General features: G+C 40.9%; 6 protein-coding genes, 4 long non-coding RNA genes and 1 pseudogene across 44 annotated transcripts; 5 read left to right on the top strand and 6 right to left on the bottom strand.

The window, feature by feature from the left end:
* Nucleotides 1–6,336: 6,336 nt before the first annotated feature.
* TAGLN3 (transgelin 3) lies at nt 6,337–21,284 on the bottom strand. The gene is made up of 5 exons (XM_082733262.1): nt 20,971–21,284; nt 20,607–20,788; nt 19,324–19,498; nt 8,248–8,350; nt 6,337–6,816 (listed from the first exon to the last, which is right to left on the bottom strand). The coding sequence occupies exons 2-5, from the start codon at nt 20,784–20,786 to the stop codon at nt 6,675–6,677; spliced, it is 600 nt and encodes a 199-aa protein (XP_082589388.1). The 5' UTR covers nt 20,787–20,788; nt 20,971–21,284; the 3' UTR covers nt 6,337–6,674.
* Nucleotides 21,285–23,181: 1,897 nt separating this feature from the next.
* LOC309858046 lies at nt 23,182–26,142 on the bottom strand. Its single transcript, XR_014308022.1, has 3 exons — nt 25,884–26,142; nt 23,669–23,769; nt 23,182–23,256 (listed from the first exon to the last, which is right to left on the bottom strand). It is a non-coding gene; the product is annotated as an uncharacterized lncRNA (long non-coding RNA).
* Nucleotides 26,143–28,435: 2,293 nt separating this feature from the next.
* On the bottom strand, nt 28,436–44,436 carry ABHD10 (abhydrolase domain containing 10, depalmitoylase). Its single transcript, XM_082733142.1, has 5 exons — nt 44,206–44,436; nt 41,088–41,271; nt 35,044–35,155; nt 34,585–34,722; nt 28,436–29,562 (listed from the first exon to the last, which is right to left on the bottom strand). Exons 1-5 carry the CDS (start codon nt 44,342–44,344, stop codon nt 29,218–29,220), a joined length of 918 nt encoding a protein of 305 aa, XP_082589268.1. The 5' UTR covers nt 44,345–44,436; the 3' UTR covers nt 28,436–29,217.
* A 2,520-nt stretch (nt 44,437–46,956) lies between these two features.
* On the bottom strand, nt 46,957–270,003 carry PHLDB2 (pleckstrin homology like domain family B member 2). Of its 26 annotated transcripts, none has more exons than XM_082729920.1 (23): nt 269,771–270,003; nt 244,720–244,846; nt 163,564–163,680; nt 133,549–134,888; nt 112,037–112,399; nt 105,840–105,983; nt 104,460–104,597; nt 93,343–93,471; nt 86,472–86,627; nt 85,379–85,489; nt 82,636–82,725; nt 79,172–79,315; nt 78,361–78,549; nt 76,405–76,545; nt 75,118–75,217; nt 71,322–71,342; nt 69,326–69,361; nt 67,604–67,811; nt 57,319–57,409; nt 56,243–56,389; nt 53,964–54,183; nt 49,413–49,498; nt 46,957–48,794 (listed from the first exon to the last, which is right to left on the bottom strand). In XM_082729920.1, exons 3-23 carry the CDS (start codon nt 163,625–163,627, stop codon nt 48,654–48,656), a joined length of 4,059 nt encoding a protein of 1,352 aa, XP_082586046.1. In that variant the 5' UTR covers nt 163,628–163,680; nt 244,720–244,846; nt 269,771–270,003; the 3' UTR covers nt 46,957–48,653. The 26 variants fall into 26 exon arrangements, with proteins under 26 accessions (XP_082586046.1, XP_082586070.1, XP_082586051.1 ...); XM_082729944.1 differs by having other exon boundaries at nt 79,172–79,246; XM_082729925.1 differs by having other exon boundaries at nt 112,238–112,399.
* On the top strand, nt 101,489–117,742 carry LOC309865908. Of its 3 annotated transcripts, XR_014312319.1 has the most exons (4): nt 101,489–101,563; nt 103,923–103,990; nt 104,893–105,042; nt 116,993–117,742. It is a non-coding gene; the product is annotated as an uncharacterized lncRNA (long non-coding RNA). The 3 variants fall into 3 exon arrangements; XR_014312318.1 differs by lacking the exon at nt 103,923–103,990; XR_014312320.1 differs by lacking the exons at nt 103,923–103,990; nt 116,993–117,742 and adding an exon at nt 105,472–105,562.
* On the top strand, nt 180,510–222,551 carry LOC309865866. Its single transcript, XR_014312282.1, has 4 exons — nt 180,510–181,223; nt 209,720–214,719; nt 216,015–216,166; nt 222,102–222,551. It is a non-coding gene; the product is annotated as an uncharacterized lncRNA (long non-coding RNA).
* On the top strand, nt 262,012–346,592 carry LOC309865827. Of its 2 annotated transcripts, XR_014312276.1 has the most exons (5): nt 262,012–262,578; nt 296,874–297,345; nt 316,827–316,922; nt 344,110–344,337; nt 344,867–346,592. It is a non-coding gene; the product is annotated as an uncharacterized lncRNA (long non-coding RNA). The 2 variants fall into 2 exon arrangements; XR_014312277.1 differs by lacking the exons at nt 316,827–316,922; nt 344,867–346,592 and having other exon boundaries at nt 262,025–262,578; nt 344,110–344,280.
* PLCXD2 (phosphatidylinositol specific phospholipase C X domain containing 2) lies at nt 274,734–326,648 on the bottom strand. Of its 2 annotated transcripts, XR_014312238.1 has the most exons (5): nt 325,903–326,648; nt 296,853–297,313; nt 291,387–291,628; nt 280,311–280,875; nt 274,734–279,364 (listed from the first exon to the last, which is right to left on the bottom strand). XR_014312238.1 is itself a non-coding variant. In XM_082732372.1 (4 exons), exons 1-4 carry the CDS (start codon nt 326,063–326,065, stop codon nt 280,716–280,718), a joined length of 1,026 nt encoding a protein of 341 aa, XP_082588498.1. In that variant the 5' UTR covers nt 326,066–326,648; the 3' UTR covers nt 274,734–280,715. The 2 variants fall into 2 exon arrangements, 1 of the variants encoding a protein (XP_082588498.1); XM_082732372.1 differs by having other exon boundaries at nt 274,734–280,875.
* On the top strand, nt 284,371–286,369 carry LOC309841072 (ATP-dependent RNA helicase DDX18 pseudogene; annotated as a pseudogene). Its single transcript has one exon. The product of its transcript is annotated as an ATP-dependent RNA helicase DDX18 pseudogene (transcript).
* On the bottom strand, nt 344,252–434,520 carry CD96 (CD96 molecule). Of its 5 annotated transcripts, none has more exons than XM_082731905.1 (14): nt 434,299–434,494; nt 432,049–432,402; nt 415,243–415,367; nt 406,782–406,992; nt 403,697–403,752; nt 392,947–393,037; nt 390,770–390,958; nt 383,431–383,523; nt 361,149–361,217; nt 360,564–360,647; nt 350,948–351,010; nt 350,105–350,194; nt 346,752–346,875; nt 344,252–344,654 (listed from the first exon to the last, which is right to left on the bottom strand). In XM_082731905.1, the coding sequence occupies exons 1-14, from the start codon at nt 434,357–434,359 to the stop codon at nt 344,546–344,548; spliced, it is 1,719 nt and encodes a 572-aa protein (XP_082588031.1). In that variant the 5' UTR covers nt 434,360–434,494; the 3' UTR covers nt 344,252–344,545. The 5 variants fall into 5 exon arrangements, with proteins under 5 accessions (XP_082588031.1, XP_082588033.1, XP_082588032.1 ...); XM_082731907.1 differs by having other exon boundaries at nt 360,576–360,647; XM_082731906.1 differs by having other exon boundaries at nt 406,782–406,989; nt 434,299–434,457.
* On the top strand, nt 397,061–399,597 carry ZBED2 (zinc finger BED-type containing 2). The gene has a single exon (XM_082732547.1). It carries the CDS (start codon nt 397,685–397,687, stop codon nt 398,336–398,338), a length of 654 nt encoding a protein of 217 aa, XP_082588673.1. The 5' UTR covers nt 397,061–397,684; the 3' UTR covers nt 398,339–399,597.
* Nucleotides 434,521–494,075: the final 59,555 nt, after the last annotated feature.

Below are 494,075 nucleotides of genomic sequence, written 5' to 3'. Positions count from 1 at the left end.
ATACAGAGTGCCTGACACTTAGTAGGTGCTCAATAAATACCTTCCAAATGAAATTCCCTTAGCTCATTATTTTTTTCCTTCAGTTGTTTTGAAACAGGATTTCTTCTCAGGCAGACTTTCTCATTTTGCAGTCTCTGGGAGCCAAGCTCATTCCATCCTAAGACTGATGCAGTGTTCTCCCAAAGAATTATTGATCCAAGAATGTGGAAACAGCATGGATCTTTAATTTTATCCGACAGAAGGCAATTCAATATCTGTTTCATTAAAATAAAGGTCAATAGAGCAATAATCGCTCTAAACCCAGTTGAACCATAGTGAAATTTATCCTTGCTCTTCAAAATAGCTTTGCATTCTCTGCTCAGGGCCATAAAAGTTGACATATTTATTTTGTGAGTGTATATAAAAGGCTGATAGCCACATCAGATCTTTGATTTTGCTGAATGACAAATTAACCATATTTTGCTTTAGTCCTCTTGCCTAAGACATTCAAGTTGAATTCTAGAAGTAATAATTTCTGTTCTGGTCTGATATTTTGCCTTAATTATTATTTTTTTTAACCAGTTGACTCTTCTGTCTTACCAACCCTGCATATGTCAGAGTCAGTAACAAGCATGAACAGCTCATGGATTTAATGTGCTCTTTGGCAGAGATGAAGAATGTTGGGTTTTGGGGTTAAGACCCAGCAATCTTAAAACTCTTTTGCAGCTGCTCAGGAAGAATACCAGGTTCCACTAACATCTTAATTCGCAGATGGTGTCTTTCAAGACATTCGTGCACGTATTTTTTAAGTGATAATGCTGATGAGAGCATAGGGAAATGGCCACACTTATCCTTCTTCGGGGGAGATAGTGACCTGAAGCTTACTCCTCATTCACGTACCATGAGGGCATTACCAAACTCATGTGAAAGATGACCTTGACTCTGCATCATTCAAGAGGCTGACTGAATGGGGACAGTTAGCTTTCGAACCGTCCAGGCGAACCAGGCATATAAAACCACTTGCAAGAATGTTGTGCTCATTTCTGCCAGTATTGCTACCAGAAGTTACTCTGTGCTTCTTGTTACCATAGCAGTGAAAGATTCATAGTCAACAGAATTATTTTCATTTTAATGACTGGTGAGATGAGCAGTTTCGAGGCGACGGCAATTACATTTATCATCAACAATAATGCAGCAATCTATTATGTCATTAAAGCTTTCTGTAAAGAATAACTAAAATGACAGCACACATAGAAATAAAAGCACAAAACAAAAACAAGGCTTTATGAAAATTGAGCTTTGCATTTCCTCTGACGTAAGACCAGCCTCAGTCGCTGTTGTTGGTGGGAGGGGTGATCGGAAAAGCAGACAACTCTGGCCTAGTCTGTCTGCCTGGAGTCAGACATTTTCTGAAGTCATCTTTCTGTGTCTGACATATTAGACAACCAGAAATGGGACATATGGTCACACTGCAAGCAGGCACAACACTGCAGATGTCACTAGCCATTAGTAAATCTTTTTATTTCCAGGATCACCAGGAGACTTGATCTTGGCTCCTGGGTAGAAACTGATGTGTGAAGCCAAGAAACTCCTTGTCTTGATCCAGTGATGGACTTGAAACCATCACCAAGGAAAGTTCTACAGAATCCACATCAAGGGGAACTCTGACAAAGCTGACCGAATTAGTCTTTTGAAAAATAACTTGAGAACAAACAATTTTGATGCCTTCTTTTAAGATCCAGACCTTTAGCTCAGTCTCCTGGAGGTCTAAGACGGAATAAGGCTCTGAGGTGGTGGGTACCCACCATGACCCTGTTCAAGGACACCCAGCAAGGCTTTGTCTGGAAATGCAAGCCCGTTCCTCATTATTTTAACGCTGTGGGGTGTAGGCAGATTGTGGCAAATGATAAGGAAGCCCATACATTCCCAGGATGGCACAAGGCAGAGGTTCCTGGATTCAGTCTCCTTTGGCAAACATTCCCAGGCCAGCTCAGCCCAGAGAATTTTCCTTCAGAGAGGCCAAGTGAACATGGCTCTCATTTGGCCCTTAAACAAGCAATGGATACAAGGAGCTGCAGAGTGATTCTGTTTGTTCAACTGGACTACAAAGTCATCCAAGTAAAAGCCATGGTTGTATTTCATTATCTTCCTAATTTGTTATACAATTCCATAAATATATTAGGGACTCAGTAAATTCTTGTTGATTGATGGCAGGAATGGTTTTCTAGTCATTCCCATACCTTTAGCACATAGGTGGCTTTTGCTAATTCCCAGGACAGTTTCTGAGTACATAAATGAAGGAAAAGAATAGAATGCTATGTTAAGACATGACTTAATAAAGCTTAGGAAGAATTAGGATTAGCAGAAATGCTAAGTAATAAAAATGAACGAGTACTTCTCTGGAAGCTTCTAAAGAAGCTTCTAAAGATTAATTAGCCAAATGATGAGGAGAAGTCATTTCACTTTTGGTCTCTAGTATTATTATACATAAAACTCAGGGCTTGGAATAGGTGATCTCTCTATGATTTTAGAAGAGGAAAAGGCAAGGAATGGAACATGAGTTCAAGTTTCTACTCAGGGCTAGTCAGGGATAGGTCCCCAGAAAGCCCATCCCCCAGTTAAAATATTTTAAAAAGGGGCACCTGGGTGGCTCAGTAGGTTAAGCCTCTGCCTTCAGCTCAGGTCATGATCTCAGGATCCTGGAATCTAGCCCCACATTGGGCTCTCTGCTCCAATGGGAGCCTGCTTCCCTCCCCCACCCCCACCTGCACCTGCCTACTTGTGATCTCTTTCTCTGTCAAACAAATAAATAAAATATTTTTTAAAAGAAGTTCTCTTAAAAAGAGAGAAAAAGGTTCATTCTAACAGATTTTTAAAATTCACTGCTAGAGTTGGTTAGATATTATTTTATATAGAATTTTTCATATCTATATCTATTCATATCTATTATTTTATATAGAATTTTTCATATCCATATCCAAGTGGAATCAGCATGTAATTTTCTTATTCTTGTTGGGTTCTGGAATCAGTGTTAAATCAGCTTCATGAAGTGAGTTAGACTCAATATATTTGTCTTTTCCTAACAATTTCTTAAATTTATCAATATCTCTATATTTCCTCCAAACAGGACACTTTCCTCTTCTTTCTCCTTTCCTGGATTGTTATAAATAAGTTTTTTCTTTAAGGAGGGCACATATTGCATGGAGCACTGGGTCTGGTGCATAAACAATGAATCTTGGAACACTGAAAAAATAAAATTAAAGAAAAAGAAAGAAAGAAAGAAAGAAAGAAAGAAAGAAAGAGAGAGAGAGAGAAAGAAAGAAAGAAAAAGAAAGAAAGAACTTTTTTCTCTCTCTGTTGTTTAGTCCTGGTTTTCTCATGAACTTCTCCTCATTTCAAATATCAAATAGTGTTTTCCTGGTAAGATATTTTTCTAATTGAAATACTTAATGCAATTGTGTTTTCAGGTGGTCTTTGTTAAATCTTTTTGCTCCATTTTTGGGCTTAAAAAATTAGTTGCTATGTAGAAAATTACGTGTTCAATGTTTTCTTTTTTCCCTTCAGCTCCTCGAAAATATCACCTTATGTCTCCAGGTTACTGTTGAGAAGTTCAGTGTTGATATGACATTCCCCCCCCATATGTAATGGGCTTTTACTTTTTAAAACCTTTGAGAGTTTTGTATTTATTCTTAGTGGCTATACATTTTACTATGTTTCCCACTGAGGAGTCCTATTATTTATTTTTGGTATCTTTGTCTTTTAAAACTGAGTCTTTAAGTATCCCCCCCTTTTTTTTAATTTCCAGAAAATTCTCAAAAACATTTCTTAAGAGTTTTCCTCACCTATATTGATCTTTTTCCTTTCCTTCTAAGATTCCAATTACATGATTTTTATCCATATCACTTAACTTCTTCTGTGTTTACCATTTATTTGTGCCTATCTTTTTGAGAATGCCTTGTTTTGATATTCCAACTTATTAGCTTGTTCATTTTATCCATTCTACTCTCAATCTTTATTTCACTTTTTTTAAAAGATTTTGTTTATTTGTAGAGAGCAAGTTCATGTGCAGGAGCGGGGGGTGGGGGGTGGGGAGTGGGGAGGGGTCCCAGCAGGTAGGGCAGAAGAAGAGGGAGAAGCAGACTCCCCACTGAGCAGGGAGCCTGGCATGACTTGGGCTGGAACCCAGGACCTGGCGAGCAAGACCTGAGCCAAAAGCAGCCGTTTAACAGATGGAGCCACCCAGGTGCCCCATTATTTCATTTATTTTTTTATGTTCTATATCCCCAGTTGATTTTTCTTCATGATGGGTTATTGCTTCATGTTTCTGATATTTTCGCTTATCATTTTTAGTATACTTATTAGACTACTTTTAAATGATTCTTCTGTCTGGTCTATGGATTCTGCTTCTTGGGGTAACAGCGATCAGGTGTGTCTTTTGAAGGCAGATGGTACTTTTGTTCCTCAGGAGTCTTCTGGATGCTGCCCGTGAGTTGCCCTTAAGTAAATTGCTACCTTGATTACAAATACAAAGTTAGGAAATGGGGAAAATGCCTCATGCCTCAGGCCCCAGTTTGGATTGCTTCTGGGGACTCTCAGGAGCTGGGAATACTGTGTTGAGGCAGGTGGTCTTTGGAATTACAAACTGGACTCTGTTAACTCCTACCCCTCCAGTCCACCTCCTCCCCCTAGGCCTCAATTTTTGTTAATAGCCTCATCTCCAGGCTGTCATCATGCAAAGAGACTCAGAGGTGGGAGCCCAAGGCCGCTGGGGCGGCGCTCACGCTGAGAGGAGGAAATGCCTGGGTGCCTGAAAGTCCAGTCAGTGTTATCCCGGGCTCCTCACTCACTGCCCTAGATTTATTTGGTAGGCTACTTTGTTCCGGCTCTGAGCTGATTTCTGTTATTTTCCTGCCTCTACGTGTCTCTGGCACAGCAGCGGTAGCCCAGGGTGGTGCGGGGAACCGAAGAGGCAAAGCCTGGCAGCCCCCTTGTAAACCTATGTCCCCGCTCCCACTCTCAATCCCAGACAGGGACCTGACCACCTTCCATCTCTCTCCAGGAATTCCCTCCCAGTTTTATTTCAGTTTGTTGGTTTTCATCAACCTTCCTCTCTTGCTTTTGTGGCGACTTAGAGGTAAGTGTTCAGCTGCCATGTTCATGTGATGTCTTTCCAGAAACAGAAAACTCACCAGTGGCTGTTAGAGTCAACAGGGCTCCTACAGGACACATTAGCCCCTTTAGGAGACTCAGGCTCATTTCCTTTACTGATTCTTGTTTTGTTTTGTTTTGGTAATATTTAAAGTCTTTAAAAATCATATGCTGAATCCTAATATATAAAATAGATAAGATCCATCATGCTCTTACTGAAGAAGGAATGGAGACCCAGGATTTTGCCTCTTATAAGCAGTGCTGCTCCCTCATGGGGATCCCATAGCAATCTCTATGGAAGCCTAGAACTGCAGAGAACACAGTTTGAAAGCCACACTCCAAACCATTAGAGGGTGACAATATCTACAGTTTCTTTTTTGTCTTTCCTTGTTAATTAACAATGCATTATATGGATATGCCTTATTTCTTTTCTTACTAAATGCATGACTTTTTTTTCTTGCTTCTGCTGGTAAGAAAGAATAAGATTAAGTTGGGTGGTCCCAAGGCTTATTAGCCTTCTTAATTTTTATATGGCTGACAGAATCTGTAGAACCTATCCCATCTTCGCTAAAGCTCAGCCTTAGGCAATATCCAACCGTTTTAGGGATTTAGATCCTCTAAATGAGTGTAAGGCAACAATCAACACGGGCCTCTAACTCCTGGCTTCTGAAAACACTGTATCAGTGTGGGCATCAGAGTCAGGGTCTCGCTGCTGGGGGAAGATTATTGGTTGGGAAGTGACAACTGCTCTTTCCTTCAACAATCACCCATCCATTTGATAAAACCACCCATCCAGCAAATACTTCGTGGGCATCCATATGCAAGCCCTTAAAAATTTGGGGTTTGGGTTCGCTCATTCCCATGTCCCCCCTCCCCTCGCAAACTTCCCATCCCCCCACTCCCCTACCCCAACCCCTCCCCCACCCGCTGCTCAGATTCTAGCATCTTAAGCACAAGATAGGAAATTTGGCCCAGGGGATCAAAGAGCTTGTTCTTGAACTCATGGCTGTAGACTGTCAGAGTGGGCAACACTATCCCTAAACGCCCTAGACGTCTACTGCCATTGCCAAGATAAGCAACACAACCTTCTTAGGGCTTCCTCAAAGCTCCCACCTAAGGGCTTCGACTCCATTCCATCCTGCGGGCCCCGTGAGCGAATGAAAGCCAGCCCCGCCTGCCGAGACGCTGCCCCGAAGAACGAAGTTTACGTTTGAAGCCACAAGACTAATTTTTTTATTAGGTGTATTCTAGTAAGTTGGGGAGGGGGCATTTTTTGGCAAATAAATAAATAAATAATCAGACAAAAGGCGACTTTGGGGCCAAGGAGGAGCTCAGGAAGAGGAGGCGGAGTCTTTGCATAGTTCTACATGAACGCAAGGTGGCAGCAGTGGGCAACGCGGGTTTGCAGCTGAAATGCGGCACTTGCAAAAACCAGGAACAGGAGGCTTCGAGAAAGAGAAGGTCAGAAGGTGACTAACTACTTCTTTATCACAGAGACTGTGGTGTGGAACATTCGTCCTCTCTCCTGGGAGGCTGGAGGCGGCATCTTACATGATCTGCCTGGGCATCCCGTAGCCGGTCATGCCTGCCTGGGAGGCTCCCTTGTTGCTGCCCATCTGCAGGCCAATTACGTTCTGTCCCTGGCGAAGCTGCTCCTCTGAAAATCCTCTCCGATTCTGCTGAGCTTTCCTGGGCAGAGGAAGTGAGGGGAATCAGGTCATTCTGACAGTCTTCAAACCCTTTCCAGGATATGCAGTTACAATGGCCCGGGGTTGGGGTGGCGGTGGGGGGGGGGTGTTGTTGGTCACTGGCTAGAACACAAGATCACCAAATAGAATAGTAAGCCTTGTACTGAGCTACAGTACTGACAGCAACTATGCTCCTACTCTGGGCTATGCTCCTACCCTGGGCTATGGTCCTACCCTGGGCTATGGTCCTACCCTGGGCTATGCTCCTACCCTGGCCGTGGTCCTATCATGAGCTACGTGCCTACTCCAAGTACGCTGCATGATACATGAGCTCTCTATTCCTTAGAACCCAGATGATCTTTTAGAATTTGCATGAAAGAATTAGGGATACCTCCTTGAAGACTTCACTCTCAGATAACTTTCCTGTCACCCACTCTATCACAGTTACCTCAAACCCTTGTGCAAATTACCAACAGCCCTTCTTACAAAGCAGGTCATTAATCCCAATCCACCTTTCCCTGTGTCGGTCCAAGTATTCATGCTCCCGTTTTAGAGCCACAGGATCTAGGAGTCAAGGAGGAAATGCTTCGTACTCTTCACCAGAGGTCAGCAAGCTTCAGTAAAGAGCCAGATAGTAGGTAATTTTGGTTTTGTGGGTCATACAAACCATGGTATGTCACTAACAAAGTGGGGACTAAAACCAGAGTTTCCACTGGCCAGTATCTAGGAGGTTTTTGGACCAGATTCATTTAAACTTGTACTTTTTTATAACTGTCTAGAAGAAGAAGGAGGGAGTAGGGAAATGAAGGGTCAGTTATCTTCTACAAAGTGCTCTTTTGTCCTCATCACGCACTGAGCTACTGGGTTGAGCTTATGTTCGCTTGCTTCCCCCCACCCCTGAAAATAGCAACAACAGCCGCAAAATAAATCCTTTACTGACATGACCACATAAGACGTTATCCAGACCAGGCCGCCCTTGAAAGTGAAAGTGACCATTATCAATAAGCTCACTGGGACAACAGGCACAAACCAGGACACATTCTCCCTTCATCGAGAGCAAGAATAAATGATAGATAGTAGATAAATAGATAAATGAGTTGACTTGGGGCTTCTTAGATCATAATAAAACCAAGTTCAGAGCTCTGAGAAAAGCCAGCCAGTCCTACTCGGCCTCTTGAGAAAGAGCATGGCCCAAGCCCGAGGGTCCCAGTATCTAGCAGGAAACACTCAACCAAGTCTGCCCTGGGTGGGCTGTTGGCCTCATGGCAGCATGGGTCTTTCCTCACTCTCAGGAATCAGCTGGGGGACCAGGAGTGCTTGCCCCTAAGGACTTTATGTCATAACAATCTCTGAGGCTTCAGATGCTCTCTCTGGTAGGATCTTCCTCTGCTGGGGGTCAGCGGGGTACAAAGAGGCAGGAAGTGATACTCACCTGTGAAACCAGGATGGCTCTCCCCGATAACAGCCATCATCCTTAGTGACCGCGACACTGCCGAGAGCCATCAGGGTCCTCTGCACGGCTGCCATGTCCTTCCCTGCAAGCCAACAGAGAAATGAAGGCCAAGCCTGTGTTAGGGCTGAGGAATCTGGAAGGATGGGGCTGGCCCTCTGGAAAGGAAGTTCTGAAGGAGGCTGTCGGCGATGCCATCCCAGGGAGGGGGACAGCAAACCCTTCTCCAAGCCCCGACGATAACTGTAGCAGAACTTTCCAGGAGGGATCAAAAAATCACCTTCCTACTCTCTGTGTGACTTGCCCAGTTTCTCATCCTTTCACAGTTGCCAATGAGTAAAACATTCCAAACTCCTCTCTGTTCAGACACAGGGAGGTCCCTGCCCTAGGCAGAGGCCCTCACCTCTGTGGGTTCTAGAGGCTGTGGCAAGGGGAAAGCCTGTGGCTAGGCTTGCGAGCTGGTCCAAAGAAGAGGATTTTCCTCTGGACTGAAAGGGGCTGCGGGGAGGAAACTAGAAAGTTGTTTTGGATGACTTAAATGCGCCAAACCCCACGTGGCTCCTCTCTTTCACCTTCTCTGGGTTAACCGGGTCTAAAGTCACCCACGTGCCTCCCATGGAGGACTCACTTGGCTCGGGCTGGAGACGCGCACGCGAAGGAAAGCCAAGCAACACAGAAAGCGCTCGATGTGACACAACCGAGAGGCCCTTTACTTTGTGTAGCCTGGAAGGACCTCAACGGAGAGGATACATAGCTGGCTTGTGGGGCGTGTGTGTGTGTGTGTGAGAGAGAGAGAGAGAGAGAGGTGTGTGTGTGTGTGTGTGTGTGAGAGAGAGAGAGAGAGGTGTGTGTGTGTGTGTGTGTGTGAGAGAGAGAGAGAGAGGTGTGTGTGTGTGTGTGAGAGAGAGAGAGAGAGGTGTGTGTGTGTGTGTGAGAGAGAGAGAGAGAGAGAGGTGTGTGTGTGTGTGTGTGTGAGAGAGAGAGAGAGAGAGAGAGGTGTGTGTGTGTTGTCCCCCTTCACACAGTGGGAGAAGGAATACGGTTATCTGAGGAGCCCAGCGGCCCTGAACCCACAGAGAAGGCCACTGGCCCTATAAGTCCGCCTGTTCCTCCTGTCTTTCCACCTTTCCTCCCTTCCAGCTGACTGCCAGGCCCTGGACAGGGAAAGATGCTGCCGTGCAGTCAGCGCCGACTGAGAACCAGATCTGCGGAGTGTGGAGAGCAAAGCTCAAGGCACAGGGTTAGTTAGAAAGGAGAGCAGCCTTCAGCAGGGCAGGTAGGGGGGGCGGGTCAAGCTATGAAAGCTTGTGATCTCTCTCTCTCCCTCTGTCAAATAAATAAAATCCTTTTTTATTTTATTTTATTTTTTTTTAATTTGACACACAGAGAGATCACAAGTAGGCAGAGAGGCAGACAGAGAGGGGGGAGGAAGTAGGCTCTCTGCCTAGCAGAGAGCCTGATGCGGGACTCGATTCCGGGACCCTGAGATTATGACCTGAGCTGAAGGCAGAGGCTTAACCCACTGAACCACCCAGGTACCCCAAATAAATAAAATCTTTAAAAGAAAAGAAAGAAAGAAATACTAGAAGGCCCTCCTTGGGAGCCCCTGGGGGGGGCTCAGTCTGTGAAGCCTTTGATGTTCAGTCTCGGCTCAGGTCAAGATCTCAGGCTCCACGCTTAGCAGCGAGTCTGCTTGAGATCCAGTCCCTCTGCTCTCTCCTCCATTCATGCACTCACCCCCTCTCACTCTCAAATAAATAAATCTTTAAAAAAAAAAAAAAAGGCCCACTTTGCACTGAGTGAACCATCTGTGGTCTTCCCAGCCGGGCTGCTGCAGCTCGGTCACCAGGGAATACAGAATTACAGGGGAGAGGCAGACAGAGAGCAAGACCGGAGTAAAACTCTCATGAAACCAACCATTAAGGCCCACAGAGGAGGTTCCATTCAGGATGTGCATCTATTCCACGAGGAGAGACAGCAGATCCTCCTTCCCTCACTTTTCTTCTCCACCCCATTAACCACAGGGCGATTTCCGGGATTCTGAGGCCCGGGCGGTTGGCAGACAGCTGCCGGAGGCAGAGCTGTCAGAGGAGAGTCCCCGGGTGCAAGGAGCGGCTGGAGGTGGGGGTGGGGGTGGTGAGGTCAGAGTGTGTGGCAGTAGATGGGCGGAGGAAGGCACGGGAACAGTGAGACAGGAGAGCAAGCCCGGAGGTGGTTATGAGAGTGACTTCTCTCCACAGATAAAAAAGCTTTTCTCTAGTCATCACTGTGTAATGCGATCCTTTTTTTTGACTAGAGCTGTAGTGATAATATTCTGAAGCATCACTCTGGAAAGAGATAGGGAGAGGGTCTGCTTTTTAAATAGCGAGCCAGCGAAGCGAGCCTAGAACAATGATTAAACACAAGGAGATTCAGGAAGGTTAGTTCCTGAAGCACTTAGCTCGGCTCTGTGCAAGGAGCACACAGGATGTCTGTTCCTGCTGGATGGAAAGAGCAGGTCTGCTGGGCCCTGGCGCTGGGGCACTGTGCAGCCTGACACCCAGCAAGTCAGCCGCAGATACGACCCCGCGGCCACGGGCACAGCCGCGAGCGGTGTTAGTCCACACACCCAGCCCCCTTCCCGAGTCACTAGCTGGTGTGCATACCGCATGGACCCAGGCAGGAAAGAGGGAAAAATGTTGGGGGCAATGGTAAGACATCCAGTAGCCCACCCACCCTCACCCTGGAGAGTGGCAGAAGGAGCAACGACATGAATGGGGCAGAAGAAGCTAGAGAAGGAGTTCCGCATTTGACAGGGACACGCTGGAGAAGTTTTTCTTTTTCTTTCTTTCTTTCTTTTTTTAGTTTGACAGAGATTACAAGTAGGCAGGGAGGCAGGCAGAGAAGGAGAGGGGGAAGCAGACTCCCCACTGAACAGAGAGTCCGATGCGGGGCTCAATCCCAGGACCCTGAGATCATGACCTGAGTCGAAGGCAGAGGTTTTAACCCACTGAGCCACCCAGGTGCCCTGGAGAAGTTTTTCTCAAGAAAGTTCCCAAAGAGAGAGATCTGCTATAAATTATTATACATGACATCAACCCAATGGAATGGATATTATTGCCTCCGGCGTAGGGATGGGAAACCTAATTCAGGGAGGTTAGTGAACATGCCCAGTCACTCAGCAAGTAAACCAGAGCCTGACTCTGGCTCAGGTGTCAGAATGCAAAGTCCGCAAACAGTCCACCAGGCCACCATCTCCCATGGGTCCCCATCACAGGCTGGTTGGGGTGCCACGTTCCTCGGTGATCAGAGATGATCTGAAGGGGTGGCAGTGGCTGCTTCAGTGCCAAGGCTAGAAGGAATGCACAGGGGGACAAAACTGGGTTACAGTCCTTGGTCCCTATTAGCGCAAGGGTACCGACCCTTGATAAAGTCTTTCAGTGTTTTTGTCTGGAACAATTTCTCCAGGTCTCAATTCAAATAAGGTTATAGCAAGAGGAAGAGTTGGCGGGGGTAGAGTCCCCCACCAGCGTGCCAGTCAAGTTCCTCAATGCCAAGATTCTAAGTAACACTATGAACAGAAATCTGCCTCTCTACCTTGTCTAGCTGGCTTTCCTGACGTGTCTGGTTGGCTTTCTAACAGACGTTCCTTATGAGAAGCTCCAGCATTCTCGGATTGGTGGAATGGCCTGAGGGTCTTTTTCTAGCCTCCTGTCTCTTATCAGTTCAGAATTCCAGATCCCATGCTGCTGGAGAGAAGGGGCCATTTGCAAAGACTTTCTGTAACTTGGGGTCACATACTCAATATCTAGAGGAACAACGAGGTCAAGGAACATCTGTGAATCTTGCCACCACCTGCCTAGAACATGACACTTCAGGAGTTTTTCCAAGCCTCTTGGACTACTTATGAGATGCTGTGGGGGAGATCTCCTCAAAACTATAAATTCTGACATCACTCCCCTGAGAGATGGGAAATTCGGCAGGCATGGGGTGGAAGCTCTGGAATTTCATATTTTTAATCATCTCCCTAGGCAGTGTATACCATCGGGTAAGTTTGAGAAACATGATGACTCTCAAACTAGACTGTTCTTAACAGTTCAGATTCTAGAGCGATCTCCTGGGATGATTCTGATACAGCCAGATGGATAGGCACCCCTGCCCTGGCACTTTGGTTTTCCTTTTTTTTTTTTTAAAGATATTATTTTTTATTTATTTGACAGAGAGAGAGAGAGAGAGAGAGAGAGATCACAAGTAGGCAGAGTGAGAGGGGAAGCAGGCTCCCTGCTGAGCAGAGACCCTGATGCAGGACTCGATCCCAGGATCCTGAGATCATGACCTGAGCTGAAGGCAGAGGCTTAACCCACTGAGCCACCCAGGCGCCCTAGTTTTCTGGTTTTTAAAAAACATCCTCATGTCTGGCACATGGTAAGTTACTATGTAACATTCCTTAAGCAATAACTCCTCCTTCAGAGCTATCTTCCACAAAATCAAATGGTAAAGTCAATAATTATAAGGGCTCTGATCGAAGTCGGGAGCCAGCTCAGAATCCTGGCACCACGCAATCTCTTTGCTCCCTGAGAGCTACCAAAGATATTTGGCAAGACAACTTGAAAACCACTGCTGAAGGCTTTTCTTCCAAGAAAAAAAAGAACGGTCTTAAAAGTGCTGGGGATTTTCTAGATGCTGAGTCCTTGGTGGTGACCTAAAAATGAGACCACTGGTCATTAAAAGGGGAAGTGACACAGGGAGTAGGAGGCACCAGGTCCACGAACATCTCAGCGTTTTTTTTTTTGTTTGTTTGTTTGTTTGTTTTTGTTGTTTAAAGATTTTTATCTATTTATTTGATAGACAGAGAGAGATCACAAGTAGGCAGAAGGCAGGCAGAGAGAGAGGGGGAAGCAGGCTCCCTGCTGAGCAGAGAGCCTGATGTGGGGCTCGATCCCAGAACCCTGAGATCATGACCTGAGCTGAAGGTAGAGGCTTAAACCACTGAGCCACCTAGGCGCCCCACATCTCAGCGTTTTGATCTGGCAACGAGGACTCTTCTTGTGGGAGGGGTTGATATGAGAGCTGGAATTGTGGAAAATGAGACAGTGGTGCAGCACAATAGCCTCCCTCATCTCAGCTGGCCAGCCTCTCCTCAGAGAGTCTCCACATCTGGGTGTGCCCTTCCTCCTGCCTTATCACAAAGTGTGTTTTCCCAGGTGTGGTCGTGCCCTCCTGACTATGAAATGATAACCTCTGAGGGCCAGGGCCAAGGGTGCTGTATTGTCAGGTGCCTGCCCACCCCCAACTGGGATTTTTTTTTTTTTTTAACCCAGTGTGGGGCTTGAACTCAAGACCCTGAGATAAAGACCTAAGCTGAGATCAAGACCTGAGCTGAGATCAGGAGTTGGATGCTGGGGCACCTGGGTAGCTCAGTTGTTAAACCCTCTGCCTTCGGCTCAGGTCATGATCTCAGGGTCCTAGGATCAAGTCCCGCATCGGGCTCAAGCCTGCTTCCCCCTCTCTCTCTCTGCCTGCCTCTCTGCCGATTTGTGATCTTTATCTGTCAAATAAATAAATAAAATCTTAAAAAAAAAAAAAAAAAGAGTTGGATGCTTAACTGAACCACCCAGGCGTCCCATCACCAGTGAAACTTAAACAAGGATTTTCTCTCTCTTGAATTTTATTACTTTCATGATATCTTATGTATGTCTTTGGGAAGAAAAATAATTGGAAGGGTGAAAGAGAAATAAAAATGACCAGAGAAAGGTCATTTGGGTGGATGAAATCAGACTGGACATTCTCCTTTCAATACTGAAAGGTTTTTTTACAGTTTATAGTCCAAACTCTTTGCTTCAGAGCTACTTCCAATTTTTTTTCTTTTCTTTTCTTTTTTTATTTTTAATTTTGTTATTCCTGGAATCTTTGTTATTCCTGAAATACTGACCTTTTTCATCTTTCTGGAACCATTTCTTATTTCCCTGAGTAATAACTTAGGCATGACCCCAGTTCTCTACTCAAGGTAGAGGTCAAAGGAGAAATGTCAGAGAACAGAATGGGCCTGCTCTGTGGGTTTTATACATTTTTGTTGCTTGCCTTCCTGGGGACACCCTGTCAGGCGGTGGTTCTCAAAGTGGGGTTCCCAGGCCAGCAGAAATAGCATCACCTATGAATTGGTATGAAATCCAAATTCCTGGGTCTTACCCCAGATTTAATGCCTCAGAAATTCTGGGGCTGTGTTTTCCTAAGCCTGCCAGGTGATTCTGATGGGCACCGGAGGCTGGGAACCACTGCTGAAGGAAAACCCTGCCAAACAGGATCACGAGCAGCGCTTGTGGGAGCGGCACTGGCGGCTGTTCCGACGGAAAAGGAAGCTGCTCGCAACAGGCATGTGGGATGACTTGGGTCACTACAGGTACCTCATAAGATCCCAAAATGTCTCTCAAGTTCGGTGAAATCTCATAGCTCTTGCTGTGAAGGAATGACACACACAGCAGCACCTCCCTGGGGAGTATATGTGGACATTCCAGGCAGTCCTACCCCCAATATACACCACACTCCTCCCTAACTCCTTGTCAGCATGGAAGGGGAACAGGGAGCCAGGGCATAACCACACGTCCAGGACCCTTGTCAGTAGAACGGCTGAGAAAAGTCATCAGACTGCATTGATCTTTGAGTCTTGCCTGCTCGGGCATTCTAGAATCCTCCCTGCCTAAGGCTTGCTCACCCTGTGGTGATTCCAAGAAACCAAAAGGTTAGTTGCTGGTGGGCTTGTAATAGGGGAAGGAAGCCAACATGTATTGGGTGTCTATTAGCCAGGCATTGTGCTAGGCATTTTACACATTTAGTCCTTACAAGAAGACACTAGACCTACTTACAGAGAAGGAAACTTAAACGAAGCGAAGCACTTAAACAAGTTGACAAAGCTGGGATGTAGAAGTAGTTTCAACCCATCTGCCTGACTCCAAACCCATGCTCTTTCCACAAAGATCTCTGGGGTCTTGGGGCACCTGGGTGGCTCAGTGGGTTAAAGCCTCTGCCTTCGGCTCAGGTCATGATCCCAGGGTCCTGGGATTGAGCCCCGCATTGGGCTCTCTGCTTAGCAAGGAGCCTGCTTTCCTCTCTCTCTCTGCCTGCCTCTCTGCCTACTTGTGATCTCTGTCTGTCAAATAAATAAATAAAATCTTCAAAAAAAAAAAAAAAAAGATCTCTGGGGTCTGGAATTGGCAAAGCCACATACTGCATGGAAAGACATCAGGAGAGTAATGACCATGAGATGGAAAAAAGACAAAAAGGAGACGTGCAAAGCCAGCTCCTCCGTGATGGAGAATGGCCGATGCAGTGAAGACACCACCAATGACAGAGAGAAAATGTCATCCAGGCAACCCCACCAGCTTCTGCCTGAAACCATTCCCGAACCATCTGTTCCAAGACAGAACATGCGCCTTTCTAGCCTTGCTCCTCCCGCCCTCATTGTCCATTTCTCCTACAAAAGAACAGGCCAATGACAACAGTATTTTCTTTCTTTTTTTTTAAAGTTTTGTTTTGTTTTGTTTTTTTTAATTTGACAGAGAGATCACCAGTAGGCAGAGAGGCAGGCAGAGAGAGGGAAGCAGCCTCCCCGCTGAGCAGAGAGCCTGATGCGGGGCTCGATCCCATGACCCTGGGATCATGACCTGAGCCGAAGGCAGAGGGTTTAACCCACTGAGCCACCCAGGCACCCTGACAACAGTCGTTTTCACACTGCCACCATACATTATGTTCAACGATCACCAGCCACTACACTAAGTACTTTGTAATACATCACCCCATTCCATACTCATGTCAACCCTGTGAAATAGACACTATTACCCCATTTTACAGCTGAGAAAGTCGAAGCTTGGAAAAGTTCACTGAGAGGTGGTGGAGTTGAGATGTGAATGAGGCAGTCTAATTTCTGACTCAGAAATCTGTATTCTACCACCTTCCAGGGTAAGTTTCCTTTGAGTCTTTCTGACCAGCACGTTCCCTAGCTCTCACATGTTCTCTCTCATTCTCTCTCTGTCTCTGTCTCTCTCACACACCTCCTTTTCCTGCTCCTCCCTTTTCTCCTTCTCACTTTCCCTCCACAGGAAAGACACTGACGTTGCTCTCCTGAGTCATGGGCAGCTGAGACACCCCTTCCGGGTGCCCGTGGCAAATCCGGAACCTGCCAGGCATTGACCTTCCATCATCCAAGAGAACGACTTCTCCCGTCCTCTAAGCGGCCCTCAGCCCTCGCTTCTTCCCCAGCCCTGAAAGGGATGGCTCACCCCCAGCTTCCTCCCAGGGGAACCTTAGTAGCTTTGTCTCTAATATCCCTGTGCTTGGGTTGTTTTCTGGGCCATTCAGCCTTGGGGTCCTTTTCAAAGCCCTGAACCTTTTATTCTGGTAGCTCCCAAGTCCATTTCAAACATTCGACTGTGCCTCTAAAAGGGGTTCCAGGACAATGGGTCCATCCGGGGCCCCTGCCTCTCTAAAAAACAGAACCCCAAATGAGAAGGCACTTGGCAAGCCTGGGCTCCTGCAGCTTTATTCATCTACAACATCAGAGCCCCATGGAGTCACTGGGTGGCCAAGTGCAACAGACGGGGAGCAGGAGGCAGAGGAGGAAAAGAAGTCCCCAGGCGAAGAGCGCTGGACTGGCGGCAGCCACAGCCACCACAGCCACAGGGCATGGAATCAGGGGTGAATAGCAATAAACTGAAAACCACCAGCAGAATGCTGGGAAAATGTGGCAGGGAGCTAAGCAAACGGCTAATTCAATAGCTGTATATATAAACACGCACACCCTCGTAGGCACGCAGACGTATGCCAGCCCTCCGGTTGCTCCTGCCCAAACATGAGCCACAGCGGGCTCAGGCAGAAAGGACCCAGTCTCATCCCTCGGTCCACTCTGCTGACCGACGGGTCTCACCCTGGCTTTTCTCGATGCAGCTCTGCCCCTCCCTTCTCTGCCCAGAGCCACCTGCCTTGCCACCCCTCGCCCAATGGTACAGTAACCAGCCCTGGCCTGAGCCTCTGTCAGTGATCCTGAACAGCCCCTATAATGCTTAGGACTCTTCCTGAACCTCAGTCCTCAGTGCCCCATGGAGGGGGCTGCCAGAGGCCATTTGGACACCCCTAAGCATCCACTTTCCTTTGTCAGCCATGCCTACCTACATACCAGCTACATACCAGATCAGCTACAACACCTCAGAGGGAGTCCCCTTCTTTGCCTCTTGAGGTCCATACATTTTCCCCCAAGGGATGAGACCCCTGAGTGTCTGCCTCATCTCCTGTTTTCTAGCAGCATTAACCTGGCCTGGAGGCCGCCTGTCCACTACCCTACCTTTGGCTGCCACAGTCAGTCTCCCTCTTGCTTCTCGGCCTCCCTTTCCCTTCAGAAGTATGAACATACAGGGCTGGGGCCGGCAGTGTAGACCGCCCCCTGCTTTGTACTCAGGGATCCAGTGCTCCCTCGAACCTTCTCTTCACTGCCAGCCCCTCCTGGAGGTAAAGTTTCCCTGCGTGGTCTTGGATAAACGTGCAAAGGCAAGCAAGACAGCCTCAGTCACGTAAAGACAGTGACGCACACTTGGGGTCCCCGTCTCCCACAGACCTCCCACTTTCTTCCTCTTCCTACACACTTTCTGTACCTGGGGGGCTCACTCTTCTATTCACAAGAACTGCCTAGTGCGGGGGCTCCATCCTTCTGTCCCACAGACCCCTGACTCCACCTGCTCATGTCCGTCTTCCTCAATCACTGCTGGGACTCAACAACCTGCTCCTGGTGCAGGTGAAGGAGACAGAAATGGTCAGAGCATGGCATGGCTTGCGGGTTGAGGCCCTATCCTCCCAGCACCAGAGAGACCAGCTTTGAGTCCCTGCTCTGCTGCTAGTTCCTGGCCATATGGTGGAACAAGTAATTACAGGCAAGCTTCAGCATCGTCTTCTAGGAAATGGGAAAATTAACAACACCCCATAGAATTGTAGGAGGACTGATTGGCAATACACAGTAAAGGCCTTGCCCCTGCTTCCTGCATGGGAATCTGTCCACAGGCACCACTATCTTTATTGCTGGGAAAATCATCCTCATTTTGATCTAAAGAGCAGAAACCAAGCCTCACCTGTGACATCCATGAGGACGTGGAGGTGAGCATTCCCAAAGTCCCACTCCAGTCCCAAAGGACCGGATATCTGAGTTCCTCCATAATGGCAAACACAGGTAACCTGATGGGGGTCTTGGGATTCTAATAACTGGATTGTGAAAGACACAGGAAATACCACTGCACTGGGTGTCCTATGGGTAGAACCACTGATAACACCTAGGGCCAGCGAGCACAAGGCTCTGTATCTCCAGAGCCTGGCTGGCTTCGCATGGGACAGTTGCACGGAGGGGCACACACATTTGGGCTCAAGGGGGACACGAGGCCCTATAACCATGGGTCTCAAATTCTCAGACACTGTCTCCAGTCACAACATTTTCCCTGATAACAGTGGTTGGTTAAATATGTCCAGAAATGGGATTTGATTTTTATTCCTCATAAGACTCCTTCAGTCAAGTCACAAATGTGAAAGAATCATGTGTCACACTTCCTGAGCGGAATATATATCTGGAAGGTGAGTTCCCAAGCCCTCTGACAACAGTTTAGTAAAAGGTCGGGGTGCTCTTGCTTTCTCAGATTGAATGACACAACTGCGCCTGGCGGCTTTGTCTGGAAGCCTGCCGCTGGTGAGTCAGAAGCATGCTTACCACCCCCCTTCTCTTCCAGGAGCTACCATTTGTTCTGCAAGAGTACGTTGTGGGAGGGGTCACAGGAACAAACGGCATCCAGGTCACCATTTTAGCCCTAGTTTGCTGAGGTCCCTGCCATGTCCTCGGGGTGTGTGTTCCCTCAGAGGAGGGGACTCTTTTCAATAGATCATCACAAAGGGGTAGGCTAACAGTGCCCCTGGGTCCCCAAAGCGAATAACCCCACCCCCCCATGCTCCCCGCCACAGGCCTAGGGAAGAACACTGGGAGCAGGTTTCACAAAGAGAAGGACAAAGTAGAGGGGGAGGGGGGGCAATCCCAAAGGCCCAAGGGCTGTTTACCTTCCCACAGATCCACCGTCTGAAAAATGTCCGTGGTCCTGACACCGTAGATCTCTGCAGCTTTTAGGAACTGGGAGATTTGCTCCATCTGCTTAAAAGCCATCTTTGACTCAGAGATCTTGGGAATGGGCTCCTGTCCTGGTGGGTATAGACTGTTTATCAGCTTGCACAGGACCTGAAAGGAGAAAGGGGAGACAAAATCAGGGTTTCCTTTTGTACATATCCCATCACCAACGCAAGTGAATCCAGGCCCTACAGGGCGCAGCTTAGAGGTGTGGGCTAGAGCAAGTCTTGCACCCTAGGAAGGTTCCCACGCCAAATCCCAAAGACCCAGGCGGCCTCACTCCCTGAGCTGCTCCAGACTCTAGCAGGTCCTGCAGCCTAGGAATCCCCTTCCCTCCTCGCTCCTCCCCTCCTTCCTCTGGGGGAGGGAAAGAATGTTTACAAATAGGGAAAAATGTGTGGTGATGAGACCGTGATTGCAGACTTTCAAGGGAGGGAGGGGAGGTCAAATAATAGAATCTAATACTATGTCTTATATCAAAAGGCAGATCAGAATCGGCTTCAATAATTCATCCCGAATGTGCCAACAATGTATAAAATAACCGAACCGGGTACCATCCTCCTAGTTACCCCTAACCCAAGTCCCCGGCAGAAGCGGGGAGCAGCTGTTACGTAACAGTAAATCACAGCCTGCAGGGAAAAGCGGGGCTTGTGGGAATCAGCACTCCCCAGCCCCCAAACACACCAGAGCCTCTGATCAGAAAAGCAGTTTTCAAATAAGGATTCCCTTCAGTCTCTCATAACCCATGCATTCAACAGACATTCGGGAACCCCAGGCAGCAGGGCTCCCAGGCAGAAGGAAGGATGGGAAGGTGTTTAGTCTCCCTGACCCCTTCCTTTGTTGTACTTTGTAACTAACCCATTTCCTGGGCGGGGAGGGGAAATAACCCTCCAAGAGCTGAGGGACCGAAAAGCTGGAGACAGGGAAGGGAAATCCTTATCTCTAGTCCCACTGGAAAAAGCAAAAAGGCTTCTAATTTGGCAACAACTCCAAAGGAAGCTGCCCTGTATCCGGTGGGCGCAGAATCCTCTAAGCCAGCTAGGGGAACTGTGCGGGAGCCCGGCTCCTCAACCCTGAGGAATAAAGGCATGCCCGTACCCACCCCGGGAGACCAGAGATTGGCAGCCGCAGCCCCTCCCGCAGCCTCGCCTTGGAAGAGAAAGCCCTGGAGGGCTATCCCAGCCCACTGCCCCGGCAAGCCAGACCGCTGCGGCCTTACCGTCCCGTCCATTAACCATTGCTGAAAATGGGCCCGGCCGGGGGGCGGGTGCTCTATGTCCTCGGCGCACTGCAGGATGATCCAGTCCACCAGCTTGTTCTCCAGGTCCGCGTCGTACTTCTGCTCGATCTTCTCCTGCACCTCTCGGCTTAAGCCGTAGCTCGGGCCCCGGTTAGCCATCTCTGGAAGACAAGAGAGGACACGCGCGGCATCCACACAATAGCAGCGGCGGCCCCGGGCTCCCTGCGAGCGGGGCTGGGGCGTGCGAGGCTGGGCGGTCTGGCCCAGCGGCAGCGGGAGCGGGCAGAAAAGCCGGGCGGGGTTTAAATCGAGGAGCCAATGAAGCCGCTGGGGTTTCACCTACCGACGCGAAAGAACAGCGCAGCCACGCGCCGGTGACTCTAGAATAAAGCCCCTGCTGGTCCAGGGGCGCCGGAACGCCCCTGTCGGTCCCGCCTATCGATGGGACGAGATGAGATGAGATGAGATGATGCGCTCGGACTCACAGTCGAGGCCGAGCCCCCCCCCGCCCCGCCGGCAGCCGCGGGGTGAGGGTGAGGGGGGGCGCTGGGTGGTGGTCGTGACTCCCCCTCTCCAGAAGCGCTTTGCAGAGGCAGAGACCCTGGGATGGGAGAGAGCAGGTCATTAACAGGCAGGAAGGCAGCCCGCCTGGACGTTCAGCGTCTGCTGCCGTGTGGCGCCTGGAAGAAGGGGGCACTGATTCGATTTTCTCCTGGCTGAGGAGGGTCAGGCCCGGGCTGTTGCTAAGAGCTGTGCAAAAAGCCCCGGCCCTCTCCTGTGTCACTCAAGCCCGCCCGCCTCCCTCCCGCTGAGAGACGCACAATTCTTTCCCCTCCTCTGGGGGAGATGGGGCCGATTGTCTACACCCGACCAGCACACAGCTGCGGGGGGCCTGGGGCCTGGGGGAGGGTCCATTCTGTCAGCTGTCCATCTGTCGGGATTGCCAAACCACTTTCCCTGTGCCCTGAGGTAACAGTTGTCGGGCTGGACGGGAGGGAGGGGCGGAGAGCCGCAACCATTCACTTGTGAAGCTGCCAGCCAGATTCCATCCAGAAACTTCCATCCTTGTGCGAAACTGTGGTGTCTCAGTTTGACTTATCCAAAGAATGCACCTTTTTAATGCTGTTTTTAATCGAAAGATACTAGGAGCATGTTTCATCAATTAAACAGAGCTCAATGTCAATGTGCTAAGAGACTCGTGGAGTGAAAGGTGTTGATAAAGTGTGAGCATTTCATCTGTCTATTGTAGTTAAGGACCTGGCAGGCCCCAATGGCATGCTACGCACCACCACCCCCCTCCTCCCCCCGCCGGGACTGAGTATTGGGTCAAACAAGACCTCGGGACAAATCAACGTAGACCCAGGTTGGCCTGAAAAAAAATTTTTTTTTAAGATTTTATTTATTTATTTGGCAAACAGAGGTCACAAGTAGGCAGAGAGGCAGGCAGAGAGAGGGAGCAGAGAACCCAATGCGGGGCTCAATCCCAGGGCCCTGAGATTATGACCTGAGCCAAAGGCAGAGGCTTAACCCACTGAGCCACCCAGGCGCCCCTGAAACTTTTATAACTGACAAAGAGCTGGGCAATCAGATTTCCTAGACGGTAAAGCACTTAAGCGGGTAAGGTCTCATTGGCGTTGTGTAGGTGTCTGGGTACTTTTCATGAGAAAATCACCCCAAAATATGTTCTTTTGGTTCGTTCAGCAAATATTTTTTGAGTGCTTAATTGTGCCAAGTACTGCACTGGAGAGGAATCAAATAGAGCTCTTCCCCCTGGAACGGTTTGCTCAGTTGACTCAGGCGTATTAGAGAAAGCAATTCTGGTACATGCAAAGATAATCTCGGTCCCAGTGCAAAACTGGTTGGAAGCTCGGCAGGGAATGACTCCTTAAATAATACAGGTATTGAGAGAACTCTCCTGCCGGCTGGGGCCTGGACTAGTGGAAATGCAATCACTTGGTAGACATGTGGGCAGTCTGCCTGGGAGAAGACTTCGTGGTCAGTAGCTGAAGGCGTAGAGAGAGAACTCGGAGACACACAGGGTTGTAAGAGAACCTGCTTTTAGAAGAGCACTGGGTTTAGCAAAAGGCAGGGAAAGGACGGACTAATGCAGATCTTGGTGCTGCATGGAATCTTCAGTTGAAGAAGCTCTGAAGACAACAAAAGTGTCTCTGTAGACTTGGGGGTTGGGGAAGAGTTTAGAGCAGGGAAATTTTCAGCGGAATTTTGGGAGTCACTGAGTTGTGTATTGGGTGGAAGCAGTGAGGTCAGTTCCAACTTGCCACTAAAGGAACAGAGGCCCAAACAGAAGGCATGTCACTTTCTCTGTGGCTGGAATTGCTTGAAGGAAGAGGTTGGTTTGTTGTATAAAACTAGAAATAATTCTGAAAGATGTACATGTACAGTTACCTTCTTTCCTCTTCTTCCTTCTTCCCTTTCTTCCTCTCTTCCCTTCTTTTTTCTTTCCTCCCTTCCTTCCTTCCTCGCTCCTTCCCTCCCTCCTTTCCTTCTCCTTCTTCTCTTTTTATCTCTTCTCTTCTCGTTCCTTCCAGGTAATTTTATACCCAAAGATTTCCTTCCATCGTGACAAAACAGATGGGGGTGCTTTAAGCAAATGATTGAGCTCATAGTTCTGGAGAGGATACAGTGGCAAAGAATGGGGTTAGGTTAGAAGTGTCCCGCAATCTACCAAAAGTCTTTAGAAAAAAAAAAAAAAAAAACGTTTGATCCCTGAGGGAAATAGGCTCAGCTCTACATTTACTGAGGTCTACTAGCGTTAGAACTAATTTTCTCGACAGCTTTTTAAAAGGGCCTACGTATCTGAGTACAAAAATGCATGGGACATGGCAACTAGGTCTAGTAGCAAAGTTAAACTTGCAAACAATAAATGCCAGCAAGGTGTCATGCTAAAAATATGCACAAGGTACTGAAGTACAGTGATAGCTAGAAGGGGGTAGGGATTGGGGAGCAGGTTTCTAAATGAGATGACTTTAAGCCTCAAAAGATGAGTGGGTGTTTATCAGGTGAAAGGGGTAAGGTGTTACCAGGTGGATGGGGTGAAGCGGGAGGGGTTGGGAACGTCAGGAACATGGCAGGCAAAGGCAGTTTCGTTAGGCAGGTGAAAATGTTCCAGTATCAACAGAGCCTAGGATCAAAGAGAAGAGACATACAGGTAGAAAACTAAGGCGTGGCTGGCATGGAGGCTCTAGACCATAAAGGAGTCTGCTTGCAAGGGCCCATGGTTAAATTTTCAGGAGCTGGGAAACCCAGTTGTCACTTAGCCATTATAAGCAATTAAATTATTTAAACTTAATTACAAATGTTAAATACTCAAAATAGATTACTTCCTAATTTATTTTGCTATGTTTTACTATTACAAGTACTTTTGAGAATATTATTATGTTTGCTGTCTCTTTACAGAGTATTTACTGTATAATGGTGTGTTCCTAGCCATTTCTGCCCAACTTGGTTGAGTTCAGTGACATCACCGTGATAGCTTCAAACCAGTCATTAAAGAAATATTTATGCCATGGATGTTGGCAAATTTATAAATCAGGGTGCTTTTATTTATTTTTTCTGGAACGCTGGCTGTTCAATATTTACTGGCTTTGCCTGCCACTGGACTTATGCAAAAGAATCCTGCGTTGTTTTATTAGGGAAAGAGAATCATCCTGTTGATGTGTGTGAAGGAAAAGGAGATGACTGGAGTGCCTCCAAATTTGACTGGTATAACGTGTTAATGGTGCCATTTATTGTAAGGGGACTCATTTGGGAGGTACATATAGGGGAAAGGTAACAGAGTTTGTACTTCCTACATCTGGGAGGCCCATGATCCATCCCAGTTCATTAGATAGCTGGTTTAATGGGTCTGGAGCTCAAGAGGAAAGTCTGGAATGGAGGAATGGACTTGAATCACCTGCATGCAAGGAGCTGTTAAAATAGGAATGTGTCGGGGCACCTAGGTGGCTCAGTTGGTTAAGCCCCTGATTTCGGCTCAGGTCATGATCTCAGTCAGGGTTGCGAGATCAGGCTCTGCACTCAGCAGGGTGTCTGCTTGAGATCCTCTCTCTCCCTCTGCCCCTCAAAAAACTAGGAGCATCAGTGTGGTTGTTTAGGGTAAGTACCCAGAGAAGAAGGCCAAGGTCAGAATTCCCCAGAATGTTAATGTTAATGCAGTGGGTAAGGAGGAGAAGTGAGCAAAGAGCTATCAGGGCATGGTCAGAGATGCCTGGGGGGCGAGCGTGTTAAAACAAAGCTCTTGACCTCAGGGAGATTGGTACATACATGGGAATAGTAAAGCACTTAGGTTCTTTTTTTTTTTTTCTCTTTTTAAAAGATTTTATTAATTTTTTGAGAGAGAGAACAGCATGAGAGAGAGAGCATGAGCTGGGGAGGGGATGAGGGAGAAGCAGACTCCCCTCTGTGCAGGGAGCCCGATGCGGGACTTGATCCCAGGACCCTGGGATCATGACCCAAGCGGAAGGTACACACTTAACCAACTGAGCCACCCAGGTGCCCTGTAAAGCACTTAAGTTCTATCAAAAAGAGAATAGAATGCTGTTCTTGAGAGCGCAGAGGACCCGATGACAAACCTGTTAGAGGGTTGGGAACAAGTTGGGAAAGGCTTTCACTGGGCAACTGACACTTGACCTTTTTATTTCTTTTTGTAGTAGAAGAGAGTTTTTCTGTCAGCAAAACCCTGAAAGCCCAAGAAAAGGGAGAGTCCAAATGTTTGGAAGGATAATTTCCTCAAAGGACACAATTGGTTAAAAAGAAAAATTGCTTGCATTTTACTAGGTATATTCTCTAAAATGTACAAAACCATCCATTTTTTTTTTAAATCAAAAGAACCATGCACACCATGTGATTACGTCTCTAAATTAAAAATGACTAGATGTGTATTTAAAGGGGATCTTTAAAAGGTGTATCTAAATTCCATCCATCTACTTCTTTTCTTCAGAAAATAAGAATTTCTTAATTGTTTGGATTTTATTTTATCAGTTTCAAATTTAATGAAAATTAGGTGTTTTCCCTTTAGGCAGGGACCCATTCTGTGGCTGGTGTATTCCCCTTGCGAGCTCCTTGCTTTGTAAAGCTCAGCCTTGCCCCAGGCTCTTTCCCTCCTCTTCTCCACACAGAACTTTCTATTGGCTGCTCAGAGAACAGCATACTGTTTAGATTTGTGTCTGGAGATGCCTCTAAGCTCAGCAGATGCAGCAAAAGCAAATTTATTCTGTGGCCTCACTTAGGTTTCCTTACCATTGGTGTCTGCTTTCTCTCTCTCCATTGCACATGCTGAGGTTGTTCAGAAGGCTCATGTCGCTGTTAAAATAATGCAGGGGTTCCAGAGGATAAGGCACTCAGGGGCTGCTGCTTGCTTGTTCAAGCGTTTTCCGTGTCACTGGATACATGGCATGAAGTGGTTTTAGAAGAAAAAAAAAGAAAGAAAGAAAAGAAAAAAGAGGGCTTTAGGGGAAAACACTGGGGAAAAACTCCCACTAAAGTAATTAACAATGCACTAGAAACATCTCATTGATACAAATACAAAATCATTTGGAATTTGGAATTTGTGATGTTACCCTCTGCAAAGCTGTATGAGATTTCAAAATGGCTTTTCCAGGGACATCTGGGTGGCTCAGATAGCTGGGTGTCTGCCTTCAGCTTGGGTCATGATCTCCAGGTCCTGGGATCGAGTCCTGCATTGGGCTTGTAGCTCCATGAGAAGTCTGCTTCTCCCTCTCCCTCTGCTTGTGCTCTTCTTCTCCAATGAATAAAATATTTTTTTAAATAAATATAAATAAAACAGCTTTTCCTATTTTCAGATAGTGAAGGTTTCTCTTCCTCCCCTTTGCTAACCTTTGAATGTTTGAAATGATACCACACAACTAACCTTCTTCCAGCTTAGCATCTTGAAGAGAAGGTGCTTTGAAAGCCCTGCTGGCTTCCTTGCTGCTTTTTCTTCCTAAACCCCACAAATTATGTCCACCAGTTTCTCACCAGACTGTGCTCAGTGCATTATAAGTGAAAAGATAGTGACTCCTGTGTGTGTGTCATTGTTCTAAAGGTACTGTACTTACTGAATCCTTATGCTTTATTACCTAGCTTTATGTCATTTTACAGCTGACAAAACTTCAAAGAGGTTAAGTAAATTGCTCAATTACAGGGTTTGTAAATGGTGAGCTAGGAGTTTAAACCCACACCACATAGTCTGTCCCTAACCTGAATGCACATTGCCTCTACAGGTATGCTACAAATCTCTAATCGCACTTATTACATTTTATTAGTTTAGCTCCAGAAAAGTCCCAGGGGCAGGGCCACTTTCTCTTCGTCTTTTTAATCCTTGTGACTAGCAGTGTCTGGGCGGAGCAGGCCCTGGAATATCCACCCTACTATCCGCTATCAACCCCCGCTGTCACTAGGCACCAGGACACATGCACGACTTGTGTATTTGAGTGCTCCTCTTCAGTATAAGAGAACTCATAGATTGCAGTCCTGTAAGGCATTAACCTTTTTAGTATCTGAGTCAGGGACCACCTGTAGGTTCGATAACTTGTTAGGACTCACAGAACTCAGCACCTACTTCTCCTCAGAGCTAGGACTTCTTAGTGAAAGGGTACACAGTAAAATATGCAAAGGAAAAAGACGCAGGAGGCGATGTCTGGAGAAATGAGGCAGAAGCTTCAAGAATTCTCTCCCAGTGATCATGCCACATGAGCTGCAATTCCCCCAGTAAGGTTGTGACGATACATGTGAAATGTGGTCCACCAGGCCAGTGCCCGAGTAGTGGGAGCTGGTCACTTAGGCAGCCTCTGCCTGCCACTTACAACTGCAGACTCCCAGAGGGAAAGGTGTTCAGCACAAACACTACTGTTCATGCTGTATAGACAGTTTAGGCAGTGAGCCACTTTTATCCGTTCTGGGAGTGGTGGAAACCTGCAAAAGCCAAGTTCCCAGATGCAACCATGGGCTCACCTACAAGCTGGTCTCTCTGAGGCTAAGCTGTCAGGCCTGCTGTTAGCTTTCTTTGGCACAGGAACTTTATCCTAACGATTTTCTCTATGTCATGTTGTCGATTTGTTTTGCCTTGACACCAACTCAGTAATATCAAGAATCACTACTGCACAAGCTCATTTTAGTTCTTAAAAACACCTATGTAGGGGCGCCTGGGTGGCTCAGTGGGTTAAAGCCTCTGCCTTCAGCTCAGGTCATGATCCCAGGGTCCTGGGATCGAGCCCCGCATCGGGCTCTCTGCTCAGCGGGGAGCCTGCTTCCTCCTCTCTCTCTGCCTGCCTCTCTGCCTAGTTGTGATTTCTGTCAAATAAATAAAATATTAAAAAAAATAAACAAACACCTATGTAATAATTGCATTTTGTATTTTCTTACTATCTCTATACTTCAAAAAGCCCTCTGACATGGATAGTAGTCACTTGGCTATTTGTACTTAAGGCACATATTAACAGAAAAGGAACGTTTCTGCAAGCAGGCAATAATATATAAAGATTAATTACCTCTTTAGAATATACTACATCATTAAGATCACATCCCCCCATTTAAATGACATACAAGCCAACATTTAAGTGATATATTTCCTTTATATTACTGTAAAGTTTTGAGCCTTTAAAAAAAAAGATAACTTTAAGTTCAAATATAATATGCAGAATATAATATATAAAGTGGTATCCTTACTTTTTGAACTTTATTATGCTTCGGATTTTTTCTGGTCATTTAATAAAGACTGTCCTATATTTTGTGAAATGCATTTTAAAATCAGAAGCAATTTTACAAATCTCTGTATATGACCAACACCAAAAAAAGACAAAAAATTCCAGCTTTATTAACAATTCTAAGTAGACAAGAATACAACAAATTAAGAGCTGTTCCGATTTAACATAAGCATTTAGCAGGTAAACATCTCTTGAACAAAAAAGTAGGAAATATTTTAATGAAAAACAAAACAAAAAACACAAAACAACCATGCAACATGGATACATCTAGAAGGTATTAAATTAAGTGAAATAAGACAGAGAAAGACAAAATATGGTATGATTTCACTTATATGTGGAACCTAAAAAGCGAAACAAACAAAGCAGAAACAGACCCACATAAACAGAGAACTGGTGGTTGTCAAAGGGAGGGGGTGGGTGGATGAACAAAAATACGTGAAGAAGAGTGGGAGCTACAGGCTTCCAGCTACTAATGAGTAAACCACTGGGATGAAAGGTACCGCACAGGGAACAGAGTCAATGGTATTGTAATAGCGCCGTATCGTACAGACAATAGCTACGCTTGTGGTGAGCGCAGTGTAACATATAGGGCTGTCGAATCACATAGTGATTCGACATAACACTGGAGTGTCAACATACTTCAATTTAAAAAAATCAAAGATTGAAGGAAGGAGAAAATTTTCCAAACAGCAGCTTGTACTTTCTTCACGATCTGCACCATTTGTATCCTACATCATTGAATAAATACTCATGTGATATTTACAAAGTAGAGACAAGAGGAAAAAACCCAAGTATCGGGGTCTTTCATTTGTTATCCCTCTTCCAAGCTTCTGGATCTGTTAGTTTACATACCAACTAAAAATGTGATTCTAGTTAACTACAGTTGAAAGCTTATCAATTAAGTCATCAATAGTGTAAACAAGGAGTTGAATGTCTGCTTTTTCCTTCATTCGGTGATCACTATGCTTTCGGAGGATGACATCTACATCTGCACTGACCACTCGGTCAGCAACCTGTATGGATGTATGCCAAGGTATGATGTCATCTTTCATGCCATGGAGCAGTCGTACCGGGCAGTTCACAGGGATAGGGCTATGTAACAAGCAGTGGTGTTCGGCTTCCTTAATGAAACTGTACTGAAGGTGATAAACTCCGTCTTCACTGTACCTTGATGGCATGGCCCACACGCCTTTCGTCTCTACTTCCTTTTTGACCTATTGGGAAAAAAGAGGAAAAGAAATGTATGCAACTCTAACACATGCAGTAGTCTTAAAACAGTCTAAGGAAAGCAGTCCTAGAGGAAAAGGAAAAAAAGAGATAAAAATGTAATAATGATAGTTATCAATAATTAAACACTGTGCAAGGTACTCTGACAGGCACTTTACACACAGTACCTCATGAGATCCCGATAAAAGTTGTTATTATAGCATTTTTACAAAAGAGGGTATTGGGAGTCTAGAGAGGTTAAATTTCATGTTTAAAACTGAAAGGTAACAGCTGTCATGGCTAGGATTCACACTTAGATTTCGCTTTATCAGGTAACATCTTAAATCAGGTGCTGCTTCATCCCAAATGAAAGGGAAAATGAAGGGGAGAAAAAAATAATTTCTTGGAATAAGTTCAGGTATCATTCATAATATATAAAACCAATTCTTAGGAATAACAATTGTTCAGATTTCAAAAAGCACAAAACTGAGTGTCTATAATGTGAAGTTAGTAAAATGGGGAGGGGATAAGGGAAGTAAAGAATCAAGCCTAAAACTAAAAATGAAAATTACAATAGTAGTTACTCTGGTATAATCAAACATAGAATTTCAGGCTGGGAGTGTCTGGGTGGTTCAGCTGGTTGGGCATCTGCCTTTGGCTCAGGTCATCTCAGGATCTTGGGATCAAGCCCCATGAACCCCAACAGGGGACTCACAGCTCAGTGGGGAGTCTGCTTTTCTCTCTCCCTGTCTCTCCCCCTGCTTGTGTGCTCTCTCTCGCTTACACTGTCAAATGAATAAATAAAATCTTAAAAAAAAAAAAAAACATTTCAGGCTAAATGTTACAAAAAAAAAAAAAAAAAAAAAGAGGCACTGCTTTTGCCTTTCAGAGTCCTAGGGAATGAGAAAAAAGAATGTGTTGTTTTGGAAGACAATGAAGTCTTCCAAATACTTCCTGAAAACTGAACAAGGAAATCATTTCCATGCTTATGCTCTTAAAATGAAACTCTGGGTATCTTTTGATTCTTGAAGAATTTTTTTACTTATTAGATTATAATTTGCCTTACTTTTTAGATTAGAGTTTGTCTTACTTTTTGGATTATAATTTGTCTTTACAATTTTTCTTTTTCTTTTTTTTAAGATTTGATTTATTTATTTGAGATAGAGATGGAGCAGGAGCAGGGGGAGGGGCAGAGGGAGAAGGGCAAAACAGGCTTCCCAATGAGCAGGGAGCCACAAGCAGGGCTCAATCCCAGGACCCTGGGATCATGACCTTGCTGAAGGCAGACACTTAACAGACTAAGCTATCCAGGAACCCCTTAAACAATTTTTCTAATTAAAGTAATGTACACACATTATAGAAAACATAGGGAATATAGAAATTATAAAAAAGAGTGATTGCACATAATCCCACCTCTTAGATACAACACCCATGAATATTCTGGCTCATTTCCTTCCAATATTTTTCTCCATGTATTTGGTTTTATACATGTAATATGTAAAACGGATATCTACCACACATTCATACAGAGTTTTCTACATTGCTTTACTTCTACATGATATCTGGGTTTTAAAAAATTCTATGAAGTTTTCAAAGTTTACACAGTAGTCCATTATACTGGGTCTAAGCTAATTAAATATTCCCACACTGCTGGGTACTTCTTTTTTTTAATTTTATATTTTTAAATTTTTTTCCTTTATTTTTTAAATTTTAAAAATATTAAAAAAATACAAACCCTCGTGACTTTCAATAGATTGCAGCAAGAAAGCTGCTCTGCTATGTATGAAACCCCAAACTGCTGGGTACTTTTATGAACATCTTGAGCACAAAGATTTATCTGTATATAGTAACTTATTTGGAAAGATTATATTTAACTAATATATCAAGATATAAATGTTTTTATGGCTCTTGGAACCATATCATATTAAGAACATTTCTGACTAGAAAAATAGGTGGACATCTTATCAAAAATAAGGAAAAATAAAAGGAAAGAAAAAACAAATATAATATATTGAAAATTTTTGTATTTAAATTTTCAGTGAAGATATGGTTTTTCCATATTTAAAATACATTAATTTACTGCAAATATGAAAGGAAAACAAGAATTTAAACAGTAAAATATATATGCTATAATCTGTATGTATTTAGGCATTTTAATGTATTCTTTAAAATTCCAAAATGATATACTGATGTGAAAAAGCTGTGTATCTGAAAGCTATACTCTTAACCATGTCTTCAAACGATTTGAAATTAATAAAATTTAAAAAACTGTGAGATACAGGAGTCTATATTAATATCATGGTATTTTTTTAAAAAAGATTTTATTTATTTATTTGCAGGCAGAGAGGCAGGCAGAGAGAGAGAGGTGGAAGCAGGCTCCCTGCTGAGCAGAGAGCCGGATGCGGAGCTCGATCCCAGGACCCTGGGATCACAACTTGAGCCAAAGGCAGAGGCTTTAACCCACTGAGCCACCCAGGCGACCCATCAAGGCATCTTCTTCATTAAAACATGGGAACTGAATATTAAAGGCAAAAATTGATATTCAGGGGCACCTGGGTGGCTCTGTGGGTTAAAGCCTTTGGCTCGGGTCATGAGCCCAGGGTCCTGGGATTGAGCCTCACATTGGGCTCTCTGCTCAGTGGGGAGCCTGCTTTCTCTTCTCTCTCTGCCTGCCTCTCTGCCTACTTGTGATCTCTGTCAAATAAATAAATAAAATATTTTTTAAAAATTGATATTCAGTAATCTTCAAGGTACTCAGAATAATTCCTAAATTTCTAATTTCAGTAATTAGAACTCAGTTTCATTGGTTATTAGATGAAGTGGGAACCATGGTAATTACTAAGACATAATTAAGAACAGCAGCATTTTAAGTATCCCTGCCCCCATCAAGCTGTTATCTGCCACTGAAGTGAATGAATACTGTCCAAAGAACAAACTTCACTTTACAGAATGTTATATGTACCGAACCCTCAAAAACAGAAAGTTCAGAATAGCAAAAAACATCATTAACCAAAGAAAACGTACAATATGTATTAAGTTCTAGAGCTAGAAGAAACCACATCAAGGTGATGTGGTTGCAAAGCTTATATTCGAAACAGCTGTGCTGTTGTCTGATGGCCTCAACTGTTCAAAGAAGGAGACATTATTAGTCTGTTCCTACCCAATAAGCAATGCTGAGTGTTAACACTGCCTGGGCTAAAGATGATAGTGACAATCACCACTTTTGCTGCCCTGCCATTGTTAGAGGTAACTGCTTCTGTGAAGAAGAGATAGTGGTCTTAGTGCCCCTGCTCTTCCCTTACACATGCTTTTAAATTAACATGCTTCTATTAACAACCATTTGCTGGTCTGATTCAGGATTAGCAAAGACATGCCCTGATTTGCAGGCCACAGACCTTCTCAGTCACTTAGGTGGGATTTACCATATCCTCCCCGAGTGATGTGGATACATACACATAAAAAGAAATACACAAAGATCCTGTCATTTACTGTAACAACAACAACAAAATTATTTAATCACCTCCTCCTCAATCTGCTATGTTCTTGAAATAATTTCCTAGCAGGAGAACCACTATTTAACTGAGTTAAAGGACGGGGTAAAGGGTTCAAAGTTTATATGCAGAAAGATACAATGGTAGAATTTAGCAGAATGAGGACACTGAGCAACTATGCATGCATGAGAAACAACTAAGATAGCAAAAATAATAATAATAATAATTTTTCCCCCCAGAAATATAAGCGCAAGGTAGACCAGCTCTGTAATCTTAGCCCTCAGAGGAAAGGACATAAAACCACATTTGCAGACAATGCCATTTTTTTCCAGAAGCTGAGAAGAATGTGGACTGAGAAATAAGCTCAGAACTGTATAATCTATGGCACTGGTATGCACCAGTGCAGAACGAGGCAAACGTCAATATACTCTACTATTCAACACTACATGTTCCCTCCTCCATGTGCTCATTTGCTCTCTAGCGCAGTGGTTCTCCAACTTCAGCTGACTAAAGCAGACCACTGGCCGCAAGGGGAAGCTTGGGAATGTGCATCTCTAGCAAGCTGTCAGGTGAAACTGAGGCTGCTGGCCTTGGGACAACCTTATCTGAACCTACACACAACTGGTTTTCTTTTTTTTTCTGTGCCTCAGTCCTACCAGGATCATAGTCCACAGGGACATTTAGATCCTTAGGGAAAAGACAGGCAAAGAGAACTCAACTGATTACAAAAGAGTAACAAAATAAATTTAAAAATATATATACATTATGAACCTAGAGACAGTAGAATGAAAGTGTGTAATTAATTAAAAAAAAGAGTACCAAAATATACACAAATAAACAGCCTTGACCCACGATTTCTTTACCCCTGCAGACAAGTGAAGTGCTTAAACATATGCCCAATAATGAAGCATAACAAGTACATTACCTTCATTCATTTCAGAAACCTCATTTCAACCATGATTTGCTGAAAGGCATGCTAATAATGAAAAGCAAAATAATTTTTTAAGTGAGAATTAGTCGTAGAAAAGAATGCCAACTAAGTGTCTAAGCCAGGAATGGCAAATCTCATCTCCTGTGTGCTAATTCTGATCGACTGATGGTGTGTACTTGCAGAGCTCTGCTGGGAAAAGTTCTGAGGCCGCTTTCACGCTTAAAAAAAAGTTTCAGAACTCATGACCCAAGTCCAACAAGATCGTAAGTACTATTTCCCATATGCCACAAAGTAAGAATAAGAGGTACAAAAAAAGATCACAATGTAGGATAAGTAAATGTGATTTATAAAGAAAATGTTGCTAAAAAAATAATTTAAGTGTGATTTCATTAACATGGTTCAAATATTCAGCAGAATGATTTGAAGAGGCTGTGAAAAAAAGGGAACCTTAAACAAGAGACCAATTAGTTAAAGAAGGTAGAGATTGTACACAAAAAGGCAGCTAAGGCAAAAAGATGAGCCAGCAAAGGAAGTCAAAGGACAGATGACACATGAACAAATATTCAAAGAGGGAGCAGGAGAATGACAGGAGGTTGCTTGTGACTTACCTCAACAGGAAGCTGATTGAACTGTGTCACCAGGCCATCTACAGCTGTTGCTACACCAATAAGGGCAACAACTCTTTGTGGCCTTGCAATTGCAGCATGAAACATAAGCCATCCTCCAAGGCTAGATCCAACTAGTATCTAAAAATAAAAATTTATAGTTTTAAAGAGGAATTTTCTTTTCTGTAAGTGGACTGAGTAATTTATGTATGTACTTTTGTCTTCAACATCCATTAGCTCCCAGACTTTTAATATTTGGCATAAAGCAGAATTAAAATTATGACTGCAGTGAGAAGTAAAATGCTTACTTACATTTTATGAGAAAGTAAAAATGACAGAAGAAATTTAAATCAAATACCAAAACTGATGGTTAAATATTTAAACTATTAAATTTTCATAGCTAAAGAAACAGTTAAAAAAGCATGAGGTTAGTCAATAATCATATTTAACAAAAACAGTCACCTGCGGTCCTTCAGCTAAGTCATCAATTATAGAAAGAACATCTTTTCTCCATCTTCCCACTGTGCATTCTTCTAAGTTGCCCTCCGAATTTCCAACTCCTGAGTAATCAAACCTAGAAAAAGGGAAAACAAATCTATATCTAAGTATCTATTTATATGTTTGTTTCTCTGATTTTTGAGGGGAAGACAGTAAATTTACCATTATTACAAAGCTTAAAATATATTAAAATGAAACACTGAGGTCAATCTATACTTCAGCAGATCCTACCGGCATAACCTTTAAATATCACCTCCAGTCACTAACTCTCTCGCCCTCCCCACCACCAGCTGTGGCTCCTTGTTACTATCTTCCTCTGACTGGACCAGTGTGACAGTCTCCGAGTAGGTCTCCTGTCGCCCTTTCCTATCCTCGTAGTCTCTTCCCCATGTAGTTGTCAGTGATCCTTTTAAAACAAAAATCATGTCTTGCACAAACCCTCTGAAAGCTTTCTATAATTTTTAAATAAAACATAAAGTCCATACCATAAACTAGCCTCTGACTACCTCTCTGACCGTTTTTTCTTGTTCCCTCCCTCCCAACTGTTATCTTCTCTCGCCTTCCTGAAGTTGATGGAATACACCACCCACGTTTGTGCCTCAAGAGTTTTACATCAGCTTCTCTCTCTACACTTCCAGACAGCCAGTTTGCTTGCTCCCTCACCTCCTTCAGGCCTCCTGCTCCAATGTTACATCCCCAGTGATGCCTTCTGTGACCAACTCAATCCAAAACTGTGCTTCTTTCATCATTCTCGAATTCCGTCCCCTGCTTTATTTTCTTCATGGCATATACTGCTACTTGACATAAAAGAAATCTATGTGTTTGTGGTCTGTCTCCAACACTAGAATGGAAGCACCATATGGGCCAAGACTATTTTGGCCTAGATCAGAACCTTGCAAATGGTATATGCTTAGTATTTACTAAATTAATTAAAGGAAGGAGGCAAATCAAATTTATGAACACCAACTCATTCCATTAGTTTGCGTCTCCTTCCAACTTTCGAGGTCTTCAGGCTCGAAGTCTGTGTGATCTGTGCATTTCACCTCTCCTTCAAGGCAGAATTCAACAGATCATGAAGTATCATACCACAGTTAAAGGGTTGCCTTTAACCCCAGTCCCTGGGGGAAACCTTCCTTCCTCACCCAAACTCTTACTCAATGTTTAAGTCAAGGCACTTTCCTCTGAAGCACTTTCTTTAACATACATGCCCTGCTTACTACCATCAGTTACCTCCTTTGTATGTACTCCCTCAACACTTTTCATACTATGTTGTAATCAAGTTTCAAATGTCTGACTATGCTGTCAGTTCTTCAAGAGCAGACTGTTTTATTCTAATCTGTTTTTTCCCCAGGGTACGAAACACTGCTTCCTCCTGTACCATTCTCTCTCACTCTCTCTCTTTTCTTCTCATTCATCTCTTTCTCTTCAATTTGGTAAGACCAATATTATGCTGCAAACCTGGCCTATCACAGTAGCCTCCTGTCTCTATGACTAGTCTCTTTCCGAATGGATCCACTTTATACCTGTCAGGTTTCTTCTGCAACATGATATTGACATGGCATAAACTTCAGTGGTTCCCTGTGACATACAACATAAACATTTAGCATGTTAGCTTGTTTTTATAGACCACTAGCTTCTGGTCATGTCGGACTGACCTTTTATAATTTCATCAGAGGCCACTACTGCCTTGGCCAAACTAAACAACTTGCTGTTACTCAACTGGCTCCTGCTCTTTGTCCTGTTTCATGCCTCCTACTATTCCCTTCACCTGGAATACCTTCTCCTTTCACTTGCACAGCTCATATGCTCTTAGAGCTTAGTCCAAATGAATCTTTTTTTGCTGGATAAACTTCCCAGAAAAGCTGAAGAAAAAATCTCTACCTAATGAAACTTATATAGAATTCACTGTTAGCAGTCACAATCAATTTCTTTTTTTTTTTTTTTTTAAGATTTTATTTATTTGCCAGAGAGAGCGAGCGAGAGCGAGCACAGGCAGACAGAGTGGAAGGCAGAGTCAGACGGAGAAGCAGGCTCCCTGAGGAGCAAGGAGCCCAATGTGGGACTCGATCCCGGGACGCTGGGATCATGACCTGAGCCGAAGGCAGCTGCTTAACCAACTGAGCCACCCAGGCATCCCCACAATCAATTTCTTATAACCTACTCTAGAAGACAGTTTGTGTGTGTAGTGTGCCTCATCATTGCTGCGAGACTGTCAGATCCTCGCAGGGAACACCCTTCTTGGTTTGTCTCTGCATTCAGAGGCAAGGCATGTAATACGCCTCATACACTTGAGTATCACAACACATACTAAATAAATAAAAGTGGAAGATAAAAGTAAAAAGAATCACTTTATTCAAATTTGAAGCATTTTGTTTACTCTTCAAATCTGGTGAAAAATAATCCTAGCGTTTTCAGTGTAAGTGTAAGAATATATATGTGATAAATAGTATACAACATTTTTTTAGGGATTTATAAGTCATGGAGAAAGAAGAAATAAACATTTTCTTTAGGTATAAAGTGAAATGATTTGGGACCCATGGGAATTGCGTAACAAGGGCACTGCTGAAGCCTCAATCACAGTTACTACTTCTCACAATCCAGGGCACACAGCAGTGACCCAGGAGAAGAGGAAAGACACTGGCCAATCCTCCTTTTCCTTCCTCTGCTGGGCAATCGGGCATCTCTATTTGCTGCATCTTTTACAGCTGCCTTCCAAATATGCATTGCTGCTTTGGGCTCGGGTCATGATCCCAAGGTCCTAGGATAGAGCCCTGTGTCAGGCTCCTTACTCAGCAGGGAGCCTGCTTTTCCCTCTCCCTCTGCCTGCTTATGCTCTCTCTGTCAAATAAACAAATAAAATTAAAACAAACAAAAAACTAACCTAATATGCATTGCAGATACAGAATATACGTAGAGTTCCTCCAAAGAGGGAAAAGCAAACATTCAGTGATACTAAAAGTTATGGGTAAAAAATGCAGTTCACTCTTGCTGAACCCTAATCAAGGGACAAAGATAATTTAAACATATTCGGCTGTTTAGGGCTTTAAGACACAGCAACACACCACTGTTCTGGCAGCCTCAACATTCTGGGACATATCCTTAAATCTACAATTAATTATTCTATGACAAATAACTATGAGAGAATACTAGCCCTAATGCCATGTCCTACATTCTGGAGCTCTAACTCAATCTTATGTTACGCATGGGGAGAGGACATCAAGAAACCATTTTCTTATAGCCATATGTACCATTTCTTGTACAATATACACAACTATTTCTTTGTTCAAGAACCAAGATCTTAAATAAGAGTTTTCGCCTGGGTGGCTCAGTGGGTTAAAGCCTCTGCCTTCAGCTCAGGTCATGATCCCAGGATCCTGGGATTGAGCCCCGCATTGGGCTCTCTGCTCAGCGGCGAGCCTGCTTCCTCCTCTCTCCCTCTCTGCCTACTTGTGATCTCTGTCTGTCAAATAAATAAATAAGATCTTTAAAAAAAAAAAAGAACCAAGATCTTACAGCCAAAACCACAACAAAATGAACTAAGAAACTAGAATACACATAAAAGATAAAATCTCCAATAACCAGCTAACATGCAATCAATAATTGTGATTAGATTGCAATGAAGTTTGATAAAAGCTAATAAAAAGGAATTTGGTTAAATTAAAACTTTGTGGTGGGACGCCTGGGTGGCTCAGTTGGTTAAGCCACTGCCTTCAGCTCAGGTCATGATCCCAAGGTCCTGGAATTGAGTCCCACATCAGGCTCTCTGCTCAGCAGGGAGCCTGCTTCTCTCTCAGGCTCTGCCTGCCACTCTACCTGCTTGTGCTCTTAATCTCTCTGACAGATAAATAAGTAAAATCTTGAAAAATATATATAGATTTTTAAAAATTAAAACTTTGTGGTAAAGGGCTATAATTTTATAAGATTTATAGATATATTTAGTTTATTTTTTAACACAGTACTACTTAATGGTCTGTGCACATTACAATTCAATCATGTTTATTTACTTTAAAAATGTATTTCAAATGTATCCAAAATGCAGAAAACCCAGAGATATCATGTCTTATAGGGAGACAGGAACTGGTTACAGAGCTCATAGTCTCAATTTAAATTCAAGAGCCAATAAAATGACAATTTCTTTTTTTTTAATTTTTTACTTTATTTTTTATAGAGATTTATTTTATTTATTTGATAGATAGAGATCACAAGTAGGCAGAGAGGCAGGTAGAGAGAGAGGGAAGCAGGCTCCTTGCTGAGCAGAGAACCTGATGTGGGGCTCGATCTCAGGACCCTGAGGCCATGACCTGAGCCGAAGGCAGAGGCTTAACCCACTGAGCCACACAGGTGCCCCAAAATGACAATTTCTTGATTCAGATTCTTTTGGGGACAAAAAAGAATGATGGCAATTTTCCTGATATTATCATGTTTGACCCAGGTAGTCCTCCTTCCTGTATAGCTCTTTCTTCTTACCCACGTCTGAAATATCCTTCAGTGTGCCTTTATGAAGTATTTTTTACCCACTTCAATCCGCAGTTTTCTCTCACTTTGTACAATTAAGTACACTGTTCTTTTGACACAATCACGTTCTGATGAGTATTTTTGCTTTGTTTCTCATATGTATTTTATCTTGTGTTTCCCCCACCTAATCGTTAAGAACAACAGCCATGTTTTAGAAATCACTGTGTATTTTACAGCTCCCAGCAATAGTGTCAGAAAAGACAGATACTTGGAAAAGACAGTCCAGACTTCAGAATAACAGTTAAGTCAGAACAAATTTTTGGAAGTTCTGAGCATGAAAATAAAAACCACTAATATGATAAAAGAAGTAACACTAAATCCGTATAATTGACATAATCTCAGCTAATATACTGAATAAAATCTAAAAGTTTTTTAGTTTTAAAAATTTATTTATTATCTTATTTCTGAAAGATGTATTTTCTAGACCCACTGACCGAATTTTAGTTAAACTACTAACAATTTAGATGAATATATTTTTAGGCTGTTAGTGATAAAAAGGATTTAGTGATTATCTTTAGTTCAACCTGCCCCCTTTTGATGAAGAAAACAGTTCCAGGGTTACTGAGCTGACTCATCTTGTCACAGTTATTGCTGGAACTGATTCTAATACCTGTACTTATTGAACCCACGCTGTGTTCTTTCTACTAAACAATACTATCTTTTCTGACAAATCAGGCCCTATATAAATGATTGTTAAGGTAAACAAACCTAGTAACAACAATGTAAGCACATTCTTTTACTAAAATAATTATCAGCGAAATATTAGGAATTGTGAAATCAAATTTTTGTTAAACAACATATATCCTCTCTATCCTTCTACATAATCAGACTACGGGAGTGAGGGGAAAGAGAAAACTCACTGGAAATGTGAACTATACAATACTAATTTTAGAATACATTCATTTATTTACTTTTTTTATAGGGGCACGGAACACCAATGAAAATACTAAGCCAGAGAAATAAATTTTGGAATTACAGACTACAGTTAAAACCAAGGGAACAAATGGGCTCAATATGAAGAGGACAGGAAATGAGAACTTAAAATATCCCAGGTAAGAGACATGAAAAATATACAATATTCTTAAATTCATACATTTTTTAAATACATAATTTTAAAAGTAGAGTTATAAAGAATGGCAAAATAAAAGTCTTTACATCCCCAATGGAAAACCACAATATAATTATGACATTACAAGAAAGCCAACTACTATTACTGGTTTGTTGTCATGTTAGATTATTATATCCAGAGTTTAGTTACTACTAGTTTCCTTTCCTGCCAGCATTGTCAGTGTAGCACAAAGACCATTTTAAAACAGGTCTTTTAAAGGTTTCATTTATGATAACCCTAAATCACCAGGTTAAAGTTTACAGACCATTAAAATAAGTTAATTCATAAAAGCACTGGCATTTGCTTTAATTGGTTAAAGCAGAAATAATTCTCTGTTGCCATGCTAAATGGTAGTAGTATTTTCTCTGAATTACGTTGTTCCTACCTTATATAGGCGTGACCTAGAGATTTGCAAAACTCTTCAATCGCCAATGCTTTTGTACCGTTCATATTAGAAACATAGCCAGGGATGAAGATAACTCCTGGACTTTTGCCTTTTAGCTTCTTATAAGCCAGTTTTGGAAGGTCTGGTCGACTAAGGAAAGAGACTGATGTCTTTTGTCTGCAAGCTAAACAAAGTACACAAAACATAAACTACAGTTCACAAATACCGCTTTTGGAAAACCATATACAATTGGTCCACGAGCAACATGAGGGTTGGGGTGCTAACTCCCCATGAGTCGAAAATTCACGTGTACTTCTGACTCCCCAAAAACACAACTACTAATAGCCTACTATTGATTGGAGGCCTTACTGATAACATAAACAATTAACACATATTTTGTATGTCGTATATACTATGTGTCATATTCTTACAACAAAGTAGGCTAGGGAAAAGAAAATGTTCAGAAAATCATATAGAAAATATATTTACAGTAGAGCACTGTATTTATTGAAAAAAAAAATCAATGTATAAGTGGACCTTTGCAGTCAAACCCATTTTGTTCAAGGGGAAACTGTAGGTTTTCAATCTTATCTTTGTCAAATTCATGTCAAAACTACTTCCATTTAAAAGGAAAAACAAAGACTTCAAGTACTAAAATCACAAGCCTATGCATGGTTATTTTCGGAACTCGTATCAAAATCAGTGCCTTTGAGCAAGGTCCAATCCTGATTCTTTCAAAATACGAAATGAGGAGGAAATTTCAAGGCAATAAAAGATAAAGACTTGTAAAAAATGTTTTCCTGTTGCTGCTGTATCATCTCTCCTAAATAGTATCAACGTTCAGATTTATCTACACTAATTTTAGCCTTTTCTTGTATGATTTTCTTTTGAATTTTGTCTATGTTTGAGGAGTTTCACATCCTCTACTGTTTGGTATAGAGAGGAAGAAACAACTCTGGTCTGCCCTTGAGAAACTGTTCCAAAGGTGGGGGTGCTGGTATGCTACTTTTACCACTGGCTCCCTTGCCACCCACAAAATCATGGGCCATGGTTAACAGCCAAGCATGACTCTCTATTACCTGAGGTGGCTTCAATGAGCAGTTTCTTTACAAGTAACCTTGAATAATTTGTACCATTTTTGGAAAAAGATTTCTCATAGGGTCCTGCAATCACTGCATGTTTTATTTGTTGGTTTGGCTTTTTGAAAAAGCTACAAAGATCTTCATGCAATTTAAGTACAACAGTACAACTAGCAAACTTTACAAAGTTACTCATTGTTTCATCGTTTTTGAAGATTTTTCCCACCATAAAATCTATACTTGCTCTTAAAAAAAAAAAAAAAAGTAAAAAGATATTTAAAGAACATTAAGTCATTTACAATGCTACCTCCTCCTTCCAAAGAAATTAGGTTAATGGGGCGCTGGGTTAAGCATCCAACTCTTTGATTTCAGCCCAGGTCATGACCTTGGGTGTGAGATGGAGCTCAGCATCTGGCTCTGTGATGAACCTAGAGTCTGCTTGGGATTCTCTCCCTCCCTCCCGGCCCCCACATATGTGCACACACGCATACTCACATTCGTGGTTTCTCTCTCAGTAAATAAATAAATCTAAAAAAAATAGTTTTGTGTATTTCCTTACAGTTTTTTTCTGGACCAACAAAATCTCCTGCATTAAATGAAGCCTTCCTCTCCTTTACTGTGGCCAATGAAAACATCTTGGCCCCCTCCGTGTGAGTTAATAAAAGCTCCCTTCATTTTGGATTTGAGACTGATTTTTTTAAGTAGGCTCTTTGCCCCAAGTGGGGCTTAAACACACAAACCTGAGATTAAGAGTTCTACACTCTATCAACTGAGCCATTCAGGCAGCCCAAGAAGTTGAATTTTAAAAACTGAATTAAAGTCCTAACGCTATCCCTATCACATACTATTGTGTTTCAAAGTTTCCGAGTATAGTGAAATATGCCAAATTTAAAACTTTTAGTGAAAACCAGGGCTAACGGGGGCCAGTTATGTTAGCTGATAGACTGTATTTGCAAAAATGTCAACTTCCCATTCCCTTCCAGTGCTCAAAAATATCCCTCCTACCTTCTTCTTGATATTACTGCCCCAAACAGGAATTTCTTCCAAAGACAATTACAATTTGCTTCATTTTGGTGAGTTGTAAGTGGACAGTTCTTAATATGACACCCATAAATGATCTTATTATACTACAAGGATTAGCTCAAAGCCTGAAGCTAAGTCCTTAATGGTGTGCCAAGGAGAGTATTACAATCTAGTTAATGAACTGACATACTGTACTTCGCTGGAGGAACTTACATACAACAAGTCTTTAGGTTGTATCCAATTAAATGTAAGTTACACTGATTATACACACTTAAATTTTTAACTAAAACTAAGGGTGTCAGCAATGACGTCTCTATTGCAAGCACAGCGCACCGGCAGCTTCTATGGCAAAGGTGTAAACAACACAGCCGGAGAATAAAAAGACAAAATTCAGAAAGACAGACTACATATACTGAGGGTAGGGTGGTACGGTGAACAATCAAATACAAGATAAGGAAAATACTCAGATGCCCTCATTTTTTGTCCAAATTCTAGTTTCCTGTTTTGAGTAATGATTACGGTTTTCACTGAGCTGGGAATATCGAACAGGCAAAAATCAGAAATTAGGCTGGATGACCGAATCTACACTTTTGCAACAACAAAAAAGTTCGTATCGTCAATTCCCTCTAGTGAAGCAAAGGCAGGTCTAAGCATCCTAACAGAGTCAAGATTTGTAAACCCCTTAGACCTGAAGAGAAAAGACAGAAAAAGCAACTAATAAACGCACATCTTAATATTTCCCGGTGTCGGCGCTTAACGCGGGGAGACGGGCAGGGTAGCATCCTGAAACTGCAAAGCGGAAAACGCCAGCAAGGGCCGGGGCTGGGCAGGGTACCCAGGGCCAAGAAGCGGTCTTCCTACTACCTCCACCAGAATTGCTGAAAGTGCCTAAAACAAGGATACTAAGAATGGGGGATGAACATTTTTAAATAGGGCGCCAAAAACGCACTAGACAGGAACGGACTAAACCCGATGTTCGAAAGAACGCGTACTTCTCCCGCCTTTCGGCCACTGACCTGGGAGCCACCGTGGCGTCCCCTCGAGCTTCCTTTTGAATAATGCGGTGAAGCCACGGTGGAAGCCAAAGACGGCCGCTTTGCTCCACCTCCGACAAGGTACCCAGGCGCCCAGAGACGCCAAGCCGGCTCCGGCCATCTTCCCAGAGGGCCCTGAGCACGGAGCTGACCTACAGAGTCGCTCAGCGCACAATAACTAGGCTGCGCATGCGCCACCGGCCGGAAGCCCGGACTTGCTAAAGAGCGTCCCGGGAGAGTTTCAACAGAGAGCGCACATGCGCAGAGCGTCGTCCCGCTTCCCTCCCCTCACTATTGGACAGCTGATGCTCTCCGGCAGTTTTTGCCCTTGATGGCCCGGAATGTTTTGATTGACCTCAGTAGGTGGCTTTTTTAATGAGCAGATCGATATTCCGTGGCTGAGGGTGTGGAGAGAATCCGTATCCAACGTTCCTAGATAGGAAACCGTCTGATGATCCCGAGGACACTGGGGAGCAGAAGCATAAAATGCTAGCTAGGCTGCTCGCATTATAAATCGCTCTCCCGCCCTGATAGTTTTAAACCATACCGGAAATGCTTCCAAGATCTGACCTTAATCCTGCTTGCAGAAATACCCAGAGCGTACTTGTCCACCGCTCCTTCGATTTTGCTTAAGCTCTTCGGATGCCTGGCAGTTGTTTTTGTTTTGTTTTTGTTTTTGTTTTTAATTATTCTGTTCCCTGCCTCGTGTTATGTGCAAAAATAGATCCCAGTAGATAAACGATCTCAACGGAAAAATAAAATTGAGAGGATTTAAGTACAGAGAATATTTTATAGTTTGGGGATAGAAGGGACTCTCTTAAGCAAGATATGAAACTAAATTTATTTAAAAATGTATATGAATTTCAACTTTTTGAATGGCAAAAGTCATCTTGAGTCAAATGGGAGTCTAGAAAAACTGATTTTACAGAACAGGTAACAGAACGTTAATACTTCTTTCTATTCAGCCTACTCCTAGAAAAAAACGGGAAAAAAATCTATAATTTCAATAGAGTTAGTCGATGTCTGTGAATAGGCAGTTCATACGTGAAGATATTCAACTTCACTAACTGAAAAAATAACGTTACTTTTCTCACACATCAGATTTGCAAAAATTAAAAAGAGCAACTATTGGCAAGGACGCTGGGAAACTGGCACTCGCGTAGGGTTGGTAGGGGGGTCAGCTGCTAAACTCTTCTGTCAGGTAATCTCGCCACATCTTTTAGGATTTATAAAATATGCATCATTTTCAGTGCCCTTGACCCAGTGGCCCCACTTTGCGACTCTCCTGTAGAAAACAACACTAGTTAATAAGGCGGTATGTTATCTGCTAAATTTTTAGCAGATTTTATCTGCTAAATTTTTATCTGCACCAGTTTTAGAAGGAAGCAGAAGAAAAAAATGGAGTAGTCAATAATAGAAAAATGGTTGAATAGTCATTCAATGGGCATGGGGGTTTCTGAATTTTAGCTCTGGGACCCTTCCAATTAATCCTGGGGGTGAAGAGCATCATCGCGTAAGATCTTCTTTTTTTCTACTTCAGGTTACCATGGTTGGTGTAATACTTAAGTAAAGCCACTTTATATGTTGGTCATAAATTTTGGAGCAATGATTGGTCCTAGAGTTAGAGGCAAAGTTGGATACAGTGAATCAGTCTATCTTTGGTATGTCTTGAGAACCTGTCTTATTGGAACATACTGAAAAACTTGGTTAAATGAAAATTAAATACTTTCTTGAGTGGTATAGTGCCAGAAATAGATAGCAAGGAGGGCTGCTTGATTTCAGGTTGTACTCCAAAAGCTGGTAAACTATTTCGCCAATTTTCCATTAGGCCTGTTGTAAACTACAAAGGAATTAAATCAGTAAGATAATACACAATGCATATCACTTCACTATCGCTTGTATCTTGATAATCAACATTTCTCACTGTGTTTTTTTTTTAAAGATTTTATTTATTTATTTGACGGAGAGAGATCACAAGTAGGCAGAGAGGCAGGCAGAGAGAGAGAGAGAGGGAGAAGCTGGCTCCCTGCCGAGCAGAGAGCCTGATGCAGGGCTCGATCCCAGGACCCTTTTGATAATTGCAAATATTCTCAATCATTCCTTTCTTTATTCTCTCCCTTTATTTTTGCAAATCTTGTATTTTATGTGCAGCAAAATGAAAAAAAAAATCTGACTTGTTTCCCTAATGGGAAAAGCACTGTACATGGACTGTTTTCTTTACACTTCTTTATACTTCTTGTAAGTATAACAAATCAGGAAAACTTGTGACTAGGTCAAGTGAAGATGCTTTTACCTACAGTGATGGGCTTGAAGTAAACTAATCTGTTTCCATACCCACTGTCAATGTTGCATTCCTTAATAGGAGTTATTGATAGGACATATTGTGCAGGGCCATTTCTCTCTCTGAAATCTGCTGCCTTAGCCCAGGGAGACAAATGAGTCACTATCAAGTAAAGCCCTTAATTCACATCTGCATGATTTTTTCCCTGCTGGAAAAGTAGGCACAGTCCTTGCAATCCCCAGTAATAACTGCATCTCTGTAAAAAGACAGTAAGATGTCAGATTTGTCAGGGGTTATCTCACTTTGTTAGCAGCAGGAATGTGACCAGAGAGACTCAGAATTACTTCGATTTATAAAACTACAAATCATAATGTGAACACACAACTTTTGTGGAGACTCACAATTGATTTTTGCTGATTAATCCACCCCCTGTCATGTCACCAACAGGTAACTGCCTCATGAGAGATGAGTTTATTTTCAAATGTGGAATCTGGTCAACATTTTAATCCATACTCAACATATTTTAACACACGTTTTAAAAGGTTTACTACATCATGCAAGATATAATGCTGATTCGAACATCTTTATAATCCTATAAAGTACAGTACAGACAAGTTATATCTTTACATTGACCAATAAAATGTCAGCAATTGCATTTCACTCTTTTAATCATTATGGGGTTTGGGGTGATTCTCTGAAAAAAACACATTATAAAAATATCTTTTGCAATCATGACCTTGTCCTCCACTGTTCAAGTAAAATCATGTGTCATCCAGTTGCAAAATCTTATTATTGGCAACATGTATACAAACCACACTGCAAAGTTTTAAGAATTGTACCCCATCAGGCCTGACAAAGATTTTATGGACACTTTCAATCTAATTGTTTCACCTGTACTAGTAAGCAAAGCCACCATTTTCTACTTCTGTTCATTTGCCAATTTTTAGGAAACAGTACGTTCATACTTGCAATACACACAACATGATAAACCAGGATAAAGTCATTTGAAAAAATGTTATAAAATAGACTTGCCTGAAGTCATTTCATCCAACAAAAATTAATTTAACTCTAAAAAACAAAAGCTAAATGTAAAGAAATACATAATGAAATAGTACATTACAAAGAACATTAAATTGAAGTTCATTTTTCTTTTTATAGAACTATGCTACTTCAGTAAGTATTTTAATTGGTCTGTTCTTTGGTGAAAACAGAGGTCTGATTCATTGTTATATCATGTGAGACTGCAATCAACAGCTGTGTTCCACAAAAAAGAGGAAACAGACAATCTAAAGGAAATCAGCCGCTGGCTACCTTTATTCTCAGCACTGGGGATGGAGAAATTTTCAGCAAACCATGAAATAGTCTCCTTATCTTAAATTGCTCAAAGTGACAGAATGTCTGTTTAATAAGGCGGCTTCCGTCTAAAACACACAGCTTTTTGTTTTTTCTTCTTTTACAAAAAGTGACTTGCTCTATATGTACAATAGCTTATACCAGTGGTAACTCTTCAGAGTCAACTTTCTAGACAGTTGATGGCATCAAAGTACCATTTGAAAATGAAGAGTAACACTAAATGCGATTCATCACCTGGAACTACCACTATTAAAGAGAAGTCATATCAAGTCTTTGGTTTAGGCGCAGTACTTAATAATTAGGGCAAAACGCCTCCTAAAAATATATTCCCTTCCAAACCCTTATTTGCTTCTATGTATAAAATAACCTCCAGCAAAACGCTTTTTAAAAAAAACCGGTTGATAAGCAATAATGTCACTACCAGTAACTGGGGTGCTACAAGAATTTCCTATTTCCAGGTACACACATTTTGTAAACCGTTCCCTTTATTTCACCAAAGTAAACAATCGGCAAGAATAGTTTATAAGAAACGTTCCTATAAGTGATGCTATTTACCAAAATAGTGTTTTGTTTTTTTCTCATAGGTGCTTCAATCCTTTTGCTACTTATCATCCCCCTTTGGATGTAAACCCCTTTTCTTCTCTTTTATAAATGACTTCCTGTTAATCTAAAAGGAGTTCTGAATATATACAGCGAGAGGGATGCGTGCGCCGGGTCCTCCGGTCTGGGATGGAACATGGCTTCGTTCTCGTGGACCACTGCAGTCGGCCCTGCTGTGGGCGGAGCCGCCCGGGCCCTACAACAGGAAGTGCGTGTATCCTTCCGCGCCGGTGACGATCACATCCATCCAGATCCGCATGGCTTCCGGCGACGGCGCGACCATGTAGTAGATTCTGTCGTGCGTCTTGACGCTGAAGGTGAGTAGTGGGTTAGGGCTCTAAAGTCAGAAAAGGAAAAGAAAGGTAAAACAAACACCCTGAAACCACCTGAGGTGACCCAGACATAGGGGACGGCTTCTTCCTCTTTAGAAGTTCTAGATGTACGAACTCTCCATTGGAGTTACTGTTGTTCTGGTAGAACCCGGGGCCCCACCTGCAGCACTTTCTGGAGGTCGGGTGTGTTTCCAGACTTTCTGCACAAGAGATCTCCCACAGAGAGCTCGTCAGGCAGGCTTCTCAGCAGCCACGCTGTAGGCAGAGCTCTAGCCGGTACCTATTTGATAGTGGGTGCTGCATAAATGACAGCTCTTCTTCTTAGCCTGCTAAGAGTCTTCCTTACAAGCAAGTAGTAGCTCCTTCTTAGACCCTCATCAAAAGTCACTTCACAAGGTCTTCTAAACAAACACGACCAATTTTCTCACTTCACCATGACTTTATCCCCCCTCAAAAGATCAGCTGTATTAATTACTTCTGTGTTCGCTTTTCTAGAACCGTAATTATTATATCAATCAGTTATGTCAGAACAACAAATCTAAATTGTATGGGGTTCAAAAAACATCTTTTCTCCCAATTTAATTATGCATTCAAAGGACAGAAATCTGAAAATCAGTGTTTACCTTATTAGCATTCTTGAGGTGATCATAATACACTTCTTCAATGGCTTGGAAGTATATCACTCCTTTTAATTTAGCTTCATGCTTGTCTGCAATAATAGTGTTAAAATACTTTATCACCACGGAATGACTGGAAACATTATAATTTCAGTATGATTATTACAATATTGATCCAGTTTTTAAATTACCTAAGATTAATGTGGATAATTTAGGTGAAGGCATTAGCCCAGTTCTATACTGAATAAAACCATGAAAAAAAGGAAAACTCAGCCCAAACCTCAGAGACTAATTGACTTTGCCCAAGGCTTTCCAGCAAATCTTCAGTCAAAAGACAACCCAGAGCTCCTGACAGTCAAATTAGCACACAAATTATAACCACCACTGTCACGGATACAAATGATCTCCTCACATTCTCCAGACCAGTGGTTGTCCCGGAGACATTAGTATGTAGAGCTGTTGTAATGAAATTTGTAAGAAGGGTATTTTTGGACATCATTTAAAATAATATACTACTTATATTCCTTTCCTATGAATTTCTTATCCAGGATGCTTTTTCTCCTGTTCCTGAAAGAGTTTCTTGTCAGTAATTTAATGTCCTATCTTTCTTTTTTTTTTTTTAAAGATTTTATTTATTTATTTGACAGAGAGAGATCACAAGTAGGCAGAGAGGCAGACAGAGAGATGGGGGGAAAGCAGGCTCCCTGCCGAGCAGAGAGCCCGATGCGGGGCTCGATCCCAGGACCCTGGGACCATGACCTGAGCCGAAGGCAGAGCCACCCAGGCGCCCCTTTAATGTCCTTTCAATGCAGCATTTTCCAAGCGATTTCTAAGATTTCATCAAATTTGCCATAAAAACCAAACCAAACAAAAACAACCAAGCAGGGGTGCCTGGATGGCTCAATGGTTTAAGCCTCGGCCTTCAGCTCAGGTCATGCTCTTGGGGTCCTGGGATCGAGCTCCGCATCGGGCTCTGTGCTCAGCTCGGAGCCTGCTTCCCTCTCTCTCTCTGCCTGTCTCTCTGCCTACTTGGGATCTTTCTCTCTCTCTCTCTCTCTCTCTCTCTCTTCTGTGTCAAATAAATAAATAAAATCTTAAAAAAAAAAAAAAAAAAACCAGAAACAAAAACCAACCGACCAAACCAGCAACCAAACAGGATCCCTCTGGGATCTAATAAATTCTTGAACTATTTTGTAAGATCATAAATGCATGCGAGCATACTAAAGAATTTTAAAAGCATGGATGGGGTTGCAAAGAAAGAGACTCTATCATATGCTCCTGGTGGAAGTGCAAATAAGAAAGCTTTGGGAAGGCAGTTTGGGAAAACAAACCGATTAAAAATGCAAATAATCCTCTCACTCAGCAATTCCACTCCTCAAGCTTTATTGTATCAGAGTTACTCATGCACAAGCACATGGATTTGTGTTCATTATGGCAGAAGACTGCAAAAAATCTGCTTGAATTTAACAAGGGACTGATTCAATTAGAGACCGGCCATACAGTGAAATCCACACAGCCACTGAAATTCAAGACTAGGTCTGTGTGTGCTTATTAGAGAAAAATCTTGAAATACTGTTATGTGAACAACGTTATGAACAAAGTGAATAATTGGCCCCAACTGTATATAAAAAAGAAAGAATACATAGATATAGTGAAACATATATGCAAATGGAGAAAAGGTCAGAACGTCTGTGATGTGAAAGAGACTTTCATTATATGGACTTCTGTTCTATTTTTAAGAATTGTATTCATGAATGTCTTTTTTTAACAACAAAAAGCTAGTCTAAGAAACAATAGCTCTGAGAAGTTCAGTGGAAAATAAAAAGCTGTTAAAGTACATTTAACTCAATATTTCCCTGACTTATTTGACCCTATTTGACCATGGACCATATTTGTATGCTTGTTTTACCCTTTCTCAGGAAACACTGTTTTAATTCATGCCATGTTCATTGGGTTTCCATCAGTTTCTGTTAAAGAGGTCAGAGTGTCTCTCAAATATTCATGGGGAAGGATTCTGTAATATTAATGGGAACGCAGCAACACTTTATTTTCTGAAAACAGATGTTAAATAAAATCTGGAGATGAAAGTAAATCTTACCAATGTTTCAAGGAGGCAGAAAACTGGGGAATGAAATTTTTGTTTGTAGGGCACTTCTTATATGGGAAAGAGCTTAAAAAACACTGACCTCACAAGGACAGGGTGAACTAAGAGAATCAATAATGCTATTATATACTGACACGAGAAAGCTGTTCATTCAGTTTCCACAACATTATCCCATCAATTTACAGATATATTCTCTGGGTCTCAGTTTTCCTTAGAGACTTTTCTAAGGGTACCGAGTTAATATGGAGGCCTGGGGGCATGATCAGCACAGGGACTTAAAACAGTGTCAAAACTCGTGGTGACAGCTCCGTCACAAACAGCTCCATCTACCTCAGCGGGAGCTGAAGGGGTACAGCGCCTGGGGGGTCCAGTCCAGCCTGAACTGCGATCTCTATGGCTTCCTGTGGACTGATCCATTCCGGCACTCAGTGATGTTTGGGGAGACTGGGGATGAGGGGGGCAGACAAGATAATGATGGCTATAAACAGAGCCAAACGAACAGCATTTGTCAAACTAGGACTCCCTGGCCAGTTATATAATACGTGAATATTAAAAACCTGAATGAGGGGTGCCTGGGTGGCTCAATCGGTTAAGTGTCTGCCTTCAGCTCAAGTCGGGATCCAGGGGTCCTGGAATCGAGCCCTGCATGGGGCTGCCAACTCAACAGGGAGTCTGCTTCTCCTTCTCCCTCTCCCTCGCCCCTGCTTGTGCTCTGTCTCTTGCACTCTCTCTCAAATAAATAAATAAAATCTTTAAAAAAATAAAATAAAAGACATGAACAAAATGTAATTTTTGCCTGTATTATGTATTACAGTTCTGAGTAATCATTCATATACGGAAACGGTTTTGGTCCTTAAAACAAAACAAAACAAAATGAAAACTGATCATCAAGAAGTTTGAATGTAGAAAAATGCATTTACATAGTCAGAAGGAGCACAGGTTCTGACATGGGTCAGAAGGAAGGGGAACTGAACAACTGAGCAGGCTGCCAAAGAAAGGAAAGAGAAGAGAAGCAGAGAAGAGTGAAGCTCTTTTATCTGAAGTTGCTAATTAAAATTTTACTTTTGGAAAATTCTGGGTGAGATTGTCTGTGGAGACTAGCACAGTGCAAAGTTTTGTTTGTGGATTTTGCCGACACTAAAGTGGGATATCTCCTTCAACTAGCATCTTTTCTGTTGTACTAACTGAAGAGAACATCTCTGGATTCTTAATAAACCCGACATCAGAAAGCCCAAGAGAGGCAAGCGGGGAACCCCTGAGCGTTGGGCCACCTGCTTCAGACCACTAGCTGCTGGATTAACTGGGGCCCCACCAAAGTGCTCCCAAAGGTATGCACCCCTACCCCTCCACACCCCAATTCTGGGGCCCCGCAAGCCATGTTCCCCCTCTTTCACATGGCTTCTTGGTCATTTGCACTTCTCTATAAATGTATCCTGACCTCACACCATAGATGAAGGGACTGGGCCATTTTTTCTTATTTATGACACCAGTGTAACAATTTCTGACAGTGCTCATAAATGGTGATACCTTCACCACAGAGAAGGGTCTCTTCATGACCTCTGGCTTGACACTACTTTTCTTCAATTGTTGAAGAGAGCAGAACGTGACCTGGACTCAACAATGGATATGTTTCCTATGTGACCTGGGAGACTTCTTAATAAGAACCTCAGTTACATCCATATTCCTGTATTTTTCAAAGATTCAGTAGGGCAGTTTTCTCATAATCCATCATTTAAAGAATCCAAAAAGAATTCAGTCACTTAGTAAATACTTACTTGTCACTTGTTCACTGATGAGCTTTACCCTCTGCTTCAATAACCACTCTAGTCTATAAACTCTAGCTGAGTGACTGTCAGCCAAGGCTGCCTAATTGTGTGTGACTTAAATAGGGCAGATGACCATAAATAAATAAACAGAAACCTTTTTTTCTGGCCTCCTGGTTTAAAAGCCAATATGTTGGTCTAAAAAGGAAAATTCCATTTACTACTTATTTGGACTTCAGCTTATTTCAGAGCTGGAAGAGATGAATTCACTTTTTTTTTTTTTTAAGATTTTATTTATTTATTTGACAGAGAGAGAGGGAACACAAGCAGGGAGAGTGGGAGAGGGAGAAGCAGGCTTCCTGCTGGGCAGGGAGCCCAATGCAGGACTCGATCCCAGCACCCGGGATCACGACCAGAGCTGAAGGCAGACGCTTAACTGACTGAGCCACCCAGGCACCCCACGAACTCACCCTTTTTAAATAATATGTAGTTTTTGTTATTTCTAGAGAGGAAACTCATATCAGGGGGACTATCCTGAATATAAAATAATACATACCCGCAAAGCCAAGATTGCTATTAATTCTATTACTTACCAATCAACCCATCCAGCCTGACGTTTATTGCCTTTGCTCTTTAACAGAGAGTTCCCGATCTGACTACATCCCTTAGCATTTTCTTTTAATCACTCACCTGCATAATAAGAGAAAGTGCGCTTGTTCCGATCAAAAACAAACCATCGTTTTTTCCAAGTTTTAATTTTTCCACCCATTTTGATAAGAAATCCTCGGCAGGTCTTCTCTGTGATTGACACATGATAACAGGTATCAATATTGTGGCCAGCAGTCTCTACATGGCTTCGCAAATCAAAGTCTTCTTTCCGGACAGGCAGATAGCGTGTCAGAGGTCGAGCCTGGAAGAAAAAACCATGTCAAATATAGCTAAATATTTGTTGCGTTTCAGGCCACAGATGTTTAGGTGTGGACATGAACTGAAAAGCTTAAGTGTTAAAATGTCCACATGATTAGAGGAACTTGAGATAAACATTAGAGTTTTAAAAAGTGCATAGTATTTTAAGAAGGATGCTACAATATGTGGGGGTGGGAGGTAGATAAACTCAGGGGAATAGATTCTACTCCTTGAAATGGACAGACAAGGGGCACCTGAGTGGCTCAGTGGGTTAAGCCTCTGCCTTCGGCTCAAGTCATGATCTCAGGGTCCTGGGATCGAGCCCTGCATCGGGCTCTCTGCTTGACAGGGAGCCTGCTTCGTCCCCCTCTCTCTGCTTGCCTCTCTGCCTACTTGTGATCTCTGTCTGTCAAATAAACTCTTAAAAAAAAAAAAAAAAAAAAGAAATGGACAGACGAGAAAATGGGAAAATGCCATTAACCTTAGCTTGGTAGGAGGTACTTAGCACTTAAAAACAGGGACTCCTATGAAGCATGTAGTTCCCTTGGCTACTTCCTCCAGATGAGGATTCCTTTCCTGTGAAGTTCCCTGAACCTCTACCAATATAACCTAACATCAGTTCTTCAATATTCTCAAACACAACCTGACGGGTGAACATTATTTAGTACTTCCCCCCACCCTACCCTCTGCAAGATCTCCCAAAGCTATAACACGTCAACTCACACACACTTCCTGACAGAAATCAAAGGCAGAGATGTTGGTTTTGAAAAGTGAAGCTAAAATAAGGTAAGCAGTAGAATCAAAGCCATACTCAATGAGCTGCGCAATGAGCGAATATGAACAAGAGCTACATAGATGCTTTTTATTTTACTATGGTTGGAGGAAAGGATCATCTAATCCAGGAAGCTTATATCGCCAAGGGTCATGTTTCTAAGATGGTGTTTCATTTATTCTGTTAAATAACCCTGCCCTTCTGCCCTGGGGGAAATGACCTAATTATATACTCAGAGGCAAACCTTATCATTAGGATTAAAATAGAATTATGCTTTCTGGTTTGGCTTCAAATAATAGGCAGGCATGGATGACCTTCACTACGAATCATAATTTGCAGAGGATCAACATAATGAAATAAAATGAACACGTTTTCCTCTGTACTTTTCCTTCAATATTTTGCCTTTGATTCTGTGGTGTTTGACTTCAGACAGCTGTCACAGACATTGATGCTTCAAAACACACAGAGTCTTCAAGAGAGTCAGTCTCTCACTGCTGTGTTACCACACTGCCAGCAGCTCTAAAGAATAGGGGAAGTGGCACCTTTTATGAAGCCTAGTAAACCTTGGCAAAATGGATTTGAACCTTATATTAAAGGGCACTGGATGAAATTTCATTTTAGTTCCTCAGCAAACATGTATTATGTAGGCAGCTTTAGTGACAGACTCAAACTCTAAGATAAGTCAGAGAGGAAGTTAAAGGAAATGCGTGGTTTTCCTGAGTTTTGTTTGAGTTCAGTGACCTTGCACATATGTGTGGACGGCTGTAGCAAAGGGACATGTGTGACAATACAGTGGTTAGAAAACCAAACCAAAACAAAAAACCCACTAACACTACCAAGAAATTAGGTTGGTAAAATTGTTATTTGTTCTGGAGTGTTTGCTTCCAAAAATAGCTTACTAGACCCTCTTCTTTTCCTCAACCAAAGGTTAAGTTTGGGTGTTCTATTTGTTTTCAGTGGTAAGTCAAACTTCGTTTTTCAAAGCTGCTTAGAAAAAAACATGCTTCTTTTAAATATACTGCACAGAAGGGGTAGAAGAAAAATGCCTCTCCCATAAAAATGTACCACACATGACTAGAGAAATGTGCCATTTGGTTAGCAGATGCCAATGAGTTTTGAGATAAACATACATTTTTTGGTCTCTGAACCCCCATCTGTCTCTTATCAGTCACATGTCAAGGGCTGCTGGCAGCAAGGGGTCTGGAAAGGTATCCTGAGGAGCATGACCGTCTTCTGCAGAATGACCACCAGGGGGCGACCTATTCTAAGCCATCCAGATTGTCCCACCAACCTGTGCCCTCTGTTTCTCCCTTATTTTTACTTCCTTTTCAATTAACTTCTGCCGCTGGCTAGTTTCTTCCTGCAATCGTTTTTCCAGAAGTTCTCGGCGTCGTTTTTCTTCTTCCAGAGCTCGTTTCTTGGCTTCCATTTCTCGTTCCTAAATATCATCATGCAGAACAAAATTAAGACATGTTGGTTACCCTTTAACGATTCCAACTAATGGAAAAGAAAATTCTCACTAGATAACTGCTGGTTGTATAGCCTGGGTACTTCAATAGACCTCCTAGACTAAAATCACCTCTCTCACATAGTTTTCAAAATCATCTCACACAGAAAGGCAGCCTCCACATTTAATCAACAATTGAATGTTAGGTGAAAATCCCACTTGTGGTATTCAGTCATTTCATACAGACGACCACCGCTCTCCCACTTTTAATAAAAAGGATCACAAATTGTCTCCCAACACTAATCGAGGCATTTAGCCCTCCTTTCGAAGGCCGTCTTTTAACCGAAGGCCATCAGTCCTGGTCCTTCCAGTTCCTCTGTTGCTCTGCGGCTTCCTGGCTTAAGGTCAGTGGCAGAGGAAGCTCAGAGGGAAGTCAGAAAAGGAAAGGAGGGGCCCTTTAAGGCAGGATGCAAAGGCATTTGGGGGATTCCTAAGGAAGTTCAGATTCTGGCTTGAAATACAGTCACAATAACTTGGGATTTTAAATATTATAATAGCACAGTTCACACAAGCTGGCAAGGAAGGGAGAGTCCATAAAGATATGACATTCTTCTTGTTCCTTGGCAGGCAAACAAAGTGGCCATCAAAGGGAAAATGCAATACAAAGCACTCATTTCGGTGGACGCTGACACTCTACATATTTTAAATTACAAAAAGTTGTGGTGCATTAAGGAGCCTTAGAAATCTTCTCTACCACCGTTACTTTTCAAATTAAAAAAAAAAAAAAAATGAGACCATCAGGGTTGAGTGATTACTCTCAAGATTATATTGCTTCTCAAGACCCAAGGACAGTTTCCTGTCACGTGCAGGAGGATGAACCACTGCCTCATGGACCTCTTGCGTAAAGATAGTACGCCTACCCTGGACTCAAGCAGCCGGGTCTTCTCTGCGTGAGCCTGCTTCAAAAGTCTCTCCATTTCTTCTATCCTGGCAATATTTGACGTGCTGGCACTGAAGAGAACACAAAGGCCTTTTAAGAATGTTGCTTGAGATGTGCTTGACACACATACACATACGTGCACACGCACACACACGCACACGCACAGCTTCCTGGAAGGCGCGTGACACGATCTGAGGTCATTTAAAGGATGTTATTTGGCAAAGTCATTGGCCTGAGTGGGCCAGTCAATTCAGCTCTGAAAACTGTAGGTACCATTGATTTACCCCAGTTTAGGAGACAAACTATAGGCAAGAAAGATAATACCAAAGTAGAGTGCTTTACTCATAAATAAACAAACCCCAACTAAATCTAACGAAGTGAGTTTTCAAGATGCTTTTTCCAGAGTCTAAAAATTACAGACCGTGGGAGGGTTTCCTGTTTCTTTAATTGTTCAGAGATACCAGGCCAATAAGACAATCACCGAAGTTCTACAGACATGACACCTCTGGTGTGAAGTCACTTTATTTGGCTTGGAAGTGTGTCCCCAGCTGCTTTTTTGCTATGCCTCTATACACGTAGACATTTTAGGGGGTGCCTGGTTGGCTCAGTTAGGAGAGAATGTGACTCTTGATCTCCAGGTCATGGGTTTGAGCCCCACATTATGTGTAGAGGTTACTTTTAAAAATACACACACACACGGGGCGCCTGGGTGGCTCAGTGGTTAAAGCCTCTGCCTTTGGTTCAGGTCACGATCTCAGAGTCCTTAAAAAAAAAAATCCTGGGATTGTCGGGCTCTCTGCTCAGCGGGAGCTGCCTGCTTCCCCCTCTCTCTCTGCCTCCTTTCTGCCTCCTTATGATCTCTGTCTGCCAAATAAATAAATAAGTAAATCTTTAAAAAAAAATACACACACACACACACACACACACACACAGGGACTTTTCTTTCTCACATGATGACGCCAATTTAAACACACACACACACACACACAAGAACCTCTTAAAGTTGCAACAGAAGGGTGGTGGCAGTTTTGTCAATAATACTCATCCACCATACCGATGAGGGAACCTCCATGAAGGGAATCCAGAGCCTCAAAAGAAATACATCTTGAGAAAGACATCTTTCAGATGAGTGAAGGAAAAAACCAAAAGGAGTAAAGGCTGTAAGAACAGTTAGGGTAAATAAAGAGAAAGAAAAGAATGTGGAAGTGATTAACACTAACCAAAAATGTTATTTTTCTCTTACATTTAATTTGAGTGTTTTAGAAAAAAAGGCATGACGTAGGTCAAAACTTCCTTACTCTGATGTCCAGCCATAGAGAACCAATGTTGTTTCCTAATTTATTAAATTAAGCATTTAATAAATGCTTGTTTTCTAGACTCTCTTGGGGACAGAGACACTTTTGTTCCTGTATCTTCCATCACCTGGCACACAGTAGGGATTTATGCCAGATGCATTTACATAAAAATTGATTTTTCTGAAAATGAAAAGGATAATGCTTAGTATATTCTCCCCATGTGATACTGTTGAACAACTCAAATCTAGAATGTTTCAAACACAGGGCTAAATTCCTTTACTGAGATAAATGACCACAGTAACACAGTACATATGGTTTATCTTAAAATCAGTAGCAGCAGTTTTACAGTAGCTTCATTCCTAACTGCCAAAATTTGGAAGCAACCAAGCTATCCTTCAGGTAAATGAATAAACTGTAGTACTTCCAGACAATGGAATATTATTTAGCATTAAAAAGAAATGAGCTGGGGCGCCTGGGTGGCTCAGTGGGTTAAAGCCTCTGCCTTTGGCTCAGGTCATGATCTCAGGGTCCTGGGATCAAGTCCCTGCTCAGCAGGGAGCCTGCTTCCTCCTCTCTCTCTCTCTCTGCCTGCCTCTCCGCCTACTTGTAATCTCTCTCTCTGTCAAATAAATAAATAAAATCTTTAGAAAAAAAAAAAAGAAAGAAATGAGCTATCAAGCCATGGAGAGACATGAAGGAAGCTTAAATGCATATTGCTAAGTAACAGAAGACAATCTGAAAAGGCTAATTACTGTTTGACTCCAACTTGATGACATTCTGGAAAAGTCAAAACCATGGAGACAGTAAAAAAGATTAGTGGTGGCCAGTGGTTTGAAGTGGCGTGGGCTGTGGCGGGGGGATGGGGAGGATGAATCTGCCGAGCACAGAGGATTTTCAGGGCAATGAAAACCCTCCCTATGACACTATAATGATCAATATATGATGTTGCACATTTGTGCAAACCCACAGAATGCATAACATCAAAAGTGAACCCAGTTGTAACTTTGGGTGATAATAATGTGTCAATATATGTTCATCACTTGTAACAAAAGCACCACTCTGGTGGGGGATGTTGATAATGGGGGAGGCTGTGCGTGTGTGGGGGCAGGGAGTATATGGAAACTCTCTGTACCTTCTTTTCAATCTTGCTGTGAACCTAAAGCCACTCTAAAAAATTGTCTTTTAGAAAAATTGCATCCATCCAGGAAAGGGACAGCCTTAGGACTGCTGTGTCCTTAGAAGCTTAACTAATATCTCTGTACTTTGCATGGTTACATTGAGTCCATTTTTAGCTGGGTGTGTTCTCCTGATAAAGAGAGAACAGTTCATTTCCATGAACTGTTGGGGGAGGTACAAAGGGTAAGTTCTGTTCTTTTCAACCAGTAAGAATTAAAGAAAAAATCTTTAATATTTGTACAGGAATGTGTATCTTCTTTATCAAGAACAATCAAGGTCATAGATGTTAAGTGGCACACTTCATCAGCTCAGCTAAGAGAGCCAAAGACAAACATCAGGCCCTGTAATCACACAGCATCATGTTTATATTCGATTGTGTTGTCTGTGACATCAGGTGTCTATGTCTTATGTCTCCTACTAATTTGGAAATAAATAATTTAATTTCACTAAGTCTCAGGTCTTAAAAACTCACCAATAGTCTAACCCCCATCTGTCCTTTAGTTCTTTCTAGAACATACTCATCTTTTCATCTAGTTTGTGCCTGAACATTGTTAATTACAGAAAAACTTACTGTATCCCTTCTTTCATTGTTTAGACAACATTGTTAGAATGTTGATAAGTTGAATCAAAATCTAGCTTCCATTTATTGGCCTAAGTATGACTTTGAGCTCCTTGAAACCTATCCAGAGGAATGGGTTGGATATAACTTGGTTAGAAACAAATATTTTCAGTCCATGGTCTTTCATAAATCTATAATTTGGGCATATCCTGGGGTAAGTTTTCAAATAGTTATCTTCTTTAAATCTTTTTGTTCATTTTTTTGAATTTTTCAGGATGTTTTCCATTTATTTTATAATATTTATAGTTAATTTTCTGCCAATTATATTCAATTTGCTTATTTGGCGATATTTCCGTAAATGTCTTAACTTTTGCTCCAAAGGAACTCAATTTTCTGAAAACATTTGATACATGAAAACAATGATACACGTTAACACTTAACCACCTGAGTGTTCATAACCTGTAGAATCCTAAAGTCACCTACTTTTTAAAGCTACATTTTATATACTTTAAAGCTTCTTTGGTTATTTGGTTAAAAAAAGACTTTGTATTCACAGATACCTACTTATTCTCTATAGCCCCACTTTTGCTATTTTTGATGTTAATATTTCCTTGACAGGTAAACCACTTTTATTTAGCAAAACTCCTGCTGCTCTGACACTCTGTCACCGCCATTTTACTTTTCTGTCCCCTCAGGGTTGTGCCTATGCTGAAAAGGAGGCTGCTGCAATGGGAATGCAGGGAAAAATCTAGACTGGTCATACCATAGGATCAATGGCAGACACCAATGTCAGCAAGTGAAATACTGAGCACTTGCCATGCAGAAGGAGAATCTGATGTCCCTGAAGATAAGCTTGATGCTGCATTACCTAGAACACAACACTCATCTTTGTCTTCTCAAGTGCATCCACATTATAGGAGGAATCATGTTTCTTTCCATTGTTCCAACTTCTGACCTTCGTAAGGGCAGGCACACATTTCTGATCTTGCATGTGACTGCCGTAAGGATGCTGGTGATACTGAGTCATCAGGCCATTAACGATATAAAGATGACTAGTTTGGCGACTTCTCCTACTCAGTCATGTTCTGCTGTTTTATCAACTGAAGGTTTTTTGTGTATCTGGCCAACTTTGGTAAAAACCATATTCATAAAGAAAAACAAAACTTTCACCAAGGGTAAAGGAATCTAAATAGCAAATATAAGATTTTTAGGGCTTTTTAGAATATTCACTTCATAGGCAAAGGTAAAGACAGAAACAAATTTAAGAAGAAAAGCAAAGAACAATGGCATACAAAAAATAAGCAAAGCAAAATAGAACAGAACTAATGAGGGCTAAATAAAATTCTCCACAAAGACACATAAAACTTTTCCAAGACGGCCATCAGTGCACCAGTATTGCCACTACATGGAGCTGGGAGCACGTGGGTGGCTCAGTTGGTTAAGCCGCTGCCTTTGGCCTGGGTCATGATTCAGAGTCCTGGGACTGAGCCCCACATCTCGTAGGGATCCCTGCTTGGCAGAAAGTCTGCTTCTCCCTCTCTCCCTGCTCCTACCTCTGCTCCTTTTCTCTCTCTCTTTCTCAAGTAAATAAATAAAATCTTAAAAAAAAAAAAAAAAAAAAAAAGAAGAGCCAGTATTCCAGAATATTTCTTTTCAATTAATCTTCTCAGCTTCAACAAATTATTACTCCTCATAAAACATCTAGCCTTCCTCTGTCCAGTAGCTCCTTGAATATTACAAAAACATAACAAGCCCTCCAACCCTTCCTAACCATTTCTCACATGGTTTGACACATCTGGTTCCTTTGGCGCTTGGCTGCCTCTCACCGCCCCCCACCCCAAATCACTTTGGTTTTCTGCATCTATTCTCAAAGAACGCCCTAGAATAAAATGCAGACACTGTTTGTTGACTCTCTAGGGTAAAAAGCAGAATACAAACTTTTGCCTAATGTGAAGAAATCTGAAGCATCTCAAATTCAGATGAAAGCATCCCTTAGACCCAAGTTCGGCCACAGACTGCCCTCAACTCCATGACCGGTCTTGTGCCCTGCCCCACATGCACAGTGCTGGCATTTAAGCTACAATGAAGGATCAAGTTCCCCCAACATTTTCTCCAAGTATGAGGGCAAGGTCAGGGCTTGGCAAATTAGTAATAGCAATTGTGATAATAACATATCATTGTAGGCAGTGAGCAGAACACTGCACGGTCTAGGCCAAGTCAGTAATTTCAGCAGAAGAGAGGTTTTATGCAGAATGGACTCCCCACTGCCGTTTTTCTATAACCCAGGATCTGTTTTCTTAGCTTTTTGTTTGTTTAGGGTGTAAGTCATGATGCTGAAAAAGCAAACATACTGTCTGACTCAAGTAACTTTCTAGTAGACACAAAAATGATGTCTCAGCAAAAAGCAAAGGGCCAATGTACCCACAGTTCTGAGTAATTCTGTAATTCTACAAATGGCTTCTTGTGACATAATAAACCACAAGACCAGGCTTCTGTCCTTAGAATTTCAGCATGGAATTGCCTCTTTAACATACATATCATTTCAGGGTATTTTAATACATAGCTTTAGCAAATCTCACCAAGAGAAGATGTGTTAGTCTCTTCTTCCTCTTGCTACCTGACTTTAAGAAGTTCTTATTAAGGATGTGTTGTCATAAATTCCAAACATTAGTTTCTGATTACCCATTTGCCTGATGTTTATCACATTATTTCCCACCTAACAGTGGATACAAGCTTACCTTAGGATAGCATGAATTTTTTTTTTAAAGATTTTATTTATTTATTCAACAGAGAGACAACGAGAGAGAGAGAGCACAAGCAGGGGGAGTGGGAGAGGGAGAAGCACGCTTCCCACAGAGCAGGAAGCGCGACCCGGGGCTTGATCTCAGAACCTTGAGATCATGACCTGAGCAGAAGGGAGACGCTTAACGACTGAGCCACGCAGGCACCCCAGGATAGCATGAACTTTTTAAAAGTAGATGGTGGTACAGAAGCCAAATGTCTGTTTCCCTCCCTCTCCCTTTTATACTAAGCCTTTGACAGGTATCTCTACTTTGGCTTTGACTTTCTTTTTGACATTCAGCGGGTCAGACAGCCAAATGAAATACATACTATTGGTAATTTCTGGCTGTGATGACTGGGTATCTGTGACGGCTAGCACCCCTAGGGCAGGTCTGCGTGAACTAAGGATACAAACTGACTGTGGTCCTGGGTAACCACCTGCCAGGAGGAGGGCTCCACGGTGATGCTGTCCTCTTCTCTCGGTGTATTTAGCAGAACCATTCTCATTCTCTACCTTGGGGAACCATTTTAAGAAAAACCAACAGGGCAAACAAATAAAAATAAATTCAGTTCTTGCCCTGTCACAGTGCTTAAGTGTGCAGATCCGAAGTCGTAATGCTTGGTAATTATAATTAAAGCGGATCCTTTTTGGGTAATTTCCTGTACCCATTGTTGCACTGCTGCTGCTCCCTGCTGCTAAATATGAGAGGTGTGGAGTGATCATTTGAAGGGATGAATATTTACTTTCCATTTTTGGAGGGGAGGAAGAGGCAGAGAGTGGAAAAATGCCGAGACAGGCAAATGCTTAGAGTGTATTTCTCTACTACAGACGGCTCAAAAATAGATAAATAGGGGTACGTGGGTGGCTCAGTCGTTTTGGCATCTGACTCTTGGTTTTGGCTCAGGTCATGATCTCGAGGTTGTGGGATCGAGCCCCACGTCGGGCTTGGCGCTCAGTGCAGAGTCTGCTTGAGATTCTTCCTCCCTGCCCTTCTGCCCCTCCCTGCATGCTTTCTCAAATACACAAACAAAATCTTAAAAACACAGGTAAATAAAGGGTTAAGCTATCAGGATTTCAACAAAGAAGTATTGGTACAAAATGTTCACAATTATTTGGGAAGAGGGGAAATAGTCAACTGTTTCCAAAATATCAACTAAGTACCAAATGCCCCCGATACATGGGTGTCCCTCTGATGTTGGGAATCTGGGCTCTTGCTTTTTTTTTTTTTAAGATTTTATTTATTTATTTGACAGAGATCACAAGTATGCAGAGAGACAGACAGTGGGGAGGGGGAAGCAGGCTCCCCGCTGAGCACAAAGCCCTATGTGGGGCTCGATCCCAGGACCCTGAGATCATGACCTGAGCCGAAGGCAGAGGCTTAACCCACTGAGCCACCCAGGCGCCCTGGGTTCTTGCTCTTAATGCCCACTTTTATACCTCTTGTCACCAAGCTATCATAGTTGCTGGGTGGCTGAGTTTGTTTGTGTCTTGTTATACAGAAAGCACCACATCTGATCAGTTTACTGTCATTTATGAATAATTGCTCAATATTCTAGGCTTTCTGTTCTGAGCACATACTGGCCTGGCTTGGACAAGTGCAGGACAGCAGGTGTCACCAGAGCATCTCCAGTGCCAGCTGGTTTGATGTCCACCCCTTCCACACGCTCAAGCGTCTCCCCCAATGTAGTCAGGTGAAAATTTTTAAAAAGTAAGCTATTGCATCTTTTAATATTGAATAACATGAAGCACTAATCCTTCTAACCTGAAATAATAATGGCAGCTCCCAAAAAGCTTTACTCTTTTTTTTTTTTTTAAGATTTACTTATTTATTTTTAGGCAGGGAAAGAGAATCTCAAGCAGACTCCCTACTGAGCATGGAGCTGATGGGAGGGCTTGATCTCACGACCTGGAGATCATGACCACAGCTAAAACCAAGAGCCAGATGCTTAACCGACTGAGCCCCCCAAAGCCCTATTCTTTATCATTACATAATCTCCTCTTTCAATTTAGGTCATTCCCATGTGACAAGCAGCAGCAATACAATTCTTATTGTTGCTTTAATATTTTTCCCCAGAGACTCCTTTCCTTCTCTGATAGGGTATATCCAATAATATTAATGTTTTACCCATTAATGCCAAAAGAAAATACACTGTATACTTTATTTACCACAGAATGTAACATCTGCCTTCTTCTCCTTTTCCCCAACCCTATATATATATATATATTTCCCCACTATAGCCAACATTTTCTGGCTATAGTGTCTGGTTACAGTTAAGTCTCATATTCACTTCATTTGTGAAACATGAAATAACCCAAAGCTAAGTACATTTTGTTGATATTACTTTCCCTCTCTCTCTGTCATTCTCTTCTTATAGGTGAGGGGAGAGCAAATTATTCAAATAAAGAACTAAATTATATTTACAGGATGGTAATTTTCCATCAAAATGTTTAAAAATTAATCATTGCCTTGTGTTCAAGAAACGACCCCTCCATTTTACAGTTTAGCAAGTAAATCAGGACGAAGATCTGTGATCTGCTTCAAGGAGCATGATCATTGCCCAAGGAGTACAAGCACTCCTGCTTCCAGCCTGCAGCTTCAGTCCAACAGAGGGAAGTTTGTTAATGGCAATGACCCAACTAGACGTTTGCATTTGGAACACCTAAGTGCTCAATTAACATTTACTGAATATTGGATGTTTCTTAGGTTGAAATCATAGTATTAGTATTCGCAGAATGAATGAATGAAGGAGCCTATAAATCAATGAGTGAACAATTCAGCCAATTAAAATAGACCAAACAGGGCACCTGGGTGGCTCAGTGGATTAAGCCGCTGCCTTCAGCTCAGGTCATGGTCTCAGGGTTCTGGGATCGAGTCCCGCATCGGGCTCTCTGCTCAGCAGGGAGCCTGCTTCCCTCTCTCTCTCTCTGCCTGCCTCTCCATCTACTTGTGATTTCTCTCTCTCAAATAAACAAATAAAATCTTAAAAAAAAAATAAAATAAAATAAAATAGACCAAACAAAAATTTTAAAAATAACAAAATTGAAAATATGGCCATTTTACTGTATCCTGAGGTATTTACTCAGACAACACTTACTGAATACCTACCATCTGCTAAGATCTCTGCTGGGTATAGAAATCAAAAGATAATCAGCCAGCCTCCTTGACATTGAGGAATTCACCAATTAATTACTGAAGAGAAAATTTTATACGGCCATGTGATCAGTGATATAATAGAAAAAAGAGTCAAGTGCAGTGGAACACAGAAGGATAAGGCCTTAAAGGAGAGCTTTTCCTGCGTTTCCAACCTAAGTTTAAGCCTAACAGATAAGGAAAGTCTCTCCAGGCTCAGACGGGAGCAGAGGGATGGGGATGGTAAAGATATTTACAAAGTCAGACACTACTGGTGCTCAGTAAGTATGGAATTGAGTGAATACACAAATGGAAGGATAAATTGATGGTAGACAGTGTCATGCTGGTAAATCAGATCTCTGGAGGGAAATGAAAACCTTGACATATAGCAAATGTCCATTTATGTGGAGTATATACTCCCACCATGGTCAATTTCAAACTACCAACATGACATCACTGATCACACACAGGTGAAAATATGCACATCTGGCACTTGCCAGCTAGCATGACCCAACGCCAGCCCACTGTTGACTCTAGAGCACTCCATTAGTATTCGTGGAATTAATGAAGGAGCCTGTAAATCAAGGAGTGAATAAACTAATTGATTCCAGGCCTGGGACCAATATGGTCAAAGGCACAGAGATTTGAGTATTTATAATCCTCTCAATTAATAAGAAGCCCTGTGAGGCATGTCAGGAGGAGAGAGTGAAGGGCAAGTTGGGATGGATCCAGAATGCAGGTTCTAGGACGTGACTTTACTCAAAGGGGAGTGGTTTTTGAAGGGGCAGAGTACTAGGACCAGATCTATATTTTAGATGTGTTTTTAGCCCAAATTCCATAAGACCATCTTTGCTTGCCTCAAAGTATGAATACGGATGGGAATGATTAAATCCTTACCAAAATTTTAATATGTGGAACAGTTCTAAACCCTTCCTCTTAATGAAACAGACATGTAAGAAATCCTTCGAAGTTCTTACTATACTGTCGGATTTCTTTATTCAATCAAAAGGAGTCTTAATGAGTCTTGGAATCAACCAACAGAGGCAAGTAAATTTTGAAGCACAGTATACACGTGAACTCAAATGTAAAGAAAGAGAGTAAAGGAGAAAAACGGATTATATGATGTCTGACAGGTTAAGCCACACAGGATACAAGGAAATTACTTTCAAAGGCTGCCATGACACTCAACCCTCTTCCGCCCCATAGACTATGTCTCAGAAATCTGGGCTTGTACATACATGTTGTTCCACACTGATGCCTTTACTTTATGAGACCAGCAGGTGCTTTTCTAAACTGGAAGCCCCAACAATGAATACATCTTACCTAGAGATATTGTCAGGTGAGCAGGCAGAGATGCTGGTTTCCATGCTGTCGGAGCTGTCTAGGCTCAGCGTGTCAAAGGCCTGGTCCTTGTAGCTGTGGTCGGGGTAGTGGAAACTGTTCAAGTAGACATTCGATTCAGAGGCTGTGCGGTTGTAAAAGTCAGAAGATTTCTGCCTTTGTCCTTCACTCATCTGTTGGTGATTATACCCTAAGGAAAGAGCCATAAATATGTTAGTATGCCTCATCTTCTAGTCTCAGATCTTCTGAGACTCAAACCAGCAACCCAAAACATCTGCGTACAAAACTTGGACTTTGGTCTAATTTGTTTTGAAGCCAAGAAGATCAAAGACACAGCATCATGCTCAGTGCAAGCGAGGTGGTCTTGGGCGTGATCTTTTCCGTCAGTGGATCATCTCACATTCTCCTTTGCCATTCCCACATCTCAGCGCGACTGAGAATATAACCACACACACACACACACACACACACACACACACACAAACAGGCAAACCAAACCAGAACAGAAACACAATGAAAGGCCCTGTATCTTCTAAAAGTAGCTGGGTTCAAGGGAAGCCAGATGACTCCTGGTGACAAGCAATAGTGTGGTCTTAGGACAGTCACTTCCTCAATGGTATTCAAATTTATGGAACACTCCATCTGGTCATAAAACAGCAGGCGGACCATCGAGGTACAGGATTTAAGAAACTTGTATCTCACTCATATTACCACTAACACTTTTAATCTGGTAAAAATCCAAACTGCACATTTTTCTTACTCTTTTTTTCAATTTTCCTTGCCTGCTCATTATTTAAAACATCCACAGCCAATGATTTAAAACAATTCTCCCAATTGGCACACCCCTCCTAATTACCATATACAGAGCTCTCTTGTTTTTCTGCCTTTGCCGTCAGCCCTCAGCCAGCTAGTGCTGGCCAACCATAGGACAATGTAGAACTCACATCAAGAGCAGCCAAAGTGCTCTCAGTCCCAGGCTTTCTCCTTACCTTGGTACTTGCTCAACTGGCCTGTTAGATCACTGGCTTTACTTCGTGTTGTTGCTCTGGCTTGCTTGCTAGTGGCTGATTTGGGGCAATGAAAGTTAAATTATTCTTCCTTTCTCTGTGTACCATACAGGCAGGACACAGACATTGAAGTGATAAACCAATTCCTCAATGCATTAAAAACATGTTTCTCTAGCCAACAGTAGGTTCCCACCCCTTTCTCCCTCATCAAATTTACTACCAGATCCATTAAGAGTTAATGATTGGACCATTTGAATTTTGCCTCTTTCCTTGTGCTCTCCCTACCCTTGCAGAGGCTTTTAATTGGTAATGAAAAATGTCAAAAAACCAGAAGCCACATCCGTGAGGATTTAACAAAGCATCGGATACATTTCTGTAAAATGATTTTAGTTCCACAGGGAGTTTGCCTGGAGTTGTTTTAAATATCAAAGTGCAAATATGTTAGTTCAGATGAGGGCGTTTCTGGGGAAATAACCTTCCTTAATATAAGTTGTAATTAGATATTACAAATACACACACAAGAGCCACATATCACTCAGCAAAGGGAAGATGCAACACAAGACAGCACAGCATGACACTACAGATAGAAGGCCATCAGTCATAGTGATTAACGTGGGGAGCAGTAAGTGAAGCCGGTGCATTCATAAGCGTGGAGCCTGTGCCTTTAAAAAAAAAAAATCATTACTCAGATATTTACCTTTGATACTTGAATTTTTGGAATTACTAATCGCTCCTTTTAAATTGTTTCCAGTTATTATGAAAAGGAGAGGGACAAAAACAAACAAACAAACAAAAAACAATACCAGAAATTATTTGAAAAAGTCACGCATGTTATCTTTCCTAATGCTTTCAAAAAAGCCTTACTGGCAAAGAAAACGTGGACGTTGGCACTGACATCATGGAAGCCACTTTCTAGCAGTTGTATGAAAACCAATTCCCTAAAAGACAGTCACGGAATTGAAAACATACGAGAATTATCTCCTTGGCACTGACATGAGGAAAGGCGAATCCCTATGATGCCACAAACACCCTCTTGGAGGAGCAGAGAAGATGGCGGGTCCTGATCCTCGGATCACCCACTATTTTTTTTTTCCTCCAAAAGTATTGCAAATAAGAAAATGAACTTATGACCCTCAGGTGAAGAAAGAGCACACTAAAATGACTCAAAGATGTCAGATGTGGGCACAAGGGCCAGCCGTGTGGCTATGTGCAGCACACTAAGGGTTGTGAACACAAATCCTCCAGGTTGCCCCATTATTCATTGGAGTTGGGCTCTATGCTTGAGAGAACCTTCCACCCTTCTGGTGGTAGGATGAGCGAGTGCCTTAGATTTAAGTGAAGTAATGTGCTAATGATGAGCATGTATTTCCTGGCACAGGAATTTTGTTTCCAGGGTGAGTGGAAATGTTCTACCTCAGGGACAGGCTCATTTCTCCCACCTGGCAACCCTCTACTAATAATCACAGTGAATTCAGCGACCACCTGGCTTACTTAGCCTCCTCCCTCCTGAACTTCAAAAAATTCAGTTACTTCTGCAATCACAAATAAAGACCTGGACCTCTTCCCTGTGATTCTGGACTTGCACCTGTATGATTCCAAAGAGCTGGCTTTGGGACCCAGGCTCTGGCCTGCTTGTCCGAAGGTACAGAGACTTTTAATGGAGGAAACATCCCAGGAGAGCAACAGGACCAAATGAGGACCCTTGGTGGGAGGTCCAAGAAGTGCTCGTGCAGCTAGGTAAACCCAGAACAGGGGCAAGCTATCCCGGGGAGAGGGACTCAGGTGTCCTGGTCACCACATGATCCCCATTTATTTAGTATGGGGAGGTCATGAACTAAAGAGCTGCTGGGTCAATCCATTTTCTCATCCATAAATTCCAGTTTCGGCGGTGGCTAAATAAGGAAGTGGAATATCTACTATCTGGGGTGGGGGTGGGGGGCGAAGTTAAGTGCACTGGGAAAAATGAGACTTTCCCAAACCCTGAGACTACTTGGTTGTTTTTGTTTTTGTTTTTAAATTATGTAGCAAGAATAACATTCAGCAGTGGGACAGCAACTAGAAAGCAAAGAAGGCCTTGTAAAGGCTCTACATCCTGTCTACCCAGGCAGAAATAGCCACTGGAGGGAAGTTATAAGGTTTATAATGGGAGAGCTGACAGTGTCTGAGGCTCGGCTCTCAGCAGAGCCCATGCAAGGAACCCAAACCAACTCAAGTCTCGTCACTGTCCAAGAGAGCCAGGAGAGAGGACGTGCAAGGCCCATTTCTCATTCCTATTCTCGCCTATCTATGAATTCTGGCTAATTACACCTGAAAACTCCTTTGTGACTTAACTATTGTGCCACTGTGGGATATACAGTGTTGCCAATATCTTCCAAATGTGTGTTGTTTCCTTCCTTTTTTTTTTTTTTTTTTTTAAAGGGGAGTGGAGCAGAGGAAGAGGGAGAGAATCTAAGCAGATTCCAAGCCCCGTGCAAGCCCAACACAGAGCTTGATCCCGCAGCCCTGGGATCATGACCTGAGTCGACGTCAAGAGTTGGACACTTAACTGACTGAACCACCCAGGCACCCGTGTCGTATACTTTAAATAGTTATTTGGGCTTAATAGAGAAAATGAGATGATTTAAGGTTATAATCTGGGTTTAAGAGGATAAAATTAATCTGTCTTTCTGACAAATTAGCCTAGTGTAGCTCACCTGCTGAGAAATTCATTCTTCCTAACCATAGTCCACAGCCAGAAGATGAAGGTACAGGATGAGTCAGGAGTCGCGGACGAAGAAGGGGGAAGACGGAGAAAGGGAGAAAGAGACAAGATCAAAAAGGATGACGGGGGACCAGGAAAACAGACACGTTCAACATGCCATCCTCGGCAGTGTTAGTCACAACACCAGATTAAGAAGGCAAGATGGATGTTCACACTTCCAGATTCCATCTGAGTTTACAGAGGAACCTGGGAAGTTAAAAAATAATAATAAGTTTCAGATACATGCATACGGTTAGTCAATAACGTTTGGAATGAAACATCTTTCACACATATTCGCCAACCAGAAAACAGGGAGAATAAAAATGAGATCATAGTGATAAAACAGTTCTTTTTCCTCGGCAGACAGCAGCACATAGTTTTTAAGAGCTAGGATTTATCAAATGCCATTCAGTTATTCAAAGCACAGTCCCTCAAATTTTCTATAACCAGGGCGTCCTCTGACACCCTGCATCTCTGCCACCCTGTCCCAGTCATAAGCATCTCATTTATGCAAGCCAGTCACGCAAACTGGTCTTCACTCCTCCAGGTCGGTGTTCTACAATGGGCATAAATGGAATAAATAAGTAGGAGCGTCCTAAATCCTTCCCTCCTCCCTTGTAGCGGGCTTATTTATACCTGCTCTTTAGAAAGAAGAAGCCTCCTGTTTTACACTTAGCCTACATACTTGACAATGCCCACTCTGATCTTTATCTAGATTCTGAGTCTTGCAAAACAATCCCCCCCCTCCGCCCCCATTTCCTGCAGGGTCTGACCTTGTAATAAAAACAAAGGGGCTCCTGCAGCTGCCCCTCTGAGTGAACAGCAGCTGCCCTCAGGATTGGGTTTCTAGCAAACGTGCAGCAATTTTTCTCTATTGTATAAAATGTATGATCCTTTGGCTAAAAATGCACTATTTTACAGTTTCAAATCCGATCATTTCTTAAAGATGACTTAACAATGACCTTTCACTAGTTGCTGAAAACAAAAAAAACACCAAGCGAGGAGGTTTGTCATACCTTTCTTGGACTTTCCTGCGTTTAACAGAAAACAAAAGGACAAAGATTTCATTCATTTGAGAGCTTACAAAGGAACATTTCACAAGTGGTACAAAAGCCAATAAGCATTACAACTTTAAGAGCTGAGCTCCTGGGCTCTCTGCTTTAAACTCTGCTCTCAGAGATCTTTTTTCTAGGAAAACAGAGCTGATGGAAGGAGGGCTGTTACTTACACCATTGTTCTTGATGTATCCATTATGAACAAGCAGCAAAAAAAAAAAAAAAAAAAAAATAGTTCACTTATGTTAATTGTGTAACTCCCCCCAAAATGGTAAGATCTATTACATCTGAGTTAATGAAAACACGTTGGGTCCAGTTTTTTCAAAACCATGGACTTTTACTTGCCTTTGCCATTTTAGTGAAGCCAAAACTGTGTTAGTGAAATAATTCTAAATGCAATAATGATTCATCCCTCCTGGGGATGGGCCACCTGTAGGGGCTTAGGAGAAAATTCTGCCAATTTTCTGGTCTGTTGTGGCTCTGAGAACTGCACTCCCTGCCCCTCTTCCTCTGGCTTCACAAGACACATCACCTCTGCTGGGACCAACACACACAGGATGGTTCTCGATTTCCTCAGAAGTTGCCCCATCAGCACCACATGAAATTCTTGAAGAAGAACCCCGCTGGAGAGCTGTAGCAGGAAAGAATGCAGCCGCAGTCTTCCCAGATACACAAAAGGAAAGCACATCGGTGAAGGACCAGAGCAGAAAGATAGCTGAGTCAATGGATTTTGCGGAGTTCATCCTTAATGGGGCCTTAATGGAATTGGCTCACATTTCCTCTATAAACCCAGTATGGGGATTCCCATTCTTTGTTGGGCAAAAGGAGATTAGAAAAATAAAGATCAAGCATCCTTTGGTTTCACCAAAATTCTCATTAAGAATCTTCTTACACGATAATCTTAATAGCTCTTGAATTCGCAAATCTCTCTGGTTAGTATAAAGGTCTGGTTTTTATTACTCCTTAAGAAATAACTTTTGACATAAAATGTGGTCTTGTGGCCAATCCAAGCTCTGATGTCTTCAGCCAGTGGAAAAAAACCCATTGAAAAAGTCTATAAATATCACAGAAAAATGCTTTAACAGAAAATGGACTTGACCCACAAGTGAACAATGATAAACGAGAGCCAAAATATCAAGACTCACTTATGTTTATTATTTATAAATCATAAGAGATATCTTAACTTTAAAAATCATAAGAGATATTTTAGCTTAAGAAATTATAGCAAAGAAAATAAAAGTGAAGTTCAATCAACTGTATTTGATTCACATGTTAACACTGTAAACCATTCATGCATTATAAACCTCTCTTACGAACACTACAGCTCTATGAACTCTTAAACCACATCTGGTGATGATTCAAAAACCTCATTCAAGTGAGAGATATATATATGCATATATATATATATTTATATATATATATAAAACATACATATAAACATTTTATATATACAAATCCATATATTATATATACATAACATATATGTATATATATATATATTTCTTTTTTTTTTCTTTTGGCGAGAAACCTGTGTTTATCCCCTGGTACCACTGGCAGAAGGGCTGAGCAGTCAGAACTGAATTCCAGCCTGGTTGGAGGGAAGGGTTTCAATTCCACTAATGTGTGAATGCATTTAGAGCCCAAATGGCCACCACTCCATCGGCAGCCCCCTTTATATCCTGGGCATGCCCCCATTACGGCATGTATCACGTTTCATTTAAATCATCTTTTTTTTTTTTTTTTAAGATTTTATTTATTTATTTGAGATAAAGCAAGAGAGAGAGAAAGTATGAGAGGGGGAGAGGGAGAGGGGGACGCAGACTCCCCGCCAAGCACGGAGCCTGACATGGGGCTTGATCCCAGGACTCTGGGACCATGACCTGAGCTGAAGGCAGATACTTAACTGACTGAACCACTCAGGACTCCTTAAATCATCTATTATGTATCTTTCTTCCTCACTAGAGTTCAAGCATGTTCAGGGGGTGAGGACTGTGTCATTTATTTGCATTCTTGGTCTCTAGCACCACGTCTGGTCAAAAGTTGGGGCCCATATAAACTGTTGACCTAAATGACTGTGTTGGCACAACTCTAATCCTCTCGATGAGAAGCTCACCTCTGGAAATGCATTATAGTAACTTCTCCGAGCGCCACAAAGACTATTCGACAACTCCATGACAAATGCAGTGTATTATTTCTAAGAAATAAAAGATGCCCAGGTTGTCACGAAACGTGACAACCACATAGAAGAAAGGCTCAGACCCCATGAAAAGCCCAATGGGAATGTGGTCCTGGGCCACTAGTGTGTCCTCTCAATGACTCTTTAGCATATGTCGCAACAGAATAGTGGCCCAGCCCGCAGACCAGATCCGTGGCTTCGTTAAGGCCACTGGCGATCTCTCTGGATCTCCACCACCTCTCTTTTCTTCCTACAGAATGGGAAGGTTAGTCATTCTCGAGGAGCCTTCCTGGTTTGGGAATTCAATTGAATTGAGGAAGTGCGGTGGGTATGTTTAAAAGGTGCCTGCCATATGTATAATAGGAAAAGTTACCTTAGTACAACAATAAGGCGACAGAGATCCTTCCCCAAGGAAGACTCGTTAAGGATAAAACTGAGGATTTTGGTTGTTCCCTCTCTAATGATCCCCACCCCTGTTCTTACCCACAGACACGATGTGTGATTGAATAGGTACGTACCTCTGAGCGTCCTCCGAGAGTCTAAGTCTTTGGTCATGGTTGCCAGCGAGGGAGGGAGGACGCTGCCACAGCTGTTGCTCTGTCCCAGGGGCAGGTGAGCCTGTGAGAACCGGGAGGAGACACTTCAGGCAAACTGCCGCCACAGGGTCCTTCAGGACAGGGCCACATCCCTGCCTACAAAACTCCAGGGTAAGCCCAGTAGGCAGGGACGGTAGGAAGGAGGAACGAAGGCGTCCCTGTAATTCACACTAAGTGGCGAAGGCCGGTCACGGACCCTTCTAAGGAGCCCCACGGTGGGCTCAACATTACAGCAATCTCTGCAGGGGAAGCAATTCCAAAAATGAAGACAGGTGGGGCAACGCTGTCCAAAACCACCTTAAAGGACAACTCAGTTCTTCATGCACAAGGAGCCGGGGGCAGGTGCAGGGACAGGAATGCAGGCACATCATGCACAAGGAAGAGAAGAGGTCTACTTGCTACAAGTGTACCAATGTCCTGCTCCCCCTCAACACTGGAGAAACCTACTCAATATTGTACTCTTTCGAAATAGAAAATCTTAGTGTGCTATATATTAGGGACCCCAGTTTATAAAATAGATTCAAACAAAGTTACTCTGATCGAAGGCAAGGGAAAGGCCCCAAAGCCTGGCTCACTCAGAACCTCTTTCTCATCTGCCCTTCCCCCTCTTTCTGCAGTGACCCCCCTGGACACGTCAGCAAAACAGGAGTGAGGACTCCAGTGTCACACCACGGGGGTTCATTGTCCCGCTTCACTGCTAACCAGCTGAGAGCGCTTGGGCTAGTTGCTTAGTCTCTTCACACTTCAGTTTGTCCGTACCTACAGTGCGGATAATACAGAGTACCTTGGCTGAAGAGTGCTGCCAGATTTTAAAATGAAACAATCCATATAAAGGGCTTAGTGCAGGGTCAGGCTCACAGAAATGCTCTCAGTAAATATTTGTGGCTATTATTCCTGGAATCCAGAGTTAATATCCTCCAATTTCCGGATCTGGGAGGCAGTCATGGGGAATCTGTCATGTAAATGCATGCTCTCCACCACTTGTGTGATGGTAGAAAATACCCAGGCCCAGGTTCTTTGGTTCCGGACGTACAATTCAGTACGTCCTCTGAGTAGGATAGAAAATGCAATATAGTTCTCTGTCTGCCCAACAAGCAAACTTAATGGTTTATTATTTGGCATTTTATTTAAGAGCCTTTGCAATGTTGGCCAACATGAGGACAAGAAGACTCACTGAATGCAAAGCCCATGGTTCACCCCACATCCTACCTTTGGGGCGGTGCTTCTCCCCATAGTAGCACTGCTGAAATGTGGGGATATGGAAGGTGTGGTTTTCTTTCGAGGCAAAGTGTCACTCAGATAGAGGCCTTCTTTATGCTGTTTTTTCCTTTCTTCCAGACTTCTAAAATGCTTTAAATGCAAATGTAAAGCAGAATAGCAAAACTTGACTAATTGAAAGAGGTCACTGAAGAAATTCAGAAGTATGCATTTACAAAGGAGTTTTGGAATTTTAACACAGAATTTTTAAAAAAATAAACTTATACTTGTGTTCACTAACAGACTAGGGCTAGCATTTGGTAAGATACATAGACACTGGAAGAATTTATTACTGAACCAAGAAACTTAAAAAAAAAAAAATCCACCTTTCACTTTCATAGTTAGTTCCTGCAGCCTTGGGCCTCAGGACAACTTACAAATTATTATGATGGTCGCCATGTGGATGGCGGAACAGCCAGTGGACAAAGCAAGTAAGCAGTTTCTCCCCTTGTCTTTCTGGACAGTTCTGTGTGATGGCACAGATCCCAGTGTGAGGAGAACAAGGAAGGGAGAAGATGGAGAGAAAGAGCGAGTGAACAGGGAAGTTGTTTTAAAGTCGGAATAATATTTTAATTACATATAAACACTTCAAATCCATATAATGCTTCCATATAAGGCATTCTTCTAGGTTATTCTTTCATTTAAAAAAAAAAGCTAAGTCAAGAAACCCCTACACTAATCCCTCATATTTAAAAACCCTTCCGTTGACCATTTCTTTCTTTTTTTTTTTTTTCCAGATTCCTAAGGCAAAATTTTTGCCAACTTGAAATTTATCCAAATTTTTCTGGGCCTCCCCCCAAAATGTCTTGAGTAGTAAAGTTATTTCCTAAGTAAAGGTTCTTGGGGTTTGATCATTTTTATACTAAGCTCAGGCTGTTGAAATATATAAGAATTAATGCAAATCTGAGTTACCAAATTTATGATCAACCTTTAAACACAACAATCATGAAATACACCTGCATTTTAACTTTATATTATCTACTTACACTAGTTACTATTTATTAACCTAAAAGTAGCGAGGAGATATATATAGTCCTTTAACAACAGGTAAAAGGCAATAAAGACAATTTTGAGAAATGTAATGGCTGGGCCCAGCAAAGCAGGGCTCATCTAATTGTCTAGGACTATGACTCCTTAGCATCTTTTGGGGCCAAATTCATATAGAAATTTGATGATAGTTGAAAGGTACCCTCAAAAGAGACTTTTTGAATACCTATGCATGATTATATACTAGATGTACTAAAAGAAGGGTGGCATTCATAATGAACTTTTTAAAAATAGGTGATCAATAAAAATTTCTATGAGCCAAATGCATTACTTGTGGTGTGACCTTGGACAAGCTATTTACCTCTGCTAAGTAAGCCTCAGTTCCCTAAATGTCAATAAGGAGATCGATTCTTATTTCGCAGGATCATTAGAAGGAAGAAAGGAGATATTTAGTTGTAAAATGTTTAGTGAATTATGACCCATAGCGAGGGCATGATGTCATTATGATTTCGGTAACGTGTAAGAAAAATATTTTATGCTGACACAGCAACTTTTTATAGCATGGATTTAATGGAAATAATTATTAGCATTTGAAAACTACCTGAGACAAGTTACACTATTTTGGCTGAATGGGAACTGAAGTGTAAGGATATAAAACATATCTAGCTTCAACATATCAAAAGTCAAGAGAGGACAGTCAAGGGGTCAAAGTTTAGGACAATCCTAACACCCCTAAAAAATACTAAAGGTCCTTAAAAAAAGCATAAGAGCAAAAGCCAACCAAATAAAAGAAAGCCCAGCAAAGAAATAGGTACTTGTCTCTTTAACAAAATACCTTTGGAAAAGTGGAAGGAAAGATTCCACGTCAGTGACTGCTGTCAAGGTCAAAGTCTCAGACTCTGCACACCAGTGCCTAGTTACCTGTTGTTCCTGCTGCTGCTGCTGCCTTCTGTGTTTCTTAGCTGGTAGAGGAGGAGGTGTGTCATTTAATGGGAAAGGATCGACAGACGGAGCCAGGACTTCGGGCCAAAGGGCTGATGGAGGTTGAGTGACAGGATGAGGAGAGAGGGTGGAAGGAAACATAAATCCAGAACAGACAGGTGATCTTTGCTTTATAGGAGAAAGAAAAAGTATGTATGTGTCCATATGAAATGAAAGAATAAGACAAAGAAATGAAATCGATAATCTCCTTATTCTGTTTTCTTGTATTTTAACCAAGAAGTCACAAATGGTGGCCAGGATCTTTCAATTTAGGTTTTTGTTAAAATTCTACTCTGGGAACAACTTGGAACAATTAGAAGATACTTTAATTTACTCTTCTTTGCCCCTCCCCAGATGTTTTAAAAAGGCATAACATTAAAAAGAAAAAAACCCATCCCACTAACACAAGAGAAAACAAAATCAAACTGGAAAAATGATTCAAGCAAACAATTTGAGAAAGGCTTTTTGGTTTCTATGAAAACAAGGTTGGGTCAGAGGGCTACGATCTAGACTTTATTATTTTGAACTTAATTCTCCTGGTACTCCACTCTGCACCATATATTTCATAATTTCCAGTGTGAAGAGTCACAAAACAGTGCCCCAGGTGGGTATGTTTTTCAAACTCAGCATCATTCTGGCCCTCTGGTCAACCAGATGTATATGGTCACACACACCTTCATTTTCAGGTAACCATGGGTTAATCTCTGACATGAGGAAAGCAGTGAACGAATGAAATGTCATGCCAACACACCTCTTTATTTTGTGGCTGGCTCACCAGCACAGCTGTGGTAGGCCCAGTGGCAACAGCGTCAGCGTCAGCGGGGAACTGAGTGGAAGGGGACAGATTCGTGGAATTGACACATGGCTCATTAATTTCATTTACACTGATATAGCCCTAAAAGGAGGAATTCAGAAGTTAAACATGAAGAAAGCAAAAGCTGAGGCATGCAAGAGTATTAATGCTCCCGGTACAATGGAGTTAGCTTTGAGCGGCACAGCCAAATATCTGTCGAACGACCAAATGTTGCATTAAGGGAATCATCAGCAATTAAAATGAATTTATGATGCTTAATCTTGAAAAGTGATATTACAAGCATTACACATAATTTGGGGGGGTGAAGTCAAGATGACTAAATTATATATAAACAACCTAAAACCTTCAATTTTAGATTTTCTAGAGGTAACAGCATTCATTCTGTTGATTGAATAAGGGTGTCACTATACAACATTTAAAATAACCACACACACGCACAAATCTGAGATATAAAATTTACAATGCAATCTCTCATTCCATAATTCAGGAACCTTTTCCACAAATCTTTATTTTTAGATTTTCCTCTTTTCTTCCGTTTTTACAAGTTAGAGTGTGAGTAAAAGTGAGCTGAAGTCTTCAGGTTTTTGTACAGAGAAATTTTATAAATACTAATTTATTTGTAATGCAATCTAGCTTTTAGGTCTCCTCTTGAGCCTTCCCCAGCAAGATAAATGTGTACACGTGCGCACGTGCACACACACACACACACACACACACACACACACACACACAGAACCTGCAGGAGAGTTGCAGCTCAAGGCTCTTTCAATTCAAGGCAGCTTCCCCAACCCTCCAGCTCTACCCCAGGACAGAGAATTGCCCATGACAATGATTCAGTTTTGGCTTCAGCTTCAATAAAACACCCATGAATCAAAACCTGCAAGATTCAAAACTCCCAAATTTATATTTGAGGAAAAGGCACTTATAAATTTTCACGGAAAGTATTTGTACAGACCAATCGTAATTTTCACCATATCAACAAAACAGTGGGAAAAGTAGAAGAAAGAGTATAGAATAATATTTCTCTTTTAAAGGTAAAATTGAGTTAAGTTTAGCACTTGGGATCCTCTATTAGACCATCAATCCTTTAAAAGAGTGGCTCCAGGGTAGGCAAGATATCATTATGCTGGTGAAGCAAGAATTTCAGGCTGGAAAGCAAGGTTTTTACTGATTTATAATTATGGCAAAGTGGGGAAAGCTAAAGTTGACTATAAATTGTAGGTTTCAAAATGCTGCTGAATACAGTCTTGAACTTCATGGCAATAGATACCATGTAAAGTTTCAGAAGATTAAATTGAAGAAAGGAAGTTGACAACTGGATTGTTAAATTTCCTTTTGTCTTTGGTAATGAATGGGAATGAAGAGAAATGACTTTCAGTTATGCTTTTGCTCAGTTGACAGCATGGTGTTTCAAAACAAAGATTTGATTCTTTATATGTCATAGACCGTATAACCTGATTTATTGCTTCAAACATGTATGCCATTTGTCAAAAGTGGCACTTGTTTGAAAGAGTTAGATATAAATTAATAACTCCTTAAAAAAAGAGAGAGGGGTGAAAGAATGAGATGGTGAGAGAGAGAGAGAGGAAGAAAGGAAGAAATTAAAAACATCTCGTGAGTCAAGTCGGCTTAGTCCATGAAAGAGAACACAGTTACCCAACAAACAGAAGACTTGGAGACATACAAATAGTCAAAAACCAAACAGGCTTTTGGCATCAGGAAGTCTGCACAGAAAAAGAACTCATTAGCAGAAAAGGGAAGATTATTTTCTTGTACCAAGAAGTAAAAAGATGCTAGAGTTTATCTAATTCACTCAGATGCCACAGTCCTTCAAACTCAATAGGTCCAGCGTCAACCCATGTATCTTCCCTCTTAAGCCTGTGCTGTCCCCAGTCTTCACTACCTCAGGAAAAGGTCCTTACTGTTCAGCTCATGACTCAAACTGGAAGAATGACCTCATTCCTAATACCTCCCTTGACTTACTTCAATCTTACATCCAATCTATCAGCAAGAACTGTCAACTCTGCCTCCAAAATATGTCTGCATCTGACTATTTCCCTCCATCTCTCTGCCATTGCATGAAGGCAAGAGAGGAGCATCTCCAGCCTTCACTACTGCAATGTTCTCCCTCCCAGCTCCTCTGCTTTTCCTCTCACTCCTCATAAACTGGGCCAGTGGCCCAGAGGGATGCTTAACAAATGGATATCAAATAATATCACCTCCCTGCTTAAAATCTCTCACTCAAGGACTGCCCAGCCGCATATGATAAACCATATTTCTTTAACACACCTCGTAAGGCCTGGTCCCTGCCCACCTCACCGATGTTCCCTTCTTCCGCTCCACTCCATCCACTGTGAACCTGTGTCTACTGAATCTGTGAGTTCCATCTTCTGAATAATAGAGAGAAACTATGAAACTGAATCATCTAATAAAGCTCTTTCACAAAATGCTTCCAAGATCTACATTATTCATACTTCTTCTGTGATGAGCTCTACTTCAGACACCTATACTCACACACAAAATACTTCCTATGTAGGAAGTCTTAACTTTGCTATTGTTTAAAAAGATATTAATTAGATATTAAATAGATAAATAGATATTAAATAGATAAAAAGATATTAAGTTATTAAAAGATAATGACTTTTAGTTGGGACAGATGATAGCTACACTCGTGTGCGCAGGTCACATACAAACTTGCTGAATCACGATGTTGTACACCTACAACTAATGTCGCATGTGTGTCAACTATGCTAAAAAAAAAACCAAACAACTATTTTCTTTCCCAGTCAGGGTTATGACTTTCCAAATTAGAGTTAAAATATTCTTCCATTGTAGCAGCGTATCTCCAAAAAAAAAAAAGTATTTCAGAAAGATGGATGTTTGGGAGCAAGAATGTGTGGAGCTTAATGCAAATAGGATTTTCTAAGTTAGGGGGGGAGAGAGCACAAACAACATTGGGGGGAAAAGAGACAGAGAAAAGAAAGGCACCAGGCTATCTTACCAAATGTGCAGAGACATTTTCATTTGCTGTCAGATTCAGGAGAAGGAGAAGTAACATAAGAAAGAGGAGGAACTGAAGAAGGACATTGCAGAGAAGAAGAGAATTTAAGACCTAATCTTGGTTTGGATCTTAACTTGTCTGAAGCCCCAAGTTAACCCAAATGTCGCTGTCATGCGTGGTTTGCACACACACACACAAACACACACAGTGCACCTGCACTAAACACAAAGATAATCTGTGAAATCCTCAAAGCATAAATAAAAGGCAGGAAAACCATTAAGCATTGATGCTTTCCAAGTCACTCAAGTTAATGTTTTCCTATTTAGTTAATCATCTAAAACGGAGGCACAGCTCTTGATCTCTAAGGTGATAGAGGGGGACACGGAAAATCACAGCTTACCTCTTTCAGAGTACTGGGGTTGACAGGAAACCCTTTTCCCCCAGAGAGGCTGGAGTATTTCTTTTCCAAATTACAAAGATTTTCCTTTTCCTGAAGGAACACGAAAATCTATTAAGCTTGGCCAATCTTAGATTTCCCTGATGATTAATGATGTTGAGTATTTTATCATGTGTCTTACTGGCTCTTCATACATCTTCTTTTGTGAAGAGTTTGTATTCAATTCTTTGGACTGTTTTTTTAAAATTTATTTATTGAGTGTTTATTGATTGTTATTGAACTGGAGGAGTTTTTAATATAGTCTGCATATAAGTCCTTTATCATTTCCTCTTTTAAGAAAACTTTGCTCACCCCAAGGTCAGAGAAGTGCATGTGCAATCCTGCATTTTCTTCTAGAAAGTTTATCACTTTAATTTTTCTGCTTCAGTCTACAATCTGCCTTGAATTAATTTATATGTGTGGTGTAAGGACAGAGGCATTAGGATTCATTTGTTCATTTGTTTGAATGTTTACCCAGTTGATACAGCACAGTTTGTTGGAAAGACTTTCTTTTTCCTGGATTATCTTAGAGCCCTTTGTGTAAAAAAAAAAAAAAAAAAAAAAAATCAGTAGATGGTATATTTGTGGGTTTATTTCTGGACTTTGTTTGGTTCCATTGATCTATGTGTCTAGCTATATGTCAGCACCACATCATTTTAAATACTATAGCTTTAGAGGCAACTTTGAAATCAAATAGTATAAATCTTCTAACTTGGTTCTTGTTCAAAGTTATTTTGGCTACTCTATGCCCTTGGCATTTTCATACAGAGTTGATTCTCATTTCTTATAATTCTTATGCTCTGAAGCATTGCCGTGAACACTGAATTAGTAAACACTGAACCCTTGTTCCTACAGGAAATACAGAGATGGATTACTGTGTGCTTCCTCAAAAAAATTTCATCAACTGATCAATCCGTAACTTTGCTTTATGTATGTTTCTGTTTAAAGATACCGTATTTGATATACAGTTGATTAAACATGAACTTGTAGCTAAAAGCACTGTAATTTATGCCTGAATGAAACTTATTTAAGACACTCATTTTCCCCATGAGGCACATTGCAACTTTCCTGCCCTTAGGAACACTAGACAGTATGTTAGCACTATGCTGGGGAGGCATTTTAAATAGTTTAATCAACAAAAAAAGTACAAGCAATGTGAAAACACAGCACAAAATAATCCACAAAAAGGACTCTTATTTACTCCGTGAGAGTTGAAACAGGAAGGTAGAGTGTTGCTTTGTTCAGCCTCAGCAGGGAATTTGTATGCTGCGGGACTCAAAATTTTGCCGCTCTGCACACATCCATCAGTGAACTGTACGACAAGTATGATTGGGGGGCTGCAAGTGAGCTTTAGTGAGCAGGCAAATTTACAAATACAGACTCCTTGAAAAATGCAGATCAGCTACAGATTTGAAGCATCCATGTGTCCATTTCAAACTCGGCTGAGTTTGAGACATATCTATAGAGACTGAGTCATATCTACAGATCAATCTGGGAAAATACAAATCTTCATAATTAGCACAATTTTTAGAACAGAATTGTATTTTATGTGTTTTAATGAGGAAGTTCTATTTTTATGATGGTGATCACCCATTCTAAAAAATCTATCACTATGAGATTCCCCCACCTCTTTTTTGCTAAAACCTCAGAACTACTTAACTCCTACTTATTACACTATCTGATTTAAGCTGTGCCTTTGAATAGCATGTGCAAAGAGTGGAGTGGATATTAATGGAAGAAGAGCTCGTCCCCAGAGCAGGAGACAGGGATGAAAAACCATAAAACTATTCTGAGCTTTCTGGTGTCAAAGAAGCAGGAGGGGAGTTGGCAGGGATTTGTGTGGGCTACATAGGTGCACCTTGATGGACTCATACTTTCTGTGAAGGACCAATTTTCTTTCCCTTCTCAACCTGAAAATAGTTAAATGGCTAAGTTGAGAATATTCCAGCTACATATCTGGTAGTGGGGAAACATGGTCTAGCCTCATCCTTTAGTCCCTCATTCTTTCTCCTGTACCCCATTCTGGGTACATCTCATATTTTCAGGATCCCAAAGCATCACATCCTAGGCAGTGACCTGCATACAAGGTTCAACACTGAGACCAGCCCATCAACTTTAATTAACTTTTGGTGTCTTAGATCTTAGACTATGTCAGAAAATCAGATTGGGCAAAGGAAACCCTTTCTGTGCAGTCACATTAGGCCCTGGGAGATGGGCCCACAGTCCCCTTGGTGAGGATGGTCTTGCCCCCATTGCTGGGGCTACCTAGCCAATGAAGCCAAACTAAACCCAATGGGGCCATTGCCAGGTGGGGACTCATAGGCAAATAATTAGAGTTTGACACCACAGCAGCTGGGCCAAATTGTTTGACAGCAGCAAAAAAAGCAGAACATGTTCTACCTGTTTGAAAAAAAATCTGTTTTTTCAAAAGAAGAAAATCTGAAAACGTACATATTTTTCATGGTTTGAATTTTCACACCATGGAAAAATCATGAGGAAAACATCCTTACTTATTTTCTGAATTAATTGTTCACAGAGCATCAGCTTACTAATGTGGAGTATTAAATGAAAATGTACATTAAAAAGTCTTTTTAAAAATTATAATCCACTATTCATTATCAAAAGGCACTTGTTTTGAAGGAAGGAGCTTCCCCCAAGCTGGAACCTGAGTTTTATTGTAACCAGCGCTAAAAAAGGAAATACTTACTCTCTGTAACATCATTATTAAATTATTCTTTTCTTTCACAAAATGATCTTGTTCTCTCTGAGCCTGCTGGACAATGTGATTGGCTTGCTTTTTCAATGCAGAAATTTTTTCCTGGAGGAAAAAAGATGATCATATACAGACGCCCATTAGACATTCAATGGTTTGCCAGTATATCCTGGAAAAGGGAAAAGTGTTTACAGCTGGATCAGCAATGAGGACATTTTTGCTGGTGGTAGGCAGTGATTCTTATCTAGAGACTGTGAAGTAGTCTCTTTGACCTGCCAAGCTGAAGGCTATTCTTTACCTAAGGCCAATCCAGTCCACGTGGTTTAAAATCTATTTGAAGAATGCAGAAGTCAACAGGAAATCTTGTTTTAGACTTGGGAGAAGCCTCATGGGAAAAATAACAATGTAAGTTCTTATTCAAGCTGAGAGCTTAAAAAGTCACCTTCTTCATCTCCCTTCCCCTCAGTTCTACTGGTTTAGTATAGAGCGGCTGGGATGTGATTCTAAGTTTTGGAACAAGAGCTGAATTCTGAGGCGGGACATCAAGGAGAAGGAGGTGGGCAGAGCCAATGATGTGTGTGGCGTCTGGCAGGGCTATTTCTAATGGTAATAAGCTATCAGCCAACTTCGGGAACTATGAGCAGTGAAAACCGAAAATGCCAAAATAGACTTTGTTGGCAGAACTATTCTAAATCTAGTTACTGTGATTGCAAACGCAAGTACCTTAAAACAAATATCTGAATTTCTGATAGTTCTCTCCTTTGGTTTTCCCATAAATGAAAAAAAAAATCAGGTATTATAAATCAATGGCATCTACAGCATTAAGTGACAGCAACTAACACATGTTGGTGTACCCAGCTTGGAGCACTATTTGGTATGTAGATGGCAGACTCCATAATCTGTCAGATGTCACATGTGGGGAAACACACCCGGATATTTGGATATAAAGACAGGTAGACAGAGAGCTACATTAATGATGATTCCTGTCAGGGAGTGAGGGGCGAATGTGGGTTTCTCACACTGAATGACACCTGGCAAAAGTACCTTTAACCAACTGAGCCACCCAGGCGTCCCCTGGCAAAAGTACCTTTCGAGTCACGATGTTCCGCTGATACTCAGCTACTTCACGTAGGAGCTGTTGGGTCAGGTTCTCCTTCTCCTCATCCAGACGGCTCTCACGCTCAAGCTGCTGGAATTCCAGGTCTTCAAAGTGTTTGCTCTCCACGTCCAACAGGTCAGCATCCTTTGGAGAAAGGGGAAAGAAAACAAGACATACCAGAATGGCTGTAGCCATCTTAACATAAAGAAAACAAATATTAAAAGCAAACAGTCCATTCATCAAAATCAAAAGCTTCTGCACAGCAAAGGAAACAGTCAAGAAAACGAAGAGGCAACCCACGGAATGGGAGAAAATATTTGCAAATGACAGTACAGACAAAAGGTTGATGTCCAGGATCTATAAAGAACTCCTCAAACTCAACACACACAAAACAGATAATCATATCAAAAAATGGGCAGAAGATATGAACAGACACTTCTCCAATGAAGACATAAAAATGGCTTTCAGACATATGAAAAAATGTTCATCATCACTATTCATCAGGGAGATTCAAATCAGAACCACATTGAGATACCACCTTACACCAGTTAGAATGGCCAAAATGAGCAAGACAGGAAACAACATGTGTTGGAGGGGATGTGGAGAAAGGGGAGCCCTCTTACACTGTTGGTGGGAATGCAAGTTGGTGCAGGCACTTTGGAAAACAGTGTGGAGATTCCTCAAAAAATTAAAAATAGAGCTTCCTTATGACCCTGCAATTGCACTACTGGGTATTTGCCCCAAAGATACAGATGTAGTGAAAAGAAGGGCCATCTGTACCCCAATATTTATAGCAGCAATGGCCATGGTCGCCAAACTGTGGGAAGAACCAAGATGCCCTTCAATGGACGAATGGATAAGGAAGATGTGGTCCATATACACTATGGAGTATTATGCCTCCATCAGAAAGGATGAATACCCAACTTTTGTAGCAACATGGATGAAACTCGAAGAGATTATGCTGAGTGAAATAAGTCAAGCAGAGAGAGTCAGTTATATGGTTTCACTTATTGGTGGAGCATAACAAATAGCTTGGAGGACAAGGGGAGTTAGAGAGGAGAAGGGAGTTGGGGGAAATTGGAAGGGGAGGTGAACCATGAGAGACTATGGGCTCTGAAAAACAATCTGAGGGGTTTGAAGTGGCAGGGGGGGGTGGGAGGTTGGGGGAACCAGGTGATGGGTATTAGAGAGGGCACGGATTGCATGGAGCACTGGGTGTGGTGCAAAAATAATGAATACTGTTATGCTGAAAATTAAAAAAAAAAAAAAAAAGCAAACAGTCCAAAATATCTTTCTAATTACTAAGCTGACCAGGGATGGACCATGATAGTCCAGTCTTTTGGAGTTAAATCCTGGAGAAGTGACCATGAGAATGGAATTGAAAGGGACTAGGGATGGGGCAGGGAGAGAAGCACTGGTTGGACCATCAGTTTGAGACTGTTCTGTGAAGGTAGGACTTCTTGCTTGAAATCTACTAGGTGGTTATAAATGGATCCTGAAGTATAAAAAGAATTTGGTAAATAACTAAACATCTGTCCACCAAGGGTGTGATATGGTCCCTTGAGAAAGCTCCCATTTTCCAAAATTTTCAAATGAAAGGAGATTTTAGTATAGAAATAAAATTCAAGATTCCAAAGTTACTGACTACAAAAAAAAAAAAAAAAAAAAAAAAAAAAGGACTCCAAATCTGGCACACATAGAGAATAGATCTATATGATGTATACATAGACATGCATGCTCCAATAATTTTGTTGAAAGGAGAAGTCATTGAAAACATTTGGTGGTTGGTATTCTTACACTGGGCTTCTATGAATCCCTGAACATTGTTTACAAAGATTTTTACCGGAAGGGTGGAAGCACAGCATTGATCAGGCACAAAGAAGGTCTCTAATGGTTAAGTACTGCTACTCTGGGAATAATCTTGAGGGCATTTAAGAAAGACCAGAAATCATAAAAATCAGATGGTCATCAGATAGGCATTTCCTAACCTATGAAATGTCTGAAGACAGAAGTGAATCCCTATCTGTGCAGAGACTGGCACATGTTGTGTAAACAATTCTTTAATCTACATTTAAAAAAAAACCACTGTCTTAATTTTGGGGCTTTGACTAAACCATAAATAAGGTATAGAAGATTTTTAAAAAATATATTATTTGTAAATAATCTATGGCTGAAAAGAAACAGTAGCTGGGCTGAGCTAGCTGGTTTGTAACTCTGCATAAGCAAGATAGCCAGGACGTGGCTTTTTTTTCACTTAAAACATCAGAAAGAGTTGGATAAATAAATATGATAAATTAGATTTATATCAGTTTTTAAACATACCACCCCCCTCTTTTGGTTTTTATGTGAATGATAAATTAGGCCTTTTAATCAAATGGAATAATATATTTCTGTCTTCTGGAATGAATTTTATTTGGGGGATGATTCACAGAAGGATGATCAACTACCATGTAATTACAAGCGGCACTATAGCAACAAGATTATTATGTCAACACAGTGGATTCTTAAAAGTTAAGAGCAAGAAAAACAATTTGAAAAACATATTCAGCATTTTTGAGCACTCTTTTTTTTTTTTTTTTTTTTTTACAGTTTAATTGGCTAAACAGAAAGCAGTCTTGGTTTCAGGTTATTGGTGGACATTCAAGTTTATCAGACATTTCATGCTTATAACTTCTAAAGGAATGAATGAATCTGGCCCAAATCTAGTCACTACTGAAGTAATTGAGAGATAATTCGAGCATCATATCTTGAAACAAAATCCCTGCAGTCTTGAAACAATACATCAGTGGACATATTTCCTCACACAGTCATTCATAGTCAAGTTTTTATCTAAAAACTTTAAGTCTGAATTAAGCTTGGCTTGTGGCTAAAGATTATTGAGAGAAATAGTTTCATAAACTTTTTTTTTTTAGTTTATAAGTAATCTTTACTCAAAGTGGGTATGAGTCTCACAGTATGCCGACTACGGTAGTCCCGTAGTCCGTCGCTCACTCCACATCTGGTTAATAGACACCAGGTGTTATCTTAACCATGTGTAGGTCACAGAGCCACTAATTTGTTTGCAGTAAATATTTAAACTGTTGCATGAAAATAATACACACTGGGTAGGAAAGTTGAAAATTAAAGCTAAGCTTAGCACTCAGATTCTGCTGATACCATCATCTGCTCAAGTTGTCCAAACAATTAGAATGTGTGTATATAAACTTACACTGTAAAAGAAAAACTGGGGAGGGGAAAAGGCTTTGCAAAGATTTTAGATAAGAATAAGAATTCAGGGCATGGAATTTGGGGGCAGGAGTCATTGAATTTAGCATACAGTAATATATACAGGAAGCTCAAAGTCAAGGGCAGGACTAGTTGAATGAAAATTTTAACTACGCTTCACTTGCTAAAAGGAACATTACAAATCTCTGCTGGATGGCAATCTCAAAGGCCAGGCACCAAAGGACATAAACAGTTGTGCTTAAGAAAACTCAGTGCAATTCTTTCTTTTCTTCTAATAACTGTTTTGAGGATTTCTATGGCAGAAGTTTACATGCAGTCCATCATGCATTTTGTTTTGTTTTGTTTTTTTGCTTAGCAGAGGGACAGAAGAAGAGAACAGATGTGAAATAGCAGGAGAGATTCTCAAGACAGCTCAAGGCCAACTTTGAAAACAAATTTAAGTGGGGCTTGGGGTTTGTTCACCTTTCTCCATCTTATGCCTTATAGTCAAACACTTTAACTGCACAGTTTTGGAATCTGGAAAAAGAGAATGGAAATAATTCATGCAACCTTCTCATTTTATATATGAGCACTGAGACCCAAATAAGTTGAAGGATTTACCCAAGATTAAAGGATAAACTGATTGTAGAACTAATGAGAAAATAGGTCTTCTAATTGTTGATGTCACCGAACATGTATATTTATATTTATACTTATACATATACATATGCAATATATACATATTATATAAATATACATGTGCAGTGACATCAACAAGTTGAAGGATTTACCCAAGATTTACCAAAGATTAAAGGATAAACTGATTGTAGAACTAATGAGAAAATAGGTCTTCTAATTGTTGATGTCACCGAACATGTATATTTATATTTATACTTATACATATATATATGCAATATATACATATTATATAAATATATGATGTCACCGAACATGTATATTTATATTTATACTTATACATATATATATGCAATATATACATATTATATAAATATACATGTTCGGTGACATCAACAAGTTGAAGGATTTACCCAAGATTTACCCAAGATTAAAGGATAAACTGATTGTAGAACTAATGAGAAAATAGGTCTTCTAATTGTTGATGTCACCGAACATGTATATTTATATAATATGCATATATTACATATATATATATATATATATATAAAATCAAGAGACTGAAATCAACCATTCAGTGAGTAAATTACCAAAAGCACAAGAAAACAGTTCTAGCCAGGTGTCTCCTCCATTTACTAGGGGAACTCATTTGGCAAAAAAAAATCATTTAACTCCTGCTTTCTTTTCCATAATGGTTGCATCCCAGGGAACTTCGGGACTGATGAATCCACCTCACTACATGCAACTACTCAGATGAAAGCTGTATTCTGACTCCAAAGCAGGGGATTAGAAGTAAGAAGCCTGTTCATAAAGCTATCATGTTGTGCACAAAAAATCATTCATTCCATAACTTCAGCTTAAGTACTTGGGAAAACACACATTTAAGAAGATGATGTTCTTCCTCTTCATTTATTTTTTTCTTTTGTATGACTTGCCACCTAATGAAGTTTGTGGTAATAAAATCACCTTTACTGCATCTAGTTTAAATGCTTTTGGGAAAGCTTCGTAGGGAAGCGGCATTCTGAAGGTTTTCAATTCTGAAGGGAAATGAGCTGTGGTAACACAGGAAGTTCCTAGTATGAATGGACTTCTCATGAAGTAAGTGGACTTTTTAACAATTAAGCAGTGGGATCAGTGGAAAGTTACTCTGGTCATCATTCCTGTAAAATCAGTGGACCTCTTAATACAGATGAACAGAAGCTACCACAAGCCAGTTATCTCTCCCGAGGAAAGGGATTTATGATAAGAATTTTATACTCTGCTCAGGGAGGAAGAAGATAAGGGTCTTTGCCTTGAAATAGTGGAAGAGACTGTCTATATCACTTCCTGTCCTTTTCTGGACATCCTTAGAATGTACATACATTTAGAGTTATCCTACTGAGGCTAGATTAAGCAAACAGACATTATTTATATCAATCCAAGTCTCAAATATTAGTAGAATTTATCAATTTTTATTTGCAGTGGTATTTATAAAGAGTCCAAGCAATATTTGGATAACTAGAGGCAGAGAAGAACAAAATATGTAAGTTGTTGCTGACTCTAGATAAAGTAAAAGGACCACTGTGTAAAATCATTAGTAACGAGGAGAGCTGAAAACCAGTGAACCAACATAAAAAGCCGTTTCCCAATCTCTTTGGTGAACTGGCATAAACACAAATTACAAGCAAAAATAATTTTATAAATACTAATGTTTTCCCAGTTATTTTCACCACACAATTTCTAGAGAATTATGACATTGAGTGACAGGAAATTTTCTCTTCTTACAGCAAGTTCAACTGTATACACTAAAAGGAGTAAAGAGGAAGAAGCATTGTTGGGACTTTTTTGATCCAACATAGTAAGAAAGTCACTGTTTGTTAAAATATTAAAATCATTAAGCTGTAGGTTGACCTGCCTGCCTTTAGTACTGTTTATTAAGATGCTTTCAGCCTCTGTAATACACTGAAAAGTTTTAAATGTAATTTTTCATAACCTAATGCTACTCTAAGGTATCATGTTTTTATATTAAAGGCCATCTTAAACATTTCCAAGGGTGGGGCTACCTCAGCTGGGGTTTCCACTTGCCGACTCCCAAGAAGGTCTTGACAGAATAGCATGAATGAAACTAGCCTATTTTTCTAATCACATGGAATCATGAACTGTTAGTCACTTAGCACAAATTACTATGACATGACTCTTGGAGATCCAAGACTGCTCCGCAGCTTTATTTGGGCTGCTGTTCAGAGCAAACAACCCAATCGTTAAGAGGCTCTGAAATATTATGTGGTCTGGCCAGTGTTTGTGAAACTCTCCACCTCGAAGCCTCATTTCGGCAGATAACCAGCATGGTCATGTTAAGCACAGCCAACTTCAATGATCGGAAAATAACCCGATAAAACCCACCGCAAAGTCCACGTTGCACTAAGCTTCAAAAAATGAGGAAGCTCGCCTGAGAAGATGCGGAGGACATGGCCCTGCATCTTGGGTCTTGGTGTTTGCTGTGGTGTGCTAAGAAGTTCAGTGTCACCAAGAGACAGAAAGAAAAAGACACACAGTGAGTGGTGATGGGAAGCAAATCAGAGACAAGGATCGTTTTTTGGACCCAAGTGGAAAATCAGGCGGAGACTGGTAAAAACAAACAAACAAAACAACAACAACAACAACAAAAAACAACATCCCAAGGGCAAACAGTACTCACGATGCAGCAGAGAATGCAGGAAAAGATGCCAGCTGATTTAAATGCTACAATCTCAGTGTCAGTTATATGTCACAAAGAATGACTCTATTTTGTTACAAAGAATGACTCCAGAACTATTATTTTCCATTATAAATTAGTGAAGGATTCTAACAAGGAATTGTCTGAATAGCATAAAGTAATATATACCATCAGCATGCATATTTCTACTTAAAAAGTATCTAATGACCAGAACTTATGCAAATTTATACTGTGTGAAGTAGGAAGTCATAGGTAAGTGGAACTTCATTGAAAAAAACACCGAAAAACAAAAAAACAACTGGCGCATTCCTGTTTACTACTGACCCTCTTCAGTTGTTGTTGTAATTGTTCCCTCATGGACTCAGGACAATTGTCCAGCTGGGTCTTCTGCTCGGAGTAAAGCTCCTGAAGCCTCTCTAGTTTTTCCCTTTCAGCATCAAGCTTTACCTTCTCCTGAAGTTCAGAAATCAGAAAATAGAAGAATAGAAATTACCTTCACACCCAAAGCAGGCATTAGTGAACATTTCCCAAGGATAACACCAACACACACACACACACACACACACACACTCACACAAACATACACACACGCCCGCACTATATCCTATGCATGTAGAAACATACCTAGTTAGTGACTAAGATAAGGGGGAAGTGGAAGTAAAGACAAGGGGGCTCCATTTCTGTAGTCTTAAAACACGGTCCACATCACTGGGTACTGGCAATGACTGACTGACTTCCTTCCTTCCTGACACCATGTTTAAAGTGGAAGAAGCTGGTCAATGGTCAACAAAGGACAAAAGAAATGCCAACCAAATTTATAAGATAGCCTTACAAAGAGTCCGTTGGCAGAGACCAAGGCAAAGGAAAGCCGGCATTTACCTCAAGTATAGTCGTGGTCCAATTTGCTCATGGCATTTGTTAAGCAAGCTTTGCAAATTACTGTGATTTTATTTTCGGACCAGAAGCATGCCAGGTGCACTAGTTGACACCCTGGTCACCTGAAACAGGTCTAGCTATCCGGCAAACTTCAAAGCTTAAGCAATTAGAAAATCTGTTTCTAAGGCTGAGAGAGCAGGGAAGGAGGCAAGCCTGACAAAGCAGCGAAGGGAGGCATATCACGCAGTTTGGATACACCGACACATGACATTTACTGTGGAGATGAAGACTTCTCTACATTCACGGATATAAAAAACACTTGAAACATGGACTGTGGAAAAAAGGAGAGAACACCCAGGTGTCAGAAAATAGAAGAGAAACGTGGAGATAACACTATATCTTTCCCCGGTCACACAGTCCAGAGGAATGCTGGACATTCTCTGGGGTCCACCAGGCAAATCCTATAATAGTGATTACATGGCCTTCCATGTCATCTTTTAAATTGAGAAAAAATACTCCAACCTGTTTAGTGCCTGTCTTCCCAACCGGGTGCCCTTTATGATGTTCTAAAGCGTTGAAGCAAATTTTAGCCTCGATTTTCTCCCCTGTTGTAACTCTGTCAGCCTACACAGAAGCTCTTCGTGACGGATGCCTGGGTGGCTCAGTTGGTTAAGCGTTTGCCTTCAGCTCAGGTCATGATCCCAGGGACTTGGGGTCAGGCTCCCTGCCCAATGGGGAGTCTGCTACTTCTTCTCCCTCTCCCACTCTCCCTGTTCATTCTCTCTCTCAAATGAATAAATAAAATCATTAAAAAAAAAAAAAGCACTTCATGAAGCACTACCATGATTTGGCCCTCATTAAGCACAGTGACCACCCCCTTACTCTCCTTGCCTCATTCACCCTAACTGCAGACAGCAATAAAACTGGCTTCTAAACTTGATCAGAAAAGGATTTTTTTTTATAAGGATGCAGCTCTCAAACAGTCCCATAAAATTATACTGACTATAATTTCTTCATCCAAATGGCCATGACTTCCCGTGTAAACATATCTTTAGATTCTTTATAAAAGAGGCTATGGTTTAAATGGAAAACTATAGGACATAAATAGTTATACCAGTTCACTTAGGTGTCCATTTTTGGCAGAAAATTTCTAAATGTCAAGGGCCGTTTAGAAATGCGTATTCAGTTTTTGTTTGTTTTAAATATCTTATTTATTTATTTGACAAAGAAAGAGAGACAGCGAGAGAGGAACATAAACAGGGGAGAGTGGCGGGGGGGAGGGAATGGGAGAGGGACAAGCAGGCTTCCAGCTGAGCAGGGAGCCCAATGAGGGACTTGATCCCAGGACCCTGGGATGATGACCCAAGCTGAAGGCAGATGCTTAACAACTGAGCCACCAGGTGTCCCACATATTTAGGTTTAGAAGTGCAGTTTTTAACCCTCAAAATGATTAAATACGGAAGTGATAAAACTGAGAATCCTACTTCATCTATCAATTTTAAAATGTTTCTGCAGGGAGCGCCTGGTGGCTCAGTGGGTTAAAGCCTCTGCCTTCGGCTCAGGTCATGATCCCAGGGTCTTGGGATCGAGCCCCGCATCGGGTTCTCTGCTCAGCAGGAAGCCTGCTTCTTCCTCTCTCTCTGCCTGCTTCTCTGCCTACTTGTCATCTCTGTCTGTCAAATAAATAAATAAAATCTTAAAAAAAAAAAAAAAAATGTTTCTGCAGGGGCCCCTGGGTGGCTCAGATGGGTTAAGTGTCTGCCTTCAGCTCTGGTCTTCATTTCCAGGTCCTGGGATCAAGTCCCTATCCCCTGAGTCCCCGGGCTGCCTGCTCACTGGGGAGTCTGCTTGCTTCTCCCTCTGCTCGTGCCTTCTCTCCCTCTCTCTCTCAGATGAATAAATAAAATCTCTAAAAAAAAAGTAAAAAATAAAATGTTTCTGCAACTGAAACTTTTGCAGACTATTCAGAAAGTTTCCTCCATCTTTTCTGGCAAGTGTACACCCTGTGCAACCCCCCAGAGTCGGAGGTAGAGAGGGGCAATGGCTTGGAACATAGAGTGAAGGATCATCACGTGTTCATTCACAGGAAAGCTGATTCTTCAAGGACCAGTCAGATTCAGCCTTTAGTTTCAGAATGAATCATTTTTCCCTTTAATACAGCCAGCAATACAGAACACCAGTCGTCCTTTGGATAAAAAAAGGTGTTATTTCTTCTGTGCGTGGATCAAAGATTGCCCTATTTACACAGCAAAAGAATTTTATCCAAAAGAGTTCTATTTGTAGATACTGTATCACTGGATTTTGCACCAATTCTAGTTCCAAGAAGAAAGTTAAAAAAGAGAAACAAAGAAAGCAAAAAAGCAAGAAAGAAACCTATCCAATCCCCTTAAATACCAAATGTGCAAAACTGTAAAATTTAAAGTTACATTTGACAGAGCACATTGATATGATATTTGATTATATGGAAAGGCACTGGCCTGAAACCCAGGTCTCAAATCTGAAGAAACAGCCAAACTAGGCCTCTGAGCTCCCCATTTTGTATTACTACTAATAAGTCCAGATAACGAAGAAAAAGTACCTTATGTTTACATAGCACCTTCCTTCTGAGGTGCTCAAAATGTTTTGCAATTCCGTACAAGGGGGCAGTGAGAAGACTAATGCAAGAGGGCACCATCAGAACCTTCTGCTCCTCTGGTTTACGGGTAATGCTATGAGCAAGACTTTCGTCTCAGAGCAAAAGCTTAGTGGGGCCAAAGCGAGGGCAAAGGAAGGAAAGGGCAAGGATGAAAGGACCAGTAGCAGGTGGGCCTGGCCATCAATCATGGAGGACCAGAGACGTGATATCACGCCCATGCCAGCCAGTTGGCCAACTCAAGCCAGAAAGAGTTTAATATTCCTACTTTCTATTTATTGCCCAGAAGGTTTTCAAAGGAAAATTAGCTCTAGGCAACTAGTTAATTAGACCTGAAAATATCACCTTCTACAGTGAAGACAAATACATGGACAAATTAGATAGCATTTCAGGGTTCAGGGATTCTCGCTTTGACATGCAAAATATGAAAACTGGCTGTTATTTCCTTTCCCCAGATTTAAACTGGTACACTTGCCTATTACAATTCTTACAGGCTCAACAATTTCTAAATTCTAAAAAAGAATTCTAAATTCTAAAAAATTTCTAAATTTCTAAATTCTCAAAAACAATTTCTAAAGGCCAAGTTGGCAGAGAGCTTAACTATTTTCTTTTTTTAGGATTCATGAATCTGTTTTCAAGAAACAAGTATATTTAAGTGAGTTGTAATGAACTTTAAATTAAATAAACTTTAAATTAAATTTTCAGTAAATGTATTAAATTTTAATGAGCAAATTTAATAAATTTGTATTAAGTTGAAAAGATTTAAGTTTACTGAAAAAAATCAGATGACAAGGAATTGGAACACTCCAGGATAACCCAGATGCACAAGGGGACATTTGTAAAACCAGGCACAGAATGTGATTCACCAGAGATGTGGCTGTGTCTGTTCGCACTGCTCTTGCACGGATTTGTCATTATGTACTGGCAAAAGCCATGTGGGTCACAAATTCATTGCCACATTCTGCTCTTTCTTTATGTTTAAGACTGATGTTCCTAAAGTGTATATATGACCAACAGTAATTATTCACAGCAAATTAAAGCAGAAATCAGTATATAAAATCGGGCTCTATTAACTTGATTTGCTTATTCACTCACTCAGGGACTATAAGTAGAGAAAAGAGGGATTGTCTAGGTTGCTCACTTGGTTAAGTGTCTGCCTTTAGCTCAGCTTATGATCCCAAGGCCCTGTGATTGAGCCCCACATTGAGGTCCCTGCTTAGTGGGAGGCTGCTTCTCCCTCTCCCTCTGCTGTACTTTCTCTACCAAATAAATAATAAATAAAATCTTAAAAAGAAAGAAAGAAAGAAAGAAAGAAAGAAAGAAAGAAAGAAAGAAAGGAAGAAAAGAGGACCATACTCATGAAGTATGGTCCAGTTAGCTCTGTGGTTCTTAGTCTGGACTGCACATTAGATAAATCTGGGTGAACTTTAAAATATACTATTTTCCAAGTCTCCATGCAGTCAGACATTCAGGAGCAAAATAGGGTATGAGCATTTAAAAAAAATCCCTCCATGTTCTCTCATATATAGCCAGGTTGGGAACCCCTGAATGAGCTACCCAGAATGATGTGGAGAGGCAAAGGCAATTAACAACAATTCGAGTTTTTAAATGAAGACATGGGACATTAATACACAAGGCACCAAAGAGTGCTCTTCAGATATTTGGCTTAATGCCTTTACTTCACAGTACAAAAGGCCCTTTTACAAGTGACACTCCAATTGTACAAATTTTTACATTCAGATTAAATGCCTCAAGTAAACCAGACAAAAACTGTACCATGAGATTCCAATATCCAATGGACGTTCAGAGAGGAAGGCATTTCAAGCTCAGATGCAAAATGACTGTCTTCTAGTCAGACAGATGATCAGGAGTGTGGGTGAGTTTACCTTAACTAACTTGAACTTGTACACAAGAATGACCAATGATCTTTAATGAACTTAATGATCCAAAGCTCATCATGGGGCCATTTTGCTGGCAATGTGGTTAGAAGACAGTAACAAGTTTCTCTCTTTTGAATTGTATTCTTGAAAGAAGAAGTTGAAATTTAACTTGTTGGCTCTATTTGAATTTCAATATTACACAGAAAATTCCTGAATCCCAGTGAAGACATAATTTTACCACATCTAAGTAATATTTGGTAAGCAGATGGTTCAAGATTACTCTGAAAAGATGCTTACTTTATTAGCTTGTGAGGCTGCCAGATAAAACAGAGAACACTCCATTAACTTAGAATTTCAGATGAATGACAAATTATCTTTTAATATAAGTATGTCCCAAATAATGCTTAGGGCATAATTACACCAAACATTTTTCTCTGTTTATTTGAAATTCAAATGTACCTGAGCATCCTATATAAATATTTTATTATATATAAATATGAATATATATATATATATATATATATATAGGATGGGATGTATACAGGTTATTTATTTACTTATTTATTTGTTAAATCTGCTAACTCAGTTAGCTTAATAAAGATTTTCTTAAAACTTAAGGTCCATCTTTGTAATTCCCAAACATTTAGCACACAACCCAGCACATGCTAAGTACCTGGGTGTGTTTCGTGAAACACTGGGTCAGGTTTGGAGTTGATGCGGTGATGTGTTTAAATTCATTCAGTACCTAAGCCAGCATTTCTAAGAGCAGTCGATCCAAAGTCCTTTCCATATACCCTGAGATTATTTTTCCTTCTAGTTCCTAAACCCTGTGGTTTGGGAGGTAGGCATCCTCATGGGTTCAGAGATTAGGCTATTGTTTTAGGTCCAAAAATCACTTATCTGAAATTCTTAAGACCAGATGTGTTCCAGATTTCAGAACATTCTCAATTTTATAGAAGTAATGCAGTTCATATAGCATACATTAAAAGACATTTCCAGTAAGGTCTGGGCCAGTAACTAAAAACCAAACACATTTCTTTTTTTCTGCAACTACTTATGAATATTTACACAGGTGTGAATATCAGTCTAAGTCAGGTTTCGTAACCAACTAAATTTTGGTGCCAATCTTACAAAATGATTCCCCCCTCCCACCAAAAGACCTTTTCAGATTTTAGAACTGCAGAGAAAAGAATATGGACCCATGTCAATGGATGCTGCAAAGCTGAGAACTCATTCTCTACATGCCTCTATAGAGGCACATCCTTATACTTCTTTCTGCAGATTGTTTTTTCCTTTAGCTTTGACATTTTAATTACACAATTGATGGATTAATTTAGTGTGGAAAAAACTGGACAATCAGAACACTAGGGATTTCTATAATCAAACAACCACCAGAAAAAAGAACCCTAATCTGGAATCCTGTTGACTGAGTCCCCAAATCCCAAGATACTCTTCCACTTCCTCCAGCTAACTTTGAAATGTAAGAAAGAGGCACGGGAAGGGCTGGGTCCCTTCTGAACACCGCCTGTGACTTGGCAAATGTTCTGCACTCCAGAAGCATTAACACTCTGCTAAGGAATTCTGGGGCAGGCTCTCTGTCTTCCCCTGGCTCTAAAAGATGGGTGGAGCGGAAGTAACAGGTACCTTGGCAAGATAATAATGTGGGAATAAAATGTAACCATTTTAGATACAATGATACATGCTTCCAGTAGGAGAATTTGTCAAATAACTTAAGATTTCTCTGTGGCAGGAGTTATATGGCGTGGAGTGATTTAAGCTTCAATTCACACCTTTAAGCCTGTTTAGTTATAAACAAGGCCAGGATGGCAACAAAATACCATAATCTGTTTGTGTGAGGACAGATCCTAAAACAAAGAGTGGCTGAGCTTTATTTATGATGAACTTCTGGGTAACAGAAAGACTCTGAGACAAGACTACGGACACAGAGCTCTTTCCTTAACCATTTTACTGAATTTCAGGACAACTGACTATGGATTTTTGCATGCCAAAGAAGCAGAGATAAGATATAGATAATCATCATAGAGGAAATGGAAATTCCTTTATAATAAAGTAAAGGAAATTGGGAAAATATTTTTCGGCCGGAATTCTTACTGCAGTCAGAACGAGGCAAAGACAGAAAGAAAACTGACCTAAACAAATGGAGGTGTGCCTGCTCCGCTGTGGCCTCGGCTGGGCTTGGCCGTGGGCTCAGGGACAGCAAAAGGGAAGCCAAGTCCACAACCAGGCCTCTGCCAGCAAGGGGCTTCATGGTCCTGGTGGCTTCTCTGCTCTGTTGCCAAGCTCATTAGACTGAATCAGTTCACTGGGGCAGAGGTTAACAATTCTCTCTCCTTTTACTAGCCCCAGGAAAACACTATGGCCTCTATGCTGACTGTTTCATCAAATAAATATCCTTTCTGGACTTATATTCAAGTCAGATACTTATATTTGTTCAGGGTTTATCTATGTTCATAAAGACTCTATTTGTGATGAGGCTACTGTCTGAGCACTTAGCTCAGAGCCACATGGAAATGGGCTTCTTGATGTTTTTGACGGTGGAACCCATAAGGGCAGAGAAGAGTCAGCTCAGGGAGCCACCGCAAAAATGTTCAATAAATATATAATTGATTACATTGTCTATATTTTCTGTTGTCTATATTTTAGATTGTGTATATTTTAGATGGCAACGTTTAATAAATAAGTCATCTATAGCATTCAGGTTCCCCTCTGTATCTGAAAGTGGAGCACTCCTATGAAACCCTTCCTAAGCTGAAATGGTATAAAGCAAAGAAGCAATTACCAGTAATTTACATGGAAAAAATGTTAATCTTTCCCAGACCCCCAAAATAACTTCTCTTCGGCTTTTCTGATACCTTAGGACACATCTTGCTCTTCTAACAGATACACCAAGTAAATACACACACAGCTGGAAGCTGCGGAGGCTGGATGCAGAGATGCTGCTGTAGTTCCCAGGCAGGGGGCTAGGTGGCGCCACGCTGGCTGCTGGGGGAGTGAGGGCGCACTCCTGGCAGCACAGGCGCTGAAGGCTTTACACACGCTGAACGCTAGGGTCACGTCTCACCGCCATTTTGCATAAAAGCGGAAATCCTCTTCGGATTTCTCTCAGCGAAAACAGGTGCTAACGGAGAGGTCTTTGGTAAGTGAGAAGCGTCGTAACGTGAACTTTCAAAAAAGTGAGTGACACCAGTATATTAATTTATTACCAACTAGCTAAAACAGAATGACAGTCCCCAAATCATGTAAGAGAAATACTACCAAGGACCGGCCTCGAGTGCCCAGGGAAAGATGCCGATCCTTTCACACCAGTATTTGAAATCTGAGGTGTCACTAAGCCTTCCTCCTACGGCTCCAGGCCTTGTCTCCGAAACAGTAGGGCCAGGCTGACAGGACGCGCTGCCGACATCTGAGGCGGAGCTTGCCCGGCAGGGATATCTTTCCAGGTTTTGGTTTTCTCATTCCAGTTTCCGACAGCAGCAACAGGTGTGTGGAAAAGGAAACGAGATCCCAAAGGGCAGAGGCCACTTCCTCCTTCTGTCTTGCACTCCCGCGGGGCTGGCCGCGTGACGGCGAGCCCACTGGCATGTGCACTGAAGCACGCCATCCCAGATGGCCTGAGCTTGGCAGCGCGGAGCTCTCGCGCAGGTGTCTGGCTCCGTGTTTCTGCTAAGGGCTTGCTGTTAGCAGGAGATCTAAGGACAGTATTGCCGAAGCACGCTGGGAGGTATGCTAGGCCGGGCTATGAGCCGGTAAACAGTGGAGAGCACTGCTTGTCTCTATTTCACATGCCAGAGTGGGAAGTCCATACCTAAAAGCCCTGAACACACGTAAAGTACGAAATGCGATTTGTATGGGGACTCAGAGAACAATAGGGTGAACATAATCAAGACTGGAAGGGTCTGAAAGGGCTTTTCTGGAGAGCTAACAATGAACCTAAGCCCGGAAAGACAGACCAGACAAGATATGGAATACGGGAAAGGAATCCAGGCATGGGAAATAGGTCTGCAAGGAAACAGACCTGGCAGGAGGTGGGGGACTCTAACAAATAGAAAGAAGATCAGCGCGCGCATGGCGTGAAGGAGGGGGGAGTGATGAAGGCCCACGAAACAAGTACATAAAATTTATATAAAATACAGTGGAACACAAATCAGAGTGATAGGATCTACTTTATGTATTTTTAAAAATCGCTCTGGCTGCTGTGAAGAGAATGAACTAAAGGGAGGCAAGTGGAAATGGAAGGGAAGAAGAGATTCTGATGGTTTAGAAGAGAAGGCTGAGAAGCTGAAATCATTGAGAACTCTTAATGTGAGGGTGATGTCAATGTATACCCTAACAGCTGCATGAGTCAGTCCTTTACTTCAAGCCCCCCATGTCCCCTCTCCTATACAGAGCCTCTGCCAAGCTTACCAGAACAATAATAGAAAGGATGGAGGTGGCCTCCTTTCTTGTTTCTATCCATATCCCTGGAGATCCACCTCTCCTTTAGAGCCACAGAATATAACACGACTTTCCCTGGGAGGTGGGATTAAGCATTGAAACCACTTGCTTCACTTTTGTGTCTCATGCTAATGATGGAGACAAATAGAATTTTCAGACCATGACATGTGTGGGCTACACAAAGATTAATAACTACATGGATAAGGAAGGCAGAAAGTCTCATAGAGAACATGATACCCATTCTTCTGACTCACAAGTTTACCAGTAGGACATAAAAATAAATACTAATAAGCACCCCAAACAAAGACATCTCATGGTTCTCACAGTTTCTTGCTGTTACCAGTGCAGAATCTTGGAAAACCAGAAGCGTCCTTTACTGCAGATCTAGACAATCAATCCTTTGACTTGGTTTTGGGCTTTTAAAGAAAAATATACCAACTACCCAAATGGATTATTTACTATTTCAAAGTCTGGAGCTAGAAGAATATACAAAAAACTTAATGTGAAAAAGCTGGGTAGTTAATCTCAACAAGGAGGCAAGCAAGAAATTGATGTGTAGCTGAGTCTGACATCAATTTCTGACAATATCACTTTGAGCTCATTCTCTGGCACCAAGATCAAATGCCCTTATTTATAGGTCTCAAACAAAGAAGAGCCCAAAAAGGAAGCTGCATTCAGCAAAAATCCTTTCCACATATTACCCACCAGAACTTACTCAAACTGATTTTTTTCCCTTTTTCTCAAGGGAAAGTGAGCAAGGAAGAAATATGTTTAAGTTCGTTTGTGTTTTTCCTCCAAAACTGGAATTTCATTTTTTTAGGCTTACTTTAGCTGTAACTAACTCAAAGTGTGAGAGACAAGTAAAATATTTCCCAGAGGAAATAAACAAATAAACAGATAAAAACCCAACTACAACTCTGAATTCTAAAAGCTGCAAGTAATTTTTCCCACTTGCCGTAATAGGTATCAGCTAATATTCAGGTTGTGGCCTGAAATGTATGAGTGAGACCTTTTCCAAGGTAAGTGTCAACCGTGTTTCATGGATATTTTCCACCTGACAGTGTGTGAGGATTGCCTGACAACTCCAGTGCATTCGCCAAAGAGTAGTGCACTTGCACTGAAGACAATGGTAAGTCAGGACAAGGGCAATGAATGGTTCCCATTCAAATTCTTAATAAATAGAGAAATGAAAAAGAAAAAAGGCAACAGCAGTTGAATGTGCTTAAGTCATCCCCACTGGATACAAGTGATTAAGAATAAACTTCTTATGCTAAAATAAATCTTTAAAAAACACAACACAATCAGAAGAGCAGAAAACCTGTTGGAAAAAGCAATTCACTCATCTCAAGTAGGTTAAGAGGTCAGAAATATCAACTTGAAAGTTCTATGGGCTCTAGTCCCTTAGCATCCATGGCTCAAACCCTGACAGTTCTTTGTGAAGAACTTACCTCATCTTAAGACTTTCTCTTAGTACCACTGTCTCCAGGAACATGACACACAAATCCCAAACCATGGGAATTCATACAACATTTAAATTTGACCAAATGGAACCACCATATTGCCCCTAAAAATTGCATTCAAATATACTTTTCTCTTACCTTGGTCTTTTCACCAATGATGTTCTTTTCCAGTTCTGCTATTTTCCTATTTAGATGATCCAAAATTTCCTTCTCTTTCATAAGTTCAGTTGTTTCGGATTTCTGTTCTCCATCCAAAAGAGCACATTCCATATCCAACTGAGGACATAAAACAAAGCCCAGAGCTGTTTCACCTTCAGAGAGATTCTCAATTGCCCACTTTAGAGGTGCATTTTTAACAGCCACAAATTTCAAAAAGTACTATGGTATCAGCCAGACTGTAGGCTCTAGAGAACACTCCAGAGAGTTTAGGTGAGACTCAGAATTCCTATATAAGAAAGCTGGACAGCCTGCACTACATTTACTAAGAAATCTACCTATCATTTAATTTTTCTACTATAACTCCTTTTCTGCTAACTTCTCAATAATATTTTGCCTATTTGCTCACATTCAGACTCAAGCACAAACCATCTTGGGAGCAGCTGTGTCTGTCTTTGTCCACAGAGCTTGGGAAGTGAAAATTACACCCAGCCCAGCATGCAAGCGATGCATTCTTAGCAATGACAGCAGGAGGGACATCCAGGGTCTGTGGATAAAATGACAGGTGAGCAGTCCCCTTCCACTTATAGCTGTCTACATCATCTGTGAGTATATACATGGTAGGCAGAATCATTTGCTCCATCTCACTCCATGGAGTTAGTATGAAAATGGCCCCTTTCTCTTATTATATAATAGACTATGTGTCTGTCTCCTCTCTGGTTGCAAACCTCTAGAAAGCTGGGTCTATGTTTTCTTTATATATAAAACCCCTATATTCTGACAGGATGTCCAGCTCATAGTAAGCATACTCAGGAAATGTTTGTTGGATTTGAACACGGACACCTAAATATATGGGACCTCAATTGACAGATCTGTAGCAAGTCAGAGAGCATACACTAGTTAAGACAAAACTGGCTATACCCAAAGTACATCAAAAAAGTCTCATCTGGGGTGGCTGGGTGGCTCAGTCATTAAGCATTTGCCTTCGTCTCAGGTCGTGATCCCAGGATCCTGGCTTCGAGCCCCACATCAGGTTCCCTCCTCCATGGGAAGCCTGATCTCCCTCTCCCACTCCCCCTGCTCATGTTCCTTCTCTCTCTCTATCTCTGTCAAATAAATAAATGAAATCTTTAAAAAATAAAAGTCTCATCTGACTTAAGAAAAAAAAAAAAAGACAAGGAAAAAACTTTTTTAAAAAAGGGATTTTTACCCTAACATGGACCTACTGAAAGAAAATACTAACTCATGTTGATTTCTATGTATTCTGCTTCCAAAGCTATGCCTTAATAGGCAGTAATATTTTTAAGCTAAAGGAAAGTGAGAAAAAAGAGAGGGGTAAAAACACCAACTCCTGTTTTATACCTCTCTGGAAGATTCATCCATCTGGTCATTGATATCTTTGATTTTTTGTTCAAGTTCCTCGAGGTTATTCAAAATCGCTATCCGGGTCTCTTCCATTGCAGCCAACTCCTGAATCCTTTGTTCTTCGTTTATACCCTCAGGGGTCTGCAATTAATCAACACAGAAAAGGGCTATTCACACTTCAATTCCAGAATCGCCCAATTTACACACCAGTAGGAAGTCTGGGGTTTCACAGTCTCAGTGCCTCTTTGGATTCTAAAAGCATCCTTGTGATTGTTCTGTTGCAATTCTGCATTTTCCCACAAATCCTCAGCAGTGAAGGTCTTAAGTTACCTCATACAAACCAAATTAAATTCACCCATTCATATTCTTTTGAAGTTGAAATAACTAAGTTGGTACAGATGAGGAAGTTGGGATCCATTGAGATTGTAGTGACTCATCTTAAGGTCATAGAGAAAAGTTTGGCACAGCAAGGAACTAGAATCTAGACAAGACTTTTGACATCTTCCTCGGGGATATCTTGGACATGATGCTACCTTCACTCCAACCTCCATATTCTCTCCCATCTCCAAGTAAGCACTGCTCCTACAACAGTTTCCCGAATCTCTAGCTGTATCCTGGGCCCCCCGACTAGGGTTATCTGTGAATGGGCATTCATGCTTATTTGTCTCCTTTCCAACACATGGTGGAAAAGCAAGGGCACGATACACTTGGCCGCTCTCACCTCAGTGTTCCTTGAAGTGAATGACCAGGATAATACAGGCCTTATTACTTTGGTGATTCCCCAAATCACTGAAAACTATACACTTAATATGACATTAATTCATGTTTCAGTGTTCTTGTGTTCACACATTACTGAAAGGCCTGGACAAACTTTACTACACCCAAAAGTTGTTTACTCCACCCGAAAGTTGTTTGTGCCCAAAAGTGTTATCAACCGGCTACTTCTGCTTCTGTAAAAGGGCTTGCTCAACGCGCGGGCTAACTAGCTACTTTTGCTTCTGTTTGAATGCTTGCTTGATGGCGCGCGTGGGCTCCCAATACCAATCAACCAACACCAGGTATGATTTTTTAAATTTGTTTGTACCCCACCCAAACTTGTTTGTACCTGCTTATAAAAACACTGCACTTACTCTGCCTGGCACCTCTCAGCGTCACCGGCAACGAGTGCGCGGACGTCCGGGTTAGAACTCGTAATAAACGACCCTTGCTGTTTGGCTTTGACTTGCGTCTCTGGTGGTCTTTTAAGGTGGGCGTACAAGGCGCTCGGCATTACAATTACTATCTTTATCCTACAGCACCTTTTTCTTATATAATGTTTAAGACACTAACTGGGCCAGTGGGCTTCTCTGACACAAAATGTGACACTGGTCACTTCACAGAAAAAAACTTGAGTTCCTTGGCAAGGAATGAGAAAGTCAGGAAAAAAACTGAGTAAGAGAGGACATACTTATACCCCTGAACAGAGTGATGACAGGTGCCCAGGGAAGAAAGGAGCATTTGGGATCATATACATGCAAACTGGGACTGCCTATTGTTTTAAGAAGAGAGTATAATGAATTGAAAATCGCCTCTTTCAGCCATTTCAGGTTATCCTAGATATCAGCTGATCAGTCTTTCTGTAAGTCCGGGGATGCTGGGGTAAAGGTACATCACTTACTCAATTTTCATCTCTTTTTGAAAAAGAAATAATTTTTCTGCATTAGTAAGTCAGCCATGAAACAATTTCACAATTGGACATTAAACACAGCAGCCTCAATAAGTAAATTATTGAAGATTACTCATTAGTTAGTGCCAAGAATATTCATATTAACCAAAGAAATAATTAACATTTGGTATGCCACATGAAATTCATTTGATTTATTTAATGATCTTGAAAATAACTTCAAGAAGAGAGCCAGCATGTGGTCTTCCTTATTCACAGTCTTTATTCTTTACCCTACTTCACTGCCCCTTAAGGAGATCAAACAATTGAGATGTCACAGTATCTCAGGGTGATTAGCAAAGGTACACAGGCCTTCCACGCTTTGACATTTAGACTCCTAATTGCCATCTTAAATGCAGTATCTTGCCAATTAATAAAACAACCGCTGACCTTTTTATCACAATGAATCTCATTGTCTTAGTACTCAGGCGGCTGTTTTAGGGTATGAGGAAGGCCCGTAACAGTGAATGGCATTCCAAAATCACTGACGAGTAATCCTAGCAGGAAAGGCCCAAGAAGGCCAGTATCCTGTTGGGTGAACATTTCATATTGGGTTTCAGCTGCCAGCATAGTTTAAAAATATCTCTCACTGGTGGAAGCCAAGCATTAAGAGCAAACAAAAGCTGAACAATCTCCATACCCTAAGCTTTCTAAGCAAGTGGCGGGTGAAGAAAGGTGACAGGGGCGATTATAAACGTCTAACTCCAAGTTTCTAAACAACTGACCACAATGGGCACCATAGATAATAGACCATTTGAAAGGCTGTTTATAACCATCAGTGCTATCTAGGAAATGGTCGTTCTTTTTTGTTATTTATAAAGAGTAAAATCTTCAAAAGGCATTCCAAAACTGAATGGTTGGTGATAGAATGGGATGAGCGTACTGTTTACACACATAGGAGCATCCCCGAATACACCATCTATGAGGTAACCCGATCTCCACAGAGAAAGCGGAGGGATGGTAGAAACGAGACACATTGTTTCTGCCTTTTTCCCCCCAAATCTCCTTAGAAACTCCTTGCAACCATAGGAAGGTGCAAGTGTTACGGCTGCCCACATAGACAGAATGATTACTCAACAAGAGAAGAGGGAGAAAATTCTCAAAGAAAAGAACTTTTTTTTTTTTCTCAAATAACAATATGAGGTGATGGATGTTAGCTAAACTTAGCTAAACTAGCTAACCAGTTAGCTAAACTAAGCGTGGCAATCATTTCATGATATTTGTAAGTCGTGTCACAAGGCTGTACACAAAACACACAAGTGTTCTACGTTTGACTTATATCCTAACACTACAGGAAAAAAGAACAGTGAGCTACTCTCAGCTTTCACCTCCGGTGCCAGAAGACAGCTTCACAAAAGCCAATTAAAATGAGCGTATTCCGGGGTGCCTGGGTGGCTCAGTCAGTTAAGCATCTGACTCAGTTTGGGTTCAGGTCATGATCTCAGGATTGTGAGATGGAGCCTGGCGGCAGGCTCCACGCTCAGTGGGGAGTCTGCTTGAGAGTCTCTTTCTCCCTCTCCCTCTGCTCCTCCCCCTTTGCTCTCACTTTTTCTCTTTAAAATAAGTAAATCTTTAAAATATTAAATTAAATGAAATGTGCATATTTCTAAGGTCATCTGTATCTTTATGTGTTAGCTAAAACTAAGCTCCAGAACAGTAAGTCTCAGGTTTCCTAAATATCATCAAAATCTTTGTTTCCTTAAATCAATGGATCTGTCATATTCTTTTCTGCATTTGATCCTTAGATCGATTAATAACAAACACTGTCCTTTGCTAAGTAAATGAGTTAGTGAGCAGATTACTAAGAAGAAAAGCATCCAAAACAAATGCTCATTTAATAAAACACTCTTCTATTTGCTGTCCTGGGATGACATATATCTGTCTCCGAAAAGTCATACAGGCAAACCTCCGTCCTTGGAACTCATCCCCTCCCTCACTCCCTGCCTAAGCTGCTGCGAGGTAACCAGAGGCGCCTTTGTTATTTCCTGTCTCTAAAGGATGCACAGTCTTACATGTCTGGTCATAATGGAGGTTGCTCGAAGCTTTAGAGGCGTCCTTTTCCACAAAAGCATATTTGGGCAATTAAAAACATCCGCCATGATCTGCCCATTTACACACCAGCAGCTATCATGTCCTAGCTCTCTTCAGCAGGAAACCTGTCTCCCTAAAGATGGTCCTTAGAGAGAGACACACAGCTTACTGTTTTACCAAAGTCTTGAGCTGTCCATGTTGGAAGACATTTAAATGAAAAGAGAGACAAGACTTCAGAGGAAGCCTAAGGGCTGATGAAAACAGCTCAAGCTTTCAAATGGTGGGTCATTTACTTTGCTGAGTACAATCAACTTTTGATTCTGCCCCCCATCCTAGTTTCTAACAGTTGCAACTTTCTGGCAATTGAGACAGATGTCTTATTCGGAAGTACTTTCCACAGAGAATGAGTAAGGTCGTTGTGGTCATTAGGAGAAAGAAGGACTGAACCTTTTCAAATCCTGATGCTGATGCTGGAAGAACTCAGAAGGTTAGTCCAGGATGGACTCCTGATGAGGAACACTGAGTAAAAAAGTCAAAACAAACACACATACTCCTCCTGAATAATACTCCAGGTGATAAACTACTTCCAGAATTTTGCACATGATAATGTCTTTCTCTTAATCAGTTTGTGTCATTCTCTTACAACAAAAATTTAACTGATAATTTTTGTTTGTTTGTTTTTCATTCTTTGGCTATAATTGCCAAGAATCTCAGAATTGAACTTAATGGTCTGAGTTACTTAATTAATTAATCCTGTTTACTTAAATAAATTCTTGTGATTATGGCATCTGTTTTTTCCTCCTGATTACTATTTTTGGTGTGTTAATTTTATTCCAATAAAGCTTATATCTTCTTGTCACTCTCTTAAATCCTTTCTAGAAAAGAAGTAGAATTTATTTTAATTTCATAGAAAAAAGATTCTTGGTACACTTAGGTAGCTAGTCAGTTAAGCGTCTTACTCTTGATTTTGGCTCAGATAATGACCTTGGGGTCATGAGATCAAGCCGCAGGTTGGGCTCTGCACTGGGCATGGAGCCTGCTTAAGATTGCTGGCTCTCTCTCCCTCTGCCCTCTCTTTGCACACTTGTACACACTCTCTGTCTCTCTCTCTCTCTTAAAAAAAAAAAAAAAGAAAAAGAAAAAAAGAATCTTAACCTGTGTGAAAAAAGTTACACCAAAAGATAGTCCTCTAATTACAGTTAAGAAATCCTCAAATTAGGAAGACATTTTGAAATCAATATACAACTAGAAGACTAAGTAATAATGACTACGTATGAATCTTAAACACATACATCTAAAAAATATCATAAGTACACATATTTACTTATGTGTAACTGTTTAAGACCACTCATGATAAAAGACTAATTTCCTTACAAATAACTCTAATGACTTAGTAAAAACAAGGTAAGAAATTTTTAAAAAATGGGTGAAGAACATGAGTGAGTCAAAACACAAATTAACAACCAAAAATAAGAAAAGATGTCTAACTTTATGCATAATTAAGGGCAAGCAAATTAGACACCAATTAATTTAGTATATTGAAAAATTTTGAAAATGTGCAGCCTTGGCAAGTGTATGGAGAACAAGGCGTGCTCACAAACTGTTGGTGGAAGTGTCACCTGGAAATATGCAGCCTTTCGAGAGTATCATTTGGAAGTACTGATTAAAATGAATAATATAGAGGCACCTGGGTGGCTCAGTGGGTTAAAGCCTCTGCCTTTGGCTCACGTTGTGATCCCAGGGTCCTGGGACTGAGCCCCGAGTTGGGCTCTCTGCTCAGCAGGAAGCCTGCTTCCCTTCCTTTCTCTCTGCCTGCCTCTCTGCCTACTTGTGATCTCTGTCTGTCAAATAAATCAATAAGGTCTTAAAAAAATTAAAAATAACTAAAATGAATAACATACAACTCTTTGATCCAGCCATTCCAATTTTAGTAAGTGAACTTGAAGATATATTTGCACAATATTCACCGCATATCCATTTTATTAGTAAAAAAAGCTAGAAACAATTTAAATGGTATTTCCAAACAATAGAATACTAGTCAGCTATTGAAAAGAATGAGCCAGAGCTGTGTGTACTAAAATGCAAAAATATGCAAGACATTGAGTGAGTCAATTGCATCTGTGCATCGATGCCTGTGGCCGTAATATGCACAGAAATATGAAGAAGGCAGTAAGACACTTTGGTGTTTATTTCTCAGGTGTACAACCGGGAGGGGACAGAGAAAAGAGAAACTTCCTTCTTTGGAGTTTTCTGTATTGCTACAATTCTTACGGTGCACACTTGTTACTTAAGAGTAAGTGCCCTAATTTGCTGCACCTCATTTAGCTAATTACCTCTTAAACTGAAGCTTCACTGAAAACATTTTGGGAAACAAGTTCGACAAAGCCTTTCATCTCTGGGCCAAAGCAGAAGCAGAGCCCCGGGCCCTAAATCCTGATCTTTTTTTCTCTGTCGCCTTTACCTTGGGTAGGATACTAAGATAAGCAGACTCGCTGGACGTTTTCAGGAAGGCAGGCGTGAGGTCCCTGAGCAGCTCATCATTCCTGATGCTCCTGGGGGAAAGGAAGCCGGCACCACTCTGCCCAAGGCTCCCGAAGACCACCGAGTCGGCATCGTGGAGAGAGCCTTTCGGGTGGCACCTGTACCTGGCGTCAGGGCTCACCATGGCTTCCTCAAACACGGACTCCTCGTCAGACAGCTGCAGCTTCTCAAGCTCCTTATTGATCTTCTGCACATCGGCTACGGTGGTGCCGGTGGACAAGTGACTGTCAGGCTTCGTGTATTCAGCACAGAGACTGAGGATCGTCTCCAGGCGCTGTCTCTCCTAGAACACAGAAGAAGGGACAGTCAGAGAGTTTGTGACAATGCAGACAATCACAAAGAAAAAGATCGAAGAGCTGGGACCACTGGCGATTTCATCCCACAGGTAAACCCACAGTCAGTGGGCTGATGATGAGTTTCCGTCATCTTCGATGAATGTGTTTAAGGATCCAGGTGAAACCCCAGGGGGAAAATGCCTGATTTTCTTCCCAAACTCAATTCGGGCTGTCCCCTCTCCCTAGATGTCCCAGTGTGGATCCTCCCACATAGCAGCCCCAGGTAAGCCTTTTCTTGATTTATTAGTCCTCTGGACACTTCAAAGTTGTTTCTTTTATAAAATCTCCTTTTTAAAAAATGTTCACTCCCCCTTCCTTCTCTACTACTCTACCTCCAACATATCTGGCTCTTTCATCCCTATCGATTTAACACTTGTGCTTAAAGTTTCTTCTCTAGCATCCTAGAGAAACAGACACACACACAAAAAAATACTACTTAAAGAATCTTCTAATTTAAAAGAATTTTTTTCTTGAAATTTTTTCAAATTTTTTCTTGACATTCCTCAAATTTTTCAGTACTTTTCTTATGTCTTGTCATGAGATAAAGGTCTTTTCCACCAATTTCTCACATGGGTAATTAAAACTATAAAGAATTAGAAATACTGCATAAAAATGAAAAACTTTTCATGTCACGTCCAGATAGAAAGACAGCAATGTATTTCAGATTCTGAGATCATTTTGATTCAATTTAACTGGAACATAAAATGATAGTTCATTTGCTTAAAAAAATATATATAGACCATTGATGTCTATAATGGTACCATTTCTTCACCAAGCTCCCCATACAAAACAAGTGGTTTGTGGTTTTGACTTAAGGTAAATTCTCTATATATTTTTGAGCAATAGGATATAATTTATGAAGTATTTATCATAAATCTCGACAGCACTGTTTGGGGTTCGGAACCTTAACATCTCTGCCTCTCACATTAATTCCAAGGCCAAAGTGAAAAAGAAAATAAGATAACAACGACAACGAAAATCTGTTGTGATTACATCTATCACATTGGAAAAAAATTCAAAAGCCTTCCGTAGAAAAAACATTTTCTAAGCTGGTTACCAGTAACAAAGTAGAGAATTTTTAAATAGGACCAGGCTGCTGTTTGCAATTTCTAATTGCAGCTAATCTGTAAAGACAAAATTCTGAAGGTACTCAGTTCTTTAGCAGTTGAAGGACTATCCAATAGCAAAGTTAAATAGAAACAGAGCAACATAATGTCTGGGTTTCCATTAGATACATTAATTCAATGACAAGACAGAAGTCATTTAAGTTGCAGCTGACTTTTCTCTGTCCTCTAAAGTTTGCCCACTTCACCCCTGCAAAAGCAATAGCTTGATCAAAAGGACTATCACACTGGCTCCTATGAGCCCCGACCTCCCATTCACTGCCTGAACTTGTGGCCTCCCGCTGCAGCTCCGTCCTCATGGCCTCGTCCCAGGGCAGGCACTCATCCCACGCGCTTCTGCACCCTGTCCATCCAGGAGCCCCAGGCTTATTTATCTCTGCAGCTGCTGCCAGCTGCCAAGCCCTACCCACCTCAGCTTTATGGGGAGGGAGTAAGAGGTGGGGGCACAGCATTCACTGCTTTATTTTAAATTTCTCTAAAGAGGGAAGGAAGTTTACATGGGAATATGCAAAAACCACCTGCAAGAGCATACTTAAGGAGGGGACAGGAACAGATGTTGTATTTTACCCCTTCTCAACAGCATCTGCACGAAACGCTAATGCTAATCTCCAAAGAAAAGTTCTCTTTCTGCCATTTAGGTGACTTAAGTTGAAGCATCTAAAAACTCCGTCTTTACTGACGACCTTTATAGATCGCAGTGTGTACACATTAGCCTGGACAGTAATTACGATGTGGGATTATCTGAAAGTTGTCAATTCCCCACTTACCAGGGCTTCAAAACCACGGAAGGCACTTCTGCCTCGCCTGTAATACATAGCAAAATTCCTCCCACATCTCTTTCCCAAAATAGTTTCTGCTGCCGCCAGTGCTCTTGCTTAATTCCACAGGGAATAAATGATCCCAGCGTTAAGATGAATGCTATTTCAGACAGTGAAACGCAGTATTCAAAGGCTTGTGCACAGGAAGTGTGGTTTACTGGTATGTGCTTCTCTCTATTCTTATCACCCCATTCACAGCCAATCTGTCCAGGCTTGAATCACACACACACACACAGCACTGCCGCCTCTGAGTCTCAGAGAAATCCAGGCTGCACTGAGACACGCTGAGCTGCACCGAAGAAAAATAAACTGATGTCAAGAAGTACGTCAGAAGAAAGTCTGCAAGGCATTTCAGAAAGCACTATATGCAGCCTTTTAAGGAAAACCCTGTACAGACGTACTCTCATAAAATCACTCTCCCCCGAGCCCTCTTCACTCTGGAGTCTTGTTCCTTCCCATCCATCACTCCAATATTCTCCCCTCTGGGAGAGCCTAAAACCAGGGCACCTATTCCACACCAGCAAACCTTTGAGAACCAAACAGGGCGCTATGAATAGTTATGCTGGAACGTCAAGCTCCAACAGGGACCGAGATGGATGGCCGCCCACCTAAAACCCAGCTTTATCTGGCATTTCACCTGGTGACCTGCCAAGTTGGGAGGGCCACCCACTTGAAGGTCTTCAATTCCTGCCCACCTCTCCCAACCAGCCTTCTGCAGCGCATTCTTTTGAAAAGGCCTAGGCATCTAAATGGCACGAAACATGGGTGCTATGACTTTGAAAAGTAGGTCATTTGAATCAAATTATTTTAAATACATTTCTTAATCTCCCTCTCTGTTTTCCCTCTCCTCCTCTCCATATACCACATATATAGAAGAAAGATTTGAAGGGGACACAGGATCTTAAAATAGATACCGTTAGAAAATGCTGTACGGTTCTTTCCCCCAGCAATTAAAAAAAAAAGAAAAGAAAAGAAAGAAAGAAAGTTGCAGACTGAGTGTGTTTTGATCTCAGAGCTTTCTTTCTTTTTCTGAGGAGTGTGTCTGGCAGTGCCTCTCTCTACAGCCCTCGGTCAGAGACCTCTCCTATCTCCCAGCCCCATCCATCCCCTGGTGACCAACAGCAGCCAGTCCGGGCCACAGGACTGGAAATGTAGTGCAGAGGTAAATCACATAGAAAACAGTTGCCTGATACCCACAAAGGCAGTATGAATCTTTGTTGAACTCCTTGTGTTAACATTAACTATGTTGGATCACTCGTTAACATAAAAGCAAAGGTCAACTTTTAATGGCTAGAAATAATTTAGTCGAAAGAAGGTATTTTTTCTCAAGAGGACCTGTTGTAACTGCTAAGTATGACTTTACTTCTGTCAATCCTAGTGATTCAATATCTCCATAATCGCCAGTTCATCAAAAATCTATTAAGTTATTCTCAGGCTGATACTGTGTTGGAGACACAAGAACAGAAAAAGACAGCATTTCTACCCTTACTTCTTTAGCAGAAAGCATAAAGAGCTAGTCAAAGACAAGAAAACCAATAATTCACAGATAAGAAAGCAGTGGATAAAAATTACAGAAGGACAAATCTGAGTTGAGACCCTGGGATAAATACGAGTCTGTGTGGCCTGCTGGCCAGTGCGGTGGGCTGGGCAAGTCTATAAAGGAATTGTATAAGCCCAGGCATAGAGCATGGACTAAAGAGCATGCTCCTGATCAGCAACTGCCGTGTGGCTGCAAAGACGGGGTTCTGTGGATGAAGAGGGACGAAGGACACGCAGAGAAGTGGGTCAACTCTGTCTCTGTATACCAGGACTTAAGCGATCCCAACAACCCTAAATAAAGAACCAGCAAGAGTCAGAGAACCTGGTCTAAAAGTGGATGACAGGGGTGCCTGGGTGGCTCAGCGGGTTAAGCCTCTGCCTTCAGCTCAGGTCATGATCCCAGGGTCCTGGGATGGAGCCCCGCATCGGGCTCCCTGCTCAGCGGGGAGCCTGCTTCCTCCTCTTTCTCTGCTGCCTGCCTCCCTTGCCTACTTGTGATCTCTGCCAAATAAATAAATAAAATCTTAAAAAAATAAAAATAAAAAGTGGATGGCAGAATGAGATGGAGCCGACAGCATGGTAAACAGAATTTCTAAGACTCCACGAGTGAATTCTGATGTCTCATTTAGGTAGGAAAATGAGGGGGGAAAACAGAGCAATGGTTAAAAGTCTTTTATGTGAGTCTTTTTGTTTTTAGAGATAAACCCCTTGGGGTAGTAACTAGGGCTATGATGATCAGTTCTTGTCTTTTTGGACACAGGAGTTTTTCAGTCTCCTACCCCTAAACTTGATGTAAGTGTCAAACTTGCATTGGCCAATACATGGGAGAAGCAATGTGTGTCCCTTCTGCCTGGACGGCCAACACATGATCCATTACCTGTCTTGCTTTGCCATTGCAGAGTGACACTCAAGATGGTGCTGGCTCCCTGAGCCTTGACTCGAGCAAGGAAATAGGGAGCAGAGGCCTCGTTCAACCCATGCTGGCCATGGAGAGGGGAGGAGAAAGAGATCTATGTTGTTTTAAGCCTGAGATAATTTTTTTCTTTTGTTTTCTCCACAGAAGCCCATTATGATTGATAAGCCTTGCTTAAGCTCAAGCAGGTAACAGGCGCAAAGTTTGGAGACAAGAGCCTCAGAGATCCTACTAAAGGCAGCTCATTTATTTACCATGTAATAAAGAATTTGGCTTTGCCCAAAGGGAGGTCTGGCTTTCACGGTTGGACTGTGGGCTTCTGGAAGGTAATCTGTGTCATACCTGATTGGATTATCTTTGTTTAGGACACAGTGGGGCACTCCTGATAATCAGTCTCAGGGGGAGGGCTGGCCACTCCAGAAGTCCGTCAACCTAGGGATGAGATTAACCAAATGGACAACCAATCAGTCTTGCCTACATGATGACGTCTCCATAAACACTCCGGACACTGAAGCTTAGGAGGTCTTCCTCGGCTGCCCACACTCCATGGGTACTTTCACACACCAGCGTAGGTAGCATACCACATCCTGACTCCACAGGGAGAGGGCAGCAGAGGCTTTACGGAACCTCCTGACTCCGTCCTCTGCTTCTCCTTTGCTTCTCTTTTCTTGGCTAATCTTCTTCTGAGCCCTTCCCTATAACAAATAATAATCCTAACTACAACAGCTTTCAGTGGGTTCTGTAAGTCTTTCTAGTGAATTCATGAACTTGTGGAGGGTTCCCAGGAACTCCCTGAACTTGTGCTTGGTATCAGAAGAGAGGATGGTTGTATATGCAGACAGCACCCTTTCACTTTGTAACTGGCCTTCATGTTTATCCAAACATTGCCCTAGTATTATTTTTATCAGTTTAGGACAACTAAAGATAGAAATATGTATTTCTATATACATAAGGAATTATGTATATGTAAGTAAGGAGTTTTTATTTTTTTGGTTTTACAAATTATCTTCAAATTATCTTCAAATTTTTACAAATTTTCAAATTTTCAAATTTTACAAATTATCTTCATCAGTGTCAGTGTAATGTCTAGCTAAGAACATTTTATCTTCCAGTCTACCTGGGAAGCCTACCTTCAGACTTGTGTTCCGGGCAGTGCTTCACTCTGCTGTCTATTGTTTTAAAAGCATGTGTGTATGTGCCCCATCAGAGGGTTGCTCTGGAAAGAGGTCCATCTGACAAATGTGACGTATCTGTTCTGGGGCAAGTTCAAGTCATCTGAAGACTTACTAAATAATGTGACAGCCATGAGCTGATCAGCAAGCATTTGCTACGTGAAGATTACTAGGAGGATTTTGCATCAACTATACCTATTCTGGCTCCATGATAACGGAAAACCAGATGCTGAGGAAAAGTAAGGCATATGCAGATAACTAGGACACCGCTTACCACTCAGTGATTTTTCAGTACTAATTTCTCAAATATAGTCAATACATCCCAATACACAAAAGCACTGCCTAAGGAGATCAAGGTCGTCCTGTGCAATGCCCCAAGCTTCCCTCCTCTACCTCTTTTGAAATATCTGGTCCTCCTTTCTTTGTGGTACCACAGTGGCTAAGAGCAGGAACTCTGGAGCCTCAATGCTGTTTCCGTAGCTACTTGTGAGGCTCTGGGCAAGTCATTTAGCTTCCGTGGGTCCTAGTTCCTCATGCATAAAGCAGGGAATTACTAGAGCATCTATCTTGTAGGGTGCCATGGGGATTTAAAACACAAACACACACACACATGCTTCTTGAACACAGTATACACAATATGTTAGCACAGGCATCTAAGGAGAGTCCCTCAGTCTTCCCAAGGTAAAGCCCTCTACCTGCCTCACTGAGTCTATATGCCCTCCCATTATCCTTATAGTTTTGTTTCACCAATTTTCCCTCCCCTACACACTTATTTCCTCTCTCAAATCCTTTGCCTCTGTCTGCAAATGTACTCAAGTCCTCTCCTTCTCCCACCGCCTCAGACAATAAATTATCGTCATGACATTACCCAGCAGATTCACTATTCCGCTTCCTTACTTCCCTTCACACCTCCACACATTTCCCAATCTCAAAGAAGTCACCAAAGCTCAGCATTTCACTTCCATCATTCCCAGCCCTTTGCAATCTAGAATAGTGTATCCTGCCTTTGTGCAGACTAGACACTCTGTAAGAGAAGGGCCACCTTCCACTTCTCCAGGAAAATTACAAGTACAGTAAGCAGAAAGAAGAAGCGCTTTGAAATAATGGTATCAGGATTCTGCAAAGAAATCTCAGTGCTTCTCTCTGTAACCATGTATTGTAAGGATCTGTGGATAAATCGATTTCTTTTTCTCATACGGAACCACTGGGTTTTCAGAGCAGAGTCTGTGTCTAAGTTTGATTAAGTGGAAAGAACAAAGATTTGGATTTGAAGTTCTGGAACGTACCAGACCTATAACACAGAAGTTCTTACCAGGTTCAACCCTCTGAGTTTCTATAACCTGGTCTGTAAAACGGAGACGATAAGATCAGCACCTGCCCTAGGCGTCTTGGGAGGAATCAATAAAGGAGTGTGTGTGAGAATGTTTAAAGTCTAAGTTGGTTCCTGTCACAAGGCAGGTGCTCAGTGTTTGTTATCAATGATTAGAGATGCTTTCCATAAAAAATTGGAGGTGAAATTGATAGCTGTCTTGTGGGTCCTGGAGAATCATCACTAATACAGGAAGGAGTCCCCCCTTATGCGAGGGGATATGTTCCAAGACCCTCAGTGTGTACATGAGACCACGGATAGTACTAAACCCACTATACACAATGGTTTTTTCTATGTGTACATACATAAACATAGTAAAGTTTAATGCATTAAAGTAGGCACAGTAAGAGATTAACAACAATAACCAATAATAAAATAGAATAGTATAACAATATATTGTGATAATATTATGGATGTGGTCTCTCTTTCTCTCTCAAAGTACCTTATTGTACTGTACCCACCTTTTTTATGATGAAGTGAGATGATAAAACGCTTACATGATGTGATGAAGTGAGGTGAATGGCATAGGTATGGTGCCTAACGTTAGGCTACTACTGACCTCCTCATGGTGGATCAGAAGAAGGATTATCTGCTTCTAGACCGAGGCTGACAGCAGGTAACTGAAACCAGGAAAAGCAAACTGCAAAGAAGTGGGGACTACTGTATTAGTTAACAAGCAAACCTAACAGCTGAATCCAACTGTTCTCAGGGAAAGGCAATACAGGAAAAATATCTGATGCAGCCAAATGTCTCCCTGAAAAATTCACAGATCTGTGGGGCTCTTTGGCCAGTCTGGAAGGAGAGAAAAATCCTCTACTGCCCTAAATTCCCTCCCCCGGGGTGAATCACATGCCTGAACTTCTGGCAACAAAGCGCTGCCCAGTTGCCATAGCAACCCAGGGAGGAAGAGATCTTTTCTTTTCTTTTTTTCTTTTTTTTTTTTTAAAGATTTTATTTATTTATTTGACAGAGAGAAATCACAAGTAGATGGAGAGGCAGGCAGAGAGAGAGAGGGAAGCAGGCTCTCCGCTGAGCAGAGAGCCCGATGCGGGACTCGATCCCAGGACTCTGAGATCATGACCTGAGCCGAAGGCAGCGGCTTAACCCACTGAGCCACCCAGGCGCCCGGAAGAGATCTTTTCAGTCTCCTGTGCCCTTTGGTCATTCTAACCCCACCATCACAGAGCAACATATATTCCCCATAACACATTAAGTCCAGAGAGTAACTTCTAGAAGTAACTACCCCCCCCAAATCCATGCTCCTCTCCAATGCACACAATTCATACTTGACATAAAACCCAGATTTCTATTTCACATTTTCTCTGACTCTACCTTACACTCCCGAGATTATCAGTGTTCCTGCCCTATGAGCACACGCATCATTCAAATACCTGAGGAACTTATCATATCCTGTCTTTGCTCATACTCAGACAAAGAAACTCAGCTCTTTTAATCTCATTTCATAAATCAACCCCTCACACTCCAGATTTTTTTTTAAAATTACTATTACTCACTAGTGTGTCAACATCTCCCTTAATGCTACTTGTCCTAACTGCAGTCCTTACCCACTGTCCTTTTCTGTGTCCCTATTTTAGGAGCTTGTAATTAAGAAATATATATGTACAAAATTAGTATATACTATTTTATGTTATCAATACATTTACTAAATAGATGATTATTAACATATCTAATAATTCAATAATATGGAATATGTTATATAAGGATATAAATTATATATATTATATATATATATATATATACACACACACACACATACATGTTGAGGTAATGTTGATTTTTATTTTCATTTACCTTGAACATGTCCTAAAATACTATCACCTGATTTAATTGATCCTGTTACTTTTTAGACCAGGAATGTTTGCTTCAACTCGCTTTTTCCACTGGCAGTTATTTCTTGCATTTGTGAGCAGATGCAAGTAAATCTCTCACTACAATAACCATCTAACTTAGATCTGCTGTATTTTCGTCCTTTTCCTAAGGCCTTTTTGCATCATTTTGTCATTTAAAATCAACTGACAGACATACAAGTGATGAAAAATTGTACTTGAATAAGATACCAGGGTTGAGCTGAACTATTCTTAAAATATTAATAGATAGTGCTTCAAAGAAAGTGCTGATTATGAATGACTCCATAACATTGTTGCCTCAGCTCAGATAACTGAAGGGGGGAAATCATGCACTTCTCTCTACAACTGAAAAGCACTGGCTACAAACAAAGGAAATTCATGTGATCAGTATACTCATAATTTCCTTATAGCGTCTAAAGAAGTATGCCAATTATTTTTCCTTTACATAGTGTGTCAGAAGAAAATCTACAAGGTTCCTAGATCCCTTCAGTTTAGAAAATTTGTGCTTTTGCTACACATCACTAAGGAAAACACAACAAAAGTCTAAAATATTGCTGTTCATTTGCAATTTCACCCTGGCTTAACTGAGTTCCGGGGAATCTGTTTATTTGTTTGTTTCCCCTGAAGGATCATGGTTTATAAAATGCAATCCACTGAAATACCTTTAGAATTTTATGTAATATTTAATTTTTTCGATCCACAACTAAATCTCCACATTGGAAAATCTAACCTAAAAAAATTAAGGAACACTCTATGCACAAAGAAGTTGGTAGAGTAAAAAAGTTGGAAAGTCTAACATGTAAAACACAAAGCCAAAAACAGGTGGACTGTAAGTTTTGTAAATGCAACTCCTTATGAGAGATATATTACATGGAAAATACCGTGTTCTAAAACTTATAAAAGCATGCTACAGTTCTATATAGAAAAAGGCAAAATAATGGTACTCCTAGGTGGCTCAGTCAGTGTCTACCTTCGGCTCACGTCATGGTCCCGGAGTCCTGGGATAGAGCCACACAGCGAGCCCTGCATAGCAGCTTCTCACTTTTCCCTCTCCTTCTGCCTCTCTCCCAGGTTTGTATTCTCTCTTGGAAATAAATAAAATCTGGAGCTCCTGGGTGGCTCAGTAGGTTAAAGCCTCTGCCTTCAGCTCAGGTCATGATCTCAGGGTCCTGGGATCGAACCCCACATCTGGCTCTGTGCTCAGCAGGGAGCCTGCTTCCTCCTCTCTCTCTGCCTGCCTACTTGTGATCTCTCTCTCTGTCAAATAAATAAATAAATAAAATCTTTAAAAAAAAAAAGAAAGAAAGAAAATCTTTTAAAAATGCAAAATAGGGGCGCCTGGGTGGCTCAGTGGATTAAGCTGCTGCCTTCGGCTCAGGTCATGATCTCAGGGTCCTGGGATCGGGTCCCAAGCTCTCTGCTCAGCAGGGAGCTTGCTTCCCTCTCTCTCTCTGGCTGCCTCTCTGTCTACTTGTGATTTCTCTCTGTCAAATAAATAAATCTTTAAAAAAAAATGCAAAATAAACAGTGACAAGTCTTCTTTCTCTACTTGAGATGTTAAGAAAGTAACTACATTTTCCTTGCTCCTAGAACAACTTTTAAAATTGTAATCTCTGCCTACTATAATTTAGGCCTTGGTCTCCATGCTCTAATGGGAAAGACAGACTTTCAATATTCTGGCTCTCTTATTCTGTAATCAAAATGAAAGACTAATACATGTCTGAGAAACTTATTCTTTTTCTATTTAGGCATTTTATTAAAACTGTCTTCTTTTAAAATTCAAATTACAATCCCAGAACTGGGATATGGTCTTAGCAATTTTGAATGAGAAACTTCAATTTTTCCAAACCAAAATTCTTCAGCAGAACATGCCCCCATATACAGATTTCCCCCTTGAGATCAATTAGACTTCAGCAGAGCAAAGTTCTTGGCTGTTCTGAACTTTAAAAACTAACCTCCCTGACTCCTACTTCTGGGGAGATGAGGTAGAGGTATTTTTCCCTATTCCTCCCACTGAGTGTAACTGAGAACCTTGGACACATTTTGTATAATAAGACAAACAGAAGAAGACCAAAAGATGAAGAAAAGGCAGCAGATCAGCTGGGCACATAGGGACCCAGAAATGAGTTCCCTGAGATTTCCTTTACCTCATACATCCCGGACTTGAGCTGGAGAGAAAAAATAACATGGAACATCCCAGTTCAATCTCCAAAGACTTATGCAGCGAGGAAGAAGCCAAACTCAAGTATATGATTACATGTATGTAACATACCTATGATAATAAAATTATAGCTCTGGAGAACAGACGAGCAGATGCCAGGGGTTAAGGAGTTGCTGAGAGTAGGAGGAAAGTTGGGTAGGCTACAGAAGGCCTGCAGGGAGGAGTTTGGGGTGTTGTATCTGCTCTGTATCTTGACTGCATCAATGTTAATATACCAGCTGTGATAGGAAAACTATAGTTTCGCAAGATGTTAGCACTGGAGGAAATTGGATAAGGGGTACACAGAATCTCTCTGAATTATTTCTTACAACTGCATGTAAATCCACAATTACCTCAAAATAAAAAAAAAGATTAACTTTTCTGCAAGGGACTTCAAGTAAGTCCTAATCCGCACATTCAAATGGCTGACAAAATCCTTCTGATGAAAAAGTGATGCAAGTTTCTATTCTAATATGTGTTCTATAATTTTTCTTAAAAACTAATCACAAACTTTCAAAGTATTCTTCAGAGCAGATATCCCATAAGCTTTTCTAGAACCAGAGAAGAAAAATTCACCTTACAATGAGCCAGCACAGTCACTAGACCTACTAGTGGATGAAAAAATGTTTTCAAAGGTCGCTGAATTAATGGCTTTTAATTTAGATAATTTAACAACCAATATGGGGATCATTTTTCTACGAAGAAGCGCGAGTCATTCCCCATTACCCTGTCTGTATTGATATACTATATTTTCAATTTCCATCTTATTTGTACCTTTTCCTGTGACTTTTATTTCTGAGCTTTATTTCTTTTTAGTCATGAACCTTCCTGCCTCAATTTATCATCTTAAGAAAAGAAGGAGACTCGCTCCCTGGCTCACAGGGCAGCTGCTTCTTCATCCAAGGTGTTTTCTTTATTTTTGTGCTGAGCCCAGAACACTAAACTGCTTGAGGATTCACAGCACACATCCCTCAATTCTGAGCAGGAATCTTTAAATGTGTGGCACCATCAAGAGGCAATAGCTTGTACTGCCACTGTAACAAGGACCCACGGTTGGCTCCTGCCTGTAGAGAAACCTGCTTTTAATAGCAACAGTCACAGACTAGTGTAGCAAAGAATTATACGGAGACATTGCTCTGTGTTTCTCCAATGTGGGGTCACTAGATTATTGCTAAATGCTGCTTTTTTTCTTCCTTCCCATCACTCCTCCATGTACCTACTGATCCAACTGTGGAGAAGAAAAAGATGTGATAACTGTTTTTAGTCTCAGTTAGCTGAGGACAGTTGATACTCTTAATTTGCTAATGATTAATTCCTTCAATATTTACTAGACAACTACATACATGTGACAATTGGCCACTTAAAATAACACAGAGAGAACGTCTGCAGTTTATTTTCTGATGACCCAAAGTGATCTAACTGGACAGTAGTCTACTTCATACTTCTCACTACTTAGAGATTTAGTCTTATTTTATTAGAAATGAAGGAAGTCTGTGTACAGAATGGACAGTTGATTTACACAGGTAGAGAGCATCACGATTCTAAGCTTGTACTGTCTAATATAGCATAATTATTTTCACTATTTCATCAAGTTTCCTTTTTTAAGGAAGATTTTATTTATTTATTTGAGAAAGAGAGAGCGAGAGGAGCATGCATGTGAGTGTGCAGAGGAGCAGAGGGAGAAGCAGGCTCTCCGCTGAGCAGGGAGCCTGATACAGTGCTCGATCCCAGGACTCCGGGATCACGACCCGAGCCGAAAGCAGATGCTTAACCAACTGAACCACCCAGGTGCCCCTCCAAAAGTTTTCTGAACATAAGAAAATTTAAAATTGCACATCTGGCTCACAATGATGGCTCCCATTATATTTCTGAGCTAGAGCACTGACCATCCGGGTAAAGGCATCAAGGTGAAAGGTGCAGAATGGCAGATAACTGACAGACTGAAATATTAGAGCCAAGGCTTCACCAAAATGAGTCAGTTGAGGGCTTACGCTAACTCTGAAGATTAAATAAACTAATGTAACAATAGACATTCTGAGTCAGAATATAGAAAGTGAGTCATAATTTCTAAATATCCCTTTAAAAAGTCTAAGCCACCAAGTTAATTTGGTCAGTAAACCAACCTCTAACCCTCCTGGAGTTTAACTGACCCACTCCCCACTAGTGCAACCATTTTTAAAAAATTACAACTCTGGGACCCTGGGTGGCTCAGTGGATTAAGCCTCTGCCTCCAGCTCAGGTCATGATCCCAAGGTCCTGGGATCGCATGGGCGCATGGGCGGGCTGTCCGCTCAGCAGGGAGCCTGCTTCCCGCCCCCTCTCTCTGCCTGCCTCTCTGCCTACTTGTGATCTCTCTGTCTCTCTCTGTCAAATAAATAAATAAATAAAATCTTAAAAAAAAATTACAATTCTGCCAGGATGTAGCAGGGGGAAGGGCCACACCAGGAAGAGATCCCTTCCAAGTTTGTGAGACTGGAGAACAAAATAATTTTCAATACTTAAGCTTGCCTTCACATTTCAAACACATTCTTCTCAGGAATAAAAAAAAAAAAAAAAGATTAATATTATGGCTAGGTCGCACAAGACGTTCTCTTAACGTTGCCATTCTGCCTCCAACCAAGAAACGCTGTCAAATTCACAATGCAAAAAAAAAAAAAGTCTGAATGCCCAAAATGTCTTTGGGGTCAGGAATCACAAGGAAGTGCAGGTAGCAAGAATCCCGGCAAGAAAGCAAGGCATACCTTTGGTTAGAGAGACCTTCATCTGACAAGGCTCACACTTCTTGGGCTCCCAAATGGTTTTTCCTAATTATAAAATTAAATAGCACCAACCTGTTTACTCTCTCATTTTTAAAATGGTATCTGCATCTTACCATTTTAAGATTAGTGAACATATACATTTACTTTATAGAATGCTGTAATTCCTTAAATACCCACCATTATACTGATATTTACTTTTAGAAATATAGGTCTCTGGGCTGCTCAACACTACACAAGCAAGACTCTGGGTCCTGCAGCCTTGGCCCCGTATAACCCTGGAGAGCACCAGTTCTTACAAAGACTGCTAAGAAATTTGTAAAATAGAGGAAACCATCTAATTTTCACCTTTTCATTTTTAACTGCATATTGGAAGGGAATTGCCTCACTTCTGGAAGCAAAAGAGCACATTTGTGCTGAGATATGTGGATTCTTTTTCATTGAGCTTCATGGTTACCTGGAACCAAGTACACCAACTTAAGTTTGGGATGTTTGAGAACAAGGGGAGAAGCTTCAACCACAGAATAAGGAAAGCCAGAATGAATGTCATTAATGGGTATCAAAAACACTCATTTACTCTTTTCAAAAACAGGTGTACAGTGCTTCTCGCACTCTCATCAATGGCTAGGAGGTGGATATACAGCAGAGAAGAAGATCAACACAGTCCCAGCCTCGTGCAATCCAGAAGTCTTCAGCTGTAAAGAGCTTTCAGAGAAGCTACTGGAACAAAATGTCTTCCAAACAGCACAGAATTGCTGACCCAGACATTTCATCTATTCCAATAACAATACCATGGGAATATTAACATCTTCCTTGAAAGAAAGCCAACCTTATCTTCAGAATGGTAAAGCCTGTGGAAAGTTAGAAACCTGGGGCTTCAGGAGATGGGCATCACATTACAACGCGTTTGAAAAATAAATGGCAAGTGTGGCCCCACATAGTTCCATATGGTGACAGTGCTGTTTATTGAGGCACCACAGAAGACTGCCATCAGCCAGAAAGAAAATATTGGATTGCTACAGTGCAATTTGTGGGGAACCACTGGTTCTCCACAATAGCACACAGATGCTTTTGGCATTGTAACCAAATGAAGATTCTTAACAGCACCCAAGTTTGCTATAGAGTTTTTTCATTTTCCCCCCTGTCTTTTTAAAATGTCTTTTCCCTAGACTTTAAGATGCACTAGATGCCATCCGTATGTCGACATTACTGGGAGGGAGGCAAATGAGAGGACTAACAGAATACCCTGTCTACTGTACAATTATTCCTCTAGCCTCTAGAAAACCGAGTGTGTCATAGAATCAGCATCCTAGCCTTCTGGACACAGCTCATCCATTCATGTCCTCCACTTGGAAAATAGCTGTAACCACCACAGACCAGCCCAGAAGGAGGTCACGGGGTCTATGGACTGGAGTACATACATTTCATGGGCACAGAGTCCTCTCAAGACCTCACTTGGACCTGGTAACTCTTAGTTTGGAATATTTTTAAACAAGGCTTGATATCTGGTTTCAAAAATCAAAAAATGAAAGAAAAGGCTGGCATAATGACAAAGGCAAGAACTGGCAGCTGAGATCAAGAAAGGAGGAATAAAATGTATGAAAAACCAAACATCTCAAATAGCACAGCAGTTGGAGGCCACTTAATGTAGACCCAAAGTGGATTATTATACTTCATAAATAGGTCCTTGGAGATTCATAATTAGGGTTCAATCTTTAAGACTCCATGTAATTACCTTGAGTTTTCAAATAGAGATTGAACAAGTAAAAAACAACAACAAAAAAAATCCAGATGAAACACTAGTATAATCACAGCTTAGCTAAAAAGTACTATAGAAATTATGCTCAGTGAAACAACCTTACTTTGCTCAGTTTCCTCACTATTGAGTTAAATAAATCTTTGGCATCTATTCATTTCATATTTGTGTAAGAGTTCTGTTTCTTTTTTTGAAAATTATGCTTTGACATTTTGGAGGTGCCTGTGAAGTGTCCAAGTACACTCGTCTTGTGGAGTCAATTAAATTGCATTTTTCACGAAATAGATCCCATGGGCTGGAAATCCAGGCAAAGCTTCTCTTGGCTCCTGGAGTGAATCCCAGATGGCAGGAGAACTTTACCTTCACTGACTTGCTCTTTTCTGTAGTTTTTGCTTTCTTGGCTGTGCTTTGCTTCTGTTTCTAATTTTTGACCAAGTTTGACCTGGGTTTTAGTTTGCACGCAAACCAATAGTTATCTCCACTGGTGGCAGTCACGAGTGGGGATCTGGTTTTATGGTCTGGCCACTTGTGATCTGCAGGTAGAACTGAAATTCAACCTTGCTCAGGTGAAAGATGACTGAGCATTTGTATTTGTTCTTGTTTTAATTGGTTGGTTATTTCACTTTCTGTGAGTTCAAATCAGGACACTATTTTGTGCCCAGTGGAACAGTGAGCAGTCTCTTGAGATATGGAACAAGTAAATTTTATGTTCCAGTATTTACTTTTGATCTGCAGCTGAAGCTATAGAACCAAATTTTAAGTTTTTCATCTGAGGCTCTGTACCTCAGGGGGGAAAAAAATCACTGTGTAAGAGTGAAGTATTTTCCTATTTCTTAAGGATAATAATAAACTAAAATAAAAAACCTCTATTCTGATTGCTTTAGAGACTAATCAGCATCTAGATAAATCTAACATTTCCAAAATTCTAAGAAAATGCAATAATTCTAATAATTAAAATATGTTTGCATTTTAAGAAAAAGAACTGTCTCATCAAAAAATGCTTATTTCAGAAGCATTTTTTTCCTTAGAAAGCAAGTTTATGTGATCAAAGCAAACTCTTGTACAAGTCAGACTGATCTGACACCCTGGTTTAAAAATCAGCTGTATGTTTTTTTCCTTATTTTATCAACGTACAGTACAGTACATATGTAATTTCCTATATTTTTTAGAGTTATTCATTTAAGAGAAAGAGAAAGAGAGAGCATGAGTGGGGGAGAGACAGAAGGAGAAGGAGACAATCCCAAGCAGACTCCACACTGAGCACAGAGCCCAATTGTGTGGCTCAATCCCAGGACCCTAAGATCATGACCTGAGCTGAAACCAAGAGTCAATCCTCAACCAACGGAGCCACCCAGGCGCTCCTATAATTTCATAATTAAAATAAGTTTGGATTTATTTTTATCACAAAGGGATTAGTTTACCTGAATTTTTAAAATGTCTTATAATATTAGTTTGCTGAAAAGATAAGCTAAGATCACTTCCATATAATGTTTAAGGTGAAGAAAAATATAAAAGTTGTGCTCAACTAAACTGAATTATAATTGTGACACACCTTTTCATACCAATGGTAATTATGTTCTGTGATGTGTCAGTTGAAGCATAATTTTTCCAATATCTTCAAGTTAGATACGTTTTTTCTTAAAGTATCTGGTTGTTCCAGAATTGACAAAAGACCATGAAGAACAAAAGATGGTGAAAATTTAAAAATTGTAGGTTTGCACAAAGGGAGTTTTATTTGACTTGGTTTATAATACTTGAAATAGTAAGCTATAAAAATGTAATAAAATGTTAAAATTATGGCAAAGCTTGCACGCTTTGATGAGTTTATTAATAAAATAATTTTTAAAAATGTAATGCATGTCAAATACCTTATAAACATAAAGCTAAAATGCAGTTACCTCTATTGAAATGACAGAATGATCTTGGAGAAATCAGCCTATTACCTATTACCTATTACCTATTATAAAAGGTAATAAAAGGTTATTTTTCTACATAGCCTGCCCAGGAAAGCAGAGAGATTTTGTATCTCACAGGATAAACTTTTTTGTTATATCCCTAAATATTTCAAATGAAAGTTCCTCATTTCCTAATGATTTAAGATTTCTTGTTTATTATAAAATGTTGTTGCTTTATTCAGTAGATAAACTGCAAATATTCATTGTTCTCATGCATCCACAATCCTATATTAGTCACGTAATGAAATCTTCTCTAATTCATATTTGATTTTGCCTTCCCAAAATCGGATCTTAAATTCAGGGGAAAAAAAAATTTTCCAAGTTATCTTTTATACATGATCCATCCTTAAGTTTTCCCACTTGATCCCTGGGCAAGCACCAGATTTGTTCCTTAACCTTACAAAAAGAATGTCAGAAATAATTAGGTTTGCTATGCCCCTTATTTGTGAATAGCTCAATACCATCAAAAATAGCATAGGAAGATCTGTCAAATGAAATGAGAAGCTCAGCCTTCCCGAGGCTAATTTTGTAAGGGTAAAATATTATAATACAAACAATGTTCAGAGATGGCATACTTCACAGAGAGGTCCTGGGTGTCTGTGAATGTCCTCAACGCTCTGTGATTCGTTCTCACCCTCTGGGGAAACACTGGTTAAATAAGACCAATGTCTTATGCACCGACAGAGGATTTTACCTCTCCTTCTTGCTGATTACTCTTCATGAGCTTAACCACAGATGAACCACAGACACTTACCCTTACCCTCACCAAGTGGTCTCCGCTTTCCTCTCACGGTTGCTTACACACTCTGTGGCTAGTTACAGATTAGAATGTGACATAAACAAAGAGTCTCAGAGCCTGGTAGATAGACCTTTACCAGATACTCTCTTCAATCTCGAGATTTCAGAAACAGACTTGTGAGTAAAGGCTTCTGAGTTCTTAGCTGACACTGCATAGGCAAGCAGGAAACAGTACAAGGTGGTTAAACCAGGACTTCTTTTAGTCCACAAATAGATGACTTCATGAAATCAAGCTGATGACCCAAGATGCAAAGGAATAAGAATTCTATAGAACTCATCTAACTGATCCTGGAGATCTAATTTCCATATGTCTCATGGAAAATCATTGGCATTGTGTGTAATATTCTACTGTCTAAATGGGGAACATCTTTAGCATTCATCTCCATCTATCTCTAACCCTCAATTTAGTTGACTCTGATTTTGTAAACTAAAGGAAACATTCTTTCAAGGGTAGCTTCTTCTCCTTGGTCCCTCAGAATTCAGGAAGAAATATTTTTCCTAACTCACTTTTTTTTTTTTTTTTTTTTAGGTTTTTTTTTTTTTTTTTTTTTAAGATTTTATTTATTTATTTGCCAGAGAGGGACAGCATGCGCACAAGCAGAGGGAGTGGCAGGCAGTGAGAGAAGCAGACTCCCTGCTCAGCAGGGAGTCTGCTGAGCAGGGAGCCCAATATGGGGCTGGATCCCAGAACCCTGGGATCACTTCCCAAGCTGAAGGTAGAAGCTTAACTGAATGAGCCACCCAGGTGTCCCAGTCACTTTATTTTTTAAAAGCAATAACATTACTTGCATGGGCCAATAAGAATCTCTCTTCCTTTTTACTGGGATGTAATTAGACAAATGGACTAAGCAACAGGGGCCAAAACCAAAGTGTCATATTTAAAAATAAGCCTCATTTCATTGAACATCATAAAGCCCATTATGAAGCAAAAAAGGGATCTAACTTTACATTTGGAGGCAATATCCATAAAATTCTCCCAAGAAATTGAACCAAGACCTAGTTTGTGACTTACAAGGCCCTGACCTGACAGGCAGTAAGGAAGGTCACTTCCTGGATTGTCAGGAACCTTCGTAGATTTGGGGAAACTGGAGGAACGAGAAATTCACCAACACTTAAAAGTGCTAAAGATGAAAACTGGACGTGATTTTTGAGGTTAGTTTCCTGTCCTTGGAACAGAAGAGGAAATAATAGCATCTCAGGAAGATCACTGGAGTGAGGGAAGCCACTGAAATGCTCTCCTGGATTCCTTAATAAATTATCCAGTAGAGCTGAACTTTCTGGCTTCACTAAGAGTAGTTGCTCAGGGATGAAGGGTACAGCCTACGGGACAGAGTCAATGGCATAGCTTTGTAAGGTGACAGATGGAAGCCACACTTGCAGTGAGCTTAGCCCAAGGTATAGATTTGCAGAATCACTATGTTGTACGCCGGAAACTAACTTACCTAATGTAACCCTGTGTGTCAATTATAATAATGATAATTTTTTAAAAAGTAAGAGTTGTTCATCACACTACAGAGCCAGATTTGCTATGCTGCATACAAGAAGGCTTATTCATATGCTAATTAAAACTTCTCCTGAACTGTCAATGAATCAAGCCCAAATACAATGCCTTTTTGTGACCATGAAAAATCTCTGTAAGATTATTTAAGATAACAAAGAAAAACTGTCCTACTGGAGCACCATCTAACAGAGCCACCCAAGGAATACAGAATTTTCTAAGGGTATGCACATTTGTTTGCATTCACTATTACTGGTTAGGCTATCTGCAAGGATCGATACTGACATATCAACATCTATGAGGGACACAAATGATTCTTTGTGTAAAATTCCAAACAGTTTTTGTCCTGGATAGATGCAAACGGTTTCTGCCCATTTGAATCCAAAGGTTACAATTTTGTTATCCTGTAGGGCATTACTCAGCTTGGTATGTGATTCAGAAATTTTACTCCAGCATACTTTCTTTTAGCAATGAAAATCCTTTTGATACTCTTATACTTTTGTAAATCAGCTTTATCAGCCCCTGCTGCATCCCTCTTTAAGGAACAACTCAGCATTAATGAATTAAAGTAAACTCTCACCCTGTTCGTCCTAAGAAACACATAGGCAAAAAAGTCTACGCTTAAAAGAAAAGAGTAAGAACGCAGCAGTTTGCCCTCATTCATGAATGGGACTCTCAAGGGATAGTATCCCCCTTTCTTCCTGTTTTCAGTATTTCCCACAGTCAGCAAAAATCAATTTTCAACAGAAAAAGACGACTCAAAAAACTTCCCTGGATGTGTACTTGGGTGTCACTGCATGGACTAGGAGACACTGCAGAAGGGAATATGGGGGCGGGGGGTACGCGTATGTGTACAGAGCAGGAAAAAGGCTGAGCAACATTTAGCTGACCTTTCAATTTTCTAGACCACTTGCTCTACAGAAAAGTTTACTGCCTAATTCCTAAACAGTCGTGATTTCCCCAATTACTCCTATCAGACCATGCCATATCAATTTGACGGCATCCGTAATACAAATCAGTGTTTACTCACTGTCTTAAAGAAAAGGTTGTAAGACTTATAAGAAATTCAGTAAAATTCACAACCACTCGGTTAGGTTTATCAGGAATCTACGCATGAGAGGACTCTGCAGAGCCACGTAATCTAACACTAGGTACAGGTAGGCCTTCAAACGCCCCCACGCGACCAGCCATAGGGACTAAGAAAGGGAAGGACAGCAGAATTCTAGAAAGACAAAGCAGTGGCTGGGGCACGTGGAGCTCCTACAGGCCTCCAAGTGTGTCTCCAAGAAGCTGCTCAAGGGAAGAGTGAGGTCAAGTCGGATGAGGATTACCAGTCGCTCCATCTCCTGCTCCCTGAGTCTCTCCTCCCTCTGCCGCCGGTGATAGTCCATCAGGTCATCGCGGCCGGAAATGGAGCTGATGCTGCTTTTCCTCTCCCGGAGGATGGGCTGGGGAGTTCCTGAGGCCTGTCGGAGGCTCTCCAGGTCGGCGTCATCGAACTCGACAGACCCACAGGAGAAGTTCCTCCTGGCGGCGAACGTGTCCCCGGGAGGAAACGAGTGCCCTGGGCCGGGCCCGGAGTAGGGAGCCCTGTCAAGGTCATCAGAGGTGCAGGAGGAGGCGGAGGCCAGAAGCATCTTCCGAGCCACTCGAGGACTGGCAGGGACGCTGAGGGTGGAACTGACGTAAGGATGCCCCTCCGATGCGGAGGGTTTATAGGGTAAAGCCCCTGAGCTCAAAGAAGAAAAATTCAGGTAATTGTCATTGTCTATGATGCTATGAGGTAGATCCTTTTCCCCCAGTTTCGTTCGTTTGGAATTGCCCAGAGAGTTTCTGGGAGGCAAACTGAGGGGCGTCAGCTGGTTGTCGGTGGCCCTGTGTAACCTGGGGAGAGAGCGGCTGTAGGCTCCCATGTGACTCAGGCTGCTGCCCGAATACTTCCTGGTTCTTAAACCGATGTTTTCAGACGCCGGCTCCTTGTGTCGGCTCAGCTTGGGCTGAAGGGTCAGGTTGTCCTGGATGCTCATTTTCCTGGCTTGCTTTGGGCTTGAAGGCATGCTTGCCGCCCCCGATCTGCTGATGGGAGAGGGGCTAGTGTCGCTCAGGGAACTTCCATTCCACATGGTCAGGAGGGAGCCAGACACCTTTCGGCCTTCCAGCCCCCCGAGAAAGTAGACATTGTCATGGGATTTATTCCTTAAGCTGTATTTGGAATAGGGAGGCTTCTCTGCGAGCCTCAAGGACCTTTCACTGTCCCGGCCAGTATAATGATCAAAGTCCGCTCTCCCAAGTGGGTACCCACTGAGGGAGGGGGAAGTGCTGAGGAGAGGGGTGGGCGGTTTCATGGAAATACTTTTGTCAGTTCCATCACAGGAGAACTGCCTGCTTCCCTGGATTTTGGCCAGTGAGGGGCTGCTCCTGACATTGGATCCCAGAGGGGAAGGGCTTCTCTTAGCAGCCACAGGTTGTGAGAGGGTTAAGTAAGAGCCCGAATAGTCTCCATTGGCTTTAAACCTTAGGCTGGAGGAATATTTCTTCGGACTCAGGCTCTCCATCATGTTTGGGGAATTGTCCTCGAGGGAATTTGCCACAAAGCTGCCCTCTAAGCTACCATTCTGTAAATCGAGCGGATTCTGCTTGTGGCTGTGCTCTGCCATGATCTTGTCGGAATCTGTAAAGGGGGAAAAAAAAGAAAGTTTTACTTAGCAAAGAAGATTGAAAAAGACCAAGATGTACTTGTCAGCCTACATCTGAACAAACAGCCCTGCCTCTGATGTAATTAACAAACATGATGTAATCAACAAACACAAACCCTGTGTTAGTAATAAGTCTCATTAAACTACTGTAAAATGAAGAACCATAAAGAACACTGATCTGGAGCGGGGGCGGCGGGGTGCACCTGAGTGACTCTGTCAGTTAAGCCTCTGCCTTTGGCTCAGGACATGATCCCAGGGTCCTAGGATCAAGCCCCACGTAGCACTCTCTGCTCAGTGGGAAGTCTGTTCGTCCCTCTCATTCTGCCACTGCCCCTTCTTGTGCTCTTTTTCTCTCAAATAAATAAATAAAATCTTAAGAAGAATAAAAAAAAGAACACTGATCTGGGATGCTTTTTGTACAAAAGAAAAATAACTCAAGAGGCCATTGATGATAGTTGAGAAGAACAAATGCCTAACAAAGTACAGGTGAGGTTCTTCCACAAAAAAGACAATGTCCTGTTAGTGTCCTGGTCCTCAATGGACCACCTGCTTCCTGAGCAGCAGCCAAATACCCAGCATGGTGATGCAACGCACCCTCCTTTGGACGTCTCTGCTAGAATCATGAACTGCTCAGAAGTACAGTCCTGCAGAGACAAAATTCACATTCTGGCACACAAAGAAAGTTTCACGTTACATACTGATCAGTAACGTGAGTGTCAGAAGATGACCCTTTAAAGAGGTTGTGAGAGTCACGTTCTCAATAAAGATGTCATCAAGTTCGTGCATCCATCAGAAGAAGGCAGATAATTGAGGAAACAGAGAAAACAGGGTTCCCAAAACTATTGCCATGTCAAGGTCAGGAGGCAGGATTTAAAACCTGAAACTGAAGTATTCTTCAAGTTCCAGGTCCCCTAAATGAATCATGCTCATCCTTGATCTCACACTCTGTCTCTTGTGGAAACACTTTTATCTCTTCTTTGTACCCATGTGAGCCCACCCATTCTTCATGGCTCAGATTCAGATTCTATCCTCCATGCTTGCAGTTTCTTTAAAAACGTATGCACCCAAAAGAGTATTTTTGGACTCCAGTTTGAATTGCATTAACTTAAGAAACTAAAGTTTTAGGTTATGAAAACATACTTTAAATACAAATTATCACTGCAAATGAGAAGGCTTGTGTTTGTACCTGATAAAAATATGTATTCTGCAGATTATCATCAAAGCAAAGACACAGTTTTAAACACTCTCATTGAACTCGGGCACTGCTGAGATCGTCCAACACCTCAGGCTCCTCAGACACTATGTATTACAACTCTGGTCTCTGTATCGGCAGAGTCGCTCATGGTGAGTAACCAATTTTAAAATGTGCTTGTTTCCATAACGACACCACAAATTCAAGGAAGAGGGTAAGTGTAGTACTTCCATCTCATCTCCAACCTCTCCTGACTCCCACGGACCCACTGGTGAGACAATCGATGAACACTAGCTTTCAATTTCTGTCACAGCCTTCCCCCCACGTCCTAGCCAGAGATCAGGGACTTTGCCTTCCTTGCTCAGCTTTGCAGACTTCCTCGGCAGATTCACGCAGTAGAGTAGGGAATGGCTTCCTACCCAGGCTGGGACCAAGTAACAGTCTGGGTGCTTAAATCCTAGATGGGCTAAGTACTGATCAACTTGTAAAGCTCAGTTTCCCCCAATAAGCTCTGCTTGGGGTTCTCTACCCTCCAGCCCAAATACCTGCCTTGAGGGATTAAAACCATGATTATGTTTTGGAGCAGACCTTACAAAAAAATAAATAAATAAATAAAATTGAGACTCTCCTTTAGAACTGCCTCCCAGATGGAATCTGGTCCTACAATCTGGCCTTTGTCAGATCTTTCAGTCTTCAGGGTTAGTGCCATCTCTGCTCCCAAGCCAAATATCCCTTTCAGCAATTGCCTATGACCACCAGCTATGACCTTGAGAGCAACACAAGCCTGGTTTCAGACACACCTCCCTCTGTCCCCTCGGAGGACTGAAATCAAGATGACCTCCAGTCATGCTCCCCTCTGTTCTCAACAGACTTCTTTCCGCTTGGTCTGCCATGCTGAAATTTCAGCAAACCTTGGCCAATTCCCTCAAGTTAAATATTTTCTAACTGAAGAAACAAGGAAAAAAGGGGGTCATGAAGACATTACAGTGCTATTTATTATGGGGAGGGGAATAACCCAAATATTTATTTTATTTCTGCTTTACTGAGGTATGACTGACAGATAAAACTGTAAGATATTTAGAATGGACACTATGGTGACTTAATGTACATTATGTTGTGAATGGCATCTCACCATCCCGTTAGTTAACACATCCATCACTTCACAAACACGTATGTGTGTCTGTGCGTGTGTGTGAGAGAGAGAGAGAACGTTCAAGTTGTAAATGAGTTGGCACAGACTTTCAGCTACAAGATGGGTATCTGAGGATCTAGTACAAAACATGGTGACTACACTGTAGTTGAAAACATTGTTACATCACTGAAATTTGCTAAGAAAGTAGAACTTAAATGTACTTAGAAATACTTCACTTTTAAGTCGATTATGTTCTCATTTTTCCGAAGCGCTTGTCCAATTGTTGAGCCAGATATTAACTCTTCTAAAAAAGCTTCTTGGTCAGACTAACTTAATATGTAAATATTTGACGACTTTAACATTTTCCCCAGCTCTTCTTCTTAATGGCTCAGGCATAGCATTAAATCATGCAAATTTACCCATTCCATACTCTAAGCATCTGAAAAACTAGAAAATCAAGCACAATGCCTTTCCTAATATGAGTAAAGTGAACAGAGTGGTTACAAGACAATTCTCAAAAGTCTGCTGAACATAGCTTGTAAAGTAATATTAGCATCCTCATCTTCTAAAAAATGTAGTTAACATACTGGGTATTTACCCCAAAGATATAGATGTAGTGAAAAGAAGGGCCATCTGTACCCCAATGTTTATAGCAGCAATGGCCATGGTCGCCAAACTGTGGGAAGAACCAAGATGCCCTTCAATGGACGAATGGATAAGGAAGATGTGGTCCAAATATACTACAGAGTATTATGCCTCCACCAGAAAGGATGAATATCCAACTTTTGTAGCAACATGGATGGGACTGGACGAGATTATGCTGAGTGAAATAAGTCAAGCAGAGAGAGTCAATTATCATATGGTTTCACTTATTTGTGGAGCATAACAAATAGCATGGAGGACAAGGGGAGATGGAGAGGAGAAGGGAGTTGAGGGAAATTGGAAGGGGAAGTGAACCATGAGAGACTATGGACTCTGAAAAACAATCTGAGGGTTTTGAAGGGGCGGGGGGTTGGAGGTTGGGGGAGCCAGGTGGTGGGTACTAAGGAAGGCACATATTGCATGGAGCACTGGGTGTGGTGCAAAAAAACAATGAATACTGTTACACGGAAAAAATATTTAAAAATTAAATTAATTAATTTTTAAAAATGTAGTTAACAGTATATATATTTGAAGTGGTTCTGCTTACTGTGCTGAAAAATCTAAAATCCCAGCAGAAAGTTCTAAGTATTTCATTCATTCAATGGTTCTCAGGTGCCCACCATGTATCAGATACTGACTTAGGTATTAGTGGCACTGGCGAACATTCCTGTTCTCTTTTCTCAGAAACAAAGAGGTGTTGCTCTTGCTCCCAGGGTCATAGTCGTGTATGGCTATGTTTCCTGCTTTGATCAAGACACTATGAGAGAAAGTGACATGTCAGTTCCAAGCTGAAACATGAAGGGCTGGGGCATGATTCACTCTTTCCATCCCCTTGCCAAGATGCCTAGCATGCATCCAAGTTTATCCAGACTTTATTAGCCTATCGCCCTCAATGAAGACACCGTGAAACAGGACCCTTGCCAACCCAAGGCTGTCTTAAGCCACTGAGATTTGGGGGTTGTTAGCTACTACGAGGGTGTTAATCTTCCTTAAGTTCTTACCATAAACTAGGCTTTCAGCTGGCCACTGGGAAGTATGTGGTCATAGACCACTTCCCGCCTTTACACAGTTTATGATCCAAAGAGAAAGACACTCATATGAACAAATGATTGCCATACAGGGTGACACGTGCCTTTACAGAAAACTGACTGATGCGCTGGTAAAGGATAAAAAACCAGTGAGAGTGGGGAGTCTATGGAACACATGGTGGAAAGAAATGACAACAAAGTCTAGTCCCCTGAAGGAAAGGGAATCTGATGAGTACTATCTGATGGTAGCATAAGACCACTTCTACACCTAAAATTCCGTGTTTTTAAGAATATAAACAAACTCCCAAGCCCATCAAAGGTTATGCTACTTGCACATGCAGCAAATATCCTGTCTCTGACGGAATTAATAACAAAAATTATGTAAGGAAAAAGATATGGTTATTTTCTATATCATGCTCCTTTTTGAAAAAAAAAGTCTAGTACGTAACTCTGCTAAGATGAACTGTATTTAATAATGATGCATTTCTCTCTCATAGTAATCTAAATCGTTACCCCTCTCCACCACCATGTATGATATGCCCTCAAGGGTCCCAGCCATTTGCCTAGCCTGAGAGTGGTTTAAATTGGAAAGCAACCTTCCAACCATTTAGGATATTTTAGACAAGGCTACAAAAGGAAATCCATGAGATATTAGAATAGACAAGAAGAGAATTAAAGTCAGTTAGTGGGGAGACTTTGGTTTTTAAGATAATGTATATAAAATGGGAAACAGAGCTAAGTTAGAAGAATTCCCACAATGTGCAGAGACAGCAATCCTGAAAGCAAGCCAGAGCACACGTGATTAAGTAGAAGTCAAAAATTAAACAGCGAGCCCAAACACTGCGTTTTAAATATTTACTCTGTGAACAGCAAAGAGCTGAAGGGTTTAACACCTCATGTCAAAAATGGATGTTTAAAAGTTTGATTTTCTTAAAGAGTATAGTTTTTCTGTTTTCTCCTAATAAAACTGGTCAGGTCACTATGTATAAAGCAAATAAATTCTATTTTGGTATGGGAAACAAAAAGCTTAATTTTTGATTCAGCCATCTAAGATGATGATATCATTTCAGATAATAAACTATGTTACTATATTTGAACTTGTTTACAGTTGCAAAGGCTACTTAATAACCCAAATAAAATACTAACAAATTCTCTTCCTTCTTCATTTGGGGAAATAAAACGAGAGAATACCAAACTACTACAGACTTCTCACTGCATTATAGGGTGCTAACCCTTGATACCCCAAGCTTTCCTCAAACAGTTTGGTTGGCCCAACAAAATGCAATACCAAAATACTGCAACACAGTAGTTGCTGAAAAATTCAGCTTTATAGACTCTGGGAAAGAGGCAAGCAGGACATTTGCAAATAAGAAGCCATATTTGAGAAACATGCAACATTTCGCCCCCATACATACATACTTGTAGGGGAAAGTCAAGCATGATGTGGATGGAAGAATGTTCCAGAGAGTATCTGAAGGGATGTTCATGTTTGAAACGCTAGTTTTTCAGTTCAATCTCACTGGGTCTGTTAAGGTTATGTAAACATTTGGCTGTACATGTAAAAATTTATCACCAAATACAAATATAGAACTGACTCATTTTCCTGAAGTTTGGTTTACCTGCCCTAGCTGAGTGCATCTGTATACTTGTCTCAACTTGGTATCTTTTAATTCCACCAATCAATTCAACTCAAAAGGTAAAGAATCAGCTGGTGCCCTTTCTGAGCCTGGGCATGACAATCATGGCATGACACCTTTCTCCTTCCCTCCTTCCAGAGTATTCTCTTCACTGCAGGTGAGATCACATAAGTGGAAGTTTAGAAATGGGGAAAGCACAGGAGGACGGAGAACAGTATCCAGCATGTCCTTTGAAGGAGGATGAAATCGTGAGCAATGAGTCTCTAGGCGGGAGGGTAGAAAACCCAGTTGGGAGAGTTTGGGTTTAATGAATTCCCTGGAAATGAGGGAAGGATTGTTGGGACAGGAACACTGCAAACAGAATGCATCAGAGACCACAGCTGAGTAAGAACTAGGATGGTGGCAGGTAAAAGGAAAGTGTTGTCAAAGTGGCAAATGAGAGGGAGGGCATGGCGGAGAAAGATCTGCATTAACATGTGTGAAAGGGGAGGCAGGTGAGGAAGACTCATTTTTCCAACCTGGCTTCTGGGTCTACACTGATGTGTTTATTTTGGGTTTCCTAAACATCTTATGCAAACAAAAAGAAGTCTTAGGGGAATTGTAAAATGACTGTGTTGTTACTATAGAAGCAAGAGTCCTGAGGGCTTTAGAAACTGTGTCTATTACATGCATATCCACAGAATGGGTGTGGAGAAGGGGAGAAGGCATCTGGTGCCCGTCTGAGAGAAAAGACAACACTGGGAAGTCTAAACAGGAAAGAAGTTAATGTGTGTTAAAACATTTGGGCTTACTTTCCAATCCATAAATTTAATCCCCCCAGAGCTCCTATTATTTTATCACCTGAAATGTACATCAGCTCACTGTCAATTAGAAAATGCCAGAAGTCATGAAGAGATCTCCGGAAGATTGCACAGAAACTCACAGCACTTTTTCCCTAGAGAAGAAAATTATGTGAAAAACTAATCTCGAGGATCGTGTTGGTAAGTTTTTTGGTAGCTCCTTTCCTCTCTGACACAGTTCTGGCATCTGTTTTGAAACAAGGGTTCTCCAGCGCCCTTTACACTCAGTAACAATACAGTGAAGCTGACCCCGTTGAAACTGTGTCACCAGCTGTGATTTTACAGCTCTGCAATGGCCAGCGCTGGAGGGATCTAGGTTTCAAGAGGCTGAAAACACACCCAGAAAGGTAAGTTTTAAGAAACAAACAAATTAACATAAAATGTGTGTTGCGTTGCATTGCACTGCCTTGCGTTGTGTTGTGTTAAGGGAGAAGGACTTACAGTCTGGTCCATATAAATGCAGTTATCCAGAAACCCAAAACAGTTTGGAGGGGTCCTTAACTATATGATGCATTACTTGTCGTCTGACGCTGTCATGCACAGACACTTCTTAGGGTCACCCAGGACAGCAGGGATTCATCAGTGGAGGACTGGCGGAGCAGGACAGACCATGGGAGAGTGGAGACTGCTTCATATAGCTGGGAAGAGGTGAGGATGTAGATTATGGAAGCAAACTCAGAAAAAAATAATAACCCTCCAAGATCAGGAAGGTATAGATGAAAATTTCTACCTTATTAAAAAGTTTGAGTCTCCACTGTGCCCTACACAGGCCCATGGAGATTGGGGGCTGGCTCAGGGCACCTCTGCTGTCGCAGACCACGGCTGACGCTGGTGTTCAAAGCTCTTCCAGAACACTGGTGGTCTAGGGGCTGGTCTCTTTCAGCACTGATGTTTACAATATGGCGAGGTTATAAATAAAGCAAGCACTGATGACATGTAATTGAATTCAGACACCAGCGTAGAGCAGTCCCTCAGAAGCAGTGCCATTCTTTACAGGAATTCTAGGGAGGAGGGGTATTCCTGCCGCAGCAGATGGGGCTGGAGGGGGAGCTTTGAGAGGACGAAAAGGGAAAACCGGGAAATCTATTTCAGCCTCAAACTCCAAGCTTAAGAATGCAGAACAATGAATACAAAACCTCCCTCTTTTTCCACTAATCTCAACAAGAAAACATGATGTGTGGGGTGAGGGTGGGGGCGGGGGCAGTGGCTAACGAGAAGCTTCAGGAACAAGCACTTCCTTCTCTAGCCATATTCTTATTTCAGGGCTCCGAAAGCAGCCATTCCCCCCACTTCCCCCATCCTCTGTTATCCAAACACCATCCTCATTGAAATCAGTGCTCTCCGCTCTCCCTTTCGCAAACATACCCTCCTTTTGAACAAATATTTCTTTTCATCACTGAATCCTTCTCGGTCTCCTCCATCTCTGCAAACAAGCCTCACCTCTCCACTCAGCCCTACACCCACAGGCAAGCACCTCCTCCCCGCAAACATCCCCAGACCCTGTCTGCTCCACAGATGGCCCTCCACACACAGTGTCGGCGAGCATCCCGAAATCATCATCTCAGCACTCATCTCCTCATCCACCACTCCCCTCATCCCACGTCCTAAACTCTGCTCCTTTAAACTCTTGCTCCTCACTCAAGCTTTTCTCTCCCAGTGCAGACAAGAAAAACACTTCTAGTAGTAGACCAAGTACCCTTCTTGTTCTTTTTGCAAATAAACAGAGCAGCCAGTAGATTCCCACTCCTCTCCCCTTGCACCATGTTCTTTGTCATTTAAAGATCTGCCTATTTCGGGGCACCTGGGTGGCTCAGTAGGCAAAGCATCTGCCTTGGGCTCAGGTCATGATCCCAGAGTTGTGGGATCAAGTTCCACATTGGGCTCCCTGCTCACCCGGGAGTTTGACTCTCCCTCTGACTCTTACCCCACTCTTGTGCTCTCTCTTGCTCTCCCTCTCAGATAAATAGATAAACTCTAAAAAAAAAAAGGGAAAAAAAAAAGGTCTGCCTATTTGAACGAAATCATTATTATCCATTAGACACACACACATGGGTTGATCATCTCAAAGGAGGATATTTTCATTTTCCTGTAAGATCCAAAAAAAAAAGCAGTCCCACAGGAATTAATGTATTTTGAATGGCAGAGTAAGGAGGTGCTTTTGTCTCTGCAGATGGAACCCATTCACAGGTGGCTGTAAATCTTAACCGCGGACAGTTATGCACCCACACCCTCACAGACAAGCATGACACAGACATGCCCACGGCAGCAGGAAACACACGAAGGCTCGCCAGGACTGCCAGGGAAGGCTCCCCAGAACTGAGACAACTCAGGGCCCCCTTGCAACTGGCCGGCCGGCAGGGGGACCCACAGCTGGGCCGGGGAGAGAGGTGAGGACCATGGAATGGCTGACATGACTTCTCAGGACACCGATCACACAGTTTCTCTCTTGGTCCGCTTTGGTTTTGCTTTTGAAGCTTGGCTACATTATATTCTTGAGTCACCTAAGTAGTCAGGGAAACCATTAAAGAAAGATCAGAAGCATCAAATACTCCTGGAGGGAGGACCGAGCACAGATGGGCGTGGTGAGCGATGAGGGGTAATGAGGACATTTAACGCAGCTGGAAGGAGTGAGGACAGAAAGTTAGGAGTTCCAGCTCCTTCCTATCACAATAAAGGAGGCTAAACCCACGTCACCGATCCCTTCTGTCATCTCTCGCTGTACTAAAGTCTAAGCTCTGTCCAAAAAAGAACTCCACACGGTATTCCAAGGTTCCTAAAAGTAATCACAACCTACAGCAATAGCCCTACTTTAAATGAGGATTTTTTTTTTTTTTAAAGATTTTATTTATTTATTTGTCAGAGAGCGCGAGCGAAAGCAAGCACAGGCAGACAGAGTGGAAGGCAGAGTCAGAGGGAGAAGCAGGCTCCCTGCGGAGCAAGGAGCCTGATGTGGGACTTGATCCCAGGATGCTGGGATCATGACCTGAGCCGAAGGCAGCTGCTTAACCAACTGAGCCACCCAGGCGTCCCTTAAATGAGGATCTTTATCTCCTGTATCAGAGGCTATTTTCTGGAAGTCCAGAGGGTTATATGGGAATACAAATCTTAGAGGACTGCAGCGAAGAGTTTTAGTAAAACATCAAGTAGGCGGATTTGAATAAAAATTTGTGCGAGTCCCTTCAATGAGACTTCTTGGTACGAACTTTGAAATATTCCTTAGAATCTCCAAGGAATTCGGCAGCACGTTTCCTGTGACGGCTCTCTCCGGCCGGTGAGGAAGGCAGGCAGGAGGCAGGCCACAAAGCACAAACAACCTCAAAACACAGATGTGCCATTCAGATTCTTTTCCCACCCACAAAACCCCTGACTCGTACCTACATCCTCAAGATGTGACTTTTACCGGTTAGATTCACATCAGTGTTCATGCCGGTATTAAAGTAGCTTTAGCAATATTTTTAAAAAGAGACAATATTAATGCAATAAACATTTACATACATATATTATAAATTCAGTTCAACATAGTGACGTGGTAGGAAAGGTCTCTAATTAAAAACATGCTGTCTCTGATTACAGAAAACACAAGGCCGAGGAAATATAATAACCACCACAGAGATGCTATCACTTAAATCTAGAATATGGGAAAGGCTACAAAACAACAACAACACATCCCACTATCTTCAACCAGCATATGGCAAAGGAAAAAAAAAAAGAACAAGAAAGAGAGGGAGCTGTTCTGGATTAAAGGAGACTTGGGAGACATGCCAATTAAATGTAATGCATAGGCCTTATTTGAATCTTGTTTTGAACAGTCCAATTATTAAAAAAATTTTATGAGATAAAAAGAATCTGGACGGTGACTAGAAAATAGATGATACTGTAAATGTTATTTTTTTAGGTGTACTAATGATATAGTTATTTTTAAAAAGCCCTAATCTCTTCGAGTTATTTTAAGTTATTTATGAATGAAATAGTATAGTGTTTAAAATTTGCTTTATAACAATCCATGTTTTGGGGGAAGAAGTAAGGTCTACAGATGAAGCAAGGTTAGGATCACATATGGAAGGTACGTGAGACTTCACTGTATTATTCTGTTAACTTTTGTGTACGCTTAAAATTTTCCATAAGAAAATACTTAAAAGGTAAGATGTATGCATTTTGAAAATCAATATGAATAAAAATATATGAACATATATTGACTTAAAAATAACACTGGTTCACTTTACAAAGCATCATGGGGTCCTATCAGTGGCTTCTACCTAATTTTTTTAAAGTATGAAATATTAACCCTCTATCATATTGAAGCTCTTAAAATTAGCTCTTAAAAGCTAATTTTTTTAAACACATGGGGTAAATTTGAAAAAAAAAATGCATTGTCCAGATTCCAAGGGTCAGGCGGTTACATTCAGAATGCTCGCTAGATAATGCTAGGTGCAGTAACTAAATTTCACCACTAAGTGTGCCCAAAGAAGAACCATCTCTTCAGAAAGTTAAAATGTAGAAGTATTCACAAAAACTGCCAACCTTGCCATATCTTGAAGAATGTGAGCCTCAAAAAAAAACTTTAACACACACACACACACACACACACACACACAAGCCTTATTACAGATTTGTGCTAAGAGAGACTGACAAGCTTTATAGATAAATTAGGTTCCTCCCTCTTTGCAAGTGAGAGAGTTAGAAGAAATTTAGACTCATATTTTTCAGAGTTCTTTATAGAATCCTAAAACAGTTTCAGGTCAGGATGAAGATTCCTGAAATCTCCCCTCCCCCCAAATCCAATGTTTCCAGATGTTTCTTTTTTCTGATCGTTGGTATAATTCATCCCTGGGTTGAATGATTCTGACTCTAAACCTGGAAGAGTCCTCCTCTGTTATGTTATCACCATAGTGAAGAAAAAACCAGAGAAGTGGGGGGGACTCGGGAAATAGCTAAACTGGGGGTCATGTCTGTGTGTGTGTGTGTGCGCGCGCGCACAGCTTACTTCAAATTCATCTCCCAAAGTAAGGGGTCCTCCAGGAAAAAGCATCCTTCAACTCAAGGCCAATTCCAAGCAAGAAAGATGTTGACCTTGGGATCATATTGGGATAAAGATGCTCTCTCTTGATCCTGAAACCACCATTAGGGACTTGAACTGGAAGCTGAGAGTCTAAGGGACCAAACTTTGATCTTTTTACCACCCTGTCCACATTCCAGGCTACTGATCAAAATGCAATCTTTTAAGAGTCATCTTTTAATCTACCAAAGTAACATTCCCCAAATCCCCAAACACTACATTCCCCATTCTCTTACCCAAAATTTATGAACTGGGAATAGTCAGAGCTTAAGTAGGCTTAGGAGAGATGAAACAAACACAAGGTAACCACATCTTCCAAAGTCATGTTTTTCCCTTCAACTCAAAAACTGAGCAGATGGATTTCAAAAATGCCGTAAAGTAAACAAAATGAAATGGTCATGACACCATCTCCTCATTACTTAATGGTTGATTACACAGAGTGGGTATTATAAGACACTGCTTTATTATAATAATAAATAAAGACCAGTTATTGCTTGGGAGGGAAAGAGAAAGGACTTGAACCAGCAGAGATCCATTATCAACTAACTAAATTCAATTTAATCAATGCTGTTGTTTATAACTGTGACCAAAAGACCTAATAAAGGAAATGGTTTCATTAGGATGTTATTTTTTTTTGTAATGGCCAATCTAGTACAGAGAACACTGGACAGGCTGCCAGGGGCATGAGTCAGGAGACCCGTCCTAGTCCCGGTTCTGCCAAAATCTCCAGCAGAAGCAGGAGCCGGAGCAAGTCACTTTGCCTGTCTTCACCTTGTCTTAGCAGAGGCTTCCCATATTTAAAATGGTAAGGGTGACCTGGGTGTTCTTCCTGCTCCAGCTTTCTAGACTCACGGAGATGCTGGTTCAATAACACAGGAGTGCCAGTTCTACAACGCAGGAAATGGAAATGACCACAGAACAGAAACATGTTTTAGTGATAAGGTGGCAGCGACCTAACTGGGAAAAGCTTGCCCCCACGCTGTTGCCCATGACATTCCAAGGGCATGGTACATTGTTTCAGCATAACATAGTGGGAAAAAGGCCCAGTCAGAGCTATGTTAATGCAATATCAGGGTACTTGATTCAGCATGATGTATAAGAAATACTTGCTCTGCACTCCCATAGCTTGCCATTTCCTTAAAAAATCTTAAGTTGTTTTCGAAAACCTACTTCAACGATGACGTTAGCAGCGTGGCAGCCAGACATCACTTCCCAGTCTCCCCTGAGTATCTATTGGCTCTGAAGCACTATTCATGCTGGGTCTGAACTGGTCGAAAGAACACAGGAGCAGGCTTTCCTTCACTTTAACTGTCCTTGCTTTAGTACTACAGTGGTCAAGAAATACATCTAAGAAAAATCTTGTAACCTTTAGCCTTTTTCTATTCCATATGCTAATTCCACAAGCATACTGCCATCTGGAGAAGTCACACACAATGTGCAAACCAAATATTCCAAGATGATCAACACTAATTTCCGCAGAACTCCAGAATTAGCAGCAAGTCTTAGAAAAGGCCGACCCTGCCTGAGGTAATGATATTAAATATTGGCATGCACAAACTTTTCCTTTCCCTTAATTTGTAAAGTAAGAAAAAGCAGTTTGTCTAATAAATCAACTTCTACACACTAACCAAAACGTCTCTTATAAAAAAAACTCTCAAAAACTTTTCCATGTGACAGCTTGCACTCTAGATCTTATCTGTTTCTTTGTATAGCAAGCTTCTCCAATCCCTGATTTTCCTGTCACATCTCAATAAAATGATTTTTAAACCTGGGTTTCTTTTCTATTATTGACCATTAGCTGCTACAGCTATAGTCACATGTCAGAAACATCCCTAAATATCATGAAAACAACTGTGTGTAAATTAACCCCTAGAAGATTCAAATCCTGTGTGATGGAGACAAGTTCTTCTCTGTTTATCCTGAAGAGATCTGACAACCTGAGCTACCGTATTTGGTCTCATTCACTTTCAAAAGACGAGTCATGTTACTCAAATGCCAATAAATATTTCCAAGCAACAGTTATTTAAAACAAAACAAGATAAAAAACAAAGTCAACTCACATCTTCTCCTCCCATCGTCTGAAAAAAATGAAAAATAAAAAAGGGGGATCATGGGAGGGGCTGCTACTGTTCTTTATTGTGGCACCTGCAGGCAGCAGACCCCTTTAAAAAGTCCTCACTTTCAAATCATTTCTAAATATTCTACTGTGTGCTTGGCCTTGAGGTGCACCCACTGGCTCGCTGTTGAAATAAGAACAACTTACCTCAGCACAGTTCAGAATTCCCACCTCTCCCAAGAAAGGCATATGAAAAAAAGTTTTCCTAATGCCCAAACCTCTGAAACTAGAGCATTATTAACTACCACAGCAGGATCACTTAGCACACAGAACTAGAATCCGTAATCACAAGCCTAATGACTAAACGTCGAAATGTAAATGTTAGCATACAAATGTTTGTCACTGATCAGGCCATATGGACACGGCTCTTCTGATAATTCCAAGCTCACTGAGATAACACCTTTATACAAGCAGCCATTCACAAATGCCCTCCTTTTTAAACTCTCCTAGGAAATTAACAAGAGCTTTATGCTACTATTGTGTTCTTCCCCATTAGGTAAACAGATGGAGTGGTAGAGATGGGGGTATAAGAAAGCACAATGGCACAGGAGTTAGATTTGACTTGCAGGTCCTGCATCATGGGCAAAGGAGTCGGAGAAGGGGATTTCTTTTTATTTCCAGGATTCTTTTGTCTCACTTGCCCAAAGGATAGCCGAGCTCCTAACCCAAGCCCTGTGCAATCACAGTTATCATAGATAGCCATTCATCATGTGAATTTCCCCCCAAATTGCCCCCATGTGTGCTCATTTCCTTATATACCAGGTGTCTTTTTAAACCCCATACTCAGGAGGCAACTCTCATTTCCCTTTTGTCCAAGACAACTCTATCCATTCATGTACTCTACTCTTAACCCATAAGGCAGGGAGGGACCAAAAATCTCAAATGTTCTGTTTTGTACCTGGATTCAAAAGCAGCATCTGCTGTGTTTGTGAAACCATCTGTTGCCCACTTTGCCGCGGGAAGGACGGTGCAAGCGTCAGATGTGGAGTGTCACAGGTCACACAACGGAATGATCTCCTTCTTCGGGCCAGCACACCCAGAGTCTGATCCACTGCCTCCATGGCTGACGCTACTCTCCTCCAGTCAAGGGTTTATTTATTTCCTCATGGAGAATGGTACCTCTAAACTCCAAACTCTCACGACGGGTCAGGTCCAGGATTGAGTTTTTTGGTCTGTTTGTTTGTTTATTACAGGGGCTTGAATATCAATTTCTAAATTCTCTAATTCTGGGTTATACCTAGAACTACATCTGCCACAAACTCACTTGAGACCTTATGAGTCACTAATCTCTGGACATCTCTGTTTTCACATCTATAAATAAGAAGGTTGAACTTGGTGATCTCTGAGGCTCCCTTGTGCCCTAACACTCCCAAATTCTGTGATTTTTAAATGAACTCCAAGTTGTCTGTGAACACAAGTTCCTTCACATCTTTGGTATACTGAGGCTCTTAATGCCAAGGGTGAACGAATCTGGTGCTGACGAAAAGGCTTCTACGACATGGTCTCTTTGTGTTTAACTAGAACACAGTTGGTTTCCTGAAGAGCCAAAGTAGACTAAGATCCTTAATCTTATTAACATATGCCCATGAGGTAATGAGCTAGTATTTTAGAGTATTATTCTAGAGCAGTTCTCTAGATTTGGGAGCTGAAGAATTCTTTGGGTGTGTTCTGTGTACTGTAGCATATTACACAGCAGCTGAGGCCTCTACCCACCAGATGCAGCCCAGCTGGCAAGCAGGGATGTTCCCTACCTCCAGCTGGAACAGCCAAAAAAAGTTTCCATACATTGGCCAATTTCTCCTGCCTGGGGGTCGGGGGAGTGCGTGCAAAATCTCCCCTCATCCTCAATAGAGAACCATGGCTGTAATGGGTATTGGGGCTTGCAAATAAGGCACATCACTCAAAAGTTGTTTTTGTTTCACATGGGTGATACATTGTTAATAAGTCAAGCACACCAAGACCTAACAGTGAGATTTTTAAAGCACATGTATTCCACTTGAAAGAAGTACAAAGCTCCGCCTTTACAAATCATTCATAGCAGGCCTCCCTGCAAAGGGTTGAGAACTAGCACACAAAGTCATAACCTCATCTGCGCTTTTCACGGGATCTTCCCCAGTATGCTCCAGAATCAACTCTTGGCTTACAGACTTCAAAACAGCACTTTGAAGAGAAGAAGGAAAACCAGTGGTTTGCTTTGATCAGTTTGGCTTTTTCTTTCCTCTCTTGTGCAAAAGCCAGTAAATAAGATGTTTCTGAAAAGGTTGCTAATGAGTTCTGGCTTTGGTCTAGATTCTTGAAGATAGGGGTTAGCAAACTCTTAGCTCAATTTCCCAAGTATCTTTCCTCCACCACTTCAAACAGAGACACCCCCTACGGTCAGTCCTCTGCCCAAAGAACAGCAGCTACCAGCTTCGTGAGACAGACTGAAGGCTGCAAACTGCAATCATTACTCCTCTTAACCAAACATCTCATTTTCCCACTGGTGAGAAAGGCTGAGATTTGCAAACCTCTGGGTCTCAGAAGGTGAAGGCTACGCTAGTCGAAGGAAACACCCATTTTAAACGTTTTCAGGACTTTACAGAGTTTCTTAAGTACATACAGCGCTTGTACTTCAAAATGTCTGTACATTAAAAATGTAAGGTGAAAAAGAAACACTTTTAAAGGACTAAGTGCAGGGTATGAAAAGGGAAACGTGAATAGACACAACTGTTACTTTTCAAAGAACTCAGCTCTTTATTCAAACAAATATTTACCCAATTGAGGGCAATGGTACCAGGGATATAGCCATTCTGGTAAAATAGTGGGCAACTCTAGAGGTTTATTTATCCCAAATCCAGCTACTCTGTTGCTATCCTACCAGGAAGCAAGAATTCAAGTGTACTCGGGGCAAAAGTTTAACCCTCTGAAACTGAACTTCATTTGGATCTCTCCCAGCTGGACTCCGATAATGTCTGAATCTCAGGGAATCTCAGGGACGGATCTCAAACACCTCAATTAAGCCAAACTAGGATGCTTCAAGTTACACTCCAATACTTGAAAGAAAGTATCTGCAACTTACACATTTCTAGAATGAAGGGAAATATGGCTGACAAAAAAACTTATACTGAAAGGAATCCACATTTGTGCAACTCCTCTCCGAGTTCCACTCCCAGGCGCGTTTGGCAGTGACTAGTCTTGCATTCTAGAACTCTTGAGAGCTACTTCAGAGCTGCACAAGGAAGACTTCTAGGGATCAGGGCAGGGCCAGCCAAGAGTATTTCCAGCCCCCAGCAAGTCTACCAACTTAAAAGGCTGCAGGCAGAGTTCCTTCTTTTACATAAGAAAGGTAGATGAGCAGGCTTTGGAAGCCGGCTGGACTTCAGAAGCTCTAGCAAACAGGACACCTCTACCCTGGAAGGGACAGCCTGTCAGCCTTTTAATTTCCTGGCGGTGGCGGGAGTTAGCCAGGTCCTCGGCGCTTCAATAAGTGATGACTGCTAGTGCTAAGTTACTGAAAGCACCAGCAAACATTTCAGCTGCGCCTCAGCCCTGCCCGACGCGGGCTGAAACGGGGGTTCAGAAAATTCCCCAACGCCTGCAGCCTCTATCTCTTGGGGTACAGAGACCGCCATATCACAAACTTTGGGGGATCCAAAGCCAAGTCGGAATCTGAGGTTCTGCGCGGCTCAAACTTGTGAGCCGCACTCTTGAAACAGTGGAATCACAGAAGGGCAGCTAGCCAGATATTTGGGGGTAGGAAGGGGTCGTTTCCGAATTCCACGCCCCACACCATCCAGCAGCAGACCTTCTCTTTCCTCCGCGCACCGCGACAAAGCAGCTTTCCACCGCAGATCCCAATCCCTCTCTCGTCGGTCATTCCAGAGTTCTGGGCAAAAGTTGCCTCCGGTCCCCCCAGATCTCGCCCGTTCCTTACAATCGCTTCGTGAGATTTCCCCCTTATCCCGACACTCCCTCCCCAGGATGCTCGCCAGTAGGGTCCAGTCACCACCCGGGGTTCAGGCCCCCCAAAGCTGCTCGGCCAGGTTTCCGCTAACCCCAGTCCGGGCTTTTGTCCCCAGAGCCTGCAAGAGAAGCAAAGCAACTCCGCGTCCCCGGCACCCACTCACCGTCTCATCTTTCCTCGAGCTGCGGCTCTCCACCGGCCCCGTCGCCCTCTCGCCTGGCCCCCGGCCCCTGCCCTCCCTCCGGCCCCCGGCCCCCGACCCCCGATATCCGGCCCCGTGCGGGGCCCAGACGCAGCTCCAGCCGCAACCGTCCGGCCACTCCGGACTCGCCGTGCGCAGTCAGCGCGCCCCTCCTGGGCCCGGGCGGCCACTGCCTCCTCTCCGCCCCCAACCCTTCGCCGCGCAACCGGCGGCGACCAACTCGGCGCGGGGGAGGCAGCGCCCCCGGGGAGCGGCCCGGACGCCCGCAGCCGGCGCGCCCCACCCCTCCCGGCCCGCCGCCGCCCCCTCCTCACCTGGCGCGTCGGCACTGCCGGGTCTCCGCGGCCAGGGCGGGAAGGCGCGCTCGGTGCGCCGCGGCACCCTGTGCGGTCCCCCTCCCGCCGCGGTGGTGAGCTCCGCGCTCCACGGTTCTGTGCCCCCGGCCCCTGCGCAACCACCGCGCGGGGCACCCAGCGAAATGGGGCAGTAAGTCAGAGAGCCGCCCAGCTCACGGCGGTTTACAGTTAGGGCTTTTACTACCGCTGGAGGAGCCCGACTGTTCGCCCCATCACCCCGCGCCAGTCCGCAAAGCCGCCTTTACAGCAGCGCACTGGAGACGTTTGTGGCAGGCTTTCCTTTTCCTTTTCTTTTTTCCCCTTCCCTTCGCTTCCTTTCCTTTCCTTTTCTTTATTCTTTTCGTTCCTTTCTTCTTCTTCTTTCTTTCTTTTTTTACGGTCTGGAAGAAGGGCGGGAGGGTACACGTCCTCCGGTGATGATTTCCCCACCCGCTTTGGAGTTTCTACTGGGAAACTCCAGGTGGCCACGCCTCACCTGCTCCCTACGGCTCGCCCGGGGGCAGGTACCTGATGCGTCAGAAAAGCAGCTTCGTAAAATCTGTGGGGCACGGCCTCAGCTAAGGGCTGAGGATTTGGAACTCATTCTGACTTCCCTTCGGTCATTTTTTGAAAGTCTCTCTGTTTTCCAAAGTTTTTTGGTGGTTTTTTTTTTTTTTTTTTTTTTTTTTGAGTTGCTGCAACCAGTGAAAAGAAGGCTGGTGTGAACATCCTCCAAAGGATGCTTCCGAGGAAGGCAACGAAGCGGACCCAGGGCAGTCCACAGTGCATCTGGGCACGCGGGAATGTGAGCCTCTGCCAAATTCTGAGCCCGTCTCTGGGGTTACGAAGATGAAGGCCCTCAGCCTTCAAGGAACCTCAGCAGCAGGGAAGAGAGTACCATGAACTGTGGACTTTTAAACATATGCTCAGTGTGGCTTTGGGGAAGCTGCTTTAGCTCCCAGTGACATTTTCTTCATCTACAAGTGTAGTAATAATGATACTGATGTTGGAAGTCGGATAATAAGCTTTTGGATAATGTAGGCAATGGATCTGTCACCGTAAGTGTCCTAGTAGTCATTCAACAAATGGCTTATTTCATGGAATTTTCATTCATGCAGGTGAAAGCCTGGTTTCTAATTTCAGGGAGAAGCTCATCTATGAACTGCTTGCTGTTTTATAGGCCTTTTTTTTCTTTCTTTCTTTCCTCTCCTGGCTCTTTGCTACACAGAAACATACAGGGGTCAATCCAACCGGTAAGTGCTCTAGCAGATCTTTCTTCTCTCACATCATCAATTTTCTCCCTTTATTGGCTCATCTCCTTACACATAAAATCATGTTATGTGTCCCATCTTAAAAACAAAAAACTCCCTCTTGAATCCACTTCCCGCACCAGCCACTTGTCTTTTTTTTTTTAGCTCTGCTGCAGCAAAATGCCTTTTAAAATATGTTGAGAAAAGCTGTCTCCAGGTTCTGTCCTCTCATTACTCCAGCCAGGCTTTTGCTTTGCCCATGTCACCAGTCCTCTTCTTATGGAGATCAAACTCCGGAGTCAAAAGTCTTTACCCCACTTGAGCTATCAGCTGATAGCTGATCATTTTCTCCTCCTGGAAATGAGTTTGACGTCCACCACATCTTATTTTCACGGTTTTGTTCCTAACTTTTGCTCCCTGTCAGTCTTCCTTGCTGGTCCCTTTTCTTCTCCCCGCCTCTGAGCAGTGGAGTGAGTACCCGAGGTTCAGACTTTGGTTCCCTTGTCTATCCACACTCACTCCCATGGTGAGTTCATCCTGTTTGTGGCAGTAATTACCACCTGTATGGTAATGACTCCGAAATCTTACCTCCAGCTGGGCCATCTCCCCTGAACTTCAGGCTTCAGGCAAGGCCCACTTGGATGCTTACGAGGCTCCTCCCACTTAACATTCCCAAACTTGAAATCCTGAAATTCCTCCCTCCACCTCCCAGACCCTTTGGGGGTCCTGTCCCAACTGAAGTCTGACTCATATCAGGCCTAAAACCTTGGTGTTATCCTTGACCTTTCTATTTCTCTTGCATTTCAAATCCAATCCATCAGGAAATCCTTTTAGCTCTACTTTCACAATAAGTCCAAAATTCAACTACTTACCACCTCCACTCTTATCACTGCCCAGGTGTAATCTACCATCATGTCTTCACTTTGATTACCCTCACCCTGTTTCTACTTTTGCCCGCCCTGTGGGCTCTCCTCCACACAGCGGCCAGAGCAATTCCTTTAAACATTATGGCAACTCATATCACCCCATCCTCGAAACCCTCAGTGACAACAAAAGCCAGAGCTCCTAGAATGACCCAGAAAGACAATACATGATCTGCCCTTCTCTGACTTCAGCTCCTACTTCCCCCACCTCACTCACTTAGCTCCTGCCACCAGGGCCTCCTCAGTATTCCTAGACTGGTTTCCTGGACAGGTATACTTCCATCTCAGGGCCTTTATGCTGGCCTCTCTGCCTGGATTTGTCCCCTCCCCCAGCCACCGTGCTCCCTCACTCCCTCACTTCCTTCAAGACCCTGTTCAAACGTCACCGTGTGCCTCAGGCCTACCCTGACTACTCTAATTAAAATTAAACATGTGTTCTTCATACCAGTAAGCTTTCTTTATTCTTTTATTGACAGAGTTTTTACCTTTTATAATATTATAAAATGTACTTTTAGAATTATATTTATTGTCTGACTCTCCTCACTAGAGTGTAAATTCTGTGCAGGCAGGGATTTCTGTCTGTTCTCTCCAGTGACACATCCCCAGTGCCCCTGAATGATGCCTGGCTTGTAGTATAAATGATGGCTTTTACCCAGAGCACTATGGTTACAAACATTTTCTTGCCCAGAATGATGCCACTCAACCAGACAGACGTTTTAGAGACAAGTTGTTCTCCCCCAAAGGGTCTGAAGAGTATGTCTACCAACACAGCACACCTAGAATGACAGTATTTAACAACATGCGTGTCTGAGAAAAAATAGCTAACGTTCCCTCAGAGCAACAATTGCTGTATATACTAAGTGCTCTCCCAAATATATTACAATGTTAGTTTATTCCTCTAACAACCCTGTCAGGTAAGTACTATTATTACTAACAACCCTCTGAGGTAAGTATTATTATTACTCCCATTTTATGACTGAAAAAAATGAGGCACAGAGGAGTTAATGGTCACTCAGTTAATAAGTTTGGGTGGAATCGGAATATTCACAGAGGCAGGATGGTGTTAGGGTCTATACTCTTAAATACTCCCCTCTGTCTCTTGTTTGGGTAGGATGATATGTCAGAGGAAGTTTTTGGATAAAGATTAATTCATAATCACCAGGCAAAAAAAAAAGTGATCCTCATTGGCCTCTTCTCACTGCCTTGTTTTATTGACATTTTGGTCTCTTTGACTTCAGCCAAGCTCCTTAAAGGCAAGAGGGATCATTGTATTCATATTTGTGTGAACCATACTCTAAGACTCAATACTACTTGACACTTGATACTCACTTGGAAGGGGCTCAAAGATGATTCATTCAATGTAACTTTTTATAAAGTGACTAAAGCCACCAACGCTTCTCACTCCTGCTGCATTGGTGTGATTTTCAGTAGCTGGCATAATGCCACAAGGGCCTGGAGATGAAGAGGTCCCCACGAAACCACAAAGCTTAAACTACATGTTAAATGCAGACCTCAGGCATCTTCAAATGTGGAGAAGGAACTCAAAATGTAACACTTGTTATTATGTAATAAGTATTATTACCAGAATTTCTTTTTAGTTATGATGATATTTAAAGAGAAAAAAAAAGAGCTCTTTCCTTTCACTTTTTCCATGTCCTAGGTTCTTTACAGCAAAGTCCCCTCTTTAATCCCAGGCCAGAGCCACACCTCCCTCTCTCTCTCTGCCTTTTCCTATTGTCCACTAGGATACTGGGTTGTAAACTACCCCCTTCTCTAGGATCTGTAGTGGATACCATACCCAATCTTACTTTGCTATATCCTCCCCTCACATAGGAAAAGGAGAAATGTTGCACAAAGTTATATTATAAGTTACTTAAGGATCATTCCATTTGGACTTAATTTTGCTATGGTACCCTCTCATTAACAAAGACCAGTTGGACTTGATTAACTCGTGTCCTGAATCTGCACATCTCTTCGCCTCTCTGTAGTGATAGCGTAACACATGTTTGTAGCTATTAACTTGGGCCATCCTCAACCCCAGTCCAATTATTTGTACTGATGTTCTCTTTAATAACATGCCTATATAAAGAACCAAGATGTTTTTATTTGCAGAGTGCAGTGGAAAGATCACTGAATGGGAGTCAGACAGACCTGGGTTTAAACCCTGACTCAGCCCTGTTGGAATGTGTTATTTACTTTTATTGAAAAACAAATTTCTTTCCTGAAAAAATAAGACTAATAACACCCAACTCATATTTTAATGAATGAATGTGATAAGGGCACCATGCTTTTGACAGGAGACAGCTAGCACACAGGGAGCATTTGAAAGTATAGGGTTTTTTTCCTTTTTTTTAAAAAAAAAGTGCTTTATATTCAAGGTATATAACATGATTATTTGATGGTCATACAGATAATGAAAGGATTACTACAGGCAAACTAACAAACACATCTTGTCACATAGCTACCTTATTTGTGAGGGGGTAAGAACACCGGAAATCTACCCCTTTATCAACTGTCCAATATTCAATACAATATTACTAACTCTAGTCAGCCTGCTACACCTTAGATCTCCAGACTTATTTATACTTTAACTTTAACTCCATACTCTTTGGCCAACATCTCCCCATGTTCCCCACCTCCCTGTCTCTGGTTATCTCCTTTCTGCTCTCTGCTTCTCTGTAATCAACTCTTTGTAGATTCCACATATGAGTGAGATAATGCAGGTTTTTTTCTTTCTGTGTCTGGTGTATTTCACTCAGCATAAAGTCCTGACCAAAAGAGAAATTTCCAACCTAATTTACCTTCTCTTGTGGAACTGTTGTCAATGACATCAAGCCTTTCGTTTGTACTATCCTATGTAAGTCGGGTTCCCCACCATAAACTCATTTTAGAATTTAGTACTAGGATTTAGTACTTTCTCTCTCTTAAAAAGTCGATGTTCTTTCATTTCTTAGAAAAGGTATTTCATCTATTTTCACAGTGGATTTGCATTTGTCGTTAAGGAGAACTATGTAAACCCATGTTTCCCTTTGTATCCTGGTTGCCAGGAAGCTCAAAGTCATTAAATGATTGTATCATGGAAATAAAGATTTTGTTTCCTACTACTTTTTTTTTTTTACATCTTTGATATATTTTTATTCCAATAACCTTACTGGATATTTGGACTTTACTCTGTGTTCTCAAATATGTTTTTAAATATATGAAGTAGACACAACACATTGGCTCTTCAAATTAATGCCATAAAATTAACCAAAGCTAAGGTGGGAATTTATCCCTGTGTACGGCTTTATGTTCAAACTATTAAGATTCCTTCTCCGATTATGAGAGTAATCTAAATACACATGGACCATCTGATTAATTTCTGCATCAGATGTTCTCTTTCAGCCCTGTCTCCAACCTTGTCTGTGAGTTTGTACTGGAATCAGGCAGGAAAAGGATGCTGGGTGTGTGTGTGTGTGTGTGTGTGTGTGTGTGCGTGTGTGTGTGTGTGTGAGAGAGAGAGAGAGAGACAGAGACAGAGAGAGACAGAGACAGAGAGAAAGAGAGAGACTTTAGATTAACCTATCCCAGCAGTGTTTATCAGGCCCATTTTTCTAATCATTCAAAGAGCCTGAATTGGTCGACTTTTCCTGCATGACAGCCTTGGGTTTTCTTTGTAGATTATCTGCCCATCACAGAGAACAGCAGTACCCCCATGAACACCGCTCCTGTGTAATGCAGGGAGCTTAGCCTGTCTGCCTCTCCCCTTTGTGTTCCCTTTCATCTGACTCTCACCATTTTACCAGTTATCTCATTCTTTGACTTCAAATTCCTTCATGACATGTTAGGCTATGGTATGCTATATAATATGATAGGACAGGATATAGCGTACTTCTCTGAGCCTGTTGGATAGGGATAAGAGCTCAGATTGATGTGTTGGATCTAGACAGACCTCGCTGCTCTAGAGACTTCTGCCAACTCAGAGCAGCAGACTGGATTCAGCACATAAGGAATGTTAAACACGAAGGCAAATTTACTAAGCATCTACTGTGTTCCACATGATATGCCTGGATGAGTGGAAGATAGAGCTAAAACAAATCATTTATTATGTGGCTCTAGATAAGGAGTTTACTGCCAAGCAGGAAACTGTAACATGGTAAAATACAATAAAACATACTGTAAAAAAGTGATACAAGTGGGTTCAGGAAAGGGTTTCTCTCTACCCAGTGAGTCTATCAAGGAAGACAACACATGTGATCTTTCTATGGAGAAAGGTCCCTTCTAGACAGAAGAGAGAGCATTCATAAAGAAGCCCAGGCGGACTAGAGAAGCAGGGCATCCCACACGGATGGAAGCGTGAGAGACGACATGGGGGAGTTGGGGCCAGCTATGGGGGGGAGGGGAAGAATAGGGCTTTGAATTTTAGATTTCATGTCTAATACCATTTTAGTTAGGTCATTTCCTTGCTCTAAACTTGCACTGGCTCCTCCTTGCTGGACAAATACAGGAAGAGCCGGCGGCTGTGTAGGAAGTGGACACTGATTATATGGGGCTGGATGAAAGAGAAAGATGAGCTCCAGCCACAGAGTTTGAAGACTCCAGTAAAGCCATAGGATTCTCTTTCCTCACATGTTAAGCAAAGCTGTCAATCCGAGTCAAGGCTGCGCAGTCGCATATTCACTAAAGGCTCAGTCAAGACACCAAATCTCTCTGTCCACTCCTCACTGCCATTCTTTTCCTCGGGCTAGGATGATTCCATAGTTACAGATCAAAAGAGGCTCACAGAAATGAGCACAGAACAGGTACCTTTGGGCTGTTGGGCCAAGTGTTGGACTGGAAATTCAATGCTTTAATATTCCAGGGAGCCAACTGTGTCACCGGGGGTTTGGGGCTACTCACTTGACCTTTTTTATAATGTTTCACATTATAGGGATAATTGCACTGTTTCTCTCTGGGGGAGTTAAGAGAGCTAATGAAAACATTTGTGTTTAGAACTCAACACTGGCTAGAGATTGAGTGTCAGCACTCAGGAAGTTGTATGTGGTTGTTTGGGGCATTTAGTTCTGAGATACAGATAGCTATGTTTATGACTAAGATACAGATAGTTTATGTTTATGACTAAGACAGTTCTTCTAGAGTCATTTGAATTTCTGGCTTTTGCCAAGAACCAAGTTTACATGAGTTACAGTTATGCCTAAAGAAGATGGTATTCCTTTGCTCTTTCTCAAACAGGAACCAAAAGAAACTCTATTTAAAAGGTCTTTCTCTGATTGTTCAAGAGGTTGATTCCTGATATTAGTCTTGTATTTATAAGATTGACATAAGAATCTCCAGAACTTGAACATGAGTTGATGAATATATTGTGCCTTTAGTAAGTAATATTACAGCTTTTATAAAAGTCTTATCAACCCCGTACAGTACAGGAGAAAGCTTACATACTTTGAAATGAATTTGCCAGTCAAGAAGGCAAATGTCAATACTTTCAAAGGGTTCATTTCTCTCCCCCTATCCCAAGCCTGCTGGCAGAAAAGCAGCTCTTCCTCTGTTTCCTCTACAAAAAAGCCTGGATAAAGTTTGAGGATCCCCAACAGCAGGAGTGCTGGTGGGGGGAAATCACCTAAGTGCTCCCCATTCCTCTTGTCCATTCACACTGATAGGCATCAAGACAAACCTTGATGTGATTTATTGTTTTCCTATTACACACGCTAGTTTTTTCCCCCATCCCATCTGGCTTGTGAAGTTCATCAAAGTGACTATCCAGGTGGAAAATTCCTTACACAGTCAGTTTTGAAGGATCCATATAGATGGAGAGCAACATTACCCCTAATTAATAACTCATTGATAATTAGATCTCAAAAGAAAGTTTTAGCTCTAATGAGCTATTAGCATTTCAGGTTAAATTCTCTAGGACTCCATAAATAGTTGAATGCTTTGATTCTATTGGAAATATCAACCTCTCTTTTTCTCTTCCAGCTGTCGCTGTCACAGTCCTTAGTACGAGAAAGAAGAGGGTTGAGGGGTACACAAGAAGGAAGGTGGTGATCACATACTGTACACCTTTACAGGGAGTCCCTTGGGCACAGCAGACCCGGTGTCCCCAAATCATCATTTCCTTATTCCACGTACATCCCTCAACCCTCCTCCTTTTTATAGTCCATAATTAAATGAAAAGTCACCCTTTACATTCAGTCATCCAATCCCCCCAGTCTGGAAAATGTCTTCAGTCTTATTTCCCCAACCCCTGTTACTAATCCATTGCCAAACCAGATCATCTTTACCTCTTAAATGTCTGTCAGTAGATCTCTTTTCTCCATTCCCTTTACCTTCATTGATCTCCTGGTATTCTTAACTTCACTCCTAGAGAAGGAGCCCAGGAGCAAGCCCGGGGCATAGGGAAGATATGATTTCATTGGACCTGAAGCTAGAGAGACAGTGGTGTGTGGTTGGCAAGGCTCACCCAAGGCAAAGGAAGATGGAAAGAGTCTAAAGGGAAAGCTAAGATACACAGTTCAGAAAGAGAGAAAGTATCAAATCCAAGACCCTTTGTATTTGGGCAGGAGAAGGGATGAGGTTATGGGGCTATCACTGAGGGATTACTCAGTATTTGAAGTTTGCACTTAGGACAGGAACATCATGGCCCAGTGGGACAGGTGTAGGCAGACATTGGAATTGTAAGCTTCCAAATCAAGCCTCCAGTCTCAAGAGCACTCACCTAAAATTCATAACTATTTCATTTGTCCTTTTTCCCACTAGGTCCCCACTAGAATCCCAAGCTTTGAAATCAGGGACTCCTCCACGTGAATCACCATTATACGACCTGGGCTTCCCATAGTATTTCAGACATGGTAGACACATCGTGTACTTATTGAGAACAGCATGAACTGGTATTGAATACTGAAAATCTAATCTCATCACCTCAGTGCTTAAGAATTCCTCAGTGACTCCATCAAGACATTAGGCTAAAATAAATCCAGAACCCTCAGCTTCTCATTAAGCAAATAAACAGAAAACAAACCATTTGGTTAGGTCCGGTTATTTTCCTAGAGGGTAGCTTGACCATTTCCTACCCCCCAGCCTGCAGAGAGGGCTGCTTTCAATCTCAGTATACTACTTGTGGCTTTTTGCATGCGTCATACTCATTCTTTCTTAATAAGCAGCAATAGTTCAGAAAACATACTTTCCAGAAAGCTTTTCCCAACTTTATCCCTGGCCTTGGTCAAGTAAGAAGGCAGTGATGGTTAATTTTGTGCCAGCTTTGCTAGGCTATGGTGCCAGGTTGTTTGGTCAAACAACAGTCTAGATGTCACTATGAAGTTTTTTTTTTTTTGGGGGGGGGGCTATGATTAACATTTAAATCAATAGACTTTGAGTAAAGCAATTGCTTTCCATAATGTGATTAGGTCTCATACAATCGTAGAGAATTTAAGAGCAAAGAAACGTTGCCTGGATTTCCAGCCTGTGACCAGCCCTACAGACCTGCTAAGCTTCACAACCGTAGGCGACAATTCTATAAAATCAATCCATCAATCTCTCCCCACCCCACCCATATATATGTATATATGTGTATATATACAGAGAGAGATTGTGGTTCTTTGGAGAACCTAGACTGATACAGAAACTTTCTATTTTACCTCCTATGTCTAGGACTTTGCAGAATGAGTCAATGAAAAATTAAATCCAACATGAAATCACCCTCCCTTCACAGAAGAGGACTTGGCAGTGCAGACATGTAACAGCTCATGGCAGGGAAACACTAGTGAGGTTAACTGACACGTGGTCCCCAGCATATCCCTCAGTAGCCCTTTCCCTGTCCTGGCCCATGACTTGATCATCTGAGGCAGAATCAAAAATAATGAGGAAAATAGACATTTTTGAGTCCCCTCATTCTGTTTTGAATATGGGGGAATACATTACAAAGATTTCAACGGCCGCTACCAGCCCTGTGATGGGAATGGCTGCGTGGGACCTCTGCCCTCCTGGAAGAGGCAGCAAAATCCACTGCTCCTCTAAGAGAGCCTAAAAGACGGGACACCTTTCTCTGTGCATCCCGTCTCAGCTTTTTCTGTGTTGGCTTTAATTTTTGAATGACCGAGGAGTCACTGAAAAAGACATCTCCACACCAGCTACTTTGGCCTGCTTGTCATTCTAACCTCTGGTCTAAACAGACCTCAACATGTCTTCAGTGAGGTAAGTAAGCACAGGGCTGAAGCTCTAGGCAAGGATTGCCAGCCTGCAGAGATTTTTCTCGTGCTTGCTGGACTCTTGAATTTATGCTGGAAAATGCCAGATCATTTCTAGTAGGTATGATGGAGAGTAGGTACTGGTGAATATTTATCGACAATCTCCATCAATGACGTGCACACTGAGAGTTCTTACCGGTAGCCACTTTGTCAGCTCCCTCCTGCTCAGGCTCCTCTCTCTGGGTATTGTCTTCCTCCATCAGGAACTTCTGCTGAATCTCAGAAGAGAAACTGGGATCGATGCCGGCCTGTACTTGGTGAGAAAAGAAAAGTACCATGACTGGGAAGTCAAGGCAACCTCTGAAAACTGAAGGTCAACAGAGCTAACATATGGGGAACATGAGTGGCTGTTGAATTTGAAAAACAGACATCCTGGATCATCTTCTAATCCCACTGCAGGCGACCCTTTAGAATGACAGATTTAAACCCCATCACCAGCAACAGCACACTTTGACATTGGGGGGAGGAGGGAGGGAGCCTGGGTGGCTCAGTTGTCAGTTGGTTAGGTGTCTGCCTTCAGCACAGGTCATGATCTCAGGATCCTGGGATAGAGCCCCTGTCAGGTTCCCTGTTCAGCAGGAAGTCTGTTTCTCCTTCTCCCTCTGCCCCTCCCCCTGCTCATGCACTTTCTCTCTCTCTCTCATTCTCAGTCTTTCTCAAATAAATAAATAAAATCCTTAACACACACACACACACACACACACACACACACACACACCTCTTTGGGTAGAATTGTTACAGATTTAAAAAAACAGATGCCAGCAAACAAGCATGGCCAATATTTAGACAGAACAGTCAGTTTCTCAACATAGTTGTCCCAGCTTGGGTTTTGTTGTTTCTTATTTTCTGTTTTTCATCCCATGCTTTGCCAACCATCCTATTAGGTACTTAGTCTTTATTATATCTTTTAACTTTTACAAAATCTCATATTATAGAGAAGGGAACCAATGTCTTTGTTCTTAAGAGCTCCCCAAGGAGCTCTTGACTTTAAGTCATGTCTTTCTCAACTCTCATGAGTCCAATTTTCTCTGCAGACTCAGAGGTGCCCCAGGAGGTGATGTGATCCCACCGTCATGTAAGGGATCCAATTTATTGTGCACCTGCTATGCCAAATATTTCTCATCTAATTTTCACAGTGGCTCTAAGACTAAGTATTACTATTCCCATTTCACAGATGAGAGACCTAACACTTAGGACAAATAAAAGAGTTATTAAAAGTCAATAATGCATGTTACTTTGTAAGGTAACAGCCCTCAGCTACTATTAAGATGCTGAAAGAGTATTGGCTTTTGTTTAAATTATTCTTGGTATATTAAGGAGGATGGATTTTAAGAACTAGAGGCAGAAAGACCAGTTAGAGGTCTATGCAATATTTCTAGGAAGAGACATTAAGAAACTAAAGTAGGGCATTTGTTTAAGATAACAAGGTTCAGACTGTGATATACATATAGATCTAGAAATAGGCATAGGCATATATATATATATATATATATATATATATATATATATATTATCAGCACAAGATAACTCAAGATGATTTATTGGTACTGGAAGAAAGGTATGGGAGAGTATGGTGTGATTTTGGTAGCTGATAGATGATGATGCCATTATCTAAGAATGGAAATACTGGAAGTGGAGCAGATGTAGAGTGAGGAAGGGAATTCAGTTTTGGATGTGTTGATTTGGAATATGTCAGTAAAGCATCCAGGCAAAGTGCAGGGTAAAGATCATGGCTAGAGGTGGAAATTTGGAGGGTCAGATCATGAGAAGCTTTGCTTCTTCTCAAAATAGTCAAGTTAGGCTGGCTCATATGTTGAGAGACGATAAAGAGGGAAATGGTAAAGATCTAGAAGGGAGGGAGATGAAGTGATGAGCAAGGTTGTGGGAGAGAGAGTAAGGACTGTGTCAAGAACCCAGCTAGAGGATTGGCCTTGACTAGAAGAAGTGCTCCTCCTTTCAACAGAGTTCATAGAGGAAAGGTGATGAGGACAATGCCTACATAGATCAATGACCATGGCCAGAAGCATTAAAAGCTGAGGATTTTTACATGATGAGGGCCTCATGATTATCAGGGAAGTACAAGACCAAGTCTCCCATGGAGAGTCCATCAGCTTGAACATTTTCGTAGGAGATAAATGCTGAAACATAGTCTTCCAAAGTTATATTAAAAAGAAGCTTGGAGGCGTCTGGATGGCTCAGTGGGTTGGGGCCTCTGCCTTCAGCTCAGGTCATGATCCCGGGGTCCTGGGATTGAGCCCTGCATCAGGCTCTTTGCTCCGCAGGGAGCCTGCTTCCTCCTCTCTCTCTGCTTGCCTCTCTGCCTAGTTGTGATCTCTCTCTGTCAAATAAATAAAATATTAAAAAAAAAGCTTGAAAAACTTTGTGCCACAAATAATGCCATCAAGAAAGGAAAAAGACAACCCACAGAATGGTAGAGAATATTTGCAAATCATACATCTGATAAGGAACATGTAATCTGGAATGTCAAAGGATTCTTAAAAATCAAAATGGTCGCAGGATCTGAATTTCTCCAGAAAAGATATACAAATAGCCACTAAGCAGATGAAAAGATGCTGAACATCATTAATCATTAGGGAAAAACATGTCAATACCACAAAGGGATACCACTTTCCACCCATGGGGGTGGGTTTAATAAAAAGACAGATAATAACAAGTGTTGGACAGGATACACGCAAGGAGCTTCTGGAAAAACAAAATGCCACTTTGGAAAACAATGTGGCAGTTTCTCAAATGATTAAACATGGAGTTGCCGTAAGTTCCAACAATTCTACTTATAAGTGTATACCCCAAAGAAATGAAAACATATATTCACACATGACTTGCATACCAATATCTGTATCACTATTATTCATAAGAAACAAAAAGCAGAAACAACCCACATGTCCTCCAACAGGTGAATGGATAAATGAAATATGGTAGATCTGTATAATGGGATATTACTTGGCAATAAAAAAGAAAGGATGCTCCAACACAGACAAACCTTGAAAATATTATGCTGAGTGAAAAAATCCAGTCACAAAAGACCACATCTTATATGATATGATTCTATTTGTATAGAATGTCCAGAACAGGCAAGTCTATAAAGACAGAAAGTAGACTGGAGCTGGCTCTGGGGGAAAGGTCAGGGTAGGAAGTGACTGATAATGGGTATAAAGTTTATTTTGGGGGTTGGGGCACCTGGGTGGCTCAGTGGGTTAAAGCCTCTGCCTTTGTCTCAGGTCATGATCCCAGGGTCCTGGGATCGAGCCCCACATTGGGCTCTCGGCTCAGAAGGGAGCCTGCTTCCTCCTCTCTCTCTCTGCTTGCCTCTCTGCCTACTTGTGATCTCTGTCTGTCAGATAAATGAATAAAATCTAAAAAAAAAAAAAAAGTTTATTTTTGGGGTTAACAGAAATGTTCTAAAATTAGATTGTGGAACATTCTGCAAATACATTTAAAAAACCATTGAAGTCTATACTTTAAATGGATGAATTGTATGGTATAGGAATTAAATCTCAGTAATTTGTTTAAAAAAAAAAAAAAAGAAGCTCTGGGTCTGAGGAAAGGACTATAGATAGAGGCAGGAGCTAAGGAACACCTCTGAAGACCAGATAATGATAATAATAGCCATTATGTTTGAGGATTCACAAGCCAAGCATCATGCTAAGGGTTTCATTTACATTATCTCTTTTAATCTTTGCCACAAACACACATATATATTAGGTACTTTTCCATTATTTTGCAGACAATACAATTGAAGTTCAGAAAAATGTAAGGAACTTGTTCAAGGTTAATAGCAAGAAAGAAACAGAGACAAAATATTTAGACCTAGAGGGATGCCTGGGTGGCTCAGCTGGTTAAGCACCTGCCTTCGGCTTGGGCCCAGGTAGTGATCTCAGGGTCCTGGGATAGGGTTTCTTCTTCAGCAGGGAGCTTGCTTCTCCCTCTGTCTGCTGCTCCCCCTGCTTGTGCTCTCTCTCTCTGACAAATGAATAAAATCTTAAAAAAAAAAAAAAAAAAAAAAAGGTCTTGGGTGCCTGGGTAGCTCAGTGGGTTAAACCTCTGCCTTTAGCTCAGGTGATGATCTCAGGGTCCTGGGATAGAGTCCTGTATCAGTCTCTCTGCTCAGCAGGGAGCCAGCTTCCCCACCCCACCCCCACCCCCGCCTGCCTCTCTGCCTACTTGTGATCTCTGTCTGTCAAATAAAAAAATATATATTGAGAGAAGAACCACATGTTCCTCTCAGCTGATGCAGAAAAAGCATTTGACAAAATCCAGCATCCTTTCCTGATTAAAACGCTTCAAAGTATAGGGATAGAGGGAACATTCCTGAACTTCATAAAATCTATCTATAAAAGACCCACAGCAAATATCAACCTCAATGGGAAAAAGCTTGCAGCCTTCCCGCTGAGATCAGAAACACGACAAGGATGCCCACTCTCACCACTCTTGTTCAATATAGTATTAGAAGTCCTAGCAATAGCAATCAAACAACAAAGAGAAATAAAAGTTATCCAAATAGGCAGTGAAGAAGTCAAACTCTCTCTCTTCGCAGATGGCATGATTCTTTATATGGAAAACCCCCAAAGACTCCACCCCCAAACTACTAGAACTCATACAGCAATTCAGTAACGTGGCAGGATACAAAGTCAATGTACAGAAATCAGTGGCTTTCTTATATACTAACAATGAAAATACAGAAAGGGAAATTAGAGAATCAATTCCATTTACTATAGCACCAAGAGCCATAAGATACCTGGGAATAAACCTAACCAAAGAGGTAAAGGATCTATACTCAAGGAACTACAGAACACCCATGAAAGAAATTGAAGAAGACACAAAAAGATGGAAGACCATTCCATGCTCTTGGATTGGAAGAATAAACATTGCTAAAATGTCTATACTGCCTAGAGCAATCTATCCTTTTAATGCCATTCCAATCAAAATTCTTCAAAGAGCTGGAGCAAATAATCCTAAAATTTGTATGGAATCAGAAGAGACCCCGAATTGCTAAGGAAATGTTGAAAAACAAAAATAAAACTGGCGACAACACGTTACCTGATTTCAAGCTTTACAACAAAGCTGTAATCACCAAGACAGCATGATATTGGCATAAAAACAGTCACATAGACCAGTGGAACAGAGTAGAGAGCCAGATATGGACCCTTAACTCTATGGTCAAATAATCTTCAACAAAACAGGAAAAAATGTACAGTGGAAAAAAGTCTCTTCAATAAATGGTGCTGGGAAAACTGGACAGCTATATGTAGAAGAATGAAACTCAACCATTTTCTTACACCGTACACAAAGATAAACTCAAAATGGATAAAAGACCTCAATGTGAGACAGGAATCCATCAGAATCCTAGAGGAGAACATAGGTAGTAACCTCTTCGATATCAGCCACAGCAACTTCTTTCAAGATATGTCTCCAAAGGCAAAGGAAACAAAAGCGAAAATGAAGGGACTTCATCAAGATCAAAAGCTTCTGCACAGCAAAGGAGACAGTCAACAAAACAAAGAGGCAAGCCACAGAATGGGAGAAGATATTTGCAAATGACAGTACAGACAAAAGGTTGGTATCCAGAATCTATAAAGAACTCCTCAAACTCAACACACTCAAAACAGATAATCATATCAAAAAATGGGCAGAAGATATGAACAGGCACTTCTCTAATGAAGACATACAAATAGCTATCAGACACATGAAAAAATGTTCATCATCACTAGCCATCAGGGAGATTCAAATTAAAACCACATTGAGATACCACCTTACACCAGTTAGAATGGCCAAAATTAGCAAGACAGGAAACAACATGTGTTGGAGAGGATGTGGAGAAAGGGGAACCCTCTTGCACTGTTGGTGGGAATGCAGGTTGGTGCAGCCACTTTGGAGAACAGTGTGGAGATTCCTCAAGAAATTAAAAATAGAGCTTCCCTATGACTCTGCAATTGCACTAGTGGGTATTTGCCCCAAAGATACAGATGTGAAAAGAAGGGCCATCTGTACCCCAATGTTTATAGCAGCAATGGCCATGGTCGCCAAACTGTGGAAAAAAACAAGATGCCATTCAACAGACGAATGGATAAGGAAGATGTGGTCCATCTACACTATGGAGTATTATGCCTCCATCAGAAAGGATGAATATCCAACTTTTGTAGCAACATGGACGAGACTGGAAGAGATTATGCTGAGTGAAATAAGTCAAGCAGAGAGAGTCAATTATCGTATGGTTTCACTTATTTGTGGAGCATGACAAATAGCATGGAGGACATGGGGAGTTAGAGAGGAGAAGGGAGTTGGGGGAAATTGGAAGGGGAGGTGAACCATGGAAGGGGAGGTGAACCATGTCCTCACTGAACCATATGGACTCTGAAAACAACCTGAGGGTCTTGAAGGGGTGGGGGATGGGAGGTTGGGGGAACAAGGTGGTGGGTATTAGGGAGGGCACGTATTGCATGGAGCACTGGGTGTGGGGCAAAAACAATGAATATTGTTAAGCTGGAAAGAAATTTTGAAAAAATAAAAATAAAAAAATAAAAGGTCTTAATATATCTATATCTATATCTATCTATATCTATATGTATCTAGGTCTGTGTCAGTCTGGAGCTTCTTTTTAAAATCCCTGTTCTATGCTGTTTCCCACAAGACTTGCCATTCCACTCAGCTTCAACTTTCTAGGTTCAGCACAAATGCCTTTAGGCCAACCTCTTCTCCCCTGGCACTCCCACAGCACCTTGTGGGAGCACTCCACCAATCTGAGAGTAGTAGACAGTGTTTTCATTTCTGCCATCCACACCAAGTATTGTAAAATAAATGTGTCAGTAAGGAAGAGTTGTAGAATAAACACATCCACAAATTAGGTCTGTCCTAACCTCGTTCACACTCAGGAGTCTTAGGAGCAGGACCACTACGTTGGACCGAGTGGTTTCCTGAGGTGTGGAACACTGAGAGATAAAGGAGCCAAGAGAGAATGTGTCTCTCCAGTCCCCTCTACTCTGAGAGGTTGTGAGTGAGAAGAAAAGAACAGAAACTAATCTCAACTCTTAGACAGGGAAACAGTGCTCTTGCCTACTTGCCTTTCAAGATGCTTCTCTCAGGTTTTGAGATCTTGATGCTACCTCTCAACTTTCCTCACCGATTTTACTACTGATATAGCTAAAGTAGTTCTTGGCATGGGGTAAGGGCTGAAGAAATTGTATCTTGTTTTTCCACTCCTTTCACTGTCCTCCCTCCTGTCCCCGCTTGGCACTCCTCAAGTCTTAACTATTCACAAACAGAGCTCTAGTGTAGAGCAGGGTAACTGGAAAAGCAAACAAAACATACTCATCTAGTTCAATGTCTTCTGTGCTGGGCAATCATAGCAAAATGCTGGGAACCATTGAAACAGGGACCCTGAGTGTCTCCTGAGGAAACTATGGTATCTCTTCACATATATTCCAGCACTGCTTTCTTTATAATGTGAGAAGAGCAGGAGAAAAATACTTATGATAAAATATCTCAATGCTTATGTGGGCTGCCACTGCGCCAGACATCGTGCTGAAGTTTTCACAGACATCATGTAGTCTAAATTATTGGGGGTGGGTTTGTCATCTGACATATGAGAGAATAGAAGGTAGAAGAGAAGGATGAACTTTTCCAAGGTCAAAAAGTCAGTCAGCGGAGGGGGCCAGCAAACATCTAAAGGTCTGTGGGACTCCGAAGAAGGGTCTCTCCATCTCTCCGTTGCCCCCACCTCCCACAATCTTTCTTCTAAAAAATACATATTTTATTTCCTTATTTAACAGAGAGAGAGAGAGAGAGTGAGAGAGAGAGAGCACAAACACAGAAGCAGTGGAAAGAGAAGGAAAGCAGGCTTCCCACTGAGCAGGGAGCCCAATGTGGGGCTCAATCCCAGGACCCCAGGATCATGACCTGAGCCGAAGGCAGATGCTTAACTGACTGAGACACCTAGGTGCCCCTTCAATAACCTTTCTGTTGTCACCAAGCTCCCTCTCATGGAGACTGCTCTGCTAAGAACAGTGGAGGAACATGACTCTAATATGCAAATACTTTTGCAAGCAATCATCCAATGTCAATGCAAAAAATGTGGATTAAGTATTTGAAAACAATATCCAACACCACATTAAGAAAATACATACCATGACCAAATGAGGTTTATTTAATAAATGCAAGGATGATTCAGTATTAGGAAATCTAGTAATATAAATAGTAAATCAGTAGATGTAAGAGGAATAAGTATGTGATCATCCCCTGTATAAAAAAAAAGCTTTTGACAAAACTTCCTGATAAAAACACTCAAGAAAATAAGATTTGAAGCATATTTCCTAAACAGAATACCTCAGTCCTAAAATCAGCATTGTACATAATGAGGAAATACTAGAGACACTTCCACTAAGATTAGGAAAGAGTCAAGAATGCTTACTAGGTCTACTGATCTTACTATCTCTACCACTACTGCTGAACATTGTTCTAGAGGTCTTAGCCAGTACAATTTAAAAGGGAAGAACAATAGGAGGTACAGGAATGCTAAAAGAAGTGAAACTATTTTCAGATGATATGATAGGTTACTCAGAGAACCTGAGACAATCAACAATAAACTAACACAAACAACAAAATAAATGTTAACTCATTAGTGCCAATTTTAGTTTTGCTAGTTTTAGAATAACTTCAAGCTTCAGAAAAGCTGCAAGAACACAGAGGGTATTTTGCTGATTTTTCCTGGAACCATTTGTATTAAGTTTTGAACATGGTGCCCATCACATACCCCATCAAACAAGGACATTTGTTAGAGACTCATGATATCAGGATCAAAATCAAGAAATTATCATTGACACTAGCATTGAATTTACAAACTCCTTTCAAGTTTAATTGCTTGTCCCAACAGTATTCTTTGTCGGAGCTAAACTAGGACCATGTATTGCATTTAGTGGTTTTATCTTTTTAGGATTTTTTTCCCCCCCAGTCTGGAAAATTGTAGCGCAGGCTGCCTTTCATAGACTAATTCACCCTCACTCCCATCCCCTCGGTGCCAGGGGTGTTGGAAAAGGCCAGAACTGAACACAACCAAAACCCATCCTGCCGGACATAGAAAATGAACAGTTGCTTTAGTGTGTAGAGAGAAGTGTGGAAGTGATCCATGCTTTTATCTCCTTTTATTTTTCCCATAAAAGTTTTAAAGCAGGCTGTAAAAGTGGAAATAGAGTAAGCCATTCACTCTTAGCTGAGTTCTTCCTTGATGCAATGTTCACAGGAAAAAATTGTCTTCTTTCCAAAATGGTTCTAGGACAATCTCTCTTAGGTTAGATTTAACAATACATCTTTTAGGTTGTGTATTCTCAGGTCTGATTGGTTTCCAGGTAAATCTCAGGTAAGGAGACTTTTCTTAGATTAAATTTGAAATAGGCCTACAGAGAACACAATTGTTCCCACTGTGTTAGATATGAGTTCTAGGCAAGTCAAAAAAACAAAACAAAACATTTGAATCTAACTTTGTTTCAAAGTTCTGTTGGAAATTCTTGGAAATCTGTTAGATCACCACTAATCCCATGGAATGATAATTCAAATTTCTTTACATGTAGAGCATACAGTTACGTTTCCATAATTATATTTTTCTGATATATATACATATAATATATATATGATATCATTAGCTTTCATCAATTATCTAAAGGCTTTTGAAAGCATAACAGGTATATAGGTAACCATACAGCTATGTTTGTTTGAAGAATCTTTGTCCTCGTTAATTTACCCAGATATGTTATTGGATATTCCTTATTTTTTGGGTCCAGACAATTGCTTGAGCCAGTGTCAATGATCATGGGGAAAGCTCCCAGGTTTGTTTGTTTGTTTTTTTAACAGAGTGAAGAAACTCTTTTTTTTTTTTTTAAGATTTTATTTATTTATTTGACAGACAGAGATCACAAGTAGGCAGAGAAGCAGGCAGAGAGAGAGGAGGAAACAGGCTCCCTGCTGAGCAGAGACTTGGATGTGGGGCTTGATCCCAGGACCCTGAGATCATGACCTGAGCCGAAGGCAGAGACTTTAACCCACTGAGCCACCCAGGCGCCCCAGCTCCCAGGTTTTTATAGCAAATTCTAGATTTTCTTGAGTGCCTGGGATCCATACTTTTCAAAGCCACCTCAGTGAAAGAATTTTTGAATGTTGATATTCTATTATCTCATCTCCTTGGTGGCAGAATAACACCTCCTAACACCCACTATTTTTTTTTTTTTTTTTTTTTGCTACCCTTTTTTTGTGGGGGCCATTTTTTCTCAGAACAGGTTGGAAGGAAAGGGAGGGATTATGGATTATGCAAAGGGCAAAATTCCTCTTCCTAGTTGTCTATAGACAGGGCCACCCCACGGAACTTTAAAAAATACAGATTCCTTAATACCAGCCCAGACTTTCTAATCAGAATCTGTAGAGGTGGATCCAGTAAAATTTATTCTTTTAAAATTTTTTAAAAAGATTTTTAAATTTATTTTAGAGAGAGAGTGCATGCTCATAGGTAGGAAGGGTAGAGGGAGACGGAGAGAAAGTTTTAAGCAGGGCTCCATCTCACGACTCTGAGATCAAGATCTGAGCCAAAACCAAGAGTTGGATGTTTAATTTATTGTGCCAGCCAAGTGCCCCAATAATATGTATTTTTTTCTTATGAAATTTCTCAAGAGATTCTTCCTTGACTAACATTGAGAAGTTGTGTTCTACACATAGCGCTAACAGAATGATCCCTAAAAAAAACTTATAAGAGGCTGGAAAATGATGCTGTTGATAGCCTCTTCTTAGCAAACCATGGCTCATGGTAGCAGATGCATTAAAGGAAACATCTATTTAAGTTTGTTTAATCCAGTATTTCTCAAATTTATTTGCATATAGAACATCTTTTTTTTTGATACAACGCATCATTCTGCCTCCTCCAAAAGCACAAACTTTGTGAAATGTTGTTATGGAAAATACAACTCACCGTGTCACCCCTTTTCATTAACAAAATCAGCAGCTCTGATGTTTGGCAACTTGGCAATGCATGTAACTATAACTGCATCTCACCTAAGAGAGATTGTCCTGGAACCACTTTGGAAAGGAGACGAATTTTTCCTCTGAACATTTATCAGGACTGTTATATAAGGGTTTCTAAGGCCTTTATGCTGAGTATTATTCTCTGGCGCTTCCTGTGCTCATTCCTAAACATCAGATGTTAAAAAAATAACAATAGTTATTAAAATTAGTATGCCCTGGTGGGCACCTGGGTGACTCAGTCTGTGAAGCATCTGCCTTTTGCTCAGGTCATGATCCTGGTGTCCTGGGATCAAGTCCTGAGTTGGCCGGGGTTGGGGGGGAAAGGGGGGGGGGATAGTCCCTGCCCAGCAGGGAGCCTGCTTCTCTCTCTCTCTCTCTCTGCCCTTCCCCACCACTCATTCTCTCTCTCAAATACAAAATTAAAATTTTTAAAAAAATTAGTATGCATTAACTGCCTCATATGTGCTAAGCTCTGTCCCAAGTACTTTGCAGGCATTATATCATTTAATCTATAACCCTACAGTGTAGGTTTTATTATTGTAACAATGTCATAACAAGACACCAAGGTACAGAGAGATTAAGTAGCTAAATCTAAGAAAATACACACTTAGTTAAGTAGTGAAGCCTGTATCACAGATGTTAAATCCAGGTGTTCAGACGCTGAGCCTACAGAATTAAGCACACGTTATTTTGCTTGCTCATGAGTCATTGGTCTTCCGCTACCTGTTCCTTCTCGACAGCCTCATCCTGCCAAAGCTTCACCTTGTCCATGGCTTTCTGAGTCCTTCTACCAACCACAGACCCTCTGGACCACAGACCCTCTTTACCAACTGCTTGCCAGACATCTCAGAGGGGAGCGATCACTGGAACCTCAAACTCAACATATTTCTAATAGAATCTCATATTTCCCCTTCCAAACTTACCCCCCCGCTTTGGGTTCCCTCCTTCTAGTCACTTACGTATTACTTCCTATGACATATCTGAGCACCTATTACGTGTTTGTTACCATGCCCTTTTGGGAATATGTTTAAAAGTGGTTCCTACTCCTGGTTTCTATAACCTCATAACTGCAGTGACCACATGCTTCTTCATGCCCCTCCCCCTCTTTCTTTGTTATGTTCTTCCAGATTAATCTGCAGCAGCTATTTTATTCTCTAAATTGTTCTCAAGCTATATTTACTTGAAAGGGAATTTGATTGTCCTGAATTATTTTCCTATGACAGGTCACTGGCACATCTCTAGGTGGTGTGGCATATTGTGTTCTACGGATGGTCACATAAACACACATGCAACATGACACATTCTTGTGGCATGGCTCTGACAGTCCTTCCTCAGGAGACGGGACTCCACAACTTCTTCTCTTGGATCTGGGGGAGCTGCAGTGGAAGTGATATGACGTGCTTTCAGTGGCTGAATCCTAATAGGCAAAACAACTCCTGCCTGGCCCTTTGGGGTGCTTGTGCATGGAGCCAAAGAAAGGGAAAAGATTACATAGAGTTGAGATGTGAAGGTGTTCCAGGCTACAGTCTTCATTGAGGACCCTGCTGACAGCCAGCACCGACTCTCAGACTGGGGAGTGGACAAGGTTTCATATGATTCCCCATCCTGGCCTCCAAGCCACCACAGCCAATGCTGAGCGCTGAGCAGGGCAGAAACAAAGACTCTCCTCTGAGCTTTTTTTTTTTTTTTTTTTTTTTAAGATTTTATTTATTTATCAGAGGGAGAGAGGGGGAGAGAGCAAGCACAGGCAGACAGAATGGCAGGCAGAGGCAGAGGGAGAAGCAGGTTCCCTGCTGAGCAAGGAGCCCGATGTGGGACTCGATCCCAGGACGCTGGGATCATGACCTGAGCCAAAGGCAGCTGCTTAACCAACTGAGCCACCCAGGCGTCCCTCTCCTCTGAGCTTTACCTAAATTTTAGATGTGTGAGCCACGTACATGTTGTCATTGCTTTAAGTCATTGAGTTTTGGGGTGGCTTATTAGAGAGCAACGGACACCTGGGATAGGTGTCCATGTTTGTTTAAACCTGCTATTGCCAGAAGGAAGGTCACATAGCACAAAGCATATTTGGGGTGGAGGAACCATGATTAAAGGTCAACCATGTGCCACTATTTTTAAAATTTCCATCCTCTCTAGCATCTAATAGAGTGTTTTACATTACATGTTACACAAATATTTATTGAATTGAACCGAAGTATGTTGTAGTAGTAAGAACATACCAAAGTATGTTGTAGTAGTAAGAACATACATCTTCTTGTTAGATAGACTAAAATTCAAAGCACAGTTCTTGATGCTACCATTCTAATTTTTAAATAGGAGAAATAAGGGTAAAATGAGAAAGATTGAAGCTTGGCTGTGAAGGATCTTGCATGCATGATTAAGATTCATTTTTTAGGTAATGGAAACCTGTGGAAGGTTCTAGAGATGTGATAGGCATAAGGCAATTTTTGAGAAGATTAATATGACTGTCATGTGTGGAATGAGAGGCCAGGTAAACAAAGACCTGTTAGGAAACTAAAGTCAGTGTCCAAGCATGTTAGTATCTACCCAGTACCTAAAAAATGTAGCCAGGAGATTCAGGTCAGGATTAAATGGCAGGATGATATTACAAAAGATGTTTCTATAGATTTTTGAGTTGGAGCCAAAAAGAAGAAGATTAGTATAAGGGATAAGAGAAGTCAAAAGCTGATCCAAAAACTGGGCAAGAATTTATTAAAAGTTATTCCAACAGGATACCCTATGTGTGCTATAGCCTTCTCACTTTTGAAAAATCTGCCTTATAAAAACAAGAGAGCAAAAGTACTCACAGCCATATGTCCATCGATATTTACTGCAATCTCATTTGTGACAGCATAATGGTAAAAAACCAAAATAACCATCAATGAGGTCTTGGGTAAGTGTGGTATGTCTATACAGTGGAGTAATATGAGTGTTAAGTAACTCGAAATAAACTGACCTGAATAAGTTTTAAATGAAAACAGCATGTTATAAACATACATGTGCATGTGTGTGTGTAATGTCATCTGATTTTTGTTAAAAGCAGAAGAAAAGCCCAAGTGTCAGAAAAGAAAAATACTAAAATTAATGCTACAATGCTGTTTTCGTTTGGAAACTGGGAATTTTGGAAAGGTGTGGGGGCGAAGTGGTCTTTAAAATAAATTCTCTGGGGCGTCTGGGTGGCTCAGTGGGTTAAGCTGCTGCCTTCGGCTCAGGTCATGATCTCAGGGTCCTGGGATCAAGTCCCGCATAGGGCTCTCTGCTCAGCAGGGAGCCTGCTTCCCTCTCTCTCTCTCTCTGCCTGCCTCTCCATCTACTTGTGATTTCTCTCTGTCAAATAAATAAATAAAATCTTTTAAAAAATAAAATAAAATAAATTCTCTGAAAAACTTGTGTAATTTTACCTTTTGCACTTCTTTGTTTTTTTTTTTTTCCTTTAATAAAAGCATAACAAGCTCTTTTAAGTTCACAAATTTAATACAATTACAAGCAAATGGCGCCCTTGACAGAAACAGTAAAGTCTGGAAGGACAATTAGGTTTGGGGCACAGATGATGACTCAGTGTACATTAATGTGTGTCACGTATAAAGGGTTCAATCGTGCTTTTGGGGTGGTGACTGTTGGCAGCATGGATGGAGTGTCAGGGCAGGCCTTCTAGATTCTGGTTCTGGAAGGGCCAGTCAGGAGATGTGGCCCATCTGGGTAGAGTGTACAGCTGAGATGGCAGGGTCAGAGGAAAGTACCACAGATCTTTTCTACTTCTGCTGTCCCAGGATTGTAGGGAATAACTCTTGTTGACCCAGCCCGCTCACCCTAAAGAAAAACTCTTGTCATCTATGTGATTCTGTAGTAATTAATTCTGGGCATTCCAACCTACCATGAATGTTGGTAGATAAGGCAACATCCCATTGGTGAAACTTGTCTTCATGAATGTATCTGTCACCATCTTGAACTTATTTACATTTATAACCTGGGCTGTAGCCTAAGCTACATCTGTGTCTATATTTATATTTTTATTCAGAGCATCTATGAGATCTACAGATCTGCCTAAAACATGGACAAATAGTGATGTTCTGCTTGCATAGTCTCATATGAAATAAGCTGCATTTATTCGAATTTGTCTTGAACAATACCGGGTATTGGGACATATTAAATACAGGGTAAACATACCATAAAAATGGATTTCACACAGGGTATTATAGGGGTATGTTATAGAGCCAAAGTTCTATCACAGGATTACTGATATCTTCTCTGGGCAAATTTAAATTGATGACTCTAAGAAAATTTTTGCAAATGGGCTCCTTCTATCTTATTGACCCTAGAAAAGTGCTTATCACAGCTTCTAGGAAGATCTCATTTCCCTGCATAGCTTCAAAATGCTTTGGGCAGAAGAGATACTGTGTATTTTACTAAGTGAATATTATCTCCAAAGCCCACTAATGAATTATTTTTAATACATGAAAAGCTTCTTTTAAAGTCTGTTCAATATTTAATATACATTGCCTTGGATAAGTATTAAATAATACATTATGCAAAGTTAACTACATAAGTCTCCACAATATTTGTAATCCTACTGTTATCAGTTTTCTTTTATGTGTCCTGTCCCTGTTAGATTCTGAACAGACACAAGGACAATAAAAACCATGTAATAATGCCTTCCTTTTCTTTTCCTTTTTCTTTACAAAGCAAGCAGAAAGGCATGGGAGTGTTTTAATCGCCTAAGATCTCACAGCCCTTCATGCTGACAATGACATTCTCAGACCCTGGGATGTGTTGACTCTGTTTGCTATTTTCTTTATTCATGATATTTAGAAATAAGTGATTTATACACACCCAAGGAGTGCGTGTATGTATATATAATATATACCTATATTTTAAATCACTGTTATGAATTTATATGCTATCTCATAAGTTAATAGAAAAAAATACAGCATTTCAAATAAAGAGTTGCCAGTTTCTTTCTTTCTCAAACAGAAATGCCAGACCTGGTTTCCCTACTTGTCCTCAGGCAGTGTACGCTGCCAAGCTATTCTAGAGCGAAAATCATGACTTCCTGCTCCTGCTGTTGATCTAGTCGATGTACAGGAATGAGAGGAAGAAGAAAGGCTGCTTTTCAGAAATCAGGACCAGTGCTGAGGATATGGAGGCTTTATGTGCCTCCACATTTTACTAGCTTTCTGTACATTGTTTAGCATTCTTGGGGGAAGAAAATTACAAATTTCTCCACGGTTGCTTGGCTCCATAATGGTTTTTTTAAAGTTGAAGTTGGGAAAAGCCCCTGAACCTGAATCTGTTAGGGATTGGAATCAATTCCCTGTTTCTTTTGAGTCATTCTTCCATTTGGTGATGAGAGGATGTAAGACAAGAGGAAGTAAAAACGACACAAAACAGAATTGTGAGTTTAAGATCTAGTGAAATAAAGTGAGTAACCTTTGAGAATCCAGTTAAATAAAAAACAAATAGAATTCTTAGAAAGGTGAGAAGTCAAGATTTTTTTGAGTTCAAACAAGAGAATAATGCAAGATGCCAGAATACAGGATAGGACAGGAGTAAGTAAGATGCCTTCCTTCAGGGAGATGGAACTATCCATCCACTAATCTGAGTTGTTTTTCAGCAGCTGTGCTGGCTGTCAACAACCTTTGTGCACACTTTCACCCTGTTCCTCCCTTTGCCAATGGCAGGTCTTCCCAAGAGGGTGCGAGGTGGACAGAAAGAGAGAAGATAAATGACTCTGGTGGTTGCCAAGAACTTTATCGTTAGTATCTTGGCTTTAATTAATGCTAGTGATAAGAGAAGAGAAAACGTCTTAAATTTTGGATGCACAATCATTTAAACTGCTCAAAGCCACTAGAAAAAAGATTGCCAAATATTTGTCTGTTTATTTTGCTCTCATAATTGGGTTCCCTTTTCTCTACTTGAGAGAAACGACCCACTGGATGCTAAGTGGATCGTAATTTCCACAGGATCACTGTGGTGTACACATCTTTATATTTTACTGTGCTTGGTACTTGGCTGCGTGTCAGCAAATATTTGCTAGGTTTCATTAAATTGATTGAATAAGGGGCGCCTGGATGGCTCAGTGGGTTAAAGCCTCTGCCTTTGGCTCAGGTCATGATCCCAGGGTCCTGGATCGAATCCCGCATTGGGCTCTCTGCTCAGCAGGGAGCCTGCTTCCTCCTCTCTCTCTGCCTGCCTCTCTGCCTACTTGTGATCTCTGTCTGTCAAATAAATAAATAAAATCTTTTTTAAAAAATTGATTGAATAAAAGACAAAGTGTACTCTTTTAGAAGCCAAAACAATTTTCAAATCTTGGTAAGAAGTTTATCAACGTACGTCATTCCATCTGCGTTCATAGGTCAACTGGAAAGGAGGAATTAGAGGGGGAAGTCAAAAGATAATCCACTGACCCATATGTAATTTGGAGGTATCTTTGTAATCCACTCTTCCTGTCCCTCGTGGGAAATATCGCCAGCATATAAATCAGTCAGTTCCCGTGGGGCCGTCCGGGAAGGGAACAGAGAGCAACATCCCCAGGCCCCATGTTTACCAGCCCAAGTGACATCAGCTGCTGTCAACCTCTGGACCTCCCTCTCCCACTTCACTCACTGACCCAGAGGAGAAGGGGCAACTCTCCCACTGGTGCGTTTGGGAAATAAACTGCTCTGGATAGTGCTTGGAAGCCAGCTGACCTTAAGAATTACACATGCCCGGTCTGCCTCTTCACACTCTCCATCGTGGAGAGGCAAGTCCTCTAGCAAGGAGCCGTGTGGCCGCTGGTGGGTAAGTCTCTCCAACTATGGAGTTCATTTTTTGAAGTCTGCTCTTGTCACGTCCTCAAGCCACACCCTCCCCTAACAGCTTTATCAGTAATGAAGATGACATTTAATCTCCTGCCAGACTTCCACCTCTACCTTTCATTGTTTTCAAAGTTGCTCGGGAGAAGAATGTCATATTCTGGCCGCCTTCCAGCCCTACGAGGGTACTTTTTGCATCTGGTTATCGTATGCATATTCATGGATGCATTCATCCCGCCATCCCTTTGCAAATAGTTACTGAGCCCTAAAATATGCCAAGTATTACGTATGGTAAACCCTGGTACCCTCCCCTGAAGGACCTCACTGTATAGTGTTCTTATAAAGCAATTTGACAAATGGGTGAGCTTCCCAAGAGGCAACGGGAGTCTCAGCTGAGTTGCTCAGTTTTTTTGTGTGTTTTCTTAACTGAGTTGTAATGAATTAGGATTTGGTCAGGAGGTGGCCAGGTCTGGTCTACCTGATCACAACTGGAGTTGAAGGGGTGAGCAGGGGATCGGTTCCTAGAGACCCTCCTCAGACACCATCGTACAGACCCTGGACTCTGCCTCGCAGCTCCCAGACCACTGTGGAGGACCTCAGAGGGGTGATCAGATGGTTAGGTTTCGGTTCTCAACAAATCACCTTGATAGCTTGGAGGACCGACCCGAGGAAGGCAAGCCTGAGCAGACCAGTTTGCCAATAGGTGAGAAATTATAGAGTGTGGTTTAGCAGCACCTCTGTTTAATTTTTTTTCTCGTTTCCCCTCCTTTTTTCCCTTGGCAATCTTGACATTTTATAGCATGAGCAGTAAGGAAAAAATTCCCACCTCTGGTGATGACAATGATGATGACGAAGACAAAGCAGATGCTGAGCTCTTGCTATAAAGAGCCACGAAGTAAAAATGCTTTTGTGCATTTGCTCACATCATAGTCCCAAAAAAGGCATGATGTAGATAGTATTATTCTTTTCCATTTTACCTCTGAGAAAACTAAAATTTACCAGGTTAGAATAACTTTCCCAAGGGCCAGCTAGTAAGCAGCCGACCTGGGACTTAAACTCCAGCCCAAGTCCAGCTTCTGTTCTGATAACTCTGAGCTTTATAAAAAGCTTCATAGCACTTTACCGAGCGCTTTCTTACACATGTCTCACTTGGCTCTACCGAGCTTTCTCCGGATTCTCAGGTCAACTTTAAATTCACTCTAAAGAGAGTGGTTTATTCTCATTTAATAGAATACATGCACATGAAAATGTTTGTGATCTATTTTGAGGTCACCAACTATATGGTTCATTATTTGTACATGCATAATGAATTTAATGCTCTCTTGGCCAAATTTTAATGGTCAAATTTTACTAGTCAAATGTCTTCATCTTACCATCCAACAGATACACACTGAATGAATTTTAATGTTCACTTTAAATAAATATTCTGTAAAATATAATTAAAAATATAACAAGATAAAAGAAATAAAACAGGAGAGGTGATTTCTGGGTTGTGGGTTTTTTTTTTTTTTTTTTTTTTTTTTTTGCCATAGATTATTCATTCGGGATTCAACAACCACTGACTAAGCACTTGGTGTGTGTTATGCACTATTTTTTTTAAGCATATGTAAGATTGCTTCTCAGCCTTTTGGCTAAGATCAAGTGTAAGCATATGGAAGATAATAGCCAATAACCTCATTAGGTTTGCTGTATCACGTAGAGCCTAACTTAGCATCATTGTACAGAGGTCCTCAATATCCGCTTTCAGAACAAAGAAAGCAAAGGAATGAACTGTACTCAAAACATCCAATAATTTAATTTAATTAAATCATTATATTACCTTAAATTTACTAGTTTTCCTCCTTGGAAATCTTTAGATTCGATTTTTATCCCCAATCATATAAGGTAGAGATGACTGAGTTGTTTTATATTCATTTGGCATTAGCTTACATAAATAAGATAGATATTTATTTATCCAGGGCTGTGAGTGCTTCACCGTTTGTGTTAGCTTTACTTACTCCAAACATTCTAGGTTTAAACAGAAACCCCAAAGTGTCATAAAGAACAGCTTGTCATTCTCAGTGAAAGGACTTGTGCTTGTTACAAGTGAAGAAACTACGGATAAAGAGTGATTTCAAACCACCCAGCAAGTCCTGACTGGAAATTATATACATTATATACATACACACACTGAAAAATTATAGATATATAGCCCTGGTTTGCTCCCAGAGATAGGCTATCTCTCTCAGAGGGTTCTGGTTCATCAAGCTTCGCTCCCCATCCCCTCGCTCACCCCCTCACCACACAGGACCACACCTTACTGGGCAGAACTGCCAAAAGAATGTGGAATGGCAGAGTTCCTTTCTGGGCTAATGGGCCCAAATTATGGCATCACTGTTAGGCTTTAAGGATTTCTCCTTTGTCCTAATGTTATTATGTTTTCTTGTGTCCTGAGTCTACCTATTTGAGAGAAAATGTAGGATCCAGTTGTTGATTGCCAAGATTTCCCTGTGCTTAGGGGAAGAAAGGAAAAAATGACTTCAGAAAATTACACTTTCTAGAACGAGTAGGGAGCATGTGGGTAAATTTATCTCCAATGTGCCAGGTTTATCCCTTCAAATAACTGGATAATTCCAGCAAATACCATATTTAAACAGTTTCACTTAACTGGTATATTTTTGAGGGTTTATTTAAAAGACTATCCAAAGGGTTCCTAGATAGCTCAATGTGTTAATTGGTCTACTTTTGATTTCCGCCCTGGTCATGATCTCAAAGTTCTGGGATTTAGCCCCAGGGTCGGGCTTCTCACTCACTGGGGAGTTGGCTTCAGGATTCTTTCTTTCCCTCTGCCCCTCCTCCCACTTGTGCGCTCTCTCTCTCTCTCTCTCAAATAAATAAATAAATCTTTAAAAAAGACTATAAGACAAGACAATCCAATATTTAATGTTATATAATATTATTATTAGTTATAATAAACATACTAAAAAGAGATGACAAAATTTAATTCAAAGATAATCCAGATTTTATTCCAGAGAATTCTTTCCTAAATTAAGCTTCTTAAAACAACCAAAGACAAACTAATTGATTGTACTTCAATACCCCTTTCCTTTTTTCAGCTCCCTTGTAGTCTAATGATTTAAGTGAGCTAAAATTTGAGAACATTCAAGTGAAAAACTGTTAAAATAATGTAGTGCCTAGGGGGTTATTTAAAAGGAAGTGTGGTTTAGTGTGTCTTTCCAGTGGAAGATGTCTATTTATCTTACTCTACTTCAAGCATTTCCCAGTCCGCTTGGCTTTATTAAGAGCTCAAAAACATGAGAATCTTTTGAAACTAATAATTTAATGTCTCCCTATAGATCTCTCCTTTTGGTGGTGTAAGGATCTTCATAGATCACCAAGGCAGAAGTATACCAACATGAAGTTAGGAAGCTGGATCCAGCTCTTTAGAGAAAATCTCAACCTTTTATGTTTCTTGAATTGTTCTAGAGTGATTCATATTTGTGACAATTGCCTAGATTATGGAAATTTGTGGGCTTAAGCAAGTCTTTTCCTTTTTTTTTTTTTTTTAAGATTTTATTTATTTGACAGACAGAGATCACAAGTAGGCAGAGAGGCAGGCAGAGAGAGAGGAGGAAGCAGGCTCCCTGCTGAGCAGAAAGCCCAATGCGGAGCAGGATCTCAGGTCCCTGGGATCATGACCTGAGCCAAAGGCAGAGGCTTTAACCACTGAGCCACCCAGGCGCCCACAAGTCTTTTCCTTTTTAGTATTTCTGTTTTCTCACCTATGTGTTAATGATAATGTTGAAGGTTAAAAAGAAAAAAAAAATAACCTTCTTCTGAGGAGTACTCCATGGATTAGCCTTTCTGTGAATTTAAAATTAGAGGTTTTTTTTATAGTGTTATGTTAGTCATTAGTTTTTGATGTAGCTTTCCAGGATTCATTGTTTGTGTATAACACGCAGTGCTTCATGCAATCCGTCTCTCCTTAATAGACATCACCAGCTCATCCTTCCCCTCACCCCTGCCTTCTAAAACCCTCAGTTTGTTGCCCAGAGTCCATAGTCTCTCATGGTTGGTCTCCCAGCAACTTCTTTCAAGACGTGTCTCCAAAGGCAGGGGAAACAAAAGCGAAAATAAACTTTTGGGACTTCATCAAGATCAAAAGCTTTTGCCTGGCAAAGGAAAGAGTCAACAAAACAAAGAGGCAACCCACAGAATGGGAGAAGGTATTTGCAAATGTCACTATAGACAAAGGGCTGATATCCAAGATCTGTAAAGAACTCCTCAACCTCTACACCCAAAAAATAGATAAGTCAAAAAACAGGAAGTAGACATGAGCAGATGCTTCTCCAAAGACGTACAGATGGCTAACAGACACATGAAAAAGTGTTCATCATCACTAGCCATCAGGGAGATTCAAATCAAAACCACATTGAGGTTCCACCTCATACCAGTTAGAATGGCCAAAATCGACAAAGTAATTAAATGTTAAGTAAGATGAGGCTATCAAGAAATGGTATAGAAAGGTAAAGTGTCTGTAAGTAGTAATATACGGAACAATTTTTCCTGGTTTCAAGAACACCCAGGCAGAATTATTAATGCATCTATAACTGAAAAAGTGAAATGGATCTGTGGCTTTTTCCCCACATGGTAACTATTCTAAAATGTCTGGTATAGTTTGTATGTCTTAGGATACTGTCAATCACATACCCATCAAACCGGTTTAAACAGTACGGAAAGTCACTGACTCATGCATCCGGACATCAAGGTCTCACTGTGTTTCAGTTGGAGGAGCCGGCGATGTCTCGTTGCTGGGCTCTGCCGAACATAAGCTTCCTCTGAAAGAAGGTTTTCCTCATAACTACAAGACAGCTGCCTGCAATCAAGGTCACAGGTTTTCCTTCCATTTCCAGTGTAAAGGAGACTGACTTTCTGAGGAGCCCCTGAAGACAAGGAAGCTTTTTTTCTGGAAGTCTCTAGCAGAAGCTCTTTGAGTTCCATCAGTCGGATTTGGGTCACATGCCCACTCCAGAACCAATATCAGGAGAAAGTTATGGGATAAACTTTTGAGCTCTCAGGTCACGGAGGGACATGGGCTGTGTCAGGAAGGGATGGACACCAAAACCTTATCACAGTTCTATAGGAAAGGAAGAAAAGACATTGAATGCTGAAGGTCACCAGTAATGTCCACCCCAGAGCTCCTGAGAGGATATGGCTATACAGGAAGTAGAAAAACTGTCATGACCATTAATATACAGTAAGAAACTACCAAATGGGTCAGATAAAATATCTATTTATAACAAGTCCTGTCTCTGGTTCCCGGGGATCACGAGGGCATGTGATGATCCTTCCATGTGCTTGAGACTTAGAATCGTAAAGACAAAGAGACAGTCAGCAGCCAGCAGCCTAGACCAGAAACAGCCCTCTTTCCAGAAAAGATCACGGTCTGAGGTAACTAGGGTTTAGAATTTCAAATATCTTTTTGGGCACACAATTTTCAACCCTTAACGGGTTGTCACATGAAAGTAAAAGTGCTACAGGTTAGACAGTCCTGAAATTAAGCTTTGTTCCCACAAGGCATAGACAGACTAAAAAATTCCCACTCACCCCACGAGGCATGGTAAAAATTCGCTTAAAGTCACCAAGTGAGGGCAAAGTGGCTCTGGTTTTGGGAGTTGGGGAACGAAACATCTGAGGTGGGACCCATTAAGGAAGAACGGTCAGACCTCAGGTGGGATACACAGCACCCCTGAGGCAGGGCTAAGTCACCAGGAGAAATTCCTGGGTCCAGATGAGCTGAGACGACAGACCATAAATTATGAAGTACACCAGCTGTGGCTTTCAGTGGCAGATGCCAACGGAACAGTCCGCCTAGGGAAGAGCTGAGATCACCCACTCAAGAAGGGACCAGCAAAGATCCAGGCAGCACAAGATATAGGTCCTAGAATTGTGTCTCCTCTCAACAACCTAGAGCTACATGTCCTCACTCAGATGCCGTCCTGGGCATCTGGAGGCTGACTGGGGGAGGAAATGGGGTCTGAAGGACTAAACGTTTTTGGGAGTCATCCAAGTTGAAATGAAGTCACCGCAAGAGGAAAATAGGTTGAAGACTACTGGGTTGAACTAATTGTCCACACCATCCCCCACCACCCCTTCCTCCCACACACACATGCACACATCCACACGTGCACGCACACACCACTACCCAGAAGAAAGGGGGCTGGTGAAGAACATCAGGCCCAGTTACAGAGAAATCAAGAAGACACCTCTTCTCTACATCCCTTAATGATAAGTGACCCCAGCATATATTCTCCATTTTGTAATGACTGGGGCATTCTAAAGATCTGAAGGATGTTAATGCACACTGATGGTGATTCTAAGTTTGTCCCCAATTTAAGTTTGCTGTGAATGCATCTGTCTCCAGGCAGGTGTAAGTAAACAGGTCTTTGCTAGGTTTACGAAAGCCTGATGGACTTGGGTCCGTGTGCGCCCAAAGGCTAGTGAAAGAAATTTAGGCACATTCTACTCCACAGTTCTAGATGGCAAAGCGAGTGGTTACTTGACAGGGGACTCACAAGATTTGTGGTTATTTGCCTGAGCTTCTTATTATCCGCAGACACAGGACCTTACGACTCATTCAACAATAACCACCTTTTCTGTGACTCTCATGATGTGACGAGGCTGTATGTGGAATTTCTGAGTTGAGTTGATTCACATGACATATTATTGGGAAGTCTCTGGGAGCATAATAACAAGGCAGAGTAGCTCAGGCTACAGATGGGCTACCCACTGCAGAACACACATTCCATATCTCAGCTCTCATCTGCGGCACTGCTAGAATTGCAGCTCTCGTTCAATGAAGAATTCTGGATACCTTGTCTTCCTCCTGGCTCCTGAGGCCACTGGGCTGCAGGTGAGTCCGGAAGTCGTGCTGCTTGAGCACCGCAGCATCCCAGGGGATCCCACGTGTCCCTAATACCACTGTGGCTGCTTCCTCAGCCACTTGCCCTGGGCATCAGCTCGGAGGCTCGTCCAGGAAAGCAAATGCTTGGTTTCTTAGAGCCTGTTCTTTCTTCCCAGACTATCCATTACATAATCTGTCACTTTTCTTAACCAGATATATTATAATTATGTGGATATTTGTTTTTCTCCAGGACTTCTCCAGCTTCAGGGTCAGGGACTGTGCCTTCCTCTCCTTATTTGAACTATGTCTGGTATGTACTATGTGGTCAGTAAGGAAAGGAAAGGATAAACGAAAGAAGAAGAGTTTTGGTGACATTTGGTACTGATCCCTGTCACCGATTTGGGCCAAGGAGGGATGAGAGAAGTGAGAAAGCTCAAACCCTCCATGTAAGTCCTCAGGCTTTCTCTTCTGCAACTTGCCAGTCTTGCCTAGAATTCATAGGAGAAGGTTTTGTGCCTTGACCTTTGGGTCCGCAGTGAATTTTCACTGCGGTGGAATAAATTGTCCTTCTTTAAGAGGGAGTGAGAAAATTCCAGAAGTTGAGGTGGTCTGGAGAGCACACAAAGGCATTTTCCGTTCTGGGGGTCAGAGCTACTTTGTATGTTCAGTGAAAGTTCAAGAGTTTCGTGGACACTCCTGGAGTTGAGAGGAGACTGAGAGGTGTCTCTTCTACGTGTGCCTTCCCTTTTTCACAAAGGAAACAGCTGCTGGAATCCCAACAGAGCAAGTTGTTTTCAGGGAGCCTTAGACAGGTCATTCAAGCTTTCTGAGTCTTATCTTTAAGTTGGGAAAAATGACTCTTACTGTCTTGTATTTAGAACTAGAAATAACAGGGGCACCTGGGTGGCTCAGTGGGCTAAAGCCTCTGCCTTCAGCTCGGGTCATGATCCCAGGGTCCTGGAATCGAGCCCCACATTGGACTCTCTGCTCAGCGGGGAGCCTGCTTCCTCCTCTCTCTCTCTGCCTGCTTCTCTGCCTACTTGTGATCTCTGTCTGTCAAATAAATAAATAAAATCTTAAAAAAAAAAACAAACTAGAAATAACATATGCATAAGGTGCCCGGAAGTATTTGGCATACATAATTGGTGTTTAGTCCATACTACTATTATTATTGTATTTAATATTCCTACTTTGCATCCTGCAAATTTTTCATCTCTTTTCCTCTTCGGTTAGTCTATATGGAACAGATGACAGAGCCCCTGTGACTTCTAATCTGAGTCTCTATAAAGTACAATAAATTTTATTTGGATTCTTAGAATGCTTAGTGATTCAGATTAATTCTATAGGTAGGAAACAAGTATCTCTTTCACTTTGCATATATAAAGAAGCTTTATATTTAAAAACTTCAAATTTGTACCATTTAAACCATATGTATATAAAATGGGGGAGATTCTTTTCATGCCCACCTGCCTGGATACAAAGGACAAAAGAAATAGAGAAAAACACCATGAGAGACTTAATACCTAACTTTACAACCTAAGATCGTGGTTTCAGAAAATGGACTGGAAAGGTCATCAGTAGAGTTATAAGTAACCTGGCCTGATTTTATTTATGGGGCTTGATATATCACTCCTATTTGCCAAACACAGGATTTCCTGACAACCGAAACTCGAACTCCTTTAATGGAATGTGATCATGCCCAGCAAAGCTGTTTACCCCATGGAAGTTGTATGTCTTTTCAGCACTGACATTTTTGCCTGCCAGCAGTCTGGAATGGAAATGAAACCTATAGTTTCTGACCAGCAGACAGCCTTCTGGGCTTCCCCTAGCTTACCGGTATTTTCCTACACGGAGCAGCAGATGATATGTTTAAATACAACTTTAAAAATATAATAGCGCTTGGCAAACAAGATCTTTTTAGTATCACTTCTGCTGTTGTACCGAAGAACAGATTCGTGGTCGTGGAGCCTGTGATGGCTAATCCTTTGTCAACTTGGCTAGACGATGGAATCCAGATATTTGGTCAAACACAGGTCTGGAAGTTGATGTGAGAGTGTTTTTTAGTTGAGATTGACATTTAAGTGGATAGATTTTGAGTAAAGCAGCTTACCCTCCATGAGTTAGGTGATCTTGTCCAATCAGTTAGAGGCCTTAAGAGAGAAAAAGAGGTATTTCCCCCATTCCCACCCCCCCCCCAAAGCGGGGAAATCTGCCAACAGATTGCCTTCCAGCTGGAGGGGTAACATCAGTTCTTCCTGGGTCTCCAGGCTGCTGATTTTGAACTTGCCAGCCTCCATAATCACATGAGCCAGTTCCTCAAAATCAATCATATATTTTCATTGTTTATGATAAAATCAATCATATATATTTAAGTCAAGCCCTCCTTGAGGACCCACCAGCCAGCCCTGAGCTGGAGGCCTGGCCGGTGCTGGAGGCTAGTGGCTACTCCTTTGTAGCACTCTGCTCCTTTAGCTGATGAAAAGGGCATCCCTCACACTGGCACTGGGGCTTCTCACCCAGTGCCTTGGGTCTTAAGATAACAGAGTCTTGTCTGGCCCAGAAAAGGCATGTGTGATCCATCAGGCTGGTAGAACATCTATTTCTTTGTGTCCTATCTTGGAAGAGTTTCTGAAGGCAGACCTGATTCATCTCAGAGTCACACTAGAAACTCAGATTCTTTGGGGACCCTAGCATAGGACCTGTATGAGACCTAAAAGGAGACCTCCCTGGATGTCTCCAGAGAGGGAGAACTTCAGACATTTTCTTAGAACTAACTCTGGTTCTGGAGTTGCATTCTTACCCCTAGCACAATTTGGCTGCTGAGGTTTGAAGGCAGAATTGTGCCTGACTCTGGAATTTGTTCTAGTGTTATGCTGCTGTCTTAATCCAAAAGTGAGTTGCTATCCTGACATCTCTTAGTGTCAGTAAACGACAGTACCACCCTTGTATTTGAACAAAGAGACTGCTCCACTGGGTCCCCTACTTTGGAGAGTCCCATTCTGGCTATGCCTCCCTGGCCCTGCCTTTCTGGATTTCTTCTTCTTCTCTCCTCTTCTTAAACACAAAGTGGGTACTCCAGATCTGGGAATGCTATGTCCAAGGTCTCTATTTATAGGCTGTGTAGATCTGCCTTTTGAAGATATGTTCTATCCAAGTCTGAGAGGTGGTCATGGGGCAACTATTTATAGGTAATGGTTGAATTTGTGGGCTACTGTGAAACACAGCACAGAGTTAAATGGATCTGGGATTGAAGAGAAGTGTCTCAGACTGGGCCAGGGTTTGCTTTCCCTGCATCGCTATATTTTAGAGAAGAATTCTAAGGGATCTAGAATCCTGTTTTCTAGGTAGTTATAAAAGTACTTTTTATTAAGTTTGGAAGATAAAACACATTTATTTAACCATTGTTAGCTTTGTTTTTAACTTTTAAATATTTACACATAGAATATTTATTTGTACTCTTGACTATCTATGTCAGTCATTACAGCAGTGAAGGAATTTTGTGACTCAAATAATATTCAGACTAGCTGACCGCCAATTCCCCTGCCAACACTGATTCCACATGTAGTAGTTAGTGGCAAAGGAATGTGGTCAGACTCTCTCTAGAGAGCTCAAGAAAAACAAAGAGGAACAACCTCAAGCCACTACGGCAAGGATGGTTTGACCTAAGTCCAAGTTTCCTTCGGTTGAAACTTCTATTGGACACTGCTTTTCTTCAAAGCTATGACCACTAAAGCCTGAGAGCCATATCATACCATGCCAGATGTGGTTTGTAAATGAGGTCTGACAGCGCTCACCAACCTTGCTTGGTTTCCAGCCCAATACTTTATTCGATAAACATGGAAGTATCTTGAGATTTAAATTTACAGACCCCATTGAGGTTTGTTTATCTTTGAGGTACACATATAAAAGAAAACCAGAGTGAGCCATGATAACATGGGGATCTCTTCTAAAGGATAAACAACATCAGGGTTGAGAAAATAAGGGTTTTATTTCCTGAAAGGAAGTACAGTAGATCTGTAGTGAATGCACTAATTATATTTCTAGGGCAGCCACTTTGGGTTTTTTGGCCATTTTAGGCAGCTTCTCAAAATTCTCTATTATATAAATTTTCTAGAAAAGAAAGAAACAAACAAACTAGATTTTGAAATGAAGCTCTCCTGTCCTCAGTGTCCCTAGGGGGGAAACAGTTTCCTGGGCTATCTCAGGCTATGCTGTACATTAAAGATGGAGACAGGCCTCCCACATCAGCTGATTAGACATGAATGAGATTAAGTGAACTTGAATTCAGATGGGTTATGGGTTTTCTTTCTTTCTTTTTCTTTTTTAAAAGATTATGATACAGAAAAATTTGTTAGAATTCTGTGTCTCTGAAGTTAAGATTTATCATTGTGAACTAGGATGGATATGTACACTGGGAAGAGAGATTGAAAGGGTAAAGCAACAAGATCCGTGAAATAAAATTAAATTTGGAGACAGGAAGCAGCTAGGATGGTAACCAGAATTCAATATATATAGGAATGATTATGGCACAGTATGTAGCAAATGTCAGAATTTCCTCAGGATTCTGCCAGTCTGGACTGGTCTCCATTGACTGTGGAGAATGATATAAGGGAGCTTCCCTTTGGACCCTCACCACTGGGTCCCCCTGTAGTACTAGCAAGACTCCAGTGAGCAAGCTACTTGCTAAGAGAAGTTTGATCTTTCAAAATCCATCTTCAACAGTGACAGGGTCTGACATTGAGAAAACATGCCAACCGTGGTCCAACCAGACTCTCAGAGAGTGGAAGCAGGACTAATCCACTTGGGGTAAAGTCACTTCATAGAGTTCTTGGATAATGGGGTTAAGTAGGGGACTTGAGAGTAAATCTCAGTAGGAGAAACTGGAATCAGTACTACTAACCCTTTTGGGGGAGACAATAAATTAAGCAACAACAACAATGACAACAAAAATCTACATAATCATATTTCATGAACGTACAGGCATACCTTGCTTTATTGTGTTTTGCTTTTTTGTGCTTTATAGAGATTACATTTTATACAAATCAGAGGTTTGTGGCGACCCCACATCAAGCAAGTCTATTGGTGCCATTTTCCCTAAAGCATTTGCTCACTTTGTGTCTCTGTCTCACGTTTTGGTACTTCTCACAATACTTCAGACTTTGTCATTATTAGAACATTTGTTATGGTGATTACAATGAGAAGTGATTATAGCTCCCTGAAAACTCAGTTGATGGTTCACATTTTTTTTAGCAATACAACATTTTTAAATTAAGGTCTGTACATTTTCTTTTACACATGATGCTATCCTACACTTAATAGACCAGAGTGTAGTATAAACAAACTTTTATATGTACTGGGAAACTAAAAAATGAATTTGACTCGCTTTGTTGCAATATTTGCTTTATTGCAGTGGTCTGGAACTGGAACACTATCTCCATGGTATGCCTGTACTTGAAATAAATTTAGGAAGTCGATTGCATCATTGATTCAACATACAGCCTCCCAGAGGATCTCATTCTCCGGGTCTCAAAGGCCAGCCTAGCTCCATTTGCAAGACCACCAAAATTCTCTCTGATACTTTACTGAGTAAAAACACAAACACACATGCAATTAATTTTTTTTATTTCCTTTCAAGAAAGACCGGCTTCCCAAAACCCATTTCTGACTCAGCTTATATTTAACAGAAACCACGTTTTACCAAAGGCTTTCATGCAAGAGATCAATCTTGCACATAAACAGGACTATATAAAAAATGAGAAAAACATTACTGATAAAAACAAGATGTCATAGTGCATCAAATAAGAAATAAAGGCCTAATAGTCTATAGAATTTAGTTTGTCGTGTGCTTACAAACCTAAATAATCTATCACCAGCCTATCTTCTCCCGCCAAGAGACACACTACAGTAAAGTGTACAAAATTCACTATCCTTTCTACTCACTCTGAATACATTCTTACAACTCAGTCAGCTAAGCACTGTTATTATTCGTGAGTCTAGAAATCTGAGAAGACAAGGTCCCCAGTGATATTTTGAGCCTATTTTCATATGCTGGGCTACCTCCACCTGGAATAAGCATGGTCTTAAATATAATTGGCCATGAGATAAAAGCCTGGAAATGTACAATATAAATGCCAGCAGATCTGGGAAGAGAACTGTGGTCAAGAGACCCAAATTGCTCTTTAGCTTAATTTGAAGAGTAAGGAATTTAAAGATGGGGATTGTAAAGGGTATATATGTGGCCTCCTCAGAAAGTGAGTTTTCTAATGATTACTTCTATAACAAAAAACTGATGAAGAACAGAAGCTATGCCAATTTTAAATAAAAAAGGAATAATAAGACTGTATTTGACAGTTTCTATGTGTTGGGCATTGTGCTTAATGTAGAAATATACATATACTTAAATATAAGTATTTATGTGTCTATGCACATATGAAAGAATACATACATACATGTGCGGTTCATACTGGCATTCCCAGTATATATAAGTGGTGAAACCAGCCCATGCCCTCAATCAATAAACAACTCTTGAGCTTTGCTATTTTGCATATGGTCCCAGGAGGAAAAGGCAGTTTTATCTCCCACATCCCACCCCCTTGTATTTATAAGATAATTGGCCTATCTTATCTCGTGTGTAAGAAATGTTAAATGAACTGCTTCACTTTTACATAAAATGATATGAAACATAACTGTATCATACTTAATGTCGTGGGTTCCAATATGAAAATCTGTTTTATAATTTTATTCTAAGAACCGCTCTCCACCTGCTTTAAGTTCTTTTCCAAAATTTCAGTCATTCATTTGCACTCTTCATGATTTTTGCCTACTATATATTAACAAGACCATTAGTTTTTTCCTTGCATCAACTCGCTGTTTAATATTTAAATTCACAAAAGCAAAGTTTATATCACTAGTATAAAATAAATAGAAGGAAGCCGTAAAAAGATAGACACAGAAAATTCTATGACCTACTCCGTTCTGGTTAAATATTGCATCTCAAGAAAGCAATAGCCCAAAACCTACTTTCTTTATTTAAAAAGGCAGGTTGGAAGTGTTAGTGTAGCGGGGGAAAACGCAGTGCCCCTGGGACTTACCCTTGACGGAATCAGAAAGATAAAAAGGGAATTGAGAAGAACCTCACTTTATGACTGATGGCTGTCTCATGCCCCATGAGTGCCCCATTCAAAGTCTTCTCTCCCCCTGTCCAGAGCAAGTCCTTTACCTGTTGGGAATCACTGATGTGAGCCTCTTGCTTATTAACTTGGAGACTCAGTGATTTAGGCTATAAACTCATCACAAATTACCACAGTTAGACTTGGCTAAGTACCAATCCTTGCATTAGGTTTTTCAAAGGGCAAAACAGGTTTATAGATGAGCTGGTTGGGGCGTTTTTCAGGCAATGGTAAAAGCGGCACATGCACTCTAATTTGAAAGGTTGTGAAGCAGAGGCCTGCTCTAAAAGCTCCAGGCACTCTCTTCTGCCCACGCAGATGCTGCTCCTGGTTTAAGGCCAGGGTTCTTGAGCTTTAGGTGCCTAAGAATCCTCTGAGGAGTTTGTCTCAGTGTGAATTCCCAACTTCGCCTCCACAGAGTCGGCTTGGGAAGGTCTAGAGTGAGACACCGAATGATTCTGACCCAGGAGAAGGGAAAAGAAGGTTCCAGTTTGGGAATTGGTGGCAGGAGGGAGTCAGCTGGTGGGGATGGAGTTCTGAGTGTAGGACAAGGGGATGCCTCAGGGGAAGAAACAGCAACTCAGAGGCAGAAACCTACACAAATAAGTGAACTCCCAAAGTTTTCTCCTGCTGGAGTGAGAAGAAAGGCCCCCAAAAATGTCTCCGTGGACTCAGGTGTGAATGTACACCAACCTGTAAAGCTTCCAAAACTCAAAATGTTCAGGACAAAGTAAGAATTGATATTCTACTGAGCTCTAAAGGGAAACACAGCTTGATGTTGGAATAAAAGCATTGCTGCTTAGTGAGAGGGTCATCACGTTATGCTGAAGTACTTCTGAGAAGTTTACCATAAATTGCAATGAAAATGACATCTCTGAGTTTGGTACTTTATGTACTTGAGGCTCACATCCTTCCTGAGAGGCAGGCGGTATAATTTGGGTTTTACAGAGAAGGAAACTGAGATTCAGAGAGGGTAAGTAACTTGTCCAAAGTTATGTGTCCACCTCTCTTTATAATTATTTTAGATAATGTTTTCCTAGTGACTGATTTGTATTTAGGTAGCTGTTTGAATAACTAGTTCCAGTTTTGTTGGAAGAAGCATCACCAGGCAGGGAAAGCAGGCCTGCACTTTCCCGCATCTCAGTCGAAGGGGTTTAGTTCAACAAGGCCCTCCATGGGGTGCATGCTCATTTACTCTGGAGGGGATTAAAAAAGCATAAAAGTTGATCAATGAGTCTTACCAACAAAATGAGCAGACATCCCAGTACTGTAATGTCCCTTTTAGCAACAATGTCTCTAAACTTTGGTTCAGTCTCCCCCACTTCTGAAACCAGTTACCCCAAAGCCTGACCCATATGAGGATTCCCTCCCCCCACCCTACACGGTCTCTGAGCACTCTGGTGTGCTGCTCTGGTCTGAGTCGCAGCTGCTTTGACCTCCTTGGCCAGCCAGCTCTCACCTCTCCTCCTGGCAGGTTAATGTGTGTGTTTGTCATCATTCACTCGCTCACATTTTCATTCATGTAAGTGCCAGACTAGGTCAGATGGTGTGGATATCACAGCAAAGCCCATTTCTGTCCTTTGGGAGTTTAGAGCCCAACAGGGAATATTAAATAAATAATAACAGTGACGCTGTAGAAACTGTGAAAGAGCAGGCTCTGAGAACATAGACCAAGGGCACAGGTGGAGGTGTAAGGGAGTTGAAGCTGGGACCTGAACTATGAATAGAGAAAGTTAGCCAGACCAGGGGAAGGCGTGTAGGAGGAGAATGTTCCTTGCAGACAACAATGGCATGGGTAAGGTGTCTGTGAGTGAATGCGTAATGTGCAATTTTAGCCACCGTCACAATTTTCAGCACCGCCAATATAACGACAAGTTCCAAAAGCCCATTTCCAGCTCATATGTCTTTCTTCATGTTTAAATGTTGAAAGATTCTGTAGGAAGCTTTGCTTATACATGACTCTTTCTCTAAAATAGGAGGACCCTTGGAACACTAGGTAGTTGTAGAGTGAGTTGAGGGGAACTGGATGTAAAGGTAAGTGGCAAAGGCTTTTATCCCATTTTGCCCCAGTCGACATTGTTGAATGGGTTTTCACAGCAGGTGTATGTACCATGACGGATTTCATTTCCTGGACCATCCATTCTCACCCTCAAACACCTCCTGTCGTAGAATTTATGATTGATCGTTGACTTTGGAGTATGCCTATTTATGTTCTTTGCTTTCCCTTCTGCTTCATAATATGGTCCCATAGATAGAAGCGGGTCAGTCTCCTCCTTGGTTTCCAACCTCTGCTTACTTTTCACCAAGTTTTGATCTTATCTTGTGATCTTAGTATATTCAGACCTTCCATATTTTAGCAAGTTCTCAGGCACTTTCCATTTCATTTAAGGATCATGAAGCTATCTTTTCCTAATACATCTCGGCTTTTAGAGAAAACCCAGATATGGGCGAAGTCTTGTGTCAACCACCCTTGCCTCACTTGAGGTCGTGGATCAGAAATGAACATGGATTGGGTCAGAACTCCTAATTCCTTTATCATTTTGGCTAGTGGTTCTTTACTTTTTAAAAAAACTATCATATGATCTCCCTGATATGAGGAAGTGGAGATGCAACATGGCAGGTTTGGGGGCTAGGAAGAGAATAAATGAAACAAGATGGGATCGGGAGGGAGACAAACCATAAGTGACTCTTAATCTCACAAAACAAACTGAGGGTTGCTGGGGGGAGAGGAGTTGGGAGAGGGAGGTGGGGTTATGGACATTGGGGAGGGTATGTGCTTTGGTGAGTGCTGTGAAGTGTGTAAATCTGGCGATTCACAGACCTGTACCCCTGGGGCTAATAATACATTATATGTTTATTTTTAAAATTTTAAATAAATAAATAAATTTTAAATGACATTATTATAACAAAAAACTAGTATCATTTGAAAGCAAGGCAATGTTATTAATGTCAGCTACATTAAAACCTGTGAGCCAAAGTTCTGTTATGTGTCACAATGGGAGATGGTAACTGTTAGAGAATCGAGAAAGATAATTTAGCATGTAAACCCAACTTTCTCCTGGCTGTGATGAGATGTCATTTTGTGCAGCGTTGTTTGTCCTTTGTTACCCCAAACCAGTTTCTCACTTGATTGTGCATTCCACCTTTGGGGAAACACTGGTCTAGGTCATGTCCTCACAGCTGAGCTGCAGTTGGCTGTGTTTAAAGGACACTTATATTCACTTCGGGCTGCCACTTGGTGGGACCCTAATGAAGCTCTCCCTCTGAGAAAAGTATGGAACATTTAAAAAAAATTTTTATAGGTTTATAAATAGATCATCTAAAAATAATACAGGGAAAGCACAGCAATGTTATGAATGTCAACTACGGGAGTAGGGTTGCCACACGATGTTACATTAGTTTCAAGTGCCCAACACAGTGATTTGATAATTCTATATTACATTGGTCGCCATCCATCACCAAACATCATCATCATACTCTTGTCTAGATTTCCTATGATGGACTTTTCATCTCTGTGACTGATTTATTTTATAACTGGAATTTGGTACCTTTTAATCCCTTTCACCTATTTTGCCCATCCCCCCCTATTTTGCCCATGCCACCCTCTGCCCTCTGGCAACCACCAGTTTGTTCTCCATATTTATGAATCTGTTTCTGTTTAAAATATGGAACATTTTTGAATGAAATACACAGAATAAAAAGCAGCCCCTTCAGTGGATGGAGAGTAGAGCAGGCATGTGTGGGGGGTTGCCAGAGACAGACCTGGTTTAGGGACACTTTTTATTAGCAACTGTGTCCCAGTTTGGATGACAAATTATATATCCACCCTAATTAAGTAGCTTAAATATCACACTCACAAAATGAATCATGGGCTTCAGGACACATTACTTCTTTATTCAGCTCAATAGCTAATGGCAAAGAAGAGAAAGTCCAAACCAGGTTGGGCCTCAAATATGCTTTATAGTTTTTCCAATTGCTTTGTAGTTATTAGCCATTTCTGGCCCTTTTCCACCTTCCTTTTCTTTAGTTATTCTTCCCACATCTTTGTATAATTTACAACTTTGTGTACCATTCTATGTTTCAGACTTTCAATCAAAATATTTACATTCTGGTAAAAGGCAAAAAGTCATAAAAACACAAAGCCTGATAGATTGGCTTGAGCCTTACATTATTAATTTTTTCCCTCTCACTTAATTATTTTACGTTGGGTAAAGGTTAACTGAAGACCAGAAGGAAAGGAAACCCAAACATATTGAAAATGCCACTTCCTTTTTTTCCTTTCAATAATTTCTGAACTGCCCAAACACCAAAGAAAGTATTGTTCACTTTTTAAGTACTTGAATGGAAACTTTCCATTTAGCAGGGGTTCTTTCCCTCAAATCTGCCAGAATTCACTGTTACATGCTAAAGCACTCTGCTAGGTTTAAGAGGATTGAAGACTCCTTTCCAGAAGCTCTCAGTCTGATGAGGGGTATTTACCGATATAAGCAGCACAAACAATGTGATAAGGCTATTGGAGAAGCATCCTGTCAGTCTTTGTAATATCTTCCTGGCAAAATCTCCTTTTTAGTGTCCCATTACTTCATTCTGGACTATGGGCTGTGAAGCATGCCCAATAGTTCTTCTCTCTAAGCTTTTGGAACAAGATTTAAAAATAAACAGAATGTGTAAAAAAATTAATTTGTCTGATTCCGAGCTTTATTCTTTGACCTTCTCTTCAAAAAGTCAAAGGCAAGTGGTATTTGATGGAGCCCCAATCTGAATCCTTCCCAGAGGGCCCTATCTCTATGAAGTTGCTTGAAGCAGTGCAGGTGAAACCAGGCAGGAAGTATTTGTCTCAGGATGACCCACACTAAATGAACTCATATTGTAAGCCTGGAGATGGCCTCCGGGAGTCAATGAGGCCAAATAAGAATGTCCTAATGATGTTGTTATTCCTCCCTCCTTCATTGGTCCTTTCCAACGTTCAGCAGCTAGATTATTTTTTTTTAAATTTAAATTCACGTAATTAACATATAGTATATTATTAGTTTCCAAGTAGAATTCAGTGACTCATAAGTCTTATTTAATACCTGGTGCTCATTACATCACGTGCCCTCCTTAACGCCCATCACCCACTTAACCTAGCCTCCCTCCCACCTCCCCTCCAGCAACCCACAGTTTGTTTCCTATGGTTAAGAGTCTCCTATGGTTTGTCTCCCTCTCTGATTTCATCTTGTTTTATTTTTCCCTCCCTTCCCCTATATTCCCCTATGTTCTGTTTGTTAAGTTCCACGTATGAGTGAAATCATATGATAAGTCTTTCTTGTGTTGACTTATTTCGCTTAGCTTAATATCCTCTAGTTCCATCCACCATCATCGCAAATGGCAAGATTTCATCTTTTTGGATGGCTGAGTAATATTCCATTGTGTGTGTGTGTGTGTATTTGTGGATATTTTAAGCAGTTACATTGTGGATATGAAAAAAGTCGTTCCCTGGTCCTTCCACTGGATCACTTTGTAAGAACTTTAGACCACTAAGACACCGTGGATTTATGCAATCCTCCCTCATTCCCCTTCCAGAGCACTGTTCTTACAAAGTATTAGCTTTTGTGTTTGCTATAATTTTTCATAAAGACAGAATCCATGTATACTATCTTTCTCTACAATGAAACCATCTCAAGTTCCATTCAGACCAACTGAAAACAAATAGTGATCACAGAGAGATGCCCAGGATATACAGATGAGATTCTGAGTGGAATATCCTTGAAGAGAATATAATGCTTCCAATAAATCTATCTGGCCTTAAACACATTAACCTTGGAAAGGTTAACCTTGGGAATGGACAATAAGGAGGCCTTGGTTTCTTATTTGAGTACTGGCATTCGGGTTCGGAGACTTCACAGGGACACTGTTGGCAGCAGGGGAGAAGGAAGAGTGAAGAGTGCTAAAGGAATATTCCAAGTATCTCACCTTGGGACATTGTTGTGAACATAAAAACGAAAAGTGGAAAATCACTAGCCTACTTAGGATGAAGGTCACAAAAATAAACACGAGCCGGCATTGGTATTTTTTCTCTCTCCCAGACTTGATCCCATTGACATGGTCCAATGTGCTTAGTTAGGAGGGAGCAAAAGATTCTTGTGTTTAATAATTTTGTTGCCTACTGAAGGTCTAGAATGTAGGCCTAACATCATACCACTCAGAGGCAACTGAGAAACAGAATTAGAGAGTCTGAAAGGCAGAAGGACTTTAAAGAGTGTCAGTGTTTCTCAGTGTGTGTGTGTGTGTGCATGTGCATGCACACGTGTCCAAGTGTGCAGGGACCTCCTGTATCACGATCATCAGGTTGCAGGTAAAGGAAGGTATTCCTGAGTCTTGCCACAGAGCAACCAAATCGGAATCGGGGGGGAACTACCATTCAGAAAACCTACGTTTTAAAGATTTTATATATTTGTTTGTTCATTTGTTTGTTTGTTTAGAAAGTGTGAGGGAGGGAGGGGCAAAGGGAGAGGGAGAAAGAGAATCTTAAACAGACTCCACACTCAGGGCAGAGCCTGATGGAGGGGTGGGGGTGGGGCTCTCACGACGCAGAGATCACAACCTGAACCCAAATCGAGAGTCGGAGGCTTAATGGACTGAGCCACCCAGGCATTCCCAAGAAAACCTACATTTTAAATAAGCTGCCCAGCTAATTCTTACATACATTCAACTTTGAGACTCGCTGCCCTAACGCACCCTTCGTTTACTGATGAGGAAACTGGGTCACTTCTCCTGCAAAGCTGGCTGGTGGCCAAATACAGTTGAGAGTAGCGTGCTTCAGACCCCAGTCCAACACATTTTCTTTATGATTTGATGAGGAAATGTGAACTTTCCTATAGCAATGACTACATCCTGTCTGCAAAGCTTCTAGTTTTGCAGGTACTTTGATTTTATCAGCAAAGTGCTGAAGGGTGTAGATTCTTTCAAGAGGCTTTACCTTGCAAGACCAGTTGCTCCAACCCTCCGAGAAATACCCTGATGACTCAAGATGAGACACCCTCCGGCTGAGTCTCTTCACGCAGCCGGGGTCATGTTTGGCTCCACTCTGTTCCATGGTAACCACGAGGTGCAGCTGCTATCACAGATTTTCCTGTGTGATAGCAAAGATGTTTCTCCTGGGGGTTCCATGGGGCATGTACTTGAGACTTTTGCCCAGTCTGGCAGCTCCTTGAAATCTCCTGCGTTTTCTCAGAGAACCGGTTTGGTGTCCAAGCAACTGTCGGCTCCTACACAGACTGGATGCATTTTCCAACCTCATCTTCCATTTATTTATTTAGTTTCTCATTTATTTTTATATGCTATACTGGCCACCTTAGTAAACTTTATTTTGGACAAAGAGTTCTATTGTCACAAATTAGGCTTTTGTAAAATGTTGTTTTAAAGAACTGAAACAGTCTTCTGTATTTGGGGATTTTCTAGGTGGGTTGCTGGGTCACTGCTATGGAGTGAATTTTGTCCCTGTTCCCCACCCCCCAAATGCATATGTTGAAGCTTTAACCTCCAATCTGACTGTATTTGGAGCTGGCCCTTTTAGAGGTAATTGAGGTCATACTGGAGGAATCCTAATCTGAAGGATTGGTGGCCTTGTAAGAGGAGAGGATTCCGGGAGGCCTGGGTGGCTCAGTCAGTTAAGCGTCTGCCTTCAGCTCAAGGTCATGATCCCAGGGTCCTAGGATGGAGCCCCACATCTGACTCCTTGCTCAATGGGGAGCCTGCTTCTCCCCCCTGCCTGCCCCTCCTCCTGCTTGTGCTCTTTCTCTCTCTCTCTCTCTGAGGCAAATAAATAAAATAAAATAAAATAAAATAATTGGATCAATCTAGGAAAGATCCAAAAAAGATTGTCACTTAAAAAAGAAAAGAAAAGGAGGATGCCCCATCCCCTCCATACACACACACTGAGGACGGGCGACATGAACACCGAGCCAGAAGGTAGGATGTCTGCAAAGCAAGAAGAAACAGGCATCATGGGGCCCTGACATCAGACTTCCTGGCCTCCAGAGCCATGAGGAATATGTTTCTGTTGTGTAAGCCGCCCCGTCTGTGGTGGTGTGCTATGGCAGCACTAGCAGACTGAGAGTCAGGAAGAGAGGGCTGGGTTTTAGGAAGTGCATGAACACACAGTAGTCTGGCCCAGACAGACCCCTCCTGGGACACATATTTCCAGTCTCAGATTTTCTCTTTGCTTAGTGTGCTTGCCCTCTGTTTGGATAAGTTTCCATTTGGCTTGTTGGCTTCTAGCTTCTATCAGATAGCCTCAGGGCAGGGGGACCATGGTACTTCCGCCAGGGGGAGGGATCAGCAAAGACACTCTGTCCTGAGTCCTGCTTCAGTATATTCCTTTTATTCAAGCCTTAACAAAATTTTTAAGTGTACAAAAAATATTGTTAACTATAATCACCATGTTATACAGCAGGTCTCTAGAACTTACTTGTCTTACATAATTAAAACATTGTAACTTATCTTGTATTTTAAGAGTATCTAACCTCTTGGGTTTGTACACTCTCTGGGGTTATGTCATGACTACTGTACTGTCTTTAAACCTCTACAATTATTAAGACAATGAGCTTAAGTTGACTCTTACTTCAGATAAGTTATTTCGTTGACTTACATTTCCTCCAACCTCAGCACCGTCGGAAAGCAGACATTCTATATGACTGGTAGGCCTGCAGACCATGTCTTAGAAATGAGGACAGGGATCCTTCTTTCTGGGACAAAGACCCAACATACAGTTATAAAATGGCATTAAAGAAAGAGAATATGTCTTAGGAAACTAGGTTGCTGGTGAGTATATAGGTTTCTGTGGAGAAAAGAGGAGGAAATCAGGTTTGTGAGGCTCGGAAATGGGCCACTGCCAGATTACGGGTAGGCTCTCAGGAATTACTGACATGCCACGAAACCACAGGCTTGGAGACGGCTTTCTCATAAGGGAAGAGGTTGAGCATAAGGTCACCAAAGGCAGAGGAAAATATTTATTTTACTATTTAGAGTTGTTTTCCTTTCTTTAAACAAAGTCTCCTTCAATTCCATAGCAGGAGATTTCTTCTGGCACTTCTGATTTATGTGGATTTATTAGTGATTTTCTCAGCAAGCTGTGGCATCACACAAAAGCTCCTCCTAACCATTCTACCAGGTGATTATTGTCTCCTCTGCAAAGCCATAGACCAGTTAGCAGATCATTCAAGGTTCTGTCATTACCTTATCTGTAAAGAACAGTAATTTATTAATGTAGCCTCTCCTGGATTATAGCTGTCAGTTCCTTCTGGAATTTATAGACCAAACCATTGCCTTTCTTGGCAATTGCAATTTCTTTCTTGGAAATGCAATTTAAATATACTGCTTGAAGATCAAATATATCATTGATGTGTATGAGTTAATGGCTTCAACAGAAATCTAAACCCCCATTGCTGAGTTGTGTAGTGTTGGTAATAGAATTGTAAATGGGACCCTAAATAAAGAATGTGCTCGTTGTTATATTAGTTATGAGAATTACAACCATCAGATCATAGTAACTGGAAAATACCTTAGAGTTCAGAGAATGAACTCCATTAATTTCATAAGTTAAATATTTTAGGGGCGCCTGGGTGGCTCAGTGGGTTAAGCCACTGCCTTCGGCTCAGGTCATGATCTCAGGGTCCTGGGATCGAGTCCCGCATCGGGCTCTCTGCTCAGCAAGGAGCCTGCTTCCTCCTCTCTCTCTCTCTCTGCCTGCCTCTCTGCCTACTTGTGATCTCTCTCTGTCAAATAGATAAATAAAATCTTAAAAAAAAATTAAGTATTTTAGGACCAGAGATGGCAGAAGACTTTTCTAAGCCTCCTGGGTCTTTAAGAGCTTTTAAATTAGAGCAACAGTCCACGCAGGTTTTGTCTCCTCGACATTGTTACTCATGTGAGATGCACTTATTGCTTACATACGTCTTTAAATGATCCCATTCTGAGCAGCAGTGAAAGTAGGTAGCCACATAGCATGTGGAGGGGGAGGATGCCTCCTCTTTCTAAGCGGAAATAGCTGATGTCATTCATGCAAAGTCCTCACATCTGATGGCACAGACATCCAGTGCTATTGAGAAAATGTGAAAAGACCATCTATGGATGGAATATGTGGTTGGGACAGGCAGGCTCTGTGGTTTGCTTCATACAAGGGTGTCAAAGGTGCTATGCTCCAAAAATACTTTGATTCACAATTTTGAACTCATTCCCCAAAACCCAGGAAACTAATCAAAGTTAGTTTGACTGTAGTTTTTCCACTATGGCTATATGTTAACATTGCCAGGGGAATCTTTAAAATCCTCCATGCCCAGACAGTGCCTCAGAGCAATGAAATCAAGGTTTCTGGGCTGGGGTCCAGGCACTGGTAATTTTTAATACTCCCCAGGTGACTCTAATGTGCAGCCAGGACTGAGAACTATCGAGTTAGGCATAAAATTTAAAAAAAAAAAGATTAATCATAAATGTTCTTCCTATGAAGGAAATAAAGCAGTTTTTCAGTTAACTGCATTTAGCAAATTATCCCCAATTTTGCTGGCACTGTCTTTGGTCTGTGGGATTCATTTTTCTTTCAAAATTTAAATAAATCAATGTTTAAACCCTACTCTTCAATTACTAACATGTATTACTTTCCCTCCCCTATTCTCTGTCTCAAGATGGAAAGTGCTCTAAGTGATTTTCCAGTCAACAATAACTGTCATTTATTAAGTCCTTAATACTTGGCTAGTCCTGTTTTATCCATCTCCTACATTTAATTTATTCCTCAAACAGAGCTATGCATTAGATATCATCATCCTCATTTTAAGGGAGAGCTTGACTTCGGGAAGTTGCATTGGTTGCCTCGCCTACACAGCCAAAGGTGACAGCAGACCTGGGCCCCTGAAGCCTGTGATTCTCTCTTCTGGCATCCCGCATTCTGGCGATAACATGCTGTCCTGGAAAAGTTCTAGACTGAGGATTAGCAAATGTGTCCCCTTGTCCAGGATCTGCTACTAACATGTGATCTCAGATAAGTCCTATACTCACCAGACTTGAATTTCATCATCTTAAGGAAAAAAGAGAGGAAAAAACAAAGAAGAGAACATGAAAAAGAAACCAGTCACAGAAGACTACATTCTGTGTCATACAAAATTTCATTTATATAAAATTTCTAGAAAAGGCAAAAATATGAAGACAGAGCGTACGCAATCTGTAGGTTGCTGGAAGTTGGGGAGGGGACTGACAGGGAAAGAGGCACCATGGAACTTTCTGGGGCGACAAGGGTGTTCTTAACTGCATGTGGTGATGGCTGCGTAATGGTAGCTATTTACTGAAAGTCATGGCACGAGACGTTTGCAACAAGGAAATTTCATGGTGTGTGAATTACATCTCAATAAGGCTGTAAAAATCGTACCAAGGCGTGTTAAGCAAAATGACTGCTGGAACGATTCTATAAATACTATTTGTGGTGGTTCCACCATAGCTAACAGTTATTGCTGCATCTTTATCAACATTTTGGCGCACTTCTTTTTAAGCTTTTATTTAAGTGTCAGTTAGTTAACACACAGTTTCAGGTGTACAATATAGTGATTCAACACTTCCATATAGCACCTGGTGCTCATCATCACAAGTGCCCTCTGTAATCCCCATCACCTGTCTCACCCATCCTCCCACCACCTCCCCTCTGGTAACCATTGGTTTGTGCTCTGCAGTTAAGGGTCTATTTCTTGGTTGGTTTGGCCTTCCTTTTTTTTTTTTTTTAAGACTTTATTTATTTATTTAACAGACGGAGATCACAAGTAGGCAGACAGGCAGGCAGAGAGAGCGGGAAAGCAAGCTTCTTGCTGAGCAGAGAGCCCAATACAGGGCTTGATCCCAGGACTCTGAGATCATGACCTGAGCTGAAGGCAGAGGCTTAACCCACTGAGCCACCCAGGTGCTCCTGGCCTGCTTTTTTAATGCAAACATTTTAAGTTGGTAATTCTTGACAAATGTATACATCTAGAATACTGTTACTACAAGATAGTAACAATATTTATTTAGAGTTGTATCTGTTACTACAAGATATAGGACATTTCTATTGCCCCAAAAGTTCCCTTGTGTCCTTCTCAGTCAACCCCCTTCCCACTGCCCTGGCCCCAGGCATGGAGAACTGCTTTCTGTCATGATAGATTAGATTCATCTTCACGAGAGTTCCAGAAAAATGGAATCAGACAGTATGTACTCTTTTGTGTCTAGTTTCTTTCACTAGCATGTTGTCTCCCAGATTCATCTAGGTTGTTACATTTGTCAGTAATTGGTTCTTTTTACTGCTGAGTGGTATTACACTGAGTGGTTATATCGCAGTTAGTTCTCGGCTATTATGAATAAAGGCATTATAAACATTTGTGTACAAATATTTTGTGGACTTACATTTTCATTTCTCTTGGGCAAATGCTTATACCTAGGAGTGGATTTGTTGGAGAGCACAGTAACTATATATTTAATTGCTATGAAAACTCCTATTTCTAGAGTGGCCATCTCATCTTGATTTCTACCAACAGTGCATGAGAGTTTCAATTGTTTCACAACCTCCCTGATACTTACTGTTTTATGACTGTTATTTTTTATATTATTGACTTTAATTTGACCCAAAGTTGGCATTGTTCTTTAATTTATAACAATAGGGTTTTTTCCAGTGTAATTTGTTATTACAAAATTTTGAGTTTTTCTTGGCGTGCCTGGGTGGCTCAGATGGTTAAGCATATACCTTCAGCTCAGGTCATGAAGCCTGCTTCTCCCTCTGCCTCTGGCCCCCATTTCCCCCTCAACTTGTGCTTTCTCTCTTGCTCATTCTCTCTAAAATAAGTAAATAAAATCTTTATTAAAAAGAACTTTGATCTTGCCATTTGCGATGACGTGGATGGAACTAGAAGGTATTATGCTTAGCGAAGTAAGTCAGTCAGAGAAAGACAACTATCATATGATCTCCCTGATATGAGGAAGTGGAGAAGCAACATGGGGGGTTTGGGGGGTAGGAAAAGAATAAATGAAACAAGATGGGATAGGGAGGGAGACAAATCATAAGAGACTTAATCTCACAAAACAAACTCAGGGTTGCGGGGGTGGGGTGGGGGTGGGGTGGGGGTGGGGTCGAGGGGGTGGGAGGAGAGGGTGGTGGGGTTATAGACATTGGAGAGGGTACGTGTTATGGTGAGTGCTGTAAAGTCTGTAAACCTGACGATTCACAGACCTGTACACCTGGGGCTAATAATAATTATATGTTTATTTAAAAAATTTTTTGAGTTTTTCTGGAAACAGTAGGAAATATGACCCTACTTTTCAGAAGCTCAGTGTGCAAATTAAGTCTTATTGGTTGTCCTCAGAGTTATTTAAAAATTTAAATAAATATTGAAGTTTAGCAATGTTCTTTTATAGAAATTTCAGTTGTATGCACTAAGATGAAAGTGGCACCAGCTGTCATATTTAGTCAGAAGTAAAAGGGTTTTTGTTTTGTTTTGTTTTTGTGAATAAAAGTTTTAATTGAGCAAAGTGTGGATCTCCTCATAAAGCCGAGTAAGAACCACTTAGTCATTTGACATGGGACTGAGTTTTGGAGGTTTGGACCCATTACCTGCCACTCATGCTGCTGAGAGCTGTCATGATGTCCTTTGAATCGGGAAAGACAGACACATAAGAGTGTAAGGGACACATGTCACTTTATTCTCCTGTCCAGCCTTCTTCCTTTATTTTAACATGTTCGCCTAGACCTTGGTGGCTAATCATAGGAAATAAAAAGTATGTTAAAACTGGCCTAACTTTTTTCTACTTTGGAAAGTAATGGACGACAATAGGAAGAGTGTTCTCAAGGGGAATCCGATAAGGTCTTCCTCCACAGGCTCTTAAAAAAAATCATCTCATCAATTCTTCTAGGCTTTTACAGATAGACAGTATAACACATAGATTGTGCATTTCCAATGAGGCAAGCTCTTCCCTAAGGGTTGAAAGTTGGTTCTTGGCAGGGGGTGGGAAGTAAAAGAACTTTACTCTTTTTATGTGCAAAACACCTATATTCATAACAGTACATAATCAGGTAGGATAGTGTATCTGTGGTATTACCTTTCCTGAGGAAGAGGATGGTTATGAAAAATGTCCAGAAGGCTCTGTAGTGCTGTCTTAATGAGCAAAAGGTTTAGAGACACTGGAACAGACGGAGGACAAGAAAGGACAGGTTAAGAGTTTCAGGGTACTGATGAAGCCAAATTTGGCCTGGGATTGATCCCCCAGAACCTTTTTTCCTCAAAGTACTGCTTGGCCTGAAGTCATTAGCTTTGAAACAGGAAGGCAGAACTTAAGGTTTTTTAAGAAATACTTGTAAATTGAAAATTTCCGTTCTTTATCTCATTTTCTTTAAAAGGGATACTTGCAAGAAAAATACTGACATTTCCTTTTCCTTCTTTTTAATAGATGAGGACATGACGGGTCAGTGAGACGGACACTTTCTCAAGTCCTACAAAGAATACACCGCAGAGTTGAGATAAAAACCTGAGTTTTATTTCAAAGCCCAGAATTTCTTCTGCCTTATTTGATGGCTACTGCTTGCTTGTTGGTGGGAACCATCCTGAATTCCCTGAAAATGGAGTCAAGTGCCTGAGTCAGGAAGTGATGGGTTCTTACAGTTCAGATTCCGGGATGACTAACAGGAGTGGGGGGGAAGAATCACTGAGGTGTGTCAGGAGCTCTGTGTGGGTGTGGGTGGGGGAGGTGACACTCAAGGGAGGGGACAGTCCTCAGGGAGGCTCCAACCGCCCGGAGCTAACAGGAATCCAAGAGGCTTGGCTAGAACAGAACCAATCTCAGGATTGCAGAGGAGCCATTAGTCACAATCTTACATTCCATTCCTTATTGGTCGGTGAGGGAGATGCATTCTGATCCAGACCAAAAGCTGAATAACCATATGAGTTTTGGCGAGTTGCCTGTTCTCTCGGCTTCACAGCAAGAAGTGGACCTTTTGTTGTCCGTGTTCTCCCGTACTGCAAACCAGGTAACGCATGCATCAAGCAGTAACCCCTGATTTCAAAACTAAGAGCAATGGCCATATAAGCACGATGAGCATTTAGACAACATTTCTGCTTTTATGCCTCCTAATTAGTATAAACTTTTTGTATAAAATCTCCCACGCACATTTAGAGTGAAATCCTTAATCTCTTTGGTGCTACCTAATATTGTATATCTGCTTTATTTCATATTTCTGCTTTTCCTTTCCTTTTCCAGTGACAGACTGCCATTTGAACTATGATTAATTCTATCCTTTGGGAACAGTACTTTAACCTTTGACTTTTCTCAGGAGGACAAAAACCACATGTCCGCATCACCCACCTCCCTTATACTTCATCCCAACATCTGGGCAAAATAAAAATGAAGTGCAAGAAAGACGGCTTGATTCCCTTGGTAGGGAAGAAGACAGGCTAATAAACCCAGAGGTAGTGGATGGAGGTTTTAGAGCTATGTTCATTTCCTTTTCTTTAAAAACTACACATGATGATTGTCTCATTCGGCTGTGACAAAAGAACGTATATACAAAATAGAAGAAACCTTAGGAGATTTTCCTATCACCCACAAACCATGAGAAGCTAGGACTGTTGTTATTTTATTATTAACCAAATGACAAGGCTTACCATCTGTCCTGAAGGACAAACACCGAGCATTTCATAAGAGGTTATAGGTCATCTTACTCTATGCTAGTCTGGAAATAAAACAGACTTGAAAAACAGGAAATAAATATTCTAAAGCATCATGGGAAACAGCAGAGACACCAGAGGACTATTGCTAGCTCTTCTGGATTCTCAAGGAAGACCTGAGGTACAAGGTCTACTTGAGTGGTATCTAGGAAAAGAGAGAAAATGAGGAATCTCTTGGAAGGTGTTTTGCCATTGCTTTTTCTCTCTTCCACTTTATATGATGACCTTGGCCAGCCAGAGCCTTGGGAGGCAGAGTGCAGTGACCCCTGGGTTAACATTTTGGTCCAGAGGGTTTCCTGTATGGAAGCATAGTGATCTATGGAGCTTTTTTTTTTTTTTAAAGATTTTATTTATTCATTTGACAGAGAGAAAGAGATCACAAGTAGGCAGAGAGGCAGGCAAAGAGAGAGGGGGAAGCAAGCTCCCTGCTGAGCAGAGAGCCCAATGCGGGGCTCGATCCCAGGACCCTGAGACCATGACCTGAGCTGAAGGCAGAAGCTTAATCCACTGAGCCACTCAGGTGCCCCCGATCTACGGAGGTTTTGATAGAGGTGGTGGCAATCTACAGACTTCGGGGTGGGAACTTGGGAGAGAGGGAGAGACCTAGCTAGAAGCCAAAGGTCACAGTGTTATATTAGTAAAGAATTTAAACCTCTAATCTGGGTTTATTTATTTTAAAAAGGTGTTAAAATTGAAGTAGTATTCATGTCCTGCTATGGCCACCCTTTTTAAAGTGTACAATTCAGGGGCACCTGGGTGGCTCAGTCAGCTGAGTGCAAGACTCTTGACTTCAGCTCAGGTCATGAGCTCTTTGTCATTAGGCTCCCTGTTCAGCGGGGAGTCTGCCTGAGATTCTCTTTCTCCCTCCGCCCCTCCCCACTATGCACTCCCTCTGTCCCCCTCTCTCTCTCCCTCTAAAAATAAATCTTCAACAAAAATCAAATGTACAAGTCAATGGTTTTTAATATATTTACAGATTAGGCAACCATCTTTCTAGTTCCAAAACTTTCTAATCACCTAAAAAAAAACCCCAAATACGCATACCCATCTGCAGTAACTTCTCATTCCTCTCTCTTTTCAGACCCTGGCAACCACTGATCTGCTTTCTGCCTTGACAGATTTGCCTGTTCTGGACATCCCATAGAGATGGAATCATATGTGTGGCCTTCTGTGTTTGGCTTCTGTCACTTTGCAGAATGTTCTCAAGGTTCATCTATGTTGCAACACGTATCAATATTTCATTCCTCTTTGTGGCCAATATTACTCCATCGTGGTTCTTAGTTATTCATTCGGTCATCTATTATTGTTACTCATCATGTGAACCAGCCTTGTCCTAGGCTCTCCAGACACATGGCTTCGTATTTGTTACATGGATGAAGGGAGGCCCACAGTTGTTACTTAGAATATACAAATAATTATGAGACCTTCATCTCCCCTCAGTTAAAAAAAAAAAAAAGCCAAGTTCAAGTTAATGGATTATTTATGAATTTTTGTATTTTGAGAAGTCTTCGTCCAGCTAGGTAAAAAAGCTGAGGACATCACCAGCCTTGCTGGAAGCACACTTTTCTGTATTCAGTAGGGATTTTTTTGTTGTAATCATTTTTTAAAATGGCATTAAAAATTCATCTGCTTTTTATAATATGCAAAGATGAAAAAAGAGAAAGGCAGGATTTATGCCCCATCCCATTGCTTCAAGGCCTGGGTTATTTAGCTATTAGAGCAACTGGCACAAAGTGATTTGGTACATGCTTCTTAATGGTACAATTGTACAACTGTGCACAGGAAAACTTTTACAAACATTAGCCTCTATACATGGTATTGGCATTGCCAATTATTGTTGGCTTTTTGTTCTAAATCTGAATAGCACGGGGCATGAAGCAGAGTCTGAGAACCCTGGGCTCTTATTTAGATTCTGCCTCGAGGGGCCTCTGGGAAGCTGGTTAAATGGAGAAAGGGAGGCCGGCTTCAGGGGCCTGAGTACTCTATTGACAGGTGCACAGGGCTCTGTGCTCCCAAGGGCCCAGGCTTGGCATAACACTTCGCTGTTGCTATCTGAAAATTCTTAATAACTTTCAAATAAGAGGCCTGGTGAATGATGTAGCTGGTCCAGGAGGAATTGAACAATTGTGAAGTGTTAAGTCTGCTCTGTACTAGCCACTTACTCTAACCCTGCAGCCCTTGTTGTTTTAAAAAGTAATGTTTCTTTATTTCATAACAGAGTTATTCTCGAAGGTCACTTCTAGGTCTAAAATTCTTTAATCGAGGCCCTGGACAATGTCCTAGTGAAGGCAGTGCAGTTATACAACCTGTCTCTTCTTTTTCGAGATGCTTCTTAATGGTTATGTTTCCCTGGCCATTGTCTCGGATCCAGTGTAGTTTTGTAACCTTCCATCTGTAAGCCCCCATGGCCCCTTGCTGTTGTAAGAACATTTTTTGAGCTGGATTATATAGAGTAAAACTAAATGCTCTCTCTCCCACTGCATTGTATGCTCCTTAAAATTAAGCACTTTGTCTTCACCAGCGTGTAACTTGCAAAATGCTATGTGCTCAGAACTCTGTAGAGTAGTTTAAGAGAATGGTTAGTTGAAAGACTAAAGAGCCCATAAGATTTTTAATTTTGAACTTAATTATAGCAGGGACTTTATTTCTTCTTTAAGGATTTTATTTACTTATTAGAGAGAGGGGGAGAGAGGGAGAGAGAGAGAGAGTAAGTATAAGCAGGGGGAGTGACGGGCAGAGGGAGAAGCAGGCTCTCCGCTGAGCAAGAAGCCGAGTATGGGACTTGATCCTAGGACTCTGGGATCATGACCTGGGCTGAAGGCAGATGCTTAGCTGACTGAGCCACCTAAGTATCCCTAGCAGGGACTTTAAGATGCACTATGCTAACAGATTTCTGTGAAAAGACTAAGGAGTACTTCTTAAAAAAACAAGATGAAAGAGTTCAGTAGGAGAAATGAAAATTCACATTTGTCAGTGCTTGCTGATATTGGAGATGGGAAAAGCTAAGGCAAATGTTTCGGGTACAGCAGGGTCACTGAGCTATAGAAACTGAAGGCATACAAGAAGAGCAGTTGGAACCACTTCCTAAGTAACTGCAATTTAAAAGCACTGTAGCTTTAAAATGATATACATATAAGAGTATAAGAACCTAATAAACAAAAAATAATACCTAGCCATGATTAAAAATAATCAGAAGGTTACATAAAGGTATAGAATTAGAAATGCAAAAGTTTTCTTCACCCCAACCCACATTTTATTTCCTAAAGATACACCCCTGTATGAGTTTCATGGGTATCCTTTATGAATGCTTTATGAATAGTATATTTATACGATCTTGCTTTTACACAAACAGGATACTATTTACACATAGTTTGTTCCTTGTCTTTTCATGTAGTAATATTTCTTAGACCTTCTCCCACATCAGTACCTGTAGACCCCCTTATTCTTTTTCAGGAGTGCATAGTTTTCTATCAAATACATCAAACATCATTAATTAAATCAATCCCTTCTGATGAGCACTTATGTTGTTTTCCATTTAGGGAAAAGCACAATGAAGATCTTCACATAGGAATGTGTTCACAGGATGCATTCAGCAGTGAAACTGCTTGACATCTCTATGATTTGATACAAAGGAGAAACTAATTCAGTACTCAATGACTTGAAAACAACATCAAATATACTTGGTTATACTTGTCCTTCAGCTGCTTTCAAAATATTTTCCAATTGGTATGACTTTTTTTTTTTTCAGAGCAATTCCAACTTTCCAAAAAATAACTTCTAAACCATCAGTCTGCACTTTTAAAAACCAACAAAATGTTCTATTCCACCAATATGAAGAATCAAAGTAAGATTATTTATCCTTTCTAATGCCCCCCCCCCCCCGCAAAGACCAGTTTGGAAACTGGTATTGCTCCTGTATTTGTACAAGTTTTTTGTTTTTTGTTTTTTTAAAACTGTGCTGATACCATGGCTGATTTGGGGGATAATTTTTGCCTGGAGGTTATCTCTCCCCACAACAAAATGTGAGTTCCTCCAGCTCCCAAACACCTCCATCACCTGGCTCTAGCTCACCCTCCTGACTCTCCTGGCACTCAACAAACTCTCCTTTGCAGGATAGGACTCCATTAATGTATTATAATTGATCATTTATATTGGGAATATAAAAAATGACAGATCCTAGAATTGTTCAGATTAAAGAGAAAATAACATTTTAAACGAATTTTAAAAAACATTTTAACAATTCCATTGCAGAGTTTTGGTCCAGAAAATTATCAGTTAATCTTACTTGATTACAGAAGGCAATACAAAAAGTAAATGCAAAAAAAAAAAAAAAAAAAAAAAAAGGAAATGCAAACAAACCCAGAGCATGTTGAGGTATTCCTGCACAAAATGGTTTGATTTTAAATATTTTCGGGTCTTATTTCCTTAGTTTCTCTAGTTTGATAGCAACAATTAGCTTTTTAAATGTCTTTTGAAAATTAGAATGCTCCCAGAATGTTCCTTGCTTCTTTTTTAGAATTGAAAATTTGGGAGTCGATTATTGGGACTCTGCTTTTAAAAGCTCACCTTGTTACCTTATTTTATATTCCTCTGCATTGTGCAATCAACAGTCATTGCTGAGCCTTGGTTCTGCCATATGTAAAGCTAAGGGGATCTTGAATGTCTGCTCTGTTCTAAAATCATGTGACTCCGTGGTGGGGGTGAGGGTAGAGAAGTGTGGCGAAGGAGACAAGGTGAAAGGGGAGTGATTGTGGGATGTGTCTCAGGAGGCTGATTCTTAAAGTTGATTAAAATCAACTTTAAGAAAAGGACAAATAGGATAAATATTTCTGAGTTTGCGCTTGGAGGCAGATCCATATTTATTTTTGATACAACATCCTACTATTTCAGCTTGTAAACATTTTTGGCGGGTTTATAGAGGTCTCCCAGGCATCAAAAGTGCCACATACAGGATGGATTTTAAAAGACATAGCCTGTAACAAATATAGAACCAAGGCATTCTTGCCTTTGTCTTATGACAGATTGTCTCATGGAATCCTAACACATGGATTGAATTGCTTTCAAATATGCCAGTCAACAATAATAAGAAACAGAAATGCTGTGGCAACGTCTGGGCCCCTAGTTACCCAGTGTCTGACCTGAGAATTAAGAAACGTGGAGCTGTTAACGACGCGTGAGTTCTGTGTGTCTGTGTGCGCGCGTGCGCATGCGCACCCAGCTAAGTAGCACTTGAGCCATTCAAAGTTCCATATCTTTCTCTTTTATTCATCAGTTTCTTGAGTATTTACTATTTGTTCATCACTGGTGATGAGTTGTCAGCAGGGGAAAGATACTGAATAAATAATGACACCAACACATAGAGAATGATGAACTGTCCTAATGCTAAGAAGGACAACAAAGGGTCTGATGAAAAACTTAACCAGAGTTACTCATTTAGACTGTGGAATGAACGAGAGACATCTCCGAGGAAGTAGGACATACGTCCATGAGGCACCAGGAAGAGGTAGTTAGGAAAAGATTTCGGTTGGAGGAATAAACTAAAGCCCGAGGTAGAGAAGAGCTAGGGAGGATTTAAAAACAAACAAGCAAATGGAAGTAGTTGTATCAAGCCCCTAGAGAAGAGCTCAGAGAATAGGGCTGGCAGGTTTGTAGGCTTTGAAGACTTTGATAAGGATTTTAATGTAATTATATTATTATAATTTATTATATTAAATACATTTTTTATTTTTATTATTTTTTATCATATTTTTAATTATTTTATATCATACAGATTAGGGATATAATGCAATCAGATTTGTGTTTTTAAAATCTCCCCATGGTTGCTCTATAAAGAGTCCCTTAGAAGTGAGCAAGTGTGGATTCAGGGAGACTTGTTTATGTTTGATGTAACGGTGAAAGTAAGGAAGATGGTGGCTTCATTTAGATGACAACAAAGGAGCCAGGGAGAGGTAGACAGATCTTTGGTTCTGAAAGCAGAACCCCACCAGGACAATGTTTTAACACCTCTGGAATGTTTTTTAAAGATATTAGTTACTTTGTTTTCACTACTCCAGTAGATCTATAAAGAGGGAGAAGTATTTTTCCATTTCCCCCTCAAGGAAAAAGGCATTTATTAAAGAAAGCTAGGCAAACTGAGACACCCTGAAGGATTTTCCAAGACGGGGAAGAGCTCCACAGGTTGGAGGAAGCAGTGTGGGAGGGAAAGAGAGTGGAATTTTTTGAGACTTGTAGATGTGTGGAGTTGGGTGGTCTTATTAAATGTGTGTTTACTTTCAAATAAATATGGTGGCGGCCTAATTCTGCTCCCACGTGGCTCATGGAGAATGGATAGATCTTTGATGGAAGCCATTGTGGAGGCTAATCAGAGGGCCTTAATGAAAGGTCCCCAGCTCTAGCCTTCTACAGAGAGAAGAGAGGTAATGATGTTTATATGGACAAGGGCTTGCACCGTATGCACTTTGGTGATGAGCTAAAATTTGTAGTTGGGACACCATCCTCTTCTCACCCATTTCTACTCTCATGTCATTTTTGTAAGAGGAAAGAGCTCCTTAAACATGGGTGAGACGCAATTTCCTGTGACTGGATGGAGGAGACCTAAGCATAGTTATCTGCTTTAAAATAAATCGGTAAATGCAAGTTTATCTGAGGATAGAGATAGTCTTATCTATATACCTGACATTTAAGGCACCTTCCACAAAAACCAGCCAAGAGCCATTACTGTTAATGATAATAGTGGTGGACAGAAGGCAGTTTATAGAATAGTATTGACAAATCAACTTTGAGAAAATGTTACTGAAAAGAGGGCTGTGGCTAAAATAAAAATAGGAACAGCTGGAGAGCATGTGGTTCTCTTCACATCTAAGAGCCATCAAAAGCAATGGTAAGAGAGGCCTTCCCTTGGGTTCTACTCCTCAGTCAAGAGCTACACAGCCCCTCCTTCGCATCCCATTTTCCAACACCAGACCAGAACAGGCAAGCCTTCAGCAAAAACGACAAAGGTAAAGATTGAGCCATTCATGAAAGGTTTGCCATTCATGGATCAGGGACAGAGGTCCCAGTTGCATTTCATATACCATAGCCCACGTGGATCCAGTTCAACCACTTTCAGTTTACAGAATAATTTAGGATGCAGAGAAATAGGGACCAATACATTTTGGTGGCAATATACATTGTTTAATTTTTCCTAAGGGAAGATCTGGTGATATCAATAAATAGCTGTAAAATGTGCATTTCCTCCGTTCTCCTCTTTGGAAGTAAATCGATCATAGTCTTAGTTAATTGCACACACGTAGTCTTATTTTGTTGATTTGTTTACTTGCTAGCTTACTCATTTCTGATAAATTCCTAAAATATATCACTCAGAACAAATGCTTAGATCTTGATGATGACTGACATCTAACTGTAAGTTCTCTGCATTTCTTCCTTCTGCTTCCCTCCTGAGATAACCTGAATCTCATACTCATCACCCCATGCCTTTGCTTTTGTATAGATTTTTTGTAACATTTGTATTTCTAAAATTTTATTTTGTTATACGCACACACACACACACGCACACATATTGCAGGTATGTGTATTTAGTTTTTACAAATTTTTTTTCATTTAATAATATATTGCTAAGATAGCCATAGTGCTGCATGTTACTTTGATTCACTCATTTTGGCAGTTGCATAATTTTACTTTTTCTATAGCACAGCTCATTCGTGCCCTCTCCTTTTGATGGGCATCTGGGCTTTGTTCAGACTTTGCTGGCTTAATCCAAACATCCCAACAGAAAATAGCCAGAAGGTATAAACAGACATGCCCAAGAATAGGAAATACGGTTAATAAAACTATCAAATGATATCTAACATCGACAGAAATCAGGAAATAAAAACTGTGATTGTAATAAAATAATATTTGATTGATAATCATGAAAAAGTCTGACAGTACCAGGTATCAGAGAGGCTGTAGGGCCACAACAACTTGGGAAACCAGTTTTGTTTTATTGCCAAAAGGAGAGCATTCGTCTACCCTAAGATAACTACACATTGCCTAATTCAAGACAGCTTTGAGATAAAAAGGGATATATATGAGGTGAATCCCTGGGTCAACAGGAACTAACTGGGATTGACCTGAGGAAACAAAGACATTGGGTCATTTAGCTAAAATCTAGAAAGTCCACTCCCGCTGCATCTGCTCAGCAGGAGTCCTATATAGAAATGCCCAGAACAGACTTTTTCACATGAGCCTTTCGCTATGAATGAATTTCTTGTAAGGAAATGACACTGACTAAGAACAAGCATTTATCTCTAATGTTATTCATCAAGGTATTTCTATAATACTGGAAATCTGAAAACTATTCCAATAGTGACAACTCAGTCTTGGTTCAATGATTGTGGTACCTTCATAACATGGATTATTAGGCAGTCAGTTAAAACTATATTTAAAAGGCCTGTATGAAATTTATGAAAATGTTCATAATATATTCAGAGAAAAGCATATCACATATCAGTATGCTCAACTTAAGGGACTTTAAGTGACACCATTTAAAAATGAACATGTATATTAAAAAGAGGCTAAGAGGATGCGTTTTACAGTTTAATAGTAGGTATTGGTGGATTTTTGGAAAGCACTTAATTTTTAATTTTCTTCTTTATATTATTATGTTTCCCTGTAATAATCATGCATTAAAAAAAAAAACCTGTAAAAATAAGCAAACCAAATGGAAAACAAATCTTATCATACCAGAGCACCACTGGGCCTAGAAGCTATTCAGAATGTCCTAGGTAGGCAGCCTTCCTAACACTAAGCCACATGAAAGTTTGTACTGCATCCATGAAAGGTTTTCTTGGTCAAAACCCTGCCTAGGTGCCCACAGACATAAGTTAGTTAGCTCACTGTCATTGTCTGACGCCGAACTGAAATCCCTTATCAACCTATTGAAACAGACCACTAATTATGTAAATGAAGAATTTCTAGAAGGTAAATAAAAAACTTTTTCAGGACTTTGGACCTTGGTTCCTTATCCCGGGAGGGATATTTACCTGGACAATTCCTCTGCGTTAGTGGTTAGAAAGGAGGCACTTGAAGCCTGCCTGGGGGCAAAGGGCAGCAGAGTGAGTCCCAGTATTGCTATGATAAGGGGGAGCCTCGCTCTTGGCCAGTCTGTAAGTGGAGAATGGCTATATTTTCTGACAAGGGAGGCTGAATATTCAGGGCCATGCTGTGAACTCTTCAGAGTTATGAAAATTCAGGGTCTGGCCTATTTCTGAGTAGAAACAAACATTAAGAAGTTAGGCTTCCACTTCCTGGTAGCTGACTGAGCTGAAACACCTCTGAGGTGATGGCGAGATCAATTTATCTATAATATTAGTCATCAAAGTATTTTTATAATATTGAAAATCTGGAAAGTAGATTTTGTTTGAAGCTTCCTGCTCCCCCACCCCTTGAGGAGCCCCAAGTAAGCTCCTCAAGCCCATAAGACACTGTAGCAGCTATGGTGGTGATGGAATGCCATTCCAAAGTTCTGAGGTGACTTTTGGTTGGGTAGACTCTGACTGGCCAGATCATGGACTTCATAGTATAGAGGTGGTGAGAATCAAAGAGGTTATTATTTCCAAGATTTTTTAGGAACTCGGTCTTGCGTTGTTCAGTTGGCTAAAAATAAGTCAAACAAAAATCTTCAAAGCGCATGGACCCCCAGTGATGGTAGTCTGACTGATTCTGGCAGTTAGTAATCATTGCCACTGTATTAATCACTGTTTATTGCTCCATTCCCTATGGGGGCAGGCACTGTATGAACTAAGTGGCATAATACACATTATCTCATGTAATTCTTAATAACCTTACAAGGTAGGCTATCACCATTGACATTTACACAGGAAAAAACTGTATCTTCTGAAGGTTAAGTGACTTTCCCAAGTCCACAAGCTAGTAAAGAAATTTGAACTCAGGACCACCTGAACCCAAAGTCATACTCTCGTTCACTAGGTGTATATGGCAGAGTAATTCATTCTCTCTCCTTTTTAGTGGGAAATGTATCTATAAGTACTTGCAGCAAAACTATTTTGTTCTTGTAGTCTCTAAAATCATTGAGACAGGGAGATATATGCTAATTGTATAAGCAAATATGAATGGGGTTTCTTTAATTGTTAGTTGACCAAATGACTACCTGGCTCCCATAGGAAGTGTATTATTACACCTTCTAAGAAAGAGGGTTAATAAAGAGTCCTATCGAAGACAACAATCTTTTCTTCAAAGGAAATCCTAATCTGATGCCAGGAACCTGATAAAACCTTGAACTATAGGCGTAATTTGTTGTTTAGCAGTACTTTTCTTGGTTGTGAGCAACATTGCTTTGTTCTAAAGCCTGCAGTGACAACTAGAGAGAATAAGCCAGTTTGTAAATGGGTCACAAAGGGATTTGATGTGTGAACTTTGGTGTTCCTTTCTTAGCCATTTGACTCCAACGAGGGATAGAACCTAAGGGAGCTCTTATAATGCCACTTCTGTGCCCACAATCTTGCAACACGTTCCTTCTGCCAACAAGGGAAGGAGAAGGAGTCAGTCCTTCTGACTATGTATATCTACTATGTGTCTGCTGGGTGCTTTCCCATAAGTTACCCTTTCATATTTCAACCATCCTTTTACTTGGTAGGTCTATCCATTTCAATGTTGTGGCCCCGTCTCAGTTTCTTTTAAGAGAGAAAAAAAAAAAAAAAACAAAAGGTAGATCAAGTAGAGAAATAAGAGTCAAAGAAGTGTTGGAGGGGCATTTTCATTTAGAGAGTGTCAAATTAATGTCATTTGAAATGAAATTGACATATCTTTGTCTTTCAGTCCTTTTCTATGTGTAGAGGCCAAAGGCCTTGACATTAAATAGCAGGACTGATGTCTGTGAGTTCCAGGTTCTACTTCTGACCTGGACGGAGTCTATCACTATGTCAGTCTTAGTTCTCTGTCAGAGGAGGGTAGCCACATAGATCCACTCTTATAGCATTCATAAGACACAAAAGGACAACTTTCCCAATTACCACTTTGAAATTAAAAAGAAAAAAGGGTAATGATCTTCTCCACTTACTAGTTCCTTTGTCTGAGTGCCTTTCTCTTGTTCTTTAACCACATTTAAGGCTGAAATGTCCTACCAACTCTCTTCCTGGAAACTGGTGATCTGCTCGGTTCAGAATGCATGAGATGATCCTCTTGGTTAAGGTGAGGAAAAATTTGTGACCAGGAGCCTTGGCCCATTTGCCATTCATGCTCCCATTCCAGTCTTTGCCAGATTACAGAATTCCTTGTTATCTATGTTTAATATATTTATTGACTAATTTACTGCTTTATTCTCAAAGGTTTATGTTGGGGGCCAACAAAGGCGATGTTTGTTTAAAAACTGTAGAAAAAGTATTTGGTGTATCTTCAACTTGATGTTTTATTTTAGAGAAATATGCAATAGGGCTGGATCCAGCCGAGAATAGCCTGGGTGGGCTGCCAATGGCTCTACCCTGGGGTGGTCCTCTTTTTCTGGCTGTGGCTGTGGAATGCCTCTCCTTTCTCCCAAGGTGGGGGGGCGGGCTGTGTCTTCTCTGAGGCAAGGTGGACAGAAGGGAAATGGCAGGGTCAGAAGCAGAGCTCAGAAACAAGGGAGAGAAGTCCAGAGTCAGAATGCTACCCGCCATGACTTTGGAAATCTATAGGAGCAAACTGAGCACTGCAGTTCCAGCTTAAATGTGCTCCAGTCTGTGACTGGTCTGGGGCCATAGTCACACACCACGCAGAGTCGGGAGGAGAGTCTGTGGATGACACTGTGGAGAGAGAGTCATCACTTCCAGTCTTGAAATCCAAGTTCGAAAAACTTACCCAAAGAGAAAGAAGAAACTTTCACTTATAAGGACCATTCGATTTGCAATGAATTATTCTCAAAAGAAATTTTGATAGCATAGCCTGCTATAGAGAATACAGTAAATCCCCCTAAATAGTGAATTACTGAACTGTTTAGATAAAGAACACATCATCTTGAGTAACTTGAAATCGTAAGGATAAGGATTATAAGCTGGAGTTTCTCAGGTATCTTAAGGAGTACCTACCAATGGGCCCAATAGCTCAGCTCCACTAGGCACCACAAATACTAAGAAAAAAGGAGAACTGGAATATTACTGAGGAATGGAAGGAACAGCTGTAATCTTAAGTATGATACCCCGATGAATGGCGTCCGGTCTTCGCCATGCTGATTTACATCAGGTCACTGGTTCTACCTATAGTGGATATTATCCTCCCAAACAATACATCAAAGGGTCATTGTTCTATTCATATCTTTTCCTCTGGCCCCAGGAGAACTCTTTTTTTTAAAGATTTTATTTATTTATTTATTTGAGAGAGAGAGAGTAAGAGCAGGAGAGGGGCAGAAGCAGGTCCCAACACAGGGCTCGATCCCAGGACCCCAGGATCATGATCTGAGCCGAAATCAGATGCTTAGGTCACTGAGCCACCCAGGCACCCCTCAGGAGAACTCTTAATGGTATTTACTTCTAATCTTTTCTTTATTCCACTTCTGAGAGGACTCTCTATGAAGACCCTTAGTGGATACAGAAGCCTGTATCCACTTTCTTAACAGAAGCCTGTATCCTGGCTTCTTTTGAGAAGTTCTTTGGGATGGGAAAGATTTGTCAAGGATCAGCTAACTACCTTCTAGGACAGTGGTTCTTAAAGTTTGATTCCTCTACTACCAGCAGCAGCATCACCTGGGAACTTGCTAGAAATACGAATTCTTACATACCACTCCATACCTATATGAATCGGAAACTTTGGGAGTATAGATCAGCATTCCATGTTTCAGCAAGCCCTCCAGAATTCTGTCAGCTCATGAATTTTCTTTTCCTCTGTTCTTGATCAGGAGGAACTGGCAAGTTATTTCTATTGAAACAAAAGCTCAGCTTTCCTAATGTGGGAGTCTGAGAGCTTTGTGCTATACAAAGTATAATGTCAGAATCCTGCCCCAAATGTTTACAGCCTCTAAGAGGCAGATCTTCTAACTATCTCTGCAAAACCCAGCTTTAGATCACATGAACCCCTTCCTAGCCATCACTTGAATCAGTGCACTTCGCCATTACGGTTGCATGCCAACATATGGTCACTTGTCAAGGTCACCCTTCCATAAAACAAAATGTGTCTTTAGTGAGCAGGTAACTAAAGCACAGAAAGAATATCACACTGAATTTTATTTACACCATACATCTAAGAAAGCTTAGATGAGGCAGCACCATGGAAAATGTCCACAGAAGATAATTGTCAGGATGGATTTATGGAGGTTATATGTGGTTTGGTTGGAGACTCCAGAGGCATCTCTAATCTTAAACAGTCAGTTGTAATTGAGTCTCTGACTTGAGCCTTGGGGGCACTGCTCAGCATTTGTCTTTACACAACTACTGGTTAGCCCTGGGGAAGTAGGTTTGGTAAGCTAGTCTTCCTTCTGATTTAGAAGTGTGCACAAGATGTAAAGCTGGAAGAATCTTTAGATATCATCTAGACCTATCGTTTAGAGACTTGGATAACAGATGCATGTCTCTGAACCTACAGCAGTTAGACACTCAATACAATTATCACATTGTATTGTAATTGTTAGTCTACTGGACTGTCATCACTCATAACCTGTGCTATCATTTTAGTCGTCTTTAAATCCCTGGTACCTAATATAGTGCCTGGTACAAAACAGGTTCTTAATTCTTGTTTTATGAATAATGAATGTATGAACCTTGAGTTTAACCTCTGGACTGGCTTCCAGAGACTCTCAATCAGATAAGGTATTGAAATGACCAGGGTTTGTTAGATCAGGCATATGGGTTTCTATTTAGAAACCTGATTATATAGTTTCTTTCACCTATTTATTAAACATAAAGTATTAGTATCTTAGGCTTTGAAAGGACCCTTATATCATCTAGTAATAATATTTTATTATTTCACTTCTCTCATTTTTAGAATGACAAACTATAGCCCAAGGAAGATAAGCAATGTGTCTAAGTTTCTACTGCTTTTTGCTGGGTGGTAGGTTCTGGAACACCACACCCTAAATTAGTGTTTGTGCCCTTTAACTCTTTAAGCCATTCTTAGTTTAAGCCATTTTAAGAACTCAGACCTAATGTTTTCAAGGGAACAAGGGGTATTTATTAAGCCATTTTCATCTGGCAGTCAAACATATTCCAGAATTGTAAAATCTTAGATTTTTCACTGCAGCTTCTTACTGTGTTTTAGGTCAGTTAAAAAAAACTCTAGGTCTTTTTTTTCTTGAGGAGATAAGAAAAGAGTCCTATTATATTCAATATTCGTAAACAAATTCTAGGTGGATTAAAAAGTGTGTGTAAAAAATAATAAAAATACTAGAGGAAAATATTCCATTTTATTTGGAGATTTGAGGACATATTCTAAGCATGACTTCCAAAGACATAAGTCAATAGGAAAGACTGCTATATTTATTTTAATCTAAAACTTGAAACTTCAATATGGCAAAAAATCATAAATAATATTTTAAAAACTAGAAAACTGAAAAATGTGTTTGCAAAATATGTGATAAGTGTTAATAGACTTAATATCTCAAGAACCCCTGTGAATCAGCTAAAATAGACACAAAAGAAAGGCCATGAACAATTGTATAACAAAGAAATGAAATGGTCTTCAAACACGTGATGAAATGTTCAAGCAAACTAGCTCCTAAGTGTGCTGGCTTAATTAGACTGGTGAATGTGAAAATAGCCATATCCTATGTGGAAAAGTATCTGACAAAACAGGATTTCTTGTACACAGCTGTGACTGTATATTTATAGTATTTATTTTAGGATAATTTATAAATATATAATAAAAGCCCAATAAGGCAATAACCTTTTTTTCCTATAATACCACTTTTCTAAATTTATCCCAAGTAAATATTAAAGATATGAACAGTGTCATCATAACATTAGTTATAATATAATAGGGGGAAAATTTTCTAAGAATAGGAGATTGTCCCACTGATGAATGCAGTGTCCAAATGGTGACCTATTATTATCCTACAGTTGAAAAACTGATATTGTAAAAATATGTTTACTTTACAGTATAATAAAGTGAATTAGGACATGACAATGTAAAGTACTACCAATCTACTTCTTATCTGTGTTCAGAAATACTAGTTTTATTAGTCAAAATAGATTAGGTTTTGCTGCAGTACAAAGACTTCCCAAATCTCAGTTGCTTAATACAACAAGAGATTAGTTCTTGAGTCTGCTATTCCCCAATGCATGCTCTGCGAGAGGGCACTCACTCATCACACGCAAAAACACAGACAGATGGAGCCTCCAGAAGCTTCCATTACCACCAGGACAGGAATAAAGGATGAGACAACTTGCACGTGCTGCATGGCATTTCTGCTGTTTTGTTGTAAAAGGAAAATCATAAGGCCATGTCTCATGTCAAAGGCAGTAAGGAGATGCAACCTTACCACGCACTTGGAAGGAAACCTGTAATTTTGGAGGACAGTTCTAATAACTACCATGCTGACAGCTTTTTCTTCTGTTTTCTTGTTTGTATTTTCTGTCTGTTCTAAAGCAGCATATAAATTACTTGATTAATAAAAGTCACTGCTCAGACATGTGTCCTTAATCGTAAGTTTATGGAATGTTGGTGACTATATTTATTGCCTGTTAAAATATTTCTCAATCTGGATCTTGATTCCATTAACCAATGTATTTTTCTTCCCGGTTTCGTGCTTTTGGCAGTACTGAAAAAAACGTTACCTAAATCATTGTCAACATGATATGATGAGCACTATGACATGTTAGAGAGACTACTCCTTCCAAAGGACATGGATACACTAAACAAGTCTCTTTAATATATTTGTTCATTCAACTCCCAATCCACCTCACTGTGTGTCTGTGCAGTCCTCAGTTTACGATCTGGTTCTTAAAATTATATAATAATAAAGCTTTTCAAGAGGCCTATTGAAATAAAAATTGAAATCCTCTTTGGTATTCATCTGACACAGTGTTTTAAGTTTGAAAAAGCTTGATTTTAATCTTTGGAACAGAGGTAAGGTATTCTGACCCAACTATCCACGAATTGCTATTTAATGCTCCATTCTAGAATCTTGCTAAGGACAAACAGATAGCGTGTTCATCTTTAAATCAGAAGGACACTTGTCTGTCTCTGGGGTGGAGGTACATTCATAGTTATGCATGTTTTTCTCCCTGGGTGTTCTTGGATTGATCTGCAAGTTTGTTCTGAATGATCTGTACTTGGAGACTGGAACGCAATTAAAGGAGATGTTTTTTTCTTATCTCCTAACCTTGCTTATGCTTCAGTTCCTTCTTAGCAATGCTTGTTCTATTCTTTCTCATTAAAGAACTTGTCACTAAGAAGAGTAGAAGTAAATTCCAAAGCAAAGTGGGCATTTTGGATATAATTACTGTTGAGGCTACTCATTTGAGAGAGAAGTATTTTATGTGAAGGTAGTCAAGAGTTGACTCCTCTGAGATTACCCAATGATACATATTCATTGGAGGACTCCAGAAACCTCCTTCTTTTTAGTAAGGGTTTTCCCATGACCCTGAAGCTGAAGCCACAGACCTCAGAACTCCCGCAAGCACAGTTTCTAGAAATAAACATGTGAAGCAAGATTCTCAGAATGCTGAAACACAGAGAGCTTTTGAATTTTAGAAAGTAATGTCCTGGGTGAGAGGAGAAAAAAAGAGAGAGAGATAGAACTAAGAATAAAAAGAAAACCCCAAACTGGAAGTAAGATGAAATTATATGTGACATAAGGTTAGTATATAAAGACTAATTCGAACTATTCAAATAATTTGGAGATACATATACAGATGAACCTTAAAAAGAAGGTGGTATGCATAGAAATATTTCAAATATTTCAAATATTTCTTCTTTCTGAAGAGGTTGAGAACAAAACCAGACTTCTATATACCAACTTGTATGTGATAAGCACCTGTTCAAAATGATATGGAAAGTAAAGAAGGTCATTGCCCTCACAGAGGTTACCATTGATCAGAGGGACAGGAAATTATTATGCAGGAATAGAAGTGTGATGAGTAGTCTGCAGGATCTTGGCACTACAGAAGCCCTGGCAGGAGTTCATCTAGTTTAAAGGAGAGTAGCCAGGGTCAAGGGAGGCTATCTGGCAAAAATTATGTTTAAACTGAAACCAAAAAGATAAGCAAGGATTGGCCATGGTAAAGAGGAGGGTGGAGAGCTTTCCAGGTTGAGGAATAATAAGAACAAAAAGTTAAAAGATTAACTATAAAAAGTTGAATTTGAGCTCTTAAACTTAAAGAGTGGTCAACATCTCTGGAGGTCGGGCAGGCACAGAGCACCTCTCTTTCTTTCCACTCACACTTTGCATCTTATAGCTGGGAAATGTGAACTAAGAAACCAGATCAAGTTTTGATATAGTTGCCAGGAGCCTCATGTCCTTTCTGAGACTGACCATTTAACTTAGAATAGGTTCCATATTTATCTGAGATCATTTTTAGTAGGAATCTGGACATTTGCAATCTAGTGCAAGGGAAGTCATTGCCTATCTCCACATCACATTATTATTGTCATTTGGATGCTAATAGTTGACTTCTAGCTTTATGGTTTGTTTCTCTTCAAATCTCACCCCCTTGGCCCTGGCCGTGGATCCTGTTCCATTCCTGAGACACTAAATGAGTAAACAGTTTTTTTTCCTGAGAAAGATAGAACTAAGTCATTGTTTTCTTGATAAATTCAGAATAGGCAGGTTGCATCATGACCCTTTGACTGGGGTAATTTGGTTCTAGAAGCAATACTGCCTCTGTCTACAGCTGCCACTTCATACTTGAAATACAGAAGACTATATTTCATCTGCACCAAGATGAAGACCAAGAAAAACAAAGTTTTCTGGATTCTTTCCTAGATTAAAAAAAAAAAAAACAACAACAACAATTCCCAAAACTTCTTTGCTTAAGAATTTGAGATTTGAGAGTGTGGGGAGAAAGGAATGCAACTGCATAGCAGAAGGCTAAAGAAAATTCTTGCTTTTAAGTTGAATCATATTTGGAAAACTAATGATTGTTTCTACCATCTACATGAGCCCAATCTTTTTGTGACTGTTTACAGAAGAGAAATTCAATTGTGATTTGCTAAATATATTTAAAAACTAGAAGTAAAGAATCTTAGAAGAAGGGGGTCTAAGGGTGAGGCTATTGTTTGGGAAGAGAGACCCTAAGAAAACTCATTTAAGTTCAGTACTGGGGCACAAATGTGAGTGTTCCAAACTCTCTTGGCAACCTTGCTTAGAAAGGCTCGTAGTACAGAGTTTGTTACAAAATTGGAGCAAAGGGAGAAGAAGAGAGAAGGATGAGAGGCGTGTGGGGTGGAGCTGTGAGAAAGAAGTTTCTTTGGGGGGGGGGAAGAAGTTCCATGGTCAATAGATTCCCTCCATAGTTCTTCAGTAATAAGTAAAGAAGGTATATTTTGAACTTATTTTTAGCAATTTGTTTTTTCTTTAATTGTGTCCATATAGTCAATGATATTGTAAAGTGAAATAATGGGACAAAAGCTGAAAAATGCCTTCAGAGCAAATTTCATACATTATGATGATTTCAGAGATGATGCCAATGGAAAGATTCGAAGTTACTTCACAAATATAAAGGATAATGACCATTCATTCATTAATCAAGTACTTACTAAATATCTACTAGGTCTACAGTTCTATGGTTGGCCTGGGGGAAAACCAAGATTCAGTATGCTATAAAAGAACAGACAATCTACTTATATAAAGACACCACACTCAGTTAATGCGTTGACATATAAAAACACCTGCAAATATCCCCTATAGATTTTGTCTCTACTTCTGATGGTAGTACTACAATTAGGTCCATCCCCTTGCCATCAAAGCTACAAGTCTGCAAGAACCCATCATAGTTCTACCTGAAGAGTCTCTGTGATATGAGAGTTCTAGGAAACCCGAGTTAGAACAATGAAGCACTTTCCCCTTAGAATGATGTTGTTTGGTGTGATTCTGAAATGCTGTACTTCTTAATAATGTATAGTATGAAGTCAACATTTGTGAACTCACTGTGACAAATATTTGACTCATAAATAAGGTTCGGGCACACATTTTGTAAACTAGACACATGGCAGAATCCTTGACACATGGCTCCACTTATAACATTACAGAAGGTGTAGGGCACTAAGTCACTAAATGTGGGGACACATACCCACTCTTTCTTGGTCACAGGTGATTGGATTAATTACTCTAAGTATTCTAATATTTATGATGGTCAGAGACCTATGTAGCTAAGACAAAAAGAGGATTCGGGTCAGAGTCCTTATAAAAATATCCTTTTGGTAAAAGTAGAAATATCATATGATCCAATAATTCCACTATTGGGTATTTGTCCAAAGAAAACAAAAACACTGATTTGAAAAGATATGTGCATCCATATGTTTGTTGCAGCATTATTTCCAATAGCCAAGATATGGAAGTAACCCAAGTGTCCACCAATAGACAAATGGGTAAGGGAAATGTAGTATATACATAGATATAGTCAATGAGATATTATGCAGCCACAAAAAGGATGAGATTGTGCCATTTGAGAGGACATGGATGGACCTAGAGGGTATTATGCTAAGTGAAATAAGTCAGACTGAGAAGGATTAATCCCATGTGATTCAGCTCATAACAGTCTAAAAACAAAAAGAGAATAATCAAACAAAAAGCAGAATCAGATTTACAAATACAGAGAACAAGCTGATGGCTGCCAGAAGGGAGAAGACTAGGGAGTGAGCAAAATGGATGAAGGGGAGAGGCACAGACAGTCCTCCAGTTACAGAATGAATAAATGAAGGAGTCATGGGAACAAAAAAACACTGCATAATGAATATAGTCAATGATGTCGTAAAGCAAGGTGATGGGACAGATGGTAGCTACAATTGTGACGAAAATAGTATAATGTATAAACTCATCAAATCATTAAATTGGATACCTGAAACTAATGTAACATTGTGTGTCAGATATAATCAAATAAATAAATACATAAATACATAAATAAATAAATAAAATTTGGGGAACCTGAAAGTTCGTCGATGAGTCATCAGTGGAAACTGAAGCAGAAAGGTCAGATTATACATCAGGTGTTCTCAAAATATGGTCTCTAGATCAGGCGTATCAGCTTGGCCCAGACACTTGCTGGTGCTCCCCGAGACCTACTGAAAGTCTGTGAGGAGGACTCCACAATCTGGGTTTTACACACTCCGCAGGTAATTGTGATGCTGTTGAACTACGAGAACCAGTCTTGTAAAAGTAGCAAAAGATTGGTTGTAGGAGTAGCCTAATGGACACCCAGAGGCTAAAGGGAGTCGTTTGGGGAACTCTGTGAGTGAAGGAAAATTGTGGGTAGAAGAGAATGCATCGGATAACAGAAGAGAACCGGCGAGAAACCTTGATCTCCACAGATTCCTTCCCTCCCACTTCTGTCTATGCAACTATTGTCATGCTTGTTTTAGAGATTCAGAATGGATCTTGGGTTTCATAGGACCCATTTGGTCTGTTTTGAACCCTGGGTGGTAAGTAGAGATGCTCTGTACAAGGGACTTTAAGGCCATGGACATGATAATGAGGAGCAGAGAGCTCCCATGTGAGAGCATGAGCTGTCTTCCAGTTTCACTGAAACTGTGTTCAAGTGCAGTGTTCTACAGGAAGAGCAGTTCCAGCCCTGAAGCCAGGTTGGATACTTGACATATTTTCTGTAATTCTTAACACAGCCCAGTGAGATGGGTCTATAATAGGATCTGTAATAGTTTGCAAGGGCTCCCATAACCAAAACCACTAACTGGGTGGCTTAACCACCCAATTTATTGTCTCACAGTTGTGGAGGCTAGAAGTCTGAAATCCAGATGCTGGCAAAGTTGGTTCCTTTTTAGCACTTTGAGAAAACGATCTGTTCCCTCCATTCTTCTGTCTTTGACTTGTAGGATATCCACATGGTGTTTTCTCTCTATGTGTGTCTGTGTCGAAATTTCCCCATTCTGCAAGGACCTCAGTCATATTGGCATCAACTCATCCTGATGGCCTCATTTTAACTTGATTACATTCGTTAAGACCCTATTTCCAAGTAAGGTCAGATTTGGAGTTATTGTGAGTTAGGAATTCAGCTATGAATTTGGGGGGGTACATAAGTGAACCCTATTTTCAAAACGAGAGGTTATATGACTCCCTCAAGGAAGTAGTTTGGTTGCATGATGGCATGCAAATCCAGAGCTCTCCATAAGATTCTGCTGACTCCTATGCTTTTAAAATACCCTTTCTAGGGTGCATCGAGGGGTCTGGATTTGCCAGAAGCCAATTCATTTACCAGAAAAAGTATGGGTGGAGATGGGCAATGATGTAGAACACCTAACACCTATACCAGGGTAAAATAGATGTTTGCCATCTGAGCCTACTTGAAGGATTTAGCCCCCATGATTTTTGCCCCATAGAATAGTGCCATATATTCATCAGAGGGGGATCAGATGAATTCAGATGACACGATAGGACTCTTAATTCTTTTCTATTGTGTTAAACAGATGGCATCAAACAACAAGTTGAGAATATGATGCATGCAAGGGTTACCACAAGCCAGCATGCTTTAAAAAAAAAAAAATGTGGAACGCGAGCAAAAGAAATCACATAAAGCTGAACAGAGAAGGAAAGTGCTGTTTCTAGTAATCTGGAACCAGAGTGCCTTTGGCCTTTCAGTTCTTCTAAATATTCGCAGATGAGAGAAGAGTGGTCTGATTTACGATACCACACTAAATGTCCCTTTGTTAGAAAACAAGAGAAAAGAAATACCATAAATTCTGAGCCTAAATTTTAGAGCTGGATATTAACTTCAAATTTGGTTCTGCATATTTTGGGTTGTTTTATAAGAAAAAAAGAAAGGAAAGGAAAAAACCACATAAATCCTTATTTAGAAAAGCATAATGGCTCCAATTTAATAATGAGTTCCTCATTACTGTGCATGGTGGAGGTATCTTTCACTAGCAAGGACCTCTATGTATTTATAGAGGAGTCAGTTTCTCAGAACTTCCTATGGACATGACGTTGCCTCGCATCAAAGCCTTTCTGTCTCGGCTTCCTTCCTTCAATGCATGAGATTGCCTCTTGGCTTACCTTTCTGTCTTCTTTTTTTTATGCTTTTTGGAGGTTTTACTTCTTTTGGCTCCTAAACCGTATGTGCTTTTCCACATTTTCTTAGCTTGACCATAAGTTCCTTAAGACTAAGAGTCTATCTTCTGTTTCCTTAGCAATAGACTTGCTAAGGACACATTTCTATCTTTGAGAAAGATTAAAAAGGAGCAAGTATAATCATTACCATCGACCCCTGGGCCAGTCGCCAAGTGTAGAAGCATTACGTGTTGCTAAACTTCCCCATAATTAAGGCGAGGTGAAGGTTTTATGCAACATCAAGGCTGGACTGTGACTATTTGGTACTCTTATGCTGGCCTAGATTCTTTGAGCCTTATATCCAGGTGTATGAGTCATTACAAATCGCTTCCTCCATATTTTCTAAGATAGAGTGCCGTTGATTCAGTATTTGTCAGGGAAAGATTTACCCTCAGGAAGCTGGACTTTCCAGAATGCTGGTGGGAGATCCCAGCCGGATCAGCTTGGAGGGTGAGGCATAATTGGAGGAATGTAAACTCAGAGAGTAAATTAATATTTGGCTTGGACAACAGATATAAAAGCCCATACATCATAAATACTTTGGAAATATAGTACAAGAGCAGAAAGGGACTTCCCATAAATTAAAATATTGACTTATGCACCATACTATAGAAAGATTTTGCTTTTCTCTCTTCTTCTTTTTCCTACTCCCTTTCCTCCCTAGTCCCACTTGATAGACGAAGAAAGATTTAGACTAGAATACCCGAAAGTTTATATAACAATGGGGATTCTTGTCCAGATCCATCTACCCTCCAACTGTATAGGCAACTGGACCCAAACCCATTTAAATAAGTCTGTTCTTCAAGAGTGCATTCTCAAATAGCAGTCACCGGGGTTTTCCTTCTAGTTACTCCTGCGAGTTGGCTCGGGAGCTTTCTCTGTGCAGTTATACTCTGCTTCCAGATCTCCTGCCTTTGGCCTTGCTGCTGGGGAGTTCTGGATCTCTCCAAAAGAGCTAACTGTGTTCCAAAGTTTGCACAAACAGCTCTGAGAATTTTTCAGGGTGAATTTTATAGCAAAGCAGTGAGGCATACGTAAACACCCTATTTGAGAAATGGGTGCCCATTTTCATAAAGTCAGTGTGAATTCTCGGCTCTTGCTAATTTAGCAATTAGAAATAAATGGGTTCCTAAACATTAAACCATAGAAAAATACAAGAACTCTGCTGATTTCTTTGCTAGAGTAAAACATATCTAAAATAATTATTCTCTGGGTTGAATTTCAAGTCAAAATTTCATTATATCCAGTTTTATAGGAATTTTTTTTTTTTGGCTTATTTAACTCCACCTTTAGGATAAACCAGATTTCATGCATCTGAATTGTGTGATGTTTAAAAAATGTACAGTTAGAAAAAGGTCTGCGAGAGGCTGCCAGAAATCTGCCAGATCTGTCATTTAGGTCTCCTGGCCCCTTCCTAAGGCCTCTCTACCCTCCTAGGGCTCCAGACTAGAGCAAATTCAGGTCACCCCTTGAGCCCTCATGCTCTGCATTTTCAACCCCTACTTCTGGACTCACTAGTCTTTCTAGACTATCATCTACAGGCCTTTCTATTTGATTTCCTTCCAAGGTTACTCACCTTCTTAATCCCTGGGGGGGAGCGATTAGACCTTGTTGAAGCTTGTTTTCTAAGGGTGTGGACCGACCCGGCAGCAGACAAAAGGAGAGCCGGAGCCATCTCCCTTTAATCTATCTGCGCTTCTGCTATAGCTCTAAATGATGACCAGGACACGGACGTTATCTATTCCTAAAGTTGTTGGGGGAACGATACATCTGTATAGGCACAGGGTAGGCTGCTGCGACAATCAGGGCTCAGTAATTGTAGCGATGACTCTCCTAATTATTAGGAATTGCTATGATTCGACCCTTCCTTTGCTTTCTATCGCATATAGCACTATTAAATTTAAATCTCAATTTCGTTCTCCTGCTTCTGCCACCCACTCCCTGTCATGGGCCTCTCACCGCAGATGCGGGCATCAGCTGTTTTTTGACTCTCAGGACCATCCGTGGGGTTTGCCTCTGAGCAGCCAGAGACTGGCTGAATTGGAGAGTGAAACCCCACCCGAGCTGCGGGGTCTATCAGAAGGCTGGATAATGAAAATATTTCTCTCAGGGCTAGGTTTGGCAAAACCCTCTGCTTAAATTAAAAACACCGTGAAGTTTGGGCCTTATAAATTGATAGTGTGCTTTGAAATAAGGAGATGTTAACAGGACAAAGAATGTGCCAGACTTAGGATACGCATATGACTGAACTTATTTCAAGTCAGCTTTATTTCAGCTTTTGTTGTTGTTGTTGTTATTTTTAAAGATGAAAACAGGAAAAAGCCCCAAAAACCACCCCGAGCCCTGGGGGTAGTGCCCTTTCCCAGGACCCCATATTCCTCGTCATATTTCTGGCACTTCTTCAGTGAGCACATCTCAAACCAGATGTGCCAAACCACTCAGTGCCTTCAGCCCCAGCGTTTTCCTGTCCCACCTCAGTTTCCTGGAGATAGCGCGCGTGTTAGCACCAGGACCATTGACCACATTTGTTTGTTGCTTTCTGACTTTATGAACTTCTGAAACCACCAAACCATCCCTGAAGGGTCACTAGTCAAGGCGCAAACCCTGTAGCAAGGGCAAGTTGGGAGACACATCTGTGGTGGATCTCGGTCCTGCAATGGCCTGGGGCCACAGGTTGCCTTCCAGCCTCCCACAGAGTCTACCTGAAAGCCCGGGAGCACTCCACAGGGAGGGAGGAACAGTCAGGCCTGAGAGGCTTCTCCTAGGCACTGGCCTTCCTCCTTTGCTGAGAATGTGGCCCCTGCTCCCTTGGAGCCTCGAGATGCAGAGAGCCGCACCCACTAGGGCCTCCGTAGGCATTCCTGGACCTTGGGTAGGTGGAGACGTCACTTGAGTCCTGAATCCATAGGGCAACTAAACACCATTTGCGACTCTCTTTCTAATAAGGCCACCTGGGCCCCTTCCTGCTACCTACCAGCAATATATCCTTTCAAAGGCAATGTGAGATGAGAGTGCAGGAACAAGTTTCCAACTCGAGACATGATGTGGTATCTAAAACAAACCAAGTGAAAAGCAAAAGCAGAACCAGGCCTGTAACTACAGACAGCAGACTGGTGGTGGCAGGGCGTGGGGTGGGGGGGAGGGGATGGACAAAATGGGTGAAAGGAAGTAGGAGGTACAGGCTTCTAGTTACAGAATGTCTAGGGTACCCAGATGAAAGGCACACCATAAAGCACACAGCCAATGGTGTTGTAATGGCGTCTGCCTGGTGACCGATGGGAGCTACCCTTGTGGAGAAGTTGGGTCACTGTGTTGTACACTTGAAACTAATGTCATACCGTGGGCAACCTCTACATCAATAACAAGAGAAAGATGATGGGGGTGGCATTTGTGATGAAACTCTCTGTTTGGGGATCTCAGGAACAAGGCTGAAGGTCCAGTCAGACCTGACCTCATCTTAAACCTGTGCCATAGTGAATCCCAATAGTTTACCGAGATCAAACACAAATCCTTTGCTCACTAAGTTCCTGAGGGGTAAACCAGCTGTGTTTATTTGTTTAATCAACAAAGGCTTATTAGGCAGGAGCTCTGTCAGGCAAGGATAGAGAAAGCCACAGAGATAATAAGCCATTGTCTCTGCCTGAAAAAGGAATTCAGGTAAATCGATCACAACAATCTGATAGCATGGAGGGCATGCGAAATGCTGAAGAAAGCTGAGGTGTAGAAACACTCTCTGCAGAGAAGGCAGAAGTCAAGGAAGACCCTATCCAAAGTCCAACTTCACTTAACTAGCGTGACAAATCACTGATTTTCTGGGTTCTCAAGGGACACCCAGGTACATGTTGGGATCCATATTCACATAAGCCTTGGCTGCTCATGTACATTTGGGTCATGCAGTGTCTCTCATACCTTACAGTGTGTTGAAGGCCCCTGGGAAGCAATAAAAATGAGATTCCTTAGTTCCCACTCCAAGAATTTCTGATGATGTTGGTTTGAAGCCGAACCTGAGAAACCTGGTTAATTTTTTAAAATTTATTTTTCATTTTTTTAAAGATTTTTTAAATTTATTTGACAGACAGAGATCACAGGTAGGCAGAGAGCAGGCAGAGAGAGAGGAGGAAGCAGGCTTCCCGCTGAGCAGAGAGCCAGATGCAGGGCTCGATCCCAACACCCTGGGATCATGACCTGAGCTGAAGGCAGAGGTTTTAACCCACTGAGCCACCCAGGAGCCCCACCTGGTTAATTTTTATTAACAAACTTTTCAGTTGATTCTGCGGAAAGTAGTTCTCAGGCTGCACTTTGAGTAATGCTGTCAGAGCCCTGAATTTCATGCTTGCCTCCACCAAGGACGGGTCTCTGACTTTCGCCCATTCAATCCTGGTAGCAAGAAAGTAAGTATTTAACTGTTTACTGTAGTTGTTTGCCTCTATGTTGAGACCCAGGGAAAATATAATGGGAATCAGAGGTGTTTGATCTACACACGAATGGGTGTGGACAGGGGAGGGCTTCCGCGCCCCAGCTAAGCATTTTCTCTCTGTGGAGAAAACGCCAACTACAGTCCTCACAGGCCCCAGCCCTCCTGTGGTGGCGCAGCGGAGAACCTCTGAAGAAAGCGTGCCAAGAGAGGCTATGTGAAGTGTTTCTATAATGAAGTACTGTCTTTCCCCGAGGCACGGGGATGTATAAGGCAAAAGGATACGTTCTCAGGCTATAAGGAAGCTCTTTGATGAAGGAAGTGACACTGGATGTTCTCTTATACTTTCACCTGTGAATCTGAACTGAGAAAAATGCTAATGCGAATTAAAAAACAGAGTGGAATTTAGACTTGGCTGGGCGTCTTCTGTGTTCTTCCTATCCCTCCTTCCTCCCCCATTCCCTCCCTTTCTTAAAAAAAAAAAACAACGACTTTTTTTTTACTATAGAAAATATAATAGCAATTTATTAAAAAAAATAAATCAGAAAGATTTAAAGGTTAAATCCTTTGGAAAATACAACTTGTAGAACTTTTCCAGAATTACGTTGGAGAAAACTTCCCTCTGCACAAGGTCTCCTTCTGAATAATAATAATACTAACATAGATTTTCATCCATTTTTAGTTATGTTACTTGTTTTCCATGATGTGAGTAAACCGAGTTTATAGTTCAAGTAAGAGAGAAGTAATACATCCCCATAATATAGCAACTTTGTATTTTAGGAGAGTCTTTATCCTTCAGGGAAATGGGTGTATTTTGTACTAAATCCAAAGGGCTGTTTGTCAAAATACAGAAATTTTAAAAAATTAAAGGGATAAAGTTGATTGTTAGAAAAGGAATTTAATCGTTATGTTTGAGGTAGATGAAACCAAAATAAGTATGTCAGGGATGACTAGTTCAGAGTAGATGATTTTCAAGAAGAAGCCCTGTCTTTACTGTTATGGATTGAAGTGTGTCCTGCAAAAGATGTTGAGATCCTAACCACCAATACCTGTGAATTTGACCTTCTTTGTATTAGATTCTAACAGATGATCAAATTAAGATGAAGTTATTAGGGTGGTCCTGATTCCAGAATGACTGGTGTCTTTATAAAAAGTGGGGGCGGTTTGAGCACAGAGAGAGACACACACACAGGGAGAATGCCATGTGACAAAGGAGGCCGAGATTGGAGTGATAGGTGTTAGGCTAAGGAAAGACCTCGTCTGCCAGCAAATCACCAGAAGCCAAGGAGTGAGGCATGGAAGAGATTTCCCCCTCATTCGGCCCTCAGAAGGAACCAAACCGTCGACACCTCGATTTGAAATTCTAGCCTCTAACACTATGACACAATAAATTTCTGTTGTTTAAGCCGGCGAGTGTATGGCATTTTGTTACGACAGCTCTAGGAAATGAATACATTTACCTAGACGCAAAATCTTCTTTCTCAAGGTCCAGGATTGCTGATTGACCAATCGGAGTGGGTTGAGCTATACCAGAATGTGGGGGGAAAGGGATCGGTGCACACTGGTGTGTGAGGAGCCTTGGGGAGGAGGTCCAGGGTACCACAAGGCTGTTGGGCTCCACGGCTTTGCTACAAGGCCTCACAAATCTTGACTCCAGCTTGCTGGATTTAGACCAGTTACTGTTTTGTGCTGAGGCTGCTCTTCTCTGTGGGTGATCAGATCCTTGATTATCCCACCAGGACTAGGATTTTAACATTACCTTTCTCAGCTCATCTTCCATAAAGAGCCTTACAGCCTATACTGGCAAGTTCCTAGGTTGAGCAGTCAGATTTTTACTTTTGGTTTCTAATTTTAGCTTTGTGACACAAAAGCCATGTGATATTAGCAGGTCACTTCATATCTCTGAACAGGTTTTCCATTTGTGATGTGGGTACAGGAATATGAGATTTGTCACAGTATCCCTATAGGAGCATAAAAGAGTTTTGTACACGGTCCGCATTCTCCCAAGTGTGTTTCTATTGTTTCAGAACCTGGTATGTGTGTGTGTGTGTGTGTGTGTGTGTGTGTGTGTGTGTGCACGCATGCACGCCTGAGCCAAGACAATCATTGCTTCTGGAAAAAAAAATATAGCACAAAACTCACAGATTCTCAGAGGACAACCACTTAACATTTGCATTCAAAATAGTAACAAATGAATGTCAAACTAAATCCGCAAAGTCTTACTAATTGATAATCTCTAAGGAAAATGGTACACACACACACAGGGAAATTAGAAGAAATGTAACAGGCAAACAAAGATCTAAATTCCTGCTTAGAGATGATAAATGTTTCCCCAGACAATTTCTACATCCCAAGGGAGGCTGGTATCTGGAAAAACACATTGCTGACGTAATGAGAACCTTGCCCAGAGGAAGCACCTTCGGCTGAGGGAGATAGAGGCCTCTGGACACAGACAGGGATTCTTGGCTGTGAGGCTCCAGCCTGTCTTTCTCATCGTCCCAGTCTTCCACTTATGAACTGACGATCCTGCTTCTTTCTCTACGATGTTATGTTGGAATACTTGAAAGTAAATTCAAGTTTGTGAAATTATATGAGAAGTTATGGAAACAAAGGAACTAAAACACAACAATAGATTCTGAGGGTTAGTTTATCTTTCTCCTCTCAACCACGAGGATGCTTGTGGTAATCACCCGTCGGGCGTATCCCAGCCAGCGGGGCTCTTCATCTCCGTCTTATATAAACCATGTGTGTTTCATCGATTTGCATCCGTCTGCCCAAACACTTACCGAACAGAGCAGCGGAAGATGACACGGTGTAGAGATGGAACCAAACACAGGGGCTTGATGGGAAAACTTTCCAGAGCAGCAGGCTGTGGGCAGAATTGCACACCCAGAAAGTCAAGAGCATATGCAGGGTTTTCCATGTGCATTTTTGACTTGGGAAATCTTCAGGGTGAGGAAATCCAATTCCCCAGCAGCCTTCTTCCCTGACGTTGCCAAGGCTCATGCACACTATTGGCACTTTGGCTCAATTATTTGTGGATACACTGGTGAAACTCCAACCGACCTTAATTTAGAGCAATGAAATATTCAGATTGAGGACAGGCAGATGATGAATATTTAGTTGGTGGGATCTTGTGAGATAAAAGAGGTTGTCTTTTTAATCTCTGGGATGTCCGCATATGTGGAGAGGAAGGTGTGTGACAGCTCAGCTGAGCGAGGCTTTGTACCCAAGTGCAAATGTTTATTTGGGCATTGGACCCCTTCCCAGACCATTAGGCCCTAATATCTGAACTGGTTTCCCCATCCTCCTTTTGGCCCAGGTACTTGTAAAGGAACTCAGGAGGGGGCAGTTTCTTTTCTCTTCCCTAGGCCAAGCCACCTCCAAACACAAGGTTTCACATGCAAGGTTGAACTCATGTACTAAACAAAAGTCAAGCCCAAGACCTAAGCTGCTGTTAGGTCACAAATAAATGTCCTGTTAAACGTGGGTCTTCACTAACAATTTCCATCTGGTAACACTCCCAGCCACGTGTCTGACCACGGGTCAGAGGTGAAAAGAAGGCAGCCGGTTCACTGAAGGCTTTGTTTGCATTGGCCAGTAATTAGAGACAGAAGACATTGCTCATTGGTGGCCCGAGGGCTCCTCGGGCATTTGCGAATCCCTCCCTGAGGCAAAAATGAGAGTGGGATTTGGATCGATGGTGTGTAGAAGCATTCCAGACCTGAATCTAAGTATTGTTTCTGAGGACCTCTGCACGTAGGCCCAGCGAGACAAGGCAAAATCAGCTGGCAAGGCAGAGCAGACAGGAGGAGCGGAGGAGAGTTTGCTGAGAGTGCACAATGTATGGACCTTTGACCAGCAAGTGTCTGTTAGCATTGCCACCACAGTGATTCACATATGTGTGGCCAGACCGGAGGGTGTGGGTGCGGGTGGACTGCTTTACCGATGAATGAGCTCCCCAGCAGTTCCTGAATTCCTGTGGCTGGTCACTTCCAGTGTTTTCATTCATAGGTTAGGCTTGGGCCAAGACAGAAAAGGGCCCTCTTGAGGTCATGCTGTCAGCACCACAGCTCTCACCAACTGTCCTCTTCCATTTCTTTCCTCTTCAAATGCACTGGAACCTTCCTCTGCTGTTTGCAGAGAATTAAACTTTCGTTCCTTGTGGAAAACACTGGTTGCAAAATATGTGAGCATAGGAAAGGCAGCCATTGAGTCTAGGTGGACAGGACAGGATTTTACGAGAACATGTCAGTTCTCCTTGGCATATGTCACCACTTCCCAACCCCCTCTGTGCAGAAATTCTATCTTATTCTTGCAATCCACTTTCTAGTCAAAATCATCCCCAGTGGGGGTGCCTGGGTGGCTCAGTGGGTTAAAGCCTCTGCCTTTGGCTCGGGTCATGATCCCAGGGTCCTGGGATTGAGCCCCACATCAGGCTCTCTGCTCCATGGGGAGCCTGCTTTCTCCTCTCTCTGTCTGCCTCTCTGCCTACTTGTAATCTCTGCCTGTCAAATAAATAAATAAATAAAATCTTTTAAAAAAATCATCCCAAACGAAATGAGACAATTGGCCTTAATTCCCCCCTCATAAGGGAAGGGGAACCCATTTGCTGCCTTGTACTCTTGCCTTTTCCTAATTGTCTTCTAGGCATTCCCAGTGAGGATCAATCATCTCTCTCTCTCTCTCTCTCTGTTTTCTCGCTTCTAATTTAACTTCAAAGCCTTACCCCCTATCACATCTTATCCAGCTCTTTGCAAATTCCACCTGCTTCCCCTATAAAACTCAATTAATATACCTCTCAATCTGGAGCTTGGAAAACCAAGCCTCAGTTGTCACAAAAAATAACATCTCTGCAGACAGATTTAGTGGCTGGATTTTTAAAATGATATTCTGGAGAATAGCGGCTACAGCAAAACAAGTTTCTCTTTGCTGGTAAAGTCACGAGCCTCTGGCAATAGCTAAAGATACAGCTGTTGGGAATGGGATCATGATAATTATAATTGTTACCATTTGTTGAGCTATCACTAAGTGCCAGGAATCATTCTGAGTACTGGATTAAAAATATCTCATGTTTATAGCAGCAATGTCCACAATAGCCAAAATATGGAAAGAACCCAGATGTCCATCGACAGATGAATGGATAAAGGCGATGTGAGATTACACACACACACACACACACACACACACGCATGCACACGCATGCGCATGCACATGGGAATACTATGCAGCCATCAAAATGAATGAAATTTTTGACATTTGCAATGACGTAGATGAAACTAGATGGTATTATGCTGTGATGACTTATTTCTAAGTCAGTCAGAGAGAAACAAATACCATATGATTTCACTCATATGTAGAATTAAAGACACAAAATAGATAAACATAGGGGAAAAGAAGGAAAAAAAAAACAAGATAAAAAGAGAGAGAAACAAACCATAAGAGATGCTGAACTCTAGGAAACAAAGAGAAGGTGCTGGAGGGGAGATGGGGGAATGCGGTATTTAGGTGATGGGCATTAAAGAGGTCACCTGATACAATGAGCACTGGGTGTTGTATGCAACTGATGAATCACTAAATTCTACCCCTGAAACTAATAATATACTATATGTTAACTAAATTAAATTGTATAAAGAAATTAAAAAAAAAAACAAAAGGAATTAGAATGGCAAAAAAAAAAAAAAAAGCCACCTCATGTAATCTCACAACTAAATGCAGAAGTCACAATTACTATCCTTATTTTCAGATAAGGGAAATATGCTTTTTTTTTTTTTCTGATTCCTCAAACTAGAAAATTAAAACCCAGATGGAAGAATTTAAAAGGAAATTTAAAAAAGAAAAAGAAAACCTTTGCTCATAGTGAAAATGGCTATTTCTGATTTGGGGTTATATGACCAGAAATATTTGATTCTCTTGTTTGGCAGCAATAATCTACAAGATTCTACTTAGTAAAATGTGGAAGAATGGCAGATGTTTACAGATGTCCTTTAACGGGCATGAAGGGTTCTTACTAGGAGACCCCAGGATTGTGAGGAATAGTGTTTCACCCAAAGCTGAACACAGCTTCCCTCTGCTTATCCGCACCCAGATCTTTCTGGGGGAAAGAACACTTGCACAGAGCTGGGAAACGTCCCTCGACATTTTTGTATACAGGTTCCTGGTCAGATTCGCTGTGACCACACTGTCCTCTAACTGACCAGAGTAACCAGACAGGACCTATAAAGCCAGATGCCAGAGTGAAGTGACCTCAGTTGACACAACGCATGGGAAGGAACTCTTTGGTTTTAATACACCTTTAGCAGTGTTAACTCCTAAAAGATAAGGACGTCTGTGCCCCCACAGATCGAGTAACTAGTAAGGGCCAAGTAAGGGTTTATCAGATAAATGAAAGCCACACACCAAGTTTATGCCAAGTTGGGAAAACTCTGGAATGTTCAGACTGGATTATTCCACATTTGATAAGCACTTGTAGAGGAGGTATTAAGCTGAGGTCTTCAGAGGGTCTGTGAACCCTCTGAAATTATGTGCAAAACATCATGTCCACTTTTGGGAATTTTGGTGAGGGTCTTTAGCATTCACCAAATTCTTAAGAAAGTTCTTAAGCCAAATTACTGAAGAATGACTGCTTTGCGGTTTAAAAAGCAATCACACCTCATTATTTTATTTTATTATACAACAATGCTATGTGAAGGACATCATCACAATCCCTACTTTACAGAAGGAGAAAATGTGAAATTGAGAAAAACGGCACAGGTATTATATAAAAACATGTTCTCACTGCAGATGTCTGTTCTTGCAACTTGCTGTGTGAGTGCCTGTGTGCCCTTGGGTGTGGAGAGGAAGAAACAACGGTGAAATGTTAAAGTAGATTCAACATTCCTGGTTGGATGCTGGCTTTCCTTCCAACTCAAGAGTCAAAGGATGGGACCATGTCTCCTCACCCCCCCCACCTCCCACCTGTGCTTCCATTCCAAGGAACTGCCTGATAGAAGCCAGCTCTGGTTTTTAGCTCAAGCCCTGATGCATTGCCCAACCCAGCAGAGTAGTTTAAGAACCAGAGAAGAAATGTAACACCATTTACTTTTGAGCTTAATTTCTTTATCTATATAATGGAGTTAAAAATACCACTTACTCTGAACCCGAATACACTTCTCTCTCCTTCTACCGGCAGCTGAAAGCGTAAGTGACTTCTGGATCGATCCTCTTTCCTGGATGCTTCCTACTGCCTGACGTCTGCGACTCGTTTCCTCATCTGCAAACTGAACGAGGTAATTTGGTCGGTGACTTTTAGCTCTAAAGTGCTTTATCGATGATACTGGTGCAGAAGAAGCGAGTGGGGCATGGGCAAGAGAAAATATAAAAGCAAAAGAACATCCTCTTGGTTAGGGGTCCTGGAATCATCATTTCCCTCCACTGGTGTCTGGATTCGTCCTTTTCCTTCTCAAGGCACCTTGAGCGGCGACATCACTACTTTCTCCCACATCTTCAGGAAATCCTGCAAGCCACCTAGGCACTTCAAACACAGATGCTGGTGGAGGCAGCCAAGGGCAGAGGGTGCTTCAGGTCTCCTGGTTCCCCCCACCCTCCTGCTGGAAGAATGACAGGTCACATGGGGGAATTCTAACACTCCTGGGAAGTGGTTTTCATACCAACAAAAGGCAACTCTCGGAAACACACTAACAAGTTCCCCTGGGGCACTGCAGAGGACTGGCTGGATGACCTGGGTAGGTCTTTCAACTCTCAGAATGGGTGATTCTGTGATTCTTCTCCATGACTAGATCCCCCAGGGATTAACACAGTCTACCTCAGCAAGGAGAAATGGAAGACAGAGTCTGACTCATGAAAAGTAAGGGGGGTTAAGTCCCAGTCTGAGTCAGTGGACCTCATGTCTTGCGTTTGGGGATCAGAGCTACACTGTTGCACAACTCTAGGGGGTGCTCATTCTATTGTCAAAGGCTCCCCTTGGAGCATAGTTTAACCCGTGACCCCCTGACACAAAGCGACGCCACGGCCCTGTTTGTGATGCCTTAAGGTCCTTCATTTCATCACAGACTTTCATAGCCTCTGGAGGTTGAAATCTCACTGTCTGGGGAGTACTTTCATCACAGCTCCCTTACAAGACCTGGCAAACTCCCACATCTCCATGCATATGTTGGAACAAAAATGTGATTGATAAAGAAAAGAGGCTAAATGGGGGGTCGGGGTGATGAGTGGTTTATACATCCAGACAGTAAACCAAGTTTAACACAAGAGACAGAAAAATGTCCTGTGCCCTTTTACCTGTACTCTGACAAGACAGCACTTCCTCCATTGACAGAGGGGTTGTGACCCAATAAACTCCTCGTAAGTTGAAAATATCCTAAGTCGACAGGATATGTGATATGTGATACACCTAACCTACAGAACATCACAGCTGAGTCTACCTGATATATGCTCAGAACACTGTTAGCCTATGGTCGCTCCGCATCACCTAACACCAGCCTATTTTATAAGAGAGTGTTGAATAGCTCATGTCATTTAATGAATTATACCGGAAGTGAAAAACAGAATGGTTGTAAGTGTAGGGGTTGTTGACCCTCGTCATCGGGCCGCCGCCCGGGTGGCTCACCATTGCCTAGCATCACGGGAGAGCATTGTATGGCATATCACTAGTCCGAGAAAAGATCCCAGTATTGCCAATGTGAAGTACGGTTTCTTTCTTTCTTTCTTTTTAAGATTTTTTTTATTTATTTGACAGAGACAGAGAGAGAGAGAGAGAGAGAGAGCACAAGGAGGCAGACTGGCAGGCAGAGGAAGAGGGAGGAAGCAGGATCCCCGTGGAGCAAGGAGCCCAATGTGGGACTTGATCCCAGAAGCCTGGGATCATGACCTGAGCCGAAGGTAGAAGCCTAATCGACTGAGCCACCCAGCCTCCCCTGAAGTATGCTTTCTACTGAATGCATATTGCTTTGGCACCATGGTACAGTTGGAAAATCCTAAGTCAAACCTCTGTTTTTTGTTTGTTTGTTTGTTTTGGTAAGAATCTTAGGTGTTGGAATTAGTTTAGTCAGTTGTATCAAGCAGGGTGGTTGTAAGTGGCTTAATCCGTTGATGGATTTCTTTATTCATGTGACCAGTTTACCACCTAATAACTCCCATTCCCCAGCTGCTAACCCAGGGTCAGGTGCTTCCCAAACAGTATGTCACTGGATCTTCCCAGCAACCATAGGAGGTAAGTATTACTGTCTATTTTATAAGAAGAAAACTGGATCTCAAAGAGGTTCATAACTTGCCCAAGGTTACTCAACGCAAGTACCTGGGTTAAGGATCAAACTCACAGCTACCTGATTCCGAAGCTGCCCCCTTACCAGGATACCAACCTGGTCCCTTCCTCTCTATGATGCCATTATGTTTTTCTTGAGCAAATGTAGCCAGAACTGCTCCCTGACTTGCCCTATGGTAGAACTAGTAATAATAAGAGCAATGCCTTACTATGTGCCAGGAACTTTCATGAACACCCTCTAATGTCTTAAATAACTTATTCCTAGTAAAGTCTTCCAGGGTAGGGATCGAGCCCCATTTCTGGATGAGGAGCAAAGACATGGAGAGGTTGTGAAACTGGCAGCAAAGTTACTAGGCTAGTCGGTTAGGGGCGGAGCTGGGAATCAAAGCCAGATAGCCGGGCTCTGGAGGCTGTGCAGTCTGTCGCTCGGCTGCGGGAGCAGCTTGTCAGAGGGCAGACACTCCGTGGAAACCCACTGCCCTGTTCAGATTTGTTCAGACTCACATTAGACGCAGTTTGTGGAAGGTTTACACTCTAGTAGGGAAAAATACTAGTAAGTCAAGGAATCGGGCCTCTAACCCTTGCTTTCTGTTGCTTGGTTGTCCAACACACCCCATTTCAGGCAGGGTCATCAAGCTAAGGGCGGCCATGCTTTCTTGTCATTCGTTGGGGGCCCCTGTGGGTAAGCTGGGAATCACACTACTTTGGGGGAGGGGAGCGGGACAAGAGGACAAGTCACAGAACTACAGGTCCTGAAGGGCAGGTAGACTTAGTTTTCCCATTTTTCTTCTCACTTCTTAATTGCTGCTCTGCGTTTTCAGAAAAGGGAAGTTAATTCTTTGGAATTCCTAGGAACTGGAGGGTTTTGAGCCTGTAATGTTTATGAATCTGCTGAGAACACTGGGAAATGAGGCTTCTTTTTGCGTATGAAGTCATAGTTTAACCCAAACCAAAAAAATAAAAAGCCTGAGAGAGTCTACGGGGATCAGAGCTGGGTATTGTGTTACAGAAATTTTCCATTTCAGACACAAACTACATACAGCAGCATGTGGGCCAAAAACGGCAGAGCGAGACTCCAGGGGGAGCTGAAGTAATAATACCCCGTCCTTTAATCCTGATGAGTATAGCCAGGTTCTCGGGGAGGGCTGTCCGGAAGGTCTGGATCAGGTCACACTTATATATCTGGGTTTTAGAATGATGCTAATTGCTTCATCGTGGGGTATTAACTTCGGAGAGCTCTCTAGGATGTCCCGGGGCAAGATACTTAGCCTCTTAGTGCCTCAGTTTCCAATATCTGAAGATGAGACAGATGCCTCAAAATGTGTTGAATGTAGTAAAAGTGTTATACACACGGACTATATCATAATGGTGGGGGATAAGGCTAGTTATATTATTAAACAGCATCTAATTAGCTAGCATTTACCCAAGCTTTACTGCACATGAGCCCCTGTGCTAACGATTTCTAAACACTATCTCATTTCATCCTTCCAAGCTGTTGAGATCCGCGGTATCATTTCCCCATTTTATGAGCGAGGAGACTGCGGTTTAGAAATGCTAAGTGACTGAACAAGTTCATAACCTTGGGGGGGGTAGACAGGGGTCTCAAATCTAAGTCCATTGTGGCACCCGTGAACCGACACCTTCTCCTGTCTCCCCAAGGACAGGCAACCTTGGCCCACACTGCCCTGCTCCTGGGCTGAATCTTGTAAGAAGTCTCTAGGTATCCCCCAGAAGAGAGGGCATCACTTGTTTGGTAAGATATGTTCCTTTGGCCTCTCCTTCCAGCTTTTAGCAGTGGCCCTTTCAGCTTACCATGACAGTACCTATTTTTAAGAACTGTTGCCTCTGGTTTTCCAGGTAGATAGGCTGGTCTTGGTCCCATGGGCTCGATTCTGAAACGGGTGTTACCTAGAGCCCAGGTTCTTACAGGTCGATATCCTTGACCAGTCCCATCACCACCACCAGGAAACGCAGGCAACGAGAGTCTCTGCCCTCTCCCCACCCTCACCCCACCCCACCCCACGCCCCGGACCCACTGAATCAGAAACTCTGAAGATGGAGCTCAGCAATCCGTATTTTAAGAAGCCTTGAGCTGATTCTGAGCAGCCAGAGTTTGAGAACCACGGGCGTCAGGGGCAGATAAAGGAGAGAGTTAAATCAGGAATAGAGGTCTATGATTCTTAACAGCTGCTAGTGACTCATTCTCCCCAGTCATTCCCTTCTGGGTTTCTGTCCTTTTTAGGATGAAGGATTTGCTCACAATCCCATCTTGTGTGATAAATTTCATCAACAGTGTCCATTCCTTTCTCAGTCGACGTGCATGAGGCGACTCTGAGCCTTCTCCACTCCCGCGTGTGTGCGTCGCCCACTTCTGTTTTTGGAACCACTTGCTCAATTTCCAGTCGGGGAGATTAGCTTCAAGTTACTCTTCATGTCAGAAGAGAAAAATAAGTTTGACTAAATCTGCAGTTCTAGGTTGAATTGAAGAACTCCAGAACTGGGGTTAGTGCTCCGAAAGGGCTTTTAAAAGGTTCTGAACACTTCCACACAAGAGCCAAGCGGTGCCCTGTCCCTCTCTCTCCTGCCTGCCCTGCCTGAAATTCACGACACAGAGTAAAGCTGAAAATGGGGGAAATCATTGCTTCAGTTTTCAAATGTAAGCTCCGACTCGAGCTTTGTCTGCCTCTTGCGCTCACGGGGCCCATTTGCCCCTCAGTGGGAAAACTCAAACTGAATGCACATTGCAGAACAACAAAATAGAAAAAATCTTCTTCCCTCCAGTTGCTTCTCCAGAGACCAGTGTCAAATGGGTCTGCAGTCCACCACAAATCTGCCTTTTAATAACCACGTAAGCCTAACTTTCAATAAAAATTATTCCAAGTTTGCGAATTGGTTACAAAAGCCTTTCTTGTCATCTGAGATGCTGCCCTTCCTGATTGAAAAATAGTAGGAAATTTTATTCAGCTCTGCCAGAAAATGGAAACTGCGGTTATGGATGTGACCTGTGTTTAGCATCTTTGCGGGGGACATGTCCCTTTATCTCAACAGAGATTCACTAACATGACATTCTGGTTTGAGGGGGGTCTCTGGGGCCCGGCTTCCATCTCTAAATATGGTAAAATGAGCATGAAAATGTGGTTTCTGTTGCCAGAAGCTATTTTTGAGTTTCAAAGGAGTTCTCAGTACTTTGTGCGGCTAAGCCAGTCTGACTCTAATTCACTGTGGACTTAAACTAAAGAACATAGGCCATGAACAGGGGTTAGTCACATGCAAATGAAGACAGGCTGCATGATGGGTATTAAACCCCAACCTGGCAGACGGGGAGCCCCTGCCTAATGATCTTTCCTGAGATGCTGTTGCAGAAAGGTGGCTGCAGCCCAAATTCAATGGGAGAAAAGGACAATACTGGGCCTTCACGTGGTCTTCTTTTTCTGACACATACTTCATGTTCTCTGCCTCAAAGACCTTTGCCTCTCAGATTGCATGGTGTCGCTATTATGACACAAAAATAAATATTTTGACTACAACATAAAATTTTGACTAAAAATGTTGGAAAGAGATGAGCCCGAGTTCAAAATTTGACTTCTCTCTCTCTCTCTCTCTTTTTTTAAGATTTTATTTATTTATTTGAGAGAGAGTGAGAGCAAGAGAGATCAGAGAGGGAGAGGCAGAGGGAGACGTAGGCTCCCCGCTGAGCAGAGAGCCCGATTTGGGGCTCAGTCCCAGGACCCTGGGATCATGACCTGAGCCAAAGGCAGAAGCTTAACCAACTGAGTCCCTCAAGCACCCCTAAAATCTGACTTATCTCTTAATAGCTATCTGCTTTTGGGTAGGTTACTTAACCTCTCTGAGACTTGGGTTGGGTTCCTGTCTTATAAGTTGGAGAAAAATGATAACCATTGGGTTGCTATGAAGACTTATTTGAATAATGTCCAATGCTGGCATATAGTAGGTGTTACTATTATTTATTTTGTCATCTTAAACTCCACTGGTATAAACAATAAATTTACATGCTAAAACAAAAATTCCCTATTGCCTGGGTACATACATATGGGAGATAAATATATATAGATGTGGACACATAAATAATTGAAAAATTTTATATATATAAATAAGATTTAATATATATAAATAAGATTTTATATATAAAATAAAACTATACATATTATGTTATATATAAAGTATATAAATAAACTATATCTTTGTATAATTTGTTATATATAATATATAATTTTATTTAATATATATATATATAATTACATTTTCACACTAATCAGCTCGAGAAACAGTAATCTTTCTTTTCTCCTTTCTTTCCTTAAACTTCACTGTGAACACTACTTTCATCCTGGCATCCTGGGTGATACCGATAGGCTCCAGGTAACTGGGGCCCCACCCTCACAGGACCCGTTAGCAAAGTATGACTTGTTGCCTCTGTCTGTCCCAAGCGTAGTGGAGTCATGATTTCATCATGGTTGACTCACCCTTCCTATGGATTTGGTCCTGTGAGAAATGTCAAGGCATGCATTTTTCAGGCTATGCCCACAGCAAAAAAAAATACACTTGGAATATTTTGTTTGAAAAGAATTTAGTGACAATTTGATGTCCTAGTAGACTCTGATTCTGGTATTTTAAAAAATACATATGTAAATATACTCAAAAACTCAAGAAATAAGCGATTAATGTCAAAACTTTTTTATTTCGACTTGTTTTGTAAGTCAACTTTTGATTAAAGTGACTCACAAATTCAATATTAAAAAAGTGGAGAGAGGCACCTGAGTAGCTCAGTTAGTAAAGCGTCCAACTCTTGGTTTTTGCTCAGGTCAGGACCTCTGGATTGCGCCCCCTGTTGGTCTCCATGCTGATCGTGGAGTCAGCTTGAGATTCTCTCTCCCCTTTCCTCTACCCCTTCCCACTCTCCCTCTCTCAAACAAACAAACAAACAAATAAATTCTTTTTTTAAAAGCTGAAGTCTGTATGAAAAGGGAATTTTAGAATGTATTAGGATACAAGTACAAGCATTTCTTTTGTTTAAAAAAAAAAAAAAAAAGGAAAACACACACACATACACACCCTGAGGTTTGGAAAATGCCCCTGGCGGACAAAGGCAGAGAAACGGAGCATGCGTGGTAGGAGCTGGCAGAAAAAGCATTAGGTCATCTGCTCCTTCCTGCCACAGTGAGATTATCCCCCAGATGGCAGTTTATGTTTCTGTGGTTTGCTGAGGGCTTGGGCTACTTTTAAGTAATTTTCTTCAAGGTCTTTGAAGCCAGCTTAAAATTATTTGGTGAACTCTTCATTCTATCACATGCTTTAGCAAAATCTACCACAATCTAGTAAGCATTTGGATATGTTCTCTGTGACGCAGCCTGGAGTCTCCTCTTCCTAAATTTCAACACTCTACTTCAAATCTCTTTACTTCCCTGTTGTTTAAATTTTTCCCAGGTACTGAGTGTTTTCACTCAGTCTTGTTACACAACCCACTAGAGTCTCCTTAAGGTGCATGCCTGTGTCTCCAACAGAGACTTTACAAACGAATTGAATGTAAGGTGGTAATAAGTAGGTCGCCATTAAGGGTTACAACCTGTTTTGTTCTTTGCTTCCTTTTCTTTATTTTATTCTTATTCTTTTTTTTAGAGAGAGGGGGAGAGTGGGGGCCAGAGGGAGAGGGAGAAGGGAGACAGAGAAACTCAAGTAGGCTTCACACTCGGTGCAGAGCCGACACAGGGCTCGATCTCACAACCTGAGATCCTAACCTGAGCTGAAATCAAGAATCAGACGCTCAACCTACAGAGCCACCCATACATCCCTCTTTGCTTCATTTTTAATTCAGCCAGGACCAGGTATTTCTTAAGGGTCAGTTACAAGAAAGCCATAGCTCTTCTGGACCTTGCACACATTTTCTCTCCCTGCTCTGTGTGAAGGTAATTACACACACACACACACACACACACACACACACACACACATCTTTGGCCCATCTGGTTGGTTTTGGTTTTGTTTTTCACATTTAGTATTTGTGTAATGTTTTGTTTTCCAAGCTCACAAAGTTGACTTAGAAGAATTTTTCTCAAACTTCTGGTTGAATATAATCACCTGGGGGCAAAAATGCAGTTTCTTGGGGCTTCTAAGTCAGTTACAGGTTCTTTAAAATTAAATAAAAGAAGGTTCACATAATCCTTGGCATGTATGTTCAATAGGGCTAAGGAAGACACCATATATTATTTATTTATTTGTTTGTTTTATTTTAAAATTTTTGTTTTATTTTAACTTATTTCTTGCAGGTTTCTCATCTGATTCTTGTCAGTAGATAAATTTAGGGACCACTGGAGGAGGAGATGATCTCCCGGGTCACTTTCAACTTTAACACAGCACACTTCACATGATCCTGATGACTTTTCGCAGTCGTCTTCGTTGATCAATGACATAGACTGCCTTCTTCAACCTTTGGCCCCAAAGTGCTCTTAGGCCACCTGAGATTCCATAGCAGATATCTGTATCTTCAGTAGTGACTTATGCACTAACTCACAGAATTTCTTCAATGCCTCAAACTTCTACCTAACTCTTTATTTTTATTTAGGGTTTTGAAATTTGTCATCATGACTACTGAGACCACTCTGTAAGTGGTCTTACAGTCTTAAGGGTCTACTGAGACTACTCTAGGGGAGAGTCCACATTTTATGTATTTCTGTTTATCTTCATTTGTGTTCACACAGAGTTTTGCTCTCAGATAAGGAGGTTTTGTCCCTGATTTAATTTTCTCTTTAAATATGAGTATTTTGCTCCATGGGTAAAGAATATGTCATTTCATTACATACACCAAGAGGCATACGATTTAGGAACCCTAGTTTTCTCCTCACTGGGGCAGCTGTTGGGTACTCATATAACCTCCTAATCCTTTATAAAAACTTAATCGGACAGCTGTCTTGATAATATGCAGTTTCAATAACAGCCTCTGTTGAGGAAAATAATATCCCATTGTAGTAAGTCTCACAGATTAATGATGTTTCTACAAAGAAATGTTGAATGGACAGGAGTTCCTTAAACTGGGAATCGAGCTGAATGCTGAAAAAAAAAATCACCTTTAAAAATTTCTGTGTAAGATGGAATTATATTCTTTGGTTTTAGCAACTGCTGGTATTTTTGTTATATGAGTGGTTTAATTAGGCTGTTTCTGTGTAGTGGAACAGCCCTTTAAAGTACTTTTAACAAGGATACTATTGTTAAGGAAAAACAGCTCTTTCATCGGAGCTATTAAAATTATAGGGAGAAAAATGAAAAATCACCCCTGGCAGCATATTTTTGAGTTCAGCTGTGACTTCTCCAGCCTAATCACCAAAAAACTCTGCGAGGCACTCCTTGTTTACACAGCAGTTTGATCTGGATTCTTGTAAAATTAACATAGGTTGGCAAATTAAATCGAACACCACCACCCTCCAGGACATAAAATGTAAAGGAGATTAAAACAAATATGGGGAATGTTCCTAATCACTCAGCGTAAACTCAGATCCAGTGAAACAAAAATCTTGCTTGTGAATATAATTGGGTGCAGAGTATCAACCCATAGTTAATGTTAATTACTTTTTATATGTACCTACACCATTTTTCAAATACACCACTAAAATAGATGTCTTTGTTTCCCCACCGATTTTTTTTTTTTAATCAGAATTTACTAGAGACATCTACTTCAAGTTAAGCAGGTCAGTGGTTTTGCACTATCACAGTTTAAAATCTCCCCCCAAGAACTCACGAAATAAGCATCTTACATTGTTGGTGGTTAATTACATTAGGAAATACAGTCTCTTTGAACTTATCCTCAAAAGGGATTTTTCTTGTACATGAAAAAGACTCACAGGTAATCTGAAACTTACGTCCCAATGGAATTTGACAGGAAATACTCCTCAGCCTTCTCCAAGTTTATTTAGAAGTTCAAATAAAAAGACTCCAAAATTTTAAATGAGAAACTCATGTTTGAATCCTGACTTCGAAAGAAAAGGAAATAGATATCACGTAAATGTAATTACTCTAACACCAACATTGTTTTGCAAACCGCTCAATGTAACAGAGGAAGTGAAGTGAGCATGAAGAGAGACGCGGCTGTTCTGGTAGGGCCTCACAAACTCACCAAGCAAAGTGGGCTTTTCTCATTTTGCCTACCCTGACTTCCTGTTCCAGGGAATTCCAATAAAGAGATCCAAGCCCGGAGGGCCTGATGTTTCCTCCCGCAGTTCCCTGGCAGTTCAGGCCACCAGCTGCATCTGCCGGACTCTTTGAGCTTGGCTGAGGAATGCAGATGTGCGGAAGGCCTTCCGAGATGATGGCCAGTGCCCCTGAGTCGGGGAGCATCCAGCTGTGGCGGGTGGAGCCGTCGCACTGTTCTGTGATGCCATCTTGGCTCTGTCTTATCATCCACATTTCCTCCTGTGCTGCTCTCCAGCCATCCTACCCATTCTGCCAACTATGCAACAGCCTTCTAATAAATTCCTTTCCTGCTTAGAGCAGAATTAGCATCTGCCTGTGGAAACAAGGCCCCTGACTACAAGGTTAATTCCAGCAATTTAGGACCAGAAACTCCAGTATATCTGTGCGCCCCCAGGTTAGTGAGCTTATGGTTATTGATGTTATTTAGATAAACTCTTCCTCACTCCAGAGTAGACTTGAAATAACACAGAAAGGCACAAGCCAACAAGATTTAAAAAAAAAAAAAAAAAGAAAGAAAGAAAGAAAGAAAGAAAAGAGAAGGAAAAATAAGGGTGCTGGTGTACGAGCCAAGTTACTCATGTAGTAGTCTATCATGAGAAATGGAACTTGTAGGCAGTTAAGAGCCTGGGTCCTCACATTCTCTTCCTGGCCTGAGACCCTTTCTGGGAAAGCGGAAACAGTCAGAGGCTTCCACGGGGAGGGCGAGAAATATGGGATTTACGCAAAGGAAAGGGGGCTGTCTTCAGGGGCGGGCCACAAACCACAGTCCCTCAGCTCCTCTCTCCTGGCCTGGCTGGGTGGATGAGTTCCTGCTTTTGGCCTCTGCAGTGTCTTTTAAGTCTCTTCTTTTTAAAATGAAAATGTATTTGGAAGAGATATTTCAGTAAGTCATTTACTTCAGTGAAGGGTTTCCCAGACATCATGTACTCTCTTTACAATCTGGCCGTATTCAAATACTATCTGTTCTATTTCTTTTTTTCCTAAGTACCTTGAAAACTTTTGTTCTAAATAATACATGTGAATGTAAAAGCTTGTTATGCTATATATTTTTTAATCCTCATGGCAATAACCCATAGAATTAAAATGATTATACATCATCTTGCCTTCTGTAGAAAGTTTATCAAGTGAACTAAGATTCCATCCTTTTTTAAAAGATCGTGCATGGAAGTTAAAATTTTGAAATCCTTACCTTACCTACCAAAAATGTCCATATTTTACTTTAACCTTGCATTCATAGTTTGACTGGGTGTAGAATTTGGGGTTGAAATCATGTCCTCTCAGATTTTGAAGGCATCTCCCCAACATCTTCGAGCACCATTGGGAGATGTTTTGAGAGGTCAGAAGCCAGTTTCATTCATAACCCTTGTAGGCTCCTTTTCTTCCTCTGTGAAAGTTATTTTATTATTTTAATCTTTGGCATTCTAAAGTATCACAGGTTATTTAGCTTTGGGTTTTTTTGTTAGTTTGTTTCACTGTGTTTTTTTGTTTTTTTAATTCATTTTTGCTATACATGAGTTCTTTTAATCTAAGCAGTGTGACTTCTGAGCGCTAAGATTCTACTTTTGGATATTTTTTTCTCCTTCAATTTTTCTGTGATGTTTCTGGGACACCTATTAGTTAGATACTTACTGGATTGGGTCTCAGTGTTTGGCGCCTGAATCAGTCAGGGTTTGATCAGGAAAACAAAAGCCTTTCTGTGTGTTTTCAGTAGGAAATGTTTTAATACACGAACAAATATTGGAAAGTCCGGAAGAGGGAAAGTTTCTTGAATGTCACTGACTAGCCCAGTATGCAATCCCAGGGATGTTCCCCTTGTAGTTGCTTCAGAAACCTCATAGGCAACTTCTGCCTGTGCATCTGCCAGCCACCGCTCTGGAAAATGATGCTTCCACTGTTCTACCTTCCAAATTACACATAACCCCTGCAGGCCCTAACCTGAAACGGTTGGGGTGGGATGGGGGGCTGGGGGGAGGATAGTCTGGGAAATGCAGGTCCTGCTTCTTTGTGATGCAGAGAAGTCCTTAGCTGGGGAGCAGATACGCCAAGGTGACAGAGACAGTCCTATACAGTGACCCTGCCTCTGCGCATATCCTAAATTCACCACAGACTAGCTGTGACCTGGGGAAAAGTTCCTAATTGCTTCAGGACTTCATCTCTCTCACTGTAAAGAGAGGGCATATTACTACCCACCTCACAGAATTTCAGGGAGGACTGATTGAAATAATGCACACATTGGGTACAAATCAGAGCCTAGCACATAGTCAAGTGTTTTTAGTATATATGTTGGCTATCTAATTATTGTTATTAGTATTTAATGATCTTTTATCTCACATTTCCACCAATGTCTTTTGAAAAAAACTTCTTCAACATGGTTTTCCAGACTCTCTTTTTTTAATAACTAATAATTTTAATTACTAAGGAAAATTTATTTTTTTTATTTTTTTTTTAAGATTTTATTTATTTGACAGAGAGACACCTAGAGAGGGAACAGAAGCAGGGGGAGTGGAAGAGGAAGAAGCAGGCTCCCGGCTCAGCAAGGAGTCCCATGTGGGGCTCGATCCCAGGACCCCGGGATCAGGATCCGAGCAGAAGGCAGACGCTCAAGGACTGAGCCACCCAGGTGCCCCAGAAAATTTATTTAGATTGTTCTTTTTTTTTTTTTTTTTTGCAGCGTTCTTCTTTGAGTTTATTCTTTTTAAAAATATGCTTTTATTTTATTTTTTTTAGAAGATTTTATTTATTTATTTGAGATTGAGAGAAAGCAGGGGGCGGTGGAGGGAGAGGGAGAAGCGGACTCCCTGCTGAGCAAGGAGCCCCATGGAGGACTCGATCCCACGATCCAGGATCATGACTGAGCCTAAGGCAGATAGAAATTTAACTGACTGAGCCACCCAGGCGTCCCAAAACACGCTTTTATTTTAATAAGGCCTTGGGAAGATGAAGAGGCAAAACGTTGGGTCTATTTTGTCATTTTTGTGCAGAAGTGAGAGTATTGGATTGAGAGGCTCGCTGGCCGCCAGCAGCTGGGTTATTCTGCAGATGGTGTGCGGAGAGCTTCACTTTCATACTCTCACCCAATTCTGCTCCATCGTATGACGCAGGTAGGAGTATCGTCCTCGTTTCTACAGATGAGATAACTGAGGCTTACAGAGGTCAAATGACTCACCCAAGCCACACAGCTTGTACCTCGGTGGACATAAATTTAATCACGGATCTACTGGTGACAGAGTTCAAGCTCTGCACCTGGGCTGCTGGACGGACCGCATCCTGGGAGACGGCTGCCCGGCACCCTCACGCATGCGCGCGTGCAGGTGTGGCGGCCGCAGGTCCTTCTCCAATGACCATTTAGGCTCTTTGCAAAATTTGCTGGTATCAACAACCCTTACATAGATATATGTGTACTATGGGAGATTTTTAATGCACTCTTCTATTATTGTCTAAAAGCAAGTCCTAGAAGTGAATTTGCTAAGTCAGAAATTACCCACCGTGAGACATTTTTACGTGGTTTGACAAGCTGCCTTTCAAAAAGGAGGTTGCAGCAATTCCTACTTGTATCATCTTGGTGAGTGAAAGCACCTGTTTCCCACCTGCTCACCAGTGCCTGGTGTTACCTAAGTTCTGCCAGTCTCGCAAAAGGAAATGTTATCTCACCATTTTAATTTGCCTTTATTCATTTTTAGTGTGCCTAAACAGCTCTTCAGATGATTATAGATCATTTATCTATAAATGATCATTTATCATTCTTTAGTGAACTATCCGTTCATTCTCTGCTCAGCTTCTAGCTGGGATGGATTTGCAGGTACTCCTCAGGGATAGCAAACTTTTCCGTTATTTAGGTTGCAAATATATTTTCCTGTTCACTGTTTCTGTTTTTACCTTTCTTTATGGTATTTGTAAAAGGGGTTTTAAGTATTTATGTAGTCAAATCTGTCCTAATTAACTCTTACATATATTCTTTCTTTCAATGGATGAAAGAATGAAACCAACATGTGGTTTGGTCCATAGAGCGTGACTTATGATCTGAGTTTCTAAAGGAATCAGACAACACCGCAACAAGTTGCCCCAACTTCAGAAAGCAGGTGCACTGTTTAAGATGGTGAAAATTTTCACTTACACACTAAAGATTTGCCTAAGCCAACTTAAGAAAATTGAGAAGGATTTCCTGCCACTAAGCTTACTCTTCTGGCTTGCCTCGTGGTTCTGCTGAGTGATACTAAAGTCAGAGTTGGAGTTCTGATGGCAATGGAGGCTGTTGGGATGGGTGTGCGTGGGTCATCCCTATCCCTTAGCCCTGAGCTTCCAAACTGGTGCCAACTGCCGACATCAGAAGACTTCTCTGCTAGAATTTTTCAAGTGTTTTGTTCTTGGTTTCTATTTAAAGTTGTATCCAGGATAAATAAAATTTAAGTCATAACTGGGTAGAGATCAGATTTATAGCAAGACAGTTCACTAGGCAAAGGTCCCCGGGGATTGGGAGAGGTTGTGAGGTCTGGGCTAAAGAAAATGATTCTAAATTAAAGCTCCAAATTCAAGGAATGTGAATGAGGCACTGGCTCTATTTCAGGGTGAGGTTTTAGTTCTTTCTGTCCCTGCCTTTTCAATTAGAGGGATCTCTCTGAACCCTTCTCTTACCTCCCTTCTCCAGGGAATCAAAACTTCCTTAGTCATGGCCACCACTACTATCTCAACTCTTGTATTTTCTCCTTCAAAGGATAGACAAATTTCGAAAAGGAGGGAGCTTTCCCTTTAAAGTCTGAATTCTTGAAGAGGAAGGATGCAGATTCTAATTTCCTTTTCTTTAGAATACCACTTGGACCTTAACTTCTCTGAAGGTCTTTTGCATTCATCTAGAACTTTTCTGTGCTGTGTTCAGCTGTCACTGCCCTTATAGTCTCACACAACGATAAGTTGGCTCCTCATTGGTTCATATCCTCTACAAGATGTTGGTCTTCCTCTGGGAAAAACTGTGGGCTACTCTTTTCTGTATCTATAGCACTTAGCAGAGTGTCAAGCATATATTAGGCACTCTATAAATGTCTTTTTATTGGATCTGTTTTAGAACAATAGAAAATATTTGATTCCAACATGCTGTTATGGCCTTGGGCCAACCCAAGTGGGAATTCCCCAAGTGGGAATTAATAATTTCTCATGTAAGTTGATATGAAAAAATAGTAGTATCCAGTGGGAATTGTCAGAAAGTCATTCAAAGAGGAAAAATGGTGACCCTTAGATAATCCCTTTAGGGGAACAGCCAAAGATTGAGCATAACCAGACATGGTCAGAGAGACTGTCTGAAGAATAGGAGAAAAAAATATGTCTGGAGACTGGGCTAAGCACACAATGTAACCAAATAATGCTTCCGCCACTGTAACCATTGATTGGTTTATTTAAATTTCACTGGTTAATCTTACTTTAAAAGTCATGTAAAATAAGATACGAGATAGAGATTTGGAATGCCAAGAGTTGCTTGAAGACATATAAAGTTCAATATAATTAACTGACCCTGAGATTTATGTAGACATCTCAGAAGAATGTTTTACATGCTAAAGCTTCCTGTAGTGTGCCTTTTCTAATAATGATCAAAATGCCTTACAGCAATTTTAGAGAAGAGCTATACTATCAATAGAAGTCTTGTAAGTCCATGTTTTGGACAGATATTTGCTAATTAATTCTAGAAATTAACCAAGTACCTGGATCTAGGAACAGTTTACATCCGGGAACAGTTTAAATAAAAGATTTTTCTTTCTGCAAAACTGATCTAATGTCTTTCTCCTGTTAAAATTCTTTCCATGCATTAGACATGCACACACGCGTGTGCATGCACACACACACACACACAACTTGTAAATTATTTTAGGTTTACTGCAATTACATCAAAACCCTTGGTGCCCCTAAATGCCTGAAGATTTATAGCATGAAAATCTCCTCTGTTCAAAATCCTGCCTCTTTGCCTTTCAGACTAGTAGGCTGTAAAAAATGGGATTATTAGGAACAGACTCTTCATTTTTGGGAAAGTTTGTACTGGATAAGCCCCTCCCTACCTTCACTGTCTGGCAGATTGATGGACACAGACAAAATACTTATGGACCCTGACTCGCTTCACTGTGTGCTGACTGAGGACAAAAGGTGGATGTAGGAATGGCCAGATGGCTTTTGGGAAGTAGGAAAACAGGGCTTATTTTGCTCCTGAAATGCTTTTTCTTCTGCTAGATGACGGACAGGGCTGGAGAATCCAGTCCAATATTGGGAATTCAGTTCAGTTCAAGAAGTGATGGTGTGCTCATGGACTCTGTAGAAGGAGCTGTGACAGTACTAACTAGTGCTTGGTCACTTGGCTATCAGCATTAGAAAATGGATGAGATTGTCTCCTGGTAACACACTGAGGTCTGTTTCTGAGCTACATTTGACATTGATGATGTTTCTTGGACTCATGGGCCATTTTGGTTCCATGGCCTCATAATGGTTGGTACACTGTTGAATCATAAGCTGATTTTCTTCCTATCCTGCCTTAACAGAAGGTATTTGATGGGCAAGCCAAGGGTGACTTTTGGTGTTTGGCTGTTTGCTTTGTGGCTTCTAAAAAGTAAGCCTAGCCAATATGATTGTGAGCAGTATCAAGTATACACTACTGTGGTACCCATAGCTTTCGCCAAGAGACTACCTGAGAAGAAGCCAGTTAGATATTGGAAATAGAGTCAAGACGGCAAAGTGTCAAAACTCAGTAACATACAAAGAAAGTCACTTGAGGAGCCTGCCAGGACATCAGCCTATTCTTACTGAATTCATGGTGTTCACCCATCACCCCCCAAATTACCAGAGATCCCTGGGTGATAGTAACCAATACTGCCTTTCCCACTCTCATCATTAAAAAGGGACCAATAAATAAATAAATAAATAAATAAATAAATAAAGGACAGCAAAGTGATGCAACCTCTGAATGTTGCCGAGACACGAGTCCATTAATGCCTCATTTCTTTCAGTGCTTTTCTTGTGGGGCCAGAAGTTCCTGGCCATGACTTGTGAGTGTGGTTCTTCAGGGCCTTAGAACTCCCTGGGCAGGGTCTGCAGTGATAAGGAAACCTGGGTGGGCAGGATGCTGCACACTTTCTTTACTAGCACTTTGAAAGTCCTGCCTTGGTGTCTGGTGAGATTAGCAGTTTCCTTTGAACAGTACTGCCCTGGGCTGCTTTCTCATCGTCACAGTGAACAAGCATTATTCTTTCCTTTTTGTGGGAGAAGTAGAGCAGAGAGGAGTGAAATAACCCCAGAGGTGAAAAATAAAAATTATCCACGCTTGGAATGGAACGTCATAATTCTGTCAGTCACTGTGATGACCATTCACTTCTGCAAAATACAAGAAGGAAACTGGAGTCTCTCCCAAGAACACTGCCCTTTGAGTTCAAGCCCTCGGGGAAGATCTTTGATGCATTCTTCTTCTTCCTTTTTGTGCCTTCTCTTCATTACAAATAGCCTTTCATGAAGCTTGCAAGTAGGGACATGGGCACCAGCACCCAGTGAGCAACTACCTGGGTGAGTAACCCTGGGCAGGGCAACTGGGAGGGGGCTCTGGGAGGGGCAGGAGGACAAGAATGGTCTCACCATCCAAAGCAAACCTGAAGCTCTTCCAGAGCCCTTGACCATTGTTTTGTGAACTTAAGAGAAGTGCAGACCTCCCCCTCACTCTTCTGCCTTTTGCTTATAATGTCGCCAACACACACAGTTCCATCTGACACACTGCCATGCTTCTGTAACCTTGGGCAAGTCGCGTCACCTTTAAGGGTTTTCGTTTATTTATAAAGGGAGGATAATAATCATGACTGCCAGCTCGCTGAAGCTCCCATTAGTGACACACAGAAGTGGAGCATCACAGCCAGGGTCGGCACTGGACAGAACTCAGAAGTGGTCACCTCTCTTTTCCAGCTGGGCAGGCTCCTTCTCCAGAAAACATCGATGCCCACCCTCTCCAATTTTCTAACAGCCTCGGACTTTCATTCTTGAGATCTTTTCAGCAGTTTCTTATACCCCCAGTTCATTTACCTAAGAGATTGTGAAAGTGGCTCAAGAGAGAAGACAACTGTTTGTGTATTTTCTTTTTAAAGGAACTATTGATCTTAACTTCTCTAGTTTTTCATAAAAGACACAATATGAAAACTAGAGGAGACCATAAAAAATCATACATGGTCCTCCTCTAGCCTCCATTTTTAAGAATAGATAATTGAGACCAAGAGAACTGAGGTGATTTCCTCAATGTCCCATAACCAGCATGCTGCAACAGTACCATCAGACCAAAGCAGTCTCCACTCTGTTGGGCCATTCTGTTACTGGACCACCAGAGAACAAATAATCTTCAAAGCACCATGCCCACCACACCACAGGTTAACACTTCCCCTTCTCTCTTTAGTCATCCCTGGCAATGACAAGGTCTTTCTTTAAAAAAATTACTTTCTCTACAAAATTTATAGTCAACCACTAATTTATTATCATCAATGAATACACACTGAGAACTCATCATCTTCAGAGTTCTGTACAAATATTTGTATTTTTAGGGAAAGGAAGCATGTGCACGCACACTTACGCGAAGGCAAAAGCAGGGGGAGGTACAGAAGGAGAGGGAGAGAGAGAATCTTAATTAGGCAGATTCCATGCCCAGCTTGGAGCCCGAGCCAGGGCTTGATCTCGGGACCCTGAGATCATGACCTGAGCTGAAATCAGGAGACGGTTGCTTAACCGACTGAGTCACCCAGGCACCCCCAGAGTACTGTACAAATAATTAAAAGTATGTGTGTGCACACACATGGACACACACGCACACACACACACAGTCCCAAACAGGGGACTCTAAGGAGGCTGTGGTTTGGCTCACTAGATAAATTTAAAACCTTCAAGATTATCTAAACTTGTTTCAAAAACTGTGTCTAACATGTTTCTCGGAAAGAATAAGTGATGATAGCAGAACTGTGGATGACCCCATCAATGAATGTTTGTGGTTATTCACAGTGAAGATGCAGAGAGTAAAGAATCAAAACTGACTGAGTCACCACCAAGAAGTTTAAAAGTTGGCACCAACCCACAGAGCAAGATAATGGTGGAGTCAGAACCGGGTGCCTCTGTCAGGCTAAGTTTTATGTTCTATTGGTTGGACTACAAATTGCCAACACAGCAGTATTCCATAATGATACCTCTTGTCAAGGGCTCTTCCATCTTGCAAAGAGAAACCAGATGAAATGAATTTTGGTAGAGAACAGTCAGATATTAGGAGGTCTAGCCATGGGTTCTTGCCTATGTTCAGGATTCCTACCCAGGAAATAAAGCTAAATTTTGTGGAATACATGTATTTGAACTTGAAGGTGTATCTTTTCAGGAAGGAGGTACTGGTTTTCTTCAGGTCATAGAAAACCTACTGTCTGCTTCTTCACTGCAACATCTTTGCTTGGCTGCTGGGTTTTCTTTTTTTACAACCTGCTGGCTTACTAATCACAAGTTTTCAGCTTGCGTGCATTGTGCCATCTAATGAGATTACAATAAGTAGGGCCCCATGGCCAGCGATTATTACACGGAAAGACACAAGAGCCCCAGCTAAACACACCATATAAGGCTTATCTTAAGATATGAATCCTTGAAAACATCATCTCAGCGATGACAAAAAAGAATTCTGCCTAGTTGGAGTTCTCTCCAGGAAGTATTTTTGATATTGTTTTGGCTTTAAGAAAGGAAAAACAACTAGACTTTGTGGGGGTTACCTAAGTGCACAGTGAAACTGCAGATTCAAACTGTTTGAATCCTGTCCTCCAAATACAGAAGTCTTATGTGAAAACAATCTCATTTTCATTTTGCATTCTGGGAAACCCTCCAAGGCACGGTGCATTGCCAGCTTTTTGTGACCTTCAGTTCCCTAACTGCTCCCAAGGGAAACTTGACCTTGGAACTGTAGAGAGGAGGGGAACTAGTTGGTGTGGGGCAGGGCAGAAGTTTCATTCTCCCTGTTTGCTCACTGCCCCAAGTGGATGGGTCCTCCTACACCAAGACCCTTAGAGTCTCTGAGGGCACAGAGATGGGGACAAACAGTGCAATGGAAATACACATCAATCCCAAAGTAAGGATGCATACAAGACTATCACGTGGGAAGGAGACTTAAGATGGCCAGCCAGGAGCAGTTCCCAGAGAAGCATTTAGGAATAAAAACATTTGGTCCCCTGCCCCCCAGATGCAGAACTGATACAGGGCTCCCTGACTCCTCAGAGCATCTTAAGACTGAAGTGAAATTCACAGGGCACAAGAATGCCTGCTATAATTTTAGCTGGCTCCTAGGGGTATGGGGACTCTACCACAAGAGATACCCAGTCTGCAGGAAGAGTTCCTTAGGTTTTCTTACATGATCACAGGACACCTCTGGTCAGATGGGTAAGTAAGAGAGGAACTCTCTATATCAAGGGACACCCTACCCAGATACACCATCCCACAGGCAGGCAACCAGTCAGAGGACAGCGGGTTCTGACCTTTCGCCTAGCTAGAACTGCTTTGATCTCTTAACTTTGCTTATGGGTGCATGGGTTGAATGGCTTTTGCCTTTAAAGTAGATTTTATTAAGTATCAATTAGTATCTTCATTTCCACTACTCAGTGAAAACCTAATTAGAGTAACAACATTATCACACTGACCTGATAGAATCGCAGCCAAAAGCAAAGCAATCAACATTTGAGTAGGGCTCCGTAGCCTGAGAACAGGCTCTGTAGGTCAGTTGGAATTTTTAATTTCAGGAAATGGCTTGTATTGTCCCGTTCTCACCATCTGTGAGCCTGAAAAACCCAGAAAACTGCTTGTGTAGTAGAAAAAAAGAGCAAAGAATTGGGAGCTGCGAGACCTATGGGACTTGGGAGCTGAGTGACATTGAGAAGGGCACTCACCTTCTTCGAGTGTTGGGTTCCTTATGTGAAAGGATGTCATCTGAAAATGACACCGCCCTTATGGGGCTGTGATGAGATGAAAGAAAACCAATGGGGAGTTTTGACATATTTCCCTTTCTCAGAGAGAGACACTGGACTGTGGGGGGAAAAAAGTCCTGGGACAGTAAATGAAAAATTTGTCTCTATGTTACATTAAAATCAAATAAATCAACAAACCCATGTTTGTGAGTCAGGAGAAAAGGATGATTTTCTTTCGCCATTTCAGACCTGAGTGTGAGCCCTCTGTCTCTGTCTCTGTCTGTCTGTCTCTCTGTGTGTGTGTGTGTGTGTTTTCTTGTTACTTTCCTGGAAGAGGGGGAAACTACTCTGATATTGGGTTTTATGCTTGTATAGGATCAAGAACACCTGGAGAGGGAGTCATAAATGTATATTCTTTTTTTTTTTTTAAGATTTTATTTATTTGACAGAGAGAGATCACAAGTAGGCAGAGAGGCAGGCAGAGAGAGAGAGAGAGGAGGAAGCAGGCTCCCTGCTGAGCAGAGAGCCCGATGCGGGACTCGATCCCAGGACCCTGAGATCATGACCTGAGCCGAAGGCAGTGGCTTAACCCACTGAGCCACCCAGGCGCCCATAAATGTATATTCTGAGGATCCAAGCTAATCATTTAGAAAGGGCTCCACACTCTTTTACACTTGGAATACAAATAGCATAGATACCATTGGGTATTTTTTCCAAAACAGAGTGCTAAAGAGCATGGACTTTGGCCAGATGGACCCCAGTTTAAATTTCACTTCATCTTACTAGCTACCCGATATGCATGAGTTGAGCAAATTGCATAAGTTTGTTATAAGGATTAAATTTTAGAAATGTAGATAAAAGGCAGTAGTTCACTTCCTGGTCATCAGAGACCCTGGAGAAAGGTGAAATATTATGAGGCTGTGTATTTCAGTTCCAACTTTTTCTCTTACCCTAATGTTTTAGGTCACAAAAATGATAGCATGTGAGTACAGTTCATGTGCAGTCAGCTGTCTCAGAAAATGGCACTACTCAGTGGACTTGGCAATGTGATCGCTATGTGTAATGCCTTTGCTATCACACGCTGAGGTATGCATGAGGTGGGTCAGTATGAAGAAGAAATTCTTTGTTCAGAGATGTTTAGCCAACCACATCTCATCGTGGCATTTCTTTATCTTGATCTTGTAAATGCTCGGGAATTGTGGCTGCGGTGGAATTTCCACCAGATAGCTACTGGAATTTTTGGGATGTGTCTGAACAGAAATGAAATGGAGTTTGGTAGGAGAGGAAGACCTTACTCATTTACCACTTGAATGACACCAACAAGCCACTTGGATTCCAGGCTAACACAAGGCTCCTGGTAGCTGTGACCCAAAGAGACGAGCCTTGCTGTGATAGATGAAGGGTCCTCCTGCTATAAGCCTCTTTCTGCCCAAGTCCCATGGATTTAGATGAGTGGATAGGAGCTGAGATGAAGTGAAATTGTAATTATTTTTCTTAGTTCCTGGAGAAGGATTGGAATAGTGTCATTTGTTTCCCTGGAAATGGTTGAAACATCATACTTCAGTTGGGGCTCATGAATTTGAATCTCTGGAATGGAAAGGGGTGGCGATCTAGTCTGAAAATTCCCTGGGTTTTCTTAAGAAATATTCAGGACCAGGAAGGCTCCAGTGACCGTGACTACTAGGTCTGGGATACTTCCTTTTGCTCCCTCCCTGTTCCTTCCCGTTCCTTCCCCTCAAAGAAGGTCCTGTCTAGTCAATGCTGGTGTTCTGGTTACAGTGGGACCCAGCTGGCCTTGGGCACGGCAATCCACGACCCAGTGGAGAACCACCGACTCTGTTAGTCAGCTTTGTTTTCCTAGTGACCCCTCCCCCCCAACAATGACCACACACCCACGATTTACATTCCTGCATGTGCTTAACTCCATGACCGCTTCGCAAAAATGCTGGATTGGGAATGAGGAAGAATTTGGTAGAATCCTGGCTCAGCCTCTGACCGAGTGAACTTGGGCAAGTTAATTAACTTCTGACTTCGAACTTCCTAACTTGTATAAGGAATACTACTGTGTACCTTGTTTAGTCAATCTCAAGAGTAACCTCCTGCCACCTAATATCCAATATGCATGAAATGGGAAGAAAAGCTTGGATATACTCTCAAGGGCCACCAGCATTATGGTCTAAGCTGGATGCTATGCAGAAAGGATAGATAAGACCTATCTGTTCCTAAGGCAGCCTAGGGTATTGTGGGTAAATCTGGCCAATAGACTGGAATGTTCTGACACACTCTCCACCGCCCCCCCCGAACACCTCCTTCACATGCATTATCTATGAACATTCTCTGGAAGCCAGCCAGACGCACACTTAACATTTTACAGAGTTAATATCTTCACAGAAATGTATCAGTTTCCATAATTCCTCACCACATTCCTGGGAGTTAGCCACAGACTCGCCCAGAATCACACACGGGATTTGTGTCTGGGCCACTCTCTGCAATGGCCTTCACTCCTGCATCGAGTTAACTGCCTGAGCCACACAAAAATTCTGGCCACAAACCGCACTAAAGGGGATTCACTTAAGTTCCATAAATAATTGACAAAAACAGTGTCAGACGTTACCTTGTTGAGTAAACAACTCAACCCCTTCCCTAAAGGGAGTTTAGAAAAATAGGGCTTCTCTACCACCAGGGCTTCTAACAATAAGAGCTCGGAGCCATTGCACAGACCTGACAAGTATATAGAATGACAATATGACAACCTTTCTGGAGGAGTCAGACCTAAAGCAGATGGATCATGTTTATTAAAAAGGACATATTTCTGGAATGTGTAGACTTGAAGGGGAAAAATTCCATGGTTTTTGGTAATTACTTAATAATCTTATTGCCCCTGGAGAGTCACTTAGTAACTTGTTCTCAAGTCTATCTTTCCCTTGTAGACCTCTGGAAGTAGGGAAAGCTTCTTCAAAACCACAAGCTCTCCTGAGGGAGGAGACATCAAGTATTCAGTTTGCACAGGAGTCTTGTTCATGTTTATTTGTTGTTGAGCTAGGTCGGACCCTGTGGCATTTACAGCTCTGAGTAAGAGAAAAACGTCTCTGGTCAGAAGAGAACACAGGCTCTGGTGGCAGCGAGTGGTACCTGCTACATTGCCTTGTGTCTGTTCTGTGGAGATAGTTAGGCATAGGCTTTAGTGGTCTTCTGTCAGAGTTAGGAAACAGCCTTTCATCAGTAAATGATTGACCTGGCTGCCCTGGGTGATAAGCTTAGGTAAACAGGCTTGATTCTGCTCCAACAATTTCAAGACTTTTAACTCCTTAGGTTCCAGGGCAGAAAAAGGCACATGGCTTCCTGGGAGATCCTGTCCTTAGAGTTTGGCAGCTTTCTGGACAGTCTGTTCCTCAGAATTATAATGCCAACTGTTGTGCTAAATCTTGAAAGTGGAAAGAATTCATGCAAACAAAATTCTGGAACAAAGTCATGTTTGAAGAGCCATGACTAGTGGAAGAATTTCAAGAAATCACACATAACGATTTTTATAATGAAAGACAGAAAACCTTCTAAACCTTTGAAATATATAGAGGAACAATGACAATTTTCAAAGGGGAGCGGCGATGGAAGAAATATACAGCCCGCTTTGCAGAATATGTTGGTGGACAAATGATTGAATTCTCTTGATATGCACCCATAGCTAACATACATCTAGACCTTCCACAGACCGTCATCAGAGACACCCTGGCTACAACACTAGGCAAAGTGCTTGTTTTATATTCTTAAGGGAACGGCCCATGACCAGACAGGTCGCCTACCTTGACTGCTGTTTTAGAATCTGGATTCTCCTCTCAGATTCCGTCTTGACTCCGCAGTGGTGGCCCACGACTGTTCCAATCCTCGCTCAAGAGTTTGGGACGTTGGTAAGAAGCATCAACACAGGCTTTCACTTCTCCTCAAGCACCAAATCAAGGTGTTCCCCTCCATTTGCTTTCCTGCTTTCCCTGGCCCCTGCAGACAGCGGTCACCAGCTGGGACTTCCTCACAATCAGGTATGTTGACAGATGTGAAGGAGGGAGACTGTGCTGGTCTCAGCTGCCTGGTCTGGCCAATCATTACAGACCAGACCAGGCTCTTAGTTCTGCTCAAGCCCGATAGCAGCAGGCGGAGGCAGAAACCAGATCTTTTAGCTATTGACTATCCAGAAAAGCAGTGACCTTGCAACGGGATCTGTGATGTAGACGAGCATATATGGGAGGAAAATCCTTTTAATTTCACTTCTTTTTCTTGTAGCAATCTCAGAAGAGAATTTGGAGGTCACTTTAGCCATGCTCTCATGTAATAGAGTTTCTTCTATTGAATTCTTGTCTGGTGAGAATCATCTGGAAATTCCTTGAACAAATCTGTCTGCCACTTACTGAACATGCACTATATATTAGGCATTATATATCTAGTAGCATAAATCCTTATAGTAACCTTGAAATTTTATTCTTTCTTAATAGATGAGGGAACAGACGCTCAAAGGGGTTAACTAGTCAGGCAGTGAGTAGGTCCTTCAAACAGGATTTGAACTCACTGTTCTAAAACTGTATCAATGTCAATGCACTTTCCATAGTACTCTGTGAGAGGCTTAAGAGCACCCAAAGAGGTCCATGCCCAAGTCCTTAGAGTCTGTGGCTATGTCACCTTACATGGTAAAAGGGCTTTTGTAGATGGGATCAAGTTTTGAATTTTGAGGTGGGACATTATCCTGGAATATCCAGGTGGACCCAGTATATCATAGGGGTCCTTGTAAGATGCTAGAATCAGAGAAGACATGGAGACAGAAGCAGAGCCAGAAAGAGATTAAAGATGCTATGCTACTGACTTTGAAGAGACAGAGAGGGGCCACTGATCAAGGATTGGCTTCTAGAAGCTGAATAGGCAAGGAAATGAATTCTCCTCTAGAACCTCCAGAAGGGATGTTGCCCTGCTGGCCCATTCTAGACCTGCGACTCTAGACCTGAAAGATAGCAAATGTGTGCTGTTGTGAGCCACTAAGCTTGTGGTGACTTATTATAACAGCAATAGAAAACTAATACACACTCTCTCAGAAATACTCTGCCTGATGGTGAGCTCGTGATCTCAGGTAGGAATGCTTTTCATTGAGCCAAGCTCTGCCTTCTTGAAATGTTAACTCATGAGTTCTAGCTCTTCTCTGCATATCAGGAGTCAGTTGCAAATGTTGGAAAGGACACTGGGCAGAAACTCAGAGACCAGGTTCTAGTTCCAGCTCTGCCTTGGGCCAGTCTTTTCTCTCTGACTTTCAGTTTTCTCTCCTGTGTAACATTAGCACCTGGACAAAAGTTCTTTGGTTCTTCCACATCTAAATTGATAAGATTCTAGTATCTCAGTCATGTAATAATTTGGAAATACTTGATGATATCCCCATCATTTCCTCAGTCTTTTCTAAACTCAATATCCCTAGTTTCTCATGTGTTACGACTTAAGGACCCGTCACCCTCCTAACTGCCTTTCTCTGGAAAGGCTCCAATTTGTGCACCTCCCTCTGAAATGTGGTGTTCAGACTTGTGTAGGGCGCCTAGCCACCTCCACCTCCGTGTCTGCCAGTGTGTCTGGTTTCTCCCATTTCCCACCGCCCTCTCATGCCAGAGACCACTTAACTAACCCTTAGTGTCTTTTGGACTTGCTTAGTCTGTTTCTTCTTATCTTATTATATTCAACTTTACCTCTTGAAAGAGAGCACCCGGAATCAGCAAATTCATATGAGTCTTAGTTTAGTTCATTTTTTTAAATAGGAAAGACCAAGGCCTATGTTGGCTGCCTTTGCTTGCTTAAAAACCTTTAAATGGTAGTTCATTCTCACAGGTACTTGAAAGAAAGTGCTATGTACATTTCTTAGGATCATAGTTTCCTCTAAGAATCTGAGGAGAGCTACAGATGCCCTACTAGAAAGAAGTACACATGCTTCCAAAATTTTGTGTGACATGTCAGGGTATTCTGGCCCCACTGAGGTAGCCCACCGACACCTCTGACGTGTGGCAAGTTAGTTCTAGACCCACAAGGTTGTTGGGGAGGGGGAAGCTTTTGCAAAAGGCAATCGAATGTCTTCTTCCAGAACTACCGACACTTCATGGAAGCCTAGAAATGGGATTGCTAGGCCCAGGTTGAGCAAACACCCACTAAGGATCAAAGCAGGAAAGACTTTAGGCCACAAAGCAGAGACATTCTTGGAGCCTTTCTCCAGAGGATAAATCCCATTCTTTAGACACCAGGCCCCTTAGATTGAAGCCATCTGCTTGCCTAAGGCTTCTCTCAGTTGCATGATGCTACTGGACGGAGGCTGACACTCCTCTGTCCCCCATCCCCACCATGCTCTCCAAAAACACTGCCCAGCTGTGTAAACAGCCTGGCCTGACTAGCACTTTTGTTTAACTGGCACATGCCCAGGCCGTCCTGGGTGAGGTTTGAGGCACATGGGCTTTAGCCACTGTCCCTCCCTTGCAACTTTCTACCCTCCCTGAGACTGAAAGGTTTCAAGTCTTAAAAACAATAACACTCCTTCAGTCCCAGTTAGCAGATTTGCAGAGGGATAAACAAAGAAACATACTGCTGATCAAGAAAAATTCCTTTGGGGGAAGAAAATACACACACATACACAACAAAAATTTGGGGCATCCAAGCATCCTAACCTCAGGGATTCATAGAAAAGGACTCACTTCCCAAGTCAAAGAAGTGGGGTTTGCTGTCTACACTGTGTGTAACCCCAGGGCGTGACTGTCAGCAGGACCAAGGGACTAGGACACCTCTATCCTGCCCTTTTATACTGCCACACAGGATGGCTGGTAAAGAGGGTGGGTCGGGGTATGGACTTCTACAGGAGACATGTAGAGTAAAAAAAAGAGGATGTTCTGTCTCAAATAGTTTGTTTATATACTTATTTCTTTAGTTAAGGATGTTCGGAAAGAGCACATCCAGACCCAGTTCTTGACCAAAGTGTGCAGAAGAATCAACTGCAGTTTTTTCCAACCTGGAAAGGATCATAAACAAAGGTCATTCCCATAGCTTCACAGCGGAATTTTTTAAAAAATCTATTTTGAAAGGAAATTTTATATCACTGTTGAAAAACCCAGTATCATTTGCCATAAAGAGAAGGGAACCATTGAATTAATACCATGCAAACAAAATGGTATTAAATGTTACCTGGAGGCTACTGCCTTTTTAAAAATTTTTGCTAGGTAAGACAAGGGTTGTGGGGATTTCATCACTCAGCTGAGACTTCCCTCTCTACCAGCCAGATGATTAAATGATTAATGACATGAATGCTATTCAAGGATGGGGCCACTTTCCACCCCACATCATCTGGCATACCACCAGTGGCATGAACCCCACTCACTCCCTGAGCCAAGCAGAGCTGGTCCAGTGATCGTGCAACCTCTCTTTCACTGTCTGAATTTATCTGCGCCCCTTCGTATGAATTAGTTTCTGCTAAATCATTTACCAATCAACGCAAGAGTTAGAAGTTAGCCATGGCGAAGGGATCATGCCAGGTACTGTGAGGAGTGGGAGGAAGGTCGCCACCCTCAGTCTTAAGACTAAGACCTACTCTTGAGAATTTACTGAGTGCCAGGCTCTGGGCTAAAATGCTCTCTGTATAGTTTCTTATGTGGACTTCTCGTTAAACCATCAGAGGAGGTGTGATTAGTCCTATATCCTATATATTTAGAGACGTTAGCCTAAAGTTAAACAGCCAGAACTTGCTAGAGTTGGGATAGAAGAAACGCAGGACTGTGCATCTCTGAAATGCCTGTTGCCATAGCTTCTGGGCTAAATAGAACATTCAGAACCCAATTACAATATGAAATATTCATTGGTACATAATACACTAGCTCCCTTCTCATGAGTAATGTCTCAACCCGAGTGTATGTCCAGAACTTGAGGCCGGCCAGTGAAGTCTTTGCAATTACCCCAGGCAGGTTTCACCCGCTTTGTCTATGTTTAGACCCAGCCTTATCTTCATCATGTAATTTTTTATTAAAACCAAGTGGGAATGACTGAACGTGGTGCGTATGAAAGCCAACCAGAGGACAGTATGGTAGTTTATAGACACTAGAAATACAGGTGAAAAATCTGACCATGACATGTTCTTCAATTGCTACATTAACTTGAACGGAAATGTGATTATCCCTAATTAGCTATTGTAGCATTCAACTCTATGAAATGAATAACATGGAATTAATTTCATCTCTACTAAATTCATACACAGGACTTTCACCTCAATGCATTATTTTTGTAGGGCATAGGGCAAAAAGAGAAATTCACCAAAATTAAGTGGGTTCAGGTATTCTACTAAAAAGAATTAGGAACAAGGAAAATATTGGAATCTTCATTGTCAACAGGGCCTGGACACCCACTCTTGCTGACTATGTGTGTGCACAGACACATAGTCTGCTCTGCATTGTTCTATCTCCAGGCATTTGGCAGTCACTCAGAATAATGTGGGCTGGAGATGGTGGTTGGTAAGAATATGGAGGTCAGCGGGACCTGGCCTAAGTCTATGAGAAACAGCTAAAGCGTTGGGGGTGAAGCTCAGAAAGGCACGGGTGACAAGCATGCATGCACATTTCATGCTCGTCTTGGGAACTGCGGGCATGGTCAGCCAATTCCCATAGGTCTACATCCCATATCATATGACAAGGCAGCTTATTGATGCTGAACCTCTAGCCTTTAAAAAATATTAGAAGTGGGCCCATTATAAAATGCACACAGAAACAAGGAAAATGCCTGCTGAAGTTTTATATTTATTCTTAGGTTTAAGCCTATTTAGGTAGTTCAAATAAAATACAAGAAAAGACATTATGTCATCATATCTATTAATTTTTTTTTCACAGTTAAAATGAGGTAATCCGGCTTTACAATGTTTTAGGTTGAATTAAGCAGTGTGATCCAGTTTATAAGAAAGAAGGAGAAATATATTTGAATAATGATTTCCTAGGGGGGAAAAAGCCAAGTGAAATGTGTGTGAATAAGATAATTAAGCCACAAAATACATTTCAGAGTACCAAGCAGAATATATGTAAAATTTTCACTCTAACCTTTAATTGGTATAGTTTATTGTTATTATTTTTTACTTAACTTAGCAAACAGCATGCACTGTAATACAAAACAAGCCTAGAGGACAAACATAATATCTAATAGAATATTTCTCAGATTCACATGTCATCTGAATTGACCAAGATGTATTTTCACTATGATAATCTCTGTGTTTTTTAAGTGCCGATCAGTGAGGTTAAGTATCACAGTTGGCATATTATCCAGTATGAACAAAGCATATGCAATCTGTATGAGATACTTATTAATACTGGGGCATAAGCCAGAAAGTACAGTAGCAGCCAGGTAGCACTGTTTCTAGAATATGTTCTAAGATTTATCATATTGATATTACAGATTCATGACCACAGTGTTATTAGTGCTATAAATTAACAGCCAATGTAAAACTGTAGATATACAAAGCGACTGAGGGTCTATTTGACTTCAAAGTGCTATGCTTCTCATTGGGCTCCATGCTCGAGAGCCAGCTCCTACTATTTGAATGAAGCGGTGGCCCCCGGTTCTGAGTTCCAATCAGATTCTGTGTGTGGTGGTGGGGGGGTGGGGGGCAGAATTACGCATTCAGGAACAGTACGGGGCGATTACCACCATGATAAGAATGCATTTGGACATCATCGAATGCGTGTGCTTTTTTGTGTAAGTTTTGCCAGCATTCTGTTATTCATTGTAACCGGCAGACGTTAAAGGATGCCCAAGAGACAAGAGGGGAAAATGGTCTTCTGTGGAGATCAGAAGGAATGAGAGAGGAAAATGCCTCTTGACTATGGATGGGGTTATCTCAGTGGACTGTGGGATTGAGTTCCCAGTGAAGAGAAGAAAAAAATGTATCCAAACTACATAGGCTTAGAAACGAGTCTGAAAATTCTTAAGAATAAGTTTTGTTGGAGAAAAGACTAGAACACTATAACCACTGCAGGATCGAAAGAGTTATCTTAGAATACTTTTATAGCATATTAAACACAATTTCAACAATATCAGTAGCATTCTCTACTGTATTCTTCTGGGTTAAGGGTCCATGAAGCAATATAGTAGCTTTAATGTCAATATTTCTAGTTGGAAGCCGGGGAAGCCAGAAGATAAGGAGATAGTACGTCTCCTGGGGTGGTAAAGAGCTGTTCATGATCACTGGGAATTAGAGTCAATTTCCAGCTAAATCACTTATCACCTAACCAATTCACTTCTGTGTATCCCAAGGTGACATTTGTGAGTGACAAAGTTGTGATGGCAAATACTAGAAAGCCATCTGAGGCAGAAGGCCAAGGAAGACAGGGAAGGTAGCAGAATTTTGAGGGACAACCATGTTCTATGCCACAGAAAACAAAACTTCCTGTCAGGATATTTGATGTTATCAGTTTCTGTTCATTCCCTCGAACATAACATGACCGTTTAGCATGCACTTGGGAAAGCCCACCTCTCAGGATCTTGAGTGCTTGCCGGCTGATTTCACTCAGCTCCACTCATCTCATTCGACAGATGACTAAAGTCGCGAAAGTCATGCCAGTTCCATCATCCTACACCACACTTTTGAGAAATGAACCCAAATAGCATTTCTTCACACATGAAGCACAGGAAGAATGAATAGGAGACATATAATTTAACCATAAAGGGCCTGATATTTTGGGGAGCTAGTCCACCAAGGTTTGCAGAACAGCACTAAAGTGGCAGACAGCATCTTTATTCCAGATTAAGGATCCAAGGCAGATGTAGCACAGGGTCACTGAACTGAAAAGCCACGAGAGAGAAGTCTCATGGCTGGGACCTACTTGTTAGCCTGTTCCTTTTCCCAGAACCTCCCAGTAAAGAACATTACAATACTTTACAGCCAATAAACATTACAGAAACTTCACCGGGGCATGAACTCATTTGATGAGATGGCCTGAAGTTGTGTAGCCCTAGTGCTTCCATGAAGAGAAACCATTTCATTTCAGTTGGAATTTCTTCTGTTTCTCCACCGTTAGCTTAGCACTAAAGCTTAGCACTAAACTTTCTTACCACTTTGTAATCACATCTTTTTGGGGGACACTTTCTTATGGCAGGATTCCGAAAAACAGAAACAAAATCTTGACCACGACAAAACTGCATTTCGTTCCGGATCCACCACGTCACCTTCTTGAACAGAAACATCCACTTTGTGATGTGAATGTGAGGTCATGAAGAAGAACTAGGATTCTTAAGATTAGTCGTGACCTGGGCTCAGATCTTGTGCTTTTCCTTGAGTTTATATAAAAATCCTGGGTTTGGACTGTGGCCTAACTATTCTCAAGAAGTCAGGGGTCTGGACTCAGTGCTGAGGAAATAACTAAATGCAATTATTAGAGGTCTCATACAGCATATATATAATAGTTCTTGGTATGACCCCCTTCAGTTTGCCATTAGTTTAAGATTTAAACCACAATCATTTATCATCCCTTCCATCAGTTCCATCTTGACTTCTCTCTCCAGCCCTAAGAATATCTTCTGTGACCATAAAACCACAGTGGTACCTCTTAGAGGCTCCAAGTTCAAACCTTTAAACAGTGCTCTAATCTAATTGAAACCTGTGATTGTCCCCTTGGCGACAAAGCCATGGAAATGTGGCGAATGGTCCAGAGAGTTCATGAAAAACTCAGCCTACATTTCAGAAGAACGGTGGCCCCAAATCCTGTGAAAAGAAAGCCCTCTTTAACTCAGTCAAGTAGCTCTTTAGTTGACCATGGAAGTGAATTCTGAGTAAGCATGATAGCCTTGTTTGATCTTGTGAGAATAAATGATGTGGTTGGGTCAATCATTTTTATGTCATAGACCGAAAGTCTATTGTTCCTCTGTCCCATCACAGAGTCTCCTGCTTGGCCTTAGGTCCAAGAGCAGAATGCATACCTCCTTTGTGATATGTTGAACAACTTTTGCTTGGAGCAGAGATTCTGTCAGTTCAAAGGTGTTTAACAAGGGCGAACTGCAAATAATCTTGCTCCCATCTCCCAGAACTCCTGGGCAGAATTTGAGAATGCAAGCCAGGCTGGCAACCCAGAGCAGTACGGAGGGGCGCGCACCTGCACTTGCCGCATAGAGCAGGACTCCATGCCCATGACCTTGGGACCATTTCCTGTGCTTCTGTGTCATGGTTGATGACTTTTCTCTTACCAGGCAAATACTGAGATGCACTTAAATGTTACAACCCAAGTGAAGTGCAATTATATCTTTTAAAACAAAAGGAAAAAATCAAGTAAACATTTCACTGAACAGTCAGCAGCCCTTGGGTGCCAACACACCTGGCCTCATAGCACCGAGCACCTGGACAAAGTTGAGGCTCAAATAAAACAGAGCAGAGTAATTCTCCTCTTGCCTCCTGATCTCTTTGCCAAGTTACAAAGGATTAAAAGAGGGGAGACCATCTAGTCCCTAGCAATCAATCAAGAGTTAAAAATAAGACCAAAATGAAACAATAACAACACAAATAAAATCCTGAGGGTAGGCCAGGGATTTCCAAGCTTGTCACTGGTGTTCAACAGCAGAACTGAAGAACAATTGAAAAAGCGAGGGCACTTCTGTTCTTACTCCTTTCCATGGAAAGCCCTAAAAATGGACAGTACAATCCCAGAAACCTTTTGGAGTGGGGTTCGAATGCAAGAACAAGGAAAAATTACGCCAGATTTTCCCAGAGGCATTTGTTGTGACCCCCCTTCAGCCGCGGGAGTGAAAGGTCAGGGATGAACCGACTTGACAAAGACGCTGGAAGAGTGCGAGCTGCGCGTGCGTGTTCGGGAGCTCACCCCTAGGGCCTGCCGCCACACAGCCGTGAGCACTGGCAGAGGAGGAATGGCGAGCCACTTGGGGGGGTAGCCCAATGGTCCTTACACACACACACATCTGTCCAGGAGTCCATGTTTATCTTTCTGCCTTAAGAATCCAAAGGTGACCTTTCCTTAGGGATCCTCAGACAGATCTGAGCAGCATCGGCATGTACATACACCCATGCCCAGTTTTCTTTCCAGATCCTTCCTTTCCAACCCTCTATAAGAGAGTCTCCCTCAAGTACTGAGGGTTCTTCATGACCCATTGCATCCTCGGGCCCCCCATTCGGGGCCCGGGAGGGGCTTCTCTGTTTTGGGCCACACTCACACAATGCACACTGTCCCAACAGGACTGGGGGAGCTGGGAACATCTGCAGGCGAGTCAGAGGTCACTCAGAGGTCACTCACAGTGCTGAAACGCACAGGCCTGTTGAAGAGCAGGGCAGCGTCGACCTGGTGACCTGGGTGAGAAAAGTTCAGGCAGCTCCTTTGTGAGTGCTCTTGAGGTAAGAAGCACTGAAGATAATTGATCTATAAATAAATAAATGGATAAATAAATAAATAAATAAATATACACACAAGAGGGCTTGCTCTAGATAAGTACCTCTTATCCATTCAACAACAACAAAACAACAAAACAAAACAAAATCCCCTCTTGAGTGTCACAGCCCTCGTGCAGTGGCGATTAGCAGGCTCAAGACAACCTGCAAGAAGTAGAGCTATCAAGACACAAACTGGAAATGTTCCAACACCGCGCATCTCTCACTCGATGACACACAAGTCATCCTGAATGTCCCCGAGGTAGTCTGGTTTTCAAGGAGTTACAGAACAGCTCCAAACCCTCTCGGAGCTTCCTCCTCAAATCCATTGCACTTCCCCACGCATCCTGTGGCTGTCTCCGCAGTGCCACGGTCGAGACGCCTTCCCTTAGCGTGAATGTTAGCGTTGTGCCTCACAGTGCAAACCTGGGTCCTCGGCAGATGGCAATGAAATGCAATTCCAAGATCCGGCTTGAAGATGCCGTTCCAAAGAGAGCTTTGCCAAAATGAGGCAGGAGTTTACCTAGCAGCCATTTTGGGAAAAGCTTGGAGGATTAAACCAAAGAAATGCGGCATGCGGCACACATGCATGTCTGTCTCTTGTTGGGCCCCACACTGAAAGGACCTCCCACCATTGTTCCTTTCACTTTTGAGAAGGGGCCGAGAGAAACTGAAAGGAATCAATGTTTTACCACTGGGAAACACATTTTGATACCAAAGGCAATATGCATGGTTTATCCAAAGAATGAAGGTGCCCAGTTCCCAAGCAGAAGCTATGTAAGAACAGCTTGTGGCTGGAATGGCCTGATGACAAAGAAGTCTCACTCTCCCGGGGAAGAAGTGGTGACATTCAGCATGCCAGAGAGAACTGGTGCTGGCCCTTTTCTCCCTCAAAGCCCCAGGTTGATGTTAGAGCCACCCCACAGAGCCTTCCACACCTGCCATGAGCCATTCTTTTGCCTAAGAGTGCCTTTCTGGTTCAGTCTTCTCACAGGCTCACACATAACATCCTGGAAGACAGCAGGAAACCGGGTCAACTCAAAGACACTCAAAGGAAGCTGGAGACCCCATTTCCACATTACATTCAGCATCATGAACCATTGGGGAGACCCTGACTTTGATCACACGAAACCTGCTTCTTCCCTTGGACTTCAGTTTTTTAAAAAGTCTCATTTGGGAAAAATGCAACTGAAAGCTCTGTAATTTTATCCAAATGGCCCTAGGAAGAGGGGAAAACGCCCTCCCCCTCCTCCTTCCCCATCACTGCCAGGGGCCGTCCTAACAGGAAACCCTTCAGAACTCTGGCCTGGATCAACAAAGTCAACACTAAAATAAAAATCAAATCAGCATTTAGCCAGAGCTCTGTCCTCCTGGAGGAGGTCATTCAACTCAATGACAGTCGTAGCGAAGTCCACCAGGTCCACGAAGTCAGAGGTGATGATGTTGACACCCGTGGCCCCGGGCTTCTGAGTTTTCACCCAGTCCAGGATGGCAGGAAGATTCCTACATGGGAGACAGAACAAGAGAGTAGAGTTGAAAGGACTCCTCCAGAAATGGAAACAATGCATTTCCATTCATGTAACAAAAGTATGTCAATAAAAGCACAAGCCCCCACAGTTCATCCACTGAAGCTTTGGATCTCGTTCGGGGATGAAGTGATGTCTATTCCAACAGAGAACAGTATTCGCAGGGTTTCTGTGCTGGAAGAGATTATCTGTCTCAAGCACCAAAGAGATAACCATGTCAGGAGGACCCTGAAAGACTAAGATCAAGATCCTAATTATGAGTCTGTTCTCTAATTTTTTTTTAATTATGAAAATTTTCAAACATATTGCAACACTGAAAGAAATTTATAGTAAGGGCGTGCACCACTTAGCTTCTACCACTAACACTTTATAGTACGTGCCTGCCACATAGTTGTCCATCCACCCATCACTCTACCCTTCCATCAAGACATCTTATATTTTTTACAAATTCCAACTGCAACGATCTATACATATGCCCCAAATATCCCAGTCGGCATATCATTAACAAGGACTCAATATTTGTTTTAATTTTTCTTTTGACATCAACTTGCATCCAATAAAATGGGCAACTCTTCAGTGTGCACTAGTTGAGCTATGACAAATGTATACATGTAAAGCACACACGTGTCGCGGTATAGAACATCACCCGTACACCAGAAGTTTCCTGCATGTTCCCTCCTCATCAATCCCAGCCCACATCCTCCAATGGGCAACAATGATTGTAATTTATTTTTCTACCATTGATTCAGTTTGCCTGTTCTAGAACTTCATGTAAGTTCACGCAATGTGTCTTCTTTTGTGTGATGCTCTTTCACTCAGCATTATGGTTCTGGAATCCATCCACGTGACTGCACCCATCAATAGCTTGGTCTTCGTCTGAATCACTGCACTATCCCACTGCATGAATTACTGTAGTTTGTTTACCCATTTTCTCACTCATGAGTAAATGGGACGTTACTAACTTTTGGATATTATGGCTAAAACTGTTAAGGGCATTCTTATCTCAGTCTTTTTGCAAATCTTTATTTTCATTTCTTTTGGATAAATACCAAGGACTGGAATTGCCTTATTACATGGTAGATTTACATTTAGTTTTTTAAAGAAACTTCCAGATCTCTTCCCAAAGAGGCTGTTCTATTAAATATTCCATTCAACAAAGTATGAGAGTTCTGGTTGCTTCAGAGCAAAATTTGGCATGATTAGTCTCTTTAATTTTAGCTATTCTAGGGGGTATGTAAAGATATCTAAGAGTGTTTTAATTTGCATTCTTCTAATGACTAATAAGCCTGAGCCATTTGTAATGTACTTATTGGCCACTTGTACGTCTACTTTGGGAAGTACCTGCTCAATTCTTTTACCCATTCTTTTCTTTTTTTCTTTTTCTTTTAATTGTTGAGTTATAAAAGTTATTTATATATTGCAGACACTAGTCTTTTCTCAGATATGCCTTTTGATATTTTATCCTGCCTATAGCTTACCTACTAATTTTTAAGATTTTATTTATTTATTTGACAGAGAGAGATCACAAGTAGACAGAGAGGCAGGCAGAGAGATAGAGAGGGAGGCAGGCTCCCCGCTGAGCAGAGAGCCTGATGCGGGACTAAATCCAAAGACCCGGAGATCACGACCCGAGCTGAAGGCAGCGGCTTAACCCACTGAGCCACCCAGGCTCCCATAATTTTTTTAATGGCCTATTTTGGCAAGCTTAATTCCTTAATTTTTTTTCTTTTTTAATTTCTGTGACCTATCTAGGAAATTTTTCCCAGTCCCAAGTCAAAAAATATTTTCCTGTTTTCTTCTATAAGCTTTGTGGTTTTCACTTTCCTGTTAGATCCCAAAACCATCTCAAGCTGATTTTTATATATGTTATGAAGTAGAGATTGGGGTTCACTTCTCCCATATGGATATACAGTTATTTCAGAAATGTGAGTGGCTTCCTTAATGGACCAATACTGACTCAGTGGTCTCACAAACACGGCTGGTCACATTTTACAATTCAAGGATTTTCCATGTAATAGCCAGAATGTTTTGTCCGAAGCAGCTCATAATTTAGTGACATCAACAAGTGACAACAATTTAATGTGATACCTTCTGTATTAGCAGGAAATGTAAGTATCATGGAGGACAGAGAGGAGGGCACAGTGAAATGTATGCCGTAGTCTGGCATCTGGAGAGACTTTAGGGAAGACACAACCCATGGTTTATAATTTGGTTAAGGAACTTGAGATTTTTTTTTTCCTAAGGTTTATTTTATTCACTTATTTGAGAGAGAGCAAGAGCGAGCAAGAGTGCGGGTAGAGAGGGGGGATTAGAGGGAGCAGGAGAAATAGGCTCTCTGCTGAAAAGGGAACCTGATGCGGGGCTGATCGCAGGACCCTAGGATCATGACTTGAGTCAAAGGCAGACGCTTAACCAACTGAGCCACCCAGCCATGCTGGGACTGGAGATTTTTCAGGAAGAATTTGCTCTAGGCCAAAATTTAAAATACTTTTATCTTAAGGGGCTCCTTTCTCTTCCTCTGGTGAAGCTCTCCTTGGTTGTCATCTTCTCTTTCCAAGCTGCCCTCCCTTTAAGCATACATCCTGACTTCTCAGTCTCCTCCTAAATGACCCTGTCGAGACCTTGCTAGCATTTCGTTTTCTCTTCTCACGAAGAGAAAAATGGTCAGTTCTGGGTCACTTCCCTCACTCAGTGGACTCGAGAACTGGCCATGGGCTAGAAAACGCATTTCATAAACCATTTTGCATTTTTATGTTAGTAGGTTAATTAGGATTTAGTAAGCTGCCATCACAGGAGTAAGTCCATTTTTAACTGGGTCTCCTGAAGATTTAATCACCTCAATTAATCACCACTGTAACTTCTTCAATTTCTTCATGCCTCAGTCTCTCCCCCTGTAAAATGGGGATACTACTACTACTTATCTTGTGTAGATTTGGTGGGAGGGAGAATAAATAAGGTAATACATGTGAAGTGCTTAGAACTTCGCCTGGGTAAGAACTAGGTGAGTGTTTGGCATGAGAGGAGAAATCATACATGGTAGAGTGTAGGGTGGAGATATTTTGCCAAGGGTGAGTGAGGTGCCACAGGCACAGTCTTCCTTTGGCAATAGAGACCGAGGGTACACAGTGGCCCACAGGAAGTCTACTGTAGTTCTGAGCCTGACCCATTCAAAACTTTTTCTTTTCCTTTTTAAAAAAAGATTTATTTATGTATTTTAGAGACACACACACACACACACACAGAGACTGGGGGGCAGAGAGAATCTCAGGCAGACTGCGAGCTCAGCACAGAGCCCCACTCGGGGCTCTACCCCCCTGACCCTGAGATCACAACACTAAGATGACAATGTGAGCGAAACTGAGTCAAGCCGCTCACCCGACTTCTGTGCCCCAAGAGGAAGGAACATCAAGCCGATAGCCAAGCTGTGGCACTGCAGTGGAGATGCTTCACCAACAACCCGCCCCATCTACTGATGAGACGCCTGCGCAAGAAGATAGAGAAACGCAACCTCAGATTGCGCCAGCGGAACTTAAACTCCAAGGAGCCTCCAATGGGAGCTTATCAGAAACGCAAAATGGAGATTTGTCTGAAGAAACAGTGGGAGGTGGGAAGGTTAAAAAAAATCCCTGAAATGGTCTGTGAGTGGGGGGCTCATCAGAAACCCAGAATGGAGAGAGAACTAAAGAAACGGTGGAAACCGTACAAGTTTAAAAAAAAAAGAAAGAAATCTACCATAGTAATCAATGGAGAAGCACCAAACAGCTTCCCAATTCAGAACCAAAAAAGAGGAAGAAAAAGAGAAAAATGGTAGATGATGCCAGGCCTGATACCAAAAAAGCGAAACCTAAAGACAAAGGGGACTTTGATGAAGGGACCCAAGCTCCCGAAGAGACAGAAAAGAGTGTGGAGAAGCCGATGATCATGAAGAGGACAGCGAAGTGCCCAGCCTACCCCTAGGCAGTCCTATCCTAGGACTGATAGGAGCTTCTGAGGATACTTCCTTTGCTTCTCTTACCGATCTTGTCAATGAGAACACTCTGAGGGCAATAAAAGAAATGGGTTTTACAAAAATGACTGAAATTCAGCATGAAAGTGTCGCACTTCTGGAAAGCGGGGACCTTCTAGTGGCCACAAAAACAGGCAGGGGCAAAACGCTGGCATTTCTCATCCCTGCCCTTGAGCTCATTGTCAAGTTTAAGGTCTTGCCTAGGAACGGAACCGGAGCTCTTATGCTCTCACCTGCTGGGAACTGGCCATGCAGACTTCTGGTGTTCTTCAGGAGCTAATGACGCACCATGTTCACACCTATGGGTTGACAATGGGCAGCAACAGATCGGCGGAAGCACAGGAACTTGGTAATGGGATCAACATCATCGTGGTCACCCTAGGCCGCCTCCTGGACCCCATGCAGAATACCACAGGATTTATGTCTAAAAATCTACAGTGTCTGGTTATTGGCGAGGCTGATCGTATCTTGGAGGTTGGGTTTGAAGAGGAATTAAAACAAATTATTAAACTTCTGCCAACACGCAGGCAAACCATGCTCTTTTCTGCCACACAAACTCGAAAAGTTAAGGACCTGGCGAGGATTTTTTCAAAAAAGAAGCCATTGTATGTTGGTGTCGATGACGATGAAGCTAATGCAGCAGTGGGTGGTCTTGAGCGGGGCTATGTTGTTTGTCCCTCTGAAAAAAGCTTCCTCTTGCTCTTTACATTCCGTAAGAAGAACCGGAAGAAGAAACTGATGGTCTTCTTCTTTTCATTCTGTAAGTCCGTGAAATGCCACTGTGAGTGGCTGAATTACATCAATTTGCCCAGTCAGTCACGGAAGGCAGAAGCAAAATAAGCATAGAGCCGCATTCTTCCAGTTCTGCAACGCAGATTCAGGGATATTGCCATGTACCGATGTGGCAGCAAGAGGCTGGGTATTCCTGAAGTCGACTGGATTGTTCAGAATGACCCTCGAGATCACCCCAAGGAAGATAGTCATCGTGTAGGAAGAACAGCCAGAGGCCTAAACAGGAGGGGGCATGCCTTGCTCATTTTACACCCTGAAGAATTGGGTTTCCTTCCTTCCTTGAAGCAATGCAAGGTTCCATTAAGTGAATTTGAGTTTTCCTGGTCCAAAATTTCTGACCTTCAGTCTCAACTTGAAAAATTGATTGAAAAGAACTACTTCCTCCATAAATCAGCACAGGAAGCATATAAGCCCTACATTCAAGCATATGATTCCCATTTTCTGAAACAGATCTTCAATGTTGATAACTTAAATTTGCCTCAAGTTGCTCTGTCGTTTGGTTTCAAGGTGCCTCCTTTTGTTGATCTGAATGTGAACATGCAATGAGGGCCAGCTTAAAAAGAGAGGAGGCAGCAGTGGGTTCGGCTACCAGAAAGCCAAGAAAGTTGAGAAGTCCAAAATCTTCAAACACATTAGCAAGAAGTCCTCCAGCAGCCAGCAGTTCTCCCACTGAAGACACACCTTCCTTTCGTCTTGAATAGCTTTGTCCAGAAACTGATCTCCCCCACCCCCCCACCTTCCACCCGCTTTGTCTAACAAAGGAATTGTAGCTTCGGGATTGGGACTGATGGAACAGGAGTATGAGTTGGTGTGGGTTGCAAGCTCTGGGCACTGATACTTCCAGGAGATACCGCTCTTATTTGGGGATGTAAAACAGAGTATTTGAAATCTTTTGCCTCCAAATTTGTCATTGTTTTGGGGGGTGGGGTATTTTTTAAATTTAAAATTAAATAATTAATATAAAATATATCATTGGTTTAGAGATGGAGTTAGGTGATTCATCAGTCTTCTATATGCCCAGTGCTCATCACATCACGTGCCCTCCTTAATGTCCATTACCCAGTTCAGCCTCCCTTAGAAGGCAGTGACCTGGTACACTGGGGGTGGTGATGCAAAGATTATCTCAGGCTTTTTTGTTTTGTTTTGTTTTGGCTTTTTATTGGCCCTTAACCATAGTTATTGATCTTCTCTGAAAATGCTACTGTGTCTAGGAAGCACGTTACATTAAAGGTGGCGTTGGTTTTTTATATGCCAGCGAGCCTTTCCCATTTTTTTTTAAGAGCAGAAAGTGTGGATTGTTTGTCATTGTTACTTGAATAAAGCACCCTTAGCAGTCCTAACATTTGTTGGAAACAGTGGCAACCTGAGGTTTGAGCCTCATTTATACCAGTATATGTATAATAATAATAATAATAATATAAAATCCACAAGCCAGGGACGCCTGGTTGATTCAGTCAGTAGGCCATGTGACCCTTGATCTCAGGGTTCAAGCCCCACATTGGGTGTAGAGTTTACTTTAAAAAATAATAATAATAATAATAATAAAGAAAGAAAAGAAAACGGAAAAGAAAAAAAAAAAACCACTAGTCAGTGTTTAGATATGAAATGCTGGCGCCATCTTCTGGTCATCATGGGGAAATGAGCATTAACATTTTGGTAGCAACTCCAGGGGACTCCAGCCAGAGCCAAACCACAGGAGATCCCTGGAGCCTGAGCAGCGCAAGGTGGGAAAGGCATCCTCCTGTGGTCTCCGGTGACAAAGAGCTCCATGTCAGCTTCGGGTTGCAGGTATCAACCTTCCTCAAGGCAAGGATCAAATAACCGGGATTATGTACAGAGACAGGAAAATGTAGAACTCCCTGTGAGGAGAAGCTGCTTTGTTTTCTTAACTTTCGGCCTTTAGCAAGGAGAGATGGGACAGAAGGCTCAACAGGCCTGTGAAGCACCAGGTGCCCTGAGCAGAGCAGTGCGGTAGAAACTTCCCTTTGCCTTTGAAGCCCACTGAGAAGTCTGAGCCTTGGTGTTTCTGGGTTTCTTTCACATAGAGATGGCAGGCCTACTTTGTGCCAGTCACTGTGGTAGGCATTTGATGCTCAGACTCTGCAGTTTCGTGTAGTATTAACCCTCTAAGCGGCAGGAAAGAGACAGCTCAGAGAGCTCAGGAAATTTGTCCAAGGCCAGCCTGTTATTAAGAGACTACACTGGTAGGGGTGCCTGGGTGGCTCAGTGGGTTAAGCCTCTGCCTTCGGCTCAGGTCACAATCTCAGGGTCCTGGGATTGAGCCCCGCATCAGGCTCTGTTCAGCAGGGAGCCTGCTTCCCTTCCTCTCTCTCTGCCTACTTGTGATCTCTGTCTGCCAAATGAATAAATAAAATCTTTAAAAAAAAAGAAAAAAGAAAAAAAAAGAGAGACTACACTGGTGTGCTAGGGCTGCCACAGAAAATGCCAGACTGGGTGGTTTCAACAACAAAAATGTATTTTCTCACAGTTCTGAGACTGGGAGTCTGAGATCCAGATGTTGGTAGGTTTGGGTTCTTCTGAGGTTTCTCTCGTTGGCTTGTAGATGGCTGCCTTCTTGCTGTGTCCTCACGTCACCTTTTTTCTGAACACACACACTCCTGGGGTCTCTTTGTGTGTCCAAATTTCCTCCTTTTATAAGGACACCAGTCAGACTGGATTAGGACCCCCCAATGGCCTCATTCTAACTTAATCACCTCTTTAAAGACCCAATCTCCAGTGGTCCCATCCTGAGATATTGGGGCCTAGAGCTTCAATATAGGAATTTCCAGGGAACATAATTCAGCCCACAACAGGGACCAGGTCAGGCTTCAATCTCAGGCTTCTGACTTCAGTCATGACTCCATGGCAGCTCTGTCCTTGAGCTTTGGCAAATCATGCTTTCTTTTAGTTCCAGTGAGAGTGTAAGGTTTCTAAGAATCTAGGGAAAATCTACCATAAAAGTTCAGTCAGAATGGCTCTATTTCTCATAGCTTTGTTTGAGGGTGATGAATCAAAGCAAACAAGATCTTAGGTCCAAAGTTTCACTTAAGAGTTAGGTTAACTTCCTGCTGGGGGAAAAATAAAATCACCTCTACAATTGTAGGGAAATATACCTATGTGGTCTTTTTTTCCTCTTGGTTAAGCTGATAACCAGTGCTCAGGAGCCAGTCTGACAGCACCCCCTGTACTTCAGTTAGAACAGAGCTCTTGGGTGTTAGAAATGCTTCTCTCTCATGCTTGTTCAATTGCCCAGAGGAAACAAGAGCCAAACGTCCTGCTGGTGCTTCGGAATGAGCTCTTGACTTTGTTTCTCCCTCCAGTGCATGTGGAGGCCTAGGAATACCAGCTGCATCCCTGTGATATTGTTGAGACTAGCCAGAGTTTGAGAGGCCCAGGGATTTTTCCAGTCTTGACACATCTGCTGGTCACCAGGGAAGGCTCTGCCATGCTAGGATCCCTTGGCTTTGGCCACTTGCCGCCATATTATCACTAAGTGAAAGAGCTTGGTGCTTCCTCTGCAGCCAGATGAAAGTTCTAGGAATTTACAGGTCTGAAAAGCACTGTGACTTTGTGGAATCACAGTTGTAACCAGGAAGAGCTGCCCAGATTCTGGGAACAGTAAGACAATTACAGGCCAGTGGAGCAGAAAGGAGTAGAGTGTTGAAATACGCTATATTCAAGTTGAGTGGTGAGTATGGAAAAGGGCAGCAGCACAACAGTCAGAAGTCTAGGGTCAGGCATATCATTGACTCTTACCAGCTATGTGGGTCTGGGTCACTTAGCCTTACTGAGTCCCATCTGAAATGGGCACAGTAGGGATGCTTCGGTGGCTCAGTTGTTAAGTGTCTGCATTCAGCTCAAGTCATCATCCCAGGGTCCTGGGACTAAGTCCCGCATCAGGCTCCCTGCTCAGTTGGGAGCCTGCTTCTCCTTCTGCCTGCTGCTCCCCCTGCTTGTGCTCTCTCTCTCTGACAAATAAATAAATAATTTTTTCTAAAGGAGTGTTTAAAATGGGGACAGTAATGTGCTCTAGACCTGGAGGCTGGCTTAATTTAAGAATCAAATAAAATCATCTGCAGGAGGATAATTTATATTCTAAATACAGTACACAGATATAACTTGTCCTTATTTTTAAATACACTCTGTCCCTTATCAGTACAACTCTCTGCACAGACTTTATTATTTTCAGATTGCTTTATAGAAATTTACATGTTTATTTTCCCTGAGTGACTTAAGTTCCATGAGGATAAAGACTATATTATTTCCCTTTCATCTTTAGCTCTAGCTTCTCCTAAGTACTCAATCTTTTTTGTTGAATGAATGAATAATATTAGCCTACAAATTTACCAAACGCAGGAGGATAATGGTGTGTTACATGAACATATAAAACAAGAAAGTCTGTCATTCTGTATCTTTCAGAGATACAGCATTGGATTATGACATTCTCTTTTCCATGTTCAGCATGAGTAATTCAGTCAGGACTTAGCAGAGCCACATAGTAAGGGTATCTGGTTTTGTTTACAGCCAAGATAAGCAGGAGTTTTCACCAGGAAACAAAAGTTCAGGTTCTTCTTGCTGTCTGACCTCTTACCTGATGAACTCCTGCTACCTGGAGTGATGCTATCCAAACTCAGAACCAAACAGCCACAGACAAGTTTTTGGAAGAATATTTCACTACCTAAATGCTGGTGCTTTCCATCTGGAACTCAGGAACCAAAGTGGGTCCTGCAAATATCCTTGTTATCCAAATATATTCGCTTCCTCAGCTTGGATTGGGAGGATGCCCCATTCTCCAGATATATTTATAACGTTCCCTTTATCCAAATCCACAGGTGCACACGCACATATATGTACAGATATAAAAGCCGAGCTTTTTCTTGATGACACCTGTCATCTCTGCTGTCCGGGATAAAGATCATCTAATATAACACATCTGAACCTTCTGCCTAATGGTGCAGTCAGAATCCATTCTGCTCTGGGAAGGACCTGAAACGATGGAGCTGTAGGGACCAGCCTGACGCTGCTTCTCAGGACTCACTGTCCCTACGGAAGGAACAAACCTTTGCAGGCCACCTCTGAATCCCTAGCACCTAGCACAGCCTCATTCTCCTTTAATGCTTTCTAAATGAGTGAGTACTAGGGCCAGCTGTGAAGGGTGGGGGACAAGTGTGTGATGTGATCACACAGCAGAAATGAACACACTGCTGTTGGCTTAAAGGGCTTTGCCCTAGCACTAACACTGAGCGAGTATTTATGGTCCACTAGATATTTTAACAAAGTATTTACAAACCCTTTGGCCACGTTTAATGCAAACTGCCCCTAATGCACAGCTTTTTCAAATATAAGTTTTTTAGTTTTTTGTTTTGTTGTTATTCTAAAATCTTCAAGCTATACGATTTTACTGCTCTTTATTCAGAAGGGAATCGAGACAAGTTTTATTAAAACAAAAAACAAAAGAGGGATGCCTGTTTGGCTCAGTTTGTTAAGTATCTGCCTTTCACTCAGATCATGATCCCAAGGTGCTGGGATGGAGCCCCATGTTGGGCTCCCTGCTCAGCAAGGAGCCTGCTCTCCCTCTGTCTGCTGCTCCCCCTGCTTGTGTGCGCTCTCTCTCTCCCTCTCTGACAAATAAATAAAAATCTTGAACAACAACAACAAACCTCACTTGTGGGGGAGAAGCAAGTTCTTACCTATGAACCAAAGTGTTCTTGAGGCCACCAACCAGGCCTCGGGCGATGGTCTTCACTCTGGGGGTGAGAATGGCTTGAGAGACGTGGAAGGAGCCGCGCGGGGCCCGCTCACTCAGAGTGGTCTCCAAGAAGAGGATGAGTTTGCGCACACTTGTGGTGTTCGCCCAGGGCGCTGGGATCTTCTTTCCGGGCCACAGGAAGGGATATTGCTTGTAGAAGGGACAGTGATAGAAAATAAGAACCTGAAACATTCAAAACAGAAAAAGGAAAACAATTCATGAATAAGCTGAATGTCAGTTCCTTGGCTTTGCCCTAATTGTAGGAATAAAGGCAAACAAATATAAGCATGTAGAAATTCAAGAATTGTATGTATATATATATATATATAGAGAGAGAGAGAGAGAGAGAAACCAATAAGCAAAGATTTTAGTACTTCTGTATGTCTGACTTTGAAGATGCTTTGTTTTTGTCACGAAACACCTCTGGAAGGATGATAAAATCCTGAACCCCTTCTCAGATCACATTTTAAATGAATGTATAAGATAAAATTGGATTACAAAGGAAATCAATGAGACCAAAATATAGCTATCAGTAGATTATCAACTTGTAATAAATTAGTGTACATGCTTCATAATAATACATTAAATAAAAGTACTGTGTTGTAAGTCTACTAAATTCCATCATTTTGAGTTAATGATGAGTAAAAATGATATTTCTTTTTTTTTTTTTAAAGATTTTATTTATTTATCAGAGAGAGAGAGGGGGAGAGAGCGAGCACAGGCAGACAGAATGGCAGGCAGAGGCAGAGGGAGAAGCAGGCTCCCTGCTGAGCAAGGAGTCGGATGTGGGACTCGATCCCAGGACGCTGGGATCATGACCTGAGCCGAAGGCAGCTGCTTAACCAACTGAGCCAACCAGGTGTCCCTAAAAATGATATTTCAAATAACTGAAATGTGATACGGAAATACCTGTGATTTCTATGGGGACAAAATCACGGGTAGGGCCGATACTTATGTGGTTGAGTGCCTGCGCTCATCATCAATGGGTATATGAATTTTCAGTTAGAGGTGAGAAGGAAGAAGTATGAAGATTTTTCCTATCCAAATCCACAGACTGCTTAAATCCTGCCCATGCCCCGCCCCTTGGGGCTCTGAGCCCCGGATGGAGGGCCCTGTGGCCAATGCTGTCTGCAAGGGAGGACTCCTAGGCTCTTGAAATTGACGCTCCCAGGGTTGAGACCAACACCTTGCACTAATCTGGGACTACCCTGAGCTTCAATCAGGGAAGCCGACTGAACGACATAACCCTTCCCAGGAGGGGGTGGGAAGGCGGTATTCCAGGAAAGACAGACTTCCAGGAGGCGGTGGGTCTTCAGTGGTACCCCTCAGGGCTGGTGGCGATTTTGAAAATAATTAGTGAGCCAGATCCACAGCATTAATTAGTTTCTGGGAGGCAGCTGAGGGACGGGGAGTTGCTATTTTCATTGTCCCAATTCAGAGCTCTGCTGCTTAGGTTTCTAGAAGTTGTCTATTTTTCCCTGCTCCCAAACACCAGTAATCTCTTCCTGGAGGAATGTCCAGCATGTTTACACTCCCTGGACTGCCATGGTCGGATAGCTGGCCCTAGAGCGTAATCCCCCAGGCACCTGAGAAGCAGGGCTCTGAATGCGTGTCCGGTTTCCAATGTGCTGAGCTCATGACCAAGGTGACTAACTGCTCCTGTGGACCCAGAGCAAGGGCGCGTCAGACTGGGTGCACCCAACAGGCTAATAGTTGTTGTTTTTAATGGTGTTGAGTAACGTCTGACTGACTGCTAATGATGCCTGTGGTAAACACGTGTGTTAATGAGGTTAATCACAGGCTCATGGTAAGCAGATTGTCAGGGAGATTGGCAGGATTCCCTGCTGCTGGTGTAATTGGCTAGCTGGGAGGCTGGGGTCTCCTGCCTCCGAAAGGGAGGTCAGCTGTCCTGTGACATGGACGGCGGCAGTGAGATCCTTCCCTGTCGGGCCATTTTCAGAGCTGCCCGACCCCTGAGCGTTGTTACGGCTGTTCTCTCTACTCTCCCTTAGAGAAGGTGCAAATAGGACAAGCTGTAGAAAAGGGGCTCTAGGCCTTTCCTCGAGTGCCTGAGCAATCTGACCGCAGGGTTAGAAGGAGGAGTTCTGTTTACACGAGGACCTCAGTCCAGCAAACCAACTATTATTCTAAGGGATTCTAGGGGCAGTGACTTCTGCCCTAGGGCCTGTGTTTTGCATCTGCCTCCCTGCCTTGCTCTGCCATCTTTTTCTCTGAAATACTCTCCCCCACCCAGCTCAGCAACTTATGTTCAGTTCTTCTCCGGAGACTCAAATTTGAAATCTACTTTCTTTTGAAAATTATTCCTTGACTGACTATCTCTTATTCTGATAAGTCCTTTCCTGAAGGCTCCTGGACTAGAGATCTATGCTAGGTACTATTTTTCAACTGATTGCTTACAAACCCCTTTCTTTATACAGTACCTCTGAGGCAGTTTTACTTTGCCACTGTGTTTTGGTTGTTTTTTTATGAGTGTTAAGGACTCTTACCTTTTCATTAAGATTCAAAATATTGCCAAACCGTAGATTAAGTCTTCTAATTCATCGTACCTCAAAACCCACAGCCATGATGTACACCTATTAGTGAGCTGTGATGTCATTGTTACATGTAGTTAATGAAATTTGACTGAATGGTAGTATACTTCTTGCTATGAAACTGCAGTGATAAAATAATCAGGGGGTTCCCATGCAAGGCAGCTCTTTACATAATGAAGATTTAAAGTTTAACCACCAGTAGGGCCCTGCTTCCAGCAGGGGGTAGATCACTGATGGCTGTGAGGTCTCCATTTAGCTTTTAGGAAGAGACATGGCAGAGAAAAGCTGGGGAGAGCAGGAAGAGCAAGGAGAGCCTAGAATCCAAATGGATGACATTCTCCCTTTTTCTGACAGGTCATCACAGAGTCTCTCCTTCATAATTTTTGGAGTAGCTGTAGTTGGAAGACACAGATTAGTCCATACTTAAAAGCAAGGATGGCTCACCACTCTGCTGCTAGAAATTCACGGTCCCCCTCATCATTATTCCTGAAGACACCCGTTACTCCCGCAGACTTCCAAACAATCTGGTGTGCAATATGGCAGTCCATACAGGACACTATCTGTGCGTAAAATTATAAAGCTGTATTTATAACAGATATCTGATTGACAAACTTAGCTATACTGAGATTTAACCTTATCCGAATCCCACATTCAAAAGCCCTTCTTCAGATCTACAGCCCTTTATCATTCTGTGAAACCTCTGAGACCCTCCGATAACACGGGCTCATCAATAAAGAGAAGGGGTGTTTATTATAATGATCTATGCTCCTCGTTGTGAAAACCACCAAGATGAGGGGAAGGCCCTGGGATGGCATCAGGGCCGTGGGGAGCAAACAGCCGATGACTCTACCTCGGCTCTTGCCACTCACTAGGAACGTTCTCTCGGGCAAGTTGCTTAGTCTCTCTATGCCTCAGTTTACTCCTCCGTAAAATGAGGGTAACAAAACACCTATCTCACAGTGTTGTGGAGAGGATTCAGTGTGCTAATCCATGTCCCTAGCACAGTATAAAGGCTCAATAAAGGTTAGCTATCAAGGTGACCTTGTCATTCCTATTATTTCATATTGTAAGAGGGACTCCACTGAGGAAAAAAAAAATTCTCCAAATTAGACTTGTGAGTCTGAAAAGATATCTAGCCAGATTGGGAGCAGAGGTGTGATAAACATTTGGCCAGCCATCATTACAAAGTTTTAGTGAGGAAAAGTGGCTTAGGTAAGTTTTAATAGATCCTGAGATCTAACTCATTAGCTCCTGTGGCGTCAAAGGCTTTAGCCCTTTCAGAGGCGCGCAAAACCCCCTGGGGTTTCCAGTTCCTCAGGCCAAACCTGGGAGTCATCCATGAAGCCCGTTTCTTTTGTGCGCTGAATCCCATCGATTGGAAAACACTGTTGGCTCTACCTTCTGATAGATTCTAAATCTGATCACTTTCCCCACTAGTGCTCCTCACTGGTTCTCCTCCTTTCCCTGCCCTCCTACCCCCGCTGTCTTCCTACCAGCTACAGAGACCCCGTTACCATGTAATTCAGGACACAGCACCCTGTACAGAACCTTCCTCGCTCAGAGTGAAAGCCTGAGTTCCCACCCCACCGTCCATGATCTCTGACCCCCTTCCGCTGCTCTGCTCTCCAGCGCCATGGCCCCTGCGTCTCCCCAAAGAGAACCAGGCAGTGGAGGGTTCCTCTGCTGGGAAAGCTCTTCCCCAAACAGGCACATGATTAACTCCCTTGAACATCTACCCTGATCAACCTATTTAAAATCGATACCAACCCTCCAACCTACAGAACTTTGGTTCCTCCCAACCATGCTTACCTTTCTGTTTTCATCACTCATATCACTTTTAGCATTTTATGTAATGTATTTTATTATGGCGATTATCTACGATCTCTTTCTTACACCTGAATGAAAGCTCCACGAAGGCAAGGATCTTTGTTTTATTTACTAATTTATCCCAAGTGCCTGGACTGGTGCTCAGCACACACCTGGTATTCATGAATATTTGCAAGTGAATAATCTTTAATTGATTTTTAATTGAAAGGTCTTCCCCAAGTTCAAAAATAGTTGCCTCTTTAAGATGCGTTGGTTAAGGCACCTATGAGTAAGCAAACAACTATGAAAGAAAGGGACTTGCTTGCTTTCTTTTGTTAAAGAGCATCTAAATTGGAGGCTGATCTTTCTCAAAGCTCCCCTCGCCCTCCAGTGTCTCATACTGTGGGATCCAGGCAGCATGTATCTGAGGCCCACATTCCTTTTCCTGACTATGCCCCTCAAGGCCTCGCTTTGGGGTTTCTTCCAGGCTTAAGAGACCTGGGACAGCTCTCAGGCCTGGATCCCTTTGTTGGTCTCTTCCTTCAGTCTCTCAAGCCAAGCCCCCAAATCTGTTAAAATAGCCTTTTCAAATATTAACAGCTCTGAGATGAATCACTTCCATGCTTATGTCAGCTAATGTAGGGATTATCTGACAGTGAGTTAAAGGCAGGATGGACTCCCCATCCTTCAGGGGAACTAGGGGCCTGAAAAGGGATTCCAGGGGAGATAGGAAGAAAAAAAAGGGGGGGCAATCACCAGGGGGTCCAATTTCATGAAGCTGCCCTGGGCTGGTTCTGGCCAGGCCACTCAAATTCAGATACTTCCAACAGGCTGCCCAATCAATCGTAACTATCTGGCAGGTGTTAATCCCAGTTCACCGGTGCCCAAGAACTAGTGGGTATATCTGAGTCTGAAGCTATCCGAGAGTCCAGGACCCAGGGAGAATCTGTGTTGCCTTCTAGCCTAAGCGCCCGGGGTGAGCTGCCTTTTCTGGCTGAAAAGGCAGAAAGAGCCCTGCTGCCCTTGCAAGCGGGTCCGTCTCCTCTCACCTGGCACTTCTTCTCCCACAGGGCTCGCAGCGTCATGCTCTCCACACTGCAGGCGGAGCACAGCTTGTTTCCAAAGGCCTCCTGGATTCGGAGAACCAGGCGCTTGTGGTGGGCCTCATCCATGGCGTAGAAGTGGTTGAAATCCAGGAAGACGATCTCCTGGGGGTGTTGGGTCAGAAATGAGTCAATCTCCATCAGCCCATCCCAGACCTTGATGCCAAAAAGTCCGTGAATGAAGTAGATCTCCTGGTCGGCATCCCCGGGTTTGGAAGACACACGCAGGTCGAAGTAGCGGATCCCGGCTTCCAGCTGCTCTCGGAAGGTCAGGTTCTGCGTCACGGACCACTTCTTCATGAGCTTCTTCACCAAGGAGATCCTGGCCAGGCGTTTGATGGCTGCGGTTTGGTCAGGGCCCACCGGGGACTTCTCATCGACCCAGTAGCTGAACGAGTCATGGGAGCCTGTGTGGAGAGCAACAAAGGTGGGGAACCAGGTGAGACCAGAGCTGGGAAAAATGAACCCGCCCATCAGGAAGCGGCAAAAAACTAGCAAACACACACAAAAATGTCAATAAATACTTGCATAAATTTTCAAGCTTGCTAGACTAGAAGGAAGCACAAATTAAAGTAAGGTAGTCTTATTAGCAGCTTGGTAGGCCTGAAGTACCGGCTCTAATTCTCACAGACGACTAGCGTGAGGTGAATTACTAAATGCCCTTTTGGAAAGCTCCTTAGAAACGGGTTTGGAAAGAGGAGCTTTAAAATATTCATACCACTTGATCTAGTAATTTCATTTCAGGAACGCTCTTCTGGGGAAAGAAATTAATGTTGGGAAAACAAAGATGTTTGCTACAGAATATTCATAGTAAGACAAACTGGAGGTTGCCTAAGTGTCTCTTACGAAAGAAGGCTCCAGGCCGGCAGATCCGCTTTATTCATGCGGTCCGTGAAGCAAAGAGGAGAACCCCGCATCTAGCTCAGTAATTCTGGGACAGGCGTTTACATTCTAGGAAAGGCAGATTGTTAGAAATCAACTGCTATTACGTCTACTATTTTTTATGCTCTTGTACATACACTATTTTACTATCGTGAAAACCTGAGTCAGTAGGAATGATTTCTTGACAAATCAGGTCATCATTTTTAAGAGCTCAACACAGCTTAGTTAGATGGCCTTCTTTTTGGACACATATCTTAATAAGCCAAATCTGTCCTTAAATGGTCAAATATGGGTTCTTTTCCTCTGCCTGAAAGAAAAGAGGGTAGTTCCCCTCCCAGGCACTACGGTGATCTTATGGTTACAAAGTTCAGGAGACCATGAGAGACACAGTTCTAACTATGATGAGGAAACACTTCAGTAGTAGTAACTCAAGGTGAGAATGATCTTTAACAAATATCATTCATTGGTCATTGGTTTCTTGTAAATTGGCGTGGAAACTGCCCTTCTTCCAACCCAACCAGCTCTGTTCTTAAAGACTTCCCATTTTAGAAACAGATTTTTAAATTCCTACTAGCTGGCTGTTATCAATTATTCTTTTGACTTAATTTTAAATACATATTATTTCCATGTTTAAAATAAATCAATCTTCTCAGAAATAGAGCAAAAGAAGAAAAACAGGAGGTGATCGGGCACGTTTTATTTGTATGTAGCCTCTAGAAAAGGGAGGATACTCATTAACTATTAAGAAAAAGGATGTTTATTAATCCTTAGGCAAAGTCAATTTTGCAAGCGAGAAAATTACTAGCATATTTCAGGTTAAAAAAAAACAATTGCCATTACTAATAGAAATGTGGAGCAAATCCCCCTGGATTTTCCATATTGGTTGTCTCTGTTAATGAGACTCACAGGATACTTGCCTAATGCTCTGCTTTCTTTGGCCTGTACAGAAATGGGAAATCTTTTTACCTCCTCATTGAGAGATTTATTATGAATACCTTACACATTGATGGTGAACAGCCAGTTCTCCTTTCTTTTTAAATTATACTAGTGGCCCAGCTGTTCAGGATGGAGTGTGTGATACAGTGCGAGGCCCACACTGAACTTAATTCTTCCCTGGGTCTCAGGGAATAGTCATTACCCAGGCACGGAGAAGCGACAAATTCCCTCTGGTTCCCTCTTGCTGGTGCCAAGCCCAGTCTCATCTCCGCAGGGAGATGTGCTAACAACCTCCAGCGGCTCTTCTCTGTGCCCCAGGGTTGTGCAGCAATGTGACAGCGATGGGGCCCCAGAGACCATTTCTGGATACACAGGGACATGCGTGGTGCCCAGGGATGGCTGTGTATATTCCCAAGGAACACTCAGTTTCTGTCTCTTTGTTACCCTCTCCATTTCCTCTTTTCCTTTCTGACGTCCTATGTCCAGTGCCACCCCTGGACAGGAGAGGACACGACAATGGAGCCGATTGTTTGCAGAATGTTTTATGGCATTGTCCTACCCAGGCCTACCTACAGCAGTCAAAACTGCTGTCACTCATTAAAAACAGGAGTTTTTGCTTTTCTACTTGTTTTTTTTTTCTCCTCTGGGAAGCTTTTGCCTCATACAGAGTGAGTGAAGTCACATTCAGGCCTGAGTGCATTTAACTATCTCTTTTTCAAACATGGAATAAAAATGCCCTCCCCTCTCCTGCACATAGAATAATTACAAATTATGCACTCTGCTAATAGTACATATACAAAGAAAATCCTAATGCTTTAAAGCCCAAATTCATTAGCAAAATTTCTTCTTCTCCCTAGAGTCGACGGAAGTTATTTTACTTTATAAGACTGTTGACAGAACTACCTCTCCCCCTCTGGCCTGGCATGCATGCATTAAACTCATGCACTCCACCAGAAGAGGAGGAAGAGCCTCTGTTAACAACCCCTTGCCTTATTTCTATGAGAACTACTGCATGGGAATTAGGGAGGGCAGCTCCAGGAGCGGCTCCTGCTGGTCAGTTTTATGACAAGGTTCGAAGAAATTTAGGAGCTCCTCCTGCTGTAAGTTCTGCCATGGAAAGTATTTTTGCTGCTTCCTTATTTTTGCTTTACCACCTGGCAGTACCTTCTTCACTCACCCCTTCACGCATCTTCACTCACCCCTAGCTTCTCTCTGGAACCTTCCATCCCCTTATGTTCTGTGATGCATACTTCTAGACATTCCTATCTATTAACCACTCTTGTTCTTTTTCCTTTGCTGGCTTCTCTTCTTCCGTGTCCCCAGACTTAAATATTTCCCAAGGATCTGTTCTCTATTTGCTTCTTTTCCCCCTCCAGGGGTTTCATCCGCTTCCTAGGTTTATCATAGCACCTTTGTGAGGATGACACCAAAACCTTCATTTCAAGCTCAAACTCTTCTAAGTTCCAAATTTGTTTCCAGTTTCCTGCTGCGGTCTCCCTCCTTGATGGCCCGCTCACACAACAGATTCCAGATTTCAGAGTCCACCTGCTCATGCTGTCCCTCTTACCCCACAAAGTGACTCTTCTGAATTTCTGCCCACAGTTCAGTGACCTGAACTTGACACCTTGGATTCTATTTCGATTCTGCCCCACCCCCACCCCCACTCTTCGTCCACCCAGTGAGCAAAACTTTACCTTTCACTTTTGCAACATATATCACACCCGTCTCTTCTTTAAACTTCAACTGACACCCCCCTTGTTCATACACTCATTATCTGTCACATGATCAGGACGGAAAAGACCCTAATATAATCCCTTCCATTCCAGCCTCTCTCCAATCTGTTCATGTTTGAAAGCTAATCATCTCAAGATACAGTGCTGATCATGTCTCTTCGTCCTTCCTCCCTCCCCAACCAGTTCCCTACTCTGAGCACTGTTGTTCAGGAGTCTTCAGTATGGCCCCAGTGTGGCATGTTAGACTCATCTCTCACCAGGTCTCCACACACAGGCCGACATCTGCTGATGTACAGTGTACCCGGACAGGCAGACCTCCTCCTGGACTTAATTTTCCATAAAATATTCTCTCACTCTAACCCAGTCTACGAATTCTCCCCCAGCATTTATAACCCGTATTGGGCAAACTGCTTACCCCATGTCTGTCTCCTCCTTTTCTTCTGCCTCATTGTGATTTGACTTCTATTTCCCCCCAACCTGAGAGCCCAGGGTCTACTGGCTCTACTTCTCCTTCAGCTATAAGCAAGGGTGTTATGTGCACGCTCATCTGCGGAATTCTTAATTATAACTACTTGAAGGCTGTTAGGATCACGGTGGAGGCACATTTTCTGTCTATACATACAGATCATGTGCACAGCCCAAAATGGACATGGAGATATTAACATGATATTTTTCTAATATACTTTTTGAATATCAACAAATGCTTTTCTTTTCTCCAGTATTTCTCATTTATAGAGTGGACTCAATAAGGTTTTAGGAACTAGTAGACATCAAATGTTAGATGACTGTTTTTCGGACTCTGGGTAGGGAATTTTGTTGTCATCTCAGTGACAATCCATACAGAGCAGCAAGTTCGGCCACACAACTCCTCTTTGATCTTCTACACTCAGTAGATTGCTAACACCCCTAATTTTAGCCCTACAAGGGTGAAGGCTTTTCCTCCAATTTTTGGAAACTTATTTTTCTACAATCATTTCATTTTCACAATTACTACTCTTTCTCTTCCTTACAGAGTCAACAGGCATTGCAAATGTTTCCTTTTCCCCTTTTTAGGTGTACAAGCCATGGATAATATGTGAAAAAGCACTTTGTATTCTGAAGCAGTGATTCTCAACCTTGAGTGCACATCCAAATCCTCTAGGGGAGTTTTGTGGGTTTTGTTTTGTTTTTTTTTTTTAAGATTTTATTTATTTATTCATGAGAGATACACAGAGGGAGAAAGAGAATGGGGGGTGCAGAGGGAGAAGCAGGCTCCCCGCTGAGCAGAGAGCCCGATGCAAGACTCGATCCCAGGACCCTGGGATCATGACCTGAGCCGAAGGCAGTTGTTTAGCCATCTGAGCCACCCAGGTGCCCTCGGGAGCTTTTAAAAACACCAATGCCCCTGACCCCACCCAGACCCACAGAGTCAGAATCTCTCTGGGGTGGGAGTTGAAACTGGAAGACTTGAAAAGCTTCCAGGTGATTCTGCTGGGCACTCAGGCTTGACACCTGCTGCCATACATAGAAGAGCATCCTTTCCTAACAAGCTCTCTGACTTCTGGGATCTCCTATTCTGATGGGTCTTCTAGTACTTTCAGATCTTCAAATAATAATTTGGTGGACTGCATTTCCCATATCCTCAGCCTTCTTTTCATTCCAGAAATTCATGCTTCCTATCTTTTGACCAACAAAATAACCATTGCTTGTTTGTGAAGAGGAAAAATATCAGGAGGACTTACTTTCTTTATCATCCTTTCTAGTAAGTGATTAAATGAGGTTATTTAAGGTTAATAAGGGCCCTTGAGATACGGGCTGGGTTACAGAGTTCAGAATGAAGTCATTGTGGCAGCAAAACCACGAGGAAAGAGATTTGAATGGGAAGAAGACAATAAGCTGTGTGCTCAATGTTTTTTCTCCTACATACCATTAGATTCCAAGATTAAGAGGCCAGGTACAGGAAAATGAGCTGGCCTTCTGACAACCAGGGACAACCAGTTTGCTCTTTATCTGGAACACCAGTTGCTACTTTTCTTCCTGAGGTTTGTTACGTGGGAACTAGGAGATCTCAAGTGAGTGCACAGCAGTTTTTAGTCACAGCATTTTCATTACCCATTTCTTGTAATTTAGGGAAGTAGCCATTTTTTTTTTTTTCTGAACTCACTTAATTAAAAAGGATTTAAAGCAAGCTTCTTGGGAACATGGTCTCTAAATAAAACAGGAAATCAAACCACACACCCTGCAATGAACATTTCATTAGAGCCATGTCATCTGAAATGACATGGTGACACACTTACAGCCAGGAAGGGAAGACAGAGACAAGAGTTAAGGGAATAATAGGAGAAAGAGAAACTCCTTATCACATTTCTGGGTGGCACTGGGCAAGTGGGGATAGTGATCCCATGTCAAAGAACTTCTGACCTCACATACTTAAGAAAATTTCTTTTCTCCACCACCTGCCTTTGGCGAGCCCTTCTAATTTTGAAGCCCATCATCCCCCTCCAAGCTTATTCACTGAAACCCACACCCCCACCCCATGTTCACTCACACAGCATTAATGTCTCCTGTGCCCCTAGGCTATGCATTCTCAGTGGGGTGGCACCGCCCCAGGGGACAGAAATCTGTTCTTGAGGGATGAAAAAATTCCTTCTCTTTTTATGTATAAAGCACAGATGTATATATACACAGTACTTAAACAGATATACAGTATTTCTGTGGCATTAATATATCATTGTTTGTGGAGGGAGAGAAAGTAGTAAACGGGACAGAACTGGCTAAAAAGACTCCATAGTGATAAAAAACAAAATGCTGAGAAATAGCACTCTAGACTGAACTCTCCAGTAATCAAAGGGACATCTGACTCGTCTGGGCTGGACCTCTGGCCCTAAACCTTTTATATATTTATTTTTTTCATTTGTTTCAAGTTTTTATTTAAATTTTAGTTAACATATAGCATAATGTTAATTTTAGGTATAAAATATAGTGATTCAACACTTACATATAATGCCCAGTGCTCATCACAAGGCCCTCCTTAATCTCCATCACCCATTTAATCCAACCCCTCACCTACCTGCCCCTTTTTTGATCCATAATCAGCATGTCTCTCAATGCCTCCAGCAATTGCTTCCCACTGGACACCCATCCGTAAGTTGCCTCAGTACTGGAAGGTTCTCTTCCCTGCTGCCAGAACGCCAATGAGTTGGGAAACGATTCAATTCCCTCTTTTCCAGTTATCTTTTAAGGATTTTATTTATTTATTTGAGAGGGGGAGAGAGAAAGTGAGCATAAGAGTGCAAGAGCAGGGGGAGGGAGAAGCAGACTCTCCAGCTGAGCAGGGAGCCTGACAAGAGTCTCGATCCCAGGACCTGCAGATCATAACCTGAGCCAAAGGCAGATGTTTAACAGACTGAGCCATCCAGGTGCCCCTCTAGTTATCTTTCAAATATTCCCACTAGGCATCTCCAGGTCCAACAAGTCATTTCTCTGCCTCCTTAGCTGCAAAGGACCCAGATTTGACGTTTCTTTTTTTTTTTTTCTTTTAAGATTTTATTTATTTATTTGACACAGAGAGAGAGAGAGAGAGAAATCACAAGTAGGCAGAGAGGCAGGCAGGGAGAGTGGGGGAGAGCAGGCTTCCTGCTGAGCAGAGAGCCCGACATGGGGCTCAAGCCCATGACCTGAGCCGAAGGCATAGGCTTTAACCCACTGAGCCACCCAGGTGCCCCAAGACTTGACGTTTCTAAGATGTCAATGTAGCAAGAAGGATGTTGAGTCCTGAGACCTAACTTAATGAATTAGCAGAGTGCTGAATGAGCTAATGGAGAGTTCCCATGGTGGGTAGGAGCATGGAGTCTGGTGCCAGGCTGCTTAAGTTCATAATCCTGGCACTACTGTTTACTAGCTATGTAACTGAAATGTTGTGTCTCAGTTTCCTCATTTGTAAAATGGGGATAACAACTGTACTAACATTAATTGTTTGTGGTTAAGGTGAAATGATTAACTCCAGTAAGCACTTGGAAGAGTCCCTGGCCCACAGAATGAGTTCAAACACATCATCACTATTGTTATTTCACTCTCAAGGAATTTTTGTGTCATCTTCCACTTGGATGATGATATCTGGTTTTTAAACAATGTTGTCAAACCTCATTAAAGATTTATATTCAGAGATCTGCTGTGGCAGTTAAATGGGAAAAATGAAATTAGCATTTGACTGGTTTATTTTAGGTTACCAACATCAAAGCCAACATCAAAAAGAGCAAGTTCAGATCACAGTATTTACAGTTTAAGTGTAAACTGACACTAAACATAAAATAATAAATTATCTCCACTTAGCAACTGAGGAATTTCAATAACTCAGGAATAAATAAACATACTGACTACACAATTTCAAAGTAGGAGAGAGAAAGTTCCATGGATATTCTTGAACTTTCTGTTTTTAACATCATAGAATTACATATCCTCAAGAGAGTTTTATACAAGAACAGTTATAGAAAAACAAATCCAACCTCTTTCTAAAAACATGTTAGGACATTTTGGGAGAGCAAAAGCCTATAATCCATTATTTGAAATGGAAAAAAAACAGCAATGTTTTTTTCCCGTCAGTGTTCACAAGTATCACTAAAACACTCAAACACGAAGAAATCATCCAAGAAAAGGACCTTTCCATAATATAAGGTATTTTAAATACCAAATACCAGTATCAACAACACCTTCAGAAGTTCTTCTGCATCTTCTTACATATTTGAAAATATTAGTGCATAGCTCCTAAGGACATGAGCACAGCCAAGTTGATGTTAGTTTTACACGCTTTATCACTTTCTATTTTTCTTTGCATGGGTTTTTCAGGCCTCTTGGGTTCACCTATGTTATTCACAGGCTTTTCACTGTTTGAGAAGACATTTTCATTCACTAACATGGGAATTTGAGAGCCCTTGAGCTAAGGATACAAAATATTCTCCATCTTCTCACCCGGATATACCTGCAACTTAAAGGTGCTTACTAGCCCACATGGCTGAATTCACTATGATGAGATATTTGACTAGTGAATTTCAGGTAAAACAAATTTGTAAGTTGTTATGGCAAATGTTTATATAGCGAGCCTTCATAGTAGAGTTATTTTAGGGGTGTTTGAGACTAATGTCTCTGTTACCAAAACATTTTGTGCATGTTTGTGTGTATGTGTTGACACTAAAACTGGCCCATCTGAGATGAAATTCAGAGAAAATTCTTTTTTCAGGGAGGAAAAAGTGCCATGCTTCATTTACTTGGAAAAGCGTGTTTAAAAGAATTGAAAAAAAAAAAAAAAAGCCACCATTTTACAGGAAGTATGTTTACTAATATCAACAGAGAGCTTTAAATAGATATAATAATTATTCTGCAAAATTTAAAGACAACTATTTATTTTGAACTCATTTTGTAAGGAGCCATCTAAACTCCATGTAAACTCAAGATTTTTATTAGGACTTAATCATATTATTTCCATCAACCCCTAAGATAGTCTGGTCCACTCCAAGCTTGCTCTTAAAACATGTACTGAACGTGTGCATTGGCTATTAGGAATCGTCAGAGGGTTCAACTCTGGGTCACATGATTTGTAACTGACATATTCTTTCCCTGATTATTAGCCTACCTACACCCTGTCAAATGAGGCCAGATTATTCAGGCAGCTTGCAAGAAAACAGATGCAGCTGTCTTGCCAGTTACCCACTGGAGCTATGTGGCATAAAATGGCCTTGAATGTCAAATTTATTTTTCCAAATTCATGTAAAATACAGACACTTAAAAAATGTTCCAGGCAAGTTAAGAAGATCTTAGTTGCAATGAAGATACTTCCCCATCTAAAAACAACAACAAAAAGATATTAAAGGTACCCAAACACAAAAGACCACAACCTTGCTTATACTCTATCTTAATAGAGCTAGGTCACTCATATGTCTGGAAGGTTTCTGGGCAGGTATATAGGCTAATCTAGATCCAAAAACGGTCAGTGCAAACAGTAGAAGAGAGGCAGTATCATACTTTATAAAGAGAAAAGGTCTTAAGAGTTTAAGCCAAAGAAAGAGACTGATTTTCCTGCATCCCCTAAGTAGGAAAAGAAGAGAGAACAGATCCCAAATGGAACTGGGACTAGCAGCCCAGCTGAATCATACTTCCTCATGACAACTGACCGTCCATCTTTGGGTTTCAGAGACAGAAGCCTAGTGACTTCTTAGCCATTTTAAAGGGTTGAATTTTTCTGAGAAAATAAGAGGCTTTTATGCCTCGATTTACCTGGAGCCCAGACAACTCTACCTTCATAGAATTTCTCTTAAATATATCTTCAGACAATATTTCTTAGAAAATGAGCTAAAAATGAGGTTTAGAGCCTCAAACACATTATCTCACTAAGTGTTTATATTTTAGTGGATCTGTGATTTTTAAGAAATTCAGAACATTTTCAAATGTACTAAATTGAAGGAACTCAAAAGCATTCCCACTCAAGATCATTTGATAAAAGACTCGGTACTTTTCTAAGGTTTGGGGAGACGACTGCTTAATTTTAGAAATGACTAAAAGCCTGCATCTCAGTACGCCTATGGAATTTATCAGCAAGGCCAAGTTTAGGAAGAAGAGGTCTTTAGGAACTACTCACTCCCTTAGCACCAGTGTCTGCTCTCAGACTCAGAATGACAAAGAATATGAGGGACACCTCTGGCCCATCAGAGATCATTGGCTCAAGTAGACTCCAGATCCCCTACTGTTCAGTTCTTACTTCTGTGGAGGCCACTTCCTCCCCCTCTCTGGCATCTTCCTGACTCATGACAGTGAACTCTGCCAGGACTGTGGGCCTCCAGGGAGAGCCATGTGGAAGGGCCCAACGGCAGAGCAGGAGCTGAAGGGATCCGTCCACAAGGGACAGTGGATAAACTCCATATTTGGTGCCAGCTGACACAGGTTTTCACCAGTGATTTCTTACAAAATAGGCAAGATGCTAAAAAAAAAAAAAAAAAAAGGCTCTTTTTAATGCATACAGAACCTCTTTATCTTGAATATGAACATGTGATAAGAAAAAAAGTCCTTTTTAATACATGCTCTCTTCTAAGCAGAGTGAATCCTGGTAACTGTGGTATCTTTTGTTTGCTAAGCACAGCTGAAATATTCATCTTTGGCATTAATGGCTTTGGACACGCTTGAAGCAGTATTAAGCGGGGGTGGGGTGTGCAGGCCTGGAGACAGAAGCGGGAGCGGGTGAAGTGCTCTGCGGAGGAAACGGAGAGAGGGTGGGGGCCGACAGGAAGGCTGGGAAGCTTTCACAGGGGCTGCAGGGCTGAGGAGAGAGACCCAGGTGAGGGAACGAACCATCTGTGGGGTTTTCAAAGGTGTGGTCCAGTCTCATTTCTACGTCTCTTTCTAAATCACAAATCAGTATGGTTCAAGTGACAATGAAAAGGTGCCACACCATAAACCTGTCCGAAGCAAAGCGTGTCCCCATCCAGCCCTCAGGAGCCCCGTCACAGCAGGGCTCCTTGCCTCCCCTCTTGATGCTGCCTGGACCAGAGTCAGCGGGCGGAGGCTGCGGAGTGGGGCGGGGCTACATAAGGGGAAGAAGATGGAAAAGTAGGAGGAGAGGCTTCTTCCTGAGAGGGGCTTCAAAAAAGATCCCTTTATGGAGGCACCTGAGTGGTGCAGGTGGTTAAGCGCCGTCTGGGTTCTGGCTGGGGTTGTGATCTCCGGGTTGTGACCTTCGGGTTGTGACCTCCAGGTTGTGATCTCAGGGTCCTGAGATCGAGGCTGAGCGCAGCATCTGCTGAAGTTTCCCCTCCCCCTCTGCCCCCTCTCCACTATGCGCATGCACTCTCTCACTCTCTCCCTCTAAAATAAATAAATGAATAAATGACTCTTAAAAAAAGGGATACCTTTATGAAAAGTCTTTTTCTCAGTATGCTGGAATTAAAACACTACCACAGGGCTAGCAATATTAAGCATCCATAAGGAAGACATATAGATTTTCGGGCCCCTCTAAGGAGGAAGGCAACGTATAAAGAAACAAATCCAGAAAATGAGACAAACACTGGGAATAGAGAGTTTCCTAAACGCTGCCAGAGGAAACTAAAGCAGCCGCACCACATATTGTTCAGTTAATCCACACCAACGGGACACTTCCAAGTATGAGGCAGGGACCATCCTTCCACAAGCTGACTAAAGACTTATGACACTGCCCAGAATAGCACTGCCAGGGTGCAGAGAGCCGCGTTCTGCGGCGCATGCGTCACGGCCGCGGGGGCGGCTGAGGGGGCTGCTTCCCCGCGGAGCAGGTGCTGTGGGGCCGCTGGAGCACAGACTTCCCTTCTGCGGCTCCACCGCCACAGGTGAGCTGGTTGAACTTTCCATAAATAATAAATACCTTGGCTTCATATGCCGTGTTGGCCTATTATTTAAAGGCAACAGACTCTCTGAAAGGATGAGCGACCCCAGGGCCGAGGCTTGCAAGCTCTGAGCAGCCTCTTATCTGTTTCTTGCAGGCGGATAATGATCTATGCAAAGGTCCCAGTGATAATGGTATCTAGGATAAGTATTTAGAGAACGAGTCTGGCCTAATCTTTCTTCTCCTTCCCTCCACCCCTCCTCCACCAAGTAAGCCCAAAAAGAGGGAGGCACAGGTGATGACTTCACTCACCTCGCCACCTTCCCGGCTCACACACTATTGAACTGTTTCTCTCACTTCTCCAATAAGCTAGCGGAAGACAGAGTCACCGACTCTGCATTTCCACTAACATTTAAAGGTCAAGGTTCCTTGTATTGTACATAATGATACCTCGCTCCGCGTGTCTGAAAAGGATGGCTGTGAGAATTACTGGGGGGAGCAGGGAACCTTTGCTCATCGGGGGCAAACAGACTTGATTTACTGCAGTTCTGCTAACACTTAATGCTGAGATGGCTTGTTCCATCAAATGAAGAGTTGAGGCAAATGAAAATCAGACGATGAATTCACCCAGCTACCGTTTTTCACCTCTGCTCTTATTGATTTTAATATGGTTACCCTTCAATAAATAAAGACTTCTAAGAGAACTGGATCAATAACATAAATAGAATCTGGTTTTCAAACTTTTTTTTCAGAGTAGAGATTTTTTTTTTTTTTTTTTTTTCTTTCACTGCTGGACCCTGGGTGCCAGGGACCAGGTTACCTCTGAAAGAAATTCCACCTACCAGAAAGCCATTTGGCCTAGCGCCACTGAAAATTCCCCATCTGAACGAAGAATTTATTTTGGAGGAATAATATAATCAATACATATTTCTTTAAAAATGATCTCTCCTTTCCCTCTGTCCTGCCCCCCCCCCCTCCACCAGCTCATGGGAACCTTTTCATCCAAGAGGTAAAAGCAACCCAAAGACATTCTGTTGACCTCCCGGCATTTGCATTCCATTCCTTCACCATGAACTCAACTGTGATCCCTGGTGAGGGCTCATGTCTGAAAAGAACAAGAGCTTCAATTTACTGAGTGTTTATTATGTACCTAGTGTCCAGCTGGGCACTTTGCCTATATGATCTCATTGGGTTTCTGCCATGATCCCGTAGCACAGTGATTATGCAGCAGGTAATCACTAAAGGATCTGTAAAATCCTTTTACAGACGAGGAACTGGGGCACAGACTGGTTTTGCAACCAGTTCAGGGTACGAAGATCTCAAGTGGCCTGGGACAAAGTCCAGATCTGCCAGACTGGAATCTATATGAAGCCTCTCTAGGGATTCGGTTGCTTCTCTACCCTTAATGATGAAACAAGTCAGATGCATTGTATATTTGCTTCCTAAGACATTGTGTTCACAGGGTTTGTTCTTAGAGCTAACTATGTGCCTTCATTCCAATGCAGGAACTTGATGGAGAGATTCAAGTAATTTTATATTTTGTAAAGACATGAAAAATTTCTATGTAGGGACACACGAGGGCACTCTAACCTTCTCTCAGTTGAGGAAACATTTTCTTTATAGTTCCTCAGTTCAGAGCCTTGAATCCCAGGGCCGGCTCTGCTCTGATAGTGTGAACTTAGATTGTAACTTCACACTGGAGGGTGGTTGTTCCATTTGCAGATTTAGGAAGGTGGGTGACATTAATGAGCCTTAGGATCTCTGCTACCTTAGGAATCGGATGATTCCAACTTATTAACACCTCATGAAAGGAATTTATGACCCTATTTTAAGAAGGATTATTCATCATTGTAAAGAAATGATAAAGGTGTCTTTCATATTTACTATACTTAAGCAGAAAATGTGCTTATAAATTTAACTCATCATATTTGCAAAAAGCTAATCAGTCTAAAGCCCAGTCTTTCACTTATCTTCGGGTCATCTGAGAATTTTGTGAAGTTGCTGGAGAAATTCCTGCCCTTCACAAAGATTCAGGTTCTCATTTTCTTGAGGGCTACCTTATGGTTGGCTAGGGATAGGTCTGTATGTTGACTGAACACACTAGCCCATAGCTCACTTCTTGTTCAGCGTTTATGTGGCAGTTCCTTCACACCAAAGGCTGGTGTTTGATTGGGTTCTCTGACATCTTTATGAAATTTATTGGGGGGACTTTGAAAAAAAACACACAGTTGTAGTCACCTTGCTCGGTTGAAATTTTTCACAGGGCAGGATTATTTTAAGATTCATGTGATAAACTGCAGAATGGTCGAGATCCAGGGAAGCTCTTCAGCTTGGTCCTGTCAAGAACAAGGGTTTTTTCCTCTTTTCTGTAAATGAAGGACGAAGCCGGTTACCCCCACAGAGGAAAGGGAAAAAGGAGGAGGGCAAAGCCAACAAGTAGCAGTCTAAATTACACAAAATGATAGGTTTAAAGAGAATTTGTACATTACTCACAGCAGGGAAAGTGAACGAAAACACACCCACTCTGAAAAACGAGTGTCCTGACAAGCTTACACCTGCTAAAAGCCTCTGCTGATCTTTTGGTATCAAGGCAGAAAGAGCTTTTCTCTGCTGGAACCTCACGGAGCGATCACTACACAGACCACTTAAAACCACTGGGCTGCTTCTGTTTGAGTCAATAAAAAGCCTCCTAGATGTTTGGTCTTGAAAAAAAAAAATGGGACTTGTTCAGCCGGAACAGGTTAGCGGGCAGTGTTTCAAACACAACCATCCTCATGGGTGCTGAGGCATTACAGTTCTGGCATGGAAGCAAATGCCTCAGATGAAAAGAAAAGTACTCTTTATTACAACCAACAAAAGGAACTGAAGTCACAGCCCAACACTGGTCAATTTCCAACTCTACAGATGTCTTTTATTCAAGTGCACTTAAATGAATTTGGCGAGATCTAGTTTTTACAATCTCGTATTGTTACTGGGATTTTAGTTGCAATTTGCTTATTAACTTCTCTGTATTTCAGTTTCTTCATTTTTAAATGGAGCTAATAGTACTTCTGTCATTGGGTTGTAAAGTTTAACCAGGCAGGTTTACATAAATCAAGTAGAACAATATCAGCCCCCTACTGAATGCTTTATAAGTGTTATATAAGTAAGCTCTTCTATTATTATGATTATTTTTATTTTATAAAATCTTGGGACACCTTAAGAGAGCTCCGCAATGCAATTATAAGGTTTTGTCTTACTTTAGGCATTGTTATTTTCTCTATGTCCTACTTTCTCCTTAAATTAACTAGAAATATCTGCTCTTCATACTTAAATTCTCTGTAGATATTTCAAGATTCCACATTTTCTCTTTGGATCCCTCCCTTTTTTTGCACAAGGTACCTATTCTGAACCAGACACTGACTATACAGAGGGCCCCAAACAGCGCTGTGTGTAGTGGGAAGACAGGTAAAGCGTTCCAGTGGCACATAATATGTCCCAGAATGGAAACATGCACAGACATGGTACTGGGCTGTTATTGGAAGGGAGGCTGTGCCAGTAGAGGAAAGAGCATGTGCAAAGACTGGAGTCATAAAGAGAGACAGGAGATTTTCTTTCAGGTTTTCTTTGGTTCCCAGATTGTCACTGATTCCCTATCATCTACAAGATAAAGCAGGAAGTGCTTCACACCACCTTGAAAACCTCTCTCATCTGCCCTACGTCTGTCTGCCCAGTCCTTTCCACTGCTTTCTCCTGTCACCTGTACAGGGAGTCACAACGACCCCTGCTTTCCCATCTCCAATTTCATCCATTTGGTTCCCTGTGTCTGGAATGCACCTCCTATCCATATCAAAATCCTATCCATCCTCAGACCAGCTCCCAGGTGTCTTCCCAGGCAGCTGCTCCTTGACCTGCAACTGCAAGTAATCACTCCCTAGCACAGTTCCTAGCACAGTATGCTTGGTTCTATAACTGTGGCATTCACTGCCTTCTGCTTTTATTGGCTTTACTTGAACCTTAGTATCTCCTACAAGATTACAAACTATGTCTCATTAAATTTTTAAAGTATCTAGTATCTAGTATGGTGCTAGAAAAATATTTGGCCATCAAAAAGGACTGTTAATAGTCATAGCTATATATCCAAAATCTATGCTTTTTTTTTTTTTAAAGATTTTATTTATTTATTTATTTGTCAGAGAGAGAGAACGTACAAGCAGACAGAGGCGGAGAGAGCAGGCTTCTTGTGGAGCAAGGAGCCCGATGTGGGACTCAATCCCAGGACCCTGGGATCATGGCCTGAGCCGAAGGCTGCGGCTTAACCAACTGAGCCACCCAGGCGTCCTATTCTCTGCTTGTTCTGTGCTAAGCAATATTTTAAGCACATTGCATGTTTTATTTCATTCAATTCTTTTTTTTTTAAGATTTTATTTATTTATTTCACAGAGAGAGATCACAAGTAGGCAGAGAGGCAATCAGAGAGAGAGGGGAGGAAGCAGGCTTCCTGCCAAGCAGAGAGCCCGATGCAGGGCTCGATCCCAGGACCCTGAGATCATGACCTGAGCCGAAGGCAGAGGCTTAACCCACTGAGCCACCCAGGCGCCCCTATTTCATTCAATTCTTAAACAACTTTGCTGTATGGTAAAGAATTTAACCCTGCCCAAGGAGAGGGCTGGTCCTCTTCCTTGCCATGGGAAGCAATCTCTCAAACCCCTGCAATAGCTTGTCTGATAAGAGCATCTTTATTTACCTGAGGACTTTGGGGCCATGTCAAAAAGTCTGAGGATGATGGCATTGAATCATGTGGATAGATGCTTGACCTTGGAGGGGCTGGATACTGAGATCAGCCATGTGGAGCCTCAGTGATGACTCTGGATACCAAGGCTCAGAGAGCTTCCCCGGTTAGCAGGACTCCGTGCATACTGCCGCCCATTAATCCTGAGAAAGTAGCACTGTCCACTGACCAGGAGACAGGACAGCTGTAAGCCTCACGTTTGGAACCCCCCGGACTCTGCCTTGTGTACCTCTATACCTGGTCAATTTTAACCTGTAGCCTTTAGCTGTAATAAACAGGAACTGGGAGTATAACAGCTTTCAGTGAGTCCTGTCAGTCCTTCCAGCATATTATTTAGTGAAACTAAGGGTGATCTTGAGGACCCCAAACCATCAATGGTATCAGAGTGAGGGCAGATTTACAGACTGTGTTTCCTCTAACCTTGTGCTTATGAAGCAGGTGTTGTGATTACCTCCATTTTACAGAGGAGAAGCCTCAGGGACAGAGAGGTTAAACTTTTTATTCAAGGTCATGTAACTAGTAATTAGGATTTGATCCTAGGTATCCTAAAACAGAACTCAACTACTTCTCTATACTGTTTCTCATGTGTATAAAAATTAAAAATAGAGATAAGGTAAAACGTATTAAAAACAGACATAAAAATGAACATGAGTCTTTAAATGATGGACATGTTTAGGATAGTTTTTGTAGAAAACATCTTGTGTTATAGATCACGTATTTCATCTCTATTAATATTACAATAAATGGGATTTGAACAGACTGTCATTCTGCATTCTAAAATAGGTCTGTGGCCTGAGCTGAGAACATACTCATTTGCCAAGTTACATATAAGAGGTGGGCCTTATCGTTATTGAATATAGCAACAGATTTGCTTGAAAGAAGATGGAAACAGAAAACCCTCACAGTCCTTGGGAACAAACTCATTGGCCCTTGCCTTTTTGTTTTCATTACCTATAAGTGATCAGATCACGAATCATCTGTCTGTGAGCTCACCTGACTCCACCAAGTAGATTTAAGTACTTCTCACTTTGTGCATCCACGGCCTCTTGAACTTGATGAACCTGGGACACCTTGTGGTCATTATCTCTGTATCTGTCATGGACACCTGACCGTGATTATCCCTACAATGCTTAAGTTTCTGGCATACAGTAGGCACTGAATACATGCATCTAGGATAAAGGTAAGCATGACTGCTTGAATAAACAGATGTGTAGAGAGTTGCCTAGGGCAGGTAAGCCAAGGTCCTCTGATCCCTTCCCAAACTTCTGTTTGGTCCATTCACCTTCATGAAACAGGCAGAGTTCACTGCCTGCACCTCCTCACCCCCAGCAACTGTATACGCCCAGTTCCCATTTCCTCCATCTGTCCTTTTAGCTTGAGTTATTTGTGTCAACGAAGAGGAATATGTCAGGAAACACACAGGACAAAAATAAGCCAGAAAGGATGACGAAAGGAGCAGCTATATTAAAACAACACATCAAACAATTTAAAAGGAAAAGTCCTAAAGAGTAGATTTCCTGCAACTTATGCCTGTGTAAATTATTTCCTGATAACATCTCCTTGGGGTCTCCCATTTCACACACCTGAATGGGGTCCTTGGGGAAAATACAGCATTTGTAGGGAATGTGACTCCAAATGCTGACAAATGCAGAAAGGCTGAGGCATCTTAGGATCTACAGAATCTAGCTGACATGAGTCCAAGGATCGAGTTCTGGGGACCATTTAGCAGATTCTCAAACCAAAGAATAACAACTTCAAACCCTATCAGCCCAAAGGGATAAACTTCATCTATGTGACTTGATTATTTTCCATAGGGCGTGGGGGAGAATATTAATAACAACTGTCTAACTGCCCACAACATCTGAGAAGGCCATGTGGTCCATTTAATTTTTAATCAAGTGCCCACTGAATTTGGGATTATTCACAATGCAACAAAGCAGTGGGGTTAGGCAGAACACTGGAAAGCAGAGGATGCTGATCAACTTTTTATGTGCTGAGTAGCCAACGGGCATCCCACCATCTGAGGACTGAAGACATTAGCCTGGGAATCCAGAGGGCTACTGCCTGTCTACCCCCCAAATGGCTGGATGAGCTGGACAGTTGGAGTAAATCAGACCTTCTCATGGTGCTTTTGAGACCTGAAACTTTGTCAAATGAAGTATTTATATGTAAAACAAATACAAGCAGAGCTTCTCTGACCGGACAGTCCCCACTGCTGACCTTGAGAAGGGAGTCCTGGGGGGCACCAAGCCTCACCTGGACTCTTGCTGGACACCATGAAAATCCCACTGCCCCAGATATTTTCTGAATTGGCCCCAACATCCTAGGATTTATGTGAGTCAGAGGGGTTTCAATTATATGTATGGGAGGCATTTTAAAGTCCTCTACAGATAGATGGGCATCTATCTTCTTCTGAAAGACCTTCTCTTCCTCAAAGGTCTGGTGGACTCTGACCCCCATCCCAGAGTAAGAGATTGTATAATATAGTTAATTCATTAATAAGAAATTCTTTCCCTGTTTTGCTAATTAATCACTCTGTGTTGCTTCTGATAAGCCTTCTCAGTTCCAAAATAATCACGTTCTCTTTAACAACTTTTCAGTTTCCAACACAAAAATAAGAATAATTCAAAGACGTAGGGGAAAAAAGGAAAATGTTTAGGGTAGAAGGAAAAGTTATATTAAATTAAATATTTTACTAAAAAATTACTCTGCTTTTATTAAGCTTTTGGTATAACCCAGGATGTGAATGCGTGAAATAAATTGTATTTGATGGCATGGTAAAATTACTAAACGTTTCCATTTCACAGCTGGTTTGTGCTATAGTACACAGAGCTAACCTTAACTCTCACCTCCAAGCTGCCAATATGGTTGAAGCAATCATTAAAACAAGACCTGAGAGAATTCAGGCAGAATAAGCAAACACTCGATGAGCTACTGAGAGTCATGTATCTGGGACTAGAAGTTTTGGATAAGCTCCTGAACAAAGTAAAATTTTAGTAGAAACCTAAATAAATAAATAAAATAAAGACACCTAATTTAAACTCAAATCTTCCTATATTGGATATAATAGTAGCTGTGGGTGAGGATCTGGTGTTGGGTAAATTGGGAAAAGTAAGACTGGACTCTGAAATGTTTTCCACTGAGTGCTGTCCATGCCGTTCTCCCAATTCTGGTAAGTCCCACAGGTCCCTCAAACTCAACGTGCCCCAAACTCAGCACATCTGCTTCCCTCTGCCACCCCTAACCTCCTTTTTCTCCTGTATCCCTTTTTTCAGCTTCCAATGTAATTGCCAAGTCCTACTGATACTTTCTGCGCTATGTCTCCTGTGTCTTCCCTTTTCCTGCTTCCATACTGACACTCTCCTTCTCAGGTAAGCATCCCCTTCCACGTGGATCGCCTCATCAACAACCCAGCTGGTTCAGAGGGGTCCAATACTCCCAAATCCAATATACGTACGTTGTGGACTGTAGCCAGAGCCATCTTTTCAAAACGCAGGGCTGACCTTCTCATTCACCTCCTTAACATCCTTCCCGCCATCACTGAGGTAAAGCTAAATGACATTAACATGGCTTATTAGACCTTCCTGTATCTTGCCACCTTGCTCCTTGCCCCCCACTCCTGAAAACCTATAGCACAACTACCATGAATGATTTTGGTTTGTTAAGTGGGCCATTTTCTCTCTGTGAGGTCTGTCTTCACCCATGTTATTTCCTCTTCTAGAGAACTCTCATCCTCTTAGCTAATTCCTACGCATCCTTCCAGTTGCAGTCTATTTATCACTTCCTCCAAGAGGCTTCCCTGGACTTCCATGCCATGTGCTTATTCTAGCAGTAACTTCTACCTCCCCATTCTATAGTATATTATGTTACAACTACCTGGGGTTTTGTTGTTGTTTTGTTTTTTAAAGAGCAATTACTCATCACGTACAATATAACTACTTGATTAAATGCCCATTTCTCCAGGGTGCCTCAGTCGGTTAAGCATCTGCCTTCAGCTCAGTCATGATCTTTAGGTCCTGGAATTGAGTCCCATATAGGGATCCCTGCTCAGTGGAGAGTCTACCTCTCCCTCTGCCCCTGCCCCCACTTTTGTGCATCTGCATGTACACTCTCTCTCCCAAATAAATATAATCTTTAAAAAAAAAAAAAAGGTCTATTTCTCCAACTAGATTGTAAGCTCATTGAAAAAAGGAACTATGTGTAATGATCATCACTGTGTCTAGGAGAGGGCCTGGCATATAGGAGGAAATCAATACATATGTATTAAATAGAAATGAAAGAAGGGGTAAGTTTCTCATATTACCCCTCAGCATTTCTAATACCTGAGGTGCCATTTTGTTTCTCTTCATCCTTATGCAGTTATCTGGGAACTTTTCCCCACTCCTGACCAAGTATTTCAATGGCTGCTTTTTGCCCTGGGATAGTGTTTAAAGTTCAATCTTCGCATGGCACGTAAGACTCATTAGCCCACTCTCCCAGTCTCATCTCTGTTTAAATGAAGTCTATGTTCTGACCACACCGGACTGGTTCAGTTTCTGCAAGGTCACCCTAATCTCTCACTCCTCGGTACCATCTACATTGTGACAAACTTCCCTCTACCTGCAACACCTGGCTATTTACTATTTGCTCTTTATGATTCAACCCAAGGCTCATCTCCTCTTAAAACCCCAATCTAGCAGGCTTCCTGCCTCCTCTCAGTAATGGGATTGGAAGTTGGCTTTTGAGTCTTATAGTCCCATACACATTCTTCTCCAGGGTATTTGAATTTTAGCTTTCTTCTCTTACAAGATCATAATTCATGAAAATCAGGGAGAAGAATCTTCTCTTCATGTTCGCCTCATCTAACATGGCACAAAAGGCACACAACAAATATCCTTTGAACATCTGATTTCCCTTTAAATGAATACATTTTTGAAATCTAGGCAATGAAAACCAAAAGAAGCAAAGGGGATAAACAGATACCTGTAATTTTTTTCTGCCAAACTGCCACCATGTGCTCATAGAATTCTTGCAGATTTCCATTTGGGCACTTCCTGCCATGACAATGACCTGACCTCAAAGCTCAGGAAGGAGGATATTTTTTCACCTGGTTTCAATTATACTTTATAAGAATATTGCCTTCTGCATATAGCCTTCAAATCACACATGTTCATAAAATATTCAGCTCAGTCTGACAGCACCTAGGAGCGGTTCAGTTCTACCATCACTTCAGACCGCTGAGCGCTCCAACATGTTAGCGTTATAGGGCACAAATGCTTCTGGTTCTTCCCTTATTTTGATATCGTCAGGTCCATACAGAGGAGAAAAAAGAGCAACAGAATATTCTCTGGAAAAAAAAGAATACCTTACAGCCAACAGTTCTAGAATAATTGGAAATTAAAAAAAAAAAAAACAACCCACCTGTTATTCTCTTAGAAAATTCCAGCTTCTACATAGACCATGAAGCAAGGAAGACTGCCAACACTTCAGAGCACAACCTACACATCCCCTGAGAGCAATGCCAGCATCTATGGCCAAACCCATGTTACCCTGAAGCTACTAGAGACCTATTAATGCAATCCTCCCAGGTACTGTTTGGTTCTTATGGGCACTCAGCAATATAATCCAAATTCCCAGAGCTGTGAGAAGGGAAGGGCCCTGGCTCCACCAGGCATGAAACAACTCAAACACTCACCATCACAGTGCTCCTCTACGTCAGTTTGGTTCTTGATGGATGTTCAGATCTTTTCACACACACAAACACACCCACCTACTACAAGGTCTATAAATAACCCCTCCTCTGCAGGCCTGGTTTGAAACTCTAAATAGGGTTACTCAGCATTTGTAAAGAGGTTCAAGCTTTTCCCAAAGGCTAAGCCTTTCACTAACAGTAACTTCTAGCTGCCTGTACTTAGAAGCTTTTGGGGGTGGGAGGTGGGGGTAGACTGGAGCCAACCAGTCCCCTGGAGGAGTTGGGGGGAGGCGGGGGGGGGGTGGTAGTTAGCTCAAATCATGTGACAGAAGCCAACTGTCAGCTTCGGAAGCCTGGCTGAAACAGTAGCGTGCAGGTGAAGGCGCAGGCTCCTAGGATTTGAGTTGGCAGTGGGCATGGATTCCAAGATTTTTATCACAGGAAAACAGCAACAGGCATGAAAATTTGGGCTCTCCTGAGGACATAGCTCAGTGTGTGCACTAGGTAATGGGTAGTAGGTGTGTGTTAGTGTGTGTGTAGGGGGTGATGTGTGTGTTTGGGGGAACTGTGAGGCTTTCAGAGTTTGGGATGGGGGCCATAGTAAGTAGCTCAAGAGGATTTTCTGGCTCTCTTGATCAGCTGCCCTCATACTGCACTTACGTCTCCCTTGGTACTCACATCCTGGGCAACCCTCCATGTATCCTTCCCTTAATTCTAAGCCCCTTTGAGGGGATGACCATTCACGTTATCCTGATCTGATCGGACAGAACACTGAGCCACATGGCTTACTGGAAGGTCAGCTCCTTAACTACACTGTACATTGCCTGAAGGGAGGGACTGATCTTACACTTCTTTTGGTTGTCTATTGCAGGTGCAGGTTTTTAATAAATCCACCATAATTAATTTTAATGACATATCGTGTTGTGACAGAAACTATTCTAAGCATGGTATATGCATTAGTTTATTTAATTGTCACACTAACTAAATGATGTAGTGCCATTATTATCTCTGTTTTACAGAGAAGGACACTGTAGCACAGAGAGTGAGTAACCTGCCAGGTTACAGAGTCATGAGGGACAGAGTTGAAGTTCAAATCCAGACTGAGTGGCTTTAGCATTAATGGTCTAAGCCAATCCATGGTTCGTTCTGCTTCTTAAAGACACAAGTGACTCCTGAATTCCCTGTGGCTTTTTGTGTGATTGCAGGTAGGGAAATCTAAGGAAGTGAGGAGCCTCCTTAGAAGAAAGACCTACTAATAAGAACACCAAAGTCATAGACTCTTTTTATTCCTCCCCATGACCACCGGGTGGGGGGCATCAAAAAAGTATTCCCACTTAAGAATCCATTTTGGTTCCATATAATTGTTTTTCTTGATTGGGTCAGCCCTGGTAGACTCAGTTTGGTCCTTGTTTTTCCATAGCCTCAAATCCTGTAGGCTGTAGGGTTTCTTTCTAGGGCCAATTCATGGCTCATGCTATCCTCAAAGCGGAGCCAAGCTAGAATTCTTGTTCCACAATGTATGTTATGCCCTTTTGGGTCCCCAAATCTCTCTTGCATGCACCAGACCTAATCCAACTTCCAAAAGCAGAATTTGAGCAATGATCCTTCCATCCTGCCCTTGTAGTAATCTCGATGTCTGCGGGACGCACGTGTGTGAAGTGAGAAGAGCGACAGAACTCATCAAGTGGTCAGAGGTGGAACTGCATGGGGCAGGGATAGAATTCCAGAAAGGTAAAAAGGAAGGGGATGATCCTCAGGAAGATGAGAACAGAGAAGGGTCTGGGAATTGGAGAGCAGTGAGCAGCATCTGAGCGAGGGCTGACACTGGAAAGGGAGAGGCCAGGTCAGTGGAAGGAAGCTGAAGAGGGGAATAAGAAATGAGAGCAGGCTGAGGCTGAGGCCAGGTGGGAAACATGAGAAGCTCACATTTGACAAGGGAAGAAAGAAGGCAGAAAGGATGCAAGGTGAAAGCATTGTTCCTAGGACACAAGTTACACCAGAATTCCTCTTCTGACTCTCCTGCCCATTTTGTTCTGCCTCAGAATTTTCACTTCCAATGGGGCTCAGTAATGAGCTTTATCTAAAGTTATGGGAATACTATGCAGAAGTCACAAAAGCTGGTTGGAAAATGTTCAGGGGGCTTCATATGGCTTTTTTGTCAGGAAAACCTAACCAATCCATTCAGTTTAGCTCTGACCACAATCAAACACGATGGTGGCTGCAAGTGAGCCACTGTCCAGCACCCTTACTCTCCTGGTCTCTTATATTCAATCATCCACTTGACACCAATGACCAAGCGGTCATCCTGTACCAGGACATAGCATTATAAAGAGAAATAAGACACACTCTCTGCATACAAGTTGTTCATAGATGATGTGGATGACAGGTAGCCAAAAATAACAATGTGTTCAGAAATACTGTGATAAACATATTAACAAAGTATTACTGAGAGGCAGGAGAGAAAGTCCTCCACTTCCCATCTACCCCCATCCCAGAGCTTAATTGGTCCATTTCAGGATAGTCCACTTCTAACCCAGACTGCCTATCTAATCACATCCCTTGAAATTTTGACCATTCTTCAAATCTTGGGTCAAGCCATTTTTTCAACAAAGTAGTTCCTAATCTGAGAAGTAGCAACTAATGGGAATTAGTTATATATTAGTCTTTCCAGTCTGTGTGCTTCCATCACACCTTCTTTAATCTCTGTTTTAATATTTGCCCCAATTATTTTTAACTATATATGGTAATTTGTATATATATAACTAAATTGTAAGCCCTTTTATACTTGGGTTGATACCTGATTCATCTTTGGGTCTCCCCCAAGCCTGAGCATGGAGGTTTCTTAATATGTACTCAGGGTCAGTTTATTTAAACCAGTTATTCTACAGTCCCTTTTAGGATGCTAAAGTGAGAGGACCCTGCTTCATTCTGGCAATTGCGAGTAGTTATTTGCACATGCCAAAAATAACTTCTTGTTTTAAAGAGGCATAAAAGGGCTTTTAGACCTAAAATGTCTTATTCCTCCCATCTCTTTTCATGTTTGAACAAAGAATGGGCATTTATAGTTTATTTGATTTAGTTAATCAAAGAATTTTTAATTTGGAAAAGACTCTATATTTCATTTAATCCAACAGCTTAATTACAAATGAAGAAACTAAGTCCTGAGAAATTCAGACGCTTCTTCAATATCAGACAGCCAGAACCAACAATATCAAATCTTAAGGTCAAGGCTCTCTGCAATAGACTAAACAGTTTACCTTCAATAAAAAGGGAAAAACATGATTTTAAAAAAAACTCAAAAAAAAAGTCAAAAAAAGAAATACACGAAAATATAGAAAAAGAATTCATTGAAAATATACATGTTATAGAAAACATTTTTTCTATCAGTCCATTTCTGCATAAAGAATATCATGCTTTCACTAATGTCAGTGAAAATGTTTGTAGAGTTTAAAGCTTTAATTTAAAAATCTGACTTTTGCAACTTCCAGATCCTTTACCCTTGGAGTCTCCAATCACTCTAAACGGTTGGCAATGAGATTTGTTCTGAAGTTCTTCTCCAGAATATTTCAATATGTTTGGGTGACACTGGCCATTAACAGGTGTTCTTAGCAGTTGTATAAGTAAAATAATACACCAAGGCTTTGTTGAGAGGTACATGCACACCTGTTCTCTCCCATCACGCCTTGGGCAAATGCAGCAGATGCATTCAAATATAACCTAGTTTACTCCATCCCAGTTCTGCTATTATTGCCAGAACTCCTGCCTTTTCTCTGACCTCTCCCTGGGGCCACCCCACCCCCATCCTGACAGATCTGACACAATCTTATAGACACCCTATGTCATTGTCTGTTGGCACACAGGAGCACACACATGTGCATACACATCACACAAAATAGGTCTAAGCAATAAATCTGAATTTAAAACTTCCTGGGTTCCACAGGGATATATATGTGTATATGTAAACACATACATACACACACAGATATATACATATACATATATATACATACATATATACAACCATATATACACATACACATATATACTACATATATCATATATAATTGTAAACATATAAATATATATATTACTCAGATATATAATTTGTATACATGTATGTCTGCCCATCTATCTCTTCACAGTGATATATAATCACTCAGATAAGGACCACCTAGTCTTAAACATAATTTCATTTGCCATAGAGGACAGGCTGTGAAAACTGGTTTTAATTAGAGACTACCACCCCCTCCCCTAGTACACACACACACACACACACACACACACACACACACAGCTGCTCTGTGCTCCCCAAGGCCCCCTGAGGGGCGCAGGGATAATGCATGGGTTTTGGAGCCAGCTAGACAGGGACTTAATTGTTAGTTTTGTTATTTACTATTTGTGTGATCTTTAAAAAATTACTTAATCTCTTGGACAATAATTTTCTTATTTCCAAAACGAGGATGTTAGTAGCTGTCTTGGAGGTATAGATATTTGAGATATATAATGTTTGTCAGTGGGTGCTGGGGTTAGCACTTAATAAGTAAGAACTATTATGCTGAAGGGGATCGCAAAGGGGAAGAGGTGTAGGAGGAATGGGGGAGGAAGACGATGGATTCCACCTCCTGAATGCCTTCTGTATTTCAGAATTTCCCCACAAGGCTTGGCAGAACTTGAGTGCTAGCCATTAGCTAGGGGATATTAAGCTTGAGGGAGGGGAAAGGAAACTGGTGGGGGGGAAGAATGGTTGGTGGGGAGGCGTCCATAAGTGGCTAGCACTTACATGTGACTTTCCTGTGTTGAGCTCATACATATATACGCTCATGCCCCTTCCACTGCTGGGAAAAGGGCATTCACAGAAATGAATTCAGCATGTTGAGGAGTCAAGGTCATTTTTTTTCTTTCTTTCTTCCTTTTTTTTTTTTTTCTTTCTTTTACATAGAAGGACCAGACTTCACAAAGCAGGGTGAACAAATTCCTATGTGCTCCATAGTGACTAATCACAGCATTTCCAGTTACAGCAGCAGACTCCGGCTATTTGCCCACTTCCCCTGGCAATTCTAGTAACTGTGAGATACCCTATAGATGGCAGAACAAATGGCCAGCTCCTTTCAGGAGTCGTGGTGTCAGAGCACATATCCAAGCCACTGGCAGAGCTGGGGCTGTGGTCTGATCTGTCCGTCCAAAGTACAACAGGAAGGAGGAAGCCCAGACATGCCCTGAATGACAGAGTCATTTAGGGCCTGCCTAAGATGCCATGCTGTTTGCAAACACACACTACCTGCCATACCACCTGACCAAACAATTCCACCGGAAAGCCTGAAGACAGATGACTAATGTTAAAAGAAGCCCGTGCATTATTTCAGTGATGACTCCACAGGCATCAATTAAACATGGAAAAGACCTGTTCTGAGGCATGACCATCTGGCATTTCCCAAGGAACTATAGTCAATGGCTGATAAAACACAAGTGATCATAACTATAAAGAGATTTAGCAGCCCTCTCCTTGCTCAAAAGCAGCAAGAGCCCATAAGGACAATGAACCTGGAAGACCTCCAAAAGAAGAGGCGAGTAAGGAAAAGGCTGCATCTGAAGCCAGCTCTGCTCTTCCTCATGCATAGAAAGCAAAGATCTGGGTTGCATGAGGTCATGCACAAAAATCAGACTGCTCCCAGGGATGCTTGCGAGTTTGTCTGGAAGTCTAGGGCTCAACATCAATTGTTATGTCTCCAGGTGAGAGAAAACATTGGCAGTAGTCCATCCCCTGCTCCGAGGGGTGCTTTTCAAGTACAGGCGTCTGGGACTTTGTCCAGCACAGCAGTCCAAGATCACTGTAGTCCAAATGGCCCTCCCTAGAAACCATGTTCTAGCCAGCTTTTGAGTGGAAGGAAGAGGACACATTTAACAAATTTAATGAGAGTGATTCCAAGGCATAAAACCCCTAGGATAGAAACTGTGGCTGGAGGAGAAGTGTTTTTCAATGCTCTGGTTCTAGATCAGTCAGGCAGACAACTGTATATATATAGAGACAAATCTTCAAACACCACCTCATCACACCTAATGACTGCCTGTGACCTCTGATGAGCATTTGCATCTCTATATCTGGCTTTTCCAACAGCAAAAATATGTGTCTTTATACTCAGTCCTGGTTCTGAGCCTGTTATCTAATGCTAATCTTTGTTTGTTTGTTTGTTTGTTTGTTTGTTTGTTTTTCCTATATGCAAGGTTAAATTAATGAGAAAGAAAATACTTTTCAGTTTTAATTTTGATCCAGATTGAAAATCGTTAATGACCTTTTATTCACTACTCGTGAGCTCTCCTTTTTTCTTTAAGTGATTCAGGTACTCACATGGCCTGGTTTCAACATTAGGGATGTAACATTCTTAGAATGAGGCTACCAAGTAAAAACAAAACACAAACAAAAAGATGCAAATAAACAACAACAACAACAAATGGTGCTTCCATTCTCCCAAGCCCCTTTTGCCAATGATGCAGTGTACTTAAATCTGTTTACAGCAGCTGCTTCAGTGTTAAGTTTTTGGTTGGAAATAAAAACGTTTAGTAAGGTCACTGACAATTATTTCCTCAGCACAACAGAAAAGCAACCCAATCCATTAATAATAACAACCACACTAAAATGGCAGAAGCAAACACAGTGGGAACAAGTAGGAATAGAAGAGTACCTGGGATTGCCAGATTGGAAAGGGGGACGTTGTGGAGGTGAGGGGGGAGCGAGGCCATCCAGTCGGCATTGCAGACCTCCGATGATGTCTTTGTCCCGCTGGGGTTGGGGGAGCAGATGGTCCCCATCCTGAGTTTCCTCCTTACCTTCCTAACTGCTAGCATCCCTCTTTGTCAGTCAACAAACTGCCCAGGCGCAGCCCGGTGCCACTCACTCAGGGATCATCACGGCCCGGACTCTAGACATTCCAGGGCCATCTTTGTCAAGCCAGTCTTGCCAAAAGACCTTTCTGCCGGGGAGACGGGGCAAGTAGGTGGTTCCCTACCCCGCAGCCCCCGCAGTCCCCACCCTCTCCGGCCCAGCCGCTGTTCCACTCCCTTAATCTGCTCAGACCCGGCTCCGTTAAACTTCTTAGGTTCCCCCTCTGGAGCCGGGGTTAGGTAGGCCCCTAGAGAGCAATCTTACAGAAACTGAACGTCCGGCGAGCAGCCACGCCCGGAGCCACTCACACGACAGGTGCCCTTACGGCGTACGGACAAGCCGGTGGGTCTCTACACACGTGAGCGCCCGGACGCAACATCCCCAGCCGGATTTATGCCTGTCTGTGTGTCACCGGGCTGGCCCAGAAGCTGGGCCTGCCTCCTCCTCCTCCCCCCGCTTCTCAGCACACACTCCCCCTGCCCTGTGGCTTCCCGAAGGCGCTCAGAAGTGTAACCGGCGGCACCCGGACTCCGGCAGCCCCGCCCCGCACTGCCGGGCAGATTTGCCGGGCTACGCGGCCCGTGATTGGCCGCTGGCGGAGCGCGCTCCGATTGGCCGGCGTCCGTCCCGGCTGCCCCTCGGAGCGCTCCCACCCCTCCGCGGCCCAGTCCCCTCCCTCCGTTACTCCAGCCGGGCTGGACGGCGGCGGGCGCCGCCGCGGCGACTGCGGGCGGGGGAACTTGGGGGCTAGTCCTGGGACCTCAAGAAGGGTCCTTCCTCTGGCCTTCCAGGAAGCCAGCGCTCAGATGCTGTACACGACCACAGATGATGTTTCTTTCCTTGTGTCTTTCCTCTACACACACACACACACACACACACACACACAATGACAATTACATAGAATGTATTACATTTTAATAAACCACAGAGGCGGCAGAAATAGGGGGAGTAAGAAGGCTGAGAAAGGTGAAATATATCATATTTGGATGACAACCTCTAGGATGGTTTGTTTCAGCAGTTACATAATAAAGATTTACTTACACACCTCTTACCCCCGTCTTACAGAGGAAGGAATAATGATGACTTCTATTTGTATTACTCAGGTATTTGAAACCTTCTTGCAAATTCTTTGTCCCATTTGATCTTCACAGGGCCCCCATAGGGCAGGGCGGGTGGTGGATAGGATTTCCTTTTCACAGATGAAATGGAAGTTCTGGGGCGTTCAGAGAGCAGCTGGCGCTATTTGGAAATGCCATTTTAAAAGGAAACCCTCAAATCCAGAGGTCTGTAGGCACACAAACTCATTTCCCTGCTTTCTGCAATATTCCCTACTCCTTCAAATGGTACTTTTTCATGGTGGTATACTACAGGGTCTCTAATGGTATGAGAACTTTGCACAGCAACAATCAGAAACATCCTGGCCAACAGGCAAAATCAGAATGCCCAACCCCTACCCAGGACCTTGATAGTGGGGTCCTGGAGGGCTTCAGGTCAGGCAGCTCCTGGGTGACTTAGGAGGGGCTTATGTGAAAAGCAAGCAGCAGGCTTTGCTAAGAGAAAAGTAAAGTCTGACACCCAATCACTGACAAGCCCACTTCAACTCCAGGGTAACTCCACAGGCCCCTGCAATGCCGGTGCCCTAGGCACCTCTCAATGCACATAACTCCTGCTCATATTGTCCCTGTGGAGGCCAGGAAAAACAAGGCTGTACCTACCTCGAGTCTAGCCATCTTGATGTTCCAGATTATTAAAATATTTCTTGGGTTCTGACCTCCTCAGGTTAGTACTTTAAACAGTCCCTCTCTTCTCTAATGATTGATTTAAACCCCTGGACTCAGCTGCCTCTGTCTTTCTTAAGTCCCCTACACATTCCCCAACTGATTAATGTTGACCCGAGTAGGTAGGGACAACTCTACGCCCCTACTCAGCAGGAAGAAGTTAGAGAAGATGAGACCTTCCACCTTCAGCAACCTTAAAGATTTAAGGGTCAAAATTGTTCAGGGCGAAATGTGGAGGCCGAGAAAATTAAGGCCATCCCACCTCAGGTTTAGCTGATGTGGGAAACAGAGGCAGAAGAAAATCATTAAAATTCCTTACCTACTGACAAGCTCTTGAAACAGACAGCGTAGCTCTCCCCTGGGGACTTAACTGCCCTCACCTTGAGGTTTTGCGAAGGACAATCCTAGCCTCACCAACCCTCTACCCCAACAGATCCGAGTAGGATTCTGTAAGTCTACTTCAACAATTCCTTTATCTCTAAACCTCCAAGATAGTGTCAAGAATCATTCCCAAGTATATGGCCCACTGATACACATCTAAAGGGTCTCACGAGAAGATTTTTATTGGTAATAAATAACCCTTCTCCTAACAGTAGCTAGCCCCCCAAGATCCTGGAGACCTTGCTTCCGAAAGTCCTTGGAGACTTACATCATCCCTAATCCCCTTTGTCCTCACCCACCACCGAGTCCACCCCTACTCTGCCTTTAAAAACTCTGACTGTAATCTGGTTCCAGGTCCAAGTCCCTACTCCGCTGTGTCAGGTATACTTGGGCCCAAGCTTAAGCTTGTCAAATAAACCCTCGTGTGATTGCATCGGTGCTTGGCTCCTTGGTGGTCTCTCGGACATGAAAACTCGGGCATAACAGTCCCCTTTTCCTCTTCCAAGTTATTCTTAACATTCATTTGAACCTGCTTTTCAGTCCTTTGAGCTGCCTGGTATTACAGGAAATTTTTGTTTTTGTTTTCCTGGAGGACTATCCCATCGTTAATAAAAAGAAAGTGTTCATCATGTATCTTCGGGTGTTTAAAGGGCACTTTAATATAGTGCTCTTTTTTCCAAGTACACCATGGCACGTGTTTGAGTTCACATTTAAAAAAAAAAAATTAAAATATTTTATTTATTTATTTGACAGAGAAAGACACAGTGAGAGAGGGAACACAAGGAGGGGGAGTGGGGGAGTGGGAAAGGGAGAAGCAGGCTTCCTGCTGAGCAGGGAGCCTGATGCTGGTCTCAATCCCAGGGCCCTGGGATCATGACCTGAGCAGAAGGCAGATGCTTAACCACTGAGCCACCCAGGTGCCCCTAGAGTTCACATTTTTTATTGCTCATAAAAAAAATCACTCCGTAAAGCAATATCCCAACATCTGCTTTTGAAATGTCACCTTTCTGTGCTTTTCTTGAGTTTAGCACCCTTTTAAAAATTCCTAAATGCAAAATTTTATTGAAGCTGGCTAAGGCAAGCAAAATGTGTTCTTTAAGCTCTATGGTGGTATGTTAATTTCAATGCATTTTTCCCCTTGATTTTTTAGCTCTTAATGGAAGGAGTGGGCATATTAAGAAGGCATTAAAGGAGGAGGGACTTGGTGGCATGGTCAATTAAGCGTCCAGCTCTTGGGGTCATGATTTCAAGGTCTTGAGATCAAGCCCCACTTCAGGCTCCAAGCTCAGCTTGGAGTCTGCTTAAGACTTTCTCTCCCTCTGCCCCTCCCCCTCCAATTAATAAATCTTTTTTAAAAAGAAAGCATTAAACTTTAGATTTAGAGATATCACTGTGTGAAAATTCAGAAACAAGAGACATGGAATCACTTAAGACTAGAAGTTTTGTGTCTCCATGAAATTGGCATCTTTTTTGATCACAACGACTTGACTTTGCCAAGAAAACAGTTCAAAAGAAGCCAGCGCTCTTCTTCATAGATTCTTGAGTCATCCTGGGAGAAATCTTGGAGATGAAATCACAGCATGTAGTACAGTTCTTGGCATATAGCAGGTGCTCAATAAATGTTTGTGAGAAGGAGACAGACACTTGGTAAAACACGCTCCGTGGGGTTCTAGGAAGTGTCTGAGAGTAGGGTTTTTTTAAAACCTTAATGTGTAAATCCATCATATTTGGGTTGCATCTGAGATGGGCTCAGATTCTGCATTCCTAAATTTCTAGCTGTGCTGGTTCAGTCCACACTTGTAGGTAGCAGTGCTTTAGAAAACAGGCTCATGTTTCATAGGTGGGTCCTTGTATTGCTTTTTATCTTCATTTTCCAAAGTTTTATTATATTTTTACACCACTTTTAAAATTTAAAAAACTTGCATTAAGAATCTCAGCTAAGCGGGCGCCTGGGTGGCTCACTAGGTTAGGCATCTGCCTTCGGCTCAGGTCATGATCCCGGAATCCTGGGATCAAGCCCTGTGTCAGTCTCCCTGCTTAGTGGGGAGCGTGCTTCTCTTTCTCCCTCTGTTTCTGCTCCTGTGCTCTGTCTCTTGCTCATTCTCTCTCAAATAAATAAATAAAATCTTAAACAAAAATCTTTAGCAGGTAACCCACCCACTAAGGGGCGCCTGGGTGGCTTCGTCTGATAAGCGGCCTACTTTTGATTTTGGCTCATGTCGTAACCTCAAGAGCCCCATGTTGGTCTCTGCACTCAACCTGGAGTCTGCTGTCTCTCTCCCTCTGCTCCTCACCCCTCTTGTGTGCTCTCTCGCGCTCTCTCTCTAAAATAAATAAATACAATCTTTAAAAAAAAGAATCTCAGCTAAGAATCTGTAAGTAGAAGAGAATAATTTTTCCTCTCAAATAATGTAATGGAAACCAAAATATTGGTGGGATTTTTATACTATGCCACAGATATTTAGGGAAAAATGATTTTAAAATAAAAATAAAATTTAGGATTTGGTTAGGTAGTATTTTCTTACATGCTGGATTATGAAAGTTATTAAAGGGTTGTGGGCCTAAACGAACAGAAGGAGTAAGATAATAATTACAATGGAGTGGAGTGCTTATCATGTACCAGTCGTTCTGGTACTGCTAGGAATGCGGGAAAAGTTAAGTGTAGGCTGGCATCTGAGGAACCTCAGATAGAATATAATTCAGGAGAAAAGAGAGCGAAATATGTGAATTACACATTGTGTTGTGAAGTGGAAGGAAGGGATAATACAGACATGTAGAGATGGACAAGGAGGTGCACATTTTGATGGGCGTGGAGAGGGCCAAGGGTCATGTTCTCAGAGGAGGCATTCTAGCCAAGACTGGAATTCTGAAAAAGGTGTCTGCAGGTGGAAAACGGGCCGGCGGTTTTGGCGTGAGAAAGAGATGCGCTCTGGGGAAAACATCAGCAGCAAAGCCGTGACTGTGAGTGGAAATGGGAAAGGAAAGCCGCTAGAAGGGCAGCTGGAGGGATAAGTGGGAAATAGGTCTCATTCATTCTTGCTGAACCTTCACAAGAGGCCGGTGAGTTAGGCACTATCTCTTTCCCCGTTTAAAGAGGATGCTAAAGCTTCAAAACGACACAATTCTGCCTGAGATGTCATAGATAGTTAGTGGCCGAGCTGTGACTCTAAATCTCTTGATCATAGTGCCAGTGACTCACTAGGGGTTACCTGTTCATACTGCCAACTTGGTAGAGTTTATAATAGAAATATATTAAAGAGTTTGAACCTTTTCTCCCCCATAGACAAAACAGGCCATTGAAGGTTTTGAGAAGAGACTCACGTTGTAGTTTAGGAAGAATGGCTGGAGAAATGCAGTCCTTTAAGGAAATCACTGAAATCAGTTATCTAAGCAAGAAAAAGGTAAGAGAGCACGGGGAAGCTCTAGCACACAGAGACTAAATGCATAGACTTTCTTAATGACAGTGCTTGCTGCTTCCTCCCCCCACTTCTCACCTCCATGGACCCCGAATTCAAGAGCCCAAGTGGCCTAGCTCTGAAATTATTAATCACTTGCAAGTCTCCTTAAATTGTTCATCCATTTCTTGTTATATACAACCAAACCTGTTTCTAGGAGAATTTCTACAAATTAGTTTTCTTTTCTGGAAATTTTTCTATTACTTGATCAAGGACGCCACTGAATTCCTGAACAGGTGACTGCATGCTTTGCCCTCTTTGGGAGGCTACATTATATTTCGGCAGTGTCTAAAATGGCTCGTGTTCTTTGGAATTGTGTCATAAATGAGTAGTCAGGTCCCAGAGCCAGCACCCCAAAGAACTTGCCATTTGGGCATTTCTGGTTGGCGAGGCAAGATGGCCTGGATTTTAGTTGATTGAAGACACCCTAAGAACCACAGGGGAAACACACTAATTTAATGACAGTACCTCCAGGGCTGTCTCTGGCCCCCCAAATCTAAGATCCGGTGCTATCTTACCTCCCAGTCAATGTGCTAGATGGGAAAGGTACAGATCTCAGAGAGAATCAGAATCCAGGCACTTTTTTGGTCCGGGGACGTTGTCTAGAGGGGAAGGAGATGACAGGATGCTTTGAGTTCCACATTCACAATGTTTTTTCCCCTCCTGGCTGGTGGGTGTGGGAGGGTGAAGGACGGAAATGAGGAGGCGGTAGACGCACGGTGGGATGTAGCCTGCTTTGTTTTGTGTCTCACGTCAGCAGAGTTTATCCCTCGTCATCTCTGACCTTCTTTTCCCAATTTAAGCCAGAAAATTAGGCGACAAGGATGGGAGTAGGATGGAGAAAGGTCCCCAGTATGGGTGGTGCTGGGGACACGATGACAGGAACAGCAATTACCTCCAGGAAGAGTGACATCATTGCAGGAACTCGAGACATTCAGGAGCCTGCAAGGAAAGGCAGGGAACCAAGAACACTGCCTGGTGAACAGACTTGGAGGGCAGAACCAGGAGCTGGGGATCCAGTTACTTAGTTGATCAGGGCTGGAGCCAGACTTCGTGGCACTAGGACCAATGCCCTGCGGACACACAGGTGAGTGTCCCTGCATTGGGGAGGAGAGCAGTCAGCAGAAACAAGAAGTGGTGGTATGTGCTTATCACCTCCTGCCTGTAGGAAGTTTATGGCTCTCAATGGGGATCCTGGTAATGAGACAAAAGAGGATGGCAGGTAGGAGCTGGCTGAAGGTTGTTTCTCCCAGGTGGAAAGGCTTGGGTTCCAGAAGATGCTGAGAGCCTCTGAGTCTATTCTATTTATCCAGGTTTTCTTAGTTTATTTAGAAGAAAATGTACTTAAACGATGACACGGGGTCTCTACAATCATTTTGAGAGGAGCTAATAGCAAGTGATGATTGTAAAATTAGTTTAATATCCATTTATTCCTCCTATCCCACCACACTTCTTGCATCTTCTTCTGCTCCCCTTTCCACCCCTCCCTTATCTCCGAGAAAGTAATTGAGAGAAAATAAAGACTCGGAGGCCAGTTTTCCAGCTAGTCAGCTAGTGGCAGTATGCCTGATTTAATATGTTATAGAGCCACCTTCTGGTGGTAAAGGTACATTTCACGCACACAGTAAATTTCCTTTCAGTTTCAATTACCCTAAAAAAATGTTCCTCCAGCACTGACACCAGTAAGACCACTGGGGAATTTATGCAAGAATACGGATTCCTTGGTCACACTCCAACCCTAATGAATTAAATCCCCTGGGGGTGACACCTTTCAATTCTATCTTTTTAAAAAGGTCCCCAGGGGCTTTTAATGTTGCAAAGGTTTTATTTATGTCAGGACTTTGAAATGTCGAGCAATTTCTCTTTCATAAAAAGTTGGAATAGGAAAAATGGCAAAGTAAGCAACTCTTACCCGTGTTGTGTGTAAATTTTTGCCATTAGAGGAGACTGTTTTGGCAGAAATTCTTGATCTCGGCTGAACTGGCAGGAAAACCAACCATTCTCCTTATTTGACCCACCCCAAGTTTCCTGGAATCGAGAATGACATCAGCTATGAGGAGAGCTTGTGTGTACTACTGTATATTAGTAAACACTTGACCTTCGATCACAGTTAGAATGACTTCTCTACATTCGTTGTTCATTGGGCAAATTCGATCTTAAAAAGGAAAGCATTCTTTTTTAATGGCCTGACTCTGTGTTTGGGGTTGCAGACATCATTTGGAAATAGCATGATGACACATTATCTAAGGAGTAAATATCTCCTTATCTCAGAGTAACTGAGAACAGATATGATCATTCTCTGCCAACTTTATTACTAAAATCACAAGTTTTAGAAATTGACTTCAACCAATAAAAGTCATTCTTTTTTTTTTTTTAAACAAGGTAATCAATTTTAGTGTAAATAAAGAGTCTTTGGTGTTTTTCCCTTAGCAACTCTCTCTGTATGGTAGGTTACAGTCAAAAGCTGTTAGCATATTTCTCTGCAGTTTGATGATTTGGTTTCAAAGGATTCTGATCTGTTGACATGTCTGCAGGTAACCCCTCAACTCAAGACACATGTATTGCTTCGTGGAGGAAGTCATAGTTTGTCTTAACAATCTATCAGTGCCCACAGCTTCCGCTTCCTCTCAGTAGCAGAAGTAAGAAAAAAAGAGCAAAGTTTATCCCACACATCTATGTTTCACCCAAGTATAAAAATGAATGTTCTAGGGCTCAGAGTTAGGCAACAGAATGCAATAGAGGAAGATAGGAGTCCCTGCAATGGAAATATCCAACCCAAGTTTGGCAACAAGAAGACAGTAATGTGGTAGAGGCGGGGTTGAAACATTTGCTCGAAGATTACACTAGATGAGTTTTATGGTCTCTTGAACCATCTTGTTTCCCCATCACCCCTCCTCCAGCTTTAGATCCTTTTTACCTTTTCACAATTAGGCCTTTCTTGCCTCTCCTCTTTATTATGTTTTCTTACTTAAACCTTCCACCACTTTTGCTGGAACTGGGTCTAATGGAATGTCTTATATATAAATATGGACCTGATATTTTAAAGTTTACTGCTACCAGCAAAACCTTGATACTGTGCTTTTGGGAGTTTTCTAATAAAGACTTCATATTTGTCACACACTCTCACCTGTGGGACAGCTCAAAATATTCTCTACACCCTCCTCACATTCAGTACCCAGGATGAGATGCTCGGACCTCAGGAATCGAGGCTCAGGAAACACTAAAAGTTCTCAGAATGAGGAGTATAGATGGCTTGGATGGGAGTTACCTCTCTGTGCTCCCAGCACCCTCACAGTGGTAGGACTAGTGTGTGTGTGTGCAATCCTAGGGCAGAACTTCTCAACCTCTCCTCCTGAGATGCCCCAAGCATGAAGAAGAATAAATGCACCACTTTCCAGGGCCCCATGTGGCCAGCACTGATCATAGCGTTGCTTTCAAGTGGTGGTTTTTTTTTTTTTTTTTTACAAATCCATTCAAATTTTGTTATATATGTATATAAAATTTGAATAGAGTTGAGATTCTAGAGGTGCTATGTTTATCTCGTGGCTTTGAGTCCTTCCTGGTGCACATCCATATCCCTGGGCATTCATATTGCCTAATGTGAAAGTCTCAGGTCTGAGAGAAATGCACCATGAATCCAATTATACACAGTGAAGCTCTCTTAGTTTCATCTCCAACCTGGTTCAGCAAAGTACAAGACTACAGGTGGATTTGAGGCCAAAACTTGAAATAGTGCCGATTTTCCAAACCGTGGGCAAAATGGGGCAACACCTGGTTGCGAATCGGGGACATAGGCCCAATTTTTCTTGCCATGAGAGACTCGATTATCAACTTAGGAAGAGTAGAGGACCAAAGACTTCCCATCTAAGACTTAACTCTCTGCTTTGGACTTGATCAGGAAAAAAACTTCACCCATAGAACTGACCCATAGAACTTTGACCCACTGAGATCTGTTCTTGTTCTTAAAATTTCAGACCAAAGGAGGGCTTAGTGGGTTACGCCTCTGCCTTTGGCTCAGGTCATGTTCCCAGGGTTCTGGGATAAGGTCAGCATCAGGCTCTCTGCTCAGCGGGGAGCCTGCCTCCCCCTCCCCTCTCTCTGCCTGCCTCTTTGTCTACTTGTGATCTCTCTCTGTCAAATAAATAAATAAAATCTTAAAATAAATTTTTTTTCAGACCATGGTTCCTCACTGGGCTGAGTGGGGTTCTTCTTTGTTTTTCAGGTTTACTGGGATATTACTAACACATAACATTGTATAAGTTTAAGGTGTATGACGTAACGATTTGTGAACATGTATGTCCTGGGAAATGTGGATCACAATAAGGTTAGTTAACACACCCTTCACCTCACATAGTTACATTTTTGGTGTTGCTGTGGTGAGAACATTTAAGGTCTGTTCTTTCCACAATACAGTATACAATACACCATGCTATTTGCTAGGTCCCCAGAACTTATTTCTCTTACAAGAAGAAGTTTGTGCCTTTTGACCAACATCTCCTCATCTCCTCTCACCACCACCCCTGCCCCCAACCGTGGTGTTTGTGTTTACTTAGTCTTCACATTCCCAGCACCTGGCCTTTTTTCTCAGCGCCCACGGATACAGACCTGATTCTACCAATCTGAGAGAAACTTTGACACTGACCCAAAGGCAAGTTCAATCTAAGGCATCTGCCAAACCACCCAGATTTGGGTCCTTACCTGACTGACTTGCCACAATAAGATTTTGAAGAACACAGATGTCAAGGGAATGTATTCATTTATGACACAAATTGAGTGAAAAAGAAAAAAAGTATCTCAGCTCACCATGGTCAGTGAGAGACTGTCACCTGTCTCAGCTAAACCCTCTGTTCCTCGAAGCATTTTCCCCTCTCCTCTGCACTCACTGGCCATCACCTGTCATTCACTCACACAGTACTTGAGCGCTAACTTGTCCCAGGCCTCGCCCTCCTCTGAGGGTGCTGAGGTGTACAAAGCTACCTGACACCCTTGAGGACTTTCCAGTCCAACAGAGGAAGTCCTTGGCCCTCATTTCCTCAAAGGCAAATTTTCACTGAAACATTACACTAAAGCAAAACCAGCAAATGAGAAAGTTGGGTCTCAGGAAAATAAGAGATTATCTTCAAATCCACTGTTTATTGAATTAGCATTTACATTTATTAACATTAACATTTATTGAATTAATACCGGTCAAGCTATTTATTGAAAATTTGGGGATATGGACAAAGTACTCTAGGAGGGGAAGGGGAAGTGATTGCTGAGCCTTCTAGCCCCAGCACCTGCCTGGGGAAGCCCACATGGGCTGCCACCCTGAGTGCTGAATGGGGAGGCAGGGCCTGCTGTAAAGCATACACTGTTTCCGTGACTTCCAGTAGGGTGTCGACAAAAACCGCTGCCCAGGGAGTTGTCTCTCTCTTGGGTGATGTCTGGAGGGACACAGCTTAGTCTCCTTTGATATGAAATGGTTTAATGGTGAGAGGAAAAGCTTGCCCTGGAGTTCTGGGAAAATCAAAGGGCTCTATTCATTTCCTTAAGAAAGAAAAATTGATTGAAGTTTTGGTGGATTCCAGCCAGTACCCAAGGCAGGAGAAGACCCAGAAATGAAACAAAAACAGCCAGCTTGCATGATGAATCCTCATTTATTTTCTCCTGAACTTTCAGATTAAGTCCCAGAGAACAAACGAAATTCCCTTGAACGAACAGATCTTTGCCTCTTGTCCTACTGTCTAAGGGTTGCAATGTTTGAAAAAAATAGGCTCGTTTGAAAAAAAAAAAAATAGGCTGGTTTAGAGTCAATTACACATTACTTACTGGGGTCTTACTTAAGCACTTAAAAAAAGTTCTATTTGGAAATAATTTCAAACATTAAAAACGATTGCAAAAATAAAAACAAAACCCCCCCCACATACTCCTTTTACCTAGATTCATCTGTTGCTAATATCTCCACCGTCTGTTTTTCTATGTATTCGTGTATGTGCATGAAATATATGTGTATTGCATATACACTCACACCCATTTGAGAGTAAGTTATATATACCACGGTCATTTACCCCTAAGTACTTCAACCTGTATTTCCCAAGAATAGGAATATTCTTTTACGTAACCATAGCCGAGTTACCAATACTTTTATCTAGTCTTCTGCCCATATTTCAGTTTTGTCAGCTGCTCTGACAAATGTCAGAACTGATTGGCCAGATTTTCTTTGTAGCTTTTCTTCCCCTACAGTAAAAAGGATCCAGTCTGGAATTAGATATTTGCCATTAATTGTCATGTCCTTTTAGCTTCCTTTAATGTGGAATATTTTTAGAGCCTTTCTTTAAGACACTTTTAAAATTTTGTATTTATTCAATGTCTCTTCATGATTGGATTCAGTTTATTTGTTCTCTGCCTTAATACTGCACGGAGATATTGTGTCCTTCCTGGTAGGACACTGGAAAGGGTGGGGGAGGGGGTATTCATCTAGTCATCTATTCCTCACTAGTGATGTTCATTTCGACTGATCACTTGGTCAGGTTGTTCTCCACTACATAATTACCGTGTCGTTTCCCTCCCTTGTCACCAACAAGCATACTTCTGGCAGATCCTTAGAGACCATGAAAATATCCTAACTGTCATCAAAACTTGCTGGTTGATTTAGCTAGCATGTGTTGATGAATCTAGCCTGATCCCATCTTTACTACAATTCCTCCCCCACCTCTGCTTTCTCTTTTTCTCTGTCTCACCTTATCTATATTTTGAGCACCTATTTCTGGTAAGGACTCATATATTCCTGCTTTTTTTTTTTTTTTAAGATTTATTTAATTTTGAGAGAGAGAAAGACAGAGAGAGAGAGAAAGCAGGAGCAGGAAAGGGGGGAGGGGCAGAGGGAGAAGCAGACTCTCCGCTCAGCAGGGAGCCCCCTGTGACACTGGATCCAGGACCTTGGGATCATCACCTGAGCCTAAGGTGGACCCTTAACCGACTTGAGCCACCCAAGTGCCCAAAATTCCTGCTTTCTTTCAAAGGTTTCTAATTCATTAGTGTACATAATTAGGTTGGTGCTCAAATTATCCCAGATTTAGCCAGTAGGAGTCCTTTCAAGCTGACTCTTGCATCCTCTGGTAAACCCCAGCATTTTTGGAGTAAGTTATTATTTTCTGACATAAGAAAATATTTCGTCTCACAATACATCATCTTTGCCCTTAATCAGATTAAGGGCAAATTATCTTAATGAGTCAGCTGTGCTCTCTGGTACTGGAATATCTTTGCTCCTTGTTCCTTTCAAAAGACGTATCTGGGAAAGATAGGCATGTATGTATATAGACTTACAGTACAACACTCAAGTATATAATCAAAATTAACATTACCATTGAGATACAGTTGGATATCATATTATATAAATTATATATAATTTTTCTTTATTTCTTACACTGGTAGCACATTATATAGTCCTTGTACTTTGCTTTGCTTTTTCTTCTTAATACTATCTCCTGGAAATCACTCCATACCAGTCAATGGAGACTTTTTTCTTTCCTATTTTGACGGCTGTACAGTCTATTTCCTATTTTGACAGCTGTACTTACTGTAGTTTATTCGACCAATCTCCTATGTTTGGACATCTGGATAGTTTTCAATACTTGGCAATTACAAATCATGCTGCCAAGAATAACTTTGTGCATATAGTGTTGGAAGTAGAGCTTCAGGGTAAATTCCTGAGGAGAAATTCCTAGGTCAAAGGATAATGTAATATGCAGTTTTATTAGATATTGTCAAATTCCTCTTCATAGTGATTGTGTCATCTTGCATTCCTTTCAACAACATATGAGGGTACCTGTTTCCCCATAGCCTTGATAACAGAGCACATTGTCAAGGGTTTCAAATTCTTCACAAGTAGATGAGGAAGAAATGATGTCTTAGTGAAGTTTTAATGTGCATTTCTTTTAATATTAATGATTGAATTTTTTCAAGTGTTTTAAGAATTATTTTTATTTTTATTTTTTATGAGATTTTATTTGCCAGAGAGAGAGAGAGTGTGTGTGCGCACACAAGCAGGGGGAGCAGCAGATAGAGGGAGAAGCAGTCTCCCCACTGAGCAGGGAGCGTGAGGTGGGGCTGGATCCTAGGACCCTAGGATTATGACTTGAGCTGAAGGCAGACACTTAACTCACTGAGCCACCCAGGTCCCCGTCCGTAGGTTTTGAAAGCTTATTTATCCTGTTTGTAAGTTCTTTATCAGCTTTTATCTGTAATATACGATGCGAGTATTTTCACCTCGTTTATCATTTGCCTTTGACTTTGCTTTTTTGCCATGAAAATTGCTTTTATTTTTAAGTAGTCAAGTATCCATCTTTGCTTTCATTGTATCTGGACACACACACACACACACACACACACACATATATATATATATAGAGAGAGAGATTGATTTTATTTATTTATTTGTCAAAGAGAGAGTGCTTGTGCACAAACAGGGGGAGCAGCAGGCAGGGGGAGCCGCAGGCAGAGGGAGAAGCAGGCTCCCTGCTGAGTAAGGAGTCCAAAGCAGGACTTGATCCCAGAACCCTGGGATCATGATCTGAGCCCCTAAAGCGAAGGCAGATGCTTAACCTACTGAGCCACTCAGGTGTCCCTGGACACATATATTTGTAAAGTTACATTTGTAGGAATAGTCGCAGTATGTATGTACGATGACTACAGTGTATATTATAGCACATATATATGTGTGTGTATATGTACTATAGTGTATATATATATATATATAACTAGTTATAATATCTATATACACTAGTGTATGTATATACGTTATATATAAATAGATACAGATATCCACACACATATTATGTATAAACATATAGTTAAGACAATATACCATTTTCTCAAGAGTTTTTATTAGGAATGGGCACTGGATTTTGCCAAAGACCTTTTAAGCATCTTCATCTTTTAAGATTAATTGTATGCTTTCCCTCCTAAGCCCTAATTATATGGCAAAATATTAAGAGATTTTCCTGTTATTGAACCCTTCTTGTATTCTGGGTATGCATAATTCTTAGGTGAGATTTTCAAGTCGGGTTAATATGTCTCAGTGCCTTTGTCTCTATTGACGGCTCCTTTCTGAAGCCTTCTGAAAATATTTCTCACATTCTGTCTCTGAAATGATACCCTTTTCTTTATTCGTTTCTCTTCTTTATACATACTTTTATTTTCACATGTATTTATTTGTTTAAATGTCTACTTCTCCCATTAAACTCTACACTCACGGAGGGTATGGAGGGTGTGGTTCTTAGATATTTTTTAGATCAGCTTTTTTAAATAAAGATTTTTTTTATTTATTTGAGAAAGAGTGAGCAGGGGGCTGGAGAGCAGAGGGAGAAGCAGACTCCCCACTGAGCAGGTAGCCCAATGCGGGGGGCTCCATCCTAGGAGCCTGCGATCATGATCTGAGCTGAAGACAGCAGCTTAACTGACTGAGCCACCCAGGCACCTCCATGTTCTCTTCTTTACGTTGTGATCTTGGGTATGTTACTCATCTCCTTTAATTTCCCCAGTGTGCCACCATATAATCACAATCTCACAGAGCCTTTGAGCAGACACGAGAAATCTGAGTGAGCAGACAAGGCAAAGAATGTAACAGAAGTTAGAGGACTATAGAGATGCTGGTTGGGGAGAAAAATTGTATTCAATCATTTCAAAGGTGTTCTTTGGCCCTGATCTTGCCCAAGGTCATAATCTCCTGCTCTCTCTCTGGTCATGGCTTCCTGGCTGCAGAATGCCGCCTTGTAAGTAATCACAGAATCCAGGGAAGAAAGCCCCTTTGCAGAAGCTGGGAAATAAAATGCCATTTTCTCACCATCTCATCTTGTGTTTCTTCTTGCAACATCAGCCCATTTCTCCAGTTAATGTCTTTTTTCTCCCACGGGGGTAACTTTCACTCACCATTTCAGCTGTCTCTGCTGGTCACTCAAGCTTTGGGTGGTCGACATAGCCATGACAGCTGTTATCAAAACTCAGGGAACAAAGTTTCTGTATTTCTGAAGATTCAATCTTCAAGTGCAAGTCAAAGCCAACTCTCCTAAATCAGGGTGCCTAGAGGGCTGCCTTCAAGAACCTCTTGCTGGCTCTGGGTTTCGGAGACAATGCTCTTTCATTATCTCTGGCCTTGGTCAGATTCTCTAAACTTCTTTTGGTGTCTGGTCTTGATTACTCTTTTTACTTTTTCTTAGTCTTTTTTTTTTTTTCACACTTTCTTGGCTATTCTACCTTCAGGGGTCAATTATTTCTACTTTTCTTTGTTTTCTGTCAACAATTTGGGCATTAAGAAAAAAATCAGTATTTACCTAAATGTACACAAAACATCTGTCATCTATAGTAAAAAGAGACAACAAAGCAATGAAATATTATGATATAATGGAGATTGATCACACCATGGGCTGGAGACCAGAGATAGATTTCCATCATTCTGGCTCAATCCCTTCTGATTATGTGATGTTGGGCAACTCAAATTCACAGAGTGTCTTAATTCCATTTTTGTAATAGGACCTCTAATGCCCATCCTGGCAAAATGTTAATGTTTTTAAAAGACCTATAATGCAAAGTTAATTTGGTCAAGCCAACCATATGTTCTTCAGTTAAAACAAAACTTCTGCTGGATCAAAAAAAAAAAAAAAAAAAAAAAGCGACTATTCTTGACAAAGGTACATGTGAAGCTAGTCTTATTTATTTCTCAAGAATTAATGAGGAATGGAGGGTAATTAAGGCAGGCAAACATTAGTTTATTTTTCCATTTATTGGGCTGTATTAGTTATCTATTACTGTGTAACATGCTATACCTAAAGACAGTGGTGTTAAATAATGAGTATTTATTATCCCACACAGTGTCTGTGGGTCAGGAAACCAGAAGAGGTTAGCTGAGTGGTTCCGGCTCTCATGAGGTTCCAGTCAAAGGATCAGCTGAGGTGCAGTTAACCAAAGGCTTGAGTGGGGACTGGAGGACATGCTTCCAAGATGGCTTGCTCATATGGCTGGCTAGTTGATACTTGTTAGCAATAGGATTTTGTTCCTTAACAGGGGGCCCTCTCCACAGGGCTGCTTGAGTGTCCTCACATCATGGTAACCAGCTTTTTCCAGAGAGACCGATCAAAGAGAGAGCAGTGCAGAAGCTACCATGTATCCTATGACCTAGCCTTGGAAGTCACACTCTGGTGATTTCTGCATATCTTATCCATTATACTGGGCCAGCAACCGGTACTCGCAAGATTGTACAAGTACATGACCCTGGATTTGAATATCTCCTTAAATTTTATACCATAGGTGTCTTCCTTGCCTTACCCTAGTCTTGGCCAGCTATACAAGTTAGTTGCATTTGGTATCAGTGGGGATTATATAAGAGGCAAGAATCATGATGGACACACTAGAGGCTGGTCACCACCAAAAATAAGTACCTAACCAAGATTCTGATTAATGAGAAGGGACCTTGAATGGTTCAGCAGTTCTCAACTTTAGCTGAACTCTCAAATCACCTGGAAGTGCTAACGCCTCGGCCTCACTCCACAGGGATTCTGATTTTATTGTTTTGGAGTGGGACAGCTCTGGTGTTTAAAAAAACTCTCCAAGTTATTCTCACATGCGGTCAGGGATAAGTACACTGCAAATGAACTAAATGTTCCTTCTGAGACTGAAGTCCACCCAGCATTTGCCTATCATATCTGATAAGAACATCTGTTGCCCCTTCCTAGGACAGAGAGTTTGGGTGGTTTAGAAGAACAAGGAGCATCAGTAATTTACTCACTCAGGAACTCTTGTTGAATACAGAACAGGTGTGGCTAACTAGGTTTCTTTTCCATTACCTATATGTTCTATCTGAAGTATTTTATAAAAGAGTGGTAGGAACAGGATTAATTCAACAACGCTAGTATGATTTGAGCCTGTATTTACCTCAAGACAGATAAAAACATGCAGACTGGATGAACAGGAGAGTTCCCAGAAGAAAAAGAGAATAATAGGATTTGCAGAAATTGGATTGGGGTTAGGGTGCCTGTTTACTCATGTAATAGTTTGACGTACCTATGCACGCACACACGCACACACGTGTTCAAGTGCACACACACACACACGTAAAGCTGAGGATGAGACCAGACCACTCTTAGTTCATATCATTTTAGAGGCCAATGAAGTATTCCCTATATCTACGAAGCTACTTGGTTGCTGGCCAGGTTTCCTTTGATCCCTCGTCCATCCATGGGGCAGGCGCCTGGGCAGAACATGGTGGGAGGAAGGGGGACTGGGACTGGCATCTTGCGCAAGGTATTACGATTTCCTCTAGTGAAAATAAGCAAAATATTTTCCGTATGAGGACAACTTGCACTTATTTGGAACTCTTTCTAGAACTTTTACATTTTCTTCTTTTTGTAATTTTCCTAGGGAATGCAACAAACCTCAGGGATGATCATATTTTTGGCAAATAGTTCAGAATTTTGGCAGATGCCCAAATGGAAGAGGATCTGGCTTGGACATATGCTTGAAACCATTGTCGTCACCTCAGTCAGTGAACTAAAATGAAAAATAAAAACACCGCAAGTACTTTTTTAATAACAGCAGCCTCATTTGCACTTCTTACATAAGCAAGAACATTCCTACAGATCGCATGGGGTATGAGCATGACTTCGCCTCATTCTTGCTCAGTTTCAGGCATGCAGATGAAAGGGGCTGAGTTGCTGGGAAAACAGGTCACTCACTTCTGACATCCACTGCAGCTGCAGTAAAGGCTTGGCTAGAGGGCAATTATGTTAATAAAGCACAATATCCAGCTTCTCGCAGGATTCTAGCAGAGTTCTATGTGGCAAGTCTCAAGTGGCTCTTAGAGAGTCTCCATCTCGTGACAAGGCAGATCATTTCCCGTGGACTCTTGAATGCAAGTGTACTTGATGGGAGGTGGAGGTGGCTTGAAAGGCGGGGGTCTTTCCATGCTAGGAACAAAACATTGCTCTTTCAACGCTAGGAATGTGAGGTGGTGATTCAAGGAAATAGGAAAATAGGACACAGAGAAAGAGACATCCCCACCAGTTCCCTCAGAATTTTTCCTTCTGTTTATTAGCCACGTTATAATAGCATTAATATTTATAGATATTATATAGCTTGTGAAGCATTTTTATCATAACATTATTTAATTTGCATCTAGGGGTTGGACATTATTGTCATCATTCTACTGAGGCTCAGAGATCTTCAGCAACTTGGTAAAGAGAACCAGACAAGCGATTCTGGTCTTTTGACCAGAACCCATATTCTCCATGGAAACTGCCTCCTAATAGAAGAAGTGTTTCTCTTATGTGGGTTAAAATACTCCTCCAGAGACAAAATCTTTAAATTCTGGGACTAACGACTGAAGGTTTTCAAATAATCCCTTTGCCAACCTTACCCCCGCCTTCACCCACACAGTCACTGTGCACTGTGAGGATAGGGCTGAGATGGGAAGAAAGGCTCTACGGAACCCTTGTATTGGTTGATGCTGGGTGGTTAATGTCAGAATCCCTTACATTTCAATCAGTGAACATTCTTAAAGTCATCTTTATATCAAAAGTACTGTTCTATGTTAGCACAACTCTTTGTCTGAAATGCATTTGGCATATGTCTGAGTTTGGGATGTAGCTGTACAAATTCTCCAATTCTCTTGATATCAAGACACAGAAATTCATCTGTGGACAGATTTCTGTCCTTGACTCAAATCCATAACCCTTTGCTGTGGTATAGAGATAGAGATGGACATGGAGGAGGAGGAGAGAGAGAGAGAGATTCTCTTCTCTATATGACACAAATACTGGATTACAGAATAATAAAAAGAATCAATTCAAAATTTCAGATTCCCGCTTTCTTCTTTTAATAAAAATATCTAATGCCTATTACCTGTTTTTTTCTGATGCTTTGATGCAGATAATATATTTCAACAGGTAGATAAAATTCTAAGAAGTTTGCACTTCTGTTGTTTCAGGGAAATTAGGAAGTCCTCAAGGTCATATGGTAGCCAAAGTGTAGTTCCTTGGACAAGAGTCCAGAATTTCAGACTACTGGTTTAGTGTTTTGTATTTCACCAGGAAATACTTGCCGCACATGGATATAGAGTCTTCAAGGACAGTTTAAGTAGAAGGTACCGCACAGTGGTCATTGGCATTTTAGACAGTAGCAGTAGGCATGGGAGAACAGCTCTGTATGTTGTAGGGGTCTCCTCCAATCATGGTCTACTCTGGATCCAAAAGAGCCAAGTCAGAAAAGTAAGGCTTAATTTGACATGTCATTTCAGATGGCGGAGTGGAGGGAAAAGATTCTTGGAAGATATTTCAATAAGACAAAAGAGGGGTAACCCACTGTTTACTTTCTTTTGTCCTTGGGAAAAAAGAAAAAGGATGGTAAAAGCCCCTTTTGCTGAAAGCAGTAGGGGTTTCTTAAAATTACCTTTCTCACTCAATTTCACACTTGAGCATCTGGGCCCAGCTGGGCCCAGGCAGTTCAGAGATGCATGAAAATGAAAAAGTAATGAAGATTAAAAGAAAAATCAGTTTTAGTGTTTGAGGTGAGGCAAGGCTCCATTCTCATTTCATGCCCACTGACTTGCTCCATCTGAGTGTCACTGACTGAGCAGGGAGAAGGGGACCAAGGCAGAAGTTGCACAACTCATCCCAGCTGGGTGGTGCTGGGCAAGGTGGGGAGCTTCTCTGAGCCTCTTTTCCTCAGTTCTATATGAGAATGCCATATATGAGTGATATTTAAAGTGCTGAGTGCAGGACACCTGGGTGACTCAGCTGATTAAGCATTTGCCTTCAGGTCAGGTCATGATCCCAGAGTCCTAGCATTGCGGGAGGTATTGAGTCCCGCATCCGTCTCCCTGCTCAGCAGGGAGCCTGCTTCTCCCTCTCCCTCTGCCTGGCACTCTGCCTACTTGTGCTCTCTCTCTCTCTCTGTCAAATAAAGAAATAAAATCTTAAAAAAAAAAAAAACAAAAACGAAGTGCTGAGTGAATATATTATACTGAAAAACTATCTCTGTTCCTGTCAATTCAGGATTATACTCACATTTCCTTCTGGTATTGGCACCACCTTCTCACTCCGAGACCAAACAGCGCTATGCAGAAAGAGAGCAAAGCTGCTACAATCACCGGCCAGGACATTCCATCTTTAGGTTTATTGACCACAATACCTGCAAAGGACATAACGAGAGATGAACTTTCATGCCAAACTTCGGCAATTTCAAAGCAGCATGACTTGAACCCTCTCTCCTACCTGTTTTCTCCAATGGCCCTCACTGACCACAGTCATGCTCTGGGATCATACCTATGCCTTGTTCTCACTTCCGTTTTTGCACGTCTGCAGTTACTATTTATGTGAATGTCTTTCTTGTTATAATGTTCCAGAATGAATCTTTTTTTTTTTTTCTTTCATTTTCCCAAGGCCTTGGACAATTCCCGGCACATAATGGGCAATGAATTTGTAAAAATGAAAAATAAAAGGGATAAGCTCTAAATCTGTATTCCAAATTTACTCCAGTAAAGGAAACTTTATATGTGAAGTAATGGCCTAGCTTTGGCTTTGCTTATTCTTTAAGGAGTCATTATATGCTTTATGGAATATTTATGTATTAGGAGGAGGAAAAAAGCATCATAACGTCATAACATTCTGATGCCCTGAAAATCCCAAACTGAGAAGGCCTGATTAGTACGCACAGAGTTGTAGTTGCTCAAAAGATCATCATCGAAGACTTTTCCTTTGGATGTCACTCAGGGAACAGTGTCCAGAATAGAGATTTCCAAAACCTTCTACCACCTCCCTTCTTTTCCTTTCTCTCTCCTTCTACGCACTTCGGCAATAGAAAGGAGAGAAGTGACAAAAGGGGTAAAACTAAAATCAGTTATTTTGCTCTTTCTAGGGTCTGCAAAGGGAGGAGGTCCAAAGTAAAGGTCTGGCCAGAATTATATTGGTGGGTGATAAGCAGACTGATTTTTCTTACCCCTTGATTATATCCACACTCAACTCATTCATTGAATTTCTAGCATTTGTACACCACGTCAGACTGTGTGAATCAAAGACTTTCCAATATTGTTGATTTAGACCAGAGGCAATGTAAATATCATATTCTGGACTGTTTTACCTTTTTTCTAACATGAAGGAAGAATTAAGAAAATTAACTCTCTTAGGAAGTAAGATTGATTCTACTGCAGAGAATAAGAGGGAATGTTTATAATTACACAGTTACTTAATATTTTCCTTTTTGAAAAGCATTTTACAATCATGTTAAAAATTCAAATAGTACAGAAATATAAAGCTACAATGAAAAAGGAGGTGTTTTTATGACTTTCAGATGCCAGTTATCCATATTAGAGGCAGCAACTTTTAATAGTTAATTATGTATCCCACTAGAAATTTTATACATATATATGTATACATATATATCTGTTATTTTATACATATACATATATAAACATGTATATGTATCATGAATATATATCTCTTTTTCTTAGAAATGAGGGCAATACATATTGTTCTGTCCCTTGTGTCTTTCTTTTAAAAATATGCTCTTGAAAAAAAATAAATAAATAATTTTTAAAAAATGCTCTTGGAATAACTTTCCATGAAAGTGCATAGATATTTACCTTCTTTGATTAAATGAGTAGCTAGTTCCCCAATATATAGACGTATCATGGTTTATTTACTCAGTCTCTTGATGTTCAAGGGTTAAATTGTTTCCAGGCTTTTGTTATTTCTAACAACACCCTTATACCTTATGGATAGATCTTTAGCTCTTCAGAATATGTAGATCATTTGGGCAAAAAGTCGATTTTGCATTAGAATAATTTGGTTTCATTTTCTTTTATTGTTTCAACTAGATTGTGAACTGTTTGTGGGTGGAGACTAGGTTTTTAATTTCTCTAATTGCCTCATATTTATTATAGTGTTTTTTATAAAGCAAAGTCTCAAAACACATAGGCCAAAAGAGATGGATTCAAAATATTAGTTACCAAATCTTCTCTATGTTCAACATAGTTTGGACTGCAGCAATATGATGTTGTCATGTTTATGACACACATCCAGAGACCTGGGGTCTTCCTGATGCTCACCCAACCTCAGCCTAGTCTAAGCAGATGCTTAGGTTACTCTGGAAGCCCATGTAGTCCTGCAACACAGACCCATATGCTATGTTGTATGTGCAGGTGACTAGTTCACACTAGTTCACAGTAGCAGTAGAACTGTGAAAGACTAGAGTATCATGATCATAAAAAAAAAAAAAATCATACAGATGATTAACAAGACTACACAAAGTTCTGTTTCAGTCAAGTCAAAATTTACTAGGCTCTACATTGGTAACATGATTTTACCCCTACAATTTCAGAGAAATAAAAGAACAAAATGTTTTAAACCAATGCTTAAAATTTTTCTCCCTACCACACACAGAAAATGAGACCACTGACTTCAGGAATGTCTCAGTGGAGAAGCGGAGCTCCATCTTGCCCGATCTCTGAACTAGGCAGTTTTTTAAGGCACCAATATCTGAAAGGCATCGGTGGGACTTCAGTTTGTTCTACTGGGATGTTGCATGCAGGATGCTCCAATGATCTGAGGACTAGATGACCTCTGATACAGAATAAGCTGAGAATTCAAGTGGAGTGTTCCCCAGTCAAGAGAACACCCTCTGAAGTGAGTTGACAATGCCTCTGCACTTACAATCAAGATCTGGGTTGGGAAGATCTTGATCTCTTATGATATAAAACAAGAAATTATATTCAGTATCAATAAAATTTTATTAGTTTAATTTTTTTAAAAAAATTTTTTTTAAGATTTTATTTATTTATTTGACAAACAGAGGCAGGCAGAGAGAGGGAGGGGGAAGCAGGCTCCCTGCTGAGCAGAGAGCCCAATGTGGGGCTCAATCCCAGGACGCTGGGATCATGATCTGAGCCAAAAGCAGAGGCTTTAACCCACTGAGCCACCCAGGCGCCCCGCAACAATCTTTCTTGTCTCAGATATATTTTCATAGGATAAAGTGTTTCTCACTTTTTGCCTGGCCAATTTTTATTCATTTTTCAGATTTTAATTTAAATATATCCTTAGAGGATATATTTATCCTTTCCTGTTGCCAGTTAAAATTACATATTTCTGTTATATTCTGACAATACCTTATATTATGTCACAGTATATCTGTCACAAATATATTTAATTATATGATTTTTTACTTAATGTATATCATCTTCAATAGATTATAATCTTCCGAAGGTCAGCATTTTCAAGGTCTCCCTGTATACAAGACAAGAAAGATCTACTTCTTTCACAGAGTATACCCAAAAACTGTTACAGTGCCTGGCAAATGGTAGGTACCCAACAAATATTTGTTGTGTGAGTAAAACACAAAATTGAGAAAAAAGTAAATGACTCACCAGTAATATGGATGTGAATATTTTTAGTAGATCCATTGGTAGTTGTGGGAACTTCTGAAAATGTCCTGATTGTGCTGGTGAAGACACCACCTAGGGATATACAGGGAATATGTGAACTGATCCTAACAGCCATCTCAACCCAATCAAGTGGTGTAAGATCATGATTGGATCTCACTAGTGAAGGAAAAGCTCAATTTTAATGGCCTAAATGTTCCTAAGTACTATGTATAAAGTTTACTAAGGACCAATTTATATCAAGACTTGGACCTTAGAATCTAACAACTACCAAAAAAGTGAAACTCTCTATAGGTTTAAAGAGGAAAAGAGAAACTATACAGCATACATAACATAACAATATTTGCTAAAGAATCTCCATGAGAATTTACATGATTATAGGAAAATGTCTTATGTTGGACCCATAGAAAAATGGGAACTTTCTGTATTCTCCCAGTGCAATACCATTTCTCCCACTGTAATGTGTTTGATAAAGTCAATAAAACTTCCTTTGCAACATTCTAGGAGACAATTCAATGTTGACAAATCATCTCAATTGCTAATGGAAAATTAAAATTTAAAATGCAATTTTAATGGATTTAATTAGCCAAGAAATGCTATTTTGTAGATTTCATTTTGAAATAAAATAGAGAAAAAAAAATCTAAGACTTGGTTTCTGACTAGCTTCTTTGGGTGACTCTCACAGGGAAAAGTTTTGGTTCTATTCATTGTCATTTTCATCATCAAGTTGCACTTTTTATACCTGTCTGAGATTGGTTTCTTACCAGTTCTTGTTTTTCCACCTCTGCCAACACCTTCCCGACACTAAATCTCCCCCCCATCACTCACCATGATTTGTTGAATTTGCACCTGAGGGGGATGAACTATATGTTTCACTGGGCATCCATGAAGCTGTTAAAGGAAGAAGGTATTAGAAGAATCAACCTGATGTGCTATGAAGTGTATAAACCTGGAGATTCACAGACCTGTACCCCTGGGGCTAATAATACATTATATGTTAATAAAAAATTTAAAAATTATAAAAAGAAGAGTCAATCTGTATAAGACTAGTTATTTTATAGCCTCTTCTTGACCTTTAATTGAATCTAATAATTTATAATAAAATAATAAAATGAAAAAAGATTATTAATGAATATGTAAAGAAAAATCACTGAACTATTCTACAGCACACATTAGAATGTCCCAAAATAAAGTGGGAGTTGAGGGAAAACGTAATTCTGATGTCTCAAATAGCGAAGATTTTGATTATAGCTACTTAGAAGCAGGAAGAAGGAAAAGAAACAAAATACTAGGAGAGGTTTTCCCAGCCACAGAGAGTGCGCCGTAACTATTCTTGTGTTCATCCAATACATGGGAGAGAATGAAAGCCCAGGTGTGTTATGGTGGCCTTTAGTCAAGCAAAGGTGCCAAAGGGACTTTGAAGACTTTGGTAGGACATGCATGAGGGAACAAAATACTGTGTACTTGTGGATAAGCTGATATTCTTGTTGTGAATTTGTTGTGAATTTTCAGACCCTTCTGGTCACAGGCATCACTAGCTGCTGTGCTGAGTCATCTTGATGGATTAGAGAAGCAAACCTTCCCCTTGAGTGGATGGTAGCAAATTCAGGCAGTACCTATAGCTTTTGGAGTAGATCTATCAACTCATTTTTTCTAGTTCCCCCTCTCTGGCAAGAAAGTTCCACTTCTTGGCAGGCTCTGCATTTCTGTATTTGATAACAGGCTTATAATGTAGTATAAAGTAAAATAGCTATAGTTACACGCAGTTGCAATCAGTAGAAAAACATTATGCTCATCTATTTAAAACATTAGTATGTATGATTTTCCAAGTTAAGTGCTTTCTTGTGTGTCAAGACCAGAACAAATAAGCAAAACCAAACCAAACCAAACCAAAACAAACATAAAAAAAAAAAAAAAAAAAAAAAAAACCCAAACCAAAAGATGCTTGGTCTTTTCTTTCCTTGGTTTTCCCCCTAAATGTCAATGGCAGTTGCAGCCACAGACAAAGGTATGTTATCAGGCCCTTCAGGAGTGGTGTAACTCAATGCTTTCCAGGGCGTGCTCACAGTACAGTTTGTCATAGCTAATTGACGTAGGGTCACCCAGAGGTAAGGGGAGTTTTACACACAGCTATTTTGATTTGACTAGGTCAGGGAGATGTTCTTATTTTCAGTATAATTATCTGACCCTGAACATGTGATCTTGACCACTTTTTGTTGGTACTGTTCTAGACAGAATACCAAGGTCAAGAGATGATGGACTACTGTTTTTTCAAAAGCCAATTTTTAAAGGCTAAGCCTTAATGGTGGGGATTTGAATAACAAAGAACAACAACTAATTAAAAAGAAATTGGGTCTAGGCCTGGATTTAGATAAAATTACAAAGAAGGCAATTTGTTCTGGATAATCTTACAAGATATTTTGCCCAACATGGTGCCTCTACATAATTTTAATTTTTAGGGCTTGATACCTATATTTTTTATCTTTTCAGAGTCTGTTTGCAAGAAAGGATGTGATAAATTAATTTATGCTAAGATATAAGTAGTTGAACAAATGCTATCCCTTTGAGGGAATTGGGTATTCAATTTTTTTCCATTTTATATTTATCTCATCAGCAAGTAAATACAGAAAATAAATTTATTTTTAGCTCATCTCTACATCCAATATGGGGTTCTATTTTCCAAACCCAAGACCAAGTGTTACATGTTCTACCAACATGTAACTAGGCAGGCGCCTAGATACCAAATGGTCAGTTACATATGGGTACCAACAGTTTTTTCACCCAATATAGAATGCCAATTTTTTCTGCTCAATATTAATTTTCCCCAGGCAAAATAACCAAGCATAACACAATTTCAGGAGATGGTGATACCATCAACACGATCCACCCAAATTACAAAAATGGCAGTACTTAAAATTTTGTAAATTACTTGGCCATTTTTAAAATTTTCCTTTTTAGACTTCTACTCCTCAGAAACTGTGTGATAAAATTAAGCTACAGAATCCACTTTGGAAAAGCAGGGAGTTATTTTTCTAGTTTGGTTTTAAGATTTGTCTTTATTCTGTTAAAAAAAATATAGTGGGGAGTGTGTTGAGAGAGGTGAAGAAAAAGGAGATTCCAGTTGATGGACTCAACATGTCTGAAAATATTTCAGTAATATAAAGAAAAAAAACTTCAAGAGCAAGAATGTATTATACATAAGAGTCTTTCAACAAGACAAAGAGATGGGCTATTCTTATATCAATTGCTCCCACAAGAAAGAGGTCTTCCTGAAGAATACTTACTTATAGAATCCTCAGTAAGATAGACTTTACTAATTCTAAAGATTCCTCTTTCATTAACATAATATTTTTCTAAAAGCCTATCCACTCTATCCAAAGACAGATATCCAAAGATATCCAATTTTCAGAATGTGCTCCACAATGGCTATTTGATCTGCCACTCTAAGTCTCCTTGAGAGTCTCTCAGCAGAATTATGTTTTTATGTCTTTTAATTGATTGAAATATTCTGCGTTCTTCATACCACCATTCTGTTTGTTAAATACATGAGTTAATTCTTCTTTAAATCTTTTGAGACTCCATTTTCATCAAAATCCATGAATAAACACTACTTTGACATTTGGATGATAAACACCAGCTTAATGGATAACCTCCTTGAGTACATCATCATTATCAGCTGAAAATATTAATATCAGGATGCCGTGTTGCTAGAGTTTCTCAAATAAATTTTTATATCTTTCCTGGAGCATAACATTGGATTTTTCTATAATTTATTTAAATTTAGCATTGGGTGAAGCTTATTCAACAAGGAAGCTATGTGCTTTAGCACATCTTTCTACCACAAAGGGATATTTTCATCCCATGGTAAAAACAGAATCAATTTTGACAACATAGCGTTTTTCCTTATTTGGAAAAACTTGACCATTTTTTTTAACCAATTTACAGTGGTCAGTAACTATTATGATATGTTGGGCATCTTTTCATTTTGTAGGAAAATCTACTTAGTGTCATACCAAAATCCATGGTTATCTGAAGTTTAAAAGCTCCTTTTCTGATAAAACCACAGATAATTTTTGTTATTCTTATAGAGTAAGCTGATGCAAGCTGAACTTCTCTTGGAATTTGGGTGTCACTTCTACATGTACATTTACAGAGACTTGTCTCAGTTACCCAATCTTCCTTAAGACATTCTGAGTTCTTCTGTCTCTGATTTTGTCATGGAATAATGGCATGGGTAGCAAGCAGGACTTGGATACAGGAATCTCAAAGATCTTGGTTTTCTGCCCCATGCTCCTCTTCAGAATGAATATGTACTGGGCCAGCACCACCCCTTACATTAGGAAGAACACGCTGGCATCAGCTACCTTGTTTATTCTTGCCATGACCACCTCATCTATAGATGAGACCCTCATGCTCTTCCTGACCATGAAAAAAAAGATGACACTCATGATCTTTGGATATGCAGGTCTTGTGTGCTAGCTGTGGAGAGACCCAGGAAGCCCCCAGAATTTGGTATTTTAACAGAAAATGGAACTTAAAATCAGAGAAAGAAATCTTGAATTTGTGGTTCACCTAATCAGGAACTAGGTAACAGAACTGGAGAACAGTGTTTTAGAGAAGAAGAACATAGAATGAGAAGTGATCTGAGATACATAAGATTTTAGAATTTGAGAGGAAGAGGGGTGAGTTTAGAGATTCAGCATCTTAGCCAACAGGGAGCAGCAGGACTAACTGGAATGATCCTACAGCGTGAAAGAGGAGAAGGGCCCACTATTGCCATAGGTTCTGGCATTGCTATGTCCCTGTAATTGACTCTCAACCCCTCAACTCCAGCCTCCCCATCCCTTCTCCCTATGGAAAGTAGAATGGGTTGCTATGAAATTATTAGGCAGAACTACCAAGAGTCTGAGAAGATCCAACCAGGACCAAGGAAAGGGTAAAAAATACAATTGCAAAATTTATGAAGAAGGGTACATAAATTTTGAAGAATAGGAATGTATGGTCAAAGAATAAAATAGAGACCCTATGTGAGGTTTTTAAGAGGTTCTATGAGGCCCCAGGTGTGTGTGTGTGTGTGTGTGTGTGTGCACGCGCACACGTGCACGTGCATGGGCAGACGTGGTAAGGTAATGATAAGCTTGTTGATTTTGGTAATGGGGCAAATTGGAAGCATAGGGGCCTATGGAGAATCATTTCATTTTTCTGCTTCTCTAACTTAGCCAGACTGACTGATTTCAATGTGGCTTTAGGCTCCACTGGACCAGATGGATGGCAGGGAAAAACAAAGAGAAAAGTAATTAAGCTTCTCTTTTCTGCTCCATGGCCTGATCACCTGAACGTCAGGATGAGAACATCCTGGATGTTATTAGCCTTATACACTTGAGGTATTTAGATGGTCAGAGTTGATATCCCCATTTCATAGGTGGTTAAAGTAAAATAAACATTTCTGTTCCAGGCAGTTGGAAACTTGGAAGCTGAACTAGGATTAGATGCTAATATTCTAAAGTTGATAAAATGACAAGAAAAGAATATATTAAAATGCATACTTATAAATTTAATAGAAATGCAATGTACCCAGAATCTTCCAGTGACATCCAAATATATGTGAGCTACACAAAATGCATGTAAAAGCAAATATCCCATTAGAATGTGCTCACAAATAGGAAAAGCTTTAGAAACACTGCTAGTGGGTTTATTTCACCAGGAATCCATCCATTATCATTCTTTTTCTGTCTGTGAACATTTCATAAATCTCTTGAAATAAACATACTGGAAGGAAAAAAAACCCCATTACCAATGCCTGTCATGAATCTTGCCAAATGCATCATCTAATATTGGATGTCACATTATAGTCCAATCCAACGAGTAGAAACATGTTTCAAAAATAGTTTGGGAGTGAGCAATCAATATTAACTTGTTGGATCCAAATGTGTTTTTGTGAATGATTATAAATAGAGCAACTCACTGCAGGGAATTTTTTTCTTTAAGCTTATGGATAAAAAATGGCAACTAGTAAACAAGATATTCTTATTTGCATAAGTGAGTTTTCATGGTGAGGAAAATTTTGTTTGTTTGGGTATTAGAGTCCCTTCCTAGATTTCACAATTTCTAAAGCTATTTCATGGTAGGAATGATAGAGAGATGTCTGAGGATAAATGAAGTTTTCAAGTGGGGAGGACAGAAGATGTGAGGAATTGCATAGTTCATTTCATTATGAAATCTACTAAAAAGACCAAGAATACACTTGTGTAAATTATAAAGCACTTTCATGCAAGACCATTTAGTTTTCCGGTTTCTAGGGCAGAGAATATTTTGGGTAGCCTCTATGCTTCATAATGATATGATACGTGGGGTAAATAGGATTTCTTTTTTTATTCTGGGCACACATACTATTGTAATAACAATTTAAATAAAGCAAACAAAAAGTTCAAAAATTTCATTTAAGCAGATCATTTCTTTTCACTGTGTATGTTTGTGTGTGTTTTCTTCCTTGCCCTTGTCCATATGTACACATATTCTTTCAATTATTCAAGAAATATTTGCTGAGCACCTACTGTACGCTTGCCACTGCTACAGGCATTATGATACTATAGTGAACAAGACAGGCAAAGGTTATGTTCCTTTTGTTGTGTATCTTAGATTTCAGTATACTGTCAACAAAAAAAAATCAAATAAATAAAATAAAGGAAATCATTAGACACCAAGTATTATGCTGAGAATGAAAATATGGGATAACATATATAATCATAGCATAAATTTAAATTTCATTTCTACTTTATCCTATAATATTGTTCAATAAACTTTTATTTTTTATTTTTTAAAGATTTTATTTATGCATTTATTTGAGAGAGAGAGAGGTGGGAGAAGCAGAGGGAAAGGGACAAGCAGACTCCACACTAATCACAGAGCCTAACACAGGGCTGGATCTCACAATCCAGGACCCTGAGATCATGACCTGAGCCAAAATCAAGGAGTTGGATGCTTACCTGACTGAGCCACCCAGGTGCCCCTCCAATAATCTTTTATCACTATTGCTACATAATTTCCCTCCACAGCCAACAAGTATTGATTCTTTTATCTAATCAGCAATATTTGTGGAGCACCAACTCTATGCCAGACATTACCACAGGCACAGGGGATACAGGTAAGCAGCAACAAAAAAGATAAGGAACTTATCTTGTGTTACCAGTGTAGGTAAAGGAGAATTTCAACAGAGTTCATTACAAACTTAATTTTATGTTAACACCATTTGGATAAATGTTAGTGTATTAAGTATGGAATTTCATCCCCAGTCTATATAATATTTTTATTTTCAATTTATATCTGATGGGTGAAAATTTTCTAGCCAGTAACCTTGTTTATATAATAAGATGTACTGGCTAGCTTAGTACATTATGGCTATTGTTTGGATTGACTTCATAATATTGCATTGAATTACTATCTCATTCTATTTTACATTCTCTTGTTATTGGATATATTTTTCTTTAACACCCTCTCACCCCAACTCTTACACATGGACTACTGGATTACTGTAAGTAACATTATGTCTTCTGACATTTTAACTTCTAACATACAAGGCTCATCCCTTGTATGCTCACTCCAAAGCAAATGCTCTTCTGAATGTGTCTATTCACTCATTTATATAGTTTTCTAGTTTCTATCACATATTATGCCTAAGCCATATGGTGTTTGGTTGTACTTGCTTTAATATTTGTTTAAAAATATCATTCCAGGGGCGCCTGGGTGGCTCAGTGGGTTAAAGCCTCTGCCTTCAGCTCAGGTCATGATCCCAGGGTCGTGGGATCGAGCCCTGCATCAGGCTCTCTGCTCAGCGGGGAGCCTGCTTCCCCTCTCTCTCTGCCTGCCTCTCTGTCTACTTGTGATTTCTGTCTCAAATAAATAATAAAATAATATATATATATATATATCATTCCAGGGTCTCTGTGTGGCTCAGTCAGTTAAGTGTCTGGCTCTCAAAGGAGCCCCATGTTGGGGTCCTCTCTTGGTGGAGTCTGCGTGAGATTCTCTCTCCTTCTCCCTCTGCTCCTCCCCCCCCCCCAACCTTGTGCTCTCTCTAAATAAATAAATAAAATCTTTAAAAAAATATATATCGTTCCTTATATTGTCACCTGGCATTTACTTTTCTGACTCAAGACAATCTTATTAAGATCCATTCATACTGTTGTATTTGGCTGTCATTCACTCATTTCTCATTGCTCTATAATATTATATGACTATGCAATAATTTATTTACCTATTCTCTTGGCTATGGTGACTTAGATTATTTAGAGTTTTTACTATTATGAGTAGTGTTTTCCCCTGACATTTGTGTGCATATCTCCTGGTTACATATATTAGCATGTGTAGAGTCGTGGAGTATAAATCTAAGCATGGAACTGTTGGGTTGTAGGGTATGAAATTGTTTGGCATTAAAACACCATGTCAAGGGGCGCCTGGGTGACTTCGTGGGTTAAGCCTCTGCCTTTAGCTCAGGTTATTATCTCAGGGTCTCTCCTCAGCAGGGAGCCTGCTTACCCCCTCTCTCTGCCTGCCTCTCTGCCTACTTGTGATTTCTCTCTGTCAAATAAATAAGTAAAATTAAAAACACACACACACACACAACAACAACACCATGTCAAAATGGTGGAAAGTGATGGTACTAACTTGTTCTTTCACCAGCAACATATAAAACATTATATTGATCTACAACCTATCTAACACTTGGCAATTCCAGACTTGTTAATTTTTGCCAATTGATTATATGTGAAACGGTTATCTGATTCTCATCTTCATTTGCATTTCCTGATTGCCAGAAAGACTAAGCATCTCCTTGGATGTTTTCTAGCCACTTATTACATCTTTTGTGATGTTCTTCTCTGCTCATTTTCTAATGTTTTTATATTTTTTAAAAATTGATTTTAGCCATTTCTTTATATACCCTTGATATAAAGTTTTGATTCTCTGTCAATTAGATATTCCTGATCATTTTTCAATTACATCTGTTGCAAATATCTTCTACACTATAGCTTGCCTTTTCTTTATAACTTCTGCTAAGGTGTCTTTTGATAGAATTTTCTTAACTTTATGGTATTCTACTGTTTCCACCATTTTTATGGTTAGTGCTTTATTTCTCTTCTTTAAACCCTTCCTCACCTCACAGCCAGAAAGAAATTCACCTTTATTTTATTACCTGCTTTAATGTTTTGCTTTTGACATAAAGATCTCACACTCTATGGAGCCTATTTTTACGTAATGTGCATGGCAGGCATACATTTTAATACTTTGTTTCTTGTAAATAATCAAGGTTTGCAGATCTATTTGCTGACTGCCTCTTCTTTTCACAGGAATCTGCCATGCCACCTCTGGCACTTCTAGGTTATGCTTATTTGTGGCTCTCTGGGTGTGCTCTCTCTTCTGATACTCCCCTTTTTATCTCTCATATTTGGGCACTGAATTCACAGGTGTCTTTTATATTATTAGCATATTTGTTAAAAGAAATATGTTAAATTAAATTTCAGAGGATCATACACAAATGGTCAAAGTGCATCATGAATTAAGGATTATGATTAATCCAGATCTATGAACTTGAGGTCCATAAAAGAGATAAAATAAATAACTAATGCTACAAAGAGAAATATGATACATGTTCCTCTTTGCTATTTGATCTACTTCCTAAGGACACATTCTCGGAAGTAAGATGACTGAGCCAGCAGGTATAAAAGACTTTTAGAGGTTTTAAATGTACAACTGAAACGCTTTCCTAAAAGAGACACGTGGATTTACTCTTCGTGGCCAAGGGCCTAGCAGCTAAGCCCAGAGTTCTGCACTAGCAGCATCTGGGATCTTAGTGGAAGCCACATCCCTTGCCACTTCCCTACCAAGCAGATTTCTATTTGTACCACTAAGAGGTAGTAGACTTTCCCTTCAGATGCTGCGGATACCTAGTAATGTGGCATCAGCACACGCTGCTGCAGGGTGGCCAGATTAAATGGCCACACCAGCTCTGTGCCTCACACAGGGCTCCCTCTTCTCACTGCTTTTAGTGACATGTGTATTCTGGCTAGCTCACTCTTTCCTCAGTTAGCTCTTCCATCCCCGTGAGTTATATCTTTACTCAGATGCCACCTTCCTCAGGACGGCCTTGCAAAACCCCCTATTGAAAATGGCAACCCACTCTCCCACCAGATCTTCAATGCCTCCTTCACTGCTTGCTTTCTTCCCTATCACTCATCACCATTTGCCTGTCTCTCTTCCCCCAGAATTTGGAACTGTTTTTGGATCTTTTTTTGTTCACAAATGTATCCCCAGCAACTACAACAATGCTTCAAACACAGTAGACGTTTTGTAAGTATTTGTTAATATGATTATGAGCAGAGCACGTCGTAGTTGTTCATTATACATGTTGGCTGAATTAATGAGGCCCAGAAGACCCCGAGGGACTCACAGTTACACTTACAGTTTTTGGTATCTTGCCCACGAGGGGTCCAGGAGTAGTTGAAGCCTTGGGTAGTCACACTGGAATTGCTGGCTGAAAGACAAAATTCTCGGAATCCAACCTTTTTATACAGCTGTAATTTAACTTTACTTTGATGTGCTGAATTTTTAATCTATGTGACTTTGGGGAAATCTGAAATTGAAAATATGCTTTCCTACACAGGAACACAGCTGGCATATTAAGCGAAAGCTCTGTAGTTTATGTTTAATGCCAACTTGTCACTGCTTTTCTTTCTTTTTCAGTTCTTGTCGCCAAATCAGATTACTGGGAGTACTGTCAAGACTACTTTCATGTTATCTTAAAATTCCATGAGAAATGAAAAGTATAGTATAATAATTCACCAACCCATATTTTAAAGATTATACTGATTGTCATATCAATGTATAGCCACCATTTAGATTACAATTTGCCACAGAGCAACTCAAAACCAAAATACCAACATCAAATGAAAAATATAGCCTTTTGCCAAAACCTCAGTGTTGTCAGAGCTGTACTAAATCTTGTGTTTTGTTTCTTTTCAGTCACTATACTCACGTTGAAGGGTGGTATTTGGAGTCGAGGTATCCACATCTCCAACGGCTATGGAAGATATAGCTGGATATCCTATTTTGAAAAGAAAATTCCCAAATTAAACACCAAACATGGTGTTTAATAGGCTGCTATAACTAACAAGGGTGGCATGTACAGCAGAGAACATTAGAGAAGGAAAGAACCTTGGTGAATACATAGTCTAATGGCTTCATTTTATGAAACTGATTCCAAAAGGCATATGCTTGTGGCACCATAGCCAATATTCAATATCATTTTATGATATTAACTCAGCTCTCCTAATTCCAAGTATATCACATTCACACTTTCAAAATATGTTGTGTTCATGTCTACTCTGTGTAGGACTCCAGTCTACACACAACAATGAAGACAAGGTCCTCACCTTCATGGAACTTACCTTGCAGGGAGTTTCCACAATTGTACATAACATTTTCATATGTGCAATATGGTTACTTATCTACTTCAGTTCTTAGCTTTCAAAATCATCCCCAACTTTCTAGTCCATCATTTCCCATTCTTCTCCTCTCTCCCTCTTCCTCCCAAAATGAAGGACTAATTCATATTCCTTTGAAAATATCCCTAGGGTTGAAGAAAGGCAGATTGAAGAAGAAAAATACCCAATCCACTCCATTGAAAACATGATCATATCTCTTGGAAAACAAATATATTTAAGGTCACTTCCATAAATACTCAATTCAAGAAGATAACAGGAATAGATAGAAAGGGAAACTAAAGGCAAGGAAAATATAGCTAGAAAAGTATGTTGATCCCTGTCAAAATCTGGGGTGGGGATAGTACACAAAATCCATTTCTTGATGTCCTGTACTCTTTTTTTTTTTTTTTAAGATTTTTATTTATTTATTTATTTATTTGACACAGAGAGAGAGAGAGAGAGCACAAGTAGCAGAGAGGCAGGCAGAGAGAGAGGGGGAAGCAGGCTCCCTGCTGAGCAGAGAGCCCAATGTGGGGCTCAATCCCAGGACCCTGAGATCATGACCTGAGCCAAAGGCAGAGGCTTTTTTAACCCCCTGAGCCACCCAGGCACCCCATGTCCTGTACTCTTAACAGATATAGGTCCCACATTTAATCAGAACTTTCTGGTAACAATGTTAAAAAATGTTAAGTCATTAATGGCTATCATAGGATAAAACCAGTCAATTTTCAAGAAACACGCAGCTTTCTTTTTATTGTGATTAACAACAAATTTCTCCTCAGTCTTTTTTAAAAAATATTTTAAAAATATTTTATTTATTTGAGAGAGAGAGAGAGAGACAGAACAAGCAGTGGAGAGGGGCAGACGGAGAGGGAAAAGCAGGCTTTCCACTGAGCAGGAAGCCCAAGGCAGGGCTCAATCCCAGGACCCTGGGATCATAACCTGAGCTGAAGGAAGACACTTACTGACTAAGCCACCTAGACACCCCTTCTCTCGTCTTTTAAAGAAAAATACTGTATACTGTGTCTGATATTCTTAATAATATCCTTATAATATGATAGCATGCTCACTCCCTGTAAGCTTGAATTAGTAATGAATAGGATCCCACCTTCCCAGGTATCTCAGTTCTGGGAAATGACATGCTTAAATTAAAAAAAAAAAAAGGATAATCAAATCTCTGAAAAAAATATGTAGGATATATAAATAAATTGGCATAATGGTTTATGCCAATCATCTATAAGTGATTTACAGTAATGATCAACAATAATCATTTTGCAATGCAGGCTGCTAATGGGCATCAAAGACACACTTTACCTGAGCTCCCAGAATACAGTTGGACATGGGGAAATGCGTTAGAGGCTGCCTCAGATGGTGCTGTATGAGGAACTAAAATGGGCAGCCAGCATCAGAATGGCAGATAAAATGTTTTAAATACTGAATATGCACAGTTTCATTTATCCAACAAATACTTATTGAGGCTCAGTGTATTTGAGAACTGGGGATGAAGGAAAGAGTGAAATATTGCTCTTACCCCCACAATTTAGTGAGAATATAGGTCAGCATGTCAGACTATCACGTAGTCACCAAACCCAGTCTTCTCTCTGGTACAGATGAACTACATCTCTTAGCCTCATTGGTGGTTGGGTAAGTGTGGTTGGGTAGGTGTGGCCATGTATGAAGTCTAAGCCAATGGAACATGAGTGGGAGTGATGGTTGTCATTTCAAGACCTGATGTATAAAACCTTCCATGTAAGATCTTCCATGACCTTCCCTCATATGCTATCTGATACTATGAAGCAGGGGGACTTATACATCACAACTTAAAGGTGACAGACCTGCTAGAAGCCTGGGTTCTTGAATGACCGTGTGGAACAGAACACCCCATCACTGGATCACAGAGTGAATCTGAATTTTATTTCTTTTATTGAGATGGCTTTATCTTTGTCCTTATCTGCAGCAATTCCTTTACTAACCTATTTTATTTATTTTTCAAGTTTTATTTAAATTCTAGTTCGTTAACATATAGTATAATATTGGTTTCAGGAGTAGAATTTATAGTAATTCATCACTTAAATATAACACCCATTGCTCAACACCAGTGCCCTTCTTAATGCCCATCACCCATTTGGCCCAACCCCCCATCCGCACCCCTCCAGCAACCCTCAGTTTGTTCTCTATAGTTAAGAGTCTTTTATGGTTTATTTTCCCCCCTCTCTCTTTTTTCCCTTTCCATATGTTCGTCTGTTTTGTTTCTTAAATTCCACATATGAGTGCAAGCGCATGGTATTATATGTCTTTCTCTGACTGACTTATTTTGATTAGCATAATACACACTAGTTCCATCCACATCACTGCAAAATCCACTCTAACCATTGCTATTTAACATAGCATTGGAAGACTTACCCTCAGCAATCAGACAACAAAAAGAAATAAAAGGCATCCAAATTGGCAAGAAAGAAGTCAAACTTTCACTGCAGAAGTGCAGTGAAATGCAGAAACGATACTCTATGTAAAAAACCCAAAAGACTCCACCAAAAAAATTGCTAGAACTAATACACGAATTTAGCAATGCTGCAGGATATAAAATCAACCATACAGAAATATGTTGCATTTCTCTATGCCAGTAATCTATTTTAAAAGTTTTTGTATTCTTATGTTTTTTAAAGTTACCTCGTATCCTTTTATTTTAGTTTATTTTTGTTGTTGTTGTCATTGTTTTATTTTTATTTTTTAAATTTCATTTTGTTTTTTCAGGGTTCCAAGATTCAATGTGCACAGACAAATGAGTAAAGAAGATACGGTCCATATATACAATGGAGAATTAAGCGTCCATCAGAAAGGATGAATACCCAACTTTTTTATCAACATGGACGGGACTGGAGGGGATTATGCTGAGTGAAATAAGTCAAGCAGAGAGAATCAATTATCATATGGTTTCACTTACTTGTGGAGCATAAGGAATAACATGGAGCACATTGGGAGAAGGAGAGGAGAAGTGAGTTGGGAGAAATCAGAGGGGGAGACAAACCTCATATGCTTTTAAAAATAAGACAAGACAAAAAATGTACAGAGGGATAGAATGACTAGTCATAAGTAATCTTTGGATATTAAAAGATACTGAGAGATATGTGTTTCTCCTAATTAATACAATAAGAAGAGGTGAGAGAGCTAGGGAGAAGAGAGAGGGAAGAGAAGAAAGACTCTGTCCAGGTTTTAAGAGATTCTCAGAAGGATGAAAAGAATGATTCCTTTACCCAGGGACTCAATTCCTCATGTAGGAGGGAGTGAAGCCTTTCACTGTTGGTCAACGGTCTTTTAGCTTACCTCCCATGAAGGAGCTTCTTTCCTTCCTTCCTTCCTTCCTTCCTTCCTCCCTCTCACCCTGAGAACTGACCTCCATAGAATTCACTGAGTGATTTAGTAAGTGAAAGCAGAAAGGAATGGTTTTAAAGTAGTGATGTGATAACAATGGTGAGAATAATGATAAAGAACTAAGAGGTAATTATCAAGAGAACTTTGTATTTATTTGTAGGCAATGTTACTGTTACCTAGAAATCTCAGTCTAATAAGCAACTGCCAGTCACCTATTAAAATACCTCTTACTTGACAAGCAATGGACATCACCCCCAGCCAATCCAATGACCCATACTGACCAATAGCTCCATGTGATTTAATTCTGTCAGGAATCAGTGGAATCCTGATGAAGTGTGATAGCTTTTTTTTTTTTTTTAAGATTTTATTTATTTATTTGACAGAGATCACAAGTAGGCAGAGAGGCAGGCAGAGAGAGAGAGGAGGGGAAGCAGGCTCCCTGCTGAGCAGAGAGCTCTATGCGGGCCTTGATCCCAGGACCCTGAGATCATGACCTGAGCTGAAGGTAGAGGCTTAACCCAGTGAGCCACCCAGGCATCCCTGAAATATGATAACTTGACAGAGAATTTCATTTGTATTAGTAAGACTGATTGAATTTCTTTTTTGGAGAATCAGAAACTAAGGTGACATAAATCCTTCCTTCTTGAAACTTTACTGCAGGGAACGGAAAATTCATTCATTCATGAACATGCTGTTCTTGGACCACATGGGAGGAGAACAGTGAATGCCCCAGTCTCATACGTTGCCTTGATCTTTGTGTTATTGTGCCTCTTGCTTGTCATAGGTATCAGTGCTGCTCTATGCTTCCTCTTACAGGCCTGTTAAGTATATTGAGGGCTGACTGTGTGCCAATAAGTTTCTGGAAACAAAAAGATCAATGACATCCCATCAATATCCCCAGGGAACCTAAGCTCATTTCAGTCTTCTCATTCTCCTGCTGAATTTTGTTTGGGTCATGGCGTGAGGGTCTGTACCATGTTCCACAGGTTATTGAAAAAAATGATCCCTTTACTATGAAACCTTGTTCCTTACATGCAAGTAGCACTAAAGTCATTTTGAAAACTATCTACTTCTTCAGGTGAATTAAATCCCACCCACTCCTCTTGGCTCTACAGTATGCTTCAAGGTTAAAGTTCCTTGGCATTACATGACCTGACCTGTAATAATCTCCACATTGTTATCTCTTGCTTTTACCTCTCTATGTTCTTTCATTTATTGACCAGTATTGGGGATCCTCTATCTTCCAGGTATTGCGTTTGGCACTGGGGGCACAATGATCAACTCCCTTGGGACTGGAATTCATAGAGGAGACAGACATCAACCAGAGAATTACAGAAAGCAATCCATGTATGAGAACACGTAAAAGAAGGTATGCCTTATTCAGAGTTCCAGGAAGGCTCCCCTGCAGAATGGGATGGGAGAGTGGGGGCAGGGGAGGGGAGATGGGAGCCTCCGGGCAGAGGACACAGGGCAAAGACCCACTGGGTGGTCTCATACACTGTTAGTAACAGCAGTGTGTGGTATCTATGTGTCTATTCAGGGCTGGGCCTTTGTAAGCCCTCAACGAGGGTTTGTTCTGTGTGTTGAACTGAGTATGAGACTGCAAGGCATTACTTGTCACAGTGCACACATGTTGCCCCAGCAGCAGACAGTGATCAAACTGTGGCATACCAGTAGCAGGAACACTGCTTCTTTCTCAGGGCTGTTTTGTGTGTATGTGTGTGTGTGTTTAAAGATTTTATTTATTTGTCAGAGAGACAGAGAGGGAGATGCAGGCTCCCTGCTAAGCAAGAAGCCTAATGTGGAACTCGATTCCAGGACCCTGGGATCATGACCTGAGCCAAAGGCAGATGCTTAACAAACTAAGCCACCCAAGTGTCCCTGTTGTTTTGTTTTTAAAAGTGTCTTCCTAATGCAAGCTGGTGCAACCACTCTGGAAAACAGTATGGAGGTTCCTCAAAAAGTTGAAAATAGAGCTACCTTATGACCCAGCAATTGCACTACTGGGTATCACAAATGTCGTGATCTGAAGGGGCATGTGCACCTGAATGTTTATAGCAGCAATGTCCACAATAGCCAAACTATGGAAAGAACCTAGATGTCCATCAACAGACGAATGGATAAAGAAGATGTGGTGTATATATATACAATGGAATACTATGCAGCCATCAAAAGAAATGAAATCTTGCCATTTGTGACTACGTGGATGGAACTAGAGGGTATTATGCTTAGCGAAATAAGTCAATCAGAGAAAGACAACTATCATATGATCTCCCTGATCTGAGGAAGTTGAGAGGCAATGTCAGGGGTGTGGGGGTAGGAAAAGAATAAATAAAACAAGATGGGATCGGGTGGGAGAAAAACCATAAGATACACATAATCTCACAACACAAACTGAGGGTTGCTGGGGTGGGGGGGGTAGGTGGGTAGGGAGAGGGAGGTGGGGTTATGGACACTGGAGAAAGTATGTGCTATGGTGAGTGCTGTGAAGTGTGAAGTGTATAAACCTGGTGATTCACAAACCTGTACCCCTGGGGCTAATAATACATTATATGTTAATAAAAAATTAAAAAAAAAAAGTGTCTTCCTAGAGTCTGACCTGGAGATCTATAACTATAAAAAGACATAATTGGCTCTCTTTTGACATCAAATAGAGCATTTTAAAAGAATTATATTTATACTCCTCTTAGCCAAGTCTTTGAGATTCTTACTGATCATCTATTTCAGCATATGAATAAGACAGCTTATTTTTTGTGTTTTCTGTTTCAAGGTTATATTTACATTTACAATACAGCCAAGCCTCCTCAGCACTCAATAGTTAGTTTTGTATCATGACATGCTGTGTAGGCGACTAATATGCCAAACCCAGTGACAAAGAATTGCTTGCTTTGTCTGCTGGTTGTTTATTTGTTCTTCAGTTTGAATGCTTATTGTTATTAAACCTTGCAAGCATCCAGAGATACATAATAATGACCCATGTTTCCAGGAAAGAGAAGGGGGTTAGAAGAAAACACTACTTGTACAAAATGTCTTGCTTATATTAATTCGAAAACTGCCATGAGATTAGATGAGAAGTTTCAAAACTTTCCTAGCCCATTTCTATTTCAACTTAAAAATTTTTTTCCACTAAAATTAAAAATTAGCCTTTTATATTATCACTAGAAATTCAATTAAGTCAGAAGACAGCTCTGTTCAGTTCTGAGTTAAATGGAAGAGACAGAAACATGTTCTCTAAGAGCTAATTCTGGTTGGCTTCTCATGACATTATGAAATAGAATGCAATCTCTTCACCTGGACTCCTGCCATGTTCCTGGGGACTGTCCTTCTCATCGCCAGAGAAGGGAGACAGAGGGCAATGCTGGAGGTCTCATGGTGGGGCTGGGAAGGTTAATCTGGGAGAAATATTGATATAGTTTTCAAACAAACTTAAATTTTAAAGATCATTTCATATGGACATACTCTGTACCAAATAAAAGAGACAGGTGAGTAGTTGGGAGGTGAGGTAAGTAAAAGATAAAGGAGAAAATGGTCATTAAAAAAAAAAGAAATATTAATTTGGTCATTGGTTCTACCTTTAAGGAATTAAAAAATACAAGTAAAAGTTTTGACTTATTTGGAGATTAGTTTTGTTTGCTGGACTCATCTTTTGATCATAGCATGCTTTCTCAGATAGTCCTGCGTGGGTCAAAGCTTTATACTTGTTCTTTATGCATTTTCATGTTTGATACTCATAATAACCATATGAACTAGATAATACTCAGTCTTGGTTTTCGAGATAAGGAAACAATATTAAAGAGGCAAAATGACTTGCCCAGGTTACACAGCTAGTAGGTGGCGAGACAGGAATTGAACTCAAGACTGTCTGACACCAGAGACTATATTCATTCCACTCTGGTAGCCTTATAAAGTGTAGTTAGCCTTGCTACAGAACCAGAGGGTAGCTTTGGAATTCAGTCATGGTCCCCACACAGCCACCCAGAATCACTAAGACCTCTGTCCCTGCCTCTCTGCCCCTCTCAGCCTCCCCTCACAAGGCTGCCTGCCCAGTCTTCAAAACCTGGCCAAATGCCAGTTTCTTCAGGGAACCTTCCTCTGCTCTCCCTGAAGCCCTTCCTTTGTTAATCAGTTCCTCTTTAACCCCCAGAACATTTACTGAGCTATCAATACTTACTGACAAAATAGTTAACAGAAAAAAATTTTTTTAAAAGATTTTATTTATTATTCGACAGAGAAAGACAACAGCAAGAGAGAGAACAAGCAGGGGGAGTGGGAGAGGGAGAAGCAGGCTTCCCACTGAGCAGGCAGCTTGATACGGGGCTTGATCCTGGGACCATGGGATCATGACCTGAGCAGAAGGCAGATGCTTACGACTGAGCCACCCAGGGGCCCCTACAGAAAAATATTCTTAGCCCCCAGAATATTTACTGAGTTATCAATCTTAGGGACAATCATGTGTTATCACTATTCCAGGTGATAGAGATACATCCACAGACAAATCAGACAAAGACAAAATGTCCTTATGGGATTCCCTTTCTTGTGGGGAGAAGCCAAACTAGTGCATTGTACAGGATGTTAACAAATGCTGTGGGGAAAAATAAAACAGGAAAAAGAGGAAAAATAAAATTTCCTATCGGAAGTGAAACAGAGGACATTACAGCTCTAAAACAGTCCCATGGAGAAGACGACATCTGAACAAAGATTCGGAGATGAGAGTGAGAACCATGTGGATTTGGGCGGAAAGAATTTTCCAGGCAGAGGGAAGAAGGAAAAAGGCCCTGAGGTGGAGGCACCTCATGCTGTGGGAACAGAGAGGAGGCCAATTAGCATAAACCAAAGTTAGTAAAAAAAGAGAGTAGTGGAAATATAAGAAACTGGATACAACATGTGAACTTTCAGACTAACTTTGTAGCTATTTGCCCTTCCTCACTTCTGTTCTTCCTCCCCTCACGTGACCATGAACCTGGTGGGTTTTACTTACACCAGTAGTCATTGAAAGTAGAAGTAGACACATAATTCTAGGGCTAGATTATTTCTTTTTATTAAAACACACACGCGCACAACTTATACAGACTGGTTACTTAATCAACCACTCTGTTTTCTACCATAGGTTCCTACCATCTTCAAAGGGATTTAAGGGGACAAATAGTACAGTGTAACAATTTGACACTTAAGTGTTTTCCATGCCTAATCCCTTCTGTTGCTCATAATAATTCATTGAGGAAGGAACTACCCATATTAATGTCCTTTCTTTTCTTCTTTCTCTTATTTTCCCCCATTTTCTTCAAGCATCCTCATCTCTGGCCAATTATTCACTAGTCCATCTCACTATTGCCAAGAACTACGGCTTTCTGTGGATGAACTCAATGGGTAAGCCATCATCTCATCATGGCTATCCATTTTCACAAAATTATTTTATTTAGTAAGTTATTTTAATTTTTTATCATTTTATTTTTTTTCATTGTGATAAATGATAAACTCCCTCGTCTATTTCACCCATCCCCACTCTCTCCCCTCCCCTCTGGTAATCATCAGTTTGCTCCCTATAGTTAAGAGTCTGTTTCTTGGTCGGCCTCTCTCTCTCTGTTATTTCCTTTGCTTATGTGTTTTGTTTCTTAGATTCCACACGAGTGAGATCATATGGTATTTGTCTTTCTCTGACAGACTAGTTTCACTCAACATTACACACTCTAGCTCCATCCATGTTGTTGCAGATGGCAAGATTTCATCCTTTCTTATGGCTAAAAGATATTCATCACATCTTCTTTATCCATTCCTCTCTTGATGGACACTTGGGCTGTTTTCATATTTTGGCTATTGTAAATAATGTTGCAATAAACATAGGGATGCATGTATCTCTCTGCATTAGTGTTTTTTGTATTTTTTGGCAAATACCTCATAATGAAATAAGCCAGACACAGAAAAAGAAACCTGCATCTCATTTATAAGTAGAATTTAGAAGAGTGAAATACATGAAAGCAAAACCCATTCCTGGGTTGTAGGGTAGTTTGTTGGTTTGTTTGTTTGTTAATTTTAGGGAGAATTTCCATAGAGTTTTCCACAATGGATGTACCAATTTGCATTCTCACCAACAATGCTTCTTGTGTTTTTTATTTTAGCTATTCCAACAGGTATGAGGTGATATCTCATTGTAGTTTTGATTTAAATTTCCCTCATGATGAGTGGCAATGTTGAGCATCTTTTTATGTGTCTGTTGGCCCTCTATGACTTCTTGGAGAAATCTCTGTTCATGTCTTCAGCCCATTTTAATTGTATTATTTGTTGTTGGTTTTTTTTTTTTTTTTTTTTGGTATTGAGTTGTATCAGTTCTTTATAGATTTTGGATATTAACCCTTTATCAGATATATCATTTGCAAAACTCTTCTCCCATTCAGTAGGTTGCCTTTTAGTTTTGTTGACTCTTGGCTGTGCAGAAGATTTTTATTTTGAAGTAGCATCAGTAGTTTATCTTTGTTTTTATGTCCCTTAGTTTTTAAATAAAAAGTGTCTATATTTTAGGTGTGCAACATGATTAAATATAAACATACATAGTCAAGTGATTAGTACAGTCAGCTAATTAACATGTCCCTCCTCACATAGTTAACATTGTTTTTTTGTACAATGAGAGCACCTAAAATCTACTCTTAGAAAATACCCAACATTCAATATAGTATTATATATATTATAATATATAATATATATATTCAACATAGTATAATATAGCATTATAGTCATCATGCTGTACATTAGATCTTCAGACTTATCAATCTTACATAACTCCAACTTTGTACCCTTTGAACAATATCTCTCTGATTTTCCACTTCTCCACCCCAGTAACTAGTGTTCTACTCTTTGCTTTCATGTATTTCACTCTTCTAAATTCTACTTATAAATGAGATGCAGGTTTCTTTTTCTGTGTCTGGCTTATTTCATTAGTATAATGATTTGCAGGTTCATCCATGTTGTTGCAAATGGCAAAATCTGTTTCTTTTTTAAGACTGAATTACACACACACACACACACACACATACACACACACACACACACACACACACTTTCTTTACCCATTCTTCTGTCAATAGAATATGTTGTTTCCCTCTAAGATGTAAATGATTTTTCTTCGTGTATATAACCAGAATAGAGATTATTGGATCATACAGTATTCTTTTTTTTACCTTTCCAATGAACCTCAAAAACCATTTAACATAATGGTTTTCATATTGTTTTCCATAATGGCTGCACAAATTCATATTCCTATGAAGAGTGACGAGAGTTCTCTTTTCTCCATATCCTCACTAACACTTTTTATCTTTTATTTTTGCGGTAAAAGCCATCCTACAAGGTGGGAGGTGATATCTCATTGTGGTTATGATATGCATTTCCCTAATGATTAGTGCTGTTGAGGTTCTTTTCATGTATTTGATGGCTATTTTTTTTGTCTCTTTTGGAAAAATGTCTATTTGGGTCCTTTGCCCATTTTTAATGAGTTGTTTCTTGTTTTACTATTGAGTTGAATGAGTACCTTATATATTTTGGATATTAGCCCCTTATCAGATATGACTTAAAAATATTTTCTCCCAATGTATAGGTTGCCTTTACATTTTGTTGTTTCTTTCTTTTGCTATACTGAGGTTTTTTAGTTTGATATAGTACACTTATTTGTTTTTGCTTTTGTTGTCCAAGCTTTGGTGTCATATCTAAAAATAGTGCAAAGGCCAATGTCAAGGAGCTTCTTCCCTATGTGTTCTTCTAGGAGTTTTATACTTTCAGGTCTTGTGTTTAAGTTTTTACCCTATTTTGAGGAGATTTTTGTGTATGCTGTAAGATAATTTCATTCTTCTGCAAATTGATATTTAGTTTTCCAACACCATTTATTGAAGAGTCTATCCTTTTCCATGTGTATTCTTGGGACCCTTGTAAAAACTAGTTGGCCATATATGTATGAGTTTGTTCCTGGGCTCTCTATTCTGTTTTGTTGATCTATGTGTCTGAATGTATGCCAGTACCATACTGTTTTGATTACTACAGCTTTGTAGTATAGTGAGAAATCAGGAAGTGTGAGGCCTCCAACTCTGTTCTCTCAAAATTGCTTTGGCTATATGGTATCTTTTGTGACTATAAATTTTATGATTCTTTTTCTATTTTTGTGAAAAATGCCATTGGAATTTTGATAGGGACTATACTAAATCTTCATATCATTTTGAGCAGCATGGAAAACTTAACTATATTAATTTTTCCAATCCATGAGCATCAGATGTCTATTTGTTTGTGTCTCCTTCAAATTCTTTCATCAATATTTTTGGTTTTCAGTATATGGGTCTTTTACTTCCTCACTTAAATTTATTCTTAAGTATTTTAGTCCTTTTGATGCTATTATAAATGGGACTGTTTTCTTGATTTCCTTTTTGGATAGATCATTGTTAGTATCACTGAATTTCTTTTAAAAGCTGAATTTTAATGGATAATACAGAGCAGAATTTTCAAATGGAGCCCTTTGTACTTTTATTTTAGATGAGGTTCCAAAGGTTAAGAATGATATTATAGGGCAAGTCATCCTCACTTCTAAAGCAGAAAGCAGAAGTCTAGACCACCTGTGAAGGCCATGTGAGGTGGCCTATCATCATCATTCAACCTCAAGACTATGTAAGGGGCAAGAACCCCAAGTGAGGATTTTTTTAAAAGAGAGTTGTCAGTGTGCTTAGAGTCAGGTCCCCTCTCATGGAGGGACTTGCCTTAGCCCAAGTGAAGTGTGGTTTCAAGAGAACCACTCAGAGTTATTGGCTTATGTGTCCTGGCATTTGGGATGAAGAGAACTAGTGCTTAACTTAAGCTACGCTGGGAACCTATGCTTGACTAGAAGAGTTGAATGGCCATATTGGAGAAGAAAAGCACTTCCCCCCAAATAGGAGGCCAAAGTGCATGTTTTCCCATGCAAAACAGGGTGCCATGAAAAGACATCTCACCCAGGAAGAATATCTACGGAAGAAAAAGCTCCTAAGAGGACAGAACTCTAGAAGCTTATAAGCTGTAGGGGGATAATAAACAGAAGACTGGAGGAGAAACATGGCCTGCATCAAGGGGACAATAGCTACAGGCCAGTCGCAGACTTCTGAGAAATCTGCCAGAGTGCCCCATGAGGTCAAGATGGCACATTTTTTATTCACCCCATCTAGAGGGCACTTAGGTCAGATTACAGTCAGCCTGATAAGGAAGGTCTTTTCTTACCTACCTCTCTCCTCTCTTCCACATGATATGACCCCAAAAGAGAGGTCCAAACCAATAAGCAGGAGTGCAGGAGAGGATTGAGCCAGGAAATCACAGACATTTCTTCCACCCCAACCCCCACAGACATGAAGCACACAACCTTCCATCCCCAGCTGCTTCAGCTGAGGTACACCCACATGTGGTTGGTAGGAGAGGGGGGGAAAGTTCTGGATCAAATTAATTTTTTCCAAGTTTTGACATTACATTTGACAAGCCTTTTTAATTATTGACACAAGTCCATTCTTGAATCTGAAAGGGACCAGACAACATTTATTATATGAAAATCACGAGAAAAAGCCTATAGAGGCTAAGGAGAAATTATTCAAGAGAGCTCATCTGGAGTTAATCATGGGGAAAAGAAAATTCCTTTTTTTTTTTTTTTTGTTTTGTTTTGCTAATGTACTCAGTTCAGCTCAATTATTCAACTAAACATAAAGGTAAAAGTTATTTGTACGTTCAGGTTGCTGCTGTCAGAGTGATCTGGTTTGTCAAGCTCAATTGTTCAAGACTTTGCCTTATTTCCATGTAAAACTGAACCTGGAATTTAATTTATTTCTTCAAATAGTAATATTTTTACTTGACCTTCCACCTATTGACATACTGTCTACCCACATAGCCACCCAGCTTCCTTGGCAAATGTGTAAACTGTATTCCATTGATTCACCTGCAGCTCAAAGAACCTCTAAACCCATAATGACATTAGCTGCCGCACTTAAAAGAATATAGGCTGTCAACTACATCTAAACACATCTGGGCCGGTTCGCCAATCCCTGATGTCAGGATTAGAGGGATATTGACCTTCAGACCAGCATAAAGGAAATATATGGTGTGAAATCTTGATCTCTGCCCAAAACTGTCTGCCCATGGGAGGCAGTTTATTTGAGGAACATGTGCTCACTGAATGGCTACGGCAATGTGTATTGCCGGATTACTGGTCTGGAAGGGATTTTCAGGACCACCCCGACGCCCCCGGGGGGAAAGGACAGTAAGAAGGACAGAGCTCATTACATGTTGTGTGGTGTGATTACAGATACTTAGTAATTTATGAAATGAATGCAAGAATAGGCCAGCCAATAGCTTTTTTTCCACAGCTACCTTGTTCCGAAGAGGGAAGACTAGATAAGCAATACTCGATACTTCTGCTCCCCACTGTTATTTCCATTTGACAATCTTGTCCAATGGGATATCTTCCAGTGTAATCCCCCAGCCATTCTGACATGCTTTCTCATAAATCAGTTTTGTTGCTTCCCGTAGGCAGCTGCTTCCTTTAGTCTGTACCCCTCAGTCTCTGATCCCCACCTACTGAGCACTAAGCGTCCTTACTTGTAGAGCTAGCCAATAGTTAGGGTCAGACTGGACCTGATATTTTATCTGAAGTGTTCAGGAGTAGAAAGAATCTAGACTGTGGAGATTGGCTGAAGCTTCAGAGAAGCTAAAGCTTTTGATATTAGCTAAATATCAAAACCAACACCATCAAGTCCAAGGGTTCATATGCAGACAAAAATCTGAGGCAGAGCCCAAAGGCCTGTGGGCTGGTAGACAGTGAAATGGGAAAGTAGGCAAGTTGGTTGTGCTAGAAATGCGAGCTCTGTGTAACTGGGGTCCTGCTTGTCTTGTTCGTTGTTGTATCCCAACACCTCTTAAGTTCCTGGCACCTTTTAGGCACTCAATGTGTATTTGCTGAATGAATAAATGTCTTGGATGATTGCCACCATTGGGGCTGGCATTTTTGAGGCCTGTTCTTTTAGTCACACACCCTGAAGCCAGTTCAAAGCCAGAGTTCGAAGGCATAGGGCCCTACTCAGAGCACCGGGAGCACCTGAGTTAAGTACTGCCTTAAGGCAACGTGAGACTGAGACTGGTCAGGTGTCTGATTGTTCCACCCCATCAGGTTGCCTTGTCTCCCTATTTAGCTTGTCAGCCTCATGTCTTTTCCTAGGACAGTGCTGCACATGCAGCAGGGACTCAGAAAACACCCATCAGTTCAGGCTGAATTGTGCCGGGCTCCCTGGGTAACTCCTGCAGTTTGTTACCAGGCTCTCCTTCTCTAGTCAAAGAACATTGTTTGCATTATCTTACATTCATCAAAAAAAAAAAAAAAAAAAAAAAAATCCTTAAGCTGAGGAAGAAAAAAAATACAAACTGGATGTTTGCAGCAAGACATGTAGCTTAATAATTAGGACTGAATTATACAGTGCATTCCATAGTAGAATTTGGAATGAAACCACAGCCTTTTGAAACTGGTCTCCATGACATGTTCCATCTTGTTTCCTTTCTTAAAAGAACACAAAAGGTGAATCCTTTTAGCTTCTGAGACATAAGGCAGCCAGTCATCATGTGATTTCACAATGACCCTCCAGATTACCAAGACAAAATCTGGATTTTTCAGCTGTAATTCAGTGTTTCTTCTAAGAAAATAAGTTTTGTTTAGCCTAAAAGAGCCACTGATTTAACATTTTTTGACATCTTAGACTGAAAATTGTTCCAAACATAATTTGTTACTCTTTTGACAGAGGTCCAGATTTTGTAAAGTGAGAAACAGCTATTCTCATACCTGAGCCTTGATCTAAAATGGTTTCTCAATCTCAGCACCACTGACATTTTCGACCAGATAATTCTTTGTTGTGGAGGCCATCCTGTCCTGTGCTATATAACATGTGGCATCCTTGGCTTTGGCAGGTGGCACCCTCCCCGCCAATTGTGGCAAACAAAAATGTCCCCAGATACTGCCAAATGTCCCTGGGAGGGGGGCGGCCAAGTTTCCCTGCTGAGAACCACTGATCTACAACAGTCCTGTGGTTCAGTGTGGTAGGATCTTATTTTAAGGAGCTCTTGTGACTCTCCAGAAATTTCCCAACCATATCACTTTAGCATGAGAGTAGATCAGATTTTCTTCTTGCTTTTTAACAAGTATATTCATTTGACTATATTCTCTTTTCCTGTCTAATACTAGAGGTATTTTATATTGCAGCCTCCTTAAGGTAACAAATGTTCTTTTTCTTGAATTTCTTCACAGAAATAAGAATGGTATTTAGTCTGATGGATGCATTTAATGTATATCAACTAACCCTGTGAAAAACTCGGTATGAGAAACTCATTTCTGCTTTCAGCTGGTAGAAGGTTAGTATCATAAGGGCATAATTGTTTTCTTTTTTGGTCCTTGTCGGATTCTCAGTACCTGGAAGAATACCTGGTATGTAGTCATGGCTTAATAAATATTTGGTAAATTAATTATGTCACTTCTTTTCTAAAAAATATTTACTGGGCTCCCAATCCCATTTTCTATGGGATAACACTGAGAATTCTTGGGCTGGAACTTAACACTTTCTTTATTCTGCATTTTCTAATCTTCTTCCCTGCTTCTATGCTACATAATCCCAGCCCCTGACCCAAACTTATCTCCTAATATTTTCTCAAATTCCCACAAACATTCTTGCCAATGCACAAATTACTCACTTTGCTATCTTTGCTTAGAATTTTTTTCAAGCTCTCAACTGAGTCAAATAAATGCAACACATACTTAAAAGGTCAGTCATCTTATTTCCTCTCTTTGGTTACATTTCCTGGCTCCAAGAACCCACAGGGACATCTTCTTACTCAAAGTCAAAAATTTGCTGGTCTGTACCTCTCCCTGAGTATTTTAATTCTAAAAGATGCAGCACCTTTCACTATACTATTTTTGAATTATCATTTTTGTGGGCAGATATAATCTCTTTCCAAGTACACCACAACCATTTTGAAGGCAGAAATAAATTATCATCTCTTGTTAAAGACATCATGGAGTATATTAAATGACACTTATATAGTGAAGGAGCAGTATTCTCCCTAATTCTTTTATTCAACTAGTACTTTTCCCCCCCTCATTTTTAAAATTTAATTTCTTTTCAGTGTAACAGAATTCATTGTTTATGCACCAGACCCAGTGCTCCATTCAAGTAGTACTTTTGTGCATCTACTCCATGCTGGGTATACGTCCCCTGTCCTCACAAAGTGTTTAGGCCAATTGGAGAAACCCTGGTATCAAATGTGGCAAGAACTAGATTTGAGTCCAAAGACTTTGGTGTGAATACTAACTTTGCCACTTACTAGTTGTGTGTTCATCTCAGTGACTTCATCCCAATGACTTCATCTGGAAAATGGGGATGATAATGCTTGCTCTGTCTACCTCCCATAATAAAGATCAAGCTGTATTGCATTTTATGTGCAAATATTTTCTAAATGACAGGATATGGTAGTTTTAATTTGTCCACAGGTTCTTTAATACTCTTCCCTTCAAGAAGTGGAGCCTTATTCTCCTCTTGAGTCTGAGCTGGACTTAGTGACTCGCTTCTAATAAAGCAAAGTGATGCGTGCAATAAAACAGCAGTGCAACTTCTGTCTTGGTTACTCTGTTTCTTTTTTTTCTTTTTTTTTTTTTAAAAGATTTTATTTATTTATTTGACAGAGAGAAATCACAAGTAGATGGAAAGGCAGGCAGAGAGAGAGAGAGGGAAGCAGGCTCCCTGCTGAGCAGAGAGCCCGACGCAGGACTCGATCCCAGGACCCTGAGATCATGACCTGAGCCGAAGGCAGCGGCTTAATCCACTGAGCCACCCAGGCGCCCCGGTTACTCTGTTTCTTGAATTCCTTGGTCTGAGCAAGGGCAGCTGTTCCGATGTGAGAAGCTTTCTGGAGAGGCCCATATGGTGAGGGACAAGGGCCTCTTGACAACATGCTCAGACTTAGAAGCAGAACCCTCAGCCCCAGTCAAGCCTTCAGATAACTGAAGCCACAACCAGCCCCATTTGACTCTAACCTCATGAAAAGACCTGATACATACCATCCAGCTCAGCTGCTCCTGGCTTTCTGACCCCAAAATCATGTAAGACAATTTATGTTTTAAAAGTTGCTAATGTCGGGGATAATTGATTAGGGAGAGCTGGGTAACTGGATAATATGTACAGTACTAAAGAAATTTAAGGTATTGTTTTTGACTGTGCAAATATTTGTTGAATGAAGGATAACATAATCTACTGAGGTTTATAGCTGAATGATGAGTTAGGAGTGGAAGAAAAAGCAGCTTCCAATAAAAATTGCAAAACATTAAGAACTAGGAGAAATCAGATGAATGTAAAATTTCTGCTGGGTGATCGGCAGACATTTCCCACCCTGCCACATACTTCATTTTCTGAGAGGTATCAACCTGTGACAGTGACTGCAGGCTATGAGCCAAAGGGTACAGGCTGAAAGAATTGTTCATTTCTCCTAACTGCTTTTGGTTTATTTCATTTTCCATTCTCATTTTGAGCTAAAATTGATAGTTTTAATTAAATAAGAAATGAGAACTGTACTTCTCCTTTGCACAGGATATATACATATATACACTAAAGAAGGTAACCATGGTTCTTTGTTAAACACAAAGGCTATAGGCATGGGAATTTATGATTTGTTTGCATCAGTGCGACCTTCTGAAAGTCACTGCTCTCCCTTTGCCAGAGTAACACTGACCCAGCCTGGCCTTCATTATTAATAATGCCACTGGGAGGCTGAATTCACAGTCCTCACCAGTCAACTTTGTCAAAATTAATAAGAACTAGAACAAATTTAAATTTAAAACTATCTAACTACATCTGGTCCACAGGATGCCCATTTGTAACCAATTTCTTAAACACCCCACTGAGAACACAGTTGTGGAGGAGACTGTCAATTTATTAACCTATTTAATAATAAATACAGAATTTAAATTTCTCACTGAATATTTATTGACCCTAATTTTGCCAGGGTTTCAAGTGAAGGGCTTTGGAAGCTATGTTAACTCTTTAAAGCTGTAAGAATAGTACTTAATATATTTGCCTAAAATGTTATAGGTAATAAAGAATGTGAACCATACAAATTTTCTAAAAATGTTTTATCAATCTGCTTGGTTAAAAGACTGATAGCTCATGGAAAATAAAACAGTGTAGTCACTAATTGAAGATGACATGCTACAATATATAAAAAATCCTAAAGACACCACCAAAAAATCACTAGAAGTAATAAATGAATTCAATAAAGTTGTAGGATACTGAATTAATACCCAGAAATCCGTAGCTTTTCTATATACTAATAAGGAAGTCTCAAAAAGAAGAATTAAGAAACAATTCTGTTTATAATTGCACAGAAATAAAAAACAAAACCAGAAAAACCTTAAGAATAAGCTTAACCTAAGAGGTGAAAGACCTGTATTCGGAAAACCATAAAATACTGATGAAACAAACTAAAGATGACACAAATAAATGGAAAGCATCCTATGCTCATTGATCAGAAGAATTAATATTGTTAAAATATCCATACTACTCAATTCAGTTTATAGATTCAGTACAATACCTATCAAAATACCAACATCATTTTTACAGAACTAAAAGAAATAATACTAAAATTTTCATGCAACCACAAAAGACCCCAAAACAGCCAAAAACAATCTTAAGAACAAAGCTGGAAGTATCACAATTCCAGATTTTAAGATATACTACAAAGCTATAGTAATCAAAACAGTATGATACTGACACAAAAACAGACACATAGGGGTGCCTGGGTGGCTTGGTGTGTTAAGCCTCTGCCTTCAGCTCAGGTCCTGATCCCAGGGTCCTGGGATCTAGCCCCACATTGGGCTCTCTGCTCAGCAGGAAGCCTTCTTCCCCCTCTCTTTCTGCCTGATTCTCTGCCTACTTGTGATCTCTCTCTGTCAAACAAATAAATACAATCTTAAAAAAAAAAAAAACAGACACACAGATTGTGGAACAAAATAGAAAGCTCAGAAATAAATCCATGCTTACATGGTCAATTAATCTATGACAAAGAAGGCAAGAATATACAATGGGGAAAAAATCTCTTCAACAAATAGTGCTGGGAAAACTGGAGAGCTACATGTGAAAGAGTGAAACTGAGCTATTTTCAAACACCATACACAAAAATAAACTCAAAATGAATTGAAGACCTAAATGTGAGACCTAAAACCATAAAAATCCTAGAAGACTACATGAAAATAAAAACCTTTTGCACAACAAAGGAAACTATCAATAAAACAAAAAGTCAACCTATCAAATGGGAGAAGATATCTGCAGAAGATATATATGCAAACTATATATCCAATAAGAGGCTAATAGCCAAAATATTTAAAGAACTTATAAAACTCAATACCCCCAAAATAAAAATCCAATAAAAAAATCAGCAGAAGACATGAACAGACATTTCTCCAAAGAAGACATCCAGGTGGCTAAGAGATATATGGAAAGATGCTCAACACGTTACACTCAACGGAATGGCTAAAATCAAAAACACAAGAAGCAGTAAATGTTGGCAAGGATGTGGAGAAAAAGGAACCTTCATGTACTGTTGCAACTGGTGCAGCTGCTCTGGAAAACAGTATGGAGGTTCCTCAAAAATTTAAAAAGAGAACCACCCTATGATCCAATAATTGTGCTACTGGGTATTTACCAAAAAACTCCACAAAAAACACAAATTCAAAGGGATACATGTTGGTAGTGTTATTTATAATAGTCAAACTATGGAAGCAGCCAAATTTCCACTTATCCAGATGAATGGATAAAGAAGATGTGATGTCTATTATTCTATCTATAACTATATTTATATCTATACAATGGAATGTTATTCAGTCATAACAAAGAATGAAATCTTGCCATTTGCAACAACATGGACACAGCTAAAGAGTACAATGCTGAGCAAAATAAGTCAGAGAAGGACAAATACTATATGATCTCACTCATGTGGAATTTAAGAGACAAAACAAATGAGCAGAGAGAAAAAGAAAGAGAGAGAGAGAGAAATTAAGAAACAGACTCTTAATTATAGAGAAAAACTGATGTTAGTTACCAGAGGGGCGGGGGTGGGGGTATGGGTGAAATAGGTGATGAGGGTTAAGGAGTGCACTTGTCATGATGAGATGATGAGCACCAGATAATGTATAGAATTGTTGAATGACTGTATTGTACACCTATAATTAATATAACACTATATGTTAACTAACTGGAACTAAAATAAAACATAAATAATAAAATAAAGAACTTATACAATTCAATACCAAAAAACCAAACAATCCAATTTTAAAAAATGGGCAGAGAAGCTGCAAATATGAAAATTTCATATTTTTTTTCTACAGGAGACATACAGGAAAATGCAAATCAAAACCACACTGAGGGGTGCCTCGATGGCTCAGTGGGTTAAGCCTCTGCCTTTGTCATGATCTCAGGGTCCTGGGATCGAGCCCCACATTGGGCTCTCTGCTCAGCAGGGATCCTGCTTCCCTCTTTTTCTCTTCCTGCCTCTCTGCCTCCTTGTGATCTCTCTCTGTCAAATAAATAAATTAAATCTTTAAAAAAAAAACCACACTGAGATATCACCTTATCCCTGTCAGAATGGCAAAATCAAAAAGACAAGAAATAACAAATGCCAGAGAAGATATGGAGAAAAAAGAACCTTTGTGAGAATACAGCTACTATGGAAAAATAGTATGAAGAAAAAAATAAAAAGTGAAGTACCATATAATCCAATAACTTCACCACTGTGTATTTACCCAAAGAAAATGAAAACATGAATTTGAAAAAATATACGATAGGCACCCATATGTTTATTACAACATTATTTACAATAGCCAAGATATGGAAGCCACCCAAGGGTCTACTCAATAGAGGAGTGGATAAGGAAGATGGACTATTATGCATCCTTAAAAAAGGATGAGTTTGTGCTATTTGCGGCCACATGGATAGAGCTTGGGGCTATTGCGCTACATGAAATGAGTCAGACAAGGAAAGATAAATACCATATGATTTCACTTATATGTGGACTCTAAAAATAAACACAAATAAATAAACAATCAGGACAAATCAGACCTATAAATTCAGAGAACAAACTTATGGTTGCCAAAGGTGAAGGGGGTGGGAATGGGCAGAACTGGTGAAGACGAGTAGGAAATACAGGGTTCTAGTTATAGAAGAAGTAGGTCATGGGATGAAGGGCACAGCATAGGGAATATAGTCAGTGTTGTATTTTAACAGTGTTGTATGGTGACAGACAAGTGGCTACCATTGTGCTGAGCACATCATAACAGGAGCTGAATCACTATATTGTACACCTGAAACTAATTTAACATTGTGTGTCAACTACACTCAAATAAAAAAAAAAATTAAAAAAAAAAAAAGAAAGTATGACTGAAAACATTCTTACTTGTAGGAGACCTGCTGTTGACTGGAGAAGGTTGGGTGCCAACGGTTGATGTGACAACATCATGCAGAGGACCTACGGAAGGGTTCACTGAGCCTGAAAGGATGAAATGGATAATGATGATGAACAAAATATTGTAATAGAAAGATGATGTGCTGACCTAATTTTCCCCACAACTTTATCCATTATTTCAGAAATCGTTATTGAAGGTCTGTTACATTAAGGCTGTGGGACATTGTGGTGGAGGACATCAGGCTGCCTTTACCGACCAGACCCTAGGTAACAGGCAGGGAGCCAGGCACTGTGTTGAGTGTAGGGCACCACGGGGTTGCAAAGAAAGGGCACCGGCTGATATTGGGAAGTCAGGAGAAGCTTCCTGGTGTTAAAATAACATTTAACCAAGCACTGGTAAAACAACTATAGCAGCTAATATTTCAAAGTATTTGCAAAGTAATCATACAATCTACAAATCTGTAAGCCTGTAAAATTATATTGGCAAGAGTAGAAACAATGATGTAACTATCCAACCGGAAGTAACATCAATGAGCCTAAGATTAATGGTATTATTACTCCCATTTTTAAAATGCCTGTTTTTGTCAGAAAATTTTTATCTGGTTATAACTTTTCTCTCTGTGTGTGTGGGGAGCAGGTAGGGATGAAAGAGAGACTAGAATATATTGTTTTATCATATAATACATTTATATCGGTTCCTTAAAGCTCCCACTACTCAACTGTAAAATAGTCCTACTAACAGTATAAAACAATCTACAAATGCCAGAAGGATCTACTGACTTTAGGAAGGTCAGGGTTAAATATGGTTAAATGATTTTGAGGTGAGGGAATTTTGCAACTTTCTAGATATAATGACATTGGGTAGCGTGTCACACATCTGATGAGCTGTGTCAATTACTTGGACATTTAATTATAAATTATACTATTGGTTCTGTTCTATAATTTATTTTAAGAGAAAAGAATATATTCTATAAATTGTGTCACCTGATAGCACATAGCACATTGGAAGGGATCTGTGTTTTGTAATCAAGATGTATCTGTGTTTTATTTTCAGTGTTGGTAGTGTTGTTGCTGTTGGCTGTAGGTGATGCTTACAGCTGGCTCTGACTTGTTATCATATAAATGATCCCTTGCTATTAAGCTCTGAGGAGGTAGGTGTGGGATGGGTAGAAAGTTACCTGAGAGCATACAAATAGGCTAGTGGAATGACCATTTTCTTCCACCCATCCCACCTGAAACATATTTGAACACTTCAGCATGACATTCAAATCTGATCATTATTTTCCTCCCCCTGTTCCATTCCCCACTTCATTTCCCGATGCTGCCTATCATCTTTTACAACTTGAATCATCCACTCAATCCAAGGGGTGATATTTCAACCTGATCTCTGTGGATTCTTGCTTTGTGTGCATGCTGTTTCCTTATACTTTCCCATTGCAAACAGCCTGGTATGTACCATCTGAAACTTGAAGAATCCCAGGGATCTTTGTGATGTGCTCAGAGTCCTAATGTTTACCTTATCAGGGACCTTAGTACTCTACATCATCAGTATACCCCTCAAGAGAAGTGACTGTGTTGCTCCTCATGGTATTTCTGGTTCCTGGCAAATGCAAGTGGATGAATGAATGCATATGGATTCATTCTAAACATTGAAAGAGAGAAGACCAACTTTAAGTGCCTATCTGATGGCTGGTGCATAATGAGCATCATCTGCCAAAGCAGTAACCTTCGTAAGCATGGGCCTGGAAAAAGAATGCCTTGGTGTTTTGCTCTGTAGACTGACTGGAACAGAGGGTGGCAAACTACGGCCCACAAATCAAATTCCACCCATCGCCTGCGTTTGTAAATAAAGTTTCATGGGAACACAGCCATGTCCATTTGTTTATGTAATGGTCTATGGCTGTTTTTGTACTACAATGGCAGAGCTGAGTAACTGCGATAGAGACCATACGGTCCACAAAGCATAAAATATTTACTATCAGGCAGATAAAAACAGAACATGTTTGCTGACTTCTGGAAAAGAAGATGTTGATAGGTTATGCTTAATCCTAGATTTCTGCAAAGGGAAACATTTATTTTTCATTTACTGACTATTTCTATTTTAAGATATTATTCTGCCATGTTTAACACCACATGGCTTTGTAATCTGAGGGCTTCTCAGCACACATATCCTTACAGTGTATTAGGAAGTTGCCACTGCAAGATTTGTATTTAAAGATGAACTCTTTGCCCTGTAACAAAAATGATGCATGGCTTTCAACATGAAACCTGCAGCCAGAAAAAAAAAAAAAAAGCCCTTCTGGTTTCAGATTGTCCTGTAGAAGTAGAAGCTCTGCCTTGGTCAAAACAAAACTCAGAGGGTGTAGAAAGAAGTGGCTAAAACCTAACGGGAAATCGAAACAAAAACAACAAAACTATTTCCCAAAAGTCAAAAGCAGAATTTAGCAGAAGCCTGTCAGTCGGTTTTCAGACCATCACATTTGGCAACCGGTTCTAAGGGATGAAGCTGCTGGCCTAAAGCAACTTCATCTGCTCCTGAGTGTGTCTCCTCTGCAGGCCTGGCAGGACGCTCAGGACCACCTTCATGGTTAATAGTGGCCAGGTGTTTGTCTGGCCCACAGGGCAGCTGGTCAGTTCTAGGCCTTCCTCAGAGCTTGGATTAGCACTTAACTGGTCCATCTAGAAATGAACCAAACTTCAGATCTTCCTAGATCCTTGCTTGTCAAAATGTAGTCCATGGCTTCTTTTAGGAGCGTGTTTAGAAATGTAGAATCTCTGGCCCTCCCCCTCCAGCTCAACTTAGTGAATCAGAATCTTCTTTTTAACAAGATTCTTGGGTGATTTCTGTATATATTAAAGTCCTTAACTGATACCCTTAGGATCCCTAGGATCAGACAGGGTATGAGAAAAATCATGAAATAGGAAGGATTTGGCATATTCTGCCTCAATATTCAGTTGTTCTCTTGCCGCACTATTGAGATATCCCTTTCTGATCCTTTCTCCATATTCCAAAATACACGTGCACCCTCAAACAGACATGACTCATCAACCCCTAAATCTCTGTCTATCCCAAATGGAAAGCCATTTAACGATGAATAACAGCTGATGACAGCGAGGACATTACCCACCCCAGGGGGTATTTGCACTCAACTTTTGTTTTAAAATAAAGAAAAAAAACTCACCCCACCTCAAAACAAAACAAAATAAGACAAGGCAACTCTGTATATGCCAAAAAAGTTGACCCAACAGTGCTAGAACTTTAGACATTCTGGTAAGCCAGGGTAGCAGTGAAGCAAGCTACCTTGGTCCCTCCTGTTAACCTAGTAGTCTTTGAACTTTATCAAATGCCCTTAGGTCATGTGATGGTTAACTTTCCTTTGAATAGCTATAGATCTTGCATTCATTCTTTCCTAGAAAGAACAGAGCACTCCTACACCTCTTGAAACAGGAAGCAGACCCATTTGCACAACCCTCCAGCACTGAGATAAGGTCTCTAGCTGGTAACACCAAGATATCATATCATCAAGAAATGTTACAGAGCACTACATTCCCTTACCAACTAACTGCCCTGAACCCCTTAAAAAACTCCCGGACCAGGAAGAAAGCCTTTGGACAAGACTCCACCTTCTCCCCAGGTGGCCAGTCTCTTGAATAAGGCTCATATTCCTTTCTAGGCAAAACTCTTTTTTTTTTTTTTAAGATTTTATGTATTTGTTAGAGCCCACAGGCAGGGGGAGCGGCATGCAGAGAAGGCAGAGAGAGAAGCAGGTTCCCTGCTAAGCAAGGAGCCTGATGCCGGACTCCACGGAGCACCCTGGGATTGATTATGACTTGAGCCAAAGGCAACCGCTTAATGGACTGAGCCACCCAGCCAACCCCAAACTCTCTTTTGAGTATTGGCCTATTGAGCAAGGGGCAGCCAAACTTGGGGTTTGGTAACAGCAGGGTAGGATATTTTGGAAAGGATCTTTAAAAAAAAAATGTATTTATTGTTGAGTCACAGGAATCTGCAGGCCCTGGTACTCCATGGCTGCTTGATGAGCCACTGATCACCCCACCCTGATCCCTCCCCTTTTCCGAGTTTACTAGAATAAGAATCACTGAGCATTTGAACTTCCGGGGAGACTGTGAGGTAGGTGGGGAAGGGACCGTCTCAGGGAACTATTAGCTTGCAGGCTTCCAACTCTTCTTTGGGAACAAAGGGCAGCAAAAGCTTCTCTTCCCTTACTAAATCTCCTTTTTGCTCTGTAATATTCTGAGAATTTCTCCACTTTAGATTTTTGTCCTGTATTTTCATCTCAATATCTGTCAACAGTAATGGCTTGATAAAGCAATAACTGTTGCACAAAGCATCAGAAGTTTTCCCAGTGTTCATAAAGCACCCAGCAGTACTACCATGAACAGAAAGTACGTTTGGAAGAAAGTGTTTCAGAACTTAAAACAAGTAAGGGAGTGTGATCCAGTGATGACACTGCTTTACAGAGTCTCTGCTATATCTTCTAAATCATTCCCAAAGATCCATGCTAGAATGTGACTAGAATGTAAGCTGTAATTTTGGGAAACTGCACTCTTCAGGATTTATTGGTTTTAATATTTGATCATAAGGGCTAAAAATTCATTTGACAATGTAAAAATAACCATTTGCTCAGAACCTAAAATTATACTAGATCAAGGGCTGTCCTGTAAAGCTGGAATTGTGGTATGCTTTGGGAATCAGGATCAGTGCCCTTCCTTATTATCCTAAAATTAGTCATTATTTTCTGATCTTAGGACTTAGCTTAGCTCAAGAAAATGTGAAGACAAGCCACAGATTGGGAGGAAAATATTTGCAAAAGATTCAACTGGTAAAGGACTATTATTCGAAAAATACAAAGAACTCTTGAGACTCAACAGTAAGATAACAACAACCTACCTGATTTTAAAATGGGCCAAAGACTTTCATAAACACCTCAGTAAAGAAGATAAATGGATGGCAAATAAGCATATGAAAAGATGATTCGCATAATATGTCATCAGAGAAATGCAAATTCAAACAACAATGAGATATCATTGCACAGCTATGAGAATGGCCCAAATCCATAACACTGATGGTATGAAATGCTGGAGAAGATGTGGAGCAACAGGAACTCTCATTCGCTGCTGGCAGGAACGCAAGATAGTACTGTCACCTTGGAAGAGAGTGAACCCAAACCTAAACATACTCTTACCTGCAGTCCAGCAATTTTATTCCTTTGTATTCACTCACAGGAGCTGAAAACTCATGCCCACACTAAAACCTCCACATGGATCTTCACAGCAGCTTTATTCATAACTGCCGAAACTTGGAAGCAACCAAAATGTTTTTCAGTAGGTGAACAAATATATAAACTGCTCCATGTATAAAATTGAATAGTATTCAGTACCATTAAAAAAAATAGGCTGCCAAGTCATAAGACAACACTGAAGAACCCTAAATACACATTATGAAATGAAAGAAGCCAATCTGAGAAAGCTACATACGGTATGATTCCGACTATATGACATTTGGAAAAGGCAAAATTGTAAAGACTATCAAAAAAAAAAAAAAATCAGTGGTTGCCAGGGATTGGAGTTGGGGTAAAGGATGGATAGGAGGAGCAAAAGGATTTTTAGGGTGAGAAAATTTAAGGCTGTTTGAAACTACTGGCAGGTACATGTCATCGTACATTTGTTCAAACCCATAGAATATACAATACCAAGTGTGAATCCCAAAGTAAATTATGGACTTTGTGTTATTATGATGTGTCAGTGTAGGTTCATCAGTTGTAACAAATGAACCATTGTCTTGAGTCAAGCTGATAGCGAGGGAGAATGTACTATGTGGGGGAGGGTATATAGGAAATCTCTGCACCTTCCTCTTTTGCTGTCAACCTAAAACTTCTCTAAGAAAATAAAATAAAATAAAACCTTTAAACCAAGAAAAACTCAGTTTTAATGTCGGGAAAGATTGGAATTTTAAACATGGTTCTGTGATGGGATTTAGGAATTTAAGGTTGTTTGGGTGTTAGCTCATGTTCTTAGAGTCTGTCAAAGTTACTGGCAAATCCACATGAGAACCAGTCACCTTTACCCTATTCTAAGACTGTAGACCTTAACTGTGTCCAGCCTTCTAGAAAGGACGTGCATTTATCTCTGAAGGAACTAGACAAAACTATGGATGTTCCAGTGTAAATCCACGACCACTTCTGAATGATTAACTCAGAGTTCACAGGGAGAAGCTTGTGCAGTATTATAAGCACGATGCCACTGTCCCAGATTCAGAATGGCACCTGCTCCTCAATGGTGGATTTGCATTGAGCCATGTACCCTTCCCATCCAAGGCTCCCAGGAACCAACTGCCTGCATTTGTGAATGCGCTGGGTAGGACCCAAGACACAGACAGTGGCCTTGAAGCAAAGGGAAACTTTTCCTTATAAGCTATCCTGGATTTTACGAGTATGTTACAGACTACAGTATCTCTGAAAATAGGAAGGTGGTAAAAGATGTTAATGGTCTTGCAGAGTTGTAATAATGGCTAACAAATCTGCTCAAGTATTACTTTACTGTTATCTGTGCATGTTTGATAGTTGTCGTTACAAACTTCTATTTTTTATAGGCAATCTGTTGTCGCTGTATTTGTTGAGACATTTGTTCACATCTTTTAGGTAGAAAAATCTCCATTATCTGGTGAGGTATAGAGTAGCGAATATTCTGGTTAAGCAAATGTTGTGATAAGTAGAATGATCCTGCATATCAATTTTCAAGTCATAAAAATCTTCAATGTGTCAGATTCTGTGCTTCAACCTAGGGGCATGAAAATCATGAGGATAGAGTCCTTATCCTCAAGCTATTTATATCTCATACATGGCTTAAGTATTAAAATTATAAATTCTATATATAATTTAATACTTAAGTATTAAAATTATAAGTTCTATATATATAATTGAAGGTTTTTAGTGACTCAGAAGGGATTTTAGGATTTTAAGAATCTCTCTTGATCATCAATATATTAGTGTTAATTTTCATCATATGGTATGTTAGCAAAAAGCTATTATTAAAGAAAGTTGAAAAAAATTTGCCATATTCATCAGAAATTCTCAGGAACAGGAATCAGCTACTTTTTATTTGAAGAAATTCTTTTAAGCAGAGTCCCATTGTTTTGTCAAAAAAGTTTTGATAGTATGAAATTTAATAATTTTGAGCTGTGTAAAGAGTTTTCCAAGATTAAACTACCATGGAAATAATGAGTGTTCTATTTATTCTAATTAGAAGGGTTCTGAGTTTATGGCAGTCTTGATCACCCCTGGTTGACCTTATTAAATAGACAACTCACCCAAGGAAAAAGTGATCTTTTCAGATGAGATATTCCACACTTCATTTCCGGGGACTGGAGACAGAGCCATACACCAGATGGTCAGGTTGTTTGATTCGGCTGGTTTATTACCATACACCTTTGTCAAAACAGACTTCAGCTCCAAAAATCCACCTTTGTCTTTTCTCTCTTCATTAGTAATGTATATTCCTATAAGACAGATCCGGGACAAGATCAGTCACCAGTTTTCTGTATGAGCCATAAAATGATGTCGAGGCATGGCTGGGGATGGTCCAGTTTACAGTAAAAGAGTCTAAAATGGTCAAACCACAGCTTCTGCACACTGAGCAGGCCTAAACTGTTAACCTAAACTGTTTTGCTCAAGCTCCTGCATGGTATTGATCCATGGTCAAGGCACAAAATGTATCGATTAATAGTGTTGCTTTATTTGTGACCATGGGTCCGGGGTTGGGGGCCTGGACCATGGGTCCGTGGTTGGGGGCCAGCTGTCCTAGCTCACCAGCATTGTTTATTGGAAACAGTGAGATTGATCATTTGCATGTGACCTGGGCCAGAACCTGGGAAGGCTTTACTGTCGAGTCTGGTTACATAGCAGGAATATGTCTAAGTAAAATACAAAACAACCTCAGCCAAGATTCCATTTTGGGCTCCCCATTTCTGAGGTATTCTCTGCCATATTGGTGATCCCCTCCCCTTTAAAAAGAACCCCATACCTGATTTCACTGGCCCCCTTGCTGTAAATCTAGACATGTGATATGTACCCTTACTTTAATGGTGTTTTTATATTGTGTCTTTTTCCTGAAATAAGCTATAGATTTATAACCACTGTCATTTTGGGTCTTGTGAGTCTCCTTTAGAAATAGAAACTATTTAACTGCCACTGTTAGTCCAGCCTCCAAATAGCACACATGGCAGCAGGAAATTAATGTAAAACCATCTGTCACTGTAGGCCAGAACTTTCTGGACTCTCCGTAGCTTTTTTACACGACGGGCTCTAAATGCTAGTTTTGAAGTTGTTGCTTGCCAAAATAATAACTAAACGCAGTTTTACCACACTGTCTGGCCTCATGGTTGGGAGGGTGGGAGGGTAACCCAGTACATCAAGCCAGGGCTTATTTAACAGGAGAACATATATCTAATGACCTTTAAGAGGTATTTTCAGGATTGCATCCATCATTATTAAGGGTGAATTATTTTCAAGTGAGTAACAAACCCAGTAAGGGTCTAAAAATGAATCAAGTGGATTGATATAATCGTTCATCAACATGAACTTTTTATTTTATCAGTTAAAAGTAATAATGTATCAAAAGCTATGGGACTCAGTTACTGTTGAAAAGATATTGAGCTTTGAGCAAAAGAATGACTCAAGAGAAAGGGGAAGGGCTATTGTCCCAGGCAGGGAATGGCTGGGATCGTTCTGCCTGTTTACTACCTCTGAAAAGTACAGCTTTGTACGTTCTCACCTGAGCTTGCCTCTATGTGTGTTCCAGCTCCAAGACTTTTTAATCCTCCTAGAGGAGTTCCTTGTCATAAAGCCCAGTCCTTTATGTATACTTCCTCTAGTCTTCCACACCCTACCCCACTCAGAGCCTTAAAGAAAAAAGTAGAAAGTATTTCTTTATTGATTTAAAGCAGTGGTGCTAAGTTATCTGATAAATGAAATTATTAATAAATGTATGTTGAATTAAACTTTTTTTTTGCCCTCCTATAAGAGATCTGCTTTTACTGACAGTTAAATAAAACATGAGCATTTATATTCGAGTTAAAGAAATCAGGTGTGGGGCTCCTGGGTGGCTCAGCTGGTCACTTGATTTTGACTCAGGTCATGATCTCAGGGTCCTGGCATCAAGCGAGGAATCTGCTTCCCCTCTTCCTTCCCCTCTGCCCTTCTCCTGCTCATGCACACTCTCTCTAAGAAATCTTAGGAAAAAGAAGAAGAAGAAGAAGAAGAAGAAGTCAAGTGTATTTTTTAATTTTGGGAAGTGTGACCCACACCGGTCCTCTTAGAGGCACTAGATGCGGTATCAGAAAATAGCACCTGGTAGGCAAGATGATGTTTGTTTTGGAATGAGAGTTGTTTTTAAATGCCAAGATCAACCTGGTCAATGGTAATTTCTATTCTTCTTTGTTTTCTTTCTTTTTTTGCCAAACCCATTTCGGCTGACTGATTTCCTTACCTTCTTTTTTACCTTGAGGAAAGCCTCCTTCTATAAACCATGTGAGATTTGCTGTGGGAAATACATTCCTCAGGGAGCAGGTGAATGTTCTCTGGGGGTAAAGGCAGAACATAGAAAGGCTTATTTGCAACTTCAGAAGAAACTGGTACCCCTTACAACCCCACCAACTGTCACATGCAGCAAATTGGCAGGAAAGGATTTTCTCCACTTTCAACAAAGCTGTGTTTACCTTTCAGAGGTTATGTGAAAATGTGAGCTACGAACTGGCTGTCTCCTATAGAGATGTCATGAATTCAGGGCTGGAATCATAGGTTAACTTATGAAGAATCTAGGACTAGACTAATGTTGCAAGACTGGATTCTAGGTTCTGGAGAAGGCAGATCACAACTGCATACGGAAGAATAAAATAATACTAGATGGAAGCCAAAGACTAGAAAAATGGAGAAGCTCTAACAGGCAGAAGCCAGAAAAGAATATACTGTTAGACTAAAAGCTAAAAGAGATCCATATTTTGGTTGTTTCCACTCCCAAAATAATGTAAAGTACTACTTAGAGCCACAACCAGAGACACCGTTATTATAAACATCTTACTTTTGACTTGTAGAGAATTTATGTAATTGGTTTTTCATTTTTTCATCCTAACAATGCTAGAGGGCAGGGAGGACATGCCTTATCATTGCCATTTGACAGATGGGGAAAGCAAGGCCCCGAATCACAGAAGAGTGAAAGGGAGTAGAATGTAGTCGATGGCACAATTGCGAACTCTGCCACTCCAGTCCCAGTCCACGATATTTCCTGGTAAGACACATTGTACTGAAACATGAACGAGACAGAACACGTAGCTTAGGTTACAAAACAAGAAAGCTTAGGGGTAGGGTCAGTTATGTTTTACTTCCAACACTGTATTTGCTCTTCGTGAGATGATAGTTTATTTCAACAGCCTGGTGAAAATATCCAATGAGACTTTATAGGATCCTCATTATTTTATTGGAGACACTGCAAAATTATAATCCCATTCATAGTTTTTTGTTTTCTCATCAAGAAATGTATGTATTTCACACACAGCCAGCCCTGGTTCTTGTTCTCAAATATTTTCCACAATGGATGGATTCACTAGTTAACTAGTAAAGAACAATGAACTATACGTAATACTTGGGGTGCCAATTTCCCCACAGACTAATAATACCCAGAGAGTCTGGTCCTGAGCAGAGTTGAGAAACCAAATTTAAGGATACTAGAGTAGCATTTTTCTGGTGAGGTCCTACAGAGGTACAGTTTAGCACCTTCCCCATACATCCCTACAAAAAGCCCAAGGAAATCACCAGACTTTCAGAGGGGACTGTCTTTGGAATGCAGAATAGCACAAAGAGAACACGGCAGCTGCCAGTGTCTCCACTCATTCTGTACTTGACAATGGAGACCCGTGCATGGATCAGCCATGCAGACCTATGACATAATGTCACTTTTTGTCCTGAAAAATCAAATGTAAAACCAGGTCCCCTAAAATATAATTTATTTAATAAAGAAAAGAGGGTTCAATTTCTTTAATTCAGTAAAATGCCCAAGATTGGTATTTATCTTCAGGTGGTCCAGGAAGGGATGTAAGAGTTACAGGAAATGAAATGTTTAAAAAAAAAAAAAGTGGTAAAGGTTTCTGTTAACAGCAATACTTTAAACCACTCTCATGACTCATTTTCTCCATGCTTGGTTAACCCACCGTAAGATGATGATACGGTAATATCAGGAACAAGTAAGGGTTCCATTATTTTATAAAGGCAACAGGCTTACTGAAGAAATCTCTTGTCAACATAATAAAAATATTAAAAAACTTTAACTCTTGTGGATTCTCTGAATTCAGATTTTATGGAGTCAGTCACATTTCAAATACTCTCCACCACCTCCAAACTGTGTTCCAAGATTTTTGTTTCAGAATGTGGTTCTTGTCCTGAACGCCTCCCTCCCAGTCTCTCTAAATTCGAAAAGCCACAGACTTAACCAGCTCAAACTGAAGTCAAACCTCTTATGAAACATCAAGTTTGGAGGGTTTTGCTGAGCAAGCAGAATTACTGCAGTTTGGGAACTTCCAAATGAGTCAGAAGAAAAACATGTTACATTAAAAAATATATATATGAAGTATATATGGACAAGAGTCTGTGTGTATACACCCATGAGTGTACACACACAATTTCCTCTGTTGAGAAGTCAAAATCACTCACTCACTTAACGCACGGCTGTTGCATTCAGGAGACAAGCCAAAGAACTGGTCTCTCTAACACATTTTCTAAGTGTACACAGAATACCTGCGCAATTGCACAAAGAATGATGTAGTAAGTGGCAGAAAATATTTGGGCAGTTCTGGAGGAGAGCAGAGAAGGGTGAACTCTGGGAATAGGAGAACAGAGTTGTATTTTGCAGACAGGGAAGAGAGGGGCCTGGACTCCACAGATGGGCTGTTGCGAAAACTAGTGGGGAATTCGCAAAGTTGGAGAGATGGAAAGGGTTCCTGTGAGTTGGGGGCATTGTCCCGGCAGTAGAGGGATGCCGGCGGGAGATTGGATGGAGCGCGAGCCTGGAGAGTCAGGAAAAGTGAATTCACATCTGGCTGTAAGAACAATCATTTCCTTTTTTTCTGTAGATGAAATACTGAAACACGGACCATTTGTAAATGAGCTCAGATTCAGTTTGCCTAAATTTGGGCAGAAACTTTTCAGAAGGGCTTTCCGCAGAATCATTTAAAAAATAATTTTTTTTAGTTTAGAAAGAGGAATCTTTTTTTTTTTTTTTTTAAAGTTCTCCTATTCGTTTACCCAGTCTTCACCTCTCTTTGGAGTCTTTCCTCCCCTCAACCTTCTTTCTTCACTTGAAATTCATCTTTCAGTCTCTGTTTTCTAGTCTGCCATTTCCATCTTTTCTATAACTCAAGCATTTTCCTTCTACGGACACCTTCTTCAAAATGTTCCTGTCTCCTCCTGGTAGGTTCTCCCTCCTAAATATACATATAGATAAATAATAGCATTTATGTGACTATTATGTGACTGTTCTTTTATTTCCCTCCAACTGAGAATACAAGCCAACAGCAATTCAACCTTGCCAATTCCACTTACATAATATAATAAAAAGCAACCTCAAATCTGTCTCTCAACATCTCAGATTTCTTTAAACTTGGGAGGTTTCCTTTCACTTAATCTTCCCTTTCCTGCAAGTTCTTTTCCACTGACTATATTTACAACCTCCATAGTTTCCAAACCCAACGTTGAGACTCATGGTCTGACAAATGGACAAAATATTTGAAAGCACAGATGTCATTGAGGCCTGTGGTTTCTCTGCTGAAATCTCACCCTTTTCCCCCCTTCAGTATTTTCCTTTGCTTTAAGAGGCCAGATGATCGGGTTATCTGGAAAGAGAGCTAAGACCTGTAGGTGCTTGACTTACTGTTTTATTACCAGCCCTGTTCCAGGAACCTCTTTTTTGGAGTGGGAGGGGGGCAGAGACAAAGTTTGCCTCAGTGCGTGGGCAGACTTGGACACACCCACCTGGAAAGGAGGCTTCCCTGGATGTGGGAGGGAACAGGAACTGCAGGTGCCCTCCTCCTGGGGGCAGGAGTCAGCTAATAGCTACCCACAGCGTGCAGGAGTGCTCACCCCACACCAAAGCCCTCAGAGACACGTTCAGAGCCTTGCTTGACTGTAAGTACCCACTTGTAGGGTTGGGGAGGTGGGAGTGTTTCCTAACTCTTTGGGGTTGCAAAACTTGACAAAGAAGGCTCTCCATTACTTAAGAAATGACCCCCAAAAGGAGAGAGATGTCAGGCTATTTTTTACAATGTAATTTAATTATCCATCTATTTATTTCGGTGGGGGTGAATCAGGCAAACGTCTGGAGCAAGCTGCTGTCGGGAAGGTCTTCTCAGCTATTGGCTTTGCAGGTGATGGTGCCAGGGAAGGTGAAATGTAAGCTACTTGCTGAGGACCACCGGGCGACAGGTCTCTGGAGATGTGCTCCACCTCCTTCTCCTCTGTCCATGCCAGCTCGTCCTGCTGAAAACAGCTAAGCCTGCTGTTCGGAATTCTTAGAATCTCATTCCCAGAGGGACCTACCTCTCTAGGGGCAAACTGACCTCACACTAGGAACTTTATTACCCAGAGTTTGGACTGCCTGTTGCACCAGTTCTCAGGAAGTGCGAGTGTCTCCCACGTCAGCCTCTCTCTGGGTGTGCTTCTCCCTACTCTGAGGAAGGCCAGTGATGCCCCAGCCCTGGACGTCGTGAGCAGCCTGGGGGTTCGGAGCCTCCAAAACCCATTTACAGGCATCCACGAGCATAGACACAGTGGAAGCAGCCAGGAGGGAATCAAGAGAAAACCTGACACTTCCAATGTTCAGAAACGTATGGAATGGTGCTTGATCTGTAGAGGACCCTGAATTTACTGAAGAACTTTGTGATTTCTGGACTCATTTGCTTTGCCTTTCTGGTCTAGACAAGGAGGGATCAATACACATCTGGGGCCTGGAGATAATGTATACGGGAGCCTCAGAGGGCATTTCATGTGGCTCTGACTCACCCTGACTCTCCCGTGAAGCGGAAAGGAGGAAACACCACACCACTCAGGTGTGGCCAGCCTTTGACCATTGTTGTGAATGCCCAAGAGTTACTACAGTCCCTTCCCAATTACTCATTTTGCTTTAGCTGTGGTTGAGCTAAGACTTCTGGCTCAAGGAAAGCTACAGAAGAGGAGATAGGATGAGGCGGGAAGAGGAGGAAGAGGAGGGAACCAGGATGAAAGCAAAAGGAGACCTAGAGATGAAGGAGGAAGAGGCAGTGAGTGAGAAGGGAGAACCGGTTGGCCCTTTCATGAGAGCTATGCCCGCCCCTCTGCCGCACAACAAGGGGACGCGGTTTTCAGAGGTATGGGAGTATTTCCACCTGGCCCCTGTTCGTGCCGGCCACCACCCCAACCAATATGCCACCTGCCGCCTGTGCGGCAGGCAGGTGAGCCGTGGCCCCGGGGTTAACGTGGGCACCACAGCCTTGTGGAAACATCTGAAGAGCATGCATAGAGAGGAGCTAGAGAGGACTGGCCATGGTCAGGTGGGGCAGCGCAAGGACCCGAGGCCCCAGGGGCCCCAGCTCCCCATAGGGATCGAGGGTGACTGGGCCCGGCTCCTGGAGCAGGTGGGGGCCCTGGCGTTGTGGGCCAGCCAAAGGGAAAAGGAGGTGCTTAGGAGGGAGAGGGCCGTGGAATGGCGGGAGAGGGCAGTGGAAAGGCGAGAGCGAGCCCTGGAGGAGGTAGAGAAGGCCATCCTGGAGATGAAATGGAAGGTGAGGGCCGAGAAGGAAGCCTGTCAGAGGGAGCAGGAGCAGCCTGCCTTGGCGCATCCCTTCCATTTTGTGTAATTAGTCTGGGAGGTATCTGTTCTGAAAACACAGACTTGAGGCTCACAGCAAAGAGCCACGTTAGTGTAAATAGAAAGTATTTTGTTTTTAAGAGACAGAGTGCACAGTAGGTTAATCTCAGCAGGGGTCAGCTGACCAAACACTTATGTATAGGGTTCCTAAAGCTGTCCTGATCAAAACTTCAAGATGCATTAACTGGAGATAAGTGCAGTTTTGCCATCATGGGTCTGTCAGTTTGGGTACGGAACGAACCACCCTGCTGTGTTGCTGAGTGAAAATAACAGGATTTATGCTTTGCACTTGGTTTTGGTGGAGCTGAGGGTTCTGACAGGTGAGGCTGGTCAGGTGGCTGGAATGTCCCTATGTGACCAGCTCACTCTAAGAGACCCCACCAGGAGCTGAGCACAGGGTTCCTGTGGCCCAGGCCTTTGCACACATCCCGGTGGTCAGTTGAGAACTGGGGACGGAGCTTGTTCTGTGCGGTGCAGCTGTGGATGGACATAGAAGCCTGCACCTGAGATCTCGGGCCCCATCTGGTGCAGGTCTTTCTCCCACTGGTGCTGTGTTGTACTACCTGCTCATATTAAAGCTGTGTCACCAGCACAACCTGTCTGAATCCTGTCTTTCCAACAACCTAACACATACATCATTCCTATGTGATCGGCACAAAGAGAACTGAACTTTTCAGCTCACTCGGATGAAACAGTAAGAACAGAAGATATAGAAACTTATTCATAAATATTTGAAAATATAATCCAATTTCATATTAAGGTCTGTTGAAGAGGGATTTCATGAGGAAGAGATGAGAGAAACTCAGAAAGGAAAAGGGAAAGGTGGAGAGATGGGGTGAGGAAGAGGCAGCAAACCAGAAGAGAAAGAAAAAGGGATAGAGAAGAAGTGTGAACACGGAAGAGAGACGGATCCCCTCCCCCACCCTCCAGGGTTGGGGGAATTCGCCTTGAGAAGATGAGAGACCTGGGAGACTGAGGGACAGAGAACATTTTCCTAGGTTCTGAGGTCAGTTTGTAACACTTAGGTTGCATTTGTCTTGTCCCTACAGACCTCTCATTCACATGAGCTATAGGTTTGGGATTTTATCCCTGTCTTTGAGATGCTGGCTGCATGCCAATTGTTCCCTGATTTTTTGGAAAAAAAAAAAAAAAAAAAAAGAAGAAGTTCATTTTTAAATACTCAGAGATGCTTTGAAAAAATGGAAGCTAATAGCCCATAGGGAGAGAACAATTCCCTGGGCTGTTGAGAATACGCCGAGTATGTTGTTCACTCAGGAGTAGAATAAAACCAACTGGCAAGGAGTGTGGCCTTTGTGCTGGAGCTGACTTTTATTTTGAATGATTCCTCTAGAACCTTTTTTTTTTTTTTTTAACTGGGTTGGGGGTGGGTGAGGGGTGGTGGGAGCTGGGAGACAACAGCTAATAAACACAGTCTTTCATTGTCTCATAAATAAGCCCAAGCCCTTTACGGGCAGGCAACAACCTTCCAGAAAGCGGACTAGATCCTGGTATAATGATGGCTTCTTGCCTGGCTCTGTCCTTACCTGTGTGTGGCTCCCTCTTAGTGCTTGTTCTTAGACTGTCTGCAGCTCTAACAGCCACCTCTGTCTTCTCTGCGAGCTGTTTGTAGAACAAGCACAAGTCCAAACACAAGCTTGGGAAAAACCCAGACTGAACTGCAGACTTTTATTCTCCCTTTTTTCCAGAAACCAGCCTGATATTAGAGATTTCACTTCCCATATGGAGTCCAACGGGGTACGGTGCCATTTTCAGGGCCCTCTCCAGCTGGGGTGCAAGCTCAGGGACTCACCACTGCACATGATGAGGGCCGCTGGGAGTCCTGTGGCTGGACCCTGGAAATCAGAGCCTTATTGTGTCCTCAGACAGAGAAAGAAAGAAAGAAAGAAGAAAAGCTCTAACACCTAATCTTAAACCCATACACACGTATACACATGTACACTTGAAATGGAGTTTAAGAAAGACAAAGGATTCACGAAGTTTCAGGCTTTACAAAATCACAATGAAATAAAGAGCAACAGTGAAAATCTTCAAAGAGCCACCAGAGTCATACTGCTGAATGATAACATGTGTTTTTAGAGTCTGGCGTCTACTTCACATGTCTCCTATGATTTTAACTTCTCTTCATTTTCAGGCATTTTTTTTTTTTTTTAACGATTTACTTATTTATTTTTGAGAGAGCATGCACAAGTGTGGGGGAGGGGCAGAGGGAGAGAAGCAGAGCTGAGCTTGGAGCCTGACATAGGTTTCAATCCCATAACCCTTAGATCATGACCTGAGTGGAAATCAAGTCTGATGCTTAATCTACTGAGCTACCCAGGTGCCCCATTTTCAGGCATTTTAACCCCAACTACCTTTGTTTCCTGTTTCATGTTAGGTAGCTCTTTCTATATATATTTTTTTCACCTAACTTTTGTCAAACATAATAAAGGTAGAGAACAACAAGGACGAGATCCACAGAGATGCTGGTGTTAAAGCAGAAAGCACAGGAATGAAATACAGACACATGTGGCTCGTGGGAAGTCCGAACTATTGCATAAACTCTGGAGTTTTCATGCATCTCTCTTGTGCCTTCGTTTGCTGCATCATCAGAGTAGGGTATGCAGGGCCAGGACTGTGAGCTGATGGCTCCTAGGCCAGCATCTTTTATTGGAATACAAAGTCTGGTACAAAAAGGGGCCCTGTGGTTTCAGTAAAGACTCCCTTTCCAGGTCAGCTTCAGGGCCGAGGCTGTGCGCCACGCTGGAGCCCTGGTTAAGCCTTGCCATGGAACTCACAAGAATATGACACCCATGGGTATGACACTCTGCTTGGACAAACCTGGCATGTCAAAGCCTGAGAAGCACCATTTTTAGGATAATCTGGGGGTTTTTCTATTTTTCAGGAAAAACGAATTAACCATAAACATAACTCATAACTGACCAAATCCCTATTACTTTAACACTAAGGGCTGCTGGTGTAGTGAATACATAGCACATAGTAGGCCATCTCATAGGAACATGTTGGATTAATTTCTCAGGAATGAAGAGGGGGTTAGAAATGACCATGAACCAACCCTATGGTTGCCAGATGGTAGACACTTTGCATATGTTCTCTCACTTAATCTTTGTATCACTCCTGAGGGGTTGGGATCATTTTCCCCGCTCACTGATGAGGAAGCTAAGGAATCAAGGTCCCGGGGGCCAGAGTTAATAAATGACGGAGAATTCAGACCCAGGCCTGTCGGATTCCACAGTCTATGTTCTGTTTTTTTCATTATCCCACACTGCCTCCTAAAATCAATCACACGGGAGATTTATGAACATTTATCCAGATGAAGGGATGGGTGAAAGAGAATAGGTGAATGATAAATAGTGGGAGGAGGGAAATGCTCCCGAGACATCTATCATGGGCGAGGTACTCCATTACTGTGCATACATTTAATTCACCCAAGAACCCTGTGAAATATTAATCTCGATCCCAGTTTTAGGTGACTTAGCTGAGACTCGTGGAGGTTAACTACTGGATGAAGATATGTAGCCAGGAAGTGGTCAGATTAGGATTCAACATTAGTTCTCTGTGCCCCTGAACCACAGGCTCCTCTCCTTACACTGTCCTGCCTGGAATCAGGGATGCCAAATGCTCGTCCTGGCTCTGCCCTTTATCAGCAACTTAGTTGTGTAGACTCTCCGGGCCCTAATTTCTCATCAGTAAGATGACTCATACTCTACCTTTTTCCAAGGCTCACTGAAAGCATGACTCGATAAAAGCATGTGAAAGCACTTTGAAGAGTTAAGAAGCTATTAAAAATACAATGGGGACTCTAAGAATATTAGGGTAAAGAATTACTAATGTTTGGCAGAACCCTAAAAGATCCGCAGACATGCTGTGTCCTGTCTCTGGTTATAAAGAGTCGGTGAGAGATTACTCACTAATTCCCCAAAAGGAAGGTTCTCTGAGTTGTCTAGTCAGAACCCAGGTAAGCATGGGTACAGAAGAGGAAATCTGATAACATGTAAGAGAAAGTCTTTTTTCTCTTTAACTAAAATTCTTGGGTCCAATCTTATGGTTCCGTATCTGAATTGAGTCCTTAGTACCTGTAAACATTAGCATAAAGGACCTTCAAGAAATCCTTATAAGAAACAAAAATACCTATCAAACATTGAGCCATGAGTTTGTTTTAGTCAAACTATTGAAATGAAATCCACTAATAAAGTTGGGATTAATTGTGGAAGAAAAAAAAATTTTAATCTTTTTTATATACTCAGGATTATAACACCAATTATCTAAGAGACTAACACATAAAATCAACAGCAGACACAAGTATATTCTCATCTAAAACCATCCCACAGAGTCTGAGGTATGATTTGTATGCAGCTGTCAAATTAAATGACTGATATTCAGCAGGACCAGAAATCATAAGTTATTTAGTGTTCGAAGGACTAGAAGAAACTAGAATATGAGTGTAATTTTCTCTCATCCCATGTAGCAAGAAGTGTTTGAGAATTTGTGGGAATATTTATTTTACAACTTGGGATTTTGAAAAGTTTGAATTAAGTCGAAGTGTCCCAAGACAGCTGATTGACACTAATAGTAATAACAATATAGCAACAATTATAATGTTCACTGATGCTTAGTATCTGCCATATTTATACTAAGAGCCTTCCACACATTATTTCATTTAATTCTTAAGAACAACAAGATGCAGATACTCTTCTTATCCTCTTCATAGAGATAGAAAAACTGACTAAAAAGATAGAAGTTTTTTGCCTAAGGTCACAGCCAGCAAGAAGAGCTGGCAAGTGAGCCCAGAACCCAGTGACTTGAGGCTGGGAATTACCTACAAGAAACTTTTCCACCTGCCCTTTTTCCTACTGCTCGAGGAATAGCCAGGATTCTGAAGGAGTTACAGAAGGCCATTTTTCCTCTTGTCACTTCCAAATAAAAACGAGAGGAAAGCTGCTATAGGAAATAGATTAGAACAAATTAAATGCAGCTGAGCAAAGGTCTCATTCTTATAACAGGATTCACACTGCTTTCTGTCCTACTTTTCTTTTACTATCTTCTCCAGTTTTTATTAAGGAGAAAATTAAACTATTGAGACAATTTTTCCAGAAAATTTAAGGATTAATAAGGATTATAGATCACATGTTCTAAGAGCCCGAAGTCAGAAAGTAAGATTCCCATTTGGTTTCTAGGATCAACTCAGTTTCCCTTCTTCCTCACCAGAAATTAATTGGCTGAGGGCCAAGGAATAAGGTGCTTTGAGAAAACATTCTGGACAATGATGTAACAAAACATACCTTGGCATATTATACTACAGATCTTCAAAAGCTTCAATGTGACTCACCTCTCTCAAGACATCCGTAGAGTTATTTTCCACAATCATGGGAATTTCTGGCTTAGCTTAAAGGCAAACAAAACACAGTTAGTGACACTGACTGTCATCTGACCTGGCCACCATTTGTGTGTGTGTGTGTGTGTGCATGCACGTATGCGTGCACATGTGCACGTGCATGGGTATGTAAGATTCATCATCAAATATTTATTAAACACCCAACATATGCCTAGGAAACAAAGGTGGACAGACCAACTTCACTGTTCTTAAGAAATTTACATTTTCAGGGAAAATACAGATCTTAGAAAGCACCAGAGAATATCTCAGTGATTCTGATGTGCTGCTAGATTGTAAGTGCCTAGAAGCCAGGCTGTTTCTTTCATTCATGTGTCCATCTCTAGCACTTAACAGTGCCCAGTGCAAAACAGGCACTGGGTACATTATGTTGAACTGAAGTGACTTTAAGACAGCTCTTGACGGCAGACAGTAAGCCTGTCACAGGTGCTGTCAGTGCCTGGTACAGCCATGTGGCACTTCCTTCTACGTGTTGGAGGCCTCTCATTGGGCATACCTAATGAGTCCCTCCTAAGAATTTATAGGAGCACACTTAGTCCACAAGTAGGGCAAACTGTAAGTCTAGAGAGCTAATGGTTATAACAGATGGGGAGTTGGCGGATAATACTCCAACTTCCTTGCCTTTATTTGGGAGAGAACTCTGATGTGTGTTCTTCCAGAGTTCCCCTGTGGGAGTGAGTTCTAAGCCCACACTGGTAACCGGCATGGTCATGTACATTTCATTATCTTCCTTCCCTTCCTTGGTTTTTCCACTCATCTCCTGATGTTTCCGTCCATAAATTCCCTCAATATGTAAATCTCAAATAAATTAATTTAACTCGAATCCTGTCTCCATGGTTTCTTTCAGCAGAACCCAAACCAAAATACACCCTACAACCCTAATGGGATGAGGGGGATTCTGACTTCATATTAGCAACAAATACCATCGAAATGAAGAACCTGAAAGAAAGACAAGGTACCGAAAGCTGCAAGGGTGCTAGAGAGACAAATGAAAATGTAAATTTCTTTTGAGGCTCAGGGCAATCTGGTTTAGGGGTCAGGGGTTAGGAGGGGGCAAACCTGTGATGTCAGGTTCCCTGCTAAGGAAAGTAAAGTCAGAGGAGATTAGTGAGAGAAGGGCAGGAAGTAGCAAGGATGCTGGGGAAGCTTCTGGTCCCTGGACTGTTAGAGAATGGAGGCATTATTAAGGAAGAAGAAATAAGCTGGATTTAGGGCATCCAAGCTGGAGTGCTACACGTGGGTATTTATGTCAAGGTTTTCAAGTTTTAATTTTTGGCTTGTTCTATTTGAGGAATCACCGAGGGATGCTGAGTGGGTTCTGAATAAGACATGTATTTTCCTTCCATGCCAGGGCCACTGTAATATGCACTTGGTGGCACACACACACTGTCTAAGGACTGGATGAGACCAGCCAAGCATAGCCTGGATAGCCCATTCACTAAAGGGGGAAAGCCAGGAAGCAGGGAAGAACTCATGAACGAGCAGGCAGAACCTCTTATTTTTAAGCCTCTACTGAAAGATCAAAGACGGAACTGAGAGCAAGCTCTAGACACCAACAGGGCCAGAAGAGCAAGAGGTGAAAGAGAGGGAAGCGTTCGAGACGAAGATGGAAGTATCTGTCGCAGAGAGATACGGGGTGTAGTTTAAGTGTTGACAAGGCAGTTAGATCAAGCTGGGGAGCAAAAACCCTTGGTCCAATGGGACATAGTTCGTCTAACTTGGAATCGACATTTCTTTTCACATCCTGGATATCTGCCTTCATCGATTTGCCTAAAGTCAGGCCAGATGAGTCCGTTTCATGTTGGGTCGAAGACAGTCACGCCCCAGTAAGTGAGTGAAGGGTAAAATTGATGAAAGATAAACAGTCTCTCCCACCACTTCACAGAGCACTGTTCAGGCTCCATAAGCAACCTGATCATCAGGGGTGATTGATTATCTCTTAGCCCATCTCCCAAGGAGAGACGGAGGGAGAGGGAGGGAAGGAGGGTGAGCCAGAGAGCAATATAGGAAGGGCTATAAGCATAAGACTTCAAACTATAGAAATCTTGGCTGCAGCTGCTTCCGTCTTTATACACCACAGGGTCTGCATTTCCCTCAACATCCTGAACTCTCTGATCTTTAAAAATAATGCAGTAAGATTCTAAGTAAAAACAAAGATGATTCACTCTTCCAGTCATTCAGAGAACTGAAGAAAAATCTAGGAGCTCATGCCCTTAGATTCTGTGAAGTTATCTTCTTTGTTTACCTCATTTGCAAAAATAATTAATTGCTCCTCCACATCACTGCTTTTCTCTTTGCCTTCATTTAAAAATGATTTTTTTTTTAAAAAAAAAAACACAGTTCTTGGAGACAACAACAACAACAAAAATCCAAAGCCAGGGGTTTGTATTTATTAATATTGCCATGCATCACTGAGCAAAGTAGGATTTTCACATTTCCCCCCAGATTTCCTCCCTGCAGAGTCTGTGCAATTTGAGTGAGGCCACGGTGGATATCTCAGCTCCGCCCCACACTTCTGTGAAAGCAGGGACAGAGGGCCATCCCCACAGGCTCCTTTGCTGAGGCCCTGGCCCTGCTGGGGGTGGGGGAACTCCCGCAGTTTCTTTGGAGCTGTGTTTATTATTTTCCTTTTCTCATACTGGCCCTATTTCGCCTTCCTCCCACAAGCAACCGAGACAATTAGACAACTAAGTAATTAGATTTTGGCAGTTATAATTAAAGAGATTTTCAGTATTTGCAGGAAACATTAAAGTTGTAAATAAGGAGTGGTCACCGGGAAACTGGTCAATCTAGGGCCAATTACTCTCTGTGTGATTTTATTCTATCAACTCAATCACTGTTCTTTAACTTCTCTCCTTATTCCCACCCTTACCATGAATGACAGTCTCAAGGGCAACAGCTCTAGAGTAGCTACCCTGGGGAGCTGCTCTCCAGTTAACAAGGCACTTTCTTTCCAGAGTGGAGCAAGGCAGGAGAAATGGACAGGAAGATAGCAGAGAGCCCAGAGAACAAAATCTCTTACCAAAAACCTTGACTGTGGTGGAATGCCTCAAGATTTTGCCAGATCTGACCACAACATGGCAGGAGAACTTCCGGTCATCATCATGGATTTGGACTGGAGAGAGGTAGAGTTTATAATCTGCGCCTAGCTTGACTCTGTCTTTAAATAATGTGGAATTGCTGATGGAATGACCTTGGGTGATGAGTGTTTCCCAAGTTCCATTATTCTCCTGCTGAAAGAAATAGTCACTAGTTACTGAGCACTCAATCATGTCAGCTCTGGGCTAGATGTTCCATGTGCATTAATTCATTTATATCTGTAAAAATAGAGATGATGAATGAAGAATTGAAATTAAGAGATACTTAGTATATTACTAGAGAAAAGATCTTTACACTTGTCAGTTCACAACTACAGTCACCCTCTCCTAAAATGAGTAGAAACTTGAAGATCTTCTGACTAGAACTTTCTTTCCACAACTTTCCATAAGCTGCGTATCAGGGTGGGATTTGGAGGGCACAGCACTGGGGGCTAATGAAAGACCGTAGTTCTTATTCTAAGTTCAAGAATCTTAATGCTAAGATGTCCTGTATTAGCTTTGTTTTAAATCATCACTTAAATTGGATGACAGTTGTCCTCCCTTCTATCTTCCCTTTAGAAAAGGGCTCCTTTAGCTCCCCTTGGGGCCAGGACTAAGATGAGGTGAAGAGACCCCTAGGGCATAACATTTAAGGAGGCATTCAGTCTCGGGATCCTGTAAGTGCAGGGTGGGCGTCTGAGAGTAAGTGCTCCTTAAATTTTGTGCCCTAGGTGCCTCCTAGTCTTGGTCCTTGCCCTTCTGTCTTTATTTCTGTTACCTTCAAGGAGGACACATAAAGGGTAGACAGTAAATGTTAATCTGAGTTCCACAAATCAGAGTTTATTTGAAGTATTTGGTTCTTCTATTCCATATCCTTTCTTGCGTCTGTGAAGAAATGCTCCTATTATTCTTGCCATACCCAGAATTTCCATGGACAAGATCCTTGGGATTTCACTGTGCTGGTCAGTGTCAGTGTATGTGCTAAGGGCCAGTGAGGAGGGGACTCTTGAGGGGCACAAGGGTAAAGGAAGGGTTATGCCCTCATTCTTCTTTAGTATAACTTAATATTCTCAATTGAGTTGCTTTGAAAACATTCTGATGCCCAAATCGTTCTGATGCCCAAAGTCTGTCCTCTGGAGATTCGACCTCAGTGGTTCTGGGATGAGACTTAGGCTGGGGCATTTTTTTAAAAAGGTCCTCAAAGGATCCGGGTTTGAAAACCACTGATTTAACTGTAAACAGCAGATGAATCATGACATGCAGAGATCAGTGGGAAATGAAGGGAACTAAGATGAAGAAAGTTGAACAGCAAGTAGTACATTTGATGGGGAAGGAGACACACACACACACACACACACACACACACAAACGAAAAGAAAGATCTGTCGCTTGGAATCTGGAATCTCTGGCTTAAATCTGTTAAAAAGCCAGATGATTCAGAGTAGTAGAAATGGAAGCTAAGTGAGTAAGAGAATTCAAGTATGAGTGAGGAGCAGAAATGGGGGAAACATGAAGGCAGACTTCTTAAATAGTTCATACAGGTATTTCCAGAATATATTTCATAGAACTTCTTCTGTAAGACACCATTCTTTAGGGTCATATGGCTAGGACTGGTATCAGCTTTACATACCCATATGTAGTTAGTGCCCCTTGCAAAGAATGATACCCTGCTCAAGATATTCCTCCTGAAACAATGTACATACCTTTGTCCCCCCAAAAAGAGGGAACCAGGTGTCAGTGCTGCTATCTTCCTCATGAAGATACGCACAGAAAATTAAAGGGAGAGAGCTTGTATCCTGGAGACAGGGCCTCTGAACGGAGTCCTTAGTATTGGGTGGTGACAGAAGACCATGGAAGGCCCTTCAGTCCATGGTTGCTGATCTGGAGGCCAATCATTAAGGAAGCAGGCTCCCCCTGCAGGTCTCCAGAACCTGCTCACTGACACAGCTCTTGCTTCTTGCACAGGTTCTGTTTTTGTGAGGATCTTAAGAGTTCAAAAGGCTTCTTGGTCACTGAGTAAATGACTCCCCACCTGGAACATTTCCACCTGCTACTTTGTAGTGGGAAGAAAGGCAGTCAGAAGCTGAGCTTGAAGACTAGGAAGACAAAAGCTACCTTTGCTTTATTGTGTAGCTCCATGTGGCTGGCTGGCATAGTTTAATTGATGCCAGAGTTAAATAGGGGGCTGAGGCAAGAACCTGCGTGTGAATGGCTGCCTTCACAGAGCAAAGGAGAGATGAGGTGGGGAGAAAATGAGCTCAGGCAATCAATGAAACGTCTGGAGCTGGAGAGGGGAAAACAATACTAATATTATGTTACCACCACTACTAAAATTTTATATTCTTACTAATCATAGTTTAAATTTATTTAGCACCTACTATGTTTTAGACACTCTTAAAAGTTCTTTTAAGTCTCATTTATTCCTTATGACAATCTGGAATAAACTAAGGCTAAGTAATTTGTGCAAAGATCAAACAACGCAAGGTATTTGAGTCACAGCATCGAAAAGCAGAGATGCCCAGGTCCAGGGACAATTAAGCCTCAGAGTCAACATGCAGTAATAAAAACCAAACCATCACAAAATAATAAAAAGAAGTTTTTTTTTTTTAGTATCCAGAATGAAAAATTTAAAAGAAATTCCAGGAACCCAAAGGTCTTTATACAAATTGCTAATTGTAGAGGTGTGGGCAATTTGTTGATTGAAGGAGCTCTTTTATGATATACTGATCCACTTTTGTGATAGGGGTCAGCTTCAACTCTACCTGTTAATAATGATCTTAGGTAACCTGGTCTGCTGCAAACAGACCGGTAATTGGTCTCGTACCGAGTCTTTACTCTTCCCTGTTTGTGTTTTTCTCTTGTTTTTCAAAGAAAAAAAAATGACAACTTTTTAAAAATGTTAATAAATGTTCCTAAAACTTAATGGGATTCTCAAATTGGAGGACCCATATGATTTAATGAGGAATGCGGCCTGAACTGGCTAATATGTATGGTACACGTGTCTGGTCCCGACACTCAGTAGATACCCAAATAAGACAAACTCGCTGTCCGCCAGCCTCACTGATGACCATCTGTACTTCATGAGAATTCACCATATGCAAGGCTAAACTGAAGAATCATGGAGAGTCATAAAATGGATCCTTTAAATATGAACTTTAAATATGTACTGAGTACAGGTACTATGCTAAGTTATTTAGTTTGTGTTACCTTCTTTATACATCACAATACCAGCGTCAGGTCCATACTATAATCATCCCCTTTTACACAGGAGGGATCTAAAACTTCGTTAGGCAGCATGTCCTAAGTCATACTGAATTCTGAGACAAAAGGAAAAATGTACACCTCTATATACTCTTCGTAAAATATTCTCCCATGCTTTGACCAAGTGGAAAAAATTAATAAAAAATCTACAATTAGGAAATTTTTATGACTGTGTAAAGTTGTGCCCATGGGGGACACGATACTATGAAGTCCCAGAAACCACAGGCTAATTGGAAAATACTTCGTGAATAGCATAACTGGGTCTCAAAGCAGACAAAAACAACAGCTTAGTTTTGTTTAAAATTTTGATATTTTGTTCATCATGCATTTTCCCTAAATTTTGGTTTTAAAAAAAAGTTCATTAAAATATGTATCTTAATTACTATTTTGGGGGCAGTCCCTTAAACTTTGTACCTAAGGAGAGGATCTTGCACACCTCACCCTAATCCTAGCTCCGAGGTCACACAGTAAACAGAGGAACCAGAATTTGAAAACAACAATTTCCTTCCCAAAACTCATGCCGTTAATGATTTTGCTATACTCAGCCTCATAAAAGTAGAGAACAAACAGTCCTTGCTTTTTCTGCTTCTAGTCTATTTGAGGAGAAGAATAAATTCACAAAAAATCCCTCAAAATCAGGACCCATAGAAGAGAAATAAATGTATAATTTAATTTTGGGCAGGATTTGGATAAAATATTTGGCATGATGAGGGTTGGGCAGGGTCATAATGAATCATGAAAAGCTCTTCTTATATGTCCCTCAATGACCTTAATGACAAAGCTTAAAATAATTTATGAAGGCTTTCCTGTTTTTGCCCTAGAACCAGAATTTCCAATACAGAAAAGAGATTTTGGTACTATTTGATTTAGTGATGTTATCTCATCTCCAGGCTGGCCTGAGCACCATGTCAGACCTGGCTGTGTTGACCACAGCCCATGTCAGGTGTTGAGAGTATAGAGCACATTCAATAAATTCTGTTAATTGTATCAGCTATTACTTCTTTATCTCCAAACTGCTTCCTATCTTCACATTTCTTCCATTTATTTTCCATCCAGTCAGTGCTGTCAAGGGCTGCTTACAAAACTCCCCATGTCTCCTTTGTAGAGCACCAGAACAATATTTTTCCAATTATCACAATGGGTTGTGAGTCCTTTGTGGGTTGGCTACTACTCTATTTCTGATTACAGTGAGGACGATTAGGGTCAGCTGCCATCAGGTAGAAGGTGAGTCTTGCTTTCTGAATAGCTAGGCTTCCCACAGGCATGGGAAACCAACATTGATTATAATTCCCATTTAATTTTTGTTTAAAAGATTACAAATATTGAAGAAGAGGATATAGAAAAGATTTATTTATAGACAGAAATATAAAGAAATATAAGCACATAGGTTTTAGTTATGTGCCCTTATCACAAATATTGAACTGTCTGAATCTGATATAGACTTCTTTTCATGATTTTAAGGAGAAAAATCATGGGTTTTTCTTTATCCACCAACTTTGGAATCAAACATTTCTTTGATATCTCTCTCTTCATCCCCATTTCCAACTTGTACTCACGGTCCCGGGGTCTTGGTGTAGTACATGTCTGATGTTTGCTGGCCAGCTGTTCTTTAATTATCCAGCTCAAACATAATCTAAGAAGATTTTCCAGGTCCATTTATGCAGAACCAAACAATTTTCCCTCTCGGCTGCCATTTCTTATGTTTTTATTAAAGCTGTATTTCATGGCAGGAAATATATGCCATGTAGTTTTGTATCCCCACAGGACCTAACACTCAAAACGGAGTCATGTATGTTTGTTGGACTGAACTGAAATTTATGCTGTAGGAAATCAGGGTGATACCCTGGAATGAAAACAGAATATCACATGGTATTTAGAAGCTCCCAGGAGAAGTCTGCAGAATTTCCCAGATGACTCTATACTTGTGTGTCAGAACATAAACTGAGAGAAGTATTGCTTGTCCTTTACCCACCAACTGCATACCATCTAAACACAAACATCCTATGACTTCTTAATTCATTATCCCATCCTGTACATAAACCCTCAGTGTCCACTGAAGGATTAACCTTTCGTGTTTATTTAATTACCTCTCACACTAGATCAATGTAGGATACACTATTTGCATCTGACGACTTTTACTTCAATGTAGTTGCCATCCTGGAATGTAACTTCCCCAAATGCAAAGAAACCACCCCCATGAACACATTTAACACAGCCTTTGCATGGGGTCAGGTACAAATACTTTTTTATAACTGAGGGATCTCAAAGACCACCTTTCCCATGAGTGTCATAACAGAATTAATTAGGTCTTTAAAAATCCAACATACAAGAAGACATGCCTTTTGTTTTTCAGTGACCTAGATTAAAATAATTTTAGTTTATAAAATTGTTTCCAGGGATGCCCGGGCGGCTCAGTTATTTAGGCGTCTGCCTTCGGCTCAGGTCAGGATCCCTGGGTCCTGGGATTGAGTCCTGCATCAGGCTCCTTGCTCAGTGGGAAGCCTGCTTCTCCCTCTCACTGCCCCTGCTTGTGTTCCTGCTCTCGCTATTTCTATGTCAAATAAATACACAAAATCTTAAAAAAAAAAAATTGCTTCCAGGGCTTAGTGCGGCATTTGAAGGGGAGGGGCACTTTGCAGCTTTTGAGCTCGGTCCAGCAGGCTCCTGCCCTCCTCAGCTCATCTTCACCACCTCCACTCTTTAACCTTTTCCTAAAAGCCGCATTGTGTCACGTTTTTAAAAACAACTGGCTTGTCATGATTACTACTACCAGTTTAACAAGAGATAAAAGAATGAAATATAGACTGAGGGGTATTTGTGTCCAGCTGCGGTGGATTCCCTAATATGAGCACATCAGCGGATTTCCTCTCAGACCTGCAGAATCCCACAGCTGCCAACAGTGCGGAGCACAGATGTAAATCGGAGGAGCAAATAGATTTTGACATTTAAAAGGGAATGTGCAGTAGGAATTTCCTCGGCACATTTGCCAATACGATGTTCCCTTTGAAGAGAAGTTTCTTTCAAAAAGATTCCTCAAGTCATCTGCATCATGGTGCATCCTTCAAAGTGACAGCATGGCTGGAGGTTCTTGAAGTTTAGGATTGCCTCACTGTGTGACCTTAGGTGCACTCTTTTCATCCCTTATTTATCTCACATGCCCTGGCAGGATCCACAGGTAATGTCTGCATAGCCTTCTTCGTTTCTTTGAAGACAACCACCGCATAGAAGATACCTTATCAGTTATCTAGTCGTTGATACCTAATGAGATGCTCAGTAACCAGTTAAACAGGCAGCATGAATTTAGTGACCACCATTTAATATGAGGCCACTGAATAGGACTGTGGAGGAGAGGGACAAAGAGGAACAGATCCATTCAATTATTTATTGAGTCTTTGTTGAGCAACTATGTTCTAGGTACTAAACGAGAGGCTAGGGATTTTTGAAATGAGTGGCATAGTTTTTTGCCCTGGAGAAGCTCATAGTCACACAAAAGACACAGGCTGGCTGAAGTATTGACCCGTGCTTGGAAAAACAGATAACCCAGCCTTTAGATAAGATAAGAACACTATAGATCAATTTACTAGCCACTATCAATCCCTACAGTCAAGCTTTATTAAACTGTATTATTGTTACTATTAAACCTGATGATTCCCCTTGATAGTGAAATTGTGGTATTAGAGTGGAAATGTTTGCCCTTGGGTGGAAGCTATGAATAAGGCAAGCAAGGTGTAGTGACCTTCCATTGCTGTCATGTCTAGGACAGCCAGTTCCTGCCCTCTTGAGATCATCTCCTCTTTTCAACTTTTTTTCTGAGAGCCTCTTTGTATCATGTTTGTTAAGAACAACTTATACTAATGATAGATGTAACGACAGGAAGATTTACGTTTTGGAAACTAAACCGTACAAAGGGGAAAGAAGGTATTTTTTGACAGATGACAAAAAGACACTGTAGTTTTTAGGGCAGTCTAAGAAAGTTACTTTAGAATATTTTTTTTCCTTTTCATCCTACTGACTATCCAAAAAAAATGTATCTAGATACTGAAAACTCATCAGTAGGATGTGTTCTGAAGCCTGCTTGCAAGTCCATTATTTTGAATTTGGCACATTGTCAGACAGATCTTTGTATATGAAGGGTCTAGTTTCTAAGCCGGTCTACAAAAATTTAGGTAAGTCATAATATGAGTGATCATTTATGTGGATACAGCGTTTTGCAAGTGTATCAGCCACTGTATTCATGGAGATCTAGGAGTTCGGCAAGAATTTTGAAATCTTGTGTTTTCATTTTGATGACAATCTAAAAATAATCAAAATCATGTTCTGGATCATCTAAATCAACACCCCATTATGTGATTCTCAAAACAGTGCTTATGGTTATCTTTGTGTTAGTCTTGTGTCATCAACCAATTTAACAATAGTAGAGGTTTACTATAGATTGAGATTAAAGCTAGCTGCCATTTGGTTGGATTGCCTTGGGAAGTTTTTCATAGAAATCAAGGTTTCTGGCTTCTTTTTCTTTTTTTTCCCCTTCCTTTTCTTCCTTCTCTTCCCCTCCCCTTCTTTCCTTCCCTTTTATCGCTTCCTTCCTCCCTCCCTTCCGATGTCAGAAAACATGGCAGCTATGGGCCTGCCCCAGCCTGTGGCGATAATACAACTGAGCTGGCTGCTTCTCATATAGTCCTGCTTCTCTTGTGTATGTTTCCTCCTGTATCTTGTAAGCAATAGAGTTTGTGTGTCCCCATCTAAAGGAATGTTGCGTATTCCCCAGGATGTAGCAGCAAGCATTCTAGGAAAAGGGGTCTCTCCCTCTGCATATGTTGTTTATAAGACAATTATTTGTGCATAGGGGTTTCTGCTGCATGTGGCTCCTCTCCAGGACACCATCACAATCCTTTCTCTCTGTAATTAGGGTTTGGTATATGGCTTGAAATAGAAACTAACCTTTAGGAACTAATTTTTAAATTACTGTACTCATAGACCCAGAGGCTTGCTGAGTTGGAAGGAATCTTAGTACTCACCCTTCCTTCCCCTGCCAGTCCTCAGCCTTCTACCTGTGTGCTTCCTTCCCTATTATTACTTCTTATTCATTTCTATTTCATTAATATTTAAAGATCATTGTAGTTATTCACTGAAAAGGGCAACACTTACCACCAACCATGCAAAGGTGAACTCAGATGAAATTTCTGAGGAGGTGTTTTGAAAGCATGGTATTTCCAGAGTCTGATTTATCTGTACTTCTATTATATGGCTGCTTCTCAATTCATCCTGTGTGACTATAACAAAATATAGGTGAAAGAGACATGAATATGTGATCAGTCTATAAAATGCTTTTTGTGAAAGAAACAAGAACAGTTTTAGTGGAGAGCTTCATCTGCCCTCAGGAGACACCTAGGACAAGGCAAAACCCCACTATACTCCTCATTGTATAAATGGCAAAAAGGAACCACTGAGGATCGTAGAGCTGCTTATCACTGAAAAATTACAAGGAAACTCCCCTAAAAGAGTCCAACTCACAATCTGGTATGTTCCTCTGCTTTGACCCCAAAACGGTGCTTTAGGCTTCAGATCATATCTTTTTGATCAGTTGGAATATTTAAAACTTTATAGCCTGGCCTCTATCCTATGAAAAATCCTAATAGGTTTAAAGTTTTTTTTAGAGACATTTTAGGTTCATAGCAAAATTGAATGGGAAGTACGAGAGTTCCCACACCTCCCTTGTCTCCCATGCATGCACAAGCCACCCCTCCCCCCCTTATCATCCTTAATCACAGTGATGATTGTATCGTTACAATTGATAAAGCTACATTGACACATCATTATCATCCCAAGCCCATAGCTTGTTTCCATTAGAGTTCCTTCTTGGCCCTGAACATTCCATAGGTGTTGAGGGCTGTATAATGACCTGTATTCACCACTGTAGTGTCACACAGAATAGCGTCGCTGCCCTAAAAGTCCTCTGTGCTCCACCTACTCATCCCTCCCTCCTGCCAGACTCTGCCGTTCGCTAATCTTTTTACTGCCTTATTGCCCCTCTGAGCTGTCTTTTTAGAACTTATAAATATTCCTCCAAAGAGGGAATGATATAGAAAGATACATAAGGAAACTCTGAAGAAGGCACTAATGCTAATGGATTATTTATTTATTTATTTATTCTTCATTTTAAAGGTCATATGAGACAAATATCAGTTTCCCAGGTTCTCCTTGCGAAGTCATACACACACACACACACACGCATTTGTGACTAAACTACAATAACATCAAAGAATAGTTTACAAATGAACTCTACCATCTTAATATCCCGAAAATCTGATTTTCTTTTTTCCATGTCTATACAACTCTTGTTTGTATGCATATGTTTTCTCATGCTGCAGTCCTTTTAACCAACAAATGTTACCCCGTATTTTTGCTCGATTTTTTTTGCTGTCATATATATACATCATCATTTGGTTTGTCATTTCCAATTACTGAATCATGTGTTCTTTCAGTTTGGGTTTTTAGTTTATTTAAACTACTATAATCTATATAGCAAGGATTATCCTTATACTAACAGCTTTCTTCTGACCATTCAGCTACTTATTCTGTGAATTTTGGGGGCACCTGGGTGGTTCAGTGGGTGAAGCCTCTGCCTTCGGCTCAGGTCATGATCTCAGGGTCTTGGGATCGAGCCCCATATCGGGCTCTCTGCTCAGCAGGGAGCCTGCTTCCCTTCCTCTCTCTCTGCCTGCCTCTCTGCCTGCTTGTGATCTCTCTCTCTCTGTCAAATAAATAAATAATTTTTTTAAGAAAGTCTGTGAATTTAATGGGTATGAGTATCCTCATTATTATTAACAGCATTTATTTTAAAGTGAAATATTTCTCAGTTTGGTATATGTAGCCTGTAGGACTTCGTTATATTCCAATGTCTTAGCAACAGAAGCTTTACTGAAAATTCGTTCCTCCTGCCTTCCTTAATTGAAACCAGGCCTCTCCATTAGGCACATCTTTCCTACATCATTCTCAAATAGTGGCTGTTTATTTTCTTATGCCCTTATTTCCTCAAAATGAGGAGGGAGGACCAGTGCTTTTCTTGCTCCTCATTACCGTTTCCAAATATTATTCCAATCCCATTATTAAAAGAAAAAAAATATCCTTTCTTTTATGGTTAAGACAATTTAGCTATTAACAGCACTTCCAAATAGAGTTATTTGTATACTACCACTGATACTGCTTGCCAGGACTGCTTACCATCATTATTGTCATTACTACTATTTAATTTTATTCCTGATATTACTGTAATTGTTTTTATAATTGTTTTACTGACATAAGTTTATTTTAAACAGAGGATGATGGTCTAGGCACTAATATTTGAGAAGTGCATGAAATACACTTGGTATGTTATTTATATTTTAATATATATTACCCAAATATGTAAGTATTAAATTTTTGTAAAGCTGATCCAGATTCTGGGAAGTTGGGAATGCAACCAACCTCACTTTTTAAATATTCCTGAAACTCCCTATAAAAACAGACAAAGTAACAAGAGTAGCAAACCTAAAAACACACAGGAAATATGTGTAGGAACGCTCATTAACAGTATGTCCCCATTAATAGATGGGGACAAATCACTGGACCACTGCCGTATCAGCAACTGAGCAGAAATCAACAAGGAAAATCGACTGGGCTTCTTATTTCCCTCAGAACTAAAGAACGTCCTCTCTACCCCCTCCCCCATCCCCCACTAAAAGCAACAGGTAATCACTGGAAAGACATGCAGACTAATCTGAGAACAGCAGCAGAAATGTAGAAAGGAGTTTGCAGGCACCAGATTACCAGTGCCTTCAAGGGAAACAAGAAGAGGCTTGTCAGTGTTGGAACAGCGGGTGCTTTTTAGACAGATCCCGTACTGGGAAGAAAACCCTGGGAGTAGAATCCAAATTAAATAGGATAGGTCCAAAAGGAGAAAGCAAACAAGCAATTTAGATAAAAGTGAGGGATAGAAGGAAAAGAAGTATATCTCAGAAAGTACAATAGCATATTATTTACCTTGAAAATAACAGAAGACAGGGCTCTAGAGACACTGAAGACTTTTAAAAAGCTAGCCTGGTCCACCCTTCCATAGCAAAAATCAACATGCGTTTACCTTAAGCGTAAGCAATAGAAAAGGAATGGGGTAAAATCACACATAAAGAGACCATGAGAAGAAAAAACAAAAGAATATCCCCTCAACAATGGCAGCATTTTAGAAAAAGACAATTTCACAAAAAATAATAACTGTAGACTAATAACTCAAAACAAGGTGAAAGAAATAAGGGAAATGATAGGAGCTGCAAAAAATTTTAACAAGACTGCTAAATGAGTCAACTGGAAAGAAGGAAGCTCAGTAGAGACAGGTGAGAGAATCCAGGAATGGGTTGGAAATAACAACTCATTGTAGAAATTAAGAGCAAACTAGAAGAAAAACAAGAACATACTGGCCCAAAAGTTAATGCTAAAAGAAATTTTAAAATTTCTTTTAATTTATTCTTAAATTCTTAAAATTTCTTTTAATTCTTAAAATTTCCTAAAAGAAATTTTAAAATCGAATAAAAGGGAATTTTTAAATAATAAATAATAAATTTTAAAAGAAAAAGTATCACTTTCAAAGAAAATGATAAGCAAAGAAGATTGAAAGTGTGTATAATAGAAGGCACTAAAGTCAATAAGTGGTAGATAGAAAAAAATACTAAAAATTGTAATTCAAGTACAGTTTCTTAAAGTAGAAAATGATTAGCAAATATATATTGTAAGAGTATACTGAAAAAGTGGGAAAATAGGCTCAAAATAGACATTAAGCAAATTACTATAATGGCTTTTTAAAAAGTCAGTTATGGAAAAATAGGATTATTATTAACTTTTTGACAGCAACTCTTTATGCCAAAAAATAATGTAGCAACATATTTAATGTACTCAAGGAAAGAAAATGTGAGCTAATGCTTTTATATTCAGCAAAATTAGCTTTTTGATATGAAGACTACATAAAACCTGTTAGAGCCAGGGAAGTCAGGGAATATTGCTCCCATGAGCACTTCCTGAGGATTCTCCAATAGAATACACTTTAGACTGGGGAGAGATTTATGGGGTGAGTGTTGAATCTATGTTCACCTTTAGCACTAAAAATAAATCATTGTTATAAGGAAGAGAGTAGTAATAAATACATATTTTAAAATAATGCGAAAAGGGCACCTAGTGGCTCAGTCATTAAGCTTCTGCCTTTGGCTTAGGTCATGATCCTAGGGTCCTGGTATTAATTCCCACATCGGGCTCCATACTCAGTGGGAAACCTGCTTCTCCCTCTCCCATTTCCCCTGCTTGCGTTCCTTCTCTCACTGTCTGTCTTTCTGTCTCTCTCTAATAAATAAATAAATAAATAAATAAATAAATAAATAAATAAACTTTAAAAAAATAAATAAAATAAAGAGAAAATATAAGGATCACAAATGGGGCTGGGGGAGGGTTGAGATGGTTGTGGCTATGGGGCCACGAAAAGGTCAGTGAAAAAAGCCATGTATAAAACTGAGCAAATTATAAAAACTATCATTTCAAGACCAAAGGCAAACATGTAATTGAGAAACATCTCTTCTTAGAAAAATGCTAGAACTTCAGTAGAATAGCAGGAGTCTTTACTCTGCTTGCCTAGGAATCCTTCCATTCCCCTTCCCCGGTGTTGTCAGTGAGAAAGGTAGCTTTACCATCTTGGAGATGGCTGCAAGAAACAGCAGCTTTTCTTCCAAAAGAAGCAGACTTAAATTAGATCTGAGTGTGTAGATACTTCACTTTGTTAGCTAACAGGCACAAACTTGGTAGGAAAACAGAGAACTAAAGCTTGGTTAGCATGGGTTTGCAAATCCCATTTGGGGTGAGTAGCAGAACAGACGGACATTTAACATGAAGAATCTAGAAATTAGAGAGTCATGGCTGACCAGGAAAATACACAGGTGAGTGGGAAGACCTTGGGGAGCTTATTGAAAAGCAAAAGCCAAGGGAGACCGTGTTACGGTCTGCAACTTTGAACACACCCTCTAACCACCCCCCTCAACCCAGCACACACACATCAATATGTAGGGGGTGGAAGCTGAACAGGCTTGAGGAATTGGAGCACAACTTTTGTCAAATTCATTGATGGACCAATAAAGGGGCTTTGCCAATGCAGGGGCAATTTGTTGGAAACTAAACTAAAGACATAATAAGTATAATAAAAAGTTGAGCAGAAAAATCTTTACACACCGCAGAGGAAACAGATTTTATAATTTAGGTATGGTTAGTTACCAAAATTAAAAAAAAAAAAAAGGAAACTTAAAAAAACTCCACTGGATTTAGAGTTGTCACATTATTATTATTATTTTTATGCCTAGTTTTCGAAAACAACAACAGAAAGATGATACATGAAGAAAAGAGGAAAGCATGTCCATGCTCTCAGGAAAAAAACAGTTAGTTGAAACTGATTCCTACATTGGCTTTAACAGACATTAAAGCAGCTCTTATAAGAATATTCATGGGATTAAAACAAAAGATGATGACTCAAAATGACAAAAAATGACTCAAAAAATAGGGAATCTTAGTGGAGAAATAGAAAACTATCAAATGAACCAAATAATTATTCTAGAGTTGAAAAGTCAGTAACAAAAAATAATTAAAAATTTACTAGGGATGGTCAACAGCCAATCTGAGATGGCAGAAGCTAAAGAATCAGTATATTTGAATATTGATTAATATAAATGACCTAGGAGCACCTGGTTGGTGCAGTTTGTTAAGCATCTGACACTTGGTTTTGGCTCAGGTCATGATCTCAGGGTCATGAGACTGAGCCCCACATCAGGCTCTGTACTCAGCGTGGAGTCTGCTTAGGACTCTCTCTCTCCCTCTCCCGCTGCCCCTTTCACCAGTGTTGTCTCTCCCTCTTTTTCTCCCAAATAAATAATCTAAATATATATATATACGTGTGTGTGTGTATATATATATAATCTGAAGAAAGGGGAGAAAGAAGATTGAAGGAAAACAGAGCTTCAGAGCCATATAGGACAATATCAAGTGTCCTTAAATGTAGGCAATGGGAGTCATAGCAGGAGAGATGAAAGAGAGAGGGAAAGAACAAATGCTTAAAGATATAATGGCCCAAAACTTCATATTTGATTTTTAAAAACTTTCCGGGAAGTTAGTTTACCTCCAGGTTAATCTAACCTGCAGGAATCTTAAAACTCAAAGAAGTTAAACACAAGGAGAAACCCACCTAGGCATATTATACCTGCTGGAAGCCAAAAGCAAAGAGGGAATTATGGAAGCAACAAGTGAAATCAACAAGAAAAACAAAACAAAACAAAACAATCACATGCAGAGACCAATAATACAATTAATGACTCACTTCTCACTAGAAAAAACAGAGATCAGAAGATATATTCAAAATGTTGAAAGAAAAAGCAGCCCACTTAAGAATGCTGCATTCAATGAAACTATCCTTCAAAAGTAAAAATGAAAAAGCAGGATTCATTGCAAGTAGATTTGTCTTATATGAAATTCTAAAGTCCTTTATGCTGAAAGGAAGTGATACCAATTAGTAACTTCATGAGGTGGAATGAAGTGCACAGGAAATGGTAAATATAAGGGTAAATATAAAAGATTACATATATAGTTCTTTTATCTCTTAATTTAAGAATAGAAAATTTTTAAACCATTAATTTTAGCACTGTTCTATTGGGTTTATTTTGTTAATATATAATATATATAATATATACATGATATATATGCGGACAGTAATAATGAAAGGAAAATACATGCTGGAAGAAGTTGCAAAAAGAGAAAAAGAGAGAGAGAGAAAATAAACACAGAAACAGACATAAGAATGATCCTGACATTCAAGTTATCCAACAAAAATATTAAAATAGCTTTTTAAAAAATTAACATATAATGTATTATTAGCCCCAAGGGTACAGGTCTGTGATACCGTCAGGCTTAAAAGAGTTCTTTTTAATATGCTCAAGAATAGAGATAAAGATAAGTAAATGAAAGAATGGACAATTTCATCAAAGAATTAAAAATCTACCAAAAACAGTAACTTAAAAATATTAGATCAGAAACTAAGAACTAATTTGATTGGGTTGAAAACTTAATTAGACATCACAATAAATAAGATTTGTGAATTGGAAGTATAAGTCAATAGAAAATTTCTAAACTAAACTATAGAAAGAATAAATAAAATAAAACTATTTTATTTATTTATTTGACAGACAGATCATAAGTAGGCAGAGAGACAGGCAGAGAGAGAGGGGGAAGCAGGCTCCCTGCTGAGCAGAGTCCGATGCAGGGCTCGATCCCAAGAGCCTGAGATCATGACCGGAGGCAGACACTTTAACCCGCAGAGACACCCAGGTGCCCCTGAATTCATAATACTTAATACAAAATACTTTTTGGTCACCTTATAAGAGTGCTAATGAGCCAACTCATTTTTCAAACTGATAAATGGAAAGAATCAAGCATCTGTTTGTTTTTCTTATACAAACTGTACATCTATTAAATAATTGTCTCCTGAGAGGAAATTTCTCTATAAGAAGACTTCAGGTAATAAATACAAGAATGACAGAATTTGAACAACACTCTTTGTCAACCCACAGTGAATTAATGGATCTAGGCAATACTTATCAATGGCGTTTAACATCACATACCCAGACATTATGTGCATCTGATGTAACTATGCAATATCGTCTATGAAGTACTTGTGCCAAAAAACACAAAAAATAAAAACAAAAAGTTAATGTGATCAAATCTCTGTATTCGGCAAAGTAGTAAACAAGGAACATGGATATATACCAAGGGATACAGGAGCAAAATCCAGGCTGTGGCTAATTTTACAGATAAAGAGCCAAATTTACTTAGCAAATATTTTGGAGAAGGAAAATAAGAAACATAAAATAATCTTCAGATTAAAAGGGAATTTTGGGGTGTCCTGCTCTCCACTTAGCAGGGAGTCTGCTTCTCCCTCTCCCTCTGCCTCTTACCCCCTACGCACTAGCTCTCTATCTTTCTAAAATAAATAAAATCTTAAAAATATATATAAGAGGGGTGCCTGGGTGGCTCAGTTGGCTTGGAAGCTGCCTTGGGCTCAGGTCATGATCCCAGAACCCTGGGGTTGAGCCCTGCATCAGGCTTCCTGCTCAGCAGGAACCCTGCTTCTCCTTCTCCCACTCCCCCTACTTGTGTTTCCTCTCTCGCTGTGTCTTTCTCTGTCAAATAAATAAATAAATAAAATCTTTAAAAAATAAATTCAAAAAATTAAATTAAAATAAAAAATAAAAGCGAGTTTTCGAATTATCACAGTACTTTCAATTGATGTGAATCCAATTTAAATAACCAAAATATAAAAATAACAACTATGAGGTCAACTGGATATTTCATGGTATTAAGAATTTACTAGTTATTTTTAGTTCTGGTAGTGGTATCATGGTTTTATATATATACATCCTTTTTAGCTTTCAAGGAATCATTCTAAAATAAATAAGATATTTTGGAACAGTTTAATCTGGAAGGTGGTAGTTGCTAAAGGTAAATGAAACAAGACTGTGAGTTAATGATGACTGAAGTTGCATGTTTACTCTGTGGGAGATCATTATACTATAATATATAATTTTGCATGTTTGAAACTTTCCACAATTAGAGGTTTTAAAATCTTTTCATGAATCATCTGAAATCATCTTGAGTATTGCCAGCTATATGTAACATACTTTGAGTAAAACTAATCCTTCTCTCTCCAGATTCACTGCTAGTATGCTCTTATTCCGTGACTGTAACAAACTATGGCCTGTGGGTCAAATCTGGTGGCTGCTTTGGTAAATCAAGTTCTGCAGCAACACAGCCAGGCCCCTTAGCTTACATATTGACTGTAAGTACTTTCATGCTACAGCAGAGTTGAACAGTTTTGACGGCGGTTGAACAGGCTGTATGGACAAAGCCTGAACTATTTGCTATGTGGTCCTTCAAGTTTGTCAGCTCCCACTCTGATGTCCCCGTCCTCATCCATTATTCTTTGAAGATCTCCGTTATCCAGTTTGCAACCTTGATACATTCCCGAGTGACTTCAAGTTACCGTGCCATTGCGCATCCACCACCTGGCCCCTCAGTCTGCCACTGTTACCCCGCTGTCTCCACTCCATTTCTGATGTCCACTGTCACGATCCCGTTTGGAATCTCTGTGCCACACCTAACTGCTCCACCTACAAAATCACTACAAACCTACAACCACTCCTGCTGGTTGTTTTGTGCAACTAATTTTGTCTCAACTGTTCTTTGTCCTCATTCAGTCTTTAAATGAGTTGATTTCTACTTTCTCCCAATCCATGAGCTTTCTTTGCTTTACTTCCCTTATTATCTAGAAAAGATCCACAGTCTATCATTACTGTAACATTCTTGCTAATATCCCAAATCCTGTGGCTCTTTCCCCTCACCCCTCGCTAATAAATAGGGAATCCAATAGTTAACTCCAGCTATCTACTTTTTAATGCCCAGACCCAAGCAGCCAAGCACTACCAGTGAATGGAAATTGTCTTACCATACTTACTACAATTTCTTACCATACTCACATGTACAGTCAACACTAACTGAAAATTCAAATACATTTACCTAGTTACCTTATTTTCCCTCTATTCACAGAGGTGATTTCAAACTTTGGCCAATCTCTTTTCTGAAGACTCCTCCCCTCTCTCTACTCGAAGATAACTTTGTATCCTATTTCATTTAATTTAATTGATTTATTTTTGAAGATTTATTTATGAGAGAGAGAGAGAGAGAGAAGAGACGAAGAACAAGCAGGAGGGGCAGTGGGAGAGGGAGAGAGTATTCCCAGCAGACTCCGCACCAACTGGAATCAGATGCAGGGCCTCCATTTCATGACCCCGAGATCACGACCTGAGCCGAAACCAAGAGTTGGATGTTTAACCAACTGTGCCACCCAGGTGCCCCATGTTTCCTATTTTAGAGAAAATAGAAGAGGGCACCGCCCTCATCATATGCACTTATTCCAATTTCCTTCTTCCCGTTATATAATTTTAAAAAACTGTCCTTTTGTCCAATTTCAGGATCCCTATAGTACTGATGTTATAGATTTCATTGCCCCTATATTCTCAGAAACCTTAGTTTATTTATTGTAGTTTTTCTTCGGTTTATTTAACCACTCTCTTTCAACTCTGACTTGGTTTTGAAGCTTAGCCAGGCATCTTGCATTAATTAAAACCAACCCACTACCGCACAACGCTGATGCAAACCCTCATTTGAGTACTCATACCCTTCCCCTCACTCCTGACAGACTTCTTAGAAGTTGTGTCGACATTTGTTGTCTCCATTTCCTTGCCTCCTACTCACTCCTGTGCTCCCCTGAGTCTGACTTCCATCTCTCTTCCGTGCCACAGAAATAGCCTCTGTTAAGGTGATCAATAAGATCCTTGTTCCTAAATACAGTCCAATAACCATGCTGTCCTTTCAGAAACATCAGAATTGATAGTTACTCCTTTCAGGAAATATTATCATTCTAGTTTTTTTGTGAGCCAGATTCTCTCCCTTTCACTGCTGCCTCTCGAGTCTCTCTTCTAATCCTTTGAAGATTTATCTTTCTCCATCTATCTCAGCTGAAGGGCTACATTGCTTTTCTCACTTGATTTTCTCTGCCTACATGAGCTCTTTCAGTCCCCAAACCTCAGTTAGCATATACTCATACAGTTCACCAATTGGTAACTTCGGCTTAAACCTCTCTTCTCGAACAGGAGTTGTATATCTCTTTCCTTATCTCCTCAATGTGTCAACTTCCCATGTAACTCAACATGTACAAAATCAAATTCAGTCAAACTCCAAACAGCCCCTGCATGATCGGATTGTCCTCCAGTTTTTCCTAACATAAGGAGTCATCCCCCCATTTTTTCCTGTTCCACACATTCAAACCCAAAGCGCCATTCTTGATACTGCTTTTTGTTCCTCATTCCACGCATGCAATCCAACACCACATCCTGTAGGGTGAATCTCTTAAATATACTTCTAATTTGAACACTTCTCCCCAGGTACCTCACTGCCACTCTACTCAATGTTATCTCGCTTAGATTTCTGTCCTGTTGTAACTTATCTATATCATCCTCTCTATCTTTTCTCAATCAATTCTCTATAATCTTGCAATAAAGATCTTTTTGAAATGCAAAATTCAAAAAATTCAACAACTACCTTCCAATTAGTTTCCATACCTCCTAGGATAAAGGTAAAACTTAAGTTTCTAACTAGCCTCTTCTTCAAAGGCTTCCCTTTTAATCTTTCTGCTCAAGCCATACCTTTTAAAACCCCCCATACTTGCGATATTTCCTAACCACCACAGAGCCTTTACACATCCTGTTTTATGTAAAGCTGTCTTCACCATATTTATCTAGTTAATTCCTGCTCAGCATCACTTCCCCAGGAAACCGTTCCTGATTTACCTATTACATCTTCTCAAAACACTACTTTCTTACTGCAAGAGCACTTTTCACTGTTGCAATTTGGCCTTAGTTTGTTTGTTTATTTGGTTATTTTGTCTCTTCCCATTGGACTTCGTGATTCCTGATGACAGAGTCATGTCTGGATTGTGTCCCTGTATTTTAAGCACTCAAAAATATTTGTTGGCTAAAGATTGAATACAAGAATTTAAGAAGAGCCAGCATTCAAGCTCAAGAACAAACCATGCAATAAAATTGACACATACATCAGTGAAACAGAGTTCCCAGAAATAAAACCACATGTAGGATCAATTAATTTATAACAATATTATTATGAAAGGAGCCAAGAAGACACAATGGGAAAGCGTAGTCTCTTTGATCAATGCTGTTGGGAAAATGGGATAGCTGCATGCAAAAGAATGAAACTGGACTCCTGTCTTCCACCCTACATAAAGCTCAAATCAAAATGGATTAAAAACTTGAACGTAAAGCTCCAAACCATAACACTTGTAAAAGAAAATATAGGAGCAATGATTTTTTTGGCCTTGGTAATGATTTTTTGGATTTGACACCAAAACCAAAGGCAAAAAAAGCAAAAATAAGCAACAGGACTGTATCAAACTAAAAAGCTTCTTCCCAGCAAAGGAAAACATCAATAAAGTGAAAAGGCAACCTGTGGAATGGGAGAAAATATTTATAAATCACATATCTGATAAGGGGTTAATATCGAAAATAAATAAACAAGTCATACAACTCAACAGTAACAATCCAAATTAAAAATGGCCAGAGAAATTGATCAGACACTTTTCCAAATAAGATACCCAACCAAGTATACAGGGGCACCTGGGTGGCTTAGTAGGGTAAAGCCTCTGCCTTTGGCTCAGGTAATGATCCCAGGGTCCTGGGATCGAACCCCGCATTGGGTTCTCTGCTAGGCTGGGAGCCTGCCTCCCCCTCTCTCTGTGCCTGCCTCTCTGTCTACTTGTGATTTCTGTCAAATAAATAAATAAAATCTTAAAAAAAAAAAAAGATATCCAAGTATCCAATAGGCAAGGAAAAGGCCTCCCCGTCACTAAACAGAGAAATGCAAATCAACAATGTCACCTCACACCTGCTAAAATGAATGTTATCAAAAAGGTAAGTTAACAAATACTGGAAAAGATATGGAGAAGAGGCAGCACTTGTGCATTGTTGGTGGAAATGCAAACTGGTGCAGCCACTCTGGAAAACAGTATGGAGGCTCCTCAGAAAATTAAAAATAGAATTATCAGGGCACCTGGGTGGCTCAGTCAATTAAGCTTCTGGCTCTTGGTTTTGGCTCAAGGGTGGTAGGATCGAGCCCAGCCTTGGGCTCCTCACTCAGTGGGGAGTCTGCTTGAAGATTCTCTTTCCCTCAAACAAATAAATAAAATCTTGAAAAAAAAATAAAATAAAATCAGGACTTCCGTATGATCCAGCATTTCTACTTCTAGGTATATATCTAAAGAAAATAAAATCACCACCTTGAAAAGATACATGTATCCCCATGTTCACTGCAGCACTATTTACAATAACTAAGACAGAAACAACTCAAGTGTCCACCAATGGATGAATGGATAAAGAAAATATTCTAATATACAAGGAAATAGTATTCATTAATTTAAAAAAATGGAAATCCTGCCATTTGTGACAACATGGATGGATCTTGAAGACATTATACTACATGAACAAAAGAAAGACAAATACTCTGATTTCATTTCTATGTGGAACTTTAAAAACAAAACAAAATGAATTCATTGGTACAGAGAATAGGTTGGCAGTTGCCAGAGGTGGGTGTGGGGGTGAAATGGGTGAAGAAGGTCAAAAGGTACAAACTTCCAATTATAAGATACATAAATTCCGGAACTAAAACATACAGCTTGGTGACTAAAGTTAACAATACTATATCATATGTTTCAAAGTTGCTAAGAGAGTAAATCTTAAAAGTTCTCATCACAAGAAAAAAAATTAACTCTGTGAGGTGATGGATATTAACTAAACTTATTATGGTGATCATTTCATGAGATGTATATAAGTATCAAGTCATCTGTTGTACACTTAAAACAAATACAATGTCATATGTCAATTATATTCTCAATAAAACTGGAAGAGTCAAAGAGCACATTATGCCTCTAGACAGAGTAGTCGAATTACCAAGATTATATTATCAAGATAGTATATTCCATTACTAGTAATATAATAGTTTTTTTTTATCATATTCTATATTACTTTATTATCTACCTCCTCCTCCTTGTATTACCATTACTTCTTCCCCTCCTACTGCTTCCAGTCACAACATTAATGGCCCTCTAAGGCTTTTTCATGATCTGGGAAATTAGAGTCACGTTGCACTTTAATAACAGAAACTAGTAACTTCAAATTTTAAAATACATCAAAAATTCTACAATCTCAGGCACTTATATAAGAAAACAAAATCCAGGAAACCTGGGTTAATTATAGCAACTAAGGGTTCAACTCAGAAAACTGCATGTCTCGGGGTAACTCGAAAGCCAACCCAGGAGGAAACCCTGTCAGGTGAAAATGAAAAAGAACCAAAGCCCAAGTGTTCATTATAATTTCTCATCTGCAGCCCCCAGAGCACCATCTCACACAAAGGAACAAAACACTGTGAAAAGAGAACAGAATCCCTTCTCAGGCCTTCCAGAACATGGGGACAGATACTGTTTTATGAACAGACGGGGAGGAGAATGGCTCAGAGGACAAGAGAAAGGAGACAAGAGGTCCCTACCGCCTGCGGTCCTCCAGATTTTCATATTTAGATTCTTCTACACCATCTCAATTTGCCTCTGTTCATGTGCTTCGTAAGTGTTTACACTTCGTCTGAGCTTTGCTTACCCACCTAGCTCGTGAACCTGAAGATCTCCCAGGGGTATACAAGGGAAATGGCACAGAATGACAGAAGGAGAGGGAAGATCAAAGGAATAATGGGGGAAGAGATGTGTCATTGGGGCGGGGACTTGACAGGGCTTTTGAATGGCAACTGCCTCATCTGAGTTAAGTGTCTACCGTTTCACTCTCCACCAGGCTTACACTTTTGGTCACTCTGTAATGAAGGATGTTTTGTCCCTTTCTGTTTTGCTCTTTCGTATGTTGATCTCTTTGTACTCGGTACCCAATATCAGAACTATTTCTTTAATATTGAGGCCATTTCTTTTTTTCAATCTGGTGCAGCTGACAAGCAGCAAAGTTACAATCAGAAGACTGGGGAATTTCTAACCACAAAGCATGTAGACATGGCTTCTGCCTATCCAGAGATCTGCCATTTTTAAAAGCTAAACCTGGCTTCTTTGAGTTGCCCTTTATTTTAAGAAATATGCCTCCCTTAAAGGCAATGCCACTCTCCTTTCCGGGTAACGTACTACCTCTTCTCCAGTGCTGTCCACATGTTGAGCTGTCCCTTATCCCTTATTTACTAGAGGGAACATCAATCCATCTTGTCAGTTCTCAGGGGAGGCTTTAGATCCTCAGAGGTGCGATAGTACATTTTACAGATTTAGGCAAAAGGTACAAAAACTTTATCTAAAGCCAAGGTCACTGTGTACCTGTGCTAATGTATGTTCAATGTTTCACTGGGTTCCGTAGCAGGCAAATATAAAAAAAAAGAGGGAGGAGGACTCATTTTAAATAAGAACTGATAAATAGAGTTCACACATTATCATTATTACTCTTCTTAATGAAAACTACCCTTTTCCAAACTCTGACTCTCCGGCAGGAACTATGCTAAGTGCTTTACACAAATTACCCCATTTAATCATCAAAATAATGGTACCTATAAAGGAGGTACTATAATTATCCATATCTGTTATATAAGAAAACAAAAGCATAGAGACTTGAAATAACTTGACAAAGATGAAATGTATATATAGTAGACAGAGCCAACACTCAAATCCAGGTCGCTGTCTCCAAAGTATGTGTAGCAAAGCACTGTTCTATGCAGGTCTCCTTATTTCTCTTTGTTTAACCCCGCCCCATGCCACCCCCAATTTGAACTCAAGTGTTTCTTTTTTCCTGGAAAACAGTAATGGGAACAGGGCATTGTAAAGTAGTGGTGGAGGACCTCCCAGTCTCCAGATGGACTGTTCCAACACCTTGGTCTTATCTCTTGATAAGACATGGAGAGGAGGTAATAAATCCATCCGTGTGGCCTGATCAGGGCAGTCCGGTGCCTCTTTTAGCACAGCCTTCACGAGTTAATTTTTGTTGTTTTTCTCTTACATTACCAGGCCACTTTTCCCCTGACTTAAAAACATTTCATTTCCAGTGCATTTTCCATTTGTTGGCCTTCATTTTCACTCTTTTCCATTAGTATAAATGGAAATCATTTACTGTAGGACCAACTAATTTAGGGTAGGCATTATTATCATCATTTTCCAGATGGGCTCGGAGAATGTACGTGACAGTCCCCGGGTGAAATTTATTTCTGTCCAGAAAGGAGCTAGAACTTAAGCCTAGGATTCCTCCTCCAAATGCAGCCCTCTAAGGCACGTATGTGTGAATGCTACCTGTCCAGCAGCCTCCTTGGTGTCTTTGCCTGCCCAATACTAAATAGGACATATACCCAAAGCCACTTGCATACATCCCCCCACAAACATACTCTGCTCCCTATGCCTTCAATGAATGGCACCTCCTCCCACGTCACCTTAAATTTTTCTCTCCCCTTCCTTCAAACTACCATTGTCCTATATCCACTCTATTAGCAAGTCACACCTATTTTATGCCCAAAGCATTCAATTTGTTGTTTCTTTCTATGTCTACCCAAACTATCACTCTGTCTCCTCTGGGCTATTGGGACTGTCTCCTAGCTCGGTCCCATCATTTCCTTCTTGCCCATTTTTGTTCTATTCTCCTACTGAAGCCGGCACGATCTTTTTCTGACACAAGTACAACCAGGCTATAAATGTCATGCCATCCTTTTGTTGTGAACACTTCAATGTCTTCCTATGGCTCTTAGATAAAAATCAAAACTTCAAATATGGCTGACAAGATCTGACATGATCTGGTCCTTGCCATGTCTCCCACCTCATCCCTTAACCTCTGCGCTGCAGCCCCGCTGGCATTTTCTCATGTCCTCAAACACTACAAAGCCCCTCTCACAAGCTGTTCCCTCCCCCTGGATCACTCACAAACTTCCCACCTCCTAAATGGTGTTCATGTCTACCCTTTCTTCAGACTTCTGCTCCTGTGTTGCTTTCTCAGGGTCAATTTCCCTGGCCCTTATTACATGTTCTTTCACAAGACCTTTATCACTTATCCTTAACACTTGTCACTGTTGCAATTTTACATTTATCTGTGGAATTATGTGATGAATTTCTGTCTTCCTTTCTGGGCAATACCTCTTTCTGCCCAACCTCTGTGTACTTAGCACCGTGTCTCACACACGCTTGGTGCGTAAGACACATCTGTCGAATGAGTGAGAGCCGAGTGAAAGTGTGTGCTCCTTTCCCTCTACAGTTATGCTTACCATTTGTCTGAAGGAGTAGGTTGTAGATTTTAGTCCGAAAACCCTCTGGATACAGAGTAAAGCTACACTCATACTTCCCAGTAAGCGAGGATGACACGTTCTTTAAGTGCAGAGTCCACGTGGACACATTTCCGGGAGTTTCTGTGAAAGTCACCAGTGACTCACAGGGACCGCCATTACTACAGTGAAAGCCATACTGAGGATGATAAAGGGCAATCAGATCCAACTTATCAGTGACCTTGGACCACTGCATCTGCACCAAGAAGCCTTTCTTCCACGTTTGACAGGTCAGGTTGATATCAGAGCCAGGGGAAGCATAGACGTTTTCTGTACTGGTTGCTTTTTCCCATACTCCTGAAAAGGAAGGACATGAGCCATTCGCTTACATGATTCATGTGGGATGACTCTTATTTAATTAAACCTTGGTCACTTTGGTGAGGTGAGAGAGCAACTAAGAAACTTTCTCTCCGGCTGCCTTACACATAGGAGGGAGCCAGTGCATGATCCCCATAAAGGAGCAGAGACTCAGTACAAATGAGGAGGCATTTGCTTAAGGACTCTAGAGAGATAGTCCTCTCTTTTGTCTGTTGGGCTGTCCAAAGGATAATTTAAGTTCTCTTACCACCTGTGAATAAAATTAAGCCTACCTAGAAATTGAAGTCCACCAGCAAACAACTACTTTTACTATGAGTATTATTGATTTTTTTTGAGCTGCATATAACACACCAATAATATTTTCTGAAACTGAAAAAATAACTAATACGTGTAGGGCTGTTTTTAAAAATCTATGTTCACAAGATGCTTTTCCATAGGCCATTTCATTTAATCTTCCTCACGTACCACAGAATGATGTTAAAACTCTATCAAAGAGGAAACTGAGGCACAGAGTGATTAAGTGACTAGCTTCAAGTCACACCTCATTAAAAGAACATGCATTTGGTTACTTAAAGTCTGTGCTCTTTCTCTAACCTTCATAACAACCCAACTGCCTCCCAAATTGGTTGAAAAGAGTAAGAAATTTGACATTCACTATGAAGATCAAAAAGACCTCCATGTCCATGCAATTAGGGCTCCTGAGGGGAGGAAGGGAGAAAATACCTCAGGTAGAGTTTCCACTGAAGATAAACTACGGTCAGCATCCTCTATCATCAACACTTTGAAATACTAGACATAAAAGAAGAAGATCCTCTCCCATCAGCTCTCTGACCACATAGTACAAGGCACTTAAAATATGTTAAGCATTGAGCCTTTGGCATGCCTTCACCAGTGGAGGCCTCCATTTTAGCGTTAATGGAACACTGTTCCAGGAATGATATATTATTATGACAAGTACCACTGAAGCTCACAAAGGAAAAAGATAAAAAGATGACAAGCAACGGAGAAGAAACAGGCTCTCTAAGGTACTTGACAAATGGGAATTATTACACTTTCATGGATTCAAAAGTTTGGGTAGGCAGAGGTTAGTATAGTTTAATGTTGTTCCCTGTAAGCTCTCCTCTGCCTGATAATATGCCTCTGATTCTATCCACAGCACTGTATTCCAAAGTCTCCTTTGATTTAGAAATTCTCCTTAAGATCTTTGTAGCTCCATCTGTAAAGCATAGTTAATTCTTAAGACACTCGGACTCTCTGTAATTCCCCCATGCTATGGAATGCAGAACCAATCTTTCCTCCTGCTATTTTTAAATAGGCCCTAAAGGAACCGGTTCCCAGTGTTGCAAGGACCCTACTTTGTCTTCCAGGTCCACACCTACACATGCCTCATTAAAATTCAACATATGTTTAAATCCCAAAGACATTCATATTTGGAGGAGTAATACTTGTTATATACAAAAGAAAAAGGATCCTCGAGAGAGAGAAAAGTTGAGCAGGGATCCCACAGCATTGGTGGCTTTGTGATTTTTTTTAGAATTCGGGAGTTGTTCTGACGACCATGGAGAGAGCATTTCATTTCCAAGAAGCATAATTTCCAATTACTCTAGAGATCCTCTTAGGAAGGAAATGGGTGAAAATGTCTCAGAGCAGTGGCACAAACCACTCATTCCCTTCTCGTTTTTAGTGTTCATTAGTAATCATTTCTAGACCCTAACATCTCTCCAATAGCTGCCACTTAAATTTGTAACTGAAAACTTTAGAAATGATCTGCCTTTGGTGATCAATGTCAGCAGCCTCACCCCATTTTAAATGAACAGAGGCCCCACTCACCCCAAAGCAGCCGATCTGACAAGACAGGACAACCAGAAGCCTTACCCCTGACAAAATGTATCTGGATGATGGAACAGACAGCACAGTAGGTCCATTTTTTCTCCATCGTCTCCTAAAGGCCTTACGCCAGCATTTCCATGATCATGGACGTCAACTGATGCCTTGAAGCAAACACCAGCTCCCCTATTTGTGCAGAAAAACCCCAAACCTACTGCACGTCTGGGTCTGTTTATCACTTGGCAAGACCCCAGGAAATGAAACGTAGACAGGAAAGTAATGTGGTTCAGAGCTAAGTATAACCTTCACCAGAACAATGTTGAAACTGTTCTCTGAAATTTTGTGTATCACCTTCATTAAAAGACTTCTCAGGATCCAAAGATTCTCTCCTTCAGGATCTCTGTGTCAGTCATGCTGCTTCTAAAATCCAAACAAAGGAAATCATGCAGAGCGATTCATAATGTACTTGTTATACATTTCTTTTCAAGAACACGAAGTCATTGAACAAATGTGAGCTTCGTGTCTTTCACAACAGTTTTTCTGTTCACTTTTAAAATGTGTTTTCCTTCCCATTTCCCAGAATGGTTCCTGGGTGAAAGAACAAAGAATTAACACACTTAATTTTAATAAAATCTGAAAAGTAACGGAGGGTAACACCAGCTATCAAACCGAATTTTATTGTCACACCTAATGCAGGAAAGTCCACATTTCCTGGGTGGGGGGGAGGGGTGTTGAGAAGGGAGGGCTCCTTTTCCAACCCTCACCTGGGTTAGGCTGGAGGTAAGACAGGGGAATCTCTCACTCCAGCAGCTGGAGGATTTTTTTTTTTTCTTCTGACAGCAGAATAACTTGTCTGTGTCTCAGCCAAAAACCAGAGAGAGTAAGGCCTAAACAATCTGAATCCAAAGGCAGAGAACCTCTTACCTCAGCCAGCTACTAGGCCTGGGATATCTGCCCCGTCACTTCCATTTATAGAGGACTGAGACTGGGGTTTAGGGAGGCAACTTCTCCTACATGATGGCTTCCTCACCAGGTAAGATACACATATTGGTTTTTCTAGCTTGAAACAAAATAACCTTCCACCCTTAAGAGAACGAGCATTGGGCTGAGGACTACAGCATAGGGTTGATGGACAAAGAATAAGACCAAAGAAATACATGTGTTTACACACAACCATATGAACCATTGGTGAAATATTCTGTGACCCTGATTTCACTACCACAATAGGGCAGCAACCAGCAAGCCTAAAGACACATGAGATTGCGGAGCTGTGTTCCTAAGGTCGTTGTTTTTTGGAGGTCTCGGGGAGAGAGAATTCTGGCCACGTTGTTGTCATGTATATTGTCATCGTGTATCACGACATCATGATACACTGATCTATCTTGTACATACTGATCTGTGCCTGTAGGAGGACTTGGGAGAAATATGGATGATGCTAAGACATAAGGCATTACCTCTGCCATTTAGAAGACCAGAATTTCGCTAGGAGAACAAAGATTTGCATCGTGGTGAAACAGGGGTTCCGTCCTGGATGTCCAGACTACCCTCCACACCAGGCTACCCTCTGCACCACCACTGGGAACACTCGCCATGGCAACTATCACTGCAGTTTCTCACCACAAAGCTAATGATGTTTCTTGCAAAGGTCAGAAGATGGAGTTACTTATTTCCTAGCTCAGGGCTCCTCAGACCTTTATTCTCACCCCCATGCCCACCTCCACACTTAGTTTCAGATCCCTAGAGGTGTTGGGCCAGGTGATGTTCACAGGGATGCTTTCAGGGAGGCTGGGGAGTACACAGACTTTGACTGAAAGTCAGGAGATGTCCCTGTTCTGACTGCCTTCGTCTCTTTGCCTTCACCCCTGGAAATTCTAGTAAATCACAGTGATGACGTATAGCGGCAAACATAGGCTAGGAGATCTTGATATGCAGGTTCGTGTTCCCATTCCGTTGGGACACATGACAAGCCCAGGGAAGGACGTTGGTCACCTCACTCCACCAGTCCTATTAAGAGGATTTACCAACATGAAATCCATAAAAATCTAAACTTACTGAATTCTCTAAGAATACCTCCTCTTGAAGCAGTTATGCTCCTAGTGCTTTAAACTAAAACACCTCTTTAAAAAAAAAAAAATTCCTCAAATTCAGAAAAAGGGAAAACATCACTTATTTTCCAGAGCTACAGACACTTGGAATCCTTGCCTTCCACTGGGGTTGGACAGCGGGGCAAATCTGTCCTCTTAGGGTGTGCCTTAGAGAGCTTGGTCTGTGGGTTTTGGAGCTAGAAACCTCTGTGGCCCGGAGTCATCAGATTTGACTAGCTCTCCATTGGAGTTCACCCAGGCTCTAAGAGAAGAAAAAATTGCAGATGCCCACAGAATATTAATGGGAGACACCTGGTGTCCTCCAGCTGCAAGCCCCATGCGACAGCCTCTCCATGCCCGTGTGCATGCAGCAGAGGGCAGCAACGCCCTGCGGACCGGCACTGTTCGCCCAGGTGATGGGAACTGCCCCCGCGGCTTTTCAATTCCAGTAACGTTTTCTAAAGGCCCTTTCAGCATGGGGATAGACATTCTCTGTACTTAAAAATAACTCCTCTATGGAAGTCTTGAAAATCTCTATTATCCTCCCTGCTCACCAAATCCCAATAGCACAGCATTTCTTCTGCCTCAGATTAGAGTCGGCTGCATATAAAGAGAAAACAGAAGCCGCCCGTTTCACACACACAAAGAAATCTTGAACTTCTTGAACTTCAGAGGCAAATTCAATTATTTACAAAGAGAACCAGGGGCACGCATTATTTCTGCTGGAGGCAAGCCATAATTGTGTGTTTTGAGCAAACTTTTTAAATGCTTCATCTAAACACTGACACTCAATGAGAAAAGGACATTTTCAGAAGGAGGAAGTTGGGCAAAAGGTAAACTTACATTTGTGGTTTGCACAGAGGTTAACTCATTATTACTGATTTGTCTTGGATTTTTATTCTTTCATTATTATATATAAAAATTCGAAAGTGTAGTGTTACACCCTTGTACATGCAGCATGCTTAGAAAACATGCTGCTTAATGTTTCAATTAATCAAGAGATATTTATTGAGTGCCAACCCTTAAGGGATTACTGAAGAGGCATAATTATAGGTAATTTTATGTAATTATTTATTTATTTATTTATTTATTTATTTATTTATTTTTGAGCAAGAGAGCTGGCAGGTGTACAAGCAGAGAGAGGGCTGGAAGAGCAGACCACAGCTCAGAGCGGAGTCCTGTGCAGGGCTCAGGACCCTGAGATCATGACCTGCGCTGAAATCAAGAGTCAGACGTTTAACACTGAGCCACTCAAGTGCACCAGTTTTATGTGATTTGAAAATGTAAATGATGAAACACAACTCTTGCTCTTACCACATTTATTATTTTGCTGAAGACAAACATCCCTGCACACCATAAAGGAGTCAAGAAACATAAGGCACAGAACTGAATGAGTAGGTAGCCCAGGATTTTAGGAGAAAAGAGGTATAAGGATCAAGTCAGTAGGGAACCTAAACCTCCTTCTTACTGTAAAGACAAGTCTGGTGGAAACCACAAGGTAAGTCATTTCAACCACAGGAAACACTAAGAGCCATCAGTTGGAACTGCTGAAGTTCAAGGCCAACTCTGTGAATCAGTTGTTATCATGGAACAGAGGCTTTATTGAGGGGCTGGGGCCCAAACAAAGCTGTCCAAGGGGGGAGATTAGATGGAGGAGGGCTTTGAATTCTGAGCTGTATTTTTTTCTTCATGTTATAGGTCTTTCAACAAAAGAATAACATATATAAAATAACATTTTAGAAATATGAATTCAGTGGATAAAATAAGGGGGGAAGAGAGAGGAGGAAGACCTGTTGGGGGTCTTGCATTTCTCTAAGCATCGGAGGACAAGAGTCTACTGATTCGTTATGGCAGAGTGTGATGGGGGTGCGGACATTACAAGGAAAGAGGAGACAAGCCTTGGTGTCCAATTGGACAGGGAATCAAAAATGTGCTGGGAAGTTTCATGCATCAGACTGAGGAGAAATGAAAAACTGTAGAAGATGTAAGGGCTGTAAAACCATGGAGAAGGGTCATGGATTAAATGTCACGGGTCCCTGCTGGAAGAGCTACCTCCCCAAGGAGCAAGGGATCACTGGACTTTGATGGGAAGTGAGGGCCAGCCCGTTAGGTAGAGGCCCCACCTTCATGAGAAGCAAGTTCCCCCTTTTGGTTTCCACTCAGATTTTATGAGATTTAAGAATTGCTCTCTAATGGGAGAGAAAGAATTTCATGACACTTTCAGCAGATGACAATCTATTTAGTCACCATCATTTCCACCATGCTCAATGCCATCCGTTAAAGACTGATTTTAATGTAATACACTTTTCCAATGATAACATCAATATCTTTTCATTACCACAATGCATTTTAAAAGGGTTAACAAAGAAAATAAAAATCAGCTGGAATCCTAACCACCCACAGACAACCAGTATTTCTATTTTTGTCTTACATCTCCCTGGATTTTACATAAATATGTATGTATGTACGTATGAAGAAAACTGATTTTTACTATGTTTACCACATGCACTCCAGCCTGTCCCTTTTGTTATATTTCATAATATATTGCAGACATATACATGTTATAAAACAAAGATAAACCTCCTTCTTTTGAAATAGTTGCATGGGATTCTGTTGTATAGATGTTCAAAACAGAATTCTGAAGTAAGATAAATATAAAATTTCTACCTAATGTTTTACATTATGAAGTAGAATTTAAAAATTCAATTAAATAATTATAGTTAGTAACCTTTGAATAATTTTCAGTGGCAAGCTAAAATAAGGAAAGAGAGAAAGGGCCACCGACAGAAAGGAGAGAGAGCTTGGTTTTGCCAAAGACCTGGGAAGCTAATGCTAGCTCACTAATAATTCATTAATGTTGACTTTTGCAGGAATATATTTTACAAACTATTAATATCACTAGGATTAACACACAATAAAAGAAATCTTAGAGATTCTATGTCCTACCCAGTTTCATAACACCGAAATTTTCTTAAAACGTCTCTTCCAAATGCAATGAGAAAAAAAAGTACCACCTGAAAAACTGAGAAGTGTTCCAATTGATTTCAGAGCTTAAAAAATGATAGTTAAGGAGCCAAGTCACATACTGTGATGCAAATATATTCTTAACCACATTGTGTTTTTACAACTATGGATTCACATACAGATACTGCGTTTCTACACTTGGTGAAAACAACAGACTAAGTCAAGTCAACCATGGACTGCATCTGATCTTTTGGAAGTAATCTGTCCCACCAATGATTTCCTTTTTAAAATTTATTTATTTACTTATTTATTTAGTCACTTAAAAACAACATAAATTTATTATTTTACTGTTCTGTAGGTAAATCTGACATGGTCTCACTACTCTAAAACCAAGGTGTCGGCCGAGTTCTGTTTCTTTCTGGAAACTTTAGGAATAGATGACTTTTCTGGCCTTTTGCAGCTTCCAGAAGCTGCCCGCGTTCCCTGGCTCAGGAGTTCTGAGTTTGAGAGCGAGAGCCAGAGCCAGAGCCAGAGCCAGTGAGTGAGAGGAAGACAGAGGACAGAGGCCACTTTGGTATTTGCTGTTTTTTGTAATGCTGTGGCTCAATACAGCCTCAGTTAGGTAATGTTATCAGGAAATAGGAGATTGTGATTGATAGCATTTCCTGGGTAACTGAGAGCTAAATCAAATACTTTTCATAGGGGAAGAATTGTGATGGGAAGGTAAAGTAAGTGAGGAAAAGGTCCTCACTGCTGAACATCTCTTAAAAATGTATTATTGGGCGCCTGGGTGGCTCAGTGGGTTAAGCCGCTGCCTTCGGCTCAGGTCATGATCTCAGGGTCCTGGGATCGAGTCCCGCATCGGGCTCTCTGCTCAGCGGAGAGCCTGCTTCCCTCTCTCTCTCTCTGCCTGCCTCTCCGACCACTTGTGATTTCTCTCTGTCAAATAAATAAATAAAATCTTAAAAAAAAAATGTATTATTTCACCTTTCTGGCTCAATGAAAACCTTGCAATAAACATTACTCCACTTTATTTGGTGACTGAGGATCTTATAGAGACCACAGACATTCTTTTGGACCTCAGACCCCATAGTGGTCTAAGAACATAGAGGATTCTTGTGAATAAAAATATGCTCCCCTTCTCCAAAAAAAGAAGTCTAACTTTTGAAAAATTTGCCTTCTTTATGAAGAGTCAAAAACAGAGGCATGGGCATGCCTCAACACAAAGGTTGTCTGTTTTCTGCCACAATCTTTAGAATGTTGGAGCTAGAAGGAGCTGTACCAATGATCTAGCAGAGCCAGAGCTCTTCATTTTACAGATGAAGAAACTGAGGCTCCAGAGGTGTCTTGATCAAGGTCAAAGAGTTTGTTGTAAGAAACCCTGTACTGCATCGTACACTGAGATGCAGAGTCTTTGCTTACACTATTCAACTATTTAGTGCAGTGAGCGCAACAGCTGAAAGCAACCCTTCCTCAAAGTAAAATGCCTCTGATATCTTAAGAAGTAAGAAACAATCTAGAAATCACTTGGTTTTGTTTGTTCCCATTACATTTCTCTCTACCGAACTGCTGTAGTATGTCACAGAGGAAACAAGAGTGAGCAATTTCTGTTTGAATGTATAGATGTACACACACACATTCGTTTGAGAAGTTTCTGTTTGTGTATTTGTTTGTTCGCTTGCTTGCTTTTCAATTTAATTTCCTGGAGGAATTCTGACCAGCTTTCTGGGTGATACCACAGGGGCCATTTTTAAATCGAAGGTATTGAGTTAACTTCGCCTGGTATTATGTAACTCAGCATCAATTTTATTTTATTGCCACTGTTCTTTCACTATTTATTATGTATTTTTCTCTTTCATTTTGCTCAGAGAAGGCACTATAGATCTCTTATTTATTTCTCCAAATACTTTGCTTTCTCTTTGCGGCCTCTCCTCTCTCCTCAGTGCACACAGCCGGCCTATGGGGAAGCTGCTCTAATTACCCAGCGCCCAGCTGGGAAGGCCACATTTCTAGAACTGGATGACGAGGTAAACAAATGAACAACAGAAAACACTGTGTATGGAAAGTCCTCTGAAGCAAGCAGAAGATCCTCAAAGCTTTATTTTCTAAAACAAAATCATGCCTTGTCCCTTTTGAGAAAGTTGGGAAAAGCTTTTCTTTTCTTTTCTTTCTTTCTTCTTCCTTTTCCCTAAAATCATGCCTTGTTGCATTTGAGAGTGTTAGAATCTACTTGGAATTACCAGCATTTGTATCAGTTTCACACTCTAAGCACAGTTATAGACCCTGGAACTTTAGAATCATCAACCCCTTATATTATAAACAAGGCACCTGGTGCCCAGTGAAGGGAAATGATGAACCTGAAGTCACAGAGCTATATACATACCATAAATATTGAACTCAAAGGCATGGCTTTAATGTGGGCCACTTTTTCATACAGAAACAAAGGCTAATCATACCACAAATATTGCTATTTACATGACCCTGAGAAAAGAACCAAAAAACCAGACTGCGCTGTCAACTGGGCTCAAGTCCCAGCAAAGCCATTCATACCCACATACAAGCCTCACAGGTCGTGTGACTCAAATGTGTGCCTTTGGGACATAAAATTGCATAGAACAATGTGTCAGAGATCTGGCAGTTACTTGTAAGAGGTACAGACCTTAAATGCCAGTTTTGTAAATGTCTAAGCTCCTCTTTCCATACATCTCTAAGGCATATAGGTGCTTGAGAAGAACTCAACACCTCACCGTGGTTGGCCAGACTCTGCACAACCGACCACTAAGCCCCTGACTCCACTGTCTCCGCCCTTCCAGCCGCAGAGGCCCTCATTCACCTCAGTCCACCCCCTCTTTCCTTTCTGTCCCTCAGGCTCTCTGTGTTCTTTAAACCCCAGGGTCTCTGTGTGAGCCATGTGCTCTGTTTAGTACTCTTCCACAGCCTTGTTACATGACTGGATTCTGTCATTCTGGGGTCATCCCCTTCCTCTTCAAGGACGTTTCTGACCCCCATGAGTGTTCACAGGGGCACGCCCCCTCTCCCCACCCATGGGTCTCATTCATATCAACAGCAGTTATTCCCTCCATGGTGCTTATCGATCGACTAAGAGAAGTTAGGTTGCTGTCTTTCATGTTGGTGTATTGTCACTTTACTTTCTTTTAGAATGTAAGCTCTGCAAGGACAGGAATTCTGTGTATTAATCATCTCTTACATCTCACCAAACATCCTCTTGACTCACCTTTTCATTCCAGCTGTTGTGGAAGCAACCAGCTGCTTACATATACAACCTCTTACAACCCTTACATATACAACACATACAGCCTCTCCTCCGCCGCCCAGAATGACCCTTACTTTCTGACTGGGTGTCTCTGGAGCAGAGACACAGTGCCTCATCCATTCTGACACATGAACAACCCTGAAAGGTAGTTAACACCCCATAAGGTAACACGTGGCCCATGAGGAGCAAGAGCTCGTGCATAAATCCTTCCTCTTCTAATGATCAGGTGAGTGATTCTAAGGTGTGTTCTACAGGACTCTTTAGAAGGTGCCCAGAGGGACCCAGCCACATCTGTCCATAGTGCAAGCTGCTTAATAATATGCCTTTAGATTGGTTCTTCCTTCCCTGCTTTACTCTTCTCTGTCCCCCATTTCTGTTCCAGAGAATGACGTTTTAAGGTAGCTGTAAACAGTCTCTTATCTCATGCTGTGCCTTTGGGGGAATGCATGTCAAAGCTGTCTTCTTATTTACTGCTCTGTCTCCAGCCCCCAGAATGGTCTTGGCCACATAACAGATACTATATTATTATTATTATTATTATTATTATTATTATTATTATTTTTGGTAAAACTCTCTTTACTAAGTAACATCATTTCCCATCAATGGGAACAAATTAGCACACTCCTCTCACAATGTCCACAAAATTGCAATAAGCTAGTCAGATAGTCTTAAAAATAATATATATCCTTTTTTCTGATGAGTTTCTAAAAAAATATTGGGCTCCAACTACATGCCAGGCACTAGGACTGATCTACAGAGACAAAGATAAAGAACCTCCCCACTGACATCGTTTTAACATTATCAAGGAGAGAAATGACCACTGTAAGTATGAGCAGTCCAAGGACCCCCATAGGTCCCCCACCAATTATGACCTTTAGGTCCACTTTAAACTATATAAGGAAATCAGTAGCTCATAAAAGAGCAGACAATATACACCTTGACAATGTCGATATAAATTTAAAGACATTTCATGGCTGACCTGCCAAATGCTCAAAAGAACTATAGAAAATAAAGAAATCCTTGTCACATGAGCCATGGAATTCAACAGCAGTACTTAAGATAGAAATGACAAACCTACCTCTACCAATGATAAGATTCTTTTCTCTGATAGCCAGAAAGCTAAGGAGTATGATGCTATAACTCTGGGGAAATGAATATGATCTAGGTCTCCTACATAGAGGCAGGTGATATTTTAAGTATCAGAGAAGACACAGTACAACTTCTGCTGGTACTAGTGGTTTAGCTCTCACTGAATTTCTTGTTTCTTGGGAGCTGCATTACCCCAGAGTCGGTAAGCCAGTCTCAACCCATCAGAAAACAAAAGGCATATCCAAAAGTGATAACTGAGTTGAGTTTAATGTGCGGTTTATATATAAGGCATGGTAGGGTTGTAAAGGCCTATTTAGCCAGAGCAATTCCACCCAGTTGAACAGCCATTTTGTTATTTATGCAATAAAACTTAAACTGACCCCCCCCCACCCCCGCCAGGGGACTTACATAAAAGTAAGTCTGGGAAACCAGTAAAATATGGTCGACCAGTCCCAGGAAAAAGCCCAAATACAAGGGCTGGTCAGGCTAGGTGGAGACATTCAATCAGTGAAGTGCTCATACTGTCTCCCTAGCTACCAAGGAGTGTTGGCCCCGCCTTTTGGGCGCCAATTCTGACCGAGGTGATAGGCTAGTTCAAATATCTACTATAGGGTAAATTGTAAGTCAATTGGCCACCCGTGTGTGACCTAGCATGAGATTGCGTGTTGTAATCTCATTGGCCACCTTGTGTGGCCAGGCTCAACCACACGGCCTTTGCTCTATAAAAGTTAGTCTGTAAGGCAGGGACGGGTCACCCTCTCTGTAAGAGGCAGCACGACCTGTCAGTTTGATTCTGGATGCTTGGTGCAAAATAAAGCTTTGCTTGATCTTCGCTTTGTATCAGTCTCGCTCCTTTGATTACGGACCCACCAGGGTATAGGGGAAATAAGAAGGGATGTCATAGTTCTCAGGGCTAGCAACACTGGGAAGCCACTTCCTTTCCCAGGACTGAGGGGAACTGGGAGAGGGTCACTGGAGAGAATAACTATAGGAAGAGGGCCTCCTGACAGGAACTGTGGCCTTTTCAGTATAGAAATGCAGGCAAGCCACAGCAACTCTTCACACAGGCAGCTGGGGATATGAATACCTCAACCTCACTTTCCTTAGAGGGAGGAAGGAGAGTAAGGTTGAGACATTTGCAGAACCAGAGGTCAAGAGAGCTCATTTACAGTCCACACAGCTTTGCCTCCTGGGCCAATAAACATGATAGATCTGGAGAGACCAAAAAAAAAAAAAAAAGTAATATCCAGCATACCAGCCAATGTGGTCCTCAGTTATTATAACAGAAAAGGCTGTAGGCTTTCTTTGAGGCTCACTGTTGAGTGCCCAGCCTCACAAGAGTCACCTCAGAAGCCACCAGTCACAGAATTTTCAGCATGGTGGTGGATGAGAGCTTGAGTTGAGATCCTCTCCCTTCCAAGAAAGGCTTCAAAAGATGTCACTTCCTTCAGTCCTGTGCAATAGGAGGTTAAGTCCTCTTGTGAGAAAAAGCTTCCCCTATTGGCAATGTCTGTAAGATCTCAGATCTCTCAGAACAAACAGTTAAAATCAGAAGAATGTGTCATTATGTTCTGCATATAGAGTGACTAAGACATTGTTTCAGGCTCTGACCATTGTGCAGTAGGATTTAGCTCTTGATTTTAAAGACAAACAAATGATCAGCACCTTTAAACTTCAGCTTCACCACCTCTTGTCACCTCATTGAATGTTAACAGCATTCCCTGGGGAGATCAAAAGTTACCACTTCATAGACCTCCTCTTTTACTTTGGTCTCAACATACCAGGTAGCACCAAGGTTTCCCTGGAGAAAAAGCGTGTGCACAGGTATCAGTTTGAAATCTTTATCTAAGGAAAACTCTTGGATTTTTCCAAGGAATTTTCTACCTCCGTTATGTGGAAAAGAAGCCTGTTGTGGGGCATGAAATATTACAGATCAGGAAAAACCCCCATGACCTATTAGGAGGGGAAATAAATACTTGAGAATAAGCAAACCAGAAATGGAGAGTTCAAAGTGGGTAACAGGACCCAGCCACAAACTGTGAACTAAGACTTATAACTTTCTTATAACTGTCAAGATATTGGCAGCACCATGTAATGTCCATGCTATCCTGGGTCCTGACACGCTATTGTCATGGTTTGCACTAAATCCATTGGACAGAGATATTGGAGATTATGGATTTTAAATATATAATTTCTTATGTAGGATAAAATGGTTTAATATATTTGTTTTCTTAGGGCTGTATAAATTACTGCAAAATTGGTGACGAAAACAACAGAAATTCATTCTCTCACAATTCTAGAAAGCAGAAGTCCAGAAGCAGGTGTCAGGCGGGTTGCTCCTCATCTGGAGGCTCTACAAGACAATCTGTTCATTAATGCTTCAGCTTCTGGGGACTGTTAGCATCACCCAATCTGTTTCAGTCTTCACTTGGCCTTCTCCCCCTTTCCTTGTGTCATCTCCTCTTCTGTTTCTTATAAAGACATTAGTCACTCGATTTAGGGCCCACACTGTTAATCCAGGATGATCTCATCTTGAGATTTTTAACTTAATTACATCTGCGAGGACTCTTTTTTTGAATTAGGTCTCATTTATGGGTATTGGAGCTTAAGACCTGCACACTTCTTTTCGGTGGGTCACCTTTCAAACCACTAAAGATAGCTTGAAGCAAAATCATCTCAGATAATCAAGCATGCTCTCAGCACTGAGGAAACTGGCATCTTCTAGTATTAGATCCTGTGGTGTGCTGACAAACTCCCTCTTCCAAGACTGAACCATGCATTTCCCCTGCTGCTGCCTGCTAATGGCTCATAACTGAGTCACTCTCCAAGAATTTTCTTCATCTGAAGAGAGCTGCCTCTGCCAAGTTTATGCTTCCTTCCCGGAAAAAGCCCACATGTAATGAGAAGATAATGAGGGGCAGGTACAAAGGCCTGGTCTTTGCCTCAATTCTGGATAACTCTGAAGGGTCATCCCAGCTCTAGAGCTCCCTTGTAGAACTGGCTGAGTCCTGTGCTTTAACTTTATCACAAATCAACTTCTCCTTCTGCCCTGTCTTGCTTCCTCACTCCCTGGTAGGTGTTGTTCCCAAGAGCAGCCCCCATTACACCTCCTGCAGACAAATCTCACCACATATGTTTCCCAAAGACCCTGACCTAAGACACATCCTGACATGAGACAAACCATAGATATTCTAAGTAGCTCAGAAGGAGTCTTTTTGGAGAACCATCTGCTCAAGGGGCTGGGAAAGCCATTTGGATGATCAAAGGAGAATTGGGTAAAAGAAGTCCTTATCCTCCATTGTGTGAGCTCTTTGCTCTATTATCATCCCTGTGATTAGAAACATGAAGTATGAAGTTACACACAAAATGAAAAGGACAAAACATTTTTTTTTTAAATATAACTAATATTTTTCAAAAATTATGAGGCTAAATAGATGATTACCAGATACGGAATTTTAGTAAGACAAAGCAAACCAAAATCTTATCATGTTAATAAAAATTAGAGAATATATTTCTCAAACAGAGAAGGAAAGCAAAAGGTCCTGGATGTCAAGAAGAGAGAATAAGCCTTAGTCTTCTTACATATGAGGCTAATGACAATACCTAGCTTCTAGGGCTGCTGTGAGAAAGCACATGTGAAAGCACTTGGTACAAAGCTTGGCCAACAATATAGCTAATGAAGCCACAATAATGGTAATAACAATAAGATGCAAAGGAAGGGAGTCAGGGAAGACTTTCTAGCCATAGCTCTTCCTCAATTCAGTGATGTTGGACAGATAGGTCATTTAACCTTTCTGTGCTTGCGTTTCCTCATTAGTAAAATAGTAAACTGCTAAAGATTACAGAAATGAAAATGGCCTTCTAGTTCACTGATTCAAGACGAGTCTAATGGTCATCATTAAATGACTTTTAGAGATCTCAACAATTCAGCAGTCTGCTAGGTGTGCTATTAAGCTACAAAACATAAGATATCCATGAACTATTCAAAAGATGATAGACCATATAAAACATAGAAAATTGCAATAAATTATATGGATGAATATCTATATTCTGGCAGATGCAGCCTATAATCCCTTAATGTTTCCCCCCTCCCTGCCGAGTAAGGAGGCTTTTTCTCTAATCCTTAAAAATCAATGCTATAGTAAATTAATCATAGCCTGCTGTAGTGATTGGATTAATGAAAAGATCTTACTAGGGCTTACATGAAAGCCTAAAGTAAACAGCCACCCAATATACAGATGTTCTGGGTAGGGCATAGAGACACTATAAAATCCAGTTAAAATTGAATTAATAAATCCACTTAAAAAGAAACCTTCTAAACTGGAAGAGGCTGGGATCTCAGATTCTTTACCTTTTTGCTTCCTTAGCAATTTTGCTCAAATAAAATTTAGGTTTTATTAAAACCACGGATTCCTTGAAAGTCTTCAGCAGGTTAGCCAATGTACCTGCCCTAATTGCTTCCTGGAGTGGTCTTGGTTCTGGGCCACTCCAGGAAGATGAATCCAGATCAGAGGAATGCCTCTGTCAGATTCATTTGGGAATTTAAATCAGTCCCAGATCATTCAACAACTGAGGGTTTAAAGCTAGCCACGAGGAAATCTTTAAGCTTCCTTAGCAGGAGACGACTGTAACACAGTGATAGAAGACAGCCGAGAAGTTCAGTCTCCACGAATCTACATCATTCAAAATGTTTGGCATAAAAGTTCAAGGAATGATGAGTCAATATGTACTCAGAAGTGGCCATAATGTTCTGATTTATCATGTTTCACTTTCCCACAAAGCAGGTGACAAAATGGGAATAAAATAAAATGAATCTATTCTTATTAGATTGGGGCCACAATCTCATACAGGGTTTAGATATTGGATTTCCTGACTGCTTCCTGTGTTGTCGGCTTATTGCTTTCAAGGGAGCCAGCAACGGCCTGGGATAACAGAGTGTCTAGGATGTGAGACATCTTAAATGGATGACACAATTTCCCTGGGCTCTGCTGCCAGCGGAGTTCCCTGAGCAAGTTAGTGTTTATGTGTTGGTGATGTTTGGGGGCTCAGTGGAAACTAGACAGGAATGATCCTTGCCTAGAATAATGATTACCATTAAAGAAAGTGGGAACACAAAGATGAATACTCTTACTGATGATATTTACTCAGATTCAGTATTGTCTGAGTCAGGAGTTTTGCTTCTTTGGGCTGAGAAAGACTCAAGGATTCTTTCTGCGCTAGTCCCTGTTCCTTTCAGGGTGCTTCTGAGTACACTTTGCCTTGACTCAGTCAAGGCATTCCTCTCTTACCCATATCAAATGTGACACATGCCCCTAAATCCGTATGTTGTAGAGTTGGTCTTAATATCTTCTGACACAAGCTTGATATGTCTGGCTCAAGGCCTCAGTGTGACAAAAGAATAAAGAACTCTCTTCTCTCTGAGTTTTACAGGAGCCTTGGTCCAGCTTTGCTTCTTAAAAATATAAGTTTGATGATAGGTCCTGAAGTTTGCTGATAGGTCAAAAATCAAGAATATTTTCATTAATTCAGAGAAAAAAGACATCATCTGTTAAAAGTGAACCAGCTGGGGCTAGAAGGTGTGGGTGAATGGGGGATTGTGGGGAGAGGTGAAAGGAGACCATACTACCTAACCAGAAGGTTCCTTCACCCTTTAGTAGCTCCATCCAGGATTTCTGGACCTGCTGGTATCAGCAGTTGACTGGTCCCTCTGCCCAGCAGTGTATGGCAGAAGGAGCAATGTCAGCCCTGTACCTGCTGCACTGGAATTCACTGTTCAGTCCCACCAATTTGCCCATTAACTGACTCTGTCAAGGGTCCACCTGGTTGGAATGGAACATTGGCTCTTTCCTGTCCTGATTCTCCTGGCTCAGAGGGTGGGACTGCTGGGAAACTTGTCTGGCTTCCATGGGCAAACCCAGGGCGGCGGTCTTCTGCTCCCATGCACACTTCTGTGGCTAGCCCTTCTCTTTTTTTGCAAGCCATTCAACCTTCAACTCCATGATATGGGTCTCCCTAAAGTTCTGTTTTCTTTCTTCTCTTCTTCTCTGTCTACCCTCCCTGCTCTTTTTCTCACTAGTAGTTTAAGCAGGTGGTGGAAGAATGATAGCATACTCAGAGGCTGAGCTACATTTTGGGAGGCAGAAAGAGTAGAGGATTCTTTTGAGAAGAAAGGGACAGTGTGAGGTAGCAGGAGTGGGGGCAGAGGGGAAACAAAGAGTGAAGAGAAAGAGATGACTAATGCAAAGGAAAAAAAAAAGGGAAAAGTCACAGAAAAGTATCTGGGAAATAATGAGGAGGGCTGAGATCAGAACATAGAGTGACCACACTGCAAAGGAAAACAAAAGTGCTTCCGGTCTGATGGCGAGGAGAAGAAAAATTATTGTAGGATTGGTATGTGGAGAGTAAGAAAGTTGGAGGAGTTCATATCTGAGCTCCCAGCCTTGTATATAAATAGAAAAGCAGGTGGGTAACTTGCAGAAAATCAGTGAGGTGGGGGAGCCCTGAGGAAAGTGGAGCAGGGAGCTTTGGAATACATATCAGAAGGATGGTGACAGGAAGGCAAGAGAAATAAAGAAAAAGATTCCTGAGTGGAGATGAGACTGTAGTTGAAGATGGTATATCGACTTTGTACTGAAATCAACAATACTTGAAATTAGGGACTAGGAAAGGAGAATGCATGACAGGGGGTTCCAGCTCAGCAAGGCAAGGTTGTCAGGGGGCTGAGAGACCCACGTACAAAGAGAAGACAGAGGACAACTAAATTTGCTGATTATGGGTTATCTTGGGACAAATGGAAACTGGAAAGGTGCCTGAAGAATGGGGACATCAGGAGTGTTGGAGGGAGAAAGGAGGTAAAGAAGAGGAAGGTCAACTCTCTCTCCGTGCTTGATGATTGTTCTCCATTCCTATCGGTTTATAATTTTGACCCAATTCCAATAGCATTTTTTTTTTTAAAAAAGGACTCGTGTGATTAATATCCAATTTAAGATTTGGCTACTCTTGATCCCAACAGCTCATTGTTGTAGCAGCTAACACAAATATATTTGGAAAAATGGCCTCCGTTAGAAGGAGACTATATGATGTAACTTTTTAGTGGGCTGAAGAGAAAACAGGTAGTGCCTGCAGCCTAAGGTCAGCACACAGGGAATCACAGACCTTGGACTTGGGGGCAAGAGAGTGAGGGGTGACCCTTAGAGGAAGCAGAATGCCAAAGAATAAGCTTTGCTTACACCATTCTGGCTGTGTTTTGTCTTAGGTATATCTGGCATTACAGGAGGTAAAGAAATGGTTATGCAATTCTGTCCAGTTCTGACCCAGGATCATGATAATGCTCAATTAGGGATGAAAAAAACCAAGATTGTGTGGAGATGTGGGAGAGAAATCACCTGATTAGATCAAGATAGTTCTTCATATCCAAATACAAATGGTGCCAACCCTCAATTGTCTGATTGTCCTTGGGCAGCTGCCAACATTCATCCCAGGAGGTCTTTATTTTCTTTCAAGAGACCCAAAATCAATCACTTAATTCTTGGTGAGGTTAAGGTGGAAGATTAGAGTGGATTAGAGTCAATTATAAACACAGTCCCTTCTGCCATGCTTCCTGGGGACCAACAGAAGCTCAGCAGATCCCTCATTAAAGCGATTACTCTCACAAGCCAATGATACTGTATCTACTTTATCTACTGGCCATACCTGAGTTTATGCTGAAACCAAACCAGAAAAATTAAGGAAATTAAAAGGGAAAAAAGTAGGAATAAAATAGAAAATAGGAAATAAAATACTTGAAAAACCTCATAGCCTCAGACTGGAAAGACCCTGCTTAGAATCTAGACAGACAGACAGATAAATGAGTTATGTTTCTCTTTTTAAAAATTTTATTTATTTGTCAGAGAGAGTGAAAAGGGCAGGCAGAGGGAGAAGCAGGCTCCCCGCTGAGCAAGGAGCCCAATGTGGGACTCGATCCGAAGACCCAGGGATCATGACCTGAGCCAAAGGCGGATGCTTAACTGACTGAGCCACCCAGGTGTCCCAAGATATATTTCTCTTAGCTTAAGACTGGTAAGAACCATTAGCTTCTGGAATTGGCCAATGTATATATTAATATTAGAGCAACATTTTCTGAGCTAAAAGAAATTGAAACAATGGTGGTGGTGATTGTAGAGGGAAAACAACACTAAGTAAATGACAGAATGTCAGGGGCCAAGAAGAGAGCTAAGGCCCGAACACACTACTGCTGCTCCCCCACACCACATGAAAATGCTCAGACTTGATGTTGTGGTAAATGGCACGTCTGCTCAGTGGCTCCTCTGCCAGAGTAGATTCCACATGAAGAATGCCTGTTATGCAAAAGAATAGCTAAATGATTCACAGATGTGTTGTTTTAATGTTTGCCAGCTGTCAGCTATGAATTGGGGTTTGACAACCTAAAGTCCCTACTGTGTGCCCTCAGAGTCATTTCAAGCTATTTCCTCATTTTTAAAATGAATATTAATTGAGCCAATAACACCCTTATGTATTTCTTTTTAACATTTCAGGTCTTATAATAATGGTTCATTTTCAAAGAATGTTTCATAAAATGGGAAAGAATTTTGGTTAAAATCAATGCAGTCTCAAAACTGGTATTTTAATCATACAGGCAGAAAACGTTAAGTTTCGACTCCCTGTTCTACTACATCCAATGTCTTAGCAGTACTTAGAATTTTTTCATTAGCTGGTATGGTATTAATTCCTTCTTCTGCTAGCACAATGGGCTCGGCTATGCTCGCCTTGGGATTTTAAACCTGGGATTTTTACTGGCATTTACATGATTAAAAGCACAGCAATAATTTTGCCTTAATACTTAACTATGCTTTATTTTTATTTTTCCTTTTTAAGGAAGAAAAGTTGGTGAACAGAAAGAGAAGACAGACATTCATTTGGTAACTCAGTCAGAGACTAATGGGAGCCTCATGGAGGACCCTGAAGGGAAGCATGAAATGAAGGGCAAATAGCAGAGCTCTCACAGGCTGTTATCCATAGTCGTTCTCTACCAAAGTGGACCAGTCAGTTAATTTACAGGGAAGGACCTCTTCCACCTGCAGGATTATAACAGAATTTGAGCTATCAGCAGCACTGGGTTTAGCATCACAAAACCTTAACCTGAGCCCTACTTCTATCATTTACTAGCTCAGTGAACTTAGACAAGTTATTTTACCGTCTGAGTCTTCTTTTTGTTTCTGAAATGAGAATTTTCCAGGGTCTTCCAACTAGAAGAGGAATTCTCCTGGAATTTTAGAGGGATTAGATGAATTCACAGAAGCAGCAGCACTCGACACAATGCCTGGGGCATGATAGTCGCCGAATAAATAATAGGCGGTTTTCTTCTTTCCCGTTTTAATCAAGGAAGGATGGCTTTTGAAAAATTGTTTCTAGGATTCACACTTCTAACTAAGAACATTAGCAGAGACAACATAGGTGTAAGTAATTTTGTAGCAATCTTCAAAGGACAATCCAGCATATGCTACCCCAGTGAAAACGGATCTGACCTTGACAATCTTCCAGTCCAATTCCCTCATGTTATAGACAAGGAAATTGACCCAGAGAGCTTAAATGAGACAATCAAGTCACAGATATACATGGTGACACAATCAGGACTTGAAGCCAGCTCTCTTGCCTTGATCCTAGACCTCCCAATTACCATGTTGATGCTACTGTAGCTGGGCAAAAGAAGTGTGAATGGTCAGGGTGTCCATGAAGTCTGAAGGTTTAGGGACATTTGCAAGTTTTCAGTTAGCTTATTGGTCTCAGCAAGAGACTGAACAGTATATGCTCATATCAAACAGAAAAATGAGCATTCATTCTGACAAATAAATACTTCCAGAAATTTATGGAAGGGCTAAGACTAACCTTGAAACTAACCTTGAGCTGGCCTCAAACACATATCCCCATGGCCCATAGTGGTCTCTGTCCTAAATAGCCCTACCCAATGGCAGCAAAATGAGAGTTTAGACATAATGGATGGGATTGAAAAGGGCTTGGGAGACTTCCAAGTTTAACATGTACCATATTTCCCCCAGGTACTTCTTCAGGTTTGGCTTGCAGTGGAATTTTTAAAAGCAGGTAACATCAGGTGGCGCATGTCAGGGAATACTTATCCAGCCCCACTGACAAACTGTATGGGATTTTGGTTGAGGCCATTTGGGGAGAGCTCTCAGAGCAATGGTTTTCAAAAAGCCAGTGTGAAAGCTTGTGCCAAGCTGGCTAGCTGTACTACTAGGGAATTCTCTAGAAAGAAAGCTTTAAGAAGCAGAGATCTTCTCCGGAGATCCTCTTTCAGTCAGTCTGTGGTGGGGCTTGGGCATCTCCATTTTTCAGAATTGCCTCAGATGCTTTCATATTTAGCCGTCACATTAACTCAAGGTGGGAGTATTTGGGGAGAGATAGTAAGAACTTTACAAATGGCAGATACGATGGCTTCCAAGTCAAGTGCCTCCCCTCATGGCATGCATGTGGTCATGTGCAAGAAATGACTAAGGGTCCTCACCTGTTTTGCTCTACCATTAACTGTTCCTCCATCCATAGTCAAACTTAACTGCCCATCTACCAGAATGCAGGCACATACCCTGAGTACACCCCTACTTAGTATTTCTCTCTGCCTTGTGGGAGTACTGTCTGTTCCCCTAATAGCCAGTGACCTTCTTGAGATAAGAATGGAGACTATGAATATGCTCCAGTCATCTCTGTTCGTAGTGCTGGGCCTGGCCCATGGTAGGAACACTATAAATACTGGAAACGTGAATTAAATACAGCCTCCTTGTTACTGGGATATGGCATCACCTCTTTCTTGGCTTTAGGAGAAAAAAAAAATGTTGATCTCCTTGGGGAAAACTTGAGGTCACTGAGAATTCCGAGATTTATTTTTCTGGGAAACTGATAGACTCAACTTTTGAGCTCAATTTCCATGAGACAAATCCTAACCCAATGAGTGATATAAACACCCACAGTGTCACTTCAGGAGATGAGCCATGTGACCCCTGGGGCTTCCACATGCTTCCAGGATTCTCAGAGTGATTCAGCCAGTGGCTGTTAAACAAACACAGATGCCGATCTGGGAAGCAAAATGAGGATAAAAGCTGGTGAGCCCACAAGTCTACAATAAATCTGCCCTTGAATCAACTGGGATACCTTGGGCAGCATGTAGTCTTCTGATGCAGATTCATCTTCAGCTGTTCTAAATTAATTTGGGGATTATAAAATTGGAGTATATGAATGCAAAAACAATGGAAGTGTCAGTTTACACTGGCACCCAAAGAACTTAACTGCATGAGCAAGAATAGCTTACCATGATCCAAGAGACAATTCTGTTTTTTACTGAAAGGGAGGATAGCTGAACCTAAATTATTTTTGGCTGTGGCTAACGCAAAGCTGGGTAACTCTGGCCAACTCAAGAGTAAATCTACAATAAGTTTATGGGACTCTGAATAATCTCAGTGAGAATTTATCTCAGGAGAACAGAGAGATCATCAGGCTCCACTTTGTAGTGAAGCGTCAGCCTCAAGAGGCAGCAGGAATTCTGTATACATCTTGGTGTCTCTCCTTCACAATGGACTCCTGACCTAGTCCTTCTGAACTCATGTCTACGGAAGGGGGAAAAATAGGGAGGGGATAGGATGGTGTTAAGTACAATAACTAAGGAAATAACCACACAGTGTATATAAAGCTGCACCTAGTCCAGACTGAAATTTAAGACTTCTTTATCTTTCCAGCATCATGTGAGTAGAGAAACTCAGTCCACAGCCACTCTAACAAAAACTTCCTGATTCTTGAGCATCTCCAGATTCCTGGAAATTTCTCATTCTTGTATCCTAATAGAATTCTCCCATCTGCATAGTCTTGTCCTCACCATCGTGATCTATCAAGCTCCCCAACCTCTGCATAGAGCATTCCCGATACGCATCTGACATGGGAAATCCCTCTACCATATGTCCCCTATCCCCTAATTGGATTTGTAGTTCTATTTCCTTGATTGCTTTTCTCAAACAATACACTTAAATTTTGTCCTTTATCTCTTCAGAGAGAAGGGAGGCAAAGAAGCTATGAACATCTATATGTTAGGTTTATTTTATTATAGCTGTTTGAATAAAAACACTGTAGAGTTTGGTACAGTCTCTTTTTTAATATGCCACTAAAAGAAACAACACGGGTTGTAAAGAAGAGATCTTTACAGTTTTTCCTAGATCCCAAATGGCTTTGGCCAGGGTTCCTTGAGGGTCCATATGCAAAAGCAGCCCCTCATGCAGGTGATGGTAGTCAGAGTAAGGGACAGAGTGCATTGAGACATTAGTAGTATATTGTAGCAGCAGCAGCAGCAACTGACAGCACTCTTTGAAAGAAGCAGTACTAGGGACAGGTAGTAGCCATGCCCAGTGGCAATATCAGCGCCCTATGGAGGTGATGGTGACATCCATGAAAGCAGGTGCACCCTGTAAGAGAGAACTACTGTTGGCTCTGCCAGCTGAAACAAGGCAACTTCACACAGATCCACATGGACTGGAGGCCTTGGAAGCATACATCTCTGAGTGAGTCTGGAGCAGAAGAATAAGAAAAGGGCACATGACTTTTGGCCACTAAAGAATTATTTGAAGTGTATGTGAGATACCACTTGCAAACTGGGGGATTAATATGGGAGCTAGTGATACTATAATAGCAGCTTACTGAAAGAGCCAGTGAAAAGTTTGTTAACATCACTTTAATTCCCATGTTTTATGTCCTTCTAGATAGTAACACAAGTACAGGAGTGAGGATGTCTGGTTTGAAGACACATATCACTTATGACAAAAAGTGACATCAGTATGTGATTCAGCTTGACAGACTGATATCCAGGTTTTCATAGCAAAATCTAAGTTAAAGGTTCCCTTTTTAAATATGAATTATTTTTGGAAGTTCCCAGGAATCTTTGATCAAAATCTCATATGTATGTCCACTATCTGATTCAGTGTTCTCTTAGATAAAGGATCTGGAATACATGCCTTCCATATAGATGGGGGTTTTTTAATCTAATTTTTTTTCAGTGTTCCAAAATTCATTGTTTGTGTACCACAACCAATGCTCCATGCAATAGGTACCCTCCACAACACCCATCACCAGGCTCACAGATCCACATGGATTGGCTATGAACATCTATATATTAGGTTATATGTTATGTTAAAGATAAACTTTTAGCCTTTAAATTTTGAGTGCTTGAGAATTCAGTGTATTTATTACAGTATTTCTGCTATAAAAAATTAATCAGGAATAGCCTTCTAGTATTAACCTATATTTCTTTGGTTAAGGCTGGGTAGATGGATGGATGGATGGATGGATGGATGGATGGATGGATAGACAGAAAGATGAGTGAATGGGGGCTAATCTGTTTTAATATTTCATAGGATCTCTAAAGTAACTAACAACATCATGGAGTTTAGTTAGCTACTAGAAATGTTTCCTCATTTTCCATTCCTTAAACATCGCTGACATTATAAAACAAGAAAGGAAGAATATTGAACAAATCAACAGATCTATGTCTGCAAATCACCATGAGCCCTCAAACATGTTTCTTCACTTCTTCCCAACTCAACTTTCTTATCCATATAATCAAAGAATTGGACTACATTGTCTCTTAAATCTCTTTTTGCTCTAAATTTCTATGATTCTGCTTTTCTTCAGTTCTAAATTGGGTAGAGCAATGGTTTTCCAACTTTTTAAACTAGTGGTATCTTTAATTCATATGGTATATAAATAAATCTTAACATTAAAAAAAAGGCAGATGTTCTGTGGATGAACTGTAGGTGTGAGGCAGATTTTACATTTTCTTGGTACTCTCTTCAACCCTTCTCTGGCTCCTCTAGTGTTCTATAGATACCAATTTATAAACTGTTACACTATGAAAGTAGTATGGAAGCACTTGAAACTAAATAAATACATTTGAAATGATGGAATTAAAGCCAAATTTTGAATACAGCCAGAGACTGGGGTGTCTGTGGTTCTGGTGAGTTCCAGAGTCAGTTAGGAAAAGCATAAAGGTTTCAGAGATATGCCCTATAAAAGAGGGAACTGATTTCTTTCCTCTATGACCAGTTATCTTTCCTCAATGACTTCAAGACCAAATTCTCTAAGTTTTGTGTCAACTTCACATTCCTTAAAAAATGAAGACACAAATGGGGAGTGCCCCTGGAGGAGTTTTGGGCAGACAGCCTTAAATCAAATTCAAGGGATTAAAAATACATTTTAAATTGTATCAAATAGCAGGATGCAATGACACATCAATAACAACTGCCTGTGGCCGCATTTTTAAATGATGGCTTGAAATTTATCCCCATTGCCCTCCTCCATCTCTCTTAAAATAAATCGCAAATAAGGTTGAGTGAGGAATGTCATTTATGCTTTTCCCATTCTTCTTCCATCCAATTCAGAAATGAAAATGATGTTGATGTTTTATTTTGGTCACCTTTTGTTAGAATTCTCACTGTAATCCATCATGTTCTCTAAAAATATTAGCAATTCCTTTTGACCTAGTAAAAGACAGTGAGCTTCAAATTGACTTGTTGACGGGGGGAAGTGATAGACTATGGTACTTCTCAGTTATTTTAGGTAAAGCATGTTCTTGACATAACTTTGATGGATGGTAGTAAAACACACAATGGACAAGAATTAAAAGGGGCAATGAAAAAAAGTTATCATGGTATTTCTGCACCCTTTCTCTCTTGTCTACCTCTCCATGAGAGAATGGTATGTCAGAGAGACCTTCACTATGAAATTTATAATTGTTCCTTTATTTAGCACAGCTCAAGGCTGTAACTGACTATATCATCAGGGACTCAAGAACACTTGAAATAGTCATGGAAAATGAAGCATAAAGAAAGAAAAAACAGAACTCCTAAGTGATGTCATTTCCTGCAAACAAGAATTACCATTCCTTTATGCCTTATCTACTCTTAATTAATCCCATCTCATCTTCAGCTTTGTTTAAATAAAGTAAGAATGTACTTATTTAGGTTTTAGGCATATATTTCTCCTTAGTGAAAAATAAAATTCAAAGATTTCCTTGCATAATTTGCCACAATATTTTTTTCTTCTATTTACTTATATAAACATTAAGAATTTATGGGTTTTGTATATGTTAAGCACTACTAATTGATGGAAAGTAAAAAAAGGAGTAAGACATGATTCTTCCCCTCAGGAAACTCACGGTTTGATTTTTCTGCATTGAAATCATAGCCTGGGTATCAACAGAGAAGTCTCTGAGCAGAATGTATTGCTCTTAATAAGAAGCTTAAAATAACACCAGAATAAACTGGGAATACTAACAGGAATACAGGGAGAGAATAATCAGCTAATCTTTCATTTTCTATTATAGCTTACTTATTTACGATGATATTCTCTCATTCTCTCCAGTCTTGTCTAGTTGGAGGTGCAATGCTGCTCTACCAGGCCAGAGCCTCTCTTCTCATACTAATGAAAAACATGAGCAACAACTTGAGGAGAAGCAGCTTACTGGTCCTTCCTTTCTTGAACTAAATGTGTGTAAGGTTTTAATGTGAAATTTGAAGAGAAAACAAACTCTAAGAGGAAAACTGTACTTTTAAGTCCCTTGTAATTTTTCTCTCTATTCCACTTTTACATAAGATTATGACTTTTGGTTTTAGCTCAGGTCATGATCATGGGGTCCTGAGATCAAGACCTGAGGTGGCCTCTGCCCTAAGTGAGGAGTCTGCTTAAGATCCTCTCTCCTCTTCCTCTCCCCTCTGCTCTTTCCCTCTCTCTGAAGTAAACAAATATATCTTTTAAAAAAAAAAAAAAAGATTATGTAAGGGGATCATTTTTACATGTACCTGATTTAATCCTGTCAATGTCACTGTGAAGGAGACATTATTAATATTGAGATTCAAAAATTTGGATACTTAAAACATTTTTTAAACTCTGAAAAATCCCTTTTCGTTTTGAATAGTGCCTTGAACTTTGTTTTATTTTATTGTGTCAAGGAAACATAACATGAGATCTACCCTCTTCACAAATTTTTAACTGTACAATATGGTAGAGTTGATTATAGGTACAATGTGGTATCGTAGATCTCTAGAAATTATTCATTTTGCTTAGCTGAAGTTTTCTGTCTGTTGATTAGTAATCCCATTTCTCCTCTCTTCCAGCCCATGGCAGTCACCATTCTACTCTTTGATTCTATGAATTGGATCATTTCAGATACTTCAAATAAATACAATCGTGTAGTATTTTCTTTCTGTGACTAGCTTATTTCACCTAGCAAAATGTTCTCAAGATTCTTCCATGTTGTGAAATACTGCAGAATCTCTACTTTCTTAAGGCTGAATGATATGCGATTGTGTGTATAAAATCCATTTTTATCCATTCACCTGTCGATGGACAGGTTGTTTCCATGCACATGGTGTTGAAATGAACATGGGAGTACTAATAAGACTTTGAGATCTTGATTTCAGTTCCTTTGGATTAAATATACAGAAGTGGATTTCTGGATAATTTGGTAGTCTATTCTTAATTTTTTGAGTAACCTCTATACTGTTTTCCACAGCAGGTACACCATTTTGCATCCCCACCAACAATGCTTAAAGATTCTCTTTTTTTCCACATCCTCACCAACACTCATTACCTCTTGTCTTTTTGATAACAGACATCCTAACAGGTGTGAGAGGATATCTCAATGTGGTTTTGATTTACATTTTCATGATGATTAGTGACATTGAGGGGTTTTTCATATGTCTATTGGTCATTTGCATGTCTTCTTTTGAGAAATGTTTATTCAAGTCTTTAACCCATTATAGTTTTCTATTTTGGCCCCCTTAACGTATTTCTTCCCCACCCCCACCCCTTTCCTCTGGCAACTACCAATCTGTTCTCTGAATATATGGACAATTTTTTGTTGTTATTGTTGCTGTTTTGTTTTGTTTTAGATTTCATATATATGAGAGCTTATATGGTATTTGTCTTTCTCTTTCTGACTTATACCACTTAACACAATGTCTTCAAAGTCCATAATGCCTTCAAGGTCCATCCATTTGTTGCAAATGGCAACACTCCATTCTTTTTTATGGTTAAATAATATTCCATTGTGTATATATACCACAATATATCTGTTGATGGTTCATATCTTAACAATTATAAATAATTCTGCAATGGACATAAAAGTGCATACATCTTTTCAAGTCAGTGTTTTCATTTTTCTTCAGATAAATACTGAGAAGTGGAATTGCTGGATCATTATGGTAGTTACATTTTTTATTTTTTGAGAAATCTCCATATAGCAGTTACACCAAATTACATTCCCTTCAACAGTATACAAAGGCTCCCTTTCCTTCACACCCTCACCAACCCTTGTTATTTCTTGGCTTTTTAATTTTATTTTCAGTGTTCCAAGATTCATTGTTTATGCACCACACCCAGTGCTCCATGCAATACGTACCTTCCTTAATATTGCTTGTCTTTTTGATAACAGTCTAACAGTTGTTAGGTGAAATCTCATCGTGGGTCTGATTTGCATTTCCCTCATGATTAATGATGCTGAGCATCTTTTCATGTACCTGTTGGTCATCTATACCTCTTCTTTGGAAAATGTATACTCAGATTTTCTGTCCATGTTTTAACTGGATATGTGGGTTGTGTGTGTGTGTGTGTGTGTGTGTGTGTGTGTGTGTGAATGGGTTGTAGGAGTTCTTCATGTATTTTGGATATTAATTCTTTATCAGATATATGAGTTGCAAATATTTTCTTCCATTTAGTAGGTTGCCTTTTCACTTTTTTGATGGGTTTCTTTGCTGTGAAGAAGCTTTTTATTATTATGTAGTCCCATTATTCATTTTTGCTTTTGTTGCTTTTGTTTTTGTTGCTAAATTAAAAAAAAAAAAAACCCACCAGCAAGACCTGTGTTAAGACATTTACCACCTGCGTTTTCTTTTAGGAGTTCAATGATTTCAAGTCTTATGTTTAAGTCTTTAATTCATTCTAAGTTAATTTGTGTGTGTGGTGTAAGACAGTGGTATAGTTTCATTCTTTTCATGTGGAGATCCAGTTTTTCCAACACCATTTATTGAAGAAACTATTTTCCCCATTGCATACTCCTGGCACCTTTGTCATAAATTAATTGATTATATAGGCATAGGTTTATTTCTGGACTCTCATTTCGATTCCATTGATATATGTATCTATTTTTATGCCAATACCATAGTGTTTTAATTACTATAGTTTTATAGTATGGCTTGAAATCAGGAAGAATGATGTTTCCAGTTTTGTTTTTCTTTTTCAAGACTGCTTTGGCTATTCAATGTTTTTTGTGGTTCCATACAAACTTTACAGTTATTTGTTCTATTTCTTTGAAAACTGCCATTGGAATTTTGATAGGGATTGTACTGAATATGCAGATTTATTTGGGTAGTATGAACATTTTAACATTAACTGGTCCAATCCATGAGCAAGGAATATCTTTCCTTTTATGTTTGTCCTCTTCAATATCCAAATTTCTTCAATTTAATCAGGTTATGAGTTTTTACACTATTGAGTTGTAGGAGTTCCTTTTATATTTTGAAGATTAATTCCCTATGGGATACATGTCTTGAAAACACTTTCTCCCATTCTCTAAGTTGCCTTTTAACTCTCTTCATTTTTTCCTTTGTTGAGCAGAATCTTTTTAGTTTGATGTAGTCCCATTTGTTTATTTTTTGGTTCCATTGACTTTATGGTTTTGGTTGTCATATCCATGAAATCATTGCCATAACCAATAACCAGTGTGAAAAAGTTTTTCCCCTGTTTTCTTCTAGGGGTTTTATAGTTTCAGTTTGAAGTATTTAATCCATATGAAGTTGATTTTGTGGATGGTGTAAGTTTTCAATTTCATTCTTTGGCATGCAGATATGCAGTTCTCACAGCACCATTTTTTTTTTTTTTTAAATAAATCATCCTTTCCCTATTGTGTATTCTTGACACCTTTACTGAAGGTCAATTTACTGCATATGTGAGGGTTTAATTCTGGATTTTCTATTCTGTTCTATTGGTTTGCATGCCAATCTTTATGCTAGCACCATACTGTTTTGATTATTGTAACTTTGAAATAAATTTTGAAATCAGGGGCGCCTGGGTGGCTCAGTGGGTTAAAGCCTCTGCTTTCGGCTCAGGTCATGATCCCAGGGTCCTGGGATCGAGCCCCACATCAGGCTCTCTGCTCAGCGGGGAACCTGTTTCCTCCTCTCTCTCTGCCTGCCTCTCTGCCTACTTGTGATCTCTGTCTGTCAAATAAATAAATAAAATATTAAAAAAAAAAATTTTGAAATCAAAGTGTGATGCCTCCAAATTCATTGTTCTTCTCAAAACTTACTTGGCTATTCATAGTTCCATATGAATTTTTCTTCTATTTCTATAAAAAGTGGCATTAGGATTTTTATAGGACTAGAATTAATCTGTAGATAGCTTTGGGTAATAAGGATACTTTATATTAAGTCTTTCCATCCATGAACACTGGAAATCATTCCATTTGTTTGTGTTTTCCTCAATTTCTTTCATCAGTGTTTTTGTAGTTTCCAGTATACAAGTATTTCCTCTTCTTAGTTGATTCCCAAGTATTTTATTCCTTTAGATGCTGTTGTAAATGAGATTGTTTTTCTAATTTCGTTTTCAGGTAGTTTATTTTAAGTGTATAGATGTGACTCATTTTTGTATTTTAAATGATCATACACCATCATCAAATGGGATTTATCTCTGGGATGCACCCAGGAGTTTTTTTCTGATCCTAGTCTATACTCAGTCTCCAGCAATTAGTCAATTATCTTTTAACTGTTTCTAACAAGCTCCAGCAGTAGTTCTGATCCCACTAAGCTGTGATTTCCTATATTCTGATTCCAGTTTTCAAGGCAGTAGTTTGCATTGTGAAGTCAATAGTTCAATAAATCTAAGAAGAGTTATTGTTTTTTAGTTTGTTTAGGTTTTTCTTTATTGTAAATGGGATGACAACTTCCAAACTCTTTACATGCCAGAACGGACACTGTAAGTCTCCAAATTTTCAATTCTATTTATATGGTATGTACTTTTTTGGGAGTGTGAGTGGCCTCTTTCACGTAATTTTGAGATTCACTCATATTGTTGTATGTATCAACAGTTTGTTATTTTTTATAACAGGGTAGAATTCCATTGCTAAATATACCAAAATTTGTTTATCCACTCATTTGTTGATCAAAATTTGGGTTTTCAGTTATTAACTATTACAAATAAAGCTGCTATAAACAAAAGTATGTGAGACTTTGGACGAACAGATTTTCCTCTTTTTTCTCCTTGAGCCAATTCCTAGGAGAAGAATGGCTGGGTAATTTGCTAGGTGTGTGTGTTTAACTTTTTCCTAAATTGCCAAAACATTTTCCAAAATGGTTTTACTATTTTACACTGTCCCCAGCAGTGTATGAAAGTTCTACTTCCCATCCTCACCAACTCCTTACCTGGTTAAGATTTGTTAATTTTCATCATTCTAATGGGTATGTAGTAGAATAATAGTTTTAATTTGCGTGTTCTTTCTTTCTTTTTTTTTTTTTAAGATTTTACTTATTCATTTGACACAGAGGGAGAGAGCAAGATCACAAGCAGGCAGAAGAGCAGACTGAGGGAGAAGGAGAAGCAAGCTCCCTGCTAAGCAGATAGCCCCATAATGGGGCTTGATCCCAGGACCATGTGATCATGACCTGAGCTGAAGGCAGACACTTAATAACAGAGCCACCCAGGAGCCTTTTAATTTGCATTTTAATTATGAATAATGATGATCATCTTTTCATGTCCTTTTGTTCTTATCTGCTTTTTTGGTCTATCTTCATTTGTGGTGTCTATTCAAACCTTTTGTCCATTTGGTGATGATGAGGGTCCTTGTCTTTCTGTTAAGTTGTATGTTTTTTAATGTAATCTGGATACAAGTCCTTTGTCTGATATATGTATTTTGAATACATCCTCTCATGTTTGGCCTGCCTTTTTTCCACTCTTAATTATAATTTTCCATGTACAGAGGCTTTTAACTGCAGAGATGTCCCAATTATTTTTTTATGGTTTTGCTAAATTATAAGGGATTTCTCTTGTGTTTTCTTCAAAGGTTTTATCATTTTAATTTGCATGTTTAGGTCTACAATCCAGTTTTAGTTATTTTTGCATATGGAAAGAAGTAAAAGTCAATGTAATGTGTCATTTCATAGCTGCGTTCAAAACTGTTTATATGTCTTTACATTCTTTGTTTTTCAGCAGTTTAATTATGCTATGTCTAGGCATGCTATTTTTCCTCTTTTGTTTTTATATCCTCTTGGGGGTTCAATGAACTTCTTTCCATTGCTTTCAAGTGCATTTTCCATGGCCTCATGGAGTATAGTTATAGCTATTTTAAAATATTTTTTCTCATATTTTAAACTCCAAGTCATTTTGTGGTTAGCATTTATTGGTTATCTTCTCTCTTGAGAACTGCTCACATTTTCTAGGCGATTTATGATTGTATTTTATAAACTGTGGAATGTTATGTTGCATGGACCCTGAAATATAATTCTTTTGTGAATGTAATTATTTAAGAACCATATATGTTCTTAACCTTATAGGTTCAGACCCAAGTAACGTTTCACTTTTCCATGGTTATGGCTTATATGAAGTTGGGTTCTCTAAGGCACTGCTATGCTGGTTTGGGTTTTTCCCACACATGCACAACTCAAGAACCAGCCTAAAATATTCAGGTTTATATGCATAATTAGGGATTCCTTTCTGATATGGGATTTTCCTTCCTCAAGTTCCAACGCTCAGGATGGCTTTTCCCTGGTTCCTCTTACCAGAAAGATAAATTTTCCTCCACATTCTGCTTGCTGTTGTTTAATTTTAGAGGTGTTTTTGTATTTTATCTAGGGTTTTTAGTTGCAATCAGCTAGAAAGGTAGACCATAGTGGACGTATGCCACCATGATAGAACTGGAACCAATATGCATATTTCTTTTAAAGGTTATTCTTAAATATTTCATTTTCGAATTGTTAATATAAAATGTTTTCTTGTCCATTATATATGTTCTAACAGTTATTGCTTTTATATATGAAAGCTATTTAATTGCATATATTAATTTTTATCTTTCTACATTATTGTTATTACTTCTGTCTTATCATCTATTCCTTTGAGTTTAATAGGTATTTTATTGTAGTCTCTCAAGAAAGATGTAGTTTTGCTTATTCCTTTTCAAATTTTCATGTTGGAATTCATCTTCTCTTGTCTAATTATATTGGCTAACACCTGGAATATGTTGTTAATGGAATAAAGAGTGGGCACCTTTAACTTTATTCTGACCCTAGTGGCAGTACTTCTAAAGTTTCCCTGTTAAGTAAAAATATGGCTCTAGAAATGAGTTACACATAGTTACTATTAAAGAAGAAGTAATACTTATTTTATTGAGTATATACTTTTTAAATCAGAAATGGGTGTTGAATCTGTCAAAGGCCTTTTCAGTTATCTATAATAAATAATCATTTATTATTTCTCTTTAGCTATTAATGGTAATGAACTATATTTCCTAATATTAAAATACTTGGGAATAAATCACTTGATCATGGTGTATTTTATTAATATACCATTGGAATCTGTTTGCTGCTGTTTAACTTTGAATTTTGGCACCCATATTTAAAACTGAGACTGGTCCTTAAGTTTTCTTTTTATATTTTATGTGATTTGTGCATCAATGTCATACTTGTTTAATTAAAGAAATTTGGAAGTTTCCCTACTTTTTCTATGCTCAGGAGCAATGATGATGGAATATCTTTGAGAAAAATAAATGAATCTGGGGCTTCTTGTAGGATAATTTTGTCACATCTCACTGTTTTTTCCTATGAAAATTATTTGCTTAAAACTTTTATCCCTATTGAGGTCAATTTTGGCATATTGTATTTTTGTGGGAAACTAATCATTTCATTTTTCAAATAAATTGCATAGAGCTATACAAAACATTATGACTTTTATAATTGTTCTTTTTCAAAAGTTATTTCCCCCACATCATTTCTTATTTTATGTATCTATACCTTCTCCTCTTTTTCTGGGTAAGATTAACTAGTGGCTTGTCTATTTTGTTAATTTTTCAACAAGAACCAGTATTTTGATTTATTTAGTTTTAAGATTTTCTGATTCCTATTTATATTTCTATTCCTTATTTTAAAATATTCTTTCTTCTTTTTCTCCCCTATCTTTCTGAGTTAGGGATTTAATTGGTTTAATTTTTAATTTTTTATTTATCTAAGTATCATAACTGTGCAGAGCTCTGCATTTTCCTCTAACCACTGCTTTAAAATGTATCTCATAAATATCTTAAGAAGAGTTCATGTGTAGAGTATTTACTGATTGTTTTGTCTATATCAGACTATTTTCCTAGGACCGATATTTAAAAGATAGCTTACCTACAAATAAAATTGTCGGCTCACATTTTCTTCAGTCTCTAAAAATTCTTCTTCCATTATTTTCTTACTTTATGAAGTTATTTTGTCTGTCAGTGACTTGCCTTTTTGCATGGATACACAGAAGACTGCTTTTGTATATTTGATGTCTAATAGGTTTATTAGATTATATCATAAAGTTGAACATGATAGGCCATTTTTTCCATGTACACAGTGGGCTCTTCCAGTTCATAGATCCAAGTTTTCCTTTTTCCTTCCTCCTTCCTTCCTTCCTTTTTTTCTTTCCTTTTCTTTTCTTTCTTATTTTGTGCAAAAGGTGGTTCTATTAAAGCATGGCAATAGGACCTCTGGGCAGAAAGAGCTGCAATGGGGTCATGAGGAGTAGCCCATTATATACTTTCAAGTTGGGAGGTTAAGGATAGCACAAGCCTCCCAGGTATTCTGGAATCAAGGTTTCCAGGATCCTGATGGGGTTAACTACTGTTAGGAAAATTCATTTATTATTGTTTACTAAAAACTCAGTCATAAGACTCTTCAGATGTGTATCAGTAGGTCATATGCTTGCGGGATGAAGGCCAACATGTATCTGGAGGGGGTAGAGATAAAGGAGGTTTCCCAAGGAATTTTTATATGTTAAAGTAGATTTACAGGGTCCTTGGGGTTGGGCTAAGATTTCCTTTTGCCCTCAGCAAAGTATCAACATTTAAGTAGCTGAGTCCCTAGAGGAAGGTCATTCTGCCCATTTCAAGGACTTGTCAATGGACTGTAAGTGTTAAGAAATTTAATAATTTTTCTTCTGCCTTTGTTTACCCTTTAAGGTTACTGAGGGTGGAAGGTCTCACCTTCTGTAACTTCTTCCTGCTGGGAGTAGAGATGTCTCTACCTATGGGTCAACATTGTCATTTGGGACTTACAGATATAGGAGTTATGAAAGGCTGAAGCAGGTGAATCCAAAGGAGACCAAATGTGTGGATCTTCCCAAGTGGAAAGGATCATGTATCAGCTGGAAGTGACAGCAGTGAGGAAGTCTCACCACCAAGTGGAGAGAGATGGGAGAAAACAGCAAAACATGATTAGAATAACAAAAAGAAAATCAGCCCAAATAAGAGTCCTTTGGGAGTTGACAAAAATACTTTTCCAGTCCAGGAGTTTAACCAATCATTAAAGGAAAGAGGAATTGTTTAAAGCACCAAGTTAGGTATACATGTCAGTTAGAAACCTAGAAATATATTTGTGGGATATGATATAATCCGGAACATAGACACAGCATTTTGTTTTGTGAAGCACACGTTCCACCTTGTACAGCAGTTAAAACATCTACTGCCGGGCGCCTGGGTGGCTCAGTGGGTTAAGCCGCTGCCTTCGGCTCAGGTCATGATCTCAGGGTCCTGGGATGGAGTCCCGCATTGGGCTCTTTGCTCAGCCGGGAGCCTGCTTCCTTCTCTCTCTCTCTCTGCCTGCCTCTCTGTCTACTTGTGATCTCTCTCTGTCAAATAAATAAATAAAATCTTAAAAAATATATATATACTGCCATTCTATTTGTAAAACTGCTTAACACATTTGTGTCACTTCAGTATTTAGTAGAGAAATGTTATTCTGAGTATCATTTAGGGCTTTGACCATATGTTATTAAGAGCTCCCATGTGGCAAACAACATCCTCCAGTCCCAAAGAGGGGGAAAAAAATGGATGTTAGGTAGTCATACCAATGAGACATAGATCATGTTTACCGTTGTTCTAAATTTGCAAGTTTGGCTGGATTGGTTATAGTTTTATTAATGCATCTGTGCATCCAGGCAAAACCCAGAGTATAGTAGCCTATCCAGTCTAGGGGAAGCCATGGACACAAATTAACCACTGGGTCCCATTAGGAGTCAGCCATCTAATTTTGGGCCTCTTTGAACTGCAGTCAGGATATCAAGGGCTACTCACTTTTGGAGAGCCACCTTTTGAATTTGTGGGTGAGTACACATTAAGCTTAGTTAAAGTTAGTTGTATGCTTGAGTAAAGCCTCTACTTGTAATGTTACATCAATAGAGGTAGTTCCTCAGACAAGTACGACTAAGGAATAAAACCATTAAGGAACCCTCTTGTTTAAGATCTACCCCTAACACTATTCTAATTGTAAGGAATCACTGGCAAGTGGGAGAAGACTTGTCTCAGAAATAAGGGCATCCCCTAGTGCATCATCTAATCCCATTATAGAGAAAGTAGGTTCGTTCATTATCTCCACAAGTCTATAGTTAACCCCACGGAGTGGGTTATGCTCTGGTTTTTAAGGAGTGATTTTGTTTTCCCAGTCACACAGAATTGGTCTGGTTGCTAGTTTTTTCAGCAGTTCAAGTAATCATATGCCTTTGGGGTCCTGTTATTATCCTCACAGAGTAACAAGCAAGGAGATGGTCTATACATGAGCCACTGTGGCAATTTCTCTGAAGTTTACCCCAAGTTGTCTAGCATGATAAACAACAAATATTCAAAGACAATCAGAACTAGAATTTAACATCTGCAAAGATTTGTTATTTTTCACAATTTTTTTCTATGAAATCACACTTCATTTTCAGAGAGCCAAATCAAGGCTAATTTGTTTGCAAAACAAGTCCAATATTAACAAACTTGGCCTAATTATATAAGCTCAGCAAGAATAGTGATTGATTATAGATTTTTTTTTAAGATTTTATTTATTTATTTGACAGCCAGAGGTCACAAGCAGGCAGGGAGGCAGGCAGAGAGAGAGAGGAGCAAGCAGGCTCCCCACTGAGCAGAGAGCCCGATAAGGGGCTTGATCCCAGGACCCTGGGATCATGACCTGAGCCGAAGGCAGAGGCTTTTTTTTTTTTTTTTTTTAATTTATTTTCAGCGTAACAGAATTCATTGTTTATGCACCACACCCAGTGCTCCATGCCATATGTGCCCTCCATAATACCCACCACCTGGCTCCCCCAACCTCCCACCCCCCGCCCCTTCAGAACCCTCAGATTGTTTTTCAGAGTCCATAGTCTCTCATGGTTCATCTCCCCTTCCAGTTTCCCTCAACTTCCTTCTCTTCTCCATCTCCCTATGTCCTCCATGTTATTTGCTTTGCTCCATAAATAAGTGAGACAAATAAGTGATAATTGACTCTCTCTGCTTGACTTATTTCACTCGGCATAATCTTTTCCAGTCCCGTCCATATTGCTATAAAAGTTGGGTATTCATCCTTTCTAATGGAAGCATAATACTCCATAGTGTATATGGACCACATATTCCTTATCCATTCGTCCGTTGAACGGCATCTTGGTTCTTTCCACAGTTTAGCGACCGTGGCCATTGCTGCTATAAACATTGGGGTACAGATGGCCCTTCTTTTCACTACATCTGTATCTTTGGGGTAAATACCCAGGGGTGCAATTGCAGGGTCATAGGGAAGCTCTATTTTTAATTTCTTAAGGAATCTCCACACTGTTTTCCAAAGTGTATGCACCAACTTGCATTCCCACCAACAGTGTAGAAGGCAGAGCCTTTAACCCACTAAGCCACCCAGGTGCCCCTGATTATAGATTTTTTTTTTTTTTTAAATCTGCTTTGTTGCAACATTTATAAGGAATCTTTTGGTTGAACCCTTAGTAGCCTCTACAGGCCAGAAACCAAGCCAAGTACTTGCCAACGGAAATGCCTGCAATATCTGTAGATTTGGAAGATTCTTCTCAAGGTCCCCACTATATCTTGAGGTTACTGCACTTGCCAGGAAGTGACATTCTTTACTCACCTGTTGAGGTTGCTGGGAACTCTATAAACAAGATATCAGGCCAACATTTCCAAGGGGCTTTATGACTTTCATAAATTCAACCCTAGCTCCTTAAAGCTGTTTGGTCCTATCTGAGTCTATGCATGTCTCTCTCAAGTATGACTTCCAGTCACACCTTGGTAAAATAACAGAGGGCTCAGGTAGAGAGAAATGTTAAACGCTTCAATTTGTTCACAAATGAGTACTTTATTTATCACATTTCTGTGAGTCATAAATATTTTAAGACAAAGTCTCCTTAATCTGGAAGAGCAAACATTAGAGAATCAGCTATGTTTCAAACAAGAGTCACAAAATTATAATCAACTTGTTAATTTATTTAGTCCCATGTCACTAATTCTTGTTCAGTTTGAATGCAACTTTTTAGTCAATTCTGAAGATTCTTATCCATTTCAGGTTTCATCTTAAAGGTATTAAGTACTTGTACTTGCCCTAAAAGTCCTTTATATGAACCTCCTTGGATGAAATTCATTTTGCAAGACAACAAAAACAATTAGAAATGACAAAAACTGGGGCTCTTGGATGGCTCAGTCGTTAAGTGTCTGCCTTCAGCTCAGGTCATAATCCCGAGGTCCTGGGCTCAAGTCCCACATAGGGCTCCCTGCTTAGTGGGGAGTCTGCTTCTCTCTCTAACCCCTAACCCTGCTCATGATCTTTCTATCACTCTCTCTGTCAAGTATTTAAATAAAATCTTACAAATAAAAAGAAATGACAAAAACTCAAGAAATGGACATTATTATTGGTCTGATATGAAAGTTCATTATGATGCAATTGGCAAAGAAATTCAGTTATTTCTGTGACACATAACACTTCAATAACCAGAATATCGAGTGATGACCTAATACCAGAAGATAAGATACCAAATAAACAAGCCTAATAAGTCAATGAGACTTCCGTTTATAATTTAAATCTAGGGGAAGTTTGTTAAAACCTTAGAAAGTTCTAAAGCACATGCCTAAACAGGATTAGGGCCATCAAAGACCTGATAAAGGCAAAATACAGAAACTGTTTTTTTCTGGGCAGGCAAAAAGAAAACAACTATTTATATTTTCTTATTAAGAACAGACCAACAATTTCATAAAACTTTGTCTTTTTAACAGAGAGAAAGCAGACTTTTCAACTTTACACCAGTATACTTTAAAATCCATTCATGGAGTGTCTGCGTGGCTCAGTTGTTAAACGACTGCCTTCAGTTCAGATTGTGATCCTGGAGTCCCCTGGATCCCTCATCAGGCTCCCAGCTCCGCAGGGAGTCTGCTTCTCCCTCTGATCTTCTCCCCTCTCGTGCTCTCTCTCTCTCTCGTAAATAAATAAAATCTTTAAAAAAGTAAAATAAAATCCATTCATTTCAATCCTAGTCTATCCTGACCATGCCTAGAATTCCTTTTCAAAGATTTCCCTTCACAAACCTACAATTTTCCTTTGCATTCAGATTTTGTCCCAAACCATTTCTCTCCAAACAACCAGTATCATTTAGGACAAAACTGTTTTCTTTTACCTTAAAGAAAAATACATTCTTATTCCTTATGTCTTTCTCACATATTTCCTACTTTTTTACACACAGAGTTGCTTCCCTATTCCCATCAATTTTAATTACAGTTAGCAAAATTCTGAACTCTTAGAAACCTCAGTATCCAGTGAAGACCAAGTAACAACCAATTGTGAACTGTTACACTATAGAATTTCTTAGACAGCAAATTTATGAGCCTATTAAGTACAAAGCATGTTTACCAACAGACTTAAATATCTTTAGTTTCTTTGCAATAAGAAGTCAAAAGCACAAACCTATGTCCAGTAATCAATGTTTTAGCACTTTATGCTATTTGGAAAAGACCTAGACATCCAATGATTTTAATTCCACTTATCATCCAAGCAAAACTTTAAAGTTTCAGGTTACCAAAGGCTTTGAAAGCTATCTTAACAATTACTCATAACACTTTGAGACAGAACAGATTACTCATGTTTTAAATCATCTTATTGCTAACAAACTGCAACAGAGGTAACACGAGTTTATTTGAGCTTCAGCAAACCTTGGAAGAGTAAGTTTCACATTTACTGCTGATAACATTAAAAACATGTCTATCTTAATTAAACCAACAAACTTAGTTTAAATAGTGAATATGTTCCACCTGGGTTCACTTAAAAGTCAGTCAATTTGTTCCCCATTGTCAATTTTTTTTTTTTTTTAAACTTGAGACACTGGTGGGGAAATCTGAAGTGGGTGGTGTTAAATCCAGGTGGTGCTCTTCCTGCTCTTTTACAGTGAGGGGAGAAGGAGCCGTGGTGCCTGAGGCATGGAGAATGGTACAGAAGCCAGTTACACAGGCCACACCCAAGGTGGTGCAGAAACAGGAGAAGGGCGAGGAGGAATCAGAAGAGGCAAAGTGCTGCCAGAAGGCAGAAAAAAAGGGTTCCTGTTCTAAACATCCTTAGTTCAGACAGATGAGCAGACACCATGTTTCTGTCCACCACCAAGGAGAATTAGGCAGTCCATGTCAGGCTGGAGAAGACAGGGAGGGAATTTCTTTGAAACAAAGAGAGTTCTGGCAGCTGCTTGGGAATACTCCTTAAGGTACCTGTATTGAGGTAGACTAATCACAACTGGGTCCAGTTATAGTCATTAACCCAGAAAATGAATGAGCCATTAACCCTGGTGTCAAGGTGACAAGAGGGGCTCCCTATGAGGAGGAGGAGGAATAGTGAGGGAGTGTGTGTGTCAAAGTCCCCTTTGTAGAGGTGGCCTATGCTTTCTCCAGCAACCTGGGTTTATTTGGAGGAGGCCTTTTTAGATAATTATCATCTAGCACACCAGGAGGGAGTTTACTAACCCACACATCTGGGTAAACACATTCTGCAAGAGGTCCTTAGGTTTGGGTCCTAGTGTAGAGCAAAGAAGGTCTAGAGAAGAGCAATGACAGTACCCTAAGTGCAATTGTCCTATTTCCTGCAGAAGAGATCTACCTAACTGATAGATCCCACTGAAGTCATACAGTGTATTACAGGAGATCAGTCCTTTTCCAAGTTTTATAATCCTAACTGTTTCTAGTGGGTTAAAAGGCACTCCAAGGAAAAGGCCTTGGGAACTGAAGAAGAAGAAAAGTAGAGAAGGTACATTACCTAGAAATCTGCCCCCTTTCCCCATTCCCTGGTAGTGTCCCACATGAAGGGTATCTCAGAAGTTCCTGGTGTCTAAGTGACAAGAGGGGGTCCCTCAAACAAAAATTGCTTTGACCATCACCACCAAGAAAGGCCCTTGTAGGGTGAGCCGCACCCCCACCTCTGCTTCCCCATTGCATCCCAGGCTACAGATGGGTGCCTGGTGTATGGACCAATACACCATATCTTGAAGCACCTGTCATTTTCAACCCATGAAGAACATTAGGCTAAAAAGGTTTTACAAGGTGAAATTACTGAAGTTTGTAATTTAAGTACTTAGTAGAGGACATTGATGGAAAAATTCATCATGGTCTAAGCAATACTCTAACACTTGTGGTCCTTACAGTCCTAAGAAATTGTCCTCTTTGGATTTAATTTCAATCAGGTACTGGTTTCTGCTGGCTCCCAGTGGAAGTCCCATGGCCAGAAGCAGCTAGACCAGGGACTTGAAGGGTATCACATTAGACCAATTAGGAGGAAACCTCACAGGTGTGTCTTAAGATTGGTTGCCGTCCTGGTAACTTAGGTGGCTGTCCTGTGACCGAGACAGAAAACTTTGTATAAGGACAGGAATAAAGAAGAAGGAAGTTGGGGGAAATTGGAAGGGAAGGTGAACCATGAGAGACTATGGACTCTGAAAAACAATCTGAGGGGTTTGAAGTGGCAGGGGGTGGGAGGTTGGGGGAACCAGGTGGTGGGTATTAGAGAGGGCACAGATTGCATGGAACACTAGGTGTGGTGCAAAAATAATGAATACTGTTATCCTGAAAATAAATTAAAAAAACAAGAGAGAGGGCATCAAATTTCTGGGTCTTATTACCATGCAGCTAGGGTACTGACTTCCAGCCAAAAGGCATGCTTTCTCCTCCCCGTAGAGTAGCCATAGTCTAGAAGATAGCAGCCTGAACAACTCACATGAAAATGTTCCAATAAGGGGTTCCAAATGTACCCCTTTAAGAGCTCCTGACATGAGAGTAAAGGAAGAGAAGAGAAAGTATTAACCAATTTTGTACCAGGGTTCAGAGTCCAGATGAAAAAGCCTGAAAGCCCCATACTAGGTGCCATAGGATGTAGGAAAGATGTTAGGGTACGAAGCTGACCGTCAAGAAAGAATACTTGAGACATCTTTGGTGCAAAAGGTTGTTTAATTAAAGCACAAGGACAGGACCTGTGGGTAGAAAGAGATGCCCCAAGTTTTCTTTTATTTACATAAAATGTTCTTGGATTACAGTTTAAATATTATTTCTTTTGTCCATTGTTCTCTCTTTTTTAGGAATCTGATTATGTATACAGTTGACCTGTGGACTATGTGGGGATTAAGGGTGCTGACCTTCCATGCAGTTGAAAATCCACGTGTAAGTTCTGACTCCCTCCCCCAATTTAATTACTAACAACCTTTATGATAGCATAAAGTCCATTAACACATATTTCTATGTTATATGTATTATATATTATACTCTTAAAATAAAGTAAGCTAGAAAAAATGTTAAGAAAATCAAAATGAAGAGAAAATACATTTATAGTACTGTACCATATGTACTGAAAACAATCTGTGTATAAGTGGCTTCCTTCTTTCATTTTATCTCCAAGCATTGAAAGAATGCCTCTTCTTTCCAAGTTGGCTCTTCTCCCATAGAAGTCATATCTCATCAAGACTGCCAAAATTTCTTCTTCATCCTTTAAGCTACTTCCTTTTGGTCCTTCTGTAGTTGCGTTCTGATCCATCTGGCCTCAGACCTGTTCTAAATATTTTCACATTTCGGATGGGACTCTCTTTTGTGGGTGTGATTTTATCTGTGTACTGCCATGCTGGTTTCTCACTTGCATACTGATTTTCCATGCACTTTGTTATGGCATGGCTCTAGAGCAGGCCTTGGAATATTCTAGAATATTTATTCCACATATACATAGGTAATTTAATGTATTGCATGCTGTCTTCTAGTTTTGCTTCAAGAATGAGTGGTGGGTAGTTTTATTTACTCTCCATGTGGATCTGCATGCTTTTTTTTGACAATGTGTGGGGAGATCTGAATTAGGAAACTGTGACTGACATATGAGAACCCAAAAGTCTGTAACTGTATTCTTGCTATCCTCTTCAATCCAGTGGTTTAACACATTTTTTTTGTCCATTTCCAGTTGGTAGGAAATACCTTTTTAAATTTTTATTTGTTGCCATAAGATATTTTTTAAATTCATAGATGAACATTTGGCATCAAACTTACACTTATATCTATAGATCTATATACATTTTGTATATAAAATCATATATATGTATATTTTACACATACACACATATATATATAAATTACATATATATATTGTGTGTGTGTGTGTGTATATATATATATATATATATATATATAAAAATTGGTTTCAGTGTTAATGATAATCTTCTTATATAATTCTTTTCCCCATTCCTTAATTCTTTATTTCATTTACTTCAGTTGGGTTAAAATATCTTAAAATAGGGGAGCCTGGGTGGCTCAGTGGGTTAAAGCCTCTGCCTTCGGCTCCCTGCTTAGCAGGGAGCCTGCTTCCTCCCCTCTCTCTCTCTCTGCTTGCCTCTCTGCCTACTTGTGATCTCTGTCTGTCAAATAAATAAATAAAATCTTTAATAAAAAAAATCTTGAAATATGTTATTAAAGCGTAATAGATAAATGGTATATTTTCTGATCCACTGAATATCTAAAAAATTGTTTTTCTATTGCTTTCACACCTAAGTGACCACATATTCTGACTCAAATTCTTGGGTCATGACATTTTCCACTGTTTTGTGGTTGCCTGGTGTTCAGTGTCAAAAAAGTTTAAGATTTTTCTGGTTGTTTTCCTTTGTAAATAAATTTTTGTTTTCAGTTTGTTGCCTGGGGTTTAGGTATCAATGTTATACTCACTTGGTAAAAAGAATTTGGTAGATGTCCCTTTTATTCGACCTCAGTGAACATTTTAAACAGTTTTGAAGTTATCCTCTCCTTAGTAGAATTTCATTTAGTAGAATTCCCTTGTGGTACCATCTGGGGACTGGTGCACTTTTTTTTTTTTTTTTAAGATTATCTCTTGACATTATTCTCTGTTTCCTGTATGGTACTCGATCTGTTCAGATTTTCTCTTTTTTAGGTCAATGTTGGGTATTTGTAATTCCCTAGAAAATCAACCGTTTCATCTGAATCCTAAAATAAATTCTCTTTGAGCTGATAATATCATCCTTGTAATTACTATAATTAGTTCATACAATCCCCATTTTCCTATTTTAGTTTTCTATCAATTTATCTATTTTTTATTGTTGTTTTTACTCTTATCAAAAATTCAGCTCTTAGATTTATGCTACCTATATATGATTTTTAACTCGTTAATTTCTACTCTTTCATTCACAGTTTTTATTACTATTTGTAATTCTTTTTACTGATGTATTTATTAGATTCTTAATTCTACAGCAGCTTATAAACTCTATATTCTACTCTGTAATCCTTATCCTCATATTTGCATTAGTTTTAGATTTATAGCTAAGTGAAGCAAATGCTCACTTTCAGACCTTTTCCTGCAAGGTCTGCATTTATATCTTGGTTGACAAAAGTTTTCTTTTATGTCTTCAAGTATCTTCCAAACAAGCTCAAGGGACCTTGGACTTGGCATGTTTCAAGCTATTTGTCTGTCAGCCTTACACCTTAATAACATATTAGCTAGGTATAAAATACTTGGATCACATTTTCTTCCCTCGAGAATTTTATAACACTTTTATATTTAAAGGTTGCTGTACAGAAGTCCAAAATGAATCTTATTTTTCGCCCATAACAGATGACTACCTTTCACTGTCAGTCTTATTTTCTTATCTTTGAAACTGATCATTTTATCAGGATATGATTTCTGAGTGCTGATGATTATGTAAACATTTTTCCCATGGCATGGCACACTCTTAAGTCCAGAGACAAAAGGGTTATTTTTAGCAACCTTATAAATATCTTTATATATTTTCTGTCTCATTATGTGGGCACAGAGGAAGATATATATTATACGTGTGCTGCATTTCCCATGTCTGTTTTCCATATAGATAATCTTCTTTCTAGCACTTTTCATTTTACTCATTTTCATTTTATTTTGCTCTTTTCCTCAAGTCTGTCATTTGCCTCATTTATTTAAAAATATTTTCAACAGTTTCTGATATTCTGCTCTTGATGTATCCTTTACTTCTGTTATTGTTTTAAATATTTTTTTGTTTACTACTTACCTGGTGAAAGTTCAAATTTTATCTCCTTCTGTTGCCTTGTCAGATTTTCCCTCTTATTTTAGAGACATATTCTTTAAAAGCAATTTAGAGACAAGTAAGCTTCTGATTTTTAATTCTTATTTTTATGGGAGTGCATTTGCCAACAATTGGTATTTGCCCCATCACAACTTTTTAGAATGAGTATATATTATCTATAAGTTCTTTCCATATTCTTTTCCTCTGTTTATTTGTAATATTTCTATAATGATCCTGTGTTAATTCTTTTGATTTTCTTATATTCATAAAATTCATATTATAACTTCCTATACTTTGAAGCTTCCTGTGATTTAAGGACTAAGACTATGTTCCAAGCTTGTATTAATTCTCCTGTGTGTGTGTGTGTGTGTGTGAGAGAGAGAGAGAGAAAGAGAGAGAGTTCTTTTGCGAGAGAGAGAGAGAGTTCTTTTGCCTTTACTTTCCTCAACCTACTGGAATCAACCTGGTTGGGTAACTCACCATATGCAGTCTCTCTTCCCCTACTTACCAATAGATACCTTCTAAGAAGTATGTCTTTTCTGTGTGATCTCTTACTTATCCTTAATTCCCCTGTTGCTTAAGATATTGTGGTAAAATAAGATCAGAGAAGTGGTTGCTACCAGACAACATTCCCATCCTCATTATTCCAAACCAGAGCTCATTTGTTAGAGGGTTCCAGTTACTTTGGAGATCTGTGCTTTGATAGCTTTGTGTGGCATTTACAGATATGAGCAAATATTCTAGATTTCTTCCATAAGGCTATTAAACCTTGGCTGTGTTGAGTAGTTCTTTTTTAGAAATTTTCATAAGTTATAGATGTCTTCTGGCTTTGTTGAAAATGAAGATGAATACTCTTATTTCTCATTTTCTTTGAGTTTTTTGTGATATTCTAAAAGTGGAAAGTAGAAGGCATTATCTTTTACTGTCATTTTAAAACTGAAAATATTCTTCTATCACAACATTTTGAGGATTCAAAGCAGAGGCTTCTGAAACTCCATTTGTTAATTACAGAAAATTATATTCTTAGTATGTTCTCTTTATTGTGACTTTTTTTTATTTGCCCAATGTGGGTCTTTTTAAGCTTTGCTGTCAGGGGAGTCATAAATGAAGTGTTAGGATTTGCTATCAGAAAAGACTGGTGGCCATCACCATCTCCTGAGGGTCTAGAAAGTTGTTTCTCCAAATTATAAACATTAAGTTTTGTCCTTAATTTATCATTGTTAGAAAGCAGTAATTCATTGCAAGTTTCCTGGATCTTTTCTTGCTCTGTCAGATTCTCCCACTAAACTAGGGGGTAAAATGCAATTTGTATTTTGAACAGTGGAAATACATGAAAGACCATGGCTTCCAGCGTGCACTTCTAATCCTCCATATCTCTGCCCAGTTTCAGGACACAAAACATTTTCTGTTTTATCTTCTCTTCTCATCCCTACGTACTTCCTTCTGTGCTGTGTTCTTGGAATTACCATTTTGAAATGATGGCAGTAAAAAGAATATAATAGGGATAAACGTGGAGGGGATAAGACCTTGGCTTGAGCACCAAAAACCATAAGATACTTGGGAATAAACCTAACCAAAGAGGTAAAGGATCTGTACTTGAGGAACTACAGAACACTCATGAAAGAAACTGAGGAAAACACAAAAAGATGGAAAAGATGGAAGAACATTCCATGCTCATGGATCAGAAGAACAAACATCATTAAAATGTCTATACTGCCTAGAGCAATCTATACTTTCAATGCCATCCCGATCAAAATTCCACCAGCATTTTTCAAAGAGCTGGAACAAATAATCCTAAAATTTGTATGGAAACAGAAGAGATCCTGAATTCCTAATGAAATGTTGAAAAAGAAAAAAAACTGGGGGCATCATATTGCCTGATTTCAAGCTTTAGTACAAAGCTGTGATCACCAAGACATCATGGTACTGGCACCAAACAAGACACATACACTAGTGGAACAAAGTAGATAGCCCAGATATGGACCCTTGATGCTATAGTCAAATAATCTTTGACAACACAGGAAAATATACAGTGGAAAAAAGACAGTATCTTCAACAAACTGTACAGGGAAAATTGGACAACTCTGTATAGAAGAATGAAACTCAACCATTCTCTTACACCACACACAAAGATAAACTCAAAATGGATAAAAGACCTCAACATGAGGCAGGAATCTATCAAAATCCTAGAGGAGAACATAGGGAGTAACTTCTTCAACATAGGCCTCAGCAACTTCTTTCAGGGCAGGTCTCCAAAGGCAAAGGAAAAAAAGTGAAAATGAACTTTTGGGACTTCATTGAGATCAAAAGTTTCTGCACAGCCATGGAAACAGTCAACAAAAGAAAGAGACAACCCATGGAATGGGAGAAAATACTTGCAAATGACACTACAGAAAAAGGCTGATATCCAAGATCTATAAAGAACTTGTCAAACTCAACACACACAAAACAGATAATCACATCAAAAAATAAGCAGAAGACATGAACAGACACTTCTCCAAAAAAGACATAACAGATGGCTCACAGACACATTAAAAAAATGTTCATCATCATTAATCATCAGGGAGATTCAAATCAAAATGACACTGAGATATCACCTTACACCAGTCAGAATGGTCAAAATCAACAAGACAGTAAACAACAAGTGGTGGAGAGGACGTGGAAAAAGGGAAACCCTCTTACACTATTGGTGGGAATGCAAGTTGGTGTAGTCACTTTGGAAAACTGTGTGGAGATTCCTTAAGAAATTAAAAATAGAGCTACACTATGACCCAGCAATTGTACTACTGGGTATTTACCCCAAAGATACAGATGTTAATAAGAAGAAGGTCCATCTCTACCCCAGTGTTCATTGCAGCAATGGCCACAGTCACCAAACTGTGGAAAGAGCCAAGATGCCCTTCAACAGACAAACGGATAAAGAAGATATGGTCCATATATACAATGGAGTATTATGCCTCCATCAGAAAGGATGAATACCCAACCTTTGTATCAACATAGATGGGACTGGAGGAGATTATGCTGAGTGAAATAAGCAGAGAGGGTCAAGTATCATATGATTTCACTTCTTGTGAGCATAAGGAATAACATGGAGGATACTGGGCGATGGAGAGGAGAAAGTGAATTGGGGGAAAAGGAGGGGGAGACAAAGCATGAGAGACTGTGGACTCTGAGAAACAAACCAAGGGTTTTTGAGGGGAGTGGGGGCTTAGGTGAGCCTGGTGGTGGGTATTGTGGAGGACACATATTGTATGGAGCACTGGGTGTGGTGCATAAACAATGAATTTTGGAACACTGAAAAAAAAATTAAATTAAATTAAATTAAAAAAAAAAGACCTTGGCTCTATGTGGCTACAAAATTAATTTACCTGGAATTGGAGAATGGCCACCTGTTTTTCTAGTTGGTCCATCTTCACTGTTGCAGAATGAAGCACTTACAGAGAATGTGAATCAAAGCTGCTTCTAACCTTACTAGGTCCATGTGGCCTGTTCTGGTTCAGAGATTAAAGCATGTGTTGTGCAGTTAAAAAATGTACTTCTTGACTTTATCCCCAAGGCTGATGCAATTAGTTGAAATTCCACCCAGTTTTGGCATATGGTCTTCTCTTATCTTGAGTTTACAGTGATTTTGCCAGCTTTTTAAAAAAGTTTTTTGTATTTTCCATGGACATTTTAATGGTAAGTTAGAGAGCAGTCATAAACATTTCAAGCCTGCCACCATATTAACTTCCATATTTATACAATGGAGCCACACCTTAAATGCCTTGAGAGAAGGCATATGTCATCTGCAGGGCTCTTTATTTAATTACTGCTCAATAAACATGTTTGATTTAGAACTGAACTGAATAAAATCAAAATTAAGCTGTTCTTGCTTCTTACTTTAATAGGCTAATTATGAACTTTATATTATCTTAGTTCTGGATACTATGAGTACATGAAAGTGATAAAACTCACATGTAAAAAATACATCTATACTTTGGCTTTTTGTTCACTTGTACAGATTTAATTCAGTTGAAATTCTCTATTTGTTTTTAAAAGAAAGAACAACTTGTAAATTAATAGGATTTTGAAAAGTCTTGAAAGTTGTGCTCTCATAAACTACAAATCTCTATTTCCTTTAGTTCACTCTACCAAATTGCTCAATATATCACGAAACATTCAGCTTGGTCATGTTATTAAAGAGTCAGCAAATTACAAATTTTCCACTATTGTCAAGAGACATACAGGAGTTAATGAGCCCTCAAAGCATAGATTACTCCAGGGGTTATTTACTTTACCTATCAGTATCCATGCTTCTTAGAGTCATGAAGACAATTAGTATCCCTTTTAGGCTAGAGTACACAGTCTGTCAAATCATCAAAGGTGCCACATCTATTGACCTAGATTGTAAGTCCTCCTTCATAACTACCTAAGGCAAGGGCTATTTTTTTTTTCCCCCTTTCTCAAGGCACAGAGAAGGGTTATAACGCCCAGTCTAGAAGCATTCTTCAAAGGGCAGATTATTGAATTTAGAGCCAGAGGATGTGAGTTCCTAGTTCTGCCATTTATGATCTGTATGACTTTGGGCATGCCATTTATTCTCTCATATGTTCAGAAGGGTCTTATATAAAAGAAATGTATCTGAATAAGCTTGATAAGCCATACATATGCTATAAAGCAATAAGTTGCACCGACTGTGTGTATTGCTCTTCAGATGGATGACATTCAACTGTGATCAGGGACAGGTCAACTGGCAACTGCCTGGAGCATTAAAATGTTACACAGTGTAAAAAGAGGAAGAAAAATTTATTTACCAGAACACCTGGATGGGAAGAAGCAGGGAATGGGTCTGCATGTATTTGGGAGGACTATTCTGATAAGCCACTTAGGGTGAAGGAGCAGACACTCAAGGGATATGTATCAACAGATGGTGCCTAAACTGCTTTCTAACAAGGATCAAACAAATTAGCTCCAGCCTTCTGTTTTGATGAGTGGAGTACAGAATCTGGGCCTGCCAATGGGGCCCTCCTCCTCTTTCCTTCTCTCACACACCTGAACAATCCCTATAAATAAATTCTGAACACAAGTCAGAAAAATATCAGTTTTAAGGTTAGCACATTACAGTCTGTCTGGGACATGCACAAGAAGCAACTGAGTCTTCATGATAACATTCAATTACATAGTAACATGGAAACCTTTGATAATCAAGAGCCATGTGTTTTAGGATTAAGTTCTCTAAATTCTAAACTCCTGGCATTACTTGTTCTACTTAGATCTCTGTGGTTCAGCTTCTAACGTATTGATCAAGCTCTGCTCTTCAGGTTTCTTACGAAGTTACAGTTGTTGAAATGTCCAGTGGTGGCTTCCTGCCTTATTCATTCATTTATTTATTTGTTTGTTTGTTTATTTGACAGAGAGAGAGACACACACACACAGCAAGAAAGGGAACAGAAGCAGGGGGAGTGGGAGAGGGAAAGGCAGGCTCCCCACCAAGCAGAGACACTGACGTGGGGCTCAATCCCAGAACTCCGGAATCATGACCTGCGCCAAGGCAGACACTTAATGACTGAGCCACCCAGGCGCCCCATTATTCATGATTAATGAGGTTTTCCACAGTCTCTCTGTGCAAGGGCCAAGTATCTACATTTGTTGCCCTGGACATCTCCTAGAAATTAGCCACTTTCTGCTTGTCAGGGATTGGTGACCCAAGTATTGGGTCACCCCTGATACTTGTAGGTAGAAGCATAGGCCACAGTAGATGCCACTGTTTGGGTCTAAGCATTACTTTTTTATTATTAAAATCCAAGAGGCAATTTATAAAGGCTGACAGTATTATTTTAGTTTCCCTGAAAGTTGTTTTGATTCTCTGGGCCTCAGAGCAAGCCCTTTTTAGAACAGAAACTGTTTGTTTATCCAGTCAGACTTTGAGGATGATTTATTATATATTCATATGAGAAAACTGCAACTCAGGCAATTCAGGACTTTCAACTTATTAAAAAAAAAAAAAAAAAAAAAAAACAAAACAAAAAAAAAACAACCCTTCAACAGCAATGGGATGTTTCCAGATAAAAGCAATGTCACTTGATGAACAATCCATTTGTTATCTCTCTTTCTGCTTTTGGGAGACCATGCTAGGTCAGCCAAGGACATCTCTAAAAAGGTACTATTATTAATGGAAATTAAATGGTGTACAACACACAATATGTTTTCTTCAATTATATTATATTCTAAAATGAAATGGAAAATAGTTCAAAACGCTTGCACTGATATCTGATCTAAAATATTTTCTGCACATAATTTAATTTAATCTTTGTCTTCTATGAAATTTATACATGATCAAAAAGATATAAACAGGGATGCTGGAATTCATCTGCTGGAAAGATGATCCTTTTGGCTTTGCTTATGGTTTCAGAATCCCCTCCAGACTTTGACTTTTGTCCATGTCTTTAGGTCTGTTGGGAGTTTATATATTGTACACAGAAGTGTGAAGCCTCAAGTGTAGTACAAACACCATAAATGTGATTCTATTACTCTCTTGCTTAAAATCCCTTTAAGTCGCACTTAAGTCTCCAAGTGTTCAAGGTGTAAATTTCTTAATATTGCCTGAAGACCCTCCATGACATGACCCTTGACCACTTTCTAAACTCTGTCCCTGACCACCACTTCCCAATTTCCCCTCTGAGCGACACGTATATGCGCACATGTGAGTACACACACCTCCCTAACTGGTTATAGATTTACTGTCTAATTCTATCTGTATCTCTCTGATATTTTCCCTATCTGATATCACTTACACCAAGCCAAAGCAACCCAGCCCATGCATGGTCCTGCTACTAAACTTGCAAAATTAACAAGCAGAAGGCTACCCTTGTCTTGAAAATTTTAAAGTTAAGACAGTTCATTAACATTGAAATAGCATGTGCTATTGAGTGATATGTAATTGAGTAGTATACAAAGAATGGTCAATGTATAATCTATTGCTAATTAGAGGTAGCCTGAATTCGGGTTACAACTCGAGCATTTATGAGATATGTGATCTTAGCCAGCAAAACTTCTCTCGGCTTCAGTTTCCTTGTCTGAAAAACAAGCCCAGCTAGAATACTGGGCAGTCAGAAAGGTATAGGGTTTATTTCCCACCCACTGGATGGGTTTAGAAGAGAATTACCTGGGTGCTACAGGGAGATTGGGGGGATTTGACTGGTGGTGAAAAGTGTAAAAAATGGATGAGTGGCCTCAACTGCTTAGAGGACTTGGAGTCTGGCTGTGCATCCGTGAGCATTTTTTTAAAAGTTCAAAGAGCAAAAGCAGACTAGAAAATGGGAGTCAGCTAAAGGTCAGACACAAGTCAGGCCTTAACGGAGGGAACAACAGGATCGGGACCACATGGAAGTGGTGGTGTCTAGTGACAAAGTGGAGGAGACCGTGACTTGCCACAGATCAGCACAGACAGTAAGAACACATAAACTCACAGGGTGATTGTGAGCATAGCTATTAAAAGTCATGCAATTTGAAGCATTTTAAAAACCGTAAAGCTCTAACAGATACTATTTTTATCTTATAGTATCACAGAGATGAAACAACTGTGAAAAAGCTTGTCAAGATTAACCCCATCAGGGAGCAACCCAACAGCTGTCCTCCCTTTTACCCAGGGGAACATGCACTTGGCATTCACAGAAAACTTGCCTTTGCTTCTCCTCATGGGTCTGACACTCTATCAGACTCGGGGCATTCACCTTCTGCTTTGATCCCTGGCTGCTTCCAGTGAATCCTCCAATTCCCAACCATAAAAGCTAATGCAATAGCAGGACTTCAGGCATTCTGCATCAAGAAACCTCTCAACTCTTGCCACCTAAAGTGAAAAACTGTATTTCTGAAGGGCAGAGTTATTTATTTTTTTTCTACTTCCTTATTTGTTGCGTACTCTGTACTGGTGAGCTGATGTGCTTATACTCCATTGCCATAAATTCAATTGTTGGAGAATTTGTTCTCAATTTCTACCCCCCTCTGGATACACAGCTACATTTAGAATATGTTGTCTTTAGAAAGTTGCTACCTTCCTTTTGTTGAAGAGTTCTCTGAACTTTTTACTGCCTGTTTGATTCTATTATTCCTGTTCAATAGCTTCTCATTTTCTCAAATATTATTGGTCACTTTACTGTCCAGTGGGTATTTTTCTACCAACAGATAGACATTTAACTACCAGTCACGAAGGGACTGGTATGCTGGAGAGCTTCCCTTTATGCATTAACTCAAAAAACCAATTTGTCATTGTTTTTCTATTCAGTGATCTATCTTCAATGGTCCTTGTGTCTTTCTGTTCATTCTTCAAAGCCTCTGCTTCTTGAGGATGCAAATTTTGCTGCTCCCTTCTGATATTAGTAATCTGACATTCAGTCTGCCCCATCAATGTGCCTTAGTTTAAAAACACAAAGTGGAATGCTCGTTTTTAAGGGAAGATGCTGCTCTGTGCACTGCAGTCCCAGAACGGTGTCAAGGCAGGCAGCCAAATGCATCTTCTCTGTATAGAATGTTAAGTTCACAATTTAACATGGCCACAACCTACATTTCAAAGATACCCTGGATTAGAAATGAGGAAACCTAAATCATAATTTCGGTTCCATTTCAAAAAGTATTCATTGGTCTTCTTACCACTCTTGTATTTCTTTGATCTTTTATCCTATAAATTAGAATTTTGATCAATAGATCCCTAAGTTTCCTGAAAACTTTAGAACTCCATTTGCGCAATTCCTCTTCTCCTCTACAAATACAGTCTCTCCACGGTGGGAGAGGAACAGAGTGATCAGAAAAGTCAACAGAGTGGATGTTTGAACTGAGCTTGAAAGATAGAGTGCAAACTTCCAGACTGATGAAGGAAGAAAATTGTTCTAAATAGAAAAGATGGCAGGTGCAAAGTCACAGGTGAATTAGCATGCAGCATGTGAACTTTGGGTAAACAGTCTGTTTGGCCCTCGGGGGAGCTCGAGCCTATGATAGCAGCACTAGCCCTGTGAAGTTCATATTATCACATCACACCACTAACTTTGAATAGACATGGGATTTCTTAGTTGAAAAAAAAAAAAATGACATTAAATCACATGTACAAAGAGGATAACAAGAAGCCAGTGGGTTTTCCCAGCTCTCAGGAAGATGTTACTTGACAGTGGAGGCCAGCAATTATCTTTAGGAGGCCACATCAGTGAAGGGTTTCTAGAGCTTGAATGGAGTACAGTTTAGGGGGGAGATTGGTTCTTAGTCTGACTGTGCATGGTGCAGCCAGAATGAAGGGCCAAACCCAGTCCCGTTGCTGGAGAAAGATACAGAATCTAGGTATGAATCTCTGGGAACACAAACGCCCAGATGGAAGGTGGGAAGGACAGCCTGAGGATAACAGCAAAGATGAGGCCATCCGCATCCCCAGAAATCTGTGGTGATTAAATTGACTAGGGCAGTTAAAGAGTTTAACATAGTTTTTGACCCATAACAGACATTTGATAAATGTTAGGGGTTTTGCTGATGTTGCTTAAGGCACTGAAATTTAAACACTGAAGGCCTTATTTGAGACTTGGTTGGCTTCTAATATAAAGGGATGAGACTAAACAATAACAACAAAAAAGAAACAAAACCAAAAAAAAAAAAAAAAAAAAAAAAAAAAAAAGACAGAAAGAAAAAGGAATGTTCCCCAAGCCCCAGGGGTTTTCCTATTCTTAGCCTACCTTCATCTCCTTGGCTCTCCCAGACAGCCCTCCCTAGCACTTTAGCACTCATTCATTATGAGACCATGATCCTACTCCATCCCCCTGTGTTTCTGGTTACAATACATTGTGTTTTATGTGGTGCTGCCATCACTTTGAACTAGAAGTGCCTCTCACCTCCCACTTAGAGGATCAAGGGGTAGTTCTGTGAACTACAGTCGGATAGCACCATCGTGGAAGTCAGGATACCTGGTCTTTCTTTGAAGCTCTGTCATTACCAACCTGGGTGTCCTGAACAAGTAACTCACCCAGAGTTTCTTATCTGAAAATAGAGACAACTGAATTGGATGCCATGCAAAGACTTCTCCAAATACAGCAGTATGAAGCGCTGGCAGCACCTTGAGAAGCTGCATTCATTATCAAAGTTGCCAAAACGTCTCACCATATCATCTTGGGCATCAGCTGCATGATGCCAGATAATGAGCTTTGGCTGAAAGGAAAATGATAAAAGAGGGAAGTAATGCCCACAATTTGTTTAGCCAACAAGAAGCTGCTCTCAATAGCCATGAGTTTGGTTAAAAGACATCCAAGGAGTTCAGTGGCCATTTTTGGTTACTCAGTAATTTGGTAACTGTGGGCTACTTAACCCTCCTTGTTACAAGTTAGCTTGAGCAACACACCTTCCACTGGTGCCTCACATGTGTAGGTGTACTAGGCAGGGCTTCACTGAACTAGAGGTGTTAATGCTTAACAAAAATCTACTTTCTTTAAGAGATACTCTATAGCCCAGCAGATTCTCTCTAGCATGAAAAAACAAAAACAAAAACTCCTTATTTTCATTCTAAATAACATTTGGTTTAACATGTAAACTAATATCTGGATCTATTAGTTTATACATTCATGGTAAGAGAAATTTAACTTAGGTAAGGATAGCTTTCAGTAACAATTGCATTATATTATTATCCATAGTTAAGTTTTTGCCGAGAATTCCCTATGCTGATGTGGTTTCAAGAACTTTGCAATGGTGCTTTTCCCCGGCTAAGTCTTGATTTTCATTGTTCTATGAAGTTAATAGTGTCCTGCTGCAGAACAATAATGAGCAAAGCTATGAAAAACAAAAATTTAGGTGTTTTTCCTACCTTTAATATAGGTTTGATTGACAAAAGTCTGTCTAAATGAAGAGTCATTCATGCTTAACATGTTATTTTATTTTTGAGACACACACACACACACACACACACACACACAGAGAGAGAGAGAGAGAGAGAGAGAAGCAGAGAGAATCCCAAGCAGGTTCCATGATCAGTGCAATAGCCTGATGTAAGGTTTAATCTCAAAATCCTGAGATCATAACCTGAGCCAAAGTCAAGAGCGAGATCCTTAACCAACTGAGCCACCCAGGTACCCCAGATATTTAATATCTTAAGACAAAAATATTCATGTAGGAGAGTAGTCTATTGTGAAAAGCAATGCTTTAGTGAAAAAGGGGGAAAGACAGAAAAAGAAGCTTTAATGAGGTATGAAGCAGATTTTCCTTCTTTTCAGTTCTTTTTTTTTTTTAAGAATTTATTTATTTATTTGACACAGAGAGAGATCACAAGTAGGCAGAGAGGCAGGCAGAGGGGGGCGGGAAGCAAGCTCCCTGCTGAGCAGAGAGCCCGATGTGGGGCTCAATTCTAGGACCCTTGAGAACATGACCTGAGCCGAAGTCAGAGGCTTAATCCACTGAGCCACCCAGGCACTCCATTTTTGCCAGTTCTAAAAACAGATTCTCCCAAATCATATCTCTTTAAGTTGAAGACTGTTCCATTGGGATAGGAAGATGAAAATAAGAATACATATATTTTGTTTTTAACCTACTTCTCAAGGAAAATGGCATAAAATGCAGCATGAGTGATTCAAGCTAGACCTCAGGAGAAATATCATGATAGTTAAGAATGATGAACGCTGGAAGGGGTTATACAGAAGAAAGAGTTCCACTATCTCTGTGGAGGCTTTAAAAGTAGCCAAAACAATCTGTTGAGTGGTTGGACAACTTCTCAACTTTGTTTCACCATTTATAAAATGGTGGAAAGGCTACGGCTGCTTCCAACTTTGAAAACTGATACTTCCATCACACTGAGTATATCTATGGTTGCAGTTGGTGCTATTGTATGGGGGAGTTTAGGTGTACTTGACTATTTCAGAGGATCTCTGTCACCAAAGCCCTTCTCATGTCATATCTTCAGTATCTCTCCAAAGATACAGTTCACCAAATTAACAAAACTGAAGCGGTAACAGCAGGTATGACTTTTTATAACCTTATGTTTAGGCCATTCATATTTTCCAGTTCCTCAGTGAGGGTGATGCCATCCCACTAATTCCCCCACTGTACTGGTGTACCCTTTATTTTCTGATGTCTTTGACTAAATGCATTTTTTGACAGTGTTTGGGGTCAAGGGAGAGCTATATTCCCCAGAAATCCTCAAGCTGCTTGGGGGTATAATGAAGACCTGGAGATTCACTCATCCTTACTTGGTGCTCCAGTCCTGCCATTAGTAAAGGCACCTGAGTGTTTGAAATGACACCCAAGAAGCTCTGCTTAAATCAGTGTCTGGGTGAAACTAAGAGTATCAAAAAGCATGATACATAAGAAGAGATTTTGCAATAGCATAAAACCTGGTGATATAATTAACATTATTATGGGAACCTCCCTCTCTTTCTTCCTCTCTCTGTTTTGCTTGTTTCCATGGAGCTAAAGACATTGTGAATGATGAGGTGGAATGGAAACTTGACCAATGTGGCCTATTCAGACTATTCAGGAAGTTAAATTATCAGAAATTTCTTTCAATAATGTAAAAGCAGGAGTGCTTAAACAAAGGTTTTGATGAATTAGTTTTTTTAAGGCCAGACTGGTTATCCACGTTTAAACAAAAGCATGAATTAGTTCCTTTCCCAACATATTTTTACTGTTATATATGTCTAGTTCCTGTCTCCTAGTAGTATATAGGCCACTAAAATTAAAGAATGTGACAATAAAACTACTGACTATTGACCATTACCAAAGCAACTTATCATTAAAGAGAACATATTGAAGCAGTAAATCAAATAAACATTGCATCATGGAGATTATAAGGTTATTAAGAAAAAGATTTTTTTCTAAGTTTTCAATATTAGGGTATTGTGCTGTGAGACAGTTTGATGTGGGAATTAGCAAAGCAAACTGAACTTATCTAGGAAGGTTACAATACTATTTTTTTAAAAGAACTGGATTAAACAATGGAACATTTTAAAAAAAAAGTGATCCCCTGAAAATGTGATCGCCCCATATCTTTTTCTGCATTGACAATCAACTTTCTGTCCTTTCTGTACTCATAAGATCAGAGAAGTGCCAATAAATTATTCCTCTCCCTGGTTGTGCCTGGACTGTGCATAGTATATTTCAGACACACCTACTTTCTTCTGGATCACAGCAAAGGGTTATAAATCTATCAGCAAAGTGATTCCCAGAACATATGGTTCATGGGGGAAAATAGCTTGCATTTAGCTCTGACCAGCTGTCCAGAGCTCAGCAATGTTGGTAACATATTTCAGGACATATAAACTAGGAAATATATTTAGAAAGTGCAAGCTAAGAAATGTACACTAAGCTCTACTAGATTCAAAAACACAAACTGCCATTGCACTATTTCTTAGATCAGAATTTAATTAAATCATTCCTGGTCACCAAAGATCTGACTGAACAGGAATAATACCTTTTCATACCTTGTATAGATGGCATTCATCTGGTTAAAACCATAACAATAAGCTTTCTGATAACTGGCAAGTTCTTTAATTGCATGTCAGATATGATTTCTGACACTAAAAGTTAAATGATCAAGGGAAGATCCATATGCATAAGATGGACCATCTGCATATCTGCATCAGCTTTCAGACACTTAAGTGAAAATAAGCCTTATTGTAAGTTTCTGAGTTCATGAATAAAAAATAAGTAAGTTAACAGGGCTCCTTGGAGATGTGGCTAATTCTTGGGCTGGGGAGGAAAAGAAAGAAGAACCTGGATTATCTTGTAGTGCCAGAAAGAAAAAAAAAGAAGAAGAAGAAGAAGAGAAAAAGAGAAAGAAAGAAAGAAAGAAAGAAAGAAAGAAAGAAAGAAAGAAAGAAAGAAAAGAAAAGAAAAGAAAAGAAAAGAAAAGAAAAGAAAAGAAAAGAAAAGAAAAGAAAAGAAAAGAAAAGAAAAGAAAAGAAAAAACTAAAGAAAAAGAGAATGGAAAAAAGACAGATATATGTCAAAAGAAACAGGAGCCAACCCAAAAGAATTCCCGATGGCCAAAACTGGAACAACACAGGCACCAAAATAAAGACTATGGCATTGTATTAAAACTAGCAGAATTAACAAATATCCATGGGTCCATGCTGATGTAAGTAAATGACTGAATGAGAAATAAATGGTGGAGAAGAGACACATCTTCCACAGCCAAGAATTCTAAGAATTATATGTAGAGACTCCTGCTTCCAGGAAGCAGAGCTTAATTCCTCTCCCCTTGAATGTTGGATAAACTTAGTGACTTACTTCCAAAAAACTGAGTATGAAAGGAAAAGTAGTAACTTCAGAGTGGAGAGCCTTGATAGATACCACCTTAACCAAGGGATCAACAGTAGCATCACCAGTTATAAATCATGTTAATAATATGTACCCAATATGGTATGATGCCTGAAAAGGTCTCTCACCTCCTAGCATTTCTCCCCAAATCTGTAATTAGGATCTAATCATAAGGAAACACCAGACAAACTGAAGTCAAGGGACATTGTACAAAATACCTGACCACTACTCTTCAAATTCTCAATAAATAAAGAACGAGGGAAGACTGAAAAACTACCACAGACGAGAGGAAAGTACGGTAACATTATGGCGACATGTAATATGGTATCCTGGATCAAATCCTTCAACAGAAAAAGAAAGTAAGTGTAAAAAACAGGTGAAATACATAGTCTGTATTTTAATTAATAGTATTGTAACAAGATTAATTTTTTAGCTTTGACAAATGCATTAGAGTTACATAAGATGCTAACATTAAGGGAAACTGGATGAAGGTAACATCAAGTTTGGATTTTTAAGAATAACATATTTAAACTCAGTTTTTAACTTCACACATTTAAAATAAAGCTAAACCCCCATTTAAGGGTGTTAAGTCCAACTTCACTTTTTAAGGAGAACATTGGTTCTTTCTGCAAGTGTTTTTGCAGACAATCTCTGAAAGAGATTGAAAGAGATGCAGAGGGTCCTGTGCCCCGTCTCTGAAAGAGATGGGATTGCCATCTATTCATGAATCTGTCCTTGTTAAAAACCTTAAATTTTTATAGAAGGGTATTCATTCTTCTACTACTTTAATGTTATTAAAGAAAACATGTCTATGTATTAACTGATTTCATCAGATGATTGCATTCTCAAGGCTTACCAGGAGATATAATGACAGATTCATTACTGCTTATTTAAAAGTTTGAATGAAAGAAACAATATTTATGTACAGTTTCTTGAAGGATATACAGTATATCCTTTCCTGTAGGCACTCTAAAAATCTAGGTCTGGAATAAGCCAAGTCATCAGATCTGTCCAATATATATCATGGGCATCATGCCCACTTCCTAGACAATTGCTTTACACCAAATTATTCTTTGGTAAGGTATCATTAGTCAGAATTGAGAGCTACACAGACCATTCCATTTAAATCATCATTGTGGTTTCTAGAATACTGTTTGACTTATTATTTCTCACATACACAATGTAATCCAGGTATGAGATATTTCTTAAGTATCAACAAGAGGATTATATGTTCCTCTCTTGAGAAATAGATCATTTTTAAACTCATGAACCTTCTGGGTTATGGAATTGGCTCTGTTTTCCTTTTGCACTGGATGCTAGAAAACTCATAGTTAAATTTGTGACTGGTATCAAACAAGCATATTTAAATTAGAACATGCTTTCCAAGCACTAATCTCACCTTTGACTTCATTTTAAATTATTGCTCCTATATTTTAACATTTATATATATTGATGTTGTCATATTGTTAAGATGTGTTCACAGCTGAGAAATTTAGAGAACACAGATAGACAATATTTATTTATCATTGCTCAATCATTAACATACTGCAGTATAGCATATGAACATCTAG

The sequence above is a fragment of the Mustela nivalis genome, assembly GCF_964662115.1.
Source record: "Mustela nivalis genome assembly, chromosome: 1".
Classification (NCBI taxonomy): domain Eukaryota; kingdom Metazoa; phylum Chordata; class Mammalia; order Carnivora; family Mustelidae; genus Mustela; species Mustela nivalis.
Note: the sequence above shows the minus strand (reverse complement) of the source record. Positions and strands in the feature narration are given on the sequence as shown.

Coding starts and splice junctions, on each gene's coding strand:
- PLCXD2 (XM_082732372.1), bottom strand. CDS start 326,065: ATGCTAGCAGTTAGGAAGGTAAGGAGGAAACTCAGGATGGGGACCATC. Junction 297,314..325,902: donor TTCCAATCTGGCAATCCCAG/GTACTCTTCTAT, acceptor CTCTCCACACAG/GCTCCCATGACTCGTTCAGC. Junction 291,629..296,852: donor TGTGGGAGAAGAAGTGCCAG/GTGAGAGGAGAC, acceptor TGAATGTTTCAG/GTTCTTATTTTCTATCACTG.
- ZBED2 (XM_082732547.1), top strand. CDS start 397,685: ATGAGGCGGGAAGAGGAGGAAGAGGAGGGAACCAGGATGAAAGCAAAA.
- CD96 (XM_082731905.1), bottom strand. CDS start 434,359: ATGGAGAAAAAATGGACCTACTGTGCTGTCTGTTCCATCATCCAGATA. Junction 361,218..383,430: donor CAACAGCAGGTCTCCTACAA/GTAAGAATGTTT, acceptor TTTTCAAAATAG/GATATCCAGCTATATCTTCC. Junction 344,655..346,751: donor TGCCAATACCAGAAGGAAAT/GTGAGTATAATC, acceptor TTTTGTTCCTAG/CATGGAAAGACCCCCGCCTT.
- PHLDB2 (XM_082729920.1), bottom strand. CDS start 163,627: ATGGAGGAAGACAATACCCAGAGAGAGGAGCCTGAGCAGGAGGGAGCT. Junction 79,316..82,635: donor ACCCCAGTACTCTGAAAGAG/GTAAGCTGTGAT, acceptor TCCTCCTTTTAG/GGCTATATCAGTGTAAATGA. Junction 75,218..76,404: donor GGAGAAGCACCGCCCCAAAG/GTAGGATGTGGG, acceptor CGGTTCTCACAG/GCTCACCTGCCCCTGGGACA.
- TAGLN3 (XM_082733262.1), bottom strand. CDS start 20,786: ATGGCTAACCGGGGCCCGAGCTACGGCTTAAGCCGAGAGGTGCAGGAG. Junction 8,351..19,323: donor GACGGTGGATCTGTGGGAAG/GTAAACAGCCCT, acceptor GTTGGCTTGCAG/GGAAGGACATGGCAGCCGTG. Junction 6,817..8,247: donor GAGCCATCCTGGTTTCACAG/GTGAGTATCACT, acceptor TCCTCTGCCCAG/GAAAGCTCAGCAGAATCGGA.
- ABHD10 (XM_082733142.1), bottom strand. CDS start 44,344: ATGGCCGGAGCCGGCTTGGCGTCTCTGGGCGCCTGGGTACCTTGTCGG. Junction 35,156..41,087: donor CTAGGTCACGCCTATATAAG/GTAGGAACAACG, acceptor CCCTTTTTCTAG/GTTTGATTACTCAGGAGTTG. Junction 29,563..34,584: donor TCAATCAGCTTCCTGTTGAG/GTAAGTCACAAG, acceptor TTTTCCCAATAG/GTCAAAAAGGAAGTAGAGAC.